The sequence below is a fragment of the Macaca thibetana genome, chromosome Y (genome assembly GCF_024542745.1).
Source record: "Macaca thibetana thibetana isolate TM-01 chromosome Y, ASM2454274v1, whole genome shotgun sequence".
NCBI classification, from domain to species: domain Eukaryota; kingdom Metazoa; phylum Chordata; class Mammalia; order Primates; family Cercopithecidae; genus Macaca; species Macaca thibetana.
Window position 1 is genome coordinate 8,473,691 of NC_065599.1, and position 576,716 is coordinate 9,050,406.

Consider the following 576,716-nt stretch of genomic DNA (forward strand, 5'->3'; position numbering starts at 1 on the left):
GACTTAACATCCCCAAGTCTCAGTTTATTCATGTATAAAGAAAGCATAACAGCAATATCTCATATATCAGGTCACTGGGATAACTAAATGAAACAATAGATACACTCAGTATGTAACAATTATTTGGACTACGATTCATTGTCTTGAACATCAGAATTTCTGCATTCCACGTAACTAAGATATTGGTCATGTTTTTTCTCTGGTTGGGATCTTTTAAGTCAGGTTATGCTAAGCTGGAATAGTGGGCAAAGCTAGCAGAAACCATCGGATTGTGTTGTCATTTGCCATTAACATTGTTGTTAGCCTGTGGGGAGTAATCCTAGATTTAATATCTACCAGTTCACAACGGATAATACTCACCCTAGAGTAACTGATTCAGTCTTATTAATGAGACTAATACTAAAATAAATAAAATACTGAAAGTATTTAGTATTGGAAATACTGGCTGGGTATGGTGGCTCATGCCTGTAATGCCAGCACTTTGGGAGGCAAAGGCAGACAGACCACCTGAGGTCAGGAGTTCGAGATCAGCCTGACCGACATGGAGAAACACCATCTCTACTAAAAATACAAAATAAGCCGGGTGTGGCAGCACATGCCTGTAATCCTAGCTACTAAGGAGGCTGAGGCAGGAGAATTGCTTGAACCCAGGAGGCAGAGTTGCACTGAGCTGAGATCGGGCAATTGTACTCCAGCCTGGGCAACAAGAGTGAAACTCTGTCTCAAAAAAAAGAAAAGAAAAGAAAAAAGAAGAGGAGAGGGGGGAAGAGCACAGGAGGGGAGAGGAGGTGAGAGGAAAAGAAAAGAACAGGAAAGAAAAGAAAAGAAAAGAAAAGAAAAAAAAGAAAAGAAACTAACATACCGTATTTGAGCAAATATTAAAATACAATTAAAAAATGCAATAAAAAAGGGAATGCCTTTCCACCCTGTTTTTTCCTTGGGTGGTAGCAGGTTTTCAACACTTGCCAACATGATGAGTAGGCAATGGTATTAGTATTTTTGCTTTAATATTATTTGACTGGGCATTTGTTTTCCTTCACCATCTACAGTCTGTCTCTTTCACCACATCTATCGTGGATTGTTCAAAATTTTAAAATCAACTTTAGCAACTATTAGTACCACTTAGGTTAAATGATCATTTGTCTGTTGCAAAAATTCTCCAGCACTTCATTCATCTTTTGCATTTATTCATGAAATTTTTCCAGAGGAAGATTTTATATCCATACACACACAAAGACGCAAATAGCCATGCACGAACATACATATATTCCCTCAAAATGCATCCCTAGTTCCTTTTGGGATTTTGGGTTTCCTGTTTTTCTAAAAATAATTGCCCCCATGCCAAGGTTTTGCAGCTGTTCTGTGCTTTTACCTGTATCAATAATCAGGTGTTATAATATTTATCTCCACTAAGAACTTCTAAGAACTCTGCCCACTAGCATCAGGGATGCCAATAAATCCCCAATTAATGCTGACCACGTTGTTTAGTCCAGGTGTGCATGACATTACTCCATCACAATCCACATACGTTGCTTACATATGGTACTCTTTGATCAGAAAAGCAATCAAAAAATGCAAGAGGTCTTGTTTCGAAGATGGCCAAATAGGAACAGCTCCAGCCTCCAGCTCCCAGCGCGAGCGACACAGAAGATGGGTGAGTTCTGCATTTTCAACGGAGGTGCAGACTGACACCTCATATCTCACACGGCGGGGTACACCCCTGAGAGGAAGATTCCAGAGCAAGAATCAGACAGGTACACTTGCTGTTCAGCAATACTCTATCTTCTGCAGCCTCCGCTGCAGATACCCACACAAACAGGGTCTGCAGTGGACGTTAAGCAATCTCTGACAGACCTACAGCTGAGGGTCCTGACTGTTAGAAGGAAAACTAACAAATAGAAAGGACACCTACAACAAAACCCCGTCAGTACATCACCATCATCAAAGACCAAAGGCAGATAAAACCACAAAGATGGGGAAAAAGCAGGGCAGAAAAGCTGAAAATTAAAAAAATCAGAGCACATCTCCTCCTCCAAAGGAACGCAGCTCATCACCAGCAACAGATCAAAGCTGGACGGAAAATGACTTTGACGAGTTGAGAGAAGAAGGCTTCAATCAAACTTCTCAGAGCTAAAGGACATACTACGTACCCAGCACAAATGAACTAAAAATCTTGAAAAAAGAATGGAAGAATGGATAACTAGAATGATCAATGCAGAGAAGGCCATAAATGAACTGATAGAGATGAAAACCATGACACGAGAAATACGTGACAAATGCACAAGCTTCAGTAACTGACTCGATCAACTGGAAGAAAGAGTATCAATGATTGAAGATCAAATGAATGAAATGAAGTGAGAAGAGAAGTCTAGAGAAAAAAGAAGAAAAAAGAAATGGACAAAGCCTCCAAAAAGTATGGGATTATGTAAAAAGACGAAATCTACGTCTGATTGGGGTGCCTGAAAGTGAGGGGGAAAATGGAACCAAGTTGGAAAACACTTTTCAGGATATCATCCAGGAGAACTTCCCCAACCTAGTAAAGCAGGCCAACATTCAAATCCAGGAAATACAGAGAATGCCACAAAGTTCTTCGAGAAGAGCAACTCGAAGACACATAATTGTCAGATTCACCAAAGTTGAAACGAAGGAAAAAATCTTAAGGGCAGCCAGAGAGAAAGGTCGGGTTACACACAAAGGGAAGCCCATCAGACTAACAGCAGATCTCTTGGCGGAAATGCTCCAAGCCAGAAGAGAGTGGGGGTCAATATTCAACATTATTAAAGAAAAGAATTTTCAACCCAGAATTTCATATCCAGCCAAACTAAGTTTCATAAGTGAAGGAGAAATAAAATCCTTTAGAGACAAGCAAATGCTTAGAGATTTTGTCACCACCAGGCCTGCCTTACAAGAGACCCTGAAGGAAGCACTAAACATGGAAAGGAACAGCCGGTACCAGCCATTGCAAAAACATGCCAAAATGTAAATACCACTGATGCTACGAAGAAACTGCATCAACTAACAAGTAAAATAACCAGCTAATATCACAATGATAGGATCAAGTTCAACATAACAATATTAACCTTAAATGTAAATGGACTAAATGGTCCAAATAAAAGACACGGAATGGCAAATTGCATAAAGAATCAAGACCCATCAGTTTGCTGTATTCAGAAGACCCATCTCACATGCAGAGATACACATAGGCTCTAAATAAAGGGATGGAGGAAGATCTACCAAGTAAATAGAGAACAAAAAAAAAAGCAAGAGTTGCAATCCTAACTCTGATAAAAGAGACTTTAAACCATCAACTTTCAAAAGAGACAAAGAAGGCCATTCATAATGGTAAAGGGATCAATTCAGCACGAAGAGCTAACTATCCTAAATATATATGCACCCAATACAGGAGCATCCAGAGTCATAAAGCAAGTCCTTTGAGATTTACAAAGAGACTTAGACTCCCATACAATAATAATGGGAGGCTTTAACACCCCACTGTCAACATTAGACAGATCAACGAGACAGAAAGTTCAGAAGGATATCCAGGAATTGAACCCAACTCTGTACCAAGTGGACCTAACAGACATCTACAGAACTCTCCACCCCAAATCAATAGAATATACATTCTTCCTAGCACCACATCATACTTATTCCAAAATTGACCACATAGTTGGAAGTAAAGCACTCCTCAACAAATGTAAAAGAACAGAAATTAAAACATACTGTCTCTCAGACCACAGTGCAATCAAACAAGAACTCCGGACTAAGAAACTCAATCAAAACCACTCAACTACATGGAAACTGAACAACCTGCTCCTGATTAACTACTGGTACATAATGAAATGAAGGGAGAAATAAAGATGTTCTTTGAAACCAATGGGACTAAAGATACAACATACCAGAGTCTCTGGGACACATTTAAAGTGGTGTGTACAGACAAATTTATAGCACTAAATGCCCACAAGAGAAAGCTGGAAAGATCTAAAATTGACACCCTAACATCACAATTAAAAGAACTAGAGAAGCTAGAGCAAACACATTCAAAACCTAGCAGAAGGCAAGAAATAACTAAAACGAAAGCAGAACTGAAGGAGATAAAGACACAAAAACCCTCCAAAAAAATCAGTGAATCCAGGAGGTGGGTTTTTTTTTTGAAAAGATCAACAAAAATGATACACCACTAGCAAGACTAATAAAGAAGAAAGGAGAGAAGAATCAAATAGATGCAATAAAAAATGATAAAGGGGACATCACCACCAACCCCACAGAAATACAAACTACCATCAGAGAATACTATAAACACCTCTACACAAATAAACTAGAAAACCTAGAAGAAATGGATAATTTCCTGGACACTTACACTCTCCCAAGACTAAACTAGGAAGAAGTTGAATCCCTGAATAGACCAATAGCAGGCTCTGAAATTGAGGCAATAATTAACAGCCTACAAACCAAAAAAAGTCCAGGACCAGACGGATTCACAGCTGAATTCTACCAGAGGTACAAGAAGGAGCTGGTACCACTCCTTCTGAAACTATTCCAATCAATAGAAAAAGAGGGAATCCTCCCTAACTCATTTTATGAGGCCAACATTGTCCTGATACCAAAGCCTAGCAGAGACACAACAAAAAACAAGAGAATTTTAGACCAATATCCCTGATGAACATCGATGCAAAAATCCTCAATAAAATACTGGCAAACTGAATCCAGCAACACATCAAAAAGCTTATCCACCATGATCAAGTGAGCTTCATCCCTGGGATGCAAGGTTGGTTCAACATATGCAAATCAATAAACGTAATCCAGCATATAAACAGAACTAAAGACAAAAACCACATGATCATCTCAATAGATGGAGAAAAGGCCTTTGACAAAATTCAACAGCGCTTCATGCTAAAAACTCTCAATAAATTCAGTATTCATGGAACGTATCTCAAAATAATAAGAGCTATTTATGACAAACCCACAGACAATATCATACTGAATGGGCAAAAACTGGAAGCATTCCCTTTGAAAACTGGCACAAGAAAGGGATGCCCTCTCTCACCACTCCTATTCAACATAGTGTTGGAAGTTCTGGCTAGGGCAATCAGGCAACAGAAAGAAATAAAGGGCATTCAGTTAGGAAAAGAAGAAGTCAAATTGTCCCTGTTTGCAGATGACATTATTGTGTATTTAGAAAATTCCATTATCTCAGTCCAAAATCTCTTTAAGATGATAAGCAACTTCAGCAAAGTCTCAGGATAAAAACTTAATGTGTAAAAATCACAAGCATTCTTATACAGCAGTAATGGACAAACAGAGAGCCAAGTCATGAATGAACTTCCTTTCACAACAGCTTCAAAGAGAATAAAATACCTAGGAATCCAACTTACAAGGGATGTAAAGGACTTCTTCAAGGAGAACTACAAACCAATGCTCAGTGAAATAAAACAGGACACAAACAAATGGAAGAACATACTATGCTCAAGGATAGGAAAAATCAATATCATGAAAATGACCATACTGCCCAAGGTAATTTATAGATTCAATGCCATCCCCATCAAGCTACCAATCACTTTGTTCACAGAATTGGAAAAAACTGCTTTAAAGTTCATATGGAACCAAAAAAGAGCCCTCATTGCCAAGACAATCCTAAGCCAAAAGAACAAAGCTGGAGGCATCATGCTACCTGACTTCAAACTATATTACAAGGCTACAGGAACCAAAACAGCATGGTACTGGTACCAAAACAGAGATATAGACCAATGGAACAGAACAGAGCTCTCAGAAATAAAACCACACGTCTACAGCCATCTGATCTTTGACAAACCTGAGAGAAACAAGAAATGGGGAAAGGATTCCCTATTTAATAAATGGTGTTGGGAAAATTGGCTGGCCATAAGTAGAAAGCTGAAACTGGACCCTTTCCTTACTCCTTATATGAAAATTAATTCATGATGGATTAGAGACTTAAATGTTAGTCCTAAAACCATCAAAACCCTAGAAGAAAACCTAGGTAATACCATTCAGGACATAGGCATCGGCAAGGACTTCATGTCTAAAACACCAACAGCAATGGCAACAAAAGCCAAAGTTGACAAATGGGATCTAATTAAACTAAAGAGCTTCTGCACAGCAAAAGAAACTACCATCAGAGTGAACAGGCAACCTACAGAATGGGAGAACATTTTTGCAATCTACTCATCTGACAAAGGGCTAATATCCAGAACCTACAAAGAACTCAAACAAATTTACAAGAAAAAAAACAAACCCCATCAAAAAGTGGGCAAAGGATATGAACAGACATTTCTCAAAAGAAGACATTCATACAGCCAATAAACACATGAAAAAATCCTCGTCATCACTGGCCATCAGAGAAATGCAAATCAAAACCACAATGAGATACCATCTCACACCAGTTAGAATGGCAATCATTAAAAAGTTAGGAAACAACAGGTGTTGGAGAGGATGTGGAGAAATAGGAACACACAGTTGGTGAGATTGTAAACTAGTTCAACCATTGTGGAAAACAGTATTCCTCAAGGATCTAGAACTAGAAATACCATATGACCCAGCCATCCCATTACTGGGTATATACCCAAAGGATTATAAATCATGCTGCTATAAAGACACATGCACATGTATGTTTAGCAGCACTATTCACACTAGCAAAGACTTGGAATCAACCCAAATGTCCATCAATAAGAGATTGGATTAAGAAAATGTGGCACATATACACCATGGAATACTATGCAGCCACAAAAAAAGGATGAGTTCATGTCCTTTGTAGGGACATGGATGCAGCTGGAAACCATCTTTCTCAGCAAACTATCGCAAGAACAGAAAACCAAACACCGCATGTTCTCACTTATAGTTGGGAATTGAACAATGAGATCACTTGGACACGGGAGGGGGAACGTCACACACCAGGGCCTATTATGGGGAGGGGAAAAGGGGGAGGGATGGCACTGGGAGTTATACCTGATGTAAACGACAAGTTGATGAGTGCTGACGGGTTCATGGGTGCAGCACACCAACAGGGCACATGTATGCATATGTAACAAACCTGCACGTTGTGCACATGTACCCTAGAACTTAAAGTATAATAATAATAATAATAAAAGAGATTACCACAGCCACCCCAACCTTACAAATCACCACCTTTGCTGATCAGTCAGTAGCAGTCAATGCTGAGGCAGGACTTTACACCAGCCAAAAGATTAAAACTTGCTGAAGGCTCATATGACTGTTAAGACTTTTAGCAATGAAGTATTTTTTATTAAGGTATGTATTTTTTTTTTAGATATAATGCTATTGAACACTTAATAGACTATAGTGTAAAAATGACTTTCACATGTACTGGGAAACCAACAACTTTGTATGACTCACTTTATCGTAATATTTACTTTATTGTGGTGGACTTGAAATGAATTCTCCAAATCTCTGAGTATGCCTATGTCTGGATTTGAGCAGTATGTTGCTTTTGTCTAAGATGCGTAGTCTTGGTAAAAATTATAGTCCACTTTCATGCTATTTGTGAGAATGGAGATAATGGGTGTACAATGCCTACCACAAATGAACTAAATGGTAGATAAACAATATATCTTATTGCTTTTTATTCATTTGCTCCTCACAAAATTGTCACTGAATATACATTATTGTCTCCATTTTACTAATTAGTAAATTGAAGCAAAGAGCTCAAATTGCCCAGCTACCCAGTAGCAGAAATAGTAAGAGTATTGCTCAAGTTCTTAGGCTCTCATTTGTTTTTCCCATAATTTACTTTCTACGTATGGTTTTACATAAAAGAGCCCATTTGTGCCTTTCAATATATTCATGTACATAATATTAAACTTAATAAAAGTTTATTATTATAAAAAAAGTACAAATCCAATACATTTCAACACTCTGACCCAGGAGAAGTACTTCGTCAGATTGCAATAGCCTTTACCAGTTAAGCCGCTTAACAACAAAAATGAAATAAACCATTTAAATATCATTTTGTTCTGACTTAAAGCCAACAAAAATAAAGAGTCAAAGTATATTAGGCTAGAAACACATTTCCCTATAGAACTACCATTATAACCTCCAGTTAGGATTAGACAGTGGGACTTTTGTAATTATATAAAAATTACACGTATTTTATTGGTTTAACTAGATCAAACATGAATGCTAGTCAATCCAACTTTCAAAGAGTTTATGTAAGTTCAATCAGCTGCACCCAGCCATTATTTCAATGACATTTGCAAAGTGTTTTCATTTCTAGCCTTTCGACTTTTCCTTAAAGAAAGATAATTATTCAAAAGCTTCCAGTAAAGCAAACACATCATTCACACAAAGACAACCCACGTGGGAAGAATAAAAATAAATGAAAACTAGTTCTCTAGATACAGCCATATTAAAAGAGAAAACAGAGTTAGGGAGAGATCCCACACATTTCCTTCAACATAGCCAGGTATCGGCATGGAACAGCTAAAGGACTAATCAGTCTGCAGTTTCCAAAATACACACCAAATTAGTGTCTAACAATGGAACTGCACATTTGAAATAGAAATCAGTCAGGATACCCACCACAGACCTTAACATTATCAATCAATGCTTTGACACTACAAATAATTAGCTGTGATCCTGAATGGACAATTTTGTGTCCATACTTTGTGTAAGGTATTTTAAAGCAATAGATGAAACTATGGATACAAGTCATTATATATTTGTCCAAACCCATAGACCATACAACACCAAGAGTGAAGCGTATGTAAACTATGGACCCTGATGATGATGATGTGTCCATGTAGGTTCATCCGTTGTCCCACTCCAGTGGGGAATGTTGGTAATGGGAGAGGCTGTGCATGGTGGGGGCAGAGAGTATGTGGATATTCTCTGTACTTTCCACTCAATTGCTGTGAACCTAAAACTGCTCTAAAAAATAAAAAGACCATTTAAAAGGTTCAGGGGGAAGGCTTTCTTTATATGTTTTTTCTTCATAAGTAAGATTTCTTTCAAATGTTATGGAATATCCTCAGTAAAAAGTCTTTTCATTAACCAAGGAAAAAACTCTAGGCTGGGCATGATGGCTCAGGCTGTAATCCCAGTACTTTGGAAGGGTGAGGCAGGAGAATCACTTGAATCTGGGAGGCAGAGGTTGCAGTGAGCCAAGATCACGCCACTGTACTCCAGCTGGGGCAACGAGAGTGAAGCTTTGTCTCACAAAAAACAAAAAGAAAGAAAAAAGAAAAAAGGGTTTCTCTGTATTGTACAAATATTTCACATTTAATGGAATTCAATAGGAAAAAAAAATATTTGACCACATAGAAATATACATGTCAGTACACATCCAGCCTTCCTGTGGAGTCCTTCCTTCAAAGAAAATGCCACTTTGTCCAAGAAGCCTTCCCTGATCCCATCGCCCTGACTACCACAGATATATCTGTTGCTTGCTCGTATAGCATCTTGCATGTCTCCCAGGCACTCTGTCACACAGTGGACAAGTACAAACTGTGTGTTTTGTTTTAATAGTAATGATCAACTGTCCCCCAGTCTGCAAAAGTTTGGAAGCAGGGTCTATCCCTAACATGTGCTTGCCATTGGCTCTCTGGTATGTGGCAGTGTGCCTGTCACACAGCAGATGGTTTTCACAAATGGCACTGATCAAAGACAGAAGTGAATGCAATATGGAGTCATTAAAGGAATTTATACTTTAGTGTTTAGGTCCTGAAGAGCTAGGAAGAGTGACATAAATAGATTGAGCAGATGAAAAGTTTCATGTTCTCTGAATGGAGCTTTTAGGAAGTTTATTTTGTTTCCTATGAAGTAAATATCCAAGAGATTTGGCATAACACCAAAAACTGAACAAAAGTTTGCATTTTGGATCAAATACACATTATTTAAGAAATAATACGAATTATATTTTTATACAGTATAGATAAAGCCACCTAAAGAAAATTTATAGAACAGCAAATGCCAGACTTTTCTTGTCATCATTCCCTAAATAATAGTGTAACAACTATTTACATAGCATTTACATTATATTAGATATTATAAGTAATGTATAATTTAAAATGTATAGGAGGATATTTGCAGGTTATATGCAAATACCACACCATTTTATGTCAAGAACTTGAAAATCTTCAGATTTTTTTATCTGCGGGGTGGGGAGGCCAGGTCCTAGAATCCTTAAGGTGCATTATAACTTCAGTCCAGGTTGATGTATTTTTCCTGAAACTAACAGAATTATATTTTTCAAGGATATTCATCCAAGAAGAACATATTGTTGTTTCAATGTAACCAGCAGTTATTTTTCACCTGTAGTTTTAAAAATAACCTTAGTGCTAAGCTGAGTGCCAGACAGTTGAAACAATAGAAATGTCTTAAAAACCAAAACAAAACAAGTGTCAATTCCGTTTCAAAGTTCTTGTGAAGAATGAAACTCATCATCAAAGAAGAAAAAATATGCAAGAGCAACACAGAAAGGAGACAATTTTACATGACTCTGAATTATATTACTATTATTATTATTAATTTTTTTAGACAGGGTCTCACTCTGATGCACAGGCTGGAGTGCAGTGGTGAGATCACATCTTACTTGCAACCTTCACCTCCAGGGACATTCTTCACTATGGTTATCTGCAAAGAGTATAACATGATGGAAATTTACAACTGGCTATACTGTACTTTAGGTGATACGTAATGACTAGAAGTGTTTTGTAGTCTTAGGTCTTTTATTTCCTTAACTGTTGTAGCTGTTGTATTCTTAATATAGGATGTTTTATAAATAAATAGAACTGAAAATTCATCAAGAAAAATCTTAGCAGAAACTAAAGTTGCACAGACAGTTAAAACCATGACTTGCAACATTTCTTAGCTACATCAGAATTTAACCTTATTCACCTTGGGAAAGGTAACATGCAATGGCTGCTCTTATGCACAAATGATTGAAAACTATTATTTGTGTTATATATTTATTAAGGGTTTTTGAAATTCTGATTTTACAGTTAATCACACCAGTCAAATAGGACTTCAGACCTCTCTGAGAACTTCTCCCTCACCAGGAGTCCTTCTTTGCAAAGTATTTTCATTAATGGGCATTTCAGTCTCTGTCAAAGTGTAAGATCTATTTGAATCTGACCAATCCTGTTCTCTAAACACAACCAGGATAAGAAAAGGGACCCAACATGTAATTCCAAATACCCACTCAGAATGTTTGTAAATGATAGCATTCTGACTAAAATGATATCGTATTAGTCAGAACACAACTCTGAGAACGCCTTTGAGAGCTATTCAATCCATCTTCTTGCTGAAAACCAGACAAATGTAACTTGTTAATGACATGTCATTGTCTCAATACTGAGAACTTTCCAAGGGAAAGAGGTTACAGTGTCCCTGTAACATGATGCCTGACCACACTGACTTTTCCATCCCGAATTCCTAGTGAAATCTCTCAAAGCCATTCAAGAGCAAAGGTGTAAGGAGGTGCATGTGATCAACTTTCAGATTTTCTGCCTGCTGATATATTATTCTCTAATTAACTAATTCCTCTATCAACTCTCTCCAACACATTTACCATGCCAAAGGAAAATATCAAAACCAGAAGAGAAAAACAACGCAGGGACCATCATCCCGCCTGAGTGTGAAGAAGGAAGATCACACATACATTACTGAATTCCATAATACTTAAGGGCAGGACCAAGATGATGACACAAATTACATCATGGAAATGAGCATGTAGTGGGGAACTTAGATGTCCCACTAATGTGTGAGGAGAAAAGAAAGAATGTGATTGGAGGAGAAATCTAAGTGTCCAAAGATATCACCAAACCTCAAAATTACCACATCTGACTCTCTCTGGAATCATCAACTTGGTGGTCATGTATTTGAATAACATATGAAAGCCATCTGCAATAGTGGCAAGACAAGAGTCAGAGGAAAATTTGACATCCTGAGAATTACAAGTTAATAGCAATTCAAATTCAACAGTCACCCTTTGTAGATGAGTCAACTAGGGCTCAGGAAGTATAAAAATGTACAGAACATTACTGGTTCAAATAAAAAGAATATTTCAATAGTAAGTACAACTTACTTAAAGTCAAAGGTTTTGTTTCACATGCCAGGCTACTACTCATCCATCATGGTGGCAAGTTCTTAGAAAAATTAGTATCTTCTTTTCTCAAATGAGAAGAATAAAGTCTTTATAAGATAATCACAGAGATGTCTGTGAAGAAGACCATTCAAGGTCAAGGCTATAGTCTAACTGTCAAGATGCCAAGTTCATTGATGTGAATGCTTTGAACACAATGAGTGATTTTCTATAACGTAGAATAAGGTCTCAGAGAGATCTGGGGTCCCACCTAGAGGTTGATTAATCCCAATTAATCAAGGGATTAGCTATGGAGAAGTCAGAATTCTAAAATCTTGCAGTAAGTTTTCATGTAGCAATAAATAAAGTGGCTTCTAGTTGCTTATAAATAAGAGCTGCCTAATTAATTTCTACAACATATGGTTGTTTCAAGTCTTTGCAAAGGCGTAATATCCATGTAAAGCATAGACTCCATACAGTTGTTTAATGCAGGGTTACACTAAATTAGATTCACATATCAAAACCCTACTTGGAGAAAATGAAAATCCAATACTTTTAAGTGCTATTTTTAGTATAATTTCAAATTCAGTTTCAATTTCCTACGGCTGCCATGGCAAAGTACCACAACCCAGAGGGCTGAAACAGCAAAAACTTATTGTCTCTCGGTTCTGGAGACAATAAATGTCTCTGACTTACAATACCAAAGTATAGCAAGACCATGCTGTTTCTGAAAGGCACTAAGGGAAGATGGGCTCCATTATTTTCTTTGAACTTCTGATAGTTCTTTGCCTTGTGGCAGCATTCCAACCTTCACATCCATGTCCTCACATCTCTGGATGTCTGTGTTAAAAGTTTCCCTTTCTATAAGGACACCTGACATATTGGATTAGGGGTCCACCCTCCTCCAGAATGGCTCCTCTTAACTAATAACATTTTCAATAACCTTATGTCCAATTAAGGGCACTTTCTGAGGTACTGGGAATAAGGACATCAACATATGGATTTAGGGGTACATTATTAATCCAGAAACTGGTGAAAATAAATTAAAGCCATAGGACAAATACTATGTTGTTTCAACCACACTTCAACATGCAACCCAATGAAGAATCTCTGCCTTAATATGTTCATGTATGTTTTTTCCCAAATTGCTTCAAATCACTATCAATGTTTATTTTTTCACTTTGGCCTCCTTGCCACCTCCCACCAAATGTGAGAACATGGTGTTTTGTTAACAACCCATATGTCCATCTCACTGACAATGTTTTTTGCTTTCATAAAGTATGTCAAACTTAGAGCATGTAAGTACATCCTAAGAAGGTATTTGTTATACATAATGTAAACTGTTTAGACTCATGTAGTCTGGTTTTCATTAAAACAAATTGGTTGAATAAGCATGGAAAAACCACACAGTCATGATGAGGTGATTTGGCAAAGCACCCAAGTCTCCCTAAGTGTAACCAATCAACTCATAAAAATGTTGCACCCCTGCTGAGACCTTCAGCTTTATGCTACTGACCTTTGTTTCATACCTAGACCTTGATTACTAACGATCCATTCTCTCCCAGGAGAAGGGTTCTTCATCTTAAACCTACATTCCCTGAACACTTATGTTCAGAAGAACTGATAAAGGCTTTTTCATCCATCAATAAGTTGGAATCAAACTCATGTTTCAAGAGATGGCAGCCAGATTGTGACTCCAGCCCCTTCATTTGACAAATGAGTCTACTGATTCTAAGTGAGCCTGCTGAGGACACCACTACTGACTTCTACTTAGTAAGCTCACACTTAATCAACTGTACGTAACCTGAATCAAAAAGGGCTGCTTGGGCTGGGCGTGGTGGCTCACACCTGTAATCTCAGCACTTTGGGAGGCGGAGGAGGGCAGATCATGAGGTCAGGAGATCGAGACCATCCTGGCTAACACAGTGAAACCCCATCTCTACTAAAAATACAAAAAATTAGCCGGGCATTGTGGCAGGTGCCTGCAGTCCCTTCTACTTGGGAGGATGAGGCAAGAGAATGGCGTGAACTCAGGCAGTGGAGGTTGTAGTGAGGTGAGATCACACCACTGCACTCCAGCCTGGGCGACAGAGCGAGACCCCATCACACACACACACACACACAGAGAGAGAGAGAGAGAGAGAGAGAGAGAGAGAGACAGAGAGAGAGAAAGCTGCTCAAAGAATGTTCAAGCTGGGAGATGGAGAATGGACAGTTCCAAAGCTAGAACTTGGCACCTCTTATCAAGCAGAGAAAGGCACCAGAGAGAAGTCCGACAGCACGACCTACTGAAGCAGTGGCTTTCAAAGTGTGGTACTAGAACCAGTGATATCAGCTTCACCTGGAAGCTTTTGAAACATGCAAATTCTGGTGTTTCACACTCATAGAATCAAAACTCCTGGGGCTGGAGAGCAATGAGCTGTTTCACAAGTCATCCAAATATGGCTGATCAGAATCCTAAGGCCCTATAAGCTTAGAGAATGCACAAAAATTATGCTATTCTATAGTTTACACAAGGCATTTCATGATGCACTTTCAGTTTTTTCTGGTCCTACTTCATAGATAAAATGCCTTTGGATAATATGGATATGCTTCATTAACTGCTGTCCAAAACCTCCGCTCCCTGCAAAATGGTGTTAAGAGTCAGGTTTCTGGAAAGCAGTAGCAACTTATCCATAGACTTAATACAAGCAGTGCCCTCTAACACTTTCATAAGTCTCTGTATCATAGCCCTAACATTGTATACCATTAACTGAAACATACCAGGTAGGTTAGAATATCAAATGTGATATAAAACTTATAAAACATCCAGCAGAGTGGCTGCTTCTTAGTAATCTTCCAGGCAGTGCTAACTACTGTATTACCATTGCGCATATTATTCTAACACTTTTCATGTCCTGATTGCATCTTGCAGGGCAGGTGCTTCTCTCCCCCACTGGATGCATGAGGGGTTGATATCAGGAAGGTGGTATAATCCACCCTACCTACCCATCTACAAAGCAGCAGAGTCTGGATGCAGAACAGATCCACCCAATCCCAAAGCCCACTTCCCTGTTCCATAACTCACAGACTCATAGCTCCTCTTCACTCTGCTAACCTCCCACATATATTATATTTTTGAGCCTTAAATAGCTCCATGCTGAATGCCCTGGACAAAGCATCCTGGAGCTAGATACTGACATTTCATGAGGCGCTAACATGCACTGTTCCTTTTCGTGAATGAACAGAAGCATTCAGTTGTGAAATAATTAGGTTTCCATCCCATCTTCCTTGCTGTATGACATTCTGAACAATTCCAGGTCAGAGCAGTGCTGGATTATTCAGGTACCCTTGGTCTGTATTCCCACCTCTATGCCTCAGTACTGAGTCCCTTGTGTTTTTGGGAGTGGTTGACAGCCACTGCATGCAGGAGTGGCAGAAGCAGCCTGCAGACCTGGAGGTACCAGGTGTGCACATCTACCCACCACTTTTCGGTCTTGTTACTGAAGTGCTGGGCAGTGGAGGAAAGTGGGGACAACTGGGGCAGAGACTATTAGAGTTTAGATTCCTCTGCTGAAGAGGAAAGTCACAGCAGGCGAACAATAGCAGGTCACAGTCCCAGGGAATCTGAGTCACTGCCAAGTGCATAGGTTGGGCTCACCTGAGGCCAGACCTGACAGCTTTCATACTTGAAAGTCCACATACCTGACTGGCATCCAGGCTGGAGGCCAGGCAAGCTTCTCCCATCCTTACACATGGCCTGAAACTGTGCAAAAGATGGAAACAGGCACATGCTCCAGAGACAGCTTTCTGGATGGGCTCATTTGTAGGAGTTGGAGGGGGTGAGGTGACCCTGTTGGAAAGGAGTCCTCCTAAGACTTCTTGTAGCCCAGCCTTTACAAGTAGATTAATAAACACCACATCCAGTGTCATCAGTTGGCTGCAGCCTGATGGCTCCATCTTGCCTCGCTCCTCTTCTCTCCTCTCCTCTCCTGTTCTTTTCTTCTCTTTTCTTCCCTTTTTCTTTTCTTTTCCTTTCTTTTTTCTTTTCTTTTCTTTTCCTTTCTGACAGAGTCTTGCTCTGTTACCCAGGCCACAGTGCGGTGGCACGATTTCAGCTCAGTGCAACCTGCACCTCCCAGGTTCAAGTGACTCTCCTGCCTCAGCCTCCTGAGGAGCTGGGACTACAGGAATGTGCCACCAGGTACAACTAATTTTTCTATTTTTGGTGGACACAGGGTTTTGCTATGTTGGCCATGCTGGTCTCCAACTCCTAACCTCAAATGATCCACCTGCCTCAAATGCAGGGATTACAGGCCTTGAGCCACTGCATCCAGCCCATCTTCCTTCCTTTTCTTTTTTTGTTCTGTTTTGTTTTTTGAGACAGAGTTTCACTCTTTCACCCAGGCTGGAGTAGAGAAGTGGCACAATCTCAGCTCACTTCAACCTCTGCTTCCCAGGTTCAAGCGATTGTCCTGCCTCAGCCTCTGGAGTAGCTGGAATTATAGGTGGCCGCCACCACACCTGGCTAATTTTTTTGTATTTTTAGTAGAGACAAAGTTTCACCATATTGGCCATGCTGGTCTCGAACTCCTGACCTCAGGTGATCCACCCGCCTCGGCCTCCGAAAATGCTAGGATTACAGGCAGGAGCCAGTGCACCTGGCCCATCTTCCTTCTAATTGTTAATAAATAAATAAATAAATAAGCCAAGTTGTGGTGAACAGAGAAGCTTGGGGTTTTGTAAGGAGAGTGTGTTGCTGTCTTTTACATCTTAAGAAAGCTTAATCCCTGCCATTTAGATAAGTCAATTTAGGCATTACCAGGTTAGGGTTAAAGCTCCCAGAATGGCTTTGCAATTGATGACAAAGCACTTATTGAGTCCTAACTAATTTGCAGCTTATTTCACCCCCAGCTAATTAAAATGTAATCAGGATTGTCTAGCAATGTACATTCCGTCAGCAGTTTTTCTTCCGAAGAGAAATCATGCCAAGGAAACCACAATAAAAGTCTTTCTCGGGGAACTGGCTTCATGTAAACTGCTGCTTTAGCCACTAAAACAAATAAATTACAGCACTGACAATTTAAAAGGAAAAAAAAAAAAAGCCTATTCCCCGGGAATAGGCTGCCCTGTTTTGTTTGTTTTCTGTTGTTTCAAACAACAATGTGGCATCTTCTCAGGAGAGTGACTTTCATGGTAGGGCACGGAGGGTTGGAAACCAGGTGGCTGGGGACCGGGCTCTCTCGTGGCTCTGTCCAGGGTGTCTGGGTAATTTCACCGCAGGAGGTGAGCACTGGGTCTTCCATTCCCTGAAGACCCAGGAGGACTGCAGAGTGTGCCCATTTCTCTGACTCCCAGGAAATACTCTTTCTATGATTTGGAACAAACACAACGGCACATTCGAGCACGCGCCGGCTTTGCCAGCAGGTTCAAGATCATCCCCGAGGGTTAAGGGGAATTACTTCCACACTCCACCCTTAAAATATCGCCTCCTCTGGCAGCTTAATTTCCAGGGCCTCCTCTTGACGCCCTCCCTTCCTCGGCAGGAGAAGACCCCAGTTTAAGAGCCAAGGGCTGGCTTTCCTGTTCTCGCCCAGCCAGGAAGTCAGCCTCCCGCCAAGCACCCACCTCTCCTTTTGGTCCCCCTAGAATTTCCCTGAGGCGAGAAGTTGGAAACTTGGAACAGGTGGGCACCTAGGTACAGAGTAAGAAGGAGAGGAGAAGCTGAGAGAGGTGAAAAATAAATGAAGGGTTTCAGAACTCGCGCGCTCCACAGGGCTGAGAGAGGTAGCAGCCGCACACTGCGCCCACCGCACCAGGAGCCTCCGCTCAAGTCCCGCAGGGAATCCGAACCACGGTGCAGGGTCCGGGCAACCCTCAGGAGCCAAGCGCGCGGTTCCTGCACACTCCCATACACATGAGCGCGCGCGCGCGTACACACACACACACACACACACACACACACACACACTCCTCTCTACTCGCATGTTGAAAGAACCTAAGTATGGGTTTGGGGGACAGTAACCTCGGAACATGTCCCTGGAGTTTCCAAACACCGTCCCGCCGAATCCCCTGTCCCCGGCACTTCTCTGACGCTCTACGCTACTGTACAAGACCTTGAATCTTCAGGGACTCCGAACTGAGGCGCGCACAGCCACCTGCACCTTCCAACACGCGCATACACGCACCCTGGAACACGACTTGGCACAAGTGCCCTGATTAGGGAATCCAAGGTTCGGTAGCGAGCTCTCGGCCCGCGGAGGGTGAAAATCATCGTTCAAAAGTGAAAAAGTGTCGGCCCGCGGGCACCTGCGGAGCTGGGGCTCGAGGCATGGTCCCCGGGCGCAGCCGGGGGCGCCTCCCAGACTCCCTTCCAGTGCCCCTGGGCGCCTGGGACTTCGCGGGAGTTGCTAACCGCCCGGAGTCTCGCGCACTCAATTCCCGGGAAACCGCCACATCCACACACCCACCCTTGGCATTCACTACTCTCCCTCCTCAAGGAAATCGCCTTTGTTTTCCTTCTGGGAAGGACGCAGTTGGCGCAAGACGCCTAGGGCTTCTTTTTCATTTCGGGAGCCGGGAGGAGGCTGCAAAACAGGGTTTAAGCACCCCGACTGTAAGATCCACGCCCAGGGGAAGCCAGGATCAGCCCGCTGCGCTGGCGGAAAACTTGACGCGCTTAGGCTGGTCGCCGAGCGCCCGGGTGCACAATCGCCGCGGCGGCAGCCCCAGAAAGAATCTGGGGCGGGCTGCAGTCTCCACGTACCTGGAAGTCCGAAAGAAGGCGGAGATGAGCATGATCTGCAAGCTTACGCACCTGGAGGCGGAGCGGGCGCGCAAGACGCTCCCGACAAATAGCGACTAGTCCAGCCGCCTCGCAGCAGTTGCGCCAGGGCTGGCCGCCAGGCAGCTCTTGGAGGCCGCTAGCCAGAGGCAGAGGGTCAGGGCCGCGCCAGGGACCCCCGGCACCATGGCTGCGGATCCGGGGCGAGGGGGCGGGTCGATGCTCCCTGTTCCGCGCCAGGGCCGCACTGCTGGGGACCAGGCAGCCGCAGCTACTACGCCGGAAAGTTTGATTCTTCAAAATCCATCCAGGCACTCCCAGCCCACCTCGCTCCCGGCTTGCCCTCCAGGGGTGAGATAAGGAAGACAGGCGGCCGCGCCATTGGCTGGAAGGCGTGTGAGTGACAAGGGGGCTGGGCGCAGTGCCCTTGGGCGGGTCTCTGGGACTGAGAACCTGGACACTCCGCGGGAGGGTGGTGTCTAGCGTCTCTCCACGCCACGCCGGAGAGGCCTGGGGAAGCCCCCACGCAGGCGCGTCCCTGTGCGCACCAACCGCTTCTTGCCCCGCCTACCTTCCCCCTCCGTCCAGGTGTGAGCAGGCCCAAGCCCCCCAAGAGGGGTGCCCCCATTAGCAGGACGGAAGAGGCCTCAGGACCACAAGGGGCGTCCTACCTTCCTTTAATTCCACTTGGTTTGTTTCTTGAGGCGTCTGTTTTTCCTTTTTCTTTTTTTTTTTTTTTTTTTTTTTGGCACGGAGTCTCACTCTTGTCTCCAAGCTGTAGTTTAGTGGTCCGATCTCGGCTCACTGCAACCTCCGTCTCCCGAAATCGAGCGATTCTCCTGCCTCAGCCTCCGGAGTAGCTGGGACTACAGGCTGGCATCACCACTACGCACTTTTGTATTTTTAGTAGGGCCGGGTTTCACTGTGTTGGCCAGGATGGTCTCGATCTCCTAACCTCGTGATTTTCCCGCCTAGGCCTCCCAAAGTGTTGGGACTACAAGCGTGAGTCACCACGCCCCGCCAGGCGTTTGTTTTTCTAATAAGCCTTGCACACCCACATTGAGTGATTTATTCAAAATATACTTGCGACTTAACCCTCTTTCTTTCCCCGTGATTTGCCCCGACCCTCTTGACTCAGTCTTTTTAACTTTGATATGACTGCTCTGGCCTCTCCTGTCTTTTCCAGTGCTCTTTTTGCACAAGAGTTCTGTTTCCGCAGCCAGGATCCTGTTACAGGAGGCATTGATAAGACACAACGTGTAACAAAGCTTTACATTCCCCTGAGCTCCATCAGGAAGATAGTCCCCTTGCAGGTAAGAAAGCCCAGAGAAAAAAGACCCAAGCACACTCCTATTGGAAAGGACAACAACTGACTGCTATTCCTTTGCTCTGACATCTCCACTGTCTCCTACCCAATTGCACTTTCACCTTCGAAAACATAGGATCTCCATAAGCACCCAGCTAAACACAGTCAGAGTATCTAGATGCACTCGCTCTACTCAAAGCTACATCAGAAGGCTCGAATCCTCTTTGCACAAAGCCTATATAGTTGTTTTGCAATTTCCCACCCTTTCCCCGATTCTTATACATAGGTTCCAGGTGTGAACAGGCCCAAGCCCACCAAGAGGGGTGCTCCCTTTAGCAGGACGGAAGAGGCCTCAGGACGGCAAGGGATGTCCTACCTTACTTTAGTTCCATACGCTTTGTTTCCTGAGGCATCTGTTTTTCTTTTTTCTTTCTTTTTTTTTCTTTTTTTGAGATCTGCAATTTCTGCAATTTTGAGATCTGCCTGTTAACAAATTGCAATGACAACCATCTGCAGCTATCCTATTATGAGTATTTTTCAAGTACATCATCTTACATATGTATTTCTTCACATAACTTAAACCTGCAAGGCCAGTCGAATGAATTGGCACTGATGTGTTTCTCAGCAAATTAGAAAATCAGGGTCATTTTGTTCACAAGGTTCTATAAGAAGAGCCAGTTTCAGGGGCGTGCAAGCTGTACAGTGGTGCAGTCCTACTCTTAGAAGGGCTTTTCTGCCATCACTATCTGAAATTCTTCATAATTTTTGAACAAATTTCCCTGAATTTTCATTTTGCATGAAGTCTCACAAATTATGTAGCTGGCCCTATCTGTAGGTTTTAGCCATGACAATCCTTTACTTCAACGGTCCCCAACCCCCAAGCCTCAGACCAGTACATGTCAGTGGCCCGTTAGGAACTGAGCCACACAACAGGAAGCCAGTGGCAGGCCAGGGAACACTACTGCTCTTCCTCAGGTCAGATCAGTGGCAGCATTAAATTCTAATAGCAGCTCCAACCTTATAGTGAACTATGCATGCGAGATATCTAGGTAGCGTACTCCTTATGAGAATCTAATGCTGGGATCTGAGTGTAATAATTTTATCCTTAAACCATCACCTGCTGCCTCCAGGTCCATGGAAAAATTGTCTTCCATGAAATCAGTCCATGGTGCCAAAAATGTTGGGGACCACTGCTTTACTTGGGCTGGAAACTTAGTAATTTTAGGCTAAGCTTACATGAGTTGTTTTAAAATTGCCCAGAATTACAAATGAAAATCTTTTTTTATATATGTTAAACAAAATTAATATTAATGAAGAGTAAAGAAGCTAACTATAGTGACCCCAAGTAGGCATGTGTCAATAAATAATGAAGTCTGAATAGAGAGACTGTCTTCTAAATGTTGTCACTTTCATTTATGAATTACTAAAAACATTTCCAAAAGCTGTAGGGGATCCTTTCCTAGTGTTTGTTTGGAGTTTTAAAGTTAAGCAAATATGTGGTCTTGGTGAAGGCAAAGATATTATGTACACTAACATTTTCTTAGGTATCTTAATTTGATTTATAATTTTGCATGTCATATCATGAAATGCATATTCTGGAAAGTGAAATCACAAGGACAAGCATGCTGAGCTTTTAAAAACAGCCTTTGGATGTTCACAAGGGTCGCTGTATTAAAAAAAAAAATGTGTGTCCTTCTTATATGGTTCCATAGCATATTAATTTCTATGAATAAATGCATTTTATACTAAACCACAAAGGAGAACAGTCAGTTATTAAAAGGAAGCTTGGGCTTAAACATATAGGGCCACCTTATTATGCATATGTTAAAATAATACTTGCAGTTATATTGCTTTCTTCCTTTAGAATAATCACAGACTTCCTCTGTGATTATGCAGGTCTCTCTATTATTTATTTTAATTGCAGCTTAAAGCAACTTTTAAAAAGGAAACACTCTAGTAAAGTCAGAGTAACAGTCAAATTCCAGTAATTTTTTTCACTCTGCCCATGTACACCTAATTTATTATCGAGCTCACCTTCCAAATTGAAACATGGAAGTTCTCTGACTTTTGACATAGCCAGGTAAGCCACACCCTAAGTTCATGAAAGCCAACCATAGGGGAGGAGAACACTAAGAGTATGCTGAGGAAATTATGGATAAATAGATAGGACCCTCAGGTGCAGCTAGTAAGAAGGTGTTTAGTATGTCTTTCTCCGAGTCTTCCTTGACCCCCATGATTGAAATTTGTCTAGTGAAGAATCGAACCTTACACTGATGTTGGTTTTACTTAAATAGACAAACACACATTTAAAGGGAGTAGAAAAGTATCTTAATTGTCTCTTACTTATATCTACATGAACAAAGACCAAAATTTGTGGTTGTCTTGGTCAGGCTGTAGAGGAATCACATAAAATAAAGCCTTCATTCACAGTTTCAAGTTTTGTGTTTTTTTGTTTTTTGTGTTTTGTTTTTCTGTTTTTTTGAGACTGAGTCTTACTCTGTTGCCCACACTGGAGTACAGTAGCACCATCTTGGCTCACTGCATTCTCTGCCTCCCAGGTTCAAGCAGTTCTCATGCCTCAGCCTCCTGAGTAGCTGGGATTATAGGCACCTACCACCATGCCTGGCTAATTTTTATGTTTTTGGTAGAGACAGGGTTTAGCTATGTTGGGCAGGCTGGTCTTGAACTCTTGACCACAAATGGTCTGCCTGCATCGGCCTCCCAAAGTGCTGGGATTACAGGAGTGAGCAGCCACCCTGCCCAGTCAGTTATTGATTTCTTTTTCTTTGTTTGTTTCTATTTTTCTGCAAAAAAATGAGAAACATCTGAAATCTTTACTAGACTCCAGGACCATAAATTCAGAGATTCTGAGTCAGTACATCTAATGTGAGAAGTTGAAATATCAGTTTTTAAATCATACCTCAGGTGATTCTGTATAAATTCAACCAGGGACTATACTTTGAGGGATATTTGATTTTAGAAGTACATCTGAGGAGCACCTTGGAGCCCTGGGCAGGAGGATCACTTGAGCTCAGGGGTCTGAGACCAGCCTGAGCAACATGGTAAAACCCCGTCTCTACACAAAGTACAAAAATTAGCCAGGCGTGAACATATGTGGTCCCCAGCAACTCAGGAGGCTGAGGTGGGAGGATTGCTGGAAGTCGAGGCTGCAGTGAGCCCAGATCACTGCATTGGTGAACCATTTGGTTCAACCTTGATGACAGAGCCAGACCCTCTCTCAAAAAAAACAAAAGATATATCCATTAAAAATTGTACAGATATTATAATTTAAATAGCACCTATGATTTAATTTTGTTTAAAGTATATTTTTTAGATGTGTGTTGCTATGGATTGGACATACCAGTCTATTTCTTAACAATCAAATGGACATATTTTTCCAATACCTTTAACCAAGGCTTTAGACTCCTTGTTTTTTCAGGCTAGCAGTTTGCCTTTTTAAAGGTCTTCCAGCTATGCTGGATAAAGACAAAGTGTGAAGGTAGCAAGTATAATCTTTATCTGACATACCTCTCTTGGAAAAGCAAAATAAGAACTCATACAAAACTTGGAGAACAAATAGTTAAATATGACAGGATTTAGGAGTCATGAACAGAACAATGTCATCCCTGGTTTTGGTTATCAGGAAAAAGTGAAGTAAAGGAAAGAAGGTCATAGATGAGGTCTCGCTTCCTTTCAATTGCCTCCGTTTGATGACACAAGAGTGTGCATCTTCTCATAGAGACTGCAGTTCACTTCAGGAAAAGTAAAAGTGGCAAGATTAATGAGTGTGCAAGTATGCTAGCCCTTACCCATACTTCCACACTCTCAAGTGAAGTTCTCAGGCTTTGCTAGCTCAGCTCTGCTAACACTGTTCTTTAACTATTTTCCTTCTCCTCCAGACTTGGTTCTCTTCTGTTCAGCTTTCAATTGCGTCATCCAACTAATGCCAAAAGTGAAACACACACACACACACACACACACACACGAAAAATAAATGATGAAATGCATGCACAGGATACAATTAAGAATCAAATGGATAAGGCTGGGCACGGTGGCTCACTCCTCTAATCCCAGCACTTTGGGAGGCCGAGGCGGGCGGATCATGAGGTCAGGAGATTGAGACTATCCTGGCTAACACAGTGAAACCCTGTCTCTACTAAAAAAAAAATACAAAAAATTAGCTGGGCGTTTTGGCGGGTACCTGTAGTCCCAGCTACTTGGGAGGCTGAGGCAGGAGAATGGCATGAACCCAGGAGGTGGAGCTTGCAGTGAGCCGAGATTGCGCCACTGCACTCCAGCCTGGGCGACAGAGTGAGACTCTGTCTCAAAAAAACCAACAAACAAAAAACAAAACAAAACAAAAGAATCAAACGGATAAATGTCAAATTTGCGTCTTTTGCAATGTGGCTTCAGGCAAGAATGAGATTCATGTGCATGGTAATGTACCCATGTGGTCTCTGATGGCCAATTTAATGATTTTACAAATAACAATTATTGCTTTTGGCATAGGGTATTTTAACATACACTCTTATTTGCACAAAAGACCATCACATCCATTTATAGTCTTCTACTTTCTTTTACTATCTTGCAAGGCTAGACACCCTATTTGGGTATAATTTTAGCATGTAACACATTTTCCCCTTCAACAAGATTATAAAAATTTAGTTGCAGTCCATACAGTTTAAAGAGATCACTTTTGTCAGTCACCAAGATGTTTCCTAAGATTTTACAAAGTTTCAGAATTGTGTTTCCTATTATTTTCTGCACTGAAGACTATTTTAAAGATATTTTAAACTTATTTTACAAAATATACAAAGAATTGTCTAATACTATGACTTCTAACTACCACCACTTCTCAAGAATTTCTCTTTGCCCTTTCATGTCATGTCACCATCAATCAGTGTTAAATTTGTTTACTTCCTGCTCTACACTTGTGCTGAAAATGCAGACTAGGTCATGGCTGGTTTTTTTCCTGGATACAATCATTACTAAAGTTAAAATAATTACAAATAATAAAGTGTGTCATAGGGTGCATTTTCACATGCCTTTGGGCAATTATCTGGTGATGGCTATGGTGATGTTTGGCTGTGGGTGTGATTTCCCTCTCAAAACTCCGCCGTGAATCTGTCTCTCTAGAACATGTGATGGCCTCTGTTGATTCTGGTGTCTTACACAGCAGAACAGATGCTGCACCCAGCAAAGAAGGTGGAGTTTTGAAACCCAGTGGTTTCACAGGCTGCTTGATGCCAGTAAAACTGAATACTTGCCCCAGTGACAAGGCAGTTAACTAATTTTATCCACTTCTAATGTTATCAATGCTACTATAAGTAACCATAAATACTTAGGGCTCTCATGTCAAATTCTACATATAAGCCATAGATACTGAAAAACATATAAATAGTTAGGAACACTTAAAGTCAAATATGGGAGGCTACTTAAAAATATAAACAGTAACCATTGTACTTCTGGTTCTTGACATGACAAAATGTTACTGGCTTGTACCTAAACAAATACTTGGAGAAGCATAAACCAATTAATAGAAGCATAAGTTTAATGAAGTCTTAAATGATATAACTTTTAATTAAAAATGACATTTGTAACTTTTGAGTGTCCTACTTTTCAGGTGACATGCATAATGTACTTTCAGTAAAATTTGTACTTAACATTTTGTAAAGTGAGGCTTTTTTGAGGCAGTTTAAAATACAAAGTTCAAATAAATAATCGTGTTTATTCTGAATTTCATGTTTAAACATGAAGATAAATCCACAGGTGCTCTTCTGAGTTACTGAAACTCTATTCTATTAAAAGTCAGCCAGTCGCAGTGGCTCATACCTGTAATCCCAGCACTTACGGAGAGGGAGGCGGGCGAATCACGAGGTCAGGAGTTGGAGACCAGCCTGGCCACCATGGTAAAGCCCCGTCTCTACTAAAAGTACAGAAATTAGCTGGACGTGGTGGCTGGGGCCTATAGTCCCAGCTACTTGGGAGGCTGAGGCAGGGCAAGCGTTTGAACCGGGAAGGCGGAGGTTGCAGTGGGAGATGGTGCCACTGCACTCCAGCACGGGCAACAGAGTGAGACTCCGTCTCCAGAAACAAAACAAAACGAAACAAAAAGTCTTCAGTTTCTCTGATGTTTTCAAGCCTATCAAAATTTACATGGAGGCACATAAATGCCAGGGGGCTTGGGGTGTAATTACAACAGCAGCTTTTTAACCGAAGACAGTGCCACACGCTGGCCATTTAAATGAAACAGGAAGGAAAGCACAGAATCTTCCATGTGTGATAACCTAGTTTTAGGACAAAGCTGCCCGATGTACGGCATATTTCTGACTGGGGTAGTCATGCCACAATCGCACTTAGCACCAACTAGATTACATCTAGTGTGGATTTAAATATTGCAAGCCATTCCAGGATCTCTACAGTCACACTGACCTAAATTAGGGAAATTAGTGTAGCATTTCAAATAATTTTTTCCGTAGCTTTGAAAAACTTTCCAACTATTCCCTACAAAACTAACTGACAAAGGCAGACTGTATGTGAATTATGTCTACAGAAGCCTCTGTTTGGAACCACTTTTTTTGGAGCTGGGGTTATAGGTGTGTGCCACCATACCTGGATAATTTTTGTAGAGACGGGGTTTCACCATGTTGGCCCGACTGGTCTTAAAACTCCTGACCTCATTTGATCTGCCCACTCTGGCCTCCCAAAGTGCTGTGATTACAGGTGTGAGTGCTACTTCTAAGATTTTCTATAGTTGCTAGTGTGAACCAGCTGGAGAATATTCTACTCTAAGATTGAATTTTGGGTGTTTCAGTCAGAAAGCAAAGCTGACTCCCTTCCGGTCTCTTCTCCTCATTGTTTCTGGGCCTCTGAATGCCCAGTCCTCCTCACGCACTATGCAGCACATCAAAGGTCGACTTCGAGTTTCAGGGAGTGCCAAGGCCAGGAGTTCACTTTGGCTTTTGTTTTCTTAGTAATCTGTGTTTTGCTGGGACACAGATGGACAACATTTGGGTATTAAACATGGTAAATGGAGCCTGGGCAACATCACAAGACCTGTCTCTCCCCTCAACCCCCTCCAAAAAAAAAAGTAAGGCAAAGTGGTACACGCCTCTAGTCCCAGAGAGCCTGAAGCAAGATCACCTGAACCTGGGAGATTGAGACTGCAGTGAGCTAAGATCACACCAGTGCACTCCATGCTGTATGACAGAGCGAGACCCTGTTTTCTGAAAAATGAGAAAACAGAAAAGAAAAAAAAAATGGTTAATAGGATTTGCCTAATGTTTAAGTGGGGATTCCTAGTGGGAATGTTTCTCCCTGGTCTTTCTGGACATAGCCTGAGATAGCTCAGGTACCTAGCAATATGGTAACAATTTCTGTGTTCAAAAAGCGACTGAAGGGGAGGAATGGATATGTATTCAACAAGCTTCTTTTTGTCCTCCTGCAAATAATTAGTAGCTACCATTCTGAATTGAGAGGTCAGGTGGTATTTTTTCCTGAGGAACTTATTTTCAACATCTCAATGTTTGTAATGCTTTTCACACATAGGGGAGGATGGTGCTAGGAAAAGTGTTCAGTTGGTTCAGTTGACAGCATTCATACAAGTGGTGATGTTCCTGAGTTATTATACAGAAGAACCCAGTGAATACCAGTGGCATGATTGGAGAACTGTCAACTCATTCATATTAGTAGACTATTGCCAAGTGAGTTACTGCTTCTTGCCATTATGCACAAAAAAAGAAATGAAAAGCAATCTAAGACCTTTCCTATTTTCCGGAGAATTAGGTGCACTTGTTCCTTGTCTATTTAATATCAAAGGACTTTTTAACTTCGTCTGCAAAAACTTTATGACGGTCATAACTGCCTATACAGAGATTAAAGATTATAAGACACTAGATGATAGATAGATTTAGATATGTGTATATAATTTTTGTGTGTGTATATGTATATATATAATTTCCCTAATTATAAGCACTGTTTGTAAACTCTATTTTTTATTTATCAATTTGTACATTTTGATTCTCATTATATAATTCAAATTTCACAAACATTATAATGCTTTCACAAACATTATAATCAATATTCATTATGATTTATTTTTATATATATTTATCCTTTTCATTGCTGCTTCTTTCCTACATTTCCATGTTTGCATCTGGGATCATTCCTTCTGCTGGAAGCACTTAAATATATGTAATTATATTTAAGATTAATTTTAAGGAAGAACTTATATATATTATATAGAATTACATATATTTAATGTAATCTATCTATAATTATATATAATTACAGATAGATAGATAGATAATAGATATATTAGTATGATTCCACTGGAAATGTATTTTCCAATAGAAAATTTCTTTTTTGAGGTGATATAGTGCAATGTCTTTGTTTCATTTTTACTTTTGGAGAATACTTTTTGAGAATAGAATTCTAGATGGAAAGTTATTTCCTTTCCTCATTATTGTAGTTCATTTTTTCAAAGTAGAACAGGAGTCTTTTCCATCATCTTGAACCAAAAATTTTCCCACTAATTGTACTTCAAGCACTAAGCAGACCAGAGAATTACTTCTTGCTGAGGATACAAAATCTCCCCAACTATTTTGCTCTTACCTTGCTAAGCTTATGGGACTGACTTATTCACAAACCCCTTTCTTTGAAAGTCTTGTTCCTAAACAGCACATATCACTAGTTTTCCCATGTCTCTTTCCCAGTTTTCTTCCCTGGAGCCTCTTTTTGCTTCCTTCTGGATTTGTCACTGTTCTTGAAATAATTCTGTTCCATGTGATAGAATTGAAGGGCAAGTTGGACAAGGAAGATTTGCATGGGAAAAAAGCCCATGTGGCAGGAATTGGGGATGTTCTTGCTCTACCTTACGGAACCCAGTTAGTACTGGGGCTCTGTTTTCTCCTGTCTATGCTGTATAAACCATAATCTCATTTGCCCAGCCCTGGCCTGGTGTCCACTTGGGTGAGGAGCGCTGGCCCAGGTGTGGATCATTTATTTTTGACCGGGGCCCACTGCAGACCCTGAGTTTCCTTCCCAGAGATGAGGACTCTGCTTTTTGTCAAGTAGCTATACAAAGAGGCGGTGTCTATGAGTGGCTCCTTGGGTCTTTCCCTAGTTGCATTGCAGAGCTCTAAGATTTGCACGTGTCCCAACCACCTCTGCCCTGAGCTTTTGCTACATTAGACCAAATCCCTGTTGGGCATTTCCACAGGGTGAGACACATGCACAATTCTGCCCCCATCACCCAGTGCAGGAATCATGCCTGGCATATTGCAAAAGTACCCAAGACAATCAGTTAAATAAAAGCTGCTGAAAACACAGAGCCTGCAAAAGACTGCCTGGATCTGAACATCAAGTAGACCCTGTGGAAGCTTTTAGAAGTGTGGATTTGGGGATATTATTTATGTTAGCTCATTGTTCTCAACTGGAAATTGGGAAAAGTGTACCAACTTTGTGGTGTTGTCATAAGTAATCACTGAGTTAATATCGGTGAACACCACTGGAAGTGTTAGCTCTTATCACGTCTTTGCCTCTGGTCTGAAATCTGCCTTCTCAACCATCCAGATGCCTTCACAACCTTCTTTCTAAAATTAGAATCTGCTATTATTGCTGCCCACTTTACAAATCATGGCTAGATCCCCCCCGCTGATGTGACAATTGTTTATCATGCAGTAAGAGTCGCTTTATGTTTTCCCTCAGCAAAGCTCATCTCTCCCCAGACCCACCAGTGTCAGCCATGCTTTGGCAGAACAAAACAGCTGGCACCTTCACACTGTCACTCCATGAGCATGCCAGTGGTGGATGTTGTTCTCTCTCTTGAGTGCTGACACATTCTAACACTCCTGAGTGTTTTCTTCTTCATGCTATTCATTTTTATTATGTTTGTCACACCTTATCAAGTCTTTGTTCACATGTCTATCTCCATCTCAACTTCTTATGGCGGATGGCGTTTTCTCATAGGTGCTCAACAGATTCATTGCCTGGGACTGGAAATACTCAACACTCTTCAGTATGCAGGCTCTTTTTTTCTTACAATTTCTGTGGAATACAATTGTTGTATTCCACATATAACCTTTACTCCAGGTTTTCAAAAATATGATATAGGAATTTATGAATAACATAAACTTTATCTGAAATTATGGAAGCCTGAACCCATGTGGAAATCATCAGACCACATCCTTCTCTCTGCTTCCCAGAAAGTATTAGTTGTTTGGCTGATCTAATGCTACATGTCCTGGTTACACTTGCCAGCAAGGGGCAAAAGAGACTGAGACAGTCTCCCTCCGTCTACACTCCCTCTCCCTCTGCACTCCAGGCTGGAGTGCAGTGGCATGATCTCAGCTTACTGCAACATCCACATGCTGTGTTTAAGCGATTCGTCTGCCACAATAGCTAGTACTACAGGTGTGTGCTACTATACCTGGCTAAATTTTCTATTTTTGTAGAGACAGTGTTTCTCCATGCAAAGGGCTTCCCTGGGAGGACACCCCAGCCCTGCTCCCAAAGTCACAGAGTTAACACTAGAGACTGAAGTTCCCTCATAGGCACAACACTTTCAAAGACAAAGGTTAAGATGGCAATAATGACTTACCCTGGAGAAAAGCCTGAAGAGGACCAGCAAAGTGAGGAAGGAAATCTTCAAACCATTTTATGAGATGAGAGACAAATCAGGGGGCAAATCAAAGACGAATCCAGCATAAGAGCTATTTCTTACATAAAGCACATTAACTTAAAAATAAGACAGGAAAAATTTTTGATCCCCTTTGTTACATTAAAATTAAAGCATACTGTTTATCAAAGACATCTTAAAGAAAGAAAAGAGATTATAATGTAGAAGAAAATGCATTTACTGTACATACCAGACAAAGTATTAGAATGAAAATATGGAATTAATTCCTACACATGAAAAGAGCACAAAATAGGCCAAAAGAAAAATGATAAAAACATATAAAGAGGCATGGACAGAGGAAGAAATATATTTCTAAAAGACATAGAAAAGGTTGTTCAGAATTATTGGTGATTGGAAAAAATATACAAAATAAGCCCACAGTCTATGTTGTTTTATACCTTTGGCAACAATTTGATGTAAGTGTGACCATGCTAACTCAGTGCAATTTAGAAGCCTGACCATGTTAACTTCTTGGACAGTGTATGGCTTCATAACATCTTTTATTTTAAAAAAAATTTAGAGATGGGGTATCACTATTCCCCAAGTTGATCTCAAACTCCTGGATTCAAGCAAGCCTTCCAATGAGCTGGCACTACAGACATGAACTACTGCACCTGGCTTCAAAGCATCTTTAATACTTTGCTGGTGCGAGTATCAATTAATGCAATGACTATGGAAAACAGTCAGATGTCACTTCCAAAAAAATGACCACCCACATAGATGATGATTCCTCATTTTCACTCCTGGTGGAACCCAACTTAAGCTACTGCATATTATTATCAAAGTCTGGACAAAGCAACTTTACAGCAGCACAGCTCATGTTAGCAAGAAGCTTAAAGCAATAAAGTGTCTGATGATAGACGAGCAGATGCATAAACTCTTAGGTATTCACATACTGAAATATTGTGCAGCTGTCAACATAAATTAATGACAAAGATGGATATGTTAAACAAAAACTTTAATATAATAGTATATGAAAGAAAATGCCAACAGACTATACATGGCAGGATATACTCTTTCTTTATAAAGTTAAAGGTAACCAGAATAAAAGAGATACTTGTAGAAACAAATATGTGCAATAGGCCGAGCAATGGTGACTCACACCTGTAATCCCAGCACTTTGGGAGGCCAAGGTGGGTGGATCACTTGAGGTCAGCAGTGTGAGACCAGCCTGGCCAATATGCAGAAATCCTGTCTCTATAAAAATAGAAAAATTAGCCAGGCATGGTGTCATGCATCTGTACTACCAGCTACTCAGGAGACTGTGACAGGAAAATCTCTTAAACCTAGGAGATGGAGGTTGCAGTGAACTGAGATCATGCCACTGCACTCCAGCCTGGATGACAGAGGGAGATTCTGTCTCAAAACAAACGAACAAACAAATACATGCAAAAAATCTATATAAAAAGGAAGAGATCACCATAGGCATACATTATAAGATAATAGTGGACAAAACAGGAAGATTTATTGATTGTATAAGGCAACTTTTGTTCGTATCAGTGAGATTTTCTGGTGTCCATCATGCTGTTAACAATACCTAATTAAATAGTTAGCTAAATAGGTAAAATGGTCTATACCTGGAACAGTGATGAAAATGTCATGAACCAGGAATTATAATTTATCTCACTCAGTATTCCTGAAATTTAAAAATATAATGAAGTCATAATAACAATGCCACACACTGCATGTTCACGTTCACAGCAACACAGGGTCCTAAGCTTCTGTTGCAATATTAAATGCATCATTTGTTGAAAGAATGGGTCAGAAAGCAATGGTTTGTTTGTTTCTTTTTTTTGTTTTGTTTTCTTTCTAGATGCAAAGTTAGAGAAGAACAAGGCTGAGTTATCAAGTGTTACTCTTGGGAATAATAAGGAACCAAAAGGCAGCTTTCAGATGACTGAAAATTGTTGACTTCAGGGATGAAGTAGCCCTATAGTTTTGTAGAGCTATCTTAAGTTCCTAGTAAAACAATATGTCATTGTCAGAAAAAATGAAAATGTAAAGGGTCCAAGAGAGGGAACTGACCCATGGGGAGAAAATGAGAACTTTGTGGTTTAAATAACCCATGCTTGCAATGACACTGGCCTTCTTTTTTTATTTTTCCATAAGTTATTGGGGTACATGAGTAAGTACATCGTATTTGGTTAGATGAGTAAGTTCTTTAGTGGTGATTTGTGAGATTTTGGTGCATCCATCACCCAAACAGTATACACTGCACCATATTTATAGTCTTTTATCCCTCATCCCCCTCCCACTCTTTTCCCCAAGACACCAAAGTCTTCGGGATGGATGTAGTGAACAGGGAACACTTCTACACTGCTGGTAGGAATGTAAACTAGTATAGCCACTATGGAAAACAGTGTGGAGATTCCTTAAAGAATTAAAAGTAGAATTACCATTTGATCCAGCAATCCCACTACTAGGTACCTACCTAGAAAAAAGAAGTCATTGTTTGAAAAACACACTGCACATGCATGTTTATAGCAGCACAATTCACAATTGCAAAATCGTAGAACTAACCCAAATGACCATCAATCAACAAGTGGATAAAGAAACTATAGTGTATTTATACAATGGACTACTATGCAGCCATAAAAAGGAATGAATTACCGGCATTTGCAGTGACCTGGATGAGATTGAAGGCTATTATTCTAAGTGAAGTAACCCAAGAATGGAAAATCAAACATCGTATGTTCTCACTGATATGTGCGGAGCTAAGCTGTGAGGATGCAAAGGCATAAGAATGAGACTGGCCTTCTGTGGAGCTCACTGTGCCTGTCTGTAGGGAGGAAATGCCTTTTTTTATAGCTTTTCACTCTCCTGGGAGACAAAGATTTGAGGATAACCATTATATACATAATGTTCAAAATCAAATGAGCCAAATGAAATCACACAGGAGTAAGCATGGGTATAAAAGAAGAGCTGCAAGGAGATTTAAAGGATTTTACACGGCACACCAACTTAGAAAAATAGTGAGTAAAATAATATAGCCTTCCTTATATCAATGCATTGATGAGCTCTGGAATATAAAGATGGGTCATTTGGGCAAATTTTAATTCAATATTGGGAAGTAATTTGTGGGAAATCTCTATCTGTATCAGTCATTTGAGGCTTTCTGCTACTTTTATTGAATTGTATTCTCTTATCTCTGTTAAGACGCATTTCACTTTCAATTACTTGGGTGAGTTTTAGGAAAGACTTTTGTTAAATGTGCCCTTTTATGCTATTGAGGGACCATTCAGTAATATGATAAGTCAACTTCTGTTTCTGTCTCTAACCTCAAAACTAATTCTGGGAAAATTGTGGGCAGATGATGGGGAGAGACAGAGAGAGACAGACAGATGGTTGGGGAGAGGGGAGAGAGACAGACAGGGTGGTGAGGGAGAGAGAGAAAAAATACTTACACTAATATAGTCAAGGTAAATGGAAGTGAATAAGAACCTAAGTAAAAAAGCAGGCTAAGTGTGGTCGCTCACACCTGTAATCCCAGCATTTTGGGAGGCTGAGGCGGGTGGGTCACCCGAGATCAGGAGTCCGAGACCACCCTGTCTAACATGGTGAACCCCATCTCTATTAAGAATATAAAATTAGTCCAGTGGGCTGGCACATGCCTGTACTCCCAACTACTCAGGAGGGTGACACAAGAGAACCACTTGAACCCTGGAGGCGGAGGCGGCAGTGAGCCAAGATCATGTTGCTATTGCACTCTAGCCTAGGCGAGATGGAGGATTCAGCTCAAAAAAAAAGCCAGAGTGAGTAAGTTCAAACTGCAGCTATTTTTTCTAAAAACTATTTTAAAATTCTCAATTCACAGGTATTTTTATGTGCCGGGTTTGTTGTTGTTGGTTGGTTGGCTTTTTGAGATGGAGTCTTGCTCTGTCATGCAGACAGGAGTGCAGTAGCGTGATCTTGGCTCATTGCAGCTTCCACTTCCCAGGTTCAAGCAATTCTCCTGCCTCAGCCTCCTGAGCAGCTGGGATTACAGGTGCCTGCCACCAAACCAGGCTAATTTTTGTATTTTTTGGTAGAGATGGGTTTTGCCATGTTGGCCAGGTTGGTCTTAAACTCCTGGCCTCAAGTCCTCGGCCTGCCTTAGCCTCCCAAAGTGTTGAGATTACAGGCAAGAGCAACTGGGCCCAATGTATGCTGGTTTTTAATTACAGAGAAATTATAATGCTTTTTATTTAGACTTGAAATCTCAAACACTAACAGCATGAAATACAATACAAGGCAAGCTATTATTACTATTACGTTGCTTCTCTGATAAGTCACTGAAATATTCACTATAAACAAATGAACTTAGGCCAGGTGCGGTGGCTCACACCTGTAATCCCAGCAATTTGGGAGGCTGAGGCAGATGAATCACAAGGTCAGGAGTTCGAGACCAACCTGACCAACATGGTGAAACCCTGTCTCTACTAAAAATACAAAAAATTAGCTGGGCATGGTGATGCACACATGTAATCCCAGCTACTTGGGAACCTGAAGCAGAAGAATCACTTGAACCTGGGAGGTGGAGGTTGCAGTGAGCCGAGATCATGCCACTGCACTCCAGCCTGGGCGACAGTGCAAGCCTCCATCCCAAAACAAAAAGAAAAGAAAAAGAAAAGAAATGCTTAGAAGTTTCGGATTCCCACAAACACATCAAAGCAAAGAAAGAAATATTTTTACTGTGTTCCAAAACTGTCTTTCTGAAACCAAGAACTTTTTTATTGTGGATTTTGCCTTAAGCAAAAGAAAATTTTTTTTTACAAAATATAAACAAGCACATAGGAAGTCATGGACTAATGGCAGCTGTTAAATTCTTGTTTAAGTTGCAGAATTCTATCATTTTATTTGTGGATACTTTTAGTGTGGATAAGATAAATCAGCTATGCATAGTTTTCAGTTCCTGAAAACATACATACATTCCTAGTTCTAGGAAAACCAGCCATATAAATAAACACATCCTTTAATTAAAACAGCATTATATAACCACACACATAACACACAACACAATATTTTTTTAAATGATATTCTGGGTGATGTTTGGAATGAAAAATTAACCATTATAGATGTTTTCCATTTCTTCTACTGTTCCACTACTCCATGCCCCACCCAAACCCCACCTTCAGGCAGTTCCTATTCAAATAGTGTCAATGGAACTTCTTACAGAGACGAAAACCTTTCACTCTTCCTCTCTCTATAGAGGAAGTTTGGAAATAAGCATCTGTGAGAGCTCCCACCCAACAAATTGCAATTTATTGACAATTTAACTTCCATCAGCTATCTGAGGTATCCATGGGGACAAAGAACAATGAAAAGCATTTATTTTGTTCAATGTGTTTGCCCTTATTCTCCTTTTTCTCTTCATGGTAGAAGAAAAGCTTAAGTAGCTTTGTTTGTAATTTGATCTCCTCTCTCCCAGTGATCTTGTGTTTCACCTTTCTGGTAGAAAATTCAATAATATTTATTCATTCAGTAACTCTCTGAGCCTCTTCCTATGTTTCAAACACTGGTCTAGACAGAGTGATATAATAGCAAGTCACATAGCATCTCCACTTTCTTGAAGGGTACTTTTTTAACAGCCAGAGTTATCTCCATTACCCCACACTTTATTTCTGACTATGCAGATTGTGTTTTCCATTGCATGAGCTCCTGTTTTTAACAAATGTTCAGTTTGTAAATGTTTGTGACTGAAAAGAATGCTAAGAAGATTTTTTTTCAATGTTGAACTTGCAGTCATCTTCATGCTGTGCTGGGATTATATTGTAACCAGCATGCCATTTTGAGTGATTTGACAAACATTACTGGCACTGTGTAGAATAAGTTCAAAATTAATAAATGTTGAACAAGGACAGGGCACCTTCAACAGCCCCGAAGTGGGGCTTCAGGTCTGAGGTCATTGCTGACCCCATTAGAAGAGGGGTAATCTGAGGGATGCAGCTTTATGCCAGGTAGCCTCATCAGAATAGAGCCCTTGAATGGGGTTATCTGCAGTGGCATGTCACATGACTGAGTCAGCTGCTGTGATGTAAGAATTTTCCAGGTGGGAAGCCCACACGAATCCATAAAATAAAAGGTTTATCAATAGAGTTTTGGGCAGAGCTGGAAGAATGGCCTTGAGTTCTCCCTACTCCAGGTTCTGTATGGACGTTACTGAAGTTGAACATCCATGGCAACACAGTGGACACCATTGGGTTTCATCTTAGGCAAACCATCTGTGAACTAGGCCCTGGCATTAGGGGAACCTTGGAGGAACAAAGGGCCCCACTGAAACAGCGGGAATGGAGCAGATAAAGTTTCTCAAAAAGAACTGCCAAAATGCAAAGCCGAGAGGCCCTGCAGCAGGTGAGCTGCCTTCCAGAAAATTCCATTTCCATTGGACAACCGAGTCTTTTGGGGCCCTTTCCTGTCTTGTTACTCATTGAGTCACCATTGATGCACTCCAAAGAGTAACAGCAGGCTAGAGAACAAGGAGATCTTCATGGCTCAGGTGTTCATTTTTGACAACAGCCAGGTAGCAAGTGAAGTGTGCTGTCTTGCAAAGAGCTGCCACTGACAGGTTCATTGGAGGCCCTCAAATCCATGACCCCAAGAGGCCCCTGGATGGATGCTGCCTCCCTCTTCCAGAGGCTCCACTCGGCAAACTGTCAGTCACAAAGATTACAGTTCAAATGGAACATCTGTGTTTTGGGCCCCCAAAATACTAGCAGTTCTGCACCTATGGCTCTTCATGATTAGAAGTCCCTGCCTCTCCCCCAACATTCATAGGACAAGAAACTACAGCCTATAATGCATCAATTTCTAGTATATATACACAAGTGGAAGCAATATAAACAGTATGCTGAGTTGGCTTCTGAAGGCTCCACCCACACAAAAGCATTCAGCATGCCATAGGGAACCTTATTCCCCCAAATTAGCTGAACTTGTGTGTATACTCACCATATGCAACCAGTTACTTGGGAGCCTGTATGCAACAAAGCCATAATAATTTGAGTTACTTCTCAAATTTCCCCAATACAACTGCACAGATGCACATGGTACTCATTTCAGCCTGGGAGCAGAGAAACGTTAAACTTAGCCCTAACTTTCCTGTCTAAAGCAGCTGAGAGGTTGGCTGCTCACCCCTGGGAGATACTTGGTCAGCTTCAATAGACTCCCATAGTTTGAAACAGATGTCTTTGATTTTCAGAGAGGTGACAATTCCTCCTGCTGTCAATGGCATCTGCTGGGCATGGGAAATTGCCACATGTAGCAACAACATCTCACAAAACTCATTTGAAGTGACTATGTTCATGGCCCAGCACATGCACGTGCAGATGGACATGACCATCCTGCTTGCTGTCTGGCCAAAAGTAAGCATAAGATGCTGTTGATTATGCTGTAAGACATACTTCAATTTCAAAGACGTTAATATGTATAAACAGTAGGTGTTTCGGCCAGTTAAAATGGTTCAGACCTCTAATGACAGTGCTTTCAGAAGCTGGAGTGGGAGGATTGCTTGAGCCCAAGAGTTTGAGACCAGCGTGGGCAACACAGTCTCTACAAAAAAAAAAAAAAAAAAAAAAAAAGGAAGGATTGGCCAGGCATGGTGGCACATGCCTTTGTCCCAGTTACTCACAAAACTGAGGTGGGAAGATTATGTGAGCCTAGGAGGTTGAGGCTAGAGTGAGCTATGATCACATCGCTGCACTTCAGCGTAAGTGACAGAGACCCTGTCTCAAAAAAAAAAAAAAAAAGCTGTTGTGAAATAGGCAGCTGTAGATCACAGCTCATAGCTTGGTTATGAGGCTGAAACACCACAATCCTTATTTTGTGTGCATAAGCATGGGACATGGTAAACATGCACTTAGCGTAGGTCTCCTGTAAACCGGCATGTGGTTTGCTTTGTTCTACAGGCAAGCTAATCTGCCTATACTTGTTTTTCCATAAAGGCAGAAAATAATATGAGAGAAAAGAACCCACATTTTTCTCATGTCATGTATGAAAACCACATTTTGGATGAAAAATAGAACAAATTGCTCTATAAAGTCAAGAAAATTTCTTCTGGTTTAACAGTTGTCTGAAAAGTCAGAGAAAGCAAATCAATAAAGTGGTCATTAAGTTCTTGTACCACCACATAATAAAACCAAGTAATTTTGCAGCTCAATAGGTTCAGCAGAAGAATTCTCATTTTATAGGTTTTCTTCATTATCATAAAACAGCTAGTGTGCTATCAACCACTATGTGTAGACAAGAGCTATAATCTGATGTTCAGCATAATAGCAGTTGTACATGCCAAAGTAATTTATCATGTGCTTTTAATGATACAAAGAGACTAATTAAATTTATCAAAAATGATAGCATGTCCTTATCATTCAGTTCAATGCCTAAAATGTCACAGTTACCTGAAAAATGCTTATTTGATGCTGAAATGAATGGATTGAAAGTATTAACAAAATTATGTACATTACACATTACAATATAAGATAGCACAAGAATTCTGGCAACCCATGCGCACATGAATGAAAAAAGATCTCCCTGGTTTGCAATACAAAAATGCTAAGGATAAAAGTGTGCAGACAGACATGCTTTAAATCATAAGACAGGGTATTTTCCAGGGAGATCTTAGGATACCTCCAAAGGCAAACCTGATGTAACCAAATTTATTATTGTTGGCCTCTCAAACAGTGTTTTGGAACAGGTAATGGTGATTGATGATCGAGAGAGAAAGAAGCACTCAGAACTCAGACCTCTGTGGGGAAGGTCATTCTCATGAGGTTTTGGGCCTACTTCTTATGGGACTTGGTGTTTAATGGACAAACAGTGAAACAGATGCAAGACTACAGAGCAGGGAAAGAGACAAACGTGGGCTATTGTGCCATCTTGCACACAGGATCACAGAACAGAAAACAGAGGGCACAGAAGACAAACTTGGATGATTTTATCCTATTGTCCTGGGTATGATTAACAGTCCTAAATGAGTAGCCAAGAGAGACAGCCAGCATTCTATAATGACTTGTGCTCCATAATTTCATTAGCATACAACACCATGTGATCTTAAACCTTCCCACACCTAAGGCTGGCTTCACAAGTTCCTTGTTGGGCTACTGTTGACAGAGCTCCTGCTGGATCAAAGGGGACCCATGCTGTGTAGCATGGGTTTTTGAGGCACAGATTTCCTCCCCTGGCACTTATCAATTGTTTGTAGGTGAAAAGGTTCCACCATGCCTGGCAATAAATGGGCCACACAGGTAAAGTTTGACCACATTCTGGCCCATGTCATGGTGGGATACCCTGTGATTTCTTCCAGAGCCAGAGGAACTCACCTGATAAAGAGCTGCTAAGAGGCATTTCCTCAACCCCAGCTGAGGAAGATAGGCTCTTGGCCATTTCTCCTCCATCTATCTCTCTACTCTCAGTGGAATATAGGCCCTTCTACATCAGCCCCTTTAGAATACAGCTTCAGGCTTTTCCGTGTCTCTATAAAGCTGCCTGGCAGTAAGTTAGAGGAAGGTTCTCAGCAGAGGGGCCACCCTGATTCATGGGGTCTGACACTTGGCTCCCCTGGTTTGGTATTATCAAGTGGGACTTGAGCCTTGGCAGTTGGAACCATACTGACTATGCTTTTTCTGCCTCTTTAAATCTGTTAGAATCTGTCAGATGCTGTTAGACTCTGTCTTGGCTGCTCACCTCCTTATTGGCAAAATCCATGAGACAGTGGCAAGCCAAGCTGGCAGCAGCTGCTACACTTCTGCTTAGGAATGGTGCGACCACTTGGCTTGGTTTCACCTTTGCTTCTGCATTCCACACTTCTAACTGCCTCCAGTGTCTATATATTGGGGTATGGATGTTCTGTTGCCAGATCAACTTGGAAGGACATGGTTGATAGAATATTCTGCCAGTGATGGGGCCACAAGTTCCTTTTGCTGTTTCTAAATGGTTTATAAACTTTTGCCACATTTCTGCAAGTCATGGTTTTCCTGTAACCATAATAGGTCCATTGCCCCGTGTGTGGCATGTCACTGTTCCAAGACACCGGGTTGCAGCAGAGAAAGAGGTTTAATCATGGGGCTGCCAAATGAGAAGATAAGAGGAAACCTTAAATCCATCTCTCCAAGGAGTCTGGGGCTGGGTGTTTTAATGGTTTTGGAGTAGGCCAAAGTATGGAGATCACTGATGGATTGAAGAGTGCAGGATGAAGTAATGAGACGGGGCCATAAAGAAGCTGTATTCTCCTGCTGATTGGGTTCCTCTGTAGGAGTCTTCAAACTGCTGGCATCAGCTGTTTCACTGCAATTCAGGATCTGCTGAAGCATTTCTTAAACAGAAGCCTGTGATTCTAACATCAGAGATCCTACTGATAGGAACAACAGGGAGGCAAATGGTCAGGATCTAGTGCTACAGGAGTTGTGGTTACAAGTGCAGCCTGAGGAATGCTGAGCGATAACTCAATTTCTGTACAGAAATGAAGGTTTATCGTAGACACAAATGAGGCTACAATTTATGAAAGTTGTGAGAATGAAATAGTAGTCACTAATGTTAAGAAAATCCTGGCAAACAGGGACCATTGACATCCTTGTAGACCTGATAACAAAAACTGTCACAAAAGGCTGCAAAAACTACAACCTTGCAAACTGCTGTCGGAGTTTTTGTTATTCATGTTTGTAGCCAAAGATAATTGTTTCAAAACAGTTATGTCATCATCCTCATGTTTCCCTTTAGTAACCTTTGTCTTCCTTTACCTCCCTAAATATGCATATAGTTTATTATGGCATGTATGTTCCTTTTGCAATGCTCTGTTTCCAAAGAAACATCTGTTTTGAAGGAACTTTCTGTTATTTACATTGACAAAGTACAATGTAGTTTTCACTATTTTGACTTCCTGGCATTTTCCTGGCATTTTAAAGAAAACAGGCTTATCAGTGAATGTTTATGTGGAATGAAAAATTACTGATTATTTTAACAGTGCTGCCATAAGAATGTGGGATTTAAAGATGGTGCCTTGTAACTTCCTGAGGGTCTAAGTCAGTGTGCTGATATTCCTTTGTCTTTGGGAATGACCTGCTTGTGTTTGGATGGTGAAACCCAAGGGCCTCTTTACAGAGAATCCCCAAGTTCAAGGAGACAGGATCCTTGAGGAATTACCACACTGTCTTCCCACAATGGTTAAACTAATTTACACTCCCACACCCAGTGTAAAAGCATTCCTATTTCTCCACATCCTCTCCAGCATCTGTTGTTTTGCGACTTCTTAATGACTGCCATTCTAACTGGCATGAGATGGTATCTCAGATGGTATCTCATTGTGGTTTTGATTTGCATTTACCTAATGACCAGTGATGAGAAGCTTTTTTAAATATGTTTTTTGGCTGTATAAATGTCTTCTTTTAAGAAGTCTCTGTTTATATACTTTGCCCATGTTATGGTTGTTTTTTTTTTTTCTCTTGTAAGTTTGTTTCAGTTCTTAGTAGATTCTGGATATTAGCCCTTTGTCAGATGGATAGATAGGAAAAATTTTCTCCCATTCCGTAGGTTGCTTGTTCACTCTGATGATAGTTTCTTTTGCTGTGCATAAGCTCTTTAGTTTAATCAAATCCCATTTGTCAATTCTGACTTCTACTGCAATTGCTTTTGGTGTTTTAGTTATGAAGTCTTAGCCCATGCCTATGTCCTAAATGGTATTACCTAGGTTTTCTTCCAGGTTTCATAGATCTTATGTTTAAGTCTTTAATCCATGTTGAGTTAATTTTTATATAAGTTGCAAGGAAGGGATCCAGTTTCAGCTTTCTGCCTAGGGCTAGCCAGTTTTCCCAATACCATTTATTAAATAGGGAATCCTTTCTCCATTGCTTTTGTCATGTTTGTCAAAGATCAGATGGTTGTACATGTGTAGAATTATTTCTAAGGCCTCTGTTCTGTTCCATTGGTCTATATACCTGTTTTGGTACTAGTACCGTACTGTTTTGGTTACTGAAGACTTTTGTATAGTTTGAAGTCAGGTAGCATGATGCCTCCAACTTTGGTCTTTTTGCTGAGCACTATCGTGGCTATACCATCTCTTTTTTTGTTCCACATGAATGTTAAAGTAGTTTTTTCCAGTTCTGTGAAGAATGTCATTGATAGCTTGATTGAGATAGCATTGAATCTATAAATTACTTTGGGCAGTGTGACCATTTTCATGATATTGATTCTTCCTATGCTAGAGGATGGAATGTTTTTCCATTTGTTTGTGTCCTCTCTTATTTCCTTGAGTATTGGTTTGTGTTTCTCCATGAAAAGATTCATCACATCCCTTGTAAGTTGGATTCCTAGGTATTTTATTTTCTTTGTAGGAATTGTGAATGGGAGTTCACTCATGATCTGGCTCCCTGTTTCTCTGTTACTGGTGTATAGGAATGCTTGTGATTTTTGCACATTAATTTTGTATCCTGAGACTTTGCTGAAGTTGCTTATCAGCTTAAGGAGATTTTGGGCTGATAGATGGGGTTTTCTAAATATACCATCATGTCATCTGCAAAGAGGGACAATTTGACTTCCTCTCTTCCTAACTGAATACCCTTGATTTCTTTCTCTTGCCTGACTGCCCTGGCCAGAACTTCCAACACTGTGTTGAATAGGAGTGGTGAGAGAGGGCATCCCTGTCTTGTGCCAGTTTTCAAAGGGAATGCTTCCAGTTTTCGCCCATTCAGTATGATATTGGCTGTGGGTTTGTCATAAATAGCTCTTATTATTTTAAGATACATTCCACCAATGCCTAGTTTTTACTCAGTGTTTAGCATGAAGGGCTGTTAAATTTTGTCGAAGGCCTTTTCTGCCTCCATTGAGATAATCACGTGGTTTTTGTCATTGTTTCTGTTTATGTGATGGATTTCGTTAATTGATTTGCATATGTTGAACCAGTCTTGCATCCCAGGGATGAAGCTGACTTGATCATGGTGGGTAAGTTTTTTATGTGCTACTGGATCCAGTTTGCCAGTATTTTAGTGACAATTTTCACATCAATGTTCATCAGAGATATTGGCCTGAAATTTTCTTTTCTTTTGTTGTGTCTCTGCCAAATTTTGGCATCATGATGATGCTGGCCTCATAAAATGAGTTACGAACGATTCTCTCTTTTTCTGTTGTTTGGAATAGTTTCAGAAGGAATGGTACCAGCTCATCGTTATACGTCTGGTAGAATTTGGTGATGAATCTGTCTGGTCCCAAACTTCCTTTGGATAGTAGGCTATTTATTTCTGCCTCAATTTCAGAACTTGTTTTTCGTCTATTCAGGAATTCAACTTATTCGTGGTTTAGTCTTGGGAGAGTGTATGTATCCAGGAATTTATTCCTTTCTTCTAGATTTTCTAGTTTATTTGTATAGAGGTGATTACAGTATTCTCTGATGGTCATTTGTATTTCTGTGGGATTGGTGGTGATATGCCCTTTATCACTATTTGTTTTATCTATTTGATTCTTTCTCTAATGTGCTTCTCATTTTACTTTGATATCTGAACCATATAGATGTGCTACATATTCTAAAAATTATAGTAATATGAAAATGGACAATTGCAACCTTCCATATGCAAAAGAAGAAAGGTTTTATTATTGTGTATATTAGAGACTGTTTTGAGAATATGCTCCATAGAAATCACTGGCTGTTTCCTGTTTTCCATAATAAACACATAGCCAGGACATCTTTAAACTTACTCTACTGGTGAATCATTATTCAGAAATGCAGTGTTAGCACTAGCTTCAAGAGACAGTTAGTTTAGGACATAAACAGCAAAGAGCAGTACCTGGGTAAAGACATTTTTTCCAGGTAGAAAGTGAAAACTGGCAAGATTTCTGAAACTCTCTACTTTTTTACTCCTTCACTCTTTTAGTACAGGAAAGACATATTTGAGCAGAACAAGTGCTGTTTGTTTCAGATTTCCTGAAACCCAGGTACCTCACCAAAGACTTAATTCTAAACCCACTTCTTTGTGCAAGTGCCTTGTCCCTGCATTTTGTAGACACTCACCACTAATTCTTATAATTCTCATGACCAGAAATGTTTGATCTCCAAAATCAGAGTTGTCTTTAGGAGGAACTAACATGATGTCATCTATGTAAGGTGACCACACAATGCCAGGTAAAAAAGAAAACAGAATTAACTCATGAGCTACCATCCCATGGCAGACTGTAAGGCTGTGTTCCTCCCCAGTACCATATGACTGAGTTTAACCAGTAAAACATTAATACCGAGGTCTTTTTGCATGCCGTGGATCCATGCCCATTCTAACCTTTGAATCCAGTGAGATGAAACTATACCTTGCAGCATAGAAGAGAAAAGCATACAACAAAAGCAGCCAACATGAGTCCATAGGCCTTAGATGGTTTTAAGCATCAGCCATGCACTTTTGACCACACAGCTCTCCATGGACCCTATCTGCAAGCCGCCTCTTTAATATGTGTCATTTCTGCTCTGAGAACAGAGAAGCCACTAAGATTTACTTGCCAGTTACTATAATTATTGTCCTACTCTTTGTCCTCAGTTTATCCCAGGCAGTTGAGCCCCCTTGCATTCTAAGTGGTTCCCCTGGAATGAACTCAAAGTGGCCTTTTTTTGAAGATTCCCAGATCAGTGGAAAGACTGAATTTTCACCTCTACTTCCTTCCCCCAACGTTGGCAATTGTGGGTCAAGGGAAATTCTCTGTGCTTGGTATTATGGCCTTGGGTAGGAGTGATGCAGTATGAAATAACTCTTTCTGTTACCAGTCACAGCTTCTTCCAATTTTGTAAGCCTAGGAATTATCTTTGCTTCTTTCCAAAATTTTGATAAAAGCAAGATAATTTTCTTGGATTTGAATTGTTTCTAGTTGTATTTTTGTGGGGACAGGATGCTGGTAGTTATTCTAATATGTCTTTCCTCAACTATTTTTTTATAGCATGTACATGATAGTACAGTCAACATGAAAGCAGAACCTTAAAGATTTAAATACATAACTTTTTTGTGGTAGTTTTTTGTTTGTTTAACTGCAGCATTTGACACACATAAAGAATACTGCACTTCTGGCCGAGCTCGGTGGCTCACACCTGTTATCTCAGCACTTTGGAAGGCCAAGGCAGGCAGATCATGAGGTCATCACATAGCCTAGGTCAAGCAATCTGGAATTTCTCCCCAGGGATGCCTTATTTCTCAAACTTATTACTTTCATCAGTTACTAGGTGATACATCTTCATAAGTAGAAAGCAAAATCAGACTAAAGAGCAGACCACTCCAGGTTGGTATTTAGTCAAAGACTCATTAAGGATAAATTATATATGAGGCAATCATGGGTAGTGGCAACACAAGGTACATCTCTCCACTTACAATGCACATCTGACTAGTATTTTATACTATGAGAAGAAATGAAAAAGGAATGAAGTCTTATTACTTCTCTGCAGATAACAGACTGCGTACATACAGGAATGAATGTGGCTTTAGGGTTAAATCATTTAAGGTCCTTTTCACAGGCAGGCACTAGTAACTAAAACTGAAAACTAAATAAGTTTATTTTTGAGAAATGCCGGCCGGGCGCGGTGGCTCACGCCTGTAATCTCAGCACTTTGGGAGGCCGAGGCGGGCGGATCATGAGGTCAGGAGATCGAGACCATCCTGGCTAACACGGTGAAACTCCGTCTCTACTAAAAAATACAAAAAATTAGCCGGGCGTGGTGGCGGGCGCCTGTAGTCCCAGCTACTCGGGAGGCTGAGGCGGGAGAATGGCGTGAACCCAGGAGGCGGAGCTTGCAGTGAGCTGAGATCCGGCCACTGCACTCCAGCCTGGGCGGCAGAGCGAGACTCCGTCTCACACACACACAAAAATAAAGAGAAATGCCTCAAGTTTCTATGCTGTTAACAATGTCTTTAGGAAGTCACTAAATAGGACTTAATTGAAAGAAAAAACCTATATTGCTTATACAATAAATAAATGCTATATAAGGAAACTTACCTATTTGAAAACATGGCTATATTAGATGTTTTATTTTCATTTCTAGATTCCAAAAATGCAAACATTAATTGTTCTAAGATAGTACTTTGACAGTCTGTACATTGATGTGTATGGACTAAATCAGAGTGAAGCCAATGTTACAAAAATTTAGCATTTCTAAGATACTTTGAATATCAGGCAATTTGGCACTTTCCCATAAGTAAAATACTTCTCATGTTTTGAAACTATATGAAGATGGAAAAAATGGCTTAAAAGCAGAGTCTGTGTATGACATTGTATGGTTAACCCGCTAGGATAACGTTTTCATCTACAGAATTGAATTTTCACTTTTAAGAGGTCTTACATGGAACTAGGAATCCCTGCTTTGAGAAAGCCTGCATATGTAACAGTCATTATCTGTTTGGTCTCTATACAGTTTAACTTAGATTTATTCTAGTTAAGCTATAAGTTCAACATGTAGATTTGTTTTGCTTAAAGAATTTTTCTATCAAAAAAAAAAAAAAGAAAAAGGAAAAAGAGGAAAAAAAGCACTGAGAGTGTGTTAAGCCATCTAGATGATTTCTTATATTACTCACGAGTTAAAGCAAATTTTGGGGTCTCCTACCATCTGGTCAACAGTCCTAAATATGTTTAGGGGGATGAAAACAGAATTCAGTTGCAGGCCACCATCTTGTAGATTATAGGGCTGTATGTGCATTCTTGCAGTAACACCTTAAAGGTCTGCTGCTGTCCTTCCCATGTGAAAGCAAACTGATCCTCTGAGCTTGTCGTTAGGCAATATTAAAAAAAGTAATCAGCAAAATCCAGTACTCTAAGTTCTTAGGTAATATTCTAAGTGTTGTAGCAAAGAAATATCTGACAAAGAACATGTATGAAAGGCATCACTTTAAAATTTTTCTGTAATCCATTTTCATTATCCACAAGCCATCTGGCATCTGTATCAGGCCATCCAGGGTTACTAAAGTTGCTTTGAACCAGTCATGCCATCCCCAGCTTTTACTACACCAGAATGCTCTCTTGTATTTCCTTGTGACTGTCTGGCAATCTATATTGCCTTCTAGTCACAATCCTTCAAAGGGAGGAAGTTAGCAGCTTCCTAGTTGCAGCTCCCAGTCTGCAAGGCTTCATAAGTTTTATGATCGCTTCTGTAGGAAATTCCTAGTTCCCCTGGGATCTGCTGTACTTCCTCTATATATTTCCACTGGGGTATCCCTCCTGGCAAGTCCTCCTTATTGGGCTATACTTTCCAACAGGAGCTAATAACCTAATCCCCTGACATGGGCGCCCAAGATGCTACTTAGTCTGTCCCAAGTGTTGTCATAGACAATATGGGTAGTTTTATTACCTTTTCTGCTTCTTATCCAGAAAGTTACATACCATGTACATCCATATCCCATAACTTCAGCGGCCATGCAGAAATGGTCTCCCCCGGTTCCTGCTGAAACTCAGCAGTAATCTCCACCAGTTCAGATGGCATATGCTCCAGCATAGGCAACTGGCCTCTAGCATGTCCCTACTCAATATTCAGCTTATGCTGAATACGCATTGGGCTTCCTCCATTCTATCTTTCTCTATCTCATCTTCCAGTGTCACATCAGTCTCATTATCATCCTCAATTTCCAATGAGTTCTAGGTCTTTCCATCCCAATCTGTATGTGACACAATGGCACACACTTTCACCTTGGGGAGCTTTCTGTCCTGTGTCTTAATGTATATACATACCAACGGTTCTGATTTCTTTTTTTGTTTGTTTGTGTGTGTGTTTGTTTGAGATGGAGCCTTGCTCTGTTGTCCAGGCTGGAGTGCAGTGGTGCCATCTCAGCTCACTGCAGCCTCCACCTTGTCCTGGGTTTAAGCGAATAGCCTCAGCCTCCTGAATAGCCAAGACTATAGGCACGCACCACAACACCTGGCTAATTTTTGTATTTTTAGTAGAGACGGGATTTCAACATGTTGGTCAGGCTGGTCTCAAACTCCTGACTTCGTGATCCACCTGCCTTGGCCTCCCAAAGAGCTGGGATTACAGGCGCGAGCCACCATGCCAGGCCGAAAATTTCTGACTTCTTATCCTGATCTGAAAACTTATTGGCTAGCTTGGTGGCCAGCAGAATAGTGGACATTTACATATTCTTTTCTGATTTCAATTCCTACACCAGTTTTCTTACTTTTGCCTCTGCAGCTAACTACGTATCTGTTTCCCGTGGCACTTCTCATGACAGAGGCCTCCTAGACATATGCGTCGTCATTTTTATCTCTTCCTTACAGCCATGACCCATTTTTAGTTCCTCCAACAGAGTTATGAATCGCGGGGCATTTTTAGAATATCCTGTAGTCATGTAGATGCCCATGTGCCTCAAACATGGGACTCATTGGTCACTCTATTGACTAGGTCAGCTAACCCAAGATTTTCCCCAGGGATCCTTCATTCCCCAAGCCCATTTCATAAATTGACTACTGATTGGATTACCAGTTTTCCCAACAAAACTTCATGCTAGAACCAAGAATTGCCCTCCATAAATATTTCACTTAGCTGAACACTGAACATGACCAGTGAGACAGAAGAATCAGTGATAAATTTCTGATGTCTAGTTTGGGTAACTCCTTGAGCTGCCATTAATAGAGTACAAGCTCAGACCAAAGAAGGAGGCAGAGAACTATAGTGGGTAGGTAGTAAAATATTTATTCACAGGGAATTTACACGAAATGCAAACTTGAGCAGCAGGAAGAAGATGCTAGCAGTACACACCTACCTAGTCTTTTGTACCATTAAACAAGAAAGGAAGAAAGTAAAGTAACTAATGGCATGTTAAATAATCTGGTTAATTGCTTAATATATTTTCTCTCTACTTACAGGGATATTTTAGGTTCTCTACAATTTGTTCAATCTTCCTAATGGGGCTTGACGTTAGGAAGTATTCCTGGCAGCAGCAGTTGTCTTGGTGCCTATGTTCCTTCTGCTCATTGCATCCTACAACTCACTTCATGGTCACATACCCAGAATACATTCTCACTGTATAAACAGTGGGAGGAGGTATAGAAAACTACTAGAGTTTAAGCCACAATATGTCTAGAGATAATTTTACAGAAGATGAAGAGACAGTCAAGAATTTCAATCTGGAGCAGCAGCAGCCCTCCGCGTCGCTGTCGCTGTCGCCTCCGCCACCATCTCCGCCACCGCGCGCCCCTCGGAGTCCCGCGCCCTACCATGCCCAACATGGCGCTGTTCAGCGGCAGCTCGCATCAGGACCTGTCCCAGCGCGTGGCCGACCGTCTGGGCCTGGAGCTGGGCAAGGTGGTCACCAAGAAGTTCAGCAACCAGGAGACCAGCGTGGAGACTGGTGAAAGTGTGAGAGGGGAAGACGTCTACATCATGCAGAGCGCTGCGGGGAAATTAACGACAACCAAATGGAGCTCCTTATCATGATCAATGCCTGCAAGATCGCGTCATCATCCAGGGTGACTGCCGTGATCCCGTGTTTCCCATATGCCCGACAAGACTAAAAGGACAAGAGTCATGCCCCAATTTCTGCAAAACTTGTGGCCAATATGCTGTCGGTGGCCGGAGCGGATCACATCATCACCATGGACCTGCATGCCTCTCAGATACAGGGATTCTTTGATATTCCTGTGGATAATTTGTATGCGGAGCCCGCAGTCCTGCAGTGGATTCGGGAAAACACTGCCGAGTGGAAGAACTGTATCATTGTTTCACCTGACGCAGGGGGAGCCAAAAGGGTCAGGTCAATTGCAGACAGGTTGAATGTGGAATTTGCTTTGATCCGCAAAGAGAGGAAGAAGGCGAATGAAGTGGACCGGATGGTCCTGGTGGGCGACATGAAGGGCCGCGTGGCCATCCTCGTGGATGACATGGCTGACACATGCGGCACCGTCTGCCATGCTGCGGACAAGCTGCTGTCAGCTGGAGCCACCAAAGTGTATGCTGTCCTTATCCATGGGATCTTGTCTGGACCAGCTATTTCCAGAATAAATAATGCTGCCTTTGAGGCTGTGGTCGTCACAAACACAATTCCGCAAGAGGACAAAATGAAACACTGCACCAAGATTCAGGTCACTGACATTTCCATGATCTTGGCCGAAGCAATCCGAAGGGCACACAATGGGGAATCCATGTCCTACCTGTTCAGCCATGCCCCGCTATAAATCCAGAATGGGAAGTGCCCAGCAAGCCTACTCTGACTTTTGACTTGTTTTTGTTTTCTGGATGTTTAGCTGTAGGTACTCAGCAATGATAGGTTAATCACTGGCAAAAGCATCCGATCTTTGTATGTGCTAAGATTTATTGTTTCCCGTTCTAAAGCTCAAGATCATTTCTTTCCAGTTTTTGGGGAAATGGTGGTAGTTATTTGGTCTTTAAGTGAACTGTCTTAAATGAGAAATGTTTTTGTCATTTTGATTTTTAACGGGTACAGGTGATCTCTTCCTTTGTTCTTTCAATACTTTGACGCGACAACTTTCAAGTATATAATTTCACTGTGGAAGTCATAGTTTATATATTTCGAGGTTGCCAAAGGTTACTTCAGATTAAAGCCTTCTGTGTAAATATGTATGATAATGCCTATGGACATTTGGGTAAAACCCTGTATAGAATTAATTAGCCTTTTACTTTGGAGTGAACCTTGGAAAATGTTTAATTATCATACCATGAATTTTGAATTTTTCTTTTTTTTTTTTTTTTTTTTTGATAACTCAGTTTCATATAAACCATCTTGGTTATTGTGCTTAATTTGGACCAAATTTTATTTAGCTTAATATGGACACTGACACATTTTGGGGGGTATACGTCAGACATATCAGAGCAGTGTAGTTCTGGATCATTTTTTAAATTACCTCTTCTAAAACACAACTGTCACTTACCTGAAATGCTGCATCCTAAAATTCCAAAATTATATTGAGCAATCGCCAAAGCCTAAAGCCAATTGACCTTTACAGGTAATCATTCCAGCTAACATTAAATTTAAAGCCTAAGAATGTATACAGCTAGTTTTAAAATAATGATCTCAGATTTTTAAAAAGGATATAGGAACCTGCATTGTCATTCTCTGAATTCAGAACTGATGGTTTCTATCATTATTTAGCCCCACCTTTGTATTTTAATGTCCTTCAGAATACTTTTATGAACCAATGAGACTGGACTTAGCCACACACAATGGAAATTCAGACCTTGACTATTTGGTTTTTCCAGTTCACAAAGGTGATGAAGACTGTCTTGGGAGCAACTTAATCCCAGAAGTTGTACATTTCTTGCAGCTCCTGGCATGGAAACTTAAGTGAGACCACCAAATACATTGGTCCTGTCCAATTCTACTGAATGGGGGTGGACTTGGCACTTACCTGGCCAAAAACAGGAGCTAGAGAAATATAAATATACCAAAGTTGTTTAGCCTCCAATTTAAATTACGTTAGTCAACTTTTAGATATTCATATGATCACTTTTCTTTTTAGATACTACATCAACTAGATTCAGGAATATATCATTTGCAGTGCTTGTATTGGTTTAAAATATAAGATTTTAAGATCCTCTAACATTGTACTAAAAAATTTCAATAAAATCATTCTGACAGCTAAAAAAAAAAAAAAAAAAAAAAAGGAATTTCAATCTGGGCTATAAAATAATGAGATCTGTTTTACAAACATTTTCTAAATTAGAGGATGAGTTGGAGAAGGCAGAGACTGAAGTCAGGGAGCTAAGTGTGATTGCTAAAGTCCAGAGAAAGTAAGAAAGAATGTGCACCAAGTAGTGGTACAGAAAAAGAGAGTGGCTAACCAATTTAATATGACCAGTGAAAGAGAAGAATCAATGATAAATTTTTATCTTTGGGTAACCCTCTGAGCTGTGGTGTCTTAATTAAGATTGGAAATGAAGCAAGAGAGAAGGAAAACATTCATGGCAGGATGCTATTTTCAAAGTTCCCATGGAAGGCCAAGGAAAAATATCTGATGTGTTACAGAATATAGAAGTTCAGATTCATCAAGATGTCTGGGCTACAGATAGAGGCTGAAGAATCAGCAAGTTGAGGTGGTGGTTGAAGATATGGAGAGAATTAATGAATTAGCTGAACCAGGAGAAAATCCACTCAGAGAATTCAACAGAATAATAATAATCAGAGAAATCAGAGAAAAGCCAAAAATGTGATGGGAGAGAAGAATTTAGAAGGTTAGTGTTGTCAAAAGCTACAAAGAGGTCAAGTAAAGGAAGAAATTATGATGAGGAGAAACAAGATGTTGTTGCTCAAATAAAAGCTATGATAAGTGGAAAATTTTTAATTTACAGGTTGTACATATTTGTTTTAACTGTTACAGTAAACCCCTATGTTAGGGCCATCAATTCTCCCACTGTGCAAGTGACAAAAGTGTAGCCCATAAATGTTATGAAGATTATATTGCACAACTATTAGGGGCTTATGAAAAACAATTGATAAGTTGAGTGGTAGAAAGTATATCATTTATTTGTTGTCACTTGGAAGCCAAATGAAAACATTAAAAACAGGCTCTTAGAGCAGATTCAGGATTGTGTGTGAAGGATGACGTCTTCACGGAACAAGAAGCGGAGAATTTAAAAATAAACATAAGCGATTGATTGGAAGTTAAAGCTGGGCAGGAAAAGAAAATGTAATGAGAGCAGTACAGAAAATGTAATAAGAAAGAAGTTGGGGAATGAAGTTTTGACAAGCATGACTCCGACTCACAGTCAAAGAGACATTTTACATCACAGACAGTTTCTCTTTCTCTCTCTTTCCTTTCCTTCTCCTCCATGTATCTCTCTCTCTCTGACAGGAACACACACACATACAGAACTGAACACAAGCGTGATTAACTAATATGTACCACAAAGGAAAATCTAATAATTTGTATTATATTTCTTTTCAGTGATTTATTTTGTTTGGGATTTTTTTTAATTTTAAAAAAGCAGTTAGCAAGATATAACTTACATACTATATAATTTGACCATTCAAGTGCACAATTCAATGGTTCTAAGGATTTTCAGAGTTGTGCCCCCATCACCACCATCAATTTAAGACCTATTTCATTATCCCCCCACCAAACTGATCCCTTTAGCTTTCATCTCTGCTCCTCCCAGCTGACCACAGAGTCCTGCCAAAACACACAAATTCCATCAAACTTTTTTCTTAACAAGCCCTTGCAATTGCTTCATATCTTCCCCTTAAAAATAGTAAACTAAAAATTATGTTATTTATCCTAACTGACCTGCCAAGCCTCATTTTGTGCTCACTTATCTTCATTGTAGCCCTCAAGAGCAATGTTCATTCAGTTACTGAGAAACAAGCTTTTTGTGTCCTCAGTTGTGACCATGTTGTCTGCATGAACGCCTTGTTCAATATTAGTTTATCAACCGAATTGATTGATAAGAGCATGGTTCCTTTAAATGATGCAGAAGAGGGGAAGGGAAGTGCTGGATAGAGGAGGGTATGGGCCTGGATAAGGCTCCACCCTCACAGAACGAGGTGAGGACAGGCACTTCTGCCTTCCCGCCTAAATATTGCATTTTCCAAGACCACCCTGGCCTGTCATGCCCCCATCCTGGGCCTATAAATACCGGACACAGTAGCAATATGGAGGCAGAAGGAGCTGGAAATCATGAGAAACACATCAGCAGAAACAGACACCAGTGGCTCTTGCCCAGAGCACACTGGCAGAAGAGCATGCCAACAGGTACTGGCAGGCTGGCAGCCATGGACAAGCAGAACAATGCACAATTTGGCTGGGTCAGTGGGAGAAGATCCCAGGACCCCTACCTGCCTGACAGGAGAAAACCATTTCCTTTCTGGCTCCCCTATCTGCTGAGAGCTACCTCCACGCAATAAAACCTTGCACTCATTCTCCAAGCCCCCATGTGATCCAATTCCTCCAATACACCAAGGCAAGAAACTCCGGGATACAGAAAGCCCTCTGTCATTGCAACAAGGTACAGGGTCTAATTGAGCTGATTACATGCCTCCTGTAGAAGGCAAACTAAAAGAGCACCCTATAACACACACCCACTGGGACTTCAGGAGCTGTAAACATTCACCCCCAAACACTGCCAGCAGGTCAGAGACCCACAGCCTGCCCGTCTGTATGCTCCCCTGGCGGTTTGAGCAGAACAGTGGGTACTGAAGAAGTGAGCCACACCCCCAGCACATGCCCTGCAGTGGGGAAATGGGAGCCTTTCCTGTTTCACTATTTCACAACCCTTTTTAAACTAATATTCCACGTCCCTAGAAAAGCCATTTCTAACCTACTTCCCATCTCAATAAGACTCCCTTATTGTACTTTCTCATATCATCTTGTGTAATTTTCATTGCGGTAAAATACATATAAAATTTGTTATTGTAAACCATTTTATAATGTATCATTCAGTGGCTTAACTTCAAACTATTGTACAGCCTTCACTAGTCCATCTCCAGAATGTTTTATGTTTCCATATAAAACTACTCATGTATATAGTAACTCCCCATTACTTCTCACCCATCCTAACCTTTGATAACAACATGCTTCTATGTATTTGACTACTCTAGGAACATCATATAAATGGAATCACATAATATGTTTCTTTGCATGCTGGCCTATTTTACAGAGCATATTATCTGAAGGTTTGTCCATGTTGCAGCATGTTTCAGAAGTTTTTTAAAGGCTAACAATGGCCGGGCGCGGTGGCTCAAGCCTGTAATCCCAGCACTTTGGGAGGCCGAGACGGGCGGATCACGAGGTCAGGAGATCGAGACCATCCTGGCTAACACGGTGAAACCCCGTCTCTACTAAAAAAAAAAAAAAAAAATACAAAAAACTAGCCGGGCGAGGTGGCAGGCGCCTGTAGTCCCAGCTACTCGGGAGGCTGAGGCAGAAGAATGGTCTAAACCCGGGAGGCGGAGCTTGCAGTGAGCTGAGATCCGGCCACTGCACCCCAGCCTGGGCGACAGAGCAAGACTCTGTCTCAAAAAAAAAAAAAAAAAAAAAAAAAAAAAAGGCTAACAATATTCCATTGTATGGATAGACCGTATTTCTTTGACTCATCTATTGATGGGCATTTAGGTTTCCATCTTTTGGCTGTTGTTAATTGTGCTATGAACATACATGCACAAATATCTGTTTAAGCCCCTGATTTCAATGATTTTGTGTGTATGCTTGGAAACAAAATTATTGGATCATATCATAACTTCATGTTTACCATTCTGAGAAACTGTTATACTGTATTCCATTGTATTCATAAATCACATTTTCTTTATATATTTATCTACTGATACTTAGGTTTCTAAATCTTGGTTATTAAGAATAATGCTGCAATGAATATTAAGAGTGAAGATACCTCTGTGATGTACTGGAGTTGTTTCTTTTTGGTATATATCTAGTAGTGGGACTGTTGGACTACACAGTAGTTCAATTTTAGGTTTTTGAGGAACTCCCATGCTGTCTTCCATAATGGCTCTACTAACTTACATTCACACCAACAGTGTGCAAGGGTTGTCTTTTCTTCACATTCTAGTTAGCATTATCAATTTTTCTTTTTAATGATAGGCATTCTAACAGGTAGGGGTTAATATATCATTGTGGTTTTCATTTGTATTTCTCTGATGATTAGTGATGTTTAGCAAGTTCTCATTTACCTGTTGGCTAAACTGGCACTGGTTTTTAAAATTTTCTTACTCAGACTGTTCATTGTTAGTATACAAAAACATTATTTATACATCTTTTATTTATTTATTTTTTGGAGACAGAGTCTTGCTGTGTCACCGAGGCTGCAGTGCAGTGGCTATATCTTGGCTCATTGCAGCCTCTGCCTCCTGGGCTCAAATGATCCTCTCAGCTCAGACTTCCAGGTAGTTGGGACCACAGGCACGTATCACCACATCCAACTAATTTTTTGTGTTGTTTGTAGAGATGGTATTTTGTCATTTGGCCCAGTATGAAAATTTAGTCCATTTTCATATTGCTATAAAGAACATCCGAGATAGGGTAATTTATTAAGCAAAAAGGTTTAATTGACTCAGTTCCACATGGCTGGGGAGGCCTCAGTAAACTTACAATCATGGCAGAAGGCAAAGGGGAAGCAAGGACCTTTTTCATATGGTGGCAGAAGAGATATATGCAAACAGGAAATGTCAGATACTTATAAAAAGCATCAGATCTTTTGAGAACTCACTATCACAAAAGCAGCATGGGAGAAACCACCCCAATGATCCAATCACCACCCTCTCTTGATACGTGAGGATTACAAATTGAGATGAAATTTGGGGGGAGACACAAAGCCAAGCCATATCACTTAGGATGGTCTTGAATTGCTGAACTCAAGCCATCCACCCACCTCTGCCTCCCAAAGTGCTGAGATTACAGGCATGAGCCACCACACCCAAAAGAAACTAATTGTGTATACTAACTCTGTATTCTGTAAATTTGATAAATTGTTTAGTTCTGACATTTTAGGGAGTGGAATCTTTATACAGGGATTTCTACCTTAAGATTATGTTGTTTATGAAAAAAGAGTTTTACTTACTTCTTCATTTCTTACTTGAATGACAATTTCCTTTTCTTGACTAATTGCTCTAGCTAGAAATTCCAGTACTCATATTATGTTGAATAGAAGTGACAAAAGCAGAATTCCTTGTCTCATTGTTTATCCTAGAAGAAAAGGTTTCAGTCTTTCATTATTGAGAATAATGTTAGTTATAGGATTTGTATATATGACCTTCATTATGTTGAGGCAGTTCTCTTTTGTTCCAAATTTATAGTATGTTTTAGTCCTGAAAGGGTGCTGAATTCTCTAAAATCATTTTTCTGCATCAACTGAAACAATCACAAAGGAATAATTTTTTCTTTTCACTCTACTAATTTTTGGTATATTGAACCATCCTTCTTTTCCAAGAATAAAACCTAGTTGTTTGTGCTGGGATTTAATGTGATAGTAAATGTGATTTGCCAACATTTTCTTGAGGGTTTCTGCAACAATCCTTACCACAAATATTGGCTTGTAGTTTTCTCATAGTATCTTGGTCTGGACTTAGTATAAGGGTAACATTACCTCATAATGTGAATTTGAAAGTCTTCCTTTTTTAATTTTTGGAAGCATTTCAAAAAGATTGATGTTAATATTATTTTAAATATTTGGTAGAATTTGTCAGTGAAGCCCTTTGTTCCCAAACTTGTGGCCATGTATGCACATATGCATGTGCTTTTGTTTATTGACTCAATCTCCTTACTAATTATAGGTATATTCAGAGTTTCTATTTCTTTAGGAATTATTCTTGGTAACATGTATGTTTCTAGGAATTTGTCCATTTCTTCTGGGTTACCCAATTTGTGTGGATATAATTGTGTATAGCATTGTTTTATAATCTTTTCTTTCTATAAAATTGTTAGTAATGTCCTGTTTTCATTTGAGTTTTCTCTTCTTTTTTCTTAGACAATCCAGATAATGATTTTTCAACTTTGAAAAACTTTTTGAAGAAATATTTCATTTATTTTCTCTGTGGATTTTTTACTCTCTATTTTATTTATCATTGCACTAATTATATTTTTGTTTTTAATGCTTACAAGAACCAACTAACTGATTTCCTGACACTGTAAAGAAGCATGGGAGCAAGATGGCCGAATAGGAACAGCTCCAGTCTCCAACTCCCAGCGCAAGCGACACAGAAGACCGGTGATTTCTGCATTTTTAACTGAGGTACTGGGTTCATCTCACTAGGGAGTGCCGGACAATTGGTGCTGGTCAGCTGCTGCAGCCCCACCAGCGAGAGCTGAAGCAGGGCGAGGCATCGCCTCACCTGGGAAGTGCGAGGGGAAAGGGAATCCCTTTTCCTAGCCAGGGGAACTGAGACACACAACACCTGGAAAATCGGGTAACTCCCACCCCAATACTGCGCTTTAAGCAAACAGGCACACCAGGAGATTATATCCCACACCTGGCCGGGAGGGTCCCACGCCCACGGAGCCTCCCTCATTGCTAGCACAGCAGTCTGCGATCTTGTGGCTAGGCACCAGCCAGGCTGGGGGAGGGGCGCCTGCCATTGCTGAGGCTTAAGTAGGTAAACAAAGCCACTGGGAAGCTCGAACTGGGTGGAGCTCACAGCAGCTCAAGGAAACCTGCCTGTCTCTGTAGACTCCACCTCTGGGGACAGGGCACAGTAAACAACAACAAAAGCAGCAGAAACCTCTGCAGACGCAAACGACTCTGTCTGACAGCTTTGAAGAGAGCAGTGGATCTCCCAACACGGAGATTGAGATCTGAGAAGGGACAGACTGCCTGCTCAAGTGGGTCCCTGCCCCCTGAGTAGCCTAACTGGGAGACATCCCCCACTAAGGGCAGTCTGACACCACACACCTCACAGGCTGGAGTACACCCCGGAGAGGAAGCCTCCAAAGCAAGAATCAGACAGGTACACTCGCTGTTCAGAAATATTCTATCTTCTGCAGCCTCTGCTGCTGACACCCAGGCAAACAGGCTCTGGAGTGGACCTCAAGCAATCTCCAACAGACCTACAGCTGAGGGTCCTGACTGTTAGAAGGAAAACTATCAAACAGGAAGGACACCTACACCAAAACCCCATCAGTACGTCACCATCATCATCAAAGACCAGAAGTAGATAAAACCACAAAGATGGGGAAAAAGCATGGCAGGAAAGCTGGAAATTCAAAAAATAAGAGTGCATCTCCCCCGGCAAAGGAGCGCAGCTCATCGCCAGCAATGGATCAAAGCTTGACGGAGAATGACTTTGACGAGATGAGAGAAGAAGGCTTCAGTCCATCAAACTTCTCAGAGCTAAAGAAGGAATTACGTACCCAGCGCAAAGAAACTAAAAATCTTGAAAAAAAGTGGAAGAATTGATGGCTAGAGTAATTAATGCAGAGAAGGTCATAAACGAAATGACAGAGATGAAAACCATGACACGAGAAATACGTGACAAATGCACAAGCTTCAGTAACCGACTCGATCAACTGGAAGAGAGAGTATCAGCGATTGAGGATCAAATGAACGAAATGAAGCGAGAAGAGAAACCAAAAGATAAAAGCAGAAAAAGAAATGAACAAAGCCTGCAAGAAGTATGGGATTATGTAAAAAGACCAAATCTACGTCTGATTGGGGTGCCTAAAAGTGAGGGGGAAAATAGAACCAAGTTGGAAAACACTCTTCAGGATATCATCCAGGAGAACTTCCCCAACCTAGTAGGACAGGCCAACATTCAAATCCAGGAAATACAGAGAACGCCACAAAGATACTCCTCGAGAAGAGCAACTCCAAGACACATAATTGCCAGATTCACCAAAGTTGAAATGAAGGAAAAAATCTTAAGGGCAGCCAGAGAGAAAGGTCGGGTTACACACAAAGGGAAGCCCATCAGACTAACAGCAGATGTCTCGGCAGAAACTCTGCAAGCCAGAAGAGAGTGGGGGCCAATATTCAACATTCTTAAAGAAAAGAATTTTCAACCCAGAATTTCATATCCAGCCAAACTAAGTTTCATAAGTGAAGGAGAAATAAAATCCTTTACAGATAAGCAAATGCTTAGAGATTTTGTCACCACTAGGCCTGCCTTACAAGAGACCCTGAAGGAAGCACTAAACATGGAAAGGAACAACCGGTACCAGCCATTGCAAAAACATGCCAAAATGTAAAGACCATTTAGGCTAGGAAGAAACTGCATCAACTAATGAGCAAAATGACCAGTTAATATCATAATGGCAGGATCAAGTTCACACATAACAATATGAACCTTAAATGTAAATGGACTAAATGCTCCAATTAAAAGACACAGACTGGCAAACTGGATAAAGAGTCAAGACCCATCAGTCTGCTGTATTCAGGAGACCCATGTCACAGGCAGAGACATATATAGGCTCAAAATAAAGGGATGGAGGAAGATTTACCAAGCAAATGGAGAACAAAAAAAAGCAGGGGTTGCAATACTAGTCTCTGATAAAACAGACTTTAAACCGTCAAAGATCAAAAGAGACAAAGAAGGCCATTACATAATGGTAAAAGGATCAATTCAACAAGAAGAGCTAACTATCCTAAATATATATGCACCCAATACAGGAGCACCCAGATTCATAAAACAAGTCCTTAGAGACTTACAAAGAGACTTAGACTCCCATACAATAATAATGGGAGACTCCAACACTCCACTGTCAACATTAGACAGATCAACGAGACAGAAAGTTAACAAGGATATCCAGGAATTGAACTCATCTCTGCAGCAAGCAGACCTAATAGACATCTATAGAACTCTCCACCCCAAATCAACAGAATATACATTCTTCTCAGCACCACATCACACTTATTCCAAAATTGACCACATAATTGGAAGTAAAGCACTCCTCAGCAAATGTACAAGAACAGAAATTGTAACAAACTGTCTCTCAGAGCACAGTGCAATCAAACTAGAACTCAGGACTAAGAAACTCAATCAAAACCACTCAACTACATGGAAACTGAACAACCTGCTCCTGAATGACTACTGGGTACTTAATGAAATGAAGGCAGAAATAAAGATTTTCTTTGAAACCAATGAGAACAAAGATACAACATACTAGAATCTCTGGGACACATTTAAAGCAGTGTGTAGAGGGAAATTTATAGCACTGAATGCCCAAAAGAGAAAGCAGGAAAGATCTAAAATTGACACTCTAACATCACAATTAAAAGAACTAGAGAAGCAAGGGCAAATGCATTCAAAAGCTAGCAGAAGGCAAGAAATAACTAAGATCAAAGCAGAACTGAAGGAGATAGAGACACAAAAAACCCTCCAAAAAATCAATGAATCCAGGAGTTGGTTTTTTGAAACGATCAACAAAATTGACAGACTGCTAGCAAGACTAATAAAGAAGAAAAGAGAGAAGAATCAAATAGACGCAATAAAAAATGATAAAGGGGATATCACCACCGACCCCACAGAAATACAAACTACCATCAGAGAATACTATAAACACCTCTACACAAATAAACTAGAAAATCTAGAAGAAATGGATAATTTCCTGGACACTTACACTCTTCCAAGACTAAACCAGGAAGAAGTTGAATCCCTGAATAAACCAATAGCAGGCTCTGAAATTGAGGCAATAATTAATAGCCTACCAACCAAAAAAAGTCCAGGACCAGATGGATTCACAGCTGAATTCTACCAGAGGTACAAGGAGGAGCTGGTACCATTCCTTCTGGAACTATTCCAGTCAATAGAAAGAGAGGGAATTTCCCCTAACTCAATTTATGAGGCCAACATCATCCTGATACCAAAGCCTGGCAGAGACACAACAAAAAAAGAGAATTTTAGACCAATATCCCTGATGAACATCGATGCAAAAATCCTCAATAAAACACTGGCAAACCGGATTCAGCAGCACATCAAAAAGCTTATCCACCATGATCAAGTGGGCTTCAACCCTGGGATGCAAGACTGGTTCAACATTCGCAAATCAATAAACATAATCCAGCATATAAACATAACCAAAGTCAAGAACCACATGATTATCTCAATAGATGCAGAAAAGGCTTTTGACAAAATTCAACAGCCCTTCGTGCTAAAAACGCTCAATAAATTCGGTATTGATGGAATGTGTCTCAAAATAATAAGAGCTATTTATGACAAACCCACAGCCAATATCATACTGAATTGGCAAAAACTGGAAAAAATCCCTTTGAAAACTGGCACAAGACAGGGATGCCCTCTCTCACCACTCCTATTCAACATAGTGTTGGAAGTTCTGGCTAGGGCAATCAGGCAAGAGAAAGAAATCAAGGGTATTCAGTTAGGAAAAGAAGAAGTTAAATTGTCCCTGTTTGCAGATGACATGATTGTATATTTACAAAATCCCATTGTCTCAGCCCAAAATCTCCTTAAGGTGATAAGCAACTTCAGCAAAGTCTCAGGATACAAAATTAATGTGCAAAAATCACAAGCATTCGTATACACACCAGTAACAGAAAAACAGAGAGCCAAATCATGAATGAACTTCCATTCACAATTGCTTCAAAGAGAATAAAATACCTAGGAATCCAACTTACAAGGAATGTAAAGGACCTCTTCAAGGAGAACTACAAACCACTGCTCAGTGAAATAGAAGAGGACACAAACAAATGGAAGAACATACCATGCTCATGGATAGGAAGAATCAATATCGTGAAAATGGCCATACTGCCCAAGGTAATTTATAGATTCAATACCATCCCCATCAAGCTACCAATGACTTTCTTCACAGAATTGGAAAAAACTGCTTTAAAGTTCATATGGAACCAAAAAAGACCCCGCATTGCCAAGACAATCCTAAGTCAAAAGAACAAAGCTGGAGGCATCACGCTACCTGACTTCAAACTATACTACAAGGCTACAGGAACCAAAACAGCATGGTACTGGTACCAAAACAGAGATATAGACCAATGGAACAGAACAGAGTCCTCAGAAATAATACCACACATCTACATCCATCTGATTTTTGACAAACCTGAGAGAAACAAGAAATGGGGAAAGGATTCCCTATTTAATAAATGGTGCTGGGAAAATTGGCTAGCCATAAGTAGAAAGCTGAAACTGGATCCTTTCCTTACTCTTTATTCGAAAATTAATTCAACATGGATTAGAGACTTAAATGTTAGACCTAATACCATAAAAATCCTAGAGGAAAACCTAGGTAGTACCATTCAGGACATAGGTATGGGCAAATACTTCATGTCTAAAACACCAAAAGCAATGGCAGCAAAAGCCAAAGTTGACAAATGGGATCTAATTAAACTAAAGAGCTTCTGCACAGCAAAAGAAACTACCATCAGAGTGAATAGGCAACCTCCAGAATGGGAGAACATTTTTGCAATCTACTCATCTGACAAAGGGCTAATATCCAGAACCTACAAAGAACTCAAACAAATTTACAAGAAAAAAACAAACAACCCCATCAAAAAGTGGGCTAAGGATATGAACAGACATTTCTCAAAAGAAGACATTCATACAGCCAACAGACACATGAAAAATTGCTCATCATCACTGGCCATCAGAGAAATGCAAATCAAAACCACAATGAGATACCATTTCACACCAGTTAGAATGGCGATCATTAAAAAGTCAGGAAACAATAGGTGCTGGAGAGGATGTGGAAAAATAGGAACACTTTTACACTGTTGGTGGGATTGTAAACTAGTTCAACCATTATGGAAAACAGTATGGCGATTCCTCAAGGATCTAGAACTAGATGTACCATATGACCCAGCCATCTCATTACTGGGTATATACCCAAAGGATTATAAATCATGCTGCTATAAAGACACATGCTCACGTATGTTTATTGCGGCACTATTCACAATAGCAAAGACTTGGAATCAACCCAGATGTCCATCAGTGACAGACTGGATTAAGAAAATGTGGCACATATACACCATGGAATACTATGCAGCCATAAAAAAGGATGAGTTTGTGTCCTTTGTAGGGACATGGATGCAGCTGGAAACCATCATTCTTAGCAAACTATCACAAGAACAGAAAACCAAACACCGCATGTTCTCACTCATAGGTGGGAACTGAACAATGAGATCACTTGGACTCGGGAAGGGGAACATCACACACCGGGGCCTATCATGGGGACAGGGGAGAGGGGAGGGATTGCATTGGGAGTTATACCTGATGTAAATGACGAGTTGATGGGTGCTGACGAGTTGATGGGTGCAGCACACCAACACGGCACAAGTATACATATGTAACAAACCTGCACGTTATGCGCATGTACCCTAGAACTTAAAGTATAATAATAATAAAAAATAAATAAATAAATAAATAAAATAAAACTGAAAAAAAAAATAAATACATAGTATGCTGTATTGGGATAAGTTCTGTAGAGAACAATTAGGATAAATCTCAGTTGGTCACGTTGTATATACTTTTTTATTTGTTTTTTATTTGTTCCTGAATTTAGTCTGCTAGTATTTTATTAAGGCATTTTGTATCTATATTCATAATGGTTATTGGTCTGTAGTTTTTTGTATTTTGATGTTTTTATCTGGTTTTTTTATTAGAGTAATACTAGCCTCATAAAATGAGTTGGGAAACATTAAAAAAAAAAAAAAAGCATGACCTGTTGTTTGAAAACTATGCTTTGGATATGGCTGAAACTGTCATAACAATGGGATGGGGCAGTAAGTTTTATAATTGTCTAATTCAGCCAACACTTTGCCTTGGCTACCTCATCCTTCTTTCCTTAGGTAAGTGCAGGCCTCCATAGTTATCATTCACCTGGTTCTATGATACAAAACCCAAAATCACCCTCACACCCTAATCAAACTTCATTGGATATACTTAGCCTGCAAAGATGATAATGAACCAAAATTGGTAAAGCTAAATACTTGGATTCTGCTCATTACTAGATATCAGTATCTAGGAGAGAAACAGGGCCAAAATAAACAACAGCTATTTCAAAGAAATATGGCCAAAAATGTGGAGTTACTTTTTTTGGAGATGGTTATAAATGTGTGAGTTGGATTCAACTGGATTTACCTCTTTCTTTCATTTGAAGAATTAATTCTTTAAAACCTGGTTGAAGACTTAAATGAATTCACTCTGGTGTTGGGAAACTTCATGACCTATACCAGAAAAAAAGTCCTAATAGGATCAAGGCCCATACACTACATGCCAATATGATTTTTCTGTTTTCCTTTTTTTTTTTTTTTTTTTTTTTTTTTTTTTGAAACAGAGTCTCACTCTATCACCAGGCTGGAGTATGCAATGGTGCAATCTTGGCTCACTGCAACCTCCACCTCCCGAGTTCAAGTAAGTCTCCTGCCTCAGCCTCCTGAGTAGCTGGGACTACAGGCATGTTCCACCACAACCAGCTAGTTTTTGTATTTTCAGTCGAGACGGGGTTTCACCATATTGGTCAGGATGGGCTCAATCTCGTGATCTGTCCACCTCAGCCTCCCAAAGTGCTGGGATTATAGGCCTGGGCCACCATGCCCAGAAAATACGTTTGTTATTAATGCATGAATGTATTCATGCATCTCTTTTTGTAACACTGAGCTTCTAAAGAGGAACCTTAATGGAACTTTAGCGAACTACCTTAGGCTTACTTGGTGCTTTAAGAATTTATGTTTGCATATAAGAGTTTGGATTCCTTATTCAAATGATCAATAATCCTTAAAATGATGAATTCAGGGTTGCATTACAACCCTTTCTTCAAATAATCCAGTTTATATTCTTCTTTAACCCATTAATTTTTTTTCTAACTTTTTGGACTTGCCGTCACAGTATATCTTCCTTTTATTAAAGTATACATTTATTTTACCAGAAGGTCTTTCAAACTTTTCTTAAGGACATTTCAAGTGTTTTATTCTATGGTTACCCATTTTATTTACCTCCATAATCACAGCAAACATACAACTGACTCCAAACCTTCGATGTTATCTCCAATGTCTCATCTTTTGTGTGTAGTCACTTAGGGATCCTATTAAGTTTTTCCACATCATCTCTTATATGGAGCAACTTTCTGATTAATATGCAAAACTTTAATTTTTCCTTCCTTTTACAAATCTACATTTTTAGTAAAATGTTCCCACCAATTTACCATTTCAATCACCAGAAAACTGTGCTTCATCTAGAAGATATATTGATTTCAAATTGACAATACAGTTGCTGATAGGCGTTTAATGTACAGATATAGTCTAGGGAACTGTATACCTCAATGATTCTGCCTATATATATATATAGTTTAATAATTTGAAATCTATTTACTATTCCATGTTATTTATCTCCATGATAGCAAACATACAACTGATTTCAAACCATTGATGTTATTTCTGAGGTGTTTATCGGTGTTATTTCCACATCTGTATTAAAATTGTTAGCAGTGGCCATGAAAAGTATACTGTGTATGTGTTAGAGCCTGTCTTACTGAAATGTGAACTAAGAAATACTAATAAAGAATATATTACCACTTTATATTGTTATTATAAGAGGGTACTAATCTGCTTGTTTAATGACAAGTATGAATAGTTTCTTCCTTGCCCTTCTTTCTTGTAACCGCATTTTTAAACAGAAAGAGTATACCAGCTACCTCATGTGGATTTTACTTTTGTTATCTTCCAATTTCCTAAGAATAACTTTCAAATTTCTTAGCCAGGGCAGGGACATAACCTTCACAGTATAGTTCTCATTTATCTCCCGGCCCAATGTCTTATAAAACAGAATCTCAATGTGCAGTTGTTGGGTAATGGGCAGCTACACAACTCATGCTGTGTATAGTTAGTTATTCATATACACAAGTCTGTCTTTCCTGTTTGACCAAGACTAGGCTCAAGTCTTGTTCATCTTTCTATTTCTGGCAACTGGAAAAAAGCAAGGCACACAGTACGTGCTTAATGTTTCTTGAGTAAATAGTGACTTTTTCCATCCTCTAACCAAGTCATTATTTTAGGTTAAAATCACCAGATAGCACTATATGCATTGTATATTGGAATAATTAATTATAATATTAATAATGAATTACATGATATAGTGATATCTTGTTAATACATATGTAAACAATGTTATAAGAATGATTACATATTATATACTGTGTAATATATTACTATTAACCATTATAAATATTATATTTTCATGAAATATTTTCATTTCTAAATTGGGACATTATCATGAGGTGTTCATGTAGCTAAAGGATATCAGCAACTTAAAAGCTCAATATGGTAATGAAGGAAGACATAATTTCCTGTTTGATAATAACGTGACAGGAATAGCTCTAAATGCCTTCGGTGGATCACAAACCTAACTTGTTCCTCTAGCCAAGGTTCAAAACTGTAAAACCCTACAAAAAGTGACCAAATTATCCACGTGGGTTCATTAATTTTCTAAGTTCTACAGAGGACTTTAACATGTGAGTTACTGTTTTTGCCCACAAGAATTCTACAAGACTAACACAAGAATGGTAAGAATTTACAAGGAAAGTGTTCTTCAAAAAAAATACAACATCTATATAACAAAGTCTTAGTAAGAGATTTTAAAATGGCATCCATCCATTCCGCTCACTTCTAGATCAGGAGCATTCCTTAGAAGAAGTTCTCAGAAGATATCAGACAATAGTTATGCCCAATTTGTGTATGCTCATAAAATATTTTACTGCAGTGCAAGTCATCAGTTGGTTTCCACCAGAATTCACTGACCATTGAGCTTTGGAGGAATCCAGGCATAATAATTTTAGTTACCTTTATAAAAACATTCAACTGGGTGCCATGACTCGAGCCTGTAATCCCAGCACTTTGGGAGGCCAAGGCGGGTGGATCACCTGAAATCAAGATTGTTCAAGACCAGCCTGGCCAACACAGCGAAATCCCATCTCTACTAAGACTACAAAAATTAGCTGTGCATAGTGGCGAGCACTTGTAGTTCCAGCTACGCAGGAGGTTGAAGCAAGAGAATAGCTTGAACAGGGAGACAGAGTTTGCAATGAGCCAAGATCATGCCACTGCACTCCAGCCTGGGTGACAGAGACTCCATCTCAGAAAAATAAACAAATAAAAGAAATATAAAAACGTTCATAATCAGATTTAGAGGAAAAAGACATCTTCTAGATGATGAAGGACGCACAAGGGCTGATACTATCTTTTAAGTTAAGTCTGTATTTCTTGTGGCATATAAAAATATCTGGCATGGGCTAGGCACAGTGGCTCATGTCTGTAATCCCGCACTTTGGGAGGCCATGGCAGGCAGATCACCTGAGGTCAGGAGTTCAAGCCAGTCTAGCCAAGGTAGTGAAACCCTCTCTCTACTAAAAATACAAAAATTAGCCCAGCATGGTGGTGCAGCCTGTAATCCCGGTGACTCAGGAGGCTGAGGCAGGCGAATCGCTTGAACTGGGAGGCAGAGGTTGCAGTGAGCCGAGATCGCACCACTATACTCTAGCCCAAGCGACAAAGCAAAACTCAAAAAAACAAAAAAACAAACAAACAAACAAAAATCTGTCATGTTGGAGGCACTCAATAAATACTGGCCGAATGAACTAATGATATAATGCTCTGGATTAAAAATATATAATAATACATAATTGACTATACGTGTTGATTCAAATCAGCACAATCAAAAACAGTGGCAAATTACTGTGTAAATACATTTTTAAAATATATTTAATATTGTACTATTTGATATGATATGCATGTGTTCAAAGGGACCTCTAAAGAAGCATATTTAATAACTCTCCATAAACTACGGGGGCAAAGTGTATATTAAACCCTCGTGTATGTCCATTACTATGCGAGGCACTTTGGGAAATAGAAGAGTATACACAGTGCATGCACACAATGAATGTTGCATGCATGAACCCTGCCCACTGAAGTCTCAGAAGCCAGGAATAGGGATAGCCCAAGCATGACAAATGTGACTACAGATAAAATGTTATGTAAGAATCTAAGGAAAATATAAACCAAGTAAATAGAGGTCGTAGAAGCATATTTCTTCTTAGCTTACTTTATTGCACATTTATATCTTAGGTTTATAATTAAGTCCCTTCTCATTACATGCAAAAATGGAACTGAACTCCACATTAGTGCTTACTTGTTTTTAGATTACAGTACAAGCCAATTTTGAAAACATAATCTAAAGGTAATCTCAACCAACCAAAAAAAAATCGTATCTCAATTAGCCAGAATAAAGAAGTTATTTTACATAGCTAGGTAAAACATATTTCATACTGTAACACAATTTATTCAAATCACCAGATGCTAGTCAGTTATTGTTTGCCTGTGAGGCCAAGGGGCAGGCCACTTTGCAAAGGTTTAAACGGTGAATAAAACACCCTTTCCAATCAACAAGCAATCTCACCAGCAATAGTTTAAAACGGTTTTTTTTTTTTTAATAAAAACTGTGCATTCAAAAAATTAAAATCTTTCAAACAACAACAAAAATGGCACTCTGATTAAACTTCATTTTAGATCCTGTAGGGCACTTTGGCCCAACTTGGTTTTACTCTAGATTTCACTGCCATCCCACTCCGCTAAGTCTTGCACCAACATCTGAGCTATTTTCCTTCCCTGCCAGCCAGACAGGGGATGGGAGAAGCAGGTGGCCTTCATTGTCAGCAGGTCTTCGATGTCAAAAGGGTAGCACAGTCCTTTCAAACTCATCCAACGTGTTTGCATCTAACCAAGTTAAACAACTAAAAGAAGTAAAATAAGAAAGCAATGCTTGTAGAATGTACAGTGAATACTGGCGTCATATGCCTGTTTAAGACTCGCCTGCTTGCTTCTCCTGTTCGATCGCTGCGACCAGAAAAAAAACAGAAAAGGAAAAAGATGGAGTGGGATGATTAAGGGGTTTCAGTACAGCCTAATATGGAATTAAAGGGCTTTCATTTGCAACATCTTTTCATATCCTAAACGTTCTGCAAGTGTACCTAGGTAGGCACGTCATAATCAAATAAAAAATGTTTACTGTTTTAAATAACGGTACATTTTCAGTGGTAAATGTGTTTGTATATTATAGCGTATTAAATATTGCATTACTAAATTAATGACCCCTGTGTTCATGAAATCTTCCCCCTTAAGGTTCGCCCTATTGTTTTGTTTGTTTTCGTTTGGTTGAGATGGAGTCTAGCTCTGTCACCCACACTATAGTGCAGTGACAGGATCTTGGCTCACTGCAGCCTCCCGTCCCAGGTTCAAGCAATGCTTCTGCCTCAGCCTCCCAAGTAACTGAGATTACAGGCGGCCTCCAGGAAGCCCAGTCAATTTTGTATTTTTTGGACAGACGGGTTTCCAACTCCTGACCTAAGGTGATCCCCCGCCTCGGTCTTCGGAGGTGTTAGGGTTACTGCACTAAGAGCGATCTGATTTTTAATTACCTTTTGCAAGCCACATTCAACTATAGGCCGCCTGCGCGCACTCCCCCGCCTCCCGAAATTTTCCCGCTGCAGCTCCCAGTCTCCCTCCCACCGGCCGCTCCCATTCCAGCCTTTGTAAAGATGGGGGAAGGAGAGGGCTTACTTTCTTTGGAAGGTAGTGGATTTTTCTCATGCGTTTCTGTCTTCTTTAGTTTCCACTTATCGAATCTCTCGATCACAGCCATATCAGGTTTGTCACACATGGCTAAGGAGGAAGTGGTAAGGCGCAATCCAAATACAGCGTGAGTAAGAGCCGCCTGTTCGGGTCTCTGGACTGGAAACTGTACTTCTGCCTTCCGACCCTCAGCCTGAAAGCTCGCCTCACCTTCCTTCCGCTGCCCTTCCGCGCTCACTAGCTTCCTCTTTCTACAGAAAAAGAGGCGACACCTTTCCTCCAATATTTCAAAACCGGGGGACCAAAGAGGGCGGATCCCTCTCAAAGTGGAATGTTCTGGAATAAAGGAAATTGACCACTGCGAATTGTTAATTACAGTGTTTAAAATTAAAGGCTACTTGGTCCAGGAGAGAATGGGAAAGCCACTTCCGCGTTCCAGTGGGAAAAAATCGGGCAAGAATTCCTAAAATGGAGCCCAGCTCGCAAAAGCGTTTCCATTTTCTAGCGGCGGTCTTTCTGCAAAGAAGGAAGGCCAGGTCCTGCGCCGGCTTTCTAGTCCTCTCACACAGGCGGAGGCTGCAGCTGGAGCTTAGACAACCGTTCTATCCGCTTCCTAGCCGGCGCCACATTGCAGCACAGCACACAAAGCGCCGCGGGGAAGCCAGTCCCGCCTGCACTCTCGGCAATTCGGCATCCCTGGCACACATGTGTCTGCAAGAAGGGCTGTGAAAATGTCACAGCACAGCCCCGCCGCCTCCAGGCTGCACAGATGCAGCCCGCACAGCCCTCTGAGGCTGGGAGATGCCTCGGGCTCGGGAGATGAGCCTCAGAACGAAGGATCTGTCTGTTCGCCCGAATCTCACCCTCCAAAACTACAAGGCCTTTGCGGGCCAACAGTAAGACATTTTAACACTATCCCTCCGAGCGGCACGGCAAAATGCCAGTTTTTTTATTTTGTTTTTAAATTATCGATTTCCCCATCGCATTACCCAGCATCTAGGATGTTTCGCATCCCGGCAGCCTTCCCAGGGAGAACCACTGGGCTCGGCTTTAGGGGATGGCTTTACAGGGACGCGGATAATGAAGGGGCCAACGCGGCAGGATGGGGACCGCAGTAGGAGTAAGGAGGCAGGGGCTCTGGGACTCACCGGAGCCAGGAGCGTGAGGGACCGAAATCTAGTCAGCGCAGTGTCCACCGCCGAGTTGCCAGGACGAGGTGGGCGAGCGCTGCTTTATGAGCCCTCCTACGTAAATGAAGTGATGTCACCCACAGGCCCTCTTAAGTCTTTGGCTCCACGTCTTGGGAGGGCCTCTGAAGGCTGCCGGGCGTTTGGGGAGCCATCCCGAGTCCACCATTGCCCCCTAACCACAACAATGACGAAAGAGAAAATGAGCAAAACACCGTCCAACACTGCCTTCAAAACGCATTTTCCCGTTTTACAAGAGGAGCGCAAAAATTGGTCTTGCGTACTGGTGTATACTAATTAAGGGTCGGGGTGATACCTAGGGTAACAGGCATTGTTTTGCTGAGAAATTGGCTTTATCTAGTGCAGACTTACGCACGCAAAGTCGCGGTGTCCCTCCCTGGAGGGCCTGGCCCGCTGCAGGGATGTTATTCCTGTGACTCAGCTTTCAGACCAGTGGAGGCCTATACGCCGCATTTCGGACCTCTTTGTCTCCCTTGCTAGCGTTCCTCTTGGCTTTGGCAGAACGTAAAGCAACCCTCAGTGATTTTAAAAGAGAAACTTCCAGCACTGTAACATCCATATTGTTTCATCAGCATAATCTTTGTGGGCACTCGACTCAACAGTAATATTTGCTGGATGTAATGTGTCTGGAGTTTATAGGTCCCTCTTAGCAAAATAAGTCAAGTTCAAGCTCTGCCATTGACTTACTGCCTGACAATGAGGAAATTCTTCACCTTCTTTTTTATTTTAATAGATTATCAAAGTGATTGCTAAGGAGGCCTGTGTTGAATTCCAAAGACTATAGTCCCATTATCTCTAACATCACAAGATAAAATTCAAAAATCAAATATATTTTTCAAGGGAGCGCTTCCAGCACTAGGACATCTCCAAAGTGCAACTGCATCTGGAAATATAAAAGATTTGGGTAGAGGGAAAAGCTTTTCAAAATGACACCTGACTATGTGAATTCCAGTGACCCACTTGCTAATGAAAATTATTACAAATACCATGTCCTGCACCTGCAAATGGCATGTGAAAGGAAGAAGACCTGCCGGTTATAAAGAGGCCTAATTGTGATTATTTCTGAGACAAGGTAGTGTGTAAAATATTTCTTCTCCTTTTGCTGTAACCTGAGCAAATGTTTTTTAGAAATCCGTTGCTAATTATTTTCATGGCACAGGTTTATGTGTCGCTGGGGATTTGAGTCACAGACTTCCCCGTTTCTTCATTTACTTGACTTCCTTTTTCCTGAGGAGGAAGCAGGTAGGGGTGAGCAGGAGCAGGTGCCATCTGGTTCCCTAGGTAACACTCTTCTGTTTGGATGCCTTCCTGCCCCCCGAAATGGGGCACTGGACCTGTTCATGCATGCACCGAATGTCACCTGTCTAGTAACAGTCCCCCTTCCTTGTTCCATGTTGGGAGTCCACTTCATCACTGAAACAGAAAAGATCTTGCAGGGTGGCTTTTCGCCCGTTCAGCTTGCAGCTGCCCTTGTAGCTACACCGTTTCCGCAGATTCTGCAATTCCATTTTCCCTCACCCAGCTGCTGTAGAAAATCATTTCTTTTCTCCCGATGTCGCCTGATGATAAAGGAGTGCCACTACCTTCTTGTGGCCTTTTCTCCCAAGGGCTTTCCTCAGAAACAGTTAGGCCTCACTGAAACAATTCCCTAAAGGAGACGGATGAATGCAAACTTGGAAATGTCTGGAGAAGTTTTCCAATGCGGTAGCAAGCAGCCTTCCACTGCATGGAGACCTGATAGGCAGGTGGGAACAGAGAGGAAGAGAAAGAGAGGTGACCTACTTAAAGGAAAAAAGTTCCCATGATTGGACTTGACCTGCCAACTGTTCAGGAAACCTACAGAGAATGGCAACAGAAGGGTGGTTCAGATACAAGGAAATGCAAACCAAGGGAGTATTTTTAAAAGTTGCATGACTGGCCACGTGAATGAATCCTTTTGTGCTAGAGTTTTGTCATCTGTAAAACGGGTTCATTGCAGTACCTGCCTCACAGATTGGAAGGATTAAATGCAATTAGTAAGCTCATTGCATCCTAGCATTAGGATGGAAGGTTGGGGACAAAATAATAAAATAACTGTTTACTGTTTAGAATAAATTAAAATTTTAGATGTCTTGATATTATGATTTGTCTTATAAAGTACCAATAAAAATCAGGTCTTTTGTTAGTTTTACAGTGAATAAAATAGAAGAGTTCCTATTGGTTGATGCCTTCTAAAAGTCAGGCATTGAGAGTTTTACATTTTTTCTTTTTCATTTCATTTCTACTGCCTCTCTGTAAGGAGAGGCTTACAGATGACTAAACTGAGGCCTGAAGAACCATTATTTAGGTAACAGAGTTATGAGTTATGGCTTTCCATAACAAACTACTGAGATAACCCTGTTATGTATACCAAAGGGCACATAACAGTTACCAGCTTTATTTCCCTATTCTGCGCCTAAGAATTACCAGGAATACTGTAAGAAGAGGAGGCTGTTTTGCTTTCCACAATGTCTGGGGGTAGCAGTTGCTCAATAAACAGTTCTCACACTTCATTAAATTGACTTAAGTGAGGGAGCTACTTTGGACTCTAATCAGCTTATTTTCTTCTGCAGATAATTAAATCCATTTAGTATTACTATTCTAGATTTTAGAGAAAATTCTTGCCCCAAGGAAAATAACATTTATAAGTCAGTTAGAATATGCTGGACATAACCACCATTAAGAGAGGAATTCTCAATCCCAATTTGGAAGACAGGCATAGATAGTGCAAAAGTCCCTTAGTAACTCTAGGTTGCATGGTGCATTCCAGACTGAGGGCTCTCCAATGTAAGGTGAATAAAAAACACTTTGCCCTGACATCCTTCCTCATCTCATTGGCCACAATGGCTACTGAAATCTAAGTTCATGAAAATAAAATGTTATTTTTAACCTGTTTTATTTTTTGCAGATAACTTACCAGAAGAACATAAGAAGAAAGAGGAGGAGGAACAGAAGAACAGCAACAAAGCTAAGCTTGCAACCCTTGCTTGGTTAAGCCCAGAGTTCTTCAAATGGATTTCGTTGGATTTTAAAGGCTCCTACCATCTGCCCCACCTGCCTACACCCCAGACTCCCCTGTGACCCCTGCAGTACCCATCTGCTCATCATGTTCTCCCTCACAGTGGAATCCTCCTTCCACTGATGGGAATCTAAATTCCCTTAAAGGCAAAGACCAAGGACAGGCACACAGTAGCTTATGCCTGTAATCCCAGCATTTTGGGAGGCCAAGGTGGATGGATCACCTGAGGTCAGAAGTTCAAGACCAGCCTGGCCAACATGGTGAAACCCCATCTCTACTAAAAATACAAAAATCAGCCAGGCATGGTGACACGTGCCTATAATCCCAGCTACTCAGGGAGCTGAGGTAGGAGAATTGGCTTGAACCTGGGAGGCAGAGGTTGCAGTGAGCCAAGATCATGCCACTGTACACCAGTCTGGGTAACAGAGTGAGTGTCTGTCCCAAAAAACAAAACAAAAGACGCAGCCCAAGGCTGAGTGTACTAGCTCACTCCTATAATCCCAGCACTTTGAGAGGTTGAGGAGGGAAGATTCCTTGAGTTCAGGAACTCGATGTATTGACCTGTAGTCCCATCCACTCAGGTAGCTGAGGGGAACTGATCACTTGAGCTTAAGGGGTGGAGGCTACAGTGAGCTGTGGTCAGGCTGCTGCACTCCAGCCTGGGCTACAGAGCAAGACCCTATCTCAAGGAAAAGACACACACACACACACACACACACACACACACACACACACACACACACACGACACAGCCCAGTTTCCCCTATTAGTGATAGAGAAGGGAAAGAAGAAAGAAGAGAAATGATATTTAGTGGATTAGCTATATCTTGTACTCTCTGTTAAGCCCTTTTGTATAATACCTTATTCAATTCTCACTCTGTTAGAACCCACCTATATTAGTGCCTATATTGAAATTAGTATTTATAGTAGTGGATACAATATCCTTATTTTTACTGCTAAAAGAAACTGAGGCTGGGAAAATTTTAAACAATTTGCTAGAAACCAAACTCTCAGATCTATCTGCCAAGCACTTTCATTGAGGCCCATAATCTGCCTTACCTTTATCTGAAATACATCTTTCTCTAGGATTCTTTTGGTGGACCCAAATTTTACAAAATGTGATGGTACAGAAGGCAACCCCTGCAAATGTGAGAAAAGCGAGCAGAGGATAACAACAAAGAGGAGTGAAAGAATACCTTCTAGAGTGCTCAGTGCTAAGTGCAGATTGCCCTGCTGCTAATTGTCCTGTTTGCTTTATTGATCCAATGGAAATTTTAGAGCCTAAAGAAATGCAGAAGGGGATCTCATTCAACCCAGTTTCCCTGCTGTGCCTTGAATTTTCCTCTACAACATCCCCTCTAAGTAGTTACTCAGCCTCCACATAGTCAGGGAACAATATGGGAGCAGAGAATCTTTGAGTTATGCAGGGAGCAATGAATAGCTTAGCTTGTCAGGCATTTACCTGACGTGAGAGAGAGTGACAAGATATAATGCTGGGAAACTGTCAGGGGCCAAGTTGTAGAATAATAAAAAAAAACATGTCCGTAACCACAGAAGTAATAACAGCAAGCACTTTCTGAGTGTTTTCCATACACTGGGGAGCTTTCCGTGTAGTATTTCCCAAATCCTCACGCAATCTTATGACAGTGGCACCATTAGTTTCTTCATTTTGGAGATGAGGGAATCCTACAGTGATTACAGAAATTTCCCAGGAACACATCACACAAAAGCCAAAAACAGCATTTGGATTCAGACCGGGTGGCTCAGAAGTTGCCTCATTTAAACACTAAACTTCTCTAGAATCCTAATGTTTTGGAAAACTTTGATCCATAGACCAAATAAGGGTAAAGTTATGTTCTGTCTCAATAAGCTGTCTGGCTATTTCCTCATGAAAACATTTAAATATAGATATTGTAATCATATATCATCTACATTAAAAATTTGCCTATCCCAATTTTCAAACTCTTTCACTGCAGAAATTCACTCTGCTCATCTTCCTACATGGCCAATGCACAAGAAATAACAGAAATTGTGTATCTGGAACATTGGTAATTTTCCTAAGCTTCTCACTACTTCAATTTTTAAAAGAAATTATCCATATTATGGTGGTTAAAAATATTTCTAGGTTCAATATCATATTGAAAGGGGAGCCATTATGTACTCCCAATGACAAACCTTTTACTCTATAGTCAAGCAGAATTATCATTAGCAAGTAACAAGTGTTTTTATATTTTAATGTGCCTCTTCTGTCGGTGTCAAAGCTTTTATATAAAATATAGTATTCAGATCATCAGCAGGAGGTGGTTAATGGCTCTATGGTAAGGAAAACAAAGTGTAGGTAATGGACCACTGGGTCACATCTGAGGGGAAAACCCAGATAGGCCAAGATCAACCTCCTTGGCTGACCCTCATGATTTGGCCTATCCTGGACTGGCTTCACAGGTGCACAGCCAAGCAGCAGCACTGGGTCATATGCTTAGAAGGACCCAGTACTTGCCTTAATATTCTGCTGCCACCATTTTGAAATTCTTGATAAATTTTGAACAATGGGCCCCATTTTTGCACTGTGTTTCCCAAGTTCTGAAGCCAGCCCTCCCCCTTTTAGATTCTCATTCTCTTAGCACCTCCAGTACCACTATTTTTTCCTGGAACCAAAAATGGGCCCATACTCACATGTCCCCTCCTTTGCCTATAATGAATGACCTCTTAGGTCATGTCCACCAATACTTTCCATATGAGAGAATTTCCTGTTACTCTTGGTTCACCTGAGAATGTGAGGGCAATGTAGAAAAAAAATTTCATTAAGAAACTAGAGGAAACCAAATTTTAAAGCACAAAACAGTGGGCTTCTTAGTCATGCTAGAGCCTAAACACAACTTCACTTGACTGGCACAACGAAGAGGCTACAGAGTCTTGGTTCTTTTACCCAACTCCAGCCTACTTTGCAGGAGGTATGGATACTGGACCAAAGTTCTCACATCAAGCTTTCCCAGTAGAGGCAGTGGCATCAATGCTTGCATTAGGGGAATTCTTCATTCCTCCTTTGATTTTCTCTCTAGTTGAGGGCTAATCTTTTTGACCTGGTGCTGGACCACACTCATACATAGCAAACAACCCCAGGAAATCTGTGACCTCCAAGAGAGAGGAACTTTTCAGCATCACCTCCAGTGGTTCCTTGTTGGAGTTCTTATACTGTCTTGTCCTAATTTTGCAGTTAATTTGGCCAGCTTTCCTGCAATTTTTCAAAGCTCTTTGACATTAACCCCTTCCTAGTGCTAGTGGATCAGTCTGAGTGTGTGCATAGGATGATCCAGACCATTCACCTTCTACAAAACTTGTGTCTGAGTCTAGTTGTCCCCAGAGCTGGTATCCTGGAGCAGTCACTAAATTTTTCTAGGCACTGAGAGGAGCATATACCAGTTCTCTTCTTTTCCTTTCTTCCAGGTTATTTTTTCCTATCTGAGGGATGTCTACAGCTTAGCTAACTAGCTCGTCAGAATTTACTGATATGTACGAAGGCCAGTGACAGAGCAAGCCTGTATCAGCATCTCCAATGGCTTTTTTAGTTCTCTCTGATGCTGGCACTTGCAGAACGCTTCCCAGGGGAAGAAGGTCATGCCATAGTACTTCATCCTTGTATTTACTTTACACCTAAGATAGAAAAAAAATAGGCACAATTTCTACCAAGCAATAAGGATAATGCCAGTGATTTCACCCTTAAGTACATACCCAAAATAACTGAAAGCAAATATTCAGATATACTTGTATACTTCATCATAGCAGCATTATTGATGACAGCCCAAAACTGGAAATAACCCAAATGTCCATCAATGTATGAACGGATAAATATATCTATATTATGGAATATTATTCAGTCACAAAAAGGAATGAAGTTCTGGCTGGGTGTGGTGACTCATGCCTATAATCCCAGGACTTTGGGAGGCTTGATGTGGGTGGATTACCTGAGGTCACTCAGGAGTTCAAGACAAGCCTGGCCAACATGGTGAAACCCTGTCTCTAATAAAATTACAAAAATTAGCTGGACATTGTGGTGGGTGCCTGTAATCCCATGTGAAAACTACTAGGGAGGCTGAGGTGGAGAATTGGAACCTGAGAGGTGGAGGTTGCCATGAGCCAAGATATTGCACCACTGCACTCCAGCTGGGTGACAGAGCATGACTCCGTCTCAAAAAAAGAATTTCTAACACATCCTACAACAAATATGACTCTCACATATGTTATACTAGTGAAAGTAGGCAGACACAAAAGATCACATATTGTGTGACTCAGTTTTCATAAAACTACAAGAAAAATTAAATCTACAAGAAATTAGATTAGTGGTTGTCAGAGGGTTGGAGGAAGGAGGAATGGAGAGTGATTGCTTGATGGGTTGGAGTTCCTTTTGGTGATAAAAATGGAACTAGATAGAAATGGTAGTTACACAATACTGTGAATGTACTAAATGACACTAAATTGTTCATTTTGAAATGGTGGAACTTTATTTTACATGAATTTCTTTTCAAAGAAGAATGGAAGGAAAATGAACATTTAAAAAAAAATTTTCTCATTACCCAGACTTTGATTATGGGGAGACAGGAGGAGGGCAGGGGTGCAGTGAGATTCAGGTGATCTTATCTCTTTTTGTGTCATGGCCCTTTTACCATAGAAGATGACATAGTGATACTGGAATTTTTCTTCATGCTAAGCAAACAATAACACACCTGGTTTTGTTGTAGTAGTTGCAGTGATGGTGATGGTGGTGGGTGGTGTATTTTGTTAGTTTTTGTCATCCAAGAATTGATTTCTCAGATTTGCTTGACTTAAAAACACCTAAATTTACTCATTTATGAAAGTGGCTTCTCCAGCATGTGTATGTATATATTTTTTACTACTTACATTACTTGTTACAAAGCCTAGACATACGGTTGGACATCAAGCTTTCTATTTTTTAATCTAGACACGGACACAATGTTAGTTTAAGTCAGGATGAAACATTTTAGTGTCTGAATTTTATATTTTGCCATCTGTGATTATGTTTGCATGAATGCCTTACTTTTGTAGCTAGAACACTGTGTTTGGTTTTGTGTAATGAAATATTTGGCTGACCTTTGTCTCTAGCTCCTGGGAAGTAGTTTCTAAACACTTGGAATTTCATAAGTGATTGGAGTGTCTTTGTTATTCATAGCGGGCCCCCTGGACCAGGCCTGATTGTTTATAATACTGAGATGGCTTACACTGGACAGTTTATGCTAATTAGATGATTCAGGATAGGGACTGGCTGATTAGAGGGTTAGGGCTTTGAGCTGTAAGATACAAACCCAACCTCTGGAAGGGACAAGGGGAGCTGGAGATTTAAACATATGGCCAATGATTTCATCAATCATAGCTGTGTGAGTCCTCAATAAAATCTTGGTACTCCAAAGCTCAGGTGAGCCTCCTTGGTTGACATTACTCCTTGAGTATTGGCACGCTTTCATGTTGGGAGGATAGCACATCTCTAAAGATGACAGAAGTGTTGCACCTCGAACTCTATCAGACTTCACCTTGTGAATTACTTCTTTGGGCTGATTCTGCTCTATGTCCTTTTACTACAATAAAACTGTAAATGTAAGCATTGCACTGTCTTGAGTTTCTATGTCATTTTAGCAAACTGATGAACTCCAGTGTAGTTATGGGAACATTCCAATTTTTAGCCAGTTGGTTAGAAGACAGAGACAACCCTTGGGATGCTTTAACGAAGGACTGGTATCTGAAGTGATCACAGTCTTCTGGAGGACTGGCCTTAAATTATAAAGTTTAGCTTAACTCTGGGTAGATTACAGAATGAAAATGTGGGAAAAAGTACTCTCTTTTACTAAAACTGTGTAAACCATTCCAAGCCCCCAACCATCTGAACGGACTCTTCCTCTCAGCCAAGGGCATTCCGAAACTAACCTGAAAACTAATTCAGGCCATGATGAGAAGGAAGGGCCAAACATGCCTCATTATACGGCCTTTCCTTTTGAAACTCAGGAAAAGGTGACTAGCATTTATCATCAACATGGACCTTAAGTCTGATAAGAAAAATTTACAATCTATTTGCTCTGAAGCCTGCTATCCAGGGACTCAACTGAATTAAAAAATTTTGGTCTCCACAGTCTTTTATTGTAATGCAAGTATTTTCTTTCTATTGATTCGATGTCTTTAAATAATAACTCTCTCAGTCAATTGCTAATCAGAATATGTTTAAAACAGCTGGGTACAGTGGCTCATGTCTATAATCTCAGCACTTTGAGAGTGTGAGGCAGATGAACTGCTTGAGACCAGCATGGACAACAGGCAAGTCCCTATTGCTAGGGGAGAGAGAGAGAAGGAGAGAGAGAGAGGAGAGAAAAGAGAGGAGAGAGAAGAGAGACAGAGACAGGGAAGGAGGGAAGGGAAGGGAGGAAGGGAGAAAGGGTGGGAGGGGAAAGAAGGAAGGGAGGAAGGGAGGGAGGGAAGGAAGGAAGGAAGGAAGGAAAAAGAAAGAGAGAAAGAAAGAAGAAAGGAGAAAGAGAGAGAGAAAGAGAGAAGAAAGAGAAAGAAAGAAAGAAAGAAAGAAAGAAAGAAAGAAAGAAAGAAAGAAAGAAAGAAAGAAAGAAAGAAAGAGAGAGAGAGAGAAAGAAAGAAAGAAAGAAAAGAGAGAAAGTGAGGAAGAGAGGAAGGAAGGAAGGAGAGAGAAAGACGAAAGAGAGAAAAATTTTAAAATCTACCTAGGAACTGGAAGACCCTGCTTCAAGTTGGCCCACCTTTCAAGATCAAACTACTGTATATCTTATACATATTGATTGATATCTCATATCTGCCTAAAACATAAAAAAGCAGGCTTTACCCCAACCACCTTGGGCACATATCATCTGGATCTTGTAAGGCCATGTCACAGGTGTGTCATTAACTTGGGCAAAATAAACTTTCTAAACTGATAGAGATCTGTCTCAGATAAATCTTTGGTTTCACAATTGGTAACCACAAAGGGATTCTGTTTGACTGGAGGCTCCCCTGATATTTGACAAACCTTCTATGGCTGTTTGGTACCAGCTTGAGCTACCCTTATGACTCAAAGGAGTAGGACAATTTTCTGAGGCCTGAAAATACCTCACCTCTGGAGAATCTCTGATCTCACAAAATTTGGTCAAGATCATTTTGCTGTACAACTCCTTTTCTGGAGTTTTACTTATTTCCAAAAAGGAAGGCAAGTTTTCCTGCTTCCACCACTGTAGAGAGTGGGAACCCACTATCTGGAATTTTAGATAACTTTTAACAAGGAAGACAAGTGTGAGTTTTGTTTTATTTTATTTCACTTTAAGTTCTGGGATACATGTGCTTAACGTGCCAGTTTGTTACATAGGTATACAGGTGCCATGGTGGTTTGCTGCACCTATCAACCTGTCATCTAAGTTTTAAGCTGAATACACATTAGGTATTTGTCATAATGCTCTCCCTCCTCTTTCCCTCCACCCCCCAACAGGCCCCAGTGTGTGATGTTCCTCTCGCTGTGTTCATGCATTCTCATTGTTCAACTCCCACTTACAGGTAAGAGCATGCAGTGTTTGGTTTTCTGTTCCAGTGGAAGTTTGCTGAGGATGATAGTTTCCAGCATCATCCATGTCCCTGAAATGGACATGAACTCATTCTTTTTTTATGGCTGCATAGTATTCTATGGTTGTGTATATGCCACATTTTCTTTATACAGTCTATCATTGATGGGCATTTGGGTTGGTTCCAAGTCTATTCTACTGTAAATAATGTTGCAGTAAACATATGTGTGCATGTTTCCTTATAGATGAATTATTTATAATTCTTTGGGTATATACCCTGTAATGGGAATGCTGGGTCAAATGGTATTTCTGGTTCTAGATCCTTGAGGAATCGCCACACTGTCTTTTACAATGGTTGAACTAATTTACACTCCCACCAACAGTGTAAAAGCATTTGTATTTCTGCACATCCTCTCCAGCAGCTGTTGTTTCCACACTTTTTAATGATCACCATTCTAACTGGTGCAAGATGGTATCTCATTATGGTTTTGATTTGCATTTCTCCAATGGCTTACGATGACTTTTTTCATATGTTTGTTAGTGGCATATGTCTTCTTTTGAGAAGGATCTGTTCATATCCCTTTCCCACTTTTTAATGAAGTTGTGTTTTTATTTTCTTATAAATTTGTTTAAGTTCCTTGTAGATTCTAGATATTAGACTTTTGTCAGATGAATAGATTGTAAAAATTTTCTCCCATTCTGTAGGTTGCCTGTTCACTCTGACAATAGTTTCTTTTGTTAACAAGAAGCTCTTCAGCTTAAATAGATCCCATCAATTGATTTTGGCTTTTGTTGCAATTGCTTTTGGTGTTTCAGTCATGAAATCTTTGCCCATGCCTATTGCCTCAGTTTTCTTCTAGAGATTTTATGGCTTTAGGTTTATATTTAAGTCTTTAATTAATCTTGAGTTAATGTCTGTACAAAGTGTTAGAAAAGGGCCCAGTTTGTTTTCTGCACACAGCTAGCCAGTTTTTCCAGTACCATTTATTAAACAGGAAATTCTTTCCCCTTTGCTTATTTTTCTCAGGTTTGTTGAAGATCACTTGGTTGTAGATGTGTGGTGTTATTTTTGAGGCCTCTGTTCTGTTCCATTGGTCTGTATATCTGTTATGGTACAAGTAACATGATGTTCTGGTTGCTGTAGACTTGTAGTATAGCTTGATGTCACGTAACGTGATGCCTCCAGCTTTGTTCTTTCTGCTTAGGATTGTCTTAGCAATACTGGCTCTTTTTTCATTCCATATGAAACTTAAAGTACTTTCTTCTAGTTCTATGAAGAAAGCTAATGATACCTTGATGGGAATAGCACTGAATCTATAAATTACTTTGGACAGAAAGGCCATCTTGATGATATTCATTCTTTTTTTTTTTTTTTTTTTTTGAGACGGAGTCTCGCTCTGTTGCCCAGGCTGGAGTGCAGTGGCCGGATTTCAGCTCACTGCAAGCTCCGCCTCCCGGGTTCACGCCATTCTCCGGCCTCAGCCTCCCGAGTAGCTGGGACTACAGGCGCCCGCCACCTCGCCCGGCTAGTTTTTTTTTATTTCTTAATAGAGACGGGGTTTCACCGTGTTAGCCAGGATGGTCTCGATCTCCTGACCTCGTGATCCGCCCGTCTCGGCCTCCCAAAGTGCTGGGATTACAGGCTTGAGCCACCGCGCCCGGCCGATGATATTCATTCTTCCTATCTGTGATCATGGAATTTTTTTTCCCGTGTTTGTGTCCTCTCCACTGCAGTTCTCCTTGAAGAGGTTTTTCACGTCCCTTGTAAGTTGTATTCCTAGGTATTTTATCCTTTTTGTGGCAATTGTAAATGGCAGTTCACTCACTATTTAACTGTCTGTCTATTATTAGTGTGTAGAAATGCTTGTGATTTTTGCACATTAATTTTGTATTTTGAGACTGCTGAAGTTGCTTATCAGCTTAAGGAGTTTGGGGGCTGAGACTATGGGGTTTTCTAAATATCGAATCATGTCATCTGCAAACAGAGGTGATTTGACTTCCTCTCTTCCTATTTGAATATCTTTATTTGTTCATCTTGCCTGATTGTTCTGGCCAGAATGTCCAATACTATATTGAATAGGAGTGGTGAGAGAGGGCATCCTTGTCTTGTGCCACTTTTCAATTCCAGCTTTTGCCCATTCAGTATGATATTGGCTTTCAGTTTGTCATAAATAGCGCTTATTATTTTGAGATATAGTCTATCAATACCTAGTTTTTGAATGAAGGGCTGTTGAATTTTGTCCTTTTCTGCATGTATGAGATAATCATGTGGTTTTTATCTTTGGTTCTGTTTATGTGATGGATTACAGTTATTGATTTGTGTATGTTGACCTAGGCTTGCATCTCAGGGATGAAGCTGACTTGATGGTGGTGGATAAGCTTTCTGATGTGTTGCTGGATTCAGTTTGCCAGTATTTTATTAAGGATTTTCGCATTGATGTTCATCAGAGTTATTGGCCTGGAATTTTGTTTTCTTGTGCCTCTGCCAGGTTTTGGAATTGCTAGGCTCATAAAATTAGTTAGAGAGGATTCCCTCTTTTTCTATTTTTTTGGGAATAGCTTCAGAAAGAATGGTACCAGCTCCTCTTCGTACCTCTGGTAGAATTCAGTCCTGTAAATCCATCTTGTGCTGGACTTGTTTGGTTGGTGGGCTATAATTAATGCCTCAGTGTCAGAACCTCTTATTGGATTATTGAGGGATTCGACTTCTTGATGGTTTAGTCTTGGAAGGATGTATGTGTCCAGGAATTCATCCATTTCTTCCAGATTTTCTAGTTTATTTGCCTAGAGGTGTTTATAGTATTATCCGATGGTAGTTTTTGTTTCTGTGGGATCAGTGGTGATATCCCCTTTATCATTTTTTCTTGTGTCTATTTGATTCTTCTCCTTTTATTTATTAGTCTGGCTAGCAGTCTATCTATTTTGTTAATGTCTTCAAAAAAACAGCTCCTAGACTCACTGAATTTTAAATGGTTTTCCATGTCTCTATTGCCTTCAGTTCTGCTCTGATCTTAGTTATTTCTTGTCTTCTTTTAGCTTTTGAATTTGTTTGCTCTTGTTTCTCTAGTTATTTTAATTGGGATGTTACAGTGTCAATTTAGTACTATAAACTTCTCTCTAAATGCTGCTTTAGCTGTGTTCCAGAGATACTGGTATGTTGTCTCTTTGTTCTCATTGATTTCAGAGAACTTCGTTAATTCTGCCTTAATTTCATTATTTAACAAATAGTCATTCAGGAACAGGTTATTCTGTTTTCAAGTAGTTGTACACTTTTGAGTGAGTTTCTTAATCCTGAGTTCTAATTTGATTGTACTGTGGTCTGAGAGACAGTTTGTTACGATTTCCATTATTTTGCATTTGCTGAGGAGTATTTTACTTCCATTTATGTGGTCCATTTTAGAATAAGTGTTAAAGTGGTGCTGAGAAGAATGTATATTCTGCTGATTTGGGGTGGAGAGTTCTGTAGATGTCTATTAGGTTCATTTGGTCCAGAGCTGAGTTCAAGTCCTAATTATTCTTGTTAATTTTCTGTCTTGTTGATCTGAATAATTGACAGTGGGGTACTAAAGTCTTCCACTATTATTGTGTGGGAGTGTAAGTCTCTTTGTAGGTCTCTAAGAACTTGTCTTATGAATCTGGGTGCTCCTGTATTCGGAGCATATATATTTAGGATAATTAGCTCTTGCTGCATTGATCCCCTTACAGTTGTGTAATGCCATTCCTTGTCTTTTTTCATCTTTGTTGGTTTAAAGTCTGTTTGCAGTGACTGGTACTGGTTTTTCCTTTTCGCACTTAGTGCTTCCTTCAAGAGCTCTTGTAGGGCAGACCTGGTGGTGACAAAATCCCTCAGCATTTGCTTGTCTGGAAAGGATTTTATTTCTCTTTCACTTACGAAGCTTAGTTTGGCTGGATATAAAATTCTGGGTTTAAAATTCTTTTCTTTAAGAATGGTGAATATTGGCCCCACTGTCTTCTGATTTGTATGGTCTATGCAGAAAGATCTGTTGTTAGTCTGATGAACTTCACTTCGTATGTAGCCTAACATTTCTTTCTGGTTGCCTTTTCCTTTTTTTTTTTTTTACCTTGGAGAATGTGACAATTACGTACGTGTCTTGAGGTTGGTGCTCTTGAGAGGTATCTTAGTGGTATTCTCTGTATTTCCTGAATGTTAATGTTGACCTGTCTTGCTGGGTTGGCGAAGTTCTCCTGGATAATATCCTGAAAAGTGTTTTTTAACCTGGTTCCATTCTCCCTGTCACTTTCAGGGACCCCAATCAATCGTATGTTTGGTCTTTTCACATAGCCTCATATTTCTTTTGTTTGTTTGTTTCTTTTAATTCGTTTTATCTAATCTTGTCTTCATGCTTTCTTTCACTGAACTGATCTTCAATCTCTGATATGCTTTTTTCTACTTGATGGATTCTGTTATTCAGACTTTTATTTGCTTCACCATGTCCTCATGCTCTGTTTTTCAGCTCTCTTAAGTCATTTATGTTTTTCTCTAAACTGGTTATTGTAGTTAGCAGTTCCTGTAACCTTTCGTCAAGGTTCTTACTTCTTTGCATTGGTTTAAAACATGCTTCTTTAGCTCAGAGGAGTTTGTTATTACCCATTCTCTGAAGTCTACTTCTGTCAAATCATCAAACTCTTTCTCTTTTTAGTTTTGTTCCTTTGCTGGAGAGGAGTTGCAAACATTTGGAGGAGAAAAGGCATTCTGATTTTTGGAAATTTCATCATTTTTGTACTGGTTTTTCCTAATCTCTGTGTATTTATCTACCTTTGATCTTTGAGGCTGATGATCTTTGGATGGGGTTTCTGTGTGTGTAGTGGGGTCCTTTTTGTTGATGTTAATATTGTCACTTTCTATTTGTTAGTTTTTCTTCTAGCAGTCAAGCACCTCTTCTGCAGGTCTAGCAGTCAAGCCCCTCTTCTGCAGGTCTGGAACTCCACTCCAGACCCTATTTGCCTGGGTATCACCAGTGGAGGCTACAGAACAGCAAAGATTACTGCCTTCTCCTTCCTCTAGCAGCTTCATCCCTGAAGAAGGCCCATGCCAGATGCCAGCTGTAGCTCTCCCATATGACATGGCTGTTAATCACTGTGGCCCACTTTAGCCTTGGTAATGGCAGACGCCCCTCCCCACACCAAGCTTGAGCATCCCGGGTCGACTTCAGACTGCTCTACTGGCAGTAAGAATTTCCAGACAGTGCTTCTTAACTTGCTGGTGTCCATGGGAGTGTGGCCCCTGAGCATGACTACTTGCCTCCCTGGCTTCAGCCTCTTTTCTACGGGAGTGAAGGGTTCTATCTCACTGGGGTTCCAGGCACCAGTGGGGTATGAAAAAAAAGAAAAAGCCTGCAGCCAAATTAGTGTCTGCCCCAATGGCTGCCCAGTTTTGTGCCTGAAACCCAGGGCCCTAATGGTAGACGCACACGAGGGAATCTCCTGGCCTACAGATTACAAAAGCAGTGGGAGAAACGTAGTATCTGGGCCAGATAGTAGGGTCACTCATGACTTCCCTTGGCTAGGGGAGGGAGGTCCCTGGCTCCTTGCACTTTGCAGGTGAGGCAATGCCCCACTCTGCTTCTTCTCACCCTCCATGGGTTGCACCCACGGCCTAACCAATCCTAGTGAGATGAACAGGGTATTTCCTTGTTCATCAGCATCAACATTTCCTTAGTTGGAAATGCACAGATCTCCTTCCATCTGCATTGGTTTTGCTGGGAGCTGCAGACTGGAGTTGTTCCCATTCAAACATCTTGCCACAAACCTCCCAAGTGTGAGCATTTTATACTACTTTTAAGAACGTAAAGAGCAGCTTTGAGTCTTGATTACTAAGTAAGTAACACAAATGGGGTGTGTATCTTGGAAATTCTCCTTCAGGATTAAAACTTAAAATTGAGAACCAGCTTGTCTTAATTTCTCATCACCATTAGAGTGCTCAGAAATCACATTTCTGGGTTTTTATTGTTGTAGTCATCTTTTTATTATTGGATTTGACCAATTGTACCTAACTTGGTCAAATTTGAATAAGAATTCCAAATTACAAGGAACAAGACTTCTTTTTTTTTTTTTTTTTCTGAGACGGAGTCTCGCTCTGTCTCCCGGGCTGGAGTGCAGTGGCGCAATCTTGGCTCACTGCAAGCTCCGCCTCCCGGGTTCACTCCATTCTCCTGCCTCAGCCTCCAGAGTAGCTGGGACTACAGGCGCCCGCCACCGCGCCCGGCTAATTTTTGTATTTTTAGTAGAGACGGGGTTTCACCGTGTTGACCAGGATGGTCTCGATCTCCTGACCTCATGATCCTCCCACCTCGGCCTCCCAAAGTGCTGGGATTACAGGCGTGAGCCACAGCACCCGGCCAACAAGACTTCTTAAGTGGCTAACATTCCTTACAGCAGAAAAACAGAACAAGACAAAACAAAATTGTTTGTTTTCTGTTTGCTTCTTAAAACATTTTTTTATTTACATAGGTTATTGGGGAACAGGTGGTGTTTCGTTACATAAGTAAGTTATTTAGTTGTGATTTGTGAGATTTTGATGCATCCATCACCTGAGGAGTATACACTACCCCTATGTTTAGTCCTTTATCCCTTACCTGCTTCCTATTGTTTTCCCTAGAGTCCCGAAAGTCCGCCATGTCATTCTTATGCCTTTGTGTCCTCATAGCTTAGCTCCCACTTAGGAATGGGAACACATGATGTTTGGTTTTCCATTCCTGAGTTACTTTACTTAGAATAATAAATTGCAATCTCTTCCAGGTTGCCATTTATTTATTCTTTTTTATGGATAAGTAGTAGATAGATAGATAGATAGATAGATAGATAGATAGATAGATAGATAGATAGATAGATACATAGATAGAACACAGTGTCTTTATCCACTCATTGATTGATGTGCATTTGGTTTTGTTCCACGTTTTGGCAATTGCCAATTGTACTGCTACAAACATGCATGCCCAAGTATCTTTTTTGTATAATCACTTCTTTTCCTTTGGGTAGATACCCAGTAGTGGGATAGCTGGATCAAATGGCGGTTCTACTTTTACTTCTTTAAGGAATATCCACACTGTTTTTCATACTGGTTGTGCTACATTACATTTTCACCAGCAGTATAGAAGTGTTCCCTGTTCACTGCATTCATGCAAAGATCAACTGTTTCCTTTTATTGTTTTATTATAGCCTTTCTTTCAGGAGTTCGGTGGTATCACATTGTGATTTTGATTTGTATTTCCCTGAATATTAGTGATGTTGAGCATTTTTATATAGTTATTGACCATTTGTATATTTTCTTTTGAGAACTGTCTATTCATGTCCTGAACCCACTTTTTGATGGGATTGTTTGTTTGTTTTCTTACTAATTTGTTTGAGTTCATTGTAGATCCTGGATATTAGTTCTTTGTCAGACGTATAGATTGTGAAGATTTTCTCCCACTCTGTTGTCTTGTTTCTCCCACACAGTTGTCTGTGTGCTCTGCTGACTGTTCCTTTTATTGTATGAAACTTCTTCAGTTTAACTAAGTCTCAGCTATTTATCTTTTTTAATTGCATTTGCTTGTGGGGTTTTGGTTATGAAATACTTGCTAAAGCCTATGTCTAGAATAGCTTTTACAATGTTATTGCTTAGATTTTTTATAGTTTCAGGTATTAGATTTAGGTCCCTAATCCATCTTGAGTTGACTTTTGTATAAGGTAAGAGACGAGGATCCAGTTTTATTCTGCTACATGTGGCTAGCCAATTATCCCAGAACCATTTGTTTAAGAGGGTGTCCTTTCTGCACTTCATGTTTTTGCTTGCTTTGTGGAAAATCAGTTGGCTTTAAGTATTTGGGTTTATTTCTGGGTTCTCTATTTTGTTCCATTGGTTTATATGCCTATTTTTATATCCGTACCTTGCTGTTCTGGTGACTATGGCCTTATGGTATAGTTTGAAATTAGGTAATATGATGCCTTCAGATTTGTTATTTTCCTTAGGCTTGCTTTGGATATATGAGCTTTTTTTTTTTTTTTTTTTTTTTTGGATTCCATATGGATTTTAGAATTATTTTTTCTAGCTCTGTGAAGAATGATGATGGTACTTAGACGGGAATTGCGTTGAATTTGTAGATTTCTTTAGGCAGTATAATTATTTTCACAGTATTGGTTCTACCCATCCATGAGCATGGGATGTATTTCCATTTATTTGTGTTTATAATCTTTTTCAGCAGTGCTTTGTAGATTTCCTTGTAGAGGTCTTTTACCTCCTTGGTTAGGTATATTCTGAAGTATTTTATTTTTGTAGCTATTGTAAAAGGGGTTGAGTTATTGACTTGATTCTCATTTTGGTTCCTGTTGGTACAAAGAAGACCTGGTGGGTTTTGTACATTAGTTTTGTATCCAGAAATTTTGCTGAATTCTTTTGTCAGTTCTAGAAACTTTCTGGAGGAGTCTTTAGGGTGTTCTAGGTAAACAACCACATCATCAGCAAACAGTAACAGTTTCACTTCCTGTCTCCAATTTACATGCCCTTTATTATTTTCTCTTGTCTGAATGCCCTAGCAAGAACTTCCAATACTGCGTTGAAGAGGAGTGGTGACAGTGGACATCCTTGTCTCATGCAAGTTCTCAGAGGGAATGCTTTTTACTTTTCCCCATTCAGTATTATGTTGTCTGTGAGTTTATCATAGATGGCTCTTATTACATTGAGGTGTGTCCCTTGTATGGAGATTTTGCTGAGGGTTATAAGCATAAAGGGATGCTGAGTTTTATGGAATGATTTTTCTGCATTTATTGAGAAAATACTGATTTTTGTTTTTAATTCTGCTTATGTGTTGTATTACATTTATTGACTTGCATACATTAAACCATCTCTGCGTCACTGGTATGAAACCCATTTGATTGTGGTGGATTTTTTAAACATATTGTTGGATTTGGTTTGCTAGTATTTTGTTAGGAATTTTAGCATCTGTGTTCATAAGGGATATTGGTCTTCTTTATCCCTATATTCATTATGGATATTTGTTCATTAATGATATTAGTTTATTTTACGGTTGTGTCCTTTGTGGTATTCTGTTAATACTGGATTCATAGAGTGATTTAGGTAGGGTTTTATCTTTATCTTGTGGAATAGTGTCAATAATATTGGTACCAATTATTCTTTAAATGTGTGGTAGCATTCTGCCGTGATTGCTACTGGTTCTGGGATTTTTCATTTCGGTAATCTTTAAATTACCATTTAAATCTCATTGTTTGTCATTCATCTGTTTAGGTATCAAATTCTTCCTGATTTAAGCTAGATGGGTTGTATCTTTTTAGGAATTTATCCAGGTTTTTTAGTTTACGTGCATAAAGGTGTTCACAGTAGCCTTCAATAATCCTTTGTATTTCTGTGGTGTCAGTTGTAATATCTCCTGTATCAATTCTTGTTCAGCTTATTTAGATATCCTCTCTTCTTCTATTTTTGTTAATCTTGCTAATGGTCTATCAAAGAAACAGCTTTTTTTTGTTTGTTTATCTTTTGTTTGTTCATTTGTTTCAATTTCATTTAGTTCTGCTCTGATCTTAGTTATTTCCTTTCTTCTGCTGGGTTTGGGTTTGGTTTGTTTTTGTTTCTCTAGTTCCTTGAGGTTTGACCTTAAATATTTTCATGTAGACATTTAGGGTTGTGAATTTTTTCTTAGCACCACCTTTACTGTATTCTAGAGGTTTTGATAGACTGTGTCAATATGTCATTCAGTTAAAAAATTTTTTTAGTTTCTATCTTGATCCTTCTGGAGTAGATTTCCAGTTCTATTCCACTGTGCTCTGAGAATGTGCTTGATATAATTTTACCTTTCTTAAATTTATTGAGACTCATTTTGTGGCCTATCATATGGTCTGTCTTGGAGGATGTTCCAAGCAATGCTGAATAGAATGTATAGTCTGCAGTTGTTGAATGAAATGTTCTGTATATATCTTTTAAGTCCATTTGTTTCAGAGAATAGTGTAAATCCATTATCTTTGTTAACTTTCTCTCTTGATGACCTGGCTAGTGCTGTCAGTGGTGTGTTGAAGTCCCCCACTATTATTGTGTTGCTGTCTATCTCTTTTTTTAGGTCTATTAGGAATTGCTTTATAAATTTACAAGCTGCAGTGTTAGGTGCATATATGTTCAGGATTGTGATATTTTCCTTTTGGACAAATATTATATTATTTGTAATGTCCCTCTTTGTCTTTTTACACTGCTGTTGCTTTAAAGTTTTTTGTTTGTTTGTTTGTTTTGTCTGATATAAGAATAGCTACTTCTGCTCACCTTTGGTGTCCATTTGCATAAAATGCCTTTTTCCACCCATTTACCTTAAGTTTATGTGAGTCATTATATATTAAGTGAGCCTCTTTAGGGCAGCAGATAGTTGGTTAATGAATTATTTTTCTTTCTTTTTTTTTATTATTAAACTTTAAGTTCTAGGGTACATGAGCATAACGTGCAGGTTTGTTACATATGTATACTTGTGCCACGTTGGTGTGCTGCACCCATCAACTCGTCAGCACCCATCAACTCATCATTTACATCAGGTATAACTCCCAATGCAAACCCTCCCTCGCCCTCCCCATGATAGGCCCCGGTGTGTGATGTTCCCTTTCCCAAGTCCAAGCGATCTCATTATTCAGTTCCCACCTATGAGTGAGAACATGCGGTGTTTGGTTTTCTGTTCTTGCGATAGTTTGCTGAGGATGATGGTTTCCAGCTGCATCCATGTCCCTACAAAGGACACAAACTCATCCTTTTTTATGGCTGCATAGTATTCCATGGTGTATATGTGCCACATTTTCTTAATCCAGTCTGTCACTGATGGACATCTGGGTTGATTCCAAGTCTTTGCTATTGTGAATAGTGCCGCAATAAACATACGTGTGCATGTGTCTTTATAGCAGCATGATTTATAATCCTTTGGGTATATACCCAGTAATGGGATGGCTGGGCCATATGGTACTTCTAGTTCTAGATCCTTGAGGAATTGCCATACTGTTTTCCATAATGGTTGAACTAGTTTACAATCCCACCAACAGTGTAAAAGTGTTCCTATTTTTCCACATCCTCTCCAGCACCTATTGTTTCCTGACTTTTTAATGATTGCCATTCTAACTGGTGTGAGATGGTATCTCATTGTGGTTTTGATTTGCATTTCTCTGATGGCCAGTGATGATGAGCATTTTTTCATGTGTCTGTTGGCTGTATGAATATCTTCTTTTGAGAAATGTCTGTTCATATCCTTTGCCCACTTTTTGATGGGGTTGTTTCTTTCTTGTAAATTTGTTTGAGTTCTTTGTAGGTTCTGGATATTAGCCCTTTGTCAGATGAGTAGATTGCAAAAATTTTCTCCCATTCTGGAGGTTGCCTGTTCACTCTGATGGTAGTTTCTTTTGCTGTGCAGAAGCTCTTTACTTTAATTAGATCCCATTTGTCAACTTAGGCTTTTGTTGCCATTACTTTTGGTGTTTTAGACATGAAGTCCTTGCCCATGCCTATGTCCTTAATGGTATTACCTAGGTTTTCTTCTAGGGTTTTTATGGTATTAGGTCTAACATTTAAGTCTCTAATCCATCTTGAATTAATTTTCGTATAAGGAGTAAGGAAAGGATCCAGTTTCAGCTCTCTACTTATGGCTAGCCAATTTTCCCAGCACCATTTATTAAATAGGGAATCCTTTCCCCATTTCTTGTTTTTGTCAGGTCTGTCAAAGATCAGATGGCTGTAGATGTGTGGTATTATTTCTGAGAGCTCTGTTCTGTTCCATTGGTCTATATCTCTGTTTTGGTACCAGTACCATGCTGTTTTGGTTCCTGTAGCCTTGTAGTTAGTTTGAAGTCAGGTAGCGTGATGCCTCCAGCTTTGTTCTTTTGACTTAGGATTGTCTTGGCAATGCGGGGTCTTTTTTGGTTCCATATGAACTTTAAAGCAGTTTTTTCCAATTCTGTGAAGAAAGTGATTGGTAGCTTGATGGGGATGGCACTGAATCTATAAATTACCTTGGGCAGTATGGCCATTTTCACGATATTGATTCTTCCTATCCATGAGCATGGTATGTTCTTCCATTTGTTTGTGTCCTCTTCTATTTCACTGAGCAGTGGTTTTTAATTCTCCTTGAAGAGGTCCTTTACATCCCTTGTAAATTGGATTCCTAGGTATTTTATTCTCTTTGAAGCAATTGTGAATGGAAGTTCATTCATGACTTGGCTGTCTGTCTGTTACTGGTGTATACGAATGCTTGTGATTTTTGCACATTAATTTTGTATCCTGAGACTTTGCTGAAGTTGCTTATCAGCTTAAGGAGATTTTGGGCTGAGACAGTGGGGTTTTCTAAATATACAATCATATCATCTGCAAACAGGGACAATTTGACTTCTTCTTTTCCTAACTAAATACCCTTGATTTCTTTCTCTTGCCTGATTGCCCTAGCCAGAATTTCCAACACTATGTTGAATAGGAGTGGTGAGAGAGGGCATCCTTGTCTTGTGCCAGTTTTCAAAGGCAATGCTACTTCTTTAGCTACTTCTTTAGCTACTTCTGCTCACCTTTGGTGCCCATTTGCATAAAATGCCTTTTTCCACCCATTTACCTTAAGTTTATGTGAGTCATTATATATTAAATGAGCCTCTTTCGGGCAGCAGATAGTTGGTTAGTAAACTATTTTTCATTCTGCCATTCTCTATCTTTAAATTGGAGCATTTAGGCCATTTATATTTAATGTTAGTATTGAGATATGAGATACTGAAGCAGGGGATGTAAAAAAGAAGAAAACAAAACAAAACAAGTATTCTGTACTAGGCTGACTCACTCTAAGGCCCAGTGATAAGCAAGACTCTAGAAGGACTCTGGCAGCACTATCAGCAGAGCCAGGGCCCAGAAGGAATGGGCTTCAGGAGCAGAGATGACAAAAACAAGTTTTTCTTGTCAGTTTCCCTTCTATGAAATTACCTCCCCATACCATTATTCTTTATTCTGCTCTCATAACTATTTTTGTAATTGCTTCTCCAAGATTGTAAGGATTTTGTAAGTTCCTGTTTTCTCACCTGTGCAGTGTGTTGAAGGTCATAAGACATGACTAAGTTGCAACACCTGTCACTCTTTGATAAACTGCCTTTGTTCTGCTTCTATAAGCTTGCTTGCCCACCCTGCCTGCAAATTTCCCATCACTAGCTGGACAACCCCCTTCGGTTGCATGTATAAAAGTCAAGCCCTGTCTTTGTTTGAGACTCAGCCTCTAGATGTTAATCCTCTGGGCCAGCGCACCTAAGTGAAGCCTCCAGTTTACGAAAGAGGTGTTAGCTTTTTTTAATCCCGTTTTACCCATTGATATCTCTTATCCCTTAATTCCTGCAACAGTACCATTTCATTAATTGTGCTTTTTTCACTGCACATCTTTTTTTTTAAATTTTTTTTATGACCTGCGAGATTTATGCTTAAAGGGGTCCTGTTTTGATGCATTTTCAGGATGTTACAAGATTTAGAGCTCCTTTAGCAGTTCTCAATAGTAGTGAATTCTCTCAGCATTTGTTTATCTGAAAATCACTGTATCTTTCCTTCATAATGGAGTTTACTTTTTCTAGATACAAAATTCTTGACTCCTAATTGTTTTATTTAAGAAAGCTGAAAATAGGACCCCATGCCTTGTAGCTTACAAGGTTTCTGCTGAGAAATCTGCTGTTAATCTGTCAGGTTTTCATTTACATTGTAACTGATGCTTTAATCTCACAGCCTTTAAGATTATTTCCTTCATCTTAACTTTAGATAACCTGGTGACAGTGTGCATGACTGATGATCTTATTGTGATGAATTTCCTGGGTGTTCTTTGTTCATCTTGTATTTCGATGTCTAGGTCTGTAGTGAGCCTGGGGAAGTTTTCTTCAATTATACCCCCAAATATATTTTCCAAACTTTCAGATTTCTTCCTCAGGAATGCCAGTTATTCTTAAGTTTAGTCATTCAACATAATCTCAGACTTCTTGGAGGCTTTGTTCATATTGTCTTATTCTTTTTTCTTTGTCTTTGTTGGATTGGGTTAATTCAAAGACCTTGTCTTCAAGCTCTAAATTTGTTTCTTCTACTTGTTTGATTCTATTACTGAGCCTTTCCAGAGCATTTTACATTTCTATAAGTTTATTCATTGTTTCCTGAGGTTTTTTTTTTTTTTTTTAATTTATGCTGTCTATTTCACTGAATATGTCTCCTTTCACTTATATTTTTTATATCTCTACATTGGGTTTTGTTTTCTTCTGGTGACTCCCTGATTAATTTAATAACTAACCTCTTGAATTCATTTTAAAGTAAATCAGGGATTTATTCTTGGCTTGGATCCATTGCTAGTGAGCTACTGTAATTTGCAGGGGTGGAGGGGCGGGTGCTTGATAACCTTGTTTTGTCATATTAGCAGAGTTTGTTTCCTCATTCATTCTTATCTGGATAAGCTCTGTCAGAGAGAGTATAGGTCTCAAAGCTGTTGTTTAGATTCTTTTGTCCCATGGTGTTGGGAATAGGCCCCCAATTATGGCCATAAACTGCCTCCCAAACTGGTCATAAACAAAATCTCTGCAGCACTGTGACATGTTCATGACGGCCAGGATGCCCACGCTAGAAGGTTGTAGGTTTACCAGAATTAGGGCAATGAACACCTGGCCCACCCAGAGCCAAAAACCGCTTAAAGGCATTCTTAAACCACAAACAATAGCAGGAGTGATCTGTGCCTTAAGGACATGCTCCTGCTGCAGATAACTAGCCAAACCCATACCTTTACTTCAGTCCTTCCCTTTATTTCCCACAAGAAATACATTTAGTTAATCTATAGTCTATATAAACAATAGTTATCACTGGCTTGCTGTCAATAAATTTGTGGGTAAATCTCTGTTCAAGGCTCTCAGCTCTGAAGATTGTGAGATCCCTGATTTCTCACTCCACACCTCTATATTTCTCTGTGTGTATATTTTATTCCTCTAGTGTCACTGGGTTAGGGTCTGCTTGACTGAGCTGGTTTTGGCAAGTGGTGTCCATACGTGGGGGCTTGAATCCAGGTTGAAGGGTTGCAGGAGTGATGGTTGGAGAACATGGAACTAAGCTGGAGGACACCCAAGTACTCTTAAAGCAATCCCAATGATGAGTAAGAAGGGGAGCTCAGAAGCATCAGGGTAGCAATGGAACAAGTGTGGGCTCTGGTTTGTTCCACTTTAGAACCTTTTCATACTGATGAGGAGGAGGAAGGAGAGTATAATGAAATAACAGAGGTGATAGAGCAGGTTTGTTTGCCCACTAAAGCTAAAGTGGTAAAGGAGGGGGAAGTTCATCCCTACTCTTCTGCACCCCCTCATTATTATTTTGAAGAAAAAGAGTGGCCTGACCCTCCAGAGATTTCTTTTCCAGAAGACACTGGGCAAAAAATAGTTGGTGTTGTGACTGTTCGAGCAGCATCTCTAGCAACTGTTCTTAGTTCTATTCAGGCAGAAATCCAGCAAGCTAGATGAGAGAGTGATTTAGAGGCTTGGCAGTTCTCTGTTAGGATACACACACCTGATCAACAGTGAAATATTACAGCTACATTTGAGCGTTTTTCCTTTCAAATTACTGAAAGAATTTAAAGAAGCTATTAATCAGTATGGGCCAGGTTCTCCTTTTGTAATGGGGCTGTTAAAGAATGTTGCTGTTTTCAGTCAGATGATTCCTACTGACTGGGACACTCTTACTCAAACTTGTCTAATTCCTGCTCAGTTCTTACAATGTAAAACTTGATGGGCAGATGAAGCTTCCATTCAGGATGCTTGCAATGCCTAGGCCCAACCTTAAATTAATATAACTGCAAACCAACCTTTAGGGTTCAGCAGCTGGACTGGTTTAGATGCACAATGGTCATGCAGGATGATGCCATAAAACAGGTTACAGGAGTGTGCTTTAGAGGTTGGGGGGGAAAAATCACTTCAGGTGGAGAATAATACCCTTCCTTTAGTGCAATAAAACAGGGACAAAAAGAACCATACATGGATTTTATAGCTCAATTACAGAAGTCTCTTAAAAAGGTGAATGCAGATTTGGATGCTCAGGATATAGTGTTGCAGTTATTAGCATTTGACAATGCTAATCCCAGTTACCAGGCTGCTCTGCCACCTATTAGAGGGAAAGCACATTTAGTTGATTATATCAAGGCTTGTGATGGTATCGGAGGTAATCGCATAAAGCTACTTTGTTGGCACAGGCAATGGCAGGACTGAGTGGATAAAGGAAATGCTCCATTTCTTGGAGCTTATTTTAACTGTGGGAAGCACGGTCATACTAAAAAAATTTTAAAAATTTTTTAAAAATAGAAAAAATGAGCGAGTCAGGCTGCCAGATAGGGGAAAAAAGAAAACTGCTGAGCCTGAAATATGTCCAAAATGTAACAAAGGAAAACATTGGGCTAATCCGTGTCACTCCAAGTTTGATAAAGATGGGAACCCAATTTCAGGAAACGCCATGAGGGGCCCATTCCAAGCCTTGTTCCAAACTGAGGCATTTCCAGCTCAGGCCATTCCTTCACCCTGTACAATGTCTGTCCCCTGCCACAGCTGGTAGTACTACAGTAGAATTATGCTGCACAAAGCTCTGAGCCTTCTGCCTGGGGAACACCCACAAAAAAATTCCAACAGGAGTCTGTGGACCCTTGCCAGTGGGGATGATAGCATTACTTCTAGGAAGGTCTAGTTTAAATTTAAAAGGTGTACACATACAAGCAGGAGTCATTGATTCAGATTACAATGTGGAAATTCAAATTGTTGTATCTACTTCTGTTCCCTGGAAAGCAGAGTCAGGAGAGTGTATATTACAGCTTCTGACTGCGCTGTATGTGGGAATGGGGAAAAGTGAAATTAAACAAACAAAAGGATTTGGAAACACAAATAAGGCAAAGTGGCTTACTGAGTGAATCAAATTACTGATAAACATCCTACCTTTGAAATAGCTATTCAGGGAAAAAAATTTAAAGGTTTGGTAGACAGAGAAGTAGAACAACTAGTTTAAAAGTTGGGAAATAGGTAAAATAATAACTTGGGGTAGAAGTTATGCTTGTGTTTCTCCAGGACCACATCAAGAGCCAAACTGGATACCATCAAGACACCTGAAAACTTATCATGAGCCAGGTGCTGAGGAAGAGATTCCAGGAGGATCCTGAGGACCACCCTGTTGCAGCCAAGTTGTGACTAATACTGAAGAGGACCCCAAATGTCACAAGCGACACCCATTGAACACAGCCATCCACCTGGGGATGGATCAAGAAGCTGCCACAGGCTGAGTGTGGTGGCTCATACCTGTGATCCCAGCACTTTAGGAGACCAGGGCGGGTAGATCACGAGGTCAGGAGATCAAGACCATCCTAGCTAACATGGTGAAACCCTGTCTCTACTAAAAGTACAAAAAATTAGCTGGGCATGGTGGCAGGCACCTGTAGTCCCAGCTATTCGGGAGGTTGAGGCAGGAGAATGGCATGAACCCAGGAGGCAGAGCTTGCAGTGAGCTGAGATTGTGTCACTGAACTCCAGCCTGGTTGACAAAGTGTGATTCCATCTAAAAAAAAAAAAAAAAAAAAGAAAAGAACAAGACAAAGAAAGCTGTCATAAATGGTGGAAGAAAACCTGAGGAAAGCAGGACAACCAGTCACAATGAATAGTCAATGGTAGCTATGATAGCAGGGATCACCATTGTTATGAGTATTCCTTAAATAAGGGCTGACACAGAGAACAATTATACTTATTGGGCATGTTTATCAATCTTGGCTGGCAATAATGCCTGGATGTAATCACTCTATGACACAGTTACGCATGCTTTCTGATCTCAGTGTTTACCATAATAAATCTGCTCCTATAATTGAGGCATACTGCCCTCAAAAACCTATTTGTAAAAAGGATTGGACCCAGTTAGAAAAAATGAAATACTTGTTTAGGAAGATTGCATTGTACAATAGGCAGAGGTGCTGCACAACAATTCCTATGGAATCATTATTAATTGGTCCCCTACGGGGATGTTTAGCTTGAATTGCACCTGTCAGTCTGCGTGCCAGGGCCACACTATGTTCAGCTGGTCTGAACAAAATGGTCAGATGGTAGAAATGATAAGAAGTGCAGCAATAGTTCCTATTATCTGGAACCATGGCAGTATAGTGGCACCTCAACCTCAAATCCTATGGTCTGCTATAGGAGCTAAATGTAAGGATTTGTGGAAACTATTAATAGCTCTTAATAAGATCAAAATTTGGGAAACAATAAAAAAGCATCTAGAAGGACACTTTACAAACTTGTCTTTGGATATTAATAAATATTTAAAGCATCCCAGGCACATCTGACCTTAATGTCAGGAACTGGAGTGCTTGAAGGAGCTCCAGAGAGATTAGCAGCTAGTAACCCATTAAAATGGATAAAAACACTTGGAAGCTCTGTGATGTAATGATGATTATGCTTTTAATCTGTGTTGTTTGTCTTAGAATATTCTGCAGATGTGGATCTCGATTCCTGTGAGAAGTAATTCACAGTGACAAAGCTGCCTTTTATTGCTTTGCAAATGAAAGAAGGGGGACATGTTGGGAATAGGCCTCCAAATATGGCCATAAACTGGTCCCAAAACTGGCCGTAAACAAAATATCTGCAGCACTGTGGCATGTTCATGATGGCCATGACAATCACCCTGGAAGGCTGTGGGTTTCTGGAATGAGGGCAAGAAACACCTGGCCCATCCAGGGAGGAAAACCACTTAAAGGCATTCTTAAATCACAAACAATAGCATGAGTGATCTGTGCCTTAAGGGCATGTTCCTGCTACAGGTAACTAGCCAGATCCATCCCTTTACTTCAGCCCATCCCTTTATTTGCCATTAAGAAATACCTTTAGTTAATCTATAATCTATAGAAACAATGGTTATCACTGGCTTGCTGTCAATAAATTTGTAGGTAAATCTCTGTTCAAAACTCTCAGCTCTGAAGGCTGTGAGACCCCTGATTTCCCACTCCACACCTCTAAATTTCGGTGTGTCTTTTATTCCTCTAGTGCCGTTGGATTAGGTTCTCCCTGACTAAGCTTGCCTCAGCACCATGGGGTATTCCTTTGATGTACTACTCTCCCCTTTTTCTTATGGATGTAGCTTCCTGAGAGCTCAGTTTAGTGATTGTTATCTCTCTTCTACACCTAGCCACCCAGCAAGTCTACTGGGCTCTTCACTGGTACCAGGCATTGTCTACCCAGAGTTCTAGGATGTGAATTGTCTGTGGTTCTCTCAGTCATGGATACCAGCACTTGTTTCAGCAAAGGTAACAGGGGTTAGAGGGTTTTTAGCTTTAGTAGTTTAAGCTGTGATGGTTCTTAGCTTCGGTAGTTTAATACATTATTTTTATGCTGATTGACCTCCTGCCTGGAGGGGGTCCTTTGCAGAAAGCATCAGCTGTGGTAGTATGGGTAGTAACAGGTGGTGTTTGGGGCTCTAGATATTTAAAGTATATGCCCTTCTTCCTCTGTTAACAGGATGGGTAAGCAAGGACCACTGGGTGAGGGCAGAACTAGATGTGTCTGAGTTGAGATTCTCCTTGGGTGGGTCTTGCTGCTGCTGCAGTGAGTGATGGGGTGAATTCCCAGGTGAATGGAGTTATATTTCTAGACGGATCATGGCTGTCTCTACTTTTTCATGCAGATTGTCAAGAAAGTCAGGGAAAAGTGGCAGTCACAAGCCTCAACCAGTTCCCAGGCAATCTAAAGGACCACTCTCATTCCCACTATGCCTCCCCCAATATCACCAAGACTGTTTCCAGGCAGTGGGCAAGTAGGGCTGAGAACTTGTTCCAGGCTACCCACCTCCCAGCTATGAAAGCAATTATTGCTTTCCTTCTTCCCCTGCCTGTGGAGTCTGCACACAACATTCACATCCTCCTCCGAGTTCTGACAAGGAGATTTCTGGATTAGTTCAAATTGCTACACAGTTCAGCTGCACATTTTTTTCTCCCTGTGTCCTTTTCCCAGTGGCTCTGGCCATCCCCTCAAAGGACTCCATTGATGCCAGGAAGAAATTGTTTGTTAGGGGACTCATGGGCTTTTCCTACTGCTTCCTCTACCCCTGTATTTTGCTTTGCTTTCTAAATTGACTCAGTTCCAGGTAAGGTCTGAATCGTCTTATAATCTAGACTTTGTTTTTCCAGTAGGGATGTGTGTTTGGAGATGGATAATATCACTTTCTTACTTCCACAATTTGGGCACTCACAGTATTCTCAGTGTCTCCCAGGTCGTATGGGAGAAATCAGCTTCCTTCGGAGGGTCTATGGGTCCTCCCAGGTTTTCTGAATTATTTCTGTGGTCATTCTGGAGCAAAAATTCATGACGTGAGGCTCCACACACTGCTCTATCTGCCAGAGAGGGAGCTGTAATATAGTGCTGTCCTGTCTCTTGTCCACCATGATCTGCCACTATATCCATTGAAAGATTTTGAGAAGTATATGCTGCATCTTGATTTTAATTGAGATCACCAGAAAATAGTAGCAAGGAGATAAGCCCCTTGGGGGATGTTTGCAGCCATGACAAGGCCCAGTGATGGTGAACTGAAAGTCAGGGAGACAATTAGACCCTCTGTGTTTGCTTCTTGTCTCACAAAAGAATTGCTTTTTTGTTTACTTTTCTTTCACGTTATTTCTCCCTTCCTTTCCTTTTTGCCATCTTTGATACTAAGAGAAATGAGAAATTTAGAGAAGGCTTCTAGCACCTCAAATCCCTCAAAAAACTCTGAACAAATACTCCCCTTACCCCTCTTTTGGGGTGATGTTGGTGAAGTTTCAAGAGTCATGGGGAGATTCTTCTTAAGTCTAAAGCTCTGCTTTCTTGTATTACATTGCCTGGTCTCTTTGGCTTTGGGGGTTGAAGAGATTACCTTTTACTGTGAGAGGATTTGGCCTCGGCATGTGTAATGGCAGACAAGAGCTACAAAGTTAGGAGTGACTGAGGAGAGTTTACAGAAAGTAGTCGAACGTTTTTTTTTTCCCCTCTCGGGAAGTTATTGTTTAGAATCCCAATTCTAGCTCAGAAGTGCCTTCTAAAGAGTCTTCTCTATTGCCTTTCCTTCCAAAATTCAACTCAATTTGACTTGTGTGAGCATATAGGGTAAGGAGCTGAACTGTTGTTTTCATAGGCAAATGAGAGACTGAGTTTCCTCAGCTCTGAAGAGCAAGGGAATTTGCTTCTCCCCACTGAAAGGCACCCCTTGGTGACTGAAGGTATTGATGGAGTGTCTGTGGGTTTGAACTCCAGTGATATGCAATGGCCCTACAGGGAACTATCAACAACTTAATTTAAAAAGTCTCATCCAGGATGCACAGATAGGGAGCTGATCATTATATGCTTTGGACTGTCTTGGAGGTGCTAGAACTCTTGATAGATAGGCAGAGATATGTAAGCAAGTGGGAATGACTCAGTCGTGACACACTATTGAGTCACACCCACAACCAGCAAACTTGGACCCTTCACACTAAGCCCTACAACACAACTCGGTTCTTCTATTTAAGAAGAAAAGTGGAAAACCAATTAAGGATGAGAAAAGACCTGAAGAATGACTCCCTTTCTGGCACCCTTTTTGGTTTTATGGCACCTCTACCTCCAAATGGTGATGTAAATAGGAGAACCTTCAAGGGTTTCTAGCACTCCAGCTGCCTACATATTAGGTCTGCTCTTGTGCACATTTTAAACTTATGGGAAAATTAAACCAAGGAAAATTCAGAGCCTGAAGGTCAACCTGCCACCAGAAAGGTTCTAAGTTCTGTGTCTATCTCTCTGCTTTCTCTTCTGCTGAAGTCTGCTGTTGCTTTTGTACTAATGTTGAGATAAAAGGAAAATCCCACTATTTGTTTTAAACTTTTTTTGGTAACTGGTAAGTTTGTGGCATCTCGTGATGAGAGTTCTGAAATAAAAGCTGTAGGATTTTTCTATGAGTTTCTATGGATATTCATGTGTGTTTACATGTACATACATGTATTCTGTTAGGTTCTTAGTGACTGCAAGTTAACAAATTTGCTTAATTGAAGGAGTACTTATATATGTAGTAAATAACAAGCCCAAACACATCTCAGTACATATGGCTTCAGAAAATTCTGATAAATAGTTGGTTTTAAAATTACTGGTAAAGTAATAATAGAAATGTCTTAAGAATTGTCAGCATTTTTTTCATTTTTAATAGAGTTATTTTATATCTATTCTTGTCAAATATTGTATGGTGTATAAATTTGGCAAAGTGTTATAAAACTATAAACCCAGTCCAAAACAGAATAGTCTTTGCTTGTGTAATTTTTCTTTTTGTTTTTCTTTGTTTTGTTTTGTTTTGAAACAGTCTCACTTTGTTGCCCAAACTGGAATGCTGTGGTACATTCTTGGCTCACTACAACCTCTGTTCCCATAGTTCTTAGATTACAGGCATTAGCTGCCAGGACCGATGGCTTATGTAATTTTTGATAAAACATTTAATATTGTTAGTTTATTGGAAAAAGCTAAATCTTCAGTTATTGGTAAAATAGCCATATATTTTACACAGATGTTTACAAATAAAGACCTGAAATTCACAGGCTATAAAAATGATTGATAGGGAAATAATGTTAAATGATGACTATCATAGTTGTCATAAATAATCTAAGAAAACTATTAGAATATAATAATTAGGTAAATGTTATGGAATAAATGCTTCTAAATATCATAATTTAGAACCCAAAGTAATGTTAAATCACAGATATTTAACTAAATATCTGAGTAATTTTCAATTAAAAATTACAGAAAAACATTACTTCTAAAAATATGTTCTTATTAAAAGGTAAATAATTTTGTCTAATTCTAAGGTTCGGTATGAAATGAAGTAAAAGTAACAAGAAATAAAATAGAAATAAAGGTGTAGATATGGGGAGGTATTTTTGGTAAGACAGGTTAAAAGAAAAATAATTATAAGAAGGAATAGTCTTGTATGGCAAATTTTTTCACTAAAATAAAATGGTTGTTAAAGAGGGATGTTCAGGACAAACCCAAAAGTCCATGCATGTTGTGAATTGTTTGTGTAAGTCATAAAATGCTATTAAAAATTAAATTTATAAAACAGACACATGATTAAGTTAGCTATAATAAAATATAAAAAGTAATAATCTAAAAATGACATTGATATTAAAAATACACAATACAAATAAAATAATTGGTTAGAACAAGATTGTATTAAAAATATTTGACATCTGTTTCCCTGCTTACTTGCTTGTTTTCTGGGACAGAGTTTCACTCTGTTGGTGAGGCTAGAGTGCATTGGTGTGATCTTGGCTCACTACAATCTCTCCCTCTCAGGCTGGTAGAGACAGGGTTGGACTGGCCAGCTTGTCCTGGCTGGTCTCAATTGACTGAGCTCAGGCAATCCAACTTCCTGGCCTTCCAAAGTGCTAGCATTACAGGGGTGAGGCACTGTACCTGGCCAAAGGCATTTGGTCTCTCAAGGAAATACGTTTTTAATTTTTAAATTCTATAATCTGTTTCTTTATGAAATTTTTCAGATTAATATTGAAGCAGTGTCATTCATCTTGGGTAATAGCTCAGGTTTGTTGTCTCATAGCCATGGAAAACTAATACATGGGCACATTAAGGTGAGGTTCAGAGCTGAAGTTTAATAGGCGAAAGAAAGAGAAAAGGTCTCTCTGCTGCAGAGAGAAAGGTCCCAGAGAAAATGGGTTTCCAGTTCTGTGGTGAAATTGCACAGAGTTTTATAGACTACCTTGAGGAGTTGTCAGACATAAGGTGTGAAAGATTGGTCGAACAAGGTTCACAATTTGCATAACATATGAGGAAGCTGGCCAGTCCAACCCTAATCTTTTAATATGGAGATTACTTCTCTGCCATGTTGTCTACTTTTTTACTGTACACATGGTGACAAAGAAAAGGGTCAATGAAGTCTCCATGTTGAACATACCTGGCTCTCAGGTAGCCTTTTTCTATTGGCACAGCTGCAGGTATTCATCTGTGCAAGCTTCCAGCTTGCTTATCTACATCTTCAGCTTGACTTTTCAGGATGCTGTTTGTTAGAAAAGGAATTATTTGGGGGTCAATTTTTGTTAAAAGGGAAACCTTGCTGAAGACTCTGTTGCCCTAATGATCTGTCTAAATAATATTTTTAGCTCCTGTATCAATATCTCAGAAGTTTGACTTCTGTACCCTGCTTCTTCAGGTTTTTCTCTCATTTGAAAAGGCCTAGGATAGTAACTTTTCTCCTTTACCTTGTGTTTACTCTTGTAATATTTTATAACAATAACAGTCTGAAGTAAGAAAGATTTTTTAAAATAGGCAAATAAAAATCTTATAGAATTCGCTATCTATATGTCTCTTTACCTATAAGTTTATATATGTTATGTTGAATATTTCCCTACCAAATTATAGAAAAAGCTCTAATTAATTGCTTTAAATAATGTTACTGTTTATCAGATGGATAAAAGCTATCTTGATTAATGCCTTTTAGTTCAGTTGACTTTGGTAACCTCTGGTAAGATTAAGTTGGTAAATTTTATCTTTATTATCTCTAGTAATTTACATCATTAAAGTCATGTTATATTTAAAATAATTAATCATAGGTTTTTCACTGGGAATCTGGGTTACTAAGAATTAGAATAGTAGGACAGCAAGATGTATATTTAGTAAGGTTATAAAATATGAGTGTTTTTTTCTAAAGAAAATGTCATTTTTATTGTTTAGAGGCTCCTTAAACATGACTCTAAAATTTAAAATTTATACAAATAAAACCAAATGGATATAGAAAAAAATATTAGCTTGGTGTAAAAGTAATTGTGCTTTTTGTCATATGAAAGTCATGGCAAAAACCACAAATACTATTGCTCCTACCTAATAAAAGGGTGGGAATTTAGAAACGTTGACTCTTGGGTGGCCCTGTGATCACTCACAGTGTGCAACTGCAGCTGGGTTGCCTTCAGTCACTAAAGGTAAATTTTACCAGTGGAATTAAGAGATGAATCATACTCATACTCTCAAGGAATTGGTGCACTGAATGCATAAGGAAATGTAAACTAATAAGGAAAAAGTGAAAATTTGATTATTTGGTTATTATTTAGAATAGCCAAGATGAGACTAAAGAAATACTGAGTGGATTCTTAGCTACTCATAGAAAGAAAAATTAAACCAGGGCAAAAAAAAATTACATCTGAAACCTGTAGTTACCAAAAATATAGTCAATGTGAAGGAAGGACAAAACTAAGCTACCATTAAAATCAGAAAGTATAATCTTAAGAAATTGTTACATTTTGTAGATTGGTATCATCAGCTTTATGAAAAACCTTTACTACAATGGATTTTAAAAATAACTTTAAAAACAGTATCCTTAATTTTAAATGCTACAGAATGAAAGAGCTTGTTTGGTTTGATTCATGTCTACAATCCAGTTAACAAATTACTGATGAATATATGGGACACAGATGCAAAGGAGTCTAATTCTAAGAGAACAACCAGCCTACTGGACTGGTTAAATGCCACTGTAAGGTTCATCGATCCTGAGAAGGGGACTGTCCAATTATCCCTAATAGAATGTCAAGTGGAGCAACCCAAATGAGCAAGTTAATATGCTTCACATGCAAGCCATATGATGGCTTTACGATGGCTGAATATGGTTCCACAGAATATACCTATTACCTATGTCATGCTAAATGCTGGGGTTAAGAAGGCCCCTTTTACATGGGCACCTCATGTGACATTACTTCTGCCGAATCATACAACTAATTAAGAGGCCTTATTAAATTTGCTCTACCTCCTGTTCCCTACAGATGCTTAATAAAACATTAAGATGAATAACAATAACAATGAAATTGGAAAGTGAAAGAAAATCAAAGGACTTGCTCCAGAAGGTTGATAGAAATCTTTAAATGGTTATTAATAAATAAAATGAAGCTTGGTGTGCTGACTCATGCCTGCAATCTCCTCACTTTGGAAGGCAAAGGCAGGCGGTTCATAAGGTCAGGAGATCGAGACCATCCTGGCTAACACAATGAAACCCCATCTGCTCTTACTTTAAAAAAAAAAAAAAAGAAATTAGCCGAGCATGGTGGTACATACCTGTAGTCCCAGCTACCTGGTAGACTGAGACAGAATTGCTTGAACCGGGGAGGTGGAGGTTGCAGTGAGCTGTGATAGTGCTACTGCACTCCAGCTTGTGGAACAGAGCAAGACTCCATCTCAAAAATAAATAAATTAAATAAGTAAATAAATAAATATTGATAGGGTCAAAACAAAGGTATTTATAATAATATTAAAGGCTAGTCCATCTTAAGTTAATTTTTATATATTGTGAGAGATACGGATCTAGTTTCATTCCTCCAAATGTGGCTCTCCAGTTTTCCCAGTACCATTTATTGAATAGATTGTCTATCCAGCAGTGTATGTTTTTTGTCTGTTTTGTACAAGATCCACTGGTGGTAGGTATTTGTTTTATATCTGAGTCCCCCACTCTTCCATTGGGTTACATGCCTATTTTCATACTAGTACCATGCTGTTTTGGCTACGATAGCCTTGCAGTATAACTTGGAATTGGGTAATGTGATGTCTCTGGATTTGATCTTTTTGCCTAGGATTGCTTGGGCTATTCAGGCTTTTTGTTGGTTCCACATTAACTTTAGGAATTTTTTTCTAATTGTGTAAAAAGTAGCATTGGTATTTTCATATAAATTCCATTTAATCTACAGATTGCTTTGGACAGAATGCTCATTTTAACAATATTGAACATTTCAATCCAGTGCATGGGATACTTTTCCATTTGTTTGTGTCATCTAAAATTTCCTTCACCAGTGCTTTGTAGTTTGCCTTGTAGAGGTATTTTACCTCCTTGTTTAAGTATTTCCTAGGAATTTCATTTTATTTCATTTTTTCTAGCTATTATAAGTGAAATTGAGTTCCTGATTTGATTCTCGGCTTGGTTGGTTGTTGGTGTACAGCAGTGCTACTAATTTATGTACATTGATTCTATAACCTGGGACCTTACTGAATTCATTGACCAAATCTAGGAGTCCTAGAGTAGTGTTTAGGGATTTGGAGGTGTAAGATAATATACTTGGCAACAGATTGACTTCCTCTTTTCTAATTTGGATGCCCTTTCTTTCTTTCTCTTGTCCGATTGTTTTGGCCAAGTCTTTTAGTATTGTGCTGAATAGAAGTGATAAAAGTGGGCATCCCTGTCTTGTCCCAGTTTTTAGGACTGGAACAACTTTTCTTCATTCAAATATGATGTTGGCCATGAGTTTGTCATATATGGCATTTATTATTTTGAGATTTTTTTTCTATGCTTAGTTGAAGATTTTTTATTATAGAGGATGATGGATTGTCATGAACGATTTTTCTGCGTATAAGGAGATAATTGCATAGTTTTTAAAAATTGTTTGTGTAATGAATCACATTTATTGACTTGTGTATGTACTGAACTATCCATGTATTCCTAGGATGGAACCCACCTGATCTTTGTTTGTGATGTATTGTTGGATTTGGTTTGTTAGAATTTTTACAGGATTTTTACATCTAAGTTAATCAGTGAGTTTTATTTTTGTGTTTTGTCCCTTCCTGGCCTTGGTATCAGGGTGATATTGGCTTTATAGGATGTGTTTAAAAGTATTCCCTCATTCTTGATCATTTAGAATAGTTTCATTAGAATTAGTAGCAATTATTTGAATGTCTAATAGAATTTAGCCATAAACCCATGCTGTCTTGAGCTATTTTCTTCTGAAGATTTGTTATTACTCATTCAATCTCACTACTTATCAGTCTGTTTAGAATTTCTATTTGTTCTTGATTCAAACTTGGAGGATCATACATTTTCAGGAATTTATCCATTTCCTTTAGATTTTCTAGTGTGTGTGCATATAGGTGTTCATACTAGTCACAGATGATGTTTGTGTCATCAGTTGTAATGACTCCATTTTCAAATCTGACTTAGCTTAATTGAATCTTGTCTCTTCCTGTTTACTGTAACTAGTGGTCCATCAATTTTGTTTATCTTTTCAATAAATCAACTTTTCATTTCACTGATTCTCTGTATTGTCTTCTTGGTTTCAATTTCGTTTAATTCTACTCTGACCTTTATTGTTTCTTTTTTTCTGTTAGCTTTAGGTTGTTTGTTCTTGTTTCTTCAGTTCTTTGAGCTGTACTATTAGGTGTTAGTTTGTGATGTCTCTGTATGTTTGGGATATTCAGATGTTTGTCCCCTTCAAATCTCATGTTGAAATGTAATCACAGTGTTGGATATGAGACCTTGTGGGAGATACTGGATCATGGGGATAGATTCCCTAGGAATGGTTTCTGCCAATCAGAGTAAAAGCTCTCTGATTCCTTGCCAGAACCTGGGCAGATTCTGAGAAGATGGGATGCTATGCTTCCTGTACAGACAGCAAAGTCATAAGCCAACTAACATTCTTTTTAAAATCAATTACCTAGCCTCAGGTATTTCTTTATAGTGATACAAAAATGATTTAGCACACTGTCTTTTGATGGAAGCATTTAATACTAAAAACTTTCCTGTTAGCACTGCTTCTACTGTATCCTGAAGGTTTTAATAACTTGAGTCATTGTTATCACTCATTAAAAACAAATTTTAGGTGATCGTTCCTGGCAAATTGGATGAAAAGTCAAGACCCATCAGTATGCAATATTCAGGGGACCCATCTAATGTGTAGAGACACACATACGCTCAAAATGAAGGGGTGGAGGAAGATCTACCAAGCAAATGGAAAGCAAATAAAAAAAAAAGCAGGGGTTGCAATCCTAGTCTCTGAAAAAAACATACTTTAAGCCAACAAAGATCAAAGGGGACAAAGAAAGCCATTACATAATGGTAAACGGACAGATTCAACAATAAGAGCCAACTATCCTAAATATATATGCACCCAATACAGGAGCACCCAGATTCATAAGGCAAGTCCTTAGAGACCTGGAAAGAGACTTAGACTCCCACACAATAATAATGGGAGACATTAACATGCCACTGCCAATATTAGACAGCTCAATGAGAGAGAAGGTTAATAAGGATATCCAGGACTTGAACTCAGTTCTATACCAAGCAGACCTAAAAGACATTTACAGAACGCTCCACCCAAAATCAACAGAATATGCATTCTTCTCTCTACCACATTGCACTTATTACAAAATTGACTAAATAGTTAGAAGTAAAGCACTCCTCAGAAAATGTAAAAGAACAGAAATAACAACAAACTGTCTTTCAGACCACAGCACAATCAAATTAGAACTCAGGATTAAGAAACTCACTCATAACCGCACAACTATATGGAAAATGAACAACCTGCTCCTGGATGACCACTGGGTAAATAATGAAATGAAGGCAGAAATAAAGATGTTCTTTGAAACTAATGAAAACAAAGACACAACATATCAGAATATCTGGGACACTGTGTAGAGAGAAATTTATAGCACTAAATGCACACAAGAGAAAGCTGGAAAGATCTAAAATTGACACCCTAACATCAAAATTAAAAGAACTAGAGAAGCAAGAGCAAACACATTCAAAAGCTAGCAGAAGGCAAGAAATAACAAAGATCAGAGCAGAACTGAAGGAGAGAGACACAAAAAAACCCTTCCAAAAATCAATGAATCCAGGAGCTGGTTTTTGAAATGATCAACAAAATATATAGACCACTAGCAAGACTAATAAAGAAGAAAAGAGAGAAGAATCAAATAGATGCATAAAAAATGATAAAAGGGATATCACCACGAATCCCACAGAAATACAAACTACCATCAGAGAATACTATAAACACCTCTGTGCAAATAAACTAGAAAACCTAGAAGAAATGGATAAATTCCCGGACATATACACCCTCCCAAGACTAAACCTCCCAAGACTAAAACAGTAAGAAGTTGAATCACTGAATAGACCAATAACAGGCTCTGAAATTGAGGCAATAATTAGTAGCCTACCAACCAAAAAAAGTCCAGGACCAGCTGGATTCACAGAAGAATTCTACTAGAGGTACAAAGAGGAGATGGTACCGTTCCTTCTAAAACTATTCCAGTCAATAGAAAGAGAGGGAATCCTCCCTAACTCATTTTAAGAAGCCAGCATCATCATGATACCAAAGCCTAGGAGAGACACAACAAAAAAAGAGAATTTTAGACCAATATCCCTGATGAACATTGATGCAAAATTCCTCAACAAAACACTGGCAAACTGAATCCAGCAGCACATCAAAAAACTTAACCACCACGCTCAAGTTGGCTTCATCCCTGGGATGCAAGGCTGGTTCAACATATGCAAATCAATAAACATAATCCATCACATAAAGAGAACAAAAGACAAAAACCACATGATTATCTCAATAATGCAGAAAAGATCTTCGACAAAATTCAACAGCCCTTCATGCTAAAAACTCTCAATAAACCAGGTATTGGTGGGACATATCTCAAAATAATAAGAGCTACTTATGACAAACCCACATCCAACGTCATACTGAATGGGCAAAAACTGGAAGCATTCCCTCTGAAAACTGGCAAAAGACAGGGATGCCCTCTCTCACCACTCCTATTCAACATAGTGTTGGAAGTTCTGGCCAGAGTAATCAGTCAGGAGAAAGAAATAAAGGGTATTCAATTAGGGAAAGAGGAAGTCAAATTGTCCCTGTTTGCAGATGACATGATTATGTATTTAGAAAATCCCATTGTCTCAGCCCCAAATCTCCTTAAGCTGATAAACAACTTCAGTAAAGTCTCAGGATACAAAATCAATGTGCAAAAATCACAAGCATTCCTATACACAAATAACAGATAAACAGAGAGCCAAATCATGAGTGAATTCCCATTCACAATTGCTTCAAAGAGAATAAAATACCTAGGAATCCAACTTACAAGGGATGTGAAGGACCTCTTCGAGGAGAACTACAAACCACTGCTCAACGAAATAAAACGGGACACAAAGAAATGGGAGAACATGCATTCCACGCTCATGGATAGAAAGAATCAAAACCATGAAAATGGCCATACTGCCCAAGGTAATTTATAGATTCAATTCCATCCCCATCAAGCCACTAATGACTTTCTTCATAGAATTGGAAAAAACTACTCTAAAGTTCATATGGAACCAAAAGAGACCCCGCATTGGCAAGACAATCCTAAGCCAAAAGAACAAAGCTGGAGGCATCATGCTACCTGACTTCAAACTACAGTACAACGCTACAGTAACCAAAACAGCTTGGTACTGCTACCAAGACACAGAGATGGACCAATGGAACAGAACAGAGGCCCCAGAAATAACACCACACATCTTCGACCATCTGATCTTGGACAAACCTGACAAAAAGAAGAAATGGGGAAAGGATTCCCTATTTAATAAATGGCTCTGGGAAAACTGGTTACCTGTATGTGGAAAGCTGAAACTGTATACCTTCCTTACACCTTATACAAAAATTAATTCATGATGGACTAAAGACTTAAATGTTAGGCCTAAAACCATAAAAACTCTAGAAGAAAACCTAGGCAATACCATTCAGGACATAGACATGGGCAAGGACTTCATGACTAAAACACCAAAAGCAATGGCAACAAAAGACAAAATTGAGAAATGGGATCTAATTAAACTAAAGGGCTTCTGCATAGCAAAAGAGTGCGCAGGATTATAAATCATGCTACTATAAAGACACATGCACACATATGTTTACTGTGGCACTATTCACAATAGCAAAGACTTGGAACCAACCCAAATGTCCACCAGTGATAGACTAGATTAAGAAAATGTGGCACATATCCACCATGGAATACTATGAAGTCATATAAAAGGATGAGTTCATGTCCTTTGCAGGATGAAGATGAAAACCATCATTCTGAGCAAACTATTGCAAGGACAGAAAGCCAAACACCACATGTTCTCACTCATAGGTGGGAACTGAACAATGAGAATACTTGGACTCAGGGTGGGGAACATCACACACCAGGGCTTGTTGTGGGGTGGGAGGAGTGGGGAGCAATAGCATTAAGAGAAATACCTAATGTAAATGACTAGTTAATGGATGCAGCACACCAACATGGCACATGCATATGTATGTAACAAACCTGCATGTTGTGCACATGTACCCTAGAACTTAAAGTATAATAAAAAATAATAAAATAAAAAATAAAAAGAATTAATTTCCATCTTGATTTCATTGTTTACCCAAACATACTCAGGAGCAGATTGTTTAATTTCCATGTATTTGCATAGTTTTGAAAATTTCTCTTGAAACTGATTTCTAGTGTCATTCTGTTATGCCTAAGACTATATATGATAAAGTTTCAATATTTTAAAGTTTTATTGAGCCTTTTTGTGGCATATGGTATGGTCTATCTTAGAAAATGTTTCACATCCTGATGAGAAGAATGTATATTCCCTGGTTTGGGGGTTAGAATGTTCTGTAAATATCTGTTAGGTCCATTTACTCTAGAGTTCAGTTTATGTTATATGTGTCCTTTTTGTCTTTCTTCCTTGATAATCTGTCTAGTGCTGTTAGTGGTGTGTTGAGGTTCCCCATTATTACTGCGTTGCTATCTCTTAAGTCTAAAAGTAATTGTTTTATGAATCTGGGAGCTCTGAAGCTTGTCACACATATATTTAGGATACCTATATCTTTTGTTCAATCAGTCTCTTTATTATTCTAATAACCTTCTTTGTATTTTTTAAACTGCTGTTGCCTTAAAGTCTGTTTCATTGATACAACAATAACTACTCCTGCTTGCTTTTGGTTTCAGTTTGCATGGAATAATTTGTCTGCTCCCTTACCATTAACATTGTTATCAACGTATTTTCCCTTCCAAAATTATGTACCTATACTGTCATTTAATGAGAATATAATGTGATTTATAAACTGCCATAATTTATTTAGCCAATCCCTAATAATTATTCATATAATTTCCAATTTTATATAGAGTTTTTCAGTGTCGTTATAACCAAATCAATTCAATATAAGAATAGGATAAACACTGAAACAATCAATTAAAAAATTATAGATGTGTAAGTAAATATATAAAAAAAAATTAACTACAATAGTAATCAATCAACTATAAATCAGAGCAACCATGTGATGTCATTTTCAACTGTGAGAATGTCAAAGATTAAAAATAAAGAAACAGAGGAACATTAGCATTGTAGAAGAATAGGAGGCCACCCTACTATATCCCCTACAACAAGAATTTGGCACATACCAACAGATAAGCCTCTTTTTTACGAGCCTTGGGATTTATGTAGATTATGGAACCTTAGTATACTCAAAGTTACAAGAGAGTTGTTCTCAGAGTGCTGATTGTTATTCAGCACCTGTAGATTGTACTTCTGGGTTCAAGCCCCAAAATGGCCTATTTTCCCAAGGGTATTGTCTAGAGCTGTATTTGCCCTTGAGCCTATAATCAGGCTCAAGAGTTCATTAGAGATTACTTACAGTAGAGCCATCTGCCTACCAACATTGGCCACATCAATGGACCCAAAATTATTCTATAAATTGGCTCCAGCCCCTGTCAGCTATGGTCCCAGCTTAGTACTGCTCACACAAAGACCAAGAGAAAGGCTTGGCCATCTGTGGCACCAGGACAGATTTGCTTGTCTGTATCCCACAGCAGTCCCTGAAAGGGTTTTCTCTTATTTCAAGCCCCTCTCACTGCATTCCAGCATTTATCCCACATGTGCAGAGAACTGATAAGAGATGCATCCATCTGAGCTACTGGGACAAACATGCTGTCTTCCATCTCCCACGAAGATCCTGAAGGAATGCTGTCTAAGCTCAGGCTTTCTTGCTGTACTCAGTGAACTATTGCTAAGGCACAGGAGACTGCTGAGACACTCACTTGTGTTAACCACTGGGGTGGGCTTGCTGGCCTCCTATCCATAGCAAATACTGAAGGGGTACTGTCTTGACTCTGTCCCTCTGCTGAAGCCTATGAGTAACCACACCCATGCAAAGAACTTCTAGAACCTCATAGCCAGTCTGAACTACGAGGGCAACCATGACAACCTCCATTCCCTCAGCACATCCTGAAGGGACCTCAAAATTCAACTCCAATCCCTCTCACATGCAGCCTGGGAGCAATCCCAATGGCTCATGTAACTGCTGGAAGACATAAATATTTGTAAAACCAGGACAGGACTGCTGATCTCCAACCTGCAGCAGTTCCTAAAGGAGCCCTGATTCTAAGCTCCAGCTCCTCTCAGCTGTGGTCTGGAAGCAATCCTGCCTGCTGATGCCACTGGGTCAGGTTGCCAACAGTGGTCCCATACAGATTCTTAATTAAACCTGAAGTTCAGTTTCAGCTTCTTCTTCTAGCTGTGGTTTGAGAGCAGTTCTGCCCAGCTGACATTCCACTTGGAAATGCAACCATCTGAGTCTTCATGGCATGCTTTCCAACATTTGTCCCTCAGTGGAACCCCAAATGGCCCTGCATCTTGATATATGTCCTTCTTTTCCTTTTTTATTATACTTTAAGTTCTAGGGTACATGTGCACAATGTGCAGGTTTTTTACATATGTATACATGTGCATATGTAACTCATCATTTACCTAATGTAAATGATATACCTGCACCCATTAACTGGTGAGCTGCACCCATTAACTCATCATTTACATTAGGTATATCTCCTAATGCTATCCCTCCTCCCTTCCCCTACCCCACAACAGGCCCCAGTGTGTGATGTTCCCCTTCCTGTGTCCAAGTGTTCTCATTGTACAATTCCCACCTGAGTGAGAACATGTGGTGTTTGGTTTTCTGTTCTTGTGATAGTTTGCTGAGAATGATGGTTTCCAGGAAAAAAAAGAAAGAAGGAAAGAAGGAAGGAAGGAAAGAAGGAAGGAAGGAAGGAAGGAAAGAAGGAAGGAAGGAAGGAAGGAAGGAAGGAAGGAAGGAAGGAAGGAAGGAAGGAAGGAAGGAAGGAAAGAAAGTTACCTTCTAAATTGATCTACACAGTAGGCCATGTGAGTGGAACAGTGGATCAAGCAGAGGTATGAGGAAGGAGGTCAAGGACATAGAAGGTGTAAAATAGAAAGTTACCTGGGGATATTTCCACACCACCTTTCCAGGAAGCAGTCAGTTGTAGAAAATAATCATTCTAAGACAGAAATCATGGATTACAGAAAAGTCTGTCTTTGATGCATTACCTGCTTCAGTTCCTGGTATTTCTGGTTTTTGAAGAGTGTCAGAGGAGGACCCACAGATTGAACTATGCCTAGAGTGAGGAAAATTGTTGTATTTGTAGGAACAATTTCTTGGGTCTTTTAAGGGTAACCTGAGATTAGACAAATAGCCATCATCCCAGTAACTTCTTCCCAGAACTAGGCACTTCTAGTTTGACTTTAAGGGAAATGACACCATATTCAAAGAAGAAGTGGCCATACGGTATCTAATTAGTATAAGACCTTGGGTAAGGCACCTAACCATTTTGGGGTCTCAGCTTCTTTATCTGTCAAATGGGGCAATATCAGCCTTAATCTTATTGGGAAAAAAATCAATAATAAAAGTGAAGATTTTTAATTAAAATAATTCCAGATATATTAACATTTACCTAACTTCAGAAGTTAAGTAACATTCCAAAGAGAGATGAGATCCATAACCATGGACACATACTTGTATTGTAAAGCTTGACAAAATGAGCTTAAATTTCCTGTGAAGATCTCTCTCCACATTCAAAAAAAGTTAAAAATGAAGTAAGAATTCTATACAAAGAGCAATATCTTTCACTCTTCTTTCAGGAAGGGAAGAGAATGATATAAATATAAGCACCCAGAGTGATTTTCCTTGGCATCTATGCCTGACTCTCATAGAATTACCCCAAAGTAATGCATTAGAGTATATAACTCAAATTGTTATTCAGAGAAGCATACAGTTGTTATTTGCTCTAAAGTAAATAATAATTTATCCAGTCTTCTCCACAAATTTTCTGTATTGAGGATAATATTAATGAAGATCAACATAAAAACTTACAAATAAGCAGGGATGGTAGCTCACATCTGTAATCCCAGCTACTCAGAAGGCTGAATTAGGAGGATATTTTGAGTCCAGTAGTTCAAAGTCAGCCTTGGCAACACAGCATGATTCCATCATACCCCACCCCAACAAAACTCAAAACTCCAAAAGCAAACCAACAATCCTTACAACTTTTACCAGAAAGTGGTCTTTATTTAGACCCCAATACAGGGTTTTTGAACCTCATGTAAGAAAGAATTCAGGGCGAGTGCACAGAGTTAAGTGAAAGCAAGTCTACTAGGAAAATATGGGAACAAAATAATGGCTACTCCATAGGCAGAGCAGTGGCATGGACTGCCTGATTTAGTATACTTATAGTTATTTCCTGATTATATGCTAAACAAGAGGTGGATTATTCATGAGTTTTCTGGAAAAGTGGTGAGTAATTCCTGGAACTGGGCCAGGCGCAGTGGCTTACACCTGTAATCCCAGCACTCTGGGAGGCCGAGGCAGGCAGATTACCTGAGGTTGGGAGTTCAAGACCAACCTGACCAACGTGAATAAGACCTGTCTCTACTAAAAATACAAAATTAGCCAGGGTGGTGGCACATGCCTATAATCCCAGCTACTCAGGAGGCTGAGGTAGGAGAATCATTTGAACCCGTGAGGCGGAGGTTGCTGTGAGCTGAGATCAGGCACCATTGCACTCCAGCCTGGGCAACAAAAGAGAAACTCTGTCTCAAAAAAAAAAAAAAAAAGAAAAAGAGAGATTCCTAGAATGGAGGGTTCCTCCCCTTTTTATAACATACAGGGTAGTTTCCTGACATTGCCATGGCATCTTTCCTCTCCTTATTATCTTGCATAACATACTAGTAATAGTTAACTTTATATCTCTCTATTTGTTAAGTTAGTTTAGTTGAGTTAAACAAATCAAAGGAAAAGATAGATACCAAAGAGGACTTATGCACTCTTTTGTGGAAACAGGAAAAGGTATAATGCCTTATTTATTTGGAGTTAAAGAGAGGAAGTTAAAGATATTTTACATGCATACCAATTTACAAATAGGGTGGACTATTCTGTGTCACTCTGGCTACATTTAACAACATATCCCAGTAGTTTTTTCTTGTATTTTTTCCAGTTAGCATAGACTACAAGGGAGTAATCCACTGAGAGTTGGAAGTCTGATGTGAGAGGGATCGACTATTTTGTAGATTACACGCTATTGCTATCTGCTGATTAATGTTGGCATTAAGCAGCATCTGGCACTGAAAATGTCCCTGCTCCTCCAGTATCTTTCTTCAGTTTTCTCTGATTCCTGAGCCAGGTGTTTGTGTGATTAGCCCTGTGACAAATGGTCCTATATTTGACAGCATTCCCGTATCATCAGAGACAAAAGGAACAGATACAAGTTTAAGTTCACCTTTGTGGGTTATCAATTCATGACTGTGAGTATCCACTCACAGTTACAAAGTTCAAGTAGTTGATTATCTTCTCTTTCTGACCACCATCCTGTAAATTTCAGACTCCCACACTGAAAAGACTTGCAGTGACTGTTTAACCAGCTATCATAAATGTCTAAGCAAATTCCCTGTTTCTGCTTCTTAGATTAAACCCCAAGTAACATAAATAGATATGTAGATCTATAGAATAAAATTGAAATTTCACAAATGAGTTTCATTTAAGGACACTTTTTTTAAATGGTGCAAAGAAAATCAATGTAAACAGACTGTCTTTTTAACAAATATTACTTAGAAAATTGGATATCCACATGCAAAATCTAGACCTTCACTTCACAACACACACACACACCTTAAAATGGGTCACAAATCTTTAAAACCTTTAGGCAAAAACATAGAAAAAAGTTTTCAAGATTTTCAAGAGTTCTAAGGTATAACCCCCAAATTCTACTCCAAAAAACACTGATACGTTACACTTTGTCAAAATTAAAATTATATAATTTTGTTTAAAAATTAAACAATTTAAAGATTTTTTAATTAAAAATGTTTGCCCTTCAAAGCCACTATTAAGAAAATAAAACAGTAGCCAAGACTTAGAGTAAATATTTAAAAATCATGGCCGGGCATGGTGGCTCATGTCTGTAATACCAGCACTTTGGGAGGCTGAGGTGGGTGGATCATGAGGTCAGGAGATGGAGACCATCCTGGCTAACATGGTGAAACCCTGTCTCTACTAAAAAAAAAAAAAAAAAACCACACACACAAAAAATTAGCTGGGCGTGGTGGTAGGCACCTGTAGTCCTAGCTACTTGGGAGGCTGAGGCAGCAGAATGGTATGAACCTAGGAAGCAGAGCTTGCAGTGAACCGAGATGGCACCACTGCACTCCAGCCTGGGCAACAGAGACTCCATCTCAAAATAAATAAATAAATAATAAAATCATGTATCTGATCAAGAACTCTTGTATCTAGACTATATTAAGAAATAATATAAACAATAAAAGATTTACTTTAAATGTGAGAAAAGATTTGGATATATAGTTCAAAAGAAGTTATATCAGCAGCTAATTGACATTATTAAAAAGATCCTCAAAGTCAGATAAGGAATAATGTTGTATTAGTTTTTTACAGCTGTCATAAGAAAATTCCATAGTGGCTTAGAAGATAAGCCACTCACAAATCTGGAGGATGAAAGTTAGAGATCAAGGTGCCAGCAGGTTCTGTTTCTACTGTGGCCTTTCTCCTTGACCTGCAGATGGTTTCATCTTTCTGTGCCCTTATCTGGTCTTTACTTCTTGACTATAGGTAACTGCTGTCCTTTCTTTTTCTTGAAGGACACCAAATTATATTGTAGTAGGGACTCAACTATGACTTCATTTAACTCTAATTACTTCTTAAGTCTCTCTGCCTTCAAATAGAGTCATGTTATGGGTTGGGACTTCAACATTTAAACTTTGGGATACAATTCAGTTCTTAACAAGAGTTTACCTTCAGAAAGTCAACTGTGTGATTATGGAATTAAAAATTACTTAAAAATTAAATTAGCAATTTAAAAGTGTTATGTAAGAATCAAAGTAAAAGAAGTAGAGATGGGTTCAAGTAATAGTATCAGATAAGAAAAATGAATAAAATATTTCCATGAAGGTACTTCAGTCTTACTGGTTTCTGTTGTGTCCAACCATAAAAAATATTTTAGTGGAATTAAAATTAGCCACTGACATTCTTAATACAAAAAGCTTTTAGCAAGGAGGAATAAACTATTCAAGTGAAACATTCAGGTACTTGCATTGGGAATAATAAGGAAACAACTCAGCCTATAGAGAATGGAGAAAAAGCAAGGCAGGATGATGGCCCCCAGCTGGGAATGATACAGAGCCAGGGAAACCTCCCATGCCCAGTGAAGCGACAAGTGAATAATACTGAGAACCCACACTTCTGCCATGAATCATAACAGTTAGGTCAGGAGATCTTCTCATGAACCCACTCCACCAGGGCCAGACACACAGAACCATGTGGAGTCTCGGCAGGGCAGCCACTCAGACACATGGAGAGACACAAAATCCTTACATACCATGACTTTGTAGACTTCCCAACAAAAGCATATGCAACTCTGGCAAAGCAGGAGTTAGAGTCCATATATACCCCTAGAAAAGGGGCTGAATCCAAGGGCTTGATCAGCAAAAGTCTGCAGGACCTACTTCCATGGCACCTCAACAGCATAAGACCCACTGGCTTAAAATCCCCGCCAACCACTGGCAGCAGCATTATATCTCCCTGATACAGAGCTTTCCATGGGAGGAATGGGCCACCATTTTTGCTGTATTCACAGCCTCAGTCACTGTTGCCTTAGGGCTCCAATAAGTCTGAGGCAAGTAATAGTTCCCCAGTGTAGGCTGGCAACTCTATGGAGACATCGTCAGACTGCTTATTCACATGGATCCTGCATCCCATTTTTCTTCACTAGACGGAATCTCCCAGTGGGCATCTCTAGGCACTGTCATTGGTATTTTCCAGCTGACAGAAGTTTCCTTTCTTTTCCCTCCCACCACCTCTCTCTTCCTCCCCCTCTGTCTTTCTCCCCTCCTTCTTTCCTTCCTTATCTCCCAGCAGGTGTCTCTAGTCACCACCATTGGTATTTTCCAGCTCACAGAGGTTTCTTTTGTTTTTTCCTTCTTTCCTATTTTTTTTTTGAGACAGCGTCTGGCTCTGTTGCCCAGGCTAGAACGCAGTGATGTGCTTGGCTCACTGCACCCTCCACCTCCCAGGCTCAAACTATCCTCCCCGCTCAGCCTCCCCAAGTAGCTGGGACCACAGGTATATGCCCCATGCCTGGCTAATTTTTGTATTTTTTCTAGAGATGGAATCTTATTTTGTTGCCCAGGCTGGTCTCAAAGTCCTGATCTCAAGCAATGTAACTGCTTCAGCCTCCTAGAATGCTGGGATTACAGGCATGAGCCACTGCACCTGGCCCCCAAGAAAGGTTTCACACCTCCCTGGGACACAGCTCCCTGGGAATTGTGGGCTGCCATCTTTACAGTTTGGGTGACCTAACCATTCTAGCCTTCAGACTTTGGAGAATTCAAGGTGACTGGGGGCTAAAGTAAACCTCCAGCACAACACAGCTAGTCTATAAAAACAGGGCCAGAGCACTGCTGTTTTAAGCAGGTCTCCAATCCCATTTCTCTCACTGGGCAAGACCTCCCAAATAGGGTCTCCAGCCACTTTTGCTGGTATTTTCCAGCCAACAGAGATTTCAAATCTCCCTGGGACAGAGCTCCCAGAGGGAGGGGCAGGCCATCTTTGCTGTCTCAGACTTCAGTGTTGATTCCTTCAGGTACTGGAAATTCCTCAAAAAGCTAAAAAGAGAACTACCATTTGACTCAGGAATTCCATTACTGAGTATGTGCCTGAAGCAATATAAACATTCTATCATAAAGATACATGCATATGTTCGCTGTAGCACTATTCACAATACAAAGACATGAGATCAAACTAAATGCCCATCAATGACAGATTGAATAAAGAAAATATGGTACATGTTCACCATGGAATACTATGCAGCCATAAAAAGAATGAGATCATGTCTTTTGCAAGGAAATGCAAAGAACATGCCTTAAAGCTGGAGGCCGTTATTCCTAGCAAACTGATGCAGGAACAGAAAATCCAATATGGTGTGTTCTCCCTCAAAACTTAAAAAGATGAGTTAAATGATGAGAACTTATAAAGAAGTAAACAACAGACACTGGGGCCTACTTGAGGATGGAGAATGGGAGAGAAGCGAGAAACAGAAAAGATTAACTATTGGATACTAGACTTAGTACCTGGGTAATGAAATTATCTGTGTAACAAACCTCCCTGTTACAAGTTTACCTATATAACAAACTTGCACATGTAACCCTGAACTGAAAATAAAGGTTAGAAGAAAAAACAAAACAAAACTGTTAACAACCTGGGAATGGAGAAAAAGACAATTTCAAAGGACAGATGGCATTTTGGCTATAATGTGATAATGAATAGCATAATTTATGTAGAAAATTTATGTAAATAAGAATTGATATGTACATACACTGTTGCACAAACTGTGTGAATCCTTTTGACTAGTGTAGAGAACTCCATAACTGAACAGTATTTTAGTTACAAGCTGGAGATAACAAATCATTCCAAACTTAGTTACTATACAAGACAATTATTTGGTTCACAATTCTATGATAATTACTGATAGCTGTGTCTGAGTTCAGCTGACCTCAGCTAGAAGTGCTCATTTGTTTGCAGTCACTTGGAATTTAGATGGACAGTAACTGACTAGATGGCTTGTATGTCTGGTGGTTGACTGATACGTGACAGCAAGTGCATCCCCTGTCCTTTATTACCCAACAAATGAGACAAGTGACAAGTGAACCAAGTGAACACAAATATTTCTCAAGCCATGGTTTGCCACACATTTGCTAACCTCCCATTGATCAAAGCAAGTTAGTCAATTCACATTTAAAAATAGGAATTTTTTTCATCTCACCTCTCAATGAAAAACATGGAGAATTGTGGGCATTTTAACAACTATCACTAGGAGATAAAACTGAAGGAAAATTGGGGAATATTCTGAGATGAGGTTGGGAAAAGATCCCTTCAGAATCTCTGATTGTGTGATTATATAATTTTAATAACGTTAATCATGTTCATTTTAACTGACCTTAAAAACTTTCATTTCTCTATAATAAAATTAGTACATGCACACGGTTAAAACAATTAAATAATTAATAATAGAAAGCTATAAATAAAGGTTCTCTTTTCAACCCTTTCATTTTTGTAACTTCAGAGGAAAACATCATTTTCTTTTTTGTCAGAATTTTTAAAATTATTACTACAGTTTATTTTTAGTGTGAGCCTAATTGAGCACAAATTATTTTTTAAACATTCTTTTACATGTATTAATATTGTATGTTTTAACAATGAGGTTCAGGCAAGCAATCAATATTGGTATCTAATTCAAAAAATAATTTTGCTCATTTATTATGCTCTAGGAATTATGCTAAATACTCAACATTTAAAAACTACATACAACTCAATACACTAGAACAAAATGCCTCCCTTCAAAGGGCTCATAGTAAAGTTACTAATCTGTTTCTCTGACCAGTGATAAGTAAAATGACTATGGTGCTAAAAACAGGAAATTTAATAAAGCTATATAAACAATTTAATACTCACTATGCCTTCCTCCTTTTTACCAAAAGAGAAAGGGTAGGTATTTGAGTATGCATCCTTTAGTCAATTTTACTTGTTCATTATAATTTCTATAACCACTTTTTGGTTTGCACTCAAAGGTATCCACTTAAAATCTGTCTTGAATACATTTTCCTTCTTGAGATACATTAAGAAACGATTTTGGGGAGGCTTAAAATGCCTCTATCTTGGGCACGATAAAGAAAAGCTAGTTCTTCTCAGGCCTCTGAGATAGATCTGATATGACACCAGGCCAGCCGACTTATGCGAACTTCAGGAACCAGCCCAAATTTATAAAGTGTTTCTTAAAAACTACATGAAAGTTAAGTAGTCTGAGAGAAGAATACCCAATAATAATATCTGTATAGCAACCAACTACTCTACGTTTATTATTTTAAGTTTCTCAGTGATTTCTAGGTTCAAAATCACACATTAAAAGTGACTTTCAAGGGTAATGTTTAAGGTGTACACTAAAAATATTGTTGGCTGAATTTAACTGAATAATGCTTTTGTTAGTGGTTTATACTTCAGCTAATTGCTTTTAACATGGAGAGGGTGAAAAGAAAATATTAATAGCATTGCCTAAACTTTCCTCATGTAAAGTATCTCTTTGGATAATTATTAAATATCTACATTTTTAGGCTCTTTTTCTGGAAAATTGGCTTATTAAATCTAGGAAGAGGCCTGCAATAAATACATTTAACAACCATGTCAGATGGTTCTTATTTGGGGGCAAGTTTGGGAAATACTGCCATAGAGCAATTGTTCTCCACTGTTTTTATAGTTAAAATCACCTGGAGAGTTTGCAGGTTCTTACTGTTAATTTCTTTTGGCATTGCATACAAAATATCCCATTACTAAAATGTCTTAATTTACTTTGTTCATTTTTTTTAACTTTTACTTTAGGCTCCAGGATACAAGTGAATGTTACATAGGTAAACTCATGTCACAAGGATTTCTTGTACAAATTATTTCATCATGCACGAATAAGCCTAGTACCCAGCTGTTATCTTTTCTGCTCCTTTCCATCCTCCCACTGTCCACCCTCAATTAGAACCCAGTGTCTGTTGTTCCCTTTTTTGTTCATAAGTTCTCATCATTTAAATCCTTCTCATAAGTGGGAAAGAACATGCAGTATTTGGTTTTCTGCCCCTGCATTAGTTTGCTGAGAATAGTGGCCTCCAGCCGCATCTTTGTTCCGAAATAAATCTCATTCTTTTTTAATGACTGCATAGTATTCCATGGTGTACATGTACAACATTTTTTATTATTATTATTATTCTACTTTAAGTTTTGGGACACATGTGCACAACATGCAGGCTGGTTACATAGGTATGCATATACCATGGTGGTTTGCTGCACCCATCAATCCGTCATCTAGGTTTTAAGCCCTGCATGCACATGCATTTAGGTATTTTTCCTAATGCTATCCCTTCCCTTGTGTCCCACCCACTCACAGGCTCTGTGTTTGATGTTCTCCTCCCTGTGTCCATGTGTTCTCATAGTTCAATTCCCACTTCAGAGTGAGAACATGCAGTGTTTGATTTTCTGGTCTTGTGTTAGTTTGCTGAGAGTGATGGTTTCCAGCTTCATCCACATCCCTGCTAAGAGCATAAACTCATCTTTTTTATGGCTGCATAGTATTCCATGGTGTATATGTGCCATATTTTTTTATCCAGTCTATCACTGATGGGCATTTGGGTTGGTTCCAAGTCTTTGTTGTTGTGAACACTGCCACCATACATGTCTTTAGAGCAGAATGATTTATAATCCTTTGGGTATACATCCAATAATGGAATTGCTGGGTCACATGGTATTTCGAGTTCTAGATCCCTGAAGAATTGCCACACTGTGTTCCACAATGACTGAACTAATTTACCTCCCATCAACAGTGTAAAAGCTTTCCTATTTCTCCACATCCTCTCCAGCATCTGTTGTTTCCTTTTTTCTTTTTTCTTTTTTTTTTTTTTTTTTTGAGACAGAGTCTCACTCTGTTGCCAGGCCAGAGTGCAATGGCACAATCATGGCTCACCGCAACCTCCACCTCCTGGGTTCAAGCGATTCTCCTGCCTCAGCCTCCAGAGCAGCTGGGACTATAGGCATGTGCCACCACGCCGAGCTAATTTTTATATTCTTAGTAGAGACGGGGTTTCATCGTGTTGGCCAGGATGATCTTGATCTCTTGACCTCATGATTCACCAGTCTCATCCTCCCAAAGTGCTGGGATTACAAGCATGAGCCACCGCACCTGACCTATTTCCTGACTTTTAACAATTGCCATTTGAACTGGCGTGAGATGGTACTTCACTGTGGTTTTGATTTGCATGTCTCTAATGACCAGTGATGATAAACTGTTTTCATATTTTTTTGGTGACATAAATGTCTTCTTTTGAGAAGTGTCTGTTCAGATGCTTTGTCCACTTTTTGATGGGGTTGTTTGGTCTTTCCATTCTAAATTTCTTTATGTTCCTCGGAGATTCTGGATTTAGACTTCAGTCAGATGGATAGATTCCAAAAATTTTCTCCCATTCTATAGTTTGCCTGTTCACTCTAATGATATTTTCTTTTGTATTGCAGAAGCTTTTTAGTTTAATTAGATCCGATTTGTCAATTTTTGTTTTGGTTTCCATATCTTTTGCTGTTTTAGTCATGAAGTCTTTGCCCATGCCTATGTCCTGAATGGTATTGCCTAGGTTTTCTTCTAGGGTTTTTATGATTTTTAGGCCTTATGTTTAAGTATTTAATCCATTTTGAGTTATTTTTTGTATAAGGCATAAGGAAGGGGTCCAGCTTCAGTTTTCTGCATATGGCTAGCCAGTTTTCCCAGCACCATTAATAAATAGAAAATCCTTTTCCCGTCGTTTCTTTCTGTCAGGTTTGTCAAAGATCAGATGGTTGTAGATGTGTAGTGTTATTTCTGAGGCCTCTGATCTGTTCTATTGGTCTGTATATCTGTTTTGGTATCAGTACCATGCTGTGTTTGTACTGTAGCCTTGTAGTATAGTTTGAAGTCAGACAGCATGATGCTTCCAGCTTTGTTCTTTTTGCTTAGGATTGTCTTGGGTATGTGGTCTCTTTTTTGGTTCCATATGAAATTTGAAGTAGTTTTTTCTAGTTCTGTGAAGAAAGTCAGTGGTAGCTTCATGGGAATAGCATTGACTCTATAAACTACTTTGAGCATTATGGTTATTTTCATGATATTGGTTCTTTCTATCCATTAGAATGGAATGTTTTCCCATTTGTTTGTGTTCTTTCTTATTTCCTTGAGCAGTGGTTTATAGTTCTCCTTGAAGAGGCCCTTAACGTCTCTGTAAGTTTATTGCTAGGTATTTTATTTTCTTTGTAGCAGCTGTGACAGGGAGTTCACACAGGATTTGGCTCTCTGTCTATTATTGGTATACAGAAGGCTTGTGATTTTTGCACATTGATTTTGTATCCTGATACTTTGCCAAAGTTGCTTATGAGCTTAAGCAGTTTCTGGACTGAGACAATGGAGTTTTTTAAATATACAATTATGTTATCTGCAAACAAAGACAATTTGACCTTCTGTCTTCCTATTTGAATACCCTTTATTTCTTTATCTTGCCTGATTTCCCCGGCCAGAACTTCCAATACTATGTTGAATAGGAGTGGTGAAAGAGGGCAATCTTGTCTTTGAGGGAATGCTTCCAGCTCTTTCCTATTCAGTATGATATTGGCTCTGGGTTTGTCATAAACAGCTCTTATTATTTTGAAACATATTCCCTCAATATCTAGTTTTTTGAGTGTTTTTAGCATGAAGGAGTGTTGAATTTGATCAAAAGCCTTTTCGGTGTCTATTGAGATAATCATGTAGTTTTTCTCATTGTTACTGGTCTATTCAGGGATTCAACTTCTTCCTGGTTTAGTCTTGGGAGGTTTATTTGTCCAGGAATTTATCCAATTCTTCTAGGTTTTCTAGTTTATTCACATAGAGGTGTTTATAGTATTCTCTGATGGTAGTTCGTATTTCTGTGGGAACAGTGGTGATATCCCCTTATCCTATTTTATTGTGTCTACATGATTCTTCTCTATTTTCTTCTTTATTAGTCTATCTAGCAGTCTATCTATTTGGTTAATCTTTTCAACAAAACAGGTCCTGGATTCACTGATTTTTTGAACGGTTTTTTGTGTGTGTCTATCTCCTTCAGTTCTGTTCTTATCTATTTCTTATCTTCTACCTTCTTTTGAATTTGTTTGCTCTTATTTCTCAAGTTCTTTAAAATGTGATATTAGGGTGTCAATTTTAATCTTTCCCACTTTCTAATGTGGGCATTTAGTGCCATAAATTTCCCTCTAAACATTGCTTTAGCTGTGTTCAAGAGATTCTGGTATATTGTGTCTTTGTTCAAACCCAGAGCCAATATCATACTGAATAGGAAAGAGCTGGAAGCATTCCCTCAAAGACAAGATTGCCCTCTTTCACCACTCCTATTCAACATAGTATTGGAAGTTCTGGCCGGGGAAATCAGGCAAGATAAAGAAATAAAGGGTATTCAAATAGGAAGACAGAAGGTCAAATTGTCTTTGTTTGCAGATAACATAATTGTATATTTAAAAAACTCCATTGTCTCAGTCCAGAAACTGCTTAAGCTCATAAGCAACTTTGGCAAAGTATCAGGATACAAAATCAATGTGCAAAAATCACAAGCCTTCTGTATACCAATAATAGACAGAGAGCCAAATCCTGTGTGAACTCCCTGTCACAGCTGCTACAAAGAAAATAAAATACCTAGCAATAAACTTACAGAGACGTTAAGGGCCTCTTCAAGGAGAACTATAAACCACTGCTCAAGGAAATAAGAAAGAACACAAACAAATGGGAAAACATTCCATTCTAATGGATAGAAAGAACCAATATCATGAAAATAACCATAATGCTCAAAGTAGTTTATAGAGTCAATGCTATTCCCATGAAGCTACCACTGACTTTCTTCACAGAACTAGAAAAAACTACTTCAAATTTCATATGGAACCAAAAAAGAGACCACATACCCAAGACAATCCTAAGCAAAAAGAACAAAGCTGGAAGCATCATGCTGTCTGACTTCAAACTATACTACAAGGCTACAGTACAAACACAGCATGGTACTGATACCAAAACAGATATACAGACCAATAGAACAGATCAGAGGCCTCAGAAATAACACTACACATCTACAACCATCTGATCTTTGACAAACCTGACAGAAAGAAACGACGGGAAAAGGATTTTCTATTTATTAATGGTGCTGGGAAAACTGGCTAGCCATATGCAGAAAACTGAAGCTGGACCCCTTCCTTATGCCTTATACAAAAAATAACTCAAAATGGATTAAATACTTAAACATAAGGCCTAAAAATCATAAAAACCCTAGAAGAAAACCTAGGCAATACCATTCAGGACATAGGCATGGGCAAAGACTTCATGACTAAAAGCAATGGCAACAAAAGCCAAAATTGACAAATCGGATCTAATTAAACTAAAAAGCTTCTGTACTGTAAAAGAAACTATCATCAGACTGGACAGGCAACCTACAGAATGGGAGAAAAATATTGCAATCTATCCATCTGACAGAGGGCTAATATCCAGAATCTATGAGGAACTTCAACAAATTTATAAGAAAAAAACAAACAGCCCCATCAAAAAGTGTGTGCAGGATATGAACAGACACTTCTCAAAAGAAGACATTTATGTGGGCAATAAACACATGAAAAAAATCTCAACTTCACGTTCATTAGAGAAATGGATATCAAAACCACAATGAGATGCCATCTCATGCCAGTTATAATGGTGATCATTAAAAAGTCAGGAAACAACAGATGCTTGCAAGTACGTGGAGAAACAGGAATGCTTTTATGCTGTTGGTAGAAGTGTAAATTATTTCAACCATTGTGGAAGACAGTGTGGCAATTCCTCAGGGATCTAGAACTAAAAATACCATCTGACCCAGTAATCCCATTACTGAGTATATACCCAAAGGATTATAAATTATTCTACTATAAAGACACATACACATGTATGTGTACTGCGACACCATTTACAACAGCAAAGACTTGGAACCAACCCAAATGCCCATCAATGATAGACTGGATAAAGAAAATGTGGCATATATAACCATGGAATATTATGCAGCCACGAAAAAAGAATTGAGTTCAGGTCCTTTGCAGGGACATGAATGAAGCTGGAAGCCATGATTCTCAGCAAACTAACACAGGAACAGAAAACCAAACACCTCATATTCTTACTCATAATTGGGAACTGAAGAGTGAGAACACACAGACACAGGGAGGGGAACATCACACACCCGGACCTGTCAGGGGTGGGGCTCAAGGGAAAGGAGAACACTAGAACAAATACCTAATATATGAGGGGCTTAAAACCTAGATGATGGGGTGATTGGTGCAGCAAACTACCATGGCACATGTATACCTATGTAACAAACCTGCACGTTCTGTGCATCTATCCCAGAACTTAAAGTATAATAAATAAATAAACTTAAAAAATAAGCTACATGCATTCACATATATCAGGTTAAATAGTTATATCCTCTAATTTTCCAAAAATTAATGTTTATTTTTGGTATTTCTTCTTTTGCTGTACCACTCTACCTTCCATGTGTTGTTATACTATTTTTTTTTTTGGAAAAAATAATATAAAGTCATTAGTCTCTTGAGGGAATAACGTAAATCTGGATGCTTTATACCCATTTCACATACATGTGACAAATTATAAACTAGAAAGGGTACAAATAATAAGTCTTTTATCAGTATATACATTTTTGTATATTTTGTAGTTACATTTTATAAACTAGGTAAGATCCAAAAAATTACAAATAATGTAAGGCCTTAAGGTTATATCCTGTCTGATTTATAATCTGCCAAATGCATATGAAGGTATGAGGATGGAGGTAGCTATTTCGTTTGAAATATAATGTTGGGTTAGAGATTAGCTAACTTTTCCAAGGATACAGCCTGTACAGACCCAGAATTCAAATTCTTTCTTTACTGCAATTTCTGTCCCACCTCTATGTGCTTTATCACTTTATAATAATTACCTGCCTCAAGTGAGACAGGTAGGCCTTATTCCTGGAAGACGCCATATTCCACATGATTTGAATGTGCTTCTGCAAATGTATGCATATCATCAAAAAGTTCTTGGTGCGATGACCACTACTATGACAATTAATATACTTAATAATATACTTATGACAATTAATATAATATTTTCAATAGTGCAGCTACTGAAAATATTCTCAGCTGTGTAGTGATTCAACTGAAATGGAATGAGGAGAGAACATGATAGACTCTAACTTATAGAATCAGAATTAGTTTCAAAATAACAATGAAAACATGTGTTACTGAGTAAAATCAGTTGGGATTCCCAAAACTCTCACTAATGTTATAGTTTATTGTCAGGAAATTCTATATTGTCCTCTCATTTAAATATCAAAGTTTAAATACATAATATCCATTTTTGGAGGAGGCAAATTTATTACTTAAAAAAAGATATAATATCTTCACTTATAAAGGAACATTTCTCCTAATGCCCATTAATGATTAACATTTTCATAATACCTAATAACTGGACGGATAAGCAGTAAAATATTTGTTTTATGGAATATTATGCAATTTGTCTTTTTGAAAACAGTAATTGACAGAGGTGTTTAACATATGTGAGACTTTTTATAGATTCTTTACATAGAAAAATATACACAATTCCGCAATATACTTAGGCCATATCATATGAGAAAGAAAAATTAATCTTGGGACCCCAAAATCACTAAGCAAGGGAAAAGTCAAGCTGGGAGCTATGTCACTAAACTTGTCTCCCATTTTATTCCTAAATAAGATAGATACAAAGATAAGAAGCTACATACGTTCCTCACAACGTGCCCACAAGGAAATTCCTTGGGGACAAACGACAGACACAACAGAAAGTTATTCTTCTGATGCGCACAAGAGACAACTGAATATCTGATTGCTTTCTCTGCCTTATTATTTATGTATGTAAAAATACAGAGTCACTAGCCAGACTAAATTCTGTATTCAGTAGAAGGCTGATCGAGGACTCAAAAGCATGCAATCTTTTGTCTCTTATCTACTTTTTTTTTTTTTTTTTTTTTTTTTTTGAGACGGAGTTTTGCTCTTGTTGCCCAGGCTGGAATGCAATTGTGCCATCTCGGCTCACCCCAATCTCTGCCTCTTGGGTTCCAGCGATTCTCCTGCCTCAGCCTCCTGAGTAGCTGAGATTACAGGCATGCGCCACCACGACCAGTTAATTTTGTATTTTTACTAGACACGGGGTTTTCCATGTTGGTCAGGATGGTCTGAAACTCTCGACCTTAGGTCATCAGCCCGCCTTGGCCTCCCAAAGTGCTGGGATTACAGGCGTGAGCCACCGCACCCGATCTGTCTCTTACCTACTTCTAACCTGGAAGCCCCCACTTGGAGTTGTCACTCAGCTGACTGAACCAATGATGTCTCCCTAAAAGGTACAAAAGCAAGCTGTGCCCCGACCACCTTGGGCAAATGTATCATGGAGAAGTAAGTCTTGCAAAATAAACTTTTCAAATTAAGACCTCTATGATATTTGGGGTTCAGAAATAAATTGTTTAACTTATTATTTCTAATTTTAGCTACAATTGAGATTCAAAAAATGTTTTTTTTTTTCTTTTCTATCAGTTGCTGCATCTTAAAAGTGTGAAGGTCTTAATTATTGTTCTCTTAATTCCTGTACACAGCAGCTCCTAGTCTTACTGAGACCTCACGGAATTATCGCAATAGAAATAAACATTTTGGATTTGTGTAGTAACTGTTTTTTGGGGGGGAGGGTCACCATTTGTTGCTTAGATAATATCATGAATTAATAAATACAGGTGCGACGTTGATTCCCTAGAACCTGGCTTACCGACTGAGGTAATAAGGTATTACGCTTTCTCTTCAGACTTGGTCAGCGGAGAGGAAATGGGCAAACAACCAGCCTATAGGTGACAAGGCCTTGGGTCCAAAAGTCTTGAGTCGTCTGAGGGTGAAGGTTTAGGGCCTGCGCAGCTTCCCTGCCAAGCCCTGCAAGGTCTCTCATTCGCAAGGCTTGTGACAGTGGGAGCCTCATTCCGGATTCTCCTAAAGCCCATGGTGTTTACTCTTTCCTACTTGCGCCCTGTCGGAGATCCCAGACGCCGCCCTTCCCATCGCTCTCTTCCCGCTTCAAGTGTATCGCAACTGCAAAAAGACCCGGCACCGGCACTCCATTCTCTAAACCTAATGCATTTAACTAGCACAACCTACAGGTTACTCCATCCCAGAGACTACCTTTTTCTCGATAGACATGGCCATCAACCAACCGGCGGTCAGAATCAGAATCAGCCTCTGTCACGTTCCCAGGTCCTTGGCGAACTGGAAGGGCGGGGTCCCAGCAGCCGGAGAGTACAGTGGAGCCATGCCTGACGTAAGTCAACAAAGATCACGTGAGATGAATGAGTCCCCTAGATTGGCTACAACTGACTGGTTGGAAGCGGGGAGGTCGTGGCGGCTGCGTGGGGTTCGCCCATGACACAATTACAACTTTGTGCTGGTGCTGGCAAAGTTTGTAATTTTAAGAAATTCTGCTGTGCTCTCCAGCACTACAAGCTTCTGCCTTCCCTGTAGTTTCCGAGATGTGATCCAGGTAGCCGAGTTCCGCTGCCCGTGCTTCGGCTGCTTTCGGCTTTGCCTTAGGTTTTTTTCCTTGCAGCCGCTGAGGAAGCGATAAAATTGGCGTCACAGTGTCAAGCAGCCATTGAAGGCGTCTTTTCAATTACTCGATTAAGGTTGGGTATCGACGTGGACTTGGAAATTTGTTGCATTTCCATGAATTCCTGCGGAGTGTCGCTCAGTGCCGCAGCTGTTGCCTTAGGTGATGAGGCAAAGAAAATGGCGGCAGGAAAAGCGAGCCGCGACAGCGAAGAGGAGTCCCTTAGCCTGACAGTTGAGGAAAGGGAGGCGCTTGGTGGCATGGACAGGTACGCACCTCCATCACCCGCCTGGTTGGCTGGAGGTACTCTCTGGGAAGGCCTGGACACAGCTTGCCCATGTTGGTGACGGAGTCATCCTCAGCTTGGCACTCACCAAGCTGTCGCTGTCGTTCTCGGACTCGGGAAGGGACGGGTCACTGGCTTTCTCAGACCACTAACAACCTCTGTATATCTCTCTCTACAGCCGCCTCTTCGGATTCGTGAGGCTTCATGAAGATGGCGCCAGGATGAAGACCCTACTAGGCAAGGTAAAGCAACCCGGCGCGGACAGAGTCTTTGGTCCCCATTTTGCTCGGCGATAAGGCCCGGCGTCCCTTATCGCCCAGCCAGGATTACTTTGGCGCTGCTCCATGGCCAAGGGGTCGGAAAAGTATTGCTTGCCTTTGCACTCCCGGTACTCTGGAATACTTCGCCGCTTGCTCTAGCCTCCTTTCTACCCTGAAGAAAAAAAACGGAGCGCTTTGGGACCGGGCTAAACCGGGTCCACACAAACATGCCTGTGACTTTAGGGCCTTTTGTTCCTGAATTTCAGCGTCACAAATTGTGAATGTGTACAGTTTTCAAAATTAATAACTTCCTGCGTCTTCCTCTCGCCTTTTGGCATTTGGCTCTTGCTGTCTAATTTTAAACATTTTTTTTTAAATATCCCTGATGTCCTAAGTGTAAGTAGCAAGTGAGTTACAGCGGTGAAGAGTTTGCAGTAGTTAACCTATAAACTGATGCGTGTATTTTTAGCCTGAAGTTCAGTGATTTGTTTACTTTTTTAGGATTCACAATGCTGCAAATGTGATTTCATGAATGTGTGTGCTTTTTCCACTCAGGAGCCTTGTTTCTTAGGTGGCAGGCTCACAGCACGAAGAATTCGTTGTTTGTCTGAAAAGTTGGCACTGTCGTTTAGTTAATGGCTGCTCGTATCAGCCAAGATGGCGGGTAAAAAGTGGGAGGAGCAATAAGGGGGAAAGCTTGGGGAGAGGGAGGAGGTATTAACCCGGAAACCTTAGCAATGAGTAGACTTTAAGGAGCGCTGGTGTAGCTTCACGTTGCTTAATAAAAATTACGATTATTTAAAAGTAGAATTCTTGCGTTATCCCCAACATAGATAGCAGCATTCTTAAACCTACATGTGCTTATTAATTGCAGCACGTTTGGTTACTCCCATGTGATTGTTGCATAAAGACCCTGGAATATTCCTCTGTGTATCTTTTTTTATCCTCTTACCAAAATCTTGTTAAAGTATTTGTATGTTGTCAGTTGGTCCCATGAAATAAGACGGTACAACAATCGCGCCATCTTTTAGATGCTAAAAGCAGTAGTTAGGAATTTCGGTTTGTTATTGCATTTGAGAAGGAAATACTAATTTTTTTCTCAAGATGAACATTTTACTTGCCAAAACGTTTTACTTTTGTAGTTTAATTCAGTACAGATACTAAGTTCTTTTACCTGTAATCTCTTTTGCATGTTTGTTTTGGAGACAAATAATGACCAGAAAACTAAAATGTAATATATATATATGTGTATAATGTGTATATATATGTTAGTAAATCCACTTCATTTGACTGATAAATGAAACATAAGTTAAACTTTGATTATTTATGCAAGTGAAAATCGTTTTATGAAAAACGTGTTATAGTATCAATGATATGATTTAAGCAACAGTGACTCTTGATCTGCCTTAGTGTTTAAAATAGTTACAATGAAATGAAAGTAATTTGATGTTTTCTGCGATAATGTGGGAAAATACTGGCTGAGAACTTTAAATCTTCATATGCTGGAGTTTGGATGAATTCTTAGTGGGTTGTGGTTAATTTTAAAGTTAAGTTTGGAATGAACTTTTCAGATAGATAATATGGGGTTTAAATTTTAAGGAATTTTTTTAACATGTTTATCCTTTCCAACTTTAATTACAGTAACATTTTAAATTTGAGAAAGTGGTTTCATTATGTTTGGGGAGAACTGTAGCTTCACAAAACACTGAGTAATGCCCTATGTTAAACTGCAGTGACTTTTTTGAAATAAAAAAAACACTAACTCAATTTCACTTCATTTGGCTCAGGATTCTGAAGACTGGGAAGTCCAGGATCAAGGGGCTGCGTTTCAGGAGGGCTTTAGTGCTGCATCATTCTTTGGAGAAGGTGGAAGGGCAAGAAAGTGTATGACAGTGCAAGGGATGAGGGTGAGGGATGCTTAACTTGATTCTGTAATGGACTTATCCTCACTATGATGACATTAACCCATCCTTGAGAGCAACCTGCTCATGATGTTGTCAGATCTTAAAGGTCCCACTTCACAACACCATTTCATTGAGGATTATGTTTTCAACGCATGAACTTTGGAGACATATTCAAACCATAGCACCTGTTCTCCAATACAAATTATTCTGTAGTATGTATAATAAAATTTTTTTTCCCTTTCTCACAGAGCTTTGCCTGTCATCACTGTTTCTTTAAAAAATTCTTAGAATGATCTGTATCACTGTTATTTCAGTTTTTATTCATATTTATGTTTTCTATAAAAGTTTTATTTATAGATTTTACAAATGTCAGTATTGTTTTACAAGCTTCTAACGGTTTAAAGTATTGTTATAAATATCTTTTTTTTTTTTTCCTGTCAACTTTTCTCGACATTGAGGATGCCCTATCCCAGTGACTAGTTTCTCTGATTTTTTTTTTAACCTTATACATAAACCCGTATATCAAACCGTTAGGATGGTTGTAACAATGTATTCCCTTAAAATTCTGTAATTTAGGAATTTTTATAAATTTGTCATCTGAATTAGTGTAAATACTTTTCAGCAAAAACGTCTTTGGTGGAAGCTTAATATATTTAAATAATATACAGTTCAATTAAGTGAAAAACAGATTTTAGCAGTAGTAACTTTTATTTCATGTTGGAAAGCCTTTTAGATTGATTTTGTTTGTATTATGATACAGTTTCACTCTGTCAAATAGAATGTTACTATTACAGTATGCCTTCAATATAATGCTAGAGACAGTAACAGGAAAAACACCTATTAAAATGCTTTGAGTGGTTTTTCACACTGTAATATTTGAATAGTGATATTTAAGATCTTGCATTATATGTGTTTTGCTTGCTAACTTGTAACATATATTCATTTCCAGTTCTAAAAATAGTGTTTTGAGTTTAAAAACAACTATAGAAAGAATGTCACATTTTGTTATTTAGAATTAAGTCTTTAATTTGGGGTATGAGGTAAAAGTATTTTATAGTTTGGAAGTTGTCTTCTAAACAGTTATGGTTGTTACTGTTTATATATTACTGGACAAAGTATTAAGTAGGCCTTGTAAGAATGCTAATATAAAATTTTGGTACAACATCAGACATACCTATCTGAGGCAATTATAGAACATATTTTGATATCTAGGCACAGTTCCAAACTACATGAGAATAACTAGGCACTTTTCTGGGATTGGTTTACTTTACTTTTCTTTTCCCCCGAAATGGAGTTTCACTCTTGTTGCCCCGGCTGGAGTGGAATGGTGAAGTCTCACCTCACTGCAACCTATGTCTTCTGGGTTCAAGCAATTCTCCTGTGTCAGCCTCCCAAATAGCTGGGAATACAGGTGCCCACTACCATACCTGGCTAATTTTTTGTATTTTTAATAGAGACAGGGTTTCATCATGTTGGCTAGGCTGGTCTGGAACTCCTGACCTCAGGCGATCTGCTCTTCTCTGCCTCCCAAAGTGCTGGGATTACAGGCGTGAGTCACTGCACCTGGCTTGCTTTTATTACTAAATAGCTAGCTTTTAAAAGAGTCAAATTGAGCTAACTAGGGAACATTTGGTATTATTACGCCAAATAAGATTGTTTTGCCTGACATGAATTTCTGTGACTCAGTTGCAAAATTTATTTATAGGCATAATGCTGTAAGCCAGAATTAAATTTTAGTGCTTTCCAACCATAGTATGATATATTTGTTCTGACATAGATTAATTTTTAGTTTTGAAGGTTGATTTTGCATTGCAACTTACTGTGATGCTAATGAACGGTCCCATTTTTTCTTAATGGCTATCTAGAGAGCTAATTTGTATTTTAAAGAATGTAAGATTGTTTCATTTGACAGATTAAGACCTAAACATACATATTTTATAAATTAGTCAATGACTGGCATAAAATGACTGGCATATTTTAGGAACTTGCTTTGAATCTTCACATGATTGGCTTGTAAATTGCTACCACAACTCAGAGCAAAACAAATTTGAGAGTCCCATGAATGGAAAACTTTTATGAAGGTCATATTGAAGTAAGACCTCTCAGTTTAGATTGAACAAATAGTCCTTTAAGTGGTAGGATGACTAACACTGGAACATCAGTGTAGAATAAATGTGTGAAGGGCTTTAAAAGTTCACAGTAAAGGTTAGCTTATGAAAATAAAAGTTTGCATGCTGTTTCTTAATAGGACAGAGTTGTTACTTGGAGATTATTTGATTCATACCGCAGCAGTGCATCTTGTAATTTTATTCAGAATTCAGATTTAAAATCAGACTTTAGCTTTTAGCAGATGTTTGAAGTAATTTACTTTCCTGTTCTTTTACTCCCTGATCACATTTTATTGTAATCTTTACTTGTCCTAGCATGGTGACTCTTGCCTGTAATTCCATCCCTTTGGGAGGTAGAGGCTGATAGATCAATTGAGTCCGGAAGTTCAAGACTAATCGGGGCAACATGGCAAAACTCCATCTCTACAAAAACTAAGAAATTAGCTAGACATGGTGACCTGTACCTATAGTCCCAGGATGGCCACTCTTGCCCTCTTCAGAGAATAGAATACAGTATCTTTTCCCATTTTCACACTTTTAGCCTGTGTGTGTCCTTAGGTCTAAAGTGAGTGTCTTTTGGACAATTTATAGTTGTTTTTTTAAATCCAGTTATTCCCTCTATGTATTATGACTGGTGCATTATCTGTTTCTATTTAAAGTAATTATTGACAAGAAAGGACTTACTAGTTCCATTTTCTTTCATTGTTGTTTGTTTTCTATGTTGTGGCCTTTTTATTTCTCTTTTCCTCTCTTTCTGCCTTCCTTTGTGTTTCATTGGATTTTTTTGTGGTGACAAGTTTTAATTCTCTTCATTTCACTTTGTACATATGTCCTATATGTTTTCTTGGTAGTTACCATGGCAGTAACATAAAGCTTCATGAAGTTATAACTATCTTTGTTTTTTTTTGTTTTTGTTTTTCTCTTTTTGAGATGCAATTTCCCTCTGTTGTCCATGCTGAAGTTCAGTGGTGCTACGTCAGCCCACTGCAACCTCCGCCTCCCAGGTTCAAGCTGCCTCAGCCTCCGAGTAGCTGAGATTTCACGTATCTGCCACCACACCCGGCTATTTTTGTATTTTTTAGTAGAGACAGGCTTTCGCCATGTTGGCCAGGCTGGTCTGGAACTCCTGATCTCAGGTAATCCGCCTGCCTTGGCCTCCTAAAGCTTTGGGATTACAGGTGTGAGCCACCACACCCGGCCAACAATCATCTTTTGTCAGTTGTTAGAACTAAATTTCATTTGCATATAAAAACTGCTCTTTATATCTGTCCTTCAGGGATCCATTAACATATATTTTTAGAATTTTTTTTATGCTTTAAAAAATTTGATGCCAGATTTATTCATTATTTTTTCATCTGCATTACAATATTATAGGTTACTATATTTGTCTTTATGTTACCTTCATTTTGTATTTTCAAATGGTTTTGTGTGCTAGTTAACATCATTTTTCTTTAACTTGTGGGACTACCTTTAGCATTTCTTACAAGGTAAGTGTAGTGGTAATGAAATCCCTCGTTTGTTTTTGTAGCAAGTCTTACTTTCTCCCAAATTGTAAATCCAGAGAGATACAAAAACAGATTAGCAGTTATCAAGGGGTGTATTCCTTATGTACAAACTTAGTAGTTGGCCCAGCACTCCTTGCTCATCCCACAACCATGTTATTGCCTTGGGAATTCACATTACTACCTGCTATTTTAATTTTTTTCCTGTGTGAAACAATACTACTTTGTGGTAAGGTATGTCTGTCATCAGTTAGTTCTTTACCTTTGTTTATCTGGGAATATGATTCTACTTTTTAATAAAAGTATAGTATAATGAAATACAGAATTTTTTATGATAGTTCTTTTTTTTTGGTTTTTTGTTTTTTGTTTTTTGTTTTTCCTGAGATGGAGTCTCGCACTGTTGCCTGGGTTGTAGTGCAGTGGCGTGATGTCTGCCCGCTGCAATCTCCACCTCCCAGGTTCAAGCAATTCTCTTTACTCAGCCTCCCAAGTAGCTGGGATAACAGCCGCCCACCACTATGCCCAGGTAATTTTTTGTGTTTTTAGTTGAGACAGGGTTTCACCATTTTGGCTGGGCTGGTCTTGAACTTCTGACCTTGTGATTCACCCACCTCAGCCTCCCAAAGTGCTGGGGTTACGAGTGTGAGCCACTGTGTCCAGCCTGGATGATAGTTATTTTATTCTCCCATTTTTTCTCTCGGACTCCAGTTATATTAAGATTGTAACGCTCAACATGATCTCAAAAGGTTTCTGAAGCTCTGTTTTTGTTCAGTGTTTTCTTTTTTTGGATTTGATCATTTATATTGATGTAGTAAATATTTAGTGTTGATTTTCAGTTTCTGAGTTGTTTCACTTAAGATATTCACCTTCAGTTCCATCTTGTTGTTGCATAAGACATATTTTCATTCTTTTAATTGCCGAATAGTATTTAATTTTATATATGCCGCTTTTTCCTTATACAGTCATCCATTGGTGGACATTGGAGTAATTTCCTATCTTTGCTATTGTAAAGAGAGCTACACCAAACATACAAATGCAGTTATCATTTTGATATAATGATTTCTTATTCTTTGGGTATATACTATGTAATGGGATTGTTGGATTGAATGGTAGTTTTGTGTTTAGTAGTTTGAGAAATCTCCGTATGGTTTTTCATAGAGTGTGCTAATACTCTATGAAAGTGTGTAAAGATTCATTTTGTCTGTATCCCTGCCAGTATCTCTTTTGTTTTTTCATCTTTTTAATGATAGACATTCTGTCTAGTGTAAGATGATATCTCATTGTGGTTTTGATTTGCATTTCTTTGATGATTAGTGATGTTGAACAGTTTTTAAATGTGCTTTTTGACTATTATGTGTCTTCTTTTGATCTGTTCTTGTCCTTTGCCCTCTTTTTCTTTTTTTTTTTTTCGACTCTTGCTGTGTCACCCAGGGTAGATTGCAGTGGCATGATCACAGCTCACTGCAACCTCAGTCTCCTGTATTTGCCCACTGTTTAATTCTTTAAATATATTTGTAATAGCTACTTTGAAGTTCCTGCTAAATACAATATATACGTTTATTTGGGGTCAGTTTTTGTTGACTGAAAAAAGTGACTTAGTATAATATGGTTACACTTACCTGTTTTCAGGTCTAGTACTGTTTGGTGGAGAATTAGACATTTTAGATATGTGGATATGTGTTTTAAGAAAATTTGCATAGAGAAGAGGGTACTTGTGGACTAAACTGTGAAATTTTTTGCTGTTGTGAATGTTAGCAAAATGTTAAAATATAAAATTTCCTATGTTTTGCCTTTATTCCCTTTCATCCTCCCTTTTTTTTTTTTGAGGCGGGGTCTTGCTTTTTTGCTCAGGCTAGCGTGCAGTGGCGTAGTCTTGGCTCACTGCAGCCTCCACCTCCCAACTTCAAGTGATTGTCCTGCCTCAGCTTCTCCAGTAGCTAGGACTACAGGGGCGCACCACCGTGCCCAGCTAATTTTTGTATTTTTAGTAGAGACGGGGTTTCACCATGTTGACCAGGATGGTCTCTTATGTCTTGACCTCGTGATACACCTGCCTTCGGCCTCCCAAAGTGCTTTGATTACCCCTTCTTTTTTGTAGAGCGCATTCACTATCCTTTTCATGCTGCAATTACTTGAAGTCCTCTTTTCCAGATGCTGCATTTTGTGTTAAGGAAGAACATTTATGTAAAGTACTTGGTATTGGGCCTGGCACACTGGGGCCTTAGTACAAGTAAACTCAGGCAGTGGTTTAGTAATTCAGAAAGAGGAGACAGCAATTATAAGTAATCACTGATCTGCTTTCTGACACTAAAGATTGTTTACTTTTTTAGAATATTACGTAAGTGAGATTGTGAAAAATATACTGTGCTTTAGCCTTGCTCCTTTCCTTCAACTTACTTTGAGATTTATTCATTTTGTTCTGCATTACATGTAACTCATTTATTCTTGAAAATACTGAGCATCTTTTCCTTTGCAAATAACAAGCTGTTTGCATGTTATTAAGACTGTGGTTAGAAGAAGTTAAGTTTTTCAAAATCTGTGGTTAGTAACAACTCTATTTGCAGCAAAATTCCAGGATGCTGTTTTGATGTTTTAGTAATGTTTTTATTCAGTTTTTCCTCCTACAAACTCCTGAAAGTTCAAAGACTTGATCTGAACCCATAACCACCCCCCACCAAAGTTTGTGTGAAATCTTTGAAACACAGTACATCTCAATATGGGCTCTCCACATTCCAAATGTTCAAAAATTTCATGTGATTAATGGCTACCAGAGTCAATAATGTTCTTCCAGTGCTTATTTGAGAGTAGTTTTGTTGTATAAATAAGGACAATAGTAAGAATTTAGATGTGTAACTTTTATATAAAGTTATTAATGAGCTCCTAGTTTATTTTATTGAGCATATGATATATTGTTAGATCATGACTATTGGCTTCATTAGTAAATTCTTTTTTTTTTAAAGTCAATAAATTTTTATTCAAGGAATTCCATGTTGTGATTTCTTCCACTGTCCATCAAGGTCACTTTAGATCCTCTAAACAGCTGGAGTCAAAAGATTTATCTTCAAGTTAGCCCTTTTTAATGAAACTGATACCGTTGTCCTTTCAGCCCATAATTACTTTTGACTTCTGTCATCTCCTTTTAATATGGGTATACTGATGAAGACTTCAAAATTCACCAAGAATCTTTGGGATCTAATTTCTTCATTAGTAACTTATTAAGAGAAGTTATTTCCTGTCTGAAATGCTGGATTTAATCCTATGCCTGTGGAAGAAATGACATACATTTACCGTTGCTTTGATTTCTTTAAGAATCTCATGCAGTTGTATGTATTCTTCCAGGAAGGACATGCCTTTTTCTTAATGTTTATAATGTTTATTTCTAGGCTGTTCGCTGCTACGAATCTTTAATCTTAAAAGCTGAAGGAAAAGTGGACTCTGACTTCTTTTGCCAATTAGGTCACTTCAACCTATTGCTGGAAGATTATTCAAAAGGTACTGTTATTCTCTTTTTAGATTTCTTGCTTGACTTATGTTTGCACTGTAGTTGTAATGTTTTTTCTTTCTTCAGGGATACTACTGATTTTTACTTTCATCTAATAAACTAATAAACATAGTAATCAATGAGAAAGAATTTAGACTAAATAGAGATGTGAAAATTTTATGTGATTTCATATAAATATGCAGTAAATTAGATTATTGAGTAAAATGTATAATATCCTACATGTGTATTGCTATTTTGCTTACCCTTGTGAAAATCATGTTTTTAAAAATGCTACCACAGTAGAACAACAGTAAGTTTGTTATCTTTGTCTATATTATACAAACGTGGACATTTTAGAAAGATCAGGGGAATAGTATTTCTCATTTTTGTCTTGATTTTCTTCAAAATTTTTCATTATAGTAAGAAAATATTGCAAGTCTGATCTGTAGCAGTGTGTTATTCTAAAGGAATACAGACAGCTCATCTCTTGAGTTTGAGCCCTGTATACAGCAGATCTTTTTCATTCAGTCAGACGATTTTCCTTCTCAGAAATAGATGGAGGGCTGGGCATGGTGGCTTATGCCTGTAATCCTTTGGGAGGCCAAGGCAGGTGGATCACCCGAGGTCAGGAGTTCAAGACCAGCCTGGCCAACATGGCAAAACCCTTTCTCTACTAAAAATACAAAAATTAGCTGGGTGTGGTGACATATACCTGTATTCCCAACTACTTGGGAGACTGAGGCAGGAGAATCGCATGGACTTGGGAGGCCGAGATTGCGCCACTGCACTGTAGCCTAGGCAACAGAGCAAGGCTCTGTCTCCAAAAAAAAAAAAAAAGCAATAGGTGGAGGTAAGTTACTTAAGATAACTGTAAAAAAAAGTGTACTTTTCATAGTACCAAGCCACTAACCAAGAGCATTATTTATTTAGGAAATCATAACATTTTTACTTCATACCTATATTTCCATACCAATGAATATTTTATAACTTTTGGATAGAAGTAAACATATTGGTAAAGAGTAGGTAGAGATATTTTCCAGCACATATGGGTAGTGGAAAGAACAGTGGACTATTTTAGGATTACAGGAAAGAGTTGGCGGGGGTATGCTACTCGTGTGCTTTAGCAGTAGAGTATCTGATGTACCTCATTTTTTGTTAGGTTAAGCCAGTGTTTACTAATTAATGTACTCTTGATTTGATACAGCATGCTCTATGGGTATATATGTTTCAGCTGGAACTTTGTCATTTAAAAATGGTTTATATTAACAGATTTATTTCAGTTTCTCTAACGTCTTCCTCCTGATAAGTAGTAGGTTGGGGAGTAGTAGAAGAGAAAGTCAATGAACGGTAAATGGAATTCTTAGTGCTTGTTAAATGGGCTTCATTTTAGCAGATGACTTTTACTAATAATCATGTTTATTTATAAACTTTTAGATAAAAATTTGGTTAAAATGTAATATTTCTTTCCCTTTTTTTTTTTTTTTTTTTTTGAGACAGAGTCTTGTTTTGTTGCCCAGGCTGGAGTGCAGTGTCATGATCTCGGCTCACTGCAACCTCCACCTCCTGGGTTCAAGTGATTCTCATGTCTCAGCCTGCCAGGTAGTTGGAAGTACAAGCATGCGCCACCACACTGGCTAATTTTTGTATTTTTAATAGAGGTGGATTTTCACCATGTTGGTCAGGCTGATCTCAAACTCCTGACCTCAAGTGAACCACCTGCCTCTGCCTCCCAAAGTGCTGGGATTACAGGTGTGAGCCACTGCACCTGGCCTAAAATGTAATATTTCAAAGGAAGTGATTGCTGAAGAAAAATGCATAGGTTTTTCTAGTATGCATTTAAGATTTTTTATGTGTATTTAATATGTAAACTTGAGAGCTAATAAACAAAGACCCTGAACTGAGAAACAGATTTACATAGGGACTGTCTGTCTTTGCTGTGTAGCAGTCATTTAATATGTATTTTTAATTTCTTACTTTTTTTTTTGTTTTTGGAGACGGTGTTGCTCTATCTCCAGGATGGAGTGCAGTGGCACCAACTCTCACTTGGCTCATTGCAACCTCTGCCTCCCTGTTCAAGTGATTCCCATGCCTCGGTCTCCCCCGAGTAGCTGGGATTACAGGTGCCTGCCACCACTCCTAGCTAATTTTTGTACTTTTAGTAGAGATGGGGTTTTAACATGTTGATCAGGCTGGACTCAAACGTCTGACCTCAGGTGATCCGCCTGTCTTGGCCTCCCAAAGTTTTGGGATTACAGGCATCAGCCATTGCTGCTGGCATATATTTTTAAATTTCTTAAAGCTTTAAGATTGAGAATTTAGTTACATTTTCTATTTAAAAAGAAGAGAAGACATCTTGTATAATTTTTGGTCTGTGAAGTGAATAAAGACTCCAAGGAAATTGTTTTGAAGGTTATTTTGTTGTGTTGTGATTTGGGCACAGGGTGGGTTAGACATTGGGCAAAATACATTAAGGTCAGAGAAGAATAACCTTGACATTTAAGTTCTTGATTAAATGTTTTCTCAGGTCCATATTGGCATGTAAAGAATTAGTCTTTTGGCCAGGCACAGTGGCTCATGCCTGTAATTCCAGCACTTTGGGAGGCTGAAGCAGGAGGATCACAAGGTCAGGAGTTCAAGACCAGCCTCCCAACATGGTGAAACCCTGTCTGTACTAAAGATACAAAAAATTAGCTGGCGGTGGCTCACGTCTGTAATCCTAGCACTTTGGGAGGCCAAGGCAGGTGGATCATGAGGTCAGCATATCAAGACCATCCTGGCTACCACAGTGAAACACCGTCTCTACTAAAAATGCAAAAAATTATCCAGTCGTGGTGGTGGGTACCTGTAGTCCTAGCTATGCAGGAGACTGAGGCAGGAGAATGGCATGAACTGGGAGGCAGAGCTTGCAATGAGCCAAGATGGCACCACTGCACTCCAGCCTGGGTGACAGAGCAAGACTCCGTCTCAAAAAAAAAAAAAAATTAGCCTGGCGTAGTGCCATGCGCCTATAATCCCAGCTACTCCAGAGGCTGGGGCAGGAGAATTGCTTGAACTCTCTCTAGAGGCAGAGGTTGCAGTGAGTTGAGATTGTGCCACTGCACTCCAGTGTGTGCAACAGGGCAAGACTGTCTCAAAGGAAAAAAGGAATCATTGTTTTTAGAGATAGAGGTTAACTTGATCACTTGTAATAGAGAAGAAAAGAAAGTGAATACGGAGCCATTCATTTGTATTTTTATATTTATTTCGTGGTGAGTTGAAAGTTTTCCAATTACAAGCTAACTGAGATTCCAGCCATTCATAACTTTCTCTCTTCTTCCTTCAAGTAAGTAATTTGTTACCTGTTGTATTGACAGCCACTTTTATTAAAAATTTTGGCTCTGTGTTTTTGGTTCCTGTATATTTACTATTATTCCCAGAATGATTAATAACGTATGTCAAACTTTATGTTTCTTTTTCTTCTTTTGTTTGCCTTTCCCTTTCTTGGGTGAAATTGTAATGCTCTGCCCTGGTACATACAGTATAAGAACATAAAATGGGTGCTTCCAAATAATAGGTCTTTGAGTTAGGCTTCTCCAAAAATAATAATGTTATTTCATTTATGGGTGAGCCTATTTTTGTTGCTGTTTAAATTGAAGATGATACTTCTTTAATTCGAAGTGTTAATGTAGTTTGAAAATATAAAAATCTGTTTTTTTAAAAAAGGAGTTCGGTGTTTCTTTGCTTCAACTTTTATTTTAAGTTCTGGGGTACCTGTGCAGAATGTGCAGGTTTTTTATATAGGTAGACATGTGCCATGGTTGTTTGCTACACAGATCAAACCATCATCTTGGTATTAAGCCCAGCATCCATTAGCTATTCTTCCCAGTGCTCTCCCTCCCTGATTCTTGATTATAGCTTTTTTTCTGTTGCCTAGAGAAACAAATTCATGGGGAATTTGTTAAGTATGTGAATTCTTAATCTATAATGTGGAAATACTGTTTGTTTATAGTATAAAGTGAAATATTTATACAAACTAGTGACCATAGCGTATGTGTCATGAAGGATAGTAGTCAGCGTGGTCTTGGACCAACCCAGTTTTCCATTCTTTCTCACTTGTAGTTCTCAAGAATGACTGTAGAATGTACTGGGAATACAACATCCTGAGATGATGAGGCACTCGGCAAACAGCCCTGCTTTTTTCCCAGCTGCGTCCCACACCAGAAACAGGATGCACTAAAGAGCTGGTGGTGTGTTCTTTCAACTGTTTAGCTCATTAAGGCTTACAATGCCGGGGTGTTAAACTTAGGGCTGCTTTTCAGGGTTCCTCAGCTATGGTGCAAGTGGTCATGGACAGATGAGACTCCATATGCTCTGGGTAGCTTTCCTGTGCCTTAGGCTGAAGCTTGCAATGATCCAAGGCTTCTGTTATCACAGATTGGCAGCATGGGATAGGCTGCCTGTGTCACCAGACTTAGACTCAGTGTATGTGTATGTGTGTCTGTATAAAACAGTGAATTTGCTTCACAATGGATATAGATTCTTGTCATTTAGGTTAATGTTATAAAGTCATTGTGAAAACTGAATTAGCAAATACTGAACTATTGTTCCTAAAGGGAAATACAAGATAAAGTTCCTGTTACCTTTGATCACAGCGTTGTTAGCTGATCAATACATAACTATATTTTATGTGTATTTCTGTTTAAAGATCCCTATTAAAATCTAAATTGTTGATTCATTATCATTGAACTCAAAGCCAGAAGCATTATAACTTGTGCCTGAATAAAACATATTTTTCTGTGAGGCACATCACAATCTTTTTGTACTGAGGCGCATCAGATAGCTCTTTGGCACTATACATTGGTTAGTGATTTTATTTTTTTATATGTATTTTATTTTATTTTGTTATTTTATATTGTATTTTATTATTTTACTTTATTTATTTATTTTACTTATTTATATATTTTTTTGAGACAGAGCCTCACTCTGTTGCTCAGTCTGGAGTGCTGTGGCACGATCTTGAGTGCAACCTCTGCCTTCCGGGTTCACGCCATTCTCCTGCCTCAACCTCCCGAATAGCTAGGACTACAGATGTCCACCACCACGCCCGGCAATTTTTTTGTATTTTTAGTATAGACAGAGTTTCATTGTGTTAGTCAGGATGGTCTTGATCTCCTGACCTCATGATCTGCCCGCCTTTGCCTCCCAAAATGCTGGGATTACAGGTGTGAGCCACCACACCTGACTTTATTTTATTTTTTGAAACATAGTCTCACTCTGTCAACGAGGCTGGTGTGCAGTGGTGTGATCTCAGCTCACTGCAACCTGTGTCTTCTGGGTTCAAGCGATTCTTGTGCATCAGCCTCCCTAGGAGCTAGGATTACAGCTGTGCGCCACCACACCCAGGTAATTTTTATATTTTTAATAGAGACAGGGTCTCACCATGTTGGCCAAGCTGGTCTTAAACTTCTGACCTCAAGTGATATGCCTGCCTTGGCCTCTCAGAGTGCTGGGATTACAGGTGTGAGCCACTGCACCCAGCTGGATAGTGATTTTAAAAAGTGAAATTACTAACAAAAGAGCAAAAATAAGAAACATGATACTGCATACAGCAGGAAAAGCCTACTTGTTTAGAGTACTTGACACATGAAGTCAAGGAAAGGCTCACCTCTTCTAACGTTAGCTGGGAATGCGTGTATCCAGTGGCTTTAATTTTTTGCTGTCCTGTGCAGGTCTGTGAATAACTGTGAAACCATCAAAAGTATTGATTTTGTATACAAATAAATGTTAGTCAGTTGAATAACATAGAACCCACAAATAATAAATATCAATTAAAGCTCTGAAAGCTGATAAATTGTTGCATATCTGTCATATGATCTTTTAGCTAGAGATTCATGAAAAATTTGTAAAGAATACAGATTTTTCCTATATCATGTGGCTGTGTACTTTTATTGACAGTAAAGGACAAAATATTGAGATAAACTTGTGTTCATAGAATGGTATTATATGTCTCTGTAAAGCTGATAAATTTTTGCATATGCATCAGGTGATTTTCTATTTATCTTCCCTGCATTCAAAGGTTAAGTACACAACATATTCATGTAATGTCCGATTAAATGTGTTTAGAATTCAGTCACAGTTCTAAAAAGTCATAGATAGCTTCCTTCTCTGCTTCTTAAAAACCTTCAGAGATTTCTCAAAGATCACAATTTGTGGTGTCACTAATTAGTCTGATTTATTCAAGGAGGAAAATGCAATTGAGAAGTTCCGAGAATAGCAGATTAGTGAGCATACCTCAGGTTTTCAGATATTCATGCCCATGCTCTCAGAACTATGGAATTGATGCATTAGGCAACTAGTAAAAGGTCTGTTAGCTTTGAGAACTAAAGAATTTGTGGCAGAACACATTGGAAAAACAGAAGGAACAAAACTTTCTTGGAGGTTGTATGTAGCCAGTTCTGAGACCCTGGTGACCTTGATGAGAATGTTATTTTAATAATGTCAAAAAAGTAATACATTTAAAAGGGTTTTCAGCAGATCTACTAATTTGATTTGATGACCTCAAGAAGATGAAGAGGTAGGAATAAAAGAGTTAGTCATTTTGCTTTTCTGCTTATCCTGACAGCTTCCTTGTCTCTTCTTAAACCACAATATTTTCCTGTTGGGGAGAGAGTAGCATATAAGAATGCAGGTCTATTGTGGTTTATGCTGGACAGGAGTTTTTTTCCCAATGTTAGTATGTATCAATGCTACATTTAAGTGGAGATGTGTTTTAGGCAACATTACATTTGTGAATATAAAAAGGTGCAAGAGAACAAGGTAGATATATTAGCCATTTATATAGTGCCAACTATGTGAAAGTTAATATATGCTCTTTTGATAACATATTTGAGGGTAAAAGTATGAACTTCCAGTCATATTCTCAAAAAAAAGAAATCCAAAACTACACCAAAGACAGAGGACAATCAAGGTGACCCACAGACTTATTTCCTTATTTTCTTTTCATCCTTCCTGTTGGCTTACTACTTTTCCATAGCTAATTAACCTACTCCTATAAAGGCATAGGAGCACTGGGTAGCAGCTGAGGATGATAGGAGAAAGACTGTTTCTTTAGTTAGAGCATAGTCAGAAAATAGAAGCATAGCTTGAGATCTATCCTTTTATTTTGTGTCTATCTTAAGAAGTCATCTTTCTTTTCCTGCCACAGCTACCATCCTTCACCTCTACTCCTACATTATTAGTACTTTTCAACCCTGTGTATTCTGTGTGGACTTGTACCATCACACTCTGCTTTAGTTTTTTTCGTTGTTGTGTTTAAGATGGAGTCTCGCTCTGTTGCCCAGGCTGAGGTGCAGTGGTGTATGTTGGCTGACTGAAATCTCTGCCTCCCAGGTTTATGCGATTCTCCTGTCTCAGTCTCCTGAGTAGCAGGGATTACAGGCCTGTGCCGCCATGCGCGGCTAATTTTGGAAGTTTTGGTAGAGACAGGGTTTTGCAATGTTGCCCAGGCTGGACTTGACTTCCTGACCTCAGGTGATCCTCCCTCTTCAGCCTCCCAAAGTGCTGGGATTACAGGCATGAGCCACTGCACCTGGCCTCTTTTTTGGTGGTGTTGAGTAATATTATCTAGTCAAAATTTTCCATTTGGAAAGATTATACTAAGCATGCCAGGGTCATGAGCCCTTCTTAACCCTTTTCTATTTCTTTGATTTCTTGTTTAAATTTCTTATAGTACATGGCTTTTCATTCCTCAGTCATTTCTTGCTTGTGTATTGAAAACTGTTTAGGTGCTTGGGACCTGCAAGGAAAGATTAAGAGACTTGATGTCATAGTAAGTAAGGCCAGATACAGAACTCAAGTTGACCTGACTTGAAAGTTACTTTTCCTACTATATTCTGCTGCTTTTTCAGTCTTACCCGTTTCATACTGTTTACTAGTTTCTATTTTTAAGACAACATTAAAAAAAAAAAAAAAAACCAAACAGTATTCAGATAACTAAAAAAACTATTGCTATGTGTTTTGTTGACATCTGTAGTTAGTGTTTTGAGCTTAGTGACTTAGTATTTAAGAAAAATTCTACGAAGCCTTCAGTAACACATTTGCCACCAAGAGACAACTGTTAGTTTTGATAAAAATCGTGATAGTCTATTGTGTCAATAAAAACATTTCAAAATTTAAAATTTGTTTTTTTACTCTGCATACCAGTTTGTAGCTTAAACTCAATAGAGTATACGAATAATATCATGCCAAAATACCTCAGATTTATAGGCTGCATTTACAAAAACATTTGTAAACCCTTATTCCATTAGTTAAGTTAAACATTTTCTGAGGTGGGCATGGTGGCTCACACCTGTAATCCCAGCACTCTGGGAGTCCAAGTTGGGCAGATCAACTGAGGTAGGGAGTTTGAGACCAGTCTGGCCAACATGGCGTCTCTACTGAAAATACAAAAATGAGCAGGGTGTGGTGGTGCACACCTGTAGTCCCAGGTACTTGGGAGGCTAAGACAGGAGAATCTCTTGAACCCAGGAGGCGGAGGTAAGCTGAGATGGTGCCATTACACTGCAGCTTGGGCGACACTCTGTCTTAAAACCAGAAAACATTTTCCTATTGAGCATTTTAGTCTCTTTGTTGCTTTTTATGCTTTCAAAATCATCACTGTTGATAAGCCTAGTGAAAATTTTTATGTGCCAGTAGTTGTTGTTATATATCCATTACCAGCATTATGGAGGCAAGGAATACATACACACAAATACTCTTGTTTTTAAATGAACTTTTGAGTGCTTAATGCCAGATTGTCCTCTTGAAAGGTTTTACTCATTTATATTTGCACATCTGTATGTATGAGAGTAACTATGTTCTTGAATTCTTAGCACTGCTTAGTATTATTTTTACCTTTGGATTGTGGTTTATATTACTAATTTCTCTCCCACTCTCCTTCCCAACCCCCACCCTGTCCTTCTACCTCCTTGTTTCTGTCCTTCCCTCCTTTCCACCCTCCTTCCCTCATTTCTCTTCTTTTCCTTCTCTTTCCTTTCTTTCCTTGCTTCTCATTCTTCCTTTCCTTCCTCCTTGTTTCTTGACAATTGCTTCTGTTTTCATTTCTAAGAAAATTCTTACAGATTCTTAAAACTCAAAAAATGGGAGAAGTTGTAAAATTTTTTTGTTGCACTGTGTATACAGTAGTCAGGACCTTTTGTTGTAAAGTTTGCTTTTCCCCCGTTAAAAAATTATTTGTAAAATGATATATAAAAATTGTGTATCTTTCTCATGTACAACATCTTGTTTCGAAACTTGTACATTGCAGCATTGTTAAATCAAACTAACGTTTGCATTACTTAACAAATTTCTATTTATTTTGGTGTTAACATTTAAAATTTACTCTCAGCAATTTTCAAGATATGTAATATGAATATAGTTACTGTGTTTTATAGTAGATCCCTTGAACTTACGCTATCTCACTGAAATTTTGTTTCCTTTGACCAATATCTTGTTAACTGCATCCCTCCCCCTCATTTTTTTTTTTTTTTTCTTGAGACAGGGTATGGCTCTGTCGTCTAGTCTGGAGTGTGGTGGCACAATAATGGCTAACTGCTATCTCTGCTTCCCCAGCTCAAGCATCCTCCCACATTAGCCTTCTGAGTATTCGGGCCTACAGGCATGTGCCACCATGCCAGGATATATATATTTTTTGATTATTTGTACAAATGGAGTTTTGCCATATTGCCCACACTGGTCCTGAACTTCTGAGCTCAAGCAGTCTGCCATCTTGACCTCCCAAAGTGCTGGGATTACAGGTATGAGCCAGTGTGCCCGACCCCATTTTTTTTATTTGAAAGAAGTGAAGCAAGGTCATGAGGTTAAAGAAAAAATGATATGGTACTTTCTCCACTTTTTCTCCTCGTATTTCTATTATGTTAAACATAAAAACATGGTAGGGATTATAAAACTCTGAATTTTCTTTTTAATAGTCAACTTTCATTATTGGCTCTTGATTTTTTTTCTTTATATAAATATATTATTGGTTATTGGCAGTCATTTTAATACTTTAAGAAGTATGTTTGTATATTTAATCTGTGATTAACAAATGAGTTTGATGTTCTCTGGCTTTAATGAAACAGTGAATTTTAGGTGCTTAGGAATACTTTGAAGGAAATTAGGGATTTAAGCTTATAACAGACTAAAATGAATAGATTTAAATACAAAACAAATATTAAAAATAATTCGAAGTCTGTTTAAGACTAAAATTGGGTTCAAGGATTGATAAAACTTAAGCTTTGGGTATTCATCAAGGGGGTTGTTGTTGAAATGGTTGGTAAACGGTTTTTGTAAGTGGTAAAGGAAAACAGTGATCTTGCCTATAATGATGTTAAAAGGTTTCATAGTGGGACAAACAAGGACAACTTGAGCCAATGAGGACCCAAGAAGCACATGAATTTTAGTTTAAAGAGTGCATGAATTTTGGTTTACAAAGAGAAAAATAAATTAGACAATTACTGCAATTATTATGAAACAGACATTGTGCAGTATAAAGAAATCAAAATAAATGATCCTTACACCCTTGTCCCATCCTCTGTTTAAGAATTCAGGAAAGCCTGGGTTACAGTACACTAGGAATTTTATCCATGGGTCGGTGCTTAACTTAAATACTCAAAATAAGGACAATGCTTTGGATAAGATAAATTCAACAGGGAAACTATATTGAAGGAGATTGTTAATAGCCATTAATTTTAATAACCTATTTAGAAGACAGAAAATGTTAAGATTTTTTAAATGATAAGATCCAGCGACTGATGGAATAGACAGAATCTTGAGAACTTGCTTAAATGACTTAAAATATAACAGGTAAGCTTAAGTACATGAGGTGACAGTCAAAATTATAAGAGGTAAATAAATTCCTTATAAATTCTGAATAAGAATTTTAAACTTTATAGGTTGAAAATGGAGGCTGACCATAGTACTCTCCTAATGCCTTTATCTAGGACAGTGATTGACAATATGATTATAATGTTTTTACTTTTTATTGACATGGTCAAGTGCATGATACATTTTACAAGTTATTAGAGAGTTTCTGTATATACTCCATTTCCGTTTCAGCTCTTCCATTAGGATGATAGATTTCTCACAGTGTTATGAAGCAATATTTAAATATTAACTAAAGTCTCTATTAAAAATTTTTTTTGGGGGGGGCGGAGCAAGATGGCCAAATAGGAACAGCTCCAGTATCCAACTCCCAGCGCAAGCGACACAGAAGACCGGTGATTTCTGCATTTTCAACTGAGGTACTGGGTTCATCTCACTGGGGAGTGCCGGACGATCGGTGCTGGTCAGCTGCTGCAGCCCGACCAGCGAGAGCTGAAGCAGGGCGAGGCATTGCCTCACCTGGGAAGCGCAAGGGGGAAGGGAATCCCTTTTCCTAGCCAGGGGAACTGAGACACACAACACCTGGAAAATCGGGTAACTCCCACCCCAATACTGCGCTTTAAGCAAACAGGCGCACCAGGAGATCATATCCCACACCTGGCCGGGAGGGTCCCACACCCACGGAGCCTCCCTCATTGCTAGCACAGCAGTCTGTGATCTACCAGCAAGGCAGCAGCGAGGCTGGGGGAGGGGCGCCTGCCATTGCTGAGGCGTAAGTAGGTAAACAAAGCTGCTGGGAAGCTCGAACTGGGTGGAGCTCACAGCAGTTCAAAGAAACCTGCCTGTCTCTGTAGACTCCACCTCTGGGGACAGGGCAATAACCAAAGCAGCCGAAACCTCTGCAGACGCAAACGACTCTGTCTGACAGCTTTGAAGAGAGCAGTGGATCTCCCAACACGGAGGTTGAGATCTGAGAAGGGACAGACTCCCTGCTCAAGTGGGTCCCTGACCCCTGAGTAGCCTAACTGGGAGACATCCCCCACTAGGGGCAGTGTGACACCCCACACCTCACAGGGTGGAGTACACCCCTGAGAGGAAGCTTCCAAAGCAAGAATCAGACAGGTACACTCGCTGTTCAGAAATATTCTATCTTCTGCAGCCTCTGCTGCTGATACCCAGGCAAACAGGGTCTGGAGTGGACCTCAAGCAATCTCCAACAGACCTACAGCTGAGGGTCCTGACTGTTAGAAGAAAAACTATCAAACAGGAAGGACACCTACACCAAAACCCCATCAGTACATCACCATCATCAAAGACCAGAGGCAGATAAAACCACAAAGATGGGGAAAAAGCAGGGCAGAAAAGCTGGAAATTCAAAAAATAAGAGTGCATCTCCCCCGGCAAAGGAGCGCAGCTCATCGCCAGCAACGGATCAAAGCTGGACGGAGAATGACTTTGACGAGATGAGAGAAGAAGGCTTCAGTCCATCAAATTTCTCAGAGCTAAAGGAGGAATTACGTACCCAGCGCAAAGAAACTAAAAATCTTGAAAAAAAAGTGGAAGAATTGATGGCTAGAGTAATTAATGCAGAGAAGGTCATAAACGAAATGACAGAGATGAAAACCATGACACGAGAAATACGTGACAAATGCACAAGCTTCAGTAACCGACTCGATCAACTGGAAGAAAGAGTATCTGCGATTGAGGATCAAATGAATGAAATAAAGCGAGAAGAGAAACCGAAAGAAAAAAGCAGAAAAAGAAATGAACAAAGCCTGCAAGAAGTATGGGATTATGTAAAAAGACCAAATCTACGTCTGATTGGGGTGCCTTAAAGTGAGGGGGAAAATGGAACCAAGTTGGAAAACACTCTTCAGGATATCATCCAGGAGAACTTCCCCAACCTAGTAGGGCAGGCCAACATTCAAATCCAGGAAATACAGAGAACGCCACAAAGATACTCCTCGAGAAGAGCAACTCCAAGACACATAATTGCCAGATTCACCAAAGTCGAAATGAAGGAAAAAATCTTAAGGGCAGCCAGAGAGAAAGGTCGGGTTACACACAAAGGGAAGCCCATCAGACTAACAGCAGATCTCTTGGCAGAAACTCTCCAAGCCAGAAGAGAGTGGGGGCCAATATTCAACATTCTTAAAGAAAAGAATTTTAAACCCAGAATTTCATATCCAGCCACTTATGAATCACAGTTTCATAAGTGAAGGAGAAATAAAATCCTTTACAGATAAGCAAATGCTTAGAGATTTTGTCACCACTAGGCCTGCCTTACAAGAGACCCTGAAGGAAGCACTAAACATGGAAAGGAACAACCGGTACCAGCCATTGCAAAAACATGCCAAAATGTAAAGACCATCAAGGCTAGGAAGAAACTGCATCAACTAACGAGCAAAATAACCAGTTAATATCATAATGGCAGGATCAAGTTCACACATAACAATCTTAACCTTAAATGTAAATGGACTAAATGCTCCAATTAAAATACACAGGCTGGCAAACTGGATAAAGAGTCAAGACCCATCAGTCTGCTGTATTCAGGAGACCCATGTCACAGGCAGAGACATACATAGGCTCAAAATAAAGGGATGGAGGAAGATTTACCAAGCAAATGGAGAACAAAAAAAAGCGGGGGTTGCAATGCTAGTCTCTGATAAAACAGACTTTAAACCATCAAAGATCAAAAGAGACAAAGAAGGCCATTACATAATGGTAAAGGGATCAATTCAACAGGAAGAGCTAACTATCCTAAATATATATGCACCCAATACAGGAGCACCCAGATTCATAAAACAAGTCCTTAGAGACTTACAAAGAGACTTAGACTCCCATACAATAATAATGGGAGACTTCAACACTCCACTGTCAACATTAGACAGATCAACGAGACACAAAGTTAACAAGGATATCCAGGAATTGAACTCATCTCTGCAGCAAGCAGACCTAATAGACATCTATAGAACTCTCCACCCCAAATCAACAGAATATATATTCTTCTCAGCACCACATCGTACTTACTCCAAAATCGACCACGTAATTGGAAATAAAGCACTCCTCAGCAAATGTACAAGAACAGAAATTATAACAAACTGTCTCTCAGACCACAGTGCAATCAAACTAGAACTCAGGACTAAGAAACTCAATCAAAACCACTCAACTACATGGAAACTGAACAACCTGCTCCTGAATGACTACTGGGTACATAACGAAATGAAGGCAGAAATAAAGATGTTCTTTGAAACCAATGAGAACAAAGATACAACATACCAGAATCTCTGGGACACATTTAAAGCAGTGTGTAGAGGGAAATTTATAGCACTAAATGCCCACAAGAGGAAGCAGGAAAGATCTAAAATTGACACTCTAACATCACAATTCAAAGAACTAGAGAAGCAAGAGCAAACACATTCAAAAGCTAGCAGAAGGCAAGAAATAACTAAGATCAAAGCAGAACTGAAGGAGATAGAGACACAAAAAACTCTCCAAAAAATCAATGAATCCAGGAGTTGGTTTTTTGAAAAGATCAACAAATTGACAGACCACTAGCAAGACTAATAAAGAAGAAAAGAGAGAAGAATCAAATCGACGCAATTAAAAATGTTAAAGGGGATATCACCACCGACCCCACAGAAATACAAAGTACCATAAGAGAATACTATAAACACCTCTACGCAAATAAACTGGAAAATCTAGAAGAAATGGATAATTACCTGGACACTTACACTCTTCCAAGACTAAACCAGGAAGAAGTTGAATCCCTGAATAGACCAATAGCAGGCTCTGAAATTGAGGCAATAATTAATAGCCTACCAACCAAAAAAACTCCAGGACCAGATGGATTCACAGCTGAATTCTACCAGAGGTACAAGGAGGAGTTGGTACCATTCCTTCTGAAACTATTCCAAGCAATAGCAAAAGAGGGAATCCTCCCTAACTCATTTTATGAGGCGAACATCATCCTGATACCAAAGCCTGGCAGAGACACAACAAAAAAAGAGAATTTTAGACCAATATCCCTGATGAACATCGATGCAAAAATCCTCAATAAAATACTGGCAAACCGGATTCAGCAACACATCAAAAAGCTTATCTACCATGATCAAGTGGGCTTCATCCCTGGGATGCAAGGCTGGTTCAACATTCGCAAATCAATAAACATAATCCAGCATATAAACAGAACCAAAGACAAGAACCACATGATTATCTCAATAGATGCAGAAAAGGCTTTTGACGAAATTCAACAGCCCTTCATGCTAAAAACGCTCAATAAATTCGGTATTGATGGAACGTACCTCAAAATAGTAAGAGCTATTTATGACAAACCCACAGCCAATATAATACTGAATGGGCAAAAACTGGAAAAATTCCCTTTGAAAACTGGCACAAGACAGGGATGCCCTCTCTCACCACTCCTATTCAACATAGTGTTGGAAGTTCTGGCTAGGGCAATCAGGCAAGAGAAAGAAATCAAGGGTATTCAGTTAGGAAAAGAAGAAGTTAAATTGTCCCTGTTTGCAGATGACATGGTTGTATATTTAGAAAACCCCATTGTCTCAGCCCAAAATCTCCTTAAGCTGATAAGCAACTTCAGCAAAGTCTCAGGATACAAAATTAATGTGCAAAAATCACAAGCATTGGTATACACCAGTAACAGACAAACAGAGAGCCAAATCAGGAATGAACTTCCATTCACAATTGCTTCAAAGAGAATAAAATACCTAGGAATCCAACTTACAAGGAATGTAAAGGACCTCTTCAAGGAGAACTACAAACCACTGCTCAGTGAAATAGAAGAGGACACAAACAAATGGAAGAACATACCATGCTCATGGATAGGAAGAATCAATATCGTGAAAATGGCCATACTGCCCAAGGTAATTTATAGATTCAATGCCATCCCCATCAAACTACCAATGAGTTTCTTCACAGAATTGGAAAAAACTGCTTTAAAGTTCATATGGAACCAAAAAAGAGCCCGCATCTCCAAGACAATCCTAAGTCAAAAGAACAAAGCTGGAGGCATACGCTACCTGACTTCAAACTATACTACAAGGCTACAGTAACCAAAACAGCATGGTACTGGTACCAAAACAGAGATATAGACCAATGGAACAGAACAGAGTCCTCAGAAATAATACCACACATCACAGCCATCTGATCTTTGACAGACCTGACAAAAACAAGAAATGGGGAAAGGATTCCCTATTTAATAAATGGTGCTGGGAAAATTGGCTAGCCATAAGTAGAAAGCTGAAACTGGATCCTTTCCTTACTTCTTATACGAAAATTAATTCAAGATGGATTAGAGACTTAAATGTTAGACCTAATACCATAAAAATCCTAGAGGAAAACCTAGGTAGTACCATTCAGGACATAGGCATGGGCAAAGACTTCATGTCTAAAACACCAAAAGCAACGGCAGCAAAAGCCAAAATTGACAAATGGGATCTCATTAAACTAAAGAGCTTCTGCACAGATAAGAAACTACCATCAGAGTGAACAGGCAACCTCCAGAATGGGAGAAAATTTTTGCAATCTACTCATCTGACAAAGGGCTAATATCCAGAACCTACAAAGAACTCAAACAAATTTACAAGAAAAAAACAAACAACCCCATCAAAAAGTGGGCAAAGAATATGAACAGACATTTCTCAAAAGAAGACATTCATACAGCCAACAGACACATGAAAAAATGCTCATCATCACTGGCCATCAGAGAAATGCAAATCAAAACCACAATGAGATACCATCTCACACCAGTTAGAATGGCGATCATTAAAAAGTCAGGAAACAACAGGTGCTGGAGAGGATGTGGAGAAATAGGAACACTTTTACACTGTTGGTGGGACTGTAAACTAGTTTAACCATTATGGAAAACAGTATGGCGATTCCTCAAGGATCTAGAACTAGATGTACCATATGACCCAGCCATCCCATTGCTGGGTATATACCCAAAGGATTATAAATCATGCTGCTATAAAGACACATGCACACGTATGTTTATTGCGGCACTATTCACAATAGCAAAGACTTGGAATCAACCCAAATGTCCATCAGTGACAGATTGGATTAAGAAAATGTGGCTCATATACACCATGGAATACTATGCAGCCATCAAAAAGGATGAGTTTGTGTCCTTTGTAGGGACATGGATGCAGCTGGAAACCATCATTCTTAGCATACTATCACAAGATCAGAAAACCAAACACCGCATGTTCTCACTCATAGGTGGGAACTGAACAATGAGATCACTTGGACTCAGGAAGGGGAACATCACACACCGGGGCCTATCATGGGGAGGGGGGAGGGGGGAGGGATTGCACTGGGAGTTATACCTGATGTAAATGACGAGTTGATGGGTGCAGCACAGCAACATGGCACAAGTATACATATGTAACAAACCTGCACGTTATGCACATGTACCCTACAACTTAAAGTATAATAATAAAAAATAAATTTAAAAAAAAAATTTTTTTTTAAGTTTTTCCCTGTTTTCCTTTTTCTCTTTGAGAGTTCTGACTAGGATAGCTCATTTCATTTAGTTGTCATGTCTCCTTATGATCTTCTTGTGTGTTGCAACTTTCTCAGGCTTTCCTTACTTTTGATGATGCTAGTAGTTTTGAGGAGTATTGGTCAGTTATTTTGTAGAATGTCCCTGAACTGGGATCATGTGATGTTTTTCTCATGATTAAACCAAGGTTATCATTTTTTTTTAGGAGGAAAGTTATAAGGATAAAGTGCATTTTTATCACATCATATCAGAGACACATACTGTCAACATGACTTAACAATGTTAATGTTATTTACTGGCTGAGGCACTTTTTGTTAGGTTTCTCCAGTGTAAAGTTACTCTTTTTGCTTCTTTCCATATCATATTGTTTGGAAGGAAGTCACTATCAATAGCCCACACTCAAGGGAGTACTTTTTTGCAGGTATAGACAAGCCAATCCTTGGGGGTTCATTTGGATTATGTTGAATTTATTAATTATTTTAGGAAAGATGTTCATCTTATCTATCTGTAGTAATTCTTTTGATTCATGTAAATGAAATGACTTTTCATTTGTTTTGTGCTGTAATTTCTTGTTTTGACAGTTTCAACATACAGATCCTGCGTTTTTTATTAAATATATTATACTGAGATGTAAATATTTAAATTTTTGGTGCCAAATTTTTGTGTATAGTTGTTTATTGTTCGTACTCTAAGAAGTAACAGTTGAGTTTTAAAATTGACTTTTAATCATAAGAGCTTACTAAATTCATGGTAGTTCTAGGCATAGAGTTTATAGATTCCTTGAAATTTTGTTTTCTTCAACTACTTATGAATGATTGAATATTCTTTAGCTTTGAAAAACTGAATACCCCCGCATAAATAAAACTGATTTTTAGAAACAGACTTTAGGACAACATACTTCTTACAATTAGTGTCTCTGAGTAGGCTCTTATATGTACCAAGTACTAGAAATTTGTGAGGAAATAAGATGAGGGAGAGAATGGACAATTCAAATGATGGTCATGTTAGAACACTTCTGTGGGGAGTGAGATGGCCTTCTAGTGATCTAGTTTGTAGTGTGTGAAGAGGATAATAGAGGTGGTTTAAAAAAAATAGGTGTGCACATATAATAGTCAAAACCAGGTTTAAGTGGACATTTTTCAGATTAAGAAATACAAGAATAGCAGATGTTGGTAGATCAGTATGTGTATGTCCTGAGTCATTGTATTCCTAAATTGTATCTGGGATATAGATGCCATTTGGAACCTTTTTTCTTTGTTCTGGTTCTCCTGTTTTCTTTATCACATATCTTCTTCGTTGGTATATAATTTTTTATTTTTCATTATATTTTAGAGTCAGGTTCTTGCTCTGTCTTCCAGGTGGTGGTGCACTGGCTCAATGTCGACTCACTGCAACCTCTGTCTTTGTGGCTGAAGCCATTTTTCCACCTCAGCTGCCCAGGTAGCTGGAACTACAGGTTCAAGTCACCACGCCTGGCTAATTTTTGTGTTTTTTCCAGAGACAGAGTTTCATTACCCAAGGCTGGCCTTAAACTCTTGAACTTGAGTAATCCATACCTGCCTTTTTCTCAGAGTGCTGGGATTATAGGTGTAAGCCTCGTATGTCCAGCCAGTGTATAATATTTTCTAGACGAGCACATTCTTTAGTACCTTCTTAAGGAAAGATTCGTGAGAAATAATGTTTTGAGACTTCACATATATGTTTGTGTGAAATATCTTTCTTTTACCCTTGCAACTGTAAATTAATAATCTGAATATTTAAATCTAGGATGCAAATAGTTTTTTTTTTTTCATAATTTTGGAAGTTATTTTCCATTTTCTTGGTGTTGGAATTGTTGGTATGGAGTCTGAGGTTCTTTAATAACAATTTTTTTCATGTGACCTGTTGTTCAGTGCCTTACCCCTGGAAGTCTTTGTCCTTATGTTGTAAATAGAGGAGTAAGTGGTCTTTTTGGGGTTGCTAAGGATTGTTCCATTACGGCTGTGGAGATTATACTTGAGGCAAATGAAATTAAAGGGTTTGTTTTACTCAAAGGTTCTAGAAGAGGCAGGCCTGGCACACCACACAAGGGGTAATCTAGGTGGTACTCACAGAAAGTGGCCTTACCCAGCACATCAGGAGCTGAGAGAATGTGGAACCCCTTTATTAGGGGTCAGGACAGAATACTGAAGCAAAAGACTAGAGAGAATTTTACTGATGTGTTTGAATGTTTCTAGATCATAATCAGGGAAAGGCAAGAAAGTCGACTTGGCAGGGACTAGTCTTGTCCTATTGATGTACCTGATCATTTGGGTTAGACAGTCACAGGCGCTGGGGATATTGAAGACTTAGGAAAATACTAATTTTCTAAAAACTGGGAATATAGAACTATAGTTCCAAAGTTTCAAATTGATATGTTTTAGAATAGGCCTATTTTAGTCTATTATGTGTCGTTGTGAATCAGCATCTCATGTCCTTCATGTTGGAAATGTTTTGATGATAATTTAGAAAATCTGTTATTCTTACCCTTTCTCTGAAATTTTATTATTCATGTGCTTTAGGTATGTGATAGTCTATGACTATGGATAGTCGTTCTGATCTTTGAATTTTCCCATCCCTTCCAGAGAGATTTTTACTTATTCCAGAAAAAATGATTTCTTTTTTTTAAAAGTTTAATGTTAAAATGTATATAACACAATTTGCCATTTAAATCACTTTTAAGTGTTAAATTTCTTTAGCAGTAAGTACATCATAGCCATCACCACTCTTCCAAAAGTTTTTTTTTTTTGTCATACCAAACAAAACTCTCTAACCATTCAGCTATAAATTCGTATTCACCACACCCAGCCCTTGTTTGCCTATATTACACCTTGATCTGTATGAACATATCTTTCCGTGGTAAGTTATAAGTGGAATAATGCATTATTGTTCCTTTTGTGTCTGGATTCTTTTACCTGTCATGTGTTTAATTTAGTCATTCATATAATATGTATTAGAATTTCATTTGTTTTTAAGGCTTATTAATATTTCTTTGTATGTATGTACCACTTTTTTGTTTATCCATTGGTGTTTGTGGACTCTTGATTTGTTTCCACCTTTCGGCTAGTGTGAATAATGCTGCAATAAATCATTGACATAGATCCTTGTTTCTTTTCTTTCTTTTTTTTTTTTTTTTTTTTTGAGACAGAGTGTCACTTTGACACCCAGGCTGGAATGAAGTCGTGTGATCTGACTCACTGCAACCTCCACCACCTGGGTTCAGGTGATTCTCCTGCCTCAGCCTCTTGAGTAGCTGAGATTACAGGTGTCTGCCTCCATTCCTGGCTAATTTTGTATTTTTGGTAGAGATGGGGTTTTGCAATGTTGTCTAGGCTGGTCTCAAACTCCTGGTCTCAGGTGATCTGTGCACCTTGGCCTTCAAAAGTGCCAGGATTATAGACGTGAACCAACATGCCCGACCTGTTTGGTTTCTTTAAAACAGTTTACAATGTATATATTTCTTTGGTTAAAATGTTATTTTATTGGTCACTACTCTTTCTTCCTTTCTTCAGCTAGGTCCTTACAATCACTAGTCTACTTTCTGTCTCTGTGGATTGCCTGTTATTGATATTTCATATAAATAAAATCATATTGTATGTGTCAGCTGTTTTTACTCAGCAGAATATTTGCAAGTTTCATTCATGTTGCAGCATGTATCACTACTTTGTTCCTTTTTATTACTGAATATTTTATTGTACTTGTATGCCACAATTTACTGTTCATCTTGGATGAATGCTTTCTTTTTTTTTTTTTCCTACCTTTTGGCTGTTCAGAATGTACTATGAAAATTAGTATACAGACATCTATTTGAGTCCCCACTTTTAATTGTTTTTTTTTGTTGTTACCTAGGCTGGAGTGCAGTGACGTGATCATGGCTCACAGCAGCCTCTGCCTCCTGGGTTCAAGCGATTTTCTCACCTCAGCCTCCTGAGTAGCTGGGCTTACTGGCAACCACCAGCACACCCAACCAATTTTTGTCTTTTTTTTTTTTTTTTTGGTAGAGATAGGGTTTCGCCATGTTGGCCAGGCTGGTCTCGAACTCCTGACCTCAGGTGATCCAGCCACCTCGGCCTCCCAAAGTGTTGGGATTACAGGCGTGAGCCACTGTGCCCGGCCTTCAGTTCTTTTGACAAGTTAGCTGGCAGTGGAATTGCTATTTTTATTACTGAAAAAACAGTAATTTTTGTAAGAAAACCTGTTTTCCACAGATGCTGTACCCATTATTACTATCCTGCCATTAAAGGAGATTTCCAGTTTTTTGCCAACACTTGTTTTTTATTATTTCCCCACACCTCCTGTTGTAACCATTACAGTGTGAAGCGATAGTCTCATAGTGGTTTTGATTTGCATTATTTCCCTAGTGACTAATGCTGTTGAGTATCTTTTCAGGTGCTCATTGGCCATTTAGGTATCTTCTTTGGATAGATGTCTGTTCAGATTCTTTATGTATTTTTTAGTTGAGCTACTTGTCTTTTTGTTACTGAGTTCTAGGAGTTTTTTGTATATTCTCGATAATAAATCATGATTAAACATGATTTGCAAATATTTTCTCCCATCATATAGGTTTTCATTTCATTTTATTGACAAGGAGCTTTGCGTAGAGGTTTCTAATTTAGATCAAGTTCAGTTTATCTGTTGTTGCTTATGCTTTTGATGCCCTCTCTGTTGCCATGTTCGTGAACATGAAGAATCTTTAGATTTTCTCCCAGATTTCTTTGGTTTTACTTCTTGTGTTTAATAAATAATTGATTACATTTAGTATATTAATGTGAGTTGGGGGACCAGCCTCATTCTTTTGCATGAGAAAATTGAACTGCCCATTCAAAAGTGGACTAAGCATTCTGTGAAATAATCAATTGATCATACATGTAAACATTATTTTCAGGTTCTCAGCTCTATTCTACCATTGTCTCTATTTCTGTCCTTATGTTAGCTCTACTGTTTTGATTACAGTAGCTTTGTAGAAAGTTTTGATATTGGGAAATGTGAGTCATTGGAGTTTATTGCTCCTCAAGTTGTTTTAGCTACTTGCAGTTGCTTAGTGCTCTAGCAGTGCATTGGTCCCAAAGTGACCTCTCTCTCTGGAGCAATGCCTTTGCGTGATCTCCAGGCAGTCCCCTGTGTTAGTCTGAGGGCCCTTGAAGGGTTTAGGAGCTTTGTCGTGGCTAGCATCCACATCTCTTTTTCATTCACATTTGGAGAAATTTCATACCTATCTTTAAGTACATTTTACAACTGGTTCTGTCTCCATTCCTTGTGGAGTGTAATGATACTTAGTTCTGTGATTAATAACCCACAAATCCATGAGGCTGCATTCTTTCGTTGCCTTAGTTTATTTTTTCTTGTTAGCTTAGCTTGAGAGTAGTTTTTTATCTTTCCGTATTCTAGTTTAATGATGTTTCTGTGTGCATTGTGCTGCTGAGGCTATTAGCTGAGCTCTTTATTTTGACTATTTCATTTATAAGTTCTAAAGTTTACATTGGTTTGCCTTTTGTAGCTTCTGTTTCTTTACTGTGACTTTCTCATTTTTCCTTTTTTTATTGTTCTTTGAAGCACTTTTATTCCAGTTTAAAATTTGTTATCATATACTCAAACATTTCTCCCATCTTTTTCATTCAGTGTGATTTACTTCTTTTTCTTCTTTTTTTTTTTTTTTTTTTGTTTGATATGGTGAATGATTTTTGACTGGATCTTGAAAGGTTTTATGTTATGCTATCAGGCAGAGTCTCACTCTGTTGCCCAGCAGTAGTGCTATCTCGGCTCACTGCAACCTCTGCCTTGTGGGTTCAAGTGATTCTTATGCCTCAGCCTCTCAAGTAGCTGGAACTACAGGTATGTGTCACCATACTTCGCTAAGTTTTATAGTTTTAGTAGAGATGGGGTTTCACTCTGTTGGCCAGGCTGGTCTCGAACCCCTGACCTTCAGTGATCCACCTACCTCGGCCTCCGAAAGTACTAGGATTACAGGTGTGAGCCACTGCACCTGGCTGGTAGATCTTATATTAATCTGCAGTAAATGGTATTGCTGTTTCTTACTGCCAGGTGAACGTTAAAATTCAGATTCTTCACTGAGTTAGGCTTTTTGTTAATGCTGAACTGAAATGAGAGTTTTGGCTTCCCACATGGTTTCCATTATTCTTCCAAGCTTCCGTATTACTGGCCAGTGGTTAAAATCCTGACTTCCACCTGGGTGCTCTGACTCCCCTAGCACGTGCAGGCAACTTGTTTCTGCCATATGAGTGTGAAATCTAGGCTACTTTCAGCGGAGGACATGTGAGCCTCATTACTAGCCATCAGATAAATTCTTTTCTTGCTCCCTTATTGGCATCCTCTCACATTAACACAATAGGTAGCCTGATACATGATAGATGTCTGTGCTTTCTCCTTGACCTTTGTGTGTAGAGTAGGTGGTTTGAGGGAACTCTTTTTCTGTACTGTTTGCAGTGGACAGATTACATTCTCAGTTTTCTGTCTTGCTGGATTGCCTTTTTCCTTGGTCCTTTGGTTACTGAGATTAGCTCCACCCTGCCTGCCTTCATTCTTTTTGGTGCTTCCAGAATGGTGGCTTCTTCAGTTTCAAATGTGGGATAGCAGGGAAAAAGATAACCTGTAACATGGTGGGAATTTACCACTGTGGTATTCTTCAGGCTTTCTGTTCCTTTTTCTGTTCTTTTTTTCCCAATAATTGTTACTTGTAGTGTTTATGCTGAACAGTGTCCCACATTTCTCATTCGTGCAACACTTCTTGAGGTCTATCTCCCAGGACTTTTCTAACCCTGGAGATTTCTTTCCTTGTTTCTCTCTGTAAAACTTCTAGCCAGTCTGCAATTTAGATACTTGCTCTTTTGGAGCTACTAGATGCTTATCTGTAAAAATCTGCATGTTTTCTATGATATTCTTGGGCTTGAACATCCCCAAATGCTTTCTGAATAAATTCACACTAGAAGAGAAACTACTGCATTCCATGATCTTAAGCCTACTTTTTCCACTAGAGTTGAACCTTTGCTTTTCAAGGTCTGGAGCCTGAGATAATGGCCACCAATCTTGAAATGATCCCTGTGCTTTAGGAGCAGGCACTGGGTAGGAGCTATGGTCTTTAGTCTGCTTGCTTCTTTTACATGGAATCTACCCAGAGTTATTTAGATCAAGGGCTGTTGGGCATCAGTACTTTCCTGGTCTACTGCACCTGGATTAGAGTTTCCAGTTAGCCACTGTGGGCATGGGAGAGCAAAGCAGCTTCTTGTCTTGTCATTTGCCCTTGTTTTTTTTGTTTTGTTTTGTTTTGTTTTCCAGACAGAGTTTCACTCTGTCATCCAGGCTGGAGCGCAGTGGCACGATCTTGGCTCCCTGCAATCTCTGCCTCCCACATTCAGGTGATTCTCCTGCCTCAACCTCCCAAGTAGCTGGGACTACAGGCACGTGCCATCACGCCTGGCTAACTTTTTGTATTTTTAGTAGAGACGGGGTTTCACTGTGTGAATCAGGATGGTCTCCATCTCCTGACCTTGTGATCCACCTGCCTCAGCCCCTCAAAGTGTTGAGATTACAGGCGTGAGCCACTGTGCCTGTCCCCACTTGTTTTTAATATAGTTTCTGCAATACTGAGCTGAGTGGGGGAAATTTTGGTAGCTTACATCTATTGAGAAGTTAGCCTAGCCCTAAAACAGGAGCAAGAGAGAACGCTGTATTTTGGTGGGTCTAGTGGTCCTATCTTACTGAGCTGGGGTAGAGTAGGAATGGTGTAAGAAAGAATTAGTTCAGGCTAAAATAAGATAGATTTTCACTGTTTTTGCTGAGAACTTGATATATTTTCTTATGTAAAATTTTCTCCATTTTGAATAGTGCCCTTAAGACAGCTGTAGAGAGACTTTAAGTTTGCTTTTCTTGAGAAAGTGTCTCCGAATCTTTTCTTTTCAGGCTACTTTTTTGGATGTCACTCTTTTGCACTTTTTTGTTTTGAAAGTAAATATTTTAGTAATATAAATGTAGCCTATATCGTGAGATGATTCTCATATATGCTACTGTCTGTTGAGCATTACATTTGGTTTTTTTTAAATTCTCTCTTGTCATTTTATGAGTGTTTGAAAAAAGCAAGTTTTCCTCGATAGGCTTACTCCCACACCTTAACTTTTTGTGGTTAAATTCAGTGAAAGCATTTCAGCTAACGCTTACATCTTTATTGTAAAAATCTCTGAAATTTGTAAAAATGTTCAAGACAGAATCCTCTGCCTATTACAGTATGTTCAGTTTGCCCCTTTTGGCATTCTGCTGTTTTCAGTTTATTTTTTCTTTTTCATTTTTTTCAATTTATTTTTGACTTTTGGGTGATATTTATTGCAATAGTTTATCCTAAAAGCTTGTCCCCAGCAATGTAATCATTGCTTAGCTGTTTTTCAGAGATTCTGAGTTGATTGGATAAAGTGATGGGTTTTCCTAGTTTTGTCATTGTTAATGTTTCCACTAATTCTAATGTGCTTATATGACTTATTTTTTATGTTTTTATTTTGTGATTTTATTTTTGTGCGTTTTTTTAGTTAGTCGGTAACAACTGCTTTATATGATTTGAGTACCCTTTTTGCCTTTAGGTAGGTTTTAGGGCATAGGGCATCCTAACTTGGAATTAAACTATAGATCATAGTAGTCTACTGATTGTGTAAAGGGAAGCATCACAAAGAGTTATTTTCTGCCTTAGGTGACTGAATTTTTATCTTTGTAGAAAGTGCATTGCATGTTAAGAAAAATTAGAAAACTTTATCGTAGTGGGGAATACCTCTAGAAGATTGCCATTACTTTTAGTCCCTGAAGGAGGTCAAATTGATTCGAGTAATTGCTAAGATATTATGTTTGTTCGAGTGCATGGGTAACATTTGATCATGGTTTTATATACCTGGTTAAATTAGTAAGCCATCAAATTTAGGTTATTTGATTTTTATTGTTTGTTAATGGATGGGCATGTTGGGCAGCTTATATTAAAATATCTATTTAATGTCTTACAGTGGATTTTTAAATGGGATGTGATTTGGCTAATAATTATGTTTTCTTTTCCAGCATTATCTGCATATCAGAGATATTACAGTTTACAGTCTGACTACTGGAAGGTTGGTACAAATTTTCAATGACAGTTTTGATTTCCTTTATGGCAGATCATACTCAAAATACATTTATCTTGTCATAGGATGTAACCCATGATATTACTCTTAGTTGTAACTGCCATGAGGGTTAGCCATAGATAATATAATGTGGGTAAAGGGAAAGTCCTGTTTTAGTCACAGACTTTAAAAGGCCATGTGTTGATTCCTAATACAAATGAAATTATTTCTGGCTTTCATGAATTACTTGAGTGGGAAAGAAATGTAATTAAAAATGAAAGCTACTTAGTACAAAACATATATTGATATGCAATTTATTTTGATTTTTTTTTTTTTTTGGTAAAACATGGACATATAATGCATATAGCTTAGAATTCACTCATTGAAAGTGTACAATTCAGTAGTTGTTAATGTATTCATAGAGTTGTCCAACCATCACAACAATTAATTTTGAAATATTTTCATGATATTAAAATAAAACACCATACTGTTCTGTCTCTCTCCCTTCTGTTTCTATATATTTGCCTATTCTGGACAAATTTTGATGGAATCCATCAAAACTTAAGTCTTTGATGCTTCAAAGAATTTTATCAAAACCGAAAAGACAACTCAAAAGATAAGAAAACATCTACAAATCATGTAAGGATTAAATAACTAATACATATATTTTAAAACTCTTGCAACTCAGATAACAGAAGAAAAGTAATCAGAATAGACATTTGTCCGAAATAAGCATATCCAAAGGCCAATAAACGAAAAGATGTTCAAACATTAGTCATAAGGACAATGAGAATCGAAACTACAGACCACTTCATATTTTCTAGGATGATAAAAATTTTTTAAAGACAGCAAGTGTTGGCTAGGATGTAGAGAAACAGATCTTTAAATGTTGAGGTAGGAATGTAAAATGGTGTGACTACTCTAGAAAACAACCTAGCAGCTCTTCACAAAGTTACTATCTTGTCAAACAATTCCACTCCTAGGTATATAATAAAAGAAAATAAAACTACATGTTCAAACAAAAGCAAGGCTACAGATGTTCACTGCAGCATTATACGTAAAAGCCACAAAGCAGAAACAAGCAAGTGTCCATGCAACAAATGATGGGAAAAAAATATTTTGACTGTGTGTTTAGTGAAAACGTCAAAATGTACAAATACAATGTTTTCTTTTGTTGCTTCTACATTTACTGCTGACTAACTAGTTTAAATATATCTGTTAAATAAATCCAACGTCATACATGTTTATCAGTGTTTTCTTTTAGAGTTTTATAATTATAGCTTTTACATTTTGGTATTTGATTATTTGAATTAATTTTGATATGAGCAGGGAATGTCCTGTTCTACTATTTTGTTGATTTTTCTTAATTTCAGCCTTTTTTTTCCTCCTTGGGAAATTGTATATATTTCTGTGTAAAAAAATGTATGTTTGTTTTTCTGATGGTATCCTGTAGGTCCCATATGCACTCTTTACTTTTACTTTTTTTTTTTTTTCCATCTAACTGGCTAATTTCATTTTTGTTTCCAGACACCAGCTTGAAACAACTACCAGCTAATTTCAGATGACCTTGTTGTATACCAGCCTGCTGATTCTTGTTCATATTTGTGTCAGCTATTGAGGCTGTTAATGTTCTATTTTGTTACTGTGTTCTTCATTCAGCTCTAGGGTTTTTTTTTTTTGATGGTTTCTATTTCTTTATTAAAGCTCTCATTTTATTCATTCATTGTTTTCTCGATTTCTTTTACTTATCTGTCTTATGTTTCATCTCATTCAGCTTCTTTAAGGTGATTATTTCAAATTCTTTTCCGTGCAGTTTACTTCTTTGTACTTGGTCACTGGAGCTTTATTAATTGGTTTTGCTGGTGTCATTTTGGCTGTATGTGTATTCAAAGAGCAAATACCTCTTCCAGTCTTTACAGACCTCCTCTCTGGACCCTGGGCTATTGGGATAGCCTCTGGAATCACTGACTGGGATAGGAGTCAGGTCAGACAGCTGCTGCTGGATATATAGTAGAGTCTGTGGTTGGGACACCTATTACTAGGGTCTGAGGCAGGTGTTTCTAAGGGTTTTTAGACAGGATGGCTTTTAGGATGTTGGTCAGTATGGCTGGTAGGTGGAGCTGCATTACAGTGCTGGTTTAAAATGTGCAATTTGACAGAGTAGTAGGCCTATTTCAAGGGCACATACTGGACAGAGTTTTGCCTAACTAGGAAACCACTGATTAGGCAAAACCCTATCCTGGCTAGTAAGGTCTGTAGCCAAGTTACAGAGCAGTTTCAGAGTCTTTGTGATACTGGGGTTCACAGTCCATTACCCAAGGCATGGTGTGGCATCTATGTCCCTGGGTATAGTGCCTGGATCGTTGCTATTCAGTGTTACTATGATTGAGGCTGCAGGGTGATAGGCCTATAGCTGGGGACCTTGTTGGCAAAACTGCCACCTGGGCACAGGCCTGCTTTTGCCAAACAATTCTTAGTGTCAGAGTTTTGTTGTCTTCTACCTGGAGTTCAAAGCTCCCACAAAGCCACTTTCACTTGTGAATCATTGCCAAGTTATCGCTACTATGGGGTATATGAACAGAGGACCGTCTGTTACCACCGTTTTCTGATCTTGTACTTTTTCTGCACAGAATTTAACCAAGCTTTTTAAGATATATTGGTTGGGGCCGGGCGCGGTGGCTCACGCCTGTAATCCCAGCACTTTGGGAGGCCGAGGCGGGCGGATCACAAGGTCAGGAGATCGAGACCAGGGTGAAACCCCGTCTCTACTAAAAATACAAAAAATTAGCCGGGCGCGGTTGTGGGCGCCTGTAGTCCCAGCTACTTGGGAGGCTGAGGCAGGAGAATGGCGTGAACCCGGGAGGCGGAGCTTGCAGTGAGCCGAGATCACGCCACTGCACTCCAGCCTGGGCGACAGAGCGAGACTCCGTCTCAAAAAAAAAAAAAAAAAAAAAAAAAGATATATTGGTTGTTTTTCATCACTTTTACTCATTGTCTTCGTTTTTTCAAAGTAAACTTTATTTTTTATTGACAATTCTAGCTTTGCAAGATTATTTCAAAGATACCACAGTGTACCTATACATAATCCCCTGTTGATAACATCTTATGTTAATCTGGTACATGTGTTATTAAAGTTTATTATGCAATCTTGATGTGGTAGCATTAAGTAAAGTTCATTCTTTATTCAGATTTCCAGAGTTTTTACCTAATTTTTTTTTTTTTGGATCCCATCCTGAATATAACATTATTACTTCTCATGTCTTTCTTTTAGGCTCCTTTTGGCTATGACAGTTCCTCAGACTTACCATAAATTTTAAAGGTTTTCATCATTGTCGGCAAGCTAACACAAGAAGAGAAAACCAAACTCCGTATGTTCTCACTCATAAGTGGTAGTTGAACAATGAGAACGCATGGATACAGGGAGGGGAACGTCACATGCTGGGGTCTGTTAGGGAACTGACAGGGGTTGGGTAGGGGAAGGGTAGCAGCACGAGAAATACCTAATGTAGAAGATGGGTTGATGGGTGCAGCGATCCTCCATGGCACATGTGTATCTGTGTAATAGACCTGCACATTCTCAACATGTATCCCAGAACTTAAAGTGTAATAGTTAAAAAAATAATTTTTTTTAGTTTTTCTTTTTTCTGGACTGTTAAGTTCTATTTTAGATACATACCTGTCATTATCGCAGTGCTACTATGTCTTAATTAGTGTTCTTGTAGTAAGTTTTCAGATTGGTTAGTATGATTTTTTTCAGCTTGGTTCCTTTTTTGCAAAGTTATTTTGGCTCCTCTAGGTACCTTGTATTTTCCACAGGATCAGTTTTGTGTTTGTGCCAAAAGCCACCAGGAATTATGATATATAGTTCAAATTTAAGAGTAGGATCATCTTAACAGTATTACATGGTACATTCCATGAACACTTATAGTGAAATGATATCAACAGAGGACATCTTTATTTATTTATTTATTTATTTATTTATTTATTTTTATTTATCTCACACTTAACCCAGGCTGTTGTTGAGCTTCTGGGCTCAAGCAATCCACCCTCCTTGACCTTCCAAAGTAGATTATAGGAGTGAGCCACTATATCCAGCCCTCTTGTTACTTATTTGGAACTTTTAACATTTATATCAAAATGTTTTTTAATTGTCAGTGTATAAGTATTATAATTTTGTTACAGTTGAAATAACAAATTTACACTAATTTCTAGGTATTTTATTTTATTTTTTAACTGTCAGGCTCAGGGTACATGTGCAGGTTTGTTATATAGGTAAGCTGAGTGTCATAGGGGTTTGGTGTAGAGATTATATTGTCACCCAAGTAATATGCATAGTACCTAATAGGTAATTTTTGATCCTCCAACCGTCCACCCTCAAGGACGCTCAGGTGCCTTGTTAGTAATATGTATTTGGTTTTCTGCTGCTGCACTAGTTCACTTAGTGCAGCAACAGAATAATGGCCTCCTGCTCCATCCATGTTTCTGCAGAGGACATCATCTCATTCCTTTTTATGGCTGCATAGTATATACCATGGTGTATATTTATACAATTCATTTCCAATGGATTACAGAAATGAGTTTTTATAAAATTGAAAATTCCCTCATGTTAAAAACCCTTAACAAAGGAGGCATTGACAGAACCTACCTCAAAATAATAACAGCCATTGTGATAAACTCATAGCCAACATCACATCGAATGGGCAAAAGCTGAAACCATTTCCCTTGGAAAAAACCGGAACAAGGATGCCCTGCCTGTCACCACCACTGATCAACACGGTACTGGAAGTTCTATCCAGACCAGTCGGGGAGAGAAAGACATAAAGAGCATCCAGATAGGAAGAGAGGAAGTCAAACTATCTGTGTTTGCAGATGATAATATTTTATTAAATTTTTACTCATATCTTTTTTTTTTTTAAACATGCTTTGGGTTTATTTTATTTTTTTTTTTTGAAGAGCAGCTTACTTGTAGGATTTAATTCTTAGCAATGGAATTTATACCTGTAATTTGCTCTCTGTGAGCATTCTTGTAGCTGCTTTCTATCAGTTTTGTGAAGATGTATTTTTAGTTCTTATGAAGTATTTACTGATTTGTTTGACTCATTGGAAATTTAGACACACAAATTTACAAACGTGTTTAATTTCCACAATTTGTGAATTTTCTGTTTTATTACTCAATATATTCTGTCGTCACAAGAGATACTTTGTATGAATAAGTCTTGTTTTATGGCTTATCATAGGGACTGTTCAAAAGCTGGGGTTTTTTCCTTTTTTTTTTTTTTTTTTTGAGGCAGACTCTTGCTCTGTTGCCAGGCTGGAGAGCAGAGGCAGATCTCGGCTCACTGCAGTCTCTGCCTCCTAGGTTCAAGGGGTTCTCCTACCTTAGCCTCCCAAGTAGCTGCGACTACAGGTGTGCACCACCATATCCAGCTAATTCTTTGTATTTTAGTAGAGCGGGATTGCACTGTGTTGGCCAAGATGGTCTTGATCTCCTGACCTTGTGAACTGCATGCCTTGGCCTCCCAAAGTGCTGAGATTACAGGTGTGAGCCACCACTCCTGGTCCAAGAGCTGTTTTTTTGTGCTTGAGAAGAATGTATATCCTGCTAATGGTAGTGAAGTGTCATAGATTTTTGTTAGGTATAGTTGGTTCAAAATGTTGTCTTAATGTATTCTTCATACTTTTTTTTTGCCTAGTTGTTCCGTCCGTTAGTGAAAATGGACTAATTTTTGGAAAGAGTTTGTGAAAGATTAGTACTAATGCTTTTTTAAATTATTTGTACAAATTTATGGGGTTCATGTGCAATTTTGTTGCGTGCATAGATTGCACAGTGATCAAGTTAGGGCATTTAACATGTTATCCATCACCCAAATAATGTACGTTTCACCTATTAACTGATTTCTCATCATCCATCTCCCTTCCACAACCTCATACTTCCCAGACATTGGCTATGAATCCATTTGGTCCTGCGTTTTTCTTTGTTGGGAGACGTTGTAATTACTGACTGATTTCACTACTTTTATTTGTCTCTTCAGGTTTTCTGCCTGTTCCTGATTCTGTCTTGGCAGTTTGTATGTTCACAGGAATTTATCCTTTCTCTAGGTTTTCAAGTTTTTGAATATATAGTTGTTCATAATAGTCTTTGATGATGCCACTTCCTGATTCTATCTTGGTAGGTTGTACGTTCACTGGAATTTATCCTTTTCAAGTTTATGAGTATCTAGTTGTTTATAATAGTCTCTGATGATGTTTTGTATTTCTGTGATACCAATTATAGTGTTCCCTTTTTCATTTCTTGTTTTATTTATTCTGGTCTCTCCCTTACTTTTTTGGTAGTTTAACTACTGGTTTGTCACTCTTCTTTACCCTTTAGAAGAAGCCACTTTTTGTTTTGTTGATTCTTTCTTGGCCAGGCTGGTCTCAAACTCCTGACCTCAAGTGGTCCACCCACCTTGGCCTCCCAAAGTGCTGAGATTATAGGTGTGAGCCACCACGCCTGGCCAAGAAAATTAGTTTTAAGAGCTAATACACACCTACAAACACAATTCTAGTCATGCATTTTTCTAGTCTATATTCCATTTAATGTAATTAGTTTTTCTAGTCTATATTCCATTTAATGCTCCTGTGGTCTTTTTCCTTCTGCTAGTTTTGGGTTTGAGTGTGCTCTTGCTTTTCTGGTTTCTTGAGTTGCATCATTAGATTAATAATTTGTAGTATTTATACGTTTTAAAGATGGACATTTAGTGCTGTAAACTTTACTGTTAACACTGCTTTTGTTGTGTCTCACTTCTCACTGCTTTTGGTTTATTGTATTTCTTTTTTTTCTGTTTCAAAAAATTTGACTTTCATATTAATATCTGTGTTGACCCAGTGATCATATGTCGTAGTAAAACTCCAGCCAAGGAAGACAAAGAGACCTTTGGAGACCAAAGACAACTTTATTTAATTTGGGCACCTGAGCCAATAGCAGACTCACACACAAAATGGCTACTGACCCTGACAGAGAATGCAGGCTTGCATTACATGTCATTTGAGGCAGGAAAACGAGTCAGGGTACCGGTTTCAGACAAAGACATAAATTAATTAACCCTGTGGTAGTTCTGAGAAAGCTTACAATTTAGTTATCTTGACCAGTCAACCTCGAAGCTGGACAGAGCTGGGGTAATGGAAAACAGGAATTACAGAAACATGCAGGGGTCTGGAGGCAGGCGATAAGCTTGGAAGGTTGAGATAAGTAAGCTTGCAGCTGCAACTTGTTAGCAATGCTGGGAGGGACTACTTAAATTTGTTAGCCTATGTATAACTTCTAAGTAACCTGTACTTAATGTTAACTATTTCCTATGTTATGTTTATTATTTTTGGCTTTATTATTTATTTTATTTTATTTTCCTTTCACATTCTCCCCTTTAAAAGCTTTCTTTTAAAATAAACTATTATTAGAAAGCTTTTACCTTTTTCCTGATGATGCACATGATGCTAGGATAGTAGGACAGAGTCAAAGGCCTGTCAAAAGGCAATTCATCTGTTTGCATGGGGAGTTGCTTTGCCAGTGTATCTGCTTTTAGCGTCACTTACCTTCTGTGTGGGAGCAGATTGGCTCCCTGGCTTAAATTTTTCTCAGCCTTTGCTGTCCTCCCTGTGGCTGTGCCTGTCTTCTTAGATTGTTTGCATCTTTCAGGGAATCTTCACCGTCACTGACTAACCAGCCATCCACCTAGGGGGCATGAATTTTGGCCTCATCTCTAGAGAGAAGCACGAGTAAGCCAGCCAGGAGCTGAACTTAACTATTTTCTTTGGCGCTATTTGCCTGTGCCTAAGTAGAATTCAGATTATACTTCAACAAGTTATTTTTATAAGTTATGTTTAAGGCCTAACTCTTCTATCCTATACCTATACATTTGTGTTTTACAATCCATATGGAAGGTAAAGAGGGTGAGACATGGGAAAGGAAACTACTTTAGAAACAACCTACGTTAGTTTCATAATTCTCCACCTTCTCATGAGATGAGCTTTCTTCTGTGGGTAATGGCTGATACTTATTTAGTGCCATTATTTGGGAGGTGGTGTGTCTAGCCACTACTACTTCTGTAGTGAACTGTATGTTCCTAAACAGGAGACGCAGTAAACAAGGGAGTCTTGGACGGCTGCCTAATAGAAGTACTACACTTCCTGTGAGAGTCTTCAATCCTCCAAAAGATGAAAACCATCCACTAAAAAGATTGTCTGAGGTCCAACCTTTCCAAGTTTGGATTGGAACATGAGCTAACTTTCTCACTTTGATGCAGTGATTTCCGTAACTGCCTACCTGTTGTCATCAATTTCTTTTTTTTTTTTTTAATTATTATTATACTTTAAGTTCTAGGGTACATGTGCATAACGTGCAGGTTTGTTACATATGTATACTTGTGCCATGTTGTTGTGCTGCACCCATCAACTCGTCAGCACCCATCAACTCGTCATTTACATCAGGTATAACTCCCAGTGCAATCCCTCCCCTCTCCCCCGTCCCCATGATAGGCCCCGGTGTGTGATGTTCCCCTTCCCGAGTCCAAGTGATCTCATTGTTCAGTTCCCACCTGAGTGAGAACATGCGGTGTTTGGTTTTCTGTTCTTGTGATAGTTTGCTAAGAATGATGGACAGCTGCATCCATGTCCCTACAAAGGACACGAACTCATCCTTTTTTATAGCTGCATAGTATTCTATGGTGTATATGTGCCACATTTTCTTAATCCAATCTGTCACTGATGGACATTTGGGTTGATTCCAAGTCTTTGCTATTGTGAATGGTGCCGCCATAAACATACGTGTGCATGTGTCTTTATAGCAGCATGATTTATAATCCTTTGGGTATATACCCAGCAATGGGATGGCTGGGTCATATGGTACATCTAGTTCTAGATCCTTGAGGAATCGCCATACTGTTTTCCATAATGGTTGAACTAGTTTACAATCCCACCAACAGTGTAAAAGTGTGCCTATTTCTCCACATCCTCTCCAGCACCTATTGTTTCCTGACTTTTTAATGATTGCCATTCTAACTGGTGTGAGATGGTATCTCATTGTGGTTTTGATTTGCATTTCTCTGATGGCCAGTGATGATGAGCATTTTTTCATGTGTCTGTTGGCTGTATGAATGTCTTCTTTTGAGAAATGTCTGTTCATATTCTTTGCCCACTTTTTGATGGGGTTGTTTGTTTTTTTCTTGTAAATTTGTTTGAGTTCTTTGTAGGTTCTGGATATTAGCCCTTTGTCAGATGAGTAGATTGCAAAAATTTTCTCCCATTCTGGAGGTTGCCTGTTCACTCTGATGGTAGTTTCTTTTGCTGTGCAGAAGCTCTTTAGTTTAATGAGATCCCATTTGTCAATTTTGGCTTTTGCTGCCGTTGCTTTTGGTGTTTTAGACATGAAGTCTTTGCCCATGCCTATGTCCTGAATGGTACTACCTAGGTTTTCTTCTAGGGTTTTTATGGTATTAGGTCTAACATTTAAGTCTCTAATCCATCTTGAATTAATTTTCGTATAAGGAGTAAGGAAAGGATCCAGTTTCAGCTTTCTACTTATGGCTAGCCAATTTTCCCAGCACCATTTATTAAATAGGGAATCCTTTCCCCATTTCTTGTTTCTCTTGTTTCAAAGATCATATGGCTGTAGATGTGTGGTATTATTTCTGAGGACTCTGCGCTGTTCCATTGGTCTATATCTCTGTTTTGGTACCAGTACCATGCTGTTTTGGTTACTGTAGCCTTGTAGTATAGTTTGAAGTCAGGTAGCGTGATGCCTCCAGCTTTGTTCTTTTGACTTAGGATTGTCTTGGAGATGCAGGCTCTTTTTTGGTTCCATATGAACTTTAAAGCAGTTTTTTCCAATTCTGTGAAGAAACTCATTGGTAGCTTGATGGGGATGGTATTGAATCTATAAATTACCTTGGGCAGTATGGCCATTTTCACGATATTGATTCTTCCTATCCGTGAGCATGGTATGTTCTTCCATTTGTTTGTGTCCTCTTTTATTTCACTGAGCAGTGGTTTGTAGTACTCCTTGAAGAGGTCCTTTACATCCCTTGTCAGTTGGATTCCTAGGTATTTTATTCTCTTTGAAGCAATTGTGAATGGAAGTTCATTCATGATTTGGCTCTCTGTTTGTCTGTTACTGGTGTATACCAATGCTTGTGATTTTTGCACATTAATTTTGTATCCTGAGACTTTCCTGAAGTTGCTTATCAGCTTACGGAGATTTTGGGCTGAGACAATGGGATTTTCTAAATATACAATCATGTCATCTGCAAACAGGGACAATTTGACTTCTTCTTTTCTTAACTGAATACCCTTGATTTCTTTCTCTTGCCTGATTGCCCTAGCCAGAACTTCCAACACTATGTTGAATAGGAGTGGTGAGAGAGGGCATCCCTGTCTTGTGCCAGTTTTCAAAGGGAATTTTTCCAGTTTTTGCCCATTCAGTATTATATTGGCTGTGGGTTTGTCATAAATAGCTCTTACTATTTTGAGGTACGTTCCATCAATACCGAATTTATTGAGCGTTTTTAGCATGAAGGGCTGTTGAATTTTGTCAAAAGCCTTTTCTGCATCTATTGAGATAATCATGTGGTTCTTGTCTTTGGTTCTGTTTATATGCTGGATTATGTTTATTGATTTGCGAATGTTGAACCAGTCTTGCATCTCAGGGATGAAGCCCACTTGATCATGGTGGATAAGCTTTTTGATGTGCTGCTGAATCCAGTTTGCCAGTATTTTATTGAGGATTTTTGCATCGATGTTCATCAGGGATATTGGTCTAAAATTCTCTTTTTTTGTTGTGTCTCTGCCAGGCTTTGGTATCAGGATGATGTTGGCCTCATAAAATGAGTTAGGGAGGATTCCCTCTTTTTCTATTGATTGAAATAGTTTCAGAAGGAATGGTACCAGCTCCTCCTTGTACCTCTGGTAGAATTCAGCTGTGAATCCATCTGGTCCTGGACTTTTTTTGGTTGGTAGGCTATTAATTATTGCCTCAATTTCAGAGCCTGCTATTGGTCTATTCAGGGATTCAACTGCTTCCTGGTTTAGTCTTGGAAAAGTGTAAGTGTCCAGGAAATTATCCATTTCTTCTAGATTTTCTAGTTTATTTGCGTAGAGGTGTTTATAGTATTCTCTGATGGTAGTTTGTATTTCTGTGGGGTCGGTGATGATATCCCCTTTATCATTTTTTATTGTGTCTATTTGATTCTTCTCTCTTTTCTTCTTTATTAGTCTTGCTAGCGGTCTGTCAATTTTGTTGATCTTTTCAAAAAACCAACTCCTGGATTCACTGATTTTTTGGAGGGTTTTTTGTGTCTCTATCTCCTTCAGTTCTGCTTTGATCTTAGTTATTTCTTGCCTTCTGCTAGCTTTTGAATGTGTTTGCTCTTGCTTCTCTAGTTCTTTTGATTGTGATGTTAGAGTGTCAATTTTAGATCTTTCCTGCTTTCTCTTGTGGGCATTTAGTACTATAAATTTCCCTCTACACACTGCTTTAAATGTGTCCCAGAGATTCTGGTATGTTGTATCTTTGTTCTCATTGGTTTCAAAGATGTTGTCATCAATTTCTAAACAACAGTTAGTCTAGTTAAATTTACTGCAGATGCAGATAATCTAATGCCAGTCTGTTTTGATAAATTACATTTCTCATTCTGTGTAGATTGTACAGCCAATAAATCTAAAGCTTTAGATGTTTCATTAGTTATAATTTCTAATAATGCATGTAACCTAATGATGCGATTAATCATGTAGATGGGAGTACAGTATCCCTATAATCCATCTTGCACCCAGATGGCCGGGCCATAATTATTTATTATTCTCTCTGCAATCTGTGTCTTTCAAGTCCCCTATTTCTATATCTTTCTTTAAGTGTGCTGCTCCTTTGTTTTTACGTCTAGGCTCATCATAAATAGGAATACCCTAAAGCTTCTACTTGCTTCAAGAGTAACAGGAAGAACAATGGTTTAATAACACCTAATGCACAAGCTCCTGTCCATTTTTCTGGCAACCGCCGGTAGGCTCACTGATCACAGATCAAGTAGAGGCGTGCAGGTGCTTACCATGTTGATGCTTACCATGTTTTGTGCTTTTGGTTGATCCCAAGAGTGATTTCAAGAAGAGAACCTAGAAAATGGTTTAAAACAAGTGGCCTTCAGTTATTTTTACCCGTTTTATTTTCTCTCTACCATAGTTTTTCATATAGTTTCGTTGTAGTATTGTTGCCCTAAACAGACTAATTTGCCTGCTGGGTGTGGCTAGGTAGTCCCCCAGTGAGGTAGGCAGTATCTTCCTATAATAGAAGCCTTTAAGAGCCAAGTACTAGAGCCAGTAGGGATTAATCTGGAGCATTTGTGCCAGAGAGAATTAAAGTGTAGTTGTGCTGGGGAAGCAATTCTTTTACTCCCAAGGCCATCTATCCTCCATGTCAGTTCTTTTGCATACATACTATGAAGTAACTCCTAGATTTCCTGCTATGTTCTTAACTAACTGCACAAACAGATTTTTAGTGGTTAAAGATGGCTCAGGAACTACTTGGTTAATATCTTCACTGAATGACTTGAAATTTTTAAATCGTTGCTGAGGTTTTTGAGCTTGAGTCTTTTTGATAATATAAAAACTATACAGTGCTGTTGGTAGGCCTGCACCCTGGAGTATTTAATGCCTAATCTCTCTAGCTTAGGATCCGCCTCCTTTTCTGTGGCTTCATCACTGTATCCAACTGGAACTTCAGTGCCTGTTGCCCAATTAGGTGAATCTGATTTGAAATAACAAATTCAGTGAGGCTACGGAATTTCCTGTTACACAATTATAGTTATACCAATCTATGGAGAGGTTTCTGGAGAAACGTATGTCTTGAGACTGCGGGGTATCACGAATCCAGTACAGGATACAAGTGGTTGCAGTCACGTTTCTTTTGGAGTCAGGAATGTGGCAACCACGAGAGGCACACACTGACATGACTCTAGGGCAAGGGTTGCCATAACAGATTGGGGCCGCCATTATTACTTTAGTTTTAAGGAGTGTTCTTATTATTTAGCAGGCATCTAAATACAGATACTGCGTTTATTGATGGAGGGTATCCAGGTTGAATTGTAAAGAGTTCCTTTTTCAGACCTTTCACGAATGTCATACCAAGTTCGAGGTAGAAGTTCGGGGTCACCGCAGACATAGGGCTGATTATCACCAACATCACACATTGAATAAGTAATTTGGTTATATACATAAATTCCTAGGGAAGTTCCTATTTGCTTATAATGGGTTTGATATATAAAGGTTTTCAGCTGTGTGTTCCTTACCCAAGTAGTGTGGGTGCACATGGAAAACTCATTTGTATTTTCACCGCTTTGTAAGTTTGACATAATAGTTAATATAAGTAAAACAGAGAGTAACATCTTCAGACTAGGCACAGGCAGGCTATGTTGCTCTCTGAAAGCAAGGGTTGGCAACAATGGCAGTATAACAATAGTACAGCAAATATTACTAGAATAGCAATAAGTATTAAAATATCAGCCCATATCTACTTTACTTATCTACTGAACACTCCTCAAGCTTCGGCAGTGCGTAGAATAGTCAGCTTCTGGTTGTGTGACTATAGCAGGGCTCAGCGATTTTTCATTAACAGTTGGGTCTGAGGTTGACTGGTCTGGGTTTGGTCTCTGTTGGCACCTCATCTTAGGGTTAGTTTGGTGGGTTTATCAGGGTCTGGCTGGCTGGTCCACGTGTCCTGGGCAGTAACTGGCTTTAACTGGCTATGACAGTTCCAGGGAACAACTTCAGCAATCTTAACAGCAGTGTGAGTAAATACGATTACTATAAAAGGCCCATCCCATATGTGCCCTAACATGGACAGGTTCCACTTTTTGACTCAGACAGAGACCCTGGGTTGGTACGGGTGAACTAGGCTAGTTAGGCCTACTGGCAGTCTTTCTTGCACCAAGCTTTGCACTTCTCTCATAGCTGTACCTAAAGCTTGCATTTGCCTTCTTGTTGTTAGTTCCCGTACTTCTTTGAGATCTCCTTTAATTTGGAAAAAAGAGGGGGATGCCCTCCAAACAGAATTTCATAGGGTGAGTATCCAGTTTGCTTGTTTGGGGTGCATCTGATTCGAAGGAGAACCATGGGCAGAGCCATATCCCACTTTAGGTGGGTTTCTTGACAGAACTTTTTTAACAGTTGCTTTATTGTCCGGTTCATCCTTTCGACTTTTCCTGAACTTTGGGGATGGTACGCAGTATGCAGCTTCCATCTTGTTTTTAATAATTGGGATACGTTTTAAACAACTTCAGCCACAAATGCTGGGCCATTATCTGACCCGATAGTCAAAGGCACCCTAAATCTGGGGATAATATATGCTAGTAATGCCCATGTTACTTCTTGGGCCTTTTCAGTTTGGTTGGGGAAAGCTTCTACCCACCCATAATAGGTGCATATAAAGACCAATAAATACTTTAGTCCTCTTACATGGGGTAACTAAATAAAATCTACCATCAGGTTCTCACAGGGGATTGAGCCTACTTGTATTCTAAAGGTAATGGTTTTGGGAAAAGAGGTAACATTAAAGCTTCTTCTTCCTGTGGTGGGACTGCCATAGCCACCCACCTCACCTCTCTTGTCTGCCTTTCTGTTTTCTCTAGATCTATAGGATCTGTCTGTCTGATGATCTTTGCAATGTATAATGGCCACCTTTTTAGGTGCCCAAACAGCATCTAAGAGCTGCAGGATCTCCTTTTTATTTTTTATTTCTTTTCCTGCACCTGTTAGAAGTCCTCTCTCTAGATGGCTCCATGAGCATGCTGTGTAGCAAAAGCATATTCAGAATCAGTATAGTTATTAACTATCCTCCCTTTTGCTAGTAATAAGGCTCTTGTTAAAGCAATAAGCTCAGCCTTTTGGGAGCAGAGGTTCCAGTTGTCAGTGACTGTGCTTCTATCACTGTTCCCTCACCTGACTTAAAATCATTTATCACTACCGCATACACAGCTCTGCAAACTCTATCTGAAATGAAGCTGCTACCATGTGTAAAATAGTCTAGGTCTGAATTTTCAAAAGGATGATCTTTCAAGTCTCCCCTGCTTGAAAACACTTGATCTACTACATCCTTACAATAATGTGATGGGAATTCTTTTGATTCTTCTATAGGCAACAGAGTAGCTGGATTTAGGGTGTTCACTGTTTCCACATTTATATTAGGATTTTCATGTAACAGTCTGATATTTAGCCATTCTTGGATTAGACAGCCAGTGATGCCCCCTCTGGTCTCACAGGGTTATTACAGTGTGTGACACCTGAATAGTTAACTTCTGTCCTAGCGTTAATTTGCCAGTCCCCTGGGCCAGCAAGAGAGTTGCCACTGCTGCCTTAAAGCAGGGTGGCCAGCCTAATGCCACTGTGTCTACTTGTTTAGATAAATAGGCCACAGGTCTATGCCATGATCCTAGCATTTGTGTTGAAACTCCTACTGCTGTCTCTTTTCTTTTCATCCACGTACAAGAAGAAAGGTTTAGTCTGATTTGGGATGCCGAAAGCTGGAACCTGTGTTAAGTCTTTTTTGAATTTTTTAAATTCCTTTGCTTGCTCTGTCTCCCAGAGGAGGGGCTCTTTCTTACCCTACTTTGTAGCTTCATATAGAGGCTTAGGTAAAAGTGAGAAATTTGGGATCCAAATGCGGCAGAACCCTGCTGCACCTAAGAATTCTCTGATTTGGTGCCCTGTGGTGAGGGTAGGGAGTGTACACACGGCCTCTTTCTGCTCACTACCGAGCTCCCTTTGTCCTTTGCTTGTTATAAAACCTAAATATTTTTAACTTTAGGACAACAGATGCAAGACTTTTTTTTTTTTTTAAACTTTGTGTCCAGCCTTCTATAAGACACTGAAGAGTTCCTCCATGCCTCTTTGGCAATCCTTCTACTAATTTGGGGAGATTTTTTTGATGTCACTTTGTGACTGGCTAACAAAGGCAGTGTTTACCATTTTCTGCCTGTGTGTCAGATGGAGTGTAGAGCCAGTGGGTTTCGCACAGCCGCTCACAGAACTGGCTGGGACTCTCGTTGGGCTTTTGGAGGACTTCTGAAACTTTCCCTGTGTTCATTGCTTTTCTTCCCTCTGACTTTGGCCCATTTAGGAGTGCCTCCCTATGCCTCTGTAGGCATTCTAAATGATCAGGGTTGTTTAGGTCTCAGTTTGGGCTGGTGTCAGGGAACTGGGCTTCCGCATACTGCCTAGAATCATTTATGCATTCAGGTGCGTTGTTTTCTAGCCAGTGGAGGGCTGCTTGCACCGCTCTGTACCTTTCTTTTGTGCTAAATAAAGTGACTAGTAATTGCTGACAGTCTGGCCAGGTAGGACTATGAGTCAAAAAGATTGTTCTCATTGTGTCAGTTATTGCTTGTGGCTTTTCTGTATATGATGGGTTACGGTGTTTCTTGTTTAAAAGGTCAGTAGTGGAGAAGAGGAGATAAGAGTAAGTTTGTTCTCCACCTTGTACCCGGCCTTGATCATCAAGGTAGACTTGTGTCCGCTTCTCTCTGAGCCACATTTGCAGAGCTTGGTAACGGCTGGACCTAAGATGCTTTGCCTCCTCATCCTGTTTTTCCCTCCTAGTTTTAGGTGGCATGGATGCAACTTCTTCCTGCTGTGGAGATGTGCTGCTACTTTCTGAGCTTGTTTCTTCAGAAGACAACTGCCCTTCCCCTTGTCTAAGCCTCGCTAAGGACGGGTATAGAGGGGCATACGGGGGAGGGTTTTCTAGCTCCTCCAAAGGAGCCTGCAAAATTGGTTTTTCTTTACTGTTTTGCTTAGTAGTCTCCTCCAAGGGCTTACATGATACAGTCTTTTTGATCCCTTTTGGGCCAGCTCGGGCGACTAGGGTCTTATAATATTCAGCTATGCAGATTACTAGCCACTTAGGGCGAGTTTGGGCTATATTTAACCTGGAATCAGTATATGGAAATTGATCTGGGTGTCCATGCTGATGTGTTGCCCCTGTTATTATTTCAGACGCCCTGCTGGTGATTCTCTGATCAAGGGTACTCTCTGGTGGCCAACCAATGCCAAAACTAGGCTGTTACACAAAGCGTTCTTAACCTTTAACAGGGGGAGTCAGCTTTACTCCATATTCCCCAGAAAATCCTTTCCTTTCGGAAGTGGGAGGGGTGATAATGCTGGGCAGAATCAGACTGATCTGACACTTTATGATCTTTGTGGTTGCGTACAAATTTTGAGATTTTTATTTTTTATTTCTGTGAAGACTGTCATTGGTATTTTGACAGGCACTACATCGAGTCTGTAGATTGTTTTTGGTGAACGTGAAAATTTTTTTTCTTTTTGTGTGTCTTTTTCAATTTCCTTTATCAATGCCTTTAGTCTTCATTGTAGAAATCTTTGAGTTTAGTAGTATTTATTTCTAGGTATTTTATTTTAGGGGCTGTTTTAAATGGAACTGGTTCATTGATCTTTTTCAGGTTATTTGCTATTGCTGTATGTAAATGGTAATTTTTACATGTTGATTTTATTTTGTGCAACATAACCGCATTTGTTTTTGAATTTCTACAGTATTTTTGGTGTTTAGGTTTTTCTGTAGTGGCACAAGGAGAAACTACAGGCCAGTATTCCTGATGCACATAAATGGAGAAGTCCTCTACAAAAGACTAGCAAAGTAAATCTGTTAACATACTAAAATGATAAAGTCATAAGTTTCGGTGCTGCAAAAGAAATAGCACTTGAATATAAAATTTTCTTCTCAGCAAGGCAATTTACTTCTATAGAAGGGTGCGCTCTCACAGATGGAGCAGTGGTGCCCACACACCTGAACAAGGGAGGGGAAGGGCTTCTTATTCCTGACACAAATGGCCCCTGCTGCTATGTCATTTCCCTATGGGCTAGGGTTAGATTGCATGGGCTAAACTAATTCCTATTGGCTATTTTAAAGAGAGTGACAGAGTAAGTGGTTTGGTGGGAAAAATGGTTACAGCAGAGCAGGAAATCGGAATTAGTTAGGGTGGAGCAGGAAATTGGAATTAGGGTGGTGCAGGTAATCTGAATGAGTCAGGGTGGAGCTGGTAATCAGAATGAGTCAGGGTGGAGCAGGTGATCAACAAAGGTTACTTTATGAGGCAGTTAAGTTTAAACGTAGAAGGCAAAGAATTGAACATACTGACATACTGACTCTTTGACGAGAAATTTAGAACTCATATCTAACAATTATAAATGGTAATCAGGTGGGATTTACCCTAGGGAACCCAAGGATGGTTCACCGTACATAAGTCAATAAGTATGATACATCGCATAATCAGAATCGAGGACAAAAACAAGATTTTCTCAGTATATGTAGAAAAAGCCCTCAGTGTAATTCAGCATCGCTTCATTATAAAAATCCTTAATAAACTAGGCATGAGGAGACATACCTCAACCCATAATAAAGGCTGAATATGACAAACTCACAGCCAACATCCTACTTATTGAGAAGGAGTTGAAACCATTTCCCCAAGAGTTTGGCCAAGCCAAAGGTGCCAACTTTCACCTTTAAATAGTTCCGGAAGTCTGTGTGAGAGCAGTCACACAAGATAAAAAAAATAAAGGCATCCAAATTGGAAAAGAGGAAGTGAAATTATCCTTGTTTGCTGATGATATGCTTTTGTATACAGAAAATTCTAAAAATTAAAAACTCTTTACATTTGATAAATGCTTTCAGTAAAGTTGCAGGATACACAATTAATAAACAGAATTCAGTAACGTTTCTGTGTATCAATAGTGATGTAGCCAAGGATCAAATCAAGAAGGCATTGCCATTTACAATAGCTACAAAAAAATATATATACAGGAATATATTTAACCAGCGAGGTGAAAGATCTCTATAAGGAGAACTGTAAAATGCTGGTGAAAGAAGATGACCCAAACAAGTGGAAGAACATCCCATGATCCTGCATTAGAAGAATGAATATAGTTAAAACGACTAACTGCCCAAAGTAGGCTTCAGATTCAACATAATCCCTATCAGATTATACATGTTATTTTTTCCCAGAATGAGAAACAGTCTTAAAATTCATGTGAAATTAAACAAGCCTGAATAGCCAAAGCAATTCTAAGCAAAAAGAACAAAGCTGGAGGTATCTCATTACTTGACTTTAAATTACACCATAAGCCTACAGTAACCAAAATATCATGGTACTTGTATAAAAATAGACACATTAGTTTGTTGAAACAGAATAAAGAATCTGAGAATAAAACTACATGCCTACAAACCAACTGTTCTTAGACAAGGTCAGCAAAAGTATGCTTTGTGAAGATGACACCCTCTTCAATAAATAGTGTTAGGAAAATTGGATAGCCACATACAGAAAAGTGACATTGTACTCATACCTTTCACCATGTACCAAAATTAACTCAACATGAGTGAAGACCTAAACCTAAGACTTGTATCTATAAAAATTGTGGAAGAAAACCTAGGACACACTCTTCTGAAGATTGTACTGAGCAAGTGCAAATGCAGCAAAACCAAAATTGGAGAAACAGAACTTAACTAGAATCCAAAGCTTCTGCACATCTAAGGAAATAGTAAGCAGACAACCTACAGAATGGGAAAATGTATTTGCAAATGATGCATCTGACAAAAAGTTGATACCCAAAAACTACAAGGAACTTAAACATTGAAACAAGTAAAATACAATCCCATAAAAATTTGGGCAAAGGGTATGAACAGGCATTTTCCAAAAAGACATGTAAGCAGCCAAGAAACATGAAAAATATTCACCATAACTAATCATCAGGTAAATGCACATCAAAACCACAGTAAAATACCATCTTCCTAAGTCAGAATGGCCATTATCAGAAAGTCAAAAAGCAAAATATGTGGGTAAGTACATGTTAAAAAAGGGAAGGCTTATATACTGTTACAGAAGGTCTGTTTGGTTGGTTTAGAGAGCAGTTTACCTGTGATGTTTCTTTATTTTCTGTTTGGATGATCTATCCATTGCTGAAAATCATGATTGTGTGTCAGTCGGTGTTTCTCTTTAGGTCTGTTAATACTTGTTGCATAAATCTGAGTGCTCCAGTTTGGGATGCATATATATTCGTAATTGTTTTATCCTTTTGCTTTATTGCTACGCTTGTCATTGTGTAATGGCCTTTTTAAGGTTTCTTTCCCACTCTTGACTTAAAGTCTGTTTTACCTGATGTAAGTAAAGCTACTTTTGCCTCCTGGTTTTCCACTTTTGTGGAGTGTCTTTTTATATTTTTGTTTCAGTCTGAGTATCTTTATAGGCGAAGTGAGTTTCTTGTAGACAGCATATTGTTTAGTGTTTTAAAAAATCTTTTCAGCTACTTGGTCTTTTAATTGGATAATTTAATTCAATTAACAGTCAGCATTTTTATTGATAGGCAAAAGTTAACTAAGGCTATTTTATTATTTGTTCCCTGGTTGTTTTGTAGATCATTGTGTTTTTCTCTCTTACTATCTTCCTTTATAATTAAGTGATTTTTCTATAGTAGAATGTTTTGATTTTGTGGCATTGATTTGTAGTGTATATGTACAGCTTTTTGCTGTGTGATTGCCAGGAGGTTTATAGAAAAAGTCTGGTAATTTTAACAGTTTATGTGATTACAAAGAAATGTCAAGTTACAAAAACTGCAGTTTAATATTCCTGCCCTCCACATTTTGAATCTTGGACATTACAGTTTAATCTTTTAATATTGCCTCTTCACTTGTTGTTGTAGCTATCATTGTTTTCAATAGTTTTGATTCAATTTTAGTGTCCATACTGAGATAAATGGTTTATTTACCCCAATTACAGTGTTCAGTTATTCTGAATTTGTCTTTCTTTTTAAGCCAATGAGCTTAATACCTGGAGATATTGTCTTTTACACATTAATCTCCTTTTCTTTCAAGTTGAAGACTTTTTTTTTTTAGCATTTAAGACAGTTTTGGTGTTTATGAATTTCCTCAGGTTTTGTTTATCTGGGATAGACTTTTTCATTCTTTCGTGTTTGAAAGATACCTTTTGAGTACAGTATTTGTGAATGGCAGTTATTTTCAGCTCTTTGAGTATAGCATCTCACTCTTGGGAATTTGCTTTAAGTCATATTGGGGCTCTATTGAATGTGATATTTCTTTTTTCCCTTCATTTCGAGTATTATTTTGCTTTGTTTTGAGTTTTGATAATTCAATTGTGATGTCCCTTGGGTATTTTGTTTTTGGATTGAATTTATTTGGTTACTGCTGAGCTGCTTTACTTGGTGGTGCCATGTTTCTCTAGCATTATGGAATTATTTTCTTAAATACACATCCTAGGCCTGTCTCCTTCAGGAATGTTTATTATGTGGAAGCTTTTTTGTGTGATAGTTACCCAAATTCTTGTAAGCCATCTATTTTTGCACCTTTGATTGTGTAATTTCACATGGTCTTTCTTGATGCTTGGTAATTCTTCCTTCATTTTTCAAAGTCTGCTTTTGAAAGTTTCTAATTATTTTTTTCTGTTCAGTTATTGCATTCCTTACTTTTTGGTATTTCTGTTTTGTTTTTGTTTATTTATTTATGTCAATTTTCTTTTTTTTTTTTTCTTTCCTGGATTGTTGTCCAGATTTCATTTACTTTTCTTTCTCTGTTTTCTTCTAATTATCTGAACCTCAAGAGGATCGTTGTGAATTCTCCATCTGACACCTTATAGAGCACTTTTTTTGAGTACATTGCTGGAGCATTGTTGTTTTGGTTGTGTCTGTTTCCTTCAGTTTCTGCAATCATTGTGACTTTGTGTAGATGCTGCACCTTTGAGGAAATAGCCTCCTCTTCTAGTTTTTGCAAATGTTCTTTGGCGGTTTAGACCTTTACTACTTAGAATTGCAAATTAAACACTGGACTGTTCTCTTTTCCCATTATGGAGAAGACTCATAGTGAGCACCGGAACTAAAACATTGGACAGGTACAAACTCATTGCCCTGTAGGTAGGTGGTACCTAGTTTGGGGAACTTACAGTGAACACAAAATAATAAATGCTGCATCAAAACTAAATTGCTGCCCTGTCATGTTCCTATTCTGGGGAAGACTTAACTAGTTACTGGAACTTAATGCTGACCTTTTGCTGATTTCCAGACGAGGGAAAGACTGCTTTCAGTCTTGAATCAAGGCTTGTGGAAAATCTCAACAGAGATTTGGACCTTACTGCATATTATGCCCTTTGTAGTACTGTGGAGCCAACTGGTGTCTTTGTGTTTCTCCTTCTGTTTGGAGTTCAAAATATTCACCAAGATTCTTTCACCAGTCAGTGTGATCTTCATTCTGTTGTTTGTCCTCAGTTTATTCCAGGTGGGTCAGCCTTTCTGGCACTCCTAGTGGTTCTTGTGGGATAGGATCAAAGTGTGCTTTCTGTGAAGATTCTGAAACAATAGAGGATGTAGAATGTCCACATCCAGTTTCCTCCTCTCACCTTCGAAACTGTGGTTCTGGGGAAATTTTCTGAGAGTATTTATGCTTGCTTGGGAGAGAGGAGACCACAGTTTAAAACAATGATTTTCCATGCCAGTTGCAGAATGTGGTTTTAATTAGCATTTTATTTGTGACTAATAATATTAAACATCTTTTCATGTGCTTATTTGCCTCGTTAGTGCATTTTTTGTTAATGTATGTGCTTTAGTGAATTGTCTGTGTTTTGCTCTAATGAATTGTTTTGAAACTTTGGAGTTTTAAGAATTCTTTATTCTATTTTCGAGTACTTTGTGGGATATGTGGTTTGTGACTATTTTCTCCCTGTTAGTTTTGTGTCTTTTTATCTACTTAATACTAGGTCTGTAAGTACATTGGGATAGTATTACTTTTGATAGTCTATAATAATTTTTGAATTTGCTTTTCACTTTAATGTCTGGAACATAGTTAGTTTTCTCTTCGTTAGCTTTTCCTATGTTTTTAGAGACAAGGTCTTAGTATGTTGCCTAGGCTACTCTTGAACTCCTGGGCCTATGCAGTCCTCTTAGTACTCTTGCCTCTCTCTCTCTCTCTTTTTTTTTTTTTTTTTTTTTTTTGGTTTCTTTGGTTTATTTTGGAGGCAGGGGGTCTCTCTCTGTTGTCCAGGCAGGAGTGCAGTGGTGTCATCTCTACTCACTGCAAGCTCTGCCTCCCAGGTTCAAGTGATTCTTCTGCCTCAGCCTCCTGAGCAGCTGGGACTACAGGTGCCCGCCACTATGCCCAGCTAATTTTTTTATTTTTAATACAGACAGGGTTTCACCATATTAGCCAGGATGGTCTAGATCTCCTGACCTCATGATCCGCCCACCTCGGCCTCCCAAAGTGATGGTATTACCGACATGAGCCACCACACCCAGCCTCTGGTGGTTTTTGTTTTTTTGTTTTGTTTTGTTTTGTTTTGAGATGGAGTTTTGATCTGTCACCCAGGCTGCAGTGCAGTGGTGCAGTCTCAGCTCACTGCAACCTCCGCCTCCTGGGTTCAAGTGATTCTCGTGCCTCAGCCTCCCGAGTAGCTGGGACTACCGATGCACCCCTCCTTGCCCAGTTAATTTTTGTATATTTAGTAGAGATGGGGTTTCACTGTGTTGGCCAGGCTAGTCTCAGACTCCTGACTGCATGATCTCTCCAGCCCGGCCCTCCAAAGTGATGAGGTTACAGGCATGAGTCACCACATCCAGCCATTCTCTCTACATATTTTTAAAGCAGGCTGCCTTGTAAGTGTGGGTGAGTATGCACAGTGAAGTTTCTAGTGGGGTTTGTTGATACTCTCTTAGGGTTAGGCAAAAGCTGGGCATTGTTATCTTTAAGAGCATGAGGATGTAACTGAGGTGAGTTCCCTTCTGGGCTCTTCTGATGGAAGGGAAGGTTGGGGCAATCATAAAGCCAACTGTGGTCTACCAAATGCTGCCTGGTTGATGCTAGGAGTATGTGGTGACACAGCTTCCTATTGGGCCTTGCTAAAGGGAATAAAAAAGGAGGTTGCAAAGTTCCAAATAACTTCAGTGCACCTGTTCTTTTCTCCCACATAAATAAGGTTTATCTCTCCGCAGGGCCTTCTTTATAATATCCTGGTGGGTGAAATGGAGTACTGCCTACTTTCACTAGATGGAGATACACAATTAAGTCCAATTTCGTTACTACTGACACCATCTGGTTAGAAAAATTGGAGCACTGCCTGGTTCAAATGATGAAGGGGTGTGTACATCAGCTTTTTGTTTGGCCTTGCCTAAAATATTCTGTGGAATCTGTGTGTCATCATCTGCTTCTACTTTATGGCAAATGAAAGATTTACTCATCTCTTTGTTGATACTCCAGAAGAATCCAGAGTGCCAGTTCCCTTTGCCAGCAAAGGATGGAAGATAAGCTTTTGGCTTGTTCTGCTGACACTACTGTGCTTGGAAGTTGTGGTATGCAGTCTGTGGCCTACTGGTAATTGGGATAAGAATATCAGTTTCCTTCTTAGCCCTATTGCAGCCCTATTATGTCTGTGTGTAGTGGAGTATGGGAGAATGCTATTATACTTTTTTACCCCTTGGTTTCTGGCAGTGTTGTGGATAAGTTTTCAGTTTTTATGTCATTCTTTTCCTAGTGTTTTGGCTAGGAGTAATAGGATTTTTTTAGTGGCCTGTGTTGGAGCCTTCAGCAGTACCCTGTCTGGAACATGTAGAAGGCAACAAGGAGAGACAGGCAACTTGCCATATTGTCATTCTTTGAGTCCCGATGTCTCTATGCAGTCCGGCTTCTGGTTTTATCTTAAGAATTTTGAGATGAGTCCTGAAGAGTACTCAGTCCTCATATTAGTTATTCCCAAACACTTAGGTGAGATCTTGAATTCACTGCTCTCTATGTGCAGATTTTTTCAGTCTGTTTGATGATAGTAGTTATGGATCTCGGTTTTGTAGACATTGTTCTTTCTGGTCCTTTCAATAGCTTTTTCCCTGATCTTGGTAATTTTCTTAACAAGAGTTTAAACTTCCTCAGGTCTCTGAAGTTCCCTTTGTAGCTCTCTACTTTTTAGAATTCTGTCTCAAGATCTCCTAGTTCTGTTGGTTTCCTTAGACTCACAGATCTAGTTCTTCATCTAAGCAGTCTCCATGGTTTCATGTGCTTTATCTTGTGTCATGGATATTGTCATTATGGAGCTTCTATCAGTTGTTTCTACTTTTCATTCACAGATACTATCATTCTTATTGATATGCAGTATTCAACTTCTATTTAATTATTCTTTTTTCCCCTTTTAGTTTTTTTGAGAAAACAAAGAAGTGTTTTAGTACCTATATTTTAATATTCTTCTTTACTGAACTTTGTCTTTATTATTTCTTGAAATCAATTCTAGGCAAATGAAGCTAGTTGAATTTTGGTATGTTCACTTTATACTATTTTTGTACTGCCTTCTACTTATGCCGAGTTTCTATTTCTCATGGCAAGGGTTAAAGATTTTTGTAAAATAAGTTAAGGTATATAGTATGAGCTGTTTTTAAGAAAAATATTAAGCAAATTGTAATAAATCTGAGTGGATATTTGAAAATATATTAATTATACTTGAATAAGAAGTTTGGAAGATGAATTAGGAAGAAATAGAAAATGTTATAGGCATATAACATTTTGGTAAGCAAAGTCTAAATGATTACATTTTGTGATGAAGAGTTGTTATAATGATTTTCATTTATTTGTGAGCATACATATTTCTTGTTTGTTTATATTTTATATTCCCAACATTTTTTTATGTTATGAGTTAATCAATCAAGGGTTGAAATAGTGACATTTATTGAACTACTGTTGTTTCCTAGGTAGAATAATACCATTTCTATTTAAAAAATGTAGTAGACACAGTTGATATGTTGCCTGTATTCTCTTTCTCTCTTTTTAAAACTTTTAGATTTGGGACACATGTGAAACTTTGTTACATAGGTAAACTCATGTCACTAGGACGTGTTCTTCAGATTGTTTTATCAGCCAGGTATTAAGCCTAGTACCCAATAGTTACTTTTTCTGCTTCTCTCCTTCCTCCCACCCTCTACCCTAAAGTAGATCCCAGTGTCTCTTGCAGTATTTGATTTTCTGTTCCTGTTTTAGTTTGGTAAGGATAATAGCCTTCAGCTCTATCCATGTTCCTGCAAGAGACATGATCTTATTCCTTTTTATGGCAGTTTAATGTTCAATGGTGTATATACACCACATTTTCTTTTTTTACACTTTAATTGCTGGGCATTTAGGTTGATTCCATATCTTTGCTATTGTGAATAGTGCTGCAGTGGACATTCGCATGCATTTGTCTTTGTGGTACAATGATTAATAGCATAAATCATCATTGATGCCACTTATATAGTGAGCATATACTCTGGGTATATACTCAGTAATGGGATTGCTGACTCAAATGTTAGTTCCGTGTTTAGCTCTTTGAGGATTGTTATACTGCTTTCCACAGTGGTTGAACTAATTTATTTACACTCCCACTAAGGATGTATAAGTGTTCCCTTTTCTCAGCAACTTTGTCAGCACCTGCTATTCTTTGACTTTTTAATAGTAACCATCCTGACTGGTGTGAGAGGTTATCTTATTTTGATTTTTATTTGCTTTTCTCTAATAATTAGTGGTACTGAACTTTTTTTTTTCCTATGCTTGTTGGCTGCATATATGTCTTCTTTTGAAAAATGTTGGTTTATGTCCTTTGCCTATTTTCTAATGAAGTTGTTTTTCTCTTGTAAATTTAAGTTCCTTATGGAGACCTTTGTCAGATGCATGGTTTGAAAATACTTCATTCCATTCTGTAGATTGTCCATTTAATCTGCTTGTTTTGCTTACTCTGTTTTGCTCTGCAGATGCTCTTACATTTAATTTGATCCCTGTTGTCAGGTTTTGCTTTTGTTGCGATTACCTTTGGTATATTTGTCATGAAATCTTTGCCCATTCCTATGTCCGAGATGGGATTGCCTAAGCTGTCTTTCAGGGGTTTTATAGTTTTGTGTGTTACATTTTAAGTCTTTAATCGTCTTTGACTTTTGGTAACTGTAAACTGGAAGAGGTTCAGTTTTAGTGTTCTGCATATGGCTACCCAGGTATTGCCTAAGCTGTCTTTCCAAGTTTTTATAGTTTTGTGTGTACATTTAAAGTCTTTAATCAACTATGACTTTTGGTAACTGTAAACTGGAAGGGGTTCAGTTTTAGTCTTCTGCATATGGCTAACCAGTTATCCCTGCACCATTTATTTACTAGGGAGTCTTTTCCCCTTGTTTTTGTCAGCTTTTTTGAAGATCAGATGGCCACAAGTGTATGGCTTTATTTCTGGACTCTCTATTCTGTTCCGTTGGTGTAAACATCTATTTTTGGACCAGTACCATGCTGTTTTGGGTAATGTATCCCTGCAATATAGCTTGAAATTGGGCATCATGATGCCTCCAGCTTTTTCTTTTTGCTTAGGATTACCACAGCTATTTAATGTTGTGAGCTTTGAGTACTTGACATCTGAGTTGGTTTTGAGGTCTCTAGAGAATGCCTATATGTTCTAGCCTTGCCATGAAAGGAATCCAGGAGAGGTGGCCATGAAAGTATACAGTGTGCTTTTCAAAGGATTCTGCTATATTTTGGTGGATGGCCCAATACTTGTGATCCGACGTCCTTCTCACTAGATGACCCTGTCAGAAGAAATGCGTCTATAAAGACAGTTCCTTACTGGCAATGATTACTCTTAGTTTCTGACATAGTGAGGGTGTGAAAGTGGTATGTATTCAGCAGAAGCAGTGAGCTTCAGTTACCATACAGCCATTCTGTTGTTCACTTTTAGTATAATATTCAGTAAATTAAATGAGATTTTCAACACTTTAATATAAAATAATTTTTGTTTTCAGTGATTTTGCCTGACTGTGCCTTAGTCTGAGCAAATGTGCCTAATGCAAATGTGCCTTAGTCTGAGCAATATGGTGAAATCCTATCTCTGCCAAAATTACTTAGCCAGGCATGGTGGCATGTGCCTGTGTTCCCAGTCAGTCAGCAGGCTGAGGTGGGAGGATTGCCGGAATCTGGGAAGTCAAGGCTGCACGAAGCCATGATTGTGCTACTACACTCCAACTGGTTGACAAAGCAAGACCCTATCTCAAAAAATAGAATAAAATAAATAAATGTCTTAATCATGCATTAGGCCTGGCTAAGCTATGATGCTCAGTAAGTTAGGTGCATTTAAATGTATTGCCACACTTCCAACTTAACATGGTTTACTGGGAAGTAACCCTGTCATAAGCCATGCAGCATCTGTTCAGGCAGAAGCCTTGTGGCTGTTATTTAACTAGGGTCTGCTTTATTCCTACCAAGACAGACATCTCTAGGAGAGTTTTGACAGGAGGAGAGTTTGGTTTGGGTATAAAGTCAGGTGAAACAGAGGATGGGGCACCACTATAGAAATGAAATAACAGAAGTAGTGTATTACAGAGAAAAGATAACATGCCTTGCAGGGTACATGGAAAGGGGGAACTCTCTGGGATGCTCAACCCAGGTGAGACAGTGTGAGGGAACTATGGGCCAAAGCCTTTGTTAGGACTCAGGGTATTACCCAAGCAGGTTTCCCTCAGTGATTCTAATTCATGGGTTTAGAGCAAGTTACAGGAGTTCAGAGTGTGACTGAGGTAGTCGTGGTGACATACCTGTGTCATCCTTGTAGATTGTAAGGGTTAGTGGGGTAAATCAAGTAGGTTGTATCTAGCTCTTCCATAGGGAAGTGGTAACCAGGAGGCAGTTGCTTAAGGCAGATATGTAGATTAACTATATTGAGGAAGTAGAAGAGGGAGAAATTAGAAACTGTCTCAAGGGCAACTAAGTCCTGCTTCAAATATGAAAAAGCTCTGCTTATATTCAAAATGGATGCCAAGGCAACCGAAAATTATAATTTACTTCAGGAATCCATCTCCCTGTTTCATGCCGCAAAAAGAATTAGTGATATCTAAAAATCTAAAAATGTAATAGCTAGGTGACTTTTCTGAGTTTAAAATATTGTTTTTAATACACATTGAGCATCGTGTATAGATTTCTGTTGTATATCGAAAGAAGGCATCTGTCAGTGTTGCTGTGAATACATCCCACATAATAATTGTGTGCTTATCATGAAACAAGCGGAGATTATCACGGTGAACTGAAAACTGAAGAGAACTGTTGAATATTAAAGTGTGCTCCATAAATTGAAAACTTGAAAATTTCACACCCAGCCTCATGTGATGTGTCCTAGTCCAAATGCAGGTGCACAGCACATAGTTTATTCACCATCCCCAAGGGAAGAAGACACTCTGAGGTCCCTTCAGCTGTTACATACCTTTTCCAGCCATGCCAGATAAATCCAGATAAGCAAGGCCACAAAGGGTAATAAAATAACACTTGTGTAGACTGGATGTGCCAATGACAGGTTCTCCACAATGCCCCACATGGGGCCAAAACCTATATGCACTGTTTTTTGCTTATTCTCTGCTTAGTGATGTAAAGACACTGTATCACAAAAGTCTGGCAGATACCCTTTTGGGTAAAAATGATAAGAAAAAGAGAAAGCATTTATGTTTGTAGCACATAAAGTGAAACGTAGAGAAACTGAACTGTGATGTAAGTATGAAACATTTATAGAAGAGCATAGCATTGGAATGATCACCAGTGTGACTTGAAGAAACAGAAGGATAAACTATTGAAGTTACATGCAGAAAGGATGAACTGAAGTTAATGAGAAATAGGAAAACACTGCGTAAAGTTAAAAACGTAGATTTTGATTGTGTATTGAAAGAGGGGATCTGTCAGTGTTGCACTGAATACCTAACACATAATAATAGTGTGCTCATCATCAAACAAGTGGCTGTTATCACAGTAAACTGAAAACTGAAGAGAACAGTTGAGTATTCAACAAGCTAGTTGCAGAAGTTTAAAAAATAACTGCTGGCATGTGTTCATGTGACAAGCATGCATAAATCTGAACTTACTGTGGTTGACAACAGCTTGTGTACTCTGTTCAGGGAGTGAATTTCTTACCAGTTCATTATTATACTAACAGAGAGGCATGGATTACCAGCAACATCTTTTCTGATTGGTTTTGTAAATATTTTGTACTAGCTGCTTGTACTCATTGCAAGAAGATGGACTGGTTGACATCTGCTCTGCTCATCCTTCAGCTGAAATTTTACTCAGAAATAATCTTTTTGGCATGTCCTTTTTTCCAAATGTGACTTCATTAATTCAACCATGTGAGCAGGATAGAATATCTTTAGATCAATAAAGACTAAATACAAAAATTTTTCTTGAATAGCATGCTGGCATGAATGAACAGACATGTGAGTGTGGCAGGTCTTCAGAAGGAGTTAGCATGAAGAATGATGCTGTATATGCTATTGCCTGTACTTGCAATGCAGTGACTAAAGACATCATTGTCTTAATGTCTGGCACAGCTATGCTCTGTGACCGTGTTCAGAGATGAAAATAAACAAGGTGGTAACTTTGAAGGATATTCTATGTCAAGTAAGAAAAAAATGACATCTCTCTTCCTTAAATACACAAAATAAAGCTAGAAGAATTGTATATCAAGACTTTAACATTAATAATGAGGCCCTGGTTGTTCTTTTAACAATTGTGAAATAGCCAGAATAGTCTGGTTGAATTAAGGTGATTGTGATAATAGTGATGATGAAGGTGGTATTTTTAAGACTGCAGGGAAGATGTCTACAGACAATGTGATGAAAATGCCTGATGGACTCATCGAAGGACTAGGACAGCAGGCATTCATAACAAGAAATCATGTCAGTTTATAAGATGAAAGAGACGTCCAAGGTAAAAGCCATTTGTGTATGAGGCAGATAATTCTGCAGAAACATTTAACAAGCCATTTAGGCCGTGCATGGTGGCTCATGCCTGTAATCCCAGCATCTGGGAGGTCAAGGCAGGTGGATTTCTTGAGCTCAGGAGTTCTATACTAGCCTGGCCAACATGGTAAAACCCCATCTGTACTAAAAATACAAAAATTAGCTGGGTGTGATCATGGGCACTTGTAGTCCCAGGTACTCAGGAGACTGAGGCAGGATAATCACTTGAACCTGGGAGGCAGAGGTTGCAGTGAGCCTGGGTCATGCCACTGCACTCCAGCTTGGATGACAGAGACTCCATATCAAAACACAAATAAATAATACAGTGTATACAGTAAATTTTTCATCAAAATACAGCATCATAGGTGGAGACTGAGAGCCTGCTGTTCTGTTGTTGTTGTTTTTGCAGTTTATCAGCTGATACAGGTACACTCATGCACCTCTTAATGACAGGAATGCAATCTGACAAATTTATTATTAGGCAGTTGCATCATTGTGTGAACATCATATGGTATACTTACAGAAGCCTAAATGATGCAGCTTATTACACAGCTTTGCTGTATGGTATAGCCTCTAGTTTATAGGCTACAAACCTGTGTAGCATGTTACAATACTGAAAACTGTAATTATAACACAATGGTGTTTGTATATCTAAACATAGAAAAGGTTCAGTAAAAATCAATTATAGTCCTGTGGGACCACTGTTGTATATATATTGTTGTCTGTCATTAACATGGCCCATGATTGTATGCTACCTTGCTATTTAGTTATCCAGACACTGTTTTCTCACTGTATAATGTTGTGTCATTTTTTTTTTTTTTTTACTGTTTTAAGCACTTATGTGTGAATTACTATAAGAAAATATTTGCTTGTCAGTGGCATATATAAATTCCTGATTACGAATGATGGTGATGCCAAACAACCACAGATTGTGCTCTTGGTGGCTGAAATTGTGACACCTTCGCTTTCAGATGGTTCAATATACAAAAACTTTGTTTCATACTCAAAACTATTCAGCGTTTTGTACACAGTTACCTTCAGGTTATGTGTATAAGCTATATAGAAAACAAATGAATTTTGTGTTTAAACTTAGGTTCCATCCCCAAGGTATCTATGGATATGCAAGTACTTAAAACCCAGAAAAGTCGGAAATTTGGAACACCTCTAGTCTCAAGTATTTTGGATGAGGGATGCACAGTCTGTGCTAACATTTAGTAGAGGGTAATGCTGTGCATTAAAAAAAAAAAAAAAAGTACTTTTTTGGTAACATCGAATGGAAAATTGATTCCAATTTACAAAATGGAGAGAACTAGAGAAAAACTAGAGAAAAATATTATAATATATGGTAAAATATTCAGAACTTAAAACTTCTCATTACTTGAGTTCTTACTAATATGTGTAATAGATATAAAATCTCTTATAAGGGTTGTTTTGTGTTTTATATTAACAGAATGCTGCATTTTTATATGGCCTTGGTTTGGTCTACTTCTACTACAATGCATTTCATTGGTAAGTTGACTTACACTATTTGTTTCCAGTAAATGGTGATTTTAATGTCTATAACCACACATTTCCAGTAGTACCACTTATTTTATGGGAGTTCCTAATCAAGTTCAGCCTATCATCCTTTCCTCTTGGCCAATAACTGGTGACTTGGTTATAAACTGCCATGCTCCTGTTTAATGTTTTACCCTATTTGAGTGCTGTGACAGTCCAAAGGAAGATAATAAGTATATGATCAAGATTTGCAATGTGTAGGTTGCTGTAATGTTTATTACGAAGTTCTTAAATATGCACTGACAGCTATTTGACGTGTTTTCCCACAGGTGAATATTTAACTTTAACCTGGGTAGCTTTTCCTGCCATCTGTTTTTCTTCCTTCTCTGCTTTTCGGGCATTTAATTACATCAAGTCTGGAAATACTGAATTGTTTGCTACTGAGCATTAAAGATTCTATAAAGATTTTTTTTCATGAATGGTTTATATTGTTTTAAGGGATCTTAAACTTAATTCATAACCTTCCTGTATAATCAGTCATAAATCTGTTAGTTCTTGGTCACTGTTATTTAATCATTTATTTAGTAGTATAAGCAGACCTGATGTCTGGGTCCCCAGTCTAATAATTTAAACAAAATTCCTACTGAAAGCAAAAAAATGCATATTTTCTGCATATTTTGGCATTGAAATTGAAAGACATTTCTGTTCAGCTGTCATTGGGAAGGGTACCGACAAAGGATTCTTTGGGTGCCACTTCACAAGACCTGTTTGGCTAGTACGGCCCCTGCTCAAGTTTGGTTCCTGATGGCTGGACTGGCTCTGCCCAGTTGGCCCTGCAGGCTGTGCTAGGCTCATGGTACCCACCCAGATCTCACACCCACTAGTGGAGAGCCAGGTGCAGAGTTACAAGACGTGGGTGAGCCAGTGACCATGGGGTCTGGCCATGGCATACAGTTAGGTGTGCTGGCAGGTTGGGCAGCTCCAGGTGCTGGCACGTGGGTGAGTTCTGTGCAAGTCTATGGCTGGACCAACAGTTCTTCAGTGGCTTCCGCCTTGGGCATCTGGACTAGGGGAGCGCTGTGGCACTGAAAATATGCGGAGATATCAGAAACTACAGAGCCCCAAATGGGGTGTTACAGTTTGTTACAGCTCTGGCTTGGGGAGTCCCGGTGTCTGAGCCCCCACAAATGTTACAGCACGTAATTACTGCTCCCTCACCAAGTCCACACACTTCCAATGAACGGCGTTGCGTGCCTGCCAGTTGGTTCAGTCCCATTACCTGTCTCCAGACAACAGTTCCTGGGCTGGCCTGGCTCCACTGCTGCTTCCTGTCAAATGGGGCAGCTGCCTGGTGCAGGCAGAGGGCAGGAGGGCTACAGTGTTGCAGTCACTTTATGCCTTGCCCTTTGGCGGGTGCTGGGTTCTTGTTCTGGGTCCACGAAGAATGAGGTAACATGGACAACTAGAGGGTGAGCAAGGCAGAGAAGTTTTACTGAGAAACAGAACAGCTCTCAGCTGAGAGGGGACCTGAAGTGGGTATCCCCTACCCAAAGGTGGATAGTGCTAAAGTGTAGTGGAGTCTGGGGTTTGTGTGGGCTCAGAACGGGGGAGTGCATGCTGATTAGTCCAAGGTGGCCTAGAAAAAGCATGTTTCGGCTGGCTAAAAGTTGTCAAGGAAGTTCTCACTCTGGGTCACAGACTCAACTTGGAACTGGCAGCCCAGTTTTCAGGCTTCAGGCTTTCTCTGGCTTGAACATCAGGTTTCACTGGGGACCTGACCCTGACTGCCCAAGTCAGTGATAACACTGGTAAAGAATTTAGGGACATGTATTCAAAATAAGGATATAAGTTGTAGTTAGTAGAATAATTTATTATACTTTGCTTCATGTAAAGATGGAAGATGGTTATTTTAATCAGTATTTATAATTATTTCTCTGGGCATATAGATAAAATCATTTTAGTCAGCCAGAATTAACTTAGGTGAAGTCCAGTATAAGACTAATGACAGGGAAACTGTATTCCTATACAGTTTAGGGGAAATAAACAAGTGTGCATCATGTTGATTAATTTTCATATAGTTGTGGTAACTCATGTTCTCCCACAGATTGAAGATAAGAACATCAAATCAATTGAGAGATAAAGCTAACATAGATACAAAATAGTAATGACTTTAATATATAAGTGAAAGATTAATGTCTTTAAGTGATGTCTGTATAATTCCCCAATCCCCCTACCTTTTAAAATGTGTAATCTTGGAAATAATATATATTAATTATGTATAAAAATATACATAATTTTAGAAGTAGGAAATTAGTTATCAGACTAACCTATTGGGGCATGTGTGTATCCTATATCCTATTTTGTGCTATTACTGGTATCTGTATCTTTTTATACTCTATAGAAAATTGTCATTTGTATTAGAAACACTTAAGATTCTAAATTACTACTTTCAGAGTATTTGGAGAATAATTTAGATTCAAGCAGACTTTTTGCTCTTGTATTTATTTTTGAGGAAGTTATCATTTACATAATTCAAGCAGTAAAAATATTCAAAATAAACTCACTAGTAAAAAAAAAAAAACTCTACTTATCTGTGGATTTTCTTTATTGGAGAGACCCATTTTAAAAAGAAACAATAATTAAGACAATATAATAGCATTTAAGCAAAGGTGAATTGATAGGCTAATGAACACTGAATTAGATTGGAGAACCCAGAAACAGTCCCACATGAACATGAGTACTTGATTTATATCAAAGGTAGCACCATATTGCTCTGGGATTAAAATAGTCTGCTCCAGAAAGTATGCTAGACTATAGGAAATCTATGTGGAAAAAATAAAAGTTGATCCCCTACCCATATTATTACACATACTTAGAATAGTAGTTAGATAGTGGCAGACAGGCCAGGTGTTTGCCTGTAATTTCAGCTCTTTGGGAGGCTGGTGCAGGAGGATCCCTTGAGCCCAGAAGTTCATGACCATCCAGGACATCAAAGGGTCTACAAAAAATGAAAAAATTAGCTAGGTATGGTTGCATGAGCCTGTAGTTCCAACTGCTCAGAAGGCTGAAATAAGAAGATTGCTTGAACCCAGGGGGTCCAGGCTGCAGTGAGCTGTGATTATCCTGCTACACTCCAGCATGGGTAACAGATTGAGACCTCGTCATTTACAAAAAAAAGAGTAAACCAAAAATGAAAGGCAGAAATACAGTTTTAAAGGTTGACTTATATGAAGCTGAATAGAAACAGGATTAACTTTCTCACTTCACTTTCTCACCGTTTCACATTTTCCTGCTCTTCCTCCTTGAGATGTTTCAGAAAGATTTGTAGTAATTTCCACTAAAATTCAGATATTTTTGAATAGTTGATGGAATTGAGAAAAAAAGGATTATCAGCTTTCTTACCCCTTTCTAATAAATATCTGTTCATACTGTTTTTTATAAAGTTGGTACTTTCATTAAAATTGAATACCTAGAATGTTTCCTATACTTATGACATATACATAAGTATTAAAAATTACAGTTTCTTATGTTTATATTTTTTTCAGGGCAATTAAAGCATTTCAAGATGTGCTTTATGTTGACCCCAGCTTTTGTCGAGCCAAGGAAATTCATTTACGACTTGGTCTCATGTTCAAAGTGAACACAGACTACAAGTCTAGTTTAAAGGTAGGTGGTTGAGATTTTTCCCACATACACAATTTCACATGTATCTATGTGTATGCATGCACATGCGTGTGCCCACGCACACTTTAATGTCTCTGAGAAGTGTTGGAATTTAGCACTATAAAAATCTTGGAAAATTGAGGATGATATAACCTAAAGGGTTGAAAAAAGGTTGGAACTGAGTTTCAGGATATAAAATAAATACGAACACTTGCAAGATAACTTTAGCATCTTAAACTTTTTGTTTTGTTTAATTTTAAAAGTTTTTATATAATCAGGAGATGGTGAAAGTTTTGATTTCCTCTGAGCATCAACATTATTGCATGTAAGTGGCTGCCACCAAAAAGAGAACGGGCCAATTAGTGATGTCATACCAGTGATTTAACTATTGATTATTGTTTTGTATAGGCCTCATTAGAAACCTACACCTATAATAGCAAACATGTCATAACAAAGTTGTATAATATAATATTCTCTCTCAGGCTTTTGGACTGCTAGTTGGTAAATACACAGATTTTGGGTAATATGCAGATTTTGGGGAAAAATTAAATTATTGTTTAAATATCTTAATTCTGTGGAAATTTGATTTCTCAAAATTTTTTTAGTTTTTTGCTATGTGCAGCTCTTTTATGTTTTCCAAGACTTTAATGAAAATAGGCCTTATCTTTAAGTTAAAAGCATTGTTTTTGAAAGAATTATAGCTTCTGGAGAAAATAATAAGGTTTGTGATTTTGTGACTGTTAAGTATGTTTCTCCTTTTCCAGATACAGCTCTTTTGTAGATTATCTTAATTTTAAAGGTGGAGGGTATTTATGTGACTTAACAATAGGATTTACTTTGAACTCACTAACAGAGAAATACTAAAGGAATGCTTTTTAAAAACTCTATGTTGTTTGGGGTTCCCCAAACCACCCTCAAATTCAGTTATTTGTTAGAAGAACTTAACCCAAATAACACTTATATTCATGGTTACAGTTTATTACAGTGAAAGGATACAGGTTAGAATTATTAAAGGAAAAGACGTATAAGGGCAGAGTCTAAGAGAGAGAACCAGGTGGAAGATTTCGTTTGTCCTCTATTGTACATCTGTAAGCTGCAGTTGATTCTCCCTACAGCAAGTTAGGAAAACATGAACAGAATATTGTCCACCAGAAGAGCTCACTGACTGTTGCTTTTCAGAGTTTTTACTAGAATTTGATCTTGTAGCTGTGGAGGACCTGCCTACTAAGCTGCCTTAGTAGCTTACAAGTTGGACTCCCTTAGTAGCTCAGTCTCCAGTGCCTACAGAGGGAGGTCTGATACCATATTGCCCCAGGCCTCTGCCATAAATCAGTTATTAGGATAACTATCTGGGATGAACCAAAGCCCCAAATAAATAAAGACACTCTTGTCAGACTAGATATTCCAAGGACTTCAGAGATTACTGTCAGGAGCTTGTCAAGATTCATACCTTTGTTTGAATGTGCTTGTCTGGTCAACCCAGAGTTGCTGAATTAATGCCTTACTGCATGTGTTTCTTACTCAATTATTCCTCGTTTTAAAGTTTACAATTATGTAAACTTTCTGCTAGTTATGTTTTTAAAGAGTGATACTGATAGAACATAGTCATCCCAAAACATTAAAATCATTGCAAGTAAACTATGTAAATTCGATTTCACACTACTCAGAAAAAAAGTGGAATTGAGGAGTCCATAAGTCCAAGGTTAAGTGCAACTGATGTGGAAAAATAGAACGGAATTTTTCAGTTTTTCTGAAATTCTCAAACTTTCAGTTTTTCTCAAATTCAGAGCAACGTTTTCAAATTGCTTACCATTTGAGATACCTGTGGATTTGAAATTGAAAATAAGTACAGCTATGCCACTTTGTAGATTTAATCCTCTCTGCACATTGTATGTGTATATGTGTATATATATGTACATATGTGTATGTATATATACACACACACTCACATATAATGTCTGTAAAAGGCTCTAAGATGTTTTACAGCAGAAAATAAATAGGGTAATATTTTCTCAGAACGTATTTGTTTTGCCACAGCAATGTTTTATGGTTGTGTTCTTTGGAAATATATTGGAGAGAGAAAGGAGTAAGCACAATACATTTTTTTTTTCATAAATATGAAACATGCATATAAAAACCAGAGGAGAAACGACTTAATTCAGTAGTAAATACAGTGTTATCTTAAAGAATTTTATGGATGCAAAGCTCTTACTTTAATGAAGTGGAAGTATTTAAATATTTAGGCTGAGAGGAATTTGAGGGTTCATTGTCATGAGTTCATCTACTCACTGAAAGTGTTCCTGGTTATTTAGTTGTAACAGATAACTCATTCTTATATGTGCTTTTCTTTGCTTAGTTAGATGTAAAGGGTAACAAATCCTTCAAGTAATGTTGGTTTTAGCAAAAAATGTCTTAGATACATGCTGTTTTCTTTGTTTTTGCCCATCTTTCATTTATTTTAAACACCCAACAGCAACCTTTTGATGTTTATTTCATTTGTATAGCATTAAAAAGTTTTGGGATGTTTTCAACATTAATCTCACTCTTAGCTTGAATATCTTACTTGATTTTTATCTCATCCTGAAATTTTATTTCTTAAGTTTTCCCTCATAATCAAAATATTCCTTTTCTATTGTTGGGATTATTATAGGCATCAATAATTTAACTGAGAAAGAGATATTTCTGTATATTGCTGTAAGTACTTGGCATTTAAAATGAATAAAGATTTGAGTTAGAATACATATCTCCGTTTTCAAAGTTTCCAGTTTTCTTTAGCTGGTTAGTAGTTTATGTAGCCAAAGATGGAATCTATTATGATATTTGTATAACAGCAAGTGTTTTCCCGGCAAAGTGTACTCCGAGGGACATTTTGGGCTTTACTTTATAAATTCCAACTCAATAACTACTTTAACTCATAATAGGAAGTTCAGACTTGAAGGTTAGTTGATTCAGGTATACAGATACCTCATCAAAAATCCATATTCACGTTTGTTTTGAGGCATATATACATACCTCAGTAAAGCCGGAAAAAGATTGTATAGAAGTTTACTCAATATTTGCTTATCTCTATATATGCTAATTTATTTGAACACGCAATGTTAGAAGCTTTTGGATTTTTTAAATCCTTTGTGTTTGAAAATGAGGATTATTGGTGATGAGCGTACTGAGGTATTTATTGTCCCATTAAAATTTGCTAGTGGAAAATAATAAAGGCTGATTTAAGAGGCAGATATGAAAGGGGTAAGGAAGATGAGAATTAACGGCATCATTCCCATGTTGAAAACCAGGACAAAAAAAAGCTCATGTTTTATTTCTCTTGTAGCATTTTTTAAAAACATAAATTGATTTTATTTTGCCTTTTAAATAAATATGTAACCTTGTATCGGGGTGCCTAATTGGTTCTTACGATATCTGTGGACATAGAATAACTATATCCACCTTCTAAGACACAGTGAGTAAGGTATATAAAATTATCTAACAAAATTTTACTTGGTTCTTCAGTATTTAGGATACTGTAAGTACTGGACGTAACATAACAAAAATAAGCTTAAAAATTAAGACGTCATGTAGGTTCTTAACAAATATCAAATGGATGAATGTGACAGGAGACACATCTAGATCAGAAATCAAGTGGTCTTTGAAATTGCTTTTAATTATATAACAGCACATAGACCAGCAGTCCCTATCTGCATGTTAATATAAAATAGTTTTATTTAAGGACAGAGTCTGGATTAAAACTCATGGAACATCAATTGTGATTGACATTATTAAGTCATGAAATAGAGTTGTTAGTGAGGACTTTTTAAACTCTTAAAATTTGCTGTGGTAAGAGATCATAAATGCATATAACAAAACAACTCAGGCCTTATTCCTTAGATCGTTTTGGGATTACTAAGTTGCCTTGAATAAAAAAAAAAAGAGTATCATATTTAACAGAATATTTTTAATTTTAAAATTATTTAAAATTTCATTTTTAATTGACACGTAATAATTGAACATAGTTATGGGATACAGTATGATGCTTCTGACACATGTATACATTTGGTAGTTTTAGCGTATTCATCACCTCAGACATTTCTTCATGGAAAGAACATTTGGAATCTTTTTTCTAGTTATTTCGAATTACACACTATATAATATTGCTTATTGTAGTCTGCTTGCTATGCTATGTAGAACACCAGAAGTTATTTCTCTTATCTACCTGTCATTTTGTACCCCTTGATTAATTTCTCTGCTTCATTCTGTCCCTCCAGTCTTTGCTGGCCTCTGATTCTACTGTTCTACTCTATATTTCTATGAGATCAGACTTTTTAACAATGTTCTAGAATAACTGAGATCATGCAGTATTTGTCTTAATGTCCTCCTGGTTCATCTGTGTGGCCGTAAATGACGGCACAGTTTAAGATCTCATTTAACATCGTCAAATAGTTTCTTGGAAACTTCAACTTTAAGCGAAACGATATACGCAGTACTATTTTTTTTTTCCTCATCAGAGTTGTAACTACATTAATTTGAAAGAAGAAATAACTTACTGGTACTTTCTTCTTTGTAAATGGAAGAACAGTGTGTGTACGTATTATATACACATATATACATACACATATATGCACATATATATCAGATTTTCTTACCTTGTTCAATCATTGATGAACACTTAGGTTGATCTCATATCTTGGCTACTGTAAATAGTACTGCAATAAACTTGACAGATGTCTCTTCAGCTGCTGATTTCATTTCCTTTGGTTAAATACCAGTAGCTGAATTGCTGGATCATATTGTAGTTTGAGTTTTGAGGAGAAACTGCTTACTTTTTTCCACATGACTGCACCAATTTACATTCCCACCAGCATTGTTAAGGGTTCCCTTTTCTCTGTAACTGTATCAGCATGATACTTTGTCTTTTTGATAATAGCTACCTTTAAATGTTATGAGGTGATATCTCACTGTAATTTTCATTTGCTTTTCCCTAATGATTGATGTTGAACTTTTTTTCATATACCTGTTTGCTGCTTGTATGTCTTCTTTTGAGAAATGTCTGTTTAATCTTTTTGCCTTTAAGAAAATTGATTTAGGCCGGGCACGGTGGCTCACGCCTGTAATCCCAGCACTTTGGGAGGCTGAGATGGGCGGATCAGGAGGTCAGGAGATCGAGACCATCCTGGCTAACACAGGTGAAACCCTGTCTCTACTAAAAATACAAAAAAAAATTAGTTGGGCATGGTGTCGGGCGCCTGTAGTCCCAGCTACTCAGGGAGGCTGAGGCAGGAGAATGGCGTGAACCCCGGAGGTGGAGCTTGCCGTGAGCTGAGATTGCGCCACTGCACTCCAGCTGGGTGACAGAGTGAGACTCCATCTCAAAAAAAAAGAAAATTGATTTATTAGCTCACCAGGTCACACCTGACACTCAAGGAATCTGAGTTAATCTTTTTATGTGTCTGGAAATATAACTAAAAATACTAAGGAGCAGCAGTGATGTCTGTTAAAAAAGGAAGATTATTTTTAAATGGAGCTCAGATTTTCACTTTTTGTCCTAAACACTTCAATAGTTTTCTATCATTGTCATTATTATGTTCAGAATAGAAAAAGACAATACAATTTCGTATTATCTCCTTCATGTTTTTTTGGGCCCTTACCAGATGCTTATTATTCTGTAGTGCGTTTTTAGAACTCGTTCATGGTAACTTTTACTTATCTATGCAGGTCCTATCTTAATAACATTTTTTCAAGGAGGCACCCTTTTGTAGGTGGTTAGATCTGTGCTGGATGTCTTGTACTTTTATGTGAAATTCTTTCCATTGCTGAATTGATCAGATGAGCATAATTATTTACTTTAATATTTCTCTCTGGCTAGAGCTTTTTGGTGGAGGGATTATGTTTGTTTATTGTTACATGCATAATACGTGGCCTTAGTAGGCGTGCAGTTTACCTGTCAAATGAAAAGGATATTTGAGGGCTTTATTTGCTCAGTACTGACCAAGCTCAAAGTATACATTGATGAATAACATTTTTTATCATAAATAAGAATGAGAGATTTTAAAATATATTTTATATAAGGAAATTATACTTTAAGAGACTGGCTGTCACTGTTTTCCAGGGTTGAGTGCAGTGGCTATTCACAGGCATGATCATAGTACACTGCCTGGAACTCCTTGCCCAGAGTGATCCTTCCACCTCAGACGCCCAAGTAGTTGGGACTACTGGTGTGTGCCATTATGCCTGCCTTTCTACAAGGAAATTCTTAAAGATTAGTAGAGCATATAAGTATACAGTAGTTCCCGCTTACCCACAGTGTTGTTTTCTGAGGTCAATTACCTGCAACCTTGGTCAGAGATATTAAATGGAAAATAAGGATAAATAAACAGAAACAAGCAATTCATAAGTTTTAAATTGTCACTGGGCTTAGTGGCTCATGCCTGTATCACTTTGGGAAGGTGAGGCAGGTGGATCATGAGGTCAAGAGATTGAGACCACCCTGGCCAACAGAGTGAAACACTGTATCTACTGAAAAGACAAAAATTAGCTGGGCATGGTGGTGTGTGCCTGTAGTCCTAGCTGCTGGGGAGGCTGAAGCAGGAGAATCGCTTCAACCTGAGAGGCGGAGGTTCTAGTGAACTGAGATCCCACCACTGCTCTCCAGCCTGGTGACAGGAGACTCCGTCTCAAAAAAAAAACAAACAAACAAAAAAAAGGAGTTTTAAATCCTATGCCCCTTCTGAACAACATGATGAAAACATTCAGAAATGCTTCTTTAATTAGCATAGCTTACATTTAGCAGATGCATATTTGATACACTGCTTTCCTAGAATGTGAAGGAAAAATGCTCTAATAGTACACAGATATTTTTGTTTGGTTTTAATGGAGTATGGTTATATTAAAATTGATTTTAAAATTAGTATCATATTTTATTGAGTTATTTCTAATGTTTCTGTATACTTAGTACAAAAACATTTTGATCAAACTGCTGTCTAGGCAACAGAAATTATTGCCTGGGGAGATCCAGAAAAGGCTTCATAATGCAGGTTTAAATCCTAGCCTAAGATTTTTTTTTAAAAGGATGAGATGATGTTTGCTGAGGCAGACAACAAAGTTGTTTTCTTTTTTTTGAAACAGAGTCTTGGTTTTGTCACCCAGGCTGGAGTGCAGTGGCGTAATCTGAGCTCACTGCAACCTCCGCCTCCTGGGTTCAAACAATTCTCCTGTCTTAGCCTCTCGGGTAGCTGGGACTACAAGCACCTGCCACTATGCCCAGCTAATTTTTGTATTTTTAGTAGAGACAGGGCTTCACCGTATTGGTCAGGCTGGTCTTGAACTCCTGGCCTCAGGTGATCCACCCAAGGTGCTGGGCCTCCCAAAGTGCTGGGATTACAGGAGTGAGCCACTGCACCTGGCCAAATTATTTTCTTTTCAGGCCAGTTTCTATCCTGTGGTGACTTGTTTAGGAAAGGCCTGTATTCTCATATATTTAATATGATTTCAAGACACATTTTACTTAAAAATATAGTATAGTCTGAAGTGTGGCTATATTGATTTCCTTTTTGTGTTGAGGAAAATAAGTATTCTGTGCTTCCAGTACTTCATATACTTAAAAAATAGTCTGTATTCTCTTGTTCTGTTAGCATGTTAAGGATCCACATTTCAGTTTGCAAACCAAGTGTCTTAGTTCATTTCTGCCCCTGCAATAGAGTACTAGAGACTGGGTAATTTATAAAGAAAGAGATTTATTTGACTTGAAGTTCAAGGGGCCAAGAAGTCCTAGATCTTGGGACCACGTCTGAAGAAAGTCTTCTTGCTGTGTCAGAACATGGTGAAAGGCATCACATTAAAAGCAAGATAGAAAGATATGAGGTGAAACTCACCCTTTTTCTAAGGAACCCACTGTTTTGATGACAGCATTAATCTATTCATGAGAAGGAACCCTTATGATCTAATCACCTCTTAAAGATCTCTACTCTTAATAATGTCACAATACCAATTAAATTTCAATATGAGTTTTGAATGGAATATTCAAACTACAGAACTAAGGGGAAATAAAAGAAATGTTCACAGTGTTCAAATGTTGGGTTTTTCTTCAGGAAATAAGGTTTTTATTTCCCAGTTTTGCTTTTATTATTTTTATTTCAAAAATATGTATGTATCATTATAAAAGGTAATACAAAAAAAGATCCTATACCCATCAGTTTTTCTCAAAGGTAACATCTAGGAAATTGACATTGATATGGTCCAATTTTTTTTTTTTTTTTTTGAGCATTTTATTTCTAATGTCTGCAATTGTTTTGATCTTATATGAAAAAAAGACTTTTGCCTTCATTTATTTTTAGGTTCATTGGATGGGGCCCTGAATATTAGACTGACAGAAAGACTAACAAGAGAAAAATAAACAAATTTATTAATGTGTGCATTGCACATTAGACACTAGAGAACTTTGTGATGAGTGTCAACCTAAGTAATCAAAAAGGTCAGCATAATGTTTAAGGAGAGTTTATTCAATTGCAAAGCTAAGGTCCCTGCAAACACAGATTCCAGGAAAGTTAGTTTTCCAAAGTGTAGAAGTTTGGGTTCACTTATACAGACAAAGCTTTCTTCTATGTAAGGGTTACTGCGGAGTTAACAAAAATCTGATTTGTTGAGGTAGTCTTTATCTTTCAGGAAAGTATATTCAACATTTTACACAAAGACGTAACTGTCATGGGGTCTTAGGCACCATCCAGTCTGAATTAGGCTGATAAAAGAGACAATTAATCTCAAAGATGAGTGATTGGAAGGGGGAATGTCTGGTGTGTCTTAGTTGTTTACTTAACAAGATCAATGAGCAGGAGCTGTTGTCCAAGAAACTATAAGAAACAGAATTGCAGACATTCTGTGTGACTCAGTTTCCACGGTTTAACTTCCCTCTTGGCATCATACATTTAGAGGGTCCTGAAGTTTTATTTTCTTTCTGTGAGTAACTCAGAAGAGTGTACAATATGGGCTGCTGTGAGATGTAACCAAAAGAATAGTAAATTTGTAGAGAACTGACAAGACAAACGGAAGGACTTGAAGTTTCTAGGGGAAGCAAATTGTGGAAAGGTAAATATTTGGGAGAAGTTATATAGATTACTCCTGTGCTGCCTTTAGGTTTATAAGAGTATAGAGTTGTCTTCAGAAATTAAGAATCACCCTGTCCTTTCAAGTAGAAAAGAGGATGGAGAGTTTTATTGTGCCTGTTTCTTATTTGCCTGTAGCTCAAAGTAATATTTATGTCAAAATCGCATATTTTGGGGTGGCATATTCTGAACCCCTTTGTATATTATCATCTCTCGTTAATGATTGATGAAGTATTTATCATTAAAAGCCTATTTGATTATGAGTTACCAATTTCAGAATGTGTTTCAAGTGGTAAGTTTTAAAAAACGAAGTTAAATGGTAACTTCCTAAGTTAAATGGAGCCTCAATACTTTTAGGTTTTGTCTTTTTTGTTTGGTTGCTATTGTGGAAGATATACGTAACATGAAATTTATGATTTTAACTATTTTAGTGTACATTTTAGTGGCATTATTTACAATGCAGTGTAACCATTACCACTTGTTTTCAGAACTTTACATTATCCTATACAAAACTTTTCCACCCATAAATCAATACTTTGCCATTCTCTTTTCCTCCAACTACCCGGGAGTTCCTTTATTCTTCTACTTTCTGGCTCTCAGTAGAACTCTCTGCGTGTCTTATATAAGTGGACTTGTACAATGTTTGTCATTTTATATCTGGCTTATTTGACTTGGCATATTTCAGGTTTTCATCAATGTCGTGCCATGTATCAGAATTCCTTTTTGTTTTCTGTATTTTTTTTGAGACAAGGTCTCACTCTGTCATCAAAGCTGGAGAACAGTGGTGTGATCTGAGCTCACTGCAACCTCAGACTCCCTGGCAGAATCTTCCCATTCCTTTGGGATGAATATGGCTGAATAATATTCTATAGTTAAACCACATTTTCTTAATCCTTTAATCTGTGGTGAACATTTGTGTTATTCCACTTCAGCTGCTGTAATAATGCTGCCTTGAACATTGATGTACACAGAGTTTGAGTCCTGTTTTCAGTGCTCGAGATCCAATTTCTTCTTTGCTTTGCCAATAAATAAAAAAAGAAAAAAGAAAAACAAATCTTTTTCATTTCTGTTTGTTTGCTTGGTAGTAGCTATCCTAATGGGAGTGAATTGGTATCACATTGTGGTTTTCATTTGTATTTCTCCTAATAGCTAATAATTTTGAGGATGTTTTCGTGTATTTATTGGCCATTTGTATTATTCAAGATGTCTGTTCAAGTCCTTTGCCTATTTTGAATTTTTCAGTCTTTTTGTAACATATTTTGTATTGTGCATTTTAATTCCTTATCCAGTTTATAATTTGCATTTTTTTTTCTTTTCAGTATCTTGATTGTGGTTCATTCATGTACAAAATTTTTTAATTTTGATGAAGCTAAGTAAATCTGTTTTTTTGTTACCTGTGTCTCTGGTGTCATATCCAAGAAATCACTGTCAAATTCAATGTCATAAAGGTTTTTCCTGTTTATTGTTCTAAGACTTTAATAGTTTTAGCTCTTAAGTTTATGTCTCTGATCCATTTTAAGCTAACTTTCACATATGACATAACAGAGGCCCAACTTTTTTTTTCATACAGATACTTAGTTTTTAAAATACCATTTGCTGAAAAGTCTAACTTAAATATTATAACACAGATGCCAAGCCCGTGTCTACTAGCTAGTGTTCACTCTCTTGATGCTATTTGTGATCATTCTTTGATTGTAATATCATGTAGAAAACATTAATTTTGTTCTTTGTTAATTGACAGTTCTCAATTTGACTAGGTGTATTTAGGATCTCTGATTCCCACATTGATTTTTCCCTTGAAACTTAGTTTTTAAACATCGTTGAATATAATTTATTTTTACAAACAACTTATGATTTGACTATGTATATTGTCATTTTAAACATTAAATATTAGTATCTTTAGTACAATTTTAATACTTTCGTTGTAGGTAATGATCTTTTTGTAGTTGACTTTTAAAGTAGCTTGATCTTTGTTGGTATCATGGTTGATTATTCTTGAAAGTTAGTGGAGGCTCTGAAAATCGAATATTTATGGGAATAGTTTGTAGAATGTTTGAAAGATGTGTGCATTTCTTATTTAAATGAGTTTTAAGGCCTATTATCTTTACTTAAATAGTTCATAGATTATAAACATTAATTACTGTGTGATTTTAGCAATTATTCATTCTATCTGTGGACAGAACTACAAGTTGGTTTGCATTCTGCATAGGCTTATATGATATATTTAGAGTAGAAATATAAGTGTTTTAATATTTCATGATTGATTATTTTATATACATAATTCACATACATTTAAAATGTTTAGCACCCTGTTTTAAATATGTTTAAAAGCACCCTGCTTAGTGCTTGAGGTCCAGTTTCTTCTTTTGTCAATAAATGAAAAAAAAAGTTATTGGCAAAGAACAACTACATTTCACATGTGAATTTGAAAATAGTTACTTGATGTGTTTCAGTAGGTTGTACATACAGGTTTTAAATGTTTTGATATACAGTGACATTGAAGAATCAGTAAAACTAGGTATGTTTTATTCTTTATGTTAATTATCATATTATCTAAGTTGGTTTCTGAAGTTCAGGTCTGGATAAGCTATAATGCTCTAAAAATATAATCGTATTTTCCAGATTTTAAAATAGTGAATTGAATTACATGTCTCATTTATACCGTAATATTTTGTTTACTGGAAAACTCAAATATCTGAGGTTTTTTAATAAAACAAAAATATAAATATAGTAAATTCTTCCATACAGCCTCCATTCTTAACTATCTTGGGGAAATAACTTGATTAACACTTACATTTTCAACAATAAATTTGGAATTATAGTAATTTTATTTGGTTGAGTGTAGTGCATTGGTGTAAGCTTTGGTAAATTATTGTAGACATTGAAAAGCTATAATAGAAAATGTCATTTTATGCAACTCTTAATTTAGTGCATTAATATTTTTACTTTTCTCCTGCAGCATTTTCAGTTAGCCTTGATTGACTGTAATCCATGTACTTTGTCCAGTGCGGAAAGTAAGTATTTTTAAACAAAATACTTTCAAGCAAAGAATATTGATGATACCTTTCTGTCTACTGATACCTTTGTTTTTGTTCATTCTTGAGAAAAGAAGTAGAAGGCATGTGCCTGAGTCAGAGAGTTTAAGTCACTGGAGTTGAGTTGATTCGAGTACTATTTTTCTTGCCCAAAGACAGTCAGTATTATTATTTGATAACTATAGAAATGACTGGTATGTCACAGAGCACTAACAAATAGTGATTACTTACTTTAGGTAGTTTTTCTCCTTTTGTAGTGTCTATGTTTTTATATTAAAAAATTAATTCACCTTTTAATATCTTAGAATTTGTACATACCGTAAGCCTATTTTTTGAAACTTTCTTGTGTACTTGGTGATGTTGCAAATATCAAAAGTTTTTAAAGCCAATTTTAAACAAAACCTGAATGGAAAGATTTTAAATTTATGAATAAGTTAAAAATGTGTAATTTTAAAAATAAATACTGTTTTTTGAACTCTTGAAGATGAATGACTACAGTTAATATTTTAGGGAAAAACCATGTTTAAAAAGAATATAAAAATTTAAATAATGCAATTTTCCTTTGTAATACAAATGTTAGAATGGTAAAGACCTTTTATGTCAATTTTTTACCTATTGCAGTCTATAATTGAAAATTGCCGTATTAAGCATACCAAGTTACATAGTTACACTCCTTTTTAATGTATAGACAAGAATGAAACATGGGCTGGGAGCAGTGGCCCACTCCTGTAATCCCAACACTTCGGGAGGTGGAGGTGGGTTGATCACCTGAGGTCAGTAGTTTGAGACCAGCTTGGCCAACATGGTGAAAACCCCATCTCTACTAAAAGTACAAAAATTAGCCAGATGCAGTGGTGCACACTTGAAATCCCAGCTACTCGGGAGGCTGAGGCAGGAGAATTGCCTGAACCCGGGAGGCGGAGGTTGCAATGAGGCGAGATTGTGCCACTAAGGCCGGGTGACAGAGTAACACGCAGTCTTAAAAAAAAAAAAAGGATGAAAGGTGGAGGTTTTTACCCTACAAAAGATGATGTTTTGTTTTATGGGATGGTGAGGTCAGAGACCTGGGACTCCAGCCTAAATTTGTATTTTAAGTTCAGATAGTAATAGGATACCAATTACCCCTAATCTTTTTCTATTATCTTTATTTGATGGGTACAGATATGGGGGATATGGGACATAGTGTTTGGTTTTTGGTTTTCTCTTTGGGGGTGTGTGTGTGTGTGTGTGTGTGTGTGTGTGTGTGTGTGTGTGTTTGGTGGGTACAGATATGGGGGATATGGGACATAGTTTTTGGTTTTTGGTTTTCTCTTTGGGGGGGGGGAGGGGGTGTGTGTGTGTGTGTGTGTGTGGACATAGTTTTTGGTTTTTGGTTTTCTCTTTGGGGGGGGAGGGTGTGTGTGTGTGTGTGTGTGTGTGTGTGTGTGTGTTTTAATTTTGTTTTTTCATTTGAGTCAGGGTCTCACTCTGTTGACCAGGCTGAGTGCATTTAGTACAACCATGGCTCACTGAAACCTTTATATACCAGGCTCAAGTGATCTTCCTACTTCAGCCTCCCAAGTAGCTGGAACTTTAAGGGGCATGCAATGCCTGGCTAATATTTTTATTTTTATTTTTATTTTTATTTTTGTATTTTTTGTGGAGATAGGGTTTTTCCATGTTGCTCAGGCTGTTCTTGAACTCCTGGGCTCAGGGCCTCCCAAAATACTGGGACTACAGTCACAAGTCACCGCACCTGGTACTTTTTTCCTTTTCTTAATCTGTCATCTAGTTTCTCTCCGACAATTCAGAGACATGAGATTTTGATTAACTGGATCTTATGTGGTAAGGAAAACTCTGAAAAGGGGAGGGAAGATGAAGAAAACCTCTCAACCTGTGTAAACCACAGAGGCTGTGTGTGCATATATGACTTTTTTCTTTTGTTGTTTTTATTTTTTGGGGGGGGAGAGGTTATTATCTTGAAATCATACTTTTTCTTTAAAAAAAGGTTTTTCTTTTACTTTATGGCTGATTACATTTTATATTTGTCTTTTGCAAAGCAATAATTTAGTTTCAGAAAGTTTGTTTTAGTTAATTATAAAATTTTGGAGTAATTTTTGTCTTATGGAAAGGAATTTATGGTTATCTAATGCATTGTTCTCCAATTTTAGATATGGGGAACTTACTGGAAAGCTGCTTTCCAGACATTTACCCAGGTTCACTAAATCAAATCTGAAAGAGTTTAGCTAGGAATTGGTAATTGCATCAACCATCCCAGGTATAACTTATTTTTAGGAGGTTGAGAGAAATGGTGTGAGAAGCAAGGAGGGATGATTCAGAAGGGAGGAGAGACAAAGGGATGTCAGAATTTCATGATTGCTATGGGGCTTTTCTTTAAAAATATAAATATTCTGTTTATAATTTTGAAAGTTTTAAAAGATACATCTTAAAACAAGAAAAGGTGTTTATCATGAATGAATAAAAACTGTAAAATTCAAATAGTTGGACTTGTAATTATCTGTTGTGATTTTGTTGTGTGCTCTGGTGATGGGGAATTGGGCATCAAGAAGGGCTGCAAAAAGAAACCAAATAGTCTGCCTTATTTGAGTCTTCAAATAAATTGTTTTGAGTCTTGCTCTTTAGGTAGTTTGACTATTTGTGTTTGTTCTTGACCACAGTGATCTATTTCTGAAGAATTAAAAGAAAACTAGGTTTCCTTATGTTGTTACTAGTATTTGATCTATAACCTAAAAAAAGTTGTTAATAAAAGATTTAATATAAAGAAAAAGCATACACATTGAAAAACATTTCTTGATTACAGAGTAAATATTATGTTTTTAAGGTAAAGTTTTGAATACCATGTATTGAGATATGCAAACTTAAATGCTTATGTTTTCTTAATACTCTGGTTAAGAACTTTTTATGACGTATACTTACCTATTGTGGATTTTGATGATTATTAGAGTTATAAATAAATTGTTTACAATATTACTTAATTTTTTATATTTTTTTTTGGCATGATCTTTGTTAGGTTTAATTGCATATTGTTTAAAACAGAAGTTGCACTGCTAGTCAAATATATATTCCATAGTTTTAGCATTTGCCTATGTCTGACATTTTATATTATCCCTACTTTTTGTTACTTTATTACATTAGACTCTATTGTAACTGATCTTTTCCCATGATCCATTGCAGTTCAATTTCATATTGCCCATTTGTATGAAACCCAGGTAAGTGTTTTAATTTAAGAACAAAAATAAAACAGTCACCTATGCTTTAGATGAAATGAAATGTACTTGAAGATATCAGGCTTTAAATGAAATAAATATACTAGACAATTTGAGTTGTGGGTATTACACTCTTTCATATATTTTGTATTTTTCTCTCATTAAATTTGTTTGAAATTTTGTTTAGTGAACAAATTGTTAAAGACAAATGAAGGAATTTAAGATTTGTATTTACTATTTGTATATAGCAGTTTCTGTAACTACCTTAAACTCTGTATTTTAATTTATTTCCCAAATACAATATTTGCCATGTGTGCAGTGCTTTGACTTCATATAATTTGCCTTTATTTAAAAAGCTTTCATTTAACCCTGGATGTTATGTCTACTTTTATTTTAAAGTATTCATGAATGATTGTAATAAGTCATTGTTATTGAAGTTTTCTGTTTTTCTTTAAGATTGCGGTATCTTTTAAACATCATACCATTTGAAATGATAGTTACCACTACTTCAAGGCTGTTGTGTTTTTAAAGTTATTTCAGCTTTTTTTTTTAATACTTTGATTTGTGTAGCGGATTTTGTTATATAGTATTAAGACTGTAGCACCATATGGATTAACAGTTTGTGGTGGAGTTGGTAGACTTACAAAAATTGGTAGCATTTCTGTGTATTATGAGTAGCTGAATGTTTTGAATTTAAATTGTGAAATAAAGAGAGATTTAATAACCATGTTGGGCATGGTGGCTCATGTCTTAATTTCAGCATTTTGAGAGGCCGATGCAGGATCCCAGGTGTTTGACACCAGCCTGGGCAACACAATGTGAGACTGGTCTGTATAATTAATTGTTAGCTAAGTGTAGTGGCATGTGCCCATAGTTCCAGCTACTTTGAGGGCTGAGGCTGGAGGTTTGCTTGAAGAGTCAGAGGCTGCAGTGTGGTGTGATACTGCACTCTAACTTGTGTGGCAGAGTGAGACCCTGTCTTAAGGAAAAACGAAAAACAAACAATTTCATGGTGGGGGAAGCTTATTAACACACCTATGTAATTTTTTAGGTCTGCCCTTATGTTTCTAGTACAAGTAGAAAATAGTGTTGTAGAGAAGTAGATTTGATGCAGGATTATATGCAAGACAGGAAAGATGCTGTATTTTCCATTCTTAATGTTACTATGAGATTCAGTAAGACACAGAACATTTAACTGGCTGGTTCTTTAACTCAGCTGTGACAAGCTTCGTGGGAAGTTTTTAAGAGTTATCTATGTGTTTCTCTACCTCACTTCTCCCTGTGCTCCACAAGATACACACAGTGGCCTTAGATTTACTGAATCAAAGTTGATACACCTTTAAGTTGGGATATTCTAACCTACAGATTGATTTTGTTTTACAAAATGCATTTAAATCCATTTGTGGTGGAGGTTGCAATTTTTTGAATTTTTGCAGACATACCTTGGCGATGACCTTAAGCGGTAGGATATGAAAAAACCCCATATGCTTAGCGGTCCACTAGTGGAACACTAGGCATAAATGGGTTAAGAATTGCCCATCTTTTTCATGAGTGTCGTGAATAAAAATTCTTAACGTGCCATTCCAAGTTTAGGGTATGTATTTTTTTCATTTATTATGTTGTTGCTGTTTTAAAAACATTTTCTTAATCTTTTGATATAGGAAAAGTAATTTTATTATTTTATTTTTTAAGAGATCAGGTGTCCCTTGTTGCCCAAGCTGGAGCACATTAGGGGGACAATTTTAGTTCACTGCAGCCTTGAACTCCTCAACTCAAGCCATCCTCCCTTTCAACCCCTGGAGCAACTTGGACTACTAACATCCAAGCCAGTTTATTTTAATTTTTATTACAGATAGGGTCTTGCTGTGTTTTTAAAGCTGATCTCAAAACACCTGGGCTGAAGTGATCCTTGCATTTCAGCCTCCCAAAGCGCTGGGATTACAGTTGTGAGTCACTGTGCTTTCCCCAGTTAGATAATTTTTTATGACCCCAGTAAATGACAAGAACTGGTGAAAATTATACTTGACAGTAAAATATCTTGAAAGTATTTTTGATTCTAACATTAAACGCGCCTGATGTATTAGTCTATTCTCATGCTGCTAATAAAGACATCCCCTAAACTGGGTAATGTATAAAGGAAAGAGGTTTAATTGACTTAATTCAGCATGGCTGGGGAGGCTTCAAGAAACTTAACAATCATGCAGAAGGGAAACAAACACATCCTTCTTTATATGGTGACAGGAAGGAGAAGTGCTGAGCAATGAGGGAAAAGCCTCCTATAAAAACACCAGATCTTGTGAGAACTCAGTATTACGAGAATAGCATGAGGGTAACTGCCCCCATTATTAAATTATTAATATCTCCCATTGGGTCCCTCCTACGGTACCTGGGGATTATGAGGACTACAATTCAAGGTGAGATTTGGGTGTGGACACATATCACATAATAGAGAGAAACTAATTTTAAATGCATTCTACCTATTAGTATGGTTTGTACAGTTGAAGATATTAAAATAATCTCAATTTGTATCAAAGGAAAGAAATATATGAATTTTAAATGACATATAATCTAATTTTTAAAGATACAAATATAAAAAATTCTTCAGTGAGTAATCACTGAAGTTACAGAATTTTTATATTTGAATCTTTAAAAATTAGACTATACCTGTTCTTTGTGTAGTAAAGGTCAGTATAACAGAGTGGGGACATGAAGTCTAAACTGAGTACAGTCTTCTCAAAAGTGGAAAAATGGGTAGTGTGCTTTCATGTCAGTTGACATATTCAGTGGAATTCTTTATCTCAATGATACCTTTCTTGTTAATATAAGAATGTCCTCCTAATTTAAAAAATTCTGATACAAGCGTTTATCTTCTGTAAGTAGGCTGAAGTATAAAATGTAGTATTGTGCGAATACATATGTAGATTTGATTTTCCTAATTTTTAACCAGTAAAGGAAAGACTGTCAGCTAGGTTTTCTCATATCCTTATAGTATCTTCTGCCACCTGATAATTACATTTTCTAAAATTTGCAGAGCTTTTCTTTTTCATAATCTTTCAATAGCCAGTTAAATAGGCTTTGTAGCTTTTTGGATAAACATACGATTTACCCTTACTGTGTTGTTACGATGATGACATTAATTGCTAAAATCAGTGTAAGTTCTTAATAAAATACCAGCAAAAATACTAACAAGAGATAAAAGTACTAAAAAGTATTGCCAATCCAAATTCAGTTACACATTGAAAGACTAACATAGTATGATCAAGAGGCCGTTATCTGTAGGATGTAGTGATCATGCAAACATTGACAAACTGATCAATGTGATATACTACATAAACATGATGAAAGATAGATGATTATATGATTATCTAAGTAGCTGGATTAAAAGCATTTGACAAAAACTCAATGTTTTCACATGATAAAAATTCTCAATAAATTACATAAGGAATGTATTTCAACATAATTAAGGCCATATATCACAGATCTACAGTTGACATCATACCCAATTGGGGATAATGGAAAGCTTTTTCACTAAGATCAGGAGCAAGACAAGGATGCCCACTTTTACTACTCCTGTTCCACATGGAACTAGAAGTCCTAGCCAGAGCAGTTAGGCATGATAAAGAGATAGAAAAATACTTATTGGGAAGAAAAAGGAAAAGAAGTTTTGGTTTGCAGAAGTCATGATCTTGTAGATGAAAAAAAAAAAAAAACCTAATTATCACCTCCAGGAAAAATTATTAGAACTAAAAAGAAAACAAAACCAAATTTATTAAAGCTTCAGGATACAGAGTTAACATACAAACATCATAGTATTTGTGTGTGTTAATAACGAATCATCCCCAAAAGAAATGGAAAGATCTGTAGCCTGGACTATGTTAAACATCAGTGAAGGAAACTGAAGATGAGAGAAATAAATAGCAAGGTCTCTCCATGTTCATGGATTAGAAGAATCAGTATTTATCATAATGTACAACTACACTAAGTGATGTCTCAAAATTCCAATGGCATGTGCACAGAAATACAAAAAACTATTGTAAAATTTGTGTGGAATCAGAAGACACCCTGAAGAACTAAAGGAATCTTGGACAAGATAAACAAGGCTGGGGCATTACACTTCCTGATTTTATAATATATTATAAAGCGATAGTAATGAAAATGGTAAAATAGTGACTGGTATGTAAAAAAAATACATAGACCAATACTACTTTATGGACAGCCTGGAAGAAAACCCCACATACATAGGGTCAGCTGATATTTGACAAAGGATCCAAGAAAATACAGTGGAAAAGGATAGTCTTTTCAGTAAGTTGTTTTGGGAAAGCTGGACATCCACATGTATAAAAATGGAATTAGATTTTTATCTTACACCATACGCAAAAAGCAACTCAAAATGAATTGAGGACTTATAAACATAAGACTTAAAACCATAATAGAAGAAAACAGCAGGGAAAGCTGCATGACATTGATCTTAGCATTGATTTTTCTGGATATGGCACTAAAGACATAGGTAATAAAAGTAAAAATAGGTAAATTGCATCAAACTGAAGAACTTGTATACAGCAAAGAAAGCAGTCAGCAAAGGTAGAAGCATCCAAGAAGTTTGGGAGATGATACTTGGAAACCATAAATTCCAATAAGGGTTAATACCCCAATATCTCCAAAATCCATATTACTCCGTAACCAAAAAGTAACTCACAAGTAAAAGTGGGCAAAAGGACCTGGATAGACATTTTTCCAAAGAAAGTATACTAACAGTCAACAAGTATATGACACACTGCTTAGTAAAACTAATCAGGGAATTTCAAATCAAGTCCATCGTGAAATATCACCGCGTATCTTAGGATGGCTATATTAGTCCGTTTTCACACTGCTAATAAAGACATACCCAAGACTGGGAGATTTGGAAAGGAAAGAGGTTTAATTGACTCACAGTTCTGCATGACTGGGGAGGCCTCAGGAAACTTACAATCATGGCAGAAGGTGAGGGAAAGCAGGCACCTTCTTCAGAAGGCGGCAGACAGCAGAATTGTCAAGCAGAGAGGGAAGAGGCCCTGATAAAACCATTAGATCTTGTGAGAACTCACTGTCACAAAAACAGCATAGAGGAAACCACCCCCATGTACCTGGTTTCTCCTTTGACACATGGGTATTAGTGGGGATTACAACTGAAGATGAGATTTGGGTCGGGGCACAAAGCCTCACTACATCAGTGGATGTTATCAAAAAGTTAAAAGTGTTACTGAGGATGTGGAGAAAAGAGAATGAACCATACAGTCCTGGTGGGGGATATAAATTGGTACTGCCATTATGGAAAACAGATGAAGGTTACTTTAAACATTAAAAATAGAGCTACCATATAATCCGGCCATTCACTTCATGTATATCCAAAGGAAACAACATCAGCACGTGTCTCCACTTCATACTAATTGTAGGATTATTTGCAACAGCCAAGATGTAGAAACAAACTACGTGGCCATTGAAAGATGAATGGATAAAGAAAACAGGGAGGGTGTATCTAAATATATACATAATGGATTGTTATTTGACCTTTCATATAATGCAAGTTGTGAAATGTTTAAAGACCCATATATAAAGTAAGTATACACAAATGCTGTTTGCATGCAACATATGCAGTAACATCTCTAAATGTATTAGTTTTCTTCTTGGCTATTTTTTGTTCGTTTTAATAAGATAACAGGAACATGTCATCATCTATTGTTACTTCTTTTGGTATTATTTGTACATATTTTTAACACAGTAACTCCTTAAGCCTACTTTATTTTAGTTTTGTATTTAGAAATTGCCTAAATGAATCCAGAAGTTGAATCCTTGAAAAGATCAAATGGATATTTCTCACAGGTGCAAAAAAGCAAAAATGTTAGAAGTAATGAAGAAATTTGCTACAGGGTTACAGATGTGTTAATAGAAGATATTTTAGAACTACTGTATAAAAATATAACAATTGTTAAAATCTAGTAGAAGCTTTTTCCTAGCAGAACATAAATGATGAAATTTTACCCAGAAGTAGAAAACTTGAATGGGCGAGTTGCTGCTCCAGTCTTATTCACATAAATTAATTTTTTTATTGTTGTTGAGACAGAGTTTCACTGTTGTTGCCCAGGCTGGAGTGCAATGGTGTGATCTGGGCTCACTACAACCTCCACCTTTCAGGTTCAAGCATTTTTCCTGCCTCAGCCTCCTTAGTAGCTGGCATTATAGGCACCTGATTTTTGGCTGATTTTTGTATTTTTAGTAGAGAAGGGGTTTCACCACATTTGCCAGGCTGGTCTCAAACTCTTGACCTCAGGTAATGCACCCACCTCAGCTTCCCAAAGTGCTGGGATTGCAGGCATGAGTCACTGCTCCCAGCTAGAAATTAAAATTTACTATAAAAAATTTTAAAGGAAAACTAGATGGTTTTTAAAGATGGATTTTCTGACTAGTCTTTCAGATTTAGAAACTAATGATATTTTAACATTCATTTTGTTATTATAATACTGCATAATTTTGCATATGTTTGTACAGAATGAAAAGAAGGGGGGTCTGTGACTTCTTCCTCCCTCTGCCTCTAACTATATTTATTTCCAAAGCAGCCACCAGTGTTAATAGTTGTTTGAGTATTGTACAAAAATCTTTTAATTGTTTAGGTAAATTCACAGATGTATTTGTATAATTTGTTTTTGTTTTCCTTTATTTTATTCAAATTGTATGTAGTGAGCATATTCTCTTTGACTCTTGTTTTTGTTTTTTTTTTAACTTATGTCTTGGAAGTTACTATTAGTACAAGTAGAACTGTATTGTATAATGTCAGTGATCTACTTTGACCGGTTTAATTAATAATTGTGAAAATTAGAAATAATGTTACTGTGAATAATTCTTCATTTAAGCTATTTTAAATATGAATGGAATGTTTACTTGATTTATTGATTATTTATTTTATTTATTTATTTATTTATTTTTGACAGAGTCTTGTTCTGTCACCCAGGTTGGAGGGCAGTGGTACAATCTCACCTCACTGCAACCTCCTCCTCCCATATGCAAGCAGTTACCCTGCCTCACCCTCCAGAGCAGCTGGGATTACAGGCATATGAGATTACAGCACATGCCACCATGCCCAACTAAGTTTTGTATTTTTGTAGATAAAAGGTTTTGCCGTGTTGGCCAGACTGGTCTCGAACTCCTAACCTCAAGTGATCTGCCCACCTTAGCCTCCCAAAGTGCTGGGATCACAGGATTAATAATCACCACCCCCAGCCTACATTATTTCTTAAAGTAATTCATAAGTTAGAATTAGCTTTAGCACCATAAGTTTTGGCATAAGTTTTGATACTTAAAGGCAGATTTTATTCACATAAACACAAAAATTCTATGTAAAAGGTAAGCCAAATCCGGTTTTTATGTAAAAGAATATTAGGCATAGTCGTATTCTATGAATTTAACTTCATATTATATTATAAGAAAATGTTTTAAATGGGATATAAATGAAATAGACATTCAGAAATTAATAATGTAGAAATTTTTAGAAAGTATGCCTTAATGTTCTTCCCCTGGTGAATAAAAGCAGACAGAACATTCAAAAGTTGCTTCAAGATAAAGAAGTTGCATACATGTACAAAACACGAAATGGCAGAGGTGAAATAATCATTATTAGATAAATTAAAATAGCTCACAAAAGTCTGTTCTGGAGAGCTCTATGTGAACAGAGGTTGAGACACAGAAGAACTGCCGGACTTAGTGGCTCAAACCTGTAATCCCAGTGCTTTGAGAGGCTGAGGTCAGAGGATCCCTTGAGGCCAGGAGGATGAGACCAGCTTGGGTAACATGGCAAGACTGTCTTCACAAAAAGTCTAAAAAAATTTTTTTTTAGCTACATGCAGTGACTTATTTCTGTAATCTCAGCACTTTTGAGGCTGAGGTGAGAGAATCTTTTGAGGTCAAAAGTTCAACACCAGACTGGGCAGCATAACCAAAAGTACAAAAATTAGCCAGGTATAGCGGTGCACACCTCTCCTAGATATTCAGGATGCTGAAATGGGCACATTGTTTGAGCCCAGGAGTTGGAGATTATAGTTAACTTTGATCGCTGCCCTGCAGTCTCAAAGACAGAGCAAGACACTGTATACTTAAAAAAAAAAAAATTGTACAATATTCTAAGGCAGTACGTACTACAAATATATCTCTTCATGTAAACATTAATATTGGTTTATATCCACAAAGTGTAATAACTTGTTAGAATTGAGTGTTCTTTTCCAGGAATATTTCTCTATTTCTTCTTTGGTATCTTCATCAGTTTGTTTTTTTATTGTTGTTATTTTACTCATATAGATCTTGTACATGTTTGCTAGAATTACACCTACTTTATTTCGGGAATGCTATGTAAAGAGTATTGTGTTTTTAATACCAAATTCTGCTAGTTTATTGCAGGTATTTAAGAAACAATTGGTGGGGCACAGTGGCTCATACCTATAATCCCAATACTTTGGGAGGCCAAGGAGAGTATCACCTGAGGTCAGGAGTTGGATACAAGCTTGGCTAGCATGATGAAACCCCTGTCTCTACTAAAAATACAAAAAAATTAGGCAGGCCTGGTGGCACTTGCCTGTAGTCGCAACTACTTGGGAGGCTGAGGCTGGAGAATCACTTGCACCTGGGAGGCGGAGGTTGCTGTGAGCCAAGATTACACCATTCCACTCCAGCCTGGGTAACACAAGTGAAACTCCATCTCAAAAAATAAAAGAAACAGTTGTCTTTCTTCATATTACTCTTAGATCATGCAATTGTGAGTTAAAAATTTCAAGAGGCCTTTTTTTTTGGTCACTTCCTTCAGATTATCTACATACATTATCTTGTCCATGGAGAGAGCAGTTTTATTTCTTCCTTCCCAATCTGTAAACCTTTTATTTTTTAATTACTAATATTTTTTGAGATTTGGTTTCACTCTGTTGCCCAGGCTGGAGTATAGTGGTGTGTTCTGAGCTCACTGCAACCTCTGCCTCCTAGTCTCGAGCAATCCTCCCAACTCAGCCTCCAGAGTAGCTGGTAATACAGGCCTGCACCACCACACCTGGCTAATTTTTGTATTTTTAGTAGAGTCAGGGTTTCACCATGTTACCCAGGCTGGTCTTGAACTCCTAAGTTCAAGCCATCTGCCCACCTAAGCCTCCCATAGTGTTGGGATTACAGTGATCCCCATGGCCTGCCGTCATGTGATTTTTTTAAGCCCTTTGATTTAATGGGTTACATTAATTGATTTTCAATTAAACTGTCTCTGCACATCTGGGATAAATCCCACTTGGTTGGATTGCAAAATAGGTTGTTGTATTTCATTTGCTAGTATTTTGCTGAGCATTTTCATATCATATTTACAAGATATTTTGATTTGTAGTTTTTGCTTCTTGAAATGTCTTTCTGATTTTGGATTTAGGGTAGTACTGGCCATGTAAAATGAGTTAGCAAGTACTTTGTTTCTTTCTCTTTAAAGAGATTACAGAGAATTGTAGTTTTTTCCCCCAGATGTTGGTAGAATTCACCAGTGAGCTGATGTAGGCCTATAGCCTTCTTTTTTAGAAGATTATTTATTATTGCCTTGAATTTTTTTTACTAGATATGTACTTATTCAGATTATGTGAGTTTTGGCAAATGCGTTTCAAGAAGTTGGTTCACTTCCTCTACATTTTTTGGGCATTTTTTAATTGCATTCTCTTATTATCCTTTTAATGTCCACGGCATCCATAGTTATTATTGCGCTTTCATTTCTGATGTGAGTTATTTGTGTCTTATTTCTTTTTTTGTTAACCTGAAAGGTAGGGGCTTATTGATGTATGGATCTTTTCACAGAACTAGTTTGGTTTCATTGACTTGTTTTTTATTGATTTCCTGATTTCAGTTTGATTGCATTCTGTTCTAATTTTTATTACTTAATATTTTAATATTTAATTTGCTCTTTCAGATTTTTTTTTTTTTTTTTTTTTTTTTTTTTTTTTGAGACGGAGTCTGGCTCTGTGGCCCAGGCTGGAGTGCTGTGGCCGGATCTCAGCTCACTGCAAGCTCCGCCTCCCGGCTTTATGCCATTCTCCTGCCTCAGCCTCCCGAGTAGCTGGGACTACAGGCGCCCGCCACCGCGCCCGGCTAGTTTTTTTAGATTTTTTAAGGTGTATGCATAAGTGATCGATTTTCAGTACTTTTTTTTTTTTTTTCTTTTTTTTTGAGACGGGTCTTGCTCTGTTGCCCAGGCTGGAGTGCAGTGGCACCATCTTGGCTCACTGCAAGCTCTACCTTCCGGTTCACACCATTCTCCTGCATCAGCCACCCAGGTAGCTGGGACTACTGGTGCCCACCAGCAAGCCCAGCTAATTTTTTGTATTTTTAGTAGAGATGGGATTTCATCGTTTCAGCCAGGATGGTTTCGATCTCCTGACCTCATCATCCGCCCACCTCAGCCTCCCAAAGTGCTGGGATTACAGGCGTGAGCCACCGCTCCCGGCCAGTATTTTTTTTTTTTTTTTTGACACAGAGTCTCACTCTGTCGCCCAGGCTGTAGCGCAGTGGTGCGATCTCAGTTTACTGCAACCTCCACCTCCCAGGCTGAAGGAATCCTCCTGCCCCAACCTTCCAAGTAACTGGGATTACAGGCACCAGCCATCACACCTGGCTAATTTTTGCATTTTTAATAGAGACAGGGTTTCGCCATGTTGGCCAGCCTGGTCTCAAACTCCTGACCTCAAGTGATCCTCCTGCCTTGGCCTCTCAAAGTGCTGGGATTGTAGGCATAAGCCACTGCGCCCTGCCCAGTATATTCTCTTTTTTGATATGTTCATTCAGTGCTTTTGCTCCATCCCACAAACTTTTATAAGTTTTGTTTTCATTTTCATTTAATTCAAAATAAATTTTTTTATTTTCTTGAGAACTCTTCTTACTCGTGCTGTAATAGGAGTGTACTATTTAATATTGAACTGTTTTGGAGATTAACCAGTCCTTTTACTTTTATTGACTTCTAGTTTATATCTGTCAATTCCTAAATTAAAATAGGAGTGTGCTATTTAATCTTGAACTATTTTAGAGATTAATCAGTCTGTTTAATTGTATCGACTTCTAGTTTAAGTCTGATTTGTAGATTCAAGCTGCCCTCCACACATTGTATGATTTCTTATTCTTTCAAGTTTGTTAAGGTATATTTTATGTCACAGAATGTGTTGTGACTTTGTGAATATTTTATTTGAATTTAAGAAGAATGTGTATTCTCCTACTGCTGCAGGATCCACTTCCAAAACCAAATATGGGTTGAAATTGCAGTGTTTGTGGGATGAAAACCCAGGAATACAGAGAGCTGACTCTTACATACCCTGGTTACACAGGGTAATTTGTAGAGCTTGAGTATGTGTGGATTTCGGTGTCCCATGATAATTCATCCCATGAATATCAAGGGATGACTATATATTCAGTTGGTCAACAGTGTTGTTGATTTCCACTGTTTCTATGTTTTTATTGATTGCTTGCTGATTTTTCTATTTATGATAAATATATATTAAATTCTCCCCAGCTATTGAATTCATCTCTGTTTCCTTGGTGTTCTGCCAGTTTTTGCCTTATTTATCCATTGTTAGGTGCATAAATGTTAAGGATTGTTATGTTTTCTTGGAGAGTGGACCCCTTTGTTACTATGTAATGCTGCTCTTTATCCCAGAAAACGTTACTTGGCTTAAAGTCTGCTGTGTTTCCAGGGTTTTTTTTTTAAATTACAATTAGCGCATATATATATATATATATATATATATTTTTTTTTTTTTTTTTTTTTTTTTTTTTTTTGAGACGGAGTCTTGCTGTGTCTCCCAGGCTGGAGTGCAGTGGTGTGATCTTGGCTCACTGCAAGCTCTGCCTCCCGGGTTCTCGCCATTCTCCTGCCTCAGCCTCCAGAGGAGCTGGGACTACAGGCGTCCGCCACCTCGCCCGGCTAGTTTTTTTGTGTGTGTTTTTAGTAGAGACAGGGTTTCACCATGTTAGCCAGGATGGTCTCGATCGCCTGACCTCATGATCCACCTGCCTCGGCCTCCCAAAGTGCTGGGATTACAGGCGTGAGCCACCGCCCCTGGCAGCATATATTTTATCTTTTCATATCATTTACTTTTAATATTTTTAAAAATACTTTAGGTGGGTGTTTTAATTAGTAGGAAGAGTACACTCTAAAATAACAATAAATAATATAATAAATACATAAATCAGTAAGAGGTCATTATCATTGCTAAGTATGTATACTGTTCTGCACTTCTAGGCAACTGGCAGTGCAATAAGTTTATTTACATCAACATCACCACAAACACAAGTATTCCATGGCACTAAGACTTTAACATGGCTGTGATGCCACCTGGGGTAAGAATTTTTTGGATCCATTACAATCTTATGGGACCACTGTAATTTACACAATCTATCATTTACTGAAAAAGTTGTTAGGTGGAATGTGACTTTAATTTGATTAATGTCTGTTTGTTTTGTTTGTTACCATTTCTTTTTGTTTCTGTTTTGTCTCTTGTTTCTACTTTTTGTGGTTTTAATTGAGCATTATATGATTCCATTTTCACTCCTGTCTTACTGTCACTTACTCTTTTTTTTCTCCCCCACCCAAAACAGAGTTTCACTCTTATTGCCCAGGCTGGAGTACAATGGAGCAATCTCTGCTCACTGCAACCTCCCCCTCCTGGGTTCGGGCGATTCTCCTGAAATAATCAGCCTCCTGAATAGCTAGGGTTACAGGCATGCGCCACCATGCCCAGCTATTTTGCATTTTTAGTAGAGACTGGGTTTCACCATGATCTCAAACTCCTGAGCTCAGGTGATCCATTCACTCCATCTCCCAAAGTGCTGGGATTACAGGCGTGAGCCACCATGCCCAGGCTGTCACTTACTCTTAATTGTGCACTAATAGAAGTCCACTATAAAGCAGCACTATTCCTCTTTACCCCTTCACTGGTAGTGAGAGTACTTTAGAATAATAAGGTAATCCTAATTCTGCTTCCCTCTCCCTGTATCATTCTTGCTTTTCATTTCACTTATATTGTTTTAAATGAACTGATTTTGTTAGATCAACTAAGGATTTTTATAAGTGTTTAATATTGTCTCCACTTACCCCTTTTTTGATGCTCTTCCTTATGAATATTGAGTTTCTGACTATTGTCAATTTCCTTCTCTCTAATAATTTGTTTTACCATTCGTTACAATGCAGGTGTATTGGCATCAACTGCTTTCCTTTTTAATTTTTCTGAGTAGGTCCTTTTGTGTTCTTCATTTTGGAAGAACAGTTTATCAGGGTATAAAGTCCCTGGTTGGTGGTTTATTTTATTTTATTTTTTCCCCGTAAACACTAGAGACATTTCACTCCTCTTCTTGCTTTTATGGTTTCTAAGGAGAAGACACAGGTAATACCGTTGCTGTCTAATTTTTTTTTTCTTCTAGTTTCTTTCAGTATTTTTCTTTGTCTTGATTTTGTATAGTCTGAAAATGATATGCCTGTGTGTAAACGTGTGGGCATTTATTCTGCCCTGTGTTCCATGAGCTTCCACCATCTGTGGTTTTGTATCTGAGATTCATTAGTGGATATTCTCACTTTTGTTTCAAATATTTTATCTGTTTTTCTGATTCCTGGTATAGGTAATTAAACTTTTTGTCATTTTCTCACATTTTTTTTTTCATTTTTCAATTTAGGAAGTTTCTGTTGATAACCTCAAGCTAAGAGATTCTTTCCTCAGTATTGTCTAGTTTACCAGTAAGTTTTCAAAGGTATTCTTCTTTTCTGTTACGTTATTTTCTATCTCCAGCGTCTCTCTTTGGTTCTTAGGAGTTCTCTCTCTTTCCTTTACGTGTTTCTGTTGTCTGCTTTATCAGTTAAATCTCTTTGGATCTTAATTACAATTATCTTACATTCCTAGTCTAATATTCGCAACATCTATGTCATAATTGAGTTTGGTGCTGATACTCTGTCTCTTCCAACTGTGGTTTTTGTTTGTTTGTTTGTTTGTTTGCCTCTTTGGTTATTTTTTTCTTGATATCCATAGCTGGTTACTAGATGTATATATATAAATACACGCACACACATCCCCCTTACTAATGTTGTAGTAAGTGTGGTGGGGAGTATAGGAGCGTTGTATTTAGGTCTGTGATTTAGGTTTCAGTCTTTAATGAGTCTGTGCCTGTCAGCTTCACAGTGCTTCTCAGATTTTTTTTCCCATGTTCATACAGGACAGGAAAGCTAGATTGGCAGATTTTTTTCCCCTCATTATTCACTGTGAGAAACTGGAGGTAAAACTCAGAAATCTGTGTGTGTGCTCCAGATAACTGGCTCCCTCTCACATGTGTCCATGCTGAGCGCCTATAATTTGTCACTCACAGTTCAGATTTCCCTGTGACAGCACCATTTCCTTCTGAGGATAGTGCTCAGGGGTGTTTGCTCTGGCCAGTCCTTACTCCCTGCATTGGTCTGTCATTTTTCTCCAGTTTGGGCTGTTGGCTTGCGCTATGACCCGCAATTCTCTGATGAATCTAAAAAGAACTGTTGATCTTTCAGCTTGTTTGGATTTTTACTTTGCTAGGATAGAGTGACGACTTCCAGCTTCTTAAATGTCAAATTAGAAACCAGAAATCTTTATTTTTTGAATGGGCAGTAATGTGTTGCTTCTTTACATATTCAGTATGTTTTGTTTGTCATTTTAAATACTTTAAGAAGTCAGTTCTAGAAGACAGTTTCTTCCTTCTCCTCAGAATTTGATTTTGTTTCTTACTGTAGTCCACATTTGGTTTTTAAATGACTGTTTAAATTATGTTTCCAGAGTCTGTATTTGCCAGGCAAGGTGTCAGAACCCCAGCACAGGGTTGACTCAGCGTAAAGCGGACTTACCAACAATATAGATTTGAAAAAGGAAAGTTTATTAGAAAGGAAAAATGCCACAAAGGGGTGCAGCTGGGCACCTCATCAAGAGGACCATGGTGAATTTTCCTTAGAAGCATTTATGGACCTTAAGATGGGAACTTAGTGCCGACACCAGCTCGGTCAGGGAGACCCTAACCCAGCGGTGCTAGAGGAATTAAAGACACACACACAGAAATATAGAGTGTGGAGTGGGAAATCAGGGGTCTCACAGCCTTCAGAACTGACAGCCCTGAACAGAGATTTACCCACATACTTATTAACAGCATACCAGTCATTAGCATTGTTTCTATAGATATTAAATTAACTAAAAGTATCCCTTAAGGGAAATGAAGTGATGGGCCAAATTAATTGCAGCAGGAACACGCACTTAAGATACAGATTGCTCATGCTTTTGTTTGTGACTTAAGAATGCCTTTAAGCAGTTTCTACCCTGGGCGGGCCAGATGTTCCTTGCCCTCATTCCCATAAACCCACAATCTTCCAGCTTGGGCGTTAGGGCGATTATGGACATATCACAGTGTTGCAAAGATTTTGTTTATGGCCAGTTTTGGGGCCAGTTTATGGCCAGACTTTGGGGGGCTTGCTCCCAACAGTTTAGGATTATAAAATTAGTTTCAGCATGGCATTCCAGAGACATGTAGAAATTTCAGTTACTTACAAAAGTTGAAAGAGGCCTGGAACCAGATGCTAACTTCAGATACTATGGAAACTTAATTACTTCTCAATTCCCAGATAAGGAGTTTTGCCTCCAGATGACCTCTTTTGATAGTCATCAGGTGGTCTTTGCTCCCTTCTAAAGTCCTCACATAAGGAATTCTTGCCTGTTTGATGGTCACCAGGTATGTTCACTCCTGGTATCTTTTTCATGTGTGATCTCTATTCCTTTAGCTTGTATTCAGCTAACATTATATATAGATTTCTTTGCACAGCAGGAGTAAAATATAGTAAGTGAAAAAGAGAGAGTGAAAAGAATGGAAAGGAAAAGAAACCTCTGAAACATTTTCCCCTTTGTAAATTGTCTTTTTGGTGTGGAACAACTCCAATACCTAAGTAAGCTTACAAATCTTAGTTTTCCTCCTTGTCCTGAGTAATCACATAGAAGTGAAATCAGATAAAGGTGAATTCTTTTGGTTTTCATCGAGCAAGCATGAATCTTTTTCTGGACATGAGTGTGGTATCCCAGTAGACACTGACACTTTTGAATGTCCTAATTTCCCAAAGAATCTTTCTCTCCAACTTTTCCTGTCAGGCTCTGCTCTCGGTGCTATATTTTATGACTACTATAAATCCTTAATGTTTTTGGATAGGGTTTGCTTGGTTTTTTTTGTTTTTTGTTTGTTTGTTTTTTGTTTTTAATGTTTTATGGAGGAATGAGTCCTTGGAGTTGTCTACTCTACCATTTTCTCTGGTATTAGTTCACTCCTGCATTGTCAGTGCTTTTTTTTTTTGGATAGAGTCTTGTTCTGTCACCCAGGCTCTAGTGTAGTGGCGTAATCTTGGCTCACTGCAAACTCCGCCTCCTGCATTCAAGTGATTCTCCCACCTCAGCCTCCCGAATAACTGGGATTACAGGCGCCTGCCACCATACCCAGCTAATTTTTGTATTTTTAGTAGAGATAGAGTTTCACCATGTTGGCCAGGCTGGTTTTGAACCCCTGACCTCAGATGATCCTCCTGCCGCAGCCTCCCAAAGTGCTGGGGATTACAGGCGTGAGGCACCACGCCCACCCACATTTTTGTCTTTAAAAATTATTAATATTAAGTCCGGGTGTGGTGGGGCGCCATGGCTCATGCTTGTAATCCCAGCAATTTGGGAGCACAAGGTGGGCAGAGTACTTGAGGCCAGGAGTTGAAGGATTAGCCTGGCCAACCAACATTACCAAACACCCCCGTCTCTACAAAAAATACAAAAAATTAACTCGGCCTGCTGGCACGCACCCGTAGTCCCAGTTGCTTGGGAGGCTGAGCCGTGAGACTTGCTTGAAAAAAAGAAATTTTTTTTTTTTTTTTTTTTTTGAGAGACACTCTGCTCTGTTTCCCAGGCTGAAGTGCAATGGTGTGATCTCAGCTCGCTGCCACCTCCACCTCCAAGGTTCAAGTGATTCTCCTGACTCACTATATGTAGTCCCAGCTGGGACTACAGGTGTGTGACACCACACCTAGCTAACTTTTGTACTCTTAGTAGAGACGGTTTAGCCATGTTGGCCAGGCTGATCTCAAACTCCTGACCTCAAATGATCCATCTGCCATGGCATTTCAAAGTGCTGGGATTATAGGCATGAGCCACGCACCTGCCCAAAAATTATTACCATATTATTTTCCATTTTTCTGTTTTCATACTTTCATTGCTTGTTAAATTTGAAACTCATTGTCTGTAAATGGCATATAGTGAGTTTTGTGGGGGTTTTTTTAACCCATGGTTGTCTTTACATACTGCATCGAGGAAAATTATTGACCTGTTTGGGATTATGTGATTTGTTTTTTAAAATTTCATATTGAAATATCAGTTGGATGTTTGAAAATATCTATAGCGGCAGGGCGCGGTGGCTCAAGCCTGTAATCCCAGCACTTTGGGAGGCCGAGTCGGGCGGATCACGAGGTCAGGAGATCGAGAACATCCTGGCTAACACGGTGAAACCCCGTCTCTACTAAAAATACAAAAAACTAGCCGGGCGAGGTGGCGGGCGCCTGTAGTCCCAGCTACTCGGGAGGCAGAGGCAGGAGAATGGCGTAAACCCGGGGGGCGGAGCTTGCAGTGAGCTGAGATCGGGCCACTGCACTCCAGCCTGGGCGACAGAGCGAGACTCCGTCTCAAAAAAAAAAAAAAATCTATATAATTTTCTTTAATTTTTCTGGTTATTTACAGTATGCACATGTGACTTCTAGTGTCGACATTTCGCTACTTCCGTTGAAATGTGGCCACATCCCTTATATCCATTTCCTTGCCTTTTTACCTTCCCGACTTTAAAAATAATTTTATGTTATATCAGATACTTTTTAAAAAATAACCAAGCATAGTTTTGTAAACTTGTATGTTGAAATCTTATTTTGAGTACATGTATCTGCTCTTTTTTTTTTTTTTCTTTCAGATTCTCTAAGGTTCCTTTTACCATTTCTTTTTGAAGAACTCTGATTTTCATCATACTTTTTGTGGTAGGTTGGCTACCAACAAATTTCTTTATCTGAGAATGTATTTATTTTTCTTTGTTCCTGACATATATTTTTACCAGATATAATTTATGTTGAAAAATCTTTTCTTCCAGTAGTTGACTAATACGTGATTTCCTCTCTCGTTTGTGGTTTCAGGTGGGAAATTCATATTTGCCATGGATATTTTTGGATTTATCCCATGGAGATTTGCTCAGCCTTTTTTTTTTTTTTTTTAAATTTTTTTTTTTTGAGATAGAGTCACCCCCTTGTCACCCAGGCTGGAGTACAGTGGCTCAATCTCAGCTCACTGCAACCTCCATCTCCCCGGTTCTAGCAGTTCTCCTGCCTTAGCCTCCTGAGTAGCTGAGATTGCAGGCGCCCGCCACCACACCTGGCTGATTTTTGTATTTTTAGCAGAGACAGGGTTTCACCATCTTGTCCAACTGGTCTCCAACTCCTGACCTCATGTGATCCACCCACCTCAGCCTCCCAAAGTGCTGGGATTAGTGGCGTAAGCCACCACATCCAGCCTGTTCAGCCTTTTGAATAGGTTTATGTCTTTGGTCAATTTGTGACATTTAGCCATAATTTTGTCATTTACTCTTTTTGTCACATGTGCTTCATATTCATGAATGCTTATGTTGTAAATGCTTGCTATTTTATTATTGGTCCATAGGTCCTCACTTTATGTATATATTTAATCTGATTTTGTTGTTGTTGTGCAAATGTAAATTCTGTTGCCAAGTCCTCAGGTTCATTGTAACATTATGTTCTCTTCATTTCTGCTGTGCTACTGAGCTGTTCATTGAGTTTTGTTGTAGCATTATTAAATTTTGTAATTCAATTTATTATGTTTTAAACTTGTATTTCTTTACTGAGATCTTTATCGTTTTGATTTGTTTCAAGGGAATTTGAAGTGATTATTGAAGCATTTTTGTGATGTAGATTCTGCCTTTACTCTTCCAGACTGTAGTTCTAAAGAAAAAAAAAATTCCTTTGTAAGATACTGGTGGTTCTCTATTATTCTCTTTGTTTATTTAGTATTCCTTCAGGTTCTCACTCTAATGGTGCTGTTTCACTGGAAGAGGATGCTTTCCACAGCCAGGCTGACTGGTGCCTCTTTGTGTGGGGGAAGGTAGTCTCAGCATTATGCGGATGAAAGGGCACTCAGAAAAGGACTTTTGAATATGCCATTTATTAAAAATGGATCCACTAGGTTATATCACTTTTTTGGGTGCTCTACTGTTTCGTATTTTCAGTGATGGGAATGAGCCTGCTCAGCCTGTTCTTTTAGGTGGGACATGCTAATACTGTTATTATGTTGGTCTAGACCCAGAGTGCCTAGCTAGTTTACACTTCTAATTCTGGTTTTCTAAATTGTCTTTTGATTGTGTCTCAATTGACTTCCAGGGCTTGTCTAGTCAACTAATTTTGACAGTGTTCTCTGTGATACAGTGGTAATAGGATTGTGCTTCAAAAAAATGGTAATGAACAGTTGGACATTTATGCAGAAAAAAATGTGGATCTCTACCTCACACTGTACACAAAATGGAATTCAAAATAGATCACAAGGGTACAAATATATAAGAACTTCTCTTTATTGTTAGTTTTTAGATATAACACTTTGTACTATCTTTGCGGAAAAAATACTTATATTTGATAATTAGCATTAAAATTTTTTGATCTCAGGAACATAACTATTAAAAGATTGAAAAGATGAGCCATAGAGTGGGAGAAAATATGTAAAACTCACGTATTAGCCGGGCGCGGTGGCTCAAGCCTGTAATCCCAGCACTTTGGGAGGCCGAGACGGGCGGATCACGAGGTCAGGAGATCGAGACCATCCTGGCTAACCTGGTGAAACCCCGTCTCTACTAAAAAAAAATACAAAAAACTAGCCGGGCGAGGTGGCGGGCGCCTGTAGTCCCAGTCACTCTGGAGGCTGAGGCAGGAGAATGGCGGGAACCCGGGAGGCGGAGCTTGCAGTGAGCTGAGATCCGGTCACTGCACTCCAGCCTGGGCAACAGAGCGAGACTCCGTCTCAAAAAAAAAAAACCTCACGTATTAAATAAAGGGCTTTATAGATTGATACAAGAAACTTGTAAAACCTAACTAATAGTAGTAATAATAAGAAAATATTTAAAATGTTGAGAATATATGAAGAGACACATTTTGAAGAAGATACTCAGATTGCACGTAAACGTGAAAAGATGTTAGTAGGTAAATTCATACTAAAACAAAAAATGTTAGTATTATTAGTGTACAATTGTTAGAAAGTCTAAAATTTTAAGAGCCTAACTATTATGTCTGGCAAGTTATATAGTAACATAAATTAATAATCCATTGCTTTTGGTAACGCAAATTGAAACAGCCATTTTGAAAGACAGTTTATTGTAATACTGAATACAGACCTTACATATTACTCAAGTCCTTCTGCACATTTTCCGAACTGACTTGAAAGTCTTATTTCCTAACAAAAATCTGCGTGTGAATGTTTATAATAATTTCATTCCTACCTGCTGCATAATGGAAACTACCAAGATACATTTCACTAGGTGAGTGTGTAAAACTGTGCTAATACACACTATTTAATATTGCTAAATATTGCAAAGGAATGAACTATGAATTCATGTACCAACAAAGATGAATCTTAACTACACATTGTTAAAGAAGCCATTACAGTAAAAAAGACTCTGTACTTTGTTAATCTATTTATTTGGCATTTTGTAAAAACTGTAAGTATAATAATGAGATCAGAGGTTTTCAGGGAGATTAGAGAGGGGCAATAATTAGATGAAGCCCCCACGTTATGTTAGAATCATCAAATCATTTTGCATGCTGCTGTATTGTTAGATATATGACATTATCTTGGATACATTAGGTTACTTATTTAAGGCAAGCATCTAACTTTAGAGCCTAAAGAATGAACCTTAAATGTATATAAAATTTTTAAAAAATTGTAAGGTCAGGAAATTCCAGAAAGGAACATAGACTATATCCAAATAAATTTTGTCATAAATGTATCACATGATCTCTTTGAAAAGGGTAATGGGAGAAATCTGCTGATCTTTGGAAATGAAACTACATTTAAACAAAATAAAACAATCTTGTGCCTAAGAATTGTGCTGTTAGTGGGAAAGGTGTTTGTTATGGACATGAATTTTAGAAATTCAAAAACTATAACATACTGGAATTATACAAATAAATAAGACAATGAAATAAGAAATAGAAAATAATAGAAAAATAGAAGAGGAGAAAAAGAAATGAGAAGATAAAATAGGAAAATAAGAAATTCTGGAAATAAGAAAACAAATGGTGTTCTTGGGAGCCGTTTATTCCCTGTTGAGGTAGGAGTCTACAAATAGGCCACTGGGGGATACTAGAATGAACTATGGGAAATGGATTATATCTGGTGATATCAGTATGAACTCATGTTTGGATTAAGGTATTTTTATATCAATAACTTATGTGTAAATATACCTATAGATATGTGTCTATATGGAAATTAACTATCATGTATATGTATAAACCTATATATCCTTGTTCTGTCAGCCAAGATGAACTGAAGCAGTGATGAACAGTACAGCAAGCACACCTCCTGCCCTTTGTTGCTAGTACTGTTTTCTAGTAAAAGGAACTAGTGCTCCTTGGAGAAATCACTGATTCTAGGACTGGTGTGTAAGATGAGTCTTAAGTGCTATTAACTCAAGAATTGCTTGGGGATGTGGAGTGGAGGCACCATGTCATTTGGATGAAGGTGTATTTTTAAATGTTTATGGTTGTTCTTCTTTATTTTAATATTTTCAGTGGATGTATTTTTGTGGCTTAAAATAAATATAAAAAGCTAAAACAAAAGTCTTACTGTTTCCTCTGTCATTATAGTTCCCAAACCGCTTTGCTAAGGACAACACTTTTATGTACTAATTTCTCTAAAAATTTTCAGAATTTAGGGTATGAGTATATAAGAACATATTTTGTTTTGTTTTGTTTTAAAGACTGAGTGAAATAAGCTGGGCTGGGCGCAGTGACTCACGCCTGTAATCCCAGCACTTTGGGAGGCTGAGGCAGGCGGATCATGAAGTCAAGAGATCAAGACCATTGTGGCCAACATGGTGAATCCCCATCTCTACTAAAAATACAAAAATTAGCTGGGTGTAGTGGCATGAGCCTTTAATTCTAGCTACCCAGGAGGCTGAGGCAGGAGAATCTCTTGAACCCAGGAGGCAGAGGTTGCAATGAGCTGAGATTGCGCCACTGTACTCCAGCCTGGGCGACAGAGCTAAAAAAAAAAAGCCAGGCAGAAAAGGATAAATGCTATGATCTACCTGTATGAGATATCCAGAATAGACCAATTTAAAGATCTAAAGTTAAGGTTACCAGAGGCTGCAGTCAGAAAAGAATAGGGAGTTAATAAAGTGACAGATTTTGTATTGCGAGTGGTGAAAAGGCTTTGGAAATAGTAATCATGGTTACACAACACTGTGAATGTACTTAAATGCTACACTTAAAAATAATGTGCTTTCAGAGGCTGAAGCAAGAGGATTGCTTGAGGCCAAGAGTTCGAGACCAGCCTTGGCTCATATCTATATATAGGTTTATATATAAACCTTTTCGTAAGGCAACATACTATACTGACTGTTTCTTGTTTTTTGTTTGTTGGTTTGTTTTATAACTAGTGAAATAAACATCCCCTGACATTTACTATTTTTTTCTTCTTTTATCTTTAAGACTATAGGCATATGCTACCATGCCTATCTAGTTTTTAGAATTTTTTTGTAAAGATGGGGTCTTGTTATGTGGCATATGCAGGTCTCAAACTCCTAGCCTAAAGAAATCCTCTTGCCTCAGACTCCTAAGCCAATTTTATGTGCTTTTAAGTGTGCCATTTGATAGCATTAAGTTCATTCACAGTATTGTGTAACCATTGCCACAGTTTGTTTCCGTAACTTTTTTTATCATTCATAATACAAAAGCCGTACTTACTAAGTCCTCATTTTCTTCTGACTTCTGCCCGTGGTATCCTTTGCTTTATGTCTTTGAATTGGTCTCTGTCAGGATACATCACACAGATGGATCATAGAGTATTTATCTTTTTGTGTCTTGCTTATTTTACTTAACTTTGAATCTTCAGGGTTCATTAACATTTTCAGAACTTCATTATTTTTTGTGCCTGAACAATATTTTGTTATACTCATTCATATCTATATTTTTGCTTATCCATTCATCTGTAGATGAACAGCTGGGTTATTTCCATATTTTGGCAGTTGTGAATAATACCACTATACAGAGCAGTGTACAAGTATTTACCTGAGTCTTTGTTTTCATTTGGGTATGTATCTAGTGAAATTGCTGAGAAATATAATTTTGTTTAGTATTTTAAGGAACCACCAAGCTGTTTTGCACAGTAGTTGTACCATTCTTAATGGCAGTACACAAAGGTTCAAATTTCTCCACATCCTTCATCCCGGTAGTTGTGAAGTGGTATTTCATTATTGTTTGATTTAGAGTACCCTTAGTAACTAATGGTTTTGAGCATTCTTTCATGTGCTTATTGGCCACATGTATAGCTTCTTGGAGAAATGTCTATTCAAATCCTTTGCCCTTTTTTGAATTGGTTGTGAGGCGTTTGGTTGTCAAATTGTAGGAGTTCTTCATATATACTGAATGTTAATCCTATTGCCAGATACATGATTAGCATATATTTTCTCCGACTTTGTGGTTTTCACTATTTTGATAGTGTCCTTTGATGCACAGAAGTTTTAATTTTGGAGAAGTCTAGTTTCTCTTTGTTACCTGTGCTTTTAGTGTCATGTTTAAGAAATCACTGTGAAATCCAACATGTGAAGACATCATGCAATTTTTTTTAAGAGTTGTATGATTCAAGGGGCTTTGATTCATTTTCAGTTAATTTTTTATATGTAGTATAAAATAAGGACCCATTTTCATTATTTTCAAGGTAGATATTGAATTTTTCAACACCATTTGTTTAAAACACTATTTTCCATTGATGTGTTTTGGCATCTCTGGTGAAAATCAGTTTACCACCTGTATGGGCATTTTATTTCTCGGCTCTCTTTTATTGTTATGCCAATACCATATTGTTTCATTTACTATCATTTTTTAGTCAGTATGAACTTTGAATGTGCAAATTCTTCACTTTATTTTTTCAACAGTTATTTGGCTGTTTTTGGCCCTTTGCAATATGAATTTTAGGATGAGTTTTTCAGTTTCTGCAAATCAGTACGCAATTTTCATAGGGGTTGTTTTACATCCATAAACTGCTTTAGAAAGTGCTGTCATTGCAAAAGTATCAAGAATTTCCGTTCATGAATGCAGAATGTCTCCTGTTTGTGTCTTTAATTTCATTTAGCATTGTTTTGTAGTTTTCAATGTACAGATATTTCGCCTTTGATATATTTATTCCTTCAAAAAAAATTTCTTTTTAATCCTGTTAATAGAATTGTTTTCTTAATTTTCTTTTCAAATTGTTAGTTACTATTGCTAGTGTACAGTAATCCTTCTTATGCCCTATCACCCCACAAATTCTCCATCAGCTTACTTGTGGGAGACACATTTCAAGACTTTTCCTTAGGTTACCTGAAAACTCGAATAGTACTGGACACTATGAATCACGGTTTTCAAGCTGATAATCAAGATAGCTACTAAGTAAGAGACTTAACAGCATGTACAGGGTGGGTACATATATGTAATGCAAGTACACTGGAAAAAGTGACGACTTACGTTCCCAGTGGCATGAATATTGTGATATACCATAATGCTACCAAGAACAGCACACGGTTTAAAATTTATAAATTGTTCTATTTCTGGATTTTTTTTTATTATTATTTACTGTTTTTGGACTTCATTTGCACGTGGGTAACTGAAACCATGGAAAATGAAACGGCAGATAAGGAGGGACTAAAGTACAACTAATTTTTAAATGCTGATTTTGAATCTGGCAACTTTTCTCTGTGTGTGTGGTTTTTGTATATGTTTAAAATTTTTTTATATAGATCATGTCATCTCAGGAAAATGAGCTTATTTGCTTTTCTGACTTGGATGTGTTTTATTTCTTGTCTAATTGCTTAGCTAGAACTTTCATTACTAAGTTGAGTAGAAATGTGATTTTGGTTTCCTTTGTAGTTCTTGATATTAGGGGAAAAGCTGTCAGTCTTTCACTGACATGTTTGGGGGGGGGTTTCACATATGGCCTTTCTTGCATTGAAGAATCTCCCTTCCATTTATAATTTTCGAGGTTTGGGTTTTGTTTTGGGGACAGGTTTTCACTCTGTCGCTCGCTGAAGTGCAGTAACTCAACCTTGGTTCCCTGCAGCCTCCACCTCCCAGTTTCAAGCACTTCTCCTTCCTAACCCTCCTGAGTAGCTAAGATTACAGGATTACAGGTGTGTGACACTATGCCTGGCAAATTTTTGCACTTTTAGTAGAGATGGGGTTTCAACATGTTGGTCAGGCTAGTCTTGAACTCCTGGGCTCAAGAGATCCACCCACCTCGACTTTGAAAAGTGCTGGGATGACAGCCATATGCCACCTCGCCAAGCCAATTTTTTTTTTTTTTTAATCATGAAAAAGTGATGTATGTTGTCATGCCCCTGCCCCCTCTCCTTTTTTACACTGAGATGGTTAGCCATTTTTAATTGTAATTTTTTGCCATTAAAATATTTTGAATGTTTCACTTTATATTTTATTTCCCTCTGATACTCTCCAGCGGTCTATAGTGCATTATTTGAAAATAAGTGTTTTTATTAATTTAAGTGCTTATAAATTTTACTTCATTTTTCATTACTTGTGACTTACTTTCACCTGTTTTTGGTCATTTTTTCTATATTTGCATCTGTGTGTGAGAGAGGGAGAAAGAGAGAGAAAAATAGCATTGTTTACCTCTCCACTTCTTTCTCTGTTTTGTTTACATTTATTTTCAGTCCCAGTTTACACAGCATTGAATAAGTTACATTGCTCTGCTAATTTGTTACAGTGATTAGTAACTCTTGAAATGGCACTCTATAGTTTTGTTATTTTATTTTTAAAATGTTAAAGCTGTTTAGGCAGCTGAGATTATAAGTACAAGTCACTTTCTTATTGCCTTGTTTAGCATGGTTTTGGTAATTATATCTCAGATTCAATATTAGTTTTATTTTAGTTTGTAGGAGTTGAGTTTAACTTTATAACTATAACAATAATAGGTTTTACTTGTGTTAGTACTTTTTGAGGTAGAGCTGTGCAAATGATTTTATTTAGAAAATTGCTTATAACTTTAAATATTACAAACATTGTTACTATATATCTATGGAAAATGTAATGTCTTTAAAATTATAAATATTTCTAAAGACTATTTTCCCAGATTGTGTATTTTAAATTTTGAATTTAAATTTTAAACACTTCTTGATTCTGTACTTTTTGCTAAGCGCAGTAGTTTGTAAAGAATAGCGGTACTTGATGTATTAACAAATTACTCTTCTCTTTGAAAGTATTTCTAGGCTAATATTGCATTTTCTGGTAGAATACTTCTGTGGCTTTATGAAAGTTAAATAATGTTAGAGGTTGCAATTTTTTTGTAGCAGTTGAGATAGACTTTTTAAAAAATGTAGTATTTTGGTTATGCCGTCTTATATTTAATGTTAGTTTTTTTGCTATGATCTGAAACATGGCTGGCCTGGGCAAAATAAATATTAAGTTAAAATATTAGCACTTTTTACTTTCTGGGTTTTTTTTATGGTACTAGAAACTTCTTAAACATTATTAATATGTAGATATTCATGTGCTAGCTATTTTAATAATATTGTAATATTTTATTTTTTATTATCACATAATTTTTAATATTCATTATTACATATTGATTTATTATTTAAGTTACTTATAAGTTAAGAATGGCCATGTATATATTGCTAAAATCAAGAGTATTTTTATTTTAATATTTATCTATTTTTCTCTAAATATTCTTTTTCCTTTGCTCTTTAGAGGAAGTATCATTCTGCAAAGGAAGCATATGAACAACTTTTACAGACAGAAAACCTTCCTGCACAAGTAAAAGCAACTGTATTGCAACAGTTAGGTACATGAAAACTTAACTTTTGTTATACATTACATTAATTTGAAGAGATTTTCCTTTTGAGGTTCAATTTTTTTCCCTCTGCTCAGACATTTGTTTTCATTTAGAAATCTGTGGTTTAAGACTAAATGTGACATTTAATTATTATGTATTATTTTGAGGTAAAATTTTAAATAAATAATTCTATTACAGTAGTTCCCTGTTATACCAAGTTATATGTTCCATTATACTCTGGAAGCTGCAAATAGTTCCAAACCCTATGTTTTACTATGTTTTTCTAATCCTGTAGCTAAGATGACTACTAAGTGACTACTGAATGGGTAGCATAGACAGTGTGGATACATTGGACAGAGAGTAGAAGAAGATGTAGTAGTTTGAGTTTTCATCATGCTACCCAGAGTGGCATGCAATTTAAAACTTATGAATATTTTATTTCTGAGATTTTGCCATTAAGTATTTTTTGGCACTGGGAGACTGAAACCATAGAGAGCAAAAATGCAGGTAATGGGACTGCTGTATAAATGTTTTCTTCTATAAGTGTATTTTCATTATTGATAAACAGTATCAAGCACACTCCTTCTCACCATCTATATAAAGATTTTGCATAATGGTGGCCAGGTGCCTGTAATCCCAGCACTGTGGGGGTCCTGCATAGGCAGATCACTTAAGATCAGGAGTTTGAGACCAACCTGACCAACATGGTGAAACCCCCCTCTACTGAAAATACAAAAAGTAGCCAGGCGTGGTGGCGTGCATCTGTAATCTAAGCTACTTGCCGGGCTGAGGCAGAAGAATCACCTAAACCCAGGATGCAGGGGCTGCAGTGAGCCGAGATTGAGCCACTGCACTCCAGCCTGGGCAACAGACCGAGACTGTCTCAAAGCAAAACAAAACAAAATCCAAGGCCGGGCGCGGTGGCTCACGCCTGTAATCCCATCACTTCGGGAGACCAAAGCTGGCAGATCGCGAGGTCAGGAGATGGAGACTATCCTGGCTAACATGGTGAAACCCCATCTCTACTAAACAAATACGAAAAATTAGCCGGACATGGTTGCGGGCGCCTGTAGTCCCAGCCGCTAAGGAAGGCTGAGGCAGGAGAATGCCGTAAACCTGGGAGGGGGAGCTTGCCGTGAGCAGAGATATTGCCACTGCACTGCAGCGTGGGCGACAGAGCGAGGCTCAGTTCCCCCCCCCAAAAAAAGAGAGAGAGAGTGCTTAGTGCAGCTAGTATTGGATTCTGGACATTATCCGTTACTGCTTGACCACAGGATGAGTTTTGAGTTTTTCTGTGTGCTTAGCACTTTATGAAGTAAATTAAATCAAGATTATCACACAGCTGGTAAGCGGATACTACGCTTGCTTTGTAGTTGTATTGATATATGATCAATGGGGACATTTCATCTAAAATTATATGTAACATCTTACTGGATTTTCTTTTCAAAAATCTGTTACATTCTCATATTGAAGATAAGGTAATCTAGTGTTTGAAAGTAATATAAGATAATATGTTATCATTTAGAATATAGCAAGCCCCCTCCCCAGTAATTAATTTCGTTGCTTATCTATCTTGATTATATTTGCTATTTGGGTTAATATTTGTTGGTAGTCCTTCAGTACAGTTATTTTTTGTTTTTGGTCTAAGCAAATAAAATCCTAATTTTTATTCAAGCTGGTTGTAATATACATTTTTTAATAATGTCACTATTTTATCCACAGTTTCAAAAGCAGTTAAGCAAAGTGTTGTTTAGATGTTTTTGCAAAGCTAATTTTATACACTTGAGTTAAGTCACAGCTGATAGACCTTTTAATTTGACTTGAGCATTCAGCATATATTACCTATTAGTTTTCAATTGTTTATGTAGCTGTAGTTCATAATCTATTTATTAAACAAAAATCTCTGGTACACACTCTGTACCACTCTTATGGCTCTTTGAACCTACTTTCCGTTTTGCTTTTTCCATATAGCCTGGAAGTTTTGTTGTGATTGTTTATCTAATGCTGTGACGTTTATAATATTATTGTAAATAAACAATGTCAATAATGTATGAAGCCTTTTGTAAGTTGTTTAAAGTGTTATTAAATTAATTATATATTATTTTGAGATGTTATGAAAGTTTATATTTTAGGTAAAAGTTGAAAGCAGCTATTAAAAAGAATATAAATAGGCCAGGTGTGGTGGCTCATGCCTGTAATCCCAGTACGTTGTTGGGAGGCTGAAGTGGTCAGATCACTTGAGGCCAGGAGTTTACGACCAGCCTACCCAACATGGTGAAATGCTGTCTCTACTAAAACTACAACAATTAGCCAGGCATAGTGTCCCATGCCTGTAATGCTGACTACTTGAGGGGCTGAGGCAGAAAAATCTCTTGAACCTGGAATGCAGAGGTATCAGTGAGCCGAGGTTGTGCCACTGCACTCCATCCTGGGTGACAGAGCAAGACTCCATCTCAACAACAGCAGAAAGAATGTAAATGGATTATCTCTGATTACATAAGCATTTTTTTATTCTTTGGATGTAAGCATGGGGTTGAAAGTTGTTTTTAAAATTCTCTCACTGCATGGTAACCTTTAAAGGATAGTAAATTTATCAATTTTATGCTTATAATTTATAACTTGCATTTTTTTCCAAATTAAATTTACAAAAGAGAATTTGATTTGTCATCTCTATGTCAAGCCAGTTCCTAAAATCATTTAGTTTTCTGTATGTGCTTTAAGATCCCTTTTTAGCTTTGATTGTATCGTTTTGTGTGAAATAGACTTCCCTACACTTTGTTTGCTAGTTTCAAATTTTGGAAAAATGTGATCTATGTTAAATGAATAAATTACTGAAAAAGTAATTTGCTGTTTCCCCCATGATTTTCTTGAAACTGAAGAAGTAGAATGATGGGTAAATGCTTATACCTTTTTAATTATAGGTTGGATGCATCATAATATGGATATAGTAGGAGACAAAGCCTCAAAGGAAAGCTATGCTATTCAGTATCTCCAAAAGTCACTGGAGGCAGATCCTAATTCTGGCCAATCTTGGTATTTTCTTGGAAGGTGAGATGAGATACTTGTGCTATCTAGAGTTTATTTGTAATGTAAAATCATTTGTAGATTTTGTAAAATGTAATCTGGGAAGTGACATTTTAAAAATAAATTCCCAATTAGTCTTTCAGTTGCCTGTGTAGCTGTAGTTATTAATCTAATTATTAAACAAAATCTATGGTACCCACTCTGTACCACTCCTACAGCTCTTTGAACCTACGTTATATTTTGCATTTTCAGTATTACCTTGAAGTTTTGCTGTGGTTATTTACTGCTGTTATAATCATAATTTAATTAAAATTAAAATATAATTACATTTTTATTAAAATATAATTAATATTTAAAAATCATTAAAATATCCCCCTAGTTAAAATAATTATATTTTCTATTTTACATTAAAATATAATTATGTTGTATACTTATAAAAATATAATTATATTTATTGGATATAATATTTCATGTGAAACTATATTTTTTCATTTTAGAGAAAAGGAAAATTGAAAGTTCCTAGCAGATAAAAAATAGATAGCTTTAAATTTAGTTGCTCTTATCGAGGTACTCTTCTTTTACTTAATAGATTTTGTTTTCATATTTTTTTTTCTTTTTTTTTTTTTTTTTTTTTTTTGAGACATAGTCTCGCTCTCGCTCTGTTGCCCAGGGTGGAATGCAGTGGTGTGATCTCTGCTCACTGCAACCTCTGCCTTCCGGGCTTAAATGTTTCTTGTGCCTCAGCCTCCCGAGTAGCTAGGACTACAGGAGTGTGCCTCCATGCCTGGGTGATTTTTGTGTTTAGTAGAATTGTGGTGTCGTCATCACGTTTTCTTAATCTGAGTAGAGTTATTGCTAACTTTTAAAGGGTCTTAAAGAGTACCATCACATAATAATCACTAATAGTTTTTCAATTTAGTATTTAAATTGTATTTCCTCTGATATCTAGTATTTTAAAAAATATTCAACAAAACCCCAAATTTTATCTGTCAGTCATCAGTAGAAATTTGCTGTTTATAATCTTGGCTGGTGATTTTGTATATTAATAGGGAAATATTTTTATTAATCATAGTCCTCAGATTACAGTGCTAGTGGAAATTCTAGAGGAAATGTGTAAGTTATTATTGTTTGTTATGGTAGGAACATAAAAATTTTTGGTAACCCAGACATTTTTTTCCTCCCTATTTTTCTTGACCACAGGATGAGTTTTGAGTTTTTCTGTGTGCTTAGCACTTTATGAAGTAAATTAAATCAGACACATAAATATTAATTGACGTCTCAATTTTTACTTAACTATTGAGAGGATTCGATTATAACTGTCAGGCATCTTTTCAAAACAATGTTGTATCTTAATTTAATTGCCCTAATTTGTTTCAGTGGTAAATTTTAGTTTTGTTTATACATAGGGTAGCTTATTTTGTGTAACTTTGACATGCAGTCGCATTCAAATTTAGTTTTTCTGTTAACTTTAGTTGTGTACAGTGTTTCTTTTTTTTTGAAAGTTAGGAAAGCATTTATATTAAAGGGAGATTATTTTTAGGATTATTCCTTATTTAAAATATTGGTCATCTGTTAATGATAAATAATAAAAATGAAGGTAATGCTTTGTGGTAGAGTTTTCATAATAATTTGACCTTGCATTGCTTGTAATACAAAACTTGAGAGTTCCAAACTTTGACTTGATCCACCATTCAAGTTCAGGAGAAGCAGAATCTGTTTTGTATCTGCATTGCACAACAAAGTGTTTTGAGCAAACTGGCTTTATTATTCAATGGAATAGTTCTAGTACTAAATAGAGCAAGTGAACTAACTAAGTAGCGTTTAGGCTTAGAGCTAGCACTCTTACGTACTGTTAGCTTTTGCACAGTGTATGCGTTAATACAGTAACATTAAAAGAGGTTAATTACCAAAAGGGGCAGGTGTAAACTTTGGTCTATGGCATTTTTATTATATTTGAGCAATTCTTTTTACCATAAATAGGAAGACTATGAACCAGGACATTTTTTTGCTTTTTTTTTCCCAAGAATAAGATACGTTGCATGTTTTGTTGTAGTACCGAAATGTCTCATTATTGTAAAGGATGGTTGTAATTGTTTACTTCTTGTAGAATTTTATAAGATAATATATAATGAAAGATGCTTAAAATTACAGTCTCAGGCTCATGTCTGCAATCCCCACACTTTGGGAGGCCAAGGAGGCTGGATTGCTTGAATTCAGGAGTCAAATATCAGCCTGGGCAAAATGGTGAAACCCTGTCTCTACCCAAAATACCAAAATTAACTGGGTGTGGTGGTGCCCGCCTGTGGTCTCAGCTACTGGGAAGGCTGAGGTTGAGAGGATTGTTGGAGGATGCAGTGAGGTGTGATCTTGCCACTACACAACAGCCTGGGTGACAAAACGAGACCCTGTCTCAAAAAAATAAAATGAAGGCCAGGTGTAGTAGCTCACACCTGTCTGTAATCCATCACTTAGGGAGGCCAAGGCAGGTGGACCATGAGGTCAGGAGTTGGAAACCATCCCAGCCAACGTGGTGAAACCCTGTCTCTACTAAAAATACAAAAATTAGCTGGGCATGGTGGTGCATGCCTATAGTCCCAGCTGCTTGGGAGGCTGAGGCAGGAGAATCACGTGAACCCGGGAGGCGGAGGTGACGGTGACCTGAGATTGTGCCATTGCACTCCAGCCTGGGTGACAGAGTAAGACCCTGTCTCAAAAAAATGAAATAAAATTAGTTTCAGTAATACACTTTTATATCTCTATAAGGAAAGTAGTATTCACGAAGGTCTTTCCCTGAGTCATATGAATGTAAGGCATTTGGGTGTGGTTTGGTTTTAACCTTTTTAGCTAAAATTTTCAAACATTACAGAATACTTTCTGACTTCTCAGATGAAGGTAATTAACCTGCTTTGGTTTCATGGAAATTTTTTTCTCTGCTTTTACTTTTTTCAGTCTCATCTACTGCCTTCTGATTTAACACTTCTAATGTAATTTGTGCTGAAAAAATGGTTTGCTAAAAGTTATTCTTAAAAAGTTATTAAAGCTCTGCATAAGGACATTGGGTGTTAGTAAGACACATAGGCATCTGATAATTTGTCATTATTTAGGGCTGTGTTGAATATTGATACAGCTTTTCAATTGGAATGTACATATCAAAGTGAAATGGGGATGCAGTATTACATTTTTACGTAATGACACTGGTTATTGCCTCAGTTAAAATGTCTCCTGGAGTCACAGAACTGTGTAATGTTAAATTTGGAAGAGATTAGGGGAGTGAACCTTTGTTCACTCTCATTTTATGGATGGTAGGAAGTAAGTCCAGAGGAATAAAATGTTTTCCTCAAGGTGCCATGTAATTATTATCAGAGAAAGAGTTGCCACTCAAATTTACCCTGTGCTTTTTGTATTACTCTAGATTACCACAGAGGAACCTAGACACATGCATTAGAGGGAAAGTATTTGGTGACTGGACTCAGATCTGTGTTTTGGTGCATTGGCTTTCTAGTTTTCACTTTTTGGAAATGGAATTGGAAAATGCTGGTCTGAGAAAATACTGCTATTTCTTTCAGCATTAGCAGATTTGTCTGATAATCTGAAATTGGTTTGAAGAAAATTTCTGTCTTTTCTATTAACATTCACTTTCTTTCTGGTGTCTGTTGCTGTTACCATTGTTATTAAGTATCTTCTTCATCTCACCACTCCCCTCCCCCACTGTAGTTTGTATGCATCCTCTAAATATCTCTGTTTCAGTTACTGGCATTTCTTGTATTTCCCAGCCCATTAATGACTCATTCTGTAGACATGTTTCTACACCTCCCTTATATGCATCTGTGTTCTTAAATCACTCCCCCATATGAGTAAATTCCAAATTAAAATCTCTGACTTTAAGTTAGCTTATAATTCAGTACCACGTCTGGTTCTTTTTACTGAGCATTACCAAAGTCCTCACATCACATCTAAATTGGCATTTTTAAAAACACTCTTCGTGGTGTTCTCTAGCAACTTTCCTGATTTGTGTATGTGTGTTTTCTTTTTTTCATTTTTAAGTGATACTGCCATTTTCCCATTGAACCAAGCTTAAAACAATTGCCCCCCGACCCCTATTCTGTAATCACATCATCACATCTTCATTAATCATTAGGTTTATTTTCCCCCATCTTTTTCTTTCTTGCCATTTCTATTTTTTCCCGTATAGTTCTTTACCAGTGTCTGTATATGGTTTTGTCTGCCCATATTTATTTTTATTTTAATCGTATTACTTGCCCTTTAAACTACATATCTCAAGTTGATAGCCTAGATTTAAAATTTTCCATTTGTAGGTTCAGTAATATTTGCACATATTTTCCAAATCTGTGTGAAATCCCTCTTCTCATGTTTTCTGTTTTTATCTGTGGTTCCCATCTGTTCGGGATACACAAATTAGAAGAGATTGAGAAATCAGCCTATAGTACCTGTACCACTAAAGATATTGAAGGATTTTTGCTGTTTTGTATCATCTAATGTCATAGTAAAGTGAAATTATACAGATGGTTTCTTGGTAACATATGCACACACATAGAATTCCTCCATCATAAAGAATATAAAGTTAAAAACTTTATGTGTAGAGAACTACATGTGGATAATCATTTTTACAAAAGATTTACTTTTTTCAACAAGTCACACAGTTAACGAAGAATGATAGTGTTCTGAGTGTTATTAAATGGAAGAGGAATATTAAATCCTAATATAAAAGTCATTATCAAAGATACTTTTTATATTTAACTCTATTCTTATGATGTAGGAAGCCCGAGGTCAAACTGTGTAAATAGAGAGCTTTATGTTTAACCCTCAATATTATAGTATTGAAGAAATCTCCAATAGTTTCAGAAGAGTTTATTAATATAACATGTACTGACTCTTTCAAGACAGTATTTAACATCTAGTTAACAATACAGATTAAAATAAATCATATAATGTATATCGATAATCATATATACACACATATACCTATGCTTGCCCATTATTTTTTCTTCTTTGGAATACAGTTCATCTTTTTCGCAAATAAATTATTCATGGAATTATATTTATTTATTTATATTTTTTCCTTTTAGGTGTTATTCAAGTATTGGGAAAGTTCAGGATGCCTTTATATCTTACAGGCAATCTATTGATAAATCAGAAGCAAGTGCAGATACATGGTGTTCAATAGGGTAAGGCTATGTATATAAAAACAATAGAAGTTCACTTGATATACTGGATGATCGAAACATCTAATATACTGTATAGTAATATAAAATTATCTGGCTGGAAGTAGTAGTGGCTCATGCCTGTAGTCCCAGTACTTTGGGAAGCTGAGGCTGGTTGATCTCTTTAGTCCAGGATTTCAAGACCAGCCTGAGCAATATGGTAAGACACCATTTCCATGAAAAATGAAAAAAAAAAAAAAAAAAGCCAGGCATGGTGGCGTGTCCTATATAGTCCCAGCTACGCAGGAGGCTGAGGTGGGAGGATTGCTTGAGCTGGGGAGGTCAAGGGTGTGGTGAGCCTTGGAAACGCCACTTCACTCCCATCTGGGCAACAGAGTGAGACGCTATCTCAGAAAAACAAAAATAAACAAAAGAAAGTAACCAGTTAATTTTGACAGCATTCTTTTTCTTTCCAGTGTGTTGTATCAGCAGCAAAATCAGCCTATGGATGCTTTACAGGCCTATATTTGTGCTGTACAATTGGACCATGGGCATGCAGCAGCCTGGATGGACCTAGGTACTCTCTATGAATCCTGCAATCAACCTCAGGATGCCATTAAATGCTATCTAAATGCAACTAGAAGCAAACGTTGTAGTAATACCTCTACGCTTGCTGCAAGAATTAAATTTCTACAGGTAAAAATCTTAAATAGTATATTTTAAATGACACGTATATTCCTATAATTGGCAGGAGAAAGGTGGCTGGCATGTTTGTCTATTTATGTTTTGATGCTACCTTGTTTCCATACTTTGTAATATTTTGTGGTATTATTTTTCATTTAATTTTAAGTGAAATATGCAGTATGTAAACTAAGTTCTTTTGCACATTTATTGATGCATATTTATATTTTACATTAATATGCGTGAACTTTTTCAGTGTGCTATATCTACATTTTTAAGTTTTCATAGCATGGTAGAGAAAATAACACAAATGCCATTTTTCACTCTTGCTTAAAATTTCATGAGAAGGTATCTATGAGAACTGAAAAATAGAGCTTGTCTTTGTTCTGATTCTCACAAGAATATTCTAGTTGCCCTTCTTATATTTAACATCTACCTAAAATCCCCAAATTTAGAATTTTTTTTTAAATACCTATAACACTGAGGAAGATTTTGTGGACTTGCTCTTACTCAAGTAGGCTTGTGTTAAATTTGCTTTTCACATAATTTTTCCTAGGCTCAGTTGTGTAACCTTCCACAAAGTAGTCTACAGAATAAAACTAAATTACTTCCTAGTATTGAGGAGGCATGGAGCCTACCAATCCCCGCAGAGCTTACCTCCAGGCAGGGTGCCATGAACACAGCACAGCAGGTGAGAAGTTGGGTTATATTCTGTAGGTGCCCAGCTTTAAGGGTTTTTTTTTTTCACTCTTTAGTAATCAAATTTATTTCACTAAGACTTTAAAATAGAGAAATATTTTTAATTAAAAAATAAAACTTTTTTAATTCTAAAGAGTTTTAGAAAATCAAAATAAAATTCCCTCTGATATGGGAAGAAATACGGGTGCCAGTTTCAAACCTTTGTATATTCTCATGATTTGAAAGTTATTTCTTAAGTGACTTTTCTATAGTTGTTTATTAAGTTTAAAAGATGAAACTTTTCTAAAGAAGACACACATTGCTCACTTGATGATTCATGTGATTATAATTTTGAATAATTGCCATCAATGATGTCCACATAGTGTTGAAAAGTATATAAAGTTTTATAATTTGAAGGAGTGAATTAGGAATATGTAGAACCATATTTTTGTCTTACTTCTGTGATCCTTAGGCTTATAGAGCTCATGATCCAAATACTGAACCTGTATTAAACCACAGTCAAACACCAATTTTACAGCAATCCTTGTCACTACACATGATTACTTCTAGCCAAGTAGAAGGCCTGTCCAGTCCTGCTAAGAAGAAAAGAACATCTAGTCCAACAAAGGTATATATACATTTTAGAGATATGGAAAATCCCAATCAAAAATGAAACTAACTCTTCTGAAATTGTGCCTGGACTGTATTTTAAGCTTGTGGACATCAGAAAGTGAAGCAGTATTTCTATTCCATAATCTTTGCATCACATTAAATATAGAAGGTAGGGAAAAGTTTGTGTTCATCATGTCATTTTATTCATTTCCCTGCTTTTACAGTTTTAACATAGTTTTTACCATCACTTCTGACGTTGAAATAAATTGAATGTTGAATAGGAGTAGACCAGTTTTCTACCTCTTTGAGACCTAATTTAAATATGGGCCTTTTTTTCTAAATGTGTACGTTTATGAATTAATTGTGCATTTTAAATAATTTTAATGAGGATAAATCATATGTATATGTATATATATACCTATTCCAATTCCTTGTCACTTGGTTCTCACTAGTCGTAAATATAAGTGTATGAAATTAAGCAAATAATCTTTTACAATAAATTTTCCTTAGAATGGTTCTGATAACTGGAATGTTGTCCAGAGTCTTTCACATCATCCAGTACAGCAAGTTTATTCATTGTGTTTGACACCACAGAAATTACAGGTATGAATTTCTTTGACAATCTTTCCCCAATTTGAAAGTGGTAAAAACAGTAAACATTATTTTTTAGGTATTAAGTGTCAAATTGAATGACAGTTAACTAAGTTAATATGAATGTAATTAAAATGAGCCCACATTTTCCAGAATAATAGGAATCAGGATCCATTTTGTGAGAGGAGAGGAGACTTAGATTACATAAGATGAGTGACCTTCCAGTTTCTGTCTCTAACCACCTATTTTTAGTTTTTCATGGACTGGCAAGGTTAACAATTTTTTTCTAGAGATGTAAGTTGTGCGTGTACAAACAAATATGTTTGCGTATTGCTTTTTTTTTGAGACAGTCTTGCTTTGTTGCTCAGGCTGAAGTGTCATGGCATGATATCGCCTCACTGCTTACAGCTCACAGCTTACGATATCAACTCCACCTCCTGGGTTCAGGCGATTCTCCTGCCTCAGCCTCCCGAATACCTGGTACTATAGGCATGTGCCACCTTGCCCAGCTAAATTTTTTTGTTTTTAGTAGAGACAAGTTTTCACCATGTTGGTCAGGCTAGTCTGGAACTCCTGACCTCAAATGATCTGCCTACCTTGGTGTCCCAAAGTGCTCGGATTACAGGTGTGAGCCACTGCGTCTGGCCAAGTCTCTCTTGTGTGTGTGTTTTGTTTTTTTGGTTTTTTGGTTTTTTTAAAACAGGGTTTCACTCTTGTTGCCCAGGCTGGAATGCGATGGTATGATCTCCAGTTCTCTCTTTTTAAAATAGAACTGTAGGAACACTTTTACATATATTTTAGGATCTCAGTTTTTTTCTTAAAGGTATATCTTGAGGATCTTCCTGTGTCTGTGCATTGCTTCTCTATTCTTTTATTTATGATTGCATGGGGCAAATCCGTTATTTAAACAGATCCCAACTATTGGTCATTTACATGTTTTTCAGTAATTCTGTTACAAATAATGTTGCATTAAGCACTTTTATTATAATACATTTTAAGCCAAATAGCTTTGTCTTTGAATTTTTATTTCCCCATAATACATTTAACTAAAACCACACAAAACAGCTTTACTCAGAATTTTAGATTTTACTGCCTTTTTCAGACTTTTTTTTTTTTTTTGAGACAGAGTCTCGCGCTGTTGCCAGGCTGGAGTGCAGTGACATGCGATCTCAGTTCACTGCAACCTCCGCCTTCCAAGTTCAAGGGATTCTCCTGCCTCAGCCTCCCAAGTAGCTGGGATTACAAGTGTGTGCAACCACACCCAGCTAATTTTTGTATTTTTAGTAGAGATGGGGTTTCACCATGTTGGCCAGGATGGTCTCCATCTCCTGACCTCGATATCTGTCCTCCTCAGCCTCCCAAAGTGCTCATATTACAGGTGTGAGCCGCCATGCCCGGCCACTTTTTCACACTTCTTAAAGGATTTTGAGCTTGACTAACATTGGTTAAGAATCACTATTGTGGCTGGGCACGGTGGCTGACACCTGTAATCCCAGCACTTTGGGAGGCCAAGGCAGGTGGATCACAGGATCAAGAGGTCGAGACCATCCTGTCTAACATGGTAAAACCCTGTCTCCACTAAAAATACAAAAAACTAGCTGGGCGTGGTGGCACATGCCTGTAGTCCCAGCTACTCGGAAGGCTGAGGCAGGAGAATGGCATGATCTCAGGCAGCGGAGGTTACAGTGAAGCAGAGATTGCACCACTGCACTCCAGCCTGAGCGACAGAGTGAGACTCCGTCTCAAAAAAAAAATCACTATCTTAACATTGTTTAGGAATTGCTGTCTTTCATCCTGTAAACGTTCTATCTGTGTAGTCTTTTTAGTGAGGAGTTGCCTTATATTGTCTTAAATTTTAGACTAAACTTTGATTGTATTCGCCTCTTTTCTTCTTCTAGCACTTGGAACAACTGCGTGCAAATAGAGATAATTTAAATCCAGCACAGAAGCATCAGCTGGAACAGTTAGAAAGTCAGTTTGTCTTAATGCAGCAAGTATGTATAATATTTTTATTTTCTCTAAAATTTATCAACATGTTGAGAATATTTCTTTACTACAGTATCATTTTAGAGGATATTAATGCTAACTTATAGTTTCTGTGTATACTTCATGGAATGTATATATCTGAGTTTCACATATGTATTAGTAATGGACAAATTTTTTAAAAAGGAAATATACTCAGATTAACATAGAACCAAATGATTGATTTGAAAGACTTGACAAGAATGTAAATTGAATGGAAATTTGAAATCTTCTGTTTCATGACAGAAAAAAAGCCTGTAAGTTTTTTAATCATTTATAATTTTTATCTGCTTTATTTTGCCCTTGAGCTGTTTTAGGGTCGTTTCTTTATATATTGAAACACCTTTCTTCTTTGTGTAGGAATTATATTTTAAAGTGAATCTATTGTCGAAGTATATGTTTTTTAAATTAGAGACATGAAATGTTATATGAAATTAGAGACGTATGAACTACACATTTTCTAAGTTACAGCAGTGTTTCTTTTTTGTTTTTGAAGATGAGACACAAAGGAGTTGCTCAGGTACGAACTACTGGAATTCATAATGGGGCAATAGCTGATTCGTCACTGCCTACAAACTCTGTCTCTGATCGACAACCCCATGCTGCTCTGACCAGAGTATCTAGCGTCTCTCAGCCTGGAGTTCACCCTGCTTGCATTGAAAAACTTTTGTCCAATGGAGCTTTTTCTGCAGGCTGTATTCCTTGTGGCACATCAAAAATTCTAGGAAGTACAGACACTGTCTTGCTAGGCAGTAACTGTATAGCAGGAAGTGAAAGTAATGGAAATGTGCCTTACCTGCAGCAGAATACACACACTCTACCTCATAACCATACAGACCTGAACAGCAGCATAGAAGAGCCGTGGAGAAAACAGCGATCTAACTCCGCTCAGGTAAAAAAAGGACTAGAGGCTTTCTTGGCTCTTATATAGTAGTTTATCTTTATTTAGTTTGTGTACATTCTAAGAAGAAAAGATAGAAATTTAAAGAATGACTTTGTCTTTAAAAAGTAATTTAAGTAATTGATAATCGTTTAAAACTTTTAAGTGGTACCAAGATCATTACAGGCCTTCCTTGGACATCTTACAGGTTTCATGCAAGACAACTGCAATAAAGTGAGTTCATAATAAAGCCAATCACACTAATTTAGTTTCATTTTTTAGTGCATATAAAGGTTATGTTTACAATATACTGTGTCAGTTTGCAATTACAGTTTGTATAAGCAAACAGCATATACATCTTAATTTGAAAATATTCTATTGCTTAAAAAAGAAAGCCTGTGATTATTAAGCAAGTCATAATTTTTTTTGCCAGTAGAGGGTCTTGCCTCTATGGTGATGACTGCTGACTGATCAGTATAGTGTTTGCTGATGGAGTGGCTGTGACCCCTTGAGACAACAATAATATTTGCTACTGTGATCCTCCCTCCCTCCCTTCTTTACTTCATTCCTCTCTCTCTTCCCTCCCTCCCTCCCTTTTTTTGAGACAGACTCTCACTCTGTTGCCTAGGCTGTGCAATGGGGCTATCTTGGCTTACTATAACCTCTGCCTCCTAGATTCAAGTAATTCTCCTGCCTCAGCCTTCCAAGTAGCTGGGACTGCACTACCACTCCTGGCTAATTTTTGTAATTTTAGTAGAGACGGAGTTTCACCATGTTGGTCAGACTGATCTCAAACTCCTGACCTCAAGTGAACTGCCCACCTTGGCCTCCCAAAGTGCTGGGATTACAGGCATGAGCCACTGTGCCCAACCGACTCTTTCTTTCTTGAAAGACTTCTTTGTAGGATGCCATGCTATTTGATGTTTTACCAATGATAGAACTTCTTTCAAAGTTAGAGTCATTCCTCTTGAACTTTGCCACTGCCTTTATCAAATAAGTTTATATATTCCAAGTCATTTTTATCACTGTAGTGTTCACAGCATTTCCCCAGGAGTAGATTTCCTCTCAGAAAACTACTTTGTTTTCTCATCCCTGAGAAAGCAACTTCTAATCCATTCAAAATGTATTGTGTGATTGCAGCAATTCAGTCACTTCTTCACGCTCCACTTATCAAACTGTCTTGCCATTTCTACATCTGTAGTTCCTTCCTCAACTGAAGTCTTGAACTCCTGAAAGTCATCCATGAGGATTGGAATCAACTTCCACATTCATTTTGACCTCCTCCCATGAATCATGAATGTCCTTAATGACATGTTGAGTGATAGTGAATCCATTTCAGAAAGTTTTCTATTTCCTTTGCTTAACTTTATTAAGGAATTGCTGTCTGTGTTATTTATATATAGACTTATCAAATGAAAAGTATTTCTTAAATAATAAGACTTAAAGTCAGAATTACTTCTTGATCCATGAGCTGCAGAATAGATACTGTGTTAGGCATGAAGACAAATTTAATCTCTTTTTACATCTGTCAGAGCTCTTGAATGACCAAGTGCATATTTAATGAGAAGTATTACATTGAAAGGAATCCCTTTTTCTGAGTAGTACCTATCCATATAGACTTAAAATATCCAGTAAACCATGCTGCCAACAGGTGGGCTATCACACAGGCTTTGTTATCCCATTTATAAAGCACAGTCAGTGTGGATTTAGTACACTGCATTAGGGCTGTGGGATTTTCAGAATGATAATGAGCATTGCCTTCAGCTTATAGTCACCAGCCTCATTAGCTCTTAACAAGGGTGTCAGTCTGTCTTTTTGAGGCCCTGGAACCAGGCGTTAACTTCTCTCTAGTTAGAAAAGTCCTAAATCACATTATCTTCCATTATAAGGCTGTTTCATCTTCATTGAAAATCTATTGTTTAGTATAGCCACCTTCATTTGTGATATTAGCTAGGTCTTCTGGATAACTTACTGCTTTACCTCGCACTTATTTATGTTATGGAGATGGCTTCTTTCCTTGTACCTCATAAACCAACTTCTGCTGGCTTCGGAGTTTTCTTCTGCAGCTTCCTCACTACAGTCAGCATTCATAGACGTGAAGGAGGGGTTTAGACCCTTTCTCTGGGTTAGGCATTGGCTTAAGGGAATGTTGTCAGTGATGACAGCCTTTATGCAGACCACTAAAACTTTCTTTATATCATCAATAAGGTGGTTTTGCTTTCTTAACATTTGTATGTCCACGGGATTAGTAGTTTTACTTTCCTTGGCCTTCACAACTCAGCTAACTGGTGCAAGAGGGCTCACTTTGTGACTGTGTTAGCTTTGGACATGCCTTGCTCACTAACTTTAATTGTTCCAGCTTTGGATTTAAAGGGAGAGATGTGGCTTGATGCAGTGGCTCAGGCCTTTAATTACAGCACTGTGGGAGGCCAAGGCAGGAAGACTGCTTGAGCCCAGGAGTTGGAGACCAGCCTGGACAACATAACAAGACCCTATCTGTACCAAAACTTCAAAAATATAGCAGGGCATAATGACATGTGGCTGCATTCCCAGACACTTGGGAGGCTGAGGTGAGAGGGTTGCTTGAGCACAGGAGGACAAGACTGCAGTGAGCTGAGATTGCACCACTGCACTCCAGCATAGGTGACAGAGTGAGACCCTGTTTCAAAAAATAAAAAATAAATATCCATAGTAAAACTTCTTTCAAAGTTATGAATTAATCCACAAATCTCAGGTGAGAGATATGCAACTCTTCCTTTCATTCAAATATTTGGAGGCCATTGTGAGGTTTATTAAGTGGCCTAATTTAATATTTTTGTGACTCAGGGAAATGGAGGTCTGAAGAGAGGGAGAAAAATAGAAGGACTAAATGGTGTAGCAGTTAGAACACAGAACATTTATTAATTTAAGTTTGCTGCCCTGTCTGTGGTGCCCCAAACAATGAAAATGATAACATCAAAGATCCCTGATTACAAATCAGTGATATAATATGAAAAAGTTTAAAACAATTGAGAGAGTTGCAGAGATGCAAAGTGAACACATTATGTTGGAAAAGTGGTACAGATGGACTTGCTTGCTTTATATCCAGGGTTTCCACATACCTTCAATTTGTAGTAAACATAGTATCTTTGAAATTCAGTAAAGCAAAGCACAATAAAATGAGGTATGTCTGGACTACATGGTAATTCAGTCTGTGCACATAAGTTTATTTGAAATGTTATAAATTCACAGTACTGTTTTCTGTGTGGTTTCAGTTACATGGAGACAACTGCAGTCCATATTACATGGAAAGTTCCAGAAATAAACAATACATACATTTTAAATTTCTTTCCATTCTGAGTGGTGTCATGAAATCTTGTCTTGTTCCTCTCCATTCGACCAGGATGTAAATCATCTCTTTGTTCAGCATATCAACACTGTACATGTTACCTACCCTTTATTCACTTAGTTGCTGTCCCTCAGTTATCACATAAAAAAAAATATAGAGAGAGAGAGAATTCAGGACTATTGACAGTTTGAGGCATCCAATGAGGGTCTAGGAATATATCACCTACAAATATGAGGGACTGTTGTAATTAATAATTATAAAACTAGTGTACAGATAAATTACATTAGATCGTATGGAAATCAGAGGAAAAGGAAAAAAATTATTTTTACTTTACAATTACACCAAATGTCATTGCTATTTCAATAAGGCATAATGACACGTTTTAGAAGGTATCTTCAGGTAATATTTGCACATATTCCCTGGAGAATGCCACTACTATGCAAGCTGTTCAATATTTATTGTAATAGGAGGAAAGGACTAGCAAAATTTAAATTACCATTAATTGTAATACAGTGTGACATGATAATAAAGTGTACCTTGGGAGGTCTAGCACATTAGCGACTCAGACAATTGAAGGAGAAAGCGCAGGTAAGGAGTGGCTGGAGAGTAGCTTATGAAAAGGTAGGGTAGCAGGACAAGCCGCAGACAAAACCCCTCATACACTGAGTTAAACAAGGAAGGGCTTTATTCGGCCAGGAGTTTAGTCAAGACTCACGTCTCCAACCACCAAGCTCTCCAAGTGAGCAATTCCTGTCCCTTTTAAGGGCTCTCACCTCTCAACGTGAGAGGGTCGTGATCAATTGAGCAAACAGGGTACATGATGGGGCGCTGCATGCACCGGTAATCAGAAAGGAACAGAACAACAGGACAGGGACTTTCACAATGCTTTTCCATACAATGTCTGGAATCTATACGTAACATAACCAGTTAGGTCGGGGGTTAATCTTTAACCAGGCCCAGGTGCGGCACTGGCTCTCTCCCTGTGGATTTCATTTCTGTCTTTTCATTCTTTGGAGGCAGAAATTGGGCATAAGACAATATGAGGGGTGGTTTCTTCCCTTAGTAGAATGAAAGTGAGGCCTCAGTGCAGGACCTGCTTTATCTGATGGCACAGTAAAGCTATTAAGGTTTTGATATAGAGATATGAATTTGTTGAAACTTTTTTTATTTTTATTGATTAATATACTTTATTTTTTAGAGCCATGTTGATATATAGAAAAATTACACAAAAAATACAAAAGCTCCCATTCCTTTCCTCATCTCTCATGGTTTCTCCTCTTAGCCATGTGTTCTAGTTACAGAAGTCTCTCAAGTTCTTGTTTGTCTGAGAAAAATTTTTCCCTGGTTTTTGAATGGTAATTTTGCTGAAATTCCAGTTTGGGTTTTTCTTTCAATACTTCAAACATTTCTGTCTACTCTGTCTTTTGCATGGAGTCTTAGTTCATTCAGAACACTGTAACACAATGCTATGGACTAGGTGACTTACAATGAAGAGAAATTTCTCACAGTTTTGGAGATTGAGAAGTCCAACACCAAGGGCTAGCCTATTTGGTGTCTTGTGAGATGGTTTATTGAAGTTACTTTCTTGCTGTGTCCTCACATGGTAAAATGGGCAAGGATTCTCTCTCAGGCCTCTTTTGTAAGGACACTAATCTCATTCATGAGAGCTGTACACCTTGTGAACTTATCCCCTCCCAAAAGCCCAGCCTCCTAGTAACTTCACCTTGGTGATTCAGTTTCAACATAGGAATTGGGCGGTAAAAGTGGGCACAAATACTCACTCCTTTAGTGCATATGTTCGCAAGAGAAGTCAGATTTAGTTCTTAACTTGGCTCCTCCATAGGTAAGCTGGGGTAGGTTTTTTTTTTCCTTGATTTTTCTCACGATTTTTTTCATTGCCTTTGCTTTTTTATAGTTTACTTATAGATGAGTATTGTAGTATTTTTTGTTATTTATATTGTTGGATATTCTCATAAGTTTTCTGGGTCTGTGGTTTGGTTTGTGTAAGGTCAGCTGAGAGAAACAACAAAAGAGAGAGAGGAAGACCCAAGTTCAGGCAAGCTTTTGGTAAACCTGCCAACCGCTTTACCACAGACAAATGAGGCAGCAGCAGCCAGGTTACAGAATGAGGGGTTGATATTGGGGATGGAGTTTGAGGGAGTTCTTTGGTATGGCCACATTGTGGGCTTGTTTGCTGCTGGTTGATTCTGCCATGTATCACCTTGTAACATTATGGTACCTGAGGGTGGAGGTAAAGTTTGCTTATGCTTCCCGCAAGCTCACTCTGTGGGGTTTAGATAGTTTGTAATCGGGGTTTATTCTTCCGCAGCCAGGCCTTGTAAGTAAAGTCAGCTAGTTGGCTTTACCATGGCGCCTAGATAAAGACTTAGAAATCTAAAGAGGCTTGGGGCAGCATGAAGAGGAGTTGCCCAGTGGGGAGGGGTGGGCAGGATCAAGAAGCTTTTTGGGGCAGTTTGTCCCTAACAGTTTCAATCTTAATTTTTAATATGCTCAGGCATTATGGCTCAAATATTTCTTCTTTTTTTTTCTTTTTCCCATTTTAGTATGTCCATCTCATTTTTGTTACACTTTTTGGTATTTTTCTACGTTAAACCTGTATACTGGCTAAAAGTATCTCAGGTACTAAACCTATATACAGGCTTTCAGTTTGAGGTTTATGTTAATCAGACTATTAGCTTGTATTTACTGTTTACCAGGATTGCAAATGTAAGAGGCTACTATTTGATGTGGTGTTTTTGGTTTGTTTTCTCTGTTATCATATTTTTCCTAGACATTACTGCTTATGTAAGATCTGAATCATGCAGTTCTTTCAGTTGTATTCCCCTGTTATTTTGGAGGTGTTCTATTGATGAGGTGATAAAGTGTGTGGGAAAGAAGTATTCTGTATTAGTTGCCTGTCTTTTAATGAGCCTTTACCTTTTGGCTGATTCATTCACAAGCGCTGGTCAGCATTTTATTCCCCAGTAGACAAGCAGGAAGGCTATAGAGGCTTGGCATTGAGTGTTTTCTGTCTGTCATGTCATTTAGTTATAATAAAACCCTGGATGTGTTAGACTCTGGCCAAATAGTACAATAATTTCCCAGAGTCATGCCTTTTTAAGAACGGATGCTCAGGAAACATTTCAGAATGTTTACTTTGCCCCTTTTCCTGTTAGAAGAGGTAGAGGTGTGTTTTCTAATCTTTATTGTAAGATCCTATTAGGGCTTCTGGAGGTAAAACTTATAAAAATGTGGAAGTTCCCTAAGAGTTGGCCTCCCTGAAGCTTCTAACTCTCAAAAACTGAGCATCCAGCAATTTTTCAGTTACAGTCTAGGTTATTCTCTTAGTAGGACAGGTTTTTTCCGCTTTTCCTGTGACTCCTTTTCTTTTTCTGATGCCTTGCAGTCTCTTTCTATGGTTCCTGGTTTTGTCCGGGCCATTAGAGTCTTACAATAGGTCTCAAAGCAGGCCTGCAGTCACTTAGTGTGGGTTTGAATTAAACTTAGCTAGGAGTTAATATATAGAAAACCAATCTGGGTGCCCAGCCTGTTCTCCAGCCTGAGTAACTACCTAGAACACTCAGCCAATTATTTCCCTGTCTGTTGTCCCTTTGGTTAGCTACCCTACATTGAAAGATGGCCAGTCTGTCTCACAAAGTGTACTCTGTTTCTGTGGAGTTAGCTTAACCCCATAATCACCATTAAAACCTTTTTAAAGTTTTTCAGCATGCACTCCAGTGGAGTGGGCTTTGACGTTTTTCCTCCCGTTTCCCCCCTTATAGCACGCTTTCATTGTTGGATCCACCAGACCGGGTCCTATTATGGGAGGTTCGGAGACTGCTTAGCCAGGAGTGTGCCTTAATTCCTCTCACAGCTAGCTGCAGCTGTGGAGCTGGTCCTATAGACCGTATACAGTGTCCTAGGTCTGGTTCTTCCCACACTCGCCTCAGAGCACACAGTCCACACTAAGAGATCTGTGCCTCCCCACGTCACACCCCAAGTTGGTCTGTCCCAAGACTGTCTCTTTCCCACAATTTCACACACCTCCCCCATCCCTGAAACAGTTTTCCTTTCTGACCAGCTTGAGAGGAATTTGAGACAAGCCTGGCCAATATGAAACCCAATTCTTTTTTTTTTTTTTTTTTTTTTTTTTTTCTTTTTTGAAACAGAGTCTTGCTGCATGACCCAGGCTGGAGTGGAGTGGTGCAATCTTGGCTTACTGCAACCCGTGCCTCCCAGGCTCAAGCGATTCTCCAGCCTCAGCCTCCCAAGTAGCTGGGACTACAGGCACATACCACCTTGCCCGGCTAATTTTTGTATTTTTGTTAGAGACAGGTTTTTGCCATGTTGGCCAGGCTGGTCTCAAACTCCTGACCTCAGGTGATCTGCCTGCCTCAGCCACCCAGAGTGGCTGGGATTACAGGCGTGAGCTACCACCCCCAGCCATGAAACCCTGTTTCTACTAAAAAAAAAAAATATATATTACCCAGGCAAGGTGGCATGTGCCTGTAGTCCCAGCTGCTTGGAAGGCTGAGGCACAAGAGTCACTTGAACCTGGCAGGTAGAAGTTGCAGTGAGCCAAGATCACACTACTGCACTCCAGACTGAGCAGCAAAGCAAAACTCTATCTCAAAAAAAAAAAAGGGGGATTAACATAATTAACTGACTTTCTAGAGCTTACCCGCTACAATCTATTTGGTATCATGTTACATTTTATAATATAATTTTTATGACTGTGTCTCATACATTTAATTGAGTCATTTAATTTTTGTACGTTGTGTGAGAATATCCATTTTGCATAAGGATATTTTATTATTCCAGCATCATTTGTATAAAACTCTTCTTCCCATCTTGGCAACTGTGTCAACAATTAATTTGCAATCTATATGTGGATACATTTGTAGATTCTTTTCTCCTACTCCTGTATATAGTTTTTCTTACACCAATTTACACAGCCTTGGTCACTGTAACTTTATAGTAAGTTTTAAAAATAGGTAAATGTAACTCTACCTTTTTTGTTATTTGTCTCTATTCTAATAGTATGGTATTATATTGCTTGATTTCACATGTAAACCTACTTACTTTCTAAGATAACTCCTCATTTGTCTTGGTGCATAATTCTTATATATTGCTGGGTTTGACATGCTAATATGTTTTTAAGGATCCTGTTGTCTATATTCAAAGGACATGTTTTTCTCAGTGATACATTTTACTGGCTTTCACTGATATTAGAGTATTATTGGCTCTCTGAAATGACTTAGTAAAGTTCTGTCCTGCTGTATATCCTGAAAAGATTTTTGTAAGATTAGTAAAATTTCTTCCTAAAATGTTGTTTGTAAGATCTCTAACAGTATAATCTCTTTTCTTTGTACTTTGCTAAGTTTATATTTACTGTTATGATATATTTAAGTAAAGATTTTTTTAAGTGTTGTTGATCCTTTCAAAGACCAGTTGTATATATTTTTTAACAAATTTTTTCCATTGGTTTTTTGTTTTCTATTTCAGTAATTTTTTTTCCTTCCTGTGTTATTTATTCCCTTGTATTTATTTTCGGTTTGATACTCTTTCCACAACATCTTAAATTGGTATTTTATCTTTTTGATCTTAGACCTTTATTCTTTGACAACCTGAGTGTTTGAAAGTATAAAACCTTCTAAGTATTGCATTAAACTAAATTTTGACATGGTATGCTTTTATTTTTATCAAGTTCAAAGAATTACCTAATTTATTTTGTCATTTCTTAACTTGGCCTGTAGGAAATTTAGATTTCTGTTCTTTAGTTTTCACACATTTGGGTATTTATAGGATTTTATGTTTTCGATATTTGATGTAATTCTTTTTTCAGAAAACACACTTTCTATTATTTCAGGACTTTTAGTTTTATTGAGACTTTTTTTGCATAGTCTATGGCTTATTGTAAATGGTATTCCCTGAAATATACTTCATGTATTAAGTATAATAAGCGTACATGTTTTTCCACATCTAAATTTTGAGATAAACTTTTATTCAGCTAAAAATGTATGTCAGAACTGAACAATTTAAACTTTAAAAAGCCTAATAGGAAGAAAATTATTCACATATTAGTAAATCAAATTAAGCAGGCAGGTTAGATCATTTTCTCTAAAAATACTAACCACTTTAATCTGTTGATTATGGGAACTTTTAAATGATTTTGAGATTTGGCTTAAATTACATTCCACAAAATTTAGTTTCTTTATGTTGGCTTTGCGTTTAACATTTTAATCCTCAAGAGTTTTCTGTATATGCATTCAAGCTTCCATGATATTAAATTTCAATTTTTTTTTTTTTTTTAGGGGCTTCATAAAAGTCAGAGTTCATGTGTGTCAGGACCTAATGAAGAACAACCTCTGTTTTCCACTGAGTCTGCCCAGTATCAGCAGGCAACTAGCACTGGTATTAAGAAGCCCAATGAACATCTCACTCTGCCTAGTAATTCGGTACCACAGAAGAATGCTGACAGTCACTTCTCCTCTCATATTGCTACCTCAGGTGGACAACAAGGCATTATTTTTACCAAAGAGAGCAAGCCTTCAAAACATCAATCCTTGGTGCCTGAAACAAGCAGGCATACTGGAGATACATCTAATGGCTGCGCTGATGTCAAGGGACTTTCTAACCATGTTCATCAGTTGATAGCAGATGCTGTTTCCAGTCCTAACCATGGAGATTCACCAAATTTATTAATTGCAGACAATCCTCAGCTCTCTGCCTTGTTGGTTGGAAAAGCCAATGACAATGTGGGTACTGGAACCTGTGACAAAGTCAATAACATCCACCCAGCTGTTCATACAAAGACTGATCATTCTGTTGCCTCTTCACCCTCTTCAGCCATTTCCACAGCAACACCTTCCCCTAAATCCACTGAGCAGGCAAGCATAAACAGTGTTACCAGCCTTAACAGTCCTCACAGTGGAATACACAGAGTCAATGGAGAGGGGCTGGAGAACTCACAGAGCTCTACAAAAGTAGACCTGCCTTTAGTTAGCCACAGATCTACTTCTCAGATCATACCATCAATGTCAGTGTCTATATGCCCCAGTTCAACAGACGTTCTGAAAGCATTCAGGTTAGTGTGGGAAAATTCATCACAAAATGAAAATGGTCAGCTTCTGGCCAGATCAGACAACTAAAATGTTTATGTGATATATTAATAAATGTAACATGCTCAAAAGATTATAGAGTCACTCACATAAAACAATAGTGTCAAAAGGAAATTTATTATGTTGAAAATTGTGGATTTTTTCTTCTTTATTTTCCTTTAAGTTCTGGTATACATGTGCAGAACTGCAGGTTTGTTACATAGGTATACATGTGCCATGGTGGTTTGCCTCAACTATCAACCCGTCTTCTAGGTTTTAAGTCCCTCCTGGATTAGGTATTTGTCCTGATGCTCTCCCTCCCTGTGCCCCCAACCCCTGAGAGGCCCTGGTATATGATATACTGCAGTTTTGCTGCATTTCCTGTCTCTCCTGGAAACTATATAACTTCTAGAGTCTGACAAAATGTTTTCTCAAATATAAGCAAAGACTAGCCTTAATAATCAGTAAGGCCTATTACTACTCTTAACATTCTACAGCTCTAACTTATCAGCCAGTTTGATAAGACTTGCTATATTGTGCTACTCTTTTTTTTTTTCTCTTACACTTTAAGTTCTAAGGTACACGTGCACAACGTGCAGGTTTCTTACATATGTGTACATGAGACATGTTGGTGTGCTGCACCCATTAACTCGTCATTTACATAAGGTATATCTCCTAATGCTCTCCCTCCCCCCCACCTCCTCACAATAGGACCTGGTGTGTGATGTTCCCCTTCCTGTGTCCAAGTGATCTCATTGTTCAGTTCCCACCTGTGAGTAAAAACATGTGGTATTTCGTTTTCTGTTCTTGTGATAGTTTGCTGAGAATGATGGTTTCCAGCTGTGGACTCATCCTTTTTTATGGCTGCATAGTATTCCATGGTGTCTATGTGCCACATTTTCTTAATCCAGTCTGTCTCTGATTGACATTTGGGTTGATTCCAAGTCTTTGCTATTGTGAATAGTATCACAATAAACATACATGTGCATGTGTCTTTATAGCAGCATGACTTATAATCCTTTGGGTATATTCCCAGTAATGGGATGGCTGGGTCAAATGGTATTTCTAGTTCTAGATCCTTGAGGAATCGCCACACTGTTTTCCACAATGGTTGAACTAGTTTACAGTCCCACCAACAGTGTAAAAGTGTTCCTGTTTCTCCACATCGTCTCCAGCACCTGTTGTTTCCTGATTTGTTAGTGATTGCCATTCTAACTGGTGTGAGATGGTATCTCATTGTGGTTTTGATTTGCTTTCTCTGATGGCGAGTGATGATGAGCATTTTTTCATGTGTCTGTTGGCTGTATGCATGTCTTCTTTTGAGAAGTGTCTGTTCATATCCTTTGCCCACTTTTTGATGGGGTTGTTTTTTTTCTTGTAAATTTGTTTGAGTTATTTGTAGGTTCTGGATATTAGCTCTTTGTCAGATGAGTAGATTGCAAAAATTTTCTCCCATTCTGGAGGTTGCCTGTTCACTCTGATGGTAGTTTCTTTTGCTGTGCAGAAGCTCTTTAGTTTAATTAGATCCCATTTGTCAATTTTGCCTTTTGTTGCCATTGCTTTTGGTGTTTTAGACATGAAGTCCCTGCCCTTGCCTATGTCCTGAATGATATTACCTAGGTTTTCTTCCAGGGTTTTTATGGTTTTAGATCTAACATTTAAATATCTAATCCATCTTGAATTAATTTCCGTATAAGGATTAAGGAAAGGATCCAGTTTCAGCTTTCTACTTATGGCTAGCTAATTTTCCCAGCACCATTTGTTAAATAGGGAATCTTTCCCCCAGTTCTTGTTTTTGTCAGGTTTGTCAAAGATCAGATGGCTGTAGATGTGTGGTATTATTTCTGAGAGCTCTGTTCTGTTCCATTGGTCTATATCTTTGTTTTCGTACCATTACCATGCTGTTTTGTTTACTGTAGCCTCATAGTATAGTTTGAAGTCAGGTAGCATGATGCCCCCAGCTTTGTTCTTTTGGCTTAGGATTGTCTTGGCAATGCAGGGTCTTTTTTGGTTCCATATGAACTTTAAAGCAGTTTTTTCCAATTCTGTGAAGAAACTCATTGGTAGCTTGATGGGGATGGCATTGAATCCATAAATTACCTTGGGCAGTATGGCCATTTTCACGACATTGATTCTTCCTATCCATGAGCATGGTATGTTCTTCCATTTGTTTGTGTCCTCTTCTATTTCACTGAGCAGTGGTTTGTAGTTCTCCTTGAAGAGGTCCTTTACATCCCTTGTAAGTTAGATTCCTAGGTATTTTATTCTCTTTGAAGCTATTGTGAATGAGAGTTCATTCATGATTTGGCTCTCTGTTTGTCCATTACTGGTGTATAAGAATGCTTGTGATTTTTGCACATTAATTTTGTATCCTGAGACTTTCCTGAAGTTGCTTATTAGCTTAAGGAAATTTTGGGCTGAGACAATGGGGTTTTCTAAATATACAATCATGTCATCTGCAAACAGGGACAATTTGACTTCTTCTTTTCCTAACTGAATACCCTTTATTTCTTTCTCTTGCCTGATTGCCCTAGCCAGAACTTCCAACAGAATGTTGAATAGGAGTGGTGAGAGAGGGCATCCCTGTCTTGTGCCAGTTTTCAAAGGGAATCCTTCCAGGTTTTGCCCATTCAGTATGATATTGGCTGTGGGTTTGTCATAAATAGCTCTTATTATTTTGAGATACTTTCCATCAATACCGAAGTTATTGAGAGTTTTTAGCATGAAGGGCTGTTGAATTTTGTCAAAGGCCTTTTCTGCATCTATTGAGATAATCATGTGGTTTTTGTCTTTGGTTCTGTTTATATGTTGGATTACATTTATTGATTTGCGTATGTTGAACCACCCTTGCATCCTGGGGATGAAGCCCACTTGATCATGGTGAATAAGCTTTTTGATGTGCTGCTGGATTCGGTTTGCCAGTATTTCACTTAGTATTTTTGCACCGATCTTCATCAGGGATATTGGTCTAAAATTCTCTTTTTCTTGTTGTATCTCTCTCAGGCTTTGGTATCAGGATGATGTTGGTTGGCCTCGTAAAATGAGTTAGGGAGGATTCCCTCTTTTTCTATTGATTGGAATAGTATCAGAAGAAATGGTGCCAGCTCCTCCTTGTACCTCTGGTAGTTTTGGCTGTAAATCCATCTGGTCCTGGACTTTTTTTGGTTTGTAGGCTATTAATTAGTGCCTCAATTTCAGAGTCTGCTATTGGTCTATTCAGGGGTTTAAATGCTACTCTTTTAAGCAATGGGGGTTCACATGTTTGTTTAAAAATTGGTTTTCATTCTATTCCCACAAAAAAGAATCAAGAACACTTTCTTTGTTATTAAGGCAACAGATTGATGCCCCCAAAAAGCCTCGTCTACCTTTTTAAAAAACAGCTTTATTGAGATATAATTCACATACCATATGGTTTGGTCATGTAGTGTATATAGTTCATTTGGTTTTAGCAGATTACCAGATGTGTACAGTCATTGTCACGGTCAGTTTTACAGCATTTGTGCTACCTCAAAAACAAACCCGACATAGACTTTAAACACAATAAAATTAAATCTTAGTAAGTTATCTTACGTCTTATAAATGTTCTGTATAGAAGAGTATAAAATGTAAGTGAAAGTCACTTCGGATGCCAAAAAACACATACTGTATTCCTTCTATATTTTTAGTACCTAAACTTGGAAATTTTAACAATAGTACATTTGTTTTATTAGATTCATAAAAGAGCTTTCTGAAATTAGATGCAAATTAACAGAAAAGAAATACCCTATAACTAGACAATCTAAACATTATTTTTAATCTACTTTGGTCATTTTATTAAAAAGTTTTTAAACTTCAAATTTGAAAACAGTTTTTGCCAAATGATGATATAACTCTTTTCCTGGTACTGTGAGATGTTAAGATGTTACATATTTCTTCTCTATGACTGTATGTAAACGTTGTTAGACTCTCAGGCATTTCGGTTATTTTATTAGAAACCATTGTGTGTCAGCCATTAAATGTATGTTAACTGATCAGCTTCTAAGATGAAATCAAAAATTTTTGCTTTTTTATAATTTATGGTTATAACAACCTTGGGGAGCAGTAATGTAGTAGTGATAATGTTTTTATTTTTGCAAAATAATTAAATTATATATTTTATATTAACGGACTATAGATTTTAATCTATCTCATTTTGAGGTGTACATAAATAATCACTTTGTAATAAAATGCATTCTTAAAGAGTTATTTTTGGGTTAGACATGGTAAAAGGACTTTACCTTACCAGAAATGAATCGTTTTATTTTTTAAAGCTATAAATAGTGTATCTTTAAAAGTATCTGGCTGCAAGACTATTCCAATAAATGTAGCTTCCAATGTGCTATTGAAGATAACATACCAAAAAGAAAATAGGAGAGAAATTAAGAAAGCAAAGGACAACAATCACAGAAAGAAAGAGAATACAAGGATGGATTCTAAAGTTGGGAATGAAATTATTCTGAGTTGTAGAGAAAGAGCCAGAATGAGAAATGATAGTTTCTATTTGGGCGCCATTTCAGTCAGGTGATAGTGGCATCTGTTCTGGGGAGAAAACTGAGATTCAAATAAATTAAGTAATATGGGAGTAAAAGAGTTAATTTCCCTGATTAAGGAGGCTTATAAGGAAAGATAAATTATTATGAGGTGTTTAGAGAGAATCTCATTGTATCCTTAATTTATATGGGTGAACTTGAAAGTAAACTTAATTAGGTTATTTTCAAAAAAGCCATTTTTATTATTATATAATGATGAATGTCTTCAATAAGTAACTAAGGGTTAACAGGAAGCTTTCAGAGTAAGATAAACTCTTCAGTCTTTCCAACACCTGCTTTTTCTTCAACTTTGTTTTATTCCCATTATGAACTTAAGTTTCATAATTTCTTTTGAATAATTTTGGATTCTTCATACATACATTCAGAAGTTAGTCTATTTCTGTTGTCTGTAGAATTATTCCATAAATGTAGCTATGTAAAAAGACCTATCTCTTTGCATTAGGGTCAGATTGTATAGCTGTTAAGTAAAAGATATACTATTTACTTTTTTTAAACACCTATATTATTTCCTTTAAGAAGCTTCCTAAAGCTTGTGATTTAACTCTAATAATTGATAGAAATATATCAAGGAATTATTAAATATGATTTACTGTACCATTTATTCTGATAGTCTTCTTATTTGTATATTCCTGGTCCATTATTTTTAATCAGGAAAGCATTGTGCTTCTTTCACAATTTAAATTGTGATTTCAGCATTCAAGTGATTGAGTCATGGCTCCTTTGCTCATGCCTCGTCTTATTCTTTCTTCAGATGCCAGTATCTACGTTTTCCAATGCTTTAGCTTCCTATGTATCCACTTTTTTTTCTTTTATAGACCATAGAAATTACAAAGACCGAATTCTACAGTCAATCCCAATTTCTTAGTCTAATTGTTTTGTTGTTGTTGTTGTTTGTTTTATTTTGTTTTTCAGATGGAGTTTTGCTCTTGTCAACCAGGCTGGAGTGCCATAGCACTATCTCAGCTCACTACAACGTCTGCCTCCCAGGTTCAAGCTATTTTACCGCCTCAGCCTCCCATGTAGCTGGGATTACAGGCTCCTGCCACCATGTAGAGCTAATTTTGTATTTTTAGTAGAGACGGGGTTTCTACATGGTGGTCAGGCTGGTCCCAAACTCCCAACCTCAGATCATCCACCCACCTCTGCCTCCAAAAGTGCTATGATTACAGGCATGAGCCACAGCACCCTGCCTAGTCTCTTTTTTTATAGAGGTGATCGTTTAACTAATTTTTGATAGTACAATAAATTAACATAAAGAAATTTCTAGTACAGTTAAATACTTCACCAAATTTAGTACAATTAAGTACTGGTATAGTGAGAATACTTGAATTGTCTCTTCACCAAGTATATTCTATTTATTTAAAACAAAAGTTATGAGGAGTTTATAAATTAGGTTCAATTCTGTATTTAAGTTTAAAAGCTTAATGTGTATCATCTGTAACTAAACCTATGGGTTACTATGCTTTGTGGAGAGAAACTGAAATCTAGATACTACTTTAGAATGTAATAGGTAGTTAAATGTAAACGTTTAATAGATATTTGCACATTTTTGATTTAAAAAATAGATAAGTCAAATTTCTAACCAAATTCATAACTTAAAAATGCATGAAGACCTTTTTAATTGTTTAAAAAGGTTATACAGCCTGGTGCGGTGGCTCACGCCTGTAATCCCAGCACTTTGGGAGGCCGAGGCAGGTGGATCACAAGGTCAGGAGATGAAGACCATCCTGGCTAACACAGTGAAACCCCGTCTTTACTAAAAACACAAAAAATTAGCCAGGCGTGGTGGCGGGCACTTGTAGTCCCAGCTACTCGGGAAGCTGAGGCAGAAGAATGGTGTGAACCCAGGAGGCGTAGCTTGCAGTGAGCTGAGATTGCACCATTGCATTCCAGCCTGGGGGACAGAGCCAGACTCCATATTAAAAAAAAAAAAAAGGTTATACACCCTAGTAGCTATTTACTATAACATCTTAAAAGTGTATATGTTGCATTTCAAGGCTTCATTTTTATTAGTCCAACCACAGAGGCATGACTTGAAAGTTTTTTTCTGTGTAGGGAAATAAAGCAAAACAAGCTTTTGCTTCAGCTTTTATTATTCTATATATTGAAATAAAAACATAATTTCTTCTGAAACAAATGCAGTTACTGATGTATTTTTTACTTTCCAAAACAGAATTTTCAGATTTTTGTCTGAAATATTAACATTTTTGAGAGCTCCTTCCTTTGATATTTTAATTCATTGATTATTTCTTAATTTTAATAATTAGGTGAGACAGCTTGAATAATTTGAAAGGCTTACCAGTTTTCTGAATTTGTTAAAATATTAAGGGTTTAGGAAATCACTTCTTGTATTTGCATACTAAAAGAAGAATTGGATTATGGAAATAATTTTACCATATTTTAAGAATTTATATCAATAATTTAACAAATATTATACCTTTCATTAAAGAAAAATTCAAATACTGTTAAATACGCAAAATGTGACAACACAGAGCAACTACACACGTCACTTAAAATTATGTGAAAGTTTGGTAAATGGAGTCTTATTGAGTATTAGCTAATTCCACAGAAAGTAAGTCTTGAGGGTGAAACTAATGAGCTTTCTGAATTTGAAAGTTTTCACAATGGTATTCTAGAAATAATTACTAAGATGTGATGTCAGAAAGGAGATATACTATGATATTAAGGATATGTAAATCACTTCTTGATCAACTATTTTACCATTTTATGGAGAACATTTAACAGTGGCACATGTTGGAGAGAACATTTGAGTTTATATTAATGTTTCGTATGAGAAAGCAAATTGGAAAATGAATGAGGAATTTTGTCAACACTTTATATACTCTTGTGTGTAGAATACTTTGTTTAGCTTTTATAAGACCTGCTGAAATTTAATAGTTCTCAATTTCTTATTTAATGGATCTGAATATCTTACACTATTTGTATTTTTGTGAATGCCTTATGCCTTTTATTTCAGATTTTCTTTTTTTTCTATTTTTAAAATAAATATATAACTGATATATTTCTTCTGCTTTTTTTTTTAAAGGAATCTAGGTAAAAATGGCTTGTCTAATAGCTGCATTTTGTTAGATAAATGTCCACCTCCAAGACCACCAACTTCACCATACCCACCCTTGCCAAAGGACAAGTTGAATCCACCCACACCTAGTATTTATGTGAGTCCCCATTGAGTAACTTATAAATAAATCAAGAGTCTGAACTAATGTGTCTTTTAGAAAATAGATGTATTTGTTAAATCAAGCCAGATTCCCTTAGGGAGCATAGACTTTACTCTCATAGGTTTAATATTTCAGAAAAAATATGTTTATATTTCAGGGCACATAACAAATGAGTGCTCTTACTCTAAACACTGCCTACCAACCTGTTTTTGAAAATAAAGTTCTATTGGAACATAACCATGCTTATTTAGTTAGTTGCTATCTTTATGATTGCATTTTCAATACATTGACAGAGTTTGCAAAAGAGACTAGGTTGTCCGTAAAGCCAAAAATATTTATTATCTGGCCTTTGACAGAAAAGGTTCTTGACCACTGAGTATGCAAACAGATTTTGTCTAGAAAAATTAAGGTCTTCTCAAATATTGACTGGGATTATATGAGAGCAGCAAAAGATAATTGTTTTCTAGGGTCAGCTTTTAGTAAACATGGTTCTAAATCTGAATTCTGGCACTGCTGGTTATGTATACCTGTTGAATGTTACATTTCCTTAATAAAGGGATTTTTTTCTATCTTCATAAAAACTGGTTGATGATATAAAAGTGATTATGAGTACGTGTTATTTAAAAGTTTTACATAAATACATGTAGGTATAAAATTTCCATTGGAATTTAAGTGGCTCTTTTACTATTTAGCAACATAAACGTTTGATGAAGAAAGCTGATGTGGCTTACATCAAAATAACTTTCGTATTTTTCCTCCTGAAGAGTTTGTGTCACCAACTTTTTCATTCTCCTTCACAAATTAAAGAATCTGAAGCTAAAACATGAAAAGACAATAATTAGAATGATCTCGAATCAAATCTGTAAGAGGATTTTGGAGATTTTGGCCTTTTTTTGGACAGATGTTCAATATTAATTTTTTACCTAGTTGAAATTTATTAACATTGGTATTAGAAGAGTCATGGAAGAGAGACTAAAATAAGCTTTTCCTTTGAAACTTTGAGGCAACAAATACAAATTCAAGGTTTGCCTGTTGTAGGTCTTAATTCTCTAAAAGTTTTGATAATAGTTTTTAAAAGTTTGATTTTAAACTTTAAATGTCACTTCTACCTGTTGTCTCATTTAAGAAGCAATAGAAGATAACTCGAAAAATATGCTTGGTAAATACTTTTGAAGAGCTCAAATAATTTAAAAGAATTTTATGAATCACTGTGATATAAGAGATAGGTAACAGTTTTAAAACAAATCAAATTTCAAATGTAATTTTTTAAAGAGAGGGTTTGTTTTAGCTATTACCTCCACTTACCTGACAAGACAAATGATACAGTACTGTAATATGTAGCAACACAATATCAAAGGTTAGGATGCACTGCAAATTTTAAACAGCCAGATTGATGGAAAAAACTCACAAATTTCAAGTATTTAGTCATTTTATTAAAGACACAAATCCGAGGTATATTTTGTCATTTGTCTGAGACCTAACAAAATATTTTGCTTTTACAGTTGGAAAATAAACGTGATGCTTTCTTTCCTCCATTACATCAATTTTGTACAAATCCAAAAAACCCTGTTACAGTAATACGTGGCCTTGCTGGAGCTCTTAAATTAGGTAAGCTTGAAACCAAGATTGAATATTTGTTTTACTATCTGTAAATTTTTATAACATTGACAGAACACTGATTTTTTTCCCCAGCATTCTGAGTCTTTATTTTAATGTGTGTTATTTTCTTTCTCACTCACTTTTTGTCTCTCATGCATGAACAAGCATCTTTAGCACTGATGCAAGTGATAATGCAGATATTATATACAGATAATAACAGATATACATTTAGCTCAGTAAATAGAGGGGTGACTTTGAATAGAATGGAGGCAGGTTTGCCCTAAGCAGTACCCAGCTTGACCTTTACCTTTAGCATAGTGATTTCAGGTACCCAAAATATTTTCCTTTCACATTTCCCCCATTTAAAAAAAGAAAAATCTTTTGGAGAAAGCACTTGAGAAGATAATAGTCTCCAGTGTGGGGTTTTGTCTGATCTTTCATGGCTAGGATGGTTTATTCCTGTTATGAAAAATATTCACCAATACTAGACTCTAGCAATAAGTTTATTATCGTTTTTTGAACATAATATTGTGGTGGATTTTTACTTTAGATTTAAATTTGGTATCATTATCCAACATACAATATTTAGGTTACATAGTTGAAGAAGTTCTGAGTATTAAATATAAGTAAAATTGGATTATGTTTATAAATGCTAAAACCCACTACACCTTGACGTGATGGTTATAGCCAGAGCTTCAAGGACCTGCTGTGTAACTCTGATACCAAATGACTTGGAGCCCTCTTAAGGGAAACTGATGGAACTCTATTAAAGAAGTTTTTTTAAGTACTTTGACATTTTAATTGAACTGAATACAGCTTTACTGATTAATGAAACTTATTATTTGTAAAGATCTTGGACTTTTCTCTACCAAAACTTTGGTAGAAGCTAACAATGAACATATGGTAGAAGTGAGGACACAGTTGCTGCAACCAGCAGATGAAAACTGGGATCCCACTGGAACAAAGAAAATCTGGCATTGTGAAAGTAATAGATCTCATACTACAATTGCTAAATATGCACAATACCAGGCTTCCTCCTTCCAGGAATCATTGAGAGTAAGTTTTTCTTTCTTCCTTTTTTAATTTTTACTATTTTTTAATAGTGCATATTACTTTCATAACTATTGTCTAGTGCATACTGTTAACAGTTTGTTTTTAAAGTGCTATAGTTCATAAATTATTAAATTTTTATTTTATTTTATTATTTTGTTGTTTTTGAGACAGAGTCTTGCTGTCTCTCGCCTAGGCTGGAATGAAATGGAGTAATCTCAGCTCATTGCAGCCTACACCTCCCGGGTTCAAGTGATTCTCCCACCTCAGCCTCCCAAGTAGCTGGAATTACAGGCACCCGCCATCATTGCCTGACTAATTTTTGTATTTGTGTAGAGACAGGGTTTCACCATGTTGGCCAGGCTAGTCTTGAACTCCTGACCTCAGGTGATCCGCTCACCTCAGCCTCCCAAAGTGCTGGGATTACAGGTGTGAGCCACCATGCCTGATAAACTTTTAAAAATGTAAGCAGAATTACAGTGTATAAAACACACATTGGTAATAGAGAAATAAAATTCCTATTTTACGTCTACCTTATTTTTGGAATATTTTAATGATAAACTAAGCCTACGTACTGTTTGCAGAATGATACTTAATATGAAGAAAATTATCTCGTCAGCTCAGGTATTCACTCAGCAGTGAAAAGATGTTCGTGTTTTACTTTATCTGGATAATTTTTCTTTGGGAGCATTAGCAGTCTTCCTCTATTAATTGTAGTCTCTAAAAAAACTATAGAAGAAGAAATTTACAGAAATGTGTCAAAAATACATGGAAAATTGAAAAACAAAATCTTAAACAGGACAGTGGTTAGTAAAACACCTAATAGTAAATGAGGAGAAATAGAATTGTTAGAAATAAGAGTTTCTGAATTTTTTCAAAAAAAATTAAGAAAATAGTTAAGCAATGCAACCACAATTGTATTTCTCAAATATTTGTTTAAATTGTTTGTTCTTACTGGCCCCTTTAAATTACAAATTTGGCCAGGCTCAATGGCTCACGCCTGTAAAACCACCAGTTTGGGAGGCTGAGGCAGGTGGATCACTTGCGGTCAGGAGTTCAAGACCAGCCTGGCCAACACAGTGAAATCCCATCATCTCTACAAAAATACAAAAATTAGCCCCATGTGGTGGCGGCGGGTGCCTGTATTCCAAGCTACTCTTGAGGCTGATGCAGGAGAATCACTTGAAACCAGGAGACAGAGCTTCCAGTGAACTGAGATTGTGCCACTTCATTCCAGTCTGGTTGACAGAGTAAGACTTCACCTCAAAAAAAGAAAATAAATGAAATTATAAATAAATTATAAAATAGAACTGCGGTTTACTATATCAGATGAAAGAATGTAGAAAAGTTACGTTTTTATAAAGCTGTTACCTTGAAACTTAAAGTTTTATAGCTGAAAAGTATGTTGTTGGAAGTTTCAAATTTATAATTTGCTAATGTCATTGACCCCCAGAAGATGTTTAAAATTTTGACCTCATTTTGTATTTTCATCACATTGATATCACAGGAATCCGATTCTGCTGTGAAAATAGTATATTTTTTGGATTTTTTGTTTTATGGTAAACAGGAAAGTAATGATTTAACAATTTTTGTTAAATTCAGTGGCATTGGGTATTCATGTTATTGTGCAGCCAAAACCACAATTCATCTCGAGCACCTTTTTATCGTCTCAAACTGAAACTCTGACCCCATGAAACATAACTCATCATTAGTTAATAAACCATGAAAATCTGAGACAGGTCTCAGATAGTTTAGAAAGTTTATTTTGCCAAGGTTGAGGATGTGTGCATGTGACACAGCCTCAGGAAGTCCTGACGACATGTCCCCAAGGTCAGAACAAAGTTTGATTTTATACGTTTTGGGGAGACATAAGACATCAATCAACGTATGTAAGATGAACATTGGTCCATTCCAGAAAGGTGGGGACAACTCGAAGTGAGGAGGCGTCTTCCAGGCCATAGGTAGGTAAGAAATAAATGGTTGTATTCTTTTGAGTTTATGATTAACCTCTCCAAAGGAGGCAATCAGATATACATTTGACTCAGTAAATAGAGGGGTGACTTTAAATAGAATAAAAGCAGGTTTGCCCTAAGCAGTACCCAGCTTGACCTTTCCCTTTAGCATAGTGATTTCAGGTACCCAAGATCTTTTCCCTTCACATTTCCCCCATTAAAAAAAAATCTCTTGGAGAAAGCATTTGAGAAGAAAATGAGTCTCTGGTGTCAGGTTTTGTCTGATCTTTCATGGCTAGGATGGTTTATTCCTATTACTTAAAAATATTTGGCGATACTAGACTCTAGCCACTGGTTTACTATTGTTTTTGAAACATAATTTTTCTTTCTCCAGTTTTCTATTAAAGACAAATCATGGTAGGATCTATTTTCTTTACTAAACTCAGCCGTATTATTTGTATAAAGTACAGCAAGAATAGTTATTTTTCCAATAGGCTTCTTTTTTTAATTGGCTTTGATGGAACTTTGTTTCGTAGAAGTAGTCTCAGCTAACACTTTTTTAAAGCTGAGCCCAGCCATCGATTTCTACTATCAATACCTATGAGTTGGTTGAATTCCTCTACTCTTGATTTTCCAAGATAAAGTTGGGGTTCCTAGGCCTATCAGAAAATGACATTCTCTACTTACCACAGGACGGTAACCCTATATAGGGACCATGCACCCTATATAGGGACCTCTATATAGAGGCCAGATTTCCCAAGGGAATTTTATTGACTCCATAAGTCAAGTTTGACTCCTTAAAGGAAAGTACACCATTTCAGTCAAAGCCTTGGTAAAATAACCAGTTTCTACCATTGTGTCCTATTACAAATGAAAACAGATTTTTATTTCACTTATGCAAATAATTGTATTGCCATAATTGTTAAGAATACTTTCAAGTAGTTTTCAATTTCTGGAGAAATCAGATAGAAACAAATATACTACAAATTTTCTTGATAAGAATACTCAATTGTTAAAAGTTTTAAAAACTTGAAAGTTTTCTTGACTTTGGAAAAACAAAGGATCAACAACATTTTAAGCAAAAAGTTTAAAAGATTACTTCAAATTCTGTTTAGTCCATGCAGATAATTCCTGTCCTACTTGATATTCACAAACATTTCAGCTCTCCATGAGTCCTGACAGTTTTTTCTGTATTCTCATGTCACAGTCTCAAAGTTATCAGACACTTGCATTCAAGAGCATCTGTTAGAGTTTATAGCTGATTGGGAAACCACCTTCTAAAGAGGACCAAATAAAGACAACAATTGTCTGTGGATGACTAAAAGTTTTAGAGGAGTCATAGTCAAACACACAATTGACTAGGAAATTTATTACCTCTGTGGCACAGAATAATTTAACATAACTATTTCAATTATTACTAATCATGTACATTAAGACATAACAGAATTATAGGAGTTTCCTATAATTTTGGAACACACAGCCATAACAGATATATACAAATGCAGCCCTAAGAAAGCCAATCACCTTTTTATATTTGACAATGCTTACTATATAATTTTTATGTCAAATAAGCCAAATATGTCATTTTTGGACATTAGAGGACCTATTAATATCTTAAAGGACTAATTAAGTCAGAAAAAGACAGAATTTATCATTTGGTATTGGAAAGTTTGTCAAATATTAAAGATTTAAAGCACCTTGATATTACAAAATAGGATCAGAGGTCATTGTAAAATAAATCATTAATTTAAAATGGAGTGATAACTCAAGAATTTTTTCAAAAGGTGAAAACCTTCATTACTGAGGATACTTAACTTCCCACACAATAAGCCCTAATAAAAACAGCATGAAACCAATTAAATTTGTTATCCAAAATTTTATAAACAATCTATAAAATTTTCATAGTGATATTAAGATATAACTTCCATACTCTTTTATAATCTTCCTTAAGGAGTTGATGAATGCTTCAAAAAATCCTTGTTAATCTCACACAGGGACACATATGCTGGTCTTGTATCAGTGTGTCTTTGACATTAATGGTTAATTTATACAGGAACTGAGTATCTCTTATCTTTCAAAATCGTCCCTTAAAATCTCACATACTCACCTCTTTTGCAATAGTCCTTGAACCTTGAGGAGCTGAATAGCTTTAATTTCTGGACCTGTTTCTCAGGAATGCAGTTTATTTTGGTTGGCATCTTTTACCAGGCTTGAAGATGAGGCTTCAGTGTTTAAGATTCAGCAGGACTCAGTGTTTTTAGACCATGAGTCAAAGCCCTGTAACTCAGTATCACAAGGACTTTAAAAGCATGTACAGCAAGATACAAGGACATACAACCTTAATTTAAAGAAATTTGTTTCTAATCTCAGTTTTTCCTAAGCAAACCAAACTTAATAATAAGGGCATATGAATTATTTTGATAAAATGTAAAATCGGTTAGGCCAGTTACCAAAAGGCAAAAGAAACTACCTCTGTGCTTGTCACAGAATATTCTGTGGAAAGAAACATTTTCTTTAGACCTTTAAGAATACATTGTTAGCATCAGACCACAACAAACAGAACCCTCGGAAGAAAAACTTATCTGAGCTGAAAATGAACTGAAGGGGAATGTTACTATTATGTGCCTTTGTTGTTGGTGTTGGTCTTGGTGGTGTTGTTTGAGATGGAGTCTCGCTCTGTCGCCAGGCTGGAGTGTGGTGGCATGATCTTAGCTCACTGCAACCTCTACCTCTCAGGTTCGAGCAATTTTCCTGCCTCAGCCTCTCCAGTAGCTGTGATTATGGGCATGCACCACCACGCCCAGCTAATTTTTATATTTTTGCCTGAGATGGGGCTTCACCATGGTGACCAGGATGGTCTTGATCTCTTAACCTCATGATCCGCCTGCCTCACCCTCCCGAAGTGCTGTGATTATAGATGTGAGCTACCGCGCTTGGCCTACTTTTGCCTTTTAAAAGGGGTTAGAAAACCAAAACAAGCAAGATATAATAAAAGTTGAACTTTGGGTTAAAATCTCTTATAATTTATTAAGAGTAAATCAACCCCTTATGAAAATTTCATTGTTATACAAACCAATCATCCTTTAATGTGTATTTTTTTTTACATCAAATCCAATCTCTAGAAAGACATTGTCATTTCCCTTTAATCATAGACAACTTGAATATATGAAAGCTTTTCTTTTTTTAATAAATCCTCTTATTATGACCTATGCAGATGGGTCATGACATACTTGACTTTCTGATTTGTCCTGAACATCCCTCTTTCTTAAACAACCAAGTCGTTTTACTTAGGACTAAATTTACTATACAAGGTTCTTTCTCACATGAAATTATTTCTCTTTAAGCTTTCTTACCAAAACAAAATCTCTTTATTTTTATAAAATTTCTTTTCAACTCTTTTATTTGCTGACTCCTTTTACATTATTATTATTATTACTACTACTATTATTATTATTATTATTATCTGAGATAGTTTCACTCTGCTATCCAGGCTGGAGTGCAGTGGCATAATCTTGGCTCACTGCAACCTTTGCCTTCCAGGTTCAAGCAATTCTCTTGCCTCAGCTTCCCAAGTAGCTGGGGTTACAGGCATATACTACCATGCCCCACTAATATTTTTGTATTTTTAGTAGAGACAGGTTTCACCATGTTGGCCAGGCTGGTCTTGAACTCCTGACCTCAGGTGATCCACCTGCCTCAGCCTCCCAAAATGCTGGGATTACAGATGTGAGCCATAGTGCCCGGCTTACTTTGTTTTATACATAACCTAAGCTTTGAATTAGACAAAAAATTGTTCACTTTTTATAGACACCCTTTTTTCTAGAATGAATATTTTCCTACAAATATATTTTTTATTGGAAAATACACAAATAATAACACATCTGTTATTTAACTATAGATTCTAAATTTTGACAAGTTTGTCTACAAGTATTTATAGTATTACTTTCACTTAATTGCTTAACTAGATTATTTATAAAAACTACAATTGTAATTATTTAAAGTTTTGAGATCACCATTGCAAAATTATAATTACATTTTGACAGAGAAAAACATTTCACCTAATTAACACCATCTTGCTTCTAACCTTCAGACTGTCCTTGTTCATTCCTGGTGCTTAGACCAAAGTAACTTTGGAGGAACTTAGTTTACAGTTTAACTTTGAAACCAAGTAACATTTCTTTCCTAAAATAAGCCTTACTACCTGTGGACTATACTGCCTGAAGCCAAAAGATTAGAAGTTATGGTAATCTTACTAAATTCAAGATGTAACTATTTTTATTAAACTAGTACCACTGTCTTCTTTTTAAGAGTACCGAAGTGCCTGGGCATGCTGGCTCATACCTGTAATCCCAGCACTTTGGGAGAACAAGACAGGTGGATCACCTGAGGTCAGCCTTTCGAGAGCAGCCTGACCAACATGGTGAAACCCCATCTCTAATAAAAATATAAAAATTAGCCGCACATGGTGTCGTGCGCCTGTAATGTCAGCTAGGGGGCTGAGGCAGGAGAATCACTTGAAACCAGGAGGTGGAGGTTGTTGTAAGCCGAAACTGTGCCACTGCAATCCAGCCTGGGTGGCAGAGCAAAATTCCGTCTAAAAAAAAAATCTTTTAAAATCTCATTACCATATTTAAATAGGATAAACTGCTCCTATTTCAGAAATACAGCAATTGCTCTGTCTTTTTGGGCTGGCTTGCAAAAAGGTGGCTGTTACATCAATAAAGCCCTATAGTAGCCAAAATCAATAGACTTTCTGCTCTTTTTCTTTTTCCTTTTGCTAGCTGGTTTTCTTCCCCTACCACACAATCTTTTTCCTCTCTCTCTCTCTGTCTCGTGGGAATTTAGTCACTTCAGAGGTCTTTTCCCCCATAATTTGGAACTTCCTTTGGATTTGATCAAGTCATATAGAGTTGACCAAACCCAAGTGGGAAAAAGACTGAAACAACCACAAAAACAGAAACAAACAACAACAAAACATTTATGCAAAACAAATGATCGCACAGTTTATATGATTACTGAGTGCTCTACTGGTAAGGAGAAATTAAGACCAGCTGGTTGTTAATCTTAACTTTAGCCAAAGCAAACCACAGTTCAGTCAGTTACCTATGGCTGGGTCTGAGGCTGATGACTGCTCCATAGCATCCTAGAAGCAGGTTAAAAAAAAAAAAATGAAAAACAACTCATCTTCCCTGTTGGAAGAGAGCACAAACTGTTTCTTGCCTTCCATCATCATCATGGAAGCAGGAAAAGCATATCTTCCTTGTGTTAGAAGCAAGTAAAACTCAGGAAAAAAAATGAGTTGTACAGAAAATAAACTTTGGATCCAGCAAAATAAACTTCGGATCTTGAACAAATTTTGGGAGATCGGGGATTCTCTGGAGGGGCTTCTTCCATGCCTCAGCAAATTGTCATGTTGGTGTAGTGCCTAAAGATAACTCAAGCTGGTACCAAGCACCCATAGAAGATTCGTCAAAGGTCAGAGGCACCTCCACTGAAAATCCCTCTTTGGTTACCTCTATGTGAACCCTGAAAATCCCAGAGAGGTCTCAGTTAATTTAATTTAGAAAGTTTTATTTTGCCAAGGTTGAGGACATGCTCCCATGATATAGCCTCAGGAGGTCCTGTTGACATATGCCCAGGGTGATGAGAGTATAGTTTGGTTTTGTACATTTTAGGGATAAATGAAACATCCATCAGTATATGTAAGATGAACCATTGGTTAGGTCTGGAAATGAGGGACAACTCATTTCTGGGGCGGGGGCCTTCAGGCCATAGGTAGATAACAGAAAAAATGGTTGTGTTCTTTTGAGTTCCTAATTAGCCTCTCCAAAGTAGGCAATCAGATATACATTCATTTCAGTGAGCAGTGGGGCGACTTTGAATAGAATGAGAGTTTGCCCTAAGCAGTTCCAAGCTGGACTTTTCCTGTTAGCTTAGTGATATTTTCCTTTTACGTTTCTTCCTCAACTCTTTAATAATCTGTTTTGTTTTTGTTGTTTGTTTGTTTTTGAGATGGAGTTTCGCTCTTGTTGCCCAGACTGGAGTGCAATGGTGTGATCTCAGCTCACTGCAACCTCTGCCTCCTGGGTTCAAGCGATTCGTCTGCCTCAGCCTCCTGAGTAGCTGGGATTACAGGCATGTGCCACCACACCCAGCTAATTTTGTATTTTTGGTAGAGACAGGTTTCTCCATGTTGGTCAGGTTGGTCTTGAGCTCTTGACCTCAGGTGATCTGCCTTCCTTGGTGTCCCAAAGTGCTGTGATTACAGGTGTGAGCCACTGCACCTGGTCATCTCTTTTTCACTTTCTTTCAAAATACATTTCACAAATTCTGGGTTGCTCATGTAAGTGGGATCATACAGTATTTGTCCTTTCATGTCTGGCTTTCTCGGCCAGGTGCATCTATGTTTTTAGCATCATAATTGTACTGTTTTTTATGACTGAACAGTAACTCCATTAAGTATGTACCATATTTTGTTTATTCACATTTGAGTTACTGTGTTGAGTACTGCTGCTCTGAAAATTGATGTAAATTACGTGTTCTGTCTCTAGAACTGCTGGATTGCGTGGTAATTACTTGCTGAACTTCTTAAAGGAAGACTATGTTGTTTTGCGCAGTGCTGGCACCATGTTAATTCCCACTGGCAATGGCCAAGAGAATTTACAAGTATTTGCAGTGATTTACAATGTTTTACAACTATTTTCTCCAATTTTGTTTATCGTAATTTTACTGTTTTGGTAATAGTGTCCTTTGATAGTTTTTTAATTTTTGTGAAGTCCAATTTATTTACTTACTTTGTTAACACATTCTTTTGAAGTTTAAGAAATCATTGCCGAATATCATATCACAGCATTTTTACTTGTTCTCACAATTTTATAGTTTTAACTCTTATGTTTGAGTCTCTGATCTCTTTCAAGTTAAGTTTGTATGAGATCCAAGATAAAGAACCAACTTTGGTTTTTTGTGTGTTAATATCTAGTTTTTCCAATCCCGTTTATTCAGAAGACTGACGTTTCTCCTGCTCAATGGTCTTGGCAGTCTCATCAGAAATCATGCAAGAGTTTTTGTCTTGATTCTGTGTTCTCTTTTATTAGTCCGTATGTCTGTCTTTATGCTACTACTACACTATTTTGATTGCTACGGTATTATAGTAAATTTTGAAATTAGGAAGTGTTCATTTTTCTGTCTTTTATTTATTTATTCATTTATCTTTTAATTTTTTATTTTATTTGAGACAGAGTTGGAGTGCAGTGGCGTGATCTCAGCTCACTGCAAGCTCCACCTCCTGGGTTCATGCCATTCTCCTGCCTCAGCCTCATGACTAGGTGGGACTACAGGTACCTTCTACCACACCCAGCTAATTTTTTGTATTTTTAGTAGAGACGGGGTTTCACTGTGTTAACCAGGATGGTCTTGATCGCCTGACCTCGTGATCTGCCTGCCTCAGCCTCCCAGAGTGCTGGGATTACAGGCATGAGCCACCGCAACCGGCCCTTTATTTTTAAAATATCAACTTCTGTTTTAAAGACAGAGGGTTTATGTGCAAGTTTGTCACTTGGATTTAATACTCCCAGAAAGTGAACATAGTACCCCACAATAGATATTTTTTTACCTCATGCTCCACCTCCTTTCCTCTCACATATAGCTCACATTTATGTACATATGTACTCAGTGTTTAGCTCCCACTTATAAGGGAGAACGCGCAACACTTAGTTTTCTGTTTCTGAGTAAATTTGCTTAGAATTATGGTCACCAGCTACATCCATGTTGCTGCAAAGGACATCATTTTGTTCTTTTTTTGACTCCATAGTGTTCCATTGTCTATATGTACCAATTTTCTTTATGCAATCCAACATTGATGAGCACCTAGGTTGATTCCATGTCTTTGTGTTCCCAGACCAAACTGATGATTGGGCCGCTTATTCTCATGGCCCAATAATGAGATGCACATGAACTGGGAAAGAAGAGCGTTTATTTCTGAAGTAACCGGGTACAGGGAGAAAGCCAGGAAAATATTACCATACCAACTCAAAATTACAAAGTATTCTAGAGCTTATATACCTTCTAAGCTATATGTCAATGTGTAGTGTGCATTAATCTAAACTCATAAGTGATTAACAGCTTCTAATTTATAACTGAGGTCTGAGTTTTGAAGACCTTCCTCTGGAGCCTCAGTAAATTTACTTGATCTAGATGTCTCCAGGTGCTGAGTACCTTTATCCTGTTTCCTGCTAAATCATGGAGGTTTGGGGAGTTTCTTTAGACCGCCAATAAAACTTACTTGTGGAAGTCTGGGGAGTTTCTTCAGATCCCCAGGAAAAACTTGTTTAATCCTAAGCAGATCCTGTTAAGAATTTGTTATTTTGTTATCTTCAAGGCCCAGAAAAGGCCTGGGCAAAATTATTGATGGACTTTTGTTACATTCCAGCCTTTATATGAGGGCACTGACTCCTTCAGCTTTTAATACTTAAATTAACCGAGGGCACTGACTCTTTCAGCTTTTAATACTTAAATTAACCGCTCAGTCAGTGCTGAAACAGTTGTGATGGAGGCCTGCCTGTTCAGCTGTTAATGAGACCTGGCCTGGCACATTTGCTGTTGTGAATAGCACAGTGATGATGAACATAGGAGTGCATGTGTCTGTTTTTGTAGAATGCTCTGTTTTCTATTGGGTAGATACCCAGTAATGAGTTTCCTGGGTCAAATGGTAGCTCTATTTTAGGTTCTTTGAGAACTCTCCAAACTGCTTTCCACAGTGGCTAATTTATGTTCCCATAAACAGTGTATAATCCTTCTCTTTTCACAGACTCGCCAGCATTTTTTTTTTTTTTTTACTTTTTTAATAGTCATTCTGACTAATGTGAAATAGTATCTCATTGTGGTTTTGATTTGCAATTCTCTGATAATTAGTGATGATCAAACATTTTCCTTTTTTCTCTCTCTCTCTTTTTTTGCGGGGAATGGAGTTTCATTCTTGTTGCCCAGGCTGGAGTGCAATTGCACGATCTCCAGCTTACTGCAACCTCCTCCCAGGTTCAAGTGATTCTCCTGCCTCAGCCTCCTAAGTAGCTGGGATTACAGGCATGTGCCACCACACCTGGCTAATTTTGTATTTTTAGTAGAGACGGGGTTTCTCCATGTTGGTCAGGGTGGTCTCGAACTCTCGACCTCAGGTGACCCACCCGCCTCGACCTCCCAAAATGCTGCGATTACAGGCATGAGCCACCATGCCCAGCCACATTTTTCCTATTTTTTGGCTGACACTTGTATGTTGTTTTTTTTTCTCCTAGCAGAAAACAAATTTATGTCCTCTTTTAAGTAGACATACCCTTTTCATATCCTTTGTCCATTTTTTAATGGAGTCATTTGTTTTTTGTGTTGATTTGTTAAGTTCTTTATAGATTCTGGATGTTAGACCTTTGTCAGATGCATAGTTCACAAATAATTTATCCCATTTTATAGCTTGTCTATTTACTCTGTTAATAGTTTTTGTTTGTTTATTTTGCTGTGCTGAAGCTCTATGCCTTAATTGGGTCCCACTTAATCAATTTTCATTTTTGTTGCAATTGTATTTAGAGACATAGTTAAAAATTGTTTGCTGAAACCAGTGGTGAGAAGGGTACGGGCGTGGGGGTGGGCGGGCGCGTGTAGTTCCAGCTACTCGGGAGGCTGAGGCAGGAGAATGGCGTGAATCCGGGAGGCGGAGCTTGCAGTGAGCCGAGATCGCGCCACTGCACTCCAGCCTGGGCGACACAGCGAGACACATTAATAAAACGAAGAAAAAACTCGTATGATCATCTCAACTGGTAACAAATACAATTTCACAAAATTCAGGATGCTTATATATGATAAAAACATTGTACAAACTAGGCACAAATGGAAAGGGCTTCAACATAATAAAGGCCATATATGAAAAACACATAACAACGTCGTACCTAGCAAGGACTGACAGCTTTTCTTCTAAGATTAAGACCAAGAAAAGGATTTATGGTTTGGAAAACTAAATACTATTAACACGTCAGTATTACCAAAAGTGATCCACAGATTCAATGTAACCTCTATCAAAATACCAACAACAATTTTTGCAGTATAAAAATAAAAATAATAAAATTGACATGAATTTTAGGAGGAAAGTCCACTAGTTCATTACATACAAACTTTTTATAATGTATTTCTGAATTCATCTTACTAATATTTTGTTAGAATTTTTGTGTTACTATTTATAGATATATCGTTGTATTCTTACAGTGTCTTTGTCCAGAGTCTCAGGATAAATCCAGGCTCATAGCATGCTAAATGGAATTTTTAAAATGTTTTTGAGAAGCATTAGTATTAGACAAAACAGAGACCAGTATTTTAGACAGTCCCTAGGTGTATTAGAATATTACAGCTGAGGTTTTCTCTGCTCTCTCTCTTTTGAGGGAACAAATTAGGAACAAAATTGACACCTCATTTATAGCAACACTGTACCAGGCCTTTGATGGAGTGAGGCAAGCACAAGTAAAATACACCATAGTATTTCCTACTGATTTCAGTGTGGCTTTTTATAAGTTGTTGACTTGGATGCTATAGCTCTGTGATTGCTTTCCATAAATTCTATCAGATTATGTTAGGTAGTTTTCAACTTTTTTACATAAGGAAGTGTGAGAGCTTGGGGCTTCTTCGTTCACCATTTGGACTCATGTCACCTGTCCTTTATTTCTTTTTATACTGCTTCATCAAGATAATTTACATAATATACAATTACACATATTTACACATATATACAGTTCAGTGGTTTTTAGTGTATTTCATAGGTGTGTAATCATTATAATAAATTTTAATAAAGGTTGCGTGTATGTGTGTATGGGATGATATAATTTCTTTTGTGACTGGTTTCTTTTTTATCTTTTAGCATAAGATTTTCAAGGTCTATTCATTTACAGCATGTATCACTAAACCACTTCTCTTATAGTGACAATATTACATTGTCTGGATATAAACTGTTTTTAGTGGAGGAACTCTGTCATCAGTTTATGAACATTTAGGTTATTTTTGCTCTGCCTCATAGGTATTCTGAGTAATGCTATTATGAATACTCAAAAACAGTATTTGTGTACATATATCTTCATTTCCCTTGTATAGATGCTAGATTATGTGGTATAATAACTCATTTATTATTCTTGGGGTTTTTCGTTGGTTTTTATTGACAGTCTCGCTTTGTTGCCCAGGCTGGAGTGCAGTGGCACAATCTTGGCTCACTGTAACCTCCACTTCCTGGGTTCAAGCAATTTTCCTGCCTCAGCCTCCTGAGTAGCTGGGACTACAAGTGTGCACCACCACACCTGGCTAATTGCTGTGTTTTTAGTAGGGAAAGTATTTCACCATGTTGTCCAGGCTGTTCTCAAACTATTGACCTCTAATCATCCATCCAGCTCGGCCTCGCAAAATGCTGGGATTAGACGTGTAAGCCACTGGAGCCGGCCTCATTGTTTACTCTATTAAGGAATGGCCAGATTAATTTTCAAATGGCTGCATCATTTTACATTTTACTTTTTTTTTTTTTTTGAGACTGATTCTCCCTTAAGTCGTCCAGGCTGGAGTGCATGATGATAATTCAGCTCACTGCAGCCTCTGCTTCCTGGATTCAATCAATTCTCCTGGCTTAGCCTCCCAAGTATCTGGGATTTTAGGCACACAACATCATGTCTGACTAATTGTTATTTGTATTTTTAGCAGAGACAGGGTTACATCATGTTGACCACACTTGTCTTGAATTCCTGGCCTCAAGTGATCCACCTACCTCAGCCTCCCAAAGCGCTGGAATTACAAGCATGAGCCACTGTGTCTGGCCTACATTTTTATTCTTAATTTATAAGTTTCCCATTTATCTATCTTCTCTGATACCTATATATTATCTCCTTTTGATTCTAACCATACTATTGGTTTTGAAGTAATAAGCATCTTTTCATTAACATGTTGTTAATCGTTATATTTTCTTTGGTGAAATGCATGTTTATTTCTTTTCCCCATTGTTTAATTGGGCTATTTTTATTATCGAACTGTAAATTATATGCATGTATATTCTTGTTAGAAATTCCTTCTCACGTGTTAAATGTGTCAGTACTTTATTCTGTTCTGTGAGTTGTCTTTTTTTTTGTTAGTGTCCTTTGAAGCACAAAAATTTTAATTGTGATGAAGTTTAATTATTTGCATTTCTTGGATTTCATTTGTTTTTGTCATTACTAAGAAACTATTACTTAACCCATAGTCATACAGATTTACTAATTTTTTTTTGCATGAGTTTTGTGTGGTATCTCATATTTAAGTCACATTCATTTCGAGTTAATTTTTCTATACATTATGAGGTAGGGGTCCAGCTTCATTCTTTTACATGTGGATTTCCAGTCCTCTGAGAAACATTTTCTCGTTACATATTCTTGAAATATTTCTCAAGAGAAAAACATTTTTATATTCAGCATTTAATTTTTTATTAAAAATGTTAAATTAAAATGTGAAAATATTTTATTATGTATATAGAACTCCTTGCATTGAAAATTTAGTCTGTGAAGAACTTCATCCATATGCTCTTAGCTTTGTTAATGTGATTCACCCACAGAGAAAGCCAGGGTAACTAAATTTGACACTATAATCAGAAATAGAGGATCTTAACATTGCTCACTCTGTACATATTTGCATATGGATGGAAACATATTTCTCCCAGTTTAGAATATGTGCCATTGCTTTGCTACTTGGCACTTGTAATTAACTTTCATAGTTATACCCCTCAGTACTTTTGGCTTCAAGTTGTTCTACATTATCTTGTCCTTGGCCTAAGTATAAGAGTCTACAGATTCTTTCTCATAAAACAGTGTCTACAGGAAAAAACAAAACAATGCTTTTTGCTTATTACAAAAGGGAATTGAAGGGAGGCTGAGTCAGGAGACTTCCTTGAACCCAGGAGGCAGAGATTGCAGTGAGCTGAGATTATGCCACTGCACTCCAGCCTAGGCAACAGAGTGAGGCTCTGGCTCAAAAAAAAAAAAGGCAGGGGTAGGAATTATGTCTTATTAAGGTGCTTTCTCGCATCTTTTTTTTATATATATATAATTAGAAAGTTTTCGCATGTTGTCCTTGTTTTCATTTTTCATTCTCTCATATTCTCTTCATATCATTTTAAATGAAATTCAGTTACCATTTAGAAAATTCCTTGCTCCAAAGTAAAATATGAATGACTACATGCTTTTCTTATAGATTAGTATAATAACTGAATTTTGTATTAATTTTGTAGATGACAGAGGATGTTGAGTACCGTGCACTGGACTTTGACTTTTCCTGTGACTTAATGTAATATGATTATAGAAGATACTTTCTGTGAAATGTGCCTGTAGAAACTTATTTCTCAAAAATTGTCAGTACTGCCCATGTAGATGAGTATTTTCATATTTTGTATAATGGAAGTGATAGCCTGTTAGAGGATACTAAGTATAAATATTTTTTTCTTAACCTGAAGGAAGAAAATGAGAAAAGAACACAACACAAAGATCATTCAGATAATGAATCCACATCTTCAGAGAAGTAAGTAACTTTTAGCACCCACTCAACATTTCTGTCTAAAATACATGGATTTAATATTCTCTCTTTTTTTAAGTTCTGGAAGGAGAAGGAAAGGACCGTTTAAAACCATAAAATTTGGGACCAACATTGACCTCTCTGATAACAAAAAGTAAGTCTCCCTGCACTAGTACTGTTTCCATGAACTGAACCGATGAAGGTATTGCAGGGTTGGGAATTGTCTAGTTTTCTATTTTTTTTTTTTTTTTTTTTGTATTCCTAGTTATTTTTTCTCTCTCTCTCTGTTTCTTGTTTTTTTATGTTGATGTGTTAGTTTTACCTAATAACCCTACAATTCTGAAATTATTTTGACAGGGTTTTACAATTGAAATGTTACTCTTAAAATCATAGTGCCTCTCTATTAATACAACTTTATAAATGGAAGATAAGTTATTTCTTTTATTTAGTAGTTATACATTTTATTTTTTTTTTCACTAATCTGTGTTTGTCTTACGACTATTATTTTTGAAATAGGTTAAACACTTTAGTTGCACTGACTGTACAGGTAAAATGTTTATAGATTTAATTATTTTTCTGATCGACTCACAGGGTTTTTGAGGATATGGTAATTCTCATGAGTTTTTACTCTTAATCTGTTAATTTATTGCAGGTGGAAGTTACAGTTACATGAACTGACTAAACTTCCTGCTTTTGTGCGTGTGGTGTCAGCAGGAAATCTTCTAAGCCACGTTGGACATACCATTCTGGGCATGAATACAGTACAACTATATATGAAAGTTCCTGGAAGTCGGACACCAGGTGATTTTAATGACTAACATACCTTATATGATTGAAAAAATTGAGATTATCACGTGGAACAGGCAAAGAGAACACGTTGTCATTTATACTTCTAAAGCCAAAAGGATTTTAAAATACTTTATTATAGGTAAAAATGTTCATATTACTCTTATAATTGAGCTCAGAGTATTGTTTTTCCATCATTTTATATGAAAAAAATCAGAAAAATATGAACTGGGAAAGGGATGCTAAGTTACTGAGTGTTAGGAATGACAACAAGTTAACAATGTTTTTCAGAGGTTTTCACCACAATTACAGTAAGAATGATGTATTATGAACCAGTTTACTCAAGTTATGTATAATAAAAATTTCATTGACAATGCTTAAAGTATGTGATGCTTTTTTTTTTTAATAAAATGTAATCCAAAAACTTCCTAATTTTAAGCAAACATTTCTTTAAAGGGCTAGATACTAAATATTTTAAACTTTGCAAGCCAAGAGGTTCAATTGATGATATTTTTTAGGTGTTCTATAAAAACAAAACTCATCTTTTTTATGGATTTTTATTGATGAAAATCAAAATAAATAACAAATGAATGCATTTTTTTACTAGTTAAAAGAATGGAATTATTTTGAAGAAAATAGTACTTCATTGGGCTCAAATACTGTGTTCTTGTGTCATCAATATTAACTACAAATGTACATCTGTTGAAGTTGTTCTGTAGTAGTAAGAGCCTCAAAAATGTCTTTTCAAGTAGATCAGTACTGCCATACACTAATGTCAAACTTTGAGCATATTTTCTTGAATATATTAATTGCCTTAAAGACACTTACAGGTTAGATTTTTGTTTCCTTTTGTGTTATTTTCATTTTGGGTTTCATTACTTTGCAGATTAATTTCCTCAAATTGAAGGTCAATTGCACCTTCAGTTGGAAAACCTCACAGTAGTACAAATGGCTTTTGAAATACGCACATTTTCCTGCACTTTTGTTGAGCTTTGGAAAATGCTGCTGAAATTATATTTTGAACTTAAAGAAGTATATGTTTGCAAATGTCTGTGCTACTGGAGGTGTAGCTTCTTACTTGTTTTTAGTAGCTTAAGAAGTAGTATATAAAAGCAGCTTGATAGTATTTGCAATTCAAAAAATTTCTTTTGTCTTCAGAATGATTTATTATCCTAAAAGTTTCACATGTAAGTTCTCTTTGCCTTGTAATTTTTAGGTTGAATTTATCAAGAAATATTTTGAAGCCTGCAGGAAAATTTTATGGCCAGTAAGTGGTCAATAACAGTGGCAGAATGTGGTACTTCTTCAGAAAAATTTCCACCTCAACTCAGAGCTCTAAAAATAGCCATACAACCTCATCATTGCTAAATCATTGACCTGCTTTTTTTTTTAAGACAAGCGAAGATATTCAATATCTGTTTCTGACAAAATTCATGGAACTTACATTCAACAGGTTGATGAGACTGGCACATGATAAGATATTTTTCACAGATCTGCCAATGAATAATACAATGCAAATAAATGTAGATATTAAACACCTTTCATTTTCACAGTGAAAATGAAACAAATCACATGAAATGAAAAATGTCGTTTTTCTTTTAAAATCTAGCAGAGGAATAACCAAACTTTTAATAGATTATCTCCTTGTCATTTGTCTCTAAAGTGTTTGAGTTTTTTGGTTTCTTTGTATAACATTAGTACTTCAACAGTGTCCTGTGGAACTGTTAAGGAATTCCTTAGAAGAAATGTAGTATGTTTTAGTTTGCCAGATATAATTTAAAGAAACATTGTTCTGAATTTCTGTATATGTAGATTTTATTCCAGTATTACATTAGTAGAAATGATGCCTGCTATAATACACTTCGTATTCTGATACAATCTTTAATGTGTTCTAAAATGTTGAGATTGCTGATAGATCATAAGCTAAGATTATATATATGGTATGTAATGTAAATGTTTCTAACCCTTTCACCATGGGTAGGTGCCCATGGTGTCCTAGTATTTGTAGTTTTTATTTTTAAAGCCCCTTGCCATGGGCAGTGCCATGCACCTACTCATTGTGGAACAGTTGTGATTCTTTACATTATATGCTAACATTTGACATGTGGTAGGAGCTAAGAGTGCTAGGAGACAGGTTACATTTTGAACACTATACCTTTCTCTTAATAAGGTTTCTGGTACTATTTGTGAGAATTGAGAAGTCGTTTATAGAGAAGGAAATAGTAATGCTATAGCTAATATGTATTGTATATTATGTTCTATTCAAAGTTCTAAGCATATATTTTTCACTCAGTCCATATGCTGCTGCAGTTGTGACTTTCATTTTCTTTTACTTTTCAGGTCACCAAGAAAATAACAACTTCTGCTCTGTTAACATAAATATTGGTCCAGGAGATTGTGAATGGTTTGTTGTACCTGAAGATTATTGGGGTGTTCTGAATGACTTCTGTGAAAAGTAGGTTTCTGAACTAAACTTTCATTTAACATAACTGTGAGAAAATAGTCATAAAGGACAAAGTGCAAAGCTGAGTTTCTTAATGAAACTATCAGTGTTTTACTTACTGCTCAGCAGAAATTTTTTTTAAATGACTTGATTTTAAATTTTTTATGTTATCTAAATACTTAATGAAAAGATGCCATGCCAAACACAGTGTCTTACGCCTGTAGTCTCAGCACTTGGGAATGCTGAGGCAGATGGATGTCTTGAACCTAGGAGTTTGAGACCAGCCTAAGGAACATGGCAAAATCACAACAATTAGCCTGCACTTGTAGTTCTTGATACTCAGGATACTGAGATGGGAATATCATTTGAGCCTTGGTGGTTGAGGCTGCAGTGAGCCATAAACATGCTACGGCATTCTATCCTAGGTGACAAGACTGAGACTGTCTCAAAACAAACAAACAGAAAGATGCCATGAAGTAGTCTCTGCAGTGGTGATAGCTGTGAATTGATAAGAGAGTAAATTGTTTTTTATGTTAATGTAAAAATTTCATGCATTCTTCCAGATTTGACATGTGTGCCTTAAAGAAAAATTTTACTTACATTGTTTTTAGAAATTACGGGAAATTATAAAATAAGGCACCCTTATAGCTTAGTAACTCAATCTTGTGTATCTTTGTAATTCAACCTAAAAATATCAATAACAAAGGAATCACCAGATTTGTTTTTTAGAGTTGGTAAAGATAATAGTGGAAAAATACAGACATAATTGAAACTGTATTACATACTTAAAACATATTGTAAAAAAATAGACAAAATTCTCATAGAGAATTATATATGAAGTTTACATTCTAATCAATTAATATGCATGTTTCACAAAATTTCTACTTTAACCTTTTGGAATGTCTTTACATTTTATTTGGTAAAAAGTGCATCTTATTAAAACATAAGGTTAAATTTCTCACCTACTGGCAAGAAATAATGACTTTTTGTTGCCTTTGTTGTGTGATGCATAAGGTTTCCTCCTCATAGCAAAGGTGATGTTTTTTAACATTTAAAACATCAATAAACACTTTGATCTGAACTCTTTGTTCTGAACCTAGGAAACTCCAAATACACAGAAACAGCAAGGGCAAACAAGGAAAAAAGAAGTTTATACAGGGGAATCCCTATTGTGCTACACACAGAATTTTTTTCTTAAAACTGTGAGGTTGTATACTACAGTTCTTGTTACATTTAAATGTAATGACTTTTGTTCATTTTTCGTGAATGAGAACTGCCATTTTCAGGATTTAGCTTTTTTCCTTTCTGAACAGAGAAGTGACCTTAGGTTAATGATTGTTGGTGGCGGAGGGGGGGGGAAATGTGATATCTGAAAAGTTAAAGATTGGGAATAATAAAAATATGAAGTTAAAATGATTCATTTATCTTTAATTTCAAAAACTTTGCTGTCCTCTTTGCAGTCTCCTTGTAACTTTATGTTGCATAAAGTATCTCCCTATATGTAATTAACCATTGTTTTGAACTTTTGAAAAAAATACTATCTGCATTTGTTGGTTTTGCTGCCTTTTTTTTAAATACAAAATTTTCTCTAATTTTATATCGGTAGTATATGAGTAAGATAAGGTCAGATTTGTGCTGTGCTTATAATTTTTTCCTTTTCCTTTCTTTTTTTCATTTTGCTTCCTGTTTACTGGCAAGTTTTTTAAAGTTTATGGGAAACAAGCTGGGCACAGTGACTCACGCCTGTAATCGCAACACTTTGGAAGGCCAAGGAGGGCTGATCATTTGAGGTCAGGAGTTCAAGACCAGCCTGGTCAACATGGTGAAACCCTATCTCTACAAAAAATACAAAAATTAGCAGGTCATGGTCATGTGTACCTGTAGTCCCAGCTATTTGGGAGGCTGAGGCAGGAGAATTGATAGAACCAGGAAGCAGAGGTTGCAGTGAACTGAAATTGCACCATTGCATTCTAGCCTGAGCAACAGAGCAAGACTCTGTCTCCACATACAAAACATTCCTTGAATTGCTAACCTCTGCTAAAGTCAAAAGCAATTTTAGGAGAATAAAATGAAATGGAATAAGATTTCATACAGACAACTCCAAATTTTTGTCATTTTTTAAAGATAAAATATAGAAACAAAGCAAAAGCTAGTTCTTAAATCCAAAACATTTTCAACTATGTGAATTTCTTCCTCTTGAGAAAACTTAATTTGAAATATTTTACTAAATTCTTAATAGAAAACTTAATGTAATTACTGTGCAAGTACATCACAATATTGAAAAAAACAATTTTTTTTTTTTTTTTTGATATGGAGTCTTGCTCTGTCCCCCAGGCTGGAGTGCAGTGGCACAATCTCAGCTCACTGTAACCTCCACCTCCCAAGTGCAATAAATTCTCCTGCCTCACCCTCCCAAGTAGCTGGGTTCACAGCTATGCACCACCATGCCTGGCTAATTTTTGTATTCTTATTAGAGCTGGGGTTTTGCCTTGTTGGCTAGGCTGGTCTTGAACTCCTGACCTCAAATGATCCTCCCTCCTGGGCCTCCCAAAGTGCTGGGATTACAGGTGTGAGCCACCACACCTGGGCAACAATACAGAAAATCTGATGAAGGACAATAACAAAAAAATGACTTTTATATTAAAACTTCATAATTTTGTCTGTTTGTATTGGTGCCAGTGGTGGTTCGTATATGTGTATATGGGTTCTTCTGGTAGTGTTTTCAGCTGTCTTAAGTCAACTAATTCTTAAAAGCATATGCAAATAGACATTCTGTCCTTACTCCCGTTTCCTGCCTAGGATTCCAGACAGCAGTAGAGGATGATTTCTGCTCTCCTTCTCACCCCTGACTCAGGAATATTGAGAGAAGGTCCTGGTTCTTATATCTGCCACAGTAATTATGATTAAGATTTAAATGACTTAATGTGATTTCTAACCAGAGTTTTCCTTTTTAGAGATTTCAGAGTATTAAGAGGTTTTTTAGTTAAAAAGAAAGGATGAGTCAAAATATTTCTTATTGAAACAAAATTAAAAATCACTATGTTTAACTGTAATTAGAAACTTAAATATTAATTTGTAGACTTTTGAACAGTAAGTTTAAGCTTATAGTAGCTGATCTTTGGATAAGTCTATCAGTATTCACCTGCAATTAATTTTTCTCAGGACCCTGGCCCAAGTCTTAACAGGAAAGGAAAGAGGTAGTTCTTGTTGCAATGTTTTTGTGATGCAAAGTCTTTTTTTATTTGTTTGTTTTTTCTTTTGTTTGTAGTACAGTCTCTCTCTCTCTCTCTCTCTCTCTGTCTCTCTGTCTCTCTGTTGCCCAGGCAGGAGTGCAGTGGTGCAGTTGTGGCTCACTGCACCTCCTTCTCCCAGGTTCAAGTAATTCTCGTGCCTCAGCCTCACGAGTATCTGGGATTACAGGCACGTGCCACTGTGTGTGTGTGTGTGTGTGTGTGTGGTGTGTGTGGTGTGTGTGTGTGTGTGTGTGTGTGTGTGTGTGTGTGTGTGTGTGTGTGGTGTGTGTGTGTGTGTGTGTGTGTGCGCGCGCCCAGGCAGGAGTGCAGTGGTGCAGTTGTGGCTCACTGCACCTCCTTCTCCCAGGTTCAAGTAATTCTCGTGCCTCAGCCTCACGAGTATCTGGGATTACAGGCACGTGCCAGAGTGTGTGTGTGTGTGTGTGTGTGTGTGTGTGTGTGTGCGTGCGTGCGTGCGTGCGTGCGTGCGTGCGTGCGTGCGTGCGTGCGTGCGTGCGTGCGTCGTGTGTTTTCAGTAGAGGCGAGGTTTCATTGTATTGGCCAGGCTAGTTTCAAATTTCTGACCTCAAGTGACCTGCCTTTCACAGCCTCCCAAAGTGCTGGGATTACATGCAAGAGCCACTGCACCCAGCCCTGTGATACAAAGTATTAATGGAAGAAAAATTTAAAGCATTTTCTTAACTCTTATTAAATCTTTTTTAACTCGATTAATTCTCAAGTTGATTTTTCATTATTTTCTTTTTCAGAAATAAAATGCTTTTCAACTTGATTTTCATTATTTTCTTTTGCAGAAATAATTTGAATTTTTTAATGAGTTCTTGGTGGCCCAACCTTGAAGATCTTTATGAAGCAAATGTTCCTGTGTATAGATTTATTCAGCGACCTGGAGATTTGGTCTGGATAAATGCAGGCACTGTGCATTGGGTTCAAGCTGTTGGCTGGTGCAATAACATTGCCTGGAATGTTGGTCCACTTACAGGTATTCTGAATAATAATACCAACAAAGTTTACATTGTAAAGAGTTACCTAGTAGATATTATTTTACTAGTAGAAAATAATTCACTGAAAATAGAAATAGTATCTCTTGTAGGAAAAAAATACCAATTTTTAATACAGAAATTAAATTTAGCTTAAAAATGGCAATCCAAGAACACAGATTTTTTAAAAATATAAACAGTTTTCTTTGCAGAAATACAAAGAATACAAATATTATCGCCTGAGAGGTGATAAATAATGGTTATCTGCATATGTTCTATTACTTTGGGTTACTTTATGACTGTTGCTTTTTTCCTCCTAGCCTGCCAGTATAAACTGGCAGTGGAACGGTACGAATGGAACAAATTGAAAAATGTGAAGTCACCGGTACCCATGGTGCATCTTTCCTGGAATATGGCACGAAATATCAAAGTGTCAGATCCAAAGCTTTTTGAAATGATTAAGTAAGTGCTTTCTAAAACTGCTGCAGTTTCTCTTTGGGGGTATTGGTAGCCATTCAGTATTTTTTTCAAAAGAATTATGTTGACATTAAATGTCAGAAGTCTTGGCAAAATTTAATAATATGTAAATAATCTTATATATTCATAAGTGTTATAAAATCTCATAAGATTAAAATATTTCCTTCCCTTACAAATAGTCACTGTCATGCGCGTCCATGTGAAGAGACCACCAAACAAGCTTTGTGTGAGCGATAAAGCTGTTTAATCACCTGGGTTGCAGGCAGGCTGACTCCGAAAAGAGAGTCAGGGAAGGGAGATGAGGGTGGGGCCATTTTATAGGATTTGGGTAGGTAAAGGAAAATTACAGTCAAAGGGGGGTTGTTCTCTGGCAGGCAGGAGTGGGGGTCATAAGGTGCTCAGTGGGGGAGCTTTTTGAGCCAGGATGAGCCAGGAAAAGGAATTTCACAAGATAATGTCATCGCTTAAGGCAAGGACTGGCCATTTTCACTTCTTTTGTGGTGGAATGTCATCAGTTAAGGCAGGGCAGGGCATTTTTGTTTTGTGATTCTTCAGTTACTTCAGGCCATCTGGGCGTATATGTGCGAGTTACAGGGGATGCGATGGCTTGGGCTTAGAGGCCTGACAGTCACCCATGTTTATTACGACTTAGAGCAGAATAAAGGTGTACATGAATATATACTGGTAAATTTACAAATCTCTATTTTCTCCTAACTCTGATAAAACTGATTTCCTAGGACAATTTGTTTTACTATTTTTAAATAATTTGTTGTTTATATTTTATTTTTTTATGTTTATATTAAGGTATAGTATACATTTAAGATGTACAGCCTGATAATTTGATAAACATATATATAAACATGAAAGTTCTGGCACCTGTCTTGTTTCTCTTGCCATATGATCTCTGTATATACCAGTTCCCCTTCCCCTTCCAAAGCCCTCACCAGAAGCAAGTCCTGGTCCCATATTTCTTGTACAGCTTGTAGAACTGTGAGCAATATAAACCTCTTTTCTTTATATATTACCCTGCCTTGGGCATTTCTTTATAGCAACAGTAAATGGACTAAGACAGAAAATCAGTATTTAGAAATGGGATACCACTTTTTGCTAAAAGATACCTGAAAATGTGGAAGCAAATTTGGAACTAGGTAATAGGCAGAGGTTCAAAGAATTGAAGGACCAGGCTAGGAAAAGTTTGTATTATAACGAATCGGTTATTCTGATGAGGCTCAGAAGAAGTCCGGCAAGGGTAAGTTCGGAGCTTCTTGGAGACTGGTAAACTGTTTCTGGCCAAAAAGCTGATAGAGAAAGTGAAAAACTTGCTGATGAGATCTCAGACGGAAATGATGACTGAGAACTGGAACAAAAGTCACCGTTGTTACTTTGCAGCAGAGAACCTGGCTGTGTTGTTTCCATTGCCCTAGGGTTTGGCAGGAAGCTGAACTTAAGGGTGATGACCTAGGGTAAGGGGCAGAAAAAATTTCTAAGCAGCAAACTTTCAATAAGTTATGTGGCTACTTTTAACAGCTTACAATCTAAACCAACAGCAAAGGAATGAACTAAAGCTGGAATTCACAATTAGAAGACAAGCAGATTATAAAATTTGGAAAGGAGATGTAATAGGAAAGAGCATTTTCAGGAAAGGAATCCAAGGGTGCTGCAGAGCAAGCACTTGCTAGAGAGATTAGCATGAGTAAAAGGGAACCAGGTGCTAATCTTCAAGCCCATTGGAAAAAGTCCCTAAAAGCGTTTCAGAAATGTTGAAGGTCGCCCCTCTCCTCACAAGCCTGGAGACCGGGGAGAATAGAAAGGTGTGGAAAGTAGGGAGGGACAAGCCAGGGCATTGCTGCCATGAGCCACCTCAGGATGCTGTTCCACCCATCCTCCACCACTCTAGAGAACTTAAACTTTAAGCCTTGATGACTTCTACAGGTGTTAAGTCTGTGTTGCCTACAGCGCGAGAGCCATGGAACCTTGGCAGCTTCTACCTAGATTTCAGAGGATATATTAGAAACCTGGATGCCCACACAGAAGCCTACCACAGGGACAGCCTCCACAGAGAGACCTCTGGTAGGACAGTGCCTAATGGAGGTATGGGAGCAGGGCTACAGTTCTACAGACATCAGGTTGATAGTGCCAGTGGCAGCATGCAAGTCCAGACTGGAAAAACGGCAGAAATTCAACTTTAATTCATGAGAGCAGTCACATGGCCTGTGTGCAGCAATGCTATGTGGGTGGAGCAGCTTAAGGCCTTGGGAGCCTACTGCTCACACCAATATGTCCAAAATATGGGACTTGGAGTAAAGAAAAATTACTTTGAAGCTTGAAGACTCAGTGTGTGCCCTGCTAGTTTTCAGGCTTGTATACAGGCTGTTATTCCCTTCTTGACTTGATTTATCCTTTTCAGAAAAGGATTGTTACCCAATGTCTGTTCCATTATATCTTGGAAGTGAATAACTCATTTTTTATTTTACAAGCTCACAGCTATAAGGAACTTGCCTTGCATCTCAGGTGAGACTCTGGACTTTCGAGTTGATGCAGGAACAAGTTAAGACTTTTCGGGGCTAATGGAAATTAATTATGTTATTTTGTATGGAAAAAGTACATGAAATTTGAGTGGGGGACACAGAGATAATGCTATAGTTTCAATGTTTGTACCCTAAATTCAGTGGTAACATATGATCCCAGTGTTAGAAGTGCAGGTCTCCTGGGGAGTGTTTGGGTCATGGGGAGGGCTCTCTCATGAGTAAATTAATGCTTCTCTGTAGCTGGGGGTGTCAGTGAATTCTCACACTGTTAGTTCCTGACAGAGTTGTTATTTAAAAAGAGCCCATTTTTTTAATAATGGGCTGCTCTTTTTAAATAACTGCTCTTCTCTTCCTCCTCTTGCTATGATCTCTGCTGTCTCCTCCCCTTCCTGGCCTTCTGCCATTAGTGGAAGCTATCTGAATCTCTTGCCAGAAGCAGATAATGGTGTCATGCTTCTTTTATAGTTTGCACTACTGTGAGCCAGATAATCCTCTTTCCTTTAAAAAGTACCTGGTCTCAGCTTTTTTTTTTTTTTAGACAGAGTTTTCACTTTCATTGCCCAGGCTGGGGTGCAATCTCAGCTCACTGCAACTTCTACCTCCTGGGTTCAAGCGATTCTCCTGCTTCAGGCTCCCAAGTAGCTGGGATTACAGGCTCCCACCACCAGGCTTGGCTGACTTTTTGTATTTTTAATAGAGATGGGGTTTCACTATGTTAGCCAGGCCGGTCTTGAATTCCTGACCTCAGGTGATCCACCTACCTCGGCCTCCCAAAGTGCTGGGATAACAGGCATGAGCCAGGGCGCCCAGCCTCAGGTATTTCTTTATAGCAATACTATACAGACTGGTACAGTCATCATCTTGTATGTTACATACCCAGAACCTACTTCTGCGTAACTGAAACATAGTACCTTTTGACTGGCATCTTTCCATATTTCCCTCCTTATGGTCATCATTCAACATTGTGCTTCTGTGAGTTTAATGTTTTTAGATTGTACATACGTAAGTGAGATAATGAAGTGTTTGTCTTTCTGAGTCTTCTTTATTTCATTTAACCTGAAGTAAGCAATGTTTTTCTCTGTGTTCTTCTCGTACTTTTTCAGTTGGGTCTTGGCCTTTAAGCCATTTTGAGATGATTTTTGTATATAATATGAGGTGACAGTTGAGTTTTATGATTCTGTATCAAACAATGCCATTTTTCCATTACAGTTTATTGAAAACACTTTACTTTTCTTTCCCCATATTTATTAGATTTTTTTTGTTACTACATGAATGGACTGTTTTCTTCATTTTTTTTTCTTTTTAGTAGTTTGATTTTTCTATATAAAGTGCAGTTGATTTTTACATCCCAATTCTGTATCCTGAATCTTTTCTGAATTATTAATTCTAACAGTTTTCTTTGTTGAGTCTCTAGAGTTTTCTACATATAGAATTGGTATCTGCAAATACAGGTAATTATACTTCTTCACTTAAAATTTGAATGCCATGGCCAGGCACAGTGGCTCACTCCTGTAATCCCAGCATTTTGGGAGGCCAATATGGGCAGATCACGAGGTAAAGAGATCAAGACCATCCTGGCCAACATGGTTAAACCCCGTCTCTACTGAAAATACAAAAATTAATCGGGAATGGTGGTGCATGCCTATGGTCTCAGCTACTCTGCTTGGGAAGCTGAGGCAGGATAATTGCTTGAACCCAGGAGGCAGAGATTACAGTGAGCCAATATCACGCCACTACACTCCAACCTGGACAGAGTGAGACTCCATCTCAAAAAACAAATGAAAAAAATTGAATTTCTTTTATTTATTTTTCTTATCTAATTGTCTGGCTACAACAAACAATATTAGATTCTAAACAAATGCCAAGAATGAGTATTCTTACTTAGGGTTTAGAAGGAAAGCTTTTCATTTCTTCCAACAGTTTTTATGATGTTAGCTGTGTACTTTTTCCATTACAGCATTTACCATGAGATCCATTCCTTCTGTAGCTATTTTGTTGAGAGTTTTAAATAGTAATAGAGTTTGAACTTTCTCAGATGCCTTTTCTGGGTCTGTTTAGATAGATAATCATGTCATTTTTCCTTTTCTTCTGTTAGTATGGTAGATCACATTTATTTGCCTGTGTTACGCCATTATTATTTCCCAAGGATAAATTCACTTTTTCAGAGTTTATGATCCTTTTAATATGCTGCTCAATTCTATTTGTTCCTATTTTACCGAAGATTTTTCCATCTATGTTTTATAGGAATGTTGGCCTATCATCTCATTTTCTTGTGACGTCTTTGTCTGCCATTGATACTATGGTGGTGTTGACCTCATAAAATGAGTTTAGATGTCTTCTTTCTTCTATTTTTTGGAAAAAGTTGGTATTTTTCTTTGAGTGTTTATTAGAATTCACCCACAAAGCCATCTGGTCCTGGGCTTTTCTTTGTTAGGGGAATTTTAATCCCTAATTAAAGCACCTTATTTGTTACTGGTCTGTTCAGGATTCCAAAACCTTTTTGATGCAGATTTGCTAGATATAGCACGTTTCTTAGAGTTTGTTCATATCTGCCAGGGATGGTGGCTCACGTCTGTAATCCCAGCAATTTGGGAGGCTGAGGCGGGTGGATCACCTGAGGTCAGGAGTTTGAGACCAGCCTGGCCAATGTGGTGAAACCACATCTCTACTAAAAATATAAAAATATTAGCCGGGTGTAATGGTAGGCAGGAGCTACTCGGGAGGCTGAGGCAGGAGAATCGCTTGAACCTGGGAGACAAAGGTTGCAATGAGCCAAGATTGTGCCATTGCACTTCAGCCTGGGGGACAAGAGCAAGATATCATCTCAAAAAAAAAAAAAAGAATTTGTTTGTATCTTCTAGATTATCTAGTTTTTGCCATATTATTGTTCATAATAATCTCTTTCATCCTTTTTTTTTTTCTGAGTATCTTTTTCCTTTTCTTCTCTTCCCCCCCTCCCCCCCCCCCCCCCCCCCCCCCGCCAAGGCAGAGTCACTCTGTGTTGCTCTGGCTGGAGTGCAGAGGCGCGATCTTGCCTCACTGTAAACTCCACCTCCCAGGTTCAAGCAGTTCTCCTGCCTCAGCCTCCTGAGTAGCCAGGACTGCAGGTACATGTCCGACTAATTTTTATATTTTTAGTAGATGTAGGTTTCACCATATTGGTCAGGATGGTCTCGAACTTCTGACCTTGTGATCTGCCCATCTTGGCCTCCCAAAGTTCTGGAATTACAGATGTTAGCCCCTGCACCCAGCCTATTTCTGAATATCTTTTGTAATGTCTTCTCTTCTAATTTTGTTGGAGTCTTCTCTCTTTTTTTCTTAGTCTGTCAATTTTGTTTATGGATTTAAAAGACTAGTTCTTAGTTTTGTTAGTGGTAAAAGTGGACATTCTTGTGTTCCAGCTCTTAAAGGAAAGGCTTTCCATTTTTCCCTATTCAGTGTTATACTAGCTGTGTCTGTTGTATTAATATATGGTTTTTATCATGTAGAGGTCTGTTCTTTCTATATCCAGTTTTTAAGTAGTTTTTATCATGAAGGGATGTTTAATTTTATCAAGTGTGTCTTCAGAATTATTTGAAATGATCATATGGTTTTGTCCTTCGTTCTGTTGATATGATATACTGGTTGATTTGCATATATTGAACTATCCTTGCATCCCTGTGTTAAATTCCACTTGGTCACAATGAATAGTTTTTATTTTATTTTATTTTATTTTATTTTATGTTAGTTCTTGAGTACATGTGCAGGATGTGCAGTTTTGTTACATAGGTAAACATGTGCCTTGGTGACTTGCTGCACCTGTCAACTCCCTGGTATTAAGCCTAGCGTGCATTAGCTACTTTTCCTGATGCTCTCCCTTGTCCACCCCTTCCAACAAGTCCCAGTGTATGTTGTTCCCCTCCCTGTGTTCACATTGTTCAGTTCCCACTTATAAGCAAGAACATGTGGTGTTTGGGTTTCTGTTCCTGCATTAGTTGGCAGGGGATAATGGATTCCATGTCCGTGCAAGGAAATTATCTTGTTCCATTTCATGGCTGCATACTATGATGAATGGTCTTTTTAATGTGTTTTTGAATCTGGTTTGCTTATATTTTGTTAAGGATTTTGGCCGCTGTTTATCTTGCCCAGTAGCTTTCTTTTTTTAATTGTCTTTGTCTGGTTTTGGTATACGAGTAATACTGTGCTCATACAATGGGTTTAGAGGTATTTCTTCCTCCTCTTTTTCAGAACAGTTTGAGTAGGATTGGTGTTAGTTCTTTAAATGTTTGGTAAAATTTGCCCGAGCGTGGTGGCTCACACCTGTAATCCCAGAACTTTTGGAAGCTGAGGTGGGTGGAGATGGAGAGCATCCTGGCTCTACTAAAAATTAAAAAAAATTGGCCAGGCATGATGGCACGCACTGGCACGCACCTGTAATCCCAGCTACTCAGGAGGCTGAGGCAGGAGACTTGCTTGAACCCGGGAGTCGGAGGTTGCAGTGAGCCAAGGCCATGCCACTACACTCCAGCCTGGTGACAGAGTGAGACTCCGTCTCAAAAAAAAAAAAAAAGTTTGGTAAAATTCAACAGTGAGGCCAGCCATGGTGGCTCCTGTCTGTAATCCCAGCATTTTGGGAGGCCGAGATAGGTGGATCGCCTGAGGTCAGGAGTTCAAGACCAGCCTGGCCAACATGGTGAAACCTTATCTCTACTGAAAATACAAAAATTAGCCAGGCATGGTGGCAGGCACCTATAATGTCAGCTACTTGAGAGGCTGAGACAAGAGAATTGCTTGAACCTGGAAGGCAAACAGTGAAGCCATCAGGTCCTGGGCTTTTATTTGCTGTGAGACTTTTTTGTTATGGCTTCAGTCTTGTGAGCCTATTACTGATCTGTTCATATTTTGTATTTCTTTATAGTTCAGTCTTGGTAGGTTGTATAGTTGATGTGTCTCTGTGTTCTAGGTTTTCTAATTTATTGGTGTATATTGCTGCCAGTAACAGGTTGTTTCATTTAAAGTTTTTCTTCCTTTTTGATGTACGCACTTATAGTCATAAACTTCCCTGTTAATACTGGTTCAAGTCAGCTATTGATTTTTTTTTTTTTTTTTTTTTTTGGCTGGGATGGGGGTGGTCTGGAGGCTCTATACATTATTCTAAGGTAGGTGTTGAATTCCCCTACTATATTTTTGTATTGCCATAAGCATTCCCTTTCATATCTGTCAATATTTTCTTTATATATGTGTAGGTACTCTGATGTTTGGGGGCCACATATATTTCTGATAGTTACACTTCCCAGTTGAATGGACCCAGTTATTACTAGGTGATGACCTTTCTTTGGCTCCAGGGACAGTTTTAGATTTATGTCCCATAGGATTTGTTATGTTGTGTTTTTATTGTTACTTGTTTCAAGCAGTTTTTAAATTTTATTCTTAATCTCTTCATTGGCCTTCTGGTCATTCTAGAATGTTTGAAACTATAAAAACAATTGGAAAATTTTAATTGTTTTTCCAATTGAAAAATTTTCCCCAAAAAATTTTCTAGTTGTTTTTATAGTTTCAAAAGCTCCACATGTTACTGATATCTAGTTTTATTCCATATGATCAGAGAAGATATTTCATATTGTTTCATTTTGTTTTTAATGTTTTAAGACTTGTTTTGTGACCTATCATATGATCTGGCCTTAAGAATGATGCATGTGCTGAGGAGCAGAATGTGTATTCTGCAGCCATTAGATAAAATGTTCTGTAAATATGTGTCAGGTCCCTCTGGTCTATAGTGCATATTAAGTCCAGTGCTGCTTTGTTCATTTTCTGTCTGATTGATCTGACTTGCCCTATGCTGAAAGTAGGATGTTGAAGTCTCTAGCCATTGTTGTACTGGGATCTCTATCTTTCTTTAGCTCTAATAATATGTGCTTTATATATATCTGTGTGCTACAGTGTTGGATGCATATATATTTGCAATTGTTTAACCCTCTTATTGAATTGACCCCTTTATCATTATATAATGACTTTCTTTGTTCTTATAGATTTTATTTTGAAATCAGTTTTGTGGCATAAATACAGCTACTCCTGTTCTTTGCTCATTTTTGTTTGCATAGAATATCTCTTTTCATCCCTTTATTTTCAGTCTCTGTGTGTCTTTATAGGTAAAGGGCATTTCTTGTAGGCAGTATGTCATTGCGTCTTTTTAATTCTGCACTCAGCCACTCTCTTTCTTTGGATTGGAGAGCTTAGTTCATTTACATTCAATGTTGTAGATAAGGAGTTACTCCTGTAACTTTATTTTTGTTTCCTCATCATTCTGTGTTCTTTTTTTCTTTCCTTGCTGTCTCCCTTTTTATGAAGGTGATTTTCTCTGGTGATACTGATGACAACTTAACACTGATAGCAAAAACAAGCAAAGAGAAAAGTAACAAACACTCACATTTTAATTTCATCCCCCTTTTTAACTTTCTGTTGTTTCTATTTGTATCTTAATATATTGTCTGTATCTTGAAAACTTTTTGTAGTTATATTTGGTAATTGAAGAACTCCTTTTCGCATTTCTTGTAGAGCAGGTCTGGTATTGGTGATATCCTTCATCTTTTGTTTGTCAGAAGTATTTCTTTGTGTTTGATATTTTTGCTGGATCTACTATTCTAGAAGTTTTTCTCCTTAAGCACTTTAAGTATGTCATGCTGCTCTCTCTTGGCCTTTAGGGATTCCACGAGGAAGTCTGCTGACAGATGTATTGGAGCTTTTTTTTCCTTTTTTTTTTTTCGTATTTTATTTCTTTCTCTTGTCACTGCTTTTAGGTCTTTCCTTTGTCCTTGATCTTTGGTTATTTTATTCTTAAAGGCCTAAGAATATTATTGGGGTTAAGTCTGCTTGGGGGGCCGTGCGTAGTGGCCCACGCCTATAATCCTAGCACTTTGGGAGGTCAAGGCGGGCAGATCACCTGAGATCAGGAGTTCGAGACAGCCTGGCCAACATGGTGAAACCCCGTCTCTACTAAAAAAAATACAAAAATTAGCTGAATGTGGTGGTGGGCGCCTATAATCCGGCTACTTGGGAGGCTGAAGTCAGAGAATTGCTGGAAGCCATGAGATGGAGGTTGCAGTGGGCCAACACAGTGCTACTGCACTCCAACCTGGGCAACAGAGTGAGACTCCATCTCAAAAAAAAAAAATCTGCTTGATATTCTGTGACGTTGTTGTACTTGAATATTGATACCTTTCTCTAGGTTTGGGAAATTTTCCATTTTCCCTTTCAATAAACTTTCTACCCTGATGTTTGCTCTTTGTCTCCTTTTTTTTGAGATAGAGTTTTGTTGTTGTTGCACAGGCTGGAGTGCAGTAGAGCAATCCCAGCTCACTGCAACCTCCACCTCCCAGGTTCAAGTGAGTCCCCTGCCTCAGTCCCCCAAGTAGCTGGGATTCCAGGCACATGCTACCACTCCCAACTAATTTTTGTATTTTTAGTAGAGATGGGATTTCGCTATGTTGACCAGGCCTGGCGTCCTGACCTCAGGTGATCTACCCGCCTCAGCCTCCAAAGTCCTGGGATTACAGGTGTGAGCCACTATGCCCGGCCTGTATCTCCTCTGTAAGGCCAACAACTCTTAGATTTGCTTTTTTAACACTCTCCTGTAGATCCTGTAGGTGTGCTTTAATCTTTTTTATTTGGTCTCCCCGATAGTGTATTTTCCAATAGCCCGTTTTCAAGCTCACTGATTCTTCTGACCAATTCTACTATTAGAAATCTCTGATGCATTCTTCAGTGTGTCAGCTGCATGTTTTAACTCTAGAATTTCTGCTTGACTCTTTTTAATCTCTTTTTCAAATTTATCTGATAGAATTCTGAATTCCTTCTCTGTGTTATGTTACATGTAGTTTTGGTTCCTCAAAACAGCTATTTTGAATTATTTGTCTGAAAGGTCATGGATCTCTTGTCTCTCTGGGACTGACCCCTGGTGTCTTACTTAATTTGGAGATACCATGTTTCTCTGGATGGTCGCAGATGTGGATGTTTGTCAATGTCTGGGCATTGAGGAGTTATATATTTATTGTAGTCTTCATGTCTGGGACTGCTTGTACCTGTGTTTCTCAGAGGAAGGTTTTCTAGGTATTCAAAGGTGATTTAGTGTTGTGATCTAAATCTTTGGTCAGGCCAGGTATGATGGGTCATGCTTATACTCCCAGCACTTTGGAAGGCTGAGGTAGGTGGATCATGAGGTCAGGAGTTTGAGATCAACCTGGCCAACAGAGTGAAATCCCGTCTCTACTAAAAATACAAGAAATTGGCCGGGCACAGTGGCTCACACCTGTAATCCCAGCACTTTGGGAGGACAAGACAGCAGATCACGAGGTCAGGAGATCGAGACCATCCTGGCGAACATGGTGAAACCCCGTCTTTACTAAAAATACAAAAAATTAACTGGGTGTAATGGCGGGCACCTGTAATCCCAGCTATTCAGGAGGCTGAGGCAGGAGAATGGCATGAACCCAGGAGGCGGAGCTTGCAGTGAGCCAAGATCATGCCACAGCACTCCGGTCTGGGTGACAGAGCAAGATTCTGTCTCAAAAAAAAAATACAAAAAATTATCTGGGGGTGCTGGTGAGCACCTGTAATCCCAGCTACTCTCGGAAGGCTGAGGCAGGAGAACTGCTTGAACCCAGGAGGTGGAGGTTGCAGTGAGCCAAGATCATGCCATTGCACTCCAGCCCAGGTGACAGGGTGAAACTCCATCTCTAAAGAAAAAAATCTTTGGTTGCCACAGCCATATCTGCCTAAGGGGCACCCCAAACCCAGTAACACTGTGATTTTTATGGACTTACAGAGTTACCGCCTTTGTGGTCTTGGTAATGATTCAGTAGAATTCTCTGGATTACCAGGTGTACACTCTTGTTCTTTTCCCATACTTTTCTTCATACAAATGGAGTCTTTCACCATGCTGAGACTCCTGGAGCTAAGGGACAGATCGCAAAAGCACCCTTGGGGCCATGACCACAGGGACTGCACTGGGTCCAGCCCAAACCCAGCACAACACTGACTCTAAGCCAAAGCCCCAGGATGACCACTTCCTGGCTCCTACTGATGTGCCCCACCTACATCAGTTAGCAAGTGGTGAATCTATCCAGGAATGTGTCCTTCCTTTCAAGATATCAAGCTTCTCCCCAGCCAAGGGTGGGTCCAGAAATGCCACCTGAGAAACAAGGCCTTGAGTCTGGAATGTTAGGAATCTACTTAGTGCTCTGTTCTACCGTGGCTGAGTTGGTACCGAAACTACAAGACAGTCTCCCCAACTCTTCCCTCTCCTTCTTGCAGAATTAGTCTGTCCACATGGTTTCTGTACTCCCAGACTCATAGAAAGTTCTGCCTGGCTCCACTGAAGTTCACGGAAGGCCCAAGAGCACTTCAGTCATCTTAGGCTGAATGCGGCCAGATTTGGATCTCTCTCTTTAAGCCAGCAGGTCCCTTTTCCTCAGAGGGGGTCCAGGATGCCATCCAAGTGCCAACGCCTGAAATTGGGAGCCCCCAGGAACCTGCTTTGTGCTCTGCCCAACTGTGGCCACACTAGTTCCCAAAGTGCAAGACAAAGTCCCCTTTACTATTCCTTCTCCTTTCCTGAAGCAGAAGAAATATTTCCTCATGGGTGCCCCAGTTAAGGATGCATTGGGTCACACCTGAAGCCAGCATAGCCCCAGGTCTCAGCAAAGGATTGTGACAAATATTGTCAAGGTACGGCTGATATTTCAAGGCCCAAGGCCTCTGTAGTCTGCAGATGTTCAATGTTGCGAGAACTAGGTCTTCTCTCCTTCAAAGGAGTGAGTTCTTTTCTGGCCCAGGGTATCTCTAGAAATGTCATCCAGGAAGTAGGGCCTGGAAGGGGGCCTCAGGACTCTGCATGATGGTGCTGTGTTCTACTCTGGCAGAGCTGGTATTCATGTCGCAAGACAAAGTCCTCTTAATTCACCTTTTTCTCCCCAAGTGAAAGGAAAGAGTCTCTCCAAGAACTGCAAGCAGTGCTGCCTAGAACTGGGGAAAGCTGACACAGTTACTCGCTTGGCTACCCTCGCTGGTCTCTCACTTGGTCACATACATCTCAAGTCCCATGGCTCTGAGCCCAGTACAGCACTAGAACTTGCCTAAGAACTGCAGTCTTTGTGGCAGATACTGACTTTTATGTTCATTTAGTACTCCAGAGCACATTAGTCCGTATTGATGGGACCAGCTAGAACTCAGGTTCTGACTGCTGTGAAGGACAGTTCTCTGGCTAGATCTGTCTAAATGCTCACCCAGTGGGTGCCGGCAAAGTGACACCTCATATTGCTTTTCACTGAGACAAGACAGAGATTTTTTTCCTCATGTTGCTTTTCACTGAGACAAGGCAGCACAGAGTTTCAATGCAAAGTCCAATAATCGCAGCTCTCTCTCCCCCAAGCACACATTCTTTGCTCAACATAGTCACTGACAGGGATTGGGAATGGGTGGTATCAGTGATTCAAAAGTGTCTTTTCTGCCTCCTTCAGTGCCTTTTGAAAAATATTGTGTCAAAACTAGGTACGGTGATTGCTTAAACTAGGTACGGTGATTGCTTACCTGAGTTTTGGTTGTGATGAAGGTGCTTCCGTGTGTGAATAGTTGTTCAGTTTGGTGTTCCTGGAGGGGTGATGATCACTGGAGTGTCCTTTTCGGCCCTCTTGCTCCCTTCTAAAGTATCTTATAGTTAACCCTTCTATTTTAAATTGACAACAACTTAATTTTAATCACATACAAAACACAACATTTTTACTGCCCTGCAGATAACACACACTTTGTGCTCTTTAAAGTTAGAGTTTGCCTCTTTTAACATTATATTAGCACATTTTAATCTTCTAACTTTTGTATTAGGATCAAGAGTAAATTATTCACCACTTTTACAGTGTTGCATTAATTTTTGTGTGTTCATGAATTTACATTCAGAGTTATGTTTTTCTGTGTTTTTGCTTTGCTTTTTAATGTGTTTTTGTTTCAATTTGAAGAACTTCCTCAAGCATTTCTGTTAAGGCAGATCTCGTGCTAACTCACTTAGTTTTGTGTGTCTGAGAAAGACTTTACATCTCATTTAATTTTAAAGGATAATTTTGCTGAGCATATTATTTTTTGAGGGCAGTTTTTTTTTGTTTTTGTTTGTTTATTTGTTTGTTTTTCCTTGCTCTGAATATTATCCCAGTCTTCTCTGGCTTGTAAAGTTTCTGCTGATTCCCTTCAATGTGATGGGTTGTTCTTTTACTATTTTCAGCAGGATTTTAAGCAATTATAATGTGTCCTGCAAAGATCTCTTTATGGTTAGCTTATTTGGGGTTTTGGGGCATAATGAATTTGAATATGCATTTTATTCTCTAGTTTGTTTTATATCCTTCTTCCCTTCTCTACTTTATTCATTCGTTCATTCATTCATTTATTTTTGATACGGGGTCTTGCTCTGTTACCCAGGCTAGAGTGCAGTGGTATGATTAGGGCTCACTGTAGCCAGAACCTCCCAGGCTCGAGTGATTATCCCACTTCAGCCCCACTTAGTAGCTGGGACCACAGGAACATACCACCATGTCTAACAACTTTTTTTCTTTTTTGCGTAGAGAAAGGATTTCATCATGTCGTCAAGGTAGGGCTCAATCTCCTGAGCTCTATCTCCTGACTTCAAATGGTCTGTCTGCCTCAGTGTCCCAAAGTGTTGGGATTACTAATCATGAGCCACCAAATCTGGCCATTATTTATTTTAAGTAGGCTCTGCCCCTTTGTGTTTCTTTTCTCCTTCATTAGCTTCCATGAGGCATAGAGTGTCTCGATAGTGTCCCTTAAGTCCTATAGACTTCCTCACTGGGTTTTTCTTTTTTTTCTTGTCCCCAGACTGGGTAATTTTGAATGATCTGTGTTTGAGTTCAGTTAGTCCTTCTACTGCTTCACTGAATCTTCTGTGAAGATTTTTCAATTCAGTTATGTTCTTTAGTTTTCAGTATTTCTGTTTTGTGTTTGTCGTAGTTTTTGTCACTTTGCTGAATTTCTTGCTTTGTTGATGTATTGTTTGCCTGATACTGTTTAGTAGTCTGTGTTGTCTTTTAGCTCACTGAGCATCTTTAGATGATTATTTTGAATTCCTTGTCAAGTAGTTTGTAGATCTTCATTTCTTTGGGAAGAGTAACTCAAAAATTACTATTTTCCTTTTCTGTTTTCATCTTTATTTGATATTTTTAATGTTTCTTGTAGCTTTTTTGGATGTCTGAGCATTTGAGGGAGTAATCACTTCTTTCTAACCTATGGACTGATGGGCAAAGGTGCCTGCTTAACGGAGTAGCTTTATGTAGTACAGGGATTCTGGCTTCAGGGTTGGCACAATGGCACAGTTTCTGTGCAGCCAAGGCCGCATTTATCTGGTGGTAGTGAAAGCTGTTGAGGTTATCTGACTTTTTTCTCCTCACAAAGGAAAGTCTTAGTCCCACTAGTACTTGTTGATGCTGGGCCTAGCATGCAGTCGTTTTCATGGTGTCAGTGACATTGGTGTCTGATACACAGGCCATCATGGAGAGGGTGGTCACTCCATTTCTAGGGGTTTCATGGCAGCTGCAGTGGCCACTGAGGTTGTCAGTTACAGGTATGATCCTCTGCTGGGGACCATGGTTGCTCCTGCTACGTGATAGCCTTGTCTTTTTTACTGTTACTAGCTGTCTCCAGGTATCTGAGCTATGGTGTTCTCTTCAGTCACCAGGGTGGGAGGGTGTAGTATGGAAGCAAGTCTTCACTACTGCCCCTGAGCAAGCTAGTTGCCTGCCCTGCTGTCCTTTTCCCCTGAGGGAAACTTACTGATAAGAGTCCTCTGTTAAATGAGTTGTGCGGTTTAAGAGATGTATGGTACAATAAACATGAAACTGTTCTTCTGCCGTTCTGTGAATTTATTCTGTTTCTTTTTTTGTTTCTTTGCTCCATTGTATGTCTTTGGATTGTTAACTGGACACCTGGTCTCTCTCAGAGTTTTTTCCATTCATGGCTAGCTGTATAATTGTTTTTGTTGGCAGATGGAGGCTAGGATTTTCTATTCTACAGTCTCGCTGTTGTGATTTCTTAATAACCCTTTGGGAATTTTAGATTAAGCAGTTAAGCTTATATTTTTGTTATTAATAGGATGGCTTTTTCAAAGCTATATCTATGTATTTTGTTAAAGGGAGAGGAAGATTTATCATGTTTCCAAAATTTGTTGGGTCAGTATCTTTTAAAAGTAATTCTTTTTTAAAAAATAAAAACCTAATGTAAATTCAGAACTTTGTTCTAACAAATAATTTTATAATAATTTTACCAAAATAAATAAATATAATTTCACCAAAATAAATAATTTTACCAAAATTGTGAAGGCAGTATAGTGTGCCTATGTACTATTTTATCTAGTTACTCATTTGATTTTTGGTCTGTGTTTGGATTTGAAAACTCTAAGGGATTTTAAAGAATATCCAGCCAAATTTCTACCTAGTGTCATAATGGCATTTCTCATTCCACAGTTTCTGGTTGGCCAGTTAGTAATTTCATCACGGTCATTACTCTAGCTATAATTCTTGAAACATATTCACAGATTCCTTGCTTCCTTTTCTTCCTTTTCTGCATTCACAGATTGGTGTAAAATATACTATTTGCTATCCAAATTTATGCAAAATTCATGACGTCAACAAGTGTTTGATAATCCTAGAACTCTGTGCCATACAGTGTGCCTTGCAATAATAGATCCAACAGTATATTAAGACAAAATTTTTACCTCCACATGCTTTAAATTCTAGCACAGCCAGAGAGAAAAATTCCAGACAGATGATAAAGTTACTATTAGGTAATACGAGTAAAATTAAATTTGTGGTGGGGTGTTTACTTAAGTGAGAAAGCAATGGCAGGACATTTAGGTAGACTTAATAATTCTGAGCTGCTTTAGGTAATTATTATGAAATTTTATGGAAACAGCTTCTGATTTATATTTTCAATCCAGCAATTGTGACTTTATGAAAAATGAATGCCAGGTGCAAGATTAGAAGTAGAAAGAACTATTAGAAAGTAAATGCAACAATCTAACCTGGATTGAGGTTGTAGCACTGGAAGTTGAGTGAAAGATTATGTTGTGGTTATGTTATAAAAATATAGATCATTTGACTTACGGTTCGGGTGGTGGGATAGGAAGGAAATTGAATTTTAAAAACTTAGCTTTTATCCTCTTTTGTTCTTATCTAGTGTTAATGAATTTAAAACATATCCCATTTATGTTATTTTTATACTCTCCTATGATTATTCTTAATATCCTCTAAAACCTTTCCAATTGGTCAAGATTCCCCTTTAAGAGGTCGGCAGGGAGGGTCTTCTTTCATCATATGGGTGCTCTCCATTTCTACAGTTCAGTTTAAGTTGCATTATCTTTGTGGTAGCAGTTGTCTTACTGTTGAACTAACATATACAGAGGTAGTTTGTTTCTCTTAGAAGAAAACAAGTATGAGAAAACAAGTTTTCCTCATACTTCTGTGATTGATTTTGTGTTTTAATCTAACTACATGTATATATTTATCTGTGCTCTATTTCACCTGCAGGGTTTTGTTTTTATACTTACAAGATCTGGAATCATTGAATAGTTATTTTATTTATTATTATTTTTTAAAAATCTACTCCCAACTTTATTTTTGATATTAGAACCACCTTTTGTTATAATTCTGATTGAAAATATTACCCAGAATCATTCAACCTCTGAAAATGTGTTAATGTCAACAACTGCAATTATTTTGCACCAGCCTAATACTTTTACCAGCCAACAGTGCTACTTTTATATGTATGTGTGTATGTGTGGTTTGTATGTGTGTATGCAATGTTCATGAATATTTGAGTGCTAACTGAATTTAAAGCATTGCACTGAGACTTGAAAGTTGATACAGAGATAGTATGAGTTCTTACTGTATTTTTTCATTAGGGAGATAATCAAAAGAGACAATGGAGATAGAAAGGTTAAAGATAGCACTTGGGAATACATTGATTGAAAGTTGTAGATTTTATGATGTAATGTCTATAAAGCATGACATTTATCTCAAGTTTTGTTTTGTTTTGTTTTTTGTTTTTGTCACAGTCTCACTCTGTCACGCAGGCTGGAGTGCAGTGGCACAATCTCGGCTCACTGCCAGTTCAGCCTCCCAGGTTCACACCATTCTCCTGCCTCAGCCTCCCGAGTAGCTGGCACTACAGGCGCCCACCACCATGCCCAGCTAATTTTTTTAATATTTTTAGTAGAGACGGGGTTTCAATGTGTTAGCCAGGATGGTCTCAATCTCCTGACCTCGTGATCTGCCCACCTTGGACTCCCAAAGTGCGGGATTACAGGCATGAGCCACTGCACCCGGCCTTATCTCAATTATTGTAGCCTGCATCACATACCTAGAGACAAAGTATTTAAAAATATATCTTTCTAATATGAAAGCACTTCTTAATAATGGTGACACATGACTCCACTTCAAGACAGTAACAACTTGAAGAAGTTGGATACCAATCTTAGAAAAAGCTGTTGGAAATGCAGAACTTCAGATTTAAAGCAGGAAACTAACTGAAGCATTCTGTGTACTAGTTTGTAATTGCCCTAAGAGAGAGAAAACATTATATATATAATGTATATAACATTATATAATATATGTAACATTTATTTTATAAAATATATTTAAATATTTAAATTTTTATATATATTACTGTGATATAATCAGGAAAATAAAACGCTGCAATATTGCTATGATAAAAATGTTTATTATATATAGTATATAATTTTCATTTTGTATTATGAGATGTTACTAAATTTAACTTAAAGCTTAAAAAAAATTTAGTGGAAAGATATTTGTTCCTGCCCTTTATCTATGTTCATCAAAATAAAGATATCTACTCCAATTTTTTTTTTAATGAGTTTATTGAACGTGAAAGGAAATCCTCACTTTTTGCAATTCATCATTGATCGTTTCAGATATTTGAAATGTATTGTTTTGGTCTATATATTCTTTAGATAGTTCTGTGACTCTTCGTTTTCATGAGACTTGTGTATTCATTATGTCTTACTATTAAAGCATTTCTTTCAACAGAATCCTTGAAAGGAATTAAGTGATAATGCTGCAGGTACTGGTTAGATTTTTCAGTGTAATTTAAAACGACCTTCTTTGTGTAGTTAAATGGCAGATGTGATCTGCTACAATAGTAAATAAGACTAGCTGTGACAAGCATAGTAAAAAATAAAAACTTTAGAAGGAGGTTACCTAACCTTATTATCAGTTAACCACATTATTAATTTGGGTTATGCAACAATAGGTTAATTTGTTATTTGCCATTTAACGCACCATGATAAATATGAGACCACTTGAAAATCAATCAAAAACAATAGTAAGTAGCACATTTTCTTCTGAAAAGGTGAACTTTTAGGAAATCTTTAATTCAGGGGAATATGTCAGACAGGAATTAGAGTAGAAATCATTCTTTCTAGAATACATAGTTTTAAAAAATCCATCCTCAGTGATCCCTCAAAGAATTATGTATTGTAGAATTCATAAACACAAACTAGTAGTTAAAAAGTAAATTTCCTTACCCAGGTATGCACCTGGGTCATCCCAGCTACTCAGGAGGCTGAAAAGGGAGAATCACTTGAGCCCAGGAGGTATAGGTCAAAGCAGTGAGCCAAGTCACTGCACTCAGCCTCAATGACAGAGTGAAACTATGCCAATAAATAAATAAATAAATAAATAAATAAATAAATAAATTTTCTGAAATTTAAACAGTTCAATTCCAAAGAAATCAACGTAAGTTCATTTGTTACATATCCTTTGACTATCATTTAAAGCATTACTTATATTTCACTTTAAAATTTGCTGTCTTAAATGTACATATACTTTCATTCATTATGCTTCTTATGATGTAACAACTGTTATTTGTTTTTCTTTGACTTTGTAGATAGACTTGGGAGGTGTTCTATTTAATGTCACAGGAAAGTGTTAAAAGGAGAGCAGCCTAGAGCAGTGGTGAGAAATCTAAGCCCTGGAGTCTGATCTGCATATAGTCTTGGTTTCTTCACTTTCTTTGTCTTGGGATCTCATGACCAGTTACTAAACTTCTATAATTCTTGCTTCCTTTTCTGCAAAAGTAACAAATAGTAACAATGTCTTAAATGATTTTTCAGGAATTATTTGGGCCTTAGAATAGAGAGTGGTCTAAATATGTTTTCAATGTGTGAACTACTAATGTTTCAATTGGCACTTATGCCACAATTTTTTCCAACTCAAAAAGTAAACTTTAATAATAGTAATTATTTTAACTGTGTTTAGGACTTTTTCATATTGAGTTCAGATAATATGTTTCTCATTTATTGAGCACAAATTGTTCAGCCCTTTGCATATCATAATAGTTTTATATTGCTACTTTAACAAAATACTACAGATTTCCTGACCAGATTTATTAAAAAACATAAATTTATTATCTTAAAATTATAGGAAAAGATTATAAGGAAGAAACTGTTGGCTTGTGTTTTCTAGCTTCTTGAGAGTGTACATTCCTTGATTTATGGACACTTTCTTTCTTTGAAACCTGCAAAGTCTGATCATGTCTTTCTCACATTGCATCATTCTGACATTAATTATTCTGTTTCCTTCTTTTATTTTTATGGCCCCTTGCCATTATATTGGACCCCACCAGATAATCCAGGATAATTTTATGTCAGATTTCAGAGTCAGCTAATGAGATACCTTAGATCTGCAAATTTAATATCCTTTGCCTTGCTGCATGACATAATCACAGATTATGGGAATTAAGATCTGGACATCCTTGTTAAGAAGGTGGATGTGGTTGTCATTCTGCTTACTGTATTTATGTTAACATTCATATTATCTTACTCTTCATAGATAAATAATGATAAAATAGATATCATTATTTCCTTTTTATAGGTGAGGAAAATCAGACCCAAACAAACTAGTTTACTACAAAGTAATGGATACATAGACACTAGAACCATGTTGTTTGTATTTAAATCCCAGCTTCCTTTTTTGTATACCTGAGTTTCCTCACTTCCTACCATATTTATTTATGAATCTATAGTGTGCATCAATTGCCCAGGAAAATAAAGCCCCTTATTGTTACACTTTTAAAATTGTTTTATTTTGATATATTTATTTCTAATCAATACTTTTCCTTATTCTAATATTACAAGTGTATTTTATTTCAAGTATATTTAATCCTATACTCTGAATAAAATCTAACTCTAAAACACCTCTTTTTAGAAGGCTTCATTTCTCTAGCCTGTTGTCCTTGCTATCCATAGTCATCATCATCTTAAGTGTCTTATCATTGTACAAATAGGTTATTGATTAGGTTAGAATACACTATGTACAGTATGTAGATTAGGGTTTTTGTTTGTTTGTTTTTGAGACAAGGTCTCACTGTCACCCAGGCTGGAGTGCACTGACATAATCTTGGTTCACTGCCATCTCCACCTTACAGGTTCAAGCAATCCTACTACCTTAGACTCCCAAGTAAGTGGGACCACAGGTGCCTGCCACCACACTGGCTAATTTTTTGTATTTCTGGTAAACACAGGGTTTTACTGTGTTGCCGAGGTTGGTCTCAAACTCCTAAGCTCAGGGAATACCCTGACTTCCACCTCCCAAAGTGCTGGGATTACAGGTGTGAGTTACCACACCCAGACTTGTACACTATGTAGAATAGAATGTACAATGTATTTCAAATAGAATTGTCAGGTTTATCAAATGTTTAGTGAAATTGTTGATAGTTATTGTGATACCTTGGTTTTTGTCTCCTTAGATTAAAATAGTTTAAACAAGAGACACACAGCAAAAGAGGTGTGGCATAGAGTAATTCTTTGCAAAAGAAAAAGAGTGTCTTGATATTAAGGTACAGAATAGAGAGAATACACCAAGAGAGACAGAGAGAGAGAGAGAGAGAGAAGACATCCTGAGAGGGGATGGGCTGCTCATAGGTATGAGATATCAAAGCCTGCCCTGAAGGAGACTCCCTGTATGGGAATCTTACATGATTATTCATAAGGAGGTCAGAAAGATGTTGCTAGTAAGCATGTTGTGGGTGGTCCTCTGGGTGCACTGTAGGTATTTGTTCATATGTCACATGTCTCATTAGCATCTTAAATCTCTACCCATGGGTGTGCTTTTTTGTATTAAAATGAGCAAAGGGTCATTTGAAGGTAGGTAAAATCTTCAAATGTACATAAAATCAAAATGTACATGCTCTTTAGAGGGAGAAGTTCTACTGAAGATAGCTTAGGTTGAATAAGCTCAATGACAATGCAAATGCTAAGGCTTACTGTGTTGGCTATAAGATCATCCCTGTTGCAGTAGCTTCCCAAGAACACGGCCATTTCCTTGATTACCTATTCTGCCCCAAAACATTATTTAGGCTTTTCTTTCAATGCAGAAGCCACTTTTATTCCATGCCTTTTCATATATTCTTTTATCCAAACAACTAAAAGAAAGTCCTAAGAAATAAGATTGATTTGACTCTAGGAGGTGGCTGGCAAGATGGCTGAATAGGAACAGCTCTAGTCTGCAACTCCCAGTGAGATCAATGCAGAAGACAGGTGATTTCTCCCTTTCCCACTGAGGTACCCTGCTCATCTCATTGGGACTGGTTAGAAAGGGGGTGCAGCCCACAGAGGCCGAGCCAAAGCAGAGTGGGACATTGCCTCACCCAGGAAGGGGTCAGGGAACTCCCTCCCCAAGCCAAGGGAAGCCGTGAGGGGCTATACCATGAGGAATGGTGCAGTCGGCTCAGATACTACGCTTTCCTCACGGTCTTCACAATCCGCAGACCAGGAGGATTCCCTCAGGTGCCTACACCACCAGGGCCCTGGGTTTCAAGCACAAAACTGGGTGGCCGTTTGGGCAGACACCAAGCTAGCTACAGTTTTTTTGTTTGTTTTGTTTTGTTTTGTTTTGTTTTTTCATGCCCCCAGTGGAGCCTGGAAGGGCCACCAAGACAGAACAGTTCAATCCCCTGAAAAGGGGGCTGAAGCCATGTAGTCAAGTGTTCTAGTTTAGTAGAGCCCACAGAGCCCAGCAAGCTGAGATCCACTGGCTTGAAATTCTTGCTGTCAGCACAGCAGTCTGAAGTCAACCTAGGATGCTCAAGCTTGGTGTAGGGAGGGGTCTCTGCCATTACTGGGGAGGGATGTCTGCCATTACTGAGGCTTGAGTAGGCAGTTTTCCCGTCACAGTGTAAACAAAGCCTCTGGAAGTTCACAATGGGCAGAGCCCACTGCAGCTTGACAAGGCCGCTATAGACTGCCTCTCTAGATTCCTCCTCTCTAGGCAGGACATCTCTGAAAAAAAGGCAGCAGCCCCAGTCAGGGGCTTATAGATAAAACTCCCATCTCCCTGGACACAGCACCTGGGGGAAGGGGCAGCTGTGGGCGCACACTTAAACAGTTCCCTACCAGTTGGCTCTGAAGACAGCAGCGGATCTCCCAGCACAGCGCTCAAGCTCTACTAAGGGATAGAGTGCCTCCTCAAGTAGGTCCCTGAACCCCATGCCTGCTGACTAGGAGACACCTCCCAGCAGGGGTTGACAGACACTTCATACAGCGGAGCTCCAGCTGGCATCTGGCAGGTGCCCCTCTGAGACAAAGCTTCCAGAGGAAGGAGCAAGCTGCAATCTTTGCTGTTCTGCAGCCTTCACTAGTGAAAACCAGGCAAACAGGATCTGGAGTGGACCTCCAGCAAACCTGCAACAGAGGGGACTATTAGAAGGAAAACTAACAAACAGAAAGGAACAGCATCAACATCAACAAAAAGGACGTCCAAACAGAAACCCCATCCGAAGGTGAACAACATCAAAGATCAAAATTAGATAACAAAGATGAGGAAAAACCATCCCAAAAAGGCTGAAAATTCCAAAAACTAGAACACCTCTTCTCCTGCAAAGGATCACAGCTCCTCACCAGCAAGGGAACAAAACTGGACAGAGAATGAGTTTGACGAATTGACAGAAGTAGGCTTCAGAAAGTGGGAAATAACAACCTCCTCTGAGTAAAGGTGCAGGTTCTCACCCAATGCAAGGAAGCTAAGAACCTTGAAAAAAGATTAGACGAATTGTTAACAAGAATAACCAGTTTAGAGAAAAACATAAATGACCTGATGGAGCTGGAAAAAACCGCACGGGAACTCATGAAGCATACACAAGTATCAATAGCCAAATCGATCAAGCGGAAGAAATCATGTCAGAGACTGAAGACAAGTTAATGAAATAAAGCGTGAAGCCGAGATTAGAGAAAAAAGAATGAAAAGGAATGAACAAAGTCTGCAAGAAATATGAGACTATGTGAAAAGACCACACATATATTTGATTGAAAGTGATGGGGGAAGAATGAAACCAAGTTGTAAGACACTCCAGGATATTATGCAGGAGAACTTCCCCAAGCTAGCAAGACAGGCCAACATTCAAATTGAGGAAATACAAAGAACACAAAGATACTCCTCGAGAGAGCAACCCCAAGACACATAATCATCAGATTCACCAAGGTTGAAATGAAGGAAAAAATACTAAGGGCAGCCACAGAGAATGGTCAGATTACCCACAAAGGGAATCCCATCAGACTAACAGTGGATATCTCTGCAGAAACCCTAAAGAGAGTGGAGGCCAATATTCAACATTCTTAAAGAAAATAATTTTCACAGAATTTTATATCCAGCCAAACTAAGATTCATAAGTGAAGGAGGGAAATAAAAAATTCTTTACAAACAAACAAATGCTGAGAAACTTTGTCACTATGAGGCCTGCCTCACAAGAGCTCTTGAAGAAAGCACTAAATATGGAAAGGAACAACTGGAACCAACTATGCGAAAACTACCAAATTCTATGGAGACCGTCAACACTATGAAGAAACTGCATCAACTAACAGGCAGAATAATCGGCTAGCATTATAATGACAGGATCAAATTCACACATAACAATATTAACCTTAAGTGTTAATAGGCTAAATGTTCCAGTTAAAAAGACAGATACTGGCAAATTGGATAGATAGTCAGGACCTATCAGTGTGCTGTATTCAGGAGACCCATCTCACGTGCAGAGACATAGGCACAAAAAAAAAAAAAGATGGAGGAAGATTTAGCAAGCAAGTGGAAAGCAAATAAAAGGAAGGGTTGCAATCCTAGTCTCTGATAAAACAGACTTGAAACCAACAAAGATGGAAAGAGACAAAGAAGGGCATTACATAATGGTAAAGGGATCAATGCAACCAGAAGAGCTAACTGTCCTAAATATATATATGCAGCCAATACAGGAGCACTCAGATTTATAAAGCAAGTTCTTAGAGACCTGCAAAGAGACTTAGATTCCCACACACTAATAGTGACAATAATAGTGGGAGACCTTAACACCCCACTGTCAATATTAGATCAACAAGACAGAAAATTAACAAGGATATTCAGACTTTGAACTCAGCTCTGGACCAAGCAGACCTAACAGACATCTACAACTCTCCACACCAGATCAACAGGATATACATTCTTCTCAGCACCACATTGCACCTACTTTGAAACTGACCACATAATTGGAAGTAAAACACACCTCAGAAAATGCAAAAGAACGGAAATCTTAACAGGCTCTCAAACCACAGTACAATCAAATTAGAACTCAGGATTAAGAAACTCACTCAAAACACCATAAATACATGGAAACTGAACAACCTGCTCCTGAATGACTACTGGGTAAATAAAGAAATTAAGGAAAAAATAAAGAAGTTCTTTGAAACCAATGAGAGCAAAGATACAACATACCAGAATCTCTGGGACACAGCTAAAGTATTGTATAGAGGGAAATTTTTAGCACTGAATACCCACAGGAGAAAGCAGGAAAGACCTAACATCACAATTAAAAGAACTAGAGAAGCAAGAGCAAACAAATTCAAAAACCAGCAGAAGACAAGAAGTAACTAAGATCACAGCAGGACAGAAGAAGATAGAAACACAAAAAACCCTTTAAAAAATTCATGAATCCAGGAGCTGATTTTTTGAAAAGATCCATAAAATAGACCACTATCCAGACTAATAAAGAAAAGAGAAAAGAATCACATACACACAATAAAAAATGATAAAGAGGAGCTCACCACTGATCCCACAGAAATGCAAATCATAATCAGAGAATCCTATAAACACCTCTATGCAAATAAACTAGAAAATCTAAAAGAAATAAATAAATTCCTAGAGACATACACTCTCGCAAGACTAAACCAGGAAGAACTTGAATCCCTGAATAGACCAATAACAAGTTCTGAAATTGAGGCATTAATTAATACCCTATCAACCAAAAAAAACTCAGTACCAGACAGATTCACAGCCAAATTCTATCAGAGGTACAAAGAGGAGCTGGTACCATTCCTTCTGAAACTATTCCAAACAACAGAAAAAGACGAACACCTCCCTAACTCATTTGATGAGACCAGCATCATTTCGATACCAAAACCTGACAAAGACACAAGAAATAAAGTTTCATACCAATGTCGCTGATGAACATCAAGGTAAAAATCCCTCAATAAACTACTGGCAAACTGAATCAAGCAGCCCATCAAAAAACTTATCCACTGCGATCAACTCAGCTTCATTTCTGGGATGCAAGGCTGGTTCACCATACACTGTCCCGTGCCTCGGGATCGTCAATGTGGACCCTAGAAGAGGGAGTGGGAACTCGGGGGGACAAGAGACACGAGAAATGGAGACAAGACAGTATCCTGATCAAGTCTCGCTTATTGGTGGCAGCGTAATGCCTTATATAGACCAGCAGGGGTGGAGGTTGGGCCAGGGCGATGATGATGGCCCTGCGGTGGGTGTGGCCAGGTAGGTTTTGGTTTCTTAGGTGGGACATCATGTTGCGCCTGCGCCCTCGGCTGGTAATTTTCCCGAGCGCGGGATGGCGCCTGCGCTGTAAGTTGATCATTTTCCCAGGTGTGGGAAGATGGGTGGTGAAGAACCCGGAAGAGCGCCATTTTGTACTGGCCTATGATACAGCAGAACAGGGAAGAAAGTAAATCTAGGGAGGAGGCATAAAGTGGAAATGTATAGAGCTCAGGCATCAGTCGTCAGTTATTATCGCTATGGCCGGGCCACGCAGCTCCGGACAATACACAAATCAATAAACGTAATCCATCACATAAATTGAACCAATGAAAAAAACACAGGATTATCTCAATAGATGCAGAAAAAGCCTTCAGCAAAATTCAGCACCCCTTCACAAATCTCGGTAAACGAGGTATTGATGGAACATATCTCAAAATAATTGAGCTATTTATGACACACCCACAGCCAATATCATACTGGATGAGCAAAAACTGGAAGCATTCCCTTTGAAAACCAGCACAAGACACAGATGCCCTCTCTCACCACTCCTATTCAACATAGTATTGGAAGTTCTGGCCAAGGTGATCAGAGAAGAAAAAAAATAAACTGTATTCAAATAGGAGAGGAAGTCAAATTGTCTCTGTTTGCAGATGACATGATTGTACATTTCGAAAACCCCATCATCTCCGCCCCAAATTCCTAAAGCTGATAAGCAACTTCAGTAAAGTTTCAGGAAACAGAAGTCCATGTGCAAAATTCACAGGCCTTCCTGTACACCAATAATAGAGATCCACATCATGAGTGAACTCCCATTCACAATTGCTGCAAAGAGAATTAAATACCTAGGAATACAACTTACAAGGGATGTGAAGGACCTCTTCAAATAGAAGTACAAAACCACTGCTCAAGGGAATAAGGACACAAACAAATGGAAAAACATTCCATGCTCATGGATAGGAAGAATCAATATTGTTATTACCATACTGCTCAAATTAATTTATAGCTTCAGTGCTATCCCCATCAAGCTACCATTGACTTTCTTCACAGAATTAGAATAAACTACTTGTAAATTTCATATGGAACCAAAAAATAGCTCGCATAGCCAAGGGAATCCTAAGCCAAAGGAACAAAGCTGGAGGCATCACACTACCTGACTTCAATCTATACTACAAGACTACAGTAACCAAAACAGCATGGTACTGATATCAAAACAAATACATAGACCAATGAACAGAACAGAGGCCTCAGAAATAATGCCTAACATCTACAACCATCTGGTCTTGACAAACCTGACAAAAACTAACAATGGGGGAGGCATGCCCTATTTAATAAATGGTGTTTGGAAAACCAGCCTATATGCAGAAAACTGAAACTCAACACCTTTTTTACACCTTATACAAAATTAACTCAAGATGGATTAAAGACTTAAACGTAAGACCTAAAACCATAAAAATCGTAGAAGAAAACCTAGGCAATATCATTCAGGATGTAAGCCTGGGCAAAGGCTTTATGACTATAACACCAAAAGCAAGGACAACAAAAGCCAAAATTAACAAATGGGATCTAATTAAACTAAATAACTTGTCTGCATAGCAAAATGAACAGGCATCCCACAGAATGGGTGAAAATTTTTGCAATCTATCCATCTGACAAAGGGCTAATATCCAGAATCTACAAGGAACTTTACAAATTTACGAGAAAAAAAACAACCCCAGCAAAAAGTGGGCTAAGAATATGAACAGATACTTTTCAAAAGAACATATGTATGCAGCCTACAAACATGAAAAAAAGCTTATCATCACTGATAATTACAGAAATGCAAATCAATACCACAGTGAGATACCATCTCACACCACATAGAATGGTGATCATTAAAAAGTCAGAAAACAACAGATGCTCACGAGTAGGGTGGAGAAATAGGAACGTTTTTATACTGTTGGCAGGAGTGTAAATTAGTTCAGCAATTGTGGAAGACAGTGTGGTGCTTCCTCAAGGATCTAGAACCAGAAATACCATTTGACCCAACAATTCCATTACTGGGTACATACCCAAAGGATTATAAATTATTCTACTATAAAAACACATGCACACGTATTTATTGCAGCACTGTTCACAATAGCAAAGACTTGGAACCAACCCAGATGCCCATCAGTAATAGTCTGGATAAAGAAAATGTGGCATATATATACCATGGAATACTATGCAGCCAAAAAAAAGGATGAGTTCATGTCCTTTGCAGGTACGTGGAGGAAGCTGGGAACCATCATTCTCGGCAAACTAACACAGGAACAGAAAACAAAACACTGCATGTTCTCACTCCTAAGTGGAGGTTGAACATTGAGATCACATGGATACAGGGAGGGGAACATCGCATACCAGGGCCTGTCGGAAGTCAGGGATTAGGAGAGGAATAGCATTAGGACAAATACCTAATGTGAATGACGGGTTGATGTGTGCAGCAAACCACCATGGCACATATGTACCTATGTTAACAAGCCTGCATTTTCTGCACATGTATCCCAGAGCTTAAAATATAAAAAGTAAATAAATAAATAAGATTGATTTTCAAAAGTCTAGGAGTTTACTGCTTCTGTGGTTACTAAAGTTGTTTTTTATCCTATTCCTAATACAGTTGTGCAGTAGAAGCTTTATCAGCTTCTATTTTTTTCCCACTTCAGAGCAGAGTATGGTAAAATATATAAACTTAAAGTAATTTTGTCTCAATCCTGTTGCCTTTTAGAAGTCTCAGTATTCCTGGTGTTTTATGCCTTAACAGAAGGCCACAACATGCCTGTTCATTTCCCTTCTTTTATATTTTTTAAATCGAATTTTAATTGTTGTAGCGTAAATCTATTCAAATTGAGCAAAATGAAGAAATGTCAACACTGCATTTCTGTGGCTGTGTATAGGCCATTCAGAAAATTCGAAAGTTCTCTTCGGATGAAATCTGTATCAAGGATTAGCCAAAGCCAACAGTTTATATTAAAGCAAGTCTTGAAATTTATGTTGAATCTTTTAAATATTCTTTACCTTAATACTGTTACTTTCTATGTATTCTTCCCTGCCCTTTAATTGAATTAGATTCTCATTTATGTGGTCTCCATAAAAGCCTCTACCTCTCAAAATTATTGTTGTTCTTTATTCATTTCCTACTGCTGCCTTCTGAAGTGGTAAGGAATAAAAATTTATTTGAAGGAGAATACATGAGAACATGGAGCAACCACAGTTCAGTTATTCAGTATTGTTAATATAATGGCAGTTAGCTTTTAAGATTTCACTGTTGAGGCATATAATTCTCTACCATCATTCAAATCTGCTTGTGGAATGGCTGTTGTAATATATAATAACAATATTATTATTTTTATATTAATAATATTCAACTGTTTGTTTCTGTAGTGTCTATAGAAATACTATTCATTCTTAGTGTTTACTTCTAGCAACCAAGCATTATTCTTTTGTAGTGTTTTGCCTCGTTTTTATATGAAATTTCAAAACTAAGTATAAAGTAATAAAAACTGTGGTACAATTGTCAAAATAATGAGAATTATTGGAAATGAAAGTTTATCTGCCGAGGAACAAGTAGAACCAAACTGACTGCACAGAACTACGCTTCATTATACATTCATATACAGGTGTGGTGGCTCACGCCTGTAATCCGAGCACCTTGGGAGACCAAAGCAGATGTTTGAGACCAGCCTGGCCAACATAGTGAAACCACGTCTCCACTAAAGATACAGAAATTCACCGGGCGTGGTGATGGGCACTTGTAATCTCAACTACTTGGGAGGCTGAGGCAGGAGAGTTGCTTGAACCCAGGAGGCAGAAGTTGCAGTGAGCCAAGATCACACCATTGCACTCCAGCCTGGGTAACAAGAGCTAAACTCCGTCTCAAAAAAAAGAAAAAACTAACCCTCATTGTCTGGGGGAACATAATGGTTTTTTAGCCCCATGGATTTTATCTTCATGAAAGACAATTGCACAGGGTGGTGGGATGAGTGGGTAAAAAAATTGACAAATGGTGAGCAGAGGAGAGTATGGAAGACATAGTAAGAGTGAGCTTGCTTATGTAGGAAATTGGATCCCTAATCAGATAGCCTTATAACATCATGCAAACTTTCCTTTTTTGACCCCCACATTTCCCAGTTAATAAAATGGGTATGCATGCTTCTTGCACTGAGCTGTTAGGAGAATTATGTGGCATATCTAATGTACCAATTCCATGTCTTGTGTCTGGTACTAAGCCTTCATGATTGCTACCTCTTTGTGGCACTTTATTTTCTCATTTGGAAACATGGTTGAATTTGCAAAAAACACAATTTCATAAAATTTGAAGCTTATTTTCCTGTGAAATATGACATGTTTTGAAGCACTGTTTTGAAAATATATGCAGTAATATCCCTGTACCCAGTAGTGAAATCATGTAGGAGAAGGATGAGAGGAAGACATCAGTAGATGCTACAGATCCAGTGTGGTTTATATTCTTACTTGTTGACGTGAACTGAATTTTTTACTTGTCTCCCCTGGCACCTCTTTCAGACATACAAAAACTCACAATAAGGCTCTGGTGAAATTCAAATATAGACAAAAATATGTCTTTGTTTCTAAATAGGCATAATTGCTAACAGCAAACCGAAAATTATGTATTTTATATTATACTTAAGGAATTTGTCAGGCCATGTTAGGCTTATCTTGCTGTACTTGTCTTATGTTTTTAAATGTTTCCATATTTTGTATATAATATCCCTAATGAGTTTGCCCCAGGGTTACTTATAGGAATTTTGATTTAAAAAGTAAAGAAAAGAAACATAACTAGTACCTGGCAAGCAACAAATGGCAAGAAAATATAAATTAAGGAAATTAAATCTGCCATTAATGTATATCATAAAATTGTATGTAAATTTAAATTTATGTAAAGCTTAATGTATATTGTAAAATTTAACTGTTGTTATTTAGTCCCACAACAGTTTACAAAACCAAAACAGATAAAGCATCATGCCCATGATGGTTACACTCATGGGAAAGAAAGATAATAAACAGATGTGGAAAATAATTTTACGTACTGATAATATGATTGTTTTCCCCCTAAATACTTGGTTCGTAATCCCTATAATGATGGTTTCAAGTCAATATCTGTAGTGTAATAGAGCAGCAAGCTCCAAATTAGCACAAAGCCGCCTGATTCCAGGAGGTTGTATGTTTACAAATGGTGTTAATGGCATTTTTATTAAACTCATATCATGCTTTTTAAGGTAAGTTTAGAGTTGAAATGTACCTCAGAGTATCACCTATGCCACCTCTGCTTTGAAAAACTTAGATTTGCAGGAACTTTAGCAGACAGTTTTGAGCAGTGACAGCAAATTACAGGAAAATCAGCAGTATTTGTAATTATATACAATATATTGTTATCCTCACAAGTATGTGTAGGAAAACTATAAATTATAGGAAAAGTTAGTGTGAATAATAATGAAGGATTCTACTATACAATTTTCAAATTAAAATTCAGCAAGTAATACTCTTTTGTTTTTCCTTTGTTCTTATATTGGAACTAACTTTGTATCTCATAGTGACCATATTCATAGATAATTATCTGCTGTGGTGTCAAAGTTTTAAAATCTATTATATAAATACACTGCTTGTGTGAGGGTATAGGCAGCCTTCTTGCCTTTCTGTAATCATAAAAATTCCAACCTATAATTCAGAACTTTTATTTCAAAGTTGAAGAAATTGACTCTTACAAAAGTTATTTTACTTGTCCAAATTAGAGCCCAAATAAAGAATATACCTTTAATTAGGGATGAGTTTATTGTAGATTATGATCATTGCATTTTTATAATCAAATGTCAGTTATTCTCAATTTTAAATATTTTAATATTGTCATCATCCAGTGTGCACATTTGCAAATTTGAGGAAAAGAAAAATTACCATGTGAATAGACTTAAGAACCCAGATTCTCAAAGTTGTTTCTAATTGGTATACCTTTTATGTAACAATAGTCAGTATTTAGTTACTCTCACAAATAATTTTTTCCCGCAATAGGTATTGTCTTTTGAAAATTCTGAAGCAATGTCAGACATTGAGAGAAGCTCTTGTTGCAGCAGGAAAAGAGGTTATATGGCATGGGCGAACAAATGATGAACCAGCTCATTACTGTAGCATTTGTGAGGTGAGTAACTGTTTTTACTGATAGTTGTTTTGTTTTGGATTCTCTAGGTTTTGAATGTTGTTGCTTTATTTTAAATTTACCTATACTTTGATGTTATGCTTTTGATTGAAATTGACTATTAAAAGTATTAGGCTAAGTTCTCATCTGATATTTCACTAACTAGATATATTAGTAGTATCTCCTACAGAAAAATTTATTTAGTAAATCCTTACCCAAATGTTAATCATCTCAGCTTTAAACTAGGAACAGTCCATAACAAATACACAGATGCCTACAAACAGGATTTAATTCAATATTCAGGCAGGTCAGGATGAAGTCCTTTCTGGTTCATTTTATAAGACATTATTGATTTTTCTCTTGTGGCTAAGGTTACAAGATGTACAGAATAAGCATGTGTTGCTTGCCCTGGAGAAGTTTACATTCTACTTGCAGAGACAAACTATAAATAATACATTGTAATATACATCTAACTGATGAATATGAGAGTGGATATATGTACAAACTATTACAGAAACACTGAGGAAAATGATTTGTCTGCTGTTTTTCTCCTCTCAAGCACACAGACTTAACATTCGAGTTCTTGAAGAATGTTCTGATTGCAGCAGAGAAAAATAGCAATAATTGGAGATTTATAGAACATCATTAGGCTTTAGGAACATTGTATGGATGGGAAAAGGAGTAGTGTATTCAATAAAGGTAATTAATTATTTCAATGTGGCTGGAAAGTAGATGGCAAATTCTTAAAGTCCATCAGAGTAGGCTGTGTGTGTAGTTTGCAAATCATCTTGATGCATTTTAAGGAATTCGATATATATGCTGACATAAATGAAGCTTTTAAATTTCTGAGCCGAGGACTATGTTGTATGTTTCAGAAAAAAAAGGTGGTTGATAATTGGATAGAGTGGAGATAGAAAGTAAACTAGTCAGTGTGGACACTATTAGAATGGTCTTAGGAGGTGTTAATGAAAGTCGTAGACTAGAACATAACCTTAAGAAAGTGAAAAAAAAAGGGAGACATTCAAAAGTGTTTATTACGTTGTAAAATTACCAGAACAGTTGATCCAATGTGGGAATTACGGTAAGTAGAAGAACCCTACATTTGCAGCTCAGGTCACTAGAGTACTGTTATTCCTGTTGATGGTAATAGAGAACTTCATGAACTGGAATTTTAACACTGTTTAAAGATGACTTAAGGTAGTGAGGATTTGGCTTTTTTAACTGAAGAAATCAAGCAGAAGTCTGAGGATGCTTGACTAAGAAATTAAAAGTCTAATCTAAACCTTTAAGTTTGTAATTCTGAGATAAATTGATTAAATTCATTGGCAATCTTTAAATTGTATAAACTCACCAAAGTATATTATTATGAGCTCAAGTGGATTCTAGTTAGATGTTTTACTTCAGAAAAGTGAATGTATTTTTCTAGAATTTGAAAAAAACTATTATATTCCTCAATGTTATCCATTATTCTGGCTGAGCCTTTGCAACTCATCAGTCTTTGTCTATAAGATGTGCATTTTGTCTCTTGTTACATTAATGTTCATGAATACACTTTTGTTTTTACTTTTTTTAAATATGAGGCTTAAAACACACACTTTTTGTTATTCACCTATCAGTTTTGTTATCTTGAAAAATATCAGATTATGTGCATATTCCAAGTTTTTTTATTGTAGTTCTAGCCTTGGTGAAAATCAACCACAGTGATGTGCCCTAGACATCAAAAATGAATGACTGTGGAGCTCAGTCATTCGGGGAACACAATCCTGCAGACATAGAACACTATGAGTACTCTCACAGAAAAGTGAAAAGCAAATAATGATCACTTTTATCTGATGGTGCACTGGTATTTTGGTAAAATAAAAATACACTGACTTTTATCAAAACTTGAATTACACTTTAGTGAATGGTCATAATGAGTATTTAATTTTTTTAAAGACAATCTCTAAGTATCTAACGTTTTCCTTTTCTCTGGAAATGCTGCAAAAGAAACCTGGTGTCTCAAACTCACAGCCATAGTCTTGTTTTGTCTTTTTAAGTACTTGGATTTAACCAAAAATCATTGTCCAGTTCCATGTGAAGTAGAATCCTTATGGATAAAGGGCTAAAATAATTTCGGATATCACTGTCCAGTACTGTTTATTTATTTATTTATTTAATATAGGTGGAGGTTTTTAATCTGCTTTTTGTCACTAATGAAAGCAATACCCAAAAAACCTACATAGTACATTGCCAAGATTGTGCACGAAAAACAAGCAGAAGTTTGGAAAATTTTGTGGTGCTCGAACAGTACAAAATGGAGGACCTAATCCAAGTTTATGATCAGTTTACACTAGTAAGTGATCAACACGTGAGTACGCTTAGTTAGGTGGGTATAAAGCAATGATCTTTGACTTTGCTAACTGATAAATAGGTGTTAAGAAGAAACTTAAATTTTCCATTAGTGCAGTACATACTGTGTAAGGAAAAATGTTAGTAGCCTTCCTCATATTTCATGTTAATTTTTCTATATGAAACTGATGTTTATTACCATTTTTGCTTCTCAGTGAGAATGCCCACAAAGAATAGTTACACTAATTACATTTGTAAATCTCTGTATGTTTTAAAATATTTTGTAGTTGTTATGCTGCTTACATAGCTTATAAAACCTTTGTATATACATGTAGGTTACTTAATTCTTCTGTAGTAATTATCTGAAAGAAATGTGTGGGTTTTTTCATGTACTTTGTGGTTTTAAAGATTCCCAGAAGAGTTAGCCTGATAGCACTACTTGATGGAGCTTGCTTGACTAGATTATGTGACATGTAAGACTCATGAAAAATATGTTAAATGTCATCTAGCTGTGGCATTTTCATAAGCCAGTTGCTAGCGAAATTTTAATTAACTTTAAAATTATTTTTCCACACAACTTTTCTTTTAGCGATCTAAAAAACTGGTTAACTTTTAACAGTATTCCAAAGGTTGTTCACTAAATGATGAAAAATGGAGGTAATAGCGCAGCACTCTTAAAGAACTGGTTCTAATGGATAAAATAAGAGCATCTCGACTGGGCACAGTGGCTCACGCCTGTAATCCCAGCACTTTGGGAGTCCAAGGTGGGCAGATCACCTGAGGTCAGGAGTTCAAGACCAGCCTGACCCACATGGAAATACCCCGTCTCTACTAAAAATACAAAATTGGCCGTGCATGGTGGTGGATGCATATAATCCCAGCTACTTGGAGGCTGAGGCAGGAGAATTGCTTGAACCCAAGAGGCAGGGGTTGCGGTGAGCCGAGATCGCGCCATTGCACTCCAGTCTGGGCAACAGGAGCGAAACTCTGTCTCAAAAAGAAAACAAAGAAAAGAGCATCTCTCTTAGGAAACTGTTGAGATTTCGTGTGTCTTGTAAACTCACTTCATAAAAAGGCTGTCTTTTATAGTCGTGAGCTAGCAGACACTATTAAGGATTTGTATAACAAAATCTTAACTTTTATTTCTAGGCTCTTTCATTATCATCCTCATCTTGATATTGTTCCATGAATATTAAATGAGATAATTTCTGCTCTTCAGGAAATTTCTGCACCACTGGGTCTGTAGCTGTTTCATAAAACTGTTGACTAAAAGCTATGTCTATGCAACCTTCCAAGAATAGTATGTCAAGCAACTGGACACAGAGTGCTGCCTCTACTTCAGGACTTAACATGCTGACTCAGCTGTACTTCAGAAAAATAATATTAATCATATGTTTTGTGTACATATGACAAAACTGTCAAAGTGACACAGAATACTGACTTGAAGATAGCCTTTTTCATGTCTCTGTATTTCTGGGCTGATGGATTAATATTCATTTGTATTTAACCTTGCAGAATTTTCCTTAGTTAAAAACACTTTCCTAGCTGGTCATTTCTTCATAAGATAGCAAATTTAAATGTCTTCTTGATCAGCTTTTTAAAAAATATGTACTGTTACCTGAGGAAGTTTTTTACTGCTTTATGTTTTTGTGTGTTTTGAGGCCATGATGATTACATTTGTGGTTCCAAAATAATTTTTTTAAATATTAATAGCCCATATACAAAGATAATGGATTGCACATAGACAAAGAAATAAACTTCAGATTTGTGATTTTTGTTTCTAGTCTTGATACAGATTTACACTATTTATAAATACATATTTATTGCTTGAAAATATTTGTGAATGGAATGTTGTTTTTTTCCAGACTTAACTGCCATTACATACTAAGGAGTTCTGTAATTTTAAACACTACTCCTATTACATTTTATATGTGTAAATAAAACTGCTTAGTATTATACAGAAATTTTTATTAAAATTGTTAAATGTTTAAAGGGTTTTCCAATGTTTGAGTTTAAAAAAGACTTTCTGAAAAAATATACTTTTTGTTCATTTTCAAACCTAACGATTATATGTATTTTATATGTGTGTGTGTGTACACACCACGTATACTATATACAGAAACCTCAATATATAATTGTATAGATTTAAAAAGTTAATTTTTTACATCTATGATCGTTTTTGAGGTGCCTATTATAAAGTATTACTCACAGAAGTATGCTATTTTTAAAGTAAAAGTCTTTTAGTGTGATTTATTAAGTTGTAGTCACCGTAGTGATAGCCCGTAAATAATTGCTGGCAAATGTATTTTATAATAGTAGAAAACATATAGTGAGTGAAGTAAAGATTTTAAAGTAAACATTATATAGATTTGATAAATCTTGTTTATAATTAAGAGTTTCTTATGGAAAAGATTCAGAATGATGACCTCTTGTTTTAGAGAACAACTAAGTGACTTATTTTTTTAAAGCTAGATGACTTTGAAATGCTATACTGTCCTGCTTGTACAACATGATTTGGGGTGAAGGGAAAGAAAGCATTAAAAAATCTATATCGCTAGTAAATTGTAGTAAGTTTGATTAAAACTTTTATTTCATATGAAAAACTTGCTAATTTAATATTACCTCACTTGATAATAATACTTGTCTTTTCTACCTCTCCTTTCTGAAGCATTTTTATTTTATCACATTCTTCTTTGTTAACAGCTTTCCAGAGAGCTTTAGTGAAGAATCATAGAATGCTTTAATAGAAATTATTTAAATGTCAAAAGGGAATTTATAATCTTACCTGGTGAAATGTCTTAATCATTGCATTAATGTAGTACTTTCCTCAGACAAGTTTCGTATATTTTGGCTTCCTAAAAATGGTTGTTAGAAAACTCATGAAGATATTTTATTAAGTTAGGTAATGGAAGTCTATTAGCAGTAATCATCACATATCTAATTTCAGGGGGGAAAAATGCAATTTGTAATTAAGGAAGAAAAATAGTAAGTACTTCTAGATATTTTAAATGCTGATATTCGTGTAATTTTCTTGTAAATAATCTTATTCAGAAATCATTGAGATTGAAATTCAGGACTTCCCCCCACCACCACCCCCAAACAAAAACTACAAATCAACCATCAGGAAACATCTAGAATACCGTAGCTATACCTGAACTTTTCTTAATCAGTTGTTTTGTGTTACTAACATAACTTAACTCTTTTTAAGATGATTTATGGCCAGGATTACTGTATGTTGAATTTACAGAATTGACCTAGTCATGAAAATGACTTTACCTGTTTATCTTTTACACTTTTTGTTGTTGTTGTTTGTTTGTTTTTGTTTTTGTTTTTTGAGATGGAGTCTCACTCTGTCACCCAGGCTGGAGTGCAGTGGAGTGATCTTGACTCACTGCAACCTCTGGCTCCTGGGTTCAAGCTCTTCTGTCGCAGCCTCCCAAGTAGCTGGGACGACAGGTGTGCACCACCACACCCAGCTATTTTTTTTGTATTTTTAGTAGAAATGAGGTTTCATGACGTTGGCCAGGCTGGTCTCGAACTCCTGACCTCATGATCCACCTTTCTCAGCCTCCCCAAGTGCTGACATTACAGGCATGAGGCACTGCACCTAGCCTTTTTACATGTTTCCTAACGCATAATTGGATTATCCATTGAGAGTAATACTTTTCAGAAGCTTACACTCTTTAAATAGGCAGAAAATCAAAATTGAAAATCAAATATATCACTAGTGTGGCATTTATCTAGATAAATGAAGTTCTGTTATCTACTTTAATCAATTTATCACCTTTATAAGTTGCATTTTGGGGATCTTTAAAAAAAGATTCTTTTTTGTTGTGCTTTGTACTGCTGGACATGTGAAGCGGCTCAAGCTGACCTTACCTATGTGCCTTTCAATAAAAGAAATTCATAGCGCACATGTTGTTCAGAAAATAATCCAGTAGTTGCATAAAACGATACTTTTCCCAAAAGAAACAATAACTATGGGGAAAACAGCCATATTCTCTTTCTCAGCAAGTAAATATGAAGTTTTCTTAGATTGATTTGCATTTCTGCCATGTATATATAATGTGGCTTGCTTAACCTGGTTGTTACCAGAAATCTCAGCTTCTGGTTTTTTTGTTTGATTGCTTGTTTGTTTGTTTGAAACAGAGTTTTACTCTTGTTGCCTAGGCTGGAGTGCAGTGGTGCAGTCTTGGCTCACTACAACCACCGCCTCCTGGGTTCAAGCGATTCTTTTGCCTCAGCCTCCCAAGTAACTGGGATTACAGGCCACCCCATCAGGCTAATTTTTTGTATTTTTAGTACAGAAGGGGTTTTGCCATGTTGGGCAGGCTGGTCTCAAACTCCTGACCTCAGGTCAACCCATATCACCTTCCCAAAGTGCTGGGATTATAGGTGTGAGCCACTGCAGCTGGCATGCTTCTGCATTTTAACGTAAACCTTATCAGCTTTTCTGAAGTAATACATTACAAACTAGGATGTTTAAAATACTAGTATAAATCAACTTAGGTTTATGATTACATAATTTCAGTGTAAAGAACCTATTCCTCCTAAATATTTGAGCCTTTTTGTTAGCCATTAAGTTACTGTGACATATTTTTATTTAAAACATTCTAATTAGCTTCTCCTAAAAGACAAATATGGATAAGATGTGAACTTGTCCTCTGCACTCCATATCCACAAGGCTTTTACTATCTAATATTGGAACATACATGGAAAAAATAACAAAAAGAGTACTATTACAGTTTGCATTCAAGAGTCATCTGGGCACTGTGGCTCACGCCTGTAACCCCAGCATTTTGGGAGGTTGAGGCAGACAGATCATCTGTGGTCAGGAATTCGAGACCAGCCTGGCCGACATAGCAAAATCTTTTCTCATAAAAGTACAAAAATTAGCCAGGCATGGTAGCTCTTGCCTGTAGTCCCAGCTACCTGGGAGACTGAGGCAGAAAAATCACTTGAACCTGCAAGGCGGAGGTTGCAGTGAGCTGAGACCGCACCACTGCACTCCAGCCTGGGTGACAGAGCGAGACTCCATCTCAAAAAAAAAAAAAAAAAAAAAAAAAAAAAAGCATTAAGTCATCTACATTCACACTTCATCACATGAATGTTTGGGGACCTCAAGTTCTTTGTCATAACTAAGGTATTGGGTGAGTAAACAAGATAACTGGAGAAGAGACCTGATGATGTAAAACTCCTCAGTCTTGTTAAGACTTTGACTGTTCTTGTAGTTAGTAACAGAGCTATTGAGTGGTTTTATACCAAAGAATCAATAAATTTGCAAAATCTTTCTTTTATCACACTCGCATGTGTTTCTATGCTGCACTTGTTCTTTACACATATCCCACGGGATTATTTCTAAGACTGGAAGTACAGGGAAGAAATGTTTTGTACTTGAAATTTTCGTTTTCTGGAATGGAAGTAAAGGCACAAATTTCAGAAACATTTTAAGGAATAAAGTTCACAGATCCCGTTATCTTCCTGACGGAGAAGTGTGCTTTAAACAAGACAAAATCCAGAAAGGACAGAGCAGAAGATATAGGGACATCTAAGTGATTTTAATTGATTTAGAAAGTAACAGATGGATATGTGAATCTCAAATTTAGAAAGACAAGTTAGTGAATCTACAAGTGAGAAAAGTACAAGTCCACCTTTTGGCATCACATAAAGGGGAGGGAAAACAAGCTAAAAAAAAACCAGGAAGAGTAAATATTTTGAAAACCATGTCTATGTCATTCTGAAAAGATAGAAAAGGAGATCTCTTTGGGTTAGTGCAAGGTTAACCTGTGATGTTAACCTGAGCAGCTTCAGTGAAATAATGTACTTAACACCTAGAACTGAAAAGATATTTACCTGTGGATTAATTTTTTAGATTTTACATTTATGTTCATAATCCATTTTGAGTTAATTTTTTCTATACATTGTAAGGCATACATCAATATTGTTGCTTTGTTTTTGCATTTTGTGTCTAAGCTCCAGAACCATTTGTTTGTAACTCTAAAAGTTATCAGTACAGTGAATTTGTGTTGGTTGATTTTTGTGTTTTCTAGACTGTTTCATTTTTATATCTGTTCATCTTTGTGCCAGTGCTTCACTATCTTGATTACTGTAGTTATATAATAGGTCTTAATATTGGACAAAGCAGTTCTTTATTCTTTTTAAATATTGTTTTTAACCTATTGTAGAGTCTTTGCCTTTCCATATACATTTTAGAATAAGCTTGTCTAGGGCTACAGAAAACCTTATTGTGATTCTAATATAACTATATAAACAACAATGTTCTAATATCTAGAATATATATCTACATAAATATGCTTGCAGTATAATTAGCAGGTTAATAAAATTAAGAAAATTGGCATCTTTAATATGTTGAGTATCCCAGTCCATATGGTAATTCTCTCCATTTAAATCCTTGTTGATTTTTTTCATTAGCTTTTGTAATGATCAGTATGTAGATCCTGTATAGATCTTATACCTATAGATTATTTTATTTTTTAAATTGATAATATTTTGCATATATGTGGGGGTACATGTGATATGTTGCTACATATGTAGAATGTATAATTATTAAATTGGGATATTTTGAGTGTCCATTACTTTGAGGACTTACCATATCTATGGGTTGGAGAAAATTCAAGTCCTCTTCTATTTCTCCCTTGAAATGTACATTCTTATTAACTACAGTCATTCATCTGTACTGCTGTTGAATGATAGAATGTATACCTTTTATCTAACTTTATGTTCGTACCCATTAATCTACTTGTCTTTATCAGCTCCCTCCCAGCCATCTATCCTTCCCAGCCTCTAGTATCTATCATTCTACTCTCTACCTTTATTAAATCATTTTTTTAGCCCCCACATATGAATGAGTGTGTGCAATGTTTCCCTTTCCACAGTTAGGTTGTTTCACTTAACATAATGTACTTGGGCCAGGCTCAGTGGCTCATACCTGTAATCCCAGCACTTTGGGAGCCAGGCAGATGGATTACTTGAGCCCAGGAGTTTGAGACCATCCTGGGCAACCTGGTGAAATTCCACCTCTGCAAAAAATGCAAAAATTAGCTTGGTGTGATGGCACGTGCCTGTATTGCCACCTACACGAGAGGCAGAAGTTGAAAGATCTCTGGAGCCTGGAAGGTCAAGGATGCAGTGAGCCATGATTGTGCCACCGCCTCTAGTCTGGGTGACAGGGCAAGATTCTGTCTCCCTTAAAAAAGTAAACTAATGACCTCCACTTCCATTCATTTTCTCCAATTTTTGTGATTTTTTTTGTCTCATTATGGTTTTGATTTGAGTATCCTCATGCTTAAGTGATGTTAAGCAGTTTTATATGCCTTTTGGCAGTCTGTATACAGTCTTTTTGAGAATTATCCATTCTTGTAATTTGCCCACCTTCTAATGTGATTGTTTTTATAAATGAGTTGTATGAGCTTATATTTTCTGGATATTATTTGTCTCTTGTCAGATGAATGGTTTGCAAATATTTTTTCCCTTTCTGTGGTTGGTTTGTCTGTTCACTCCAGTGATTGTTTCCTTAGCTGTGCAGAAGCTTTTTAGTTTAATATAGTATCATTTGTCTATTTTTGTTTTTGTTGGTGCTTTTGAGCTGTTAGCCATAAAATCTAGGTCAGAGTTCGGTAGTGTTTTCCCTATGTGTCTTCTAGTAGTAGTATAATTTTAGGTCTTTAAGCCTTTGATCCATCTGGAGGTTATTTTACTTTGTTTTATTTTATTTTATATTTTTTGAGATGGAATCTTGCTCTGTCAACCAGGCTGGAGTACAGTGGCACGATCGTGACTCACTGCAATCTCCATCTCCTGGGTTCAAGCAATTCTCCTTCCTCTGCTTCCCATGCTACTGGAACTACTGGCACCTGCCACCACACCTGGCTACTATTTGTATTTTTAGTAGAGGTGGAGTTTCATCATGTTGGCCAGGCTGGTCTCAAACTGCTGACCTCAAGTGATCTGCCTACCTTGCCCTTCCAGAGTGCTAGAATTACACTGTGTGCCTAGCCTCATGGTGATTTTTTTAATTCAGTAAGGAAAGGGATCTAGTTTCATTCTATTGCATATGGGTCTACAATTTCCCCACCACCGTTTACTAAAGATAGTGTCGTTTTTCAAATGTATTTTCTTTTCATCTTGTTTTAAAAAAAAAAAGTCACTTGACTGTAAATATCTGGATTTATTCCTGGGTTATCCAATTTGCTTCCAGTGATCTATATCTCTTTCAGTAGTATGCTTTTATGGCTATTGTAGCCCTGTAATATATTTTTATGTCAGGTAGTATGATGTCTCTTTTTGCTATGGATTGCTTTGGCTATTTAGCCTGTTTTGTTATTAGTTCCACATGTGTTTTAGGATTATTTTACCTGTGTCTGTGAAAAATGACATGGGTATTTCAGTGGGGATTGGATTGAATCTGTAGATTGCTTTGAGCAGAATGTTCAATTTAATGACATTAATTCGTTGGATCCATGATCATGGGGTACAATACATCAGGGATAATAGTGTGTAGTTTTGTTTTTTGTTGTGTATTTTCTGGTTTGGGGCAGGCAGTATGTTCAATTTAATGACATTAATTCCTCTAAGCCAAGAGCAGGAGATACATTTGTCAACGATAATGGTATATAGATTTTTGTTATGTGTTTTCCGCTGTTGGTATCAGATAAAGCTGGTCTCAGCGTTAAGGATAATTCCTTCCTATTCAGTGTTTTGAAATAGGAAGATTGCTATTATTTGTTACATGTTTTGTAGAATTCAGCAGTGAATCCATTTGGTCTTGGGCTTTTCTTTGTTGGGATACTTGTTAATACTGAATCAGTATCACTACTTTTTATTCTTCAGGGTTATTTTTTATTTATTCTTGATTTTTTTTTTTTTTTTTTTTTTTTTTTGAGATGGACTCTCACACTGTCTGTCACCCAGGCTGGAGTGCAGTGTCATGATCTCAACTCACTGTAACCTCCACCTCCCAGGTTCAAGCAGTTCCCTGCCTCTGCCTCCCTAGTAGCTGGGTTACAGATGCCCAGCTAATTTTTGTATTTTTAGTAGAAACAGAGTTTCACCATCTTGGCCAGGCAGGTCTTGAACTACTGACCTCATAATCCACCTGCCTCGGCCTCCCAAAGTACTGGCATTACAAGCATGAGTCACCATGCCTGGCTATTCTTGATTCATTCTAGATTCATTCCAGAAATCTATCCATTATTTCTAAATTTTTGTAATTTATACTTATTCATAATAATCTCTCATGATCTTCTCTATTTCTCTAGTATCAGATGTAATGTTTCCTTTTTTACTTCTAATTTTGTTTATTTGGTCTTCTTGTTTTCCTTGGTTAGCTTAGCTAGTAGTTTATCAATTTTGTCTTTTCAGGAATGAACTTCATGTTGATTGATCCTTTGTATTCTTTTTTGGTCTCTTTTTTTTTAGTTTTGCTGTCACCTTTATTATTTTTCTTCTGCTATTTTTGGGTTTGTTCTTGTTTTTCGAAAAGCTGCATCATTAGATTGCATGGTTGAGATCTTTGTACTGTTTTGATGTAAGCACTTACTGTTACACATTTCTCTTGTTAACTGCTTTTGTTACATTAAACAGATTTTGGTGTGTTGTTTCCATTTTCATTTATTTAAATAATTTTTTTATTTTAATCTTTATTTCTTCATTGACCAGTTGTATGTTTTTTAATTGCCGTGTATGTATAGTTCCCAAAATTCCTGTTGGTATTAATTTCTGGTTTTTTGTGGGGTTTTTTGTTGTTGTTGTTATTGTATGGTTTTATGGTTTGTTTGTTTTTTTAATTTTTTAAATTGAATTAGCGTCTCACTTATGAGGCTGCTCTTGAACTCCTGGGCTCAAGTGATCATCTCACTTTAGCTTCCCAAAGTGCTGGAATTACAGGTGTGAGCTACCCTGCCCAGCCTTTTTTATTTTTTAATTAAAAAAAATTTTTTGAGACAATGTCTTCCTCTGGAGTGCAGTGGGGTACTCATGGCTCACTGCAGGCTTGACCGCTGGGCTCAAGCAATCCTCCCACCTCAGCTCCCTCAGCAGCTGTGACTACAGGCACATGTCACCATGCCCAGCTGATTTAAATTTTTAATAGAGGCAAGGTCTTGCTATGTTGCTTGTACTGGTATTGAACTCCTGAGCTTACACAGTCTTCTTGCCTTAGCCTTCCAAAGTGTTGAGATTACAGGCATGAGCCATTGAGCTCAATTTTAATTTCTTGTTCTATTCCACTGTGGTGCTAGAATATACTTGATGTGATTTTGGCTCTCTAAAATTTTTTCGAGAAGTGTTTTGTGGCCTAACATGGTCTATCCTAGAGGATCTTTCATGTGCTGATGTGAAAAGAATATGCACTCTGCGGTTTTGGGGTAAACGTTCTCCAAGTTTCTGTTAAACCCTTAGTCCAACGTCTAATCTTAAGTCCAGTGTTTTATTGTTGATTTTCTGTCTAGATGATCGGTCTAATGCGAGTGGGGATTGAAGTTGCTCACTATTCTTGCGTTGAAATATCTCTCCTTAGATCAATTAATATTTGCTTTATGAACCTGAGTGTTCCAGTACTGGCTGCATGTGTATGGAACTGTTATTTCTTCTCGCTGGATTGATTCCTTTATCTTTATATAATGACCTTCTTTGTCTTTTTTTTTTTTTTTTTCTGCTTGCTTCTGGCTTCCATATACTATTTTCCCACTGTTATTTTCAGTCTGTGTGCTGACTTTTCAGGTATAGTGAGTTTCCTGTAGAGAGCATATAAGTGGATCATAGTTTTTAATCCATAGAGTGTATATATTTTATAAAGTGTGGAATTTAGTCCACTTATATTTAAGGTTATTGATATGTTGGTATGTGAGGTTCTGTACCTCTCATACTGTTAATTGTTTTCTGATTTTGTATATTCCTATTTCTTTCTTTTTCTCTTATAATTATTGTGGTTTGGCAGTTATCTGTAGTGGTACCATTTGAGCCCTTTCCTATTTGTATGTTTTCTTATCATTGAGTTTTATACCATCATGTGTTTTTATGATGGCAAATATTGTTCTTTCATTTTCAGATTTAGGATTCCCTTGAGCAATTCTGGTAGGGTTCTTCTAGTGGTGATGAATTCCCTCAGTGTTTGCTTGGCTGGGGAAGACTTCATTTCGTCTGCATTTATGAAGGAAAATTGAATTGAATATAGCATCCTGGGCTGACAGGTATTTTCTTTCATTACTTTGGTTATATCATCTCATTCTAACCTTGCCTGCAAGGTTTCTGCTGAGCAGTCTCTTCATCTATTGGGATTTCTTTTATAGATAACGTGACTTTTCTCTTGATGTTCTTAGAATTCTCTGTTTGTCATTGACTTCTGACACTTTTACTATAACGTGTCATGGAGAAGACTTTTTTGTATCGCATCTGAGGGGATCGTGGGATCTCCTGTATCTGGATATGTAAATCTCTTGCTAGACTTGGGAAGTTTCATCTATTATTTTGCTAAAAAGGTTGTTAACTTTTTGTTATCTTTTCATATGCTGAGATGCCAGTAATTTATGTATTTGGTCACTTTATGGTGTCCTGTATATTGTAAAGATTTTGTTAATTCTTTTTCATTCTTTTAAAAATGTTTGTCTGGTTTGTTAATTTCAAAAGACTTGTTTTCAAGTTCTGAGGTTTTTTTCTTATGCTTGATAGAGCCAATTCTTGCTGCTTCCAAACCTAGTGTGTACTTCATTCAAAGACTTCTTCAGTTCCAGAATTGATTTAGTTATTTTTAATAACATCTATCTTGGCCGGGCGCGGTGGCTGACACCTGTAATCCCAGCACTTTGGGAGGCCAAGACGGGCGGATCACGAGGTCAGGAGATCGAGACCATCCTGGCTAACACGGTGAAACCCCGTCTCTACTAAAAATACAAAAACTAGCCGGGCGAGGTGACGTACACCTGTAGTCCCAGCTACTCGGAGGCTGAGGCAGGAGAATGGCGTAAACCCGGGAGGCGGAGCTTGCAGTGAGCCGAGATCGCGCCACTGCACTCCAGCCTGGGCGACAGAGCGAGACTCCATCTCAAAAAAAAAATAAAATAATAATAATAATAATAACATCATCTGTCTTTGGTATACTTCTCATTCATATACTGACTTGTTTTTGGTTTGGGTTTTTTTAAATATTTGTTTTAAAATGTTCTTTCTCTCTGAGCTTCTTTGCAATTCCCACTGTCTTTTTCTGCCATTGTGTGTATATGTTTTTTATTTAGATCTATTTCTGGAGAATTATTATCTGCTTTGGAAATGTCTTATTAACTTGCTTTCTCATGCGTCCTTTCATTGATATCTGCGTAACTGATGTATCAGTCACTTCCAATTTTCTTAATTCCCTTTCATAGGGAAGCACATATTTCTGAGGATGAATATTGGCATTGCTTGGGTAAGGCACTTTGGCTTTGATTCTGGGTTCATGCAGTAGGATAATCCCTGTGTGATTTCTTTGGTTGTAAACAGCATCAGTGGTATCTGAGACTTTTTCACTGACTGTGGGTACAGTTAGTATTGGAGGCTGTAGTGCAGTTTTACCTGGGACTGGGATGCCAGATTGGCCCATCTTCAGGCCCTAGTGAAGGCAGCAGTGCACTGAACAGTTGTATCTTTGGGCTTTAGTGTGACCTGCAGTTGACACCAGTATTAGTGTGTCCAAGCAGGCCATGCTTGGGCCCCCAAGTGGCTTACTCTGATGCTGATAGTGGCAACTGTGAGCTCAGCATGTAGATAGGTTCTTGGACCTCTGGACACCTGATGTGGCATGAATGATGGCACTGGCAGTGACAATGGAAGGATGCCTCAAGCAGTGTGTATCAGACTGCAGTGAGCTTATCAGGCCAGTCTCCAGGCTTACGTCTGACACGTGCATATAGGTATCAGCTGTGGTTATAGCAACCAGGTGGATAAGATCCAGATTGATTCCCTCACAGGGAGTGTTCAGGTGTCAACATTAGTGGACTGAGTGGGGTCACACCCAAGATCCAGACTTTGCTGTGGCATAGGTAGGGGATTAAACCTGCTCAGGCTGGGTTTTCCTCAGGGCTGATGGTGTATACATGTGCTGGGCCTGGAAATCAGGGATTACGAGGATCCTCAGGCCACTGGCAGAATGCTTAGATAAATGGTGGTAGCGTTCATGCCACTAGGCAGGCAATACTGGTTTCAGTGACAACAGCTTAGTTTCACATATTGGGAGCACATGTGCTACTCATGCCTCAGCTCTGGTAGTGCTCACAGCTACATCTTGGGGACAGCAGCCATCTTTTCTATTGCATCTCAGCCCCACCACTGCTGGGCTCCAGAGCAGTAGGCAGTCTTTTGTGGGCATGGCTCTAGAATGGCACTTTCTTTGCATCTCGGACATACCTTTGTCCCAAGTAGCCCATGATTGGTTATACCTAAGTTCCAGAGTCAGCAGCACATGCATTCCTTGCACCTCAGCCCTGGTTCCTCTGGACTCCAGAGATGGTCCCTTCTCTGTTTAGGGTGATATTCCAAAGAGTGTGCCTTGCTGTAACTGCTTAGATCTCAGGGAATGTGAAGGATCCTACACAGGCTATATGCTTAAGGCAGTACAATCATACCATCTCTATGCTGCTCCCTATCTTAGTTTCAGGGCCCACTGAGTGCGGTTAGCTCTCCAGTGGCTAGAATTACAGGGTTACCTAGTATGAATATGGATTCCTGAGGATGACTCACCCCTGACCTTGTTGGAAAGTCTCTCAGCTCCCAGCCCATCCTGGCCAAACAGACTGCCTCACCTAATTCTTCCTTGCTTTAGGTATTGCCTTTTTTCCAGTGCTGTCTCTTGGATGGTCTAGTTCATGTGTAATTACTCACTTTGGTTCTCTTATTGGAGAAACCGAATGCCCCTACTCAGCCATCATGAAGGCTTCTTCATTTCTTTTTGAGAGATGTAAGTGGTATTGGGCTTTTAATTTATATTTCCACTTGTTCATCTTTAGTCAACAGAATGATGATTAACTTTTTTCTGTTTAATATCCTCTGACCATGCACAACTCATTTATTAGTTCAAAAAAGATTTTTGTAAATTCTTTTACATTTTCCATGTGTACAGTCTGCAAGAAAGAAGAGTATTATTTCCTCCCTATGTGTTGTTAATGTGTTTGTTTTTCTTAATTTATCACAGCAGCTAGAATTCCCAATATTGTGTTAAACAAGAATGACGAAAATGGACACTCTTACTTTCTATTGTATCCAATCTTTAAAAAAAATGTTTTTCTAAATAGTATGATGTTGGCTGTAGTTTCATAAGGAAATGCGTTTTATTAAGAATAGCCTCTTCTTAGTTTCCTAGCAGGTTTTACCATTGAGTGTTGAAATTTTCAAGTGCTCTCATTTTTCTGCATCTGTTTATATCAACCGTATGACTTTTTAAATAGATTATATTAACTGATTTTCAATGTCAAAGTAGCTTTACGTAGATGAGCCTTATCCCAACTGTTTGTGTTGCATGCATGTCTAATTTTGTATTTGCTGAGCTCAGCTTGTGAAAATGTTTATTTTTATACCTATGTACCTGAGTACTATTGGTATTTTCTGTTTTTACATTGTCTTTTTCTAATTTTGTGTCAGTGTAAGAACGGCCTTATTTTGAATTGAGAAGTGTTCTGCACAGTTTCTGAAGACATTCTGTAAACTTGATATTAATTCCTATAATATTTGGCTGAATTATCTAGTGATGCCATAATAGTCTGGGTCTTTTGGGACTTTTAAAGTAAACTTCAATTTCTCTTTAATTGTCACAGACTATTCAGATTGTCTCTTATATTTTGATTGACTTGCGAGATTGTGAGTTTTAAAGAATTATTTTAAGTTACAGAATTCCTCATGGTATTTTTATTGCCCTTTCAGTAGTATAGTATCTGCAGTAATGTATTTTATTCTTTATTGATATTTTGTGATTTCACTCACCAGTTTTTTTAAAAGCAAAATTTTATTTTATTTATTTATTCTACTATTTTTCCCCAAGTTTTATTGATTTTTCTTCCCCCACCCCTCACCCACAACACCCTTTGGGTTTGTTTTGCCCTTCATTCTTTAGTTACTTTATATAGTTCCTTCAGTTAATTTAAACTATTTTCAACCAGGCACAGTAGCTCATGCCTGTAAACCCAGCACTTTGTGAGTCCAAGGCAGGAGGATTGCTTGAGCCCAGGAGTTCAAGACCAGCCTGGACAATATAATGAGACCTGAACTCTACAAAAATTAAAACATTAGACAGGCATAATGTTGGGTGCCTATAGTTGCAGCTTCTCAGAAAACTGAGGCAGTAGGCTTGCTTGAGCCTGCAGTGAGTTGTGATTGTGACACTGCTGTCCAGCCTGGGCAACATAGTGGGGCCTTGTCACAAATAATAATAATTATCTCTTTTCTATACATGCATTTAGTGAAATAACTCCCTTTTCACAGCTTTAATTATACCCTTCATATTTTGATATGTTGTATTTTAATTTTTATTCAGTTTTACGCACTTTAAAATTTTCCTTTAGGGTTTTCTCTTAGATCTACGTATTTTTTAGAACTGTTTAATTCCCTAGTGATGGGGAGTGGGGAGGCTTTATTTTTGTGTAGTACTGATTTCCACTTTGGTTTGACTGCTCAGAAAATACACTGTGCATTATTTCAGTTCTTTTAAATTTGTTAATGTTTACGTCTTAGTGTTGATGTTTGAGTTACTTACTGCCTGAGCTGCACACTCCACAAGGTCATTGGGAGCTGGGGACAAGTGGGAGTGCCCCCCCTACTTCCAAGGTGATAGGGTGGGAGCTCCCCAGTGCAGCTGCAGCCATCCAAGTCATGGCTGTGAACTTGGTCCTCCCTGTGCTCTTGAGCCTTCCCACAGCTGCAAAGCCAGGCATCTCTGCACTCACAGGGACCCGGGAGGGACCCCTCTCCCATGGGCTTGGAGGTGTCCGGTCCTGCTGCCTGGCCTCTCCCAGCTCCCAGTGCCCACTCTGATGTCAGAGCAAGGTTGGGGCCAAGACTTGGCATTGCATCAGCCTGGCCAGCTGTGCTCATGCTCAAGGCAGTACTGACATGCCAGCCTTCCACCTTACTGGCCCACTCTGAACTTTGGGCACTGAGGAGCATAAGAAGGAAGCTGATGGAGGGGCTGAGAGCAGCTTACACTGGCCTGCAGGTGTCCCTTGATATATACATCCTGGGTGCCATAAAATGCAGCAGGAGGCAGACAGGTTCCTGAGTGGATGGGGGCGGGTCCCTGGTGAGGCCCCACCTTCAGGTCAGTGAGGGCCTGAAAGCTGGACAGTCTAGCAAACCCCAATGTGAACTTGTGGTGCCTTTTCCACCCATGGACAAATCAGCATTCACTTTCTTCTGCAGCCCGTAAAAGCCCTGGGTTCAGGCAGAGCTGGGCAGACATCAGGTGACCAGCTGCAGAAAGGAACCACCCACTCCAGGGCCTCATCTCTGCGGAGAGCTACAGAGATGACCGGAAGACCTGTACCCATAGAGGAACTTCCCTCTCCAGGGCTATTCTGTCACTCAATAAAGCTTCTCTTTGTCTTGCTCTCCCTTCATTTGTCCACAGACCTCATTCTTCCCTGACACAGGAGAAGAACTTGGGAGCTGCTGAATGGTGGGGCTGAAAGCTGTAAAACGAACAGGGCTAACACATACCCCTTGCTCACCACCTTGTGAGTGAAGAGGAGAGAAGAGCTACTGCCCTTCAGAGAGCCCAGACCTGGGAGCTCCTTGAGCCAGGGTTGTGAATCCCTCTTTGGGACCTTGTGGTTTCTGGAGTCTCTAAACTTCCTGGTACCACTGCAGCTGTGGAAGCTGCTTGTAATGTGCCTGCTTCAACTGCACCCTCACAGAGAGCTGGTACCTATGCCGGCACCTGGAGCTGCCCACCCTTGTGCAGCAGCCAGTGTGCCTGACTGTGTGCAACAGCCAGACCCCAAATTCGCTTGCTCACACACCCCTTGCTGCTCCACGTCTGGCTAGCCCCTTAGCAGGCATGGGAATCTATGCCAGTAATGTGAGCCACGTGCAGCCTTTGAGACTGAGTGAGTGGAGCAAGCCCAGCAGGCCTGAGCAAAACTTGGGCAAAGGCACCACCACCCACAGAGGTTTCTGGCCAGAAAAGCAACACCCTAGAGTTCCTGAAACAACAGGTCCCGCAACTCTGTTCACTTTTTTCAACTTACTTTCTCCTTCATGTTCACCTAGAATAAACAGGAAGTTCTTTGTCACTGAAATTTTTCCTCTGTATTATATAATCTACTATTGAGCCAATACACTTTTATTCTAATTCCTGTATTTTTTATTTCTATAGTTAAATTGGGTGTTTTTATTACTCATTTTTTGCTGAAATTTATTAGTAATTTCAAGAGATTTGTAATTGCTTGTTAAAGTATTTACATGATACCTTATTTTAAATTATTGTCAAATCAGCCAGACAGTAATATAGGAAGTTACAGATGTTGTTTCCCCCACATAAACACAGATATAAAACTATATCAAGATTCTGTTTTGAGAAGCTCAGAGTCCTTTAAGCATTTGCAGTACGCTGGACAATCACAAACATACCAGCTGCACTGAAATGAATACGAAGAACAATATTCTTTTACCTAGTTTAGCTTCTTTTCCAAGTTCCAGCACAGCTCATGGCAAAAAGTGATGGGTGAAGGAAAAGAGTTTGTGGCAGATTCAATATCCCTGGTCTTTCGGTACACATTTTGAGGTTCTAGCTTCTATCTCATCTCACAGCACTGAAAGAACTGGCACAGTATGGATGTCCACAGCTGCTAAGGAGAGAGACACATTTTTGTGGCTAGCATAAATATGTAAAATTAGAAGATGATGCATGCCTGAGGTTTCTCTCCCAGGAAAGGGGAAAGAGCAGTGTATGCCCCCAAAGCATTCCTTTGTGCCAACCAGAAGTTCGGTTTCTCTCTCATTTCACACATCAGATAGGTATAACACAATCACGATTGTTTTTAAGAGGAAGATAGTACGGGTTTTTTTGAAAACAACAAAAATGCCCAGGGCAAATAGGTAGAAAGGTCCAGAACTTCTCATTATGGTGACTTAAAAATATATTTCCTACTGAAAGCCAGTCAGAAAAAACTGAGACAGAGAACTGTTTCTTCAAATGCATGCATACAAACACAAAGCTATACAGAATATGAAGAATCAGAAAAATAAGACACAATAAAAAGAACAAAACACATCTCTAACAACCAACAATAAAGAAATGGAGATCTATGTATTGCCTGACAGAATTAAAAATAGTCATTGTAAAAAAGTTTAGTGAGATACAAGAGAGTACACAGATAATTAAACGAAATCAGGAAAGTGGTACATAAAAAGAATGACACAAAGATGGATATGAGGAAGGAAAAAAATCTGGAAATGAAAAATACGATAACAAATTTTAAAAATTCAATACAGTTATTGAGCAATAGAATTAATCACACAGAAGAAAGAAATGTGAACTCTGAAACATAAAATTTGAAATTAGCCACCCAAGAACAAAAGGAATAAAGGATGAAGAGACTAAGGAAAGTGACTGACTCATGAACACCACTTACGTTGCAAGTCAACATAGCACATTATGAGAATTTCAGGAGGAATGAGAAAGAAAAAAGATAAGTTTATTTGAAGGAATAATGGCTCAAAACTCCTCATTCTGGGGAGGGAAATGGACCCAGATTCATGATACTCAAAAGATACCAAATCAGGTGAACCATAACAAGTCTACACGGAGATACATTAATCATTAAATGGTCAAAAGTCCAAACCAAATAGAAATGTGAAAGCAGCAGGGAAAATGCAATTTGTCACATGCAGGAAATCTCCATAGAACTATCAGAATTGTCAGCTGAAACCTTGCAGGCCAGAAGAGAATAGAATTATATATTCAAAGTGTTGGGAGAAAAATGCCAACCAATAATGCCAAACCCAGCAAAACTGTCCTGAAATAAAAGAGAAGTGAAGAGGTTTCAGACAAAAGTTGATGGTATTCATCATCACTGAAATTACCTTACAAGGAATGCTAAAGGAAGTTAGGTTGAAACCAATGATGCTAAACAGCAACATTGAAACAACTCCTTGATACAGGTAAATATATAGACACACAAAATACTTTAATGGTCTAAAGAAATCATAATGAATGAACACCATATAAAGATGTAAAGTGTAATAAAAGCGGAGGAAAGGTAAAAGTGATGCAATTATAGTACGGTTATCAGCTTAAGATAGACATATAAGATGTTTTATGTAAGCCTCTAGAGTAACCACAAAGAAAATACCAATAGTAAATGCAGAAACAAGGGAAAAGGGCCGGGCGCGGTGGCTCACGCCTGTAATCCCAGCACTTTGGGAGGCCGAGACGGGCGGATCACGAGGTCAGGAGATCGAAACCATCCTGGCTAACACGGTGAAACCCCGTCTCTACTAAAAAATACAAAAAACTAGCCGGGCGAGGTGGCGGCGCCTGTAGTCCCAGCTACTCGGGAGGCTGAGGCAGGAGAATGGCATGAACCCGGGAGGCGGAGCTTGCAGTGAGCTGAGATCCGGCCACCGCACTCCAGCCTGGGTGACAGAGCGAGACTCCGTCTCAAAAAAAAAAAAAAAAACAAGGGAAAAGAACTAACTTTATGTCACTAAACATATACACCAAAAATCAACAACTACAAAGACAGCCAGAGAAGAAAGAAGTTCAAAAGAAGTATAAAATAGTAAAGTTAACAGAACAGCAATACAAGTAGCTACCTATGTGTTAAAAAAAAAAATTAACTGAGCAAAGAACAATTCATAAATTGAATTCATGAAGTTTACAGCAGCCTCCCTAGCCAGTGTAGGCTGTGATGCTCAAATGCAGCTACTTGGTAGGAGATTTATGGACAGAAAAAAAGTGACTTACAGAAAACAAGTTAGGTACGGAAACAGCTGGATTGGTCACAGCTCAGCATTTGCGTTATTTGAACAGTTGGTCACCCTTTATTGGCCAAAAGTCAGTGACTGGCACAGAATAGATTACAGTCTTAGTTTTATTTAGGTTATAGTTCGTGGCGCGTTTTTTCTTTTTTGTTTTTTGTTTTTTTTTCTTTTTTTGGCCAATTGCAGTGACTATTTTAATGGGTTTTCAGGCTTACAGAAAGGGGCTCTCTAGATGGGGCTGTGTCACTGGTCAACCATCTTCACCGTGGAGTTCTAGTCACTATGATTTTGTTTTGTAGGTCACAAGGATTCCTTCCAATTGTCTCCTCTTCCATTCCTTCATAATAGGTTACATGGTTTTAAGTACATCCCTCCTTCTCTAGTACATTGTATTCAATCAGGTTGCAGCTATTTCTCCATTGTCATTAGTCTTTTCATCATCTTATTCCTCTTAACACAGTGGGGGCATAACACATTATCTTCTATGCCTAGGGATGGGAAAATGCACGTAGGTAACAAGAAGAGACAAATCATCCTCCTGTGAGTGGTAGGCACCCAGGCCTGACCTGCATGAAACTGTACCCAACCCTTTGTGTCTGCCAAGAGACATCTACCATGGACCACACACCACCTGACACCAGAGGCTTGCATTAAAAAGGCCTCAACAGAAACAGGAATGCAACATGAATTCACAGCTCTTGCAGCAATTCTTGCCCATGATGCCAGTATGACTCCCTGCGCTGCAGTTATCACATCCACTGTATTATTCTCTTCTGCTCTCTCATTCACCTCATAACTTCTCGTAAGCCTTCCTTGCTCTCTTGGTCACTGCCTTGCATTTCCTCAAATGTCGCTGTAATCTGGTCTTCTGACATTTCAGGCATATCTTACTGTTGTTCATGTTAAGCATGCCTATGCAACCTCAGACAAACTTCTGTTTTCTTGCCATTAGTACTCAAACTGAGTTGTTGACAGCAATCTCACAAAGTGTCCCAACACACCTTATTAGTGGGAGGCAAAATAGTCATCAAGGGAAGTGCTAGTATTTTGCATCTAGCTTTTCGTGGAGCTGTAAATTGTTCATTTATTTGAAGTAGATGACCTTGATTGTATTTCTTAAATTTTTCCAGTTTGACATCAGAAGTTAAAGAAACACTTGGTTTCATTTGTTCCATATTTGGGTCATCTTTAACTGGCACTAATGTCAAAATCATACTTTCTTCATCATCTACTTCCCCCTCAAAGAAATTCTTGCTGCTATCTAAATTTTAGTCTGACATTTTCAGCAACACCCTGGGGAAGACAAGGACAGTAATGTTAAGGATATGGTAGTTTAGTTCTCCGAATCTGATTTCTCTTTTTTTGTCTTTTTTTTTGAAAGAGTCATGCTCTGTCACCCAGGCTGGAGTGGTGATCTTGACTCATTGCAACCTCCACCTCCTGGGTTCAAGCAGTTCTTGTGCCTCAGCCTCCCAAATAGCTGGGATTATAGGTAACTGCCATCATGCCTGACTAATTTTTGTATTTTTAGTAGAGATGGGATTCCACCATATTGGCCAGGCTGTTCTTGATCTCCTGACCTCATGATTCTCCTGCCTCGGACTCCGAAAGTGCTGGAATTACAGGCGTGAGCCACCGCACACAGCCTGATTTCCACTTTTATAAGCAAAGGTCTCCTTCTACTTCCTGTTACCCATATGAGCTGTTTTCCTTTCATTATCTTTTTCCTCTCCTTCATTTTCTGACAGTGGGGTAACTTTATCTGACAATGGGATAACTTTTCCATTCGGTGATATGTTTTTTTAAAAATTAGGCCAGGCACGATGGCTCATGCTTGTAATCCCAGCACTTTGGGAAGTTCAGGCAAGGCGGATCACGTTAGTTCAGGAGTTCAAGAATTGCCTGGGAAACACGGTGAGACCCCTGTCTCTACCAAAATATACAAAAATTTGGCGGGCGTTGTGGTGCATTCCTGTAATCCCACCTACTCAGTAGGGGGTGGTGGGAGGATTGTTCATAATTTTTTTAAGTTCAGCCTAAAGAAAATCTTTATATATGTAGAAGCATCTATAGATCTATGTCTAGCATCTACAGATATAAATATTTCTTTATACATATGTATATATGTGTGGGTTTGTGTGCATATGTGTAGAACTTCTAAACATAAAGCAAGTGATAAGAGATCAGAAGAAAAAATGCACAGAATGACAATAACAGCAGTAGACTTTAATACCCCTCAAAAATGGGTTCAACATTTATACAGAAAACTTTAAAAAAAAGACTTGACAAGTCTTAAAATTTAGAAAGACTGAGAACATAATGAGATATATTTTCTGATAACAATAGAAACAAAAAGTCAATAACAAAGAAAAAGTGGGAAAAAACAGCTCAAAACAAATGAAAATGAAGATACAACATACTGAGTAATTGGAAAGAAAACAAAGTTCAAACTTAGCAGTGAAGCAATAATAAATTGAAATAACAGTTTACCAAGAAATAAATCAATTAGAGAATAGAAGAATAGAAAGAATTAACAAGCTGTTAACTTTTTGAAAAATAAAACTAATTCTTAGCTACACTAAGAAAAAAAAAGGCTCAAATAAATAAGAAATAAAAGAGGAGACATCACAATGAATGGCTGAGATACAAAAGGGATCAAAAGGGACTGCAGGGAGCAATTATTTGCCAATAAACTAAATAACATAGAAGATACTGATAAATTTATATAAACATACAAAATACTAAGATTGAATGAGAAAATATAGAAACTTTTTTTTTCTCCTGGAGACAGTCTTGCTTAGGCACTTGCCAGGCTAATTTTTATAGAGATCGGGTTGGACATGTTCAGGCTGCCCTAGAACTCCTGAGCTCAGGTGATCCTCCTGCCTCGGCTTCCCACTGTGCTGGGATTACAGGCATGAGTCACCAGCCTGGCTGACATAAAAAAACAGAGTTACAAAAAGGAAGTTACTGTCACTGGGTTTGCTTACCAACTTTCTCCTCTGCAGGATCTGTGGTCTCCTTCAGTGAATTCCAGTAAGGAATCAATAATCAAAAATTCACAATAAGAAAGGCCCAGGACTACATGGCTTCCTGGATGACTGTAACCAATGTTTAAAGAAAAATTAACATCAACCCTTCTTAAACTCTTCTTAAAATTTGAAAAACAGATTTTTTCCAGACAGGCAGATTAGAGGCTCTTAATGTGCCTCTGCCACTTGGAAATAACAAAAATCATGTGTAAATATAAATTCTGTAAGCTTTAATATGATAAAGAAAATGAGGGCCAGGCACAGTGGCTCATGCCTGTAATCCAAGCACTTTGGGAGGCTGAGGCAGGCAGATCACCTGAGGTCAGGAATTCAAGACCAGGCTGGCCAATATAGTGAGACCCTGTCTCTACTTTAAAAATACAAAAATTAGCCGGTATGGTGGCGCATTCTTGTAATCCCAGCTATTCAGGAGGTTGAGGTAGGAGAACTGCTTGAACCCAAGAGGTGGAGGTTTCAGTGAGCCAAGATCGAGTCATTGCACTATAGCCTGGGCAAGATAATGAGACTTTGCCTCAAAAAAAAAGGAAAAGAAAATGATAATTCACCAGAATAGAATACACTGAAGGACACCACAGATTCTGCAGAGGAAAGGGTTGGTAAGCAAACCCAATGACAACATTCAGCTGATAAAAGTGAGTGAAGCTCCAGTATGTGAGAAGGGCAGAGGGTCTACTTCCGTGACTCACTGTTCCATTATTGATCTATGGAACTGAGGCCAAGGGAGAACACCTTGTTTCTTCCATAGCTGGGAGTTAACTTGTGGAGAGGCCAAGAGGCAGTGAGGGAGAAAGACACCAGGAAAAGCTCTAGGCATTTTTGCAGATCCAAGGCTGAGAAGAAGACACCACTGTAGAACTGAGGCAAGAGAAGACTGGCTAAAGCCGAGGTTTCTCCTGGGCAGAGACTTGCAGCCAGGGAGAGCTTTGTGACCTGGAACATGTCTGTTTGTGTTACAGCTAGATGTCCCAACCTATGCCCCTGGCTTGTTAGCGAAGCATGCCTCACCACTTCCAAAGGGTTAGAGGGAGGCAGACCCCACTTGTGCTTGCCTCGATTGGCAGCATTGGCCAAAACTTCCCTCCATTGCAAAGATCTTGGTACAGAAGAGTTTTCTTCACTTGACACCCAGACATGTCTTCAGGCATTTGGAACACCCACCCCTAGATTATAAATTTAGGCTGTGGTCAGCCTAAATTTGGGACAGAACTTGGGGCAGCAGAGGTTTCACAACTTCATGCCTAGACACACCTCTGGCCACTTGGGAGCTGTACAGCAGAACCCTTTCCCCTCAGAACTAATGCTTTTGCCTGTCATTGGGGGACTTGTAGATGGGTCTTTCTGGTTCAGCCCTGCCCATGTTGTCCCAGCCAACCCCATATGTGGGGCTAAGCATGGAGCTCAGACCACTGTGCATTTCACAGATCAGCCAATTGCATGAGGCATTAGAGAGTTTCTCTGAGTAAACATGCATCAAGTATACGCACATCTGCATTAGCAACAGTTATTATCTGTGCCACCTACTAGCCTGAACATTGAACAGTGAATACTCTTGCAACTTATATAGACCTTTTCCCACTGAAAGCACACAGAACCAAAGTCAAAGACATTATGCATTACAGACACCTCCCCAAGGGGTGTGTGTGACCAGGATGGCATGGGGGTGAGGAACAGGTGATTCCTGGCCAAACAAGAGTAAATATGAAAAATAAAAAGAAAAAAATTATCCTGATGAGAAACAATCAAAGAAAAACTCCAAAAGTATATTTAGAAAAGAGTGTTACAGCACTCCCAAAGAATCATAGTAACTCTCCAGCAGTGAATTTTAACCACAGTGAAATATTTGAAATACCAGATAATTCAAAATATTGATTTTAAAGCTCAATGAGAGGCCAGGCGTGATGTTGCACACCCGTAATCTCAGGTACTCAGGAGGCTGAGGCAGGAGAATTGCTTGAACCGAGAAGGTGGAGGTTGCAGTGAGCCAAGATTGTGCCATTGCACTCCAGCCTGGGTGACAGAGTATAACCCTGTCTCAATAAATAAATACATAAATTAATAAAGCTCAATGAGATCCAAGAGAAAGCTAAAAACTGACACAAAGAAATCATGAAAACAACTTAGGGTGTGTTCATCAAAGGAATTACTAAATACAGCTGAAATATTTAACAATAGGGTAGACCAAGTAGGAGTACAAATTTCAGAGCTGGAAGACAGGTCTTTCAAATTAACCTAGTCAAACAAAAGTTAAGAGAAAAGAATTTTTAACAATGAACAAAGCCTCAGAAAATAAGATTATGTGAAGTATTGAATCCTATGACTTTTAGATATTATAGAAGGAGAAGAAAAAGTAAAAATTATGGAAAACCTAATTAAAAGAATAATTCACAAAAACTCAGGCTTTGGGACAGATTTTGACATATGACTATAAGACGCCCAGAGAATTCCTGGAAGATAAATTCCAAGAAGAACCTCACCAAGCCATTTAGTCATGAGACTATTCAACATAAATATGAAGGAAAAAATCTTAAGGGTGGCGAGAGAGAAACTTCAATCTTTTATAAAGGAAATCCCATTAGATTAACAGCAGGCTACTGAGCAGAAAACCTACAAGCCAGAAAGAAATTTTTATGTTCCTTAATGAAATATATAATACCCGATCAAGAATTTTATATTCTGTGAAACTAACCTTCATAAATGAAAGAGAAATAAAGTCTTTCCCAGACAAACAAATACTTAGGAGTTTATCACCAATAGAAAAGGCCTACAAGGAATTATCAAAGAAGTTCTAAACATGGAAACAAAAGAATGATACTCACCATCATAAAAAGATAAGTAAGTACAAAGCTCACAGATCCTTTAAACACTCCAAAACAGATCCCATTGACATATCAAAACAACTAGCTAACACTATGACAGGAACAAAACCTCACGTATCTGTATTAACCTTGAATGTAAATAGCCTAAGTGCTCCACTTAAAAGATAAAGTGTCAAGTTTGATGGAGAAAGCAAGACCCAACCATCTCCTGCCTACAAAAGACCTACATTGAGAGCTACAGACAGCTACAGACTCATAGTGAAGAAACGGGAAAATATAAATCCCTCAAATGGAAAGCAAAAGCAGAAAGGAGTATCAGATAAAACAGATTTGTTAAACCAACAACAGTAAAAGCAAGAGCAACAAAAATAAGGGCATTATATAACATTGAAGGAGAAATGACAGAGAAGTGTCACTCCCTACTCATATCTACTACCCAATGACTATTCCTTATTTCTTTCTCTTCCTTTCTCATCCATCCACTGAAAGTAACTTATCCCCTTAGTTTCTGGTTTATACTTTCTATATTTCTTCTGCATATATGACAGATATGTGTACATTTTTTCATTCACTTCCTCCTTATATGAAAGGTAGCATACTATACATCCGTTCATTTAACAGCATATTCTTCAAATTACTTCAAATTTGTTATTAGAGATCTTTCTTTCTCATTGTTTATGGATATAAAGTACTCCATTGTGTGGAAGTATTATAATTCATCCAACTATTCTCTTGTAAATGAACGTTTGAGTGGTTTTAATATACAGTTACACAAATACTGCTGTACTGTGTATCTTTGTCATCATGTATTTCCTTATCATTGAGATACAAGTTTACCATAAAATTTTACCAGCACAATTTTTAGATCAGAGGACAAATGCCAATGTAGTTTTAGTCCCAGTTTTTTCTCCAGCACTGTTTTACCAATGTGCATTTCTATTTTCACTATCAACATAGGAAAGTTTCTGTTTGCTAAGAGCCCTACCAGAGACTATGCTTCTATATATTTTAATTTTTTAAGTCCAATAGGTAAAATCTGTTTAATTTGTATGTCATTTTTTTATATTTAAAAATGTTTACAGAGACTCAGTCTCATTCTGTCAGTCATGATCAAGTGCTGTGGCACCATAATAACTCATTGTAAGCTCAAAACTCCTGAACTCAAACCATCCTCCTGCCTCAACCTCCAGAGGAGCTTCAACTAAAGACATGTGCTATGCTGGTTAGTTTTTAAATATTTTTTGTAGAGATAGGGTCTTACAATGTTGCACAGGCTGGTCTCAAACTCCTGGTCACAAGCAATTCTCCCACCTCCACCTCCCTCCCAACATGCTGGTGTTACAGGTGTGAGCCACCCACACCTGGTTCTAATTTGCACTCTATAAATCATATTTTTGAATTTTTTTTATTTTTTTGAGATGGAGTCTCGTTCTGTCACCCAGGCTGGAGTGCAATGGCATGATCTCAGCTCACTGCAACCTCCACCTCCTGGGTTCAAGAAATTTTTTTGCCTCAGCCTCCTGAGTAGCAGGATTACAGCCACCTGCCACCACACTCAGCTAATTTTTGTATTTTTAATAGAGACAGGGTTTCACCGTCTTGGCCAGGCTAGTCTTGAACTCCTGACCTCACGATCCACCCACTTCCGCCTCCCAAAGTGCTGGGATTACAGGCATGAGCTGCCGCGCCCAGACTCAATTTTTAAAAATTTGTTCAGTGACTCTCTTGATACCTTACTTTATTAATTTTCTGTTTGCCCAACTTTCACTTTTTTTTCCCACCAGGTTTTTGTCCTTACCCTCTTAACATGTGAGTTCTTTACAAATTAGCTATCCTAGTGCTGGTTTACGGTGATACATGTTATGAATATTATTTCCCATTTTGTCAGTGGTTTCTTGATTTGTGTATAGTGCTGTTTTCCTGTACAAACTTATTATTTAAGGTAGTCAAATTTATCAATTCTTAGTTTTATTTCTTCTGGATTTTGACTTGTTCTAACTAGGTTTGTCAAAAACAGTTTTGACAAGATTAATGGACATTAATCTGTTTTCTCTAACATTTATATGTTTTACTTTTTTTTTTTTTTTTGAGATGGAGTCTCATTCTGACACCTAGGCTGGAGGGCAGTGATGCAATCCCGGCTCACTGCAACTTCCCCCTCCCAGGTTCAAGCTATTCTCCTGCCTCAGCCTCCCTAGTAGCTGGGATTACAGATGCATGGCACCATGATCAGCTAATTTTTGTACTTTTAGTAGAGACTGGGTGTCACTACAGTGGCCAGGCTGGTTTCCAACTCCTGGCTGCCCGCCTCGGCTTCCCAAAGTGCTGGGATTACAGGCATCAGCCACTGCGCCCGACGCCGTTTTACTTTATATTTTAATTCCAAGTTTGTTTGGAGTTTATTCTTATGTTTAGTCTGAGATATGAACGTAATTTTATCATTTTCCAAATGGTTCCCTTGTTGTACAAGAACTGTTCATCTACTTTTAACCCAAGTCTTATATTTTCATATGTACTTTAGTCTATTTGGGTTTATAATTTTTCTTATTTTAAAATTTTTATAGATTTAGGGCATACAAGTACAGTTTTGTTACATAAACATATTAGATATAATAACGTTTGGGCTTTTAGTGTACCCATCATCTAAATAGTATACATTGTATACAGTAACTTCTCATCCCTTACTTCCCTCCCACTTTCTTACCTTTCTGATTTTCCTATGCCAATCATTGCACACTCTATGTCCAAGTGTATACATTATTTAGTTCCCACTTATAAGTAAAAATGTAGTATTTGACTTTGTGTTTCTCAGTATTTCACTTAACAGGCTTCAGTTCCATCTGCACTACTGCAAAACATATTTCAATCTTTTTTTATGGGTCAGCATTTTTCCATAGCATGTTAGTACTTTTTAATTTTATTTATTTATTTATTTATTTTTTGAGACGGAGTCTCACTCTATCTCCCAGGCTGGAGTGCGGTGGCACGATCTCCGCTCACTGCAACCTCCGCCTCCCGGGTTCACGCCATTCTCCTCCCTCAGCCTCCTGAGTAGCTGGGACTACAGGCACCCGCCACTACACCCAGCTAATTTTTTTGTAGTTTTAGTAGAGATGGGGTTTCACCGTGCTAACCAGGACGGTCTGGATCTCCTGAACCTCGTGATCCGCCCTTCTGAGCCTCCCAAAGTGCTGGGATTACAGGCGAGAGCCACCACACCCAGCCTGTTTGTACATTTTTTAATTCAGTCATCCACTGATGAACACTTAGTTGGGCTTCACATCTTTGCTATTGTGAATGGTGCTGTAATAAGCATACAAGTGCAGTATCTTTTTGATATACTTATTTATATTCCTTTGGGTGGATATCCAGTAATAGAATGGCTGGATCAAACTTTAGTTTTATTTTTAGCTGTCTGAGATATTGCCATATGGTTTTCTATAGAGGTTGTAAAAATGTACATTCCCACTAAGAGTATATAAGCATTCTCTTTTCTTCAAATTCTCACCAACATTTGTTATTCTTTGACTTTTTAATAATATCCATTCGGACTGGTGGAAGACAGTGTGTCTGGACTTGGTGGGTTATTGGTGTCACTGACTTCAAGAAAGAAGCCGCGGACCCTCACGGTGAGTGTTACAGTTCTTAAAGATGGCGTGTCTGGAGTTTTTTCCTTCAGATGTTCAGATGTGTCTGGAGTCAGGAGTGAATCTGCAGACCTTCCCTGTGAGTGTTACAGCTCTTAAAGGCAGGCCTCTGGAGTTGTTCATTCTTCCTGGTGGGTTGGTGGTCTTGCTGGCTTCAGGAGTGAAGCTGCAGACCTTCTCCATGAGTGTTACAGCTCTTAAAGGTAGTGTGGACCCAAAGAAAGAGCAACAGCAGGATTTATAGCAAAGAGTGAAATAACAATGTCTCCACAATGCATAACGGCAGGAGACCCACGCTGGTCGCCACTGGGCGGCTCTGGCAGCCTGCTTTTATTCCCTTATTTGGCCCCATCCACATCCTGCTGATTGGGCCATTGTACAGAGAGCTGATTGGTCTGTTTTACAGAGAACTGACTGGTCCGTTTTGACAGAGTGCTGATTGCTGTGTTTACAATCCCTGAGCTAGACCCAGAGTGCTAGGCAGAGTAGTTTTCCAAGTCCCCACTAGGTTAGCCGGATACAGAGTATTGATTTGTGTATTTACAAACCCTGAGCTAGACACAGTGCTGACTGGTGCATTTAACTAGACATAAAAGTTAACTAGACATAAACGTTCTCCAAGTCCCCGCTAGACTCAGGAGCCCAGCTGGCTTCACCTAGTGGATCCCGCAGCTGCAGCTGCAGGCCAAGCTGCGGGCTAATACTGATGCGCGCCTCCACTCCTCAGCCCTCCGGTGTGGTAGATGGGACCCGATGCCAGGGAGCAGGGGGCTGTTCCGTCTGGGCGGCTTGGGCTACAGAGCAGCCCACCTTGGGGGTGAAGGGGAGGGGCGGGGGGGCCTGCCGCTTGGGGAGGCGGCTGAGGCCTGGCGAGAATTTGAGCACAATGCATGCGGACCAGCAGTGCGGGGAAGGCTGCACAACCTCACTACCCTGGGCCAGCAGTGTGAGCCAGCCACTCAGGGTGCCAGGCCCCTGGAGCCCATGCCCCCCACCTCCGGAACTCGTGCTGGCCTGTAAGCGCCCTGGGTATCCCGGTTCCGCCCTTACCTCTCCCTCCACACGTCCCCAGCAAGCAGAGGGAGCTAGCTCTGGCCTGCGGCAGCCCAGAATGGGGCTCCCACAGTACAGTGGCAGGCTGAAGTGCTCCTCAAGCACCGCAAGAGTGGATGCTGAGGCCAGGAGGCGCCCCCAGTGAGGGCTGCTGGCACACTGTAACCTCTCAATAGTATCTTGTTGTGATTTTAATTTGTATTTCCCTGATGCTTCATGACATACAGCATTTTCACATTCTTCCTGGCCATTTGTATGTTTTCTTTTAAACACTAGCTGTTCATCTTCTTTTCCCAATTTTTAGCGGGGTTACATTTTTTTCTTTTTCAATAGTTTAAGTTCCTTGTGGATTACGGATATTAGGCCATTGTCTTCAAATATTTTCTACCATGGTGTAAACTGTTCACTCCATTAGCCTTTACTTTCCAGAAATTTTTAGTTTAATTCTCGTTTATTTTGTTTTTGTTGAACTTCCTTTTGAGTTCTTAGTCATAAATTATTTGCCTGGGCCAAAGCTTCTGGGTTGTCTTCAAGAAGTTAATAGGCCAGTTGCAATGGCTCAAGCCTGTAATCCTGGCTCTTTGGGAGGCTAAGGTGGGTGGATCAACTGAAGTCAGGAGTTTGAGAGCAGCCTGGCCAGCATGGTGAGATCCCATCTCTACTAAAAATACAAAAATTAACTGGGCATGATGGTGCATGCCAATAATCACAGCTACTCTGTAAGCTGAGGCACAAGAATTGTTTGAACCCAGGAGGTGGCATTTGGAGTGAGCCAAGATTGCACCACTGTACTCCAGCCTGGGTGACAGAGAGAGAACCAAAAAAATACACTTTTAAAATAGTTTTTGGCTTTACATTTAAATTCTGTATTCATGTGCATGATGTGCAGATTTGTTACATATGTAATCATGTGCCATAGTGATTTGCTGCACCTATCAACCCATCACCTAGGTATTTAGCCTAGCATACATTAGCTATTTTTCCTGATGCTCTCCTTCCCTGACACTCCACCCACCAACGGACCCCAGTGTGTTCCCCTCCCTTTGTCTATAGGTTCACATTGTTCAACTCCCACTTATAAGTGAGAACTTGCAGTGTTTGGCTTTCTGTTCCTTTGTTAGTTTGCTGAGGATAATGGTGTCCAGCTCCATCCATGTCCCTGCAAAGGACATGACCTAATTCCTATTTATGGCTGCATTGTATTCTATGGTATATATATACTACATTTTCTTCAATCTATTATTGATGGGCATTTCTGTTGATTCCATCTTTTTGCTATTGTGAATAGTGCTGCAATGGACATACAAATGCATGTGTCTTAATAATAGAATGATTTATATTTTTGGGGGTATATATCCAGCAATGGGATTGCTGTGTCAAAAGGTACTTCTGCTTCTAGGTCTCTGCAGAATTGCCGCACTGTCTTACACAATGGTTGAACTAGTTTACATTCCTACCAACAGTGTAAAAATATTCCTATTTCTCTGCAGCCTTGCCAGCATCTATAGTTTCCTGGAGACGACAGGATCCTGTATCTAGAAAACCCCATCATCTCAGCCCAAAATCTTTTGAAGCTGATAAGCAACTTCAGCAACATCTCAGGATACAAAATCAATGTGCAAAAAAATCATAAGCAGTCCTTTATACCAGCAGCAGGGAAGCAGAGAGCCAAATAATGAATGAGCTCCCATTCACAATTGCTACAAAGAGAATAAAATACCAAGGAATACAGCTAACTAGAGAATTGAAGGTCCTCTTCAAGGAGAACTAGAAACCACTCTTCAAGGAAATCACAGAGGACAGAAACAATGGAGAAACTTTGCATGCTTGAGGATAAGAAGAACAAATATTGTAAAAATGGCCATACTTCTCAAAGTAATGTATGGATTCAGTGCTATTCCCATTAAACTACCATTGACATTCTTCAGAGAATTAGAAAAAAAATCTTTTAAAATGCATATGGAAGCCAAAAAGAGCCTATATAGTTAAGACAATCCTTAGCAGAAATAAAAAAGCTGGAGATATCATGCTACCCACGTTCCAACTACATTACAAGGATACAGTAAGCAAAACAGCATGGTACTGGTACAAAAACGGACACATACTCCAGTGGAACAGAATAGAGAATTCAGAAATAAGACTGCACATCTACAACCATCTAATATTTGGCAAACCTGACAAAAACAAGCAACGGGGAAAGGGTTCTCTGTTACTAAATGGTGCTGGGAGAACTGGCTAGCCATATGCACAAAACTGATATATTTAAGTTTTAATCCATTGTGAATTAGCTTTTGTATGTAGTGAGAGATATGGTTCTAGGTTCATTCTTCTGCACTTGGCTATTCTGTTTTCTTAGCACCGTTTATGGAATAGGGTGTTCTTTCCCAATTGCATATATTTGTCAACTTGAATATTAGTAGCTGTATATATGTGGTTCTATTTCTGGATCCTCAATTCACTGCCATTGATCCATATGTCTATTTTTTATAACAGTGTCATGCTATTTCTGTTGCTATAACCTTGTAGTATAAGTGTGTGTGTGCACACACATACACATGTATATACACACACAAATATGTATGTATATAAATATTGTATATATGTGTGTAATAAATATATATTTTATATATGTATATATTTTTTGAGATAGGGTCTAGCTCTGTTACCCAGGTTAGAGTGCACTGGTGCATTCTCAGCTCACTGCCGACTTTGCCTCCCAGGCTCAAGCCATCCTCCCACCTCACCTCCCAAGTGGCTGGGACCACAGACATGCACAACCATGCCCAGCTCATTTTTGTATTTTTTTTTTCCTAGAAATGAGGTCTCACGTTTTGCCCAGGTTGGTCTTGAACTGCTGAGCTCAAGTGATCTGCCCATCTCAGCCTTCCAAAGCACTGGAATTACAGGTATGATCCACTGCATCCAGAAACCTTGTAGCATAATTTGACATCTGGTAATGTGCTGCCTCCAGTTTTGTTCTTTTTGCTTAGAACTGTGTTAGCTATTTGACTGTCATTTTGTTTTTGTTTTGTTTTGTTGTTTGGTGCATGTGAACTTTAGAATTGTTTTCTCTGTACCTGCCTTGGTATTTTGGTGGGAATTTCACTGAATCTATTGATTGTTTTGGCAATATGGTCGTTTTAACAATGTTGATTCTTTAAATCAGTTAACATGAAATGCTTTTCCATTCGTTTGTGTCAACTATAAATTCTTTCCCTCTAGGTTTTGTAGTTCTCCTTGCAGAGATCTTTCACTCCTTGAATAATGTACTTACAGGCATTTTTTGTTGTTGTTATAGCTATTGTAAATGGGACTGACATTGATTTGGAGCTCAGCTGTTACTGTTGAATTGTTTCTAGTTTTATTTCACTGTTGTCAGCAAAAATACTATGAGTCCTACTTCTATGAATGTGTTGCAACTTGTTTTGCAGCCTAAGATATGGTCTATTCTGGAGAATGCTTTGTTTCCTAATGGAAAGAACATACATTTAGCTACTGTTGGGTGAACTGTAAATGCCAGTTATGCCTATTTGGTCTAATGTGTAGTTTTACTCCAATATGTAATTTTTGATTTCCTGTCAGGATCATTTGCTCTTTACTGAGAGTGGGGACATTATAGTCCTCTAATATTGTTGTATTGGAATCTACCTCTCCCTTTAAATTTATTACTGTTTGCTTTATACCCTCCAGAGTTCAATGTTGGGTGCAAAGACACTTAAAATTGTTATAGTCTCTTCTGAACTGACCCCTTAATTATTATATAGTCACATTCTTTGCCTCTTTGCACAGCCTTTGATTTGTGGTCTATTTTATCTATGTAACCATAAGCATTCCCCCTCCTTTTCAGTTTCCAGTTCCATGGAATATAATTTTCCAATCTATCACATTCAGTCTGTATGTGTCTTCGTAGGTGATGTAGGTTTATTGTAGGCAGCATATTAATGGGCCCTGTATATTTATTCAGCCAATCTATGCTTTTTTATTTTATCTAATTTATTTTTTATTTTTTTGAGACAGGGTCTTGCTCTGTCACCCACGCAGAGGTGTAGTGGCATAATGTCCACATACCGCAGCCTCAATCTCCTCGGCTCAAACAGTCTTCCCTCCTCAGCATACTGAGTACCTGGAACTACAGGCACAATTTCCACACCTGGCTAATTTTTATATTTTTTGTAGTGACAGCATTACATCATTTTGCACGCCCTAGTCTCTAACACCTGGGCTCAAGTAATCTGCCTTCCTTAGCCTCCCAAAGTGTTGAGATTACAGGTGTGAGTCACCATACCCAGCCCACTCTAGGCATTACAATTAAACAATTGAGTCCATTTGCTTTAAATATTATAATGGATAAGTAAAAACTTCACTACTGATGTTTTGTCAAGTATTTTCTTGTTCTGTAGCTCCTCTCTCTTCCCATTTTTATTTATTTATTTATTTTTTGTGGTTGAATAAATTGCTCTGATACTACGTCTTAATTGATTGCTTTTACTTTTTGGTAAATCCCTTCTAGGTTTATGTACAGTATTTACAATGAGGCTTAAGACAACTTATCTTAAATAACAAGGAAAACATTAAAAATACCCTAAAGATGAGAAAACAGCCTTTTCAATCTAACTGCATTTCTCCTAACTTAAAAGTGTTTCCTCATATTTTTATATTGCCTGTATCCTAACAGTTTGCTCTAGCTAGCTATTATTTGATTTTGATATATTTGTCTTATGACCTTTATGGTTATGAGTGGATTTTGATAAAATTGTCTTCAGGTCTTCATAGAGTTGTAAGTGGATTGTCCACTGGAATGATAGTATTATTTAGAATATTTGGTATTTGTTTGTTTTATAATAATTTTAACAGTGGGTTTTATATCTGCAAATATTTTCTTGTTGCATGTTAGTGCTTTTTTTTCTTTCAGATTGAAGCACTCCCTTTAGTATTTCCCGTAAGATGAGCCTGACGTGGGGTGAATTATCACATTCTGATGGTGCTGAATTCTCTCTTGTTTTTTTCTTCTTGATCTGGGGAAGACTATTTGTCTTTCAAATGAAAATTACAGTGTTGCTGAATACAGTATTCTTTAATTGCATTTTTTTTTAATTTCACTACTTTAAAAGCATTCCTTCCTGGTCCATGGTTTCCGTTGAGAAATCTGTTGCCAGATGAATTGAAATTCCTTTTCTTTTCTGGGACAGAGTCTCACTCTGTTGCCCAGGCTAGAGTAAAGTGGCACAATCTCAGTTCACTGAAATCTCCACCTCCCAGCCTGATGTGATACTCATGCCTCAGCCTGCTTATAGCTAAGATTACAGGCATGTGTCAACGCACCCAGCTAACTTTCGTATTTTTTAGTAGAAATGGGGTTTCACTATGTTGACCAGGCTGGTCTTGAACTCCTGGCCTCTAGTGAGCCATCCTGCCTTGGCCTCCCAAAGTGGTGGGATTACACGCATGCGCCACTGTGCCCATCCAGAATTCCTTTTTATGTTCTTTGCTTCCGTTGTCTTACTTCTTGCGAGATTCTCTGTCCTTGACCTTTGAGAATTTGATTATTATTTGCATTGGGATAGTCTTATTTTGATTGAATTGGTTTGATGATCTCTGACCTTCCTGTACCTGGATATTTACCTTTCTCACATTTTGAAAACCTTTATTAATTATTTGAGTAAGTTTTCTACCTCTGCCTCCTTCTCAATTGCCTCTTGAGACACTAATAATTCTTAGAATTTGTTTGAGCTAATTTTCTATGTCTATTAAGGGATCTTCATTTCTTTTCATTCTTTTTTCTTCTCTGTGTATTTTCAGATAGCCTATTTTTAAGCTCACTGATTTTTTGCTGAGCTTGCTTCATGCTATTAATATCCTCTGATAAGTTTTTCAGTACAACAATAGTATTTCTTAGTTTCAAGATTTCTGTTTCATTTTTAAATTATTTCCATCTTTTTGTTAACTGTCTGTAATTGTTGTTCAATTACTTTTCTGTGTTATCTTAAACTGCATTCCCTTACTGTTATTTTGAATTAAAAATTTTTTCTCTTTCTTTCTTCCAGCAACTTTGTAGTCATAAAAGATAATATTTTGAGTTATTGGTCAAAGAGTTCACAAAACCTGTCCCACTAGTTGTAGTCTTTGCTTTGGTTCCTTGCTTTGTATGGGAAGGTCATAGTTCCTTTTTACTGTCATTTCTTATTGATATGCCTCTATGTTATTGCCTGGAAGGAGTAGTTATTTAATCCAGTCTTGAATATGTTTGCTTAAAGATTCTTTGTAATTTACCTGTTGGTCATTTTTCTTTTCCCCCTCAATGTTACTGATTCATTTTTGACCAGATGGCACATTGAGTCCAATCATGCCATGTTTCTAGTAAACAATCAGATTGTCACCCATAACAAATGAGGAGACCCCTAAAAGGATATTTCAGTAGCGTCAGAAGGCTGGCTTAGTGTTTGTGCCTAGGATACCTGGGCAACAAATATCTTATACCATGATGCTACTGACAGCAGAGTTACAGCAGGGTTGCGGATGGTAGTCCCACCTTCTCCACTTTTCTCTGGCTTTCCCCAGGGAATATCTCCCTTCATATACTTCTAATGCTTTCTATGGGTTGAGGTAGGAATGGGTCTCCTGCCAGAGAACCCAAGATGGTGTGGTTAATGGTTACCAACTTCAATCTCAATTTTTCCAGTAGAGACATATGAGTCATGAGGAAATTTTCTATATGCTTAAGTGGTGCCATGCAGATTTGGGGAGGGGCCTTATACATATGGAAGGCCAATTATTTTACCATCTGCTTGAAAGTTTTTTACTTGTCTGTGGTCCTGCAAACTGTCTCATCTTTATATTTGAGTTCTAAGATATTGCTAGTGATAATCTTGCTGATGTATATTTGTTCTTGGTTTTCTTTGGGGGAGGGGGAGTAAAGTCAGCTTGCTGCTACCAGTATATGAATTTTGATCAAGCTTGTCCAACCCATGGCCCACATGCTGCATGTGGATCTGAATTAGTTTGAATGTGGCCCAACACAAATTTGTAAACTTTCTTAAAACATTATGAGATTTATGCACAGAACTTTTTAAAGCCATTTTATTTTTAGCTAATCAGCTGTCATTAGTGTTCATGTGTTTTATGTGTGTCCCAAGACAATTGTTCTTTCAGTGTGGTCCAAGGCAACTAAAAGATTGGATACACTTAATGATGGTTGGTCTGTATTGTGGCCAGTGGAGATGCTGCACCAAAGAGATTGACCAGCAGCATCACACTTCAGGAAACATGATCCACAGGTCTTACAGGGTTGACTTCTTATCCAGCTTCCCATGTAATCAACAAGTTCTGATTGTCGACTGATTCCAGTCAGGTGCTAAGCCAGCATCAGAGGTCATAAGATTGTAACTTAGGTTAAGCGTGTTTGTCATGGACTTGAGGTTCACTTAGTGCTGTGATAGCTATAATGGTCAAGTGTGGGGGTCTGTCCTTCAGACCCTGACCTAATAATGTATGAATAAAGTACACTGACACACAGATTCTGCTTTGCCAGTTGGGCTGAGCATCTGGACCACTTAGTTGCAGCATGGCCTCGATTAGTCAGTGAGACTTGCATTTATTCAGTAACGATTAATTGACAAAGTTCGTGAGTAAACACCACTAGAGGATAATTGACCTGGTCACCCCCACCCCAGGGAGAACAATCATGCACCCATGAATGATAAAAAGTTGGTCTTAAGGCCACATGAGTAAACAAGCTAGTTAGGTAAACTCCCCACATTCCTTTGTACTCACCTTAAGCTATTTACTTAAGGTAAGGATCAAATTCACTTCAGCCATAACAGTTACTAAAGCTATGCAAACTTCTCAGCATTCCAAGAAGGTTTGGGACTATTACTATAACTATCTTTAATATTTTTCTCACCAATCTGATTGAACCCCTACAGTCAAGAACTTAAGGACACAACAGCCAATGTGTTCAGAATACAAGGACAGGCCTACTAGTAAAAAGATGATCACAGACAAAACTATAGTTTTAAGACTGGAATAAATACCCACTTCTTCAACAAACAGACATTGATGCACAACCACATGAATCAAAAATAATCAGAGAGGCGGGGTGTGGTGGCTCATACCTGTAATCCAAGCACTTTGGAAGGCTGAGATGGGCAGATCATTTGAGGTCAGGAGATTGAGACCAGCCGGACCGACACGGTGGAATGCTATCTCTACTAAAAATACAAAAAAAAAATTAGCCAGTGTGGTGGCACATGTCTGTAGTCCCAGCTGCTTGGGAGGCTGAGGCAGGAAAATCACTTGAACCCAGGAGGCGGAAGTTGCAGTGAGCTGAGATCGTGCCACCACTCTCCAGCCTGGGCCACATAGTGAGACTCTGTCTAAAAAAACAAAAAATAACAGAAAGACATGACACTCACCAAATGGACAAAATGAAATGCAATTGCTAAATATATATGATTAGTCTAACAAAGAATTCAGACCAGGAAGAAGTGTCTTGTTATTTTCTGTTTGTTTTTTTTTTTTTTGAGATGAAGTCTCACTCTGCCACCCAGGCTGGAGTGCAGTGGCTCAGTCTCAGCAAAGACCCGTGTTTTAAGGCAGAACAGTGAACTTCAATAAAACATAAATAATTTCAAAACTTACCAGAGAAATTAACAGTTTATAAACTAACAAATAAAATGAAAATCCTGAAACTAGAAAATATGTCAAATAAAATAAAAATTACAGCAGAGCGCATCGGCAGAAGAATTGATCTAGCAGAAGAAATAATCAGTGAGTTCAAAGACGGGCTATTAGAAAATAGAGTGAAAAGTGATTCGCCTGCTTTATATATATAATATATATATATTACATACATATGTATATACATATTATATATAAATATAAATAAATATTCAGTCAAATTTTTTATTTATTAATTTACTACAAGCAAAAAACTAGGTTATGGGATGTACAGTAAACATCAAAAGAGCAAATGTTTCGGTCACTGGATTTCAAGAGAGATATATGAAGACCAATGGGTAGATGGCTTATTTTAAAATATACTAGAAGAATACTTGTCAAACCTGAAGAATAATAAAAATATTTAGGTGCAGGAGGGCCAACATCATCAATCAGATTCAATCCAAACAAAGTTAGTATAAAACATATTACAATCAAACTGCCAAAGGTCAACAAAAAAGAGAGATCCTAAAAACAGCAAGGAAAAAGCATAAGGAACTTCTAATACATCTAGAAATATTATGGGCCCACAGGGAGTGAGATAATTAATGTATTTAAAGTGCTGAAGAAAACAACTGCCAACCAAGAAGCAAAGCTTTCTTTCAGAAATGAAGAGAGATACATATTTTCCCAGACAAACAAAAGTTTAGAGAGTTTATCATCATTAGACCTGCTATACAAGATATGCTAATGGAGTTCTTTAATGTGAAAGGAAGAGTATAAATAAGAAACACAAAAACATCTAAAGATGTAAAACTCTGATTAAAATAAATGTAGTAAAACTCACAATATTCTAATCACCTAATGGTCTTGTGCACAATATTCTAATCACATAATGGTGTTTTATTATGAAGATTAAACAATCAAACTGTTAAAAATAATATAAATTTCGTAAGTGGCACACAATATAAACAGATGTAGGCTGGGCATGGTGGCTAGTGCTTGTAATCACAACATTTTGGGAGGCCAAGATGGGCAGATTCTTGAGTACAGGGATTCAAGACCATCCTGAGCCACATGGTGAAACCTGTGTTTACTAAAAATCTAAAAAATTTAGCCAGACATGGTGGTTAATTTGGGCGGCTGAGATGGGAGAATCACCAGAGCCAGGAAAGTTGAAGGCTGCAGTGAGCCATGATCACACAGTTGCACCACAGGTGACAGATCTGAGACATTGTCTCCACACAAAAAAATAAATAAATAAAATAAATTTTTGCATCATAAATTCAAAATATGGGTGTAAACTGTAGATTTTTTTTTTTTTTTTTAGTAATCTAAGTTAGGTTGTTACTAGTTTTATTTATTTATTTATTTAAGATGGAGTTTCGCTCTTGTTGCCCAGGCTGGAATGCAATGGTGCGATCTCTGCTCACAGCAACCTCCACCTCCTGAATTCAAGTGATTCTTTTGCCTCAGCATCCTGAGTAACTAGGATTACAGCCATGCGCCACCACACCCGGATAATTTTGTACTTTTAGTAGAGACAGGGTTTCTCCATGTTAGTCAGGATGGTCTGGAATTCCTGACCTCAGGTGATCTGCCCGCCTCAACCTTAAAAACTGTTGGGATAACAGGCATAAGCCACCACACCCTGCCACATTACTAGTTTTAAAAACCTTTTACAGGCCGGTCGCAGTGGCTGACGCCTGTAATCCCAGCACTTTGGGAGGCCGAGGTGAGCGGATCACAAGGTCAGGAGATCGAGACCACCCTGTCTAACACGGTAAAACCCCGTCTCTACTAAAAATACAAAAAAAAAAAGAATTAGCCGGGCATGGTGGCGGGTGCCTGTAGTCCCAGCTACCAGGAGGCTGAGGCAGGAGAATGGCGGGAACCCGGGAGGCGGAGCTTGCAGTGAGCTGAGATTGCGCCACTGCACTCCAGCCTGGGTGACAGATCCAGACTCCATCTCAAAAAAAAAAAAAAAAAAACCTTTTACAACAATATTGGATTCTTTTTCTAAGCCTCATGGTAACCTCAAAGCCAAAATCTATAATAGATAAACTAAAAATAACTATGAAAAAATTAAATAATAATACTAACGAACATTACTTAATCACAAAGGAAGACAGTAAGAGAGGAAGAAAGAAAAAAGAACCTACAAAACAACAAGAAAACAATTAACAAAATAGCATAAGTTCTTAACTCTCAATAATTACGTTGAACCCAGATGTAGTGGACCACACCTATAATCCCAGCATTTTGGGAGGTGGAGGCAAGCAAATCACCTGAGGTCAAGAGTTAAGGACCAGTCTGGCTAACATGGTAAAACCCTGTTTCTTTTAAAAATACAAAAAAAAAAAAAAGAGAGAGAGCCAGGCGTGGTGGCTCATGCCTGTAATCCCAGCACTTTGGGACCCCAGGCGGGTGGATCACGAGGTCAGGAGTTTCAGATCAGCCTGGCCAATATGGTAAAAACCCCATCTCTACTAAAAAAAAAAAAAAAAAAAAAAAAAAAATTAGCCGGATGTGGTGGCGCACGCCTGTTGTCAATTACTGGGGAGGCTGAGGCAGCAGAATCACTTGAACCTGGGAGGCGGAGGTTGCAGTGAACTGAGATCGTGCAGTGGACTCCAGGCTGGATGACAGAGTGAGACTGCACCTAAAAATTAAATAAATAAATAAATAAATAAATAGCCAGCCAGGCATGGTGCTACATGCCTGAATCCCAGCTATTTGGAAGGCTGACGCGGGAGAATCGCTTGAATCCAGGAGGTGGAGGATGAAGTAAGCTGATGAGAGACTAGGTAAAAAGAGACCACCTAAGCAGATGACTAGAGCAGAGAGTCTTTGGCAAGAACTTTTATAACAAAAGGCAGCTCAATAAATCATTTCTTGACCGGGCATAGTGGCTCAGGCCTGTAATCCCAGAACTTTGGGAGGCCGAGGCGGCGGATCGCCTGAAGTCAAGAATTTGAGACCAACCTGGTCAACATGGTGAAACCCTGTCTCCACTAAAAAAAAATACAAAAATTAGCCAGGTGTGGTGTCAGGCACCTATAATTCCAGCTACTTGGGAGGCTGAGGCAGAAAAACTGCTCGAACTCAGGAGGTGGAGGTTGCAGTGAGCCAAGATTGTGACATTGCACACCAGCCTGGGTGACAAGATGGAGACTTTGTCTCAAAAAAAAATTATTTTTCTTCTAACAAAAAGCAATCTTGGGAAAAAACTCAGATTGCAGAAGCTACTTGCCTGAAAATCACAGTTACAAGCAAAAACAGAGCAGTTTGAGAAACTCAGGGTAACATCTGCACTTGCAGATAAGCAGTCCAACTGGCAAGGTCAACATATAGTATAGAAGCTCTTTGTTCTTTGTATGATTAGGGAGCTCCCAGGAAAAAGTGTCCTTCTCTTCAGACACATAGACAGTGGACTTCGTGGGAGCTTCCACAGGGAAAGGAGAGAGCAGACTGCTTAAAACAAGCCCACAGTTATAGAAACAAAGGGCCAAACTTTGTTCTTACCAGGAGACATCCTGCAGCTGGACAGACACAGAAGGAATTGTGCAGAAAGTTGCAGACAGTTTTACAGATAAGAAAGCTACTTAAACAGCTACAAAGAGTGGAATCTTATAAAAGCTTTTGCATTCAACTATAACCTGGCAACCCACCAAGGACTGCTCTTGGCTCCAGAGAGTTTTCTTCTTTCACGTATTAAACTTATGCTGCAGGCTCACCCTTTGTATCCACACTCCTTAATTTTCTTGGTCAGTAATTAATAATAATAATAATACAAACCTTGAAGGTCACTTAATTGACAGAGCAGGACTCCATCTCAAAAACAGTAATCATTAATAATTATTATACAAACCTTGAAGGTCACTTGATTGAATTCTCCTATAAAAAGATGCACAGTGGCAGCTGGGCGCAGTGGCTCACACCTGTAATCCCAGCATCTGTTGCCTAGGCTGGAGTACAGTAGCATGATTTGGCTCACTCACTACAACCTCTGCCTCCCAAGTAGCTGGGACTACAGGCATGTGCCACAAAGCCTGGCTAATTTTTTATATTTTTACTAGAGACAGGGTTTCACCATGTTAGCCAGGATGGTCTCGATCTCCTGACCTCATGATCTGCCCACCTCGTCTCGCGACTCCATCTCAAAAAAAAGATGCAGAGTGGCTAGGTGGGTTTTTAAAAATTCAGACTATATAATGTCTGTGAGACTTACTTCATGTGTAAGGACATACACAGACTCCAAGTAAAGGAATGGGAAAAAAGTTCCATGCAAGTGGAAAACAAAAAAGAGCAGGAGTGATTATATGTATATAATTTAGTATATAACTTGGTAAAATAGGCATAACTAAAAAAAGTTATAAAGAGACAAAGAAGGTTATTATATAACAATAAAGGGTAATACAGACAGAGGAGATGACAATTATAAATATAGATGCACCCCCTAGAAGACCATCTAAATATATAAAGCAAACATCAATGAGATAGAAAAAACTGAAAGACAGACTGAAATACAGTAATATAAAGAGATTTCAACATTCCATTTTCAGCAGGGAACAGATCATCCAGATAAACAATTAACAAAAACAGACTGGCTTTAAATTGCACTCCAGACCAAACAAAGTCAATATGCTTTGCAATAGATATCTTGAAATTTATTGTTCCTGTCTAATTAGTTCTTTTTAAATGCTTGGTGGGATTCAGCAGTTAAACCAGGTCCTGGGCTTTCCTTTGATGAGAGACATTTTGTTACAGATTTAATTTAATTTAATTTAATTTAATTTAATTTAAAGACCTGCAAAGGCCTCTTGCTTATCATTTTATTACTGACTTAACACATTTACCCAATATTCTATCCAATAGTTGCAGAATATACATTCTTCACAACTTCATGAAACTTTCTCCAGTATTGACCATCTTTTAAGCCTCCAAAACAACATATGTAGAAGACTGAAATCACATATTTAAGAAGATTGAAATGATATATTAAATCAGAAATTGTATTGTTTGGGCCTCAATGGTATAAAACTAGAAATCAATAACAGGAAGAACTTTTGAAAACTTTAAAAACACAAAAAGTAAGGTGTGGGGTGCATGTCTATTGTCCCAGTTACTAAGGAAGCTGAGGTAGGAGGATTGCTTGAGTTCAAGGCCAATTTGGGTGACAAGGCAAAACTTTAAAAAAAAAACCAGCAGTGCGCAGTGGCTCATGCCTGTTAATTAGCTACATTTAATCATTCCACAGTGTATATATACTTCAAAATATATTGCATATGATAAAAGAATTCAAAGTTTTTTGTCAACTGAAAAAAAATTCAAATAAGTTAAGGTATAACATAAGGAACAAAATCCAGAAATCTTTACAAAAATATTTGTCTAGTAAGTCCATCACCTGGGCTTCATTGGAACAGTTGTTTTTGTGTGCTTTTCTCCTTGGGTTTTAGTAATATATTCTGCTTCTTTGCATGCCTTCTATACTTTTGTTGAAAATGGGAAACATGACATGACAAGCTGTGGAAATCAAGTTAATCTCCTCCTTTAGGGTGTGCGATCCAAATATCTCAGTGCGTGATCTTTTTTTTCTTCTTTTCCATTGTGTTCTTTCTACTTTGTTGTTTTGTTTTTGTTGTTGTTGTTGTTATTATTGAGATGGAGTCTCACTTTTTCGTCCATGCTGAAGTGCAGTGGTGTGATCTTGGCTCACAGCAACTTCCTCCTCCTGAACAACTGGGACTACAGGTGCATGCCACCACATCTGGCTTTTTTTTGCTTTTTAGTAGAGATGAGGTTTCACCATGTAGGCCAGGCTGTTCTCAAACTCCTGGCCTCAACTGATATGCTGGTCTTGGCCTCCCAAAGTGCTGGGATTATAGGCATGAGCCGCCACACCCAGTCTCAGTGTGTGATCTTAAGAATGCCTTTCATATTTAACCATGAAATTAATCTGCCTTAGCCTCTACTTCATTCTCATGAAGAGCCTTAATATCAGGCATAAGTGGAAGGATATTTCCTTTGCAGGTCTTTTCTGAGTATGTGCCTGCACATGTTTTTCAACATTTCTGGTAATATGTAGACATTTTACAAAGCATTTTTAAAACACAGGTCATCTCTTTCATGAGTCTTTTTTTCCCCACACCTTTGGTTAACATACTGCTTGCAGCACTCCTTATCACTTGCCTGTGTATAAAGCATGCCATTTTGTTCTGATGCTGGGACATTTGGGGTCTTGCTGATCCTGGAGAGACTGAGTCTTCCAAGATTAGGCAATTCCTAGTGATAATAAAAGACCCATACGCAGGAGTGTCCCTCTATATGTAAGTCAACCAATTCAGACTTCCTTAATTACTTCAGGGCTCAGGAACAGGAAACTAGACATAGCCCCTGTCCCTGGAACTCACTGAAATTATCAAAATTATCTAAATTAAACTCTTTACCCTGATTCCTTCTTGTGGAAACCACAATAAAGTCTCTTGCCAACATTTCTCCGTTGCTGTGCTTAACAACTGACTGACCATGGCGCTTCCCCATGTGTGCTCTTTCATAGTATGCAGTGTGTCTCTTATGTCTATAGATCTGTGATTATGCAAATTTCTTTTTATATGGTAGTCACTCATGTCTCCATGTTTCTTTCAACCTCATTAAAACAAATACAAGGTGTATTTTAAGACACTCAGGTAGGTGCAACACAAACAGTTGCCTCTAAAAATTTCCAGGAAACAACCCTACATTGTGGTCCTTGTACCACTATGTGAGTTCTAAGTTAGGTATGGTAAAGACAAACATTTTCATCCACTCCTCCAGGGAACCATCAGACAGTTAAATTGAGGACAACACTTTCGAAATCGTAATTCTTTCATTCTCCTCCATTTGGTACTACTACCTAGAATGCAGACTACTCTTTTCAAGGCTATTGCTTGAGCTGGGTTGCAATGGATGTGTTAAATGCCACACTGCTCACTATTTTTACCAAGATTTGGCTGTTTTTCTTCAATAAGCACTGATTGTGTTCCTACAAGCTTTTGGTTAGTGTCTACAGTTCTGAAAATGTTAAATCTGACAGTTTTTCTTTCACTACCATTTTTTGCTATTGTTTTTAAGGGGTGAAGTTTTGTAACTCCTTGTTATGACATTGTGGCTGATGCCCATAAACATTTCTTTCTTATGTATAAATTTGTAAACTGGCTGGGAAACTTTTTTTAAATACAAAACTCTGAACCCACAGCATGTTTTTTATCACTGTTTTAGCATGATATATCCTCACTGTGTGGGATGGTTAACAGGAGTGAATGCCCTTTCAACCATGTCGTTTCCAAAATGTTTGGCTCTCCACACTTAAATGCTTTGTGTCAGGAAGTAAACTGCTCCAAGTTTTTTATTTCCAGGCCTATGAAGAATATGTAGCTCACAGAGGAACAACCGTAGGACCTTCCAATATGAGCAGTTAAAGTACAGTATTTCCTGCAAATGGCAACATAGCTTTTTGAGGTCTGTCTCCTCCCACCAAAGACATCAGAATCTGCCAGATGTTGATCATTTCTCGGATGTGTGCATTTTAGCTTCACAAGGACCTCCTTATAAATGTCTAAATTATAGTAATTTCAACCTCTTATTCTCTCCTAGAGCTCTAGTTCATTCCTCTCTTGTTGTTACCCCTGTGATAACCTGCAGTGGTTTGTTTGCTTTTTCAGTATGTAATTATCAATTATTTATGTTAAATTATTTGAGCTAAAATAACTAGGGTGGTCTATATCTCCTGATTTAACCATTATCAATTCTGTGGGTTAACTTGTATTCCTGTGTGACTCCCCTCAAAAATTCCTATTATTTCTAGTCAGTCTCCTGCCATATCTGTAACTCCTTACTGTACTCATTTCTGTCACAGAAATTATTGTGATTTCAATCATTGTTTTTTGTCAACTATCTTATCCCAGGCACAAATGGCTACATAATTTACAAGGTCTAGTGCAAAATAAAAATGGAGGGCAACTTGTCAAAGAATTATTAAGAGCCTGGGCATGGTGGGTCATGCCTATAATCCCAACACATTGTAAGGTCAAGGTGGGCAGATCACCTGAGGTCAGGAGTTTGAGAATAGCTCTGCCCAACATGCTGAAACCCTGTTTCTACTAAAATAGCCAGTTATGGTGGTGCGAGCCTGGAAGGTTCACTCAGGAAGCTGAGGGAGGAGAATCGCTTGAATGGCGGTGGCTGAGATCAGGCTGTTGCATTCCAGCCTGGGCAACAGAGCAAGAGTCCATTTCAAAAAAGAAAAAAAAAATAATAAGAAATTAAAGGCTGCCACAGCAGAGCAATTAGTGCAAGTCCTTGAAGCTCAAACCTTGTGCTGCAAATACAGGTCTTCTGCTCATGAAGCTGGCCTCAATTCCAAGTGAGTTGCTCCCTGATGTCATTCTACATCTCTATATACCCTCACTGGATGGCACTAATGAAATTCTGAGTATGTTCGAGAAATTAATGAATGGTTGAGGAAAAATAAAACAAGAAAACAAAGTGTCAGGCCTCTGAGTCCTAGCTAACCCATCATATTCCCTGTGACCTGCACATATACATCCAGATAGCCTAAAGTAACTGAAAATCCACGAAAGAAGTGAAAATGGCCTGTTCCTGCCTTAACTGATGACATTCCATGACAAAAGAAGTGAAAATGGCCAATCTCTGCCTTAAGTGACGACATTACCTTGTGAAATTCCTTCTCCTGGCTCATCCTGGCTCAAAAGCTGCCCTACTGAGCACCTTGTGACCCCCGCCCCTGCTTGCCAGAGAGGAAACCCCTTCGAGTAATTTTCCACTACCCACCCAAGTCCTATAAAACGGCCCCACCCCTGTCTCCCTTCACTGACAATCTTCAGACTCAGCCCACCTGTATCCAGGTGAAATAAACAGCCTTGTCGGTCACATAAAGCCTGTTTGGTGGTCTCTTCACACAGACATGAGTGAAACAAAGCAAGTATTAACATGAGAATTGGTAAGCTTCTGCGTACCCGCATAAGAGAAAATGAGTGACTAACGTGAGAAACTGGAGGGCCCAAACATAAGCACACAGCAAGCTCAACAAATAACATGAATTGGCATGAAGGGGCAGCTGAGGCACACTGCAAACAATCATTGGCAGCGAGAATAAGCTGTAGGAAATGTTTGCCCCAGTCCTGTGAGGCCTCTGTCTACCCTCCCTCTTCCTGTCACGCCCTTCTTTTCCCGGTCTTTTGCATTCCCAATAAACTTACTTTAAAGACCTTTTTGAGCATGGGTAGGCACCCTACACGGCGCAGTCGCAGTAAGTTCCCCCAAAATAATATTGGCCATTTCCAATATATGGGCGCTTTTGAACTGAAAGCGATGTTACCCTAATTTACCACGTTTCTTGTGTAACCCTGCCTCTCGTTTCTGTGAAGAGGCGTCACGAGATCTCCTTTAAAAGGCTGGGCAGTGCCATCTTTGTGCCTGGCATGTTGTGGTGCCAGACTGGAGCCGTGATGCTTGTGGGTTTACTTGTTACCAAGCTCTCGCGGAGACCAGACCCAGGAAATACGAGGCGCGCCTCAATGTGAAGGACATACTAAGCGAAGGTACAGGAAAGAGGAGGGAACTGGGAAGGAGAGGAGAACTGAAAGGAAAGGTGAGGGAACTGGGAGGAGAACTGGGAAGCTCTCAAGCACATCCAGGTCATGCGTCTATCCCTGGTGGAGGGGTGTTTGGGTGCATAAGCGGCGTTGTCCTGGATCCTCAGCTGGAGAAGGCAGTAGAGGGCACAGGTCGCTACGTAGAGGTCCAGGAGGAGGACTGACACTTCTCCGGCGGAGTCGGTGGGGAGAAGCACTGGACCCCTCACCGTGACTCAATTCCCACCTGGTGGGTGTGTGCCTAAATGCAGGCATGAGGGTCCTCGGTTTAGCCTGGTACTGTGGTAGACACCTGGAACTGCGTAGTTCCTTGACATGTGCCTAGGCTTGGCATGGAGCCAAACGGGAAGAAGTGTGGCTGTGGAGGAGCTGGGGCATGGGCTTTCCTCTACTCTTGCAATAGGAAAGATGCCCCTTCTTGCTGGACCCAGGATATTGCGAAAAGTGGACCACAGTGAACAGCCTTCAGGCCCCAGCAAGCTGTTTAGGGAAGAGTCCCGGCAGCAGCAAGGTTGGAGCAATTTAAATATTTCTACAGAAGTGGAAAATGTTAGTAATTAAAGTAATAATTGTAATAAAAGAGGTTTGCAAATGACTGTTATGTTTTAAGTAAGAAAACACTGCCTATACTTAAAAAAATCCACACAAACAGGTCTCTGAGGCCCAACAACAAATTAGATTGGATTTGTATTTTACTACTGTGTGCCACCTCGTAAACTGCAATAAAGGAGTATATTTTGGAGGTGGGAGAAAGGTGGAATGCAAACTAAATTGAGTATTATACCAAAAAGTGACACTTTTGATATCGTAAGATGGAAAGCGGTTTTGCCTGTACTTAAAGATAATTTCAGTACCTATGACTTGGTACGTTTTGAAATGATGTTATTCAATTTTAGACTGTGATGCTTGTTCTTGTTTGTAAAATAATAAAAATGATAGAAAAAATAAGTTAAAACTTTGCCCTTTAAATTTTACAGATAAACGGATTTAATGCTTTGCTTTACCAAGACTACAGAAATACTCACAAGAGGGAAGACATTTTTATCTCTGGCTTTGAGAGTAAACTTTAATTTTTCAAAGTGTTGAAATTAGAAAACGCATCACCAGTTTGGTATCTTTTATGGACTCTAGAAGAATGAACCATATGCATACACATAATTTTTTTTTTTTTTTTTTTTTCTGGAGAGCAAGTCTGCTTTGTTGCTCAGGCTGGAGTGCTCTGACAGGATCTCGGCTCACTGCAACCTCCGCCTCCCAGATGCAAGCAATTCTCCTTCCTCAGCCTCCCTAGTAGCCAGGATTAAAGGCACCCAACACCATGCCTGGCTAATTTTTGTACTTTTAGTACAGATGTGGTTTCACTGTCTTGGCCAGGTTACCTTGAACTCCTAACCTTGTGACCCACCGGCCTCAGCCTCCCAAAATGCTGGGACTACAGGCCTGAGCCACAAAACCCAGCCGCATACACATAATTTTTAACTGTTCGTTATGAAGTATTACAGTTTTTCTTAACATAACGATACACTTAATCAAATGGTAGTTTTACTTCCATGAAGGTAACTATCAAATACATGATTTTCGGCCGGGCGCGGTGGCTCAAGCCTGCAATCCCAGCACTTTGGGAGGCCGAGACGGGCGGATCATGAGGTCAGGAAATCGAGACCATCCTGGCTAACCCGGTGAAACCCCGTCTCTACTAAAAAATACAAAAAACTAGCCGGGCGAGGTGGCGGCGCCTGTAGTCCCAGCTACTCGGGAGGCTGAGGCAGGAGAATGGCGTGAACCCGGGAGGCGGAGCTTGCAGTGAGCTGAGATCCGGCCACTGCACTCCAGCCTGGGCGACAGAGCGAGACTCCGTCTCAAAAAAACAAACAAACAAACAAACAAAAAAAAAACAGTTACAGTTTAATAACTTGCTCAAGTTGATGTTCAGTTTCATTATGCGGATACTGATGCATAGTAGAAAGAGAACCTGCTTTAGAGACAGATACATATGAGTTTGAATTCTATTTTAGCAACTTACTACTTCTATGACCTTACAAAACTTACTCAAGAATATTGGATAGAAGTGAAGTTATCTGTTTCAGTGGTTTAACACTGCCTACAGCATAGTTTCGAAGATTAAATGTGAACATTCTCAACCTATCAAGCAAAGTCCTTAAACATCCTTAACCCTATTTCCCCAATATAAACTATAAGCAATGTGGTATCTATAGTTAAGAGGAAACTGTGTTAAACAAACTTGTAAAAAAATTTCAATTTAATTAGTGTATTAGTTATCCATAACTAACATATTACCTCAAAACTTAGCTGCTTTAAACAACAGACATGTAGTATGTCAAGTTTAAGTAGGTCAGAAAAGTGGAGTCTTGCTAGGTTCTCTCTCAGATGTCTCTTACAAGGTTATAATCGAGGTGTTAGCAGCGGTTTTTGTCATCTTAAGGTTCAAATGAGAGAGGATATCGTTTCAAGCTCAATCAAGTACTTTCAGAGGGACTCAGTTCCTTGAAGATTATTGAACTGAGGGCCTTAGCTCCTCACTAACTGTGCATTTCTGGGAAAGATATTATACAAAGACTGACTACCAGTAGGCAGAGGGTCACTGGGAAAAATTTTACAAGATATCTACTACAATAAGCATAGATTATTCTACTGGTAAATGTAGAAATGAAAATCATGTATTTGTTTTCTTTTTTTTTTTTTTTTTTTTTTTTTTTTGAGACGGAGTCTCGCTGTGTCGCCCAGGCTGGAGTGCAGTGGCCGGATCTCAGCTCACTGCAAGCTCCGCCTCCCGGGTTCCCGCCATTCTCCTGCCTCAGCCTCCCGAGTAGCTGGGACTACAGGCGCCGCCACCTCGCCCGGCTAATTTTTTGTATTTTTTAGTAGAGACGGGGTTTCACCGTGTTAACCAGGATGGTCTCGATCTCCTGACCTCGTGATCCGCCCGTCTTGGCCTCCCAAAGTGCTGGGATTACAGGCTTGAGCCACCGCGCCCGGCCTAAACTGTAACTGTTTTAAGAACAGTTACTTAAAAACCCTTTTTTGTCTCCCCCGTCCCCAACTTCCTACTCTTCCTCCACCCTCCAAAGTGATAATTTCCTGATTTTTCTTACCAAAAGTGTGTCTCTTTTTGCACTTTATGTCAACATAATATATTGTGCTTACATTATATACTTTGTTGTTTCTGACTTCCTTTGCTTAATATTGTTTGTAGGTTATGTGGTTCCATTGTTCCTCAGTATATTATCATTCTGTTGTTGATGTATATTTTATTTAATTCTCAGTTGAGGGAAACATCTTTATGACCTTGGATTATAATAGACAAAAGTTTTTTAGATACAAAAAGTAGTTACCTTATAAGAAAAGGTTGATAGTTGGAACTCTATTAAGATTAAGAATTTCTGTTCATCAAAATATACTTCTTTTTTTTTTGAGACAGGGTCTCACTTTGTCACCCACACTGGAAAGCAGTGGCACAATCATGTCTCACTGCAACCTCTGCTTTCTAGGCTCCAGCAATTCTTCTGCCCCAAACTTTCAAGTCGCTGGGATGACTGTGTGCCACCACAGCTGGCTAATGTTTGTTTGTAGAGGCAGGGTTTTGCCATGTTGTCTAGGCTGGTCTTTATCTCCTGAGCTCAAGTGATCTCCCTATTTTGGCTTCCCATAGTGAGTGCTAGGATTACAGATGTGAGCCACCGTGCCTGGCCAAAATACACTTCTAAGAGAGTGAAAAGACAAGGTGCAGACTAGGAAAAAATACTCAAAATACAGAAATCTGACATAGAACTTGTGTATTGTATCTAAGCTATATAAAGAAGACCAAGAAAACAAGAATATAACCAGAGAAATCGAGAAAAAGAAAAACCAACTAAGCAGTCTATCAGTATAGAGTGTGTTCACATGTAAATAGCTAAGTGGGGGAAAAAAAAGACTGTTCCTCGTTATTCATTCAGGAAGTACAACTAAAAATTAGAGTGAATACTGCATATTTAGGAAAGTGACTAATATGAAACAGACAAAAGTACTAAATGTTGGCAAAGATAGGCAGCAGTAAAAACTCTCAGATACTGCTGGTGAGAGTGAAGATTTGTATAACCACTGTGAAATTTAGCAAATAGTTTTAAATCAATTGTATCAAGACCTGGTAATTTCACTCCTGAGGTATATGTTTACCATAAGGTATACATATATTCATCAAAAGATATGTCCTGGGTGTTTACTAGTAATTGTGCCACTCCTAATATCTTTGTACATTAAGATAATGTTTAAAAATTATCATAAATATAAATACCAAAGGTATAATCTCTGGCATTTCTAAGTATTAATTCTTATATAAAGTGTTTTTATTATCTTTAAATATATTCAAAGGAATCTAAGTAATACTAATTTGTTGTCTACCATTGTTCATTTTCAAAAATGGCAAACTGTACTTTGACAAAGTTGAATGTTTTATATTGTTTCTTTTTCTGCTTCAACTAATATTTATTTTTCATGTTACCATAGAATTTTATCAGAATATATTTCATTTTTAGTGTTGAAACATTTATCAATAGTCTTATACTCATCTGTAAGAAAAATAGTTAAAGTTGAAATAAATTTTTTTCCTGTGATCATAAAACTGTGACGTGCTAACTTTTTCTTCTGCAAAGTAATGAATTTATTATTCTAAGTGTACTATAAAGCTGAGTGCACTGCCTGTAATCTTAGCTCTTTGGGAGGCTGAGGAAGGAGGATTGCTTGAGCCCAAGCATTTGAGACATGCCTAGGAAACATGAGAAGACCTCATCTCTACAGGAAGAAAAAATAAATAAATAAATTAGCTAGTGTGGTGGCACACACCCATAGTCCCAGCTACTTGGGAAGCTGAGGACTTCAATCTTCTTAAGTCCAGAAGGTTGAGGCTGCACTGAAATGTGTTTGTGCCACTTCACTACAGCCTGTGTAATAGAGCAAGACCCTGACTCAAGAAAAAATATATACTATTAAAAGGTGTGAATAAAACAAATCTCAATACCTCTTTCTCTGTATCACACTAGACCCATTCATGAGTTGTTCAGGCCAAAAATCTTTGGTCATTCTTGATGCCCTTTGGTTACTAGTAAATCATATTTGGTCTACTAGCAAATTATGTAAATACAAATGCAGAATGTGATTACTTATTGCTATCTCCATCCAGGTCCAAGCCATTTATCATCCATATTCTGGATTATGAAAAGAACCCATAACAGCTTTTATTTTTGCTTCTTGTTATTGGCAGTTTTGTCACATAATCATAGTAGCAGTTGGGATGATAATTCTTAAAAATTATAAAACTTTAAAAATTTAAAATAAAAGATCTCAGTCTTCTTTTACCATAAATTTTACAGGAATTTATGCCCTTTATTCTCTGGAAAACTGTAGCATATTCTGTGTCTCAAAAAATAATATGATTTATGTCATTGCACTTGGTTTTTTATTTGTTTTTTCTTTTATCTTTTCTTTCTTTTCTTTTTTTTTTTTTTTAAGACAGAGTGTTGCTTAGTCACCCAGGCTAGAGTGCAATGGTGCAATCTCAGCTCACTGCAAACTCTGCCTCTTGAATTCAAGCGATTCTCCCACCTCAGCCTCCTGAGTAGCTGGGATTACAGCACCTGCCATCATGAGTGGCTAATTTTTGTATTTTTGTAGAAACAGGGTTTCACCATGTTGGCTAGGGTGGTCTCATACTTCTGAACTCAGGTGATCTACCTGCCTTGGCCTCCCAAAGTGCTGGGATTATAGGTGCGAGCCATCGCACTTGGTGGACTTTTTTGTTTTAAAATGATTTTAGCCATTTTTAAAGTGTATAGTATAGTCATGTTAAATATACCCACATTGTTGTGCAACAGATGTCAAGAGCTTTTTCATTCTGCAATGCTGAAACTATAGCCAACTTTTCCCACTGCTCTAGCCCCAGTAAGCACCATTCTTTCTGCTTTGATAAGTTTGACACTTTAGTTATCTAAGAATCAGAGTTTTTTATTTGTTTAATGACTGGCTTATTTCACTTTATTTATCCATTTATTTATTTATTTTTAATTTTATTTATTTGTTTATTTTTTTGAGACAGAGTCTCATTCTGTCTCCAGGCTGGAGTGCAGTGGCTTGATTCTCCTGCCTCAGCCACCCAAGTAGCTGGGATTACAAGCACGTGCCATCACACCCAGCTCATTTTTGTATTTTTAGTAGAGATGGGGTTTCACCATGTTAGCCAGGATGGTCTTGATCTCCTGACCTCGTGATCTGTCCGCCTCAGCCTCCCAAAGTGCTGGGAATACAGGCGTGCGCCGCCACACCCGGCCTATTTCACTTTAATGCTCTCAAAAATCATTCTTCCTGTTGCCTGTGACAGAGTGAACAGTATATATAAGACTGAATAATATTCCATTTTTTATATATATATCATGTTTTCTTGTATTTTTTTACCTGTCAGTGAACATTAACGTTTCTTTTGCCTCTTGACTATTGTGAACAGTACAGCTATAAACATGGCTCTACAACCTTGCTTTCATTTGTTTTCATTATTTCATTTGTTTTGTTTTTGTTTTGAAGTGACATTGTTGGATCAAATGGTACTTATATTCCGTTTTCTATTGTAATTGCATGCAATTACAATATGGTCATGGTATGACCAACAGTGTACAAAGGTTTTAATTTCTCCACATCCTCACTGAATCTTGTAACTCCTTTTTTTTTTTTTTTTTTTTTTTTTTGGATTATAGTGGCCATCCTAATGTTTGGGTGCTAATATCTCAGTTTAGTTTTTATTTCTATTTCTCTAATAGTAATGTTGAACATCTTTTTTTTACGATTGTTGGCCATGTGTACATTCTCTTTTGAGAAATGTTTCTTCAAGTTTTTCGCACATTTTTACATTATTTGTTTTTGGATTTTTTTTTTTTTGGCTGATTGTTATCTTTGATTCTCAGAAATTAAGTTTGATGTCTCTTTTGTCTATTTTTGCTTTTCTTTCCTGCGGCTTTGGCATATAGTCAAGTAGTTATTACCAACTCCAGTGTTCTAAAGTCTATCCTCCATATTTTCTTTTGGTTATTTTATAGTTACAGATCTTATATCTGAGCCTTAAATCGAGAATTAATTTTGTGTATAATGTAGGATAAGGTTCCAGCTACATTTGTTTCCATGTAGGTATCCGGTTTCCCCAACACTGTTGTTGTTAAGACTGTTTTTAGCATTGGATGGTCTTGCCACCCTTTTAGGGGATCATGTAACTGGACTCTGTACTGTTAATAATGGTCTATATGTCTGTCTTTATGCCACTATCACTTCTGATTACTGTAGCTTTATAGTAAGTTTTCAAATAAAGAACTTATTTCAAATGAGGAGTCATCTAAATTTGTTCTTTTTTAAAAGATTGTTTTGGCTGTTTAGAGTTTGTTGAGATTCCATTTGAACTGTTAAGATTTTTTGTGGAGGGATTCTGACAGGGTTTCTATTGAATCTCGATCTTTTTGGGTATGCTATATTAGAAATATTAGCTCTTCAGGTTGTGAATACAAGATGTCTTTCCATAAATTTGTGTCTTTTAATATTTTTCAATAATTTATACTTTTCTGTGAATGAGTCTTTTATCTTTGTAATGGTTAAGTTTATACATATTGTAAATGAAATTTTCTCTAGGTTTCCAGTTTTGATTGGTCATTGTTAATAAATAGAAACACACAGATTACTTTGTGTTAGTTTTGTATCCTGCAACTTTGTTAAACTTGGTTGTTTTCTCTAAGAGTGTGTGTGTGTGTGTTGTGTAAAATCCTAGGGCTTTCTACCTATAAGAGCATGTCATCAATGCACTATTTTAACTTTTCTTCTTCCTTTTCAATTTGGATGACCCTGATCTTCCCTTCACACCCTCTCCCCTACCTTCCTTCTCTTGACTAACTGCTCTGGTTAGGACTTCAGTGTTGTATGAATAGGATGACAAGAATGTTTTTCCTGTTTTGATATTAGAAGGAAGGTTTTAAGTCTTTCACCATTTAATATGACCTAACTGTGGGCTTTTCATTTATGGTCTTGATTATGTGAAGATGGCTTTCTTGTATTCCTAACTATATTTTAATCAAGAAATGTGTTAAATTTATTCATTTATGTATTTATTTAGAAACAGTTTTACTTTGTTACCGTTTGTTGCTGGAAGGCAATGGTTTGATCCTAGCTTACTGCAGCCTCAAACTCCTAGGCTTAAGAAATCTTCCTTCCAAATAGTTAGGACTACAGGCTCAAGCCACCATACCTGGCTAAATTTTAGAAGTTTTTTGTTGTTGTTGTTGTTGTTGTTGTTGTTGTTTTTGAGAAACAGGGTCTATGTTACCCAAGATAGTCTTGAACTATTGGCCTCAAGCATTCCTCCTGCCTCTGCTTTCTAAGTTGCTGGGGTTACAGATGAGAGCCACTGTGCCTAACCTAATGTGTTGAATTTTATCAAGTGCTATTCTGCGACAACTGAAATACTCATTTTTTTTCCTTCATTCTATTAATGTGGTATAGTACATTGATTTGTTACTGAACAGTTAATAACTGTTCCCTAACAGGAATAAATTTCATTTGATTATGATGTGTGACTCTTTTAATGTGCTGTTCAATTCATATGTTGGTATTTTGTTGAGAAATGAAAGTAACAAAAAAGAAATGAAAATATGGATAAAACGTTAGAAACTAAGATGATTCCAACAGAAATTCTGGAATAGAATACTACAAAAACTGAGTTAAAAAATTTGCAAGGCTGGTTCTGTGGTGACTTTATGCCAATAATCCCAGCACTTGGCAAGGCTGAGGCAGGAGGATTGCTGAAGCCAACCAAGAGTTTGAGAGTAGTCTAGACAACAAAGAAGACCACATCTCTACAAAAATACTATTGCATGTGGCGACATGTGCCCAGCTCCTCTGAAGAGGGAAGATCCCTCAGCCCAGGAGGTCAAGGTTGCATTGAGCTATTATTGCACCACTACATTCAAGCTTGGGTGATAGAGTCCAAGATCCTGTCAAAAAAAAAAAAAAAGAAAGAGAAAGAAGAAAAAGGAAAGGAAAGGAAAGGAAAGGAAAGGAAAGGAAAGGAAAGGAAAGGAAAGGAAAGGAAAGGAAAGGAAGGGAAAGGAAAGGAAAAAGGGAGGAAGGAAGGAAGGAAAGAGGAAGGAAGGAAGGAGGGAGAGAAAGAGGGAGAAAGAGAAGGAAGGAAGGAAAAAGGAAAGAAGAAGGAAGGAAGGAAGGATAAAGATAGAAAGGAAAGAAAAAGAAAAAGAGAGAAAGAAAGAGAAAAGAAAGAAAGAAGGAAAGAAAGAAAGGGAGGGAGGTAGGGAAGAAAGAGAGAAAGGAAGAAGGAAGGAAGGAAGGAAGGAAGGAAGAAGAAAGAAAGAAAGAAAGAAAGAAAGAAAGAAAGAAAGAAAGAAAGAAAGAAAGAAAGAAAGAAGAGAGAGAGAAAGAAACAGAAAGAAAGAAAGAAAGAGAGAGAGAAAGGAAGGAGGGAAGGAAGGAAGGAAGGAAGGAAGGAAGGAAGGAAGGAAGGAAGGAAAGAGGGAGGGACAGAGGGAAGAAAGAGAGAGACAGAAAGGAAGAAGAAGAAAGAAAAGAAAGAAAGAAACAAAGAAAGAAAGGAAGAAAGAAAAGAAAGAAAGCGAGAGAAAGAAAGAGTTAGTTTACTGTAACAACAGTGTATCACTTAATCAGAATAAATAAAAAAATTACTGAACTGAAAGAGAAGACATTTGAAATTGTCAAGTTAGAGGGGCAAAATGAAGAATAAAAATGAAGAAAAGTGAAGAAAAAAACTAGAGGCTACGAGACACCACAAACGGAACACATGTATTGTGAGAGTCACAACAGAAAACAAACGAACAAAAAAAAAGAATGTTAGACTTTTTGGATAGTGGCTGAAAACTTTTCAGTTTTGAGGACAGGAATCAGTGGAACATAATCAAGAAGCTCTAAGAATTCTAATTGGGATAAATGTAAACGGACCTACTCAAACACAAAACTGAGGTGACAGAAGTCACAAATAGAGAAAATTTAAAGCAGTATTTTTTTAAAACCTCCTGCGTAAGAAGAATACTGTATCTAGGAAAACTGTTCTTCAAAAATAAGAGAGAAGTTAAGACTTTCCCGGACAAAAAACTGAATTCAACACTAGTGCACAAGAAATGGTAAAGAGAGCCTTTCAAGTTTCAGTGAAAGAATTGCCAACAGCAACATGAAACCATGTGAAAACAAACTTCTTTGTAACATTAAACATATGAACAGATAGAGTCTTGAGTACTGTAATGTAGATGCACAAATCTCTTGGCACAACTTTTTTTTGAGTAATTACTGATTATGTTAATGGATATGTAGTATTAAGGAATTCATTTATGTCATCAGAGTACAGAGATGTCCCTAGTAGGATTTCTATGTGTGATTTAAGTTATCTTAAAATAGATTGTTGTAACTGTAAGATGTTTTATTTAATTGCAATGTTAATCACAAAGAAAATGTACAGAGAATAGGCACAAAGGGATTTCAGTAGGGAATCAAAACGTTACTATATTAAAAAACAGTGAAACACAAATGAAAGCAATAAGAGAGGGTGGATGAACTAACAAAGCTACAAGGTTTACAGGAACCAGTGCAAAAGTAGCAGTAAGTCCTTTACTATAAGTAATTACTTTAAATGGAATTTGATTGAATGCCCTAATTAAAAGATAGAGATTGGCTTAATGTTTTCAAAAAATACCCAGCAATATTCTGTCTATAAGAGAATCACAAAATAGAACTTTTTACATAGAGCAAAAGTGAAAGATTAGAAGATATTCCATGGAAATGGGAGACTGAAAGGAACAAAGGTGGGTATGCTCTTGTCAGACGAAACAGACTTTAAGAGAAAAACTTTCATAAGAGATAATGAAGGACAGTATATAATGATAAATGCATCAATTCATCAAGAAGATACACAATTATATATGCATACCTAATAGCACAGCTCTTAAATACATAAAGCAAAAAATTACAAAGTTGAAGGGAGAAATAGCAACACAAGAATAGTATAGGACTTTAGTATCTTAGTTTAAATAATGAATGGATGGAACACCAGACAGATCACTTAGGAAACAATGAATGGATGGAACAACTAGCCAGATCAATTAGGAAATATTGACTTGAAAACACTGCTGAGCATTTGGCCTTAACATATACAGAACAGTTTATCAGAATATACATTACTCCCTCTCTTTCTCTGTGTGTTTTTTTTTTTTTTTTTTTTTTCTTGAAAGGCTGTCTAAGCTGGAGTGCAGTAATGATATCAGTCTTGAATTCCAGGATCCTCCCACTTCATCCTCCCCAGCCACTGTGACTACCAGCACGCAGCATACGTGGCTAATTTTTTATTTTTTGTACAGGGACAGTCTCCTCTTGTTGCTCAGGCTGATCTCAAACTCCTAGGCTAAAGCAGTCTGCCCACTTCATCCTCCCAAAGTGCTGGGATTACAGGTATGAGCCACTGCTTTCAGCCACATTTTTCTTGTACTTACATGGAACAATCTACATCACAGATCACATGGTATGCCAAGAAACAAGTCTTGAAAAATTTTAGAAGATTAAAATCATACAAAATCTTTTCCAGCCACAATGTACAAAGCTAGGAATTAGCAGAAGAAAACCTGGAAAACTTAACCAATAGGTTGAAAAATCATGAGAGAATGTAGAAAATGTCTTAAGAGAAATGAAAACAAAAATGCAGTATACCAAAACTTTTAGGATGCATTGAATGCAGTAGTAACAAGAAAGTTTTTAGAGATCACTGCTTATATCCAAAAAGATGATCTTAAATAAGAAAACTAACAACACTTCCAACAGCTAGTAAAGGAACAGATGAAACCTCCTGTTAGCAGAAGGAAGAAAGTAAAGATTAGAAAAGAGGTAAACAAAATAGTAAAAATTAACAAAACCAAGAGTTGGTTCTTGAACAGTAGAAAAATGGAAAAAGTTTTTGCTACAATAAGAACCAAAAAAGACTCAACTAAAATTAGAAATGAAAGAGGGGACATTGCAATTGATGTTACAGAAATAAAAAGATTTGGAAGACTCTAATATGAATAAGCATACACCAACAAATAGGATAAACTAAAAGAAATGGGTAAATTATTGGAAATACACAACCTACCACAGATATGAAGAAACAAATATCTGAACAGACCTAAAACTTGTAAATGAGATTGAGGTAGTAACCAAAATTCTTCTGAAAAGAAACTGCAACACTGGAGAGTTCTGTCAAACATTTAAAAGAATTAACAGCAATCCTCCCCAAACTGTTGCAAATAATTGAAGATGTAGGAACATTCCCTAACTTCTGTAAGGCCAGCATTACTCTACCAAAATCAAACACAGACACAGAAGACAACAATAGACCAGGATCCTTGATGAATATGGACACAAAATTCTTCAAAAAAGAATACCAGCAGATTGAATTCAACAGCTCATGAAAGGAATTATACAGCATGTTCAAATATAACTTATACCTAGAACACAAGAATGGTTCAGCATTTACACCTGGAACACCAGGGTGGCTCAAATATCAATCAGATCAACATTTATTGATTTTGTTAGTGAATATACAAATAGAATGAAGGACAAAAACCACATGATGTAGGAATTTTAACAGTTCAACATCCTTTAATTATTAAGATATTCAGCAGACTAAGAATAGAAGGAAACTGCATTGATGCAATAAAATGTATATGAAAAGTCCACATATGACTTACATACTTAATGGTGAAAGGTTCAAAGCTTTTTCTGTAATATCAGCAATAAGATAAAAGAGATTTTTATTGAATTACTGAATGACCACTACCATTTAACAAGGTTTTACAAATTCTAACTACAACAGAAAAGAAAAAAAAAATCCCAATTGGAAAGGAAAGAACTAGAAATAGCTTTGTTTGCAGATTGACCTGGTCCTTATGTACAACCCATGAAGATTCCATAAAAAGCAATAAATGATGATTTCAGCAAGATGTAGGATATAAAATCAACATACAAAAAATCAATTGTTATACACTAATGATGACCAATCTGAAAAGGAAATTAGGAAGATAATCTATTTACAATTGCCTCTAAAAGGATAAAATACTTAGGAATAATCTAAACCAAGGAGATGTTTCTGCTGATAGTCTTATTGGGAATCCTTGGTATGTTAAAAAGCATTTGTTTTGATGCTTGCAAGACTTTTTCTTCGCCTTTGGCTTCCAGGTTTGTTTGTTTGTTTGTTTGTTTGACATAGAGTCTTGCTCTGTCACCCACACTGGAGTGCAATAGCACAATCTCAGCTCACTGCAACCTCCATCTCCCGAGTTCAAGCAATTATTCCACCTCAGCATCCCGAATAGCTAAGATTACAGGCACGCCCCATCATGCCCAGCTAATTTTTGTATTTTTGTATAGATGGGGTTCACCATGTTGGCCAAGCTGATCTTGAACTCCTGACCTCAGCTGATCCACCATCCTCGGCCTCCCAAAGTGCTGGGATTACAGCTATGAGCCACCACACCTGGCCAGTTTTAGTAATTGTTTCTAGCTTGCAGAACTATTATTGTGAATTAATATTGGATGTATTAAATGGTTTTCCTTTTATATATACAGTCAGATGAAAATGTTTCTTAATGAAATTATACTAATTTTCAAATGTTAAATCAACCTTGCAGTAAAAATTGGTCGATATTGAGTTATCTTTCTAAATTGTTTAGGAATTTTAGACATTTGCTGAATGAGATTGAGGTCTGGTTTTATTTTGTGAAACTGCCTTTTACAAATTTTATGAAAAATTTAAAATTCAAAGTATATAAAATGAATTGAGGGAATGTTATCCTTTTATTCCCTTCAGAGTTTGTGCTAAGATTTATGGATTTTTTTCCTTAAATATTTGGTAGAATTTATTAATGAAGTGGGGGACAGTAGAGAGAGAAAAGTAGCTCAGGACATAATTGATAATGTGCCGCTGCCCCTAGAGAAGGAGGCATGGCACACTGACGCATAGCATCAAATTTGGATCTGACAATTGCAATGTAGAGAATGAAGAGGACTTGATCAGATTTGCACATTAGAAAACAAATGCTTTTGTGGAGATGTGCGGAAGGCAGGACAAAAAGCAGGAAGAGCAGTAGGAATAAGATGTTTAGGAATAAGATGTTTAAATGATCTGAATGATAGTCACAAATGTTTTATATTTGCCTTTTAAATTTTACTGCAAACTTCTTATTATTTTCATTTTGTAGAGGAAGTTTTCTGGGATTAAGGATACTTATTTTTTTAGGAGACTAATAAGTGACAAGACCAGGATTCAAACTATAACTTCCTTAACTCTACATTGTGTTTAACTGGTTTTACATAAGAGTGAGAAATCAAGGATGATACTCTTGTTTCTAGTTTTATTAACTGACTGAATAGTGGTCCATTGAGACAAAAGAGTACATTTAGGATAGTTTATGGTGAAGAAAAGGAATTCTATTTTGGACATGCTGACTAATATCTTTGGGCATATCCAGAGAGTGCTGTGTAGTAGGCAGTTACTTATATGTTTGGAGTCTCAGGCCATGATATTTATGTTATCAAACTGGGAACCCACCAGCCTTTAAATGTTATTGAAACCTTAGTGTATGTGATGACTGGACAAGAGGATGTATGATGACAAGAGACAACTGTCTAGAGAGAAAAAAAAAAAAAAGGGGGGGGAAACACCATAATAAAAAGTAGTGAAAACATAGGAAGAACTAGGATGATGTGATGTAACAGAGGCTAAAAAAAGAAGGACATTTTGCAGAAAAGGAGTGATCAATACCGAGGCATACTGTGGTGGTTAATAAAGATAGGGACTGGATGGCCTTTGGGTTTAGCAGCAGAGAAATGATGGAGAGATCCCCCTTTTCTTTTAGTAAATCTTTTGCAGAAAGCATTTTTTACAATAAAATGAGTCTCTGTTCTCAGGTTTCATCTAATCTATCATGACTAGGAAAGTTTATATCTAGATGGGTAGAGTCCTAAAAGCTCATTTTTTTTAAGCAGGTTATGAAGTCTCACGTCCTATGAAGAGAAAATAGTGGGAATGAAGGGAGAAAAAACAACAAACAAAAAGACACTCCTAGAAAAGCAATATAGGCCACATTACTCTGAAATCTATATATCAGTAGGCAGGTATGAAAGTGGCTTATAGATGTAAATAGGTTGCTGTTATTTTCTTCTGAAGTTTAAGTTGTATGGTTTCAGTTGGCAGGGCTTTAAAAAAGCACAGTTTAGTTTTCAGTAGGTCCCCATTAGGAAAAATGGGGAAAAAAAAGAAAAAAGTTGAAAACATTATTTTGAAAACTTGTAGCCAAGGGGAAAAAAATTAGAATTCAATACAAACTGTAGAAAATAAAAACTGAAAAAAAGAAAAGAAAATAAAAAAAAAAACAGGCCAGGATTAAAGACTGAAATGTAAGACCTAAAACCATAAAAACCCTAGGAGAAAACCTATGAAATACCATTCAGGACATAGGCATAGGCAAAGACTTCATGACAAGAACACCAAAAGCAATGGCAAAAAAGCCAAAAATGACAAACGGGATCTAATTAAACTAAAGAGCTTCTGCACAGCAAAAGAAACTGCCACCAGAGTGAACAGGCAACCTACAGAATGGGAGAAAATTTTTCAATCTACCCATCTGACAAAGGACTAATATCCAGAATCTACAAAGAACTTAACTAAATTTACAAGAATAAAAACAAACAACCCTATCAAAAAGTGGGTAAAGAATATGAGGAGACAATTCTCAAAATAAGACATTTATGCAGCCAACAGACACATGAAAAAATGCTCATCCTCACTGGTCATCAGAGAAATGCAAATCAAACCACAATGAGACACCACCTCACGCAAGTTAGAATGGTGATCACTAAAAAGTCAGAAAACAACAGATGCTGGAGAGGAAGTGGAGAAATAGGAACACTTTTACATTGTTGGTGGGAGTATAAATTAGTTCATCCACTATGAAAGAGAGTGTGGCAATTCCTCAAGGATCTAGAACTAGAAATACCATTTGACCCAACAATTCCCTTACGGGGTATATACCTAAAGGATTATAAATCATGCTGCTATAAAGACACATGCACATGTATGTTTACTGTGGCACTATTCACAATAGCAAAGACTTGGAACCAACCCAAATGTCCATCAATGATAGACTGGATTAAGAAAATGTGGCACATATACATCATGGAATACTATGCAGCCATAAAAAATGATGAGTTCATGTCCTTTGTATGGACATGATGAAGCTGGAAACTGTCATTCTCAGAAAACTGTCACAAGGTCAGAAAACCAAACACCACATGTTCTCACTCATAGGTGGGAATTGAACAATGAGACCACCTGGACACAGGGCAGGGAACATCACACACCAGGGCCTGTTGGGTGGTGGGGGTCTGGGAGAGGGATAGCATTAGGAGAAATACCTAATGTAAATGACAAGTTGATGGGTGCAGTAAACCAACATAGCACATGTATACCTGTGTAACAAACCTGCACGTTGTGCATGTACCCTACAACTTAAAGTATAATAAGAAAAACAAACGAGTTAGGGAGGATTCCCTTTCTTTCTATTGATTGGAATAGTTTCAGAAGGAATGGTACCAGCCTCTCTTTGTACCTCCGGTAGAATTTGGATGTGAGTCCATCTGGTCCTGGATTTTTTTGGTTGGTAGGCTATTAAGAACTGCCTCAATTTCAGAGCCTGTTACGGGTCTATTCAGAGATTCAACTTCTTCCTCATTTAGTCTTGGAGGGTGTATGTGTCCAGGAATTTATCCATTTCTTCTAGATTTTCTAGTTTGTTTGTGTAGAGCTGTTTATAGTACTCTCTGATGGCAGTTTGTATTTCTGTGGGATCGGTGATGATATCCCCTTTATCATTTTTTATTGTGTCTATTTGATTCTTCTCTCTTTTCTTCTTTATTAGTCTTTATTATTCAAGTGGTCTATTTTGTTAATCTTTCAAAAAGACCAGCTCCTGGATTCATTGATTTTTTGAAGGGTTTTTTGTGTCTCTGTGTCCTTCAGTTCTGCTTTTATAGTAGGTTTTCATTACCTTCTGCTAGGTTTTCAATTTGTTTGCTTTTGCTTCTCTAGTTCTTTTAATTGTGATGTTAGGGGGTCAGTTTTAGATCTTTCTTGCTTTCCCTTGTGGTCATTTAGTGCTATAAATTTCCCTCTACACACTGCTTTAAATGCATCCCAGAGATTCTGGTACCTTGTGTCTTTGTTCTTATTGGTTTCAAAAAATATCTTTATTTGTCTTCATTTCGTTATGTACCCAGTAGTCATTCAGGAGCAGGTTGTTCAGTTTCCATGTAGTTGTGTGGTTCTGAGTAAGTTTCTTAATCCTGAGTTCTAATTTGATTGCACTATGGTCTGAGAGACAGTTTGTTGTGATTTCTCTTCTTTTACATTTGCTGAGGTGTGTTTTACTTCCAATTCTGTGATCAGTTTGAGAATAAGTGTGATGTGGTGCTGAGAAGAATGTATATTCGGTTGATTTGGGATGTAGAGTTCCACAGATGTCTATTAGGTCCACTTGGTGCAGAGCTGAGTTCAAATCCTGGATATCTTTGTTAACTTTCTGTCTTGTTGATCTGTCTAATATTGACAGTGGGGTGTTAAAGTCTCCCATTATTACTATGTAGGAGTCTATGTCTCTTTGTAGATCTCTAAGGACTTGCTTTACGAATCTGGGTGCTCCTGTTTTGGGTGTATATATTATATACATTTAGGATAGTTAGCTCTTCTTTGTGAATTGATCCTTTACCATTTTGTAATGGCTTCCTTGTCTCTTTTGATCTCTGTTGGTTTAAAGTCTGTGTTATCAGAGACTAGGATTCCAACCCTCACTTCTTTTTGCTTTCCATTTGCTTGGTAGATTTTCCATCTTCCCTTTGTTTAGAGCCTATGTGTGTCTCTGCACATGAGATGAGTCTCCTGAATACAGCACACTGATGGGTCTTGACTCTATCCAATTTGCCAGTCTGTGTCTTTTAATTGGGGCATTTGCCCATTTACATTTAAGGTTAATATTGTTATGTGTGAATTTGATTCTGTCATTATGGTGTTAGCTGGTTATTTTGCCAATTAATTGATGCAGTTTCTTCCTAGCATTGATGGTCTTTACAATTTGATATGTTTTTGCAGTGGCTGGTACAAGTTGTTTCTTTCCATGTTTAGTGCTTCTTTCAGCAACTCTTGTAAGGCAGGCCTTGTGGTGACAAAAAACTCTAGTGTTTGCTTGTCTGTAAAGGATTTTATTTCTCTGTTACTTATGAAGCTTAGTTTGGCTGGATATTAAATTCTGGGTTGAAAATTCTTTTAAAAACGTTGAATATTAGCCCCCACTCTCTTCTGGACTGTAGGGTTTCTGCCAAGAGATCTGCTGTTAGTCTGATGGACTTCCCTTTGTGGGTAATTCGACCTTTCTCTCTGGCTGCCCTTAACATTTTTTCCTTCATTTCACCCTTGGTGAATCTGACAATTACGTGTCTTGGGGTTGCTATTTTTAAGGAGTATCTTTGTGGTGTTCTTTGTATTTCCTGAATTTGAATGTAGGCCTGCATTGCTAGGTTGGGGAAGCTCTCCTTGATAATATCCTAAAGAGTATTTTTTAAGTTGGTTCCATTCTCCCCATCACTCTCAGATATACCAATCAAATGTAGATTTGGTCTTTTCATATTGTCCCGTATTTCTTGGAGGCTTTGTTTTTTTCTTTTTACTCTTTTTTCCCTAACCTTGTCTTCTCACTTTGTTTCATTAAGTTGATCTTCAATCACTGATATCCTTTCTTCCTCTTGATCAAATTGGCTATTTATGCTTGTGCATGCATCACAAAGTTCTCTTGCTGTGGTTTTTAGCTCCATCAGGTCATTTAAGGTTTTCTTTACACTATTTATTCTAGTTAGCCATTTGTCTAATGTTTTTCAAGGTTTTTAGCTTCCTCGCGATGGGGTAGAACATGCTTCTTTAGCACGGAGAAGTTTGTTATTACTGACTTTGTGAAGCCTATTTCTGTCAACTCGTCAGTCATTCTCTGTTCAGTTTTGTTTTATTGCTGGCAAGGAGCTGCAACTCTTTGGAGGAGAAGAGGTTCTCTGTTTTTTGAAATTTTCAGCTTTTCTGCTCTGGTTTCTCCCCATCTTTGTGGTTTTATCTACTTTTGGTCTTTGATGTTGGTGACCTAGAGATGGGGTTTTGGTGTGGCTGTCCTTTTTGTTGATGTTAATGCTATTCCTTTCTGTGTGTTAGTTTTCCTTCTAACAGTCAGGACCCTCAGTGGCAGGTCTGTTGGAGTTTGCTGGAGGTCCACCCCAGACCCTGTTTTCCTGGGTATCACCCGCGGAGGCTGCAGAACAGCAAATATTGCAGCACAGAAAATATTGCTGCCTGATCCTTCCTCTGGAAGCTTTGTCCCACAGGGGCAAATGCCTGTATGAGGTGTCTGTCAACCCCTACTGGGCGGTGTCTCCCAGTCAGGCTACATGGGGATCAGGGACCCACTCGAGGGGCCCGTCTGTGCATTCTCAGAGCTCAAATGGTCTGCTGGGAGAACCACTGCTCTCTTCAGAGCTGTCAGACAGGGACATTTAAGTCTGCCAAATTTGTCTGCTGCCTTTTGTTCAGCTATACCCTGCCCACAGAGGTTGAGTCTACATAGGCAGCAGGCCTTGCTGAGCCGTGGTGGGCTCCACCCAGTTAGAACTTCCTGGCCACTTAGTTTACCCACTTAAGCCTCAGCAATAGTGGATGTCCCCCTCCGCACCAGGCTGCAGCTCGAGGGTTGATCTTAGACTGCTGCGCTAGTAGTGAGCGCCGTTCCGTGGGCATGGGACCCACCAAGCCAGGCACGGGAGGGATTCTCCTGGTCTGCTGGTTGCTAAGACCTTTGAAAAGTGCTGTTTTTGTGCAAGAGTGTATCGTTTTTCCAGGTACAGTCTGTCACGGCTTCCCTTGGTTAGGAAAGGGAAATCCCCCGAACCCTTGCATTTCCCGGGTGAAGCAACACCCTGCTCTGCTTCAGCTCACCCTCCATGGGCTGCACCAACTGTCTAATCAGTCCAAATGAAATGAGTCATGTACCTCAGTTGTAAATGCAGAAATCACGCATCTTCTGTGTCAATCTTGCTGGGAGCTATAGACTGGAACTGTTCCTGTTTGGCCCTCTTGGAAGCCACTGTGAATATTCTTCAATAATAATGTTTTTTTTTTTTACATAGGCCTTTAAATGAGCTTTAATGGAACTTTGTTCCATAAGAGGAATTTCAGATAAGACTTTTTAAAAGCTGAGCTGAGCCATGAATATGTGCCATCAAATATCTATGAGTTGGGTGACTTTCCTCTCCGTGTGAGGTTCCACGATAAACTTTGGGCTTCTGTGCCTGGGAGAAAGTGACACTCTTTACTTACCATAGGTCAGAAACCCTGTACACATACTGTGAGGCCAGTCCATGTGAATATGAGGCCAGTTTTCCCAGGGTTTTATTGGCTCCATAAGTCAAGTTTGATTCCTTAAAGGAAAGCACACCATTCCAGTCAAAGTCTTGGTAAAATTACGCAGTTTTGTCTCGGCATGGTGACTCATGCCTGTAATCCCAACACTTTGGAAGGCTGAGGCAGACAGACCACCTGAGATTGGGAGCTCAAGACCAGCCTGACCAACATGGAGAAACTCCATCTCTACTAAAAGTATAAAATTAGCCTGGTGTTGTGATGCATGCCTGCAATCTCAGCTACTCAGGAGGCTGAGGCAGGAGAATCACTTGAACCCTGGAGGCAGAGGTTGTGGTGAATTGAGATCCCACAATTGCACTTCAGCCTGAGTGACAAGAGCAAAACTCTGTCTCCAAAAAAAAAAAAAAAAGAAAAAAAAAAAGGCTGGGTGTGGTGGCTCATGCCTGTAATCCCAGTATTTTGGAAGGCCAAGGTGGGTGGATCTCTACTAAAAATTAGCCAAACCTGGTGGTGGACACCTATAATCCTGGCCACTTGGGAGACTGAGACAGATAATTTCTTGAACCTGGGAGATGGAGGTTGCAGTCAGCCAAGATTGCACCACTGCACTCCAGTCTGGGAAACAGAATGAGACTCCATTTCAGAAAAAATAAATAAATTACCAGTGTTTCCAATTGTTTCCTGTTACAAATGAAAACAGATTCTTATTACAGTTATGCAAATAATTGTATTGCCATAAGTTAAGAATACTCACAAATAGTTTCCAAATTCTGGAGAAAATCAAGTAGAAACAAGTATGCTCCAAATTTTGTTCATGGGACTATAAAAATTGTTAAAATCTGTTAGTAGCTCAAAAGAAAAGTTTTAAGATCTGAAAAAGAAAACAAAGGGTCAGCAGCATTGTAAGTAAAAAGTCAACAAGATTAGTTCAGTCCATGCAGTTAATTCCTCTTCTGCTTGATACTCATGAATATTTTAGCTGTCCATGAGTCCTGAATGTTTTTTGTTTGTTTTGATGTACTAATCTCCAAAGTTACCAAAAATCTGCATTTAAAAGCATCTGTTGGAGTTTTATAGCTGATAATAAAATCACCTTCTAAAAAGGATGAAAATAAGACAATTGTCCATGGATTTTAAAAAAGTTTTAAGACAGTCATAGTTAAAATACACAATTAACAAGGAAGTCTGTTACCTCTGTGGCACACAATTTTAGCATAATGATTGTTTTACTGATAATATACACTGTTATATCAGAATTACAGGGGTTTCCCATAATTTTGGAACACATACCAGTAACTTATTTGTACAAATACAGCCCAAAGAAAACCAAACACTGTTTCATATTTGACAAATGCTTCCTGTATAAGTTTACATCAAATAAGGCAAATTATGTCATTTTTGGTCTTTAGGATAGCTAATATTTTGAAGTATCAATTAGATTACAAAAAGACATTATGATTTGATTTTAGAATGTTTGTCAAATATAAAATGTTTAAAACACTTGATATTCCAACATGTCATTGTAAAGTCATTTATTTAACATAAGTGATAGTTCAAGAATTTTTTATAAAACAAAAATCTTTATTCTTTGAGGACAGGAATTAATTTTCTAGACAAGAAGCTCTAAAAAACAGCATGAAACCAATTACATATGCTTTTCAAAATTTTGTAAAAAGTAGATCTGAAAAAGAAAAAGAGAAAAATCTATAAATTTAATCTCGATTATGAAATATAACTTCCATAAACCTTTTGTAACCTGTATTACCTTTATTAAAGACTTGGTTAATACTTCAGGAAAATCTTGTTAACCTGACACAGGGGTTCATGTACTGGTTTTGCATTAGTGTGCCTTTGACCATAATCATTAATTTATAGAGAAAGTGAACTTATCTTTCAAAATCAGTCCTTACCATCTTACATGCCCAATTCTTTTGTGATAGTCCCTGAGCCTTGAAGAATGCAATAGCTTTTTTTTCTTTTCTTTTTTTCCCTGTGTCTCAGGAATATAGTTTATTTTGATTGGTTTCTTCTCTAGGGCCTGAGATGAGGCTTTAATTGCTGTAAGTGTTTATGATTCAGCAGAACTTTGTGTCCTTTTTAGACCTAAGTGTTAAAGCCCTGTAACTCAGTGTTACAAGGACTTTGCACATACAGAAAGATACATAGATGTAATGACCTGAATTTTAAAAATGTATTTATCTCAGTTTTTTTGTCCTAAGCAAACCAAAACTTAATAATAATATGACAACTTGATTATATAGAAGCTTTTGGGTTTTCTAACATATAAATCTTCTTATTGTGACTTAAACCAACCATTTATGACTTCTGGTTTGTCCTGAATATCCCTCCTTTTTAAACAACCAGTTATTTTATTTTAGGACTACATTTATCATACAATATTTTTTTCTTATATTTTTCTTTAAGCTTTTTAACCTTAAAAAAAAAAAACCCTCCTTGTTTTTATAACTTTTTTGAGACAGTTTCACTCTTGTCACCCAGGCTGGAGTGCAGTGGTGCAATCTCAGCTCACCACAACCTCTGTCACCAGGATTCAAGTGATTCTCCTGCCTCAGCCTCCTGAGTAACTGGGATTACAGGTGACTGCCACCACGTCCAGCTAATTTTTAAATTTTAATGTAGAGATGGGGTTTCACCATGTTGGCCAGGCTTGAATCCTGACCCCAAGTGATCCACCTACCTTGGTCTCCCAAAGTGCTCACAGGCACCAGCCTTTATCACTTTCTTTACATCTTTTAAAATTTCCTGGCTTTTTTTTTTTTTTACCTTGTTTTATACATAATTTTTAAATAAGTTTCAAATTAGACAAAAAATTTTCACCATTAAAAAAAAAAAGAATATATTTCTCTCTCTTTTTTTTAGCAAGAATATTTTCCTACAATATATATTGGAAAAACACAAATAAAGAAATATTTATTATTTAATTTAATGTAATTTTATATTCTAAATTATGACCATTTGTCTACAAGTATTTATCCCATTACATTTACCTAATTATTTTGTTTACCTAGATTATTTATGAAAAATGTGATAGTCATGAATTTAAAGTTATGAAACCACCGTTACAAAATTATAACTGAGACAGTGAAAAAGGATTTGACCTAATTGACTCCATCTTGCTCTTTACCTCTGAACTGTCCTTGTTCATTCCTGGGCATAGGCTGAACTAACTTTGGGAGAAACTTTAGTTTGGCTTTGAAAAAAATATGATAATAGTCTGTTTCCAAAACAAATCTCCTTATTGTCTGTGGGCTGGACTGTCTGTAGCTGCAGGATTAGAAGTTATGGTAATCTTACTATATTCAAGATGCAGCTATTTTCATTAAACCCATATCAATGTCTTATGTACTAAAAAATACATAAGCAGGCTGGGCACGGTGGCTCACAACTGTAATTCCAGCACTTTGGGAGTCCAAGCTTGGCATATTACTTGAGATCAGGTGTTCAAGACCAGCCTGGCCAACATGGTGAAACCCACCTCTCTACTAAAAATACAAAAATTAGCTGAGTGTAGTGGTGCACTTCTGTAATCCCAGCTACTTGGGAGGCTGAGGAAAGAGAATTGCTTGAACCTGGGAGGCAGAGTTTGCAGTGAGCCTATACCATGCCCCTGCACTGCAGCCTGGGCAACAGAGCAAGACTCTGTCTCAAAACTAAATGAATAAATAAAATTTTTTTAAAATTACATAAGCAAAGATCATTCTGATTTGGGCTGCATTTATAGTTTTGTAACCCCTATGCCAAATTTTGACAACTTATACTATACGGCAGGGATAAATATGAAATTGCTTGATTAACAACTGCAAACAAAAATGTATGTTGGCATTTCATAAGACATGTCTTGCTGGGGACAGGCCCTGAAATCTGGCCATAAACTGACCCCAAAACTGTCCATAAACAAAATCACTGCAGCACTGTGACATGTTTGTGATGGCCATAGCAGCCCGGCTGAAGGTTGTGGGTTTACCAGAATGACAGCAAGGAACATCTGGCCCACCTAGGGCAGAAAACCACTTAAAGGTATTCCTATGCCACAAACAATAGCATGAGAGATCTGTGCCTTAAGGATATATTCCTGCTTGTAGATAACTAGCCAAAGCCCATCCCTTTGTCTCAGCCTACCCCTTTGTTTCCCATAAAGAATACTTTTAGTAAATCTATAATTTATAGAAACAATGTTTATCACTGACTTGCTGTCAATCTGTGGGTAAATCTCTGGAGCTGTCAGCTCTGAAGTCTGTGAGATCCCTGATTTCCCACTCCACACCCTATATTTCTGTGTGTGTCTTTAATTCCTTTAGCACCTCTGGGTTGGGATCTACATGGCCGAGTTGGTCTTGGCAAATAGTGCCCATATGTAGGACTGAAGCCCAGGTCAAGGGGTCACTGGAGTGATGATTGGAGAATGTGGAACTAAGCTGGAAGACACCCAAGTACTCTTAAGCAATCCCCGTGGTAAGTAAGAAGGGGAGCTTGGAAACATCAAGGTAAAAATGGGACCAGTGTGGACTCTGGTTAGTTCCACCTTGGAACCTTTTCACACTAATGATAAGGAGGAAGGAAAGTATAATGAAGTAACAGAAGAGATGACAGAGCAGGTTTGTTTGCCAGCTAAAGCTAAAGTGGCAAAGGAGGAAGAGGTTAATCCCTACTTTTCTGCAGACCCTCATTATTTTGAAGAAACAGAGTGGCCTGACCCTCCAGATTTTTCTTTCCAGAGGACTCTGGGCAAAATGTAGTTGCCCCAGTGACTGTTTGAACAGCACTTCAAGCGACTGCTCTCAGTTCCATTCAGGCAGAAGTTCAGCAAGTTAGATGAAAGGATGATTTAGAGGCTTGGCAGTTCCCTGTTAGAATACATTCCCCAGATCAACAGGGAAATATTATACCTAGATTTGAGCCTTTTCCTTTTAAATTAGGGAAATGCCATGAGGGGCCAGTCCTGGGCCCCATTCCAAACCAGGGCATTTCCAGCTCAGACCTTTCCTTTGCTCCATACAGTGTCTGTCCCCTGCCACACCCAGTAGTGCCAGAGTAGATTTATGCTGCAGAAAAGCTGAAAGTCTTCTGCCTGGGAAACACCCACAAAAAGTTCTAACAGGGGTCTTCGAACCTTGCCAGTGGGGATGATAGAATTACTTCGAGGCAGGTCTAGTTTAAATTGAAAAGGAGTGCAAGTACAAACAGGAGTCACTGATTCAGATTCCAATGGGGAAATTCAAATTGTTATATCTACTTCTGTTCCCTGGAAAGCAGAACCAGGAGAGTGTATAGCACAGCTCCTGACTGTGCCATATGTGGAAATGGGGAAAAGTGAAATTAAACAACTGGGAGGATTTGAAAGAAGAAATAAGCAATGCAAAGCAGCTTATTGGGTGAATCAAACTACTGATAAACATCCTACCTATGAAATAACTATTCAGGGAGAGACATTTAAAGGTTTGGTAGATACAGGAGTGGATATTTCAATCATTTCTCTACAGAACTGGCCATCTACGTGGCCAACTCAACCCACTCAATTTAACATAGTTGGAGTTGGTAAAGCCCCTGAAGTATATATCAAAGTAGCTATATTTTGCATTGTGAAGGGCCTGATGGACAATCTGGGACTATTCAACCAATTATAACTTCTGTACCTATAAATTTATAGGGGAGAGATTTATTACAACAATGGGGAGCACAAGTTTCCAGAACAATTATATAACCCTCAAAGTCAACATATGATGCATGAAATGAGGTATGTCCCTTGTATGGGACTAGGGCAAAAAAAAAAAAAAAAGCAACATTTGAAAGAATTGCTTTAGGCGGAAAGACAAATTTCCCACCAAGGTTTAGGATATCATTTTTGATGGCAGTCATTGTTAAACCTCCAAAAACTATACTTTAAAAATTGTTAACAGATAAGCCAATTTGGATAGAACAATGGCCACTACATAAAGAGAACTGGAGGCTTTAGAGGACTTAGTTAATGAACAATTAGAAAAAGGACACACAACTCCAACATTTTCCCCTTGAGATTCTCCAGTTTTTGTAATTGAGAAAAAATCAAGTAAATGGAGAATGTTAACTGAGTTAAGAGCCATTAATTCAGGTATATAACCTATGGATACATTGCAGCTAGAACTGCCTTCTCCTGCTGTGATTCCAAAAAATTGGTCTTTAATAGTCTTAGATTTAAAAGACTGTTTCTTTACTGAAGACTGTGAACGGTTTGCATTTACAATTCCCATGGTAAACAACCTGCAACCTGCTAAGCATTTTCAGTAGAAAGTGTTACCACAAGGCATATTAAACAGTCCAACAATTTTCTAGACATATGTAGGGCAAGCAATTGAACCTACTGGTAAAAAATTTTCAATGTTACATTTATTCATTATATGGATGATATACTTTGTGCTGTTCCCACTCAAGAAATATTACTCCAATGTTATGATCACTTGCAAAATTTGATTTATTGTGCTGGTTTAATTATAGCTCCTGACAAAATGCAGACTACAACTCCTTACTCCTATTTGCAGACCTTAGTAAATGATACTACAGTAGTGCCACAAAAAGTAACCATACGTAGGGATCAGTTGAAAACATTAAGTGACTATCAAAAATTACTAGGGGACATTAACTGGATATGACCTGCTCTAGGCATTCCTACCTATGCCATGAGTAATCTATTTTCTACCCTTAGAGGAGGTCCTAGTCTCACTAGCCCTTGGCAATTAACAAAGGAAGCTGAGGTAGAGTTACAGCTGATTGAAAAGCAAGTCCATGAAGCTCAAATGAATACATCCAGAGAAGACTCTAGATTTGCTGATTTTTTCCAACTCAACTTCCACCTACTGGTGTTATTGTCCAAGAGCAGGACTTTGTAGAATGGCTTTTTCTTTCACATACTAATTCACAGACTCTAACTCCTTATTTGGATCAAATTGCTACTCAGATAGGAAATGGGAGAACACAGATTATTAAATTACATGGAAATGATCCTGGAAAAATTATTGTGCCTCTCACAAAGGCACAAATACAGCAAGCTTTCATAAACAGTCTTACGTGGCAAACGCATTTAGCTGACTTTGTGGGTATTCTCGATAATCATTTTCCTAAAACAAAATTATTTCAATTTTTGATATTAACTATTTGGATTCTCCCTAAAATAACTAAATTTAAACTAATTGAAGGTGCTGAGAATGTTTTTACAGATAGGCTAGTTTTATTCTGCTTTGAAAGGTAAAGTTTTTCAGACACCCTATACCTCAGCTCAAAAAGTGGAGCTTTTAGCTGTAATTGAGGTATGGACTGCCTTTGATATGCCTATTAGTGTGATTTCTGATTCTTCATATGTGGTTCATTCCACACAATTAATTGAAAATGATCAGTTATGATTTCATATAGATGAACAACTGATGACTTTCTACCCAATTACAGCACTTAAGAGTAAAATGAGCCCTTTTCCATCACTCGTATTAGGGATCATACACCTCTTCCAGGACCTTTGACTGCAGGGAGTCAAATGGCTGATGGCCTAGTTGCTACTGCAATATCTAATACCAGACACTTTCACAATTTAACCCATGTCAATGCCTCTGGTTTCAAATGCAGATACAGCATTACCTGGAAATAAGGTAAAGCTATTATTCAGCAATGCCCAACTTGCCAAGTGGTGCATTCCTCATCTTTTACAGTAGGAGTTGTTCCTCGAGGATTGGAATCTAATTCTCTTTGATAAATGGATGTCACACGTGTTCCCTCGTTTGGAAGACTAGCTTATGTACATGTATGTGTGGACACCTTTTCTCACTTTGGGCTACATGCCAATCAGGAGAGTCTTCTGCCTGTGTTAAATATCACCTGTTTTGCAGTTATGGGCATTCCAGCTTCCATTAAAACAGAGAATTCCCCAGGCTATACTGGTCAAGCTCTGGCTACATTTTTCCGTATATGGAATATTAAACACATTACTGGCATCCCCTATAATTCTCAAGGACAAGCCATAGTAGAAAGAATGACTCTCTCCCTGAAACAGCAGTTTCAAAAGCAAAAGGAGGAAAATAGGGACTACAAAACACCTCATATGCAATTTAATCTAGCATTATTGATCTTAAATTGTTTGAGCCTGCCTAAAGACCAGATGCTATCAATAGCTGGACAGCATCTACAGAAACCAGCTGCAAAGACAGAAGCAGAACAACTGATTTGGTGGAGAGATCTAATAACAAAAATTTGGGAAATAGCTAAAATAGTAACTTGGGATAGAGGTTATGCTTGTGTTTCTCCAGAACTGAATCAACAGCTGAGTTGGATGGTACCATCGAGACACCTGAAACCTTATCATGAGCCAGATGCCAAAGAATAAATTACAGGAGGATCCCAAGGACCCCCCCAATTGCAGCCATATTGAGACTGATGTTGAGGAGGACCCCAACTGTCATGAGTAACGCGCATTAAACACAGCCACCTACCTGGGGACAGATCAAGAAGCTGTCACAGATGGCAGAATAAAACCTGAGGACAGCAGAACAACCAGTCACAATGAGTAATTTAATGATAGTTATGATAGCAGTGATCACCATTGTCATGAGTATTCCTTCAACAAGGGCTGACATAGAGAACAAGTATACTTATTGGGCATATTTATCAATATTGGCTGGCAATAATACCTGGATGTAATCACTCTATGACACAGTTACACATGCATTCTGATCTCAGTATTTACCATAATAAATCTGCTCCTGTAATTAAGGCATACCACCCTCAAAAACCTATTTGTAAACACAGTTGGACCTGGCTAGAAATATTGAATGTACTTGTTTGGGAAGATTGCATTGCAGAACAGGCAGAGGTGCTGCACAACAATTCCTATGGAATCATCATTGATTGATCCCCTAAGGGGATGTTTAGTGTGAATTGCACCTCTCAGTCTGTGTGCCACAGCCTCACTATGTTCAGCTGGTCTAAACAAAACAGTCAGATGGTAGAAATAGTAAGAAATATGCAGCAGTTGCTATTATCTGAAAACATGGCAGAATAGTGGCACCTCAACCTCAAATGATATGTCCCGCTGTAGGAGCTAAACATAAGGATTTGTGGAAACTGTTAATGACTCTTATTAAGATCAAAATTTGGGAAATAATAAAAAAGCATCTAGAAGGACACTCTACAAACTTGTCTTTTGATATTGCAAAATTAAAAGAAGAAATATTTAAAGCATTCCAGACACACCTGACTGTAATGCCAGGAACTGGAGCTGCAGACAGATTAGCAGCTCTTAACCCATTAAAATGGCTAAAAACTCTTGGAAGCTCTGATTTCAATGATGATTGTGCTTTCAATCTGGGTCATTTGTCCTTGTATAGTCTGCAGATGCAGATCCCAACTCCTGTGAGAAGTAACTCACCGTGACAAAGCTGCCTTTGCTTTTGTCACTTTGCAAAAACAAGAAGGGGGACTTGCTGATGATAGACCCCCAAATCTGGCCATAAACTGGCCCCAAAAGTGGCCATAAACAAAGTCTCTCAGCACTGTGAAATGTTCATTATGGCTATAACACCCACTCTGAAGGTTTTGGGTTTACTGGAATGAGGCAAGGAACGCCTGGCCCACCCAGGGCGGAAAACCACTTAAAGACATTCCTAACTAACAAAAAATAGCATGAGCTACCTGTGCCTTAAGGACATGTTCCTGTTGCAGGTAACTAGCCAGAGCTCATCCCTTTGGTTCAGCCCATCCCTTTGTTTTCTGTAGGGCATACTTTTAGTTAATCTATATAATCTATAGAAACAATGCTTATTTCTGGCTTGCTGTCAATAAATATGTGCGTAAATCTCTGTTTGGGGCTCTCAGCTCTGAAGGCTCTGAGACTCCTGTTTTACCACTCCACACCCTGTATTTCTGTGTGTGTCTTTAATTTATCTAGCGCCACTGAGTTGGGGTCTCCATGACCAAGCTGGTCTCGGCAATTTCTCATATTACTTTACCATGAATTTTAAAGTCAACTGAGTTATTAAAGATTTTACCTTAGTTACATAAAATTGAAAAAGCATTTGACTAGTCTTTTCATTTTTAGTATCTTATTTAAACAACTTTATTTTTCTTTAAGCCAATTAATTAGGGCTCATTTATATGTTTTTAGTAGAGAAACATGATGTACACCACACAAATAAATAGACATATCAGACATGCTTATGGAAGTACCATTTACAGATTCATAAAAAACTCCCACACAGTTTTTTTTTTTCTATCTTAGACTTTCAGATTCTTGAAAACCTGTTTTACAATTCTATGCAAATGTTAGCTAAATATTAATATGTTAAGCTTGCATATTAAAAGAAACAACTCAGGTGAAAATCAATTGCAAATTTCACATCATAAGGTACAGAGAAAAAGTTGTGCTAGAGGGAGACACTTTTACAGTGCACTTACATTTTTTTTTAAACAAAGAAATTTCTGAGTGTCTAAACTACATTCTTTCTTAAAAACCCAAGAGTAGCCTTTGCTGCAATACTATTTTAGTGAAAAAATCAGGTGAAAAACAGAATTCAGTGAACTTGGAAGAAAAAAAAATTGCTAAAAGAAAGACAAGGACTTTGGAGAGATTAACAGAAATAACCAAAAACTGAAGGCTTTTTAAATGCAAACTCGCACACATGCATACATGCACAAACACATCTTGCATGTTAGCCTTCTAATTAAGCTGACTTTTAACCACTGAGCTCTTTTAACAACAACAACAACAACAAAAAACCTTTTAAATTCTCATTACCATATTTCAGCTAGGACAAAATGCTGCTAAATTATCAACGAATTATGTGATCTCTGAGTGCTCTAAGTGTAAGCAGAAATTCACACCAGCTTGTTATCATTGCTGTTATTAATAAAGTTTTGATGCCACAAAAGAAACAGCAAGCTAATTTTAAAAAAAATTCTCAGCAAGACAAGTTACCTGTATAGAAGGGTGAACCCTTACAGATGGAACAATGGTAAGTGAACACTTGGACAAGGGAGGGGAAGGGCCACACAAGCTAAACTAATTCCCATTAGCTAATCTAAAGAATGTGACAGGGTGAGTGGTTTGGCAGGAAAAATGGTTGTTACAGAGCAGGTAATCAGAATGAGTCAGGGTGGAGCAGGTAATCAGGAGTTAGGGTGGACCAGGTAATTGGAATGAGTCAGGGTGGAGCAGGCAATAGGTATGAGTCAGGGTGGAGTAGGTATTCGGAATGAGTCAGCACAGAGGAGGTGATTGAAATGAGTCAGGGTGGAGCAGGTAATCAAAAAAGGTTGCTTGTTGAGGAAGTTACGTTTAAAAGTAGAAGGCAAAGAATGGAACATGCTGACACATTGATGCTTTAGTAATAGGAACCTTCTTGTTGCTCCCCTGCTTGCTGCCTTTGCTCCTTCAAATAATGAGAATCTTTTTCATGATTTTAGTTCACCAAAATACTTCAGTGCAAATGTACTACATGAATCACTGTCGATCTGTCTCACAGAAAGACCTAGATAGTGAAGATAAAAGTCAGAATTCCCACTAATAAGTGAGATTCTCACAGGGGGAAATAAGGAAGTAGACCACCTGTCCTATTGTCTCCTGTTTCAAAAAAAAAAAAAAAAGCAAAAAGTTAAAAAGAAGCAGAAGGGACATCAACAGCCAGAAGGCTTGGCACCAAAAATCAGGCATGGTAGTTAAAGATTAACTCCCAATCTAACCACTTGTGTTACCTATAGATTCCAGACATTGTATGAGTAAGCATTGTGAAACTTTCTGTTCTGTTATGCTAGCCCCCATCACTGATGCATGTAGCCCTCAGTCACATATCCCTGCTTGAAGACCATTTCACGTGACCCCTTAGAGTTGTAAGCCCCTAAAAGGGACAGGAATCTTTACTTCAGAGAGCTCAGACATTGAGACATGAGTCTACAGATGCTCCCAGCTGATTAAAACCAGTGTCTGCGAGGTTTTGTCTGTGACTGGTCCTGCTACACTTTGAAAAGAAATTTAGAACTCATATCTAACAATGCTAACTTTAGTTGCTTAAAAATAGTCTGCAAGACACAATCCCAAACTAGTTTTTTTACCTATTGATGGATCTTAGGCTGTAAACTGCTCTCTACCATCCTGGAAGCAGGAAAAAAATCCAAACTCATCTTTCTTTTTGAAATGGAGCTCAGATTCCATAAAGGAATTGCTTGCCTTCCATCATCACAGAAGCAGGAAAAAATGCCTTCCTTGTGTTGGAAGCAAGTAAAACTCCAAAAAAAAAAAAAAAAAAAAAAAAGTGGAGTTTTACAGCAAAATCTTCATCAGATTTTGGGAAATCAGGGACTCTCTGGAATCAGACCTCAGCAAATTGTCATATTTGTTTCAGCCATAAAATTAGCTCAAGCTGGTTCCAAGCACCAATAGGAGTTTTGTCAAAGGTCAGGGGCATCTCTACTCACAATCCCTTTGTGGTTACCAAAATGTGAACCTCCAAAATTTGAGATACGTCTCAGTTAATTTAGAAATTTTATTTTGCCAAGGTTGAGGACACACCTGTGACACAGCCTCAAGAAATCCTGAAGATACGTGCCCAGGGTAGTCAGGGCATGGCTTGGTTTTACACATTTTAGGAAGACATGAGGCATCAATATAATAAATATAATAAATATAATATAATATAATAAACAATATAATATGTACATTAGTTCTGTCCGGAAAGGCAGAGATAACTCAAAACAAGCCCCCTGCCCCTCCCCACCTTCCATGTACTTCCCCTCCCACCCACCACTGGGAGCTTGCAGGTCACAGCTAGGTGTGAGACAGATGGCTACATTCTTTTGAGTTTCTGTTAAGTCTTTCCAAAGGAGGCAATCAGAATATGCATCTGTCTCTGTGAGCAGACTTTGAATAGAATAGACTTTGAATAGACTTTGAATAGAATGGAAGGCAGATATGGCCTGAGCAGTTCCCAGCTTGAAGGGTCCCAAGATATATATTTCACACTGTTATGAGAAAAATAAATACTTTTTAATATATGACTCTAAACCTGCTCTTTGCTCTCTTTGCTTATTTTCATTCACTCAAATAGTTCATTTCTGGAACAGAATTTGTGCTCTCCCTAAAGGGACAACAATCTCTTTTTCGAGGATTTTTTTTTAAATGTTGTGATTTGTACTTTTACCTATTTTTTTTCCTTACATGCAGACATTTGTCAACTTAAAACTTTACCTTACTATAGTTCGAGCAACTCAGGATCTAACATAAACCTTTTGCTATTTTGCAAGCCTTTTTACTAGGTGTAGACCTTGGACTTACAGTTTTTGTGTTAATATGCCTTTTTTAAAATCCCCAGTCTGAATCTTAGTCATTACTTGTTGCATGATTTGGTCTCTCAAAAAAGCAAAGGATTAGGTGGATTGAAACTAAGCATAAGTGGGGTTTCTCATTTAACCTACTGTCCTTGCAATCATTTTCCTCATCCTAGGGCATGAAATACTTCTGACTTTGTTTTTATTATTTAGACCATTGTTGTCAACAACTTTTTCATGGCCCAGAGTTTCATCTCACTTAACCAAACTAAAGGAATGGGATAACTTACTGTATTCAAATAGTGTGCTAAGTTGTTTACTTTTTCCCCTCCCTGGGACTAACAGAGTATATTAACTTGGAGACTTAGCACCTATTTGCTTGGGGAAGTTTCTCTATTTCCAAAATATATATAAGATTTAATAGTTTACATTTAATGTATAACTCTTCATGCCTCTCTGGGCTTTCGTTTTCTAATCCAAGATTATTTTGAAGACTCTGTTATTTTTCACAAAAACCTTGACCTCTTTACCAACCTAAATAATTTTATTTTTTGCTTTTTAATAAATTGATTATCCATTTTAAGAAAAGAATGCAGTCTTAAGTTTAGCAGCTTATTGCAGACTGTGATTTTTTTTTCTTTTACAACACTTTCATACAGATAGTATTTAAATATCTTGAATATGTATTTTCAAATTTTCTTTGTGGGAAAAAATAATTTATTACTTTACAGATACATATTGAATAGGCTGACAGATACAAACTTTGTCTCTTTTTTGCAATATTATTATTTAGATCAATTCACTGACAAAACATTAAAATACATACTTATTAATAGGTATACTACTTAATAGTGCTTCCACAATTGATTTAGATTTTAAGTGAAACTCATATTTCAGTAGTTTCCTAATTAGATGTGTTTTCCTTCGGGTTTCTAACAGTGACATTGTGTCTGGAATTTGCGGGTTCTTGGTCTCGCTGAATTCAAGAATTAAGTCGCAGGCAATGACAGTGAGGATTACAGTTCTTAAAGATGGTGTGTCTGGAGTTTGTTCTTTCAGATGGTCACATGTGTCCACAGTTTCTTCCTTCTGGTGGGTTCATGGGCTGGCTGACTTCAAGCGTGAAGCTGCAGATCTTTGTGGTCAGTGTTACAGCTCTTAAAGGCAGTGCGTCTGGAGTTGTTCATTCTTCCCAATTGGTTCGTGGTCTTGATGGCTTCAGGAGTGAAGCTGCAGATCTTCATGGTGAGTGTTACAGTTTATAAAATCAGTGCCCACTCAAAGAGTAAGCAGCAGCAACATTTATTGCAAAGAGCAAACGAACAAAGCCTTCATAGCATGAAAGCCTACCGCAGGGGGTTTCCACTGCCGTTTTGGGCAGCCTGCTTTTATTTCCTTATCTGGCCCCACCCACATCCTGCTGATTAGTTCATTTTACAGAGCGCTGATTGGTCCATAGAACAGGGTACTGATTGGTGTTTACAATCCTCTAGCTAGACATAAAAGTTCTCCAAATCCCCACTAGATTAGCTAGACACAGAACACTGATTGGTGAATTTACAAACATTGAGCTAGACACAGGGTGCTGATTGGTGTGTTTAAAAACCCTGAGCTAGACACAGAGTGCTGATTGGTGCATATACAATCCTCCAGCTAGACATAAAAGTTCTCCAAGTCCCCACTGACTCAGGAACCCAGCTGGCTTCACCTAGTGGATCCCCCACCATGGCTGCAGGGGAGCCCCCCCAGCCAGTCCAGTGCCATGTGCCTGCACTCCTCAGTCCTTGGGTGGTCCATGGGAGGAAGTGCCACGGCAGAGCAGGAGGCCGCACCGGCCAGGGAGGCTAAGGCACGTGGCAGCCCACTGTGTGGGGGCCTGGGCGTGGCAGGCTGCAGGTCCCAAGCCCTTCCCTGCCCTTCCCAAGCCCTCAGGCAGCTGAGGCCCAGCGAGAATTCGAGCATGGCGCAGGCAGGTCAGCAGTGCTGTGGAACCGGGCACACCCTCTACAGCTGCTGGCCCTGGGCCGGTGGCACTGGCCAGCAGCTCCAAGTGTGGGGCCTGTGGAGCCCACACCTGCCAGAACTCATGCCAGCCAGTGAGCGCCAGGTGCAGTCCCAGTTCCCACCTGGGCTTCTCCCTTAACACCTCCCTGCAAGCAGAGGGAGCCAGCTCCAGCCTTGGCCAGCCCAGAGAGGGGCTCTCACAGTGCCCGGGCAGGCTGAAGGCCTCCTCACGCACAGCCAGAGTGGACGCCAAGACCCAAGGAGGTGCCCAGAGTGAGCACGGGCTGTCAATATGCTGTCACCTCTCAACATTTTCTTGTTGACAACTAACTTGAATCCTTTGATCCTAAAATTTCTTTTTAATGTCTAGTTATTCTTCTTTTATTAGTATGGTTTTCAAAAATATTCAGAAAAAACCAGATCTTTGAATTATGATTATAGTCTTCTTAAACTTCACCTAATACTTTTCCATGTTATTTAGAAAGTATTTTAAAAGTACTTAGTGACAAGCTTTATAGGGAAAATATATATTGTTTTGAAGTTCTGACAATGTTTTTGTTTGTTTGTTTGTTTTTGTTTTTTTTTTTTTTTGTGAGGTGGAGTCTCACTCTATTGCCAGACTGGAATGCAGTGGTGCAGTCTTGGGTCACTGCAACCTCCACTTCCCAGTGTCAGGCCTGTGAGCCCAAGCCTGCACGTACATATCCTGATGGCCTGAAGCAACTGAAGAACCACAAAGTAAGTGAAAATGGACAATTCCTGCTTTAACTGATGACATTCTATCATGGTGATTTGTTCCTGGCCCACTCTAACTGATCAATTGATCTTCTTCTGGACAATGAGTATCAGAAGCTCCCCACTGAGCACCTTGTAACCCCTGCCCCTGCCCACAAGAGAAAAAAAACCCTTTGACTGTAATTTTCCACTACATACCCTGTAAGACTGCCCCACCCCATCTCCCTTTGCTGATTTCTTTTTTGGACTCAGTCCACCTGCACCCAAGTGATTAAAAAGCTTTATTGCTCACACAAAACCTGTTTGGTGGTCTCTTCACACAGATATATGTGACACCCAGGTTCAAGTGATTCTTCTGCCTCAGCCACTTGAGTAGCTGAGAATACAGGCATCCACCAGCATGTGGCACTATGCCCAGATAATTTTTATATATTTAGTACAGATGGTGTTTCACCGTGTTGGCCAAGATTGTCTCAATCTCCTGAATTCATGATCCACCTGCCTGAGCGTCCCAAAGTGCTGGGATTAACTGTACCCAGTCACAAAATCAATTCTTGAGCTTTAAGAGAATATGTTTTACAAAGGTTTATGTGACTTACCCTTCTTTTACTTCCCCCAGTATAGTACTTTACTTTTGACCTAACATTGTCTTTGACAATTACTGTATTATAATGGAAAGGATACTGGGAGTCAGGAAACTACCCAGTTACTTAAGTGCCTGTAGTCAAACTATGTAAATTTCTAGATATGTTTTTCTGCGTGTGTAAATTAATCAGAGTAGGCAATCCTTTAGGGCATAAAAATGTTTCATCCTAGAAAAAAGTAGTTGTTGCAATTTAAGAAATATGATAACTTTCTCATGTCATTTGAAAATCATGCAAATAAATCTGAGAAATAAATATTCTAAGATTAATAAAATAGTTTGTATTTCTCATTTTAGTAGAAAACTGTTTTATAAGACTTCTTAAATTATTGAATGGAGAAATTTTTCTTGTGACTACTGTTATACAAAATTTCTGATATTTTGGAGCCAGGCCTAATGCCCACACCTGTAATCCCAGCAACTCAGAAGCCTGAGTTATGAGGATCACTTGAACCCAGGAGTTTGAGCCTGTGGAGAGCTATGTTGTACCATGGCACTCTAGCTTGGGCAACAGAGGGAGCCCTCACACACACACACATGCTTAACCATGAACACACACATAAATCATGAAAAATTTTGCCTTGCTGTGATTGTAAGATACAATGAATTTTTCTGAGTTTCTCTTCAAAGGTTTAGCCTGTTAACTGCCTTGTTCTTTGTTCCCAAACCTAACTTTCTTGTTCTACATGCCTGCTAGTTACTGTAAAAAGCCCACCCACTTCCTGACAGCTCTAATCAGTAACTCACATCTCTTCCCTTGGTTACATGTACCTATTGTTCCCCCAAAACTTCACATCTCACATGCTTCACCACTGTTCCTCATGTCCCTCTTTCCTTCCATATTTAGAAATATATTTGCAAGTAGCCAAGCAGGTCAGCTCAGATTGTGCAGTCCAACCCCAGCCCATGGGGAAGTGACAGAGGTAAGGACCATTCATCAGAGATAAAAATCCCCTGTTCTCCTTTGTTCCCTGTGCTCTTGCAATCTTGATTGATGTGAGTGGAACCCTTCTGCAGAGGTAAATTGCCTTGCTGAGAAAACTTTTGCCTGAGTTCTGGTTTCACTTTGCAGCACCAAGCATTTATTTCCAGAGCTTTTTAATATCCAACATGATGAATTGTTCTAAATGGATAATTTTAAACAATTCAAGTTAGTAAATGATTTTGAAAGAATACCAAGCCATTTCTTAATGGGAAAGAAAAATTCAAAACTCCGGATGCATGAGTTTTGTTAAAATAATAGAGATAAGTTTTACTGCTAAATTGCCCTAATTGTGGCAGAGTTGATAAAAATGTTGATTTTGTTGTTGTCATTGATTGTTTTGCTTAACTTAAATCTGTTGTAAGCATGAAGACAACTGCATTTAGGTAGTGGGGTAAATGTAGTTTTAAAAAGTGAAGACTGCTTTAGAATTTTGATTTTTTTACTTGGGATTTCATTGTAATTTTTTTTTTCCTTTTGGGTTTTTGAAAACTAAAGCATGGCAATTTTTATGTTTGCCAGTTTAAATATTAATAAAGGATGTTATTTATATAATGCAGCAATTGTGGTGAATCTAAGATTACTTCAGTATTTCAGTTTATAGAGATGTAACAAATGTAAAATTAGTCTTATACCTGGAATCAGAAAACTTGTTGAGAGACTATTTATTAGCAGTTTTTCCAGTGTTTGTAACATTTCTCTAGCAGTAGTGTAATGTAATATAAATCTGCTATACAAGTAAACTAATGTAAGTTAAGTGTTTGTAAAGTGTATGAATACTTTGATATCTTTTACGGGATCACTGAGTTTGAAGTTTTTTATGATGAAACCAGTATTTTTATTTACTCTAAGACAATTGAATTTTTCTGTTAGTCAAAGAGTGATTTTCCCTATTTTCGGTTTTTTTAGTATTAGTTTTTGTCATTTTTCCCTCTCAGAACAGTAATAACCTTGATGCCTGTTGCCAAGCCCTTTTCCAGGAGAGTAACAAATATTTATATTTGGAATACCATAGTCCAAATGACAAGATGAATAGAAATTACCATTTGTATATTAACTTGGGTATTCAGTCTTCTAGTGGTTATCACCCAGGAAATGGAGCTCAACTTAATGGTGGACAAATGCTGGTACATAGCTCAAGTGATGGGCATATTGATCTACACCAAAGAGTAGGTAAAACAGTGTATATATTTAGTTCAAAGACTAAGCTCCAGCTGTTGTAACTGCCACTTACAACTATAATTTAATTTTTATGATTGAACAGTACAGAAGTGCAGGTATTCCTTCTTCACAGCCACCTCAACAGTCATTTTCTATGCAAATGGAAATGAATCTATCTGCTATGCAAAGATCTTCACTATCACCACCACCTCCTCCTCCTTCATTTGTACATATTCCTCAGTATAGTACAAATCCTGTTACCATTGCAGGATCTCAAAACCTTGCTTCTGGACAGATGGTACCGAGAGGTTTACAAATTCCAAGAAATATCTATGGTTCTCCTGCTTCTATTTGTGTGAGGCGCACCTGTCACAGTACGCCATGGCAGTCCTCACTACAGGGCCCACTGCCTCATTATAGCCAGTATGCTTTACCTGTTTATCCACATCAACAGAACTATCAGCCATCTCAGTATTCTCACAAACAGCAGATCTCTCAGTCAGCTTACCAGCCACCACCTACTTCTCAATGTTCTTCACCCTTCAGCTCTCCTCAGCATCAAGCACAGTCTTCCCAGTTGGGCCACCCAAGTGCTCATGTCTTCTTGCCACCTAGTCAGGACCTCCTGGCTGTCAGAAACAGTGAAATCATTCAGTAGCATGTATCCCATACACAACATTTAGCTCACCCAGAGGATTCATGAAAAGGATAAAAATTACAGTTGAACCTTCTCAAAGACCTGGAACAGCAGTTAATAGGAGTCTTTCACCCATCAGTAATCAACTTGCTTCATGGTAATTGGCATTTTCTCTATGCAGGCACTGTAACACCTTGAAGTTCTTCTTCAAGGGGAATGTATAGCCAATCAAAGCTTTCAATGAATGTGAATCCCATGCCCATTACATATACACAATGAAGTGGACCTTCGTGTGCCCTATCACAGTCTCCTCAGATAATACCACAACTATCTGCAGTTTTAAAAATTACTGTAGGTGGAGCAACAACTGAAAATATTTAAAATTTAGTGGACCAAAATGAATATTTGGCCAGAACCTATTCAGCCAATTTTAGTGACTCCAGGCCCTGGAGGAAAAAAAAAAAGTCAGAAATATCAGAGTTCTAGTTCTGAATCAGATGACTATGCCTACATACAGGGTGAATTTTAATTGTTTTATGAAATTCGATCTTTGTGGTGAAGTGAAAAATTCTTATTCAAAATAAAAGTTATTTATATTCACTATTAAGTTTGTTTAATATTTATTAAATGTTGAACAACATAATTTATAAGGATAAGGCAAGTCCTTCAGAGTCATCTATAAATTTACTTACATACAAAGTCCTATACATTTTTCTTATGAAAAATCCAGCATGAGAAAACCTAAAACACTTCTCAGGATAATGAGAGAAAGATGCCAATGAGTCAAATGTATGTTGTCAAAAGTACAGACTTCAGAGAGGGGAAAATACATTTTTAGAGGGAGTATAATCTTCATCAAAGTGAAAGAATTTAAACTTTGGGGGAAAATAGTCCTGAAAGGGGTAACGATAATTATAAGGTAGAAGTGGAATTAGAATGAACATACTAATATGTGTGATATTGGGCCTTTTTAAAATATACACACAGTTTGAAAGAATCTGATTGAAAATATCACATAACTACATGGATGTATAGGTGCAGCAGTTACATTTTGGACTATCTAGTTCTATTCCATATAAGTAGGATAAAACTTGAAAGAAATTTGAGCAAATGCCAATTAAAGTTAGATGATAGGATTTCTTATTATTATTTTATACATAATTTCCAGGTAACTTTTTCAGTGTTATCCTCTGCAAGTGCCCTATTTTAATGCTATAGAGCCTTGCTGTTACATCAACAAGCAAGGATGGAGAGGTTAGCAAAGCAACTGCAACTTGAGAAAGGGGAGCTAGAGCTATTAAAGGCTGAAGTTAATGACATGGAGCATGACCTGATGCACAGATGGCTAAGAAGGGTCAGCTGCACTACTGTGATCCCAACGGTAAGTGATTTGTTGGAATGTATTGGAAGGAAGATGAGGATATTAACTGTCTAGGCAATTTTATTTTTTAGTATTTACTTCCTGCATAGTGGTTGAAAACAATGCTTTTTGTCACAATAACTTGATGGCTTATTTTGCGTGTGAGTGATTCTAGGCTCATTAGTGACTTCAGATACTGACACATATAATCAAGATACAACATATTATTTTTATAAATTGCTTTCATTAAAAATAGAAATGAAGACTGAAACTTGACCAAGATAGAGACTGGAGATATTATTTGTTATTCTCCTTGAATTTATTTCTTCTAGGCTTTTCTTTTTTGAGGGGGGTTCTTGCTCTGTTGCTCAGTCTGAAGTACAGTGGTGCGATCTTAGCTCACCGCAACTTCTGCCTCCTGGGTTCAAGTAATTCTCACATGAGCCTCTCAAGTAGCTGGGATTACAGGGGTGCTCCACCATGCCTGACTAATTTTTTTTATTTTTAATAGAGACAATTTAACCATATTCACCAGACTGCTCTCGTACTCCTGACCTCAAGTGATCTATCCACCTCTGTCTTCCAAAGTGTTGAGATTACAAGCGTGAGCCACTGCATCCAGCTTGAAGTTTAATATTCTTTTCCAATGAGTTAAAAAGAGACCAGCATGAATTTGAAAGATGTATTGCCATAAATTATTTTTAATGCTTCTGAATTTTATTTAATATAAGTAATTTTAAAAACTGGATTTTAGAGTATTGTTAAAATTTATAAGAGGAATTAGTCTAATGAAAATATTGGCCGGGCGCGGTGGCTCAAGCCTGTAATCCCAGCACTTTGGGAGGCCCAGGCGGGCGAATCACGAGGTCAGGAGATGGAGACAATCCTGGCTAACACGGTGAAACCCCATCTCTACCAAAAAATACAAAAAAACTAGCCTGCCGAGATGGCGGGCGCCTGTGGTCCCAGCTACTCGGGAGGCTGAGGCAGGAGAATGGCGTAAACCCGGAAGGCAGAGCTTGCAGTGAGCCAAGATCCGGCTACTGCACTCCAGCCTGGGCGACAGAGTAAGACTCCGTCTCAAAAAAAAAAAAAAAAGAAAAGAAAAGAAAAGAAAATATTAGGGTGATATATATTTTATGTGTTGGTTGATACTTATGAATTTTAAGTTCTTTTTTTTTTTTTTTTTTTTTTTTTTTTTTTTTTTTTTTGAGATGGAGTCTTGCTCTGTTGCCCAGGCTGGAGTGCAGTGGCGTGATCTTGGCTCACTGCAAGCTCCACCTCCCAAGTTCATGCCATTTTCCTGCCTCAGCCTCCCAAGTAACTGGGACGACAGATACCCTCCACCATACCTGGCTAACTTTTTTGTATTTTTTTTTAGTAGAGACGGGGTTTCATTGTGTTAGCCAGGATGGTGTCGATCTCCTGTCCTCATGATCCACCTGCCTTGCCCTCCCAAAGTGCTGGGACTATAGGCACGAGGCACTGTGCCTGGCTGAAGTTTAAGTTCTTAAGCAATTCATAGTTTTTAAAATACTTCCCAAAATCTTGTGACATCACAAGATTTCTGTGATTGAACCTACCATTTCACCTTTCAACATTTACTCAACTAACATTTTTGCATACAGTTTTTGAATGAGGTACTGTGCTAAGTGCTTATAGCGTATCTGCTAGTTGGAAAAAGAGGTGTATCAACAGATAATTATAATACAGTATCGTAAGAGCTATGTATACTTATTGATATTGATAAACTATCATATCAGCTAGATGAATGTTTATCATTAAATCATTTTTCACTCCCTTATATTATTCCCTTGGCATAATGCCCTAAGCCTACATCCCTGCATATATAAATCCTGGTTATTCTTTCTCTGGGTCTTACCATAATCTCTACTTTTTTTTCAGGGCCCTTCCTCAAAGTAATCTGTCTGCCTGTACATACCCTCTGTCTATTTCTGTCCTTATCTCTCTCCTCTCATGGTCTTTATAACTTTAGAGAAATGGGCATATACACCAGGCCGTTTGTGGTATGTCTGCAGTATGCAGTTGTCTTCATTTAAAAATTTTGAACTGAGATTCATGGCTTCAGAGGGGACCTATGAATTCTGTGAAATTACATGCAAAATTTTGTGTGTTTCAATGTGACATGGGTTTGTAACTTTCATCTGATTTTTGTAAGGCTATTAAATGAAAGGCATTGAGCAAGAGGAAGAGGTTAGGAACAACTGCCCTCAACTGTAGACAGTATTGCAATAGGAAGAAGGAAAGGTGAAGGCATTTTTGGAAGGGAAAAGAGTGTGAATTAGTGACTTGAAATCAAAACAGACTGAATTTCAGAAAGCAGTGAATAAGATTCCCTGGCTCAAAAGTAAGATTTTTCAATGTCTTAACAAATATTAATATGCCTAATTTGAGGTTTTAGGATTTTATTGAATTGTCAGTAGAGAATCAGTGGAAGTTTTTGAGAAAGAGGCTTGAGTACAGGCATCTTCAACAACATAAAAATGCTGTTTCTAATAGTAACTAAATTTTAAACATTGATATCATTAACAGTTGTAAAATTAGAACTGTCTTCAAATGAAAGGTATCTTTTTGTTTGTTTTGTTTTTGAGACAGCCTTTCTCTGTCACCTAGGCTATAGTGAAGTGGTACAATCTCAGCTCACTGCAACCTCAGCCTCCTAGATTGAAGTGATTTTTGCACTTCAGCCACCTGAATAGCTGGGATTCAAGGGATGTTCCACCATGCCCAGCCAATTTTTTTATTTTTAGTAGCGTTGGGGTTTCACCATTTGGCCAGGCTGATCTCAAACTCCTGGGCTCAAGTGAACTGCCTGCCTCAGCCTCCCAAAGTGCTGGGATTGTAGGCGTGAGTCACCATACCTGGCTGAAAGACATCTTTAAAGATAATTGAAAGGCAGTATTAATGTAAATCAACTCTTCTTTTTTTCTCCATTTGAAATCTTAATTCAGTTGTCTCATTAGGAAAGACATTGAAGGATATAACCAATTTGGTAATCCACCTGTGTTCATTGAGCACTTTGAGTCCATTAAGTACCTGTATAAACAAATTTTCTTAGCCCAGAACTCACTTCTTTTAAAATAATCCTCTGAAATTGTTTTGCTAATGGCAAGCACTTACTATATGAAAATTTCTGCCAAATATGACCCTACTAAACTTTTTGTTGGTAGTAGGAAGCTATCTGATGCACAATGGGTTAGTGCTTCAAAATTATGAAAACAGTACTTATATTTTTATATTTTATATATATTTTATATTTATATTTTATTTATATGTCTCAGAGGTAGGATCTCTCTCTGTTGACCAGACCAGACCAGAGTGTTGTAGTATAATCATAGCATGCTATAGTCTTGAACTCCTAGGCTTAAGCAGTCCTTCTACTGCAGCCTCATAAGTAGCTAGGAGTACTATATATTTTAATTTTTATTTATTTTTAATTAATCTAGTTTTGTAAAAATGTGGTGTCATTCTGTTAACCTGGCTGGTCTTGAACTCCTGGCCTTACATGATCCTCCAAAAGCTCTGGGACTGTTTAGGTATGAGCCAGCATGTGTGTCCTGAAAATAGGATTTATATCAAAGTTTTTGTTTATGAGACTTCTTTAGACAATAGAAAAGAAAATGAGAGTTTTTTGAGGACACTACCATGCTGGACCATAATTTATTTATTGCATTGAGTTGAAATTCATGTCACAACTAACTTATTTTTAACTTTTTATTACAGAGAATTTCAAAGATACATAAAATTTCTAGAATAATGTAATGAACTCTCATACCATTCAGCTTCAAAACTTAATTTATGTGGATAACAATATTTGGAAGATGAGAGATTTGAATGTCATTCCCGGGTTTTTCCACTTCTGGGCCCAAAGTAAAGTGAAGGACTATAGGGAGTGCATAGCTTGGGGGCAGTTTTAGATATTGGGTTTTAGAGTCAGATGAAAAATTAAATCCGACATCTACAATTTACATGTCACTGATATGTCCTTGAATAAGGTAACATTATACTTGTTTTATCCTATGAAATGTGCATGGTACAGTATTAATCTCATGAGAGTTTTGTTAGTATTATGTAACGTAAAATACAAGACATTTAGCTCAATGCCTAACTTTGTAAAGATTCAGAAAAAGTATAGGTTGCAAAATACTGGAAAAATCTTACCCATGTGAATCTGAAGCAAGTCTAAAATTTCTTTTCCTTTTAACTTTAGGAACATACATAATATAGGAATCTATTATGTGGGAATTAATCAGACAATAAAGCATTTAATCAGAATTCCCTTTTGGTTCATATAATTCTGGTAAACCCAATGCCTGCCAGTGCTGCTATGATACTGTGGAAAGGACGCGTACATAGGTTTTGGAGTTAAAATTGCTCTGGCACTCAGTGACTGTGTCCAATTTACCTATGTTTTGTTTTTTCCATTTTTCAAGATAATATATACTTCACATATAATAATATTTTTATCAAGTAATTTTTCAGTAAATGCTGGGTAGCCTGATCTTTATCTTGCTCTTGTGTAGGGGTACCTAATAGAAAATTGACTTTTTTGTGCTAATCATACAGTATTAACTTCTTGTTTTCAGACATTAATTTCTTAACAAGCAGTATTTTAAAAGTTAGTTACAAATACATTTACCTAATTTATTTGGAATATATGTATATGTCTAGCTATATATGTGGTTGCAGAAATGTATGCATAGCTGTGAATAATCTTTTTAAAAAATTATATGAAAGATGTGTAATAATCATCATTTCTCTCAATCTACCACTAAACCAAGCATTATATTAACTCCTGTGGAAGGTGTTAGCTCTTAAAAAGATTTGCATTCAGAACTTCTTATATAGGTCTGTATGAATTTATGAATGAAAAAATAATGTAAGACAGAAAGTCAGAAGTGCTGTTCAGCTAACTAAATTAAGTACCCTCAGAGATCCAAGAGAGAAATCCAAGTAACTGTAAATTACACAGTGAATCTTGAAACCCCTCCTCCATAAATACTTTTGATAATGGGTAGTTTCTATTGAGAGGCAGTTTTGTTTAATCAGAAGCTATGAAAAAAGATATAATATTATAAACAGTTAATTTAATGACTTCTAAGGAAGCAGGTTCTTCAACTACTTGACTTTTCTGATATATCCTAAAAAGAAAAGAACAGTTTTTCTTGCATATTCCGTGGAAGAGAACATTAGCTATGTAAGTGCTTTATATCTTTTGTTAAAGGGCAGGTATATGCTTCAAATTTTTTTCTGTATTACCTGGTAGCCAGACTTAAACATTTTATATGTTAATGGCTATATTTTTTATATGTTAATTACTCAGGGTTTTCCTTAAGTAATAAAACGATATGAACAGCAGTATTCACGTGTTAGTTGACTGTATATATGTGCATTTATTTCTGATCTATAGTTTATTCCATGGGCATATATCTGTCTTTATGCCAACATTATACTCTTTTCATTACTGTAGTTTTGTAATATATTTTGCAAATAGAAGTATCCTTCTTCAAGCACTGTTTTCTTTATACTCAAGATCATTTTGGCTATCTGTGGTCTTTTATGGTTCCATATGAATTTTAGGATTTTGTTTTCTGTTTCTATTTTTTGTTTGTGTTTTTGAGACAGGGCTTCTCTCTGTCACTCATGCTGGAGTGCAGTGGTACAATCTTACCTCACTGCCACATTTACTCCCCAGGTTTGAGAGATCCTCATGTCTCAGCCTTCTCAGCTGAGACTACATTATTGCCATGCCAGGTAATTTTTTTTTTTTTGTATTTTTTAAAGAAATAAGTCTTCACCATATTGCCCAGCCTGGTCTTAAACTCGTGGGCTCAAGCAATCTGCCTGCCTTAGCCTCCCAAATTGTTGGGATAACAGGTGTGAGTCACCACACTTGTCTTATTTCTGTTTTAAAAATGTTAATTTTTTCTAACTTTTTAGTTCAAGGGAACATGTGCAGGTTTGTTAACAGGGATACACTTGTATCATGGGGGTTTGTTATAAAGATTATTTTGTCATCCAGGTATTAAGCCTGGTACCCAAGCAGTTATTTTTCATAGTAATCTATCTATGATTCTATGTTTGTGGCATCAGCGACATGAGAATTTATAATATCTCCCTTTATTTCTAATTTTATTTGAGTCTTCTCTCTTTTAGTCTAGCTAAGATTTATCAGTATTGTTTATTTTAAAAAACCATAGTTTCATGTACTTTACTGTATTGTTTCATTTTCTAACTTCTATTTATTTATCCTCTAATTTTTGTTATTTCCATCTTCTGCCAACTTTGGACATGGTTTGCTCTCCCCTTGCCTCCCTTAATTGTCCATGTATAAAGTTAGGGAGAATTTTTTTTCCATTTTTTTAAGACAGAGTCTCACTCTGTTACTCAGATTTGAGTGCAGTGATACAGTCTCTGCTCTCTACAACCTTGGCCTCCTGGGGTCAAGCAATTCTCCTGCCTCAGCCTCCTGAGTGGCTGGGATTACAGGCCCATGTTATCATGCCCAGCTAATTTTTGTATTTTTAGTAAAGACAGGGTTTCACCATGTTGGCCAGGCTCATCTTGAATTCCTGACCTCAAGTGATCCACCCTCCCAAAATGATGAGATTACAAGTATGAGCCACTGTGCCTAGCCATTTTTTTCCTTTTAGAGCATATTTTATTGCTATAAACTTTCAAGTCATGCTTGAAAGTATTACTCTCTTTTTCTTACCGTTACAATGTAATATATTTCTTCATCCCATTACTTTATGTGTGTCTATTACTCTAAAGTGAGCGTCTTATAGACAACTAATAATGGAGTTTTTTGTTTGTTTTAGCCACCGTACCTCATTTGATTGAGGAGTTTAGTCCATTCATGTTTAAAGGTGTTAACAGGAAGGACTTACTCTTGTCTCTCTCTCTCTCTTTTTAAAATTGTTTCTGTCTTGGTTTCTTTTGTTCCTCTTTTCCTCTGTTGCTAATTTCCTTTATTTATTTATTTATTTATTTATTTATTTATTTATTTGGTAGAGATACTCCTTGATACCTTCCTCTTTTGCTTTTGTGTATCACCTATAGGGTTTTTTCTTGTAGGAAAAATGGGGTTGACATATAACATCTTATAACATTCTATTTTAAGTTGACTTCAATCACATCCAAATTCTACACATTTCTCCTTCCATGGTAATATTTTTGTCACAATTATATCCATTAAATTTTTGTAGTTATATTTTAAAGTGCTGTTATCTCAGCTTATGGAGCTAGAGAGTGAAAGAATGGTTATCAGAGGCAGGAAATGGTAATTTGGAGTGGTGTGGAAGAGAGCTGGGGATAGTTCATGAGTATCCAAACAAAACAAAAGGAAACAAAAATAGAAAGAATGAACAAGACCTATTATTTGATGACACAACAGAGTGATTTGGTCAATAATAATATAATTATACATTTAATAATAAACAAGAGAGTATAACTTGATTGTTTGTAACACCAAGGATAAATGCTTGAGGGAATGTATACCCCATTTTATGCATTGCTTGAGGGAATGTATACCCCATTTTATGCATTGCATGCCTATGTCAAAATATTTCATCTACTTCATAAACATGCATCTACTATATGCCTACAAAAATTAAAATTAACAATTAAAAAATGTCATATTTAACTTTACATTAAAATTAAAAGTGATTTGCATACTAACATTATAGTATTATTTATTCTGTATTTGTTTATGTTTTTACCTTAGGATTTACTTTTATACATTCCTATCTTTGTGGGGTTTTTTATTTGTTTGTTTTACTGTTTAGATCATCCTTTAATTTTAACTTAAAAAACTAGTAGTAGGTATCTAGTGGTAATGAATTCCCTTTACTTTTTTCTTTGTTTCTGTGTCTGTTTATTTTGGAATATTTTTATCTCTTTTATTTTTTGTTTATTTTTATCTTTTGGATTTTAAGCAACACTTATTTATTAGTTCACAGTCCAGTAGGTCAGAAATCTGGCACAGTGTGGCTGCTCTCTGCTCAATGTATCAGGTGCTGGGAGGCTGAAATCAAGGCATCAGCCAGCTGGGTTCTCCTGTAGAGGCTCTAGGAGAAAATTTGCTTCCAAGCTCATTCTCGTTGGTGGAATTTAGTTCTGGCTTCCCTTATACAACTAGTTGGAGAAAATTCTGTCCTTTTAAGGAGCTCATATGATTAGGTAGGATTACCTAGATACTTGTCCTACCTCAAGATCAACAACCATAATTACATGTGCAAAATCCCATTACAGCAGTATCTAGATTAGAGTTTGGTTGAATAATGGGAAGAAAGTTTATGTGTATCAGGGGCTTGGGGTCTCCGGGGCTATAATGGTTAATTTTATGTGCAACTTTACTGGGCCACAGGATGCCCAGATATGTGGTCAAACATTATTCTGAGTATTTCTTGAGGATGTTTTTGATATTTTAACATGTAAGTCAATAGACTACCGTAGATTGCCCTCTCTAATATAGGTGGGCCTCATCCAATCAGTGAAAGGCTTGAATAAAACAAAAGACTGTTTCTTTCTTGAAAAAGAGGGAATTTCTTTTGCCTCAATGCCTTCAGGCTGGAACTTTTTTTTTTTTTTTTCTTTCCTGACTCAAACTGAAACAAACGTCAGCTCTTGCTGGGCTCAAGCCTACCAGACATCAAACTGGAACTATGTCATTGGCCCTGGTTCTTAGATCTTTGAACTTGGACTGCAAACATACCATCTTCTTTGCTGGGTTTTCAGTTTCCCAACTACAGATCTTGGGACTCATCAGGCTCCATAGTCATGTAGCCAGTTCCTTTTAATAAATCTCTGTATGTCTTTGTCTCTTTCTCTCTGTACATATATGTATATGTCTTCTATTAGTTCTCTTTTTCTGAAATAGGGGACTTCTTAGAATCTGCCTACCATACAAGGGAATCAAAATTCTTTTTCTTTCTTTTTCTTTTTAATACTTTAAGTTCTAGGGTACATGTGCGCAACATGCAGGTTTGTCACATACATATACATGTGCCATGTTGGTGTGCTGCACCCATTAACTCATCATTTATATTAGGTATATCTCTTAATGCTATCGCTCCCCCCCTCCCCTCCCCATGACAGGCCCTAGTGTGTGGCATTGCCCACCCTGTGTCCAAGTGTTCTTATTGTTCAATTCCCACCTGTGAGTGAGAACATGCAGTGTTTGGTTTTCTGTCCTTGTGATAGTTTACTCAGAATGATGATTTCCAGCTTCATCCATGTCCTTACGAAGGACATGAACTCATCCTTTTTTATGGCTGCATAGTATTCCATGGTGTATATGTGCCACATTTTCTTAATCCAGTCTATCATTGATGGACATTTGGGTTGGTTCCAAGTCTTTGCTATTATGAATAGTAATGCAATAAACATACGTGTGCATGTGTCTTTATAGCAGCATGATTTATAATCCTTTGGGTACGTACCCAGTAATGGGATGACTGGGTCAAATGGTGTATCTAGCTCTAGATCCTTGAGGAATCGCCACACTGTCTTCCACAATGGTTGAGCTAGTTTACACTCCCACCAACAGTGTGTTTCTATTTCTCCACATCCTCTCCAGCACTGTTGTTTCCTAACTTTTTAATCTCCATTCTAACTGGTGTGAGATGGTATCTCATTGTGGTTTTGATTTGCATTTCTCTGAGGACTAGTGATGAACAGCATTTTTTCATGTGTCTGTTTGCTGCATAAATGTCTTCTTTTGAGAATTGTCTATTCATATCCTTTGCCCACTTTTTGATGGGGTTGTTTGTTTTTTTCTTGTAAATTTGTTTGAGTTCTTTGTAGGTTCTGGGTATTAGCCCTTTGTCAGATGAGTAGATTGCAAAAATTTTCTCCCATTCTGTAAATTGCCTGTTCACTCTGATAGTAGTTTCCTTTGCTGTGCAGAAGCTCTTTAGTTTAATTAGATCCCATTTGTCAATTTTGGCTTTTGTTGCCGTTGCTTTTGGTGTTTTAGACATGAAGTCCTTGCCCATGCCTGTGTCATGAATGGTATTGCCTAGGTTTTCTTCTAGGGTTTTTATAGTTTTAGGTCTAACATTTAAGTCTTTAATCCTGAATGGTATTGCCTAGATTTTCTTTTAGGGTTTTTATGGTTTTAGGTCTAACATTTAAGTCTTTAATCCATCTTGAATTAATTTTCATATAAAGTGTAAGGAAGGGATCCAGTTTCAGCTTTCTACATATGGTTAGCCAGTTTTCCCAGAACAATTTATTAAATGGAAAATCCTTTCCCCATTTCTTGTTTTTCTCAGGTTTGTCAAAAATAAGATGGTTATATATGTGTGGTATTATTTCTGAGGGCTCTGTTCTGTTCCATTGGTCTATATCTCTGTTTTGGTACCAGTACCATGCTGTTTTGGTTACTGTAGCCTTGTAGTATAGTTTGAAGTCAGGTAGCATGATGCCTCCAGCCTTCCTCTTTTGGTTTAGGATTGTCTTGGCAATGCGGGGTGTTTTTTGGTTCCATATGAACTTTAAAGTAGTTTTTTCCAATTCTGTGAAGAAAGCCATTTGTAGATTAATGGGAATGGCACTGAATTTATAAATTACCTTGGGCAGTATGCCCATTTTCACAATATTGATTCTTCCTATCCATAAGCATGGAATGTTCTTCCATTTGTTCGTGTCCTCCTTTATTTCTTTTTTTTTTTTAAACACAAAATGAAGTTTATGTCTTCATTAAAAAATCCACTTTAGATAAAAATATAAATGTAATATAATAAACACTAGATATCTCACATAAGACAGCCTGAAATTACTAAAATTTCTATTTATTCTTTAGTCCCACTGTTTATACATGAATAAATGTATGCTATAAATATGTTCATACTAAATATATACTCATATAAAATCAATTCAGCTAATCACAAACCATATATTTCTGTCTCATCTCAGAAACATATAGTAAGATATAGACTATAGTAGTTGCCAAATCAACTTTTTTCTTTTCAAAGAAATAGCTGTGTTCCTCTCAATAAGGCACATGGTTTCTGATTGTAAGGAACCAAGGATATGAGTCCTTATATATATCTTTATATATATAAGATATAAATATATAATGGAAACTGTAAAAGGTATATCTCTTACATATCACAAAAATTTTTTTTTAATTTAGTTTCATTTTTCTCTCCCTCTACAAAAAAGGTCCGAATCAATGAAAAAATCCCATCCAGAACTATACTTTCCTCCCCAGAACCCCCCCACAAAGCAAAAAACAAAAAACAATTTTGTTCATATATTTCCCTTGAGGTCTTAATTGGTTTAGTCTGTAGAATTTCCTTTTGGGTGACATTATCAGAAGAAATTACCCTGTATCATTACCTATGGTCAATGAACTTTGACAGGCCTTCCTTCTCGCTTGTCTGCATCTGAGTAGAGGTTGCAAGCAATTCTCTGAGACAGGAAGGTGTCGTCTAGACACGACCCTTTGAAGTTTCTTTTACTTCCATCTTCAGCTCACTGAAATTTCATTTTTGGGGGTCATCAACCTTAACCACTCAGAGCTCAATGATGCTGCTTTATATAACCATTTACTGTACTACTCTGTACAAGAGGAAAAAGTCTGACTGGCTATGGAATTTGCCTGGAATTCATTCAGTGTCAGCCTTGAGTGGCCCTTACCCAGGCAGTGGCTTCAGGCCAGGGAGAAAGACAGAGTGAAGCTGGGAAGAGGACTTCGCAAATCGGAAAAGTCCACGTGAAGGGAGTTTATCTCGGTCGGGATAGAAATTTTTCGTTTGTTTTTCTGAGGAACAGAACATCTCATTGCAAATTTGCAGTTTAAAATGGGTAATAATCAATAGTGACAGAAAAAAAGGTGCTCCAGACATTTTCTTAACTAATTTTAAAAGCTTGCATTGTTTTAATTTTATTCTTTTTACATTACCCTCATAAAGCAATGTAGTTAATTTTTTTGACACTACATTGGGCAGAGTTTCAAAAGAATTAATATTTGTCCCTTTAAGAAAAATGCTCATTCCCCTCAATGTGCCCTATTTTCTCTAATGGATAGAGTAGATTGGGGATAAAGGTCTGATATTTTTGTCTTTAAGATAGTCCTTGGCTTATTCATCTTAAGTGTAATATTAAAGAAATGGTAACTTTAATAGACTCTGAAATTCCTTCAGAGTTTTTTTTTTTTTTTTTTAATATTTTGAGTTCTAGGGTACATGTGCATAACGTGCAGGTTTGTTACATATGTATCCTTGTGCCATGTTGGTGTGCTGCACCCATCAACTCGTCAGCACCCATCAACTTGTCATTTACATCAGGTATAACCCCCAATGCAATCCCTCCTCCCTCCCCCCTCCCCATGATAGGCCCCGGTGTGTGATGTTCCCCTTCCGAAATCCAAGTGATCTCATTGTTCAGTTCCCACCTATGAGTGAGAACATGCGGTGTTTGGTTTTCTGTTCTTGTGATAGTTTGCTAAGAATGATGGTTTCCAGCTGCATCCATGTCCCTACGAAGGACACAAACTCATCCTTTTTTATGGCTGCATAGTATTCCATGGTGTATATGTGCCACATTTTCTTAATCCAGTCTGTCACTGATGGACATTTGGGTTGATTCCAAGTCTTTGCTATTGTGAATAGTGCCGCAATAAACATACGTGTGCATGTGTCTTTATAGCAGCATGATTTATAATCCTTTGGGTATATACCCAGTAATGGGATGGCTGGGTCATATGGTACATCTAGTTCTAGATCCTTGAGGAATCGCCATACTGTTTTCCATAATGGACTAGTTTACAATCCCAACAACAGTGTAAAAGTGTTCCTATTTCTCCACATCCTCTCCAGCACCTGTTGTTTCCTGACTTTTTAATGATTGCCATTCTAACTGGTGTGAGATGGTATCTCATTGTGGTTTTAATTTGCATTTCTCTGATGGCCAGTGATGATGAGCATTTTTTCAGGTGTCTGTTGGCTGTATGAATGTCTTCTTTTGAGAAATGTCTGTTCATATCCTTTGCCCACTTTTTGATGGGGTTGTTTGTTTTTTTCTTGTAAATTTGTTTGAGTTCTTTGTAGGTTCTGGGTATTAGCCCTTTGTCAGATGAGTAGATTGCAAAAATTTTCTCCCATTCTGGAGGTTGCCTGTTCACTCTGATGGTAGTTTCTTTTGCTGTGCAGAAGCTCTTTAGTTTAATTAGATCCCATTTGTCAATTTTGGCTTTTGTTGCCGTTGCTTTTGGTGTTTTAGACATGAAGTCTTTGCCCATGCCTATGTCCTGAATGGTACTACCTAGGTTTTCCTCTAGGATTTTTATGGTATTAGGTCTAACATTTAAGTCTCTAATCCATCTTGAATTAATTTCCGTATAAAGAGTAAGGAAAGGATCCAGTTTCAGCTTTCTACTTATGGCTAGCCAATTTTCCCAGCACCATTTATTAAATAGGGAATCCTTTCCCCATTTTTTGTTTCTCTCAGGTTTGTCAAAGATCAGATGGCTGTAGATGTGTGGTATTATTTCTGAGGACTCTGTTCTGTTCCATTGGTTTTGGTACCAGTACCATGCTGTTTTGGTTACTGTAGCCTTGTAGTATAGTTTGAAGTCAGGTAGCGTGATGCCTCCAGCTTTGTTCTTTTGACTTAGGATTGTCTTGGAGATGCGGGCTCTTTTTTGGTTCCATATGAACTTTAAAGCAGTTTTTTCCAATTCTGTGAAGAAACTCATTGGTAGCTTGATGGACATGGCATTGAATCTATAAATAACCTTGGGCAGTATGGCCATTTTCATGATATTGATTCTTCCTATCCATGAGCATGGTATGTTCTTCCATTTGTTTGTGTCCTCTTTTATTTCACTGAGCAGTGGTTTGTAGTTCTCCTTGAAGAGGTCCTTTACATCCCTTGTAAATTGGATTCCTAGGTATTTTATTCTCTTTGAAGCAATTGTGATGGGAGTTCATTCATGATTTGGCTCTCTGTTTGTCTGTTACTGGTGTATAAGAATGCTTGTGATTTTTGCCATCGATTTTGTATCCTGAGACTTTGCTGAAGTTGCTTATCAGCTTAACGAGATTCTGGGCTGAGATGATGGGGTTTTCTAAATATACAATCATGTCGTCTGCAAACAGGGACAATTTGACTTCCTGTTTTCCTAACTGAATACCCTTATTTCTTTCTCCTGCCTGTTTGCCCTGGCCAGAACTTCCAACAGAATATTGAATAGGAGTGGTGAGAGAGGGCATCCCTGTCTTGTGCCAGTTTTCAAATGGAATGCTTCAAGTTTTTGCCCATTCAGTATGATATTGGCTGTGGGTTTTTCATAAATAGCTCTTACTATTTTGAGATATGTTCCATCAATACCGAATTTATTGAGAGTTTTTAGCATGAAGGGCTGTTGAATTTTGTGAAAGGTCTTTTCTGCATCTATTGAGATAATCATGTGGTTTTTGTCTTTGGTTATGTTTATATGCTGGATTACGTTTATTGATTTGCCTATGTTGAACCTGCCTTGCATCCCAGGGATGAAGCCCACTTGATTGTGGTGGATAGGCTTTTTGATGTGCTTCTGGATTTGGTTTGCCAGTATTTTGTTAAGAATTTTGCATTGATGTTCATCAGGGATATTGGTCTAAAATTCTCTTTTTTTGTTGTGTCTCTGCCAGGCTTTGGAATAAGGATGATGTTGGCCTCATAATATGAGTTAGGGAGGATTCCATCTTTTTCTATTGATTGGAATAATTTCAGAAGGATTGGTAACAGCTCCTCCTTGTACCTCTGGTAGAATTTGACTGTGAATCTGTCTAGTCCTGCACTTTTTTTGGTTGGTAGGTTATTAATTATTGTCTCAATTTCAGAGCCTGTTATTGGTCTATTCAGGAATTCAACTTCTTCCCGTTTTAGTCTTGGGAGAGTGTATGTGTCCAGAAATTTATTCATTTCTTCTATGTTTTCTAATTTATTTGTGTAGAGGTGTTTATGGTATTCTCTGATGGTAGCTTGTATTTCTGTGAGGTTGGTGGTGATATCTCCTTTATCATTTTTTATTGCATCTATTTGATTCTTCTCTCTTTTCTTCTTTATTAGTTTTGCTAGCAGTCTATCAGTTTAGTTGACCTTTTCAAAAAACCAGCTCCTGGATTCATAGATTTTTGAAGGGTTTTGTCTCTATCTCGAGTTCTGCTCTGATCTTACTTATTTCTTGCCTTCTGCTCGCTTTTGAATATGTTTGCTCTTGCTTCTTTAGTTCTTCTAATTGTGATGTTAGGATGTCAATTTTAGATCTTTCCTGCTTTCTCTTGTGGGCATTTAGTGCTATAAATTTCCCTTTACACACTGCTTTAAATGTGTCCCGGAAATTCTGATATGTTGTATCTTGGTTCTCATTGGTTTCAAAGAACATCTTTATCTCTGCCTTAATTTTGTTATGTACCCAGTAGTCATTCAGGAGGAGGTTGTTCAGTTTCTATGTAGTTGAGCGGTTTTGATTGAGTTTCTTAGTCCTGAGTTCTAGTTTGATTGCACTGTGGTCTGAGAGACAGTTTGTTATAATTTCTGTTCTTTTACATTTGCTGAGGAGTGCTTTACTTCCAACTGTGGCCAATTTTGGTCAAGTGCAATGTGGTGCTGAGAAGAATGTATATTCTGTTGATTTGGGGTGGAGAGTTCTGTAGATGTCTATTAGGTACTCTTGGTGCAGAGATGAGTTCAATTCCTCGATATCCTTGTTAACTTTCTGTCTCATTGATCTGTCTAATGTTGACAGTGGGGTGTTGAAGTCTCCCATTATTATTGTGTGGGAGTCTAAGTCTCTTTGTAAGTCTCTAAGGACTTGCTTTATGAATCTAAGTACTCCTGTTGGGTGCATATATATTTAAGATAGTTAGCTCTTCTTCTTGAATTGATCTCTTTACCATTACGTAATGGCCTTCTTTGCCTCTTTTGATCTTCGTTGGTTTAATGTCTATGTTATCAGAGACTGGGATTGCAACCCCTCCCTTTTTTGGTTTTCCATTTGCTTGGTAGATCTTCCTCCATCCCTTTATTTTGAGTCTATGTGTATCTCTGCATGTGAGATGGGTCTCCTGAATACAGCATACTGATAGGTCTTGACTCTTTATCCAATTTGCCAGTCTCTGTCTTTTAATTGGAGAATTTAGCCCATTTACATTTAAGGTTAATATTGTTATGTGTTAATTTGATCCTGTCATTATGATGTTAGCTGGTTATTTTGCCCGTTTGTTGATGCAGTTTCTTCCTAGCATCGATGGTCTTTACATTTTGGCATGTTTTTGCAGTGGCTGGTACTGGTTTTTGCAGTGGCTGGTACTGGTTGTTCCTTCAGAAGCTCTTGTAAGGCAGGCCTGGTGATGACAAAATCTCTCAGCATTTGCTTGTCTGTAAGGGATTTTATTTCTCCTTCACTTATGAAACTTTGTTTGTCTGGATATGAAATTGTGGGTTGAAAATTCTTTTCTTTGAGACTGTTGAATATTGGCCCTCACTCTCTTCTGGCTTGTAGAGTTTCTGCCAAGAGATCTGCTGTTAGTCTGATGGGCTTCCCTTTGTGGGTAACCCGACCTTTCTCTCTGGTTGCCCTTAACATTTTTTCCTTCATTTCAACTGTGGTGAATCTGACAATTATGTGTCTTGGAGTTGCTCTGCTCAAGGAGTATCTTTGTGGCATTCTCTGTATTTCTGGAATTTGAATGTTGGCCTGCCTTGCTAGGCTGGGGGAGTTCTCCTGGATGATATCCTGCAGAGTGTTTTCCAACTTGGTTCCATTCTCCCTGTCACGTTCAGATACACCAATCAAACGTAGATTGGTCTTTTCACATAGTCCCATATTTCTTGGAGGCTTTGTTCATTTCTTTTTACTCTTTTGTCTCTAAACTTCTCTTCTTGTTTCATTTCATTAATTTGATCTTCAATCACTGATACCCTTTCTTCCAGTTGATCAAATTGATTATTGAAGCTTGTGCATTTGTAACATAGTTCTTTTGCCATGGTTTTCAGTTCTCTCAGTTCATTTAAGGACTTCTCTACGTTAGTTATTCTAGTTAGCCATTCGTCTAATCTTTTTTCAGGGTTTTTCACGTCTTTGCAGTGGGTTCAAACTTCCTCCTTTAGCTCAGAGAAGTTTGATTGTCTGAAGCCTTCTTCTCTCAACTCGTCAAAGTCATTCTCTGTCCATCTTTGTTCCATTGTTGGCAACGAGCTGCATTCCTTTGGAGGGGGAGAGGTGCTCGATTTTTAGAATTTTCAGCTTTTCTGCTCTGTTTTTTCTCTATATTTGTGGTTTTATCTACCTTTGGTCTTTGATGATGGTGATGTACAGATGGGGTTTTGTCGTGGATGTCCTTTCTGTTTGTTAGTTTTCCTTCTAACAGTCTGCAGGTCTATTGGGGTATGCTTGAGGTCTACTCCAGACCCTCTTTTCTTGGATATCAGCAGCAGATGCTGCAGAAGAGTGAATATTACTGAACAGCATATGTTGCTGCCTGATCTTTCCTCTGGAAGCTTCATCTCAGAGGGGTACCCGGCCATGTGAGATGTGGGCTGTCAGTCTGCCCCTGGTGGGGGGTGTCTCCCAGTTAGGCTACTGGGGGTCAGGGACCCACTTGAGCAGGCAGTCTGTCCATTCTCAGATCTCAGACTCCATGCTGGGAGAACCACTACTCTCTTCAAAGCTGTCAGACAGGGACATTTACATCTGCAGAGGTTTCTGCTGCCTTTTGTTTGGTTATGCCCTGTCCCCATAGGTGGAGTCTACAGAGGCAGGCCGGCCTTGAGCTGTGGTGCACTCCACCCAGTTCGAGCCTCCTGGCCACTTTGTTTACCTACTCAAGCCTCAGCAATGGCAAGCACCCCTCCCCTAGCCTTGCTGCTGCCTTGCAGTTAGATCTCAGACTGCTGTGCTAGCAATGAGGGAAGCTCTGTGGGCATGGGACCCTCTGAGCGAGACACGGGATATAATCTCCTGGCGTACCATTTGGTAAGACCCTTGGAAAAATGCAGTATTAGGGTGGGAGTGACCTGATTTTCCAGGTGCTCTGTGTCACAGTTTCCCTTGGCTAGGAAAGGGAATTCCCTTCCCCTATGTGCTTCCCAGGTGAGTCAATGCCTTACCCTGCTTTGGCTCTCGCTCAGTGGGCTGCACCCACTGTCCTGCATCCACTGTCTTACATGCCCCAGTGAGCTGAACCTGGTACCTCAGTTGGAAATGCAGACATGAACCGTCTTCTGTGTCACTCATGCTGGGAGCTGTAGCCTGGAGCTGTTCCTATTCAGCTATCTTGGAACCTACCCTATCTCTTTTATTTTATTTTTATTTTTATTTTTATTTGTTATTTTTATTTTTATTTTTATTTTTTGAGATGGAGTCTTGCTCAGTCCCCCAGGCTGGAGTGTGGTGGTGTAATCTTGGCTCACTGCAAGCTCCACCTCCCGGGTTCATGCCATTCTCCTGCCTCAGCCTCCCAGGTAGCTGGGACTACAGGCACCCGCCACTACACCCAGCTAATATTTTTTGTATTTTTAGTAGAGATGGGGTTTCACCGTGTTAGCCAGGATGGTCTCGATCTCCTGACCTCATGATCCACCTGTCTCAGCCTCCCAAAGTGCTGGGATTACAGATGTGAGCCACCACGCCCAGCCATCTCTTTTATTTTTGAAGGACAATTTTCCTCAAGATAGGGGTTTTGGTTGGCAAGTTATATCCTTTTTTTGCATTTATTATCCTGTTTCTTTCTGGCTTGCAAAACTTGTTTGAAGAAATCTGTTTGTGACGTTACAAAATGAATATGTCCCTTTTCTCTTGTTACTTTTAACATTCTCTATTGGTCCTTTGACAGTTTGATTGTACTGTGTCTTAGCATAGACCTCTCTAGATTCCTCATCCTTGGGATCCCTTGCACTTCATGAATCAGGATTTCTATTTACCTCTCCAGTTCCTGGAAAGTTTTGCCATTATTTCTTTAAGCTTTCTGTCCCATTCTCTTTCTCTTCTAAAACTCTTAGAACTTGTATGTTGATTCATTTGATGTTGTCCCTCCAGTCCCCTAGGCTTCCTTCACTCTTTGCTTTTTATTCCTCTGACTGGATAATTTACAAACATCTGTCTTCAAGTCTGCTAATTTTTTTGTTTGGTCTTCTCTGCTGTAGAATCTCTATATTCAGTTTTATAGTTGAGTTATTGTATTCTTCAGCTGAAGAATATCTTGTTCTTTTTATGGCTTCTATCTCTCTGTTGACATGGTGATTTTGTTAATGCATCATTTTTCTTGTTTCATTTAGTTGCCCAGCCATATTCACTTGTAGCTTACTGAGTTTTGAATTTACAGTAAATGATGATTATTTTGAATTTTTGTTAGGCCATTCATAGATCTTCAGTTAATGGAGATCACTTATTTGCTTGTGCCATATATCCCTCATTGTATTTCTTGTAATTTTGCATTGGTGTTTGTGCATTTGAAGAAAATAAACTATCTTTCCCAGCATTTACAGATGAATTTGGCAGAGAAATATCTTTACCAATCAGACTGGCTAAAGATTCTAGGAACCTCTCAAATTGTTTCTATAGATGTACACAGTTGGTTTTGCTCCCTCACTCATGGGGAGCAATATCAGAATTGTATGCCTTCTCTTAAACTTACAGCGCTTGACAGTCTGCAATGAATATACAGTGCTCTATAGTCTGCAGTGAAAAGCGGGAAATATCTTTCCCCACTTTTCCCTAGGACAGCGCACTGAAAGACCGGGATGTTGGATTCATATTCCAGACTTCTCCCTTGTTCTTGAAGAAGTCTCAGAATTATGTGCCATCTCCCAATCTTGCAGAACCATGTTGGGTAGAGAAAGCCACCCAATCCTTTGGGTGCACCGAAAGACCAAGATGTTGAATGAACACTCCACTCTTTTTTTTTCCTCCTGGGGGATGAGGAATGTCTCACATAGTGTGCCGTGTTTTCCCAATCTCAACAAGCTGTGCAACTATTGAAAGCTGCCACCCATTTTCTTTTTTCTTATCTGCCCCCAGGCATTTGAACTATGCCATTTTCCTCAGTGTTCCGGGTGAGGTGATGCAGAAACAAATCCTTTGGGCAGTGCCCCTAAAAAGGCAGGGTTTAGGATACATACTCCACTCTCCTTCAACCCCTCTCCCATCACACACACACACATACACACACACAGGAGAAGTCATGGGCTAGTGGGATCTCCTTTGGCAGTGCAGAATGAGGAGAGGCGTTTTTCTGGGGTACTGCACATTCTTCACTTGATTACGAACTGCTCATAAAGGTATTTTTATACATATATTGTCCAACTGGTGTGTCTCTGGGAATCAAGGGCTGGTACTCACTATTCTACCAACTTGCAGATGTCACTAGCTGTCTGCTTTTCATATATGGCTTTTATATTGTTGAGGTTATTTTCCTGTGTTTCATAGTTTCCTGTTTTCCTAGTCTGCTTTTCACATCTGGCTTTTATTATGTTGAGGTTGTATTCCTGTGTTTCCTAGTTTTGAGTGTTTTTCATCATGAAAGTGTTAAATTTTGTCAAATGCTGTTCTGCATTGATTGAGATGATTGTATTTTTTACCTTTATTGTACTACAGTGATATATTACACTAATAATTTTCATGGGTTGAACTATTCTTGTATCCCAGAAATAAACCCCACTTGCTCATGGTGTACAATTATTTTAATGTGTCAGTTTTCTAGTATTTTGTTAATCTTTTTCACACCAGTATTCATCAAGAATATTAGTCTGTGATTTTCTTTGCTCCTGGTATTTTTGGCTTTGGTGTGAAGCCACTGGTCCTGGGCTTTTCATTGTTGGAAGGTTTTTCATTATTGATTTCATCTTATTAGTTACTCATCTGTCAAGATTTTCTGTTAGTGAGTGAGTCTTGGTAGGTGGTGTGTTTCTAGGAATTTTTAACCAGTTCTTCATTTTTATCTATTACCCAATTTGTTTATGTTATTTATAGTATTATTTTATAATTTTATTTATAGTTATTTATAGTATTATTTTATAATTTTATTTCTGTGATATTTTCTCTTTCATACCTTATTTTCATTGTTTGATGCATTTCCCATTTCTTAGCAAATGTACCAAAAGGTGTGTTAATTTTGTTAGTTTCTTTTTAAGAAAACCAATTCTTAGTATCACTGACTTTCTATTGTTTTTTAAAATTATCTATTTATCTCTGATTTAATCTGTTTATTTTTCCCTTCCTTTTGCTAACTTTCACTTTCATCTGTTTTTTTTTCCCTAGTTCCCTTAGGTATGAAATTAGGTTGTTGACTTAAGTCTTTTTTTTTTCTTTTTTAATGTACATATTTACATCTATAAATTTCTGCCACTGGATGGCTTTAGCTGCATCCCATAAGTTCTGGTATGTTACATTTTTCTCGAATTTATCTCCAAGTATTTTTTAATACCCCTTGTGACTTACTTGACTCATTGTGTAAAAGTGTGCAGTATAATTTTCACATATTTATGGATTTTTTTGTTTTCCTTCTGTTGATTTTGTTTCATTCCATTATGATTGAAGAAGATACTTTGTATTATTTCATTCATCTTATATTTGTTAAGACTGGTTTTGTGGCCTAACATGTGGTCCATTCTAGAGATCGTTTTGGTAGAGCTTGAGAAGAATGTATATTCTGGATAAAGTATTCTATTTTTGTCATTTGTTCCAATTTATCTATAATGTTGTTCAGCTCCTCTATATTCCTGTTGATCGTCTATCTCATTCTGTTATTTAAACTGAGATGTCAAACACGTCTGTTATTGTGCTGCTGTCTATTTTTCACTTCAGTCCTGTCAATATTTGATTAACATATTTAGGAACTGGCTGGAACAGTTAGGAACATATTTAGGAACAGGTTGATGGTGGTGCAAATAACTATATTCTTTTATGTTTTTACTAAAATAACCTTTTTATTCTTATATAATATCATTCTCTAACAACTTTTAACTTAATTTTTTTCCTTATGACATCCATGTCTGTAGTGTTTTTATTATGCTGGAATGTATTTTTCCATATTATGGAATACATTTTTCTATCCTTTCACTTTCAGTCTATGTCCTTAGATCTAAAGTGAATTTATTGTAGACACGATGTATTTGGATTTTTTAATGCATTCAGGCAACTACATCTCTTGATTGAAAAGTATATTTCATTCACTTTTCTTTTTGAGATAGGGTCTCACTCTCATACCCAGGCTGGAGCACAGTGATGTGATCACAGCTTACTGCAGCATAAACCTGCCTGGCTCGGGTGATACTTCCATCTCAGCCTCTGGAATAGCTGGGACTACAGGCGTGTGCTACCACATGCAGCTAATTACTATTTTGTTTTTATTTTTGTTTGTAAAGAAAAAAAAATGCCACATTACCCAGGCTGGTCTCAAACTTCTGGGTTCAAGTGATTTGCCCACCTTGGCCTCCAAAAGTACTCAGAATATAGGTAAGAACTCACTGTTCCCAAGTATTTCTTACTTTTCTCTGTTTTCTCTTGCTGTCTTTCTTTCTTTTTCATTTTATTTTTAGTAACATGTTTTGAATATCTTCTCACATCTTTTTGTGTATATTTATATACTGTATGATTATCATTGTAATCACATGAACTGTATTAAAATTATACATTCTAAATTTAGAAAAAGTCTACTCTTTTAGTTATACCTCATTTATATCATACATTACATGTTTAGATGTTACTTATTAATATAGATTTGTGTTTTTTAAGTTTTGTCTTCATGTTCTGTGCACCAAAATTAAATAATACAGTTTACTATATTTGTTCAGGTATTTATCTTAATGGATAATTTTATATTTCTCTATCACATCATGTTTCTGTCCACTGTCTTCATTTCATTGTGAAGGACTCCCTTTAGCATTTCTTATAGAGTAGATCTGATCATAATATACATCCTCAGCATTTACTTATTTTGGAATGTCTTCATTTCAGAAGAAAAGTTTTGTCAGATACCACTGACAGTTTTTTTCTTTCAATGTTTGAATATTTCATCCCACCTCTTTTTTTTGGCTTATGAGGTGTCTGTTGAGAAATCCCTTCATAATCTTATTTAAGCTTCTTTGTGTGTGATGAGCCACTTTTTTTTTTAAGTATTTTTTATTTTTATTTTTTTCTTCTTGTTGTTCAGGTTGGAGTGCAATGGTGTGATCTCAGCCCACCTCAATTTCTGCCTCCCTGTTTCAAGTGATTCTCTTGCCTCAGGCTCCCAAGTAGGTAGGATTACAAGCATGCACCACCATGCCCAGCTAATTTTGTATTTTTAGTAGAGACGGGGTTTCTCCATGTTGGTCAGGCTGGTCTTGAACTCCTGACCTCAGGTGATCCACTCACCTCAGCCTTGCAAAGTGCTGGGATTGCTGGTGTGAGCCACTGCGCCTGGCCAATGAATCACTTTTGTTTTTCTGCTTTCAACATTTTCTCTGACTTTAGTCAGAGTCAACGTGATGTGATATATCTTGGTGTGGTTCTCTTTGAGTTTTTTCTCTTTCAAAAATGTTTGAGCTTCTTGAATTTCTATGGCTGTTTCTTGGTATATTATTTCTTCACATATGTGTTCTGTTTCTTTCTTGCTTTCTTTTGGCATTGCCATAATGCTTATATTGCTCTGTTTGATAATATATGATAAATTCCTTGGCCTCTTTGTTTTTCTTTACTCTTTTTACTTTTTGAATCTCTGACTTGATTATTTCAAATGCTATTTAATCCATATAGAGAATTTTTCAGTTTAAAAAAAATTTCTGTCTAGATGTTGTAGGTTTGTTTTTTTGTTTTTGTTTTTGTTTTTGTTTTGGTTTGGTTTGGTTTGGTTTCTGAGATGGGGTTTCACTCTTGTTGCCCAGTTTGGAGTGCAATGGCATGATCTCAGCTCACTGCAACATCCAGCCCCTGGGTTCAAGCAATTCTTTTGCCTCAGCCTCCCAAGTAACTGCGATTACAGGCATGCACTACCACAACTGGCTAATTTTTGTATTTTTAGTAGAGAGAGGGTTTCACCATGTTGGTCAGGCTGGTCTCAGACTCCTTACCTCAGGTGATCCACACCCCTCAGCTTACGAAAGTGCTGGGATCACAGGCATGAGCCACCGTGCTCAGCCTAGATGTTGTAGTTTTTAAAATGATTTCTACTTCTTTGTTGAATTTCTCTTTTTGTTCATATTTCATTTCCTGATTTTCTTTAGTTTTCAGGAATTCTCATGGCAGTTATTTTAAGTTTTGTCTGACTGCTTATAAATCTCCATTTCTTTAGATTTGGTCACTTGGGTTTCATTTTAACTTCTACAATTTGCCCACAATTCTGTTTCTTTCAATCATATGTAAACTTTTGCTGCAATCTGAACTGTTGGAAGGGAAAAAAGGGACACAAATCTTCTAGTCTTAACATACTGGCTTAGAGCAAGGGAAGAGCTTGACCAATCAGTTCAGAGGTTTTGGAACATCCCAGATTTTTCCTGCGATGTTGATTCTTCTAAGTTTTGCATGCAGAACTGTGTCTCTAAATGGCTACTGTCTCCACATTTTTCATCAACTTTCAAGTTATGCTGCCAGTCCTATTAGTGTTTAGGTGAAAGTAGTGTTTCAGAAAATCTCAGACAAATCAAAACACTGAATGCAAAATGCCCTGTTTGCTCTGCCAAAGAATGATTCTTAGTTTAGGGAGGTTTCCTCCTGGATATGCTATTACAGGAAAATAGCTTGTTATTTGACAAGAGTAATGTCATTTTGAAGCAAAATTGCCATCATGATCAATATTTTACACCTGTAGCAATGTCTTTAAACACTCCCTGTAGCATTGCTAAACCCTCCTAAAGATGCTTATATAACCTCCCCAATGGCCACAAGTTTTCCCAGAAAGTCTTAGGTATGGCCAGATGCACAGCTTTATCCAAAATGCTTCCTTCACCATCTTGCAGCTGCAGATACATCACTTCTGTTTGTCTCCGTTAGGTTTTTTGTTTGTTTGTTTGTTTGTTTTTCTGAGAAACTGGATTTGTCAGCCTCTTTCTTTCTTTTTTCTCTCCTCCTCCTCCTCCTCATCCTCCTCCTTCTTCTTCTTCTCCTTCTCCTCCTCCTCCTTCTCCCCCTTCTCCTTCTTCTCCTTCTTCTCCTTCTTCTCCTTCTTCTCTTTCTTCTTCTTCTTCTTCTTCCTTTTTTTTGAGATACACTTTCTCTCTGTTGCCCAGGCTGGAGTAGTGGTGTGATCTCAGCTCACTGCAAATTCCATCTCCCGAATTCAAATTATTCTCCTGCCTCAGCCTCCTGAGTAGCTTAGATTACAGACATGCACCACCATGCCCAGCTAAATTTTGTATTTTTAGCAGAGATGGGGTTTCACCATGTGGGCCAAGCTGGTCTTGAACTCTTGATGTCAAGGGATCCTCCCACCTCTGCCTCCCAAAGTGCTGGAATTACAGGTGTGAGCCACGATGACTTGCCCTGTCAGCCTCTTTCTTTGGCGTCTCAGCTCCATTGGCCTTTAGGGGTAGATTTACATATACCTACTCACTGCAAAACAACTGTGGTTTTCCTAGGGGAAGGGATATAGACAGGTATGAAAATGCTTCAAATTTTCTAACCACTTGCTGGGATCCCTTCTGGGTTTTATGTTGGCCTGGGGGCTTTTTGTCAGCATGTCTTTAGGGTTCTCACAAAGATGTTCTGGCCCATATAGCATCGTTATCTGGGTGTCTCTCTGAGAAAAGCTGGGCTTGTAGCTTCCTAATCTTCTGTTTACTGATGGTACTCTGCCAATCTATCTTCAAATTGGTGAGTTTGATCTATTTAAATTTAACATAATTTAAATAAGGAAAGAGTTAATTCTGCCATTTTTCTACTTGTTTCTATTTGTTCCTCAATTCCACCACAACTGTCTTCTATTTAGTTTAACTTGTTCCTCAATTCCTTTGTTCCTCAATTCCACCACAACTGTCTTCTATTTAGTTTAACTTGTTGTCTGTAATATGTCATTTTGAATTCCCTTTTATTTACTTTTCTGTATTTTTAAAGTTGTTTTCTTAGCTGTTACCCTGGGGATTAAAATTATCATTTTAACCTTTAACCTTATCAAAACCTACTGGATTAATACCAATTTAAATTTAATAGTATACAAAAACTCTAGATTAGGACGATTGAGATTATGAAGCTACAGGCACATCTCACCACCTTTGTTTTGTATTGTCACAGATGACATCTTTGTAAGTTGTGTGTCCATTGACATAGATTGGAAATTATTGTTTTATGCATTTTTCTTCAAAATTTTATAGAAAAAGGAGTTACACAAACCAAAAATTTAACAATAATGGCTTTTGTATTTAACTGTGTATTTGCCTTTGCCAGTGTTTTTCTATTTCTTCATATAGTATCAATTTTCTGCCCTGCGCCTTTTTATTTTATTTTCCTCTTAATATTGCTGTAGGGCAGATAGCAAAATAATCAATTTGTTTATCTGGAAATGTCTTAATTTCACCTTTACTTTACATTGGGAATTGTTGGTGCAATAAAATTCATGGTTAATGTGGTTTCTTTTAGTGCTTTGAATATGCCATTCTAAGGACTGGATTTATGGTGTTTAATGGGCTTTTAATGTTATCAAGGATCCCATTTTCACAATTTGCTTCTCTCTAGCTGCTTTCAAAGTTCTCTGTTTTTTGTCATTTTCCAGTTTGATTATATTGTGTCTCAGTGTGAATCTCTTTTATTAGTTGATTCTGCTTAGAGTTTATGAATCTTCTTAAGTTTTTAGATTCATGTATTTTATCAAATTTGGGAGCTTTTACCTGTTATTTCTTCAAATATTATCTGTCTTTTCAACTTATTTCCAACTTTCAACTCACATAATGCATATAGTAGTCATTTGGTCACATCCCACAAGTCTCTAAGAGTATGATAATTTTTAAAATTCTTATTTTCTACTTCTCAGACTAGATGATTACAGTTTACTTATCTGCAAGATCACTTATTCTTACTTTTTTTTCTTTTTCTTTTTACTTGAGGCAGAGTCTTGCTCTGTTGCCAGGTTAGAGTGCAGTGGCATGATACCGATTCACTCCAACCTCCACATCCTGGGTTCAAATGATTCCCCTGCCTCATACTCCTGAGTAGCTGGGACTACAGGTGTACACCACCACACCTGGCTAATTTTTTGTATTGTAGTAGAGACAGGATTCCACCATGTTGGCCAGGATGATCTCAAACTCCTGACCTTGGGATGTGCCTTTCTCGGCTTCCCAAAGTGCCAGGATTACTGGTGTGAGCCACCGTGCCCAGACTTTTTTTTTTTTCAAAGCTTCAATATGCTTCTGAACCTCCCTACTGGATTTTTTATTTCACTTACTGTATTTTCAACTCTAAAATTACTGTTAGTTATCTTTTAAAATAATTACCTATTACCTGTATTTCTATTCTTATATATTTTTCTTGATTATCTTTAGTTCTTTGTCTTCAGTTTCCATTAGTTGCTTAAGCATGTATAGAACAGTTGATTTAAAGTTTGTCTAAACCCAACATTTTGGTTCCCCCAAAACAGTTTTTGTAATTTTTTCTTGTTAATGAGTGTGCTTTCTTGTATCTTTGTATTCTGCATCTGTTTTGTTGAAAAGTGGATATTTTGAACGTTATTACATATACAAGTAAGAAAGAAAAGAGGAAGAGGAGAAAAAGGAAATGCTTCTCTATGTCTTTGTTGATTGACTGTACATTGGAACACTTCTTCAATGCTTAGCGTGGCCAATTTACAATACTGTCTTAGCCTTCTTTCTTGCCTGAGTGTAAAGACACAAAAAACACTAAAGTTTTTGCCGTATTGTGTTTACAGGTGTTTCCTAAGGATGTATGTGGCTTTATAGGTGTCTCTGATACATAGCAGTCTTTAAAAGACCCTATTTTCTCCTAAAATTTTACTCTATGTCCTTTCCTTTTAGGCTTTCATTGTGTCTACTATGGTCTTCAACATTGTCGTTTCTTGTTGCTGTTCCTGTTTTACTGCCAACAGTAGAGGCTTATTAATTTGGCTTTTCTTGAGGACCACATGAACTCCAAGCTAGGTAAGGCAAAGCAACATACCTTATGAAAGTCCATAAAATAATTTCCATTAAAGTCAAACAAAAACTATTCATTTTCTTGGAGCAAGGTTCATTTTGTTCCTTATGAAACTGAGTACACACACACCACGTATGTGGGCTATCATCTTCACGTTTTCTGGCACGCTAGGAAAAGAGGTGGAACTAGGTTAAGTTAAAAGACAATACAACACTAATGTGCTGTAGTGGCTTTTTTACTTGCTAAGATTTTTGGCTTTTGGTTTTTGGTTTTGGTATACTTTTGACTATTTTTGGATTTCTGATAAGGCTGATTCTAATACTTTTTGCCAAGCATTTTAGTATTTTTAGGGAGGGATCACCTTCAGGGAGTGCTAACTTCAGTTTTTGGTTTCTGCTTTATTTTGTAAGAGCAGTTTACTTCAAAACTGTATTGCTGCTGTAATAGTGTTAGATCTTATTTATAGAGAAACATATGTTAGAAATGCCCTTGTAATCTCTCTGTGTCTAACATGATTTCTCTTTAGGTATTGACCAGCTCATTTTTCATACAGAAGTGTTGGAGCACTGACCGTGCCTAGAAATACCTGTGTTTCTTTTGTACATAATTTATTGCAAAGATTTCTTGAATTGAATTTGTCTTATTAGGAAATGGGAGAACACAGGACTAAGGAGGAAGAAACTGATTTGGAGCCCATATGATGGGAAATGTAGAGGGTTAAACAGGCTACGTTGAAGAGTTTAAATAGAAAGGGATATTCTTGTGGAAAAGAAAGGTTGGTTTTCCCTTCCCTTATTATTTATATCACTAGACAACTCTCAGGAATAAGATGAGACTGAAATAGTAAGGTGAGAAGGGGAAACAGAGAGAGAGATGGGGAGCAGCAGCTAAAAACTTTTGGCTTTTTGTTGAAAACAGGAGTTTTTCTTCCAGTTTTTCTTGTTGTAAAACAGAGTTGTCCACTGAGGAAGTTTTACTGTTCCCAAACCCCATCTCTTCTTGCAGAAATCCCCCATCCTGTCTTTATCTTGTATTTTGCACTAAATGTTTTAGTTCCCCCAAATTTAGATGTTGAGATCCTAAACCACAATGTAAGGGAATTAGGAGTTAGGGTCTATGGGAATTTAACTAGGTAATAAAGACAGATCCCTTGTGAATGACATTAGTACCATTATAAAAGATTTGAGAGCTTTTGCTTTCTTATTTATTTATTTAATTTATTTTTGTCTTCTCTGTCATAGAGGAATACAGTAAAAAGAGGGCTGTCTGCAAACTGAGAAATAGGCATTCACCATTTGGTTCTGGACACCTGATCATTTGACATCTGGACATTGGGTCTGCTGGCACCTTGATCTTAGACTTCAGCCTCCAGAACTGTGAGAAAATTTCTTCTGTTTAAGGTACGCAGTCTATGGTAATTTGAACTAGCAACCTGAAGAGACCAGACATGAGAAAGAAGCCTTAAGAGGAAATGAAGATTTCAGGAATGTGGAAAAAAATAAGTAGTTATGACAGTGATATAAGTTAGAATCTGCAGACTTAGCAGGAGGGGGCGACACGGGATAGAACAGAGGGAGATTGTTTCTTGAGTGCACATGGAAAGGCAAAATTTGGCACTAAATTTTTATGACTTTGATAGGTAAAATGAATAGAATTTTCTCACTAGCCAAAGAGTTTTATATTGGCTGGAGAAGTATAATTCCAACTAACAAAAAAACTTTTTGCCTTCGAAGTTAACATAAAAACCCATTTTAGTGGTTTGATTAATATACTGCCACTAGTTTTAGAATAAAGTGAAATGTAACACCAAATGACTAATTCTTATACTCATAAGTGGAAAAGTAAATATTTTAATTGTTATATCCATGATAGTTCTATTGCCTTGGACTTTTCCATAACAGGTGTTTTTTCTCAGTGGATGCCTGTCCTACATTCAGTTTGACATGGATCACATAATTTTCCTACCTGCAAACTGAGTTTTCTTCTCCTTCAGAAAATGAAAAAACCAAAGCAAAAGTTGACAAGTAGGATGTAATTAAACTTAAGAGCTTCAGCACAGCAAAAGAAACTACCAACATAGTAAACAGACAACCACAGAATGGGAGAAAATTTTTGCAATCTCTGCATCTGACAAAGGTCTAATTTCCATATCCAGTGTCTGTAAGGAACTCAAAATATGTGTAAGGAAAAATAATCCTATTAACAAGTGAGCAAAAGACATAAACAGACACTTTTCAAAAGAAGACCTACATTCGGCCAACAAATATATGAAAAAAATCCTCAACATCACTGATCACTAGAGAAATGCAAATCAGAAACCACAATTAAGGGAAGCGTTCAAGTTGGCAGAATAGAAACTGCCCCAGTCTGTAGCTCTCAGTGAGACCAATGCAGAAGGCAGGTGACTTCTACATTTCCAACTGAGGTACCCTGTTCATCTCTTTGGGACAGGTTAGGCAGTAGGTGCAGCCCACAGACAGCAAGTAGAAGCAGGGTGTGGTATTGCTTCACCTAGGAAGTGCATGGAACTGAGGACCTCCCTCCTCCGACCAAAGGAAGTGGTAAGGGACTATGCTACCCACACAGGCTACTACGCTTTTCCCATGGGTTTTTGCAATCTGCGTAGCAGGAGATTCCCTTGTCAGCCTACACCACCAGGACCCCGGCTTGAAATTCTCACTGCCAGCTCAGCAGTCTGGAGTCTGCCTGGGATGATTGAGTTTGGTAGCGGAGGGGTGACCTTCATTATTATGGCTTTAGTAGGCAGTTTTCCCCTAACAATGCTAAGGAAAGTGTGCAGAATTCACTACAGTGCAGCAAAGCGGCTGTGGTCAGACTGGTTCTCTAGATTTCTCCTGAGTGGGCAGCCTATCTCTGCAGAAAATCCAGCAGCTCCAGTCAGGGGCTTACAGAGAGAACTCTCATATCCTTGGGACAGAGCATGTCCGGGGAGGGTCGGCAGCAGTCTTAGGTTTGGAAGACTTAATCTCTCCTGCCTCCCAGCTCTGAAGAGAGCAGCTGATGCCAATAAGGAGGTTTCTGCCACCATACAGGATTAGCTCTGCTAAGGGACACACTGCCTCCTAAGCAGGCTCCTACTCCCATGCCTCCTTACTGGGAGAGACCACCAAACAGGGGACAACAGACACCTCATACAGGAGAGCTAGAGGTGATAACACATCAGTGTCCCTCTGGGATGAAGCTTCCAGAAGAAGGAGCAGGCAGCCGTCTTTCCTGTTCTGCATCTTCCATTGGTGATAGTCAGAAGAACAGGGTCTAGAGTGGATCCCCAGCATATTGCAGCAAACCTGCGAAACGGGCCTGACTGTTAGAAGAAAAACCAACACACAGAAAACAACAACAACATCAACAGAAAGACCCTCCACAAAAACCCATCCAAAGGTCATCAGTCTCATTGATCAAAGGTACATAAATCCACAAAGATGAGGAAAAAACAGTGCAAAAATACTGAAAATTCCAAAAGCCAGAAAGCTGCTTCTCCTCCAAGTAATCAGAACACCTCCCTGGCAACATCACACACTGGATGAAGGATGGTTAGGGAACCGATATGATGAAAGAATCGGGGAAAATTTTCTAGCCCAGCATGCAATTTAAATGTCCACATAGAGAAAGCTCAGAGATCCCCAAGTGCACACAGTTCTAAAAGTCTTCTGCATGGTACATTGTATTCAAACTGTCTAAAGTTAAAAATAAAGAGAATTCTAGAAATAGCAAAAGTTTCTGGTCACTTAGAAATCCTCATCAGACTAAGAATTTTTTTTCAGTACATACCTTACAGGCCAGGAGAGAATGTGATGATATATTTAAAGTGCTGAAAGAACAAAACTGTTAATCAAGGATAATATATTCAATAAAGTTATCCTTCATAAATAAAGGAGAAATAAATTATTTTCCAGATAAGCAAAGGTGAAAAAATTTATCACCATTTGCCCTATAAGAAAGGTTTAAGGGAATTTTATATCTAGAAGTGAAACAACAGTGTCTATCATGGTGAAAACGCACACTACTATAAAACCCACTGGTAGTGCAAACACACAAATAAGGAAGAGAAAGACTTCAAATGTAATTACTACAGAAAATCACGAAATTACAATGATAAACAAAGAGAAAGAAAAGAAAAGGGCTATACAAAACCACCAGAATTCAATTCATAAAATTACAGAAATTAGCCCTCAGATATTAATAACTGCTGGGAATAGGCCCTAAGCCTGTCATAAACAGGCCTTAAAGAAACTGGCCATAAACAGGATTTCTGCAGCAATGTGACATGCTCATTATGGGTATGATGCACACTGTTAGAAGCTGTTGGTTTACTGGAGCAGGGCAAGGAACACCTGGCCCACCTGGAGCAGAAAACTGCTCAAACCACAAACAATAGCAGGAGCAGCCTGTGCCTTAACAACATGCTTTTGCTGCAGATAATCAGCAAGAGCCTGTTTCTCTACTCCTCAGGTAAGAATGCTTTATTTCCCATAAGAAATGCTTTTAGCTAATCCATAGCCTATAAAAACAATGCTTACCACTGGCTTACTGTCAATAAATATACGGGTCAAACTCTGTTCATGGCTCTCAGCTCTGAAGGCTGTTAGCCCCTCATCCCACTTTGCACTTTAGTTCTGTGTCTGTGTTTTCACTTCCTCTAGGGCCGCTGGGTTGGAGTCTCCATGACCGAGGTGGTCTTGGCAAATAACCTTGAATGTGAATAGATTAAATTGTCCACTTGAAAGATATATGCTGGCTAAATGAGCTTTCCTGAATAACTGAACTACATTCTGCCTGCAAGAACTCATATTGTGCATTAGGACAAATACAGACTAAAAGTAAAAGGATGGAAAAAAATATTCCAGGCAAACAGAAATCAAGAAAAACCAGCCCAGAGGTATGGTGGCAGGGTGCCAAAAAATACTATTAGCCAATTGTAAATGTAGCTACTATAGAAGTAGCTATGTTTACATAAAATAAACTTACATTCAAAAAAGCAAAAAGAATCCAATAAGATCTTTATATAATGATAAAGGGATCGATTCAGCAAGAGGATATACCAATTCTAAATATATATGCAACCAAAATTATAACTGCCAGAAATATAAAGTGAATATTATTAAAGGGAAAGGGAGACTCACATACAATAGTAATTGAAGACTTCAACACTTCACTCTCATCATTAGACAGATCATCTAGATGATAGAAAATTGTCAAAGATACATTGGATTTAAACTGAGCATTACTACCCATAATCCCAGCTACTTGGGAGTCTGAGGAAGGAGAATCACTTGAACCCAAGATGCAGAGGTTGCAGTGAGCAGAGACCATGCAATTGCACTCCATCCTGGGTGACTAAGAAAGACTCCATTAAAAAAAAAAAATTCATATGCATTACCAAGTGGACCTAACAGATGTCTAGAAAATACTTCATTCAACAGGCACAGAATATACGTTCTTCTAATTAGCACATGGATTATTTTCCATGATAGACCATCTACCAAGGCACAAAAAACAGTTCAACAAGATGGGGCACAGTGGCTCACACTTGTAATCACAGCACTTTGGGAGGCCAAGGTGGACGGATCACAAGGTCAAGAGACTGAGATAACCCGGGCAAATGTGGTGAAATGGTCTCTACTAAAAATACAAAAATTAGCTGGGCATGGTGGCATCCACCTGTAGTCCCAGCTACTTGGGAGGCTGAGGCAAGAGAAACGATTGAGCCCGGAAGGCAGAGGTTGCAGTGAGCCGAGATCATGCCACTGCACTCCAGCCTGGCAACAGAGTGAGACTCCATCTCAAAAAAAAAAAAAAAAAAAAAAAGTTCAACAGATTTTTAAAAACCAAAACTATCAAATTTCTTCTCAGAGTACTATGGAATTGCACCAGAAATAAACTTAAAAACAAATATTAAAAACTGTATAAATACTTAAATATTAAACAAGATGCTCTGGAGTGAAACTTGGGTCAAGGAAGAAATTAAGGATGAAATTTTAAATTCTTGAAATACAAAAATATCAAAACTAAACAATCAAACCTAAGGTATATAGCAAAAAGGGTGCTAACAGGGAGGTTTATAGTAACAAACTCTTATATCAAAACAGTTGAGAGACCAAATAATCTGTATAACACTGCACCAGTAGCATTAGAAAAGCAATAAGAAATCAAACATAAAATTGGTAGAAAAAAATAATTCATGAAGATCGAGCAGAATTAACAACAAAATAGAGACTAAAGAAATAACACAATGGTTCATCTAAATAAGAAGTTGATTTTTAACAAATAAAAAGAGGCTCATGACTGTAATCCCAACACTTTAGGAGGCCAAGGCGGGCAGATCACCTGAGGTTAGGAGTTCAAAACCAGCCTGGCCAACATGGTGAAACCCTGTCTCTACTAAAATATTTATATTTATATTTATATTTATATACACATAAACCCACACACACACATATATAAAATTATATATATATACACACACACACAAAAATTAGCCGAGCATGGTGTTGCATGCCTGTAATGCCAGCTACTCGAAAGGCTGAGGCAGGAGAATCATTTGAACCTGGGGGGTGGAGGTTGAGGTGAGCTGAGACTGCACCACTGCATTCCAGCCTGAGTGACAGAGCAAGACTCCATCTTAAAAAAAAAGAAAAATAAAGAAAAAGGGACTGGCATGGTGGTTCCCACCTGTAATCCCAGCATTTTGGGAGGCCAAGGCAGGAGGATCTCCTGCGGTCAGGAGTTTGAGACCAGCCTGGCCAACATGATAGAACCCCATTTCTACTAAATTGCCAACTAAACTAATAACAACAAAAAAAGACAGAAGACTAAAACAAAATCAGAAATGAAAACAAACAAACATTATAACTGACACTGCAGACATACAAAAGACTATCAGAGACTTTTATGGACAACCACATGTTAACAAACTAGAAAACCTGGAAGAAATAGATGGATTCCCAGACTCATACAATCTAAGATTGAATTATGAAGAAATAGAAAACCTAAACAGACAAATAACAACAAATGATTTTGAATCATAAATAAAAGTATTCAAACAAAAAAGAGTCTATGACAGACCTGGTTTCACTACTGCATTCTACCAAACATTCAAAGAAGAAGTAACACAAATTATCCTCAAACTATTTTTAATAATTAAAAGGGGGCAAATTCTCCCTTCCTAACCCATCCTGTGAGGCCATGATTATCCTAACACCAATACCAACAAAAGACAACAAAAAAATAAAAAGTCATCTGTAGGCAATACCCCTGATGAACATAAATGCAAAACTCCTCAGCAAAATACTTTGACTCCAACTGCACTTCAAAAAGATAATACAGCACTATCAAGTGGGATTTACTCTAAAGATGTAAGAATGGTATAACATACACAAATTAATAAACACGGTACATAACATAAAAAGAACCTATATGATCATCTCAATAGGTACAATAAGAAGCATTGGATAACTTTAACAGCCTTTATGATAAAACTCAGTAAAGTAGGCATGAATGTGTCATATCTGAAGGTAATAAACACCATAAAGATAAACCTGCTAACAGTGTAATGAATGGGGAACATTGAAATTCTCTTTTAAGAACTGAAGCAAGATAAAATGCCCACTTTCACCACTTCCATTTGACACAGAACTGGTTGTCCTAATCAAAACAACTGAGCAAGAGAAAAAAAATGAAGCATGTCCACATTGGATAAGGAAATGCAGTGGGAAAATTAAGACATTAGAGAGACCGAGGGGTTGAGGAGGAATTATTTTATTATTTCGGTGTACTGACCCAGTTGGATTAACATCCAAAAGACTGATCCTGAACAAAGAGTCAAGTTACCTTTTAAGCATTTCGTGGGGCAGAGGGAGATCTCTACAGCAGGAAGCATATTACAGAAGTGAGAAACAAAGACGGGTTTTCAATTAAGACATGGATTATTACATCATTTCTAACTTTTCAAGGAACAACATGTTTTATAACTTGAGATTGAGATTGTCTATCTACTGATCTTGCAGCTGCACAGCTAGAGAACCAGTCTTCACAATGCCTGGGAAAGGAGGAGAGATAAGGCTCACTTGCCACAGAAAAACAGGCAGTTAATTTTAAAGGACTCCTCCTCTTTCTGTTCTTCAGGGGAAATGGGTTTTTGCTTCCACATTCTTTAATTTCTTTTAATTCCTGTTCCATTTCTCCCTTTTGATGCTTTCTACAACAAAAATGTTAATAGAAAGCACCACTATTTGTCACCTCTTTGTGGAGCTCAGCTGTTTATTTACTAGCAGTGGCTGATATTTCGTTAATACCATCAATGACGTGGTAGTTTGTCGGGTTACTGCTGCCTCTGTAGTTGACTGAATACTCATAATAAACAGGGGTAAAAAGCAAGGGAGGATGAGGCAGATGCCAAGAATAAACAAAAAGCCACCAGTGAGGGTTTTGAATCCTCCAAACATTGAGAACCATCCTCCAAACAAGGAATCCAGGGACCATCCAGACAAAGTTTGAACTGGAACATGGGCCAACTTGCACATTCTAGCTGTGGTTTCCATGACAGATCAGCCATTATTATCAATTTCTAGGCAACAATTGGTTAAATTAAATTTTCCACATACTCCTCCTTCTGAGGCTAAGAGGTAATCTAAAGCCAATCTATTTTGATATGTAGCATTTCTCATTTGTGTCGCTTGTGTTGCCAATAAATCTAGTGCCCTTGACATTTCTTTGGTTATAATTTCAAGGACTGCCTGCAACCTTATCATGTGGTTTAGCATATAGATTTTGGTGCGCTATTCCTATGACCCATCTTGTGCCCAGATAGCTGGCCCATAATATTTAATGATTCTTTCAGAAGGCCGTTCATTATCCTTCCATTCTCCTATGTCTACATCCTTTTTGACATTTGTGTCTATTTTTGTCATTATACTTCTTCTAGTTCTTCTTTTATTTTCATCATGAACTGGATACTCTAAGAATTCCCCCTGCTTTAGAAGAATTAGAAAGAAGGATGGCTTGATTGTTCCTGATGCATATGCCCCTGTCTGTTTAGCTGCAGTTGCCAATATGCCCATAATACTGTTGCCCTAGGCAGGTTGTTTCTCCTGTTGCTTCTGTGAAAGCCTTTCAGCAATGGGCAATACAGTATTTTCCAATTATGGAGGTTTTTAACAACCAAACACTAGCTGAGGCTGTTGGTTCACTGGCAGGGTTAGGCGAAGTGAAGTTATCTTGTGGCATTAATTGCTTTGCCTTCCATGGCCACTGGTCCCCCAAATTAGTTTCTCCACTTACATAGTGTAAGGAAATTCCTAAGCTGCCAGCTATGTTTTCAGCTAGTTGAGCAAATAAATTTTTGGTTGATAGGGGAGGCTCAGGCACTGACTGGTCATAATGCTTACAGAATGACTTATGGACCTGGAATTGCAGGGTTGGACACATTTGAGTCCTTCTAGTCTTTTTGACAATTAGTAGTGGAACTCCAAGGCCTGTTCCTTGTCTATCAGTTCATAATAGTGCTGTCTGTCCTGCAGACCAAAAAGGTAGCTCTGGTTTTAAGACAGTGAAATTTAAAGGATTGCATGTTCTTGTCTTACAATTTTGTTTGGTTGACACACTACTTAGCAGAGTAGTCCTTCCTGAATATAAGTGTTGGAGCTGTGTTAGTGCAGACCACTGAATGTTACAGTGTAGGCATCCGATTTGTGGTTCTTTGTACAGATGTTTAGAGCTGCTGTTGCTAGGCCTCTTTTGTGTTAAACCATTGCAGACAGCTTCTGGTTTTTTAGGATTATGAACATATGCAGCATGGCAGGCATCAAAGTACAAGGAAATATGCCCTTTACAAGAGCGAGGGGCTTCTTTGGTTTGAGCTATAAGTTCTCCTTCTTTTTCTCCTTCTATTAACATGTATCTCAAACCAGAATTCATAGGGTAAGCGCTTAGGGTCATAACATACATACAGCTGATTATTTCCTGGGTCACAGACTGAATAGGTGGTCTGGTTGTATGTGCAGATTCCTAAACTGGTTCCTGTACATTTATAGCAGGTATGGTACAGTAGAGTTTTAACTATGGTATTCCTTACCCAGGTAGTATGTACACAGTGTGGACATCCTTTTAAATAATTTTCAGTTTCTAGCATAGACAGAAATGGTAACAACATCAGTGTATGTAGTAGAAACATGCTTACACTACACATGGTCATGGCAAACCTCCCTCTGGGCATAGACATTTGCAGCATTTGCAATAACAACATAACAACAGAACAAGTAGTATTGATAGAATTTTAACTAGGGTTATAAATTTTATCCACATTTAGTTATCTGGAGATGGTCTTCTTAGCTTCAGCTGTGTGTTCACTAGTCAGCTCCCTGGATGTGACTAGAGCAGAGCTTGCAGGATCCTCAAGCTTCAGCCGTGCGTAGACTGACCAACCTCTGGTGTAGGCAGAGTAGAGCAGTCATCCTTCTTACCTGTGGTTGGGTTTCACTGTAGGACCATTCAGGTTGGGTAATCTGGGTCTTGTTGGCTAATCCACTGGTTGTTGTCAGAGTCACTGCTGCCACTGGTTTCAGCTGGCTATGGTAAATCCAAAGTGTGACACCTGCAATTTTAAGAGCAGTAGGAGTAGACATGATTTCAATATGGTGTCCATCCCATAAGGGCCCCAAGGTTGTTGGATTCCATCTTTTAAACCAGACAGAGTCCCCTGGCTTTTGTGGATGCACTGGGTCTGTTAGACTTACACATATCCTTTCCCTTATCTAGCTTTGCACCTCCTGCATTGCCACTCCTAAAGCCTGCATCTGTCTCCTAAGGGTTAACTCTCCTAACTACTTTAAATTCCCTCTAATTTGATTAATGATTGGGGGTGGCCTTCCAAACAATATTGTTCACAAACAGCATGGGTGATGGCAGACAGCCATGGCACATAGAAATGCTGACCTATCAAAGTCTGTAGGGCTGTGCTTCCAATGTATGTTCCTTGATGGATCTGCTTGACCCAAATCTTGGGGCTACTGTTTCTTGGACAGCTAGCCTCCCATCAGAAAGCAGCCATCATCCATCTTTAATATATTTTTCTGTTTCCTGACCAAACCAAGCTTTTTCACCTGAAGAGTAATTGGATACCTTTGGTAAAGGGGGCTCTATAAGGAGAGGCATTGCTAGAGTCTTTTTTCAGGTAAAGCCTTGCTCATTGCTGCCCGCCGAGCCTCTCGGTCTGCCTTTCTGTTGCCCCGTGCTTCACAGCTTTTCCCAGTTTGGTGTCCTTTGCAATGAATGATAGCCACTTTCTCTGGAGCCTATATGTCTTCTAATAATTACAAAATTTCCTCTTTATTTTTTACATCTTTTCCTTCAGTAGTCAATAGTCCTCATTCTTTGTATATTGCCCCATGGGCATGCAGGGTTGCAAAAGCATATCTTGAGTCAGTATATATATTTACTTTCTTCCTCTTGGCCAGTAATAGTGCTCGGGTTAATGCTATTAATTCAGCCTTCTGAGCAGAAGGTTGAGCAACCTTGACTATCAAGTGCTCCTGACCGAAGTCAGACAAGACCACCTTTCAGGTTTTAACTGAATAAAACCTGTCTTTGACTGCTAAGCTGTGTTTCATGTTTCTTTCCTCTTTCTTTAACTCTTACACAACCAAATATGGTGATTTGCACAGCCTTCTTGCCCTTGCCCTAACATGTGCCTGGCAACATGGCCTCCCCAACATATCCCCACATGTGTAGAACATCATGGCATCCTGCATTTGAAATTTAAAAGGCAGCATGAGAGGACCAGATTTTTCACAGGCTGTGTGAATGACATGCCTGGTCAAACCAATCCCATCACCCCTATGCAAATCAGACACTGCCTCCTCCAGCCTCCTCATAAAAGTGGCTGGTTTCTGTCGCACTCACAGTTTCCTCTCTTGACTTTGGAATCCCTCTCCTTCTGTCTCTGTATGGGGGAGCTTCTTCCTCTTCCTTGCCTATTAAACTCTCTGCTCCTTAAAACCACTCCATGTGTGTTCATGTCGTTTTATCAAATTCTACTCGAGATAAAGAACCCGATATTTCTCCGCTCATTGGAGCCATATCAAAATGAATTACCTGCAGTTCTTGGGTAGAATGTCCTGTAAATGTTTTTTAGGTTCATTTGGTCTAAAGTCTAATCTAAGTCCAGTCTTTCTTTCCTTTGTGAACCCTAAATATCTGAAATAGGTCTCTGTTAATTTCAAAAGTGTATTTTGCCATGGTCAAGGATGTGTGCCAGGAGGTCCTGACATGTGCCCAAGGCGGTCAGGGGACAGCTTGATTTTATACATTTTGTAGAGACATAAGACTTACCAATATGTCAGATATACATTTGTTCCACTGAGAAAGGTGGGACAACTCAAGCAGCTGGGGGGCTTCCAGGTCACAGGTAGGTGAAAGACAAATGGTTGCCTTCTTTTGGGTTTCTGATAAGCCTTTCCACAGGAGGCAATCAGATATGCATCCATCTCAGTGAGCAGAGTGATGACCAGAGGGATGACTTTTAATAGAATGGGAGGCAGGTTTGCCCTAGGCAGTTTCCAGTTTGACTTTCCCCTTTAGCTTAGTAATTTTGGGGCCGCAAGAATTATTTTCCTTTCACAGTTGATTTTTTAAAATCTAAATGATATATTTAAGGCTGTGAGATGAGTGTTGACATCCCCACTATTATTGTATTGGGATCTGTCTCTCTTTCTGTTTAGTAATATTTATTTTATGATTCTGGGTGCATCAGTGTAGGGTGCCTATATATTTAGAATTGTTTTAGTCTCTTGCTAAGTTGATCCCTTTATCATTAAATAATGACTTTCCTTGTCTTTTCTTACTGTCTTTAACTTTAACATCTGTTTTTTTCATGTTTAACAATCATTAATTCAAATATAAAAGTTCAATACAAGGCATTAGAAGGGCTTGGGATTTGTTGCTGCTTTAAATGGGAGAAATGCAAAAAAAAAAAAAAATTTTTTTTTATGCTTTTCAAATGCTTCCAAGGAAAGGACGGATCATGAGGCCATAAAAGATCCATTTAACCAAACCCACTTTCATCCCCTGCCAATTGTCCTACACCCATTACACAATCTTAATACATTTTCTTGAATGAAGATTTACATTTCAGCTTTACTTACATGACCACTTAAATATACATAGCATTGGCTTGTTTCCTATAATGCCAAATAAATAATGAAATTTACTTCAATTGCATTTCTTCTTCTTCTTTTTTTTTTTTTTTTTTTTTTTTTTGAGACAGAGTCTCGTTCTCTCACCCAGGCTGGTGTACACTGGCTCACTGCAAGCTCCGCCTCCCGGGTTCCCGCCATTCTCCTGCCTCAGCCTCCCGAGTAGCTGGGACTACAGGCGCCCGCCACCACGCCCTGCTATTTTTTTGTATTTTTAGTAGAGAGGGGGTTTCACCGTCTTAGCCAGGATGGTCTCGATTTCCTGACCTTGTGATCCGCCCGTCTCTGCCTCCCAAAGTGCTGGGATTACAGGCTTAAGCCACCGCGCCCGGCCTTTTTTTTTTTTTTTTTTTTTTTTTTGAGACAGAGTCTCACAGTATCACCTGGGCTGATACGGCCCCGGGCTGGAGAGCAGTGGTATGATCTCAGCTCACTGCAACATCCGCCTCCCGGGTTTACAGGATTCTTCTGCCTCAGCCTCCTCAGTAGGTGGGATTACAGGTGTCTGCCACCATGCCTAGCTAATTTTTTGTATTTTTTATAGAGATGGGGCTTCGCTATATTGGCGAGGCTAGTCTCGAACTCCTGACCTTGTGATTTGCCCACCTCACCTTCCCAAAGTGCTGAGATTAGAGGTGTGAGCAACTGTGCCCAGTCCATTTCTTCTTTCTAAAACAAGGGGGGGCAGTTATTTGCAAAAAGCACCATTTAGTCTCCAGATACATTTTCCAGAAATGGCACATGCCGTTCAAAGGCCTTGACACTTTCATGCTTTCAAAATGGGATACCTAGTCTAATGTACATAAAAGCATGAATGGCAAAGTTGAAGATCAATATTATAACTATTTATGTATTTATGTGAAGCACAGTACAAAAATGGTAGCACAGACTGGGCGCAGTGGCTCACACCAGTAATCCCAGCACTTCAGGAGACTGAGGCAGGGGAATCATTTAAGGGAAGGAGTTTAAAACTCGCAAGGCAAACGTGGTGAAATCCCATCTCTACTAGAAGTACAAAAATTAGCCAGTGTGGTGGTGGGTACCTGTAATCCCAGCTACTAGGTAGACTTAGGCAGGAGAATTGCTTGAGCCTGGAAGGCAGAGGTTGCAGTGACCAGAGATGGCCATTGCACTCCAGCCTGGGCAGCAGAGTGAGACTTCATTTCGGTAAAACAAAACAAACAAACAAAAAATGATAGCACAAGGTACACTGCCATAGCTTGGGCATTATACTGTTAAAAAAAATGAGGAGGTGAAATAAAAAGCGAAAAAATTTATTTTGTTTCTAACACTACATTACATAATTTTATCTGTCCAAATCATTTACAAGTAGTAAATCAATAAACTGCTAAAATCCATAAAAGGTAGTTTTCTTACTAAAATGTAATAATTTAAATGATTGGCATCTAAACAAGAAAAGACAAGAAGTAATTGGAATGAAACCCTAGATATTACACATTAAATTGGTGTTCTTTGAGAGTTTATACTCTTCTGTCCCTCTACAATATCCCTGTGGAATTCCAGGCTCCATTCATCTAGGACCCTTCCCACCTACAAGTCCTGTATCTTTTTGCCCAAATCACTCAGTACATATGACACTTTCCTTCATGTATCCACTCATGGCTCCTGATGGAATTCTAAACTTAGTGTCATAACCTATGCCATCATTATCATCTAGAGGTGGAAATTTCTGGGCTATTGAACCATAGGAATCTCCCATCTTCATTGCTCCTCTACCACCCATTCTCATATCTCTTTCTCTGGGATTCATGTAGCCCATCTGTCTGTAATTTTCCTGTAATTTGGTATCTTATCTGTTCTTCCATCCCACATCAATGAATCATCATCTTTTCCTCCTCTGTGTCATTTCTCCTCTTGCCTCAATTTCATTTCTTTATGTGTCTGCATTCCTTGATTGTGAAGTTTTTGCATGCATCTTAATTCTTCCTCCTATCTTATCAGATCTTGGTGCAAACAATTTCCTTGATATTCATCATAGGTATTGCCCATTTCACTTTCCAAACTAATATTTTACATGCTTCATGTTTTTTTTGACATGATTCCTTTGCTGTTTTGTTTCATCCAAGGAGTTCCATCGCTAAGAATATTCAGACTTAAATGCCATCTAAGTCAAAATGAGGTGGGATTTTTCTCTCATTTTGATACTGTGGGTTCTTCTGTGAAATTTTTTCAAGAATACTGTCTTCATCATCTAGTTGTTCAAGTGGTTTCACAATGACTAGATGAGGAGTTGTCAGTAATAAAATATCTTTACTGCATCATTCAAATGCCTTTCCTGCTACTACTAGTCTAAAACAAATTCAACAATGCTTTTCCCTATAGATATTCCATGATCATCCATTATTACAGTGTCCTTTTCAATAGCACCCAGCTGGTTAAAAGCTTGTTCCAGTAGTTCTTTGGAAACATAATGTTTTTTATGAACAACAACAAAAAGTGTGGCAACATGTGTGGCTAAGCTGACTTGAAGTTGACCACCTCCAATGCTTTTAACAAACAACCAGCAGCACTGTATGTAAGTTTTCTCTCCATGCTTTAGGAGATATAAATTGGCTTCAAACTTCTAAAATGAGGTCTTCTCATTGTAGCCACAGAGCCTAGCAGGCAGGGACCTTTAGTTGTACTGCTGGTGGTAGGGCAGGTGGTGCTGGTGGCTTCTAAGGGCTCCCCACAACTTTAATGTGGTGGCTTGTGGTGGCCACCAGGAGTGCTTGTGAGGCAAGAGAATAGGATCTGGAGGCAGGAAACATCAAACCAACTCACACTGACTTCCTATAACTAAATCAAATGTCAACAGTTCGGCTATGGCAGGAAATATTCTCTTCATTTACATAGGGCATACACTGAGCAGATGACTTTGTAACTTTACCTCATCTGTTCATTTACATAGGGCATACACCAAGTAACCAATGGAAACCTCGAGAGGGTATTTAAGTCCCAGAAAATTTTGTAATTGGGCTTTTGAACCCCTATGCTTGGGTCCACTCCCATGCTGTGAAGTGTACTTTTTTTTTTTTTTTTAAGATAAAGTTTTGCTCTTATCGCCCAGACGGGAGTACAACGGTATGATCTCAGCTCACTGCAACCTCCATCTCCTGGGTTCAAGTGATTCTGCTGTTTCAGCCTTCCAATAGCTGGAATTACAGGCACCCGTCACCATGCCTGGCTAATTTTTGTATTTTTTAGTGGAGATGGAGTTTCACCATGTTGGCCAGTCTGGTCCTGAACTCCTGACCTCAGATAATCCACCCACCTCAGCCTTCCAAAGTGCTGGTGTTACAGGTGTGAGCCACCATGCCCAGCCATGTACTTTTGTTTTTCATAAATCTCTGCTTCTGTTGATCTTTTCCTTGCTTTGTTTGGGCATTTTCATCACTTCTTTGTTTAAAATGCCAAGAACTTGGACACACTCCATTGGTAACATATTTTGGCAAGCCAGACAGAAGTTAAGCGCAGAGTTTGGCATTTATTTTTCTCCTTTTCCTTTCTGCTCAATACAAGAGAAACTCTCTCTCTCACTCTATCTCTCTCTCACTCTCTCTCTCTCTCTCTTTTTTTTTTCCACTGGAACCCTTGTTGGGCAGCACCTAAACACAAGGCAACTGCAGGTTTCTGCTCAGGCCACTCTGAATGACTATTTTCTCTTTTCTGGTTGTGCTGCCTGATTGCTACATGTGACACAGTTCAGAGCAAACTTGCATGTGTTTCAGGTTTAATAATAAGAGCTTAAATCAAATATTTTGTCAAGAAAGTAAAAAGGGTTGTAAGAGTTACAGAAAGAGGAATGCAACATGAAACATGTCTATCAGTTAAAGACAGGTTTTCTTTAGTTAAAACCTGAAAGGCACTCCTGGCCAATTTTGGTCAGGGAGCACTTTCTCTTACAGACTAAGAGTATATTCTGGTTTTAGGGTGAAGGGGCTTATCAGAAGCCTGGAATGTTTATGTGTGTGGAGAAGTTTATGGTGGGGTTGGAATCTCTCTGGGAGGAGGGGAGGTTATCTTGGGGCAGACATCTTCCAGGTTATCTCGAGGCTGGCATCTTCCCAGCTGGAGGAGGCTTATCTTGGGGTTACCATGTCTCTGGTCAGAGAGGAGAATGCTTCTGGTTGGGGATATTATTTGTGGTTTATGGTTATGTTGATCTTGCCCTTTGGATTTAGGTGGTTTTTTATTAATGTGAACTTTAGAATTAGGGGCTTGTCCAAGGTGCTGATGCTCCTGCTCTGTCAAGTGTAATATGCCTTTTATTTGGATCATGTGACTTGAGTAAACCTTGGGAAATGAAAACAGTTTTAAAGATTATTGGTAAAATATGTGTCTTCAAAATGTAATCATGTGTTCTAAATTATGTTGTTTTGAAAATTGTTTAACTTGCCTGCTGTAAAGCTAGGTAAGGCCTAGGGTCATGTGGAGTTGGCGACACCCAAGCTATGCTAGAAATAGCTTTAGAACCTAGTAGATAATCAATATAATTTACGAGAGTTGATATTAAAATTAAAATTGCTAAAAGTCACCTTTATAACATGTAATTCAGACTACTAGAAACAATTTTACATGCAAGGAGTATAATAACAATAGAATGTGTTTTTCGTAAAAGATTGTAAGAAGTCAGGGGAATGTAAATTTTTTTAAACCTTTAGCATATCTAATGGACTTCCCAAAATCAAGTTTCAGCTTTAAAATTGTCTTTTATTCTTTGACATATTTAGTTACATGGGAAGCATTGCCAAAATTAAAAAAAAAAATGTTTAGTCAGCTTTAGATTATATTATAGTGAATAATATTAATATATGCTCCAAAATTGTATGAGATTCCTAAAATTCTAATATGTCTGAGTATATGCTATCAATTACAATTATGATTATTATGTTAACTTATTGTAGACCACAAAAATAATTTAATTTCCTTGTTCTAACCCAAATACTACAAAACAATTAATTAAATACCACGAAAATATCTTGTCAGGTTTTCATGCTAACCAGCTGCTACTGAAATTGTTTAGATGTACAATTTCAATGAACTCCACAGTCTAAGTGAAATTATCTATAATAACTCATCGGTCATCAGTGATGTGCACCTAATTTTGAAGAAACGGCTGGTATTTAAGAGGATATAAGTCTAATGTTAATTAAGCATGGACTTATGGAGAACCAGAATGGCCACTTTGTCCTTCTTGAGTTTTTAAAATTTGTATTATTAAAAGTTATGTATACCATGACTCATCATGGAAAACATAAAATGATCCAAATTGAATATATTAATGTGATGACTTTTATATTACTAAAATAGTTTACAACCAATGTTTGGTTCCATATTCCTGGAAAAACAATCAAAGTTTCAGGTACATTTGGTCAGCTGATGGGCCATTTAAAAATTTTATAAAGGAATGTAATTCAAATTTTTTTTGTTTGCTTGTTGGTTTTGTTTTGTTTTGTTTTGCTGGAGACAGAGTCTCAGTCCTGCTGCCCAGGCTGTGACCTGATGGGCCATTTAAAAATTTTATAAAGGGATTTAATTCAAATGTCTTCTTTTTTGCAGGGAGCAGAGTCTTGGTCTTGTCACCCAGGCTGGAGTGCAATGGCACAATCTGAGTTCACTGCAACCTCCACCTCCCAGGTTCCAGCAATTCTTCTGCCTCATTCCCACATAGCTGGGATTGCAGGAACATGCCGCCATAGCTGGTTAATTCTTGTATTTTCAGTACAGATGGTATTTCACCGTGTTGGCCAGGCTAGTCTCAAACTCCTGACCTCAAGTGATTCATCCGCCTCAGCCTCCCAAAGTGCTGGGATTACACGTAGGAGCCATCACACACAGCCTCAAATGTTGTTTTCAATGCATGTTTTCTTGTTGTGTAAAAGCTGTCCCATGCAAAAGGGCTGACATTATAACACTAAGTTATTATTTAGTGTATTTTCACCTGGTAAAGAAAGCATTTTATGGTTCGCTGAGGACAATCTTTTCATGACCTAGAACCCTAAGATTGAGTCTTCTGAGAACATCGGAGAAAGACTCTCCTTGCTATCCACATTGCAGCAAAGCTTTGGAAACTTGAACTTTGGATTCACAACTGAGAAGGACCCCTCCACACTCTTGAAACTGTACCCCCATATGAACTGTTAAGGTAAAACTAACAAGGGAAGTTTCTCCCAAGAAGATGGTATCCTTGATGTGAACAGCTTTTCCCAAGTTCACAGATTAAGACTTCTACTGTCATGAGACTCTTATCTTTTAACATTTTTTATTGCATATGCCTCTATGAACAATAGAAGTGGAAAAGGGGTCTGATATGTGCACTTATGGGGTATACTTTCATTTGTGAAAGAGTTTGCAGTCAGCCTTGTATGTATGGATAACATGCTTTGATAGATAAAATATGAAGGCCTAATGTAAGTGAAAAGCTTGAATGGTCATACATTGCCTCAAGATCAGTCAGAAACAGAACATTGGTTTACTCATCTTAACCCACATCATGGGTTAAAGAGAACATTGCCAGGAAGCCTTCACTCTTCTAGAAGGGCGTCATTAGTTAAGTCCTTTTTCCATGGTTTAGAGTAAAAAAAAAAAAAAAAAAAAAAGGAATGTATCCGTCATAATAGGCTCTACAGCAGATTCTACTGTAAAGACTATAGATACACAACAGACTAAATTCTCCTGTGAGAGTTATGGTAGAATTGGTCGAACAGAGAAGTATCTGTGCAGCTGCTGGCACTTGTGGCCTATAGAGAAATACATCAAATGAAGATTACAGAGATTCAGTGGTAGGGGATTGATGAAGAGTTTGCTTAGTTAATAAGTAAACTCTATCCAGCACATTCTTTGATCTATTTAATTTTAGGGGTTTGGTTTATAAGGACCCTGGGTAAACAGCATACTCCAAACTCTTGGTATTATCCTCCCAGTAGTCATAATAATAGTCTCCCTAGTGTGCTGTATTCTCTCAAAGGTTTTAAATGCTTTCCTGCAGCCATCTCTAGAATGTCAAATGGTCACTTTTCAAGTGGAATGACAAGAGCTGAAAGAAATGTGCGACCCTGAGGAAAGTGTAACCTATGAATGATGTGCCGAGACCAGTAACCCAAAATGACAGTAACTCAGAGTGGAGCTAAGGTTCTATGTTTTGGTCACACCCTCACCTAAGTGAGAACCTGACCAAATGAGGAATTTTTAAAAACGCAGTCATGGAAAGCTATTGTTTTGGATTGAGCTTATGCGCTAGAATTCAACAGACCAAATGAAAATAAAATGGAATCACTCATGCTAAGACTTTAAGGAAACACATAGATTCTATAACAAACCACAGACCAGGTTTTGTTTTTCTCCTGCAAATCTCTATAACCAGCATTTTTAATAGCACAGATATATCCACCCTTGAAGCTGCCATTAAATCTTTTAACCAAGTTCATTTCCTCTCACCTGGAGACCATCAAACTTCAGAAGATCATGCAACAAGGGTTTCAGCCAGTTCCAGGTCAAGACACTACCCTTGGCTATCAGGGAGCTACCCTGCCTCCACTAGACAAAGCAGGACAAGAGTTCTATGATGCCCAGTATGTAGGGACTACACCCCAAGCCAGCATGAAGCATTTACAATAAAAGAGACCATTGGTCTCTCCACCTCCTGTAATGATTTATGGGGGTCACATCTCTCAGGAAGAAATGAGGCAGAACAACAGGGTCTGGAGGCAGGAAACATCAAACCAATTCACACTGACTTCCTAGAAATAAATCAAATGGAAACACTTTTGCTATGACAGGAAATATCCTCTCCCATTTACATAGGGCATACAATGAGTAAATGACTTTGTAACTTTATTTCATCATTTTCATTTACATAGGGTGTATACCAAGTAAGCAATGGAAAATGCTAGAGGGTATTTAAACCACAGAAAATTTTGTAATTCGGTTCTTGAGCCCCTATGCCTGTGCCCACTCTCACCCTGTGAACTGTATTTTTGTTTTAAATAAATATCTGCTTTTGTTGCTTGATTCTTTCCTTGCTTTCTGTGTTTTCAACAATTCTTTGCTCTAAATGCCAAGAACTTGGACACCCTCCACCAGTAACCCTTAGACCCAGGCCACCACCTGACTTTGGCCTGACAGGTGTTTTGCCACCTTTGGCACTATCAGGTGCTGCCAAGGCCCCACAGCTGGGCCTCCTACCAGCAGAGGAGGTAGACCTCTAGCATAAAGGGTAGTGGTTGGGACCCTACTGCTTGATGAAGCAGGTAAAAGTGCCCTAGAGGGGGTCAAAGTGATGGTGGCTGGCAGGGTTGGGGTTGGGCCCTGCCCGGGCCCTGCCCTGTCCCTGATGGATCCCTGGAGCTCAGGGAAGTGGTTAGCAGGTGAGCCAGCATGATAGTACTCTAGAAGCAGACCCTGAGCAGTAACAGGCTTGGAAGAGTTCTGCACTGGTGGTGGCTGCTACTGTTGATGCAATTGGAGGCTTGGGACTGTCCTAGCCTGAGCTGGAACCACAGGACTGTGGTTCTAATTGAGATCCATGCTGGATGAAAAGAAATAGAAATCATTCAGGCTGTCATGGCACCACCTCCTCTGTGTTTATGGAAGCCGCCACCACCACCACTACTGTGAGTCTGGAAACACAGAGACACGTCTGTGGTCAAGGAGTGTTTGAGGCAGAAGTGAAGAAGATGCTCAGGGAGTGTGGAGGTCACTCTGCTTCCCAAAAAGTGGTGAATGACACTGGTCAATGTCTCTTTTTTCTGATATAAGTATAGCTATTCCTGCTTGCTTTTGTGTTTTGTTCACATGATACATCATTTTCTCATTTAAACTTTCAGTCTGGCTGTGTCAAACTCCTGGGCTCAAATGATCCTCCTGCCTTGGTATCCCAAAGGGTTGAGATCAGAAGTATGAGCCACCATGCCTGAACTTTCCTTGCTTTTTGAAGTTTCTAAAGTCTCTATATTGACAAGTGTGCATCAAGAGTAACAGTCACTACTTCCAATTTTTGAATTCATTCTCTTGCTAGAGAATTTTCCCTGAAGATGTGTCTATTACGTTGGTTGGGTAGGGTACTTTGGCTTTGCGTTGGGTACACACCCTTTGCATGGTTTCTTTGGCTATAAATTGCATTATTTTAATCTGTGGTTTGTTTGATGTGTTAGGTGCAGTTATTAGTTAAGGCTGTGGTGATATTTTTCTGGGCACTGGAATGCCAGATAAACTATATTCAGGTTTTGGTAGTCTCAGTGTTTTGCTAATCTCTATCCTTGTGCCCCAGGAGGCTGTATGCTGGCACCAATTCTTGGGTCTCTGGGTGGCTTCCTTGGATGCCAGAAGCAGAGGACAGGGCAAGTGAATGGATTATTGAGCCCTAGGGTGGCTGTCAGGGTATTGTTAATAGGAGTAGCAGTGGTTAGATGCTCTTCTGGGCCCTAAACACTTGTGTTGGCAGTGGTTGCGATGGGTTGTGTGGGCCAGTAGGTGGCATTTCCAGGTAGGAGCCTGCTGAGGCGGTAATAGAAGTGTGTTTAGGCCCAGCCTCCCAACTTCAGACCCCTAGGAGGAGTACTTTGGTGACCCAGTTGGTGGACTGGGTGCAATACCCAGGACCCTGAACAATTCCCTCTATCTGAGAGGAGTCAGCAAAGCTCGGCGGAGCTGGAGTGAGTGGGTTTTTGCTTAGGTGCTCCAAAGCAGTGTACATGTACTAGCCATGATGGGAAGGGTGGGGCAGGCCTCTGGCATAATACTTGTGTAGGAGGCGGCCACCTCCTCATTGAGGTCCTGCCACTGGAAATGTGGGACAGCCTCAGAGGCCACAGCCTTGCCCAGCAGGGGAGGGACTCACATGTTCAAACCCTGCAGTCCCAGCGTGGCTTATTCCTCGGATCCATCTGTCACAGCTGACCTCACTGACCCATCAGAGTCAGACTTGGCAATTTGAGCCTATCCTACATCAGCCCCAAGCCACAGAAGTTCCTGCCAGGCCGTAGGCCTCTGTAGCCATGAAAGGTAGTCATAAAGGGAAGGGGTAGGGCAGGTCTTAATGCTTGTGTGGGATGCAGCCACCTCCCCACTGAGGTCCTGCCACAGGGAATGTGGGGCAGGACCCCACATGTCGGGCAGTTCTGAGTCTCAGTACTGTCACTGGTAGCCCACAGCACACTCGCTTTCTAGTCTTGGTTGTGGGAGAAAACTCCCTCCTTATGATCCAGCGCCAAAAGCAACAACCTGAGTTTCCCTAATGTGTAGGTCCAGCAGAGTAAAATGCACAGTCTGTTAAAATTACAGATAAAAAAAAATGGCATCTTTATCTGTAGCTGTAGCTGGTTAGGTTTCAGAAAGGGTGGGAAAATTCAGGGTTAGCTTCCTTCCAGGCACAGTTTCTTTTCACAGTCTTCTTGCTGCTCCCCAAATTATATTCAGGGTTTGAGAGGGTCAAGGTGCTCTCTGGTAGCCTGAATTGTATAATTTCTCAGTGGTAAAATGAACCACAAAAAGGCCCTAGCGGCCAGGCATGGTGGCTCACACCTGTAATCCCAGCACTTAGGGCGGCCACGGGCAGGCGCATCACCTGAGGTCAGGAGTTCCAGACCAGCCTGGCCAATATGGTGAAACCCTGCCTCTAAAAATAAAAAACTGGCCAGGCATGGTGGCTCATGCCTGTAATCCCAGCCCTTTGAGAGGCCAAGGCAGGCGGATCACAAAGTCAGGAGATCTAGACCATCCTCGCTAACATGGTGAAACCCCGTCTCTACTAAAAAATATATATATATTATAAATATATATATACACACATATATTATAAATATATATACATATATACACTTATATATATACACACACATATATACACATACACACACACATACACATATACACACACAAAAAATTAGCCAGGCGAGGTGGCGGGCGCCTGTCCCAGCTACTCAGGAGGCTGAGGCAGGAGAATGGCGTGAACCCAAGAGGCGGAGGTTGCAGTGAGCCAAGATTGCGACACTGCACTCCAGCCTGGGCGACAAAGCGAGACTCCGTCTCAAAAAGAAAAAAAGAAAAAAAAAAAAATTAGCCGGGCGTGGTGGCAGGCCCCTGTAATCCCAGCTACTCGGGAGGCTGAGACAGGAGAATCACTTGAACTCGGGAGGTGGAGGTTGCAGTGAGCCGAGCACTCCAGCCTAGGGTACAAGAGCGAGAATTTGTCTCAAAAAACAAAACAAAACAAAACAAACAACAAACAAAACAATCAACAAAAAAAACACGGTTCTAGCTCACCTTCTCTCCATATTGGGCAGTCACTCCCAGCCAAGCAGGCTGCCTCTTTCCTTCCCTTCCTAGTTTCTGTTTTTGCTATTGCTTTTCTGTTAAATTCATGTATACTATCTTAGAGAATGTATTTAAAGTATGATTATCTACACATGATTTTTGTTCTTTTAAGTGGATAATGTATGCTTGTAATGACTTTAGTCAGTCACCTGTGCATATTTCCACCTCACAACCCTCTTGCCTAGAACATTTTCTCTTGCCCTTAGTGACTTTCAGGTTTCACTCCTACTTCACTCTCTTGCCTGTCTTCACAGCAGTAAATTTGGAAACATTTCTACATTCCAACAGAAGTATGTTTAATATAAAACATCTATAGGCAAGTAGGCAAAGGACATGAACAGACACTTTTCAAAAGAAGACAAATATGTGGTCAACAATCATATGAAAAAAAGCTCAACATCACTGCTCATCAGACAAATGCAAATCAAAACCACAAAGAGACATCATCTCATACCAGTCAGAATGGCTATTAATAAAAGCAAAAAATATATAGGCATTAGTGAGACTCAGGAGAAAAGAAAATACACACTGTTGGTGGGAATGTAAATTAGTGCAAACATTTGGAAAGCAGTTTGTCAAACAGAGCTACCATTTGATTCAGCAATCTCATTACTGGGTATACATTGGAAGGAAAATAAATTATTGTATATCAAAAAGACGTATGCACTTGCATGTTCATCACGACACTCTCAATAGCAAAGACATGAAATCAACCCTGGTGCTAATTAGCGGTGAATAGGATAAAGCAAATATGGTACATATATATCAAGGAATACTACACAACCACAAAAAAAGAACAAAATTTTGTTCTTCCCAGCAATACAGATGCATCTGGAAGCCATAATACTGAGCAAATTAATATAGAAACAGAAAGCCAAATACCAGATGTTCTCACTTAGAAGTGGGAACTAAACATGGAGTACACATGGACATAAACATCAGAACAAAATACACTACAGACTACTAAAGGGAAGAGGGAACAGAGCAGAGAATGGACTGAAAAGTTACATATTCAGCACTAAGCTCACTACCTGGGTGACAGCATTCTTATTTCAAACTTCAGTATCACACAATACACCCATGTAACAAACCTGTATATGGGTCCCCAAATCTAAAATAAAACTTGAAATTTAAAACTAAGTAAATAAAGAAATAATAAATGAAAAATAAATACTATATTTTACTTTCACTAATTTATTCTTCTCTTCCTGCTCTTCTTTATGTAGATGTGGGACTTTCATGTATATTATTATTCTTTCCAAAGAACTTCTTTTAATATTTCTTTTTTTACGTATGTTTTAGTTTAGTTTTGCTCTGATTATTACAAGCATATTTTGTTCTTTAAAAAGAAAAGAACTTAAGAATTACAATTGTTGCCCTTTATACCATATCTTAATATTATATAGGAAATACAAGTGTTATGCAAAGTAGTTTCTTTTGCTGATTTCTCCCTTTTAACCTACTTTTTTTGTTCTTTTCAATTCATCTTCACCTAGAGCTTTTTCAAGAAAACTTAGGGAGGTGGGAAGGAGCATGTATAGCAGTACTTAGGGCAATAAATGGAAACCTTAGAAGGACCTAAAACTTTTTGTTTAATTGACAGTTAAACAAATTTTTTATATCAGAGAAGTAGGAAGACAAAAGTATAGAGTCATGGGTATAATATCTAAAAATATATGAATAAATGTTAAAAAAAGTAAGTTCTTAGCTCACAGCATTTCATGTTCTTAAAATATGGGACCAGTCCTTACACTTTATTCTTTTCTTCCTGCTTTTCTTTTCTTTATGTAGATCTGAGACTTTCATGCATATTATTCTTCTTTCCAAAGAACTTCTTTAATATTTCTTATAAGATAGGTTCATGGTACAAAATATTCTTAGTTATTGTTTGCCTCAGATAGTTTTTCTCTTTTACTTTGAAAGATAATATTTGCAGAATATAGGATTTTGATTTGTTGACAATTTTTTTCCCTTCAGCTCTTTAAATAATTTACTCCACTCTTCTTGCTTGCATGGTTTCTGAGGAGTCATGTAATTCTTACCTTTGCTTCTACACAGGAAAGATGTTCCTCTGCCCCCAGTTTCTTTAAGAATTTTATCTTTTTAAAAACTTTAAAACTTTAAATTAAAATGTTAAAAGTCTGAACATAATATGCTGAGGTAGAGTTTAGTTTTGTTTTTGGTATTTATTCTCTGATTTTCTCTGATCTCCTGGATCTCTGGTGTGGTACCCTACATTAATTTTTGAAAATCCTCAGTTTGTTGCTTCAAATACTCTTTCTGTTTCTGTTTCTTACCCTTCCATCATAGTATATTCTAGTATATAATAAACATGTTATACTTTTCATAGTTGTCTCAGTTCATTGATATTATTTCACTTTTACAATTTATTTTTATTTTAAAAATTTGTTTCATATTTAACTTTTGTGGATACATAGATTATGTGTATATATGTGCATATATATTTATATATATTTATTGGGTGTATGAGATATTTTGATACAGGCATATAATGAATAGTCATATAAGAGTAAATGGGGTATTCATTACTTCAAGCAATTATCCCTTCTTTGTGTTATACACAATTCAATTACACCTTTTAACTTATTTTTAAGTGTAAAATAAATTATTGTTGAGGGCAATATTTCCTTTGTAAGGTATTTTTTCCTTTATTTTCTTGTTTTTGCAATTACTACTGCCATATCCTCAAGCTTAAAATTTTTTCTATCAAGCTTTTCAGTCTAATGAGCCCATCAAAGGCATTTTTTATTTCTGTTATAGTCTCTTTTGTCCCTAGCATTTTTTTTCTTAGAATCTCCATCTCTATTTACTTTGTTTATCCATTCTTGCATATTGTCTATTTTTTCCATCAGAACTATTAGCATATTAATCAGACTTGTTTTAAATTTATATTCTGATCATTCCAACATCTCTGTTATATTTGAGTCTCACACTCATGCTTTCTCTGTCTTTTCAAATTATTATTATTATGCCTTTTCATATGTTAATTTATTGCTGAAAGACAGACATGAAATAGTGGGTAAAATATATCTTTACTGAAAAGGTGGTAAGGTGTAAAAAATGATAAGTATTCTATAATCTTATGATTAGTACCCTGTGCCCCTGGGCTGTGACTTTTACTAGTACTTCTCAGTCCCTAAGAAAAAAAATGCCTACAGGGGACTAGAATTGTGTATTTCCCTCTCCCCAGGTAATTTATAAGATCCAAAATGTTAGGGTTTAGTGAAACAACTTTTCTTGAGGATAAGATCCAAATGTTCTTTTAAAATTTTTTATTTTAGATTCAGAGTATATATATGCTTGTTTGTTTCATGGTACATTTATTGCATAATGGTAGGGATTGAGCTTCTAGTGTATCCATCACCCAAACAGTGAACATTGTACTCAATAGGTAATTTTTAAATCTTCAGCCACCTCCCAGTTTTTCCTCTTATGAAATCCCCAGTGTCCATTACCTCCATCTATATGTCAATGTGGATTTTTAGCTCCCACTTACAAGTGAGAACATGTGACATTTAACTTGGCTTCTTAGTTCACCTAGAATAATAGCCTCTAGTTCCATCTATGTTGCTGCAAAAAGCATGATTTTATTCTTTTTTATGGCTGCATATATTCTATGTATATATACTATGTTTTCTTCAAGTGAAGCATTAGTGGACACTTAGGTGGGTTCCATGACTTTACTATTGTGAATAGTGCTGCAATAGACATAGGAGGGCAGACGTCTTTTTAATATAATGATTTATTTTCCTTTGGGTAGATACCCAGTAGTGGAATTGCTGGGTCAAATAGTAGTTCTGTTTGTAGTCCTTTGAGCTATTTTCATATTGTTTTTCACAGACATTGAACTAATTTTTACTCCCATAAAAATGTATCCTTTTTTTCTACATTTACACCAACATCTGTTTTTTTGTTTTGTTTTGTTTTGTTGACCTCTTAATAAAGCCATCTGGTGTGTAAGATGTGGTTTTGATTTCTGTAATGATTAGTAATATTGAAGATTTTTTTCATGTTTGTTGGCTGCTTTTATTTCTTCCAGTGAGAAATGTCTGTTTAAGTCCTTTGCCCAGTTATTAACAAGGTTTTTTTTCTTCTTGCTGAGTTGAGTTACTTGTAGATTCTAGATATTAACTATTTGTTGGAGAGGCATAATTTGGAAATATTTTCTCTCATTCTGTAGTTGTCTGTTTATTCTGTTAGTTATATCTGTTGCCATGCAAGAGCATACTAGTTTAATGAAGTCCCATTCGTGTATTTTTGCTTTTGATCCATTTGCTTCTGGGGTCTTTCAAAAACTCTTTGCGTAGGCTGATGTCCAGGAGAGGTTTTCCCAGGTTTTCTTTCAGGGTTTTTGTAGTATGAGGTTTTACATTTAGGTTTTCAATCCATTTTAAATTATGTTTTGTATACGGTAAGAGTCTAGTTTTATTCTTATGCACATAGATAGCCAGTTTTCTCAGTACCATTCATTTAATAGGTTGTCTTTTCCCTATTTTTGTCAACTTTATCAAAGATCAGTTGACTGTAGGTATGTGGTTCCTTTTGTGGTTCTCTATTCTCTTTCCTTAATCTCTATGTCTATTTTTGCAGCGATATTATGCAGGGTTTTTTTTACTGTGGCCTTGTAATACAATTTTGGATCAGTCATTGTGATGCCTCTGGATTTGTTATTTTTGCTTAGGAATGCTTTGTCTATTGGAGCTGGAATTTTTTGTTAATTTCGTATGTACTTTAGAATTTTTTTCTAACTGCTTGAACAATGGTACTGGTAATTTAACAGCAATTGCATTAAATATGTAAATTGTTTTGGGAAATATGGTCACTTTCATGGTATTGATTTTTTCAATCCATTAGCATGGGATGTTTTCCATTTATCTCATCTATGATTTATTTCATCAGTATTTTATAGTTCTCCTTGTACAGACCTTTCACTTTTTTCATTAAATATATTCCTAGCTATTTTACTTTTTTTCTGACCATTGTAAATGTAAATGAGTTTTTAATTTTGTTCTCAACTTGAACATTATTGCTGTACCGAAATGCCACTGGTATTTATACATTGATTTTATATCCTGAAACTTTTCTAAAGCCTAGTGGCAAGTCTAACAGTCTTGCAGAGGTGTTTTAAAAGTTTTGGAGGTATACAACCATGTCATCAATAAACAGACATAACCTAACTTTCTGTTTTCCAGTTTGGATGCTTTTTATTTCTTTATATTGCCTGATAGCTCTGGCTGGGACTTGCAGTACTGTGTTGAATAGGAGTCATGAAAGTAGACATCTTTGTCTTCTTCCAGTTGCTATGGGGAATGACTTTATTCTCCATTCACTACGATGTTGGCTATGGGTTTGCCATATATGTTTTTAATTATTTTGAGATATGTCCTCATATTCCTAGTTTGTTTAGAGTTTTTATCATGGAAGGATGTTAGATTTTATCAAAAGCTTTTTCTATTGAGATGATCATGTTTAATTTATTTATATGATAAATCACATTGATTGATTTGTGAATGTTGAACTGTCCTTGAACACATTTATTGATTTGTGAATGTTGAAGTATCCTTGAATCCCTGGAAAAAAGCCTACTTGATTTTGATAAATTATTTTATTGATGTGCTGTTGGATTCAATTTGCTAGTATTTTTTCTAGGATTTTTGCTTCAGAGTTATTGACCTGTCAGTTTTTTGTCCTTACCCATTTTGGTAACTTGGGAATACTTACTCACAAAATTAACTAGAGAGAATACCTTCTTTTAGTTTTTGGGAATAGCTTCAGTAGCACTGGCACCAGCTCTTCTTTGTACATCTGGTAAAATTCGGCTGTAAATCTATCTGGTTTTGAACTTTTTTTGCTGGAATATTTTCTAAAATCACTAATTTGATTTATTTGCATATTATTGGTGTAGTCAGAATTTCTCTTTTTTCCTAGTTCAATCTTGGGAGGTTGTATGTTCCAAGAATTTATCATTTCCTCTAGGTTTTCTAGTTTGTGCACAGAGAGGTGTTTATCATAGTCTCTGATTATCTTTCATACTTCTATAATGCCCGTTATAATGTTATCTTTATCATTTCAGACTGTACTTATTTTAATCATCTCTCTTTTTTATAGTTAGTCTAGCTATTGGTCTGTCACTTATGTTTATCCTTTCAAAAAACAAACATTTCATTGATCCTTTTTATTGTTTTTTTTGGTCTCAATCTCATTTAGTTCCATTCTAATACTGGTATTTGTTTTCTTCTGGTAGCTTTAGGTTTGGTTTGTTTTTATTTTTCCACTTCCTTCAGGTATGATGTTAGGTTATTAATTTGAAATTTTAAAACCATTTTATGTAAGAATTTAATGCTGTAAACTTTCGTACTAGCATTGATGTTACTGTATCCCGGAGTTTTTTGTGTGGTGTCTACTTTCTTTTTAAAAATAATTTTAAAAGTATCTGTCTTAATTTTCTTGTTTACAGAAGACTTTCATGAGCAAGTTTTTAGTTTTCAGGAACTTGTGTAAATTTGAGAGTTCCTCTTGGTATTAATTTCTATGTTCATTCCACTACAGTCTGAGATGATACTTGATAAGATGTTGAATTTTTTGAGTGTATTCAGATGCGTTTTAGCCAAGCACATCATTGATTTTGAGAATATTTCATGTGCAGACCAGAAAAATGTCAATTCTGTGGTTGTAGGGTAGAATGTTCTATAAATGTCTATCCAATCCATTTGGTCTATATTCCAGTTTAAGTCCAGAGTTTCTGTGTTGATTTTCTGCCTTCATTATCTATCTAGTAACATCAGTGTGATGTTGAAGTCCCCACAGTTATTATATTGTTATCAATCTATTTTCCTAGATCTAGTTTTATAAATCTGGGTGTTCTGCTATTGAATGCATATACATTTAGGATATGTAAATCTTCTTCTTGTATGGAACCTTTTATCATTTTACAATCCATTTTTTTGTCCTTTTTTACTGCTATTTATTAAAGTCTGTTTTATCTCATGTGAGAATGAGGTAAAACTTCTGCTTGTTTTGTTTTTCATATGTGTGATATATCTTTGTTATGATGTGTCCACGTGTGTCTTTAGCAAGTAGGTGGATTATTAGCCAATTTGCACTCAATAACTTTTAAGTGGAAAATATAGCCACTTAACATTCAAAATTAATATTGATATATGAGGTTTTGTTCCTTTCATAGTGTTGTCAGCTAGTTGTTTTGGAGTTTTAGTTGTGTCATTGTACTATAAAATCTGTGAGTTTTGTACTGATATGTCCTTTTTCTGATGGCAAGTATTATTCTTTGGTTTCCATGTTTAGAACTCTTTTGAACATTTCCTGCAGGACCAGTCTAGTGGTGACAGATTCTCTTAGCACTTGTTTATCTGGAAAATGTTTTATTTCTCTTTCATTTAGGAAGCTCAGTTGGGCAGGAAATTTTGGTTGGCTATTTTTCTTGAAAGATCTAACTGTAGACCCTCAATGTGTTCTGTTTTATAGGCTTTCTACTGTGAAATCCACTGTTCATCTGATAAATTTTCCTTCGTGGGTGATTTAACTCTTTTCTCTAGCTGCCTTTGAGATTTTTTCTTTAGCGTTTACCTTGAATAGTCATCTTGTGTCACAGGTCGTCTCTGAATTTCTTGTATCTGGGATATTTATTTAATACTTCTTTAGCAGGATTAGGAAAATTTTCCTGAATTATTCTCTCAGGCAAGAGCAGGGCTGTGCTGTGTCCCTTTCACTGGGCAGGGGAAGTCTCCTTAGCTGGAGCAATGGAGACTGACAATTGTGGGGTGCATGGCACATTCACACTTCCCCCCCGCAGAAGCAGTATTTGATTTTGCTGTTAGGAACAAGTGAAGGTGCCAGGCCTTCCTCCTTTCTCCTTGGCCCCGGGGGCAGCAGGGACAAATGCAGCAATAGCTACAATTCTGAAAGTGTTATCAGTGGCCTCTTGGAGTTGAGCTCTCAGAGGAACACCAAGCTGCAGCTATAGAGGTCAGGTGGGGTTGGGGCAGCTGCACTGGGGGCATGTCACTGAATTAGGCAAGTCGTGTTTAGTAGAAAGCAGCAAAGGCAGGGATTTAGGTAGTGTGCAGTCTACCTGCTGATCCTTTGAATCTCGGCTGTGGTATCTGTTGCTTTCAGGCAAGAGTGCTAAGCCTCCCCAGTCCCTCCCTATACTGGGGGTGACAGGGTGAGAGGAGGTGGTGGCAGCAAGTGGGAAGCATGTATTTGTAGTCTCTAGGAGGTGGACTCTCAGAGAAACACCAAGTCATAGCTGTAGTAATTAGGCAGGTACAAGGCACTTGTGCTGGAGGCCTGAAACAGGCAAGACACATTTGGTAGGAGCAGTGGAGGTGAGAAGTTGTCATGCATTTCTCCTGTTCCTGCATACCATGGCTGTAGTATGTGTGTCTTGAGGTATGTGAAAATGGCCTTGCCTCCCTCCTTGGTGGTGTAATGGCTGCTCATGTATCATAAACCTGTGGGATTCATATCAGCTATAGTCGTGACTCTGCAGTCTCCAGGTAGCATTGTTTTTAAATCTGGAGGCTCAGGGGGATGTATAAGGCTTTCCTTTGACTAGGATTGCAAAGATCTGTGGTGGAGGTGTGGAATCCCGGGTGTCTCTCAGTTGCTCACCCCTTTACCACATTGGGGAGCCTCTCTGCCTGGCTTTGCTCTCCTCCACTTTTCACGGGTCACGTTGCTTCTCTGGTAAATCCCAGCATTCTCTCTTAGAAAATCAACTTAGAGTGTTATTATTTACTTGCTATTTTGGTTCCTCTCCATCATACAGACAGTTACTAGCTGCTTCTAATCAGCCATCTTAAACAGAACCTTCAGAATATTCTGATATTCTTCCCAATTTCCATCCTCCCTCCTACCACTACAAGGAGTATATGTAGATTTTTCTCTGATTTTGCTGTGAGAAACAAGCAGAGCTTCTGGAGGTAACAATAAAATTTGTGCAGTCCTCCTATTGCTAGGTGTCCCCTATCTGCATCCCTGGAGCTTTTAGTTCTCAGACTTGTCCGGACTAAGTTTCCAGCAATTCATTCACAATAGTTTAGGTTTTCTTTTTGGAGTAGTAATTCCTGTGGTGATTTCTGCCCCTGTATATCCACTAAACAGTGATTCTCTATATTCTCCTATCTCTTTTTAATTTGGGAGCAGCATTAGTTTGTTCTGTGACCTCAGTTTTCCAATAGATCTAAGAAGAGCTATTGATTTTTTTAGTTTGTTTTGCTTTTTACTTGCTAGGATGAAGGAACAACTTTCAAGCTCCTTATATACCCTAATAGAAACTACAATTCTGTGGTTTTAAAATATGTATTTTGAAGTGTGCTAATGCAATTGTTTTTATTTAAACAACTTTTACTCTCCAATTCATAGGCAGTCAGAACATGTACAATATTGTGCAAACATTACAACTATGAATTTCCAGAATGTTAAAAAATAATCCCAAACAGAAACTCTGTACTTACAAAACAATAATTTTCATTACTCCATCCCAACATTCATAGCCTCTACTTTAATTTCTGTTTCTATAAATTTGCCTGTTCATCTAGGTAACTCACATGAGTGGAGGTTTGCCTGCACTACACAAATTTTTACCCATTTATGTCTGGTTTCTTTCACTTTACATATTTTTCCCCATAATTTATCCATGTCATAGCATGAATCCAAATTTTAATTCCCTTTAAGGCTGAGTAATATTCTATCACATGCATATAACACATTTTGTTTATTTGTTCTTCTGTTGACAACATTTGGGTTGTTTTAATCTTTTGACTATTTTTTGAAGAGTGCTGCTCTGATGTAAGTTTTTGACCCTGACATTTATCATGTTGCCATTGAGCCCCAAAGTTAGAGAGAGAGCCGGATAGGAGGAGTTTTGATCATGGGGTGGATCCCTCATGAGTGACTTAGTATAAGCAATGAGTGAGTTATTGCTGTACCAGTTTCCATGAGAATTCTCTCAAGAGTTGGTTGTTAGAAGAAATTGGCACCTCCTCTCACTTTCCCTTGCTTCTTCCAGTCATGTGATCTCTGCACGTGCTTACTCCCCTTCACCTTCTGCCCTGCATGGAAGCTCCCTGAGACTCTCCACCAGAAGCAGATCCTGGTGCCATGCTTATACAGTCTGTAGAACCATGAGGCAAATAAAACTGTTTTCTTTATAAGTTACCCAGCCTCAGGTATTTATAAGAATACAAATAGACTATATAATGTTTAAAAAATTGCATTTACTTCTGCAGCGGGAAATATCTAGAAATGGATTTTTTTTTTTTTGGTTCATATAGTAATTCTGTACCTCTTTGAAGAACAGCCAAACTGTTTTTCACAGTGGCTACCTCATCTTATATTTCACTATCAATGCACAAAGATTCACATTTCTCTGCATTCACTAATATTTGCCATTCTCTGTTTTTTCCTTATATTTCTTTCAGTCTTTCTTTTTTCTTTTTTGATAACAGCTATCCCAAAAGGTAGTATTTCATTGTGGATTTGATTTATATTTATTTAATGGTTTCTGATATAGAATAGGCTATTTGTATAGCCTTTTTGGAGAAATGTCTACTAACCCCTTTGGCCACTTAACAAATTTTTTTGAGTTGTTGAAGTTTTTTGTATGTATATTTGATGCTAATCTATTTTCAGATATGAAATCCATAAATATCTTATTTGTGGATTGTCTTTTTAACTCAATTCATAGTTTTTTCAAATAAACTAGTTTTTAATTTTGATAAATTTCAACATATCTAATTTTGTTGCTGCCTATGCTTTGGTCCTATATCCTGGAATTCATTGCCATATCAATTGTCATAATTTTTTTTCTCCTGTGTTTTCTTTTTTTTTTTTTTTAAGATGGAGTCTCCCTCTGTAGCCCAGGCTAGAGTGCAGTGGTGAGATCTCAGCTCACTGCATCCTCCACCTCCCGGGTTCAAGTGAACCTGCCTCAGCCTCCCAAGTAGCTGGAATTACAGGCACGCACCAGCATGCTTAGCTAATTTTTTGTATTTTTAGTAGAGATGGGGTTTCACCATATTGGTCAGGCTAGCCTCTAACTCCTGACCTCGTTATCTGCCCACCTCAACCTCCCAAAGTACTGGGATTACAGGCGTGAGCCACCGTTCTCCTGTGTTTTCTTTAAAAAGTTTTATAGTTTTATATTTTACACTTAGCTCTTGAATACATCTTCAGTTAACTGTTGTGTATTATACAAGGTAAAGGCCCAACATCATTCTTTTGAATAGCTATTGTTTCTTTTTTGGTTTCAAATCATACTTTAAGTTCTAGAGTACATGTGCCAATGTGCAGGATTGTTACATAGGTATACATGTGCCATGCTGGTTTGCTGCACCCATCAACTTGTCATTTACATTAGGTATTTCTCCAAATGCTATCCCTCCTCCAGCCTCCAGCCCCCGACAGACCCCAATGTGTGATGTTTCTCTCCCTGTGTTTATGTGTTGTCATTGTTCAACAACCACCTATGAGTGAGAACATGCAGTGTTTGGTTTTTTGTCCTTGCGACAGTTTGCTGACTATGATGGTTTCCAGCTGCATTCATGTCCCTGCAAAGGACATGAACTCATCCTTTTTTATGGCTGCATAGTATTCCATGGTGTATATGTGCCACACATTCTTAATCCAGCCTATCATTGATGGACATTTGGTTTGGTTCCAAGTCTTTGCTATTGTGAATAGTGCCGCAATAAACATACGTGTGCATGTGTCTTTAGAGTAGCATGATTTACAATCCTTTGGGTACATACCCAGTAATGGGATGGTATCTCATTGTGGTTTTGATTTGCATTTCTCTGATGACCAGTGACGATGAGCACCTTTTCATGTGTCTGTTCGCTGCATAAGAGTCTTCTTTTGAAAAGTATCTGTTCATATCCTTTGCCCACTTTTTGATGGGGTTGTTTGATTTTTTCTTGTAAATTTGTTTAAGTTCTTTGTAGATTCTGGATATTAGCCCTTTGTCAGATGGCTAGATTAAAAAAATTTGCTCCCATTCTGTAGGTTGGCTGTTCACTCTGATGGTAGTTTCTTTTGCTGTGCAGAAGCTCTTTAGTTTAATTAGATCCCATTTGACTATTTTTGCTTTTGTCACCATTGCCTTGGGTATTTTAGTCATGAAGTCTTTGCCCATGCCTATGTCCTGAATGGTATTGCCCAGGTTTTCTTCTAGGGTTTTTGTGGGTTTGTATAAGGTGTAAGGAAGGGATTCAGTTTCAGCTTTCTACATATGGCTAGCCAGTTTTCCCAGCACCATTATTATGGAGGTAATCCTTTCCCCTTTGCTTGTTTTTGTCAGGTTTGTCAAAAATCAGAAAGTTGTAGAAGTGTAGTGTTATTTCTGAGGCCTCTGTTCTGTTCCCTTTGTCTATATGTCTGTTTTGGTACCCGTACCATGCTGTTTTGGTTACCGTAGCATTGTAGTACAGCGTGAAGTCAGGTAGCATGATGCCTCCAGCTTTGTTCTTTTTGCTTAGGCAAAAGACACTGCCATTGTTTTGGCAATGCAGGCTCTTTTTTCCATATGAACTTTAGAGCAGTTTTCCAGTTCTATGAAGAAAGTCATTGGTAGCTTGATGGGGATGGCATTGAATCTATAAATTACCCCTTGGGCAGTATGGCCATTTTCACGATATTGATTCCTCCTATCCATGAGCATGGAATGTTATTCCATTTGTTTGTGTCCTCTTTTATTTCACCGAGCAGTGGTTTGTAGTTCTTCTTGAAGAGGTCCTTCACATCCCTGGTAAGTTGGATTCCTACGTATTTTATTCTCTTTGAAGCAATTGCAAATGGGAGTTCATTAATGATTTTGGCTCTCTGTTTGTCTATTATTGGTGTATAGAAATGCTTGTGATTTTTGCACATTGATTTTGTATCTTGAGACTTTCCTGAAGTTGCTTATCAGCTTATGAAGAAGTCCCATCATCTTGGGACTGAGATGATGGGGTTTTCTAAATATACAATCATGTCATCTGCAAACAGGGACAATTTGACTTTCTCTTTTCCTAACTGAATACCCTTTATTTCTTTTCCTGCCTGATTGCCCTGACCAGAACTTCCAACACTATGTTGAATAGGAGTAGTGAGAGGGTATCCCTGAATTGTGCCAGTTATCAAATGGAATGCTTTCATTTTTTGCCCATTCAGTATGATATTGGCTGTGGGTTTGTCATAAATAGCTCTTATTATTTTGAGATACGTTCCGTCAATACTTAGTTTATTGAGAGTTTTTAGCATAAAGGCTATTGAATTTTGTCAAAGGCTTTTTCTACATCTATTGAGATAATCATGTGGTTTTTGTCTTCGGTTCTGTTTATGTGATGGATTATGTTTATTGATTTGCTTATGTTGAACCTGCCTTGCATCTCAGGGATGAAGCCCACTTGATCATGGTGGATAAGCTTTTTGTGTGCTGATGGATTCAGTTTGCCAGTATTTTCTTGAGGATTTTCACATCAATGTTCATCAGGGATATTGGCCTAAAATTCTCTTTTTTTTCCTGTTGTGTGTCTGCCAGGCTTTGGTATCAGGATGATGCTGGCCTATAAAATGAGTTAGGGAGGATTCCCTCTTTTTCTATTGATTGGAATAGTTACCGAAGGAATGATATCAGCTCCTCTTTGTACCTCTGGTTGAATTTGGCTGTGAATCGTCTGGTCCTGGACTTGTTTTGGTTGGGAGACTATAAATTATTGCCTCAATTTCAGAGCCTATTATCGGTCAATTCAGGGATTCAAATTCTTCCTGGTTCAGTCTTGGGAGGGTGTATGTGTCCAGGAATTTATCCATTTCTTCTAGATTTTCTAGCTTATTTGTATAGAAGTGTTCACAGTATTCTCTTATGGTAGTTTGTATTTCTGTGGCGTCATTGTGATATCCCCTTTATCATTTTTTATTGCATCTATTTGATTCTTCTCTATTTTCTTCCTTACTAGTCTTGCCAGTGGTCTATCTCTTTTGTTGATCTTTTCAAAAAACCAGCTTTTGGATTCAATGATTTTTTTGAAGTGTTTTGTGTTTCTCTATCTCCTTCAGTTCTGCTCTGATCTTAGTTATTTCTTGCCTTCTACTAGCTTTTGAATTTGTTTGCTCTTGCTTCTCTAATTCTTTTAATTGTGATGTTAGAGTGTCAATTTTAGATCTTTCCTGATTTCTTTTTTTTTTTTGAGACGGAGTCTCGCTCTGTCGCCCAGGCTGGAGTGCAGTGGCCAGATCTCAGCTCACTGCAAGCTCCGCCTCCCGGGTTCCTGCCATTCTCCTGCCTCAGCCTCCCGACTAGCTGGGACTACAGGTGCCCGCCACCTCGCCCGGGTAGTATTTTTGTATTTTTTAGTAGAGACGGGGTTTCACCGTGTTAGCCAGGATGGTCTCGATCTCCTGACCTCGTGATCTGCCCGTCTCCTGATTTCTTTTGTGGACACTTAAGTGTATAAATTTCCTGCTGCGCACTGCTTTAAATGTGTCCCAGAGATTCTGATATGTTGTGTCTTTGTTCCCGTTGGCTTCAAAGAACATCTACATTTCTGCCTTCATTTTATTATTTACCCAGTGGTCTTTCAGGAGCAGGTTGTTCAGTTTTCATGTAGTTGTATGGTTTTGAGTGAGTTTCTTCACCCTGAGTTCTAATTTGATTGCACTGTGGTCTGAGAGACAGTTTGTGGTTATTTCTGTTCTTTTACATTTGATGAGGGGGTTCTATACTTTCATTTATGTTGTCAATTTTAGAATAAGTGTGATGTGGTTCTGAGAAGAATGTATATTCTGTTGATTTGGGGTGGAGAGTTCTTTAGGTGTCTATTAGGTCTGCTTGGTGCAGAGCTGAGTTCAAGCCCTGGATATGCTTGTTAACTTCTATCTCATTGATCTGTCTAATATTGACAGTGGGGTATTCAAGTCTCCTATTATTATTGTGTGGGAGTCAAAGTCTCTTTGTAGGTCTCTAAGGACTTGCTTTATGAATCTGGGTGCTGCTGTATTGGGCACATATATATTTAGGATAGTTAGCTCTTCTTGTTGAATCGATCCCTTTACCATTCTGTAATGACCTTCTTTGTCTCTTTTGATCTTTGTTGGTTTAAAATCTGTTTTATCAGAGAATAGGATTGCAATCCCTGCTTTTGTTTGTTTGTTTGCTTGCTTGCTTGGTAGATCTTCCTCCATCCATTTATTTTGAGCCTATGTGTGTCTCTGCACATGAGATGGGTCTCTTGAATACAGCACACTGATGGGTCTTGACTCTTTATCCAATTTGCCAGTTTGTGTCTTTTGATTGGCACATTCAGCCATTTACATTTAAGGTTAATATTGTTATGTATGAATTTGATCCTGTCATTATTATGTTAGCTGGTTATTTTGCCAATTAATTGATGCAGTTTCTTTCTAGCATGGCTGGTCTTTACAACTTGGCATGTTTTTGCACTGGCTGGTACCACTTGTTCCTTTCCATGTGTAGTGCTTCCTTCAGGAGCTCTTGTAAGGCAGGACTGGTGGTGAAAAAATCTCTTAGCCTTTGCTTGTCTGTAAATGATTTTATTTCTCTTCCACATATGAAGTTTAGTTTGGCTGGATATGAAATTCTGGGTAGAAAATTCTTTTCTTTAAAAATGTTGACTATTGGCCCCAACTCTCTTCTAGCCTACAGAGTTTCTGCCAAGAGAGCCACTGTTAGTCAGATGGGCTTCCCTTAGTGGGTAACCTGACTTTTCTCTCTGGCTGCCCTTAACATTTTTTCCTTCCTTTCAACCTTGATGAATCTAACAATTATATGTCTTCCAGTTGCTCTTCTTGAGGAGTATCTTTGTGATGTTCTCTGTATTTCCTGAATTTGAATGTTGAGCCACCTTGCTAGGTTGGGGAAGTTGTCCTGTATAATATCCTGAAGAGTGTTTTCTAACTTGGTTCCGTTCTCCCCATCACTTTCAGGTACACCAATCAAACATAGATTTGGTCTTTTCACGTAGTCCCATATTTCTTGGAGGCCTTGTTCATTTCTTTTTTTCTCTTTTTTCTCTAATCTTGTCTTCACACTTTATTTCATGAATTTGATCTTCAATCACTGATATCCTTTTTTCTACTTGATCAAATCGGCTATTGAAGCTTGTGCCTGTATCACAAGGTTCTCGTGCTGCGGTTTTCAGCTCCATCAGGTCATTTAAGGTCTTCTCTACACTGTTTACTCTAGTTAGCATGAATAAATATTGTTTCTAAGCACTATTGAAGACTTTGCTTTCTCCTTTGTCAAAATTCGTTGCACCATGTGTGAAGGTTTATTCCTCATCTCTCTATTGTATTTTACTGGTCTATGTGTCTGTTCTTGTATCAGTGAAATACTATTTGCATGCTTTGTAATAAAAATTGAAATGAAGAAGTGTGAGATGGTTAACTTTTTTCTTCTTGTGTAATATTGTTTTGCCTGAAGACTCATTGTACATTTTAGTATTGGTGTTTTTGTTGTTGTTCTTGTTGCTGTTGTTTGAGACAGAGACTCACTTTGTCACCCAGGCTGGAGTGCAGTGGCTCAATCTCAGCTCACCACAACCTTTGCTTCCTGGGTTGAAGCAATTGTCCTGCCTCAGCCTCCCAAGTAGCTGTGAGTACAGGCACCTGCCACCAAACCCTGCTAATTTTTGTATTTTTATTAGAGATGGGGTTTCACCATGTTGGCCAGGCTGGTCTGGAACTCCTAACCTCAGATGATTTGCTCACCTGGACCTCCCAAAGTGCTGGAAATACAGGCTTGAGCCATGTCACCCAGCCAGACATCGATGTTTTGTAGTTTTAATAATACAATTGTTTTATACCGTTCGTTACATTTATCACCAAGTGTTTAATCTTTTTAGTGTTATTGTAAGTAGAATTGTTTACTTAAGTTTTTTCAGTTTGTTAAATAATGGTCCACAAAATGCAACTGATTTGTGTTTCTTTGATTTTGTATAATGCAACTTTCTGAATTTAATAATTTCAAGAAGGTGTGTGTGTTTGTGTGTGTGTGTGTAATTTTTAGACTCTCTACGTATAAGATCATCCTGTCTGCAAACACAGATTTTTTTTTTTTAAGGACAGGCTTTTGCTGTGTTATCCAGTCTGGAGTACAGCAGTTTGATTATAGGTCACTGTAACCTTGAACTGCTGGACTTAAGCTATCCTCCCACCTCAGCCTCCCATATTGCTTGGGATGCAGGCATATACCATTACATCTGACTAATTTTCTTTTTAAAATAAAAATTTCTGTAGAGATGAGGTTTCACCGTATTGCCCAGGTTGGTCTTAAACTCCTGGACTTAACTAATACTCCCTCCTCAGCTTCCAGTGTTTTGGGATTATAGGAGTAAGCCACCATTCTGGCCATATTTTACTTTTTTCTTTTCAATTTGGATGCTTTTAGTTTCTTCTTCCTGCTTGATTGCTCTAAATAGATCTTCCAGTACTGTGTCAAAGTGTTGGAACTTGGCATCCTTGTTCTCTTTCTGATCTTGGAGGAAAAGTACATAGTTTTCCTGTATTGACTACCATAGCAGCTGTGGGTTTTTGTATATGGTCTTTATCATGTGAGGAAAAATTTTCTGTTTCTAGTCTGTTGAGTGTTTTTATGATGAAAGAGTATTACAGGTTGTCACATGCTTTTTCTTCACCAACTTCCATGGCCATGTGGTATTTTTGTCTTCATTCAAGTAGCGTGGTATATTCAATTGATTGATGTTTGTACACTGACATTCTTTCATTCCAGGAACAAGATAACTGGTAATTGTGTATAATACTTTTAACATGCTGTTAAAATATGCATTTTTTCATGTGAATCCTCTGGGTGTACAACATACATACCAAATTTTATACAATTTACTTAGAAATAATGCTTACCATTTCAATTAAAATATACAAACCTCACAACCCTATATGTTTTATTGCCACATTCCTTTATTATGTGCTCAATTGTTACATTTTCAAACCAGGAAATCTTATTAACAATCTTATAATAATTTTTTTCATTTTTTCACATTTCAAAAATTTAAGAGGTAAGATCAGCTTAAGAGAGAAAAGTAGCCTATTTTACTTACGCAGATTCTTTAATATGTAAGTTTGGTATTTCATTTAAGTTTTCAAAATATTAAGCCATTATTTTCTAAAATATTTTTCTAAACCAATCTCTCTTTTTGGGATATTAGATATTTTGAATAGATGATAGGTATTTTTATATTATTCTTTTTATTATTATGATTATACTTTAAGTTCTAGGGTACATGTGCACAATGTGCAGGTGTGTTACATATGTATACATGTGCCATGTTGGTGTGCTGCACCCATTAACTCATCACTTACATTAGGTATATCTCTTAATGCTATCCCTCGCCCCTCCCCCCCACCCACGATGGGCCACAGTGTGCGCTGTTCCCCACCGTGTGTCCAAGTATTCTCATTGATCGATTCCCACCTGTGAGTGAAAACATGCAGTGTTTGGTTTTCTATCCTTGTGATAGTTTACTCAGAATGATGATTTCCAGCTTCATCCATGTCCTTATAAAGGACACAAACTCATTCTTTTTTATGACTGCATAGTATTCCATGGTGTATCCATGTCTATCATTGATGGACATTTGGGTTGGTTCCAAGTCTTTGCTATTGTGAATAGTGCCTCAATAAACATATGTGTTCATGTGCCTTTATAGCAGCATGATTTATAATCCTTTGGGTAGGTACCCAGTAATGGGATGGCTGGGTCAAATGGTATTTCTAGTTCTAGATCCTTGAGGAATTGCCACACTGTTTTACACAATGGTTGAACTAGTTTACAATTCCACCAACGGTCTAAAAGTGTTCCTATTTCTCCACATCCTCTCCAGCATCTGTTGTTTCCTGACTTTTTAATGATCACCATTCTAACTTGCGTGAGATGGTATCTCACTGTGGTTTTGATTTGCATTTCTCTGATGGCCAGTGATGATGAGCATTTTTTCATGTGTCTATTGGCTGCATAAATTTCTTCTTTTGAGAAGTGTCTGTTCATATCCTTTGTCCACTTTTTGATGGGGTTGTTTGATTTTTCCTTGTAAATTTGTTTATGTTATTTGTAGATTCTGGATATTAACCCTTTGTCAGATGGCTAGATTGAAAAAATTTTCTCCCATTCTGTAGGTTGCCTGTTCACTCTGATGGTAGTTCCTTTGCTGTGCAGAAGCTCTTTAGTTTAATTAGATCCCATTTGTCAATTTTGGCTTTTGTTGCCATTGCTTTTATTGTTTTAGACATGAATCCTTGCCCATGCCTGTGTCCTGAATGGTATTGCCTAGGTTTTCTTCTAGGGTTTTTATGGTTTTAGGTCTGACATTTAAGTCTTTAATCCATCTTGAATTAATTTTCATATAAGGAGTAAGGAAATGATCCAGTTTCAGCTTTCTACTTGTGGTTAGCCAATTTTCCCAGCACCATTTATTAAATAGGAAATCATTTCCCCATTTCTTGTTTTTCTCAGGTTTGTCAAAGATCATATGGCTGTAGATGTGTGGTGTTGTTTCTGAGGACTCTGTTCTGTTTCATTGGTCTATATCTCTGTTTGGTACCAGTACCATGCTGTTTTGGTTACTGTAGCCTTGTAGTATAGTTTGAAGTCAGGTAGCGTGATGCCTCCAGCTTTCTTCTTTTGGTTTAGGATTGTCTTGGCAATGCGGGCTCTGTTTTGTTTACTTTAAAGTAATTTTTTCCAATTCTGTGAAGAAAGTGATTGGTAGCTTAATGGGGATGGCATTGAATCTATAAATTACCTTGAGCAGTATGGCCATTTTCATGACATTGATTCTTCCTATCAAAGGTAGTCCTGGAGAAGAGCAACTCCAAGACACATAATTGTCAGATTCACCAAAGTTGAAATGAAGGAAAAAATGTTAAGGGCAGTCAGAAAGAAAGGTCAGGTTACCCATGAAGGAATGCCCATCAGACTAACAGTGGAGCTCTCTGCAGAAACTCTACAAGCCAGAAGAGAGTGGGGGCCAATATTCAATATTCTTTTAGAAAAGGATTTTCAACCCAGAATTTCATATCCAGCCAAACTTCAAATTTCATATGAAGCCAAGCTTCATAAGTGAAGGAGAAATAAAATCCTTTACAGACAAGCAAATTCTGAGAGATTTTGTCACCACCAGGCCTGCCTTACAAGAGCTCCTGAAGGAAGCACTAAACATGGAAAGGAACAAACGGTACCAGACACTGCAAAGACATGCCAAATTGTAAAGACCATTGATGCTAGGAAGAAACCACATCAACTAACAAGCAAAATTACTACCTAACATAATGACAGGATCAAATTCACACATAACAATATTAACCTTAAATGTAAATGGGCTAAATGTGCCAATTAAAAGACACAGACTGGCAAATTGGATAAAGAGTCAAGACCCATCAGTGTGCTGTATTCAGGAGACCCATCTCATGTGCAGAGACACACATAGGCTCAAGATAAAGGGATGGAGGAAGATCTACTAAGCAAATGGAAAACAAAAAAAAGCAGGGATTGCAATCCTAATGAGAAAACAGACTTTAAACCAACATAGATCTTCAAGAAGAGACAAAGAATGCCATTACATGATGGTAAAGGCATCAATTCAACAAGAAGAGCTAAATATCCTAAATATATATGCACCCAATACAGGAGCACCCAGATTCATAAAGCAAGTCCTTACAGACCTACAAAGAGATTTAGACTCCTACACAATAATAATGGGAGACTTTAATTCCCCACTGTCAACATTAGACTGATCTACCAGACAGAAAGTTAACAAGGATATCCAGGAATTTAATTCAGCTCTACACCAAGCAGACCTAATAGACATCAACAGAACTCTCCACCCCAAATCAACAGAATATACATTCTTCTCAGCACCACATCGCACTTATTCCAAAATTGACTACATAGTTGGAAGTAAAGCACTCCTCAGCAAATGTAAAAGAACAGAAATGATACTTTTATATTATTATTATGTTTCTTGGGGCCAATATTTTTTTCTAATTTTTTGTTGTTCATATTGGACAATTCTTATTTTCAAATTTATTGACTTTTTGTGTTGTTATCTCTTTATACTATTGAACTTCTTCCACCAAATATACTGGTTTTGTTTTTGTTTACTCTGAAATGTTCAAAATACTCTTGATTGTCATGAGTTGATTTTATTATATTTTCTGCATCATTTTTGTTGTGTATTTTTAGATTGTATTTTGAACATCTAAAATATGTTTTGGGATTCTAGTCTTATTAAAATCTTCATGGGACTGTTTATTTCTCCTAATATGGTGTTACATATGTATAGCTCAGAATTTAATATGCAGGTAAATCCTCTTACCCTTTTAGCTCTTCCATTCAGTCTGTGGTTCTCAGTATTTCCCTTTCTTGGGTTCTGGCAAACTAAGTGCCAATGTCATGTAATTGGTATAGGTTGGAAAGAGTCTGTAGATCTTCTGTCTTTAGATATTTTCAGCGTATCTGAGGATGATAGAGCAACCACTTCACTAGTGGAACATGCCTAATAAGATGAGGGAAAATGTAACAGATCTCTGAGAGTTGTCACCTGATTGCCAGTAATTGCCAGAGTGAAAAGACTCAACATATATCCAATTCAGTGCCTGTTACTACCAGTTTGGAGAAAGAAGCTGTAATTGAATTGCTGAGGCTCACCTGGTTTGCAATTTAAGTTCAACAGATCTCTACTTTACTGGGACAAATACTGCTGATGGGGATGGAGAAGAGTTTTGCCCAGCTGTTGCCACTTGCCTAATATAGATGGTGGGAAGCACAAATATTTGCCCTGGAATCACTGTTGCTGCTAATGCATAGTTCACAGAGAGGTTACCAACCTCTCTCCTGTAGTAACCATTAGAGTAGCTGATTGCAGTAGGGAGATTTTGCTTTTTAGGCTTTGGACTAGCGTAGGGTAGGGAAACTTCCAAAAATTTCTTTTCTAACCTGTCCTTGTTTTTCCTTCTTTTACTCCCATCCACTGGCTAAAAACAACATTACGTGCAGCTCAGAATTTCTGTTTAGGTTAAATCACTTACTCCTTTAGCTCTTCCCTCAGTCTCTGGTTTCCAGTGTTTCTTTTAGGAGTTTCCCTTGTCTGTGCCTACCCTTGGTTTCAGATTTCAGTTCTCCCCAGAGATTATATGAGACATATAGTACCTAAAGACAATTTTGTTTTGAGAACTCAAAAGACCCTTATTTGCTCCCCAGCCTGTTCATTATTACCCTCCTTTTTGAATTTTCTAGCAGCTACATAATGTCCAGGATATTATCCAAAGTCAGACAAAGGAAGAGTAAAATGTGCCTACTCTATCCTAAATATAGAAACTGAAACAAGAAATTTTAATGTTTTAAAACTTTATCAAGGGAGAGGGGTAAGGGAAGACAGCACAGTAGAAAGTGCTAGGAACGAATCTCCTCCCTGAAATAACAATTCTAATGGCAGAACCTGTTTGATGTAACTATTGCAGAACTCTGGAGTCTATTTGATAATTTGTCACTTCCAGGGGAAGGCTTTATTGTTAAATTTCAGTTGATTTCCAGTAATTCAGCTCTTAGCTCTTAGACATACATAGCATGACCACATGACTCTACTCCAACCCTAATTACCGTGGCAAGCAGTCCTACCCATATTCCTGGAGCAGCTTGCATGTGACATGCAGAAGTCAGGGAAGGAAACAAGGCCCTTATTATACAGATATCAGAAATGGGCTGATTGCTGCTTCTAATAAAAGAGGTAAAGGCACAAAGTCAATTCACCATTTTTGCAGTACGCCCTGACTGAAATGTATTCTATGGGATGTAAGGGCTAAAGCCATCTTTAATCTGCTTATTTTTCTTTTTTGTCCTATTGGCTTTCAGACTAGGATTGAAAGGTTAGAACTCCCAAAAGCTAGCTACTACAAATATAGAAGAATTTAGAAAGTCAGCAGATTTGCTGCCCAAGGTAAGGCTCATCTTAGAATAGACATGAGAAGAGTTTATGTTTATACTTCTGTGAAAGCCGATCCCTGACACCAAGACACCTTGCAACACAATGGGCAAAAAATCTGATTTTCAGGATACACACATTATAATATTCAAATATCCAGCTTTCAACAAGCAACATAAGGCATACAAAAGGCATATCAAGAAACAAAAAAAATGGGTCATTTCAAGGAAAATATAAATAAACAGAAAAAACCCTGAGAAAGATCAGATGGCTGACTTACTAGACAAAAGTATTAAAACAACTGTTAAAAGATGGTTAAACAGTAAAAGAAACACATGGACAAAGTCAAGAAAATGGTGTGTGAACAAAATATATATATCAATTAAAAATAGAAAATGGGGTGGGTGCAGTGGCTCATGCCTGCAATCCTAGTACTTTGGGAGGCCAAGGTTGGGGGATCACCTAAGGTCAGGCATTTGAGACCAGTCTGGCCAATATAGTGAAACCTGTTCTCTACTAAAAATACAAAAATTAGCTGAGCATGGTGGCAGGTGCTTGTAATCCCAGCTACTTAGGGGATAGAGGAAGGAGAATCACTTGAACCTGGATGGAATAGGTTCAGTGAGCCGAGATCGTGCTACTTCACTCCAGACTGGGTGAAAGAGTGAAACTGTGTCTCAAAAAAAATAAAAAATAAAAAAATAAAAAGGAACCAAAAAGAAATTCTGAACTGAACTGTATTTTCACTACAGAGGTAAAAAAACTTACTAGAGGGGTTCAAAAGCAGATTTGAGCACACAGAAAAAAGTATCAGAAAAGTTGATGATGGACAAAAATGTACTAAGAAAGAAAAATACTGAAGAAAAGTAAATAGAGCCTAAGAGACACATGGGACCCCATCAGGTAGACCAACATAGACACTCTGGAGTTCCAGAGGGAGAGAGGGAGGGAGGGGGAGAATATTTGAAGAAGTAATGGCTGAAAACTTTGAAATTTTGAGAAAATACATGAATATAAACATTCAAAAAGCTCAATGAATTCCAAGTAGAATGAACTCAAAGAAACCTACATCTACATACTACAATCAAACTGGTCAAAGACTAAGAGAGTTAGAAGTCAGAGAGAGAAATGACTTGCCACACACAAAGCATCTTTATTAAGAATGCTAGCAGATATTTTATCAGAAACTTGGAGGCAAGAAGGAAATAGGTTGATAATCAAAATACTGAAAGAAAAAAATCTGTCAACTTTGAATTCTAAATCTGGCAAAATTGGCTTTCCAAATAAGGAAGAAATTAAGATAGTAAGCCATCCTCAGATAAATAAAAGCTGAAGGAGTTTATTAACACTAGACTTTCCATGCAAGTTATTACCACTAGACTTTTTTATACTTTCCACTAAAAATAGTACTTCAGGTTGAAATGAACGAGCACTAGAGAGTAAGTAAAAGAAGAAATGAACTCTTACGGCAAAAGTAAATGAAAATGTAAAAGACAGTACTATTTAACTTTGGTTTTTGACTCCATGTTTTGTTGTCAACATTATTTCAGCATTAATGTAAAAAAAATCCACATTTTTGGACACTCAATTCAGTAGGAAGCAATTTTGTGACATCAATACCTGATAGAATTTAGGTACTAATGAAAGCTATAGGAGCAGAATTTTTGCATGCTATTAAAATGAACCTGCTATAAATTCAAATTATAGTGTTATAAATAATTCTTATGGCAACTACAAAGAAAATAGTTATAACATATACACAAAAGAAAATTAGAAAAAAATGGCAACTGTTTATTACAAAAGTCACCTAAACACAAAGACCGTGATGTAGGATATAAGGAACAAAAAGGTGTAGGGTATAAAAACATAAGTAGCAAATCGGTAGAAGTAAGTTCTTGCTTGTGATTGATTTTTTAAATGTAAATGAATTAAACTCTCTAATCAAAAGACAGAAATTCATGAATGGTTAAAAATACAAGACAAAACAAAACAAAACAGGAACGCAAGTATGTGTTGTCTACAAAATAATTTATATTTAAAGACCCAAACAGAGGCTTATCTCCAAGATGGCTCACTAGATGCAGCTAGCAAGTACCACTTCCACAGAGTGACACCGTGATTTTGACTACACCAGCATAATTTGAACACACCTTCTGAGAGAAGACACCAAATGCAGATGAAAAAAAATGCAGATGCTTAGGCTGCAGATGGAGAAAGCTGGGAACCCTGCATGCGCTACCTGAATGCTATGGCTGATTTTTGACCCTGAATGGTGGCTGGGGAAGGGGTGACTAAGGCACAAGGGGACAGCTCACTCTTCTTGCAGACACCTGGGATACCAGGTGTAGGGAATTTCACACCACCATGGATGTTTGAGGTATCAGGGAGATCTCCCTGGAGATTACACAGTGATGGAGCCGCAGCAAACATACAAAAAGGAACTTTTTTTTTTTTTTGAGGTGGAGTCTCACTCTGTTGACTAGGCTGGAGAGCAGTGGTATGATCTCGGCTCACTGCAACCTCCCCATCCCAGGTTCGAGCAATTCTCCTGCCTCAGCCTCACAAGTAGCTGGGATTATAGGTACCCACCACCACCCCTGGCTAATTTTTGTATTTTTAGTAGAAACAGTATTTTGCCATGTTGGTCAGGCTGGTCTTGAACTCCTGACCTCAAATTTATCCACCTGCTTTGGCCTCCCAAACTGCAGGGATTATAGGCGTGAGCCACTGACAGGCCAGAACCAGGAACCTCTGAGCTTGAACCAGTTCGAGCAAAACCCAGCCACAGGTGCCACCTGCTCCAAGGTAGCCCATCTCCTTCTAAGAAGCTCTGTCCCCAACTAACCACTGGGAAGAAAGAAGGGCCTGCTTCCCCACAGAACTGGGGCATGTCTGATCTCCAGGCCTTCCTGACTTCTAGCATCTCTCAGGGTTCCTGCCTGGCTGGTCCATAAAAATATGTACACAGTGCAGCCTCCCGTGTCCACCCTAAGTGCTTTGCTTCACCTAACTGTGCAGCCTGGGAGCCCTTCAGATCCCCCACCACACACAGAAAGAAATCCTGAGTGTCTAGAGGAGGGAGTCACCAGCAAGACCTCACATCCAGGACTGCTGCCTGTGACTTAGGAATGTTGAGCTTGGATCTGTGCTCGGCACTTGACTAGGGGAGGAGCCCACATTCAGAAAACTGAGAGGGCTGCATCACACATGTTCATGGGGTGAAGTGGGATCTAGGTATGCATCCCTCCACAGGGTTGGTCTATTAAACATGTAACCAATTTCCCTACCAGACCTCTCCTCAAGAGAGCACTGCAGCCTGGAAGACCTAACAACAACAAACAAACAAAATTGTGGGCACAGGGACAGTGATTGAGGGTCATTTTGCTAAGGTACATGAGCAGACGTGGTGAGGCAGTCACCTCTCTCCCCCTTGACTAGGGGAGGAGCCCATATTCAGAAAACTGAGAGGGCTGCATCACACAGGTTCATGGGCTGAAGTGGGAACTGCACAGCTGCAAATGCCAGGACAGTGTCTATTTTTAGTGTACTTACAGAAAAGAAACTCCAACCAAAAATTTCATATTCTGACACACTAAGCTTCACAAATTGGAAAATCTAGAGCAAATGGATAAATGTATGGAGATACACAATCTCACAACATTGAATCAGACAGAGGGGAACCCTAAAGTTGAATCTGTAATAAAGAACCTACCAAACAAAAAATTAAAAACCCTGGACCAGATGAATTAACAGTCAAATTCTACCAGATATACAAAGAACTGGTACCAATCCTACTCCAACTATTCTAAAAACTCTCCCCAACTCATTACATGAAACCAACATCACCCTGGTAACCAAAATCTGGCAGAGACATGACAAAGGAAGAAAATTTCAGGCCAATATCCCTGGTGAACATAGATGCCAAAAATTCTCAACAAAATACTAGCAAACCAAATTTAGCAGCACATCAAAACATTAATTTTTCATAATCAAGTAGGCTTGCTTTCTGGCATATAAGGGTGGTTCAACATATACAAATCAATAAATGTGATTTACCACATAAAAAGAATAAAAAACAAAAACCATACAATGATTTTAATGGACATAGCTTTCAGTAAAATTCAACCTCCATTCTTTATACAAACACTCAAAAGTATAATAATAATAAATAAGATTATACTATTGATTATAATAGAATAATATATATTATAAGGAATATACCTCAGAATTATAAGAGCCATTTATAAAAAGCAAATAGCCAACATCAAATGAATGGACAGAGCTGGAAACATTCCCCTTGAGAACTGGCACAAGACAAGGACACCCTCTCTCACAACTGCTATTCAACAGAGTATTGAAAATGCTAGCCAGAGCAATCAGGCAAGAGAAAGAAGTAAAGACATCCAAGTAAGAAACAAAGTCAAACTATCCCTCTTCACGGGTGATATGATTATATGCCTAGGAAATCCTAAACACTCTGTGAAAAACTTCCTAGAACTTATAAATGATTTTAGTAAAGTTTCAGGATACAAATTCAATGTAAAAAAGCAATAGCATTTATAACACCAACAATATCCAGTCTTAGAGTGAAATTGAGAACAGAATCCCCATTACAATAGCCACAAAGAAAATGAAATACCTAGGAATACAGCTAATGAGAAAAGTGAAAGATGGCTACAAGGCAACTACAAAACATCACTGAATCAGAGATGACACAAACATAGCAAAATACATCTTATGCTCATGGATTGGAAGACTCAATATCATAAAAATGGCCATACTGCTCAAAGCAATTTATAGATTCAATGCTATTTTTTTAAAAATTACCAGGGTTATTCCTCACAGAATGACAGAAAACTATTCTAAAATTCATACGGAAGCAAAAAAGAGCCCAAATAGCCAATGCAATCCTAAGCAAAAAGAACAAAGCTAGAGACATTACACTACCCAACTTTGAACTATACTATAAAGTCACAGTAACCAAAAAACTTGGTAGTATTACAAAAATGTACACATAGATGAAGGGAACAGATTAGAAAACTCAGAAATAAAGCTGTACACCTACAACCTCCAGATGTTTGACAGGGCCAATCAAAATAAGCAAGGGGGAAAAGACTCCCTATTCAATAAATATTGCTGGGATAACTGGCTGGCCATATGCAGAAGATCGAAGCTGGATCCTTACTTTTCACCATATACAAAAATAACTCTAAATGGATAAAGATTTAAGTGTAAGAATTATACTTAAACAAATTCTGGAAGGCAACCTACGAAATCTTCTCAATATCACCCTTGGCAAATAATTTTTGTTAAATCCCCAAAAGAAATTGAAACAGAAACAAAAATAAACAAGTGAAAACTAATTAAACTAAAGAGCTTCTGCATACCAAAAGAAATTATTGGTTGGGCACGGTGGCTCATGCCTATAATCCCAGCACTCTGGGAGGCAAAGGTGTGAGTGGATCACCTGAGGTCAGGAGTTCAAGACTAGCATGGCTAAAGTGGTGAAACTCTACTAAAAATACATTTTTTAAAAAATGTGCTGATCTGGTGACTAACAACTGTAATCTCAGTTGCTCAGGAGGGTGAGGCATGAGAATTGCCTGAACCCAGGAGATGGAGGTTGCAGTGAGTTGACATTGTATCACTACACTCCAGCCTGGGCAATAGAGCAAGACTCCATCTCAAAAAAAGAAAGAAGGAAAGAGAGAGAGAGAGGTGGGGGAGAAGGAGGGAAGGAGGGAGACAGGGAGGAAAGGAGGAAGGGAGGGGGACCACAGCAAAAAACCTACAGAATGAAAGAAGATATTCATAAACTATGCATCTGACAAGGACCTAATGTCTAGAATCTATAGGGATCTTAAATTAACAAGCAAAAAACCAAATAACTCCATTAACAAAATGGGCAAAGGATATAAACAGAACTTCTCAAGAGAAGACATACGGTTGCCACCAAACATGTGAAAGAATGAAATGCAAATCAAATTGAAACCACAATGACATACTGATTCACATCAGTCAGAATGCTTAAGATAATAAACAACTGATGCTGATGAGGATGTGCAGAAAAGGGAAGGCTTATACACTGTTGGTAGGAATATACATTAAATTACTCCAGTCACAATGAAAAGCAGTTTAAAGACTTCTCAAAGACTTAAAACAGATCTACCATTTGACCCAGCCATCCCATTATTAGGTATTCTACCAAAAAGACACATACATGAGTATTTTCTTTCAGTTTGTAAGTGATTCTTCTTCCTCAGCTTCCAGAGTAGATGAGATTACAGGCATGCACCACCATGCCTGGCTAATTTTGTATTTTTAGTAGATGCGGGGTTTCGCCATGTTGGCCAGGCTGGTCTTGAATTCCTGACCTCAGGTGATCCACACGTCTTGGCCTCCCAGAATGCTGGGACTACAGGCGTGAGTCACTGTGCCCGACCTTTTTTTTGTTTTGTTTTGTTTTTTACTTTTTAATAATAGCCATTCTGACTAGTGTGAGATGGTATCTCATTGTGGGTTCTTTTCCCCCCTTCTTCTCTCTTTCAGAATATTTTAAAACTCAAAACTAATGTTATCATAATCCCTAGAACCATAGAGAAGTGAAAAACCACAAGCCAGTGATAAGGGAAATAAACCTCTCTAACTGTAACAGTGTTCCCCAGGCTGCCAGACTCTGCTGAACAGTACCCCAGGCTTACATTTTTAACCCTCAAAAAAGTGAGATGAAGGCCGACAGCTGGCATTCTTATCATCCTGGGTTTCTTTTTGTGAAACCCTTTTTGCCTCAATCCATAAGAAATACTGCAAGGGCCAATAAAGTGAAAATTCCTGAAATTTGCTAGAGACAAATGTGGAAGTAGGACTAGCAACAACCAGAGAATCAAACTTAGTGGTTGCTTCCCTTTTTGTTACTTTAAAATTTTGTAACCTTGCAGCCCAAATCAGAGAGTCTGTTCAGCAGTGAAACACTGTAGAAGGTATATTTCATAGGATTTCTGAGCAAAATACACACTCAGACTACCTCTACAGTTGGGGCATCCCCTTGTGACCCACAGGCCAACTGAAATGGGCAGCACTCCAAACAAAAGCTCTGTGAGAGCTTTGGCAAATGTGGGCTTAAGCTGCCAGTTACTGTTGTAAAGAAGACAGCAATCTGGGCCAGGCATGGTGACTCATGCCTGTAATCCCAGCACTTTGGGAGGTCGAGGCAGGTGGATCACCTGAGGTCAGGAGTTGGAGACCAGCCTGACCAACGTGGTGAAATCCTGTGTCTACTGGAAAAAAAAAAAAATACCAAAAATTAGCTTGGTGTAGTGGCGGGCACCTGTAATCCCAGTTACTCAGAAGGCTGAGACAGGAGAATTGCTTGAACCTGGGAGGCAGAGGTTCCAGTGAGCCAAGAGCATGCCGTTGAACTCCAGGCTGGGCAAGGCAGTGAGACTCTGTCTCAAAAAAAAAAAAAGACAGCAATCTTGTCTGACACAGTGGCTCATGCCTCTAATCCCAGCACTTTGGGAGGCCAAGGTGGGCTAATCACTTGGACCCAGGAGTTCAAAACCAGCCTCCCTAACATGGCCAAACCCATGTCTACAAAATATATATATATACATACATACATATATATATATATACACACACACACACACACACACACAAATTCATCAGTTGTGATGAATTTTTGTGTATATATAATAAATAAAATAATAAAATCCAAGGTGAAAATGAAAACATCACTACTGGTAGCACAGAAATACAAAGAATCTAAGGAGACTATCATGAACATCTATACACCAACAAATTAGGAATCTTTTAAAAAGTTAATAAATTCCTGAACACAACCTACCAAAATTAAATCACAAAGAAATAGAAAACCCAAAGAAAACAATATCAAGTAATAAGATACCAGTAATAAAATCGTCCTATTAAGGAAAAGCCCAGTATTATTAAAAAGTGAAAAAATAACAGAGTTGGTGAGGTTGCTGAGAAAAGGAGATATTTATACCTTGTTGTTTGGAATGTAAATTAGTTCATTTATTGGGGAAAGCAGGTTGAAGATTTCTCAAAGAACTTAAAAAAGAACTACCACTCAAGCTATTAGTCCCATTATTCTGTATATACTCAAAGGAAAATAAACCATTTCATCAAAAAGATATATGTACTTGTATATTCATGGCAGTGCTATTTTTAAGAGCAAAGATGTGGAATCAACACAGGTGCCCATCAATGGTAGATCGGATGTATGAGTTCATTTTTAGACTGCTGTAAAGAACTACCTGAGATTGGATAATTTATGAAGAAAAGAGGTTTAATGGACTCAAAGTTCTGCAGGCTTAACAGAGAGCATGACTGGAATGCCTTGGGTCATTTACAATCATAGTGGTAGGTGAAGAGGAGGCAGGCATGTCTTACCAAAGGAAAGCAGAAGAGATGGAGAGTGAAGGGGGATATTTCACATACTTTAAAAGAATCAGATCTCATGAGAACTCACTCACTGTCACAAGAACAATAAGCGGAAAATATGCTGCATAATCAAATCACCTTCCATAAGGACCCTCCTCTGACATGTGGGAAACACAATTTGGGATGAGGTTTGGGCGGGGACACAGAGCCAAACTGTATCATTAGATAAATATAACACACATTACGGAATATAATGAACCATGAAAAAGAATGAAATCATGTCCTTGGAAGGATCATTTGTACCCCAATCTCAGCATTATGCAATATACCATGTAAAGAACTTGTACATACTCCATGAATTTAAAACAATTTTAAAATTATGTAAGTAAATAAAACCTGAAAAAAGAAAAGAACAGCCCAGGACCCGATGGCTTCACTGCTAAATTGTACTAAACACTTAAAGAACAAATACCAGCCGGGCTCGGTGGCTCAAGCCTGTAATCCCAGCACTTTGGGAGGCCGAGACGGGCGGATCACGAGGTCAGGAGACCGAGACCATCCTGGCTAACACGGTGAAACCCCGTCTCTACTAAAAAATACAAAAAACTAGCCGGGCGAGGTGGCGGCGCCTGTAGTCCCAGCTACTCGGGAGGCTGAGGCCGGAGAATGGCGGGAACCCGGGAGGCGGAGCTTGCAGTGAGCTGAGATCCGGCCACTGCACTCCAGCCTGGGCGGCAGAGCGAGACTCCGTCTCAAAAAAAAAAAACAAATACCAAAACTTTCCAAATTTTTCCCAAATATTGAAGACAGGGAAATTCTTCCAGACTCATTCTACAAGGCCAGCATTACCCCAAACAAAGCCAGAGAAGAAGAAAACTACAGATCAGTAACCCTGATGAACACAGATGTAAAAATTATCAACAAAATTATAGCAAGACAAATTCAACAATGTATTTTGTGGGGAAAAAGACTTAAGGGGGGCCTGCATAAACTGGCCATAAAAATATGGGACAATAAGTTGTGGAAAGCCCCAAGAGGCCTCTGAGGAGGAAAGCCTCCTAATTGCCATCATGTTCCCATGCTCAGAGCGAGACCCGCTCTGTTATCTGTGAACACTGTGTTCAAGGAGAAAGATGCTCGTCTGAAGCACTGGAATGTGGACAGACGTGCAGGCTCCTAATTAAGCCCATTCCCACTAGCTACTCTCCCATAAGTTAAACATATGCTGTTTGAGCACAAAGGAGATTCATTTAACCGCTATTACTAGAGATTACGCCTATGACGCACTGTTTCCCTTTCCCGGTTTCACCCCTGAGCGTCTGCTTCTCAGATCTAAGTGATTGTACTCAAAAATTAGTATAAAGACCAAAACTCTGAGCCTTTTACAGCCTCTATTTTGCAATTGGCCTCCTGGCTCCCACTCTTTATGCACTCTTAACCTGTCTCTTCTCATTCCTTCGTCACCACTGGACTTTGGGTACCCTACACGTGATGTTAAGGTTGGTCCCCAACATTCTGGCACCCAAGGTGAGGCCCAAAAGAATCCGGTGAAGGTATGCTTCAGCGTGTGAAATGGAGGACCGATAGACAAAGGACTCCCGAGGACAAACAATTTTTAAGCTCTGCAGCTAAATGGGGTGCTTGGAAAAAGCTAGGGACACCAATGGGACAAACTGAAAGTAAGTACGCCATATATGTGAGCTTGCTATGGCAGCTTTTGAAGCGTGGTGGGGTAAAAGTTGATACAGAATATCTTATGGATTTATTTCATGCTATGGAACAATTTTGTCCTTGGTTCCCTGAACAGGGAACTTTAGAATTAAACGATTGGGAAGGAGTTGGAAAGGACTTTAAAAGAGCATATAGAGAAGGAAAGACAATTCCTTTGCCTGTTTGGTCAGTTTGGTCATTGGTGCGTGCAGCACTGGAGCCTTTTCAGACGGATGATGACAATGAGTCAGAGGAGGAGAGAGAGAAGTTTGATGATCACACTCTAAACCGCCTCTACCAAGTACTAACAAAAAGGAGAGCCCCAACATGATTTCTGCCAATCCTCCTAGTCTCCCTAAACCTACTTAGAAAATTGTTTAGCCCACGGCTCCTTCAGAGGAATGTCCGCAATGGACACCTCCTCCTCAGCTGACTGACTGCTGCGAGAGGGAACCCGAGACTCAGCTCACCAGGACTCGGCTCTCCGCACCCATTATTGCCTGACCCACAGTTCATTATGGAGAGGGGAAATTCAGGTTCGCCCTGCCGTTCATTACAGTGAAGGAGCAATTTCCCTTAAAATGGATGACCCAGTGTCCTGTCTGGGTCAAACAGTGGCAGCTCCCTAAGGAAAAGTTGGGGGCACCTCATGAAATAGTTAAAGAATTACTAGAAAACTGACATGTTTCACCCACTTTCTCTCCTTGGAATTCAACAGTATTTGTAATTAAGAAAAAGTTGGGTAGATGGCACATGCTGACAGACTTAGGAGTAGTCAACGCTGTAATTTAACCGATGAGAGCCTTACAACCCGGGCTCCCATCCCCCACCATGCTCCCTCAAGACTGGCTGCTTGTTATAACAGATTTAAAAGACGGGTTTTGTTTTTTTCTTCACAATTCCTTTAACAGAGACAGATTTCAAAAAATTTGCCTTTACCATCCCTGCCATTAATAACAAAGAATCTGCAGCCAGATATCAGTGGAAGGTTTTACTCCAGGATATGTTAAACAGTCCCACACTTTGGCAAACCTTTGTAGGCAGAACTATCAAGTGTGTTAGAGATCAATGTCCAAATTTTTGCAACGAAAAACAGAGACCAACTTATTCAATGTTATTCATCTTTACAAAAGGCAATTACAAATGCTGGATTACTTGTAGCACCTGACAAAATTCAAACAATCACGCCTTTTCAGTACTTGGGGATGCAAGTACAGGACAGAGCCATTAAGGCGCAAAAGGTTCAAATTAGAAGAGATTCATTAAAAACCTTAAATGATTTTCAGAATTTGTTAAACGATATTAATTGGATTCAGCCCACCTTAGGAATTCCTACTTATACTATGTCTTTTCTCAATATCGAGGACAGATTCCAACTTACACAGTGAAAAAAAAAAAACAGAAAAAACAAACAACAACAACAACAAAAAAAACCAAAGGCCATAAAAAAGTAAAGAGTAATTGAAAAAAAAAATTCAGGAAGCCCAGATCAGTAGGATTGACTCAAGACTTGCCTTTACAATTTATTGTGTTCCCGCCTTCCCACTCCTCAATGGTGGTTATTGTTCAAAATAATGATTTAGTTGAATGGTCCTTTTTGCCACATAATCCCATAAAAACACTTAACAATATGTGTAGATCAAATGACAATTTTAATTGGAGAGGCTCGTATACAAATTGTTAAGCTTTGTGGTACTGAGCCCAATAAGATTATAGTTACCATAAATAAAAATCAGGTTAAACAGGCATTTATTAACTCAATTACCTGACAAGTTAATTTAACAAAATTTGTTGGATGTATTATAATCATTATCCTAAAAATAAAACTTTCCAGTTCTTAAAATTAACTACACAGCTTCTTCTGAAAATTGCTTGTGATGCCCCTTTGGAAGGAGCCGTGACTTTTTTTACTGGTGGGTCTGGTAAACATGAAAAAATGACAGTCTGGTGGAGACCACATAATCCAATCATTCAGTCTCAATTTACTAACATTCAGAGAGCTAAGCTTATTCTGTTTATTTATTAAAGAATTTTTACAGCCTTAAGTTCGCTCTGGAGCCCACTCTATGTGCTCTTTTTATTCAACTTCAGCAATTACTAGACCAAGTTACACATCCTATTTTTATCACACACATTTGAGCCTAGAGCTCTCTGCCTGGCTCATTGGCTTATGACAACAATCAAGCAGACCTTCAGGTTATGACATCACTGTTTAACCAAGCCACCCAATCACATAAATTTTTCCACCAAAATTAGAAAAACTTATCTAAATAATTTCAACTTACACAGAGACTGGGTAAACAAATTATCCAACAATGCCCAGATTACCAACTTACAGGCATGTCCCTCCTTCAAAAAGTGTTAACCCTAGAGGATTTGAACCTAATCAGTTGTGACAAACAGATGGTAAACACATCCTTGAATTTTAAAAACTAAGATATATACATATATCCATTGTTACCAACACTCATCTAATTACTACACATTAAAAAAATTTTTTAAAGAAGAGACTAAAAAAACTAAAAATACAAAAAATACAAAAAAAGACTTTAAAAAGTTAAAAAAAGAAAAAATATTTAAAAAGTTATAAAAATGTACCTTTAGTAAGGAAACTTATGAAACATAAAATGTTAAGATATGTTGAAGATTGGAAAAGCGTAAAAAAAGTGTTATAAAAAAGACTTTTTACAAAAAATGTATAATTTTTATTTTAAAGGTCTAAACAAGTTTTAAAGTAATAACTATAAATTATGTGTGGAAACATATTTACTAAAGTTAAAAAAGTATCATCCAGTTTTTCTAAAAACTAAACATTAAAATAAAACACAAGTTTTTCTTAAAACACTAACCTACTCTTTAAAAATTGTAAAAAGTCTCTTAGCACAGGCACCACCCCTAAAATTTCCAGTACCAGCCTGAAGACTATGTCATCATCGAAGAATGAAAAAAAATAAAAAATTTGAGCCAGCCTAAAAAATACCCTACAGAAACTGCAGCCTCAACAGTGCAGCTTCCACAAACAACACAGGCCCCAAACATTATGCTTAAAAAAGAAAGACTAAGCCAAATAATTTATTCATTTTTAATTCTCTCACTTTGCCTACTACCTATACCTGCTACACTCTCTGGTAAGTTCTTATCTTAAATCCACCTTTCTTCTGCCCTGTTACTTTAACAAATACCACTTCTCAGTTTCTAATAACATAACTACTTACCTAAAATAAATTAGCATACCCCCAGTGGGGTTCCTTGTTAATAACATATAGTAAACTAAGATGCCAAGTAACACTACAGGTCACTCTTTGACTGCAAAAAAAAGTTGCTAATTATACTCATGTTTGTCTTCTGTTATTTACTAATCCTAGGATGCAAAGCTGAAATAAGAACAGTGACCTCCTCACCTGACAAATCTGTGACTACAACAGACCAAAATTATACCTATTGAACATATGTCCCATTTCTGCTTTTAATTAGGCCTGTCACATGGTTGAAACCCCTGGTTGAGGTTTAGGTTAATAACAGTGTTTGAATGCCTAAGCCTACAAATACTCGTAGGCCCTCTCACCCAGAAAAAGAAAAAAAAAGTTAATAAATGTATCCATAGGTTATCAGTTCCCCCCTCTTTACATAGGGCTGTAAAGGCAATCAATTGCCTAAAAGGCTACCAAAAACATTGACTAGTTAAAATTCCAGGTCATAATCAAAGACCAGTGTCCAATCATATATTTTATAAATGGAGCCCAGGTCATTCACAAAGTTTGGTTCAATTAAAACAATTTAAGCCCCCAAAAAAGAGGTGTCAACAACCTCAACAATGGTCAAATAATTTAAAAATATTGATTTGAAAAAATTACATCTCTAATCACACTGTGGTACTACAAAATAATTCCTATAAAATCATCATTAGTTGGTCCCCTAAGAGGACCTTTACAGTTAATTGTACCAATCAAAATGATAAACACAAGATAAAACTAAGACAAAAACTATATTATCAAAAAATGACACTACTTACACTAAAAAACGTGCCCATTTTCCCATAATTTGGACCAATTTTGGTACAGCCGGCCCACATCCAAAAATGATTAATCCTATAATAGGCCCTAAACATCTCAAATTATAAAAGTTAATGATGGCCCCATCTGATATTTAAGTTTGAAAAACATATATTATCTTGAGGGAGGGGGTGAGAGACTTCAATTTGTGTATCAGATTTCTTCCAACCAAATGGTGCCCATTCAAAGTGGTGTCAAGCCTCCTTTTATGTTAATAATAAAAAATATTAATATTCAACTTAATTCTCAAACTATTACTTGTCAAAATTGTCACCTTTTCACCTGTATTGATTCGACATTTCGTGTAAAAACATCTGTGTTACTAGTAAAGACAAAAAAATGAGTTTGGATACTGGCTTCCCTCAATAGACCTTAAAAAGCCTCTCCCTTCATTCATATCATCACAAAAATGTTAAAGGAAGGGTTTACCAAAACAAAAAAATTTATTTTACCCCTATAACAGTGATTATAGGCCTCATTGCAGTCACAGCTACTGCTGCAGCTGCTGAAATTACTTTACACTCCTCTGTTCAAACTACAAAATGTATAAATAATTAACAAAAAAATTCCTCAAAATTGTGAAATTTTCAACCCAAATATACCAACAATTGGTAAATCAAATAAATAACCTCAAATAGACTGTTATTTAAATAAAAAATCTTATAATAAACTTCAAACATCAATTAAAAATACAATGTGATTAAAATACTTCTAATTTCTACATAACTCCCCATTCATATAATACTACTAAACATCATTTTTAAAAAGTTAGACATCGAGGGGGGTTGCCCAAGATGGCTGAATAGGAACAGCTCCAGCCTGCAGCTCCCAGCGTGAGTGACACAGAAGACTGGTGATTTCTACATTTTCAACTGAGGTACCAGGTTCATCTCACTGGAGCGTGTTGGAGAGTTGGTGCTGGTCAGCGGGTGCAGCCTGACCAGCGAAAGGTGAAGCAGGGCGAGGCATCACCTCACCTGGGAAGCGCAAGGGGGAAGGGAATTCCTTTTCCTAGCCAAGGGAAACTGAGATGCACAACACCTGCAAAATTGGGTAATTCCCACCCTAATACTGCGCCTTACCAAGGGTCTTAGCAAATGGCACACCAGGAGATTACTTCCCACACCTGGTCAGGAGGGTCCCATGACCACAGAGCCTCCCTCATTACTAACAAAGTAGTTTGAGATCTAACTGCAAGGTGGCAGCAAGACTCAGGGAGAGGCGCCCACCATTGCTGAGGCTTAGGTAGGTAAACAAAGCCGCTGGGAAGCTCGAATTGGGTGGAGCCTACCGCAGCTCAAGGAGGCCTGCCTGCCTCTGTAGAATCCACCTCTGGGGACAGGGCATAGCTAAACAAAAAGCAGCAGAAACTTCTGCAGATGTAAATGTCCCTGTGTGACAGCTTTGGAGAGAGCAGTGGTTCTCCCAGCACAGAGGTTGAGATCAGAGAATGGACAGACTGCCTGCTCAAGTGGGTCCCTGACCCCTGAGTAGCCTAACTGGGAGACATCCCCCACTAGGTGCAGACCGACACCTCATACCTCACACGGCTGCGTACATCTCTGAGACGAAGCTTCCAGAGCAAGAATCAGACAGCAACACTCGCTGTTCAGCAATATTCTATCTTCTGCAGCCTCCGCTGCTGATACCCAGGCAAACAGGGTCTGGAGTGGACCTTAAGCAAACTCCAACAGACCTGCAACTGAGGGTCCTGACTGTTAGAAGGAAAACTAACAAACAGAAAGGACACCCACACCAAAATCCCATCAGTACTTCACCATCATCAAAGACCAAAGGCAGATAAAACCACAAGGATGGGGAAAAAGCAGTGCAGAAAAGCTGGAAATTCAAAAAATCAGAGCTCATCTCCCCCTCCAAAGGAATGCAGCTCATCGCCAGCAACAGAACAAAGCTGGATGGAGAATGACATTGACAAGTTGAGAGAAGAAGGCTTCAGTCCACCAAACTTCTCAGAGCTAAAGGAGGTACTATGTACCCAGCACAAAGAAACTAAAAACCTTGAAAAAAGAATGGAAGAATGGATAACTAGACTAATCAATGCAGAGAAGACCATAAATGAACTGATAGAGATGAAAACTATGACACGAGAACTATGTGACCAATGTACAAGCTTCAGTAACCGACTCGATCAACTGGAAGAAAGAGTATCAGTGATTGAAGATCAAATGAATGAAATAAAGCAAGAAGAGACGTGTAGAGAAAAAAGAGTAAAAAGAAATGAAAAAAGCCTCCAAGAAATATGGGATTATGTGAAAAAACCAAATCTACATCTGATTGGTGTGACTGAAAGTGATGGGGAAAATGGAACCAAGTTGGAAAACACTCTTCAGGATATCATCCAGTAGAACTTCCCCAACCTAGTAGGGCAGGCCAACATTCAAATCCAGGAAATACAGAGAACGCCACAAAGTTACTCTTTCAGAAGAGCAACTCAAAGACACATAATTGTCAGATTCACCAAAGTTGAAATGAAGGAAAAAATGTTAAGGGCAGCCAGAGAGAAAGGTCGGGTTACCCACAAAGGGAAGCTACTGAGACTAACAGCAGATCTCTCGGCAGAAACTCTACAAGCCGAAAAGAGTGGGGGCCAATATTCAACATTCTTAAAGAAAAGAATTTTCAACCCACAATTTCATGTTCAGCCAAACAAAGTTTAATAAGTGAAGGAGAAATAAAATCATTTACAGATAAGCAAATGCTTAGAGAGTTTGTCACCACCAGGCCTGCCCTACAAGAGATCCTGAAGGAAGCACTAAACATGGAAAGGAACAACCAGTACCAGCCATTGCAAAAACATGCCAAAATGTAAAGACCATTGATGCTAGGAAGAAACTGCATCAGCTAATGAGCAAAATAACCAGCTAATATCATAATGACATGACCAAGTTCACACATAACAATATTAACCTTAAATGTAAATGGACTAAATGATCCAGACTGGCAAACTAAAAGACACAGACTGGCAAACTGGATAAAGAGTCAAGACCCATCAGTTTGTTGTATTCTGGAGACCTGGGAGCCCCCAAGGAACTTGGTGTTGCATGGAAATAATAAGTGGGAGTGTTTGGGCTCCTTCTCAACCTTGCAGCAGACTGCCAGTATCTGAACTCCGTGCTCCTCTGGCATCGCAAACCTAGACACAATTGAGGGTAGTGATTTAGAGACTTCTTGGTGGCATTGTACCAGACAGCAAACGTGTGCTGGGTGGCTTGCCCTTTCACCAGACGAGCATCTCGTAGGGGAACAGCTGTCGGGGGATGTTTTCTTAACCAGGAAATCTTGATCTTTGTGTCTCTACATCCCTAAAGCTCCCATGAACTCACATGGAAGACAACAGCAAACAATCTGGCTGGAACCAAGAAAACTCCAAGTTCTCAATGATTTAGTTTTCAGGGAATACTTCTCCTAAAAAAAAGGGAAACGTGCAGCATAACAAGGGGGCAATCTGTGTAACAAAAGAAACCAAAGCACATGCTTTTCAGTGCCTGAGAGCTGCTCTGTGCTAGTTGGAGAGCACCATGCTTGGCGGGTGATTGATGTCTCTATTTCCAGCAGAGACACAAACTCCGTGCTGGGCTCTGCAAGGCAGGAGTGAAATTCCATACTACAAGCCAAGTAACCTCAGTGCTTAAGACCAGGAAAAGTGAGTGTGTTCCCACTGGCAGTGTGATATTCAGCCTCAGTTTGCATAAAATGCAGGATTGCTGCAGTGTTCCTCCCATGGGGAGCAGGAGGGTCAGAAAGCTGTTTGTTTGGGGCTAAGCAGGGAGACTTGGCACTACAGCTATTTCCAGGTAGCACAGAGGTTTAGTGTTGAGCCATGCGGCAGGCATATACTATGGCTCTGAAAGTGTCTGACTAAGCTGAATATTCCCAGCACTGGGACAGGGGCATGACAAAAAACAGATTACATTCCTGCTGCTGAGGCCATGATTCTGAGAAAGTCCCACCTGCCACCTCTAATACCTGCCACCCCTCATACAAAGACCTGAAATTCAGTGCATTTCACCTGGGAGTCAACAACTTCCCATCCACCCCTGTCAGGGCTGATGCTTGCACCTGCTATATATAGTGCTTCACCATCCAGCTGCACCCAATTTCACCAATCACTTCAGAACTGAACCTGGAATCCAGGCTATTATGGGATTTATGGAAGGGCACATTTTCTGGGACACCTGAGAGGAATTTATATAAAATCTTTGCCACTAAAAGCGCCCACCCAAGAAGCAAAGCCAAATGACCCATTTCAACATACATTATATTCACATTGTCAAGGGAGAAGAAAAAAAATCCCATCCAAACAAAATAAATTAAAATATAAGAAGTTGACAGTGTCTCCAAATGAGAAAACAGTGTAACAATTCTAAAAGATGAAAAATACAGGGGGCCTTATGACAACCCCAGAGGATTACATTAACTCTTCCGCAATACATTCTAACAAAAAATAAAATCTTGAAGTATCATCAGGTAAAGATTTCAAAATACTAATTTTAAGGAAGCTTAATGATGAGACCAAAGAGAAATTTGAAAACCAATACACTACCAAGCAAAAGAAAAAATCTCAGAATTCGAAGACAGATCTTTTGAATTAATCTAGTTAGACAAGAGTATATAAAAAATTTGAGAAGTATAGGGCTATGTAAAATGTCTGAATCTATAAATCAAAGTATTCTTAAGGGAGAAGAAAAGGTAAAAAGTTTGGAAAACCTATTTGAGGAAATAATTGAGGAAGACTTCTCTAGTCTAGCAAGAGATATAGACATCCAAACGTAAAAGGCTCAGAAAAATCCAGGAAAAGACAGTCTCACCAAAACACGTAATCATCAGACTGTCTAAGTCAATGTGAGTGGGAAAAAATAATCAAATTAGCAAAAGTATCTGGTCACTTATAAAGGAAAGGCCATTAGACTAACAGTGAATTTCTCAGCAGAAATCTGAAGAGCCAGAATATCGAGATTCTTTTTTCAAAGTGCTTAAAGTAAAAATCTGTCAACTTTAAATTTTGTATCCTGCTCAAATAAGCTTCATAAATGAAAGAGAAATAAGGTATTTATCAGAAAGCAGTCACCAAGAGAATGTATCACCATAAGACCAGACCTACCACAAATGGTCAAAGGATTTCAAACATGGAAACAAAGGCCAGTACTCTCTATTATAAAAATACATGAAACTATAAGGCTCACAGCTCTTATAAATCAATTACACAAATGATGAACGGAAAGAAATCAAAAGAAAGCAAAACAACAAAAATGCCACCAAACCCACAAAGGCAGATACAGATAAAAAAGGAACAAATAATCTAATAAGCAACTAAATAACAACAGCATTATGACAGGAAAAAAACTTTACATATCAATATTAACCTTGAATGTAAATTAAGTTCTTCATTTTGACTGGAAGGCTGCTTACCAGATGCAGCCAGGAAGTGCTCCCCACAGAAAGCTACAGGGATTTCAATTACACCAACACAATTTGAACAGATTTTAAGAGTGAGAACACTGAATGTGGATGAAGATGGCTGAGGCTAAATAGGAAGGAAGTTGGGAACCCTACACAGAATGTCTAAATGCTGGGGAGGAGGGGGGAGGGATTGCATTGGGAGTTATACCTGATGTAAATGACGAGTTGATGGGTGCTGACGAGTTGATGGGTGCAGCACACCAACATGGCACATGTATACATATGTAACAAACCTGCACGTTATGCACATGTACCCTAGAACTTAAAGTATAATAATAATAATAAATAAATAAATAAATAAATAAATAAATAAATAAATAAGAATGTCTAAATGCTGGTACTGATGCTTCTTGGGGAAGGGGTGAGTACTGGGAATGGGTGACTGCCCACTCTCACTGCAGACCTCTGGGATCCTCACTGCAGAGGACCCCACACTCCCCCATGAATATTTGAACTGACAGGCAGATCTCTCAGGAAATAAATGGAGATACAGCTGCAGCAGGCACAGAACTGAGGACCTTTGTGCATGAGAAAGCTGGAGTAGAGTCTGGTCATAAGTGCCCATATACCAGGTTTCCCCATACCCTTTTAGAGGCCTGGGCCCCAGCTAACTTCCAGGCAAGGAGAAAGTCGGGTTACTTTCCCACAGGACTGGTGCATGTGTGTTCTGCACAGCTGCTTGTCCTCTAGTCCCTACTTGGTATCCTGGCTGATCACCCTATAGGAGTATGTACACAGTGCAGCCTTTACTGCCCAGCCTGGGTTCTTTGCTCCATCTGGTACAATCCAGAAGACTGGAAGTTTTTTAGACCCTGTACTACTCAGTAGAACCCAGTCTCAGGGGTCTGAAGGAGGGAGCTGCAAGCAGGTCCTGGCACTCCAGGGCTGGAGCCCGTAGGTAGGGAGTACTGAACTGGGATCTGTGCACTGGGCACTTGAATGGAGAAGGAGTCTATACTCTCAGAAAACTTTCTGGGTAAATGCCATGTTTTATACTGTGATAGGCATGTGGGTGATACAGGTTGCTGATTGCTTTCATCTGTCAAAATTGTATGGCTATGATTTGTGTGTTTAAATGCAGGTAAATTTTACCTCTAAACTGAACTGTAAAGTGGTTATAATGATGCAGCAGTGAGCAGTGGGTAGATATACAGATAAGCGTTTGTAATTGTTTAGTCTTGGTAATTGATTAATAGGATTTATTAAAATTTTATATAAATAAATTATTTAAATTATGTATACTTATTAAAGTATTAAATTATTCTTTAAGTTACTAAATTAATAAATAATTCAATAAAATTTCAATGAATAATTTGATAAATTAAGAATTATTCAGTTATTTAATACATAATGTTATCAAACATTAAATTATTAATAATTGTCAAAGTTTATCATAATTATACTTATTAATCTTAAATCATTATTATTAATAAATGTTAGTATTCAATTAATTCATTAATTAAATATTTGGTGGTCATATATCAATAATCAATGTTTATTAATTAAATATTAATAAATAAAATTTTATCATTAATAACATTCAATTAATAATAAATACAATGAGTTAATAATAATTTATCAAATTATTTTGCATACATTGTTTTAAATCATTTACAATAAAATATTAAAATAAACACTACCAAAGGAACAAAAAAGAAGCAAGAATAAATTTTTTTTTTTGAGATGGAGTCTTGCTTTGTCACCCAGGCTAGAGTGCAGTGGTGTGATCTCCGCTCACTGGAAGGTCCGCCTCCTGAGTTCACGCCATTCTCCTGCCTCAGAATCCCAAGTAGCTGGGACCACAGGCACCCGCCACCACGCCCAGCTAATTTTTTGTAATTTTTAGTAGAGATGGGGTTTCACCATGTTAGCCAAAAAGCAAGAATAATTTTTTAAATGTTCAATGCATACATTTAGAATTTACTTAGTCAACTGCAGAAAGTTATAAAGGAAATTCTGTTCAAACTTGAGAATATAGGCACCATACATATTTCATCTATGCAATTTGATGTGTAGATAAATGCATATACCTGTGAATCAACACCATAAAAAAAGACATAACATTTCTTAAGTTATAGTTTATTTAGTCTAGTTATTACTTATTTACTCTTTCATAATGTAGTCTTTCTAAATGTTATCTATTTGGGGATTTTCTACAAAAATTATTTTTCCTTGAATTACATCACAAGTATCTTATGTGTCTTCTGAGGGCAGCTTTGTATTCTCTTGTGGTTAAAGGGAAGATTTCTTGTTTGGGCCATTACACAAATTGGGTATAAGTTTAGTACCTATCACCTCCAATGTTTTATTTATGGGCAGCACACCTAGACAATCTTGTCAAAGGCAAATAGTTTGTATTTTGTCACCTGCTTTCCTCAATGTTGGTCATGCAATCTAAGGTGATCATGAGGCTGCAAGGGGTAAGAAAAGAAATGGGTAAAATTTTTATTCTTTTAAATTCAAGTGTGTTTTATTATACACACAAACCTTATAAATTAACATAAGTAGGTGTAAACCTTTTATAAACATTTACACAGAGGTATAAAATATTTTCATTGTTTCTATAATTGATAATGGTTGGAGACAACTAAACAAGTACAACCTTCTGTTGCTCTTCCTGAGCACTCCATGGGATCAAATTCAAGTTAAAGTGAGTAGTAGTAATCATGCTTTAATCAGCAATTTGGTACTGGTGAATACAGCAAATTGATTGATTCATTTTATTTGACCAATATTGCTAAAGAAATGCAAATTTCTGAATCTACCGCTGAATTTCTCCATTAGAAAAATAATTTTTCTAGTGGTTTGAAATGGATTATACATACAGTCTATGGTTTTTTAGGCCATTATGCCAAGTTCATGACACTTGAACACGGCTGCCTTTACTAAAACTGTAAGACTCTAAGTACACTGAAAATACTTAATGCCTGCACCCTTAGTTGTCACACACTATAAACTTAAGACTGCCATTGCCAAGTTTTTAAGAACTAAATATTTTCTCTGAATTAAATAAAGCCTGCATCCCATAAAAGTAATGGATATGTCATTGCCAAATTCTCTACTAGACGTTTCATGCATGAACTATAGAAGTCTGGAGAAACATTACAGCGTACTTCAAGGAGAATCCAGGGCACACTTAGACTCTCTGTGGAGGATATAAACTTTTTTTGCCATGGCTATGGATTCCTGCATCTTAATCAAAATCTTTGGAAGGAATGACCATACATCTAGTCAGACTGCCATAATAATTATGACTATTCCACATTTCCAACAGTGACAGAAAGATACCCTGGAATATATTCTGGCTACTAATAGAAAATTAGTTACCCCACTTAGACTAGGCACTCTGGGGAAAGATTTACAAGTGTGGAACATCTCTGGTGCTCACAGAGCATTCAGGAAAAAAGTAATTATAATTATATGAGTGAGACAAAGATAAGCATTTTTTTTAACATAGAGGAAAAAGGTACTATAGGAGCCCAGCAATAGATATACACAGTCATTCATGATTAATAATTTGGCGTGCAATTTACCAGACTGCTTTAAAAGCTTTATTTATATCATATCTTATTGCTGCTGTGTCATTGTGGATGAGAACTTTATATTCCCTGAAACTACATATTGAATTTTTCTTACAAATTTAGACATAATTGAAGCATGATATACAACACAGTTTTACTGTACAATTTTATCATTTTGTCAAAGACAACAAAAGCTTCCATCACTCAAACATTTCTCACACCCCTTTGTAATTCGTCCCTTCATTTAACCCATCCTTATTCAACTATAAAACCCTATTTATATTCTAGAATGTCATAATAGACACATAGTTTCTTTTTTAATGTAATAATTTCAATATCCATCCATGTTGTTGCATGTATCAATGATCAATACATTTTATTTCTGAATAGTATTAATAAATGTAACTCACCATGTAACCAGAATTAAAAGCAAAAGCCATATAAATAATCTCAAAATCAAGAAACAGAAAGTCCAATAACACATATTCTCACTTATATGTGGGAGCTAAATAATATGTACACATGGACATAGAGAGTGGAATAATAGATATTGGAGACCTGGAAGGGTGGGAAGGTTGTAGATGATATCAAATAACTTAATGGGTACAATGTACATTATTTGCATAATGGTTGCATTAAAGTCCAGACTTCACCACTACACAATATATCCTATCCATGTAACAAAACGGACCTTGTTCTCCTTAACTACAAAAATAAATAAAATTTAAAAATAAATAAAAACAAAGACATGCAAACAGACAATAGGTAATTATTTTTCTTTTCTTTTTTTTTTTTTTGAAACAGTCTCACTCTGTTGCCCAGGCTGCAGTGCAGTGGTGTGATCTCCGCTCACTGCAACCTCCACCTCCTGGGTTCAAGCAATTCTCCTGCCTCAGCCTTCCAACTAGCTGAGATTACAGGCATGCACCATCACATCCGGCTAATTTTTGTATTTTTATTAGAGACGGGGTTTCACCATATTGGCCAGGCTGGTCTTGAACTCCTGACCTCAGGTGATTTGTCCACCTAGGACTCCCAAAGTGCTGGAATTACAGGTGTGAGCCACCTCACCCGGCTGCCAATAGGTAAATTTTTAAATGCTCGATATGACTAATCATTAGTAAGATGTGAATAAAAACCACTACAAGATATCAGCACACCCCAGTTAGAATAACTATTATCAAAAGCCAAAAGATGCTGGCAAGGATGTATAGAAAGGGGAACTCTGTTGAGTAGAATGCTAATTAGCACAACCAGTGTGGAAAACAGTCCAGAGTTTTCTCAAAACATTAGCTCCTTGGTGTAATACCCAAAAGAAATGAAATCAATATATTGAATAGGTATCTGCACTCCCATGTTTACTGCAGCACTGTTCACAATAGCCAAGATACAGAATCAACCATCTGTTATCAACAGGTGAATGGATTTTAAAATGTGGTATATATATGCAATATAATACTATTTGGCCATTAAAAAATAATGAGATCCTGTCATTTGGTAATTGGCCTAATTGAATGGCTTTATAATGTATGCATAGATTAAAACATCACATTATGCCCCATAAATATACACAATTATTATTTGTCAGTTTAAGCATTTAAACAATCTAATGACTGAGATGACTAAGCTGAAAGGGCAACAGCTATTTTGTTTTGTTTTGTTTCAGTTTGGTTTTTAAATAGCCTATTTTATTCACTGTGGCTTTTGTGTTGCGAATGAGAGGTTCTTTTTAAGAACACATTTTCTCTCTTAAACTTCCCTGTTTTCTTTAGCTTTATGATAGATGGCATGGGTGCTTTCTTAAAGTATCAGCATTCCTGAGAAATATTAAATCTAAATCTACTTAAACCTAGCTTTTAAAAACCATACTGTAACAACACAAAAAATTATTTGTATTCTTAAAAAGTAAATAAAAATGTTCTCTTTGGTTGACTGTTTTACAGGGCTCTTAATCACTTATTCAACCTTAAGAAAACAGGTTAATAAATAACCTCTAATAAAACTTCTGAAAGTTGAGCAACTAATAGCCAAGTGTTTTCTTACTTACACTTTCTATTTCATATTACCTATATTTTGAACTAAAACATTTGAACATCAAGAGTTTGTACAGTTTAGTTTTTTTGTATTGTTCATGGCTATTTTTTTTCAATTTTTAAAATCATTTACTTTTTAAATTGTGGTAAAATATACGTTATATAAACTTTACCATTTTAACTACTTTAAGTATATAGCTCAAAAGTATTAAGTACAATCACATTATTATACATGACAAATTATTTGTAAAGAGTTTCTAATATCTTTGTATATGTGATGATTGTGATTTCAATCTGATAATTTTGTGTGGGTGATTAAAAACTCAGGCATTAAAAATCTTATAGATTTTCTTGAAATGAAAAAATGTAATGTTGGTAAATTAACAGCATTATAAAACTAAAAATATGGGAAAAGTGCTAAACAATAATATTCTGGCATTTATAAACTATTCGTAGATTTGAAAGATGTGTATCTCTTAAAAGGCACATAATAACATTAAGAAAATGAATATAAATATCACTCTGGCTTGATATCTGAATGCACATATGTTATTTAATTAAATTTCATATTAAATTAACATAACTAAATATAAGTTGGTTATTTAGTTAACTAAATATAAAAAGTTATGTTGCTTGGCCAGGCATGGTGGCTCATACTTATAATCCCAGCACTTTGTGAAGCTGCAGTGGGTGAATCATCTAAAGTCAGGAGTTCAAGACTAGCCTGGGCAACGTGGTAAAACTTTGTCTCTACTAAAAATACAAAAACTAGGTGGGCATGGTGGTGCAAGTCTGTAATCCAAGCTCCTTGGAAGGCTGAGGCAAGAAAATCACTCGAACCGGGAGGCGGAAGTTGCAGTGAGCTGAGATTGTACCACTGCACTTCAGCCTGGGTGACAAAGTGAGACTCTATCTCAAAAAAAAAAAAAGAAAAAGCTTATGTTGCTTAATATTAATATATGTAACTTTTACTAATTAATTTACAAATACTTTAAAAATATATTTTAGGTGTAAATGCAGAGGCATGTTAAGTTGGTGCAGGAGTAATTGTGGTTTTGTCCTTGTAATGCCTTTTTAATGGGAAAACCCACAATTACTCTTGCACCAACCTAATAAATAGTTGGATTTCTCAAGCTGTACTTACAGACCCATAAAAAGTACCTTGGGAAAATTGGCCTTATGTTTGGTCTACACAGTCCCTGTACAAGATTCCTAACCTGTGGTAAGTAAAGAATGTTACGTCCCACTAGGCCCAGGAGCCCTGATTATCTTGGAACCTCAAGAGGAGAGAAATCTACCCAACTCATAGGCATCTGAAGGTACAAACCCATGGCTGGGCTGGGCTTTAAAAATGTCTTATTTGAGATTCCTTACAGAACAGAGTTCCATCAGAACCCATTTTAAAAGCCTATGTGAAAATAATTATTCCTGCTGCACTTTATGTAAACAGTCAGGCCACTTTATAGTAAGACTCAAGTTTATTTTGCAAACAAATCAGTCCTTTTTTTTTTTTTTTTTTTTTTTTTTTTGAGATGGAGTCTCTCTCTGTCGCCCAGGCTGGAGTGTAGTAGCGCGATCTCGGCTCACTGCAAGCTCTGCTTCCTAGGTTCATGCCATTCTCCTCCCTCAGTCTCCAGAGTATCTGGGACTACAGGCACTCGCCACCTTGCCTGGCTAAATTTTTTTTGTATTTTTAGTAGACACAGGGTTTCACTGTGTTAGGCAGGATGGTCTCAATCTCCTGACCTTGTAATCTACCCGTCTTGACCTCCCAAAGTCCTGGGATTATAGGCATGGCCACCGCAGCCAGCCCATTATTTATTTTTAACAAAAGTAAGAGCTGCAGAGAAAAAACTATGTTTCAAAAATTATGATATACCTCTCATTAAATTCTGGTCTCATCAGTTGTTTTGAAGTTTTTGTCAGCATTTTAGACTAAGCGTGCTTATTCCTGTGAAGCAGTGATCTCTGGCTGCTGCTCAGGAGAAACAAAAGGGATGAGTAATGTAAAAGTCTGGATCAATATTTTAGTTCTAGGTACAGATTAGAATCAGGAGGCAGCCCCATGTACCCAAGTGTTAGCAGGACTATAGCTATCAAGTACTGGGGCATGTAAGCAGCTTCAGGATTTTTGGAGCTGTCCTCACCCTCTTATTTTGCTTTGACATTTCTACATGTTTCAAAACCCAAGGACTCTTTTGTATTTGTGGCCAATCAGCTTACCAATGTCTACCTGCTAACTGAACTGGAACTTGTGCCATAGGCTACTGATATGATTTGGCTCTGCATCCCACCCAAATCTCATCTTGTAGCTCCCATAATTCCCATAGGTTGTGGCCCAGTGAGAAATGATTGAATCTGGGAAGCGAGTCTTTCCAGTGCTATTCTGCTGACAGTGAATGGGTCTCACGAGATCTGATGGTTTTAAAACGGGATTTCTCTGCATAAGGTCTTCCTGTTCGTCTGCTGCCATCCACATAAGATGTGACTTGCTCCTCTTTGCCTTCTGCCATGCTTGTGAGGCCTCCCCAGCCATGTGCAACTGTAAGTTCAATAAATCTCTTTCTTTCGTAAATTGTGCAGTCTTGGGTATGTCGTTATCAACAGTGTGAAAACGGACTAATGCAGCTACCCAACCCAAGATATCTTTATAGTCCCTGGCAACCTCTCTCTTCCAGTTCCAATGACCAGAACTTCCATCCTTCCCATGATAAAAAGAACTATCCAATTAAATCCCTTCTTGTGGGACTTGGCATTACAGCCAGTCCAGGAACCAAAATTGCTGGAATCACAAAAGCCCCCTAACCAGCTCTCAGAGGGAATACCAACGACATTAATGTCGTGGCTAGAACCTTAACAATTATGCAATAACCAATTGACTCTTTAACAGCTGTAGTCCTCCAAAATTATCAAAGAGTAGACATGCTAACAGCAGCACAAGGAGAAATTTGTTTAGCCTTAGACTATAAGTGTTGTTTTTTGGAGGTAAATCAATAGGGAAACGTACGAGACAACATCAAACACTGGTTAAATCATGCCTCCAAGTTTTGGGAACAAGCCTCACAGAGTTAGTAAGATTGGGAATAAACCTGAAAGTGGTTGTGCAGGGTTCTTCTTTTGTCAGGACCACTTGTTACTCTCCTACTTTTGCTCCTTTTTGGTCCATGTCTTCTAAATCTAATAATCCAATTTGTCTCCTCTTGCCCTCAGGTCATCAAGCTCCAGATGCTCCTCAGTGAGGGATACCATCCTCTCAGTATTCCAGAGGCACCCGTGCACCAGAGTGGACTGTGCATCAGTGGGATATCCTGCCCCTTGTGTTAGTCCAAGCTCCATATGATCCTCAGTGAGGAATAACCTCCTCTCAATATTCAAGAGGCACCCTGCTACAGGGGACTCCTGGACTGCACATCAGTGGGACAGAAAGGAGACGAAATCTTGCCCCTTGAGTTAGTCTAGGCTAAACTATTTTGTAAGTTCCTGCCATTTCACAGACTCTAGTCAGAGTTAAAAACATTCCACGGGGCCGTAAAAACATCCTGCCCAACCATCTGACTTTGTGATTATCACACCCTACCAGAAAAAGGGCCAACTGCCTGATCACAAGAACACTTTATCCACATCCTTCCAGGCAGCAAGCCATATTGCCCAGAGCCCTCCACCACGCCTATGATTATCCCAGCCTGCAAGCGGCAGACACTCTGACATTAAGCTGGTCCCCACCTCTGCAGGTTACTCTGGCAATAAACCTACATTGCCAAAGAACTGTCATCTCTGTCTTTCTTTAACCCTTGCATTTCCTTCAAAACCTAACACCCTGGACCTGACTGGATACTGCTTTCACCAACCCATACAATCACCCTACCATGACAGCTAGGAAGAGGACAAGATCCAAAGAAAAACCACCACCATCACTCAGTAAGCAGCAAGCAGGTACAGAAGACTGATCTTTGCTCAAAGATTTAGGGCCTTGGGCTCTTGAGGGAGAAAAATGTTACAAGAAGTTGGTCGGACATGAGCAGGGCAGGAGAGGGCTCACCACCCCCACCTGCCAGGGATATCAGCTGATCAGGAGATCGGTTCCACGGTTGGCACATTGCCTCTCTAAGAATGATAACTGGGCAACCAGTGCCAGGGAGAGACAATCTCCTGCTGATCAACAACTGTTAACATTAACGTGTTAATTGAATGCAGGCACCAGATGAAGCAATAAGGGTTTCCAATAAAATCACAGGTATTGGGGGAGTGAGCCTGAATATGTGCATTAGGACACAAAATGGTAGAGTATGACCTTTCAGGGGTACTCCACCAGAAAAGGAAACAAAGCCTCAGATGGGCATGCACACAACAAATAATAGAAACATATTTTCTTTTTGATGAGAGTCTTGAAATGTATACCTCCTAAAGCACTATTTTGATTTCATATGTTCTGTTGGCAAAGATAAGATTTTTTTTTTATTATTATACTTTAAGTTCTAGGGTACATGTGCATAACATGTGGGTTTGTTACATATGTATACTTGTGCCATGTTGGTGTGCTGCACCCATCAACTCGTCATTTACATCAGGTACAACTCCCAGTGCAATCGCTCCCCCCTCCCCCCTCCCCCCTTCCCATGATAGGCCCCGGTGTGTGATGTTCCCCTTCCTGAGTCCAAGTGATCTCATTATTCAGTTCCCACCTATGAGTGAGAACATGCGGTGTTTGGTTTTCTGTTCTTGTGATAGTTTGCTAAGAATGATGGTTTCCAGCTGCATCCATGTCCCTACAAAGGACACAAACTCATCCTTTTTTATGGCTGCATAGTATTCCATGGTGTATATGTGCCCCATTTTCTTAATCCAGTCTGTCACTGATGGACATCTGGGTTGATTCCAAGTCTTGGCTATTGTGAATAGTGCCGCAATAAACATACGTGTGCATGTGTCTTTATAGCAGCATGATTTATAATCCTTTGCGTATATACCCAGTAATGGGATGGCTGGGTCATATGGTACTTCTAGTTCTAGATCCTTGAGGAATTGCCATACTGTTTTCCATAATGGTTGAACTAGTTTACAGTCCCACCAACAGTGTAAAAGTGTTCCTATTTCTCCACATCCTCTCTAGCACCTGTTGTTTCCTGACTTTTTAATGATTGCCATTCTAACTGGTGTGAGATGGTATCTCATTGTGGTTTTAATTTGCATTTCTCTGATGGCCAGTGATGATGAGCATTTTTTCATGTGTCTGTTGGCTGTATGAATGTCTTCTTTTGAGAAATGTCTGTTCATATCCTTTGCCCACTTTTTGATGGGGTTGTTTGTTTTTTTCTTGTAAATTTGTTTGAGTTCTTTGTAGGTTCTGGGTATTAGCCCTTTGTCAGATGAGTAGATTGCAAAAATTTTCTCCCATTCTGGAGGTTGCTTGTTCACTCTGATGGTAGTTTCTTTTGCTGTGCAGAAGCTCGTTAGTTTAATTAGATCCCATTAGTCAATTTTGGCTTTTGTTGCCATTGCTTTTGGTGTTTTAGACATGAAGTCTTTGCCCATGCCTATGTCCTGAATGGTACTACCTAGGTTTTCTTCTAGGGTTTTTATGGTATTAGGTCTAACATTTAAGTCTCTAAACCATCTTGAATTAATTTTCGTATAAGGAGTAAGGAAAGGATCCAGTTTCAGCTTTCTACTTATGGCTAGCCCATTTTCCCAGCACCATTTATTAAATAGGGAATCTTTCCCCCATTTCTTGTTTTTGTCAGGTTTGTCAAAGATCAGATGGCTGTAGATGTGTGGCATTATTTCTGAGGACTCTGTTCACTTTCATTGGTCTATATCTCTGTTTTGGTACCAGTACCATGCTGTTTTGGTTACTGTAGCCTTGTAGTAGAGCATCAAGCTACCAATGAGTTTCTTCACAGAATTGGAAACAACTGCTTTAAAGTTCATATGGAACCAAAAAAGAGCCCGCATTGCCAAGACAATCCTAAGTCAAAAGAACAAAGCTGGAGGCATCAGGCAAAGATAAGATTTAAATTCCATCATTTGTCTCTGTAAAGAGTGAAATGCTAAACATAAAAAGCAAATATTTAAATAAATAAAATCTGCAATGAGCCTGAGCCTAGCCTGACCTGTGCACCTCCCAGAGACCTGCCAGAGCCTCTGCCACACATCCAGAGGCTTAGGCCCACTCACCTGCTTCTGCCACCTGTGCATAGAGAACAAAATCCTGAAAACTGGCTTACTCCCCCTGCTGAGGTTGTTGGTTCCCACACATATTCTCCAAGAGGTCAGAGGGAAGACGAGACTACCAACCATACCAATAACTACAGATGTAGTCCAGGAGCCTGAGGATTGGCATACCCTATGTGCCACCACCACTGATGTGTACACATGCCATCCAGAGGTCTGAGGATAGGCCAGATGCCATTGCCACCAGCACTTAATGTCCTGTCACCTCACAAGTGACTTAACATACCCATCACTACCCACGACTGCAGACACCCATGTATGTCATCCAGGATCCTGAAAACAGGTCCACTCTACTGGCTGCTACTTCTGCCTAGGCACCACTTCCAAGAAAGGGGAACCAGCTTGCCAAGTCTGCCATCACCACTGCTGATGCCCACTCATGTGTGCCACTCAGGACCTGTGTACAAGCTGTGTTAGCTGACTAACACAATGACTGATGCAAAGGTATGCTATTGTGAGGCTTGAGTACTAGCCCACAAGGGACCCCCATTGCCACCTCCAGCACCCTTGTATGTCACCCAAGGGCTCAAAAGCCAGCACATCATTACCAATGCTCATCCTGAATAATGGCCCTCCTGGTGTTCCCATCTCCAAGAAAGCCTACCACATCCCCCACAAAACCCACAGACTAAACCTCTAAGGAACTTATATAAAACACTAAAATTGAGTACTGCTGAATAAATCCTGTGGAGACTACAGTAGAGCCCTCACCAGAATCAAGTCAAAGTATTCTATGCAACCAACACTTCTGATACACCTACAGAAAAATAGGACTTTCTCTATAAAGGACAATTTATAAAATTATAAGAAGCAGCAGTTACATCAGATGTGCAGACATCGAACAAGAATTTTAAAATTTTGAGAAAGCAAAGGAACATAGCACCTCCAATGGAATGTAATTATGCAATGACAGATCACAAAGAATATAAAATTTATAAAATATAAGAAAAAGAAATTGGAATAATAATCAGAGTAAGAAAACTCAGCAAGACACAAGAGGACACAAAGAGATAATACAAAGAAATTGATTTATGATCAATACGAAAACAATTTATGCTCTAAATAAGAAATTCAATAGATAGAAATGATAAAAAGGAACCAATATCCTGCAACTGAAAAATTCAAAGAGTAAAGTTTAAAAACACAATTTAACCTTCAATAATGAGTATGCCAAGCAGAGGAAAGAATTTCCTACTTGAGGACAAGTTTTTTAAAATAACCCAGTCCAACCAAAAAAAAAAAAAGAATAAAAAATACACAGAAACCCTACAAGACATATAGACCAAAATCAAGCAAACAAATAATTGAATTGGGAGTTTAAGGAAAAGCAGAAGAAACAGGAAAAGAAATGGAAATTTTAATAGCGGACAACTTTCCACATCTTGTGTGAGACACATTATAGTCAAACTTTCAAAATGCAAAGGCAAAAAGAGAATTCTCAAAACAGTAAGAGATGAGCAGCAAGTTACATATACAGGAATTCCCAGCAGACTAACAGCACTTTCTAGCAGAAACTTTGCAGAAAAGGAAAAAAAATGGTTGATATATTCAAAGTGATAAAAGAAAAAAAAAACTTGCTGGTCAAGAACACTATATTCAACAGAGATAGTATTCAAAAATAAAGAAAAAATAAAGACTTTCCCAGCCAAGCAGAAACTGAAGAAATTCTCTACAATTATACCTGCTTCACAAAAAAGTACTTAAGGGAGTTCTACATCTGGGAGGAACTCTCAAAATTAGACATAGAGGAAATATAAATCAACTTAATAAAGGTCACATATGATGAGCTCACAGCTAACATCACACTGACTGTGGAAAATCTTGAAGGGTTTTCCTCTAAGAACTGGAACAAAACAAAGATGCCCACTTTCACCACTCATTCAATACAGTCCTGAAAAGCCCAGTCAGAGAAATAAGAAAATGCATCTAAATTAAAGGGATAAAAGGCATCTAAGTTGAAAATGAGAAAGTCAAACTGTCCCTCTTTGTAGATGATATTATGTTACATGGAGAAAAAGACTCAATCAAAAGATCTGTGGAATTGAAAAACAAATTTAGCCAAATTACAGAATACAGACAGAATACAGAATCAACACACAAAAAATAGTAATGTTTTACACCAATAATGAACTACTGGAAACAAAAGCAAGCAATCTCATTTAAAATAGCTACAAAAATAATAAAATATCAACTGAGTGCAGTGGCTGATCCCTATGATCCCAGCACTTTGGGAGACTGGGGCTAAAGAATTACCTCAGGCCAGGAGTTCAACAGCAGCATGGGCAACATGGTGAGATCCTGTCTCTATAAAATGCGAAAATTATCCAGGCTTGCATGTAATCCCAGCTATTCAGATGGTTGGATCGCCTGAACCCAGGAGGACAAGGCTACAGCAACCCATGTAAGACCCTGACTAGCTAAAGCATACTGGACAAAAAGAACAAAGCTGAAAGCATTACACTATTTGACTTCAAAAAGTACTACGAAGTCATAGTACCAAAAACAAAATAGTAATGGTATAAAAATAGACAGTAAGACTAATAGAAAAAAATAGAAAAAACAGAAATAAATGTTTACATTCAATTGATTTTCAATAGTGGTGCTAAAATATATATTGAGGAAAAGATACCCTCTTCAACAAGTTGTGCTGGGAAAACTGGATATTCACGCGCAGAAGAATGAAACTAGACTTCTATCTCTCACCATATACAAAAGTCAACTTAATGCGGATTAAATATTTAAATGTAAGTCCTGAAATTTTGAAACTACTAGGAAAAAAACAACAGGAAAGGCTTCAGGGCATTGGACTAAACAAAGATTTTATAACTAACCTAAAACACCAGGCAGCGAAACCAAAAATAGACAAATGAGGCTCTATGAAGCTAAAACTGTTTCACACATCAAAGAAAGCAATGAACAGAGTAAACAGACCACCTATAGAATGGGAGAAAATTTACTCAAATTACTAACCTCAATGCTGGACAGGCAAGCCCTAAAGCAGAGTTTAGTCCACAAGGGCTCTTGGCTTTGCACAGGAGAGAGTGTAAGGCCAAGCCAGAGGTAGAAGAAAACAGCTTTTTTGAAGCAGCAGTGTTCCAACTCCAGTTGTGTTACCTCTCCGTGACTGCTCCTGCAGAGTGGGGCTCTCCCATAGGCAGAGAATAGCAGCTTAGGGCAGTTGTGCAGTCATATTTATACCCACTTTTAATTACATGTAGATTAAGAAGTGGTTAATGCAGAAATTTCTAGGGAAGTGGTAGTAACTTTTGGGTCATCAGGTCACTGCCCTGAAAAGAGGTAGTAAGTCCCAGGTGCTGCCACAGCAATGGTAAACTAACATTGCACACTGGGGTCATATCTTATGGAAAGCTGCTTCTGCTCCATCCCTGTTTTAGCTAGTCCTCAACTTGGTCCAGTGCCTGAGCTTCTGATGTTCAGTCCTGCCTCCTGCCTCATTCACTCCTCAGAGATTAGAAACTCTCCCTAATCTTAATGGGACTCTAGAAGGGCAGAGGTCTGTCTTCTCTAATTGCTTCCTGCTGCAATTATGGGTGTAGGTTCTGCCTACCACCAGAGAAGCAAAATTCTCTGGATACTTAATTTAAGGGGCCCAGAAGCAAGACACTCATTCTTTGGGACAGCAGGCAGGATGGGTTTGATGAGTTTGAGGGCTTGTGCCAACATTTTTCTTACCTGGATTACTTGTAATCTAGAAGACACAAACTTTACTAAGAGGTTAAACAAGCAAAGGCCCAAATTTGCAACAAGACAGCTATCAAAAAGTCTTAGGAGAGCTAAAAGCCAGGTGAGACTTGGGAAGACACTTTTGAAAGTTCACCAGATACAGTTGGGATCAGTGCCTGGTTATATATATATATATCCATGTAGCTTGCCCATATATTTTTTTAATGTTAACCTAAACCTCCCCAAAGTTGCTAATATATGTGCAGCAGCTTTTAGTAATAAGTATATAGACTCCTTCTTGTTTAACTGGTAAATAATCCAGTGTTAGTCTGTTATCAAAAACCACATTTGACAGAGACTCAAGGTACTCATGAGTTCCCTTTAATGCCTGACCTGTGTTGATTTAAGTTCTTTAGAGTTGACTCATGGTAAGCAAAGCTGCCCTGGACTGTTGCTAGTCCTATTGCTGCCCTGATTCCTGCCAGAATTAATTCTATGGCTTGCTTACTTCTGGTATTCTTAGGTTTTAAGGGGTAATAGACAGTGACCCGCAGAGGGGCAAGGATGGCTAGAGTTTCAAGTTTTTTATATACAAGGGAATGCTACTCCTAAAATAACAGGATCACGATGGTTAGTGTTTATGGGGTGTGACATCTTCTCATTCATGGTCACAAACCAAAATGAGCCCAGCTGGCTCACAAACACTCTGGAGGGTGTGATGTTCATCCTTTGCTGCCAAGTTGTGTCTATAGAGATATTTCCTTTCTGCTCCAATGAGGGTGGTCAAAAAAATTTTGTTTTCCAGAAGGGGGAGTACTCCAACCTTCTCAGACTAAGCAGTTGTTTTTCTCTTGTTTGTTCTGAAGTGAGAGAAGGCACCATATATAGTCTCCTCACTTAGAAGTAGAATTCTATTTACCTTACTGTGGCCTTGGGAACTTGGCAGCTAAAGTTGGATCATAGCATCAGAGGGAAACTTCCACTTCAGTGTCATTAACACAGCAGTGAGTGCAAAAGACAGAATTGTTAATGCACTGGAAACATAGGTACCTAACTTCCTAGGCCCATGCAGTAGTGGTGGGAGGTTCAGGTGGAATATATTATGTGGGGGAGGGTTTCACTTAGCAAGTAGGGTTTTGGTTATTTCAGGATCACTATGGTTAGTTAGATCTGAGGTCTAGTGGTGAGATTTTCCAAAAAAAAACCAGAAGATGCAATTCTGTATCCTGGCAATGTTGATAAATCCAGCAGCCATGAAGATGATTTCGTGATGCTATAGTTGTTGAAATATTTACCACAGAGTTGTGTTCCCACTCACATGGGATCAATGTAGTTGAGAGAGCAAACAGGACCAAGAGTGACAACATGGTGTCTGGTTGAGTGGGGTCTCTATACCCAATAAGAACAAAAGCGGTTTCCTGGGAGGTTGGCTAAAGTGATAAAAAAGTAATACTGCAGTCAGGAAGAAGAGAATGATTAAAGCTTCTGCTGCCACCCACAGCATCATGTTACAACTTCTAGATGAGTGTTGATTCTTTTAAATAGGTAGCAGTAGTCCTCCAAAAGCTCTTAAATGTAGATTATGGTGTTCTCCATTTGTGTGCCTGCAGTTTGTGAGCAACAGCTTTAATCCTGGACAGTTGTACCGAAGTAGGTAGTCCCTGAAGTTTAACAGGACTGTGACACTCAACAATACCTGATAGGGACTCTTCCATTTTGGTGATACCTTCTGCCATTATTGAAAGTTTCCTCAGGCCTCCCCAGAAGCTATTATGGTTACTGAGCAGCCTGCAAAACCATAAGGCAGTTAAACATCTTTTTAAAATAAATTGCCCAGTCTTATGTTTCTCTGTAGCAGTTCAAGAACACACTACTACTGGTGTCAAGTAAAACGACTTGATATTGAAGTAGGTGACCTCCTCTTAGCCACGGATACTCTATTGCTTCTAGAGCCACCAATGTTCCAAGGATCCCTCAGAGTATTGTTCTGTCCAAGTTTTTAGCAGATTGGGGTCAACTATTTGCTTTGTGAGAGGGGGCAATAATTTGTGTCCACATACTTGGAGGGCCTTTTGAACTTGGCTTAAGTTGATATTATGGGTGAGCATTCTATGCATCTTTTTATCAAGCAAGAGATCAGAAGCTAAAAATGGCCGTAAGTCTGCTCAAAAGGACTAAGTTTTAGAATTTCCTTTTGGGGACATCCTTACTTGTAAAAATGCTATAGCTAAGAGAGAAACCCAGGCCTCTGAAGGGATTTGTAAATGTCATTTTTAAAACATAATTAGCTTTTTTATTTTACCTGAGGATTGAGGACTCCAGGAGAGTGAAAGGGATAGATAATGCCTAAGACTGAAGAAAAGCTCCTGGGCCACTTTAGGAGTGCAGGCATGTTTATTATCACTCTACAGATTTTTAGGTAATCCAAACTTTTTGGAGATCTGAGTAAGTAAAAACTTTGACACTTTTTTTTTTTTTTTTTTTTTTTTTGAGAGAGAGTCGCCCTCTGTTGCCCAGGCTGGAGTGCAATGGTGCTATCTCAGCTCACTGCAACCTCCACCTCCCAGGTCCCAGAGATTCTCCTGCCTCAGCCTCCCAAGTAGCTGGGATTACAGGCGCGCATCACCACGCCAGTTTATTTTTGTAGTAGACACAGGATTTCCTCATGTTGGCCAAGCTGGTCTTGAGCTCCTTACCTTAGGTGATCTGCCCGCCTTGACCTCCCAAAGTGTTCGGCTCACAGGTGCGAGCCACTATGTCCAGTCAAATTTTGACACTTCTAATGTCTTCTTTGTCATTGTGGGTAAAGCCTCAATCCACTTGGTCAAAGTGTCCATAAATACTGGCAAATATTTCTATCCTCTGTAGGATGGTATCTAAAGAAAGTCTATTTGCCAGTCTTTCCAGGGCATGTCCCTCAATGTTGTAATGGTTTGCATAGAGGTGGGGGTATAGGGTTGATTCCTAGATCATTACAGGGACAAAGATCACAGGCCCTGGGACCCTCTTTGCAGTATAGAATAGGTTTTTTCCCTAAAATTGAGAAACTAACTTGATAGTTAAGTCATGAAAATGCCTAACTACTTTCATTGCTCAGCCTCAGAGAGGAAGAGTTTGTTGCTTCCTACTAACCATCACAAGGGATGCTTTTGTAAGCCTTTCAGCTCTGCCCATTTAATTTCCTCAGGGGTATAGTGTGGTGTTCCCAACATGGGTGCAGTACCTGGCATTAGTCAGTGTCCTATAACACTGGTGTTTCTCTAGCTGTGGCCTTAGCTACTCTGTCTGCCAGAGTATTTCGTTTGATAATAGAGTTGTCTTCCTTTTCGTGTCCCCTGCACTGCCTCACTCTTTTGAGAGCTAGGAAGCATCTAAATGTTCCAAGATCTGAGTGATGTATGGGAGACCCTTTAGCTGTTAGCATTCCATTGTTTTTCTGTATAGCAGCATGAGCACAGAGCACCAGGAACCCCTATTTGGAATCAATAAATATACTGACTCTTAAGGCTTTCCCAACTTGAGGACCCTGATCAGAGCAAGTAATTGTGCTTTTTGAATAGAAGCATGGAAAGGCAGAGTTTTGACCTCAATGACATCTTGTTGACTAAATACAAGATGTACATTTTTTACTCCCTGATGCATAAAAGGCTATACCTATCTGTAAACTACTCAACATTGAGATTAGACAGAAGGTCATCTTTGAATTTAGTCCTGCTACATAAGTTCGGTTGTATGGTTTCCGCACAGGAGAGAAATTAGTTAAGGATCTATTTCCTGGGATGTGAACTCTGGGAACAGGATAGCAGGGTTTAACACCCAACATACTTTAAGGATTACATCTGAGGTGTTGATATGGTTTGATTCTGTGTCCCCACCCACCCAAATCTCATGTAAAATTATAATTGCCAGTGTTGGAGGTTTGTCCTGGTCGGAAGTGATGGGATCATGGGGGTGGATACCCACTGGGTGCTGTTCTTATAATAATGAGTGAGTTCTCATGAGATCTGGTTGTTTAAAAGTGTGTGGCACCTTCCTCCTCTCTCTCTCCCTCTCCTGGTCTAGTCATGTAAGATGTGACTGCTTCCCCTTCACCTTCTACCATGATTGAAAGTTTCCTGAGGCCTCCCCAGAAGCCATTATGCTTCCTGTGCAGTCTGCAAAACCGTGAGCCAATTAAACATGGTTTTAAAATAAAATAAAAAACGTTTTAAAATCATCTTCCCCAGTCTTAGCTGTTTCTTTTTAGCAGTTCAAGAACACACTAATACAGGTGTCAAGCAGAGGGCCTGATACTTAAGTAGGTATCTTCCTGTTAGCCACTGACATTCATTCTCCTGTAGGACAACCTATATTGTTTAGGGGGTCATAACATCTAGTAATTGTCCCAAGGTAAAGTAAACTTACTGGTTTTTTTTTCTTTGGCTCACAAGCATCCTGGCTGCCCAGATGCCACCTGGTTTAGCTGTTTAGGAAAGTAAGCCACTGGCCTAGGGCTATTTCTGAGCCTTTGGGGTAAGACATCCAACCTCATGCCTTGTTTTTCAGTCACATAGAAGGTAAAACTATTTTCTAAGTTAAAGAGCCTCAAAGCAGGAGTTGTTTTTAGTTTTGCTTTTAGGGTAAAGAGCGCCCTGTTGGCAGGTTCCATCCCAATTCAAAGGCGCATGATTACTGTCTTTTAGAGCTTCATAGAGAAGCTTTGCTGTAAGACCAAACCAAGGAATGCAGATCTGGCAGCATCGGGCCATTCCCAAAAAGTCTCTTGACTGTTTCTTATTCTGAGGTAGTTGGAGGGCCAAGATTGTCACTTTTCACTTTTGGTTCAAAGTTCTTGTCCCAGGTGTGAGCACATACCCCAAATATTTAACATTTCGCACAGAGACCTGGGCCTTGTAGGGCATACACGATAGCCTTGCTTTGCCTGAAAATTAAGGAGCTGAATTGTGTTTCTATTGGAGTCTTCCCTAGTAGATGTAGAAATCCATCTACATGTTGCAAAATAAATCCATTAGTTAACTGTAGTTCCCTTAACTCCTTGGCAATGTATTGCCAAAGAGATGAAGACTGTGCCAAAAACACTGGAGAGGAACTGTGCAGGTAAGTTGAGATGTAGCATGAGTGTCTGGATCAGTTCATTCAAAAGCAAAAATATACTGGCAGCATGGTGTAAAGATATACAAAAGAAAGCATGCTTTAAGTCTTAACACTGTGAATCAATGAACGTCTTCAGGAATCTCTGTCAAGCATTAGGAACTAACAGGTGTACTGGGACTACTGTCCCATCAAATCCCCTTAGAGTCAAAACAAATCTATGTTCCTCATTTGATTTCCAAACAGATAAAATGGGGAGTCATGTGGAGACTGACAGGACTGTCATAATTTGTACCTTTGGACCCTCATTATTAAGGGCTGGATGTCCCTCTGAGCCTCAGCATTCAAAAAACACTGTTTTTGTCCAGGGGTAATTAACATTGGTTTTTAGGAAAATCTGGACTGGGAGTATATTAACAGCTCTACCAGAAACTTCCATGTCACAAACAGAAAGGTCTACTAAAGAAGCAATATGTAATGGAAGGTAGCTCTTCTTCATATCTGTGTTAATGTAATACTTGGAGCTAAGAGAAGTGTTCTTTCTGGCCTGTTATCTTCTCATGGGGCACTTGAAAGTGAACTGTGATCTGTAATTTGGAAAATAAGTTTCTCCCTAATAAGATAGAGCACTTAGGTAAAAGTATTAAAAAACCTCTTGGAAAATGTATGGTCCTTCACTGTGGAACCAAGCAGATGGGTACATCTCATTCCTGTTACTGTACAAGAGTGAGAAAACAGTAGCCCTTGGAAATGGGTTAAAACTGAGTAGGCAGATCCCATTTCCAATAAAAACTCAATATTTTTGTCTCCTGTATCAAGGGTTACCTGAGGCTCATCTGTGGAGATAGTAAGGTGTCCAGTGGGAGATATAGAGAATTTTAGGCCTATCACTCCTCTACTTTTTGGGCCATTATGAGTCTGTGTCTCAGTCTGTCTTTTAATCCTGATGCAGTTCTTCCAATGACGTTCTTGCATACAGAAGACAAGTGCTGATTTTGATCTAGAGGCTGGTAAGTGAGGGATGCTCATCTGAGCACCCTAGATGCCAGTGTTACCATATTTCTTTGAGAAGGGTAATTCCGAGGCAGCAGTGGTCCTAAAGTAACCACTAACAATTGTGCTTTTTGGCCAGTTCTTCTGGTTTTTGCCTCTTCCTCTGCTCTGTCCCTATTATTGTAAACCCCAAAGGCAATGTCTAAGAGTTGGCTCAGAGCAGTTGTTGTCCCACTGCTACCTTTTGTTGCTTTAGCCAAATGTCAGGGGCAAACTGATTAATAAAACACACACCCAAAGGAGCTCACACTTCCAAAGGGTCAGGGTATATATTAGTATTTTTTCTCAGTGCCTGAAACCAACAGCCCTGAATTAGAGTGGGATTTTCATCTTTTTCCTCATATATTTCTCTTACTTTATCATAATCCACTGGCTTAATCCCACAGTTGTTCTTACTATTAAACAAGTTAGTATGTAATTTCTACATTTGATTCCTTGAGACCCTTTCTAGTAATTCCATTGAGGTCTAGATCTGAGACTGTATCTCTTCCCACAAGATAAATGGCATGACCTGGGTTACACACAGCCATTCTATCTGTATGTTTATAACAGTACCTGGAATTCTTTGTTATTCATCTACATTACAGTAAGTGGATAGTAGGCCAGGCACTGTGGCTCACACCTGTAATCCCAGCACTTTGGGAGACCAAGGTGGGTGGATCACATGAGGTCAGGAGTTCAAGAACAGCCTGGCCAACATGATGAAACCCCATCTCTACTAAAAGTACAAAAAATTAGCCATGTGGTAGTGGGCACCTGTGGTGGTGGGCATGGTGCTAGTCGCCTATAATCCCCGCTTCTCAGGAGGTTGAGGCAGGGAGAATCGCTTGAACATGGCAGGTGGAGGTTGCAGTGAGCTGAAATTGCGCCAGTGCACTCCAACCTGGGTGACAGAGCAAGACTCCATCTCAGAAAAAAAAAAAAAGAGGAAGGAAGGAAGGAAAGAAGGAAAGAAGGAAGGAAGGAAGAAGGAAGGAAGGAAGGAGGGAAGGAAGGAAGGAAATAAGCAGATAATATTTGCATGTCATACCAAGTTAAATGGATCCTTTGAAAACTGAGCAATTTCTTCCTTGCATATGGTCAAATCAGACATGGAGAAAGGCACATGTACTTCAATTGTTCCTCCATCTCCATCAGCTACCTCTGACAGTAGACGCAAATTTGATTTGGGGGGCTAACATGGGGCCTCAATCCTAGTAGTACTGTTTGGGCTCACTTTCTTTGCAGTGGGGGATGTGAGCCAGGGTTTGTTGGATAAGATGGAGGGGTGCCTGATGACCTTGGAGTGGAATCCTGCACTAAATAACCAGTGGGGCTCCCTCAGCACTAGGGGACTGAGGAAGCTATGAAGGGGGATTACAGGCCTTCTAGGAGAAGCAGCTAGGAGGAGGTCATCTAGCGTATCTGATGCAGCTTCTGGATATCTGGGAGTATCATGAGCCAGACACATTCTACAGCTAGCCCTTAGGTTAGGATCCTGGTAGAGGGCCATAAAAGTCTACACATAAGGAAATTCTTTTTCTTCCTTTTTATAAAGCAAATCTAATTATATAATATCATTATAATATAAATAACTATGCCTAGCCCAAATCTATTGGTTTGCAAATTTGTATTGAACCCAATGAGGTTTTCTTTTTCAATTAGTCTAATAATTTAAACTTACTTCAATTGTCTAAAAAACACCCCACTGGTAATTATTTTGGGATGCTTGCCATTGTCCCTATGGCTAGAGTCACCATAAGGCTAATTCAGTTAGCCTAAGTTTAGCAAATGACTACTTACTTTTCACTTTCTGTAGATAGTAAGGTATTACAAAAGTGAATTATATGCTTCAAATGGGCATTTGCATGTTAAGCCTAAATTCCACAGAGAGTGAGCAATGGACAGAGAGGAGGGATGCAAGAGAGAAAACAAAAGAGTAAACATCATTGCCCAAGGGGTAACATCAACATCAAAGGCCCTGACTTGTCAGAGAACCTACCCAGTAGTAGAAATATAAAAAAAAAGTTGCGTGACCACTTGACTACTGCTATAGGTGGCTGTCCATCAGACTAGGGGCCTAGAACCTCCCAGTTCCTTGGACCAAGATGGGTTTGAACAGGCAGTTGTAGGATAGTACATAGAAAGCATCTTGCAAACTTCTAATGCTAGGGCAGAACAAAGTGAGACCAATATTCCCCTAGGAGGAAGGGCTATAACCCACAATCCTAGAAGGAATGTTAATACCAAGTACCACAGAACATCTGGGATGGAGGAACTGGGGGACCAAAAATATCAATGCTGAAAACTCAGAGTGCCCAAGTTTCAGCCAATGAGGGATGCTGCATCAAATGACAAAAACCTTTAGGCACCTGGGGGAGAGGGGCCAGACAACAATGAAACCAAGAACAAGTTGGGGTCACAGAACACTGTGATGCTCACATCCCAGGATTAACACAATGGAGAACCTCACACAACCAAGTGCCCTACCTTAAACAATTGCCCAAACACAATTAACAGAAATTTAAAAGGAAACATAAGACTGCAAATAAAACATACACTTTAGATCTGAAAATAAATGACTGATAGAACAATAAAAATGGAGTCAGAAGGGAAAGGACTGGGGGAGGAGGTGACAAGGACATGCTTTGGGGCATTTAAGTGAGCTGGGACTTCTAACTGATCACCTAGCCAAAGGCTTTTATTTTATTCCCTAGTTCTTCTGCTACTATGCAGATGAGAGCAGAAAGGACACTCAGCCATCCACCAGAGCAGAAATGACACCAAGTGATCTTCCACATGGGACCCTGGTGAAGATCTCTCCAGGATCCCTTAGCTTAGGTAAACTCAGCTGCCATGGTGGGAGGGGCCAGCATGGGGACTGGTAATCCACCAGCCATTTCTCACTATCTTAATTACTGTCCAGCTATCTGCTGTCACATCGATCACCAACTGCCTTCCTGCTGGCCAACTGTTGTCTCACTGACTGCCGTCTCACCATCACCTCACTGACAGCCACTTCTCAACCCACTTCTCACACCATCACCTCACCATCTCTCACGTTGCTGGCTTCTCTTATGTCGCTGTCTTCCCTCCTCACCCCATGTTGAGCACTACACTGAAACACGACAGATGAGTCCCAAAGTATGGCTTAGCCCATGAGGGTTCTTGGCTTTTGTCAGGAAGGCTGAGGCAGGATTCTTTGAGCCCAGGAGTTTGAGGCTGTGGTGAGCTACGATTGAAAAGCCACTGCTTTTCTAGAGTGGGTGATGAGGAAAAACCTGCTGCTTTTTAAAAAGTATATATACACAATGGAATGCTATTCAGACATAAATAATGACTTTTGTCATTTGTACCAATATGTGTGAGCCTGGAGACATAATGTTAAGCAAAATAACTCAAGCATAGGAAGCACAGAAAGATGAATACTACACATTCTCACTCATTTGTGAGAGCTAAAAAGATACAAATTCATGGAAGTACAGAGTACAATTTTGAGTATTAAGGAAGTATAGCAAGGAGGGGAGCATGAACAGAGAGGTTGGTTAATCAATACAAAATTACTGCTAGATAGGAAGAATGAGTTCTAGTAACACTGTAGGGCAAACACAGCTAGCCATAATTCATTGTATATCTTCATAAAGCTACAAGAAAGGGACCAGGCACTGTGGCTCACGCCTGTAATCCCAGCACTTTGGGAGGCCAAGGCAGGCGGATCACCTGAAATCAGTTGTTCAAGACCAGCCTGACTAACATGGTGAAATCCCATCTCTACTAAAAATACAAAAATTATCCAGATGCGGTGGTGGGCGCCTGTAATCCCAGCTACTCGGGAGGCTGAAGCAGGAGAATCGCTTGAGCCCAAGAGGCCGAGGTTGCAGTGAGCGGAGATCCTGTCATTGCACTCCAGCATGGGCAACAAGAGCAAAACTCTGTCTCAAACAAACAAAAAAAAGCTACCAGAAAGGATTTTGACAGTTTACAAAGCAAAGAAATAAATATTTGAAATAATAGGTATGCTAATTACTGTGGTTTGATCATTGTAAGTGGTACAGTATACACATATCAAAATCTTACTCTGTATCTGTTAAGTATGCAGAATTATATGTGCCAACTAAAAATGGAAGAGAAAAAATAAGAAATATTTCCAAATAAAAATAAAACCTAAAATAATATCTGAATTTTTTTTTTGCATTTAAGATTATATGTTAGGCCGGGCGCAGTGGCTCACGCCTGTAATCCCAGCACTTTGGGAGGCCAAGGCAGGCAGATCACGAGGGCAGGAGATCGAGACCATCCTGGCTAACACTGTGAAACCCCGTCTCTACTAAAAATACAAAAAAAAAAAAATAGCTGGGTGTTGTGGTGGGTGCCTTAGTCCCAGTTACTCGGAAGGCTGAGGCAGGAGAATGGCGTGAACCCGGGAAGCAGAGCTTGCAGTGAGCCAAGATTGAGCCACTCCACTCCAGCCTGGGTGACACAGCGAGACTCCATCTCAAAAAAAAAAAAAAAAAATTATGCATTATATGTAGACACACTGACAAGTTGTAATGTAGGCACTTTTATCAAAAAATGTGAGTGTATAGTCCCACTATTTTCAAACATGCTATTTTATTTTCAAAACCTCTTACAAATACTTGTGTTTCTTATTCCAAGGCAATTACATATTTATGATTACTTATGGTGTCTTTTAAATATGTACAAATTTAAAATGAAAAGCATCTTTTTATAATTACAAGCTATAGTTGATTTGTAATAAATTACTTATGCCTATTATAGGTAAAGGTAGAAATTACATTTATATTTATCCAAATAAATATATTACCAAATTCAAATGATAGGTTTTTTTCTTTAATTTTACTTTAAGTTCTGGGATACATGTGCAGAAAGTGCAGGTTTGTTACATAGGTATACATGTGCCATAGGTTAGCTGTGCAATAGGTTAGCTGCACCTATTGCCCCGTCATCTAGGTTCCTCCTCTCAACCCCATCACCCCAAAATAGCTCCAGTATGTGTTGTTCCCCTCCCTATATCCATGTATTCTCATTGTTCAACTCCCCCTTATGAGTGAGAACATGCAGTGTTTGGTTTTCTGTTCCTGTGTTAGTTTGCTAAGGATGATAGCTTGCAGCTTCATCCACATCCCTGCAAATGGCATGATCTCATTCTTTTTATGGCTGCATAGTATTCCATGGTGTATACGGACCACATTTTCTTTATTTAGTATACCACTGATGCACATTTTTGTTGGTTCCACGTCTTTGCTATTGTGAATAGTGCTGCAATAAACATAGATGTGTACGTGTCTTTATAGTGGAATGATTTATATTCCTTTGGGTATATATCCAGTAAAAGCATCTTCTTGTTGTTGTTGTTGTTTGTTTGTTTGTTTTGTTTGTTTATTTGTTTTTGAGAAAAAGTCTTGCTTGGTCGCCCAGGCTGCAATGCAGTGATGCAACCTCAGCCTGCCAGGTTCAGGCAATTCTCCTGCCTCAGACTCCTAAGTAGCTGGGATTACAGCCATGTGTCACCCCGCGCAGCTGATTTTTGTATTTTTAGTAGACATGAAGTTTCTCCATGTTGGACAGGCTGTCTCAAACTCCTGACCTCAGGTGATCCGCCCTCCTCAGTGTCCCAAAGTGCAGAGATTACAAGGGTCAGCCATGATACCTGTCCAAAATGACAGTTTTTTTCACTTTTGGGCATCAAAGATAAAACGTTTCTTGTCTCAGAAGATTCTGTGTTGTATTATCTTCTACCTTCGGTGCATTTTTGCTGATATCATCTATATCCTATTTGTATTACAAATGTTGACATATTGTTACTAGATTAATGTCGTGTATACATCATCATGGCATCCTTTCTTATAATCTTCAATTTTATAGATTTATATAAGAGAATAACTTAAATAAGATCTAGCCAAAGACGACAACATCCCCTGTAAAAAAGAAGCTAGTATTTAACTTAAAGTTGGTGATTTGGGGCCAGGTGTGGTGGCTCACACCTGTAATCCCAGCACTTTGGGAAGCCAAGGCAGGCAGATCACTCAAGGTCAGGAATTCGAGAACAACCTAATCAACATGGAGAAACCCCATCTCTAGTAAAACTACAAAATTAGCTGGGTGTGGTGGCGGGTGCCTGTAATCCTACTTGGGGGGCTGAGACAGGAGAATCACTTGAACTCAGGAGGCAGAGGTTGTAGTGAGCTGAGATTGCACTGTTGCACTCCAGCCTGGGCAACAGGAGTGAAATTCTGTCTCAAAAAAAAAAAAAAAGAAATTAATTAAGTTAGTGATTTTTCCAGATTATCAACAATTGGTAGCTAAGTAAACTGGAAAACAGCAAGTTGAACTGCAGGTTTCAGTTTTTCCTGAAGACCTTCAGAAATGATGTGCTTGTTTTTGTTTTCTACAAAAATAGAGGCTCCCCATCAGTTTTTCTTTACTTTTTTTTTCCTTCAGGGTCTTATTCTATTGCCCAAGCTGGACTACGAAGGCAAAATCTTGGCTCACTGAAACCTCAGCCTCCTGGGCTCAGGTGATCCTCCCACCTCAGCCTCAAGGGTAGCTGGGACTACAGGTGTGTGCCACTATGTGTTGTTAATTTTTTCGTATTTTTTTGTATAGACAGGGTCTTGCCATGTTGCCCAGGCTGGTCTAAAACTCCTGCCATCTGCTTTTCAACTTAATAGTATTGTTTGACACAAAATCCTTATTAATATATTCTTGCTTTTCTGGCCCATTAAGATTCAAATAAGTCAACCAGGAATTCCAAATCCTCGGGTCTAGTAAATTCCTTAGTTACAGAGTGGGGTCTTTTAAAGAGACTATCACATGGCTACTTATTTTACAGATAATAAATAGAAGAACCAGGCTGGGCATGGTGCCTCACACCCATAATCCCAGCACTTTGGGAAGGCAAGGTGGTGGATCACTTGAGGTCAGAAGTTCAAGACCAGCCTGGCCAACATGGTAAAACCCCATCTCTACTAAAAATACAAAAATTACCCAGGCATGATGGTGCACACCATACTTGGGAGGCAAAGGCAGGAGGATGGATTGAACCCTGGAAGCAGAGGCTACAGTGAGCTGAGATTGCACCACTGCACTCCAGTCTGGACAACAGAGTGAGACTCCATCTGGAAAGAACTAGAAGAACCAGAGAACGGCTGATTAATTAATGTATATCACATCAGAAGATTTGGAGCAGAAAATATGAATATAGCCACCACTCCTACATTCTCTAAAGAAGCATTTTCACTACTTTATACCAACATTTATAATGTTTTCTTTCTCTGCTTCCCTCCATGCTGTCACCATCCTGTCCCAGATTCCAGATCAGCCCAGAAATAGGGTAAGACACAAAACTTCAATCTTCTGTCTCACCAGATCAGCACTCCTGGCCTCAGGAATCATGCCTACACCTGCAGATACAGGTTCTGGTTTACAAAATACTACCTATCCTTTTGGCTCTACCTTTCTACCCTGCCCTAATAGCTTTACACTCCAACAGATCCACAGTCCAGTACACTCCCAGTAAACCTTGGTGACAGGCTGGCCTTCAGAGATTAATCATTTTAAGAGAGCACAACATAACAAAATATAGAGAAATAATTCAGTGAGGTTGGGTAAAGAATAACCAAAACTAGAAATAATGCAGAGAGATTAAAATTACTTTTAACAATCAAAGAGAATTTATGGAGCTGGAAAATACAATGAATGAAAATTTAAAAGGTGGAGAATATGAACAGCAGAACTAATCATACAGAAGAAAGACTCCATGAACATATGGATTACTTGAAAACATACAAGCAGAAGAGAAAATATAATACAAACATTAAAAAAATCATATGGGATTGATGGAACAGCATCAAAAGAGGAAATGTTTGAGTTATAGAAGTTCATGAAGGAGAAAATAAAAAGTTATAAAAAGCTTGGTTAAATAAACAAATAATAGCATAAAATTTTCTAAACCTGGAAAGAATATAAAGATCCAGGCAGAGGAAGATTAAATGTCTTCCATCAGATTCAATCCAAGCAATACCACATGAAGACATGTTATAGTTAATTGTCAAAAATCAAAAACAAAGATGGGATTGAGAGCAACAAGAGAAAAGAGGCAAATAACATACAAGGTATTACTCCAGCTGAGGTGACAGGGTGAGACTCTGTCTTGAAAAACAAAAATATACTAATTAGTATCAAAAAAATAAATAAAAGTATAAAATTCACTGGTAAAAGCAAATACACAGTCAAATTCAGAACACTCTAATATGCCCAGCTAATTTTTTGTATTTGTAGAAGAGATGGGGTTTCACTGTGTTAGCCAGGATGGTCTCGATCTCCTGTGTATTAGAATATGTAAGTAGTACTTAACCACTTATATATTTTATGAAGGTTGTTAAAAAAAACTATTCAAAACCATACTAGCGACAATAATGTGTTAAAGGATACACTACATATAAAGATATAAATTATGACATGGAAAACATAAAATTGGGAGGGGATGCGGCAAACGTAGAAAACCCACCTATGTGGGCCGGGCGTGGTGGCTCAAGCCTATAATCCCAGCACTTTGGGAGGCCGAGGTGGGCGGATCACCAAACTTAACTATTAATATAAACACCACAAGAGAATACTTTTCCTTGAAGGACACATATAGACTAAATGTAAATGCATGGAAAAAGATATTTTGTACAAATGGAAACTGAAAAAAGTATAAGAGTAGTTATACTTAGATAAAGCATATATTAAGTGAAAAATTATAAAATATGACAAAAAGTTATTGTTTCATGATAAAGGCATTAATATATCAAGAGGATATATCCAAGTATAAATATATATGCACTCAACATTGCAGTACCTAAATATATTTATAAATTTGTTGTATATCTATTTTATCATTTATATATAAATATCCCATGGTCATTAATGTTGAGTTTTTCTTAATTTACCTGTTGGGTCTATGTTTTCTCTTAAAAAAGTATCTCTTCAAGTGTTTTGCCCATTTTTAATTGAATTATTTGTTTTTGGACTACTAAGTGACTTTTTTTTTTTTTTTCCTGAGACGGAGTCTTATTCTGTCCCGCAGGCTGGAGTGCAGTGGCATGATCTTGGCTCACTGCAACCTCCGCCTCCCAGGTCTAAGCAATTCTACTGCCTCAGCCTTGTGAGTAGCTGGGATTTCAGGCTTGCGCCACCATGCCTGGCTAATTTTTGTATTTTTTTAGTAGACACGGGTTTTACCATGTTGGTCAGGCTGGCCTTGAACTCCTGACCTCATGATCTGCTCCCCTTGGCCTCCCAAACTGCTGGGATTACAGCCATGAACCACCGTGCCCAGCCCTAAGTGTCTTATATATTTAAATTAACTCATTTTCAGAGGCATAATTTGTAAATACAGTTCCTCTTTTTTTTTTTTCTTTTTTTTTTTTGAGACAGAGTCTTGCTCTGTCTTCCAGGCTGGAATACAGTGGCATGAACTTCACTGCATGCTCTGCCTCCTGGGTTCATGCCATTCTCCTACCTCAGCCTCTGGAGTAGCTGGGACTACAGGCACCCGCCTCCACACCCAGCTAATTTTTTGTATTTTTAGTGGAGATGGGGTTTCACTGTGTTAGCCAGGATGGTCTCGATCTCCTGACCTTGTGATCTGCTCCCCGTGGCCTCCCAAAGTGCTGGGATTACAGGCGTGCGCCACCGCACCCAGCCAATTCCTCATTTTAAATTTTAAATTTCTCTTTATTCTGTTGGTTATTTCCTTTGTTGTGCAGTTTTTTAGTTTAATGTAATCCCATTTGTCTATTTTTGCTTTTGTTATCTGTGTTTTTGAAGTCTTAGAAAGTCTTTTCCATACCAATAAATTTTCTCTGAGTTTTATAGTTTTGAAAATTATGTATAAGTCCTTAGTAAGTTTTTAGTTAAGTTTTTGTGTATGGTGATAAATAGTGGTCTTGTTTCTCTTTTTTGCAGGTGAATATGCAGATTTCTCAGCACCATTTATTGTCCCCTTTCCCAGTATGGATATTGGTGCTGTGATTTAAAAAATCAGTTAATATTAGTGTATGGATTTATTTATGTATTCTCTATTTTGCTCCATTGGTCTGTGTCTATTTTTATGCCACATTGTTTTGGTTACTATTGCTTTGTAGTATATTTTGCAGTCAGGTATTCGAATGCATCCAGCATTGTTCTTTTTACTCAGATTGCTTTAGCTATTTAGGGATTTTTGTGGTTTCATATAAAGTTTAGAAGTACTTTTCCCTTTTTGTGAAGAATGTCACTGGCATTTTGATAGAGACTATATTAAATCTGTAGTTTGTTTTGGCTGTTATGGACATCTTAACAAGACATGTTAAGTATGCCTTATTTGGTATGCTTCTATGCTTCGAAGAAAAAGTTTCCAATTGAAATTTGGATCCAACTGAAATTTCAATCCAATTGAAATTTGTTTAGATTTTGGAATATTTACATGTACATAATGAGATATCATAAGGATGGGAATGAAGTTTATTTATGTTTCATATATACCATATATACATGGCCTGAAGGTAATTTTATACAATATTTTAAATAATTTGTATATGAAGCAAATTTCATGTTCATTGAACCATCAGAAAGCAAAGGTGGCAGGTGTAAAATTTTCCATATGTGACATCATATTGCCACTCAAAAAGTTTCAGATTTTGAACCACTTAGAATTTCAGATTCTCTGAGTAGGAATGCTCTATCTGTATTAATTCTTCCAATCTATGAACATAAAATATATTTTTATTTATTTTTCTCCCTTCAATTTCTTGATTGAGACATTATGGTTTTCATTCTAGAAATCATTCGTCTTCTTGTCTAAGTTATTTGTAGGTATTGTTTTGTAACTATTATAAATGGGATAGCTTTCTTGATTTCCTAATATGATAGCTTGTTTTTGGAGTATAGAACACTATTGATTTTTGTATAGTGATTTTGTATACTGCAAGTTTACTGAATTCTTTGATTAGTTCTAATTTCTTTTGGTGGAGTCTTCATTACTTTCTATATAAAATTACAAGCCAATATTTCTGATGAACATTGATGTCAAAATCTTCAACAAAATATTAGCAAACCAAATTCAACAGCACATTAAAAAGATCATTCATTGTGACCAAGTAGGATGCATTCCAGGGATACATGGATGGCTCAACATACACAAATAAATAAATGTGATTCATCACATTAACATAATAAAGGGAAAATATAATTATTTCAATAAATGCAGAAACAGCGTTTGACAAAATCTCACATCCTTTATGATAAGAAACTTTTAACAAATTGGTTATAGAAGGAATGTACGACAACACAATAAAGGCCATATATGACAAGCACACAGCTAATATACTGAACAAGAAAAAATGGAAAGCTTTTTCAGCAAGATCTGAACAACACAAAATGATATCCACCTTCACTGCTTCTATTCAACGTTGTAGTGGATGTCCTAGTCGGAGCAATTAGGCAGAGTAAATAAAATAAGTTAAAAATAAAATGCATTCAAACGGAAAGGAAAGTTGTTAAATTTTGTGTGTGTGTGTGTGCAAATGACATAATCTTATACATTTAGACATCTCTAAAGACTGCGCGCGCACACACACACGCACACACACACGCACACACACACACACCCCATAACTGATAAACTGATAAATTTATTAAAGTTGCGGGACACAAAATTAACATACCAAAATCTGTAGCATTTCTATACGCTAGGAACTATTTTACAAAGAAATCAGACGGGCGCGGTGGCTCACGCCTCTAATCCCAGCACTTTGGGAGGCCGAGGCAGGCGGATCCCGAGGTCAGGAGACCGAGACCACAGTGAAACCCCGTCTCTACTAAAAATACAAAAAACTAGCCGTGCGAGGTGGCGGGCGCCTGTAGTCCCAGCTACTCGGGAGGCTGAGGCAGGAGAATGGCGTGAACCCAGGAGGCGGAGTTTGCAGTGAGCCGAGATCCGGCCACCGCACTCCAGCCTGGGCGACAGAGTGAGACTCCGTTCTCAAAAAAAAAAAGAGAGAAAGAAAGAAATCAAGAAAATAATGCCATTCACAATAGCTACAAAAACAATATAAATAATCATTAATGCCATGATGGGTTATTAATATTAAAAATACTGGGCCACGCATGGTGGTTCAGGCCTATAATCCCAGCACTGTGGAAGGCTGAGGTGGACAGATGGAGTTTGAGACCAACCTGGACAACATGGCAAAACCCCTTGCCTACAAAAAATACAAAAATTAGCCAGGTGTAGTAATGCACTGCCTGTAATCCCAACTACTTGGGATGCTAAAGCAGGATGATTACCTGAGCCTAGGAGGTCCAGGCTGCAGCAATTCGTGATTACACCACGAGCACTCTAGCCTGGGCACCAGACTAGACCTGTCTCAAAAAAAAAGGAAAAAGAATAATGTTTAATAATACTGAAATTTTATTTTAAAATAAATTTATGCTAACCTTAATACTGGAATCTTTTCAGTATATTAAACTTGTGGCAAAAATCAAATTAGTATTAATGCCCTTACTAATTATTAGTCTTATTAATTCTAATTATTTAATGATGGTCTAACGTTTATAGCACAGATTTTTTTTCACAGCACACAAAAGGTGGTGTTTATCATTGCATAATGAAGATAATTTTGTTTATATTTGTATTTTACTAAAATATATACTACAAAATATGTATGTTATTATTTCTCATGCTATCTTACTGGCAGTGACCTCTGTGAATAGAAGCAACCTGTTAAGTGAAATCACGTAGTCACAGCACTGACTTTGAAAAGAATCTGGAATACTATCTTCATCAACTGTGAAAGAAAAAAAAATCAGTTATCCATGCTTTTCCCAACTGTCTCCAGAAAAAACGTAAATTTTGAATATTTTTTATTTTTGGTGTTACCGATTTCTTAGAATTGCAAAAGTAGTTAAACCATATGGTTTTTAAACAAATGTGTATAGTATGTTGAATACTTCCTTAAAATACATACTATTTTTAGAATTTGACTTTTTGAGCCAACTGCAGTGGCTCAAGCCTGTAATCCCAGCGCTTTGGAAGGCTGAGGCAGGTGGATCACTTGAGGACAGGAGTTCAAGACCAGCATGGAAGCATGGCAAAACCATGTCTCTACTGAAAATACAAAACTTAGCCAGGCTTGGTGGTGGGTGCCTGTAATCCCAGCCACTTGGGAGGCTGAGGGAGGAGAATTGCTTGAACCCAAGAGGCAGAGGTTGTGGTGAGCCAAGATGGGGCCACTGTACTCCAGCCTGGATGACAGAGTCAGACTGTTTCAAAAAAAAAAAAAAAAGAATTTGACTTTTTGCTTATGTTTAGCTTACCTTTGAGTATCACTAGTCTAAAGTGTATTTTTAGTGGCTTTAAAAAGATTAAATAGATTAAATGTAAAAGATCATATTTAACTGGCCGGGCGCGGTAGCTCACATCTGTAATCCCAGGTGCTGCTACCTCCTTTCCCTTTTGAAGTACTGTCAGAGAAAGCCATCTGAAATAGGTTTCAATAACACCCAGAGTGTTATAATACAAAAATGTCAAAGTTTCAACTGAAATTTATTTATTTTACAAACAGGAAGATCTGAAACTGAGCAAAAGCAGGCAGTTAACAAGATGCTGACATCAAGATGAGAAACATGTTAAAATTATCTTCTAAAGATTTTAAAGGAGCTGTTAGTCCATTTGTGTTGTTATAAAGAAATGGCTGAGACTGGCTGATTTGCAAAAGAAAATAAGCTTATTTGGCTCACAGTTCTGCAAGCTGTAGAGGAAGCATGGTGCCAGCATCTGCTTCTGGTGAGGCCTTAGTCTGCTTCCACTAATGGTGGAAGGTAAAGGGGACCTGGAGAGTGGACAGACACTTGGAGAGAGAGAGAGAGAGTAAAACAGAGAGGGGAGGAGAAATGCCAGGCTCTTTTTAACAACTAGCTCTAGCGGGTACTGAGTGAGAACTTACTACCATGAGATTGATACTGATCCATTCATGAGGGATTTACTTCTATGATCCAAAGACCTTCCACAAGGCCCCACCTGCAACACTGGGTATCACATTTCAACATGAGGACTGACAGAGCCAAACAAACCATATTCAAACTACAGCAGGAGCCATGATAAAAATGATGTGAAAAATTCCAAGCATACTTAAATTTTTTTTTTTTGAGATGGAGTCTCACTCTGTTTCCCAGACTAGAGTACAGTAGCACCATCTCGGCTCACTGCAATTTCCGCCACCCGGCTTCAAGAAATTATCCTGTCTCAGCCTCCCAAGTTGCTGGGATTACAGGCAACCGCCACCATGGCCGGGTAATTTTTGTATTTTCAGTAAAGACAGGGTTTCACTATGTTGGCCAGGATGGTCTTGAACTCCTATCCTTAGGTGATTTGCATGCCTCGGCCTTCCAAAGTGCTGGAAGGTCACCAGGCCTACCCAAAACAAATTAAAAATAGAAAGTTTTAACAATGTCTTAGGAAATAAGTGGAAAATATGAAGGCAAACTGAAGGGAATCTTTAGAACTGAAAAATACAAAAACTAAAATTTTAAAAAATCTGTGTATGAGCTCAATAGCAGAATGAAAGGGAAAGAATCAAGGAGAGTAAGACAGAAATAATGGACACTGCCTAGGCTAAACAGAGATAAATAAACAGAAATAAAAACGACTACAGCCCTACAAGCACTGGCTAAGAGCAGTTAAGAAATTTCAGCTCTCAGCATCAGCTGCAAACACCTTACCTTTGCCGTGCTCCTCCTCACCTTCAGAGCAGTTCTGCCATACAGAGGGAAGCTAAGCTGTTCTTTAACCTCTCCTACCTGACGGGAATGACTCGGTGAGACATAGCCAAGGCAGCTTGTCTCACCAAGTAATTGTGATACTGCATCCCCCAACATGCTGACTTCCTGACATGTCAGTGCTAGCAGTTTGATTTCTCACAGAATAAGGGGCAAGTATCTTCCCATGGCTTGTTCAGACTTCCCATAGTTATGCTTGCCCTCTGGGCATTTGACACACCCATTCACTTCCCTCTACCCTGGCCACTCTTTCCTCTTCCATCAGCACCCACCTTCTTCTTGCCCCTTCCCCTTTGCATTTGCCAGTGCAGCCCCTGCAGGGCCCTGAAGGCCCTGGTCCTGGTAGTTCTTGGATTTCTTGAAAGCCCGTGTGGGAAACTCCCAATGAACGTTGAAACCTTTTTTGGATTAACTGTACAAGAATAAGTACAGCCTCAATTCTATTCAGGGAGGGTGCAAAAAAGCAGACTAGATATGGTACATCTTTCTGGTGCATCAATTCTACTGCAAGATTTGGAAACTACTGCAAGACTTAGAACAAACAAATTCTACCGCAAGATTTGGAACAAACAAATTTAATTGATTTCCAAGAAAAGGCAACAAGTACAGAGGAAGCATCTACTGCAGAAGTTCCCCAGGAGACTTCAATTGAAGCACCAGCAAAACTAAAAGAAGGCTGAAGCTTGTCCACACATTCAAAGATAGATGTGTCCTGTATCGGTTCTTCCAAGTCAGCCAGCTGTCAAGAAACATGAGATGTGATTCTTCCACCTTACAGAATCTCTCATCAAGACATGAACCAGGCTCCTCTTACATTATAGACAGCTGATGCATGAAGGTGGGTCTCTGGATTGGTCTCATGCTGAATTCAAGCACTTTGGCCAGGGCCCATTGTCAAAATGAAAGATAGCAAGCTGGCAGTTTGCTTTTATGATGTTCTGTAGCCTACAACCAAGACACTTGTCCTGGCTGCTTCCTTAACACTGACATAAGAATGTGCTGATATAAATGAAAACCCAGCTCTATGTGGTTCAGACTGCAAATTGGGCATTTGAGTACCAGGCAAGAGGTCTTAACGAGGTTTCCAACCAGACTGTCTAGAATTTACCAAAAATACTGACTTTCCCCCTTTTAGACTCTATCTCCCAAAGAAAGTCAAAGAGGGAGTCTGGATGCCATTAAGACTCTTCAGCCTCTTCCCTAGTGAAAATGGACCTGCCTACAAAGAGGCAACTTACTGACCTCAAAGACACCAGCCCAGATTCCGAGCATTGACTTCCTGCCTACCCATGACAGACATCATCTGAGTACACCAAAGCCAACACTGTTCCTCAACATTCATCTTGCAGACATATTCCAGAAGAACCCCTCAAAACTGCAGAGTTGCTGCCTCATTTTTCCCTCCTGAAAAGTCTATACCTGCTGGTTAGACCTCTCATACTTTAGGGGGCTTAGTAGGAAGTTTGTCAGTTTTGATTATTAAAATAATAATAAAACTGTTTGGTTAGTTTGTTACAATAGTAACCAAATGCTCCCACAGATAACATATTGCACAGATGTTCTGATTTGTCCTTTCACCGTAGGTCAATTTTCCTTAATTTTGTTCATCAAATTGTATTTACTTTAGATAAGAGAGACATTATAGTTACCATGTGCTCTATGGATCTGTATTTTGTTAGATATACAAATTCCAGTCAAAACTCAGAACCATTTTATTAAAATCTGGCTTTTAAATGTTACTTTGAGGTAACATATGTACATTAATGATTGTTACATGTAGTAATTCTATTCTCAAAAGGGGAAAGTGTATATACGTGTGTTGATTTGTAAAAAAGGTATAGTTAATATCATACATTTCAATTTATATGCATTTTATCTTTAAAAAAGTAGAAAACAAATGAAATGGGGGTGGGGAATGGGTTGAAGTATAGATGAAACAAAAATGGCACATGACTGCTAGCTGTTATAGATGATAGGTCTATTATTTTATTTTTTGTATTTTGTATATGTTTTTAATGTTCTGTAATTAAACACTTATACAAAATGACAAAGTTGATCTACACTTAACTCTTAATATCTTGTTTACCTTTGGGAAGAATGAGAAAGTGACTGTCAGGGGCATAAGCAAGTCTGATTCTATTTCTGGCTTATACAAGTGTATTTACTTTGTTTTAACTCATCAAGTTTTCCGCAAATGTTTTGTGTATATGTGCCTGTATGCATGTTATATATTAAGAAAAATTTGAATATTGAAAAAAAAATGAACAAACATGTAAGGACCTGTAGTCCCCTGAAAACAAAACAAAAGACCTAACACTGGTGTCATGGAATCCTATAAAGACAGCTGAAAGAGAGCAAGAATTATTTCTTAACGTACTCAAAGAAGTAATGGCTGAAAGGTTCATAAATTTTGCAAAACAGATGTGAACCTACAGATTCAAGATCCTGAACAAACCTAAAGATGATGAATATGCATGTGTGTGTGTGTATATATATGTGTATGTTTTTGTGTATATGTATGTGTATGTATGTGTATGTGGACATATATATATACACACTCTTCTGATTGCATAAGGAATAAATATAATAATAAAATCCACACCAAGATACATAACTGCCAAACTTCTGAAAATTAAACTCAAATAAAAAGTTTCTTAAAATAAGTGAGAGAGGCAGGTGCAATAGCTCATGCCTATAATCCCAGTACTTTGGGACGCCAAGGCGGGTGGATCACAAGGGTCAGGGGTTCGAGACCAGCCTGGCCAAGATGGTGAAACCCCGTCTCTAATAAAAAAAATACAAAAATTAGCCCAGCGTGGTGGCAAGTGCCAATAATCCAAGCTACTCAGGAGACTGAGGCAGAAGAATCACTTGAACCCAGGAGGCAGAGGTTGCAGTGAGTGGAGATCACGCCATTGCACTCCAGCATGGGCAACAAGAGCAAAACTCTGTCTTAAAATAAATAAATGAAAGAAATGACACCTTAGCTACACAGAAAACCATTTGAAAGTAGATTTCTTATGACAAGCTATGGAGGCCAAAGAAAGTGACTCAATACAACAAAATAACTGTCTACTCAGAATTCTGTATTTACTAAAAAATATTTTTCGGCCGGGTGCGGTAGCTCATGCCCGTAATCCCAGCACTTTGGGAGGCCGAGGGGGCCGGATCACAAGGTCAGAAGATCGAGACCATCCTGGCTAACACAGTGAAATCCCATCTCTACTAAAAGTAGACAAAATTAGCCGGGCATGGTGGCGGGCGCCTGTAGTCCCAGCTATTCGGGAGGCTGAGGCAGGAGAATGGAGGGAACCTGGGAGGCAGAGCTTGCAGTGACCCGAGATAGCGCCACTGCCCTCCAGCCTGGGTGATAGAGGGAGACTCCGTCTCAAAAAAAAAAAATTTTTTTTTTCAGCGTGGGCATGATGGCTCATGCCTGTAATCCCAGCAATCTGGGAGGCCAAGGTGGGCAGATCACTTGAGGTCAGGAGTTTGTGACCAGCCTGGTCAACATGGCAAAACCCCATCTCTACTAAAAACACAATAATTAGCTGGGTGTGGTGGTGCGCACCTGTAATCCCAACTACTTGGGAGGCTGAAGCAGGAGGATCGCTTGAACCCGAGAGGAGGGTGTTGCAGTGAGCCAAAATCATGCCACTGTACTCCAGCATGGGTGATAGGGCATGATTCCATCTCAAAAAAAAAAAAAAAATTTTTTTTTTACAGAAATAAAGGGGAAATCAAGACATTTTCATATAAAGGAAAATTAAAATACTTTATTGCCAGAAGATATATGCTACAAGAATGGCTAGTAGAAATGTTCTAAAAATAAAACAGAGAACTCTGAAACATCAGGAAAGAAGAAACAAAGGAAAATACAATAGACTGTATCTCTGCTCTTGAGTTTTTTGCTCATTCATAAGCAAAAACGTTTGAGGAAGCAACTGAGATTTTTTTTTTCCAACAGGTGAATCATTAAACAAACAGTGATAATCCATGGAATACAACTCAGTGATGGAAGAGGATGAACTACTGGTTTCCAGAGAATTATATTTGGTCAGGAAAAAAAAAAAAAAAGGCCCATCTCAAAGGTTGCACACTATACAATTTCACTTATATATTTTTGAATTGATACAGTACAGAAATAAAGAACAGATAAGCAGCTGTCAGAGATTTGGGATAAAAATGGGGATGGGAGGAAAGTGAATGTTGTCCTAAAAGTGCAATTCAAGGGATCTTTGTGGTCATAAAATTTTTCTGTATCTTAATTATATCAATGTGACTATCCTACTTTTGACATGTTCTATAATTTTGCAAGATATTACTACCAGGGAAAACTGAATAAAGAATACCTGGGATCTTCATTGTTTCTCACCTTTGCATGTGGATCTCCAGTTATCTCAAAATTAAAGTCTGATTTTTTTTAAGACTGTGATATGAGAAAATGTGAAGATAAGATTCCACTTGAAATGCCTTCAAATGCTTTTCTGAAGCATGTCAGGAAGACTTTTAGCAATTTCTGCTCCCCTCAGAGGTGCTGGGCTTTATAAGACTCCTGCAATTATCTTGTTTCATTGGTTGATTGATTTTTTAAATTTTTATTTACATTTATTATTTTTTTGAGGCAGAGTCTCGCTCTTGTCCCCCAGGCTGGAGTGCAGTGCTGTGATCTTGGCTCACTGCAACCTCTGCTTCCCAGGTTAAACAGGTTCTCCTGCCTCAGCCTCCCCAGTCGCTGGGATTACAGGGGCAGGCCAGCACACCCAGCTATTTTGTTTTTTTTAGTAGAAATTAGGTTTCACCATGTTGGCCAGGCTGGTCTTGAACTGCTGACTTCAAATGATATGCCCGCCTTGGCCTCCCAGGTGCTGGGATTACAGGGATGAGCCGCCGCACCTGGCCATTTGATTGATTGATTGATTTTTTTTTTTTTTTTTTTTTTGAGATGGAGTTTTGCTCTTTTTGCCCAGGCTGTGGTGCGATGGCGCAATCTCGGCTCACTGCAACCTCTGCCTCCCAGGTTAAAGCAATTTTCCTGCCTCAGCCTCCCAAGTAGCTGGGATTACAGTCATATCCCACCATGCCCAGCTAATTTGTTTTTAGTAGAGACAGGATTTCACCATGTTGACCAAGCTAGTCTTGATCTCCTGACCTCCAGTAATCCACTCACCTTGGCCTCCCAAAGTGCAATTTATTTTTAAAAATTCATTAAATTTGGTTATTAGTAGATACATTTTGGGAACCAAAATGCAGGTTTGGCCTGGTGTGGTGGCTCACATTTGGAATCTCACCACTTTGGGAGGCTGGGGTGGGTAGATTACCTAAACTCAAAAGTTGGAGACAAGCCTGGCCAACATGGAGAAACCCCATCTCCACTGAAAACAAAAATTAGCTGGGTATGTTAATCCCAGCTACTTGGCAGGCTGAAGTAGGAGGATCACTTGAGCCTGAGAAGTCAAGGCCGCAACCAAGATCACTTGAACTAGTGCCCTGCAGCCTGGGTAACAAAGCAAGACTCTGCCTTAAAAAAAAAAAAAAAAAAAATGCAGATTTTGGAGCAGATAGGGTTTGGTGCCCTTAATCCTTGCATTGTTCAAGGATCACCTCTATTCAGGGATGGGAGTATATGGATAGTTGCATCTGTACTGACCATGTACAAGAAAATAAGCTGAGCACAGGAAATTGGTTTTCTAGGCTGAAAGGGGCTTAAGACAGCAGAAAGGGAACAAAAAGTGAATTGATAATTTTGAAGTTATTTTCTTATATTGTTAAAACAGATGGGACTTCCTTATTTTGCTAGTTCAGGTAAGCTGGGCCCCTTCTATTAGTACTGTCACTCGTTTTTTTGAAAATTGGTCCACTCAGAGTTGATTGTGTGGCACCTAGTCGTGTTGCCTAGCATCAGTGACTGAATTCTGGTTTTGTCTGGTCTTTTGGGCCTAGTGAAGAAATCTGGTCCAAAACAATGCCCTCCTGTAAATTTCATTGATCAAACCCATGTTTTTAAAAATATAAATGTTAACACTGAAATAGAATAAGCTGAGAGACTTATATTAAGAATGCTGACAAACTGCTTTTTCATTTGTAAGCACAAACTGATTATTAAAAGAAAAAGCACAGTGGGAAGGACGTAAATGAGCTATTAATTGGAAATGGAAACATAAAAGAAGGCTACAAGAGAAGACCTGTACCTGTCCGTGTGACTTTCTACTCTGCTGTTTCTAAGACTAATGTGTACCAAAATTTATCACTGTAAATGAAATTAGTAGAATAACTACACAAATGGAGACTAGCTCTTCTCAAGAAGTGTCCATTTCATCAGGAGTTTTACCTGGGCATGCCAAAAGATAATCTCTATTTAAACTTTAAATAGAGGGCTGTATTTAAAAGCTACTATGTGAAATTTGTTTTCCTAGCCATCCCTTATATAGATTAGATGGGTAGCTACATAGCCAGATAGATAGATACATAGACACATACGTAGATACACACATAGATATGCACATAGATACATACATAGATATTAAGCAGGGAACAATGGATACTTTTTAAAAAATGTTATTTTGTCAATAATATTTTGGGACTTTTCCTTTCTTCTTGTGTTCATAAATCCAGTGAATATGGGATCAATTAATATACAAAATGTTTTCTTTCCTCTTCGCACCCCTAAGCCAACTTCTAGGCATTTAAAACAGAAAAATAATCACAAAATTAACTGTTTTCACCCTTTTACCTCTGAAGTTACCCAAACAAAATCACATAGCTTGAATGCTAAATATAATCAATAAAGAAGACAGTAACAGCATGTTCCTGATTGTCCATAAGAACAGCCATGCCACAGGTTGCTGCTTTCTTGGTACATGTTTACCAGGACAAGAAATGGGCTGGAGACATTGTGGTGCTCATAATTCTCAGGAGACTTTCTGGCATGGAAGAATGTTTTACTGTGCTCTAGATTTTGGAGAGCAATCATGCCATTTTTTTCTTATTACATGTGAATTTACCTGTAAATTCTCTTTTCCCCTCTAGTGACAGTGCAGTCACAACACATTTAATGTTTATCACTGCAACTATGTATCCTTCATTGTTAGCACCTCTGTGGTTTGTACCACCATAAAAATAATGGGATTAAAGTTGACAGATTCAAAAACTATGTAGAAAACATAATAGGGAAAACTATTTAGAAAACATAATATAGCAAAAGAGAATATAACAAAATATGAAAAAGCCACATTCCTGAAAAATGACAGTAATATATAAATCCTGGCATATTTAAAACAATTACCTGGTAGTGTCATGTGAATCATGTAATCATATATATTAGATTTTTGTTCTTCAAAAGGAATTAATAACATACAAGAATTTCATGTCCACATAAAAGAGAGTAGAAGAAGGTATCTCTTGCCAAAATCAACTCTGCTACATCTGACTTCAGCTGTTTAGTGTAACTATACTAATTAGTAATTTTGTTAGTGGTTTGTAATGCCTTAGCAGAAAACTGAAACAGGACCCAAAGGTTTTCAGCTTGAAAACCGTGGTTTCATGCTGTTATTCTGCTAAAGTTCTGTGCTTGACCATAGCCACCACTTCTTAATAGCAGTGCTGAGATTTAAAAAAAAAAAAAAAAAAAAAAAAAAAAAAGACTCCTGATTCCAGTCTCAGACAATGTCTCCCATACTGCGAGGATTCCTTCTCAGTGAGCCTCATAAGGGCCTTTCATTAGGGAAACTTTAAATGCATTATGTAAGTGTGAATGCAGTCCTCACATTTACCTAAGTAACAAGTACAATTTGAATTATGGTGAAGTGGATCTAAATCAGTACTGAGACCAGTCTACTAACCCATGTCTACCTAAGAATTCATTTTCTATAAGCTAACATCCAAGTTAAAATGAGTAAGTTTATATATATCGTTAACAATTCAAATCAGCATTAACTTTCTGGCAGGGGGAAAACAAAGATTGACAGAAGAGATTTAAAATAAATGTTTATTTTGTATATTTTGTTCTCTGGGTTGCTATTATATATCTTTTAGAAAAAATAATAGGGGTCAGGGTAATGGCTCATGCCAGTAATCCCAGCATTTTGCGAGGCCAAGGAGAGTGGATCACAAGGTCAGGAGTTTGAGACCGGCCTGACCAAGAGACCAGCCTAGCCAATATGGTGAAACCCCATCTCTACTAAAAATACAAAAATCAGCCAGGCATTTTTCTATTTTTACAGGTGGCAGGTGCCTGTGATCCTAGCTACTCGGGAGGCTGAGGCAGGAGAACTGCTTGAACCCAGGAGGCGGAATTTGCAGTAAGCCAAAGATTGAGTCATTGCACTCCAGCCTGGTGACAGAGCAAAATGGTGACTCACACACACACAGAAACACACACACAAAAGAAAGAGAGGAGAGAGAGAGGGAGGGAGGGATGGAGGAAGGGAAGGAAGGGAAGGAAGGGAAGGAAAGGGAGGAAGGGGAGGAAGGGGAGGAAGGGAGGAAGGGAGGAAGGGAGGAAGGGAGGAAGGGAGGAAGGAAGGAAGGAAGGAAGGAAGGAAGGAAGGAAGGAAGGAAGGAAGGAAGGAAGGAAGGAAGGGGTAATGAATGAAATCAGTAAATTACACAAAATATAAACCAAGGGCACTTTTTGTTTTGTTGTTAATATTCCACAAACTGATTTTTAAGTTGTACTAGGAAGTTCTTATTGTAAGATCTTTCCTTTTTTATACAAGCATTAAAAGTCCCGGGAACTGAAGAGTTTGCTTATTTTTTTGTTTTTGCTGTTATAACTACTATTACCATAAGCTTAAATAAGAGTAATAGTACTTTTTCTCCAGGTAAGTACATCCTGTTCATAGGATTCATGCTTGCTGTGCACACAAACAAGTTTGTTTTCATTAAGACAAATACTGTGCGCTTTATTGATCCTGAGAATTAACATTTCCAGAATCTGAGATGCTCTTTTTCACATAAGAAACTAAGCAACATGGGTAATACGGTTCAGAATCCTTAGACAAATTAACACATTAGTCTTATGCAGAGTCTAAACCATATGTTAGTGTACATTTAAAACAGGAGCCTATTATGGTATAAAGGATGATTTATAGAAAAGTCACTCATGATTTTATTCATTAGTATACCTCTAAAATGTGGAGAACAGTAAGACATTCTTCCAGGCCACAAAGTCTCCTGAGAATTTTGAGTCCCACAATGCCGTCTGCCCATTTCTTGTCCTGGTAGACATACACCAAGAAAGCAGTAACCCAGGCCCAACTTTGAAGTGGAGATGGAAGTGGGTGACGGAGGAATGTGGAAAGAGATGGGAGAGGAAAGAACTCTGTATCAAGAGCTGCTTTACCTGAAGAAAGCTAAAACAGATTCATTACCTTGACATGGCTACCTAGGCTCCTCTAGGCAGCTCCTGAAGTAAGCAGGTGATATTCATATTAAGACCCCTGCTGATTACCAAACTTAAAAATGAATTGGGCTATTAGAGGGAAAAGAACTCAAATAGCAGCTGCCACAGACACGACACCAGCAATATTTGGCTGTGCTGTCTTGTAACAGGTCTGCTTAGAAGGCCTTCTATTGCTAGTAAATAAAAGAAGGGTATTCTTGTGCTGGTAAGTATACGTTTAATAGAAGGAGAAGACTGCTAAACATAGTTGTTATAAGAAATGCTACCTTTGGAGATAGCATAGACTAGCAGAGTACTCTTGGTTCTGTTTGGTAAACATGTAAAATTGGTATAAACTTAGCCAAGGAATACATAGTGTTGTCCTTTTACAATCCTTTAACAATTCAGGAAAATCGAGGTTTGCAAATGTTAATTTTTTGCACTTTCACAGAAGATTAAATGTTTAAATTCACCAGTATAATTCATATTTTTGTTCCCTATTTTGCCATTTTATTTGGAAAAGTTGTGTTCCTTGGTAAAATTCTAACACTGTATTCAGTAACAAACATGTTCAACAGTCCATACTGTGGTTTTTATTTTGTCTTTTTATTACCAAGTATTTGTCTTTAATTATATTATTTTCTTCGATTGCACTTACTTTTCCTTTTATTAATTTTCCAAGCTGCCAAAATGGTGTTGAAATTGCCACTGAATATCAGTTATGCAGCACTGATTATCAGTTATAGAAAATGAGAAAAAAACTAATTTGATTAAATATATTCTTATATATTTTAGATTTAATATATTTATATTTAGTAGATTAGTTTTGTTTCATTTGTATTTGCTTTTGCTATTAGAATAAAAGAATTTTAGACCAATGGAACAGAATAAAGAACCTAGAGATAAGCTTGCACACTTACAACTATCTGATCTTTAAAAACCTGACAAAAACAAGCAACGGGAAAAGAACTCCTTATGTAATAAATGTGCTGGAATAAGTGGCCAGCCATACGTCCAAGACTGAAACTAGATCCCTTCCTTTCACCACACACAAATATCAACTCAGGGTAGATTAACAACTTAAGTGTGAAACTAAAAACTATAAAAAGTTTGAAAAACAACCAAGGCAATACCATTGAGGACACAGGCACAGGCAAAGATTTCATGACAAAGATGCCAAAAGCAACTGCAACAAAAGCAAAATCTGACAAACGGAATGGATTAATCAAGACAGCTTCTGCACAGCAAAAGAGACTATCAACAGTGTAAACAGACAACCTACAGAATGGGAAAAAAATTTACAAACTATGCATCTGACTAAGGTCTATTATCTAGCATCTACAGGGAACTTAAACACATTTGCAAAGAAGAAAAACAACTCCATTAAAAAGTGGGTGAAAGGCCAGGCGCGGTGGCTCAAGCCTGTAATCCCAGCACTTTGGGAGGCCGAGGCGGGCAGATTACGAGGTCAGGAGATCGAGACCATCCTGGCTAACACGGTGAAACCCCGTCTCTACTAAAAAATACAAAAAAACTAGCCAGGTGTGGTGGCGGATGCCTGTAGTCCCAGCTACTTGGGAGTCTGAGTCAGGAGAATGGCGGGAACCTGGGAGGCAGAGTTTGCAGTGAGCAGAGATCGCACCACTGCACTCCAGCCTGACAACAGAGACTCTGTCTCAAAAGAAACAGAAATACCATTCAAGCCAGCAATCCTATTAGTAGGTATTTATCCAAAGGAACAGAAATCATTCTATCATAAAGGCACATGCACTAGGTTCACTGCAACACTATTCACAACAGCAAAAACATGGAATCAACCTAAATGCCCATCAACGATAAATGGATAAAGAAAATGTGGTACATATAGACTGTAGAGCGCTATTACGTAGCCATAAAAAAGAACAGTATCGTATCTTTTGCAGGGACATGGATGGAGCTGTAGGCCATTATCCTTAGCAAACTAATGCAGGAATAGAAAACCAAATACAACATGCTCTCGCTTATAAGTGGAATCTGAATGATGAGAACTCCTGGACACATAGAGGGGAGCAACACACACTGGGCGTTTCAGAAGGTGGAGGGTGGGAGGAGAGAGAGGATCAGAAAAATTAACTAATGGATACTAGACTTAATACCTGGGTGATGAAATAATCTGTGCAACAAACCCCCAGGACACACATTAACCTATGTAACAAACCTGCACATGTATCCCTGAATTTATAATAAAGTTTGAAAAAAAGAAGAGAAGTATTTTGTTTTTATTAACTTTCATTAGTAAACCATGCTCACATGAAAGTTAAGCACACATGCATAGCCAGAGGTTGCCTGCCTGACAAATTTCCATAGATCTACATCTTAGGAAAACGAGTTTTATCGATTATTCTTTCATTGGAGGAAAGCACTCCTATCTTTGGGTGAACATTTTTCCTAAAATAGAGATTTTTAATATTGTGTTTATTGTAAACCACAGTGAAAATACTGTGCTTTTAAGTAACAGCAAAATGTATGTCCATATGATGAGGTGATGATTATAAATTAATAAACTATCTAAACTTTAGCAGTTAATAGCTGACATTGTAAATTTAAAATAAACTACCTAAACATTAGTAGTTAATACCTGACATTAAAATAATGCTATATCCTATTTGAAATTCCCATAGAAGATATTAAAATGGGTAAGAAATTTCTCTCCTTAGCTTGTCAAGATAAACAGATTAAGTTCTCAACTGTTTTGATGTCTGCCCATCTCCATTGGAGAGATGCTAAGAAGAATTAACTCAGTCTCTTAGTCCTCATCATTACACTTCTGATCTCCTTTGTATACGGCTGTGTCTGGATTCTAGGTTTAGCGACCTCAGTGTCATTATATCAGGCTCATTAGAGACTCTTATCAATAACAGGCCACAAAGAAGTGTAAGAATCCTAAGACAGTGTTAAGAAGTACTGCTGCAAAGTATCTGAAGGCATCAAACCTTTTAATTTTTCCCCAAGAATCTGTCTCTGTCGACCAGGGACACCATTTTTTGTTTCCCCATTGTTCTATTTCTTCACTGTAGATTTAGTATTCATCAAATCTTATAATGACCAGTATCAGTAAGACAAATTACAATTCAAATGTTTTTCAAGCATTTTCTATACACAAGGTACTATATCAGTGGATGGACTATAGTAATAAGGCAAGTTCACATTCTAGTCAAGGAGCAAATGTTGACCAAGTAAGTATTTAATCATTGTACCTATACATCTCTATTTCTATACTTCAGAACCAGCAAAATAGCTTTTTAAACTTCCAAAATGCATCCCCTGCTTGAGGTTCATTGTATATAACTGAACTTATAAAACATGTTGAATCTTTAAACAGGAAATGAGAAAAAATTAATTTGTAATGCAAAAGTCAGATATGTATTGGTACAAGTAAAACTGGGCTCCAGAATTTGGTTCCAAATAATTTTTTGAATATAAGGTATCAAGCAAAGAGTCATGAAAGACCTCTGCTAGGAGAATGAAGTTAAAGCAGGTTCTGG

At 38.1% G+C, this 576,716-nt stretch overlaps 2 protein-coding genes, 1 long non-coding RNA gene and 3 pseudogenes across 27 annotated transcripts in view; 3 read left to right on the plus strand and 3 right to left on the minus strand.

Annotated features, from left to right (window-relative positions):
- The window catches only part of LOC126947191 (thymosin beta-4-like), a 196,830-nt gene extending 124,931 nt beyond the window's left edge, over positions 1-71,899 (minus strand). The window contains exons 1-4 of one of the 7 annotated variants that reach the window (XR_007722954.1): positions 71,837-71,897; positions 57,231-57,355; positions 20,498-20,585; positions 19,487-20,042 (exon numbers count right to left, since the gene is read on the minus strand). Coding sequence is in view for 2 of the 7 variants with exons in the window: in XM_050777917.1 (XP_050633874.1) it covers positions 19,823-20,042; positions 20,498-20,604; positions 70,677-70,706 (357 nt within the window). In the remaining 5 variants the exon portion in view is untranslated. Of the gene's footprint in view, positions 1-19,486; positions 20,043-20,497; positions 20,605-27,261; positions 27,348-57,230; positions 57,356-69,146; positions 69,954-70,676; positions 70,940-71,836 lie in introns of those variants that run through there. The other 6 variants (XR_007722955.1, XR_007722956.1, XM_050777917.1 and 3 more) reach the window with 6 other exon arrangements.
- On the plus strand, positions 49,846-50,904 carry LOC126947174 (ribose-phosphate pyrophosphokinase 2-like; annotated as a pseudogene).
- Positions 71,900-77,891: 5,992 nt separating the features above from the next.
- Positions 77,892-134,575, minus strand: LOC126947197 (uncharacterized). Its single transcript, XR_007722963.1, has 3 exons — positions 134,395-134,575; positions 106,413-106,514; positions 77,892-78,584 (listed from the first exon to the last, which is right to left on the minus strand). It is a non-coding gene; the product is annotated as an uncharacterized LOC126947197 (long non-coding RNA).
- Positions 133,915-359,207, plus strand: UTY (ubiquitously transcribed tetratricopeptide repeat containing, Y-linked). Of its 19 annotated transcripts, none has more exons than XM_050777815.1 (30): positions 134,562-135,083; positions 135,280-135,343; positions 144,259-144,367; positions 170,785-170,834; positions 203,059-203,117; positions 206,651-206,771; positions 218,811-218,865; positions 222,061-222,095; positions 249,136-249,229; positions 252,142-252,268; positions 257,332-257,430; positions 257,883-258,102; positions 258,644-258,778; positions 259,238-259,393; positions 259,888-259,980; positions 261,867-261,962; positions 262,487-262,882; positions 272,513-273,285; positions 280,913-281,042; positions 282,548-282,653; positions 283,495-283,700; positions 299,139-299,203; positions 299,277-299,351; positions 299,850-299,998; positions 302,324-302,438; positions 306,472-306,659; positions 306,978-307,119; positions 339,536-339,662; positions 341,821-341,991; positions 343,137-347,501. In XM_050777815.1, exons 1-30 carry the CDS (start codon positions 134,932-134,934, stop codon positions 343,161-343,163), a joined length of 4,335 nt encoding a protein of 1,444 aa, XP_050633772.1. In that variant the 5' UTR covers positions 134,562-134,931; the 3' UTR covers positions 343,164-347,501. The 19 variants fall into 19 exon arrangements, with proteins under 19 accessions (XP_050633770.1, XP_050633779.1, XP_050633777.1 ...); XM_050777817.1 differs by having other exon boundaries at positions 259,304-259,393; XM_050777818.1 differs by having other exon boundaries at positions 259,304-259,393; positions 343,207-347,501.
- A 3,150-nt stretch (positions 359,208-362,357) lies between these two features.
- On the minus strand, positions 362,358-363,229 carry LOC126947180 (developmental pluripotency-associated protein 2-like; annotated as a pseudogene).
- Positions 363,230-426,609: 63,380 nt separating this feature from the next.
- On the plus strand, positions 426,610-432,246 carry LOC126947224 (TGF-beta-activated kinase 1 and MAP3K7-binding protein 3-like; annotated as a pseudogene).
- Positions 432,247-576,716: the final 144,470 nt, after the last annotated feature.

Bases quoted from the DNA above. Each gene is read 5' to 3' on its own strand.
- UTY (XM_050777809.1), top strand. From the start codon at position 134,932: ATGAATTCCTGCGGAGTGTCGCTCAGTGCCGCAGCTGTTGCCTTAGGT. The intron at 258,103-258,643 runs GTAAAAATCTTA...AATTTTTCCTAG, and splicing joins CAAGAATTAAATTTCTACAG to GCTCAGTTGTGTAACCTTCC. The intron at 261,963-262,486 runs GTATGTATAATA...TTGTTTTTGAAG, and splicing joins AGTTTGTCTTAATGCAGCAA to ATGAGACACAAAGGAGTTGC.